Source organism: Hypanus sabinus, chromosome 9, assembly GCF_030144855.1.
Source record: "Hypanus sabinus isolate sHypSab1 chromosome 9, sHypSab1.hap1, whole genome shotgun sequence".
NCBI classification, from domain to species: domain Eukaryota; kingdom Metazoa; phylum Chordata; class Chondrichthyes; order Myliobatiformes; family Dasyatidae; genus Hypanus; species Hypanus sabinus.
Genome location: NC_082714.1, coordinates 104542087 through 105118802, shown reverse-complemented (window position 1 = coordinate 105118802; position 576716 = coordinate 104542087). Strand labels below are relative to the sequence as shown.

The following is a 576716-nucleotide window of genomic DNA, read 5'->3' as shown; positions in this document are numbered from 1 at the left end:
TGGCAACTTTGGGAGCAGCTAAGCCATGGTTTATAGGCAAGGAAGACATTTTAAAGGCCCTAGTGAGGAAATCCACAACATTGGAGCAGATAGAATAGAGAGAGAGTTTAACTCGACCCCTCAAGTCAACATCCTCTGCTCTCTTTTAAGCTTGTTGATATCATGTCCAGAACTTCATATAATACTCTAAATTTGGCCTCTCCAACCTCTTGTACAACTTCCACGTAACATCGCAATTCTTGTACTCAGTGTCCGACTTATGTGTTAAAAGCTTTCTTTATGACCCTATCTACCTGTGATTCCGCTGTCAAGGAATTATGGGTCTGTATTCCCAGATCAAAGATTACGGGGAAGGGCAGGAGAATGGGGTTGAGGGATAATAAATCAACCATGATGGAATGGCGGAGCAGACTTGATGGGCTGAATGGCTCAGTTCTGCTCCTATGTCTTGTGGTCTAACCCTTTGTTCTACTCCCAACACCTCACACTTGTCTGCATTAAATTCCATCCGCCATTTTTCAGCCCATTTTCCTGACTGATCCGGATGACACTGCAAGCTTTAATGGCCTTCCTCGCTCTGCACTATGCCCCAAACTCGGTGTCATCTGCAAATTTGCTAGTGCAGTTGACCACATTAACATCTAACTCATCTGAATCAGAAAGAATGAAAGGGGCCCTGAGAAGATGCATTGAAAAAGAGGCATATAGAGACAATCTAAATGAAAGAATTTGCAGTAGTTAATTAGTTCATGCTCTATACATGGAGTATTGTGAGCCCCATTTCTAAGAAAAGATGAGCTGGCATTGGAGTGTTTTACAAGAGTGGTCAGGGGAGTGAAGGGTTAACATATGAGGAACATTTAATGATTCTGGGAGTATATTCACTGGAGTTTAGAAGAGTGGTGAGGGATCTTATTGAAATGTCTAATTTTGAGAGGCCTAGATAGGGTGGATGTGCAGAGGATGTTTCCAGTAATGGGAGAATCTAGGACCAAAGGGCGGAGCCTCAAAATAGAACGATGTCCCTTTGGAACAGAGAGGAGGAGGAATTTCTTCATCCAGAGGGTGGAATTCATTGCCACAGACCATTATGGAGGCAAAGTCATGGGTATATTTAAAGCAGAGTTGATAGGTTCTTGATCAGTAAAGGTGTCAAAGGTTACAGGGAGAAGGCTGAAGAACGGTTGAGAGGAAAAATAGGTCAGCCTTGATTGATCAGCAGAGCAGACTTGATGGGCTGAATGGTCTCATTCTGCTCCAATCTCTTATGGTGTTCAATAGTGAAGAGAGAATAGACAGGTTGGGCCTGCTTCTCGCAGATCAGAGAAGGTCGTGTTGGACAAATGCAGATTGAGGTACACAAAATTAGGAAGGGTATAGGCAGTGAACAGAGGTGTTCTTGACCAGAAGACAAAGTTTTAAGGGATGGGAGGTTTAAAGAGGAAATGAGGATTTATTTTTTCACCCAGAGAGTGGTGAAGACTATAACACACTTCCTGAGGGACTGCTAGAGGCAGGTATTCCCTCAGCATTTAACTACTTAAACGAGATTTTTGTGAAGAGATACAGCATGGCCCTTCCATGCCGTCTGATCCATACGTCTTCGGAATGTGGGAGGAAACCGGAGCATCCGGCGGAAACCCACACAGTCACAGTGAGAGCGTACAGACAGCGGCAGGAATTGAACCCGGCTTTCTGATGCGGTAAAGTATTGCATGAACCACTACACTACCGTGCTGCCCCAAGTGCCGAAGCACAGAAGGCCACAGGGAAGGTCGCTTTAACAGAGGTACCAAACGTAACAGATGGCCGGCTTAGACATGATGGGTGAAGGGCCTGTTCCCTGCGGTGTAGATCTGTGGTTCTACTTCAGATCACAGATATTTCTGCTTGAATTTGATCAAGAATTTCATTCAAGTCGTTTGGAATTTTTACCCAGTTCAACGTGCTCTTCCCATTTAAATGCAAATCCACTTCTTGTCCAGCTTTAAACTCAGTAAGCAGTTTATACTCCTACCAAACACAGTAAGGAGAGTTGAAGGGAACTATTCTATCGGCTCAAGAGAGATTAAATAAAACTCCCTTCCACTCCATTCCATAATAGTTAGGTGGGCTACTTTGAAATTCTGGAGCCCACCATGTAAACTGTCCATCTGAAGTAAATTATCAACAATAAATGTGAATCAGCCAGAATTATTCCACCCCCCCCACCACCCGTCCCAGCTGTGTGGGATACATTCTTATCTTTCTTGTTCAGGTTAACCAATCCACTTTGAAGGGTCTCGGCCCTCAAAGGGATGATTCTTAAGCAAGTAATTCCTACCTCAAGCAAAATCTTAAATTAATACAGAAAGACGTGTAAAAGGATCAGGAAGTTTATCTCTTGCCCTCGCCAGGCATTGCTCGGTTTCAAATCTAACACAGGACTCTATCTTACTTTATAAAGGCTTTGAATGGTCCACATGTTTCTTCATGGTGTTTGAAACTGCACCTCCGCTATAAACCTGACTGACACTTTTTTTCCAGCGGCTACACATGAATTTGTGGAGAAAGCTGATATGGCACCGTTCCCTTTGAAGAAGAAAGAAATTAATTATCAAGCATTATATATTCGATGGGAAAATCAAATATAATTATAGAAGGATGCAAATGAGGGTCCTCTGGGTTATAGAGACGTCTTCCTCAGGCAAGAGGCAGAAGTTAAGATTATTTCACTTTCAGTACTGTCGATATGAAGGACATCCGATGTTCGGGCCTCCTCTCTGTGCTTCATGTTCAAAGGCCAGTCACGTGGGTGGGTGATGAAGAGCATCCATAGAAGTCAGGCTGTCCCAGGTAGGTGGATCCTAGGGTCTGACTTTCCTTACAAGCGAGCCCAGAGTTCGAGGCCTGGAGTTGTGAATCCCGTCATCAACTAGACTGGGAGTGGGAAGATTGAAGCCCAAAGGTCGGTCAGAAATCCACTGGCCAACGGCTGGAGGCCTGTCCTGGAGTTGGAGAAATGTCCACGTGTATGGGTGGGGGGAGAGGAAAGGGGCTTGTTTCTGCCCTTCGTCAGGACTGGAAATGAAGCGAGAAGAATTCAGTCTGAGAAGTGGGGGAAGGGAAGGAGGACAAGTTGGCAGAGGATAGGTGGAGCCAGGTGAGGGGGAAGGTAGGTGGGTGGCGGTGGATGAAGTGAGAAGCTGGGAGGTGATAGGTGGAAATGGTAAAGAGATGAGGAATGAGGGATCTGACAGGAGAGGAGTGTGGACCGTCGGAGACAGGAAAGGTGGAGGGACACCAGAAGAAGGCGGTGGGCAGGTGAGGAGAAGAGAAGGGGTAAGAGGGAACCAGAATGGGGATTGGGAAAAGAGAGGTTTCAAAGGTGCATTTAATGTCAGAGAAATGTATACAATATGCATCCTGAAATTCTTGTTCTTTAAAAACATCCACAAAAACAGGAGTGCCCTAAAGAATGAATGACAGTTAAATGTTAGAACCCCAAAGTTCCCCCCTCACTCCCCCCCATGCATAAGCAGCAGCAAGGCAGCGACCCCCCACCAGCAAAAAAGCATCAGCGCCCCCCCCCCATTGAACAATAAAGACACAGACTTGCTGTACCCCAAAGACTACTCATTAACCCAGTATTAGACATACCACAGGCTCTCTCTCTTTAATGAGGGAAAATGAGGTGTCCCTATTTCACAGTGAGGGGAGACATAACAAATGATTTATGGTGTTAAAAGTCTGTTGCATCGCTTCTCCTGAGCTCTGTGCCCAAAGAACTCGGATCTCTGGGTGTACTGCCTTCAACCTTCTATCTCCCACAACACCAATTTCCTGTGGTGGCACCACCCTCGAGTCCACCTGCCCCAGAGCTCTGAAGGCGCACCAGTCTTCTAGGTCACATCCTTGGCATATCGAAAAGCAGCCGGCCGTGAGACCCCAAGAACGGGTCCCATTTCCGCAAAGAACCGGGTTCGGTCAGTGTAACTCCAGGTCAGGGTCTTCAAAAGAACCCTGAAAAGCAAAAATAAAGATAGGAACAGAGCTGTTTCCGAAGATGGAAGCAAAGGAGTCACTGTTAGGCGCCATCATTCTCCTAAGCTCCCAAGAGATGGGAGAAGTTACATGAAGGTTCAAAGGTCCAATTTAATGTCAGGAAAATGTATACAATATACATCCTGAAATGCCTTTACTTTGCAAAACATCCACAAAAAACAGAGAAGTGCCCCAAAGAATGAACGACAGTTAAATGTGAGTACCCCAAAGTCCACCCTCCAGCTCCCCACTCCAGCAAGCAATGATCTTCCCCCACCCCACAGCAAAACAAAAAGTGCACCCGCTACCGAGCACAAGCATGAGCTAAGTGATAGCAAAGACACAGACTTGCAGTTACCCCAAAGACTATCGCATTTCATCCGGCATTCGACAACCCACAGGTTCTCTCTCTCCCTACAATAGGGGAGAGGGAGGTGTCTCCCATTTTCACAGTGAACGGGAGATGTAACAACAACCGGCTGGTTTATGATGTTAAGAAGTCCATTTCGTCACTTTTAACGAGCTCTGTGCCTGAAGATCGCAAAAATCTCGGGTCTTTGGGCCCACAGCAAAAGATTTTCCTGCCTCCCCGATGACACACGGGTCTCCTGCCATGACACTGCCCCTCGATCCGCCCGTCTCCAGAGCCCCAAGATCTTAGGCTTCCAAACACTCAGCTGCCTCTCAGGCCGAACCCTTGTCATGCGGAACAACGACCAGTCCTGAAACCCCAAGAAAGGGTCCCATTCCTGCAAAGACCCGAAGTCAGCGTGTAACTCCAGGTCAGGGTCTTCAAAAAAATCCTGAAAGGGAAAAATAAAGATATTAAAGGTGGAAATAGAGCTGTTTCCGAAGATGCGAGCAAAGGAGTCGCCATTTAGCGCCATCTTAACTCCGCCTCCAACTCCATCTGAAGTTGCAGAAATCTATGTTCATGCCATCAGGTTGGAGGATACCCAGAGGGAATATGAGGACTTGTTCCTTGAACTTGAGAGCGGCCTCACCATGGTAGTCGACGAGTCCCTGCACCAACTTGTCAAAATGGGACAGCAAAGTGGAATTAAAATGTTTGGCCACTGGGAGAATCTGCTTGTTGCAGACAGAGCAAAGGTACTTGGCAAACTTTGTCAGGTCTCAATGTAGGGGCGACCCCAACCAGAGCACAGGATATGGTAGGTGACCCAGACAGACTGGTAGATGAAGAGTCACCTCACCAGAAAGGACCGTCTTGGGCCCTGAATGGGCAGTGCAGCATTCCTGTCGCTTGCAGGGATAAATGTCGTGAGGTAGACTAGTGGGGAGGGACAAATGGACAAGGGAATCACAGAAGAAGTGATCCCTGCAGAAAGCAGGGAGTGGGTGGAAAGTTAAGATGTGTTTACTGGTAGGAACCCATTGAAGATGGTGGAAGTTGCAGGGGATGATGTGTTGGATACAGAGGCTCATGGGATGTAAGGTAAGGACAAAAGAAACTATCCTTGTTATGGCGACAGGAGGGTGGATGTCCAGGAAATGGAGGAGATGTGGGTTTATAGGCTTATGCACAAGTACAGTGAGGTACAGGTAAGATGAAGTTCTTGCTTGCAGCACCGTCCCAGGCGCATAGGTTCAGACAACACGCAAAATATAAATTGTACGATACAGTAAAGAAACAAACTCTGTAAAGCAAGGCAATATTGCAGAAATAAACACAATCAGGCAAGTTCATGGTAGCACTGGAGGTGGACTGTAGTGTTCAAAGTCATGTTTATTGTCAGGCAATGAAGAACTTACTTGAAGCACCATCAGATCTGATAAGCAGCATTCACAAGTAAAACATAAATTATACACACTTCTTATGAGAAAAAGGAATTAGAACAACAATTAAATTTGTAGACTCAGCCAGCTCCGTCATGGACACTAGCCTCCCAACCATCAAAGGTTAAAAAGGTGATGCCTCAAGAAGGTGTCCATCTTGAAGGACATTCACCATCCAAAACATGCCCGTTTTTCATTACTACCACCAAGGTGGAGTCACAGGAGCCTCAACATTAACAACTTCTTCCCCTCTGCTGTCAGATTTCTTAATGGTCCATGAATACTACCTCACCGTTCTGCTCTCTTTTTGCATTATTTATTTTTAATATATTGTAACTTCTGGTAATTTTATGTATTGCACTGTGGTGTTCAAAGTAAATTTGTTATCAAAGTATATAAATGTCACCATATAAAACCATGAGATTCATTTTCTTGTGGGAATACTCAATGAATCTACAGAATAATGTAGGCCTCCGTTATGGATTTGTGCCTTGGAAAGTTTCCAGGGTGCAGGTCTGGGCAAGGTTGTTTTTTATGGGAGACCGGCAGTTGCCCAAGCTGCAAGTCTCCCCTCTCCATGCCACCAATGTTGCCCAAGGGAAGGGCATTAGGACCCAATCAGCTTGACACCAGTATCATCACAGAGCAATGTGTGGTTAAGTGTCTTGCTCAGGGACACACATGCAGCCTCAGTCAAGGCTCGGACTAGCGACCTTCAGATAACTAGATAGACACCTTAACCACTTGGCCACGCGCCAACACATACAATAATAACCATAGTCGAATCAATGAGAGACCACCCAACTTGGGTGTTCAACTATCGTGCAAAAGACAACAAGCTGTGCAAATACAAAAAGAAAGAATTAATAATAATTAAATAAATAATGAATGCCTATTAATAAATAAATTACTATCAAGAACATGAGATGAAGAGTTCTTGAAAGTGAGTCCATTGGTTGTGGGAACAGTTCAGTGATGGGGCAAGTGAAATTGTGTGAAGTTATACCCTTTGGTTGAAGAGCCTGATGGTCAAGGGGTATTAATTGTTCCTGAACCTGCTGGTATGAGTCCTGTATCAAAGCAACAAATTTCACTACATAGTCTGTGATGATAAAAGTGATTCTGAAAGTAGTCAACATGGCCATGGTGTTGCTAAACTGCAGTGATTAGGGTTTTGCCAGTTGGTTCATGAACTGTTGCTGAAATAGGTTTGTGTAAGGCATTTCAAGAGCCTGATAGCAGTAGGAATGTATCTGCTCCTCATCCTGGTGGTGAGGGATTTCAGGCTTCTGTACCTCCTGCTGATACTGGTAATGAGAAGAGAGTGTGACACAACTGGCGGGGGTCCTTGATAATGGATGCAGCCTTCCTGAGGCAGTGCCTCTGCTGTCAGAGGTGGGGAAGGCTGTGTCTACTCCTCTCTGCAGCCTCTTGAATTCCCGTGCATTGGAATTGCCATTCCAGGCTGCAACTCCATCAGTCAGGGTACCCTCTGCAGTCCATCTATAGAAGTTCATCAGAGTATTTGGTGACGTGCTATTTAATATGACATGAGCTTCCTAGAACAACAATAACTTGCTTTTAATGTGGCAACATCAGAAGGGAAAAACCTGCATTTACGTAGCACCTTTCACAACCTCAGGGCATGCCCATATGTTTACAAATAACAAAAAATCTCTGTAATGGAATCACTGCACCATGACACCTGAGCTGAGCACAGTACATAGCCAAGCAGAGTCATCTCTACCACTGGAAGCAGACCAAAGGAGATTCATCGGGGTAATTCCTGGGGTGAAAGGGAGGGGCTAGACAGTCTGAGCTGAGCGCAGCAACATGATAAATGCTCAGGCTGACTATTTCAATTATTAATTGAAAAAGTAACTTGGTCACAAGGTGCCAGATATTTAACGTTGAGGGTGCACAGGATTTTCTTCTCCCTGATGGTGGTGAATGTCTGGAACTCTGTACTGATGGTTGTAGATGCTGGGCCACTGGGAACATTTAAAGTGGCTGTGGTCATATTGAATGAGAGGGTGAGCTTGAGGAATGTGCTGAGCTCTCCTGGCCCTGTGTTATGTGAAGGATGAATGTCGACTGCTACACCGGGACAACCTCCTGGACCTTCTTCAGATGTAGCAGTGGTGAGATGGTGCTTTGACTTAACGGCCCATGTCTGGGCAGTGACGTGCACGACCCTGATGAAGTCTGTGGAAGTTGCAAAAGGAGTGACAGTTTGTGAAGCTCATAGAGTGGTGTTGCTGTGCTGAGGCTGACGGTACTCTGCAGTTGTTAGTGCGTGGCCAATCCGGTGTGCTCTCCTCCACTCGAGGCAGTGCAAAGGACTACCATCGAGGTAATTCCTGGGATGAAAGGGAGGGGCGAGACAGCTTGCATCTACATTCCTTGCAGTTTAGAAACGTGAGGGGTGACCTTAGGAGGTAGATGTTGAGACACAACAAGATATTGTTACACACATCCTCAGTGGCTAGTAGGAGAATCACAAAAAGGGAATATAGTTACAGAACAAGGGACCAGTCATTTAAAAATAAAGTGCATAGAAATTTCTTCTGTCAGAGCGGAGCCTCTTCAATTCTCTGCCTGTGAGGGTGGTGGAGGCTAGATCACTGGATATATTTTAGGCGTGGGTAGATAAGTATTTGAAAGGTGGAGAAGTTGAGGATGATGGGGAACCGAAGGAGAGTGGAAACCAGCTCTGATCATATGGTACGGCAGGGCTGGCTTGAAGGGACTGCTCCTACTTTCTTGTGCAACACGAGTGAATCTGCAGATGCTGGAAATAAATAAAAAACACAAAATGCTGGCAGAACTCAGCAGGCCAGACAGCATCTATGGGAGGAGGTAGTGACGACATTTCGGGCCAAAACCCTTCATCAGGAGTCACTTTCTTGTGCTCTTAAAGGGACATTCAACAGTATAATAGCTGCTGCTGAATTAATGGCAGCAGCAATGATGAGGGAGTGTGGGGAGTGGGAGTAGATTCCCAGAGCATCAAAGGCACCTGAACAGTCTTGTAAAATCCACTGCCTGGAGAGGGCACCTTCTTTGTGTAAGGGGGCTACACATACAACTGCCAATATATTTCCTGTCTGCTGCTGTGGGCTGAAATGAAGACTTCTTTCATTGAGTCAGGCTGATCTCCTGAGAGCAAAAACAGCAGAGTATGAGTTGTGGAAGGGATCAGCTGCACACAAAATTACCTGATCCTGAAAACACGGCCCAGGGGTGCGTCAGAGTCAAATTTCCTGTCACACATACACCCAGAAGCAATGAGAAAAGTACTTTTGGCAGCATCACAGGCTCATGGCTTCACGTAGACAATGTTCACAAAAATATAAATTAAACAACTTTTACAACACAACACAATTAGAATTTTAAAAAGTCCACTTGGTTCAAAGTGGTCAGAGTTTTGCTAATCTGTAGCGTTTAGGGTTTTGCCAGTGAGGTTGTATCTGAAGCCCCAAGTTACATCCCAGCGAGGATCAAGATCAGAACTTCTAGGTGAGTGATAGTTTTGTTCTGTGAGTTGATACACTGCAGATGAACTAGCGTCTTGTCCTAATACCATCACTTGAAGACAAGCAGATGAATTATCCTGTGGCCGGCAAGACAGCCAGAACAGTGCACAAGGTTGCTTAACTTCAGCTGAAGCTAATATTCAAAAGCATAGTGCCATTTCTCTGAGTTGCAACAATCTCCTGTCCAACATTATAACCGAAGGATGGATACAGTAAAGGTGCAGCAGTTTCTTAAAGTTGAAAGTACATTTATTATCAAAGTATGTATATTTTATACAACCTTCAGATTCATCTTCTTACAGGCAGCTACAAAACAAAGAAACCCAACAGACCGTTAAAACAAAGGAAGTCCATCAAACGCCCGACGTGCAAAGAGGAAAAAAATCATGCAGACAATGAAGTTCACAAAAGTGAGTCCACACTGATGGCTGCAGGCCACAGCCACAGTTCGATGCAAAGATGAGTAAAGCTCACAGAACAGCGAGCTGAAGTTCAGTGCAGAGTCGAGTAAAACTCGCAGAGCAGCGGTTGAACCTGACCTTTTCAATCTGGCCTGGCGCTAAAATCCTTCAAACCTCAGGACATTCCTCGCTCTCGGACCGAGGCCCTGCCACCTCAATACACTCATGGGCTGCTGCCCCGCCACTTAGGTTTGACCCGTGCTCATCTTTTCCAATTCATCTTGGTGCTTGAATCGATTGAAGCTCAAGTTGTTCCTTGTCCTCTCCCCGCCGCCTTGACTCCGCGTTGCCTCCACTCTCCTTGCCTCAGTTCTGCTGGATCGAATTGCCTCCAAGTCCGCACCAGCCAAACATTGGCTCATTTCCCACTCTCCGGCCCAGACCCCACCACCTTGATCCACACCACACCACAACCATCCTGCATGTTCAAGACTTAAGTTCCCCCTGCAAAAATGCCAAGTCATACAGGCGGTTGTAAAGCTCAGCTCCACAGGGATGTTACAGGCTATTGGTGGCAGTGATCGTTCACCAGATAAGGAGTGACTAATAAAGTATTTAGTTCTTTTCTTTGTTTTATTTGCTACCAGCAATTAGTCGCTGATCTTCACCAGAACCATCTTAAACCAAAGCGGCTCTTATCAAGGACAGTGATCTACTGAGTCCAATGTAAGGAACATTGAGTCTGCCTTTCAGATGACCTCGATTCAGTCCCACAGTGAACAAGCTGGTCTAGTCCCACTGTCACCCAGAAAAAAGGTCACATATCTACGGTGAAATAAGGTCACATCTTGCTGAAGTTCTAAAAACTTGGTGGGGAAGAACTTCATTCATAACCTACATTGTGGAAGATGAGGACATCCTGTAACTCTGACCCTCCTCACAAAAGATGACACGTCCAGTGACAACTACACAGGAAATCCAACCCCTGCCTCCTTCCACGGGGAAGGTCATTGTTTGCGCTGTGAAACCCACAGGCTTAAAACAAATCTCGCAGAATGGAAGAATGGACACCTGGAGGGCCAGTTCATGCCTGATGAAAGTCTCTGAGCATGCTAAGGTGTGTGAGGCAGAAACCAATAACAAGCTCAGGGAAGCAGTGTTTGAGACCGATTGACAGCAGAATTCTAAGTTGGGTATTGTTCTCAGGAAGCCACCTGTAGTAATTAGAGCTGTGATCTACTGGGGCCAGTTCAACTGAAATTGTGAGGTATGTGAAGAGAAAGAAGATAGTTAAGAACAATGTTGGGCCCTTGAAGAATGAATTGGGTGAAATTGTTATGGGAAACAGAGAAATGGCAGAAGAATCTAATAAGTACTTTAGATCTGTTTTCACTGAGGAAGACACAAGCAATCTCCCAGATGTATGGATGGGCCAAGGACATAGGGTAACAGAGGAAATGAAACAGATTGACATTCGGAAGGAAACGGTGATGAGAAGACTGATGGGACTGAAGGCTGACAAATCCCCAGGTCCAGATAGCCTGCATCCTAGGGTACTAAAGGAGGTGGCCCTGGAAATTGCGGATGCATTGGTAATCATTTTCCAATGTTCCTTAGATTCAGGATCAGTTCCTGAGGATTGGAGAATGGCTAATGTTATCCCACTTTTTAAGAAAGGAGGGGGGGAGAAAACAGAGAACTATCAACCTGTCAGCCTGACATCAGTGGTGGGAAAGATGCTAGAGTCCATTATTAAGGATGAAATAGTGGCATATCTAGATAGCAGTGATAGGATTGGGCCAAGCCAGCATGGATTTACCAAGGGTAAGTCACGCTTGACTAATCGGTTGGAGTTTTTCGAGGATGTAATCAGGAAGTTAGATGGGGGAGATCCAATGGATGTAGTGTACCTCGATTTTCAGAAGGCATTTGATAAGGTCCCACATAGGAGATTGGTGGGTAAAATCAAAGCTCAGGGCATCAGGGGGAAGACATTGACATGGATAGAAAACTGGTTGGCAGATAGAAAGCAAAGGGTAGCGGTGAATGGGTGTTTCTCGGAATGGCAGGTGGTGACTAGTGGGGTGCCACAGGGCTCAGTATTGGGACCACAGCTGTTTGCCATTTAAGTTAACGATTTGGATGAAGGCATAGAAAATAACATCAGCAAATTTGCTGATGATACTAAGCTGGGTGGCAATGTGACATGTGATGAGGATGTTAGGAGAATTCAGGGTGACTTGGATAGGCTGAGTGAGTGGGCAGATACTTGGCAGATGACGTTTAATGTGAATAATTGTGAGGTTATCCACTTTGGGAGTAAGAACAGGAAGGCAAATTATTATCTGAACGGTGTAGAGTTAGGTAAGGGAGAAATACAAAGAGATCTCGGAGTCCTTGTTCATCAGTCACTGAAGGTAAATGAGCAAGTGCAGCAGGCAGTGAAGAAAGCTAATGGAATGTTGGCCTTTATTACAAAGGGAATTGAGTACAAGAGCAAGAAAATCCTCTTGCATTTGTACAGAGCCCTGGTGAGACCACACCTGGAGTATTGTGTACAGTTTTGGTCTCCAGGGTTAAGGAAGGACATCCTGGCTGTAGAGGAAGTGCAGTGTAGATTCATGAGGTTAATTCCTGGGATGTCTGGACTGTCTTACGCAGAGAGGTTAGAGAGACTTGGTTTGTACACTCTGGAATTAAGGAGATTGAGAGGGGATCTGATTGAAACATATAAGATTATTAAGGGATTGGACAAGATAGAGGCAGGAAATATGTTCCAGATGCTGGGAGAGTCCAGTACCAGAGGGCATGGTTTGAGAATAAGGGGTTGATCATTTAGGACAGAGTTAAGGAAAAACTTCTTCTCCCAGAGAGTTGCAAGGGTCTGGAATGCACTGCCTCAGAAGGCTGTGGAGGCCATTTCTCTGGATGCTTTCAAGAAGGAGCTAGATAGGTGTCTTATGGATAGGGGAATCGAGGGATATGGGGACAAGGCAGGAACCGGGTATTGATAGGAATTGATCAGCCATGATCTCAGAATGGCGGTGCAGGCTCGAAGGGTCGAATGGTCTACTTCTGCACCTATTGTCTATTGTCTATTGACATCTCCGTAGATACCAAAGCCTAATTTTCTCTGTGGATTGTTTCCATGGTAATGGAGATAATCAAAGGCCTTGATAAAGAAGAGAAAAACCACCCAATCCAGAGAAGAAAAGGATCATTGTACCCTGTCAGGAACCATCAACCATCTGTTCCTCTCTACTTGGTTGCTCAATATTAAGATACCAGACATTGGTGGGACGCTAAGTGGAATGTAAGGTGATAATTCATAGTCTTGTTGCTATGGGGCCAAGGAGGGCGAAATGGGTTGGACAAGGACTGGACTGACAAGGAGCAATTGTCTTACAGGAGGAATGAGAGGGAGATGAGCCCTGGAAGCAGGATTAAATTCCTTACCAAACTGTGGAACAGCACAAAAAGCAGGGAAAGACCAGCACTTGCAAAGAAAGTCCTTCCTCAGAGTTTGGGATTCAGAGAACGCCGGCTATGCCATGTCTGACTGAGACTGATAACCTCTGATCTGGGCAGGTAGTAAGTACATTGTGTAGGCTGTGAGTGCCTTTATTTTGTCTTTGGGATTAAGATTATAGTTACCTGTCATATCATCAGTGGGGCGTCTCCATTTAAGTGCAAATTCAGTGTAACATTCGGACAACACAGCTGGGACTCAATTTTGACGGTTGTATAGTAGATTACATCGACTTCTCCTCTCGGTAGAAAAATAAAGAGACATAATGAATGAACTGGTGAAACATTTAGAAGAGAATGGCAATCGGAAGCATTTAGACAAGAGATGGCCAACAGGGATCCTGAATATGACTATGGAGTGTAGAGGCCAGGGTTCCTTTGGGTGAGACTTTGGGAAGATTGCAATGACATCACGTGCATATGAATTATAGGTAAGGAAAAGGGAAAGTGAAAATTGGTGTGACAGGGCAATGAAAGCAAACACAGTGCAGGTGGCGCCCTTGAGTCGGGTTCGGAAGCAGGTGAAGAGGAAGCATACGGTGGAGGTAAGGCTGACAAGGAAAAAGGAGAGCAAGGAACAGCTGACAAAGACTGAGCAAGGTATCCTGATCTGCGGACTACCCTGCTTGTTTTACAGTGTGGTCACATCCACCAGGTAAATGGTTGCCATCCAGACAGATCGTGACATGCATAATTACATCACCATTGTAGTGGTTGTCATTGCCGGGAGGGAGGTTGGGTAGTGAGAATAAGATCCCACTACCTATTAAATATCCTCAGTGGTGTGCGTCTCAAATAGCCTCTGATAACCAAGTCCAGCTTTCACACTTGGCTTAGCTGCTAAGCCCAGTGGAATCATTTCTAGTGGCAGGAGAAGGGTCAAAGGCAGGTTACTAGCATCTTAAAACCAGTGGCTTAGGGGAGATGGCACTTGTCAGCCGTGGTTGGCAGCTCGTCTAGGGGAAGGAAAACTCTGATCTCAGACCTCTGCTGCCTTGCAGCTGTACCTGCTCACGGGGAAGACTCCAGGATTAAACCCTGAGGAAACGCCCAGAGCTGGAGCCCCTAAGGCAGTCCTACATTGAGCTCAACACTGACTGGCAACTCCTGTGACATTGCTGGTACCAAACTGTATTTGTCTCTGTTCCTCCTCTGCATTCAGCAGCTGTGTGGAGGAGGGGAGCCTGCTGCACGGACAAAAGCTGGCTCTCCATATCGTACCACCCTGGCTTGCGTATGGACCGAACATGGACAGTCTAGGATGCAACATCAGTGGTTGACTCCGACTGATGGAGAGCCTCTCTCTCAGTAAAGGGAAAATAAAATGCAGAATATACTGCACCTATATTCATTGGAGTTTAGAAGAAAGAGAGGAGATCACTTGGAAACCTACCGAATATTGAAAGGTCTGGACAGAGGGGTGTATCAGGAGCTCAAGAGATCAGCTTGAAATGTTTGTGAGGTCCGTTCAAGAGTCTGATAACAGTGGAATAGAATTTGTCCTCGAGTCTGGTGATAGGTGTTTTCAACCTTTACCTTCTGGTTGACTGGAGGGGGGGCAGTCGTCGTCGAGAAAAGAGAATGGCCATCGTGGGACCAAAGTGATGATATAGCAGCAGGAGGTGTAGACGGAGCCATCAGAGGGGAGGTGGTTTGTGTGATATCTTCACAACCCTGCACTTCCTTGTGGATAAGTACGTGGTCTTCTGGAACAGGTGGAAAGCTTAAGAGGTATTTTGACAGGTGCTTAGACAGGGAAGGCATAGGAGTATACGGACAAATGAGATGTTTATAAAATGCATCAGTTCAGCGTGGACAACGTGCCTGTGGCAATCACAGCACTGAGCGATGATGATGGTGAAGAGATTAACTGGGTTGATCCAGTTGTTTTAGCTGGTGGATGCCCCACTGACTGTTCAGACCCTTGAGATGGGCTCTCTCCTGGGATACCAGGTTATCAGCTCCCTGCCTGTCTATGGCACCATAATCAATCACCTGGGATGAGGCTCTAGATAGCAAGAGTTTGTCATATTTCTTGCCTTATACCATAATCCAGTCAGCTGAGGTGCTTCTGTACATCGGGGCGGTGGTCCTGAATGCCGCCATTGTGACAGGAGCCCAGCTCGGTGTACTGCACAGGTCGGATGACAGCAGAGGCTAAATTATTGGTGATTTGTTCAGTTTCCACATTTCTAGCCGCACTGTGGCAGACGAAGGGATGTAATTAACCCACAGCAGCGTGAGCAAGTCACCCTCAGGCTTCTGTACCTGATACTGGCTGCTGGCCCCAGTACGACCGAAGAGAAAATGAGCAAATCAGTTTTACAAGATCTGGTTCCAAATAGCAGTCAGGATAATTAGTGATGACAGTTCTTGTTGGAATACGCTTGTAAGGGGGAAGCAGTTTAGTGTTAGGTGCCCAGTGGTAGGGAATGAAGTAGGAGGCCTCTTTACTGTGTCTTTATAGGATGCAGCAAGCCCCTGAACGGTTGTAAATTTGAGTAAAGGAATAGCAAGCAAAAAATACAATTATTGCTACTCAGACTTGAATGGAAAATCAGCCCCTCAGATTCGGGAAGTTTGTTTTTTTTTAAACACTCATGCCTGGTTGTTCCAGCCAGGAAATCCAGAGAGAGTACTTCTGAATTAGATGAGAGAGCAGGGCTTATCTTTCGACCCAGTCAATTCAGGCATTTGGAAGATAGTTACTGAGATTGATTTTTCTAACAGTGCCAGGAGATTTATACCGGGACAGAATTTCCACTGTTGGGGAACCACGAAGAAGGTGACTCTCGTGAGAGGAATGCTTCGGATTATTTGACATTCAGGTGAGGTAGGACAGAGGTGGAATGGCAAAGTAAAGGGAATGGGTTAATTAAAGGTCCAGATCACCAGCCCCAGAAACAGCATGGGTTTCTCAAGCAGGCAATGGCTGAGGTCTGACAGGTGAATGACAGACTCCTGCAGTAGGGAGTTAGACCTATGCACTTCCACTAACAATTCTCCCATATGGCTTGCTGGAAAAGCTGATGGGGCCTGCAGACCGACAGTTGATTGCCAGGATTAAATAAAGTGACTCCTTTAATGGCCCAAACTGCGGCTGATAGTCCCAAGACATTAGTGGATCTGTTCCCCAGGTCAAGTAGCTTATATTATTGGACATTAGTGATGCATTTTCATCCATACTGTTAGCTCAAGATTGTCAGTATAAATCAGCATTTACATTCCAGGGACAGTAATAGACCCAGACTTGTCTTCCCCAGGTACTTCATTGCATTCCAGCCATTAGCTCAGGTTTAAGCTCCTTCTCTTGACCACAGTTACTTGATACGACATATTGCCCTTAAAGAAGAGTACAGAGGTATATTTGAAACTACAAAAAAAAAACTTTCTCAGCTTCTTCAGATAGTGAGATTAAAAGCACAAATGAGAGAGAAGGTATTGTTTTAGGGACAGTGTGGAAGAATTTACGCTGATTACCGTATTTTACTGTAAAAGAATTTCATCTACAAATTACTGTAAGAGACTTTACCCCATTAGCAAACAGAAATAAAGACACAGACCTTGGTATAAGGTTAACCCTTTAATAGGTGATCACGGGGAACCATTGCCTTACAACTCTGCCAATGTCAGGTTAGATCTTAAATTTATACAGTAAATTTTGGGTACGAGCCAACAGCCAAAAATAGGAAGCACAAAGTACACTGCAGATGCTGCGGTCAAATCAAGCTGGAGAAACTCAGCAGGTCGGGCAGCATCCATTGAAACGAGCAGTCAACGTTTTGGGCCAAGACCCTTCATCAGGACAATATAGGACTGTCTATATTATAGAATAATATATATTATTATCCCACAGCCAAAAATACTTGATCAGTGATTTCAAGAAGGACTTGTTAGTTATCAGCAAGACTACAAATGTTCCTGCGCGATACACAAAATTAGAATTGCACATCTACGATCAGTTCCTCTCCAACCTCAGACAAAGGTTAACAACATCTCATCACTGGCATGATCTATTGCTAGCTATTGTTAGCTCGCACAGGTAAGGCGGTGTCGGCATTTTCTCCTATCACCCTCAAGACCCAAGTCTTGACCAATACTTAGCTAGCTTGACAACTTGACAAGCTTGTCAAGCTTGACAACAAAAGTTAATTCAAAATTTAATTCTCTTTTAATTTTCTTCCTCAGACAGTAATCACACAGGGAAAGCAAGAACTAGAACAACAACAAATGCTACCTTCAAAGTAAACTGATCATGGAAGTACATATATATTACCATATACTACATTGAGAAACATTTTGTTTTGTAATTTATTTTTTATTGAAGTTCATCATCAAACAAACATTTCCATAAGATGTATTTCAGAAATTGTACATATATATCATATAATCATATATATCACAAATCTCCACAAAGTATTTATCTGAGGCATACACTTATAGAAAAGAGTGGAAAGAAAAAACAAGCAAAAGGAAAGAACAAAGTACAAGTAGGGAGTGATCTTTTTTTTTTACAACAGATTAATTGATTTGTGAGAATAAAATCAGGTCTGTGAGGCATTATGTAGTTAAACCATTTTTCCCAGTATGAATCAAATTGTTCCAGCTTATGATTAACAGATGCTGTTATCTTTTCCATTTTGTAAATGTCCATTGTGATTTCCATCCATGCATTTAAAGTTGGGCTCTCCTGTGATAACCATTTCCTAGTAAGAGTCTTTTTACCAGCCACCAACAGCATATTCATTAAATATTTATCTCTTTTCAATCATTCTTGAGGTATATATCCAAAATATATGGTCTTACTCTCTAATGGTGGTTCATATTTAAAGATGTCTTGTAGGGTATTGTGTATCCCCCTCCAATAATTTTTGTTAACAGGGCAGTCCCAAAAAATATGATAATGATTTGCATTTTGATTTCCACAATTTCTTCAGCAAACAGGGAGGTTACTATCATAATGGGATTTCTGAAAGGGTGTAATAAAATATCTTATCAAGTTTTTCCATCCAAGCTCCCTCCATTTCTGTGAACCGGTACACTTCCACTGATATCTCCATATTATTGTCCATTCTTCCTCAGATATAATTATCCCTCCTTCCTTCTCCCATTTTGTTTTAATGTATGAAGTTGAATGTGTTTTAAGATTTGACAACCCCTTATACATGCTTGAAATGATTCTACTACCGTTATCTGAATTATATGCTTTTCTAAAGAGCTCTATCAAGCATGTGCTTGCCTTGGTTACATTTTTAAGTCTTATTAACATATTGTTGCATCTGTAAATACTGATAAAAATTGTGTTTTTCTAATGTGTTTCTCTTTAAGCATTTCAAAACTGAACAGTGTTCCTTCTTTCGTTATGTTGCAAAGAACTGTTATTCCTTTAGCTGTCCAGTCCTTAAATCTAGCATCCAATTTATTTGGTTTAAAATCCGAGTCATATGCACACCATTTAAGAATTGCAATATCTCCCTCTAGATTATATTCTTTTATAGTAGTTTTCCATATTTTAAGAGTCAATTTCACCCATGGGTTATCAATAGTATTTATGTACCTTTGCAGGTTGTTATCAGCCAAAATTGCTTGTATGGGGATGGGACGTACCCGCTCCTCAATGTTTTCCCATTTGGCGTCATATGATGGGTTGCACCAACATATCACAGCTCTCAACTATGCTGCAAAATAATAATCTCTAAGGGAAGGTAGGCCCCATCCCCCCTTTTCCTTTGCTAATTGCAAAGTTTTGAGATGAACTCTCGGCCTTTCACCCTGCCAAATACACCTTGATAGCATCTTGTTCCATTCATTGAATTGATTTTGATTAATCTCTATTGGCAGGGTCTGAAAGAGATGTAACAGTCTGGGCAGTATATTCATTTTAATAGACTCAATTATTGAACTGAGACTGAAAAGAGGAATCAAGTTCCATCTTGCCATATCTTCCTTAATTTTTCTATATAAAGGCTGATAATTACATTCTGATAATTTGCCAAATCCTTTGGCATAATGATGCCCAAATATTTGAAAGACTCTGTGTGCCATGCCCAGGGATATCTACTTTCAATTTCTCTTGGTGGGCTATAGTAATATGAAAGTAATTGGGTTTTATCTATGTTTATCTTGTATCCTGATAATTGACCATATTGTTCAAAGGATTGCATCAATTTAGGTAAAGAGTATGTTGGTTGCCCTAGATAGATCAAAATGTCATCCACATAACAAGCCAATTTATGCTCTGTCCCTTTAATAGTAATTCCCCTGATATCTTCATTTTGTCTGATGTATTGAACTAATGGTTCCAGATATAACGCGAAGAGTAGCGGTGACCATGCACAACCCTGTCTCGTGCCCCTTACTAGGGTAAGACTATTTGATAAATATCCATTGATTTTAATCCTAGCAGTAGGATTGTCATATAGTGTCTGTATAGTTTTGATAATTGTGTCTTGGAAACCAAATCTATGTAAAACCCTTAAAGAAAATTCCAATTAACCGAATCAAATGCCTTTTCAGCGTCCACATTTATCACTATTGCTTCGATTTTATTTTTTTGTATATGATCCATAATGTGAAGTGTCCTTCGTATGTTGTCTTGTGTTTGGCGTTGTCGTATAAAACCTGTCTGATCATTACATATCAGTATGGATAGAAACTCCTCTAATTGTTTGGCCATGATGGAGGTAAATAACCTACAATCTACATTAAGAACGGATATTGGTCTAAATGACCCGCATTCCATTTTATCCTTGCCTTCTTTTGGTATAGCTGAGATTATCGCTTCCTTCCAACTGGGTGGCATTTGTGCCTTTTTTAGAGCCCAGTTCAGTGTGGGGAGTAAAACAGGAATTAACTCATTTTTAAATTCTTTGTACCACTTTGCCGTATACCCATCTGATCCTGGTGACTTGCTTAATTTAAGCCTACTAATTGCAGCTTTTAATTCAACTTCAGTTATGTCAGCAGTCATCCTTCTATTTTGTTCTTCGCTTAAAGTGGGTAACTCTAGAGAATTCAAGAAGGTGTCAATTTGGGTTATGCTTCCCCCTGGAACTTTGAAATATAGAGTTTTGTAAAACACTTCAAAAGCTTCTTGAATTTCACTTAGCTTATTTTTTATCATTTTCTTTCTTGGGTCCCTAATTCTATGAATTGTATTTTCTGCTATCTTTTTTTTTCAGTTTCCACGCCAGTATTTTCATAGTTTTTGATCCACTTTCATAATGTCTCTGTTTCAGAAACATAAAATTTTTCCTGATCTCTTGCATAGCCAAACTATTAATTTCATTCCTAATTCTTTTAATTTCCCCTAATGTATCCTGTGCCAAATTCAATTTGTGTTTTTTCTCTAGTTCCTTCAGCCTATTTTGTAATTCCTCTAATGTTTTATTCCTTATTTTTTTCTTATATGAAGATATTGCTATAATTTTCCCTCTTAAGACAGCCTTCAGAGTATCCCATAAAATGGGAGATGAAACCTCTCCATTATCATTAAATTCTAAGTAGAGACCAATTTCTTTTTTAATTTATTCTTTAAAGTACAGATCATCGAGTAGACTTGAATTTAGTTTCCAAATAGTATTCTTTGGTTGTAGGTCCAAATCAACAGATAAATATATAGGTGCATGGTCACTTACATCTATTGTCCCAATTCCACCGGTGTTTATTTTGTCTTTGTCTTTTCCAAATGTTATGAAATAGTCTATTCTTGTATATACAGAATGGGGAGCAGAATAATGAGTGTAATCCCTTCTGTCGGGGAAAAGGTCCCTCCATATATCAATTAAACCAACATCCTCAAAAAGTGTATTAACTTTCTTATGTAAGGATTTTGTTTCAAAGGTTTTTCTATTGGAAGAGTGCAAGTTTGGTTGTAATTGTAAATTTAAGTCTCCCCCACATATCAAGAGACCTTCTGTTTCCGTTACCATAATATCAGTAATTTTCTGAAAGAAACCAATATCACTTCCTGGGGGTGCGTATATATTCAATAGAGTAACTGAATTTCCATCTATATTTCCCCCTTACCAGAATATATCTGCCCTCTTTATCTCCCATTTCGAATACTTTTTCAAAATTTAGCTTACTTGAGATAAGAATAGCAACTCCTCTCCTATGTCCTGATTTATATGAGGAGAAAAACAAATTAGTGAAGCTGATTCTCTTTAGTTTTTTATGCTCATTATCACTTAAATGAGTTTCCTGTAAATATACTGCATGGGCTTGTTCTTTTTTCATTTTGGATAAAATTCTATTACGTTTGATTGGATTTAATAGCCCATTGACATTAAAAGAAATGAATTTTACTTTGTCCTTAGCCATCTGTATTTATCTGTCAATGTATCATTGAAATTAGCAGAATAAAACTTAATCGATCTACTCCCTAACAAATAAGAACCAAGAAATGCAAATAATAATAAAAATGGCAACGAACGTGTGATTCTAAGGCTGAGGTCTCTGGTAGATGACCCTGCGTTGAGCTAGAGGAAATGTCTAGCTGTGGGGGATAACCCCTCCTACTTGTGAGCTGAGGGCACATAAAAGTCAGTGAACAAATCCATTACACAGAAAAGATTTCCCTGTGTACTCATATATATATATACACACACCCACACACCTATATATATATACATATATATTACATACATACACACACACACACATATATATATATTCTCATTTTGGTGGGGAAAAAGGAGTAATTGAGCAAATAAAGAATAACAACTAAGTAATATAAAATCCACATTATAGTAAGTATTTCTCGAGATAGGTATATCACTGTCTATTTTTGCTTCCATTTAGTTTCTCAACATTTTTAAAGTTAGCCAAACCTTATGGCTTTTCTGGAGGGGGTGAGGGCTGTCATTGGAAAACTCCCGGTCTCTTCCTGATATACTTCTCTCGGCCTCCTCCCATTTCCTGCCTTCTCGATTCTTGCACTATTTCCCAAGCGGAGCAGGATAATTCCTCTGCCAGGCTTTCCCTCAGTTTGATCACGCTGATGGGCAACCCTCTGGCCTTCACGTCTGTAGTCGCCTCTTCCACTGTCTGATACAGTTGGATCCCATTTTGATAAAACACTCGAAGTTTAGCAGGGTACAGAGTTTGAAATCTAACCCTTTCTTGCTTTAGTATTCGCTTTACTTCAGAGTATTCTTTATGTTTCTGCAGGACTGCGGGGGGGGGGGGTAATCTTGGTCGAAATATATTAATTTATCATCTGAAAACACCCTTTTCTTACCCCAGGCCCTTTGTAGAATCTCCGCCTTGGTGCTGTACTGAAGGAATTTAATTATTATTGAGCGTGGCTTATCTCGGGTAGGCTTCGGGATGAGCGCATGATAAGCTCTCTCAATTTTCAGCTCCATAGTCGAGGGAAGATCCAGCACATCCCGCAGCAACTTTCCGACAAACTTCGTCATAGACAAGCCTTCCGCTCCTTCGGGAACGTTGTATATTCTGATATTTTTCCACCATGATCTTCCCTCCAGGTCAAGCAATTTACCTTCTTGGTGATTTAATATTTATATTGTCTTACTCAGTATCCGTTCCATGTTTTGAATGCGATCTTCCACCTTCTCAATTCAAGTCTCTGCCACCACTATTTTTTGATTGACATTGGCGAGCTCTGACTTAATATCATGTAGCTGTTGTTTTATATCTTTCTGGAACTCCCTTATCTCTTTCAGAATTTCAATTATATTCACTGCTTCGCCTGAATGAGGCCCAGTGTCCGCCTCGCTAGCACACAGTCTGGTAGGAGAGCCACTCACTGCACTCCTCTTGGCCACAGGCTCCGCGGTGTCGCTTTTTAAATTTCCATTCTTTTTCCCCATTCTTGCGCCTCTTTTCAGTTCAAATATTTTTCAAAAAATACTATATTTGATGGGTTAACGGGGCTTAATACGCATTTTTCCCCGAGGAGCTAGTGACTTAAGCTGCCATTCTCAATGATGACATCACCGGAAACCCGAGAAACATTTTCTTATTGGCATTTACAGGAGAGAAGAAGTACAACAGAATTTTACAAAAAAAAGTTTCAAAAACAATGACAACCAACCAATGTGCAAAAGAAGACAAACTATGGAAATAAAAATAACACTGAGAACCATGAGTTGTACAGGGTTCTTGAAAGTGAACCTATAGATCATAGAATCCATTCAGAGTAGTGGTGGATTAAGTTATCTGCACTGGTTCAGAAGCCTGATGATTGCAGAGTACTGACTGTTCCTAAATCTGTTGTGGGTCCTATGGCTTCTGATGTCAATAGCAAGGAGAGAGCATGGCCTGGATGATAGAGATCTTTGATGATGGAGGCAGCGCTCCATGTAAATGCAAGGCTTTGCCCTGGGCAATATCCACCTTTCAGTAGCCTTTTCTGTTCCTGAGCATTGGCGTTTCCATGCCAGGCCATGATGCAACCAGTTAGGATACTCTCCACTGTGCATCTATAGAGGTCTGTCAAAGATTAGGTAACACACAGAATCTCCACAAACTTCTAAGTCGAGGACCTGTTGTGCCTTTTTTGTGATGATACTTACTCTCAGTTGCCACTTTATTAGGTACCTCCTATACTTAATAATGTGGACAATGAGTGTATGTTAATGGTCTTCAGCTGCTGTAGCCCATCCACTTCAAGGTTCAACATGTGTATTCAGAGATGCTCTTCTGAACACCACTATTGTAACACGTGGTTATTTGAGTTATTGTCGCCTTCCTGTCAGCTTGAACCAGTCTGACTGTTCTCCTCTGAGCTCTTTCATTAACAAAGCATTTTCACCCACAGATCTGCCACTCACTGGATTTTTTTCGTTTGTTTTTCATTCCATTCTCTGTAAGCTCGACAGACTGTCATGTGCAAAAATCCCAGGAGATCAGCAATTTCTGAGAAACCCAAACCCTCCTGTCTGGCACCAGCAATTATTCCATGGTCAAAGTCACTTTGATCCCATGACCTTCTGGTCACTTTGACCACCCGGCCATGAGGAGAATAGGATTCTTGTAAGTGTTCTCAGGAACCATCAATCATCCATTCCTCAGTACCTGACTAGCTCAGTGAGGATGATGAAAATGCCACACGTTAGTGAAGCCATATCTGGAGGGCGATCTTGTGCCAACCAAAAGTACAATGGGACAAAGATGGGTGGAAAGGTATGGATCTGATCTAAATGGCAGAGGTGGAAGATTGTCATTGAAGGAGTAGGAGGCAGGTGAGTCCTGAACCAGGATCTAACTCCTTACCAAACTTTGGAACTTGGGACCAAGACTTGCATGGAGAGACCTTAAGTCAGGATTCTGAGAATGTTGGGTACCCACGTCTGAGAATGGTCACCAACCGTCTTGACAGGTAATATACTGAACAAGCTGTGAGTGATTGCAATTAAAGATTTGAATTAAGCTAAGTATACATTTCACCAGTTGTCAGTGTTGTGCCTTTAACACGGATTCAAATTCAGCACAGCCGATTCCCTCTCAACAGTTTCTTCCCAGTCACTAAAGCCCTGCCCATTGAATTGTGATCCATCCAGAGGCACAGTGGACATGCTCTTCTCCCTGTGACAACTCTAAGAGAAATGGAGGGAACAGACTGATCTAACAACTGGAGACAAAAGCTGACAACAGAAATAGGGAGCCCTGCCCTCTCTTGGACTGGGAGGACCTCAAAGTTCACAAACAATTTACTGATGTGGATGACCTGCGCAATTACAATGATATTTTTTTCATAAGGATTCATCAATGATCTTTCAGAAGGCAAATTAAATAGTTGACCATTATTATCAACTTTAATTAGTTCTGTCTAAAAATAATTATTTCTGCGCAAGGTATTCTTCAATCTTCTTCAGTAAATTCACAAAGATGATCTCACTGTAGTGTTGAACCAGTTTTAGATTCTGTTTAACATTAGGTAAGTAGTCTTCAGGGACTCGACAGAGAAGTTATAAGTAACATGACAAATCAAATGCCTTACGATTCATGTACTGGAGTCAGCCAGTGGAATGATTATTAACTAGACCGCAGCCCCTCGAGCTGTATATAAATCTCTGGAGCCTAACAGATGGATCAGAGAATCTGTTTTTCACTGTTGTGCTTCACTATCAATATATCTAACACAAAATCAGGACAGTGGTCCAATACAACAACCTGTTGGTTTAGCACTAGTATACAATCTCTTCCACACTATAAATACTGCAGGATTCCCCAAGTTCTGAGGCTGCTCCGTAGTATCCTAGCAATTTCGCACCAAGAACATTCATCATTGTTACTCTCCTCCAGGGCTGAACAACTTTCCATGCCTTGTCAGCGTAAGATTATCTGCTCGCAGTGTATTGATGCAGTTCTTGGAAGGGCCTGCACACATTTACAGCCAATAGTCCTGGCTCCTGAAGACTTTCACATGCCCTGGCTGATATTGCACAAGTCGCCTGTGGGTGCCAAATCAGTCAGAGCAAAAAAGCTGAGTGTGATGTTCACCAGAGCACTGCGAACAAATTACCCTATCTACAGCAGACAACCCTGTCGCCGCTTCAGTTATACGGTCCCCTTATACCACCTGTATACAATCCCTTTTCTGGAGATTTGGATTAATTTCTGGAAATATGTTTTATCCTAATTGCATAGAACCAGATATCAATATTTTCATTCATGTACATGAAGACCTTGTCTTGAGGCCACTTGGCCCATCCAGCATATGTTAGCTTACTCTCACTCACATGCCAATCAACTCACCTTCGATCCTTTTGCCATTTGCTTGCACTGGGGTGATTTACAATTAATCCACCAGCTCATCTTGGGGATGTGGGAGGAAACCAGAGTACGTTAGACAAACCCATACATTCACAGGGAGAATGTACAAGTTTTATGAAGTCAGCAACCAAAGTTAGATACAAAGCTGGCCCGTGACACAAATTCTAAAGTTTATTGGCAGCCTGAATATTGTTCAGATTCACACCTAGTAGCAATAAGACGATGGTTGTTTTCTTATCAGAAAGGTGACTGCTATGAAAGGTGGCTGGCGATTTTACGTGTCAAAGACCATGATTTTCTTGAATCCTTTTTTAAAGTCTTTACTAGTCCTGAAGGCTCAATAACGGCTTAAGTGTTTCAAACCTGGTATGTTCTCATATTGACTTTTGAATTACCAACTGTTTTTCAGGCTGAGGTCTCCTTTTAAAGGTTAGATTGACAATGCCTGATCAATTTCCCAACACTATCTTCTCTTCAAATTTCATTTCACCATAAAATTTTGTTTTAAACCAAATAATCATCCCAGCATCCATTTGAGAGAGGATTAACTTCAATTTATTGAAATCTTTTCTTACATTTTTGTTAATAAATTTAGGAAAGATTCTGATGTTCTCCAATTCTTGTAAGGCCATAAAACTTCAACTGAAAAAATTGCTCTTTTCTTAAAATTTGGAAATAATGTGTATGTTGTAGGATGTATTTGTAAATACAATCTCACTTTTTAATGAAACAGATAAAGGTTTCTAAATTTCTCAAAGTTAGTTCCAATTATATGGTGTACTGAAGTTGAGTGGAGATGTTAAAGTCCAAAGCTCCCCTTCACTGGAGCTCAATTAATTTGTTTTATTTCTTTTTGAACACTTGATTGTTAAATTGCAAAGAAACCACCAGAGTGGCAGAAGTAAACATCCTACTGAAAGTCTAATTTGGACCATCTTAGTGATCCTGTCAAAGGTTGTCAAGGTGGCCAGATATAAACACCTCATGAGCCTGTAAAAGGCCTGTGCACTATTAGTTTCACCTCCAAGAGGAACAAACACAACCTTGTCGTTGGGTTTGGAGGTTGCTTGCCTCAATGACCCAGAAGAGTCATGTCGGCTGGAGTCAGGCTCTTGGTAGGGTCACCCATGCCAAACACATCAATGGCTAGAGGACAGACTAAGAATGGTCTAGTCTACTAGTCCTCCATGTTTGGACACAGCTGGAGAAGGGAAAGGATCATGAGACAGGAGGCCTAGGGAGAAAGAAAGGGGGAGGGGGAGGGGAGCACCAGAGGGAGATGGAGAGCAGGCAAGGAGTGATTGTGAGAGGGGCAGAGAGAGAAATAAAAGCGGAGAAAGAAAAAAAGAGGGGGAGGGATAGATAAATAAATAAATAAATAAGAGATGGGTAAGGAGGGGCATTAACAGAAGTTAGAGAAATCAATGTTCATGCCATCAGGTTGGAGGCTACCCAGATGAAATATAAGGTGTTGTTCCTCCAACTTGAGTGTGGCTTCATCTTGACAGTAGAGGAGGCCATGGATAGACATATCAGAATGGGAGTGGGACGTGGAATTAAAATGTGTGGCCACTGGGAGATCCTGTTTTCTCTGGCGGACCGAGCGTAGGTGTTCAGCGAAACAGTCTCCCAGTCTGCGTCGGGTCTCACCAATATATAAAAGGCTGCACCGGGAGCACCGGACACAGTATACCACACCAGCCGACTCACAGGCGAAGTGTCGCCTCACCTGGAAGGACTCTGTCTGGGGCCCTGAATGGTGGTGAGGGAGGAAGTGTAAGGACAGGTGTAGCACTTGTTCCACTTACAAGGATAAGTGCCAGGAGGGAGATCGGTGGGAAGGGATGGGGGGGGGGGGGAAACGAATGGGCAAGGGAGTCGTGTAGGGAGCGATCCCTTTAGAAAGCAGAATGAGAGGGGAGGGAAAGATGTGCTTGGTAGTGGGATCCCGTTGGACGTGGCGGAAGTTCTTTCTGAACTCTGACCCTGTTCTGTCTGGGGGAAATAGAGTGCGGGCTGTATAACAGACAATAAGTGAGATGTAGGTGGTGACTCTATGCTTGATGAGAAAGGAGGACATTTCAAATGTTTGGAGTGAAAGGCTTCAACTCATGAACAGATGCAATGGAGACTGGAAAACTAAGAGAAGGGTATGGTGCCCTTACTAGATTCAGATGGGAAGAGGTGTACTCTGGGTAGTTGTAGGAGTCAGTGGGTTTGTAGTAAACATCAGTGGATGCTCTGTTTCCTGAGGTGGAGACAGAGAGATCAGGAAAGAGGAGAGGAGAGTCACAAAATGTAGCTAGAATGGCTGGGGCCCATGTGAGTGCCCATGGCTATACTTTTCATGTGTAGGAAGTGGGAGGCAGGGTAAGAATATATTCTACCAGGGGAAGGAGGATGTTACTAGAAGAGAAGTGGTTGGAGAAACTGTAAGCCCTGAGACCCTTCTGATAGAAGACTGGACATCAACGTTAAAGATGAGGTGGTGAGGGACAGGGAATGCCTATTACTATGGTATACTCAGTACAATAGTAAAGCTAACTAGAGAAGGAAGCCCTGCTGTTCGCTGTTGGGAAAGTCTTGCTAGGTTCCTCCTCATTATGGCTGAAGAGCACCAAATTGCAGTATGGATTCCATCCATCAAAGGCACATGGACAGAATCTTCAACACAACAACTCCAAGGGAATTGTATGGAGTAGAACCTGCCTCTATAAAGAGCCTTTTTCAATTTAATTGAAGCCCTTGACCCCATCTATCAGGAGGGAATAAATTAATGAAGACATCTTCCTAACCAATGATTCTATAGCAAAACCAGTCCTGGTGAGGTCATTATGGATTGGTGCCAAATGAAGCTATGTTATTGCACTAACAAGTTCTTTCCAATCCTTCTCACTGCTAACTTGCACCTCTCCTCCAAAAAGTTTCCTTCTGGTGTGGAGCTAATCTTCTGAACAAATAGGAAATGTTCAACCTACAGTGACCAGACACTTGAGCCAAGGTCTCCTCCAACCTCAGAATTTGAGCTGCAGACTATAGACAACACCTGCATCTACAAGCACATGGAAGCCAAGCTCTAAGCTATCATCAAGTTGCTACTTAAGATAGTGTGGTGAACTACATACCTGTCTGGACATGCCCCTCTGCTGACTGCTCCTGTGGCTCCTCCCACAGACACCCTGTATCAAGGCGATTGGAGGCACTGCTCCTCCCTCAGTCTCCAGGATGTTATACATCTTTGCCACCCAGGGGTCACCCGACTTTACCATTTCGTGAAAGCCCGGAACCTGCCTTACTCCCTTGAGGACATCAGGACGATGACCAGGAACTGCCAAGTCTGTGCTGAGTGCAAACCGCACTTCTACCGTCCTGAAAAGGCACAACTTATCAAGGCCACCCGCCCCTTTGAGCGACTGAGTGTCGACTTTAAGGGCCCCCTTCCCTCCACTGACCACAATGTCTACTTTCTCAACATAATTGTTGAGTACTCACAGTTCCCCTTTGCCATCCCCTGCCCCGATACCACTGCCATGTCCATCATAAAAGCCCTGCGCCAGCTCTTCACTCTGTTCAGATATCCCTGCTATATCCACAGTGATAGAGGGTCCTCCTTTATGAGTGACGAGCTGCACCAGTACCTGCTGGCTAGGGGTATTGCTACTAGTAGGACCACGAGCTATAATCCCTGGGGAAATGGACAGGTGGAGAGGGAGAATGCCACTGTGTGGAAGGCCACACTCTTAGCCCTTAGGTCAAAGGGATTGCCGGTCTCTCGCCAGCAGGAGGTCCTCCCCGAGGCACTCCACTCCATCCGCTCCCTGTTATGCAAGTCCACCAATGCCAGCCCTCATGAGCGACTCTTTTCTTTTCCCAGGAAGTCTGCCACTGGGACCACCCTACCGGCTTGGCTGACGTCCCCAGGGCCAGTGCTGCTCCGGAAACATGCGAGGAGCAATAAATACTCCCGGATGGTCGAGAGGGTTCACCTACTTCATGCGAACCCCCAGTATGCCTACGTGGTCTTACCTGATGGGCGGGAGGACAGAGTCTCTGTCCGCAACCTGGTGCCTGCAGGAGCACCAGACCCCTACCCCCAACACTCCACGGTGACTATGAACCCCGTACCCACTGAGGTGTTTACCCATGAGACACCACGCACACCAAGCCCTACACAGACTCCTCACGACACTCCCATACCGGGCACCCCACACACGCATGAGGGATTACTGATGCCTAACGGACTGGCACCTCAAGTCAGGCCGGAGCCAGCACAACCACCGTCACCGGTGCAATCACCACCGGCACTGGTGAAATCACCACCGGTGCTACGTAGATTGCAGCGACAGACTCCACCGCCTAATAGACTTAACCTGTAAATATACTTGTAAGAAACCGCCCCATGGGGACTCTCTTTTAAAACAAAGTGGGGGGGGGATGAATGTGGTGAACTACATATACCTGTCTGGACACCCCCCCCCCTGCTGACTGCTCCTGTGGCTCCTCCCACAGACCCCGGTATAAAGGCAATTGGAGGCACTGCTCCTCCCTCAGTCTCCAGGATGTTGTGTGGTGGTCTCTTGCTGCTAATCGTGGTCTCTCGCTGCTAATAAAAGCCTATTGTTCACCTCCCATCTCCGAGAGTTATTGATGGTGCATCAGATAGAAAGAAAGCCTTACAACCAACATTGACATGATAAATATCTTCATCCATCCATCCAAGTCACACCACACTGATGAAGGTACATGGAAGTATTCTGGAAAGTAGGAACCACTTCCTATATCTCAGGAGCTACTCTCTGTGAGTAAAGATACTAACCACAACCTCCAGACCTTTCAAATATTGAAAGGCCTACGTAGAGTGGATGCGAAGAAAATGCTTCCTACAGGGGAGAGTCTAGGACCAGAGGGCACAACCCCAGAATGGAAGGATGTTTTTTTCAGAACAGAGATGAGGAAGAATTTCTTTATTCAGAATCTGTGGAATTCATTGCCATACATGGTCAAGTCATTGGGTATTGTTAAGGCAGAGGCTGAAGGGCATCAGAGATTACAGAGAGGAGGCTAATAGGAATAATAAGTTGGCCATATTGCAGTGGTGGAGCAGACTCGAGGAGCCGAATGGCCTAATTCTGTTCCTCTCTCTTATGGTCTTCCATGAACCAGCACAGTCTGTGGCCATCAGATGAAAAGGAGATTTAAAGATCAAGACATCAATTTTCACCAAAACTAATGATCTCCAAAGCATTAGCGATCTCTGCCCTTTTCTATGCTCTGAGACCAGGATTACCTACAACAGAAACATCAAGCACTTGAAAGGTACTGCTGATATTGCCTCTGCAAGCTCCTCCAACTTCCCTAGCAGGCCATGAGAACCAACATGCTCTCGCTGGCCAACAACCTCAACATCCATATTGAAGGCCTGACTGCTCTGGGGTGCAAGTCACATCACTCATATGCATAACACTAAACCCCTGGCTATTCCAAGCTCTGTCATGGAAAGAGATTACCAGCAGAACAAACCAAAAGTTTCAGGGCTCTGCTCAAAGCCTCCTTGAAGAAATGCAATATTCCAAATGGGAACCTCCAGCTCCTGCTGACTTGAAATAGAGAAGAAGTATTCAGATGGTATTTCTAGGGTTTGGTTAATTACACTGGACAGCAAATTTTTCAAAAGCATTGCTTCCTCAGAATATTTTTATGGTTATAATAGACTGCTTGAAGCTAAACACAAATATATTTTCAGACTACTTGTATCACGTTGAAATTTCGAGAAACAAGAAATTAATTCATATTGACTATGATGTGCTTAATTGCACGACAGTGCTGACCCCTTGCAATAATTCAACTAAGCTAAAAATGCTTTGTTGACAATTTTCATTTGTAATTGTCTGAGGCTTCTCGCTTGCATCCAACAATAATCAACCAACACTGATGGATTCCTTTTGCCCTGATACCATTTCTCCATGACTGTAATCTCCTGGTGAAACCTTTCACAACACTCGTCACCGACCGTGCCAAGATTTGCAGCAAAGAATCTAAATGGGAATGCAAAAAATGAATCTCTTAATGGCATATTGCACTTCATTGTTTTGTATACTTGAAGCATGTTGTCAACCAGCTGCACATAGTTTGGTGCTTTGTAATTGCCAAGAAAAATTTCAACAACATCCTTGAGTGTCTTCCATGCGATCCTCTCTGGTCCCACTGGAAGTTCTTCTAATTGCCAGTCATTGATTACCTGTATGATTTATGAACCAATAAAAAATGCCTTCCTTAATCATGGCATAATTTATTCTGGGAAGCATCTGTCTCAAATGTCGAAATCCTTCATTGGTGACAGCAGATTCCATCCTTGCTGCCTTGAACCTAGTAATACCGCTTTTTCCTTTGACAAATCAAAGTCTGTGACCAGATCATTTAAGTCAGACTGAGTTATCAGATGAGGCTTGCTTGACATAAAGGGTTCAAAATCTGTATCAGTATCAGTGTCTTTTTCTATTCCTGGCTCATGCATCTTGGCAACTTCATCTGCCTTCTCTAGACTCCATGTTTCTGGTGGTTTCGATATTGGAAGACTATTGTCATACAGCACAGATCTCACGGCTGAAGGGAGAGCGGGGTATTCAATGGATTTCTTGTTTTTAGCAGAGTAACCAGACACACTGGTCAGACAGAAGTAGCAGTCTGTTATAACGTCCTTCTGCTCTCACCATATCATCGGGATGGTGAATGGCATTGACTTCCAAGTACCTCTGGGCCAAGCTCTAAGATCGAGGGCGCATGTTGCACAACAAACATGAGGAGCCGAAGCTTCGTCTTGGTCACCAATTTTACACCAAAATTAGAGCTCATAGGCTTTCTTAGTAAGAGGGATTGTGCTCTGTCTTTGAGATTTAAAGGTATACTCACCACAAATATAACAGAGAGTATCGCAACTGTTGCAACAAAGCCGAGACATTTTGCTATCACAAATACTCCTGAAAACACAATTACTTCATTATAATGAGTACGCACAATACGCTATACAAATAGAGCACGTGTATCAATGTGATCACAAACCGATGTCTGTGTAAATGCATCGCAAACCAACAGACATGTAAATGTAATGCATAGAACAGTGTGTGTGATGCTCTTATAGCCTTTCTACAACTTGTCCTGCCATGCAGCATCTGCCCTGCCTGAGATTGTCTGGACCAGATAGAAACTTTTCAGCTTACATTGTGGGCAACATTTCAATTGACTTGAATTATGAATTGATATAACAAATATAGGTGATTTTAACAGTGTGTGATAGGGAAATTTCATGGTGATTTTCATGATCAGCAGCCCAAAATCAATAAGATACACTCAGAAGTATTCAGAAAGCAAACTCTTGGTTGCACCATGGTGTTTAGCCCTCTTAAATGCTGTCTTTGTCCTTTTTGCCTTGTCTGGATTGCTTTTACCCTACCACAATAACAGGGGAATATCCAGATAGGTGTCAGAAAGTACCATAGAAGCTGGAGGTATTAGCTGACCAGAGGTGGCATGTTAAGGTATGTGTCTGCAGTACAACAGAAATCCAGAAGCTTTAGACTCAGATTTTCCCAAGTTCCATCCAGCCTCAGCGATGCGAGCTTTATGATTCTCCGTCTGTATTACAGAACAGCACTATTAATGCTCAGTCAATATTAATCTGTGCATTTATACTGGGAATCATCAAAAGTGACAAAAGTATGACCAAAAAATCTTCCATTGGGGAGTTTCAAAGTTGTAATATGAACAGATAATTGTTCAGCTGAGAGAACGTTGCCATTTCTTGAAGCTGCAGTGTATAAAGTACAATCCTGACATCAAGTGGCAGAATGACAAAACTACTCCTTTTTGTTTTCTTTCTCGTGTCAGTTTTAACGTGCACTTTCCTTCAAAGTTATTTGTTTTCACAACCAAAAGAGTAAAGTTAAAATATTGTTTTTGCTGTCTAGAATGCATGGGTGGCAGGGTGGAGATACATCTCCACCAAAGGAAGTGTATGGCGCTAGCCTGCGGGTCACCCTTGGGCATGATGTAGCTCCGGCATTGCAACCCTAACAAGGGGCACGTGAAACCATGGGAGCAGGAGGTGGATGGTCATGAGTAACTGGTGCATATCACAAGTCCTGGTTATGCAACCACTGATGCCAGGCAGACATCCTCCGAAGAGTATTGATAATGGCTGGGTCACCCGTCTTGTAAAGACACTGCCCAGAAGAAGACAATAGCAAGCACTTCTGTAGAAATATCTGCCAAGAACAATTATGACCAAGACCTTGATCTCCCACATCATACCACACAGCACATAATGATGATGATGACAGTGATATCGGGAATACATTTTGGCTTCTGCAGTACCCACTATATGGTGGAACCAGCAGATACCACATGCTGCCTTTCTAGATACCTGGGCACCGAGGCAAGGACAGATTGATACATGGATCCTTCCCTGTAGCATTACTATAAGCATCATTTTTAATATCTAGGCATAACACTGATCTACAAGTAACTGCACTTACCAACATTTCTCAAGCCAGCTGGATCCTCACTTCTAAGTAAATTTATTATCTAAGTACATATGTGTTACATAATTTCCTTACAGGCATTTACAGGGAAAAATACAACAGAATTTTACAAAACAAATATACATAAACAAAGACTGACAAGTGACTAATGTGCAAACAGAAATAATACTGAGAACATGATTTGTAAAGAGTCCTTGAAAGTGAGTCTGTTGTTGAAAGTGAACCTCAGGGTTGTTTGTGGTGACATGTATGTACTCTGATATGTAATAAACTTTACTTTTTGAACCTTGAGCTTTGTTAGTCATATAATCAGTACAGTGGTGAATGAAGTTATTTGCGCTGGTTTAGGAGCCTAATGGTTGTAAGGTATTAACTGCTCCTGAACCCAGTGGTGTGGAACGTAAGGCCTCGGTACACCCTGTCTGATGATAGTACTGAGAAGAGGGCATGGCCTGGATGGTGGGAGTCTTTGCCGATGGACGCTGCCTTCTTATGAAGCGCTCCATGTAAAAGTACTCAATGCAGGGGAGGGCTTTGCCTGAGATGGCCAGGGCTGTATCCACCACTTCCTGCAGCCTTTTCCATTCCTGGGCCTGGTGTTTCTGTGATGCAACCAGTTAGTTCTGTGCATCCATAAAAGTTTGTCAAAGATATTGGTGACATGCTGATTCAGTGGTAGAGTCCCACCAGGACAGATGCCCTGAGCTAAATATTGCCATACTATATGTGGAGCTGCCAGAAACTGCTGAAAAATCTTTAACAGGCTAAGGTGCTTTCATCTGCATAACGGGCAGGAAAAAGGGGAATATTTTAAAGAGATTGAAATGCATGGCAAAATTATTGAAAAAATACAAAATAGGAAAAACTGTTAATCAAATCAAATCAAATTTAATTATCATTCAGACCAACATGAACACAGTCAAATGAGACATGTTCCTCTGCAGCCTAGGTGTATTACATACATTCAAAACAGTGAGAGAGAGAAAAACACACACACATCATTCAGCAAGAAAACACATGTATAGTTCAAGTCCCTGCGCGACATGCAAATCGATGGTACTGTACAGCTTCCGGCAATCCAGCCTCCCCTTCCATCGGTCGAACACTGGAGGGCAGCTACAGACTCCACACTACACCTGGACTGCAGCAGCAGGCAAGCCTTTCCGCCAAACAAAGAAAACAGGCCTAAGGCATCTCACATTACCAATGTCCAACAGGGTCTCGCAATCACAAGAGAAACATCCAAGACAGTCACCCATGGTTACTCTGAACACTGCTGTTGTGCACCAACTCCGATGTTTTCCTCCGAACCTTCTCCGACCCCTCCGCCGGCTTCTCCTCCTCCCAGCTGAGTTCCAGCTCCTCCTTATCCAACTCGTCTGCCAGCTCCTTCGACACGCCAGTTGTGGCTCCCAACAACAAATAGGTCACTGATGTGGTAGGCCTGTTGTACACATTGTTCTTGGAGTACGGTATAGTCTTACGATCATAAAAAACACACTTATAAAAGACAAGTTCAGCTTTGTTGGCCCCCAAGAGGGCACTGCGTTCAAACACATCATCTTACCAGAAGTATCCTAAAATGAATTTTCACAAATTTAACTCAGACAAAACACTTAGAAGTAAAATTATTTGAAGCATTCAGACAACATTATCCTTTTGATACAGGTATGGAGAATTGGGGTGACAGTGCTCCCTTTTAATCAGCTGGAAATAACAGAGCACCCCCTCAGCCCTTTAATCAACTGGAAGTAACTGTGCAGGCTCAGATGATCCTTACCTTTTATCCAAGTACAGAGTGATCTGAAGCTGAAAGTTCACCCTTGATTTTCAGCCAGAAAAAAACGTAGGCAGGTACTGTCCCCCATTTGATAGGGTCAAAGGTTGTTTGTGCGTCCCATTCTGCCTAATGTGAATCCTATTTAGTTCAGTTGGGTGACAGTTCACCCCTTTTAATACAGGCACTGAATGAACCTGAAATGGCAGCATTTCCCTTTTAGTACAGACACGGGCTGGTATTTCTCTCTGGTGTGCAGATAGAGAATGTCTTGGGCCAACAGTGCATTAGTGACCTGTGTGTAGCCCTCTCAATAGAAGCACTATCAAGTTTGAGAGTGCAACCCTTTGATACAGTCACAGGTAAGCCAGGCACCCCATTCTGCTGGCAGAGTAAGGTCTGTCATACAGGCACATTTGATAATACATGCCTTTCAATACAGAGGCAGATCAATCTGGGCTGGCAATGCTTCCCTTCTATACACAAACCATAATCGGAGCTCCCCTTTTAAACAGGCTGATGGAGGCAAACAGTGAATCCTTTCTATACAGGAAAAGCATGTGTAAATCAAGAGATTGCAGAAGCTGGAGTCTGGAGTACGAACAACCTGTTGGAAGGTCTCAGCAGGTCACACAGGGAAAAGGAATTATCCATGAACTGTCTGCATCTGGACTGATTTGTTTCTGAAATTACATCCTGTTTGGTGCAGGTACTGTGGTGAACTACATATACCTGTCTGGACACCCCCCCCCCCCCCCCCGCTGACTGCTCCTGTGGCTCCTCCCACTGACCCCTGTATAAAGGCGATTGAGGCCTGAGCCCGGCCTCTCAGTCTCCAGGATGTAGTATGGTGGTCACTCACTGCTTGTTCCCTCTTCCAGTCAATAAAAGCCGATATCTCGACTTCACATCTCAGAGTGAGTTATTGATGGTGCATCAATTTTATTGACTGGAAGTTTTAAAACATGGAAACTGTTTTACGTCCAGAAAGATTGGATTTGGACCCTCAAGACCCTGAAGCAGCTCTTGCCTTTGAACTCTGGCTTGCATGCTTCCAATCGTACTTGGAGGAGGTTAGTGCAACTGAACCCGCTGTTATGCACAGAATTCTCCTCTCAAGGGTCACCCCAAAAGTTTATTCATTTATCAGGGACCTGTTGACCTATGAAGGGGCACTGGACGCCCTCAAAAGACAGTACCTGTGGCCGGTGAACACCATCTACGCAAGACATCGCTTAGCTCCGCGACGACATCGGCCTGGAGAGTCAAGCACCGAGTTTCTCCGAGCTCTACAGACGCTCGTCTGAACTTGTGACTGCAAAATGCTCACAGCGGAACAGCATGCGAAGCTGCTAGTACGAGGCGCCTTTGTTACAGGACTGAGGTCAGTGTACGTGTATCAGCGGTTGCTGGAAAATGCTGTTCTTACCTTACGCTCGGTGATCGAGACGGCCGACACGCTGGAGGCTGCTCTGCACAACACTGACGCTGTCCCCCCGGGTGCAGGTACACGATCCCCCGTTGGGTCCGTGGACGCCTCAGACCCCGCTGCCGCCAGTTCCCGCAAGCGAATTCACCAATGCCGCTGCCAGTCGCGATTCCACGAACTCCCCAAACCTGACCATGGCTGCGGCCAGGCGAAAGCCTGAGCTGTGTTATTTCTGCGGACTCGAAAAGCACCCCTGAAAACGCTGCCCGGCCTGAGAAGTGACCTGCTCCAGCTGCGGGAAGAAGGGCCATTTCGCTAAGGTCTGTAAGTCTAAACTATGAGCAGGGTCGGGCAACGCTGCGTGTGAGACATGGGGGCCACCATCTTGCATGCCCAGATGTGGGCGGCCATCTCTGTCAGCATCAACATGCCCCGCCCCCGACCCGCTGGTGCTTACCGGGCACCAAGACAGCTCAACTCTGGCCACCGTAACCCTTGACCAAAGTGCCCCACACCAGCTTGCAAGGTCAATGATGGACATCCTGGTGGAGGGGCACAGGACCAGCTGCCTGTTTGACATGGGCAGCACTGAGAGTTTTATTGACCCGGACACAGTGCAACGCTGCGGACTCGTGACACGGCCGGTAAGCCAGAGGGTCACCTTGGCTTCTGGGTCGCATTCCACAGACATCCGGGTGGGTTGTGTAGCGACATTGGTGGTTCAAGGCACAGAATATCGGAACTTTGAGCTACTGGTCATGCCTCAACTGTGTGCACCTGTGCTATTGGGGCTGGACTTCCAGAGCCATCTCGAAAGTGTGACTATGGCATATGACGGGCCCCTCCCACCAACTCCCTGTCAGGAATTCTCACTTTGGTAGGACTTCGCCATATACCCCACTACTGACCACACACACACACGGGCCCACACGTCCCATCCAGCACCATGCCGACAGCTGCGCTACTGACACCACTTGCAGCCTCTCCACCCTCAAGATCCCTCCCCCACCGCTGTTCGCCAACCTGACCCCTGACTGTAAACCTGTGGCAACTAAAAGCAGGAGGTACAGCATGGGGGACAGGGCCTTCATTCAGTCAGAGGTGCAGCGGCTGCTCAGGGAGAGGATCATTGAGCCAAGCACAAGCCCTTGGAGGTCCCAGGTGGTTGTTGTTCAGACTGGGCAGAAAAATAGGATGGTGGTGGACTATAGTCAAACCATCAATAGGTTCACGCAGCTTGACACGTACCCCCTACCCCGCATTGCGGATATGGTCAACCAGATAGCTCAGTACAAGGGGTACTTGACAATAGATCTGAAATCTGCTTATCACCAGCTCCCCATCTGCCCAGAGGACTGCCCCTACACCGCCTTTGAGGCAGGCAGTCGGCTCTATCACTTCCTGCGCGTCCCCTTCGGTGTCACAAATGGTGTCTCTGTCTTCCAGAGGGAAATGGACCGGATGGTGGACCAGTGCCAACTGAAGGCCATATTTCCCTATCTGGATAATATCACCATCTGTGGTCACGACTGGCCGGATCACGACGCCAACCTCCAATGATTTCTCCAAGTGGCCGCAGCTCTGAACCTTACTTATAACAGGGACAAGTGTGTGTTCGGAACCACCCGACTGGCTATCCTTGGGTATGTCGTAGAAAACGGGGTCATTGGCCCTGATCCCGACCGTATGTGCCCCCTGTTAGAACTCCCTCTTCCCACCACCCTCAAAGCCCTCAGACGGTGCCTGGGCTTCTTTTCCTATTACGCCCAATGGGTCCCCCATTACGCAGACAAGGCCCACCCCCGGTCAAGTCTACCACATTTCCCCTCTCTGCCGAGGCCTGCGCAGCCTTCAGCTGCATTAAAGGGGACTTTGCCAAAGCAACGATGCACGCGGTGGACGAGACCATTCCCTTCCAAGCAGAGAGTGACGCCTCCGATTTTGCGCTTGCTGCTACCCTCAATCAGGCAGGAAAGCCGGTAGCATTCTTTTCTCGTACCCTTCAGGGCCCTGAAATTCGGCACTCCACGGTGGAGAAAGAAGCCCAGGCCGTAGTGGAAGCTATTAGGCACTGGAGGCACTATCTCGCTGGCAAAAGGTTCACCTTGCTGACCGACCAGCGCTCGGTTGCGTTCATGTTCAGCAACCAACAGCGGGGCAAAATCAAAAATGATAAAATTTTGCGGTGGAGAATAGAACTCACCACCTACAACTATGATATTCTGTACCGGCCTGGCAGACTCAATGGGCCCCCTGATGCCCTATCCCGGGGAGCGTGTGCTAGTGCACAGCTCGACCAGCTGTACGCCCTTCATGCACAACTTTGCCATCCAGGGGTCACCTGAGTTTACCATTTCGTGAAAGCCCGGAACCTGCCGTACTCCCTGGAGGACATCAGGACGATGACCAGGGACTGCCAAATGTGCGCTGAGTGCAAACCGCACTTCTACCGTTCTGAAACAACGCAACTTGTCAAGGCCACCCACCCCTTTGAGCAACTGAGTGTTGATTTTAAGGGCCCCCTTCCCTCCACCGACCGCAATGTCTATTTTCTCAATATTATTGACGAATACTCGCGGTTCCCCTTTGCCATTCCCTGCCCCGACACCACTGCCACGTCCGTCATAAAAGCCCTGCGCCAGCTCTTCACTCTGTTCGGATATCCCTGCTATATCCACAGTGATAGAGGGTCCTCCTTTATGAGTGATGAGCTGCGCCAGTACCTGCTGGCTAGGGGCATTGCTACTAGTCGGACCATGAGTTATAATCCCCGGGGAAATGGACAGGTGGAGAGGGAGAATGCCACAGTGCGAAGGCCACACTTGTAGGCCTTAAGTCAAAAGGGTTGCTGGTCTCTTGATGGCAGGAGGTCCTCCCTGAGGCACTCCACTCTATCCGCTCCCTGTTATGTACATCCACCAATGCCACCCCTCACGAACGCCTATTCTCTTTTCCCAGGAAGTCTGTCACTGGGACCACCCTCCCAGTTTGGTTGACGTCCCCAGGGCCAGTGCTGCTCCGGAAACATGTGAGGAGTAATAAATACTCCCCGCTGGTCGAGAGGGTTCACCTTCTACATGCGAACCCCCAGTATGCCTACGTGGTCTTACCTGATGGGCGGGAGTACACGGTCTCCATCCGCGACCTGGCGCCCGCAGGAACAGCAGACCACTACCCCGAACACTCCCCGGTAACTATGAACCCTGTGCCCAAGGTGACACCGCGCACACCAGGCCATACACAGACTCCTCACGACACTCATATACCGGGGGTTTCGTACGCGTATATACCAGGCACCTCGTACATGCGTGAGGGATCACTGACGCCTAGTGGGCTGACACCTCCAGTTGGGCCGAAACCAGCACAACCTCCATCTCCGGTGCAAGCACCACCAGCTCCTGTGCAATCACCACCACCAGCACCTGTGCAATCACCACCACCGCCATCTGTGCAATCACCACCTCCGACTCCTGTGCAATCACAGCCGGTGCTACGTAGATCGCAGCGACAGATTCAACCACCTGATAAACTTAACTCGTAAGAAACTTTGCCACATGGGGACTCTTTTTAAAACAAAGGTGGGGTGAATGTGGTGAACTACATATACCTGTCTGGACACTCCCCCTGCTGACTGCTCCTGTGGCTCCTCCCACAGACCCCTGTATAAAGGCGATTGAGGCCTGAGCCCGACCTCTCAGTCTCCAGGATGTAGTATGGTGGTCACTCACTGCTTGTTCCCTCTTCCAGTCAATAAAAGCCGATAGCTCGCCTCACGTCTCAGAGAGAGTTATTGATGGTGCATCATGTACAAAGCACTGTGAGGCTAAGAGTCAGTCCAGTAGCATGGAAACTAGCCCTTGGCTCAAGCGGTCAATGCCATCAAGACGCCCATCCAACTTAATCCCATTTGCCTGCATTTGGCTCACAACCTTCTAAACCTTTCTTATCCATTAACTGTCCAACTTTCTTTTAAAAGTTAATGTAGCTGCCCCAGCCACCTCTCCACCTCTTCTAACAACTCATCCTATATATATACTCCATCCTCTGTGTAAAAAAAATTGCCTGTAAAGTTCCTATTAAATTTACCCTCTTATCTTAAACCTGTGTCCTCTTCTTGACTGCAGAACATTGGTAAAAATATCAGAGTTAGAATCTAAATCAGAATCAGATTTTATCTCACTGCAATATGAGGTGAAATTTGTTTTGCAGCAGCAGTACATTGCTATATATAATTTAAAAAGCTATAAATTACAATAAAAAATAAATAAACACACACACACACACATATATATATATATATATATATATATATATATATATATATATATTCAAATTAAATAAATAGTGCAAAAGAGTGCAAGAAAATAATAGTGAGATAGTGTACATGGATTCACTGTCCATTCAGAATTCTGATGGCAGAAGGGAAGAAGCTGTTCCTGAAATGTTGAGTGTGTGTCTTCAGGCTCCCATACCTTCTCCTTGATGGTAGAAATGAGAAGAGGGCGTGTCCAGGGTTATGGGGGTCCTTAATGATGGATGCTGACTTTTTGAGGCATCACCTACTAAATGTGTCCTGAATGTTGGGGAGGCTCGTGTCCATGATCGAATAGGTAGAGTTTACAACTTTCTGCAGCTTTTTCTAATCCTGTGCAGTGGCCCCTCCATACCACGTAGTGATGCAACCAGTTAGAATGCTCTCCATGGTAGGTCTGTAGGAATTTGAGAGTCTTTGATCTCATACCAAGTCTCGTGAAACTTCTAATGAAATATAGCCATTGTCATATCTTCTTTGTGCCTACATCAATATGTTGAGCCCAGGATTGGTACATTCCCTCTACCTTCATGATTTTGTACATCTCTATAAGATCACTTCACAGTCTCCTACGTTCCATGGAAAAACATCCTAGTCTGTCCCAATCTCTCCCTATAACTAAATCTCTCAAGTCCTGGCAACATTCTGTAAATCTTTTCTGCAGTCTTCTCAACTTTTCCAGAAAGAACATTTTTCTTCTGAAAACAGTACCCCAAACAATAGCTATCAGGCCCCATCAGCATGTTATACAACCTCCCAGCTTTTACACTAAGTGCCCTAACTGATGAACACCAACATGCCTGAAGCCTTCTTCACCACCCAGTCTACCTGTAAGTCTATTTTCAAGGATCCACATACCTGAACACACCTGGGACACTCCTTTCATACAGGTTAAGAATGTGTAGGCTGAGTATGCCTCCATTTCCCATGCACAAAATTTTCTAGGCTGACAGTGCACCATATTCCTCACGATATTCCCACACAATTGGCCATCAAGTCCTTGCACAGTATCAGAGTATTCTTATCAATCCCAAGTCCCACTTATTTCCTGTAATTGATGCTCTTTCTCACAGGCCCATTAACTACCTTCTAATTTTCATAACACCTACCTGTTCCAAGAATATTTTGTAGCAGCCAGGTAAATTTCCACCATCTTTGGGATGTCAGAGGAAACTGGAGCACCCACAACACCCAAGGTCAAGATCAAATCCAGAACATTGCAGCTGCATGCAGCAGTGCTGAGCGTTGGCCCACAGTGCCAACCACCAATGTAAAGGCACCAAATGACCCAGGCTGAAAATCCACTTGGTTTTATCTTAGGATGATCAGCTGACAGAGCCTGGCACCACACCAGTTTAATCACAAAGCAATCCAAGACTGATGGCTTTGCTCTGCATTCCACTACATCTACACAGCAGATTTGCATATTTTTAACTCCCCATACATAGGCATGCAATTTCCCTGATTTTATTGACTTGGATAGCTAGATACATCTTCTACCACAATTGTGAATCACCTTTTGCTTCTTGTTACCACCACGTGGACCACATTCCCATGCATCAGCTGCTTTTTCAGATCATCAAGGATTCCAGTTCACTTTGGTTTTGGCAATAATTTTCCCAGTTTACTTGTGACAACATTGGCTGTAAATAATTACTGGCCAACTTGAACTCACTAAGCTGGAATGGATGCAGAAAAGATTCACGAAAATAGTAATGGGACTGGAGGGCTTGAGTTAGGAGATTGGACATACTGGGACTTCTTCCCTGGAGCAAAGGAGACTTTACAGAGGTATAAAATCATCAGGGGTACAGATAAGGTGCATAACCATAGTTTATTTTCCCAGGTTAAGGCAGTCTAAAACTAGAGAGCACCCATTTAAGGTGAGAGGGGAAAGATTTAAAAGAGAGCTGAAGGGAAACTTTTTCACAAAAGTGTGATGGATAGATGGAACAAGCTGCTAGGGGTTGGTGTGGAGGTCACTGCAATTACAATATTTAAAAGATGCTTGGACATAGAAAAGTTTTAGGGAACCAAGAGCTAAATGCAGGCAAAATGACCATTGGCTCAAAGAACCGTGGGTAGACATCTAGGTCAGCATGACCAAGATGGGCTGTTCTATGCTATATGACTCTATGAAGTCCTGAAAACTATGATCTTTCATTCCAACCCCAAGGAGATTCCTATAAAAAGATAACTATTCATAAATTTGATGTCGTTTTTGATCCCAAGGCTGACTTCAGTTCCATATCCAGCATCTATTTGCACTATAAGGGTAGTGATAGATAGGGCAGTTATGTTTGTGCACCAAATAATGCTACCATCATCAGTATAATTCCCATTGTATCTTCAAAGGAAAGAAACTTGACTTCTTTGAATAGGCTCTGTCATCACTGGTCCAGTATTCCAAGACACATGCATTCAACTGAATCTAGTAGAGTTCAATCATTATTAATCAACTACATTTGTTTTATAAATCATGACCTTTCATAAGACTTGGAAGGAAATTAGGGAATTTAACCCACTTAATCACTATTCTATCATAACTTGTGTACTATCTCTTTCAACCTCATTATCTTGCGTTCTTTTTGACAGCCTTTAGAATCAAGAACATATCGACCTCAGCTTTAAATATACCAAATGACATTTGTCTCTACAGCTATCTGTGGCGAAGAACCACTCCTTTGCAAAAAATTTCTTCCTAAATTCCCTTTTAAAGGGACATCCTTCTATTCTGAGGCTGTATCCTGTGGTCCTAGATCCCCCCAATTCAAAACTTCCTTTCCATATTCTGAGTGGAGTTCGGTCACCAGTGGAGTTCCTCAGGGATCTGTTCTGGGACTTCTGCTCTTCGTGATTTTTATAAATGACCTGGATGAGGAAGTGGAGGGATGGGTTAGTAACTTTGCTGATGACACAAAGGTTGGGGGGTGTTGTGGATCGAGTGGAGGGCTGTCAGAGGTTACAACGGGACATTGATAGGATGCAAAACTGGGCTGAGAAGTGGCAGATGGAACTCAACCCAGATAAGGGTGAGGTGGTTCACTTTGGTAGGTCAAATATGATGGCACAATATAGTATTAATGGTAAGACTCTTGGCAGTGTGGAGGATCAGAGGAATCTTGGGTTCCAAGACCAAGGGGCACTCAAAGCTGCTTCACAGGTTGACTCTGTGGTTAAGAAAGCATAGCGTGCATTGGCCTTCATCAATCATAGGATTGTGTTTAGGAGCTGAGAGGCAATGTTACAGCTATATAGAACCCTGGACAAAACCCACTTGGAGTACTGTGCTCAGTTCTGGTCGCCTCACTCTAGGAAGGATGTGGAAACCATAGAAATACGAGATTTACAAAGATGTTGCCTGATTTATAAGAATAGATTGAGTGAACTCGGCCTTTTCTCCTTGGAGCAACGGAGGATGAGGGGTGACCTGACAGAGGTGTACAAGATGATGAGAGGCATTGATCATGTGGATAGTCAGAGGCTTTTTCCCAGGGCTGAAATGGCTAACATGAGAGGGCATAGTTTTAAGGTGCTTGGAAGTAGGTACAGAGGAGATGTCAGGGGTAAGTTTTTTATGCAGAGTGGTGAGTGCGTGGAATGGGCTGCCGGTGACGGTGGTGGAGGTGGATACAATAGAGTCTTTTAAGACTCCTGGATAGGTACTTGGAGCTCAGAAAAATAAAGGGCTCGGGTAACCCTAGGTAATTTCTAAGGTAAGGACATGTTCGGCACAGCTTTGTGGGCCACAGGGCCTATATTGTGCTGTAAGTTTTCTATGTTCCTTAACATCTTGATTAGTTTAAGAAAAAGACAGACGAAAAGGGTTGTAACTCCCTGTGGCTGATGCTGAGACATGTCACTGCTTACTGCTTGGCTGGCCAATCAGTCTCGAAGGAATCAATAGACAATAGACAATAGCCAATAGGTGCAGAAGTAGACCATTCGGCCCTTCGAGCCTGCACCGCCATTTTGAGATCATGGCTGGTCAACTACTATCAATACCTGGTTCCTGCCTTGTCCCCATATCCCTTGATTTCCCTATCCATAAGATACCTATCTAGCTCCTTCTTGAAAGCATCCAGAGAATTGGCCTCCACTACCTTCTGAGGCAGTGCATTCCAGACCCCCACAATTCTCTGGGAGAAGAAGTTTTTCCTTAACTCTGTCCTAAATGACCTACCCCTTTTTCTCAAACCATGCCCTCTGGTACTGGACTCTCCCAGCATCTGGAACATATTTCCTGCCTCTATCTTGTCCAATCCCTTAATAATCTTATATGTTTCAATCAGATCCCCTCTCAATCTCCTTAATTCCAGCGTATACGAGCCCACGCTGTCATCATATCCATTACAGAGCTGGCTGTATGTACTAATATACCATGGTTACTGCCGTTTCTTTCTGAACCAATAAAACCATTTTATCATTTGACATTCTGGGTGACCTCCAATTTTGGTAAAAGTTATCAAGTGATCTCGAGGTTGTTACGTGGTGACATGTGCGTACTCTGATAATAAATTTTACTTTGAACCTTGGAGCTTATAAATTAAGATTTTACAGTACATTAGATGGTTAATCTTCCTCTCATTCCTTGTAAATGCTACGTAATGTTTTAAAAGTCGACATTCAATTTAATGCTTCAGTACAAGAAGCCAAAGGAAAGACAGCATATTAGAAAAGAGTTAGCATTTCAGGTCAATGGCCTATCATCTGAACCAGGAAAATGGACTTTTAGATGTGGAGGATGGAAAAATCAGTCGGGGATAAAAAGGAAGACGGAAAAGATTAAACAGTAAAAGAAGGATAGATCAAGGAGAAAGAGAATGGCATTAGGACTGAAAGAAACAGGATTGTAATGCATGGATCTATTTCTTTCAGAGCATTAACTCCCCCCCCCCCCAACACTATGTATTGATCAGTTGTCTGCGCATGCGCTGTTGTCTACGCACGCCCATTGTTCTCTCTCTCGCTGCAATGTAAATACACAGTTAAAGCTATCTCCTGTGTGTGTACTTTTATTTAATTGATATGTAGTTGTGCACAGACACAACGTGTCGGTGACTAGTTTGAACCTGAATGTCAGAATTTATCACGGGAGGAAACAATGAGAGTTAAACAGCATGAGAAAGCCGAAGGACCCATGAGTAACAGTGAAAGAGTTTAAAGTGAAAATAACATGGCGATGGCTTCAGTCAGGAAGGTTAATGAATTTGATAACGTTAGTGAAGGCTGGGAGTCAAATATCGAATATGTTGACGTGTATTGTAACGCAAACAATGTGGAGGAGCAAAAGAAAGCCCCAGCATTTCTTAGCTTAATGGCTGCAAGGACATAGAGTCTATTATGTAACCTGGTAACCCCTGAAAAGCCAGCAAGCAAGACATTTGACAAAATTGTTACATTTTCACAAAATCACTTGAGCCTGAAACCACTGGCGATAGCTGAGAGATTTAGATTTTACAAGAGGAACCAGACAAAAGATGAAAGCATTTCAAAATACATTGCAGAACTGCGCAAACTTTCCTATGACTATGACTTTGAAGATGGACTTCCTGATGCATTAAGGGACAAGCTTGTATGTGGCATGCGTAGTCAGAGCACTCAAAAGAGCCTATTGGCAGAAAGAGACTTCACCTTAGAACGGGCATAGACCATTGCAATATTGTTGGATACTGCAGCAGAACTACAGAAAAGGAGGTTAGAATGAGAAATGCACAAAATGTTCCTGAATGGTGCAAAAAACTAAAGATGTCATCAATGATGCAAATGACCATTGGTTCAAAGAAGAATTCAGCTGAAAGCGTCACAGACAAGGTCACATAGAAAGTGTAAGGCAGGAAAAAAGTACAACCAAGTAAAAAGTCTCAAACACAAAACTAGGCAAATGCATAAAGTGACAGAATGTAAAACAGAATCAGACAACATAGAGGCTGACAAAGGTGAACTGTCATGCCTAGAACCAGATCACAACTGAAGCAGATCACAATAATGTCTCTGGTGTAAAATTGAAAATGGATACAGAATCAGCTTTGTCCATAATTCCAGATACAGACTACAACTGACTGTTTTCTAAGGTACCATTAGAGAAGACTTCAGTGATCTTAAAAGACTTACACAAACTGAAAGTAAATGTGTTGTATGGAGGCCAAACACAGCAGCAAGAGCTTTATGTGTTGAAAAGTGGAGAGCCAGCGCTTTTCAGGCATGAATGGCTGAGAAGAATCCAACTACATGGGCACTCAATCAAAGCTCTCAATGTGGCCTCAATAGGCAACGACAGCCTAAATGGTAGAACTAACCTGAGACTAGCACCACTGCTTAATGCTAATGAGAAGGTGTTTGAGAAGGGGATTGGTAAACTTAAGGCATGAAGACCAGAATTGAATCGGATAAAACAGCAACACCAAGATTCTATAAAATGAGTCCAAATCCTTATGACTACATCCTAAAGTGGGTGTTGAACTGCAGAGCTTGGAGGCACCTGGAAATCTCTCCAAGGTTGAGTGGAGCGATTGGGCCACTGCCATTGTCCTGGTGATCAAGAAAGAGAAGGTCTGAGCAGTTCGCATACTTGGGGATTTCAGGGTGAGCATCAACCTGGTGCTGCATACTGTGCAGTATCCATGTCGCAAATAGAAGACATTTTGTATCTTTGGCAGACAGGGAGAGGTTTTCAAAGATTGACTTGTCACAAACCTATCTGGAAATGGAGATTGAGGAGTCAAGCAGGAGTTTCCTCACAATCACAAGGAGCTGTTCCAGTATAACTGTCTCACCTTTGACATCATATCAGCTCCAGAAATTTGGCAAAGAGCAATGGGCCGAGTGCTTCAAGATACCCCAGGAGCACAATGTTACCTTGATGATATCATCGTGACTGGTAAAAATGACAAACTGCACCTCCAGAACCTTGGTAAAGTGCTCACCAGCTGAGTGAATGTGTTCTGCGGGAAAAGAGAGAGAAATGTGAGTTTTTCAAGAAATAAGAGAAGGTTGAAGCAGTGGTATAGTCACCCAAACTGGAAAATGTGTCACAACTCAGGTCATACTCGGACCTTGTAAACTACTACCATTGGTTTCTCCCAAACATTGCTACAGTGCTGCATCCACTGAACACACCATTACAGACAAGAGCACAGTGGGAATGGTCAGAGAGAGGTGAAAAAGCATTCAAGAAAACAAGGAGACTAATAACATCAGATGAACTACTCACCCATTATGAGCCATCCTTGCCCATCAAACTGGCATGCGATGCATCCCCTTATGGCATTGGATCCATTTTGTCACACATTATGAAAGATGGATCCAAATGCCCGATTGCGTTTGCTTTAAGATCACTGACAGCACAGAATGCAACTACATACAGATCAATTGAGAGGCTATTATGGGGAATAAAGATGTTCCACCACTACCTCTATGGACAAAAGCTTATGCTAGTGACAGATCACCAGCCCACTGTGTCCATTTTCAACCCCAGAAAGGGAATTTCATTGATGACTGATGCCCAGTTACAACATTGGGCTCTATATTTAGGAGCATAGAGCTCAAGGGTACCAAACAACAATGCTGATGGCTTGTCACATCTTCTACTAATGGCAACTGAAGAAGAAAAGTCTTCATACTGTGAACCAACAGAGATGTTCCACACTGCATTGGTGGACCAGTTGTTGGTAACAAATTCTGAAGTACAAAGGGAAACCTGACATTGTCAAAGGTCTCTGAAATCACAATGCAAGGATGGCTGGTTTATGATAACTATATGTTTCCAGAATTCTCAGTGAGATGAGACCCACTGTTGATATGTCAAAGAACTTTGATGTGTGCATCTTGTGTTGTGGTTCCCCCTAAACTGCACACCAGAGTGTTAGAAAATCTGCATGAAGGACACCAGAGAACAGTCAAGATGAAGAGTCTCACCTGGAGCTATGTGTGGTGGCTGGGAATAGATAAACATATTGAAGACTTGACCAAAAGCTGTTTGGGGAGCCAAAAAGTTCAAAATCCACCTCTGCAGGCACAGTTATACCCGTGGGAGTGGCCGTCATCACCATGGCAAAGAGTACATATTGACTTTGCTGGGCCATTCATGGACTCCATGTTTCTGATTGCTGTGGATGCTCATTCGGAGTGGCCAGAGGTTATACCAATGACGTCAATTACCTCAGCAAAGGCCATCTCTGCTCTGAAGACTATTTTTGCCAGAACTGGTTTAGCAGAACAAATTGTGAGTGACAACAGGCCATAATACACATCAGAAGAATTCAGACTGTTCATGAAGAAAACTGGCATCAGACATTTCAAGTCAGCTCCTCACCACCCGGCAGTGAATGGGTTAGCTGAAAGGTTTATCCAAACCTTCAAGAAGTCCATTAAGACTGAACTTTTAGATTTGTGAAATTAGTTACGGGCTGTTAGTGTGAAAGCATATTTATTTGGAATATGGTTTTATGAAAGGGAAATTGAATTTTTGTACATATACAGTTCTATGTTATATTAATCTAAAGGGGAAGGAAGTTTAATGTATGGATCTATTTCTTTTAGAGCAATATTTCCCTCCCAACACTACGTATTGATCTGTTGTCTATGCACGCACATTGTTCTCTCTCTCTCGCTGCAATGTGGAGATACCAGTTAAAGCCATCTCCCATGGGCATGCTTTTAACTAATTGATATGCAGTTAATTAAATATAGTCATCAGAAGGGATGGGAACATCTAAGGGTGATCAACACAGAATGCCGGAAGTTCTCATGCCTGAATTTGCTGAACTCAGTTTTGAGTCACGAAGCTCTAAGATGCCTACTTTGAATCAATTCAATAAGTTTATTTTGATTTTCATGGAATGTGTAACAGTCCCAGAACTGAGAGGTCAAACCAGGAGAGCAATGAAGAGTTTAAGTGAACTTTCAATAACCCATTCAAAGTTTGATGTTTAGTGAAGCAATCTCTGAGTTACAAAGTTGAACCTTCTAACACAGCCTCACACTTTGCTCAGGACCATGTCACTCCTCACTACATATTCCTTCCAGAGCTTCCAACCATATAGTCCCACTTCCCCCCCCCCCACCCCCAATATCCACAAGCAGGGCAGATTCATCATTTCAGCCTATTTTTATTCCATAAACTCATCCTTTTAAACATTTTCTTTCTCTCACCTTATCTAGTCTCTCTCCAGCTACATTCACACCTTATCTGAAGGTGGCACTTTACCTATTTCCTGGCCAGAATCACTTCATTTTCAACACGATTGTCCAGTCCTTATACAACTCCTGCTCCTGTCCGATCAACTATCAGTCCTCTTCCATCTGACTGAGCTGATGTACCTTGAACAATCTCCCCTCTGATTTCAGTCATCTCTTCTAAAGAAGATCTGTTAAACAGACCCAATGAGTCTGCAGGACTTACAATCTATTTCCACTTCAAGATGGTGTTCCTATGCACCTTGTCCTTTCTCGTTCTGGAGTGTTTGAACTGCGGTTCCTGCATGCTAATGGTGAAGGGAATTAATTATTTGGGTGGTCGACAGAATACCTATCAAGCCTAACATCTTTAGTTTCTGTCAACAAAAGTCCAATTTCCTGATAATTTTATTAGTACTAATTCCACTCTCTCCCTGAATTTCTACACTCTCTCACCATCTGGTCCATCTCTGACTCTACTCTGACAGCTATTCTCTATGTTGTAGGGGTACAACAGGTGACACAATAAGCTCACCGATATCCTACTGAAGACACTTCTGCCCCACCTACTCCTTGTACAAACTCCATTTCATTCTCGATTTTCTGTTTCTACTCCAGCTATCCGATATGGCCACCTCCCATTTCAGTGCTTCACATGTGCCTTCCTTTTTCCACATCTTCACTTTATACCTCATCAAGACTGAGAGGCGACTTGACAGAGGCGTACAAGACAATAAGAGGCATAGGTGGAATGGATAGCCAGAGATGTTTTCCCAGGGCAGAAATGGCTAATAACTGGGAGTGTAATTTTAAGGTTTTTGGATAAATGTATTGAGAGGTGGGGGGTATGTCAGAGGTACTGTGTGTTCTTTACACAGAGAGTAGTGGATGCATTAAATGCCCTGGCCGGGGGTGGGGGGGGGGTGGGGGTGGTAGAGGCAGATACACTAAAAGCATTTATAAACTCTTAGACACATGAATGTTAGAGAACATAGGGCTATGCAGGAGGAAAAGATTAGATTGATCTTAAAGTAGATTAAGGGGCCAGAAAGACTGTATTATGCTGTGATGTCCTATATTCTTTAGTCATTCTATTACTACTGGCATACACCTCAGATAAGGACCTTTGTTTTCTAATATAAGTATTCAAACCTTCCCTTTTGTTCTCTATCCACCTGCTGTCAGTACCTCCAGCTGAACTGTCTTTTTGTGTGTTTCCCCCTAGCTGTCAGTCTGTGCTTTTGTATCACCATGTTCTCCTGTCCCCGTTCCTGCTCTACTCTGACCCCTGTATTACTGAGTACTCCATCTCTCATCTGCTTCTCATTATTACCTGTATTGCTGCCACCTGTGTCTCATTGTGCTCCACCTGTCACCTGCCTCTCTGTTTCACCTGTTGGTTGCCAGATTGTGCCAGTGAATTTTCCTGAGCCTTTCCAGCATTTGTATCTGTACTCTGTCCGTCTGAATATTGACTCTGCCTGTTTCCCAATTCTGGTTTTTGGATTTCTCTGGATGTTTTGATCTCTGCCTGAACTTTGAAACCGACTTTGTTTGCATCTCGGGATTTGTTACTCAATTAATATCACTGTGTGCACAGTACTGGGTCTGCGATCGGATCCCTGCTCCAGTATGCTGACAGTACAATCTGGCCAGAATGGATCCAGCAGATCATTTGAGAGCTGCCCTGGAACAACAGGGAGAGATGCTGTGGAGACACCAGAAGCAGCTGGACTCTGTGTTCAGGGCAGTGGAGTCGCTTTCTACCAATGTAGCTGATCTTGTGGCCCAGACTCAGTCACTCCAGCTGTCCCAGAGCGCCCATCAACATTCTGCAACTGCATCTTCCGCCCTGCCCTCCACGTCCTCACATGCTCCTCCTGTCCAGGAGCCCCATCTGCCTCTTCCAGAAAAGTACTCGGGTGAGCCCTGCACCTGCCGCTCTTTTCTTTCCCAGTGCACCCTCATTTTTGAATTGCAACCAACAGTGTTTCTGACTGATCGAACCCAGGTGGCCTACGTCATCACTCAACTGTCCAGTTGGGCGAGAGAATGGTGAACAACCATCTGGGAGGCAGGCTCACCTTTCTGCAGTAGTTTTCAGTTATTTTCTGAGAAAATAAGAAAAGTGTTTGATTGCTCCAAACATGGGTGAGAGGATGCCTGTGAAATGCTGCACATGCACCAGGGGTGCAGATCTGTGTCAGATTATGCCATAGAGTTCTGGACCCTAGCCACCTCCAGCGGCTGGAACTCGGAGACACAGTACGACACCTTCTTGAACAGCCTCTCCAAAGACATCAAAGATGAGCTGGTCGCCCAGGACCTTCCTGCCACCTTTGAAGCCCTGGTGGATTTGGCCATCCATATAGATGTTCGCCTTCAGCAGTTCTACAGAGGGTCCCTGGGGGCATTGGGTGAGTTCCAAGCTCCTTGTCAGTCTACATTTCCCTGCTGTTTGCCTCCTTCAACAATTCCCGTTCCAGAGCCCGAGGTTATGCATGTTGACATGATGCTGACTGAAAGACAAAGGAGAATCAGCACCTGCTCCTGTCTGTACTGTAGCCAACCAGACCATTTCATCTCCACCTGCCCAGTAAAAGCCAAGCACTCACCAGTAGGACGAGGAGTACTGGTGAGTGTGACCCCTGTCCTGCCCTCCTCTGCACCACTCATTTGCATACCTGCTTCTCTGGAGTGGGGCGTCCAACGCTGAGCAGTCTCCGTCTTGGTCGATTCTGGTGCGGAGGGTGTTTTATCGATTCCAGTTTGGCTGCCCAGTGGGGATTACCTACATCTGCTCTCCAGTCACCATTGGTGGCCAATGCTTTGAACAGTCAGAAACTGGTTAACATCACCCATGTCACGGCCCCGGTGAGTCTCAATTTATTCGACAACCATCATGAACAGTTAACCCTTTATGTTATTGACTCTCCTGAAGCTCCCATTGTCCTGGCCATCCCTGGTTAGTCAGACATTACCCCCACATTGACTGGCACTGTTGCAAGATTGTAGGCTGGAGGCCATTCTGTCATTCCCACTGCCTCCGCCATGCTCAGATCCCCTTGTCTCCTAGCACAGATCCTCGCGAGGAATTTCCAGACCTTAGTGACATCCCTCCTGAATACATGGACCTCAAGGTTGTGTTCAGCAAGTCCCGGGCCACTTCCCTGCTGACTCATCATTCATATGATTGCGCCATTGACCTCTTGCCTGGCACATCTTCCCTCAAGGGGCTGCCTGTGTTCCCTGTCCGTACCTGAAACAGAAGCCATGAATAAGTACATTCAAGAGTCTCTGGCTGCAGGCATCATCCAGCCGTCTTCTTCCCCTGCTGGTGCCATTTTTTTTTGTTGAAAAGCAGGACGGCTCCTTATGTCCATACATTGGTTACTGGGGACTGAATGAAGTCACTGTTAAGAACCGTTACCCTCTTCCGCTCATGACCTCGGCATTTGAACTACTGCAAGGAGTCTCAGTTTTCATCAAGCCTGATCTCCTAATGCCTACCATCTTGTCTGCATATGCGAAGGGGACGAGAGGAAGATGTCCTTCAACACCACCTCAGACCATTACGAGTATCTGGTCATGCCATTCGGTCTCACCAATGCCCCCGCTGTCTTCCAAACCCTGGTAAATGATGTTCTCAGGGACATGGTGATCCAATTTGTTTCTGTGTATCTCGACGACATTTTGATTTTCTCTAAGTCCCTTGCTGAATGCACAGGTCACATCCGCAGAGTCCTCCAGCGCCTTCTGGAGAACCAGCTCTTTGTGAAGGCTGAGAATTGTGAGTTTCATCGCAATACCGTCTCCTTCCTGGGGTATGTAATTTCAGGCGGTTCCTTTCAGATGGACCAACAGAAGGTCAAGGTGGTGGTCGAATGGCCCCAACCTTCGACTCATTGGCAGTTGCAACGCTTCTTGGGCTTCGCTAACCTCTATCGCCATTTCATCAGAAATTACAGTACACTGGCTGCACCACTCTCTGCTCTTACCTCATCGGCTGTCAGATTCTCCCGGTCCCCTGCTGCTGAAAAAGCATTCTCTGACCTGAGGCAACGTTTCACCTCTGCCCCCATCCTGATTCAACCCAACACCAACCGGCAGTTCATTGTGGAGGTGGACGCGTCTGACACTGGTGTAGGAGCTGTTCTCTCTCAGCGCTTGGCCAAGGATGAGAAGGTACACCCCTGTGCTGCCTTCTCTCACCACCTCACTCCCACGGAGCGGAATTACGATGCCAGAAACCGGGAGCTGCTGGCTGTGAAACTAGCTCTGGAGGAATAGAGGCATTGTCTGGAGGGAGCAAAGGCGCCATTCTTAGTCTGGAATCTGGAATCTATCCGTACAGACAAGTGTCTCAACTCCTATCAAGCTCGTTGGTCCCTTTTTTTCTCAAGATCCAATTTTACTCTGTCCTTCTGCCCCGGTTTCAAGAATGGAAAACCTATTGCTCTCTCCCGAAGTTTTCCTTCCTCTGAGACCCTGAGGTCCCCGATGTCATCCTCCGTGCTCACTGTCTCGTGGGGGCAGCGCAATGGGACATTGAAGCCATGGTGCAAGCTGCTCAACAGAGCGAGGCAGCCCCCAGTCAATGCCCCACTAACCGTGTTTATGTCCCCAGCTCTGTCCACTCACAGGTATTGAAGTGGGGTCATTCTTCCCGGTTATCCTGTCACCCTGGAACCAGGCGTACTCAGGCCTTCATCAGTCAGCTGTTCTGATGGCCCTCCATGGGAGATGACATCCGCAACTTCGTCTCAGCCTGCTCGGTCTGTGCTCAAGGCAAGAACACTAACCGGTCACCTGCTGGTCTGTTTACAACCCTTGTCTATCCCCAAGAAACCCTGGTCCCACATTGCCCTGGAATTTGTCATTGGTCTTCCCCCATCAGATGGTACTACCACCATTCTCACAGTAGTTGATTGTTTCTCCAAGTCTGTACACTTCACTCCTTTACCTAAACTCCACTCTGCCAAAGTAACAGCCAAATTAGTATTACTGCATGATTTTAAATTACGTAGTTTACCTGTAGATGTTGTGTCAGACAGGGGCTCTCAATTCACATCCAACTTCTGAAGGCCATTCTGTAATCTTCTGGGTCTTCAGTGAGTCTGTCTTCAGGATTCCACCCACAGACCAATGGCTAGACCAAGCAGGCCAACCAACAGCTAGAGACAGTATTGCAGTGTCTGGTCTCCTAGAACCCTTCTGCGTGGAGTCAGCAGCTACCCTGGGCCAAGTAAGCCATAAACTCTCATCTGTCCTCATCCAACTGTCTGTCCACTTTCAAGAAGATGAAGAAGAAGCATTTGTAGCTGTGTTCTGTCCGTCTGAATATCGATTCTGCCTGTTTCCTGATTCTGGTTTTTGGATATCTCTGGATGTTTTGATCTCTGCCTGAGTTTTGATGCCGACTTTGTTTGCACCTCGGGATTTGTTACAATTAATATCACAGTGTGCACAGTACTGGGTCTGCGATTGGATCCTTAATCCAGTGTCCTGACTCAGCATCTTAAACCTCATTTTTATTTCGAACTTTTATCACAGCCCTAGTGGAACAAAAATGTTCCATTACATTCACTAGCATATTGTCTCACTTCCACATGATCTAATCCATATTTGACTTTCTCTTCCCTTTCTTGACTTCTCTATTTCCATCTCAAAGGACAGGTTGGAAATCAATATTCATTACAAGCCCACAGACTAACAGTACCATCTTGACTACATCTGTTCTCATCTGACTCCTGTAATGACTAATGCATTCTCCCAGTTTTTCTGACCCCGTCATACATGTTCTAACAAAGAGATTTTCCCTACCAATGCCTCAAATATGGCTTCCATTTTCCATTACCAAGACATCCCCTCCACCAGTGTTCACAGGGCTCTCAAACTGCACTGAACCCATCTCCTCCTAACAACAGTAAGAATAGGGTTCCTCTTATCCTCGCTTCTGTTCTCCCATCCTTTGCACTTATTTGACATATCCTCTACAGGCTCTGCCACTTCCAGCTTGATTCTACCTGCAGACATATCTTCTCCCTCCCGTTCAGCATTCTAAAATGACCACTCTGACTGTAACTCTCTGGATCACCATTCCATCTCGACCAAGCACTCCCAGTCTCTCGAAACTACCCCATGAACCCACTAGAGATACAACACTTTTTTTCTAGTACCTTGTCCCTCCTCATTGTCCTGGGACACAAACTATTCTTCCAGGTGAAACATCAACTCACTTGCACTTCTTCCAGTTTAGTGTGTTGCACTTTGCAGAACATCTCCAGTCTGCAAGGGTTAGCTTGAGCCCCCCAGTTGCTAATGGCACTGTCAATTTTAATTCTCCATCCAAAACATTTCTGTCTTTGGTCTCCTGCACTGTTCCATCAAAGCACAACACAAGCTCAAAGAACAGCTCCTCATCTTTCATGTTGGCACATTGTAGTTATCACGATTCAATATCACATTCAGTAATTTCAGACAACCAGCCTTTTCCCGCTTGTATCAGTTCTGATGAAACTAAAAATTCCAAAGCTGGTAACCTGAAATAGGAACAGAAAATGCTGGAGAAAACTTAGCAGATCACGCAGCATCTACAGAAAGTGCAACATTTAATTTTTAAGCCTGCTATTGTTGAACAGAAAAAGGGAGAAATGTTAATCTAGGTAGCAGAGATGGTTGAGGACAGCAATGGCTGAAACAAAGGGAATTTGCCGGATTTGAGTGAAGAGAGGTTAATATCCAATTAAAACTTGTTGTCAATGTAAATCATTGCTAATGTTGTACAGTCTATAGGAGGTCAGACCAGACAATCAGTACTGAATAACATGGCTGGGAAGGTCAGAGTGAGAGTGAAATGGTGAATTAAAGTGACAGGCAACTGAACCCAGGAGCTCTGCAAAGCAATCACCCAATCTGTACTTGATAGCTCCAATGTAAAGCAGCTTACATTGTAACAATGAATACCGTACACTGGGATGGAAGAAGCGCAAGTACATAGATTACAGCTTCACCTGGAAAGATTACTTGGGTCCCTGGAAGGTGGGATGGGAAGAAGTGAAGGAACAGGTATTGCAGCTCCCATGCAAGGGAGAGTGGTAGACGGAGTGATGCGTGGACCAGGGAGCACGAAGGGAGAGATCACATTGAAATTCTGAAAGGGAAGAGAAATATGCGGCTGATGGCAGAACCTTATTGGGATTGAAATTGCAAAGGATGATCTGCGAATGTGGAGGCTGGCAGATGGAAGGCAAGGACCCCGTTCTTAGCTCTATCCAGAGCAGAAGTACGAGAAATAGGTGAACTATATTTCAAATGAGGTTGAGGGTGATGTGAAAGAGGTTCATGATATTGATAAGATGCATTGTCAGTCTCTTTCACAGGGGTAGGGGTTGTCAAAAACCAGCATGCTCAGGTTTAAGGTAAGAAAGTGAAAGATTTAAAAGGGACCTGAGAGGCAGGGTTTCCACAATGAGAGCTATGGTTATATGGAATGAGTTGCCAGAGAAGGTGATAGAGGCAGTACCAATACAACATTCAAAAGACTTGTGGGCAGGTTTGGACTTGAATCCTGATGAAAGGTCTCAGCCTGAAACATCGACTGTTTTATTCTCTTTTCACAGATGCTGCCTGACAAGCTGAGCTCCCTCCTCCAGCATTTTGTGTGTGTTGCTCAAGATTTCTAGTATCTGCATAATCTCTTGTGTTTATGGGTAGATGCATAGTTTGGAAGTTTAGAGGGACATGGGTCAAATGTAGACAATTAGGCCCATCTCAGGACGACCCCTTGCTTGGCATAGTTGAGATGGACAGAAGGGCATGTTTCTATGCCATTCAACTGTTATGACTCTAGCACTAACAAAATCTTTACTTACTTTATTGTCACCAAACAATTGATACTAGATATCACAGTGATATTTGTTTCTGCGCTTCTCGCTCCCTGAAGTACAAATTGAAGTAAATATAATAAAAATTTAAATTATAAATCATAATTAGAAAATAGAAAAGAGAAAGTACGATAGTGCAAGTCAGGTCCAGATATTTGGAAGGAATCATTGTGTGACAGAAAATTGGGACTCGTGTAGACTGAAACAAAGATATTGGGCTTGATTGGTATCCTGTCAACCACTCCAACTATCTATCTTTCACATCAGTGAACAGGACTGGAATACATCTACAAAACATACTGCAGTTGTTTGCTTTACTATTCAACTCCAGGATCAAAAAGGACAAGGGTAGTAGGTGCATCGGAACACCACCACGGTTCTTCCAAGTCAAACACTACCCTATAAGGTCCATTGTGTCCAACAGTTACAGGAAACCTGCGCAGGAATTTTTTTAGAGTGTAAAAGCCGTTGCACTGGGGCAGTTTCATTCTCTCAACCTCAGAACTCTGGGCCCAGTAGTACCAACAAACGTCAGAAACCAGGGTCTTGGGGGACGTCATGTGATGACGTAGGGTCGAGACCTTGGGATTCCAGCTCTCTCACAAAAAGTAATGAAATAGGGTTTAAATGAAGAAGAGTTAAGAAATATTTATTAGTAACTATTTATAAGCAACTCAGAATTATCTTTTGATATGGCTCCTAAACTGAAACAGAAGGAAGTTACTACTTCGAAGACTGCGCAAGTCGGCGGGGAAAAAGGCCTAGCCGTCTTGGCGAAGCCTCGAACTCAAGTTGGATCTTCTCCTGACGAAGTGCATGGCATTTCTGATGATGCGGGAAAAGAAGTTGCAGCAAAGTCGGCGGTCTCTAAGAAGAAACGGCAAGAACAACGCATGTGCGAAAATATGCATGAACAGATGTTAACAAAACTACAAGCTTCAACTACGGTTGGAAGTGAAATTGAATGTGAGTCGGAAGTTGAAACAGACTCTTTGGGAAATCCAGAAGAAAAAGAAGAAGAAAAGAAGGAAGAGATTAAAGGAGACATAAAAGATATTCTGATATATATAATGAATGAATTAAAAGTTATAAGAACAGATATGGCGAATGAATTTAAAGTTATAAGAACAGATATAAGAAGCATACAGAATACACTTAATTATGTGGTGGAAGAACAAAAAAAGATGGATAATAAAATTAAAGAGATGGAAGTAAAAATAGAAGAAAACACAGGAAGAATAGATAAGATAGAATACGATAATCTTGCCTGGACAACAGAAAGAAAATGGATGTTGGAAAAAATGGATGTGCTTGAGAACTCGAGAAGACGAAATAATATTAAAATTGTTGGTCTTATGGAAGGTACAGAGGGAGAAAATCCAATAAAATTCTTTCAAGAATGGATTCCGAAAATTTTGGAAATGAAAGAAGGAAGTCAAGTAATTGAAATTGAAAGAGCACACAGAGCTTTAAGACTACAACCTCAACAAGATCAAAATCCAAGATCAATTTTGATAAAATGTTTAAGGTATCAAGATAAAGAAATGATCTTGAAGGCAGCTACTCAAGGTGCTAAAAAGAAAAATGGGCCATTGACAGTAGAAGGGAAAAGAGTTTTTTTTAAATCCAGACATAAGCTACGATCTGTTGAAGAGGCGGAAGGAATTTAATCCAGTGAAAAAATCTTTATGGGAAAAGAGCTATAAATTTTTATTGAGCTACCCAGCAAAATTGATAATTTTCCTGGATAATGGAGAAAGAGGAATCTTCATTGACTGCCGGAAAGCGGAGGAATTTGTACAAGAATTACCTGATGTCCATGAAGAGGACTAAAGAATTATAGAAATGAAATGGACTAATGATGAAGACTGAAACAAGGTTGGACCTGATGGACATTTATAAGAAAAAAAAACGGTCGAGGAGTATTAATTGAGAGTAGAGACATTAATTATTATTTTTTTTCCTTTTCTTTATTAATATATTTTTCTTTTTTTTTGCGGGGGAGCTGGGGGAGCTCCTGATCGATAGCTGCGAGTTTCACATGTACAATCATGGCGATTGCCATGACCCGTAAAATGGGGGGGGGGGGTAATGTTGTGTTCTTTTTATTCGCAACATTAGTGGGGGGTATATTTGTTTTTTTTTCTTATACATTAGTTATCTTTTTTCTATTTTTCTTCTTCTTTGCCTGGATGATAGGGGAGAGACTCATAGCAACATGGAGAATTTTAAAGAATTCCCAAGGTACTATGAATGATTAATTTACTTAATTTTTTAAGTTTTAATGTTAATGGAATTAATAGACCTGTGAAAAGAAAAAGAGTTTCAACATATATTAAAAAAATGAAAGGAGATATAGCTTTTTTACAAGAAACACATTTAACAGAAAGAGAACATAAGAAATTAAAGAGAGATTGGGTTGGAAATGTCATTGCAGCTTCATTTAATTCAAAATCGAGAGGAGTTGCAATTCTGGTTAATAAATCTTTACCAATTAAAATACAAAATGTAATAATTTTTTCTGGGGGGAGGTATGTGATTATACATTGTCAATTTTTTTCAGAATTATGGACTTTTATGAACATTTATGCACCAAATGAAAATTATGCAAAATTTATACAAGAAGTTTTTTTGAACTTGGCTGATGCACATGATAAAATATTAATAGGTGGAGATTTTAATTTTTGTTTAGATCCAGTTCTGGATAGATCAACTAAAGGTGCTATAAAATCAAAAGTAACAAAACTAACTTTATCATTAATGAAAGATTTAAATCTGATTGATATATGGAGAAAAATTAATCCAAGAGAAAGAGATTACTCATTTTATTCAGACATAAAACTTACACAAGGATTGATTTTTTTTTATTATCAAGAAATATTCAAGATAGAGTGAAAAGTGTGGAATATAAAGCAAAAATATTGTCAGATCATTCCCCCTTGATAATGACAATGATAATGATGGATATATGATATATTTTTGAAAATTTGGCTCCCATACTTACAAGAGATAGGATTAAATACATAGGTCCTTTGAAGATAAAATTATAGTAATTGGGGAAAGTAGAAAATAAATATCAAAATTATTTTGAACTCCATGGAGCATGTGGGGTTCCTCCGATATCCAGGCAATCTTTCTCTTTCTTTTTTTTCTTTAGATAAGGGTTAAGGGGGGGGGGAAAGAGGGAAGAAAGAAAGAAAGAAAGAAAGAAAGAAAGAAAGAAAGAAAGAAAGAAAGAAAGAAAGAAAGAAAGAAAGAAAGAAAGAAAGAAAGAAAGAAAGAAAGAAAGAAAGAAAGAAAGAAAGAAAGAAAGAAAGAAAGAAAGAAAGAAAGAAAGAAAGAAACAAACAAACAAACAAACCAGGGTCTTCCTTGATTGCAGTGGATGACCATGACCTCTTTGGTGCCTTGTCATGCCTCTTGCTCTCCATGGACCATTGCGGTGCAGCTTTCCCGGCCTTTGGATTTCACTGTAGATCTCATCCGCCCAGTCTGCTGGAGCTGACTTTGCATGCTAGGACAGTCCTGTCCATATCTCACTGAGGTATGGGGCTACCGGCTACCCTCACCCAGTTTAGTGGCGTCAAAGTGGTGTACTGGTGTTTGGCTGCTGTCACATGCAAACAGCTACTTGTAGCCACAGGTGAAAGCAGGTCCAGTGGGGACCAAAGGTGAGTGAGCTCTCCTGGAATAGACATGACAAGCCCCTTCACCAGAGGTGCCACCCCTCCCTCGACACCCCAAACACTACCCTGACACGGAAATGTATCGCAGACCTTCATTTGTGAACTTGAACTCCATGAAGACTACATTAGCTGCGCTCCTAAAATGTACATGCTTTGGTCAGCCGTGGTCTCAACCGCTACGATTTAAAGCACCTTTTCTTTCTCCTGTTTCCTCCAGCCACGGTGTGGAAATATTTCCCTACACCCAGGTGCTGCTTGTCCTATGCCGGTAGAAACAGGGCCATAAGACATAACAGCAGAATGAGACCCACCGGGGCTGTGTGCTCAGCCCACTGCTGGTCACACTGTTGACTCATGACTGCACTGCCAGATCCAGCTCAAACTGCATCAAGTTCAATGATATTACAGACATTGGCCTCATTGGCAACCATGATGAGTCGGCATACAGAAAGGAGGCAGAGAAGCTTGTCAAATGATGTGAGGACAACAACCTGAGTCTCAAAGTGGACAAGACAAAAGAGATGATTGTGGTCTTCTGGAAGGCCTAGGTCAACCACTCTACATTGCACAATAATAGCTCTGCCACAGAGAGAGGAAAGAGTGCAAAGTTCCTTGGTGTGCTAATAACAGATGATCTAACCTGGACCCACAACACCTCTTCACTAGTCAAGAAGGCACAGCAGCATGTACACATCCCGAGGAGACTGAGGCGTGCATTCTAACAACTTTCTCCAAGAGCACAATCGAGCGTGTACTGTCTGGCTGCATCATTGTGTGGTACGGAAGCTGCAAGATATTGGACAAGACCCTACAGAGAACAGTAAAAGCCACTGAGCTGATCACCGGGCTGTCCCTCCCCATTATTTGTGACATTTACAGGGAAGGTGGTTTACAAAGGGCCTGAAGTGTTGTTGGGGATTCCCACCAGCCATCGCAGAATCTGTTTGATTCACTACCATCAGGAAGGAGGTACAGGAGCATCAAGACTTGGAGTACCAGACTAGGTAACAGCTTCTTCCCTCGGACTGTGAGAGTAATGAATACCCTGACAACTGTTTACCTGTGCTGTGCACTATGTGCATTTTAAATGATATTTTGTCGATTTATTTGTGGTAATCATTTTATGTGTTGTACAGAATATATGTTTTGTGGGTGCACCATGGCCCATTGGAGCATTGTTTTGTTTGATTGTATATGTGTACAGTCAGGTGACAATAAATTTGAACCATTCAGCCCGTTGAGTCTGCTCTGGTATTCAATCATTGCTGATTTGTTTTCAACCCCATTCTCTTGCCTTCTCCCACAACACTTAATACTAATCAAGAACCTATCAGTCTATGCTTAAATACACCTAATGACTTGGCCTCCACAGCCCTGTACTGCTGCCATGACATCAATTAAAAAGGAATGCCAATTTGCAGCCAGACATTCTTTTTAAAATCTGTTGAGGCTGCAGGCCTCCATTTCGTATGGATCCCTGCCCATGCTGGAGTTGAAGGGAACAATGTGGCAGACGTCCTAGCCAAGTAATTAAGGATGTAACTGTAATGGTGTCCTTGCATAAAGGAGAAGTGAGAATCATAATTTTTTTAAAAAGTCCATTTGGTCACTGTGGTAATAAGTTTGGGATAAGGAAAAGAAAGGACAGCATTTATATAAAATTCAGAGGTTGGGGGTGGGGGAGAACTCAAGTGGAAGGTGAGTATAAAGGAGGGTCTGGGCCTTCCTGATGTCAACAATCATCTCTTTTGTCTTGTCCACTTTGAAATTTGGGCTGTTTTCTCACACCATTTGACAAGCCTCTCTGTATACCTGCTCAGACAAATGTTTACAGATTGGACATACTAGGTTGAATAATTCCTCACTCAGAACTACTATGCACGATACGGTCATTTGTAGGGAGTGCACTTGTGAAGAAACAGTGCAGCATATATATTGACTGAATGCAGTTCCTGAGGTGCAAAGGAAACTGCACTGAAGCAGGGACCCAATCACACACCAAGTACTGTGCACCCTTGATGCACCATCAATAACTCTCCAAGACGTGAGGCGAGATATAGGCTTTTATTGGCTGGAAGAAAGAACAAGCAGCAATTGACCAACATACTACATCCTGGAGACTGAGGGCAGGGCTCAGGCTTCAATCGCCTTTATACAGGGGTCTGTGGGAGGAGCCACAGGAGCAGTCAGCAGGGGGGGTGTCCAGACAGGTATATGTAGTTCACCACATTCATCCCCCCCCCACTTTGTTTTAAAAGAGAGTCCCCATGGGGCGGTTTCTTACAAGTATATTTACAGGTTAAGTCTATCAGGTGGTCGAATCCGTCGCTGCGATTTACGTAGCACCGGCTGTGATTTCACAGGTGCTGGTGGTGGTGGTTGCACAGGTGCCGGTGGTGCTTGCACCGGAGATGGAGGTTGTGCTGGTTCCGGCCTAACTGGAGGTGTCAGCTCACTAGGCGTCAGTGATCCCTCATGCGTGTGCGAGGTGCCTGGTGTATGCGCGTGCAAGGCACCTGGTATAGGAGTGTCGTGAGGAGTCTGTGTATGGCCTAGTGTGCGCGGTGTCACCTCGGGTACAGGGTTCATAGTTACCGGGGAGTGTTCGGGGTAGTGGTCTGCTGCTCCTGCGGGCGCCAGGTTACGGACGGATACTGTGTCCTCCCGCCCATCAGGTAAGACCATGTAGGCATACTGGGGGTTCACATGTAGGTGAACCCTCTCGACCAGCAGGGAGTATTTATTGCTCCTCACATGTTTCCGGAGCAGCACTGGCCCTGGGGATATCAGCCAAGCCAGTAGGGTGGTTCCAGTGACAGACTTGCTGGGAAAAGAGAATAGGCGCTCCTGAAGGGTGGCATTGGTGGACATACATAACAGGGAGCGGATAGAGTGGAGTGCCTCGGGGATGACCTCCTGCCATCGAGAGACCGGCAACCCTTTTGACTTAAGGGCTAAAAGTGTGGCCTTCCACACTGTGGCATTCTCCCTCTCCACCTGTCCATTCCCCCGGGGATTATAGCTCGTGGTCCTACTAGTAGCAATGCCCCTAGTCAGCAGGTACTGGCGCAGCTTATCACTCATAAAGGAGGACCCTCTATCACTGTGGATATAGCAGGGATATCCAAACAGAGTGAAGAGCTGGCGCAGGGCTTTTATGACGGACGTGGCAGTGGTGTCGGGGCAGGGGATGGCAAAGGGGAACCGTGAGTACTCGTCGATAATGTTGAGAAAGTAGACATTGCAGTCAGTGGAGGGAAGGGGGCCCTTAAAGTCAACACTCAGTCGCTCAAAGGGGCGGGTGGCCTTGACAAGTTGCGCCGTTTCAGGATGGTAGAAGTGCGGTTTGCACTCACTGCAGACTTGGCAGTCCCTGGTCATCGTCCTGATGTCCTCCAGGGAGTACGGCAGGTTCCGGGCTTTCACGAAATGGTAAAATCAGGTGACCTCTGGGTGGCAAAGATGTGCATGAAGGGCGTATAGCTGGTCGAGCTGTGTGCTGGCACACGCTCCCCGGGATAGGGCATCAGGGGGCTCATTGAGCCTTCCAGGCCAGTACAGGATATCATAGTTGTAGGTGGAGAGTTCTATTCTCCACAACAAAATTTTATCATTTTTGATTTTGCCCCACTGTTGGTTGCTGAACATGAACGCAACTGAGCGCTGGTTGGTCAGCAAGGTGAACCTTTTGCCGGTGAGATAGTGCCTCCAGTGCCTAACAGCCTCCACTATGGCCTGGGCTTCTTTCTCCACCGTGGAGTGCCGAATTTCAGGGCCTTGAAGGGTATGAGAAAAGAATGCTACTGGCCTGCCTGCCTGATTGAGGGTAGCAGCAAGCGCAAAATCAGAGACGTCACTCTCTTCTTGGAAGGGAATGGTCTCGTCCACCGCATGCATTGTTGCTTTGGCAATGTCCCCTTTAATGAAGCTGAAGGCCGCGCGGGCCTCAGCAGAGAGGGGATATGTGGTAGACTTGACCGGGGGCGGGCCTTGTTTGCATAATGGGGGACCCATTGGGCGTAATAGGAAAAGAAGCCCAGGCACCGTCTGAGGGCTTTGAGGGTGGTGGGAAGAGGGAGTTCTAACAGGGGGCGCATACGGTTGGGATCAGGGCCAATGACCCCGTTCTCCATGACATACCCAAGGATAGCCAGTCGGGTGGTTCCGAACACACACTTGTCCCTGTTATAAGTAAGGTTCAGGGCTTTGGCCACTTGGAAAAATCATTGGAGGTTGGCATTGTGATCCGGCCAGTCGTGACCACAGATGGTGATATTATCCAGATAGGGAAATATGGCCTTCAGTTGGCACTGGTCCACCATCCGGTCCATTTCCCTCTGGAAGACAAGAGACACCATTTGTGACACCGAAGGGGACGCGCAGGAAGTGATAGAGCCAACTGCCTGCCTCAAAGGCGGTGTAGGGGCGGTCCTCTGGGCGGATGGGGAGCTGGTGATAAGCGGATTTCAGATCTATTATCGAGTACACCTTGTACTGGTTGACCATATCCGCGATGCGGGGTAGGGGGTACGCGTCAAGCTGCGTGAACCTATTGATGGTCTGGCTATAGTCCATGACTATCCTATTTTTCTGCCCGGTCCGAACAACAACCACCTGGGCCCTCCAAGGACTTGTGCTTGGCTCAATGATCCCCTCCCCGAGCAGCCGCTGCACCTCTGACTGAATGAAGGCCCTGTCCCCCGTGCTGTACCTCCTGCTGTTAGTTGCCACAGGTTTACAGTCGGGGGTCAGGCTGGCGAACAGCGGTGGGGGAGGGATCTTGAGGGTTGAGAGGCTGCAAGTGGTGTCAGTAGCGCAGCTGTCGGCATGGTGCTGGGTGGGATGAGTGGGTCGGTGTGTGTGTGTTGTCAGTAGCGGGGTATATGATGAAGTCCCACAAAACAGGATTCCTGACAGTGAGTGGTGTGAGGGGCCCGTCATATGCCATAGTCACACTTTCGAGGTGGCTCTGGAAGTCCAGCCCCAATAGCACAGGCGCGCACAGTTGAGGCATGACCAGTAACGCAAAGTTCCGATATTCTGTGCCCTGCACCACCAATGTCGCTACACAACCCCCCAGATGTCTGTGGAATGCGACTCAGAAGCCAAGGTGATCCTCTGACTTACCCGCCGTGTCACGAGTCCGCAGCATTGCGCTGTGTCCGGGTCAATAAAATTCTCAGTGCTGCCCATGTCAAACAGGCAGCTAGTCCTGTGCCCCTCCACCAGGATGTCCATCATTGACCTTGCAAGCTGGTGTGGGGCTAGAGTTGAGCCTCCGTCTTGGTACCCGGTAAGCACCGGTGGGTCGGGGGCGGGGTGAGGTGGCGCCGGCAAAGATGGCCGCCCCATGTCTCGCATGAGGCGGGCAGGCAAGATGGCGGCCCCCAAGCCTCACACGCAGCACTGCCCGACCCCACTCGTGGTTCAGACTTAAAGACCTTGGCAAAATGGCCCTTCTTCCCGCAGCTGGAGCAGGTCGCTTCTTGGGCCAGGCAGCATTTTCGGGGGTGCTTTTCGAGAAGTAACACTGCGTGGACTTACGACTGGCAGCAGCTGTGGTCGGTTTCGGGGAGTTCGTGGACTCGCGACTGACAGCGGCGGTGAATTCCGGCGGCGGATCGCGCGGCTGGACAGCGTCAGCGTTGTGCAGAGCAGCCTCCAGCGTGTCGGCCGTCTCGATCACCGAGCGTAAGGTAAGATCGGCATTTTCCAGCAGCCGCTGGTGTACGTACACTGATCTGATTCCCATAAGGAAGGCGTCTCGTACTAGCAGCTCTGTATGTTATTCCACCATCAGTCCTCTGCAGTCGCAAGTTCACACGAGTGTCTGTAGGGCTCGGAGAAACTCAGCGCTCAACTCGTCGGGTCGCTGTCACCACGTCATTAAGCGATGTCTTGCGTAGACGTTGTTCACCAACCATAGGTACTGTCTTTTGAGGGCGTCCAGTGCCCCTTGGTAGGTCGGCAGGTCTCTGATAAGGGAGAATACTTTCGGACTTACTCTGGATAGTAGTATTTTGTACATTGTGGCAGGCTCAGTCACTGGAATCGCTTCCAAGTATGATTGGAAGCATGCAAGCCAGAGTTCAAAGGCAAGAGCTGCTTCTGGGGCTTGGGGGTCCAAGTCTAATTTTTCCGGATGTAAAATACTTTCCATGTTTTAAAACTTCCAGGCAATAAAATTGATACACCATCAATAACTCTCCGAGATATAGGCTTTTATTGGCTGGAAGAAAGAACAAGCAGCAATTGACCACCACACTACATCCTGGAGACTGAGACCGGGCTCAGGCTCCAATCACCTTTATACCAGGGGCCTGTGGGAGGAGCCACAAGAGCAGTCAGCAGGGGGGGTGTCCAGACAGGTATATGTAGTTCACCACAACCCTGTAATCTTTATAGAGTAACAAATGCAGAGGTGCAAACAAAATTCAGGCAGAGATCAAAACATCCAGAGAAATCCAAAAATCTAAATCAGGAAAACTCACTGGCACAATCTGGCAACAAACAGGTGAAAACACAGGACTGAAATACACTGAGCAATAAACAGAGAGGCAGATGATAGGTGGAGCACAATGAGACATAGGTGGCAGCAAAACAGGCAATAATGAGAGGCAGATGAGAGATGGAGTACTCAGTAATGCAGGGGCCAGAGTAGAGCAGGAGCGGGGACAAGAGAACTTGGCAATACAAAACCACAGAATGACGGCTAGGGGGAAACACACAAAATATAAATAGAGTTCAACTGGAGGTACTGACAAATTGCTATATTGAGATCTTTGTGACAGACACAGTTTAACATGGGAAGTTTGTTAAGATACAACTGCCATTATCGTGTAGTACTGCATATTTGATTATCTGAAAAGCATTAGATATTTTGATATTATTTGAGATTCTTTTGGGGGGGGGGAAGAGGACTATCTTTATTTCTATCTTTGATGTCTCTTTTTTCCCCTTTCAAGGTTCTTTTGAAGACCCTGACCTGGAGTTACACGCTGATTGCAGAAGTGGGGCCCGCTGTCAGGACCTCACGACCGGCCACATTTAGAAATGCCAAGGATGCAGCCTGGAGGACTAGCACAGCAACAGGGTGCCAGATTTTTGTGGCTCTGGAGGCAGGTGGATTCGAAGTTGGTGCCACCACTTATGTGTCGTGACAGTACATGGAAGATTGAAAGCAGTGAGCTGGCTGCTGGCTGTGTGCCCAGACTCCAGTTCTTTGGGTGCAGAGCTCAGAAAAAGTGACGCCAGAGACTTTTAACATCATAAATCAGCAAGTTGTATGTTATGTTTCTTCTCTCACTGTGAAACTGGGACACCTCTTTTTTCCTTATTAGGGAGAGAGAGAGAGAGCCTGTGGTATGTCGAAGTATCGGGTGAACAAGTAGTCTTTGGGGTACTGCAAAGTCTGTGTGTTTATTGATGCTTTGCTGCATGATTGAGTGCTCAGTGGAGGAGGGGGAGGTCATTGTCTTACTGTCGCTTATACATGGGAGGTGGGGAGCTGCAGGGGCTTTGGGGTTCTAACATTTAATTGTCATTGGTTCTTTGGGGCACTCCTCTGTTTTTCATAGATGTTTGTAAAGAAACAGAATTTCAGGATGTAGATTGTATCCATTTCTCTGACATGAACTGTACCTATTGAAACCAGAGGGTATACTTCCTTTCTTTGTTCCACACACCGTCTCAGTAGGTTGTTGGTCTGCCAATCACTATAAGCTTTTCAAGATATACTGTTGCCCCAAAACAACAAAATGTGATGTCACAAAAGTCAGTGATAATAAATCTGAGTCTGAATCACTGCCCTCTGGCTGAAGAAATTCATCTCAGTTTGAAAGGGACCTCCCTTTATTCTGAGATTGCGTCCTCAAACCTCAAACACTGCGACCAACGAAAACATCCTCCGCATCCACTCTAGCTGGGCCTTTCAATATTTGGTAGATTTCAATGAGATCCCACCTCCCAGTTCCTTTACTGTTCCCTTGGATTCTGCACTCTCCTACCACCTGTGCCTGCTTTACAACTGGGATATGTGACATCATTCCCAGTCATCGAGATGCCACCAGGGCTGCTGCCCACCATTCTGCAGCTCATCCTGAAACCATGACATTATTGGTCTATCAAAGGGTTCAAGTCAGGCTGGGTCCTGAAACCTGTCTTTCGCTGTCTCTTGCTTCTTCTTCTTTTGTGCTAATGGCGGCTTGCACCTATCAGGAAGGCGCATTACCGCTACCTACAGTAATGGAGTATGACAGGACCCACGTAGGGGATCAGATCCTGCCTTCCAAACCTGTTTTAAAAAGTACACGACTTAACTGTCCCTGCCTCAGGTGCCAGAATATCCTGCAAAACCTACCCAGTAATTGCCTAAACCGCTTCCCACGTTCGGATGAATATGAGGCACACCATGATCACATGTTCTGATCTTACAAAATTCACACCACCCATTCTCATGTTTAGCAACAAATGCAAACCCACCTGTCCAAACCTCTGTCTGGTCAACCACACATCCTCCCTCCTATTCCTCTCCTGGACCGATGAAAATAAATTGTAATAGCACCTTCCTGACCCATTCCTATCCTACAATTCTTGTCATTTCCCAATCCCAGCCAAGCTAACACGAGATTTGTCTTCATACTTTCCTGCAATGACTATAATATCTACCTCTGACTCAGTATGTGCCTGTTTTGCTATAACATCCGCCCTTTCATTACCCGACACACACCCATCTGTGCAAAACTACTGCTATTCCCACACCAAAACGTACAGGATGAAATACACTTCCACCAACAGAACAGGTTCTTGATTCGCGAGTCTGCACAGGCGACCGCCATGTCGCCCTTCTTTTCCGACCCATGCAAGGGAGCGTCGTCGTCATCACCGGAGGGGCGCGCGCTGGACGTGACGTCCGGAGGGCGCCACTTCCGGCCGGCGCGGTGTGACGGCGGCTGCGCGGACGGGGCCCGGTTGGTGTCGCGTCGCTGTTTATTTTGAAACGTCCCCCGGCGGGTGGCGTGTTCTCGGGCAGTGGTGTTGGCTCGGCTCGGCGGTGGGGAAGGCCTGGGCAGGTTGGTCCCTCCTTCTCTCTCTTTCCTCGGGCGCGGGCGCTTTAAGTGACAATGTTGTCAGCCAGCTGTCCGGCAGCGCTCCGCCCCCCTCAACCCCACCATTCCCGGCCGGGTCCTCACTCACACAGCCAGTCTCGTCGAATTCCCAGTCCTCCTCCATAATCATCACATAGTGTCCTCTACCCTCTCATTATCCTTCAGCCCTTCCCCCTCCTCTCCTTCCACCTATATGCCCACCCTCCCCCTCCATTCCTCTGCTGCCTCCTACTCCTTTCCATCATGCCCACCTATTCTCCAGTCATGCTGTCCAGTGTTCTCCTTCTAACACCCCCTCCCCCTTAGTTGCTGCTCCATTATCTCAGTGGCACAGGCACTGTTAGTGTTTTACTTCCATGACCGGCGAGGGGCGGTCAAGTTCCCGGGGATGTGGATTAGCTGATGAGCACACTTCATTTAATAATTCCTGTCTGTCTTCGAAAAAATTTAAGGTAGTAATGGAAAGATCATTAATTTAATTAAAAAAAGTTACTGTGTGTAGGCTTAACTGTGGAGTTAAAATGCAGTCAAGTGAAATTCTTACTGAATTGGGCAGTGGGATAGTCCGAGTTTGTAAGTTTGCTTGGCTCATATGCAGATTTGTAGAAGAGAAGCTATCCTTTACTGTTATCCCTGTTGTTTTGCTCTGTTGTATGGCTACATGGTGGATAATAGAGGTACAATGACCTACAATTTTTCTGGAAGTTCTTTTTTTTTAAATCTCAGTGGATGACCCGTTATGTTGAAACATTGATGCTTTCCTCGACCCCGTCTCCATTCTAAGTTCTACATTCACCCTGCTGAGATCTCTTGGGTCCTTTCATTTTAATTCACTCCTTCCTCTTCTAAACTCCAGCAGTTAATTGATCCTGTAAATTCCACCAGGTGGGGTGTAGGTGATACTGTGGAGTTGATGGGTATCTGAGAGACTAATGGGGAATGGGATTGTCCTGAAACCTGGCGAAGACTTAATGGGCGTCAGCAGCACTTCTACAGCAAAACCTCTCCCTAGGGTACACCCTAGTCTCTTATTTTGCTTTATCTCAAATTGTGTGTGCATAATAATCCAGAAACTAACTGAGGTTTTGCTCTGAACAGAGTCTCGTCCTGGCCTGTCTTGTTGATTCCAAGTCTCTGTGAGAACTGCAGTTCTCAGCTGCAGGGGGTTGTAAGGTTGTTCCCAATACCTGCTCAGACAAGCCATATATTTAAACTCTAGACTGTGACTGTAAAGAGTGTAATGAATTCCTCCTGACTATTCTATTCCCTAGTACTACCTTGCTTCCTTTATTTTCCAAGCTATCCCGCTACTCCTTCCCATTTTAAATAATCTCTTGTGCCATGCTCAAACTCTGCAGTGCATTCGCATAAAACCTTAAATGTTTGACCAGAACAAAAGCTTGTGCATACTACTTTCAGAGTTTGTGTTCTGCTTGTAGTTTTCCTTCCCTGACTAATGGAATTTAAACTGCTGCCTGATTTGAAGGATGTTACTGGCCTTTGAATAAACTGGTGCAAGTAACAGAGAAAATCAAAATGCAGTTGTGAAAAATCTGAAATGTTGTCATCTTGGAGGTAATTGGTTTATTATTATCCAAATGCACTGAGGTACAGTAAAATAACCTTTGTTTTACATGCCATCCATAGGTATTGTTTCTTTACGTCAGTGCTTTGAGGTATCACAAAGGTTCAGAAATCCTGTTACAGAGAAGGTACAGGCAGACAATCAGGTGCAAGGCAAACGGCCACTTTATTATATTGGGGGTTAGATGCTGCTCTTGATACTGGTGGTGAGTGCTTTCAGGCATTTTTTTAAAAAATCTTCTGTCCAATAAGGGAGGGTAGAGAAGAGAGCATGTTTGGGATGTGATAGGCTGCTTTACTGAGGCAGGAAGATGTATAGTCCACAGCACACGAATTCAGGCATCTTCTGTGGAAGGAAAAACAGTAATGTGCCATGTCAAAGACCTCATGGGTGATCTATTTACATTTAGGGAATGTTTCATTTCAATGGCTTTTCATGATCCTAGAGGCCTTTGGAGCAAATTAAATGATTTGTGGTTGCTGTTATGAAGAGAAAACAGCAGTTAATTTGTGAGTGATGTTTAAATAACCGTTTATTTTAATGATTGAATTACAATTCTGAATGGTGTGTTTCATGGCCACTTTTTGAGCATTACATTTTCAGAGTTACTGAATTCCAGTATCCAAAAAGTGGAGGGAAAATGTCTCAAACTTCCATTTGGCCCATTAAGTCTATGCTGGCTGTTGAAGCCATCCTGTTCTCATACATGCCCATCAGCCTTTTGCCTACCCCCAGGATCTAGTTAACCTACCTAGTAGCTTGCATTTGGGATGTAGTGGGAAACCAGAGTACTTGGAGGAAGCCCACTAGTCAAACGTGCCAATTCCTGACACCTAACTACAGATATGCTGCATCTGAAGCTGAAATTTCCTTTCTTCCCCTGTCTCACGTTCACAAGTTCAGTTGCTAGGTTCTGCATAAACTCTTTTGACTGAATAGGATGCTCATCTGTCTTATCAGCCAAGATTAAAGAAACAACTTCATATCTACTGCTTTTGTTCAGCTTGTTGCTATGTAAAACATTTGTTCTGTGAATTCTGGTGTCCGGTTTCAGTACTGACTGTTTGAATTTCAGTACACTGTTGTCGAGGTGTACACTGCAGATGGCACAAATTCTGACATCCATGTGAAGCAGGGTGCATCTTGAATTTCAACTGCCTGCCCTTCAATTGGACAAGCACTTGGGGCCAAAACTTAAAGAGCCAGTTTACTTGTATCCAGACCCTTATGAGTAAAGTTCTTATCTATAAACCTAGTCATTGTGTTACTGTGTCTATCAAGAAGGGATTCTTATTGGATTCAAGCCAAACAGATTGATATAGCCTGTTTAGGGCACCTATGCCGCAGTAATGACTGGCTGAGATTTCTACTGCATTCTCTTGTATAAGCTCTTCACTCACTTTGGTAGCAGAATTGTGGGTTCCAGCTGCAGAAGCCTGAGACCACAATTCTAACCTAATAACATAACACTAAGGCAGTGCTGCAGTGGCTGCTGATGGTTTGCACATATTCTTCTGACCTTTAATAGGATTTATGTGGAGAATGGGTTGCATAGTTTGTTTAATCCCTCAGGTTTTGATGATGAAGATGATCTAATTGAGGTTTTAAAATAACAGGATGAAGCAGATACGAAGAAGCCAATGGGATAACCAGAAGAGAGTTTAGTGTTGAGCTGAAAGCAAATATTTCCTCCCTCTAAGGGGCTATGACTTCTCTATATCAATGGCATTTCTAATAATGGCCTATTTAAAATAAAGAAAATCAACATTTTGGCTATATATGTAGGTTCTGATTAGTAAGGGCATCATAGATACAGGGACAAGAGAAAGCAGGACAATGGGGTTGAAAGGAGAAATGCATTCGGCTGTGATGGAATGCAAAGCAGAATGGCATAATTCTGCTAGTGTGTCTTATGTTCTAATGTCTTGTCTCTACTCTACAGACCTCTTCAGGGGAGCTGAAATTTTGAGCTTTAGATCCTGACTTTTCCCAAGCCCAAAAACTATTGGTGCTTTTGGCCCAGATCTACTAATGATTGTGTATGACAAATCTGAGGCCTCAAGACTTTCAGGGGCACACAAAAGCTGCTCATTTAGAACAAAGTTATGAAGATTCATGTACAGATTCCCTCAGGTTATAGTCTCCGATTTTCCTTTCATTCAAAGGAAGAGTCTATGGAATTTAAAGACTTTTGTCAAGTTGGGGTGTTGGTAAATCCAAGGCATGCAATTGAATTGCTGTACAAATGGAGCAGCATTTGAAGCACAAAGACTGACTGGCCTGATCTTGGTTGCTTGTCTTCATATTCACAAACAGAAACTCTTTGCTAGTGTTTTATTCCCTAAATGTTCTTTCTGTGAATTTATTATTATACTGAAGTAGTAATGGCCTTTTTTATCTGAAAGAATTTTGTTTTCCTCTGTCCAGGTGTATGAGTGCATCCATTTCCAGACTCGGTGTCCTTGGTGATTTGGATCTGTCTCACAACACTTCGTCTCTGCAAACACCATGCGCCCAATAACTAAAGACTGAGAGAAGTTGTGATTCCAGAGGGAGTTGTGGGAATGGCTGGACACTTCCGCAGCTATGTTTGGGATCCCATTCTCATTGTGTCTCAGATTATCCTAATGCAGTGCATCTACTACAGCTTCTTAGGCATCTGGTTGGCTGTGGTGGACAGCCTGGTGCAGAATGGTCGATCACTTGATCAAATATTTAGTTATGAGGTAAAAGTATTCATAAAGTAAAATCCTTTCTTGCAAAAGATTCTGAATATTTCCCTTCTGCAAGTTGAAGCACTGAATTATCCTCCTTTCTGGGGAGAAAAATGAAATGAAACCTATGAATGTGTTTAGTGTATAGGAAGCTATTTGTACAGTCTTGGATAAATACCAATAACTGAAAATGCTACTGATTTTCAGGAAAGAATTGTGCAGGCAGTTGATGTTTCACTGTCTGGGTTTGTCTTGGGTACAAGTAAGTTGGACAGTTTGGTTCCGAATAAAGAAGCTTCTAGGGAGGTAAAAAGCATAACTTTTGTACAAAGGTTCAAAGGTCCAATTTAATGTCAGAGAAATGTGTACAATATACATCCTGAAATGCTTTGTCTTCGCAAACATCCACAAAAATAGAGGTGTCCCAAAGAATGAACAACAGATAAACTTAAGAACCCCAGCTCCCCACTCGTGCGGAAGTGGCAGTAAGCAACAATCCCCCCCCCCAACCCCCCCACCGGGAAAAAGAAAGCAAGCGTCACCCAGCACTCAAGCATGACCAAAACAATAGCAAAGAGACAGACTTGCAGTTACCCCAAAGACTTTGCGCTACACCCGGCATTCGACATACTGCAGATTCGCTCTCTCCCTAATAAGAGAAAAAAGGTGTCTCCATTTTACCAGCGAGCAGGAAGACATAACAAACAACTGGCCGGTTTACGATGTTAGAAAGTCCGTTACGTCACTTTTTTCGAGCTCTGATCGCGAAGATCCTGGGTCTTCGTGCCCACAGCAGATATCCTGACTCTCCCTACAAGTCTCCTGTCATGACACCGAGCCTCGATCTGCCCATCTCAAGAGCCCCGAGATCTTAGACTTACAAATTTGAGCCGAGCTCTCAGCCCAAGCCCTTGGCTACTGAACGTCAGCCAGTCCTGAAACCTCAAGAACGGGTCCCATTCCTGCAAAGAACCAAAGTCAGCGTGTAACTCCAGGTCAGGATCTTCAAAAGAACCCTGAAAAGGAAAAATAAAGATATTAAAGATGGAAATAGAGCTGTTTCTGAAGATGCAAGCAAAGGAGTCACTGTTTAAGCTATCTTAACTCCACCTCCAACTCCGTCAAGCTGGAATGTTTACTGGGCCACTTGATTTTTTTAGACAGAATGCAAGCATATTTTAAACTGATTTTTTTTTAACTAGGATCACTTTACACTCCTTTTAATCTGATAGGGTAGAGAAATTGCCAAACAGTACTAATAAAACTGTAACAATCTGAATGCATGAAATCTCAAAAGGTGATATTTCCTAATGGCTACCCATTTCAATTCAAGTTCCCATTCCCATTGTGAAATGTCTTTCCATAGCCCCCTCTACTGCCAAATTCAGGTTGGAGGAACAACATCTCATTTTCATCTAGAGTTGCTTCTTTTCTCATGGCATGAGCATTGATTTTTCTAACTTCTGGTAATTTTTTTCCATTCCCCATTCTGTTTCCCCTCTCACCAACTTCTAGTGCCTCTCCTTTCTTCCATAGCCCACTGTCCTCTCCTATCAGATTCCTTCAGCCCTTTACGCCTCCCGTCTATCGCATCCCAGGTTCTTACTTCATCTCCTGCATTACCCCTCATTTTGCTTCACCTATCACCTGTCAGCTTGTGCTCCTTCCCTTTCCAGTACTGTTGCAGGGTCTGGGCCTGAAACGCTGGCTGTTTATTCCTCTGCATGGATGCTGGATGACACCCTGGGTTGCTCCATCATTATGTGTGTTGTGCAAGATTTTCAGCGTTTGCTGAATCTCCTGTTTTTATGGTTCTAATGAAGACTCTATTTCAACGCAACCAAAGAAACCTCACTAGCTTATCCCTCTTCTTCATTACAATTCGGGAGGGTAGCATCCATTCTATGAGGTACATGTATAGCAAAATGTACAGAGGCTTAGTTGTGAATAGACCCTGTCTGTGGTGGGGGGAAAAGCTGCAAACAAATCCCTAACATCAGCTAGATGATACAATGCTTTGAGAGTTAAATCATTTAAAACTTATCTTAAAAGGCAGGTAATTCATGTTTTCATAAAATCATCGAAAATTTGAGAGGAGGAAGCTTTGTCTGTACCAGTTAGGGAAGTTATTGTTATCCCACCTTCCAATACTTTGATCTGTAGCCCTGCAGCTCACAGTTCTTTAAATACATAATTAAGCACTTACTGAGTATGGTGAGGATTTCAGTCTTAATTAAGTTGACTTCAAGACCCCAGCACCTTTTAGGGTAAGAACTTCATCTCACCTTATTCCTTTAATTATCTTAATTTTAGGCCTAGTAATTTTTGACCCCTTAGCTGTTTGAAATAAACCCTTTATACAACTTTCTACATAGTCTCCTCTGTCACCACTATTCCAAAGAAAACATTCCCAGCCTACTGAGCGTTTCCTCAGCCTTTGTTCTTCCTGCCAATCTCTTGTATAATTGCACCATCTGTATGAGGTAACCACAACCACACACAGTAATAGAGCTGTAATATTGCATGCAGTGCCCTGTGAGAATCTCAGAATCAGATTTAATTTCACCAGCATATGTCGTAAAAGTTGTTAACTTTATGGCAGCAGTACAATGTAATACATAATAAGTAAGGAGAAAAAATATTATATTAAATATATATACATATATCTCTACTAAATTGTTAATTTAAAATAAGTAGTGCAAAAAAAAGTAGAGAGGCCGTGCTCGTGGGTTCAATGTCCATTCAGAAATTGGATGGCAGAGGGGAAGAAGCTGTTCCTAAATCGCTGAATGTACCTTCTTCCCGACAGTAACAATGGGAAGCAAGTGGGGATCCTTGATGGTTGCGACCTTTCTAAGGCATTGCTCCTTGAAGATGTCTTGGATACTATGGAGGCCAGTACCCAGGATAGAGCTAATTTTACAACTTACTTCCATCTTGTGGAGTAGCTGCCCACCCCCCCCCCCCCATACCAAATGGTGATGCAGCCAGTCAGAATGCTCTCCACAGTACGAGTATTTAGCAAGGGTGCCTAAGACTTTTGCACAGTACTATAGTAATTTTATGTATTACACTGTACTGTTGCTGCAAAAAAAAACAAATTTCATGACATATGTGAGTGATGATGAACCTGATTCCAGTATGGGTGTCTGTTGTAGACTGAGAGTGGGAAGGGGGCAGGGAGAGGGGAATCATGGTTGGGAAGAGGAAGAAAGCAAGGGAGGGGAGCAAGAAGCACCAGAGGGACATTCTATAATGATAAATAAACCAATGGTTTGGAATCAGATTACCTTGCCTGATGTTATAGGGCTGCACGTGTCTGCACCCACACCAACCACACCCGCCACTGACACATCATCTCTGCCACCTGTCCCAGAACCCTCTCGCAGCACTCTACCCTCACCGTTCCCAGTGTGCTTTGCTACTGCCAGATTTACGAAGTTGCTCTCTGCTCCATGTAGACATTACTCTGCAAAAGTCTTGGATATCCTAGCTATATATATGTGCCATTATAGGAAAACCTTCCTACTGTTCTATTTCAGCTAATTAAGTCCTCATCTGTCTTCCCTTAAAGCAGTTTTTTTTAATGCCATGGACCCCTGCCATTAACAGAGAAGTCCGTGGACCCCAGGTTAGGAACCCCTGCCTTAAGGGTCTGTGGAGTTACACTGAGGTCCCTCTATTTCTGCATTCCAAATATCCTCCCATTTATTGTACACTCACTTGACTGTTGCTCATTGACAAATACATTATCTCACACATCTCAGGAGTAAATTCCATTTACCACATTTCTTCATTGTCTTCCCACACACACGCACGCACACCCTTGAAGCTGAAACCTCTGTTACCTATATGGCCACGTTTCTAATATCTGCAGTCTTTAGTCTAAATTATTAATTAAAACAATGAACTAAATGCTGACCTTGTGGAACCTCATTGGTCACAATTACCTTCACAGCTGCTGGAGGAGCTCCTTGGGTCAAGCAGTGTATGTGCCTGTGTGGAGGCAGGAGGAAGGAACCAGGAACATTTTGGGTTGTGACTCTGCATCGAGACTAAGGCAATTTTGCATCTGATTTCCTCTTGTAGGATCCCATGCGCCTTTCCTTTTGATCAGTAGACCATTGAAGAGCGCATTTCTCCTCGTTACTGCCTCAAAATATTCAATTAGTTTAATTTGAAGTCCTTCCTGCTTGTTTGTCTATTCCTTTAACTGCTGGAGTTTTATCCACCTTTGAAGATGCCAAGCATGTTAATGCTTTCCATTTTACTATATATATCCATCCCACCCACTTTCCTTCAACTGCAATGTGGGCTTCTCTTTCTAAATGCCAACCAGCAATTAATGTACAGCTCGTAAGCATTGGAGCATAGGAACTGGATTAGTTTGCTCATTGCACCCCCCCCCCCCCCCCCAACCTGCCATTGTCCTAACCAAGGCTGTTCATTTAATACTAGAGAAATTTGAGATACCCATGTAAATTGTAGATGCTCAATAACTAACAAATGCAAGTTTTACAAAAATCCTGCTTTTGTAAAACAAACACAGATCAAGGGTTCCCAGCCTGGGGTTCAGGAACCCGTCGTTTAATGGTCGGGGTGCACGGCACAACAAAGGTTGGGAAACCCTGCAGAAGATGAATTTGAGGACAGGCCTTAAGCCTGGAAGTACTTTTTTTTTAACATATGCTGTCATTGGTGGCAAAATCCAGGCAGTAATAGTCATTGTAGAAGACTTTATATTTGAAAATGAATTGGTAATGACAGTGATGATAGCCCATTCAAAGTAAAAATGCCACCATACTTTTACTGTTCATGCTCTCCTACTCCACTGAGTTATCCAAGCTTCACCATTGGCTACTGTTATTGTTTCACACATTCATTTAAAAATGGTCAGTAGTCTATGCACAGAATCAATAAAGCAAAATGCATCAACATTATAAAATATTGCCTGCATAGCTTTATTGTTCTAAAATAAATGTATTTTATAAAGCACATTTTCTAAGTTTGTTAAAAGTTTTTTGATATGCCAAAAATGTTTTATGTTAAGATGGGTTCTTACATACTAGAACTTGGTGTGTTCTCATATTGCTGTGTGGGTAAATAACCCTAAAGTACTAATGTTTCTTTGGAGTAAATTACTGACTCCTTTACAATTAAGACTACCTTTTGCATTACAGTTGATATGTTCTGGAATAAAAATCCTAACCAGCTAAACAAGTGCATGGCAGTAAATTTAAACTATACTTGCTGTGCTAAGTTGGAAAACACCTGGATAGAAGCCTAGTTCTTGAAGGGTGTTTTATTTTAATTCTCTTTTTACATTGATTTCTTTGTGATTTAGGTGTTGGGGTTTTCCACGGGTCAGGGGAGACTTTCAATGATGGCCTTTGTCCTCAATTCGCTCACATGGTAAGTATGTGTACAGATTAGAGGTGAGGAAAGAATTGCACTTTATCCAGGCTGCTTTAACATTCCGTGACAGTTTGTTTTACTGAATGCCCAGCGACAATAGTATTTAAGGATTCAACATTCACTTGAGTTGTCATTTAAACCCATGTATAACAATATCTAAAGCTAGTACTTTCCTTTTGTCTTTAAGCGTATCATACTTGAAATTTGGATTTCTCTCCCTCTATTCATTCCTCCTTCACCCATCTTTACTGGAAATTTTAATCTTGTGTGACTTGCTGTCAAGATTTGTTAGAATTTATGAAGCACCTAAGGAGAGTTAATAAATTAAGGGTACACACATCCAACTTGTTCATGGTCTTATTTTTAAGAAGCAAGGTATCTTCTTAAGATATCAGCAGTGGTTATTTTATATTTGCCAAGGTTATGCTTTGTGTGTGTAATCTCTAACTGATATGCCTAGACATTGATACAGAGTTCAGTGTTGAAGTTTGTATTGCTTTTAGGTTACAGAAGATGATTAAAAGTTATCATTATCTTTCCTTACTAAATTTGTAACTTAGATCATTAATGATGCTCAGTCAATTTCTATATTTAATTATCTTTGACTTTGCAGCATTAACTACTTGCAGGAACCCAAGCTGTTGAGCATTTAATTGTTTTTTGCACTTCTTATGGTTAAATAAAATTTTACAAAAGGTAAAATGTTATTCTTCAGAGACTTGTGCTTTTTTCAAATTACTTTGTGTAAGGATTTGCTGAGGTGCAGCTATTGCTAGCTTTACAAGCAGGTTTTAAGGAGAATTTTAGAAGAAAGAATTTGATCTAGGAAAGAATCGCACTACTTTGAGCCTCTAGTTGGCTACAATTAAAATAGATCTGAACAGCATAATAATCTGAGTTTATAGTATTGGGGTGGATTTAAGTTAGGGAAGCAGAGGCCATGAACTGATTTGAAAATGAGGATGAAGATGCTAATTCTGAGATATTTGTTTCTTAGTCTGAAAAGTCAACTGTTGAGATAATTTAGCTACAGGTAGCCTCAGCGGCTAAGACAGATTTGGAGCTAGGTGATTAATAGGACAGGATAGGCCCTTTGGACCATAATGTTGTGCCAAATTAATTAAACCAATGACTCTTGATTAATCTAAACCTTCTCTGCACATTGACCATAGCTCTTCCTTCTCTGCATATTTATCTCTAGCTAAGTCTCCTAAACACTCCTGTGCAATCGAAAAGCACTCCTCTGCCAGCACCCTTGGCAGTACATTCCAGACTCCCAACACACCTTTTAAAAAATAAACTTGCCGAGTACATCTTCTTTGTACTTTCCCTCTGCCACCTTGAACATATGCTCTAATACTCAGCTTTTCAACACTAGGAAAAAGGGAGTAGACAGCCAGTACATGCATGTCCCACATTATTTTAAACTTTTATTAAATCTCCCCTCAGCCTCTGCCCCAACATGTCCAACCAAGTAGTATCCAGGTAAACTGCCTCTGCACCCTCTCCAAAGTCTTCACACTCTTTCTATAATGAGGTGAACAGAATTGAAGGCAATGCTATAAATGCCCAACTAGTTTTATGAAGCTGCAATACAACTTCCTGGCTCTCAAGCTCATTGCTGAGAAGCAAGCATGCCATACACTGACATCATCATATCAATGTGTGGGGCCACTTTTAGGGAGCCACATGCCTGGTCCTCAAGATCCCTCTATTCGTCGGTGTTGTTAGTGAACTCTGTATTCCCCCTTTATCTTGGAGCTCCCTAGGTGCAGTACCTTATATTTGTCTGGATTAAACGCCATCTGTCACTACTTCCCACTTTTCACTTCCCCTGTATCTGCAACTGATCAATATCCCACTGTATCCTTTGGCAATCTTCTGGGCAATCTGTGATGCCACCAATCTTGATATCTGTAAATTTACCTACCCAGCACACTTTAATTCAAGTAGAGAGTCACCTCTACTTTCTGTCTTCTATGATCAAGCAAATTTTACATTCAGTGAACCAAGTCACCATGCATCTTAATTTTCTAGATAACCCTACTATGCAAGAACTTGCTGAATGCCTTACTAACATTCATGTATACAACATTTACTGTCTACTATCAATCACCTCATTACCCCCTCAAAAATCAGATTAATCAGACATGACCTGCGTTGCACTAAGCCATCTGATTAATCCTAATTAGCCCATGCTTCCCCAAATGCTCAAATACTATCCCCTAGGATCCTCTTCATTAGGATCTTGGTCAAGGCCCCTCTAATTCCATCTCTAGCCTCCAGGGTATATACTATCAGGCCCTTGGAACTTCCACCTTAATGTTTTGACACCTAACACCTTTTTTTCTAATCTCAGTGCTATAGTATACCATGCTTCACTTTGATCTCTCCTTTATTCTCGAACAGTTTGATCTCTCCTTTATTCACCAGTTCTCTCCTTTATCCCTGAACAGTTGTACCCCCTCTCTGGTAATCCTGTTGTTCTTGGTGCATGTGTAGGATGCTTTGGGTTTCTCTTTAATACTATTCACTAAAGACTTTTCATGACCCCTGCGATCTCTCCTAAGTTCCTTCTTGAGTTCCATTCTGGCTTCTTTAAGGACAAGACCCTTAAGTGTTGATGAGCAGAGGGACCATGGGTCCAGGTTAATAGCTCCCTGAAGGTGGCTACACAGGTCAATAGGGAAGTTAAGAAGGCATATGGCATGCCTATTAGTCAAGGCATTGAGTTCAAAAGTCAGGAGCTTCTGTTGCAGTTTTATAAAATTCTAGTTAGGCCACATCTGAAGTATTGCATACAGTTCTAGTTGCCACATAATAGGAAGGATGTGGAGGCTTTGAAGAGGGGGCAGAAGAGATTCACCAGAGTGCTGCCTGGATTAGAGGGCATGTGCTACAATGAGAAATTGGGGAAATTTGGGTTGGTTTTTTTTCTGGAGCAGCAGAGGCTGAGGTGCAATTTGATAAAGGTTTATAAGGATATGAGAGGTGTAGATACAGTAGACAGACAGTATCTTTTTCCCAGGGTTAAAATGTCTAATACCAAAGAGTTTGCATTTAAGGTGAGAGAGGGTAAGTTAAAGGAGATGTGAAGGACAGGTTTTTACATGTGGTGGATGCCTGGGATGGTGTTGAGGTAGATATGATTAGGGGTTTTTAAGAGATTTTTAGATAGGCACATGTATGTGAGGGAAATGAAAGGATATGATCATTGTGTAGGCAAAAGGGATTAATTTAGTTGGCAACTAATTACATATTGGTTCAGCACAACCTTGTGGGCCAAAGGGCCTGTTCAGGTGCTGTGCTGTTCTGTCACTGTTGGATTCAGCTCCCTAAGCCTTACATAAGCTCCAACCTTTTTGGCTAATTTTGCAGCCTCTCTACCATCCCTCTTATTGGAACAAACTTGCCCCAAACTGTGCCACAGGTCTTTAAGCAACCTCTACGTGTCAGATGTGGATTTACCCAAAAATAGCTCTTCCCAATTAACTCTTTCTTGAGATGCTGTCTTAGTCTGCCATCCTGAAGTTAAGTTCCTGCAAGTTCCACCCTATCTTTATTCATAGCTGTTTTACAATTGTGATCATGGTTTCCCAAGCATTCACCCACTGAAAGGTTATTTGCCTAGCCAGGTTCATTCCCCAGACTCAAGGTCCAGATTAGCCTCCCTTCTAGTTGGACTTTTCACAGTGTTTCAGGAAACCCTCTTGGACACACCTAACAAATTCTGCCTCATCTAATTTTATTCTGCTAAGGAGTTCCCAGTCTATGCTGACCAAGTCAAAGTCACCAACAATGATAACCTCGTTGCTTCTTTCCTTAATTTTACTGCAAGCCTGTTCTTCAGTGTCCCTATGGTTATTTGGGGTCAGTATAAATCCAAAAGAGTGATGGAATTTTCCTTATTTTTGAATTCTACCCATGAAGATTCAGTTGATGTCTCCAACTAGTATTTCAATTCCTCCCCATGTCATCTAAAACATTGAAACCCTGGAGCATGAAGCAGCCAGTCCGGTCCCCCTGCATACTTGTTTTCCTTGGTAGGTGAGGCTGGGGATGTTGAGAGATTCTGTCAAAGTAGCCATGGTTAAGTTCTACTGAATGTGTTGTAGATGGTAGATTAGTTACTGTGGATGTTTATGGTAGTGAATGCCAAACAATCTCAGATAACTAAAACTTCTTTACATTTTGCTGTGTGCAAATGTAACCTTTTCCTGTTTCCTTCACTAGCGCACTTGGTTTGTGGTATTTTATCCGGAGAGGAAAGCAGTGTTTGGATTTCACCGTGACTGTCCATATCTTCCACTTTATGGGCTGTTGGATCTATAATTTGCACTTTCCCACAGCACTGACCTGGTGGCTGGTGAACACTGTGTGCATTGCCCTGATGGCAGTGATAGGTGAGTACCTGTGCATGCGGACAGAGCTGAGAGCCATTCCTGTGAACGCTGGGCCCAAATCTAACCTGTGAGCACAGCTTCTTGGATTTGTCTAGTCACGACTGAAACTGCTGCAGCAACCAGTGTTAAAATGGATTGTGACAACTTCTATCTCAATGTTAACAAGACTTGGTGCACATGTGTTTTTGTCGCCGTATATAACCCTTCTGGATAAAAGAGTCCTTTGTTTCTATCAAGCCTTTCTACGCATGGAACTTTCTGGATTTCGGTGGATGGAGTTGGTGTTTGGTGACGGAGATCACAAGCAAGAGACGTATACAGTTGTATAAACCGATCTAGATCTGGATTCACTGGGGTTTCCTTCCAGTCAGATTTACTGAGAGTCTGTTGTGCTGCTTTTATTTCTAAGAGACCCCCACATACTGGATTGCTCCAACATTTTTCTCTGATTTGTCTTTGCCTGATCTAAATTCCCTTTTACATTTGACATTGAACTTGTGCACAGACTAATTATCTGCAAACTAGAAACCTGTGTCTCAAATATCCATTCAATAAGAAGTGTTGACTCTGTCATCAACTGACCCCTGGAATCTATTGTAACACTGGATGTGTCTGGCATTGCGTAGATAAGCAAAAAATTAAGCATATCTTGTTTTGATATTGACATGTTATCTCCTAACTAGTGTAAGATGGTTTTAATTAACTGGTAAAGGCACTTTGAAAGGCTGGTCCTGGATCTGAGGACTGATACCTATGCACAGTCCAGACTCTAGTGCCATGTTTAATTAACATGGTATGCAGCTTGATCTCTATTTTGTTTAAAAGACAATGAGGAATAAATCTATTGCAGTGCTTAAATATAAACTTTTTAGTTCTTGGTTCCAATCACTTCTTGCAAAGATAGTGGGCTCTGACTACATTAGGCATATCTGTCACCATCTGATTTCCACATCCTACGTGATGATTCTTGTTAGGGTTTGGTCACCAGTCAAGTCATGATGGAAATTTGGGCAGTGATGTTGAAGAGCTGTTCAAGGGATCTTCTACCTGTGTTTATTGGATGCATCTCATTTCATTAACTGCGCGTAATAATCCCCAAAATCAAAGAAATAGACACATTATAAAAAAGGTTTTTTGTTTGTGCTGTATCTAGATTTGATCACTGCCTCCAACAGTTTTCATAATGTTTGAGAAATGGGCTCTTGCATCTGTTGTGTGAAATAGAGACATTCACTGCTATGTTATTGCCTGTCAGGACTTTCCACATAATGAGTTGCACCTTGGTAGGGGGGGTTAGTCATTTTAATATCAGTAAGAGTAACAGGCATGAAAATCATAGACTCTGAAATGTGATGTAAGGAAATTGTGTTATGGAGCATGTGAATTGTAAATAATAAATCAACTGAAAAAATTAGGAGCCCCAGTAGTATCTAAAGAAAGATATAATTTGAAAAATGGGATGAGAAAAGACCATTCATCTCCCCAAAGTTCAAAGTAAATTTATTAAAGTCTGTACATGTTACCTTGAGATTCATTTTCTTTCGGGCATTAACAGAAAAAAGAAATACCTAAACAAACACTGGCAAACAACCAATGTGCAAAAGAAGACAAACTGTGCAAATAAAAATAATGCTGAAGACATGAGCTGTAAAGAATCCTTGAAAGTGAGTCCGAAGGTCATAGAATCATTTCAGAGTAGTGATGATTGAAGCCTGATAGTTGTAGGATAACTTCCTGAAACTCTGTGTCTGTCCTAAGGCTTCTATATTTCCTGCCTGACATCATTCCATCGTATCATTGCTGATCTCTGCCTCAATACTTACAACTCCTGTTAGTCTTTTCCAGTAGAAGCTTAGAGGTAAGTTTCAGTTAACCCACCACAACCAGTATTTGTGTTCCAGGTTCTTCCTCCTTCCTCTTTGTGATATAAAACCAAAAAAAAAAGTTTCCAGGTTTAAATCCTAATAGAATTTAATTTTGATTGTTTCCCCAGTTCTATATGCCCTCAGTGATTTCTTGCTTCCAACAGCTCTCCTAATTCATAAGCTTTTCTTCAGTCTTCCTCGGTTGGCTTGCTTTCTGCATTGTTTTGATCATCGTGACTGTTTAATCACACAATGAAACCTTTGCCTTTTAGCAGTATAATTGGTTTTGTACTGTACAAAAACTCAAGCGGTTCCCATTGTTTTAACAGCTTAACTTTCAAAAGAATGATATCTAAAATAAATTTGATCAGTTGACCTTTTCCCCTGTTGAGTTAATAGTGATCACTTTATTGTCTGTCTAAATTCTGGCTTGTGATTCAATACTAAATCCCATATAATCTACTCATGTATTGGTTGGAAGACAGGTTCTAGAAGTGCATTGCCTTTGAGTTGCTTTGCTTCTGCCAGATACATAATATGAACATTCAAAGTCTCCCATAAATGGAGAAAAAGCAGCTCTCGAGGATGGCTTTAATTTCAGTACATGTAGGTTGCCTGATAAAATCTCCTTATTAACTGTAATCTCCTTATTAACTTTAATCTTAATTTTTCTTCTGAAATAATTATCCAACTTTTTTATTTTAAAGGGAGTTGCCCCTGAGGAAATTGTAAATAACATGAGAATATTCTGAACAGTTAGCTCTTTCAAAGTTCAAAGTAAAATTATCAAAGTACGTGTATGTCACCATATACAACTGTGATAATTCATTTCTTTTGGCCATAAGCAACAAATCTTTAAAGTAATAACCATAACAGAATCAATGAAAGACCACCCAGTTTGGGTGTTCAACCAGAGGGCAGAAGATGACAAACTGCAAATATAGAAAGAAAGACAGTAACAATTAATATTGAGAACCTGAGATGACAAGTCCTTGAAAGTGAATGGATTGGTTATGGAATATTTCCATGATGAGGCAATTAAAGTTGAGTGAAGTTATCCCCTTTCGTTCAAGAGCCTGATGGTTGATGAGTAGTTACTGCTTCTGAACCTGGTGGTGAGAGTCCTGAGAATCTTGTACCTTGCCCCTGATGGCAGTAGTGAGAAGAGAGAATGTGCAAGGTGGTGGGGGTCCTGATGATGGATGTGCTGAATGTAGGGAAGGGCTTTACCTGTGATGGACTGGGCTGTATCCATTACTTTTTGTAGGGTTGTCCATACAAAGGCATTGGTGTTTCCATACTAGGCTGTGATGCAGCCAGTCACTATACTCTCCACCACACATTGATAGAAGTTTATAAAAGTTTTGTATATCATGCCAAATCTTCACAAACTCGTAAGGAAGTGGCAGCACTGCTGTGCTTTCTTCATAATTGCACTTATGAGCTGGCCCAGGGCAGATCCACTGAAATAACACCGAGGATTTTAAAATCACTCCTCTCCACCCTCTGATGACCCAATGAAAACTGGTTCATGGACCGCCTGTTTCCTCTTCCTTAAGTCAATAATCAGCTCCTTGTTCTTGCTGACATTAAGTAAGAAGCTTTGGTTATGGCACCACTCAGCCAGATTTTCGATCTCCGTCTGACATGTTGATTCATCACCTCCTTTGATTAGCCTACGACAATGGTGTCTCTGACAAACTTGACCCATTTCATTATGTTTGCACTTACTTCAATTACCTTTTCATCTCATCAGTTATGTTCATTTGCTGCATTACAATAATTAAAAATATTTGTATTGTTAATGTAGTTAAATATAACTCTGTCTATCCTAATGTAAGTGTGGCAACTGAATTTGATATGATAAATTTAAGCTTGTTGTTAGTTGCACTGTGTCATTAGGTCCACTAGGAGGGGCTCCTATCTAGTCAATTCCTATAACTGTTGCTATAAGGAAACTGTTGTCTGCTCCCTTCCTTTCCAGTCCTGATCAAAGGTCTTGGCCAAAAATGTCTCTGCATTTCCCTCCATAGCTGCCACTTGGTCTGTGTGGGCTGCTTAGAATTTCCAACATTTGCAGAACCTCTCACCTCAAACTCATCAGGATACTGGATGTTGAGCTGATTAATGGTAAAAGGAGTAAATGCTGAAAATATTCAGCAGGTCAGTTAATATCTGGTGGGAGAAAGAGACACTGTTTTGTGTTGCTGACGTTTTTTATAACTGGCAATGTTTAGAACGTTGCTCTGCTTTAAGGTGCAAAGAAGGGAGGGAAAGGTGCAGAGAACAGGTCTGGGCCTTAGGGTGGAAATGAAGCAAAAATGCATGATGCAAGTCGGTGTCAAATGAGATAGGGTGAAGAAGGCTTGTTGGTAGCAGCTGATCTGTGGAGGACGTGAATAGAGGAACAAGAAACAAAGCATACTAAAACAGATACAGAATGCTACAGTTGCTGAATATTTGAAGTAGCAGCTGGTGGGAAGTCTCCACCTTTGTTGGTCAAGGAATCCTGGTCATCTCATGAGCTGATGTTCCGGTGAAACATAATAAACCTACAAATGCAGGTCCGTGAGCAGGCTGTCATTCCACAAAGCTGTTGGGTTTGCTATGTGTGATCAACCCCTGATTCCTTAAGATTGTCATAGAGTTGGGGAGGCAGTGGGAGTGAGCTCCGACTACATATTAAATGCTTCCAATGGCATGCGCCTCAAATTGCCTCTGACAACCAAATCCAGCTTCTGGCCCTCACAGGTACTAAGCCCGGCAGAACAGTTTCTGCTGATTAGAGAAGGGGCAAAGCTGGATTACTGGTGCCTTAAAACCAGTTGGTTTGGGCAGATGGGGCCAGTCAGCTGCGTTTAGCAGCTCATCTAGGAGAAGGAAAACTCTGATCTCAAACCTCGGCTGCCAACTCATAGAGAAGGCTTTGGGAGTAAACCTGGAGGGGAAAAAATCCAGAGCTAGAATCCCTAATGCATGCCAATGTTGAGTTTAATGCTGATTGCCAACTCCCACGACACCCCTGGTGCCAAACTGTATTGGTGGCTACCATTCCTTTGGGTTCATAAGCTGTTTTGCGAAGGGGAGCCTGCTGCATGGGCAACAGCTTGCTGTGCATATCGTACTGCCCAGGCTTATGAAAAACGGACACAACAAGGATGCAGCATCCATGGTTGACCTCAATGGAGGACCTCAGTGATCAACTCCTTAAGGACTTCACATTTGGCAAACATACAAGTGAATTTAAAAAAAAGGGGGGATTTCCAAAGTTTCAAAATACATCTTCAAAACCAAAAACTGAGAAACAATTTACGGTCACCAGAGAGATATTCTCATCAGAGCTTGCCAATGTCCAGAGCAAACCTCGATTAAAATGAAATATTTCTTTTGGTCGGTTTTTGGAGTTCTACAGGTTTTGTATTTCAGCACATCATTACAGATCTCCCCATTCATTCCTGGTAAGTAGACTCTCTTACTCCACCAGTTATTCCCAGATGTGAGAGTGAATACACCTTTCTGCTTCTGATAATCAGGTCACCTTGTGACACCCATGAAATGCTCGAGGAACTCAGCAGGCCAGGTAGCATCTATGGAAAAGAGTACAGTCAATGTTTCAGGCTGAGACCCTTCAGCAGAGTTTAGGGCTCAAGTGATTTTCATCACACATCTTGCTTGCTGGCTTTTCAGGAGTTACTAGGTTGCATACGTGCACCCATTAAAGCCAAGAAGTGCAGGGGCTTTCTTTTGGTCTTCCACGTTTACGTTCCAATACAGTTCAACCACGCAATATTTGGCCCCTAGTCTTCATTAGCTGTGTCAAATTTGTCAACTTTCCATCGCCACATTATTTTCATTTTAAATTCAGCACGTTTTTCACTGTTACTGTGCACTGTACTCAATGCATTTGTTAGCCTGTGATGGCCTTCTCGTGCTGTTTAACTCTTGCTGTTCTGTCCCATAACCATTGGTGCAGTTGATGATATTCTTTGACATTCAGGTTCGTACTTGTCATGCATACCACTCTGTAAAATACATCATAAGTCTCCTTTAATCTTTGCCCCCTCACCTTAAAACTATGCCCTCTGGTATTTGACATTTCCACCAAGGGGTAAAAGACTATTTATCTGCCCTATCTGTGCCCCTCATAATTTTATATTCTTCTATCTGATTGACCTTCAGCCTCCAACACTTCAGAGAATGAACTTAAAGTTTCTTTAATCTTTCCTACTAGCTAATGTTCTCTCACTTGGGCAACACCACAGTGAAGCTCTTCTTCACCCTCTCCAAAGCCTCCATAATGCAGCCACTCAAAATGCCTGTAGTAATCCAAAAACACACACAAAATGCTGGAGGAACTCAGCAGGCCAGGCAGCATCTATAGAAGTGGGTAAACAGTCATGTTTTGGGCCAAAATCCTTCATCAGTTCTGGGAAAAAAACAAGTCAGAACAATAAGGTGGGGGAGTGAAGGGAGTAGTACAGGGTAGTTGGTGAAACCAGGGCAGGGGGAAGGAGTGAAGTAATGAGCAAAGAATCGGACAGCAACAGAGATCATAGAAGGGGAACAGTGAGAGGGGATTTTACTGAATTCCCATCGAAGGGAAGATTTAAGCTCCTTCAGGGTATGTATGCATCTCTGGAAAAGCTTTCAGTCCCGTGTCCTCTTGTCAACTCCTCTTGTTCTGTGTAGTAATCCAAATGTGGCCTTAGGAAAGTTCTATACAGCTTCAACAGGAATTCCTGATTTTTATACTCAACAGAGGCAATTGTGCCAGATGCCTGCTTACCAGGGAAATATGGGCTTGTATCCCAAAGATCCCTCTGTACATCAATATTTCTGCCATTTGCTGCATGTTTTCCACTTACATCTGTCTTCCAAAGTGCTTTACCAGAACTGTGCAGAATTCCCCTTCCAAATGAATGGTCAGATAATTTAGTAAAATGATCCGTTTTTTTAAAAAAATGCTCAACATCTGAAATAAAGATCTATTACCCTTTCAAGCAGTTTATTTCTGATCATATGACTCACTGTATAAAAATAGTTATTATGAGAGTCTTTGCTTCTGGTTGTCTGTTAGCTACAGTTGTGCAAATGTTCCAGGAAGTTTCTGTGACCAACCAAAGAATGTAAGATGGAAGAGTAGATTAGAGATCACTTCTTTCAAACTACAGAAAGAGGCCGAGACAAAGCTGACATTTTCAAAGAACAAACCTACCTGCTTTCACTTTTTGTTATTTCCTCAAAGTTCTGCAGATTGGTTTCTCTGTAAATATTTATCACAGTTCTCTTTTTGGTGGAGTTTGTTTTCACTTCCAGTTGCCCTCCTAATTTCAGCTCTGATCGGTTCAGCACACAGAAGCAATCTCTCATAGAGCAGCGGTGAGTTTTCTGGAACAAGTTGCTGTATTCAGGGCTTGTTATGGTGTGCACCGAGGAGGGTACTAAATTACTCCACTGACCCCAAAAACTTCCAGCAGTCTATAGTATCCATGTTAGAATGGTACATGCAGATTTTACAATAATTCGTCAGTAACCTACTTCACTTTGTATTGTTTTGTCAGTGTTTTATCTTTCTGCGAGTTGCCTCTCTCTGCTGATAGCAATTTCCTATGTTTTCTCTGCTATTGGCTGTTCTAATTTATGGTTTTGTCTCTCTGCGTATCTCCCCTTATGGTCAGCTCTTATGTCCCCCGTTCCAGCTATGTCTTGTGGCACTAATTATGGCACTGCTTCTTCTCACGTTACCTTACCAGCACCAGCACTTTTGGTTCAATTTTCCACCACCCTTTTCCAACTTGTAAGGCACTCGGGTTGACTATATTATAAACTTGATCTAATTTTCTTATAGTTCCTTCCTCACTGGTGAAGGTGTTTTCAGCAATCACAGAAGTTGCCTTTCAGGGAGGCATAGTGTCTCACGGTCCAGGTTTGATCCTGCCTTCCAGTGCTGTCTGTGTGGAATTTGCATATTTTCACAGTTTTGCTTTTGCAAGATTTATCCCTGGATGCTCTCACATTGCAGAGAAGTACCAGTAGGTTAATTGGAAATTGCCCCTTAGGGCAAATGAGGGGATAATTTCACTGAAGGCTGGCATGGTTTGGTGGGCCAAATGGCATAGATTTCAATAAAGCAAGGTCATAGCTACATGCAGCACAAAATAAGGCTTCTCATTGTTCTTTTAATGTCATCATAAACTCAAACCCCTTTAGTCAGGTATTGCCTCTTTTTATTCGATCTGCATGCTTCAAAATTTGATCTCGATTTTTTTTTTAAATGGAAGAATAAACATGATACAGAACAGAAACAGGCTCTTCAACTCACCACGTCTGTCAAACTCTTCTCCGCCCTGTACCAATCGCATCTGCCTGCAGTAGCTGGCAGTTAGTTTATTGTTGGCTCATGTACTGACATAGAGTAAGAAGCTTTTGTTTGTGTGCCATCCAGTCAGATTGTTGCAAGCACAACCACGTCAAAGTAGAACAACAGGGAAAAAACAATAACATAACACAGAATATTGTGTTACAGGTACAAAGAAAGGCAGTGCAGGTAGATAGATAGATGCAAGGGCCATGACAAAGTAGACTGCAAGATAAACAGTTCTTGCCTTCCTTCAGGCATCTCAACAGTGGGATAGAAGCTATCCTCAATCTGTTGGTATGTGTTCTCAAGCTTTTGTACCCTCTGCCCGAGGGAAGAGAACAAGGTGAGAGAATGACTGGAGTGTGAGCTGTTTTCCTGGGGCAACAGGAAGTATAGACAGTTAATTAGGGCCATAATCTTCTAGGCCTTGTTTATTTAAGTACTTGTCTGCTAAATGCAGTAATTGTATCTGATTTCCACCACCACCTCTGGCAGTATGTTCCAGCTATTGGTCATTATGTGTAAAAAGCTTACCCCTCCGATCCCCATTTTTTTAAAAATCCTCCCTTTCACTTTAAACCTATGTCTCTTTTGTTCCTGTCCCACTACCATTGGGGAAAGATTCTGATCTATCAGATCAATGCTCCTCATAACCATTTTGCTTCTCAACCTCCTTTGCTCCAGAGATCTAATCTCTCAAGAACAACGTCCCCCTAATTCAAGCAACATCCTGATAAATACCCACATTCCCCCTCCCTCCTCCTTACCCCACACCCCCTACTCCCTTCCCATCCAGCACAATCACAACCTTTCTGTTGTGTGATGATCAGGACTGCATGTTAAACTCTTTAAGTACAACCTAACCAATGTTCTATTAGAACAGGAAAGATTATTAAGAGGAGATCTTTGGGAGAGATTCACAGTATTGAGTACAGGAGATGGGATGTTATGTTGAAGTTTTAGAAGATGTTGGTGAAGCCTAATTTGGAGGGAGTATTGAGTACATTTCTGCCATCTGCCTACAGGAAAGATGTCAGTAAGATTGAAAGAGTACAGAGAAAATTTACAAGGGTGTTGCTAGAACTTGACCTGGGAAGGTTGAATAAATCAGTACTTTATCGCCTAGAGCATAAGAGGATGAGGTGTACAAAATTATGAGTTCAATAGCCAGGGTAGGTGCAAGCAGGTGTTTTTCGCTGAGGTTAGGTGAGACTAGAGCTAAAGGTCATGGGTTAAGGGTGAAAGGTGAAATGTTTAAGGGGAACATGACGGAAACTTCTTCAGAGGGTGGTGAGAGTGTGGAACGAGCTGCTAGTGGATGTGGCGGATGTGGGTTGGATTTCAACATTTAAGAGAAATTAAACATGGATGGGAGAGCTATGGTCCTAACCCTAATGCAGGCCAATGGGACTAGGGAGAATAACAGTTGGGTGCAGCCTTGATGGGTGGAAGGCCCTGTTTCTGTGCTGTAGTACTCTGACTATGATATATTCAAAGTTAAAAGTAAATTTGTTATTGAATTAGGAGGGTGGGCAAACTGGATGGCTCTTTTATAGAGCTGGAACAGATACAAAGGGTTGAATGGCCTCTTGTCTTGTTCATTTCTCGAGAACTTTGTTGTTTCTTTTACCTTAATATGGATCCCTCTTACCCAAGTTACACTAGCTAGATGTTAGTTTCTTGTAACTGCTGTTAACATTGTTTTTTCAAGATCTCATAAACAGCTGATTTTGGTTGCGAAATCCCAATGAGTTTAACCAAAGAGTTTTCTGACTGTACAAACCCCATTTCCAGAAAAGTTGGGATATTTTCCAAGATGCAATAAAAACAAAAATCTGTGATATGTTAATTCACATGAACCCTTATTTAACTGACAAAAGTACAAAGAAAAGATTTTCAATAGTTTTACTGACCAACTTAATTGTATTTTGTAAATATACACAAATTTAGAATTTGATGGCTGCAACACACTCAACAAAAGTTGGGACAGAGTTAAAATAAGATTGAAAACTGCACAGAATATTCAAATAACACCGGTTTGGAAGTCTCCACATTAAGCAGGCTAATTGGTAGCAGGTGAGGTATCATGACTGGGTGTAAAAGTAGCGTCCATCAAAGGCTCAGTCTTTCCAAGCAAGGATGGGTTGTGGCTTACCCCTTTGTGCCAAAATTCGTGAGAGAGTTGTTAGTCAGTTCAAAAGGAACATTTCCCAATGCAAGGTTGCAGAGAAATTAGGTACATAATATTGTGAAAAGATTCCGAGAATTCAGAGACACCTCAGTGCGTAAAGGGCAAGGTTGGAAACCACTGTTGAATGCGCGTGATCTTCGAGCCCTCAGGCGGCACTGCCTAAGAAACCGTCATGCTACTGAGACAATTATAGCCACCTGGGCTCGGGAGTACTTCGGAAAACCATTGTCACTTAACACAGTCTGTTGCTGCATCCAGAAATACAACTTGAAACTGTATTATGCAAGGAGGAAGCCATACATCAACTCTATGCAGAAACGCCGGCGAGTTCTCTGGGCCCGAGCTCATCTCAGATGGACCGAAAGACTGTGGAACCGTGTGCTGTGGTCAGATGAGTCCACATTTCAGCTAGTTTTCGGAAAAAATGGGCTTCGAGTTCTCCATGCCAAAGATGAAAACAACCATCCTGATTGTTATCAGCGAAAGGTGCAAAAGCCAGCATCTGTGATGGTATGGGGGTGCATCAGTGCCCACGGCATGGGTGAGTTGCATGTATGTGAAGGTACCATTGACTCTGAGGCGTATATTAGGATTTAAGAGAGACATATGTTGCCATCAACGTCTCTTCCCGGGACGTCCATGCTTATTTCAGCAGGACAATGCCAGACCACATTCTGCACAGGCTACAACAGCGTGGCTTTGTAGACACAGAGTGCATGTGCTTGACTGGCCTGCTGCCAGTCCAGATCTATCTCCTATTGAAAATGTATGGCGCATCATGAAGAGGAGAATCAGACAATGGAGACCACGGACTGTTGAGCAGCTGAAGTCTTATATCAAGCAAGAGTGGACAAAATTTCCAATTGCAAATCTTCTACAATTAGTATCCTCAGTTCCAAAATGATTAAAAAGTGTTATTAAAAGGAAAGGTGATGTAACACAATGATAAAGTGCCTCTGTCCCAACTTTTGTTGAGTGTGTTGCAGCCATCAAATTCTAAATTTGTGTATATTTACAAAATACAATTGTTAAATAAAACTATTGAAAATCTTTTCTTTGTACTTTTGTCAGTTAAATAAAGGTTCACGTGAATTAACATATCACAGATTTTTGTTTTTATTGCATTTTGAAAAATATCCCAACTTTTCTGGAAATGGGGTTTGTAATTTAGATCATGTGATATCTCTGTATAAAGCATCTGATTAAATAATAATTTCATAGCAGAAATTGGAGGAACTGAGGTGCATGTGACATGGGTAATCATGAGACTATGTTGATGACAGTTTCCTCTTGTGGCTTCTGAAAAAGACACCCACTTTGTTCATTTCCTTGCCCTCCCCCTGCCAAACCCCTCCCCCTATTCATTTCCAGATTATTAATTCTCCAATTTCTTTATATGGATTTCTCCACTGGTTCTGGCTGGTGGCTTAAAAACTCCCATAATTACTAACTTTTAAATTAACTTGAACAAAGTGAAGGATAGTTTCGTAGAATGTGTACTCAGTATTTTTGTTAGATCAATAAATTGAGGAGCCAATAGGGAGCAGACTGTTTTAGTTCTTTCTTTGGGGAATGATAAAGGGTTAACTGATAATCTCATTTGAAAGGGATCTTTGGGCTCTATTGTGATATTGACAGAAACAGGCAGAAAACAGTGTGCTGGAGCAGTACCTGTGGGAGGAGAGGAATTGTTGACCGTTTAGGTGTAATTCTTTTCCTTCAACCGATGTGGCTTAACCTGTTGAGTTCCTCCAGTGAATTGCTCTTCGCTCCAGATTCCAGCATCTGCAGTCTCTTGTATCTCACAACTTTGCATTGTATTGGATGGAATACTGCCAACAGCAGAAAGCTTGAAAACCCTGGTACCTCATTTTTAGTAAGCTTTTTCTATAGGCTTGGCTTGAGCTTTTAATGTATGTCTCTCTTTGTCTATGTGACCACTCCCTCTCTTGTAAACACAAGTACAAGTGCAGGACTCAGAAACTCCGAGGCTGATGGGCTAGAAGGAGGTCAATTCAACCCTCTGCATGCATGCCAAATCAAAGAGGAGCGTCATGAAGAAGGATGCATTTTTGTCCACAGAACTGACACTTACTGGATTTTCTTCTTTGGTTTTATGTAACATTCTTCATAAATTCTAGAGACAGTTCTGTGAAAGCCCCAGGAAACCACTCCAACTGGCATCAGCAATCATTCCATGGTCACAGTTACTTACATCTCATTTCTTCCCCATTCTGATGTTTGGTCTGAACAACTGAACCTCTTGACCATGTCTGCTTGCTTTTATGCAATGAGTTGCTGCCACTTGATTGGCTGACTAGGTATTTGCATTAATGATCAGGTGTACAGGTGCACCTGATAAAGTGGCTACTGAGTGGATGTTTTATCTATCAAATAAACAGCCAAAAAAAGGAATTTCCAGAGTTGTGATGGTTCATCAGCTGAGTAAACATTAAATGAATAAAAAAATCACTTTTGAGAACATATCAGAATTCAGTAGAAGAGGGCAAAGGTATTGATGAGAAAAGTAAGGTACAGGAACAACCTAGGTAACAACAAAAACAAAGTATAAGTCAGGAAAAAAGGATTAGACACAGGGACTGGAGAAATTATACTGTGGAATAAAGAACAAGATTCAAGATTGTTTAATGTCATTTCCAGTTCACAAGTGTAATGGCTAACAAAATAATTGTTCCTGCAGATATGATGCAGCACAAAAAAAACAATAATTATTAATTCATGAGATAGCTTATATACATAGATTGTATGTCCATAAAGCGATGCTAGGCACAGGAGTATCTGTACATAATGTGACTCAGACAGGAAATGAAAAAAAAAAGGTGGTGGTGGTGTGGAGGGGTGTGTTATTGGGTGGGGGTGTTGATCAGCCTCACTCTTTCAGGAAAGTACCTTATTAGTCTGTTTGTCCTGGTGTGGATGCTGCGTAGCTTCCTCCCTAATGGGAGTCAAGCAGGGCAGGTACGATCCTTCATGATGCTGCTGGCCCTTTTCTGGCACCCGCTCTGTATTTCGTCCTTGATGGTGAGTAGGCTGCAGCTGCAGATGCTCTGGGCAGTTTTGACTACCCGTTTTCGAGCCTCCCTGTCTGCTGCAGTGCAGTTTCTGTACCATGCAACTTGTCAGGATGCTTTCTACCACACATCTATAGAATGGAGTGACATGAGTATGGATGTGCAAAGTCCAGCTCTCTTCAGAAAGTGGAGACATTAGAGAGCTTTCCTATTGGATATGTTCTAGGACCATGAGAGGTTGTGTAAGATGTGCACTCCCAGGAGCTGGAAACTGCCGTGCTGCCAATGTAGAGAGGAGTGTGGGTTCTCCTGAAGCTGATGACCATCTCCTTTGCCTTGTTGACTTTGCTGAAGAGGTTATTTGCCTGGCACCCAGGGCTCAAGCTCTTCAATCTCCTCTCTGCAGCCTGTTTCATTGTTGTTGATGAGATGCCCACTGCTGAGCATTCGGTGAACTTGACAATGTGATTACTAAGATGTTTGACCATGCAGTTGTGTGTAAGCAGATTGTAGAACAATGGGCTCAGTCCATCCCTGGTAGCACCTGTGATGAGGATGATGGAGATCAGGGGTAGTAGTTGTGCACCCTGACTGTGAGGACTGTTGGTTTGGATGTCCAAAACCTGGTTGTGCAGTGGTGTATTCAGAATTTATTTTAATCTTACATCAATCACACAATGTGAGGGGATAAAAATCGTGGCATTATAACTCTGCCCAATGTCCAGACATGTGAATTTAACAGTCTAATGGCTTGTAAAAAGAAGCTGTCCTGTAGCCTGTTGGTCCGGGCTTTAATGTTGTATGGCTTGCCAGACGGAAGCAGCTGAAACAGTTTATTGGGGTAACTGGTGTCCCTGATGATTTTCCAGGCTTCTTTCTGCACCTGTTGCTGTAAATGTCCTCAGTGGAGGGAAGTTCACATCCACAGATGTGCTAGGCTGTCTGTACCACTCTCTGCAAGGCCCAGGGATCAAGGTCGGTGCATTTCCCGTACCAGGCAGTGGTACGGACAGTCAGGATTCTCTGAATGGTGCCCTTGTAGAAGGTCGTGAGGATTTGGGGGCTCATGCCAAACTTCTTCAGTCGCCAAGTGGAAGAGACGTGTTGTGCTTTTTTGCCACACAGTGTGTACAGTCCAGGTGAGATCATCAGCGATGTGTATACTGAGGAACTTGAAACTACTCACCCTCTCAACTGCAAACCCATTAATGTTGATTGGGCTGAGCCTATCTCCATTCCTCCTGTAATCCACGATCAGCTCTTTTGTTTTTTGGACATTGAGGGAGAGGTTGTTATCCTGGCACCACTGTGTCAGGGTGTCAAACTCTCCTCTGTAGGCTGTCACATTACCATTAGATCAAGGAGAAGGAGTTTGTTCTCCAAGATTTGTGGGACAAAAGCAGTGAATGCCAAACTGAAATCCAGAAATAACATTCTGACATAAACATCCTGTTTTCTAGGTGTTCCAGAGCAAGGTACATGAGAGATGCTATCATCTGTCATAGAGTGGTTCTGTTGGTAAGCAGGAATGGACTTTTTGAAACGTGTCAAATCCAGCCGTTCAAAGCACATCATGATGACTGGCATCAGTGCCAGAGGATGATAATGGTTTAATTCTGACGATGTAGAGTTCTTTGGTACAGGGGTGATGGTGGCTGATTTGAAGCGTGTAGGGACAGCAGCCTGGATGAGTGAAGTGTTGAAGATGTCAGTGATCTGGAGTGCACGCTCCCTGAATACTGGGCCGGGGATGTTGTCTGGCCTGAGCACATTATGGAGTTGAGTCTGTGCAGAGTCCTCCTCACATGTGGCTGCTCACCTGGGAGGGGGTTAGCGTTGGTGGCTGGTGTTGTTACATGCCTTGAAGTATGCATATAAGTTGCTTAGAGCATCAGGGATGGAGACATCACTGTTTTTCCTTGCAAAGTCAATAATGCCCTTGATGCCCAGCTACACGGGCCCATGTTACTAAATTTTTTGTGTGTAGACGGCAGAAAAATTAAATAAATATTTTACGTCCATCTTCATGGAAGATACAGAGAGTCCCTCAGTAATACTGAAGAGCAAAATGTTGAGAGTCAATGAGAACCTGAAGGAGATTAGTATTAACAGAAAAGTTGATGAGACTGAAAGGCGATAAATCCCCAAGACTTGATGACCTGTATCCCAAGGTTAGCTGTGGAGATAATGGTTAAACTAGTGGCCATCTTTGAACAATCCCCAGATTCCAGAACAGGTTCCATCCCCTCCTATAACTTATCCACTAATGTTAAGATCACCAGTCTACGATTCCCTGCATTTCCTTGCAGCCCTTTTGAAATAAAGGCACCACACTAGCTGGCCTACAATTTTCTAGTACCCCATCCATGGCTGTGGAAGATATAAAAAATGTCTTTCAGAGCCCCAGCAATTTCTCCTCTGGCTTCCCACAACTTTCTAGGATACACTTGGTCAAAGCCCCAGGGATTTTTCCACCTCTACGTGCCTCAAGCATAAAACAGTGATATGTTTCAGGACATCACTGTTCTCTTCCCCGAATTTCCAATCTTCCGTGACCTTCCCAATGAGAACAATATTTGAGAAGTATTCACTTAAGACCTGGCCCATCTCCTGAGGATCTGCACATATACAACCACACTGCACGTTAGGGGGACACATTATCTCCAGGTACATCTTGCTCCTAATATACTTATAGATTCTTTTAGAGTTCTTCTTTATCTTATCTGCCATGGATAACTCATGACCCAATTTTGACCTCCTGATTCACCTCTTACATCTCTTATACTCCTCAAGGGATTTGCTTAATCCCCACTGACTATACCTAACATACCTTTTTCTGGCCTTTGTCTTACTGGATTCCCTAATCCTACCAGCTTTTTCCCTTCACTCTGACAAGAACATGTTGGCCCTATACCCTCCTTTTCTTATTTCTAAACCCCCCACCACAAGCCAAACATCCCTTTGGCTAGATGGGAGATGCCAGAGAGTAGTGGTGGATAATTGTTTATCGGGATGGAGGCCGGTGACTAGCGGGGTGCCTCAGGGATTTGTTTTGGGCCCAATGTTGTTTGTAATATACATAAATGATCTGGATGATGGGGTGGTAAATTGGATTAGTAAGTATGCCGATGATACTAAGGTAGGAGGTGTTGTGGATAATGAGGTGGATTTTCAAAGCTTGCAGGGAGATTTATGCCGGTTAGAAGAATGGGCTGAACGTTGGCAGATGGAGTTTAATGCTGAGAAGTGTGAGGTTCTACATTTTGGCAGGAATAATCCAAATAGAACATACAGAGTAAATGGTAGGGCATTGAGGAATGCAGAGGAACAGAGAGATCTAGGAATAACTGTGCATAGTTCCCTGAAAGTGGAGTCTCATGCAGATAGGGTGGTGAAGAGGGCTTTTGGAACGCTGGCCTTTATAAATCAAAGCATTGAGTACAGAAGTTGGGATGTAATGCTAAAGTTGTACAAGGCATTGGTAAGGCCAAATTTGGAATATTGTGTGCAGTTCTGGTCACCGAATTATAGGAAAGATATCAATAAATTAGAGAGAGTGCAGAGACGATTTACTAGGATGTTACCTGGGTTTCAGCAATTAAGTTACAGAGAAAGGTTGAACAAGTTAGGTCTCTATTCATTGGAGCGTAGAAGGTTGAGGGGGGATTTGATCGAGGTATTTAAAATTTTGAGAGGAATAGATAGAGTTGACGTGAACAGGCTGTTTCCATTGAGAGTAGGGGAGATTCAAACTAGAGGACATGATTTGAGAGTTAGGGGGCAGAAGTTTAAGGGAAATACGAGGGGGTATTTCTTTACTCAAAGAGTGATAGCTGTGTGGAATGAGCTTCCTGTAGAAGTAGTAGAGGCCAGTTCAGTTGTGTCATTTAAGGTAAAATTGGATAGGTATATGGACAGGAAAGGAGTGGAGGGTTATGGGCTGAGTGTGGGTAGGTGGGACTAGGTGAGATTAAGGGTTCGGCACGGACTAGGAGGGCCAAGATGGCCTGTTTCCGTGCTGTGATTGTTATTTGGTTATATGGTTACCTACAAACAGACTCTCCCAATCAACTGTTGCAATTTCCTGCCCTCAGGCCATCAAAATTAGCCTTGCCATAATTTAGGATTTGACCTTGTGGACCAGTTCTATCCTTTTCTGTAAATAACTTAAAACCAATACCATTTGAATCGGGAGCAAGTTACCGCTTGTGATTCAGCTGGGAGCTCAGAGAATTCGACCGTGTAGGTAGGATTTAAGCCTACCTGGTCAATACCTGTGGAGGAGGGGGAACTGCGCAGGCGCGAGTGACGTCAGCGTCGAGCACGCACTTTAAAAGGCAGGACTTCTTTTCAGAGCGGGCAGCGGAGTCCGTGGAAGCAGAGTCCTGGGCTTTGGCTAAGTGGGCTTCGGCGTAAGGGGACTTCGGTAAGGCTGTGTGATTGCTCGCTGAGGGGAAGAAGGTAAGGTCGCTTGGTGCTTTTTAGACTTATTCTATTAATCCAGTTCAGGTATGGGGGAGACAGTCAGAGCAGTGGTGTGCTCCGTATGCAGTATGTGGGAGGTCAGGGTCAACACAGTTGTCCCTGATGACCACACCTGCAAAAGGTGCGTTCAGCTGCAGCTCCTATCAGACCGAGTTAGGGAGTTGGAGCAGGAGCTGGATGAACTACGGATCATTCGGGAGGTGGAGGCAGAGATAGATAGGAGTTATCAGGAGGTAGTCACACCAAAAAACCAAGAAGTAGGCAGATGGGTGACGGTCCAGAGAGGCAGGGGGAGCAGGCAGAGAGAGCAGAGCACCCCTGCGGCCATTCCCATTAACAATAAGTATACCGTACTGGATACTGTTGATGGGGATGACCTACCAGGAATGAGTTGTAGTGGTCCTGCCTCTGGCACAGAGGTTGAACCCTCAACTAGAAAGGGGAGGAGGGAAGAGAAGAGAGCGATAGTTTTAGGGGACTCTATAGTTAGGGGGGCAGATAGGAGATTTTGTGGGGCAGATCGGGAGTCTCGGATGGTATGTTGCCTCCCTGGTGCCAGGGTCCGGGACATCTCAGATCGGGTGCAGGCTATTCTTGAGAGTGAGGGCATGAACCCAGATGTAGTGGTCCATGTAGGGACCAATGATGTAGGTAAGGTGAGTGAGGCGGTCCTGCTTAGAGAGTTCAGGGAGTTAGGAGTGAAGCTGAAAGGCAGGACCTCCAGGGTGACAATCTCGGGATTGCTACCTGTGCCACATGCGAGTGAGGCGAAGAATAGAATGATTATGCACATTAATACGAGGCTGAGAGCATGGCGCAGGAAGGAAGGGTTCAGGTTTTTGGATAATTGGTCTTTGTTCCAGGGACATTGGGATCTGTTTCGAAGGGATGGTCTACATCTGAACCAGAGGGGTACTAATATTCTTGCAGGAGTATTTGCCAGTGCTGCTCGGGGGGGGGGTTTAAACTAGATGTGCAGGGGGCAGGGATCCAGATCCAGAGGGTTGGTCAGAAGGTGCATGGGGTTAAATGTGTACAAGGTTTGGGTGATCTTGAGAAGGTCATCAAAATTCAGGGTGCAATTTGCCCGATGGAAGTTCAAGGAGCTGGGTTAGGTACAGTAGACAGTGTTTTAAGCAAAGAGAGGAGGAATGGGCTAAGAATTCTATACTTGAATGCGCGTAGTGTCAGAAATAAGACAGATGAGCTTGAAGCTCAGATGAAAACGGGGAACTACGATATTGTTGGGATAACGGAGACATGGCTGCAAGGGGATCAGGCCTGGGAATTGAGTGTACCAGGGTATACGTGCTATCGTAGAGACAGAAATATGGGAAGAGGGAGTGGGGTGGCCCTGTTGGTGAGGAATGAGATTCAGTCCTTAGCAAGAGGTGACTTGGGAACAGGGGAAGTAGAGTCTGTGTGGATTGAGCTGAGGAACAGTAAGGGTAAAAAGACCCTAATGGGTGTTGTGTACAGGCCCCCAAACAGTAGCGTGGATATTGGGTACAAGTTGATTAGGGAGTTAACATTGGCATGTGCTAAAGGTATGCAGTTGTTATGGGAGATTTCAACATGCAGGTGGACTGGGAGAATCAGGTCGGTGCTGGACCCCAGGATAGGGAGTTTGTGGAGTGTCTGAGGGATGTATTTTTGGAACAGCTTGTGCTTGAGCCAACCAGGAACGAGGCTATTTTGGACTTGGTGATGTGTAATGAACAGGAATTGATAAGTGATCTTGAAGTAAAGGAGCCATTAGGAAGTAGTGATCATAACATGATAAGTTTTTATCTACAATTTGAGAGGGATAGGGGCAGATCAGAGGTGTCAGTGTTGCAATTAAATAAAGGAGACTACGGAGCCATGAGGGAAGAGCTGGCCAAAGTTAAATGGGCGGATGCCCTGGCAGGAAAGACAGTGGATCAGCAGTGGCAGATATTCTTGGGCATAATACAAAAGATGCAAATGCAGTTCATTCCAATGAAAAAGGAAGGATTCAAAGAGGGGGAAGGGGCCACAGTGGTTGACAAAGGAAGTCAGAGATTGTATAGCATTAAAGAAAAAGAAGTATGACAGGGCTAAGATGAGTGGGAATACAGATGATTGGGAAAGTTTTAAGGAACAGCAGATCTTAACTAAAAAAGCAATACGGAGAGAAAAAAATCAGGTATGAGCTCAGTCTAGCCAGGAATATAAAAGGGGATAGCAAAAGCTTTTTTAGCTATGTGAAGAGAAAGAAGATAGTTAAGAACAATGTTGGCCCCTTGAAGAATGAATTGGGAGAAATTGTTATGGGAAACAGGGAAATGGCAACAGAATTTAATGCATACTTTAGATCTGCCAGGGAGGACACAAGCAATCTCCCAGATGTATGGATGGGCCAGGGTCATAAGATATCAGAGGAATTGAGACAGATTGACATTAAGAAAGAAACTGTGATGAGTAGACTGGTAGGACTGAAGGCTAATAAATCCCCGGGTCCAGATGGTCTGCATCCGAGGGTTCTAAAAGAGGTGGCTCAGGAAATTGCGGATGCATTGGTAATCATTTTCCAATGTTCCTTAGATTCAGGATCAGTTCCTGAAGATTGGAGAGTGGCTAATGTTGTCCCACTTTTCAAGAAGGGAGGGAAGGAGAAAACGGAGAACTATCGCCCTGTTAGCCTAACGTCAGTCGTGGGGAAGATGCTTGAGTCCATTATTAAGGACGAAATAGTGGCACATCTAGATGGCAGAAATAGGATTAGGCCGAGCCAGCATGGATTTACCAAGGGCAAATCATGCTTGACTAATCTGTTGGAGTTTTTTGAGGGTGTAACAAGGATGTTAGACGAGGGTAAGCCAGTAGATGTTGTGTACCTAGATTTTCAGAAGGCATTCGATAAGGTGCCACATAGGAGATTGGTGAGTAAAATCAGAGCTTATGGCATTGGGGGCAGGGTTTCAACATGGATAGAAAGCTGGTTGGCAGATAGAAAGCAAAGGGTAGCAGTGAATGGGTGTTTCTCAGGCTGGCTGGAGGTGACTAGTGGGGTACCACGGGGCTCTGTATTGGGACCACAGCTCTTTACGATTTATGTCAATGATTTAGATGAGGGCATTGAAAACTATATCAGCAAGTTTGCTGACGATACTAAACTGGGTGGCAGTGTGACATGCGAAGAGGACGTTAGGAGAATACAGGGAGACTTGGATAGGCTGAGTGAGTGGGCAGATACTTGGCAGATGTCATTCAATGTGAATAAATGTGAAGTTATCCACTTTGGAAGCTGGAACAAGAGGGCAGAGTATTGTCTGAACAGTGTCGAGTTAGGTAAGGGAGAAATGCAAAGAGACCTAGGAGTCCTAGTTCACCAGTCAATGAAGGTGAATGAGCAAGTGCAACAGGCAGTGAAGAGGGCAAATGGAATGTTGGCCTTTGTTACAAGGGGAATTGAATACAAGAGCAAGGATGTTCTTTTGCATTTGTACAGGGCCCTGGTGAGACCACATCTGGAGTATTGTGTACAGTTTTGGTCTCCAGGTTTAAGGAAGGACATTCTGGCAATTGAGGAAGTGCAGCGTAGATTCACTAGATTGATTCCTGGGATGGCAGGGCTTTCTTACGCAGAGAGATTGGAGAGATTGGGCTTGTACACGCTGGAATTGAGGAGATTGAGAGGGGATCTGATTGAAACGTTTAAGATAATTAAAGGATTTGATAGGATTGAGGCAGGAAATATGTTCCAGATGTTGGGAGAGTCCAGTACCAGAGGGCATGGATTGAGAATAAGAGGTCAGTTATTTAAAACAGAGTTGAGGAAGAGCTTCTGCTCCCAGAGAGTTGTGGAGGTGTGGAATGCACTGCCTCGGAAGACGGTGGAGGCCAATTCTCTGGATGCTTTCAAGAAGGAGCTGGATAGATATCTGATGGATAGGGGAATCAAGGGATATGGGGACAAGGCAGGGACTGGGTATTGATAGTGAAAGATCAGCCATGATCTCAGAATGGCAGTGCAGACTCAAGGGGCCGAATGGTCTACTTCTGCACCTATTGTCTACTGTCTATTATGATCACTGGTCTGACTGTGCTTCCCCACTGACTCTCCAGGCATTTGCCTCATTTCCTGACAGGGCCATCGACACATTGCTTGAAAAACTTTCCTGAGCACACTCAACTCCACCTAGTCCCTTAGCAATTTGGCAGGGAAGATAAAAACCTTCTACTATTTAAGCTAAATTATTCCCACAATTATCTGCATTGTCCCTGCTCATTTCCACCGGCTTTCAAGGGACCTGTAATACAATCCTATCAGCATGGTCACTTCATTCTTAAATTCTACCCATATAATCTGATTGGATGATTACCTAGGAATATCCTTGCTTAGCACTACCATGTTATCCCTAATCAAAAACTCACTCATTCCTCTTTTATTTCCACCCCTATCACACCTATAGCATTTGGAGCTGAGGATATTGAGCTGCCAGTCCCGGCAGTCTCTGATCTATGAATATGTAACAGCTACGATATCCCAGTCCCATGTACCTATCCATGCCCTGAGATATCTTCCTTACCTGTTCCATCTTCTTAAACAAAATGCAGTTCAGCCTTTGAGACCTTCCACACTTTCTGTTCCTGTCCTGCCTCCTGGAATTTCTCTCTTTAACTTCTGTATTGGCCTCAGCTTCCTCATCTGCTTTGCTACCATTTTGATTTCATCTTTGATTGAGCTATCTTGTCTGAACCCCCCAGCCCAACACCCCTGTTTTTCCCCCACTTTTTCCATAGAACATTTTTTAGTGAAGTATGCATTCTCATTCCTCTTGGTTATTGGCTGTCTAGCAGGAGGCAAAGAGTAAAGAGGGCCGCTACTAGTTAGCTGCCGGTAACTAGTGTGTTCCACTGGGGTTGGTATTGGGACTGCTTCCTTTCATGTTATGTATCAGTAATTTGGATGATGGGATTGATGACTTTGTGGCCAAGTTTGAGGAAGATGAGAAGGTAGGTGGAGGGGCAGGTAATGTTGAGGAGACAGGGATCTACAGAAGGATTTAGACAGAATGGGAGAATGAGCAAAGAAGCGGCAGATGAAATGTAATGTCTGGAAGCGTATGGTCATGTGTTCTGGCAGAAGAAATAAAGGTGTAGCCTATTTTGAAAACAGTGAGATAATTCGGAAATCAGAGGTGCAAAGAGACTTTGGAGTCCTCATGCAGATTGGGTCAGTGGTAAGTGTTATGTTTTTTTCTTAATAAAAACAGCGTGGGTAAATATGCTGGCACATATTTACAGTAATAGCTTCAACTTGACATGAATATTTGCTACCAGCTCAACCATGTCACTGCCAGTTCTGGGTGAACTGCCCCCACTGCCCACTGGGAACTGCAATCCTTCATTATGTACACACATAATAACACATCTCCCTTTTTTAAAAAAAACAAACAAACACAATACTATGTCCTCATAAACCTGCAAGAAACAATAATACCTTCCAACAAAGGTATTTATATTAACTTCAATTGTAATGAGCAAATACAGTCCCTTATTCACTCGTTATCTTCAATCAGTCTCTGAGGGGGTTTAATGATTCTTTTTGGTCTAATATTTGTCTTCACATTTGCTGGCCCCTTTATTGTACTGACAGGTGATGTGTCACAGCTATGGGTTGGAGCTTGTGACCGTAGATCCACACGGTTTCTTCTCTGAGTTGTTCCTTGATCTCTCAGGATCTGGTAGGAATATGGTGCATCTTCCTCTTGCACATATCCTTGCATGGACCATGTGCCGGAATTGTGATCTCAGATTCGCACATGATCTCCAGGTTTCAGGACTGGTAGGCTTTTTGCAGTCTTGCCATGATACTATTTCTGTTTTCCTTTCACTTTCTCTTTAGCCAATTTGACCTTGTGTGCTCCTTTAGTGTCAACAAATTCTCATGTACTGGAAGGTTAGTGTGTACGTGACGACCCATCAGCATTTGGGCTGGTGAAAAGCAGTAGCACACTCCTGTAAATCATCAGGATTTTTGTGGAAGTCTTCTCATTCATCTTGTACTTTCTTCATGAGGCTCTTCACTATCTTGACCGAACTCACTGTTAGGCCATTAGATTTTGGGCGATGTGAGCATGAAGTTATATATCGAAACCCCTGGTCATTTGCAAAGGACTCAAATTCACAGCTCAAGTTGTGGACTGTTATCTGATAGAACTTCACATAAAACTCCATGCTTCACAAACACAGCTTTCAGGAAGGTGATGACCGCTTTGCTGGATATTGACTGTTGTTGCAACCTCTGGGTAACTGCAGAAGTAATCTGTTACAATAATGTGACTCTTCCCACTACAATCAAACAAATCCACTCCAACTTTGAAGTATGGCCTGTCTGGAACAGACTGAGATATAAACAGTTCTGTGGTCTGTGGGTAAGGCATATTTCACATGAAGAAATGGTCTGGCTGAGGTCTTGGTTTATTCTTGGCCAATACATCACTTCCTGAGCTTTATGTTTATATTTTTTTTTCAACTAGATCCCTTCATGTATCTTCTGGAGCATCTTGTATAGCGACACACAAATCACAAACCTGTTCCCTCTGAAGACCATAATCTCCCACTACTGACAGTTCAGCTCTGCATGCCCAATAATCCCGAATGCACTTTGGACAGTCATTTTCAGCTGCTATCCATCCTTTCTGAGCTGCCTCTGAGTAAATTCATTGTTTCATCTGACCCTGCTGTTTTCCTAATCTTATCGGTTCCTTCGGGAGATACTGGAATGGAGGTGATAATCATGACAACATGGGCCTGTATATTTGCATTAACCTCTTGGTCACTCTTTTCTTTCTTGTTGACTGTTTGAGGCAACACATCAGCAGCAAACATACATTTTCCTGGTGTGAAGGTCGCCTGCAGCCTTATCAACATGCGCTATATCCTCCTGGGATAGACATTCAGTGGCTTGGACGTAATTGGTTTATGGTCTGCCCCACTTCAAAAGCTTGTCCACCTTTCGTGTATCTTCTGGAGCATTTCCTGTGTAGCAATAGTGGAATCACAAACCTGTTCCCTTTCTGACACCCTGTTATGCTTGTTCTCAAACAGTGTGGGTAAAAATGCTAGCTCGTATTTTATTTCTTGGTTTATCCATTGTCATCAATGAAGACCTCGACGCTATTAGTCATGATGATGATGGTGTCGAGATTAGCGCTTGATTTGGATTTAAGTGAGAGAGAGTCAGCCTCACTCTCTCTTCCCAATTCCCATCTGGAACCAGTGGCAAGACGAGTCGAGGCGGCTGGAGATGGGATTAGGCACAGTGGATGACCTTTGTGTCTTGTCATGCTCTATGCATTCCACGACGCTTGCAGGGACCGCCTTCTTGACCGTTGGACCTTCCATTGGTCTCGTCCGCTCAATCTGCCGGAGTCTATCTTCACATGCTGGGATAGACAACTCCCTGTCTCACCGAAGGTTTGAGACCCGTCGGCTACCCTCACCTGGTTTAGCTGGCTTGTCGAGGCCATTGCCCGGGGTGTGGCTGCTGTTGCATGCAAACAGCTACGGGAAGCCACAGGTAAGAGCTGAGTGCCAGGTGGGGACCAAAGGTGGAGAAACCGCCTGAAAAGGATGTGACATGTTCCCCCACCAGAGGTTCCCCTCCCTGACACCCCATACACCGTATTTTATTTACCGTAATGGCTTCAGCCTGAGAGCTCACCCACACCACTGCCAGTTCCAGATGCCCACTGGGAACTGCAGTTCTTTATTATGAACAAAACTCAGTAAAGAAGGCGAACGCAATGTTAGCATTCATTTTGAGAGGGTTAGAATATAAGAGTAAGGATATGATGCTGAGGTTTTATAAAGGATTGGTCAGACTGCACTTGAAGTATTGTGAGCAGTTTTAGGTTCTTATATAAGAAAGGATGTGGTGGCATTGGAAAGGGTCCAGAGAATGTTCACGAAAATTATCCCAGGAATGAAAGGGTTAACATATGAGGAGCATTCGATGGCTCTGGGCCTGTACTCACTGGAATTCAGAAAAATGGGGGCGGGGGGTTCTCATTGAAGCCTATCAAATATTGAAAGAAGTAAGTAAGAGTGAATGTGGTGATGTTTCCTATAGTGGGGGAAGTCTAGGACAAGAGGGCACAGCCACAGAATAGAAGGATATCCCTTTAGAACAGAGATAAGGTGGAATTTCTTTAGCCAGAGGGTGGTATATCAATGCCACAGACCACTGTGGAGGCCAAGTCATTGGCTATATTTAAAGTGGACATTGATAGGTTCTTGAATAGTAAGGGTGTCAAAGGTTACGAGGAGAAGGTAGCAAAGCAGACTTGAGGGGCTGAATGGCCTAATTCTGCTTGTATGTCTTATGGTCTTTTGACTGAATACCATCACTACTACTCCATGCGTGTTTTCAGGTTGTAAGCTGTGTGGCTAGGCATAGCTCAAATACCATCTATAACAATGCTGATGATACAACCATTGTTGGTAGAATCTCAAGAGGTGACGAGAGGGCGTATGGGAGCAAGATAAACCAACTAGTGGAGTGGCGTTGCAGCAACAACCTGGCACTCAATGTCAGTAAGACAAAAGAGCTGATTGTGGACTTCAGGAACGGTAAGACGAAGGAACACATACCAATCCTCATAGAGGGATCAGAAGTGGAGAGAGTGAGCAGCTTCAAGTCCCTGGGTGTCATGATCTCTGAGGATCTAACTTGTCTCAACATATCGAGGCAGTTATAAAGAAGGTAAGACAGCGACTGTGCTTCATTAGGAGTTTGAAGAGATTTGGTATGTCAACAAAAACACTCAAAAGCTTCTATAGATGTACCGTGGAGAGAACTCTGACAGGCTGCATCACTGTCTGGTATGGGGCGGTGGGGGGGGGGGGGGGGGCTACTGCACAGGACCGAAAGAAGCTGCAGAGGGTTGTAAATTTAGTCAGCTCCATCTTGGGTACTAGCCTACAAATTACCCAGAATATCTTCAAGGAGCGGTGTCTCAGAAAGGCAGCATCCATTACTAAGGACCTCTAGCACCCAGGGCATGCCCTTTTCTCACTGTTACCATCAGGTAAGAGGTACAGAAGCCTGAAGGCTCACACTCAGCGATTCAGGAACAGCTTCTTCCCCTCTGCCATCCGATTCCTAAATGGACATTGAACCCATGAACAGCACCACACTTTTTAAATATATATTATTTATGTTTTCTGCATGGTTTTTAATATATTCAAATATACTGTAATTGATTTACTTATTATTATTATTATTATTTTATTTGTTTCTTTTATATTATGTATTGCATTGAACCGCTGCTGCTAAGTTAACAAATTTCACGACACATGCCAGTGATAATAAACCTGATTCTGATGTTTCCTCTGGTGCTTTTGCCAATCACTTAAATTTGAATCCTCTAATTTTTGAAAGTGGTTTCTTCTCATTTATCAACATGCAGAGATTTGCGCCAACTGTCAAAAGTGCTATTATTAATTGCTAAAGAAATGTTTTGTCTTAGTGCAGAGCCCTGGGAACAGTGAGATGGAAAATTCATACATAAAAAAATTCTGGTAACTCTTTGTAGTCTGAATTTCTTGATGAAGATCTTGATTCATGAATTCTTGCTTTGCTAACGCAGCTATAACCTTTTGATTTATTAACATCTCTCACCATCACAAACAAGCGGGTACACATAACTTTGGGACCAATTACAGTGGCTTTAAGATTAGCTTCTGCAATCATACTAATGCTATCAACTTGGAAATACCTCTAGCTATCATACTTGCGGAAGACTGTAACTCAGTGAAGGAACTGAGGACAAATAACCAGCCTGTTACAGTAATGTGGCCTTTATATGAAACCAAAACCTGACATCATGGTATGTGTACAAGGGGGCATATTGGCCTATCCAGTGTTAATTCTTTAAATCACCCCATGGTGTATCCTTCTGTTTTTGTTAATTATTCCAGAGTTTAGACTTGAGCACTACTGGATTTCCGTCATAAGAAAGACTTGTTCCAACTTGTTCCGACTTGACCCAAAACAGACTTTACATAATTTGCCTTTTGCTGGTGACTGCCCAGCCCAGGAAGATCATCAGACACAATTTTCTTTCTAGACAGAAGAGGTCGGTCTTCCCTCACTAATATGAGTCTGCACTAGCAATTGACGTTGTGGCTCCTTTTGTGTACTGCCCCTCATGGTTGTAAATTTCCCTCCAGTCTCAGTGACCTGATACTTCAGGTGCAAACTGAGCGGTGTACTGTTCGGCTTGTAACACTTTACAACCATATCGATGATATCATTTCCATGAACACAACTTGTTATTTGTTGTTCCTGTGATTCCACATTTCTTTCATAGTGTGTGAAAAAACAAATAGAATTTTGTTTAAATCTGTGATTAAACATCAGCTTGTCTAAGCAGAACTCAGACTGACTTGATTGGCTGGATAATTGAACAATGCAATTCAATCAAATCTCCTTTGATGTCTCTGACTTATGCAAAGAAAACAACTTGGCACCTGAGAGAAGGCAACCAGATATTTTTGTGGGTAAATAAGTATAAGGGCTGAAGGTGATATTGCATAAACCAGTCAACAACCTTGATTTGATAATGGACAGGAAATCAAACACATGTTCAGAGGTTGGTTTTGGGCAGCAGCTTAAAGGGGCAGGGGTCAGACAGAGGTGATTAACGACAACTAAACTTAAGATGCTTTAACAGTCTGTTTCTATTTTCTCTATTTTCTTGTTGACAGATTGACAAAGGAAATATGCTTTTAAAATAAGCACTGAGAGATAATGTCGAAGCTCAAAAGGATGATGAAAAGCTAGAATCGGTATGACAATTAGTTTGACAGCAGTTTTGTTAATTGAGGGAACACTGGAAACTGGCCAGATTATGCTGCTTTCTGAAAGGACCGAGTTCAGTTTTACTTGCCTCTTCCTCTCACTGAGCAATCCTGTCCAAGGAGATACTGCAGAACACGCTTCTCTTCACTGAGACGGTTCGCTCTCAATCTGCATCATTCTCAGAAAATAGTTCCATTCCATCCCTTAATCTTCTATCAAAACAGTGAGTGTACAATATAGCAAAACTCTGCAAGGATCCAGAGGACAAGGATTGGGTGCCACGTGCAAGCCAGAGTTGGAATGGCAGGATAGCTAGAATGAATATGTGGCTTGAGTGGTGGTGCAGGAGGGAGGGTTTCAGATTCTTGGGGCATCGGAACCACTTCTGGGGGAGGTGGGACCAGTACTGTGCAGACGGTCGACATCTGAGCAGGGCCAGGATCTATGTCCTAGGGAGATTGTTTGCTAGTGCTTTTGGGAAGGCTTTAAACTAATATTTGTCAAGGAGATGGGAACCCACATGAAAAAGAAGAGGCCAAAGCTAAAGTTAGTGAAGAAAAACGTAAGAGTAGAGTGCATAAAAGTAAAAAGCAAAAATCGTGTCGGTCACAAGATTCTAAAAGGACAATGAGTATAAGGGCACTTTATCTAAATGCCCGTAGTATTAGAAACAAGGTTAGTGAACTTGTGGCACAGATCAGTACCAAGGCACATGATTTAGTGGCCATTATAGAAATCTGGTTGCAAGGTGGAGATGACTGGGAATTAAATATCCAAGGGTATCAGGTAATAAGGAAAGATAGGCAGGAAGGCAGAGGAGGTGGGGTGGTGCTCCTGATTAGGGATGAGATCAGGGCAATTCTGAGAGACGATATAAGATCTATGGAGCAAATCTGGGTAGAGATTAAGAATAGTAAAGGGAAGAAATCACTGGTGGGTGTTGTCTATAGGCCACCTGATAAAAGTATTGCAGTGGCAGAGGCGATTAACCAAGAAATAACTGAGGCTTGAAAGAACGGAACGGCAGTTGTCAAGGGGGATTTTAACTTCCACATAGATTGGGTGAATCAGGTTGGTCAAGGAAGTCTTGAGGAGGATTTCATAGAATGCATTCATGATGGCTTTCTTGAGCAGCATGTTAGTGAACCGGCAAGGGAAAATGTTATCTTAGATCTAGTCCTGTGCACTGAGACAAGTAAGACTAATGATCTTGTAGTCAGGAATCCTCTTGGAAAGAGTGATCATAGTATGATTGAATTTTGCATACAGATGGAGAATGAAATAGTTAGATCTAAAACTGGTGTGTTATGCTTAAACAAGGGAGACTACAATGGGATGAGTGAGGAATTGGCTAATGTGGATTGGGAAAACAGGCTATTTGGTAGGGCAGTTGAGGAACAGTGGAACACTTTCAAAGAGATTTTTCACAGTGCTCAACAAAAGTATATTCCAGTCAAAAGTAAGAACAGTAAGAGAGCTGGTCTTAGATAACTAAGGAAGTGAAAGATAGTATCAAATTAAAAGCTTGTGTACAAAGTTGCAAAGAGTAGTGGGAGACTGGAAGACTGGGAAAACTTCAAAAAGCAACAAAGAACAACTAAACATAAAATAAGGAAATGGAAGATAGAGTATGGAAGTAAATTAGCACAAAATATAAAAACAGCATAAGTTTTTATAAACATATAAAGTGGAAGAGGGTGGCTAAAGTCAATATAGGTCCCTTGGAAGACAAGAAGGGGAAATTGATATTGGGTGATAAGGAAATGGCTGAGGCATTGAACAACTATATTGTGTCAGTCTTCATGGTGGAGGACACATCTAATATGCCAAAGAAGGATGTTATGGATGAAATGGGAGGTGAGGACCTCGATAAGATCACTGTCACTAAAGAGATAGTGAGGAGCAAACTAGAGGGCCTGAAGGTAGATAAGTCCCCTGGTCCTGATGAGATGCATCCCAGGGTACTGAAAGATTTGGTGGAGGTTATAGTAGACGCATTGGTAATGATTTATCAAAACTCTCTAGACTCTGGGCAGGTCCCGGTGAATTGGAAGACAGCAAATGTCATGTCACTTTTTTAAAAAGGATATAGGCAAATGACAGCAACTATAAGCCAGTTAGCTTAACATCTGTAGTCATGAAAATGCTTGAAGCTGTCATTAAGGAAGAAATAGCGAAATGTTTAGAAAGGTGTGGTTCCATTAGACAGACGCAGTATGGATTCAGAAAGGGCAGGTCCTGTTTGACAAACTTACTGGACTTCTTTGAGAACATAATGAGTGCAGTGGACAGAGGGGAACAGATGGATGTTGTATACTTGGATTTCCAGAAGGCTTTCGATAAGGTGCTGCACAAGAGACTTATAAATAAGATACAGATACATGGAGTTGGAGAAAGTGTATAGGGATGGATAGTGGGTTGTTTAACCAATAGAAGGCAGAGAGTTGGTATAAATGGGTGTTTCTCCGGTTGGCAGTCCATGGTGAGTGGGGTGCTGCAGGGGTCGGTTTAAACAAGGGAGACTACAATGGGATGAGGGAGGGGTTGGTTAATATGGATTGGAAGCACAGGCTACTTGGTAGGGCAGTTGAGGAACAGTGGAATACTTTCAAAGAGATTTTTCACAGTGCTCAACAAAAGTATATTCCAGTCAAAAGTAAGGACAGTATGTGTGGGGAGAGCCAGCCTTGGATATCTAAGGAAATAAAAGATAGTATCAAATTAGAAGCTCATGTATACAAAGTCACCAAGAGTAGTGGGAGACTGGAGGATTGGGAAAACTTCAAAAAGCAACAGAGAACAACTAAACAAGAAATAAGGAAGGGGAAGATAGAGTATGGAAGTAAATTAGCACAAAATATAAAAACAGATAGCAGAAGTTTTTATAAATATATAAAGTGGAAGAGGGTGGCTAAAGTCAACGTAGGTCCCTTGGAAGACAAGAAGGGGAAATTGATATTTACCATTGTTTACCATTTACATTGATAATTTGGAAGAGGGGACTGAGTTAGTGTGGCAAAATTTACTGATGACACTAAACTGAGTGGAAAAGCAAATAGTACAGAGGATGTGCAGAGTCTGCAGAGGGATATAGATAGGTTAAGTGAGTGGGCCAAGGACAGGCAGATGGAATACAATGCTGGTAAATATGAGATCATACACTTTGAAAGGAATAATAGAAGAGTAGATTATTATTTAAATGGTGAAAGATTGCAGAATGCTGTTGTGCAGAGGGACTTGGGAGTGCTTGTTCATGAATTGCAAAATGTTGGTTTGCAGGTACAATAGGTTATTAAGAAGGCAAACAGAATGTTGGCCTTCATTGCTAGAGGGGTTGAATTCAAGAGCAGGGAGGTCATGCTGCAACTAAACTAAGGGTACTGGTGCGGCCACACCTGGAGTACTGTGTGCAGTTCTGGTCTCCATACTTGAGGAAGGATATACCGGCTTTGGAGGCAGTGCAGAGGAGATTCACCAGGTTGATTCCAGGGAGGAAGGGGTTAACCTATGAGGAGAGATTGAGTCACCTGGGACTACACTCTCTGGAATTCAAAAGAATGAGAGGGGATCTTATAGAAACATACAACATTTTGAAAGGGATAAATAAGATAGAAGTAGGAAAGTTGTTTCCATTGATAGGTGAGACTAGAACTAGGGGACATTGACTCAAGTTTTAGGGCAGAAGATTTAGGATGGAGATGAGGAGAAACTGTTTTTCCCAGAGAGTGGTGAGTCTGTGGAATTCTCTGCCCGGGGAAGCAGTTGAAGCTTCTGCACTATATGTATTCAAGTTAGATAGGTTTGTACATCGTAAGGGAATTAAGGGTTAAGGGGAAAAGGCAGGTAGATGGAGCTGAGTTTATGGACAGATCAGCCATGATCTTATTGAATGGCAGGGCAGGCTCGATAGGCCAGATGGCCTACTCCTATTTCTTATGTTCTTACAACAGAAGGCAACTAAAAAAGCAATAAGGAGAGAAAAGGTGAAATAGGAAGATAGCCAGTAATATAAAAGAGGATACCAATTTCTTTTCAGATGAGTAAGGAGAGGTGAGAGTGAATATTAGGGCACTAGAAAATGATGCTGGAGAGGTAGTAATGGAGGGCAAAGAAATGGTAGATGAACTGAATAAGTATTTTTTGTCAGTCTTCACTGTGTAAGATGCTAGTAACATGCCAGAAATGTGAGCATACTAGAGGGTTGAAGTAAGTGTAGATTCTATTACTAAGGAGAAGGTGCTTAGGAAAGTGAAAGGTCTGAAGGTAGATAAGTCACCTGAACCAAATGGACTACACCCCAAGGTTCTGGAAGAGGTAGCTGAAGCCACTGAGGAGACATTAATAGTGATCTTTCAAAACTCACTAACTTCTCGAATGGTTTCAAAAGACTGAAAAATCTCAAATGTCACTCCACTCTTTAAGAAGGGATGGAGGCAAAAGATGGGCAATTACAGGCCACATAGCTTGACTTCAGTGGTTAGAGTTCATTATTGAGAATCAGTATTCGGGGTACTTGGAGGGATATGATCAGAATAGGTGAGGCATAGGCAGCATTGCTTCCTTAAGGGCTAATCTAGCTTGACAAACCTGTTGGAATTCTTTGGGGAAATAACAGTCAGGATAGATAAAGGAGAGTCAGTGGATGTTGTTTATTTGTATTTTCAGAAGGCCTTTGACAAGGTGCCACACATGGGGCTGCTAAACAAGATAAGACAGAAAATTGCCTGACCGCCAGAAGGCAAAGAGTGGGAATAAATGGGGACATTCCAGGTTGGTGTTTCACAGGTGTTGATGTTCTGTTGGCTACTTTTCATGTTATGTGTTAATGATCTAGATGATGAGATTGATGGCTTTGTGGCCATATGTGAAGACACACACTCAAAGTCTTAGGAACAGCCTCTTCTGAACAGTCCATGAACACTATCTCTCAATTTTGTCTTCAGGAAATTTTCCAGAATGTAGAGGTACTGGACCTCCTCTTAGGGATTGAGACAGAGCAGGTGACAATAGTGTGTGTAAGGCAACACTTTGTGATCAAAATCCCATTAGTTTTCAGATAATTTTGGAGGAGGATAGGTTGAGATTCTAAATTGAAGAAAGGCCAATTTTGATGTGAACAGAGGGGATCCAGTAGGTGTAGATTAGGATAAGTTGCTTTCTGGCAAAGCGATGCCTGTTAAGTGGGAGTCCTTTGAAACAGAAATATTGAAAGCACAAAATTTGTATGTTCCTTTTAGAATGAAAGGCAAGCCAAGGGGTTTTTTGAAACCTTGGTTATTGAGGGATATTGAGGTCCTGGTAAAAATAGGAGACACATTTCAGATGTAGGCAGTTAGGATCAAATAAGTTTCTTGAGGAGTATAAGAAATACTTATAAGAGAGAAATCAGGAGGGCTAAAACAGGGCATGAGCTTGCTTTGGCCAACAAATTAAAACAGAATCCTAAGGGTTTCAACAGCTACATTAAGAGCAAAAGGATAGTAAGGGACAAAAATTTTTTTTTTTTTTGAAAATCAGCATGGTCACCTGTGCGTGAGATGGAGGGATCTTAAATGGAGTTTTTGCATCTGTATTTATTCGGGAGATAAACACAGAGTCTATAGGACTGAGGCAAAAGAGACTGTGTAACCAGATAATAAAAGAGGAGGCGCTTGCTGTCTTGATGTTATTATGGTGTATAAATCCCCAAGGCCTGACAAGGTGCTCCCTTGGACCTTGTGGGAAGCCAGTACAGAAATTACCCTGCCCCTAGCAGAGATATTTAAAACTTCCTTGGTCACAGGTAAGGTGTTGGAGGATTGGAGGATAGCTAATGTTCCATTGTTCAAGAAATGCTCTAAGAATAAGCTGGGAAATTATAGGCAGGTGAGCCAGATGTCAATTATGGGTAAATTATTGGAAGATATTCTAAGGGACAGATCATATAATTATTTGGATAGACTGAGCCTGACTAATCTTAGTCAACATGGTTTTGTCCATGGCAGGTCATGGTCTAACCAATCTTATAAAGTTTTTTGAGATGGTTACCAGGAAGATTGGTGAAAGAAAGTTGGAAATTGTCTACATGGACTTCAGCAAGGCCTTTGACAAAGTCCTGTAAGGGAGGCTGGTCTAGAGGGTTAAATTGCTTGGGGTTTAGGATGGAGTGGGAGAAGCCGGAGACTGGAGGCCTGTAACTAGTAGTGCGCCGCAAGGATCAATGATGGGTCTGTAGCAATGATCTTGATGACAACATGGTAAAAAGGATCAGCAAATTTGTAGATGATACCGAGAACAAGGGTGTAGCGGACAGCGAGGAAGACTATCAAAGCTTGCGGCAGAATCTGGACCAGTTGAAAAAGTGGGCTGAAAAATAGCAGATGGAATTAATGCAGACAAGTGTGAGGTGTTGTACTTTGGGAGAACAAACCAGGGTAGGACTTATACAGTGAACAGTAGGGCACTGAGAGTGCTGTTGAATAGAGGGATCTGGGAATACAGATCCATTAATCCCTGAAAGTGGTGTCACATTTAGATAGGGTTGTAAAGAGAGCTATTGGGATAATGGCAAAGTACTGAGTACAGGAGATGGATGTTATGTTGAAGTTGTACAAGACATTGGTAGGGTAATTTGGAATACTGTGTGCAGTTGTGGTCACCTGCCTGCAGGAAACATATCAATCAGATTGAAAGAGTGGAGAAAAAATTTACAAGGATGTTGCTGGGACTTGAGTTTTTGGAAAAAGTTGAATAGATTAAGGCTTTATTCATTGAAGTGTAGGAGAATGAAGGCAGGTTTGACAGACGTATGCAATATCATGAGGGGTATAGATAGGGTAAATGCTAACAGGTTTTTTTCACTGATGTTGTGTGAGACTACAGCTAGAGGTCATAGATTAAGGATGAAAGATGAAATATTTAAGGGGAATCTGAGGGGAATTTCTTCACTCAGAGGATGGTGTGAATATGGAATGAACTGCCAGTTGAAGTGGTAGCTGTGGGTTAAATTGTACATCAGGGACAGGAGTTTTGGAGGGATATCGACTGTGTGCAGGCAGACTAGTCAAGAATTAGCAAGTTGGGCTGAAGTACCTGTTTCTGTGCTATAACGCTCTATCACTCTGTCCTCTGGGACAGTACAGAAGCACAAGTTTCAGCACCTTCACCCCTTCCCCCTCTTTCCTCCTCTCCCCTCCTTCTCCACCCCCCCCATCCAAGGGTGTGAAAATCTTTATCAAGCATCTCCATCACAATGTACAAGAAATAAAGAAGGGAAATGTGAGTGGGTATAGCCCAAACAGTAAGATTGTGTAATTGTTTTGTATACATGCAATCAGATCAGTGTGTACTGATAAATCTGATGGCCTGGTGAAGGAAGCTGTCCTGGAGCCTGTTGGTCCTGGCCTTAATGCTGTGGTACCATTTGCCAAATGGAAGCAGCTAAACAGTTAGTGGCTGGGGTGGCTGGAGTCCCTGATGATCCTCTGGGCCCTTTTTATGCACCTGCTGCTGTAAATGTCCCGAATAGAGGAAAGTTCACTTCCACAGATTCACTGATTGAGGGTAGTACCGTTCCTGTACCAGGCGATGACACAACCAGTCAGGATCCTCTTGATGGTACCCCTGAGGATTTGGAAACTCCTGCCATCTGAGGTGTAAGAGGTGCTGTTGTGCTTTTTCAGCACACAGCTGGTATGCACAGTCTAGGTGAGATCCTTGGTGATGTGTAACTACTCAATATCTCAACTAGGGGCTAGCCCATCTCCATTCCTCCCATAATCCACGATCAACTCCTTCGTTTTTTCGACATTGAGATAGAGGTTGTTTTCTTGGCACCACTGTGCCAGGGTGTTGACTTTTCTGTAGGCTGTCTCACCATCGTTGGAAATGGGGCCTATCAATGTAGAGTCATCTGCAAATTTGATCGGCAGGTTAGAGTTATGTGGGTCAACACATTCACGGGTGTGTAAGGAGTAGAGGAGGGGGCTCAGGACACAGCCCTGGGGGACTCACTGAGGGTCAGAGGTGACAACAAGCTACGTGGGCTGAGAGCCAGAATACCCTACAAGCAGGAAACAAAGGACTACAATGTCTAATGCTTCACCAAGACCTGGTTGTCAGAGCAGATACCAGACCAGAGTATGTTCCTGTTAGAAGGAAGGACAGGGATGGAACAATAAGGGAACCTTGGATGTCCAGGGAGATGATGAATTTAGTCAAGAAGGAAAAGTATGTAAAGCTTTGGAAATTAGGATCAAACAGAGTGCATGATGAATATAAAGAAGCCAGAAAAGGATTAATGAAGGGAATTAGGAAAGCCAAGAAGGGCCATGCAAGGTCCTTGGCAGGTAGGATCAGGGAGAATCCCAAGGCATTCTGCAAGAGGATAAATAGGGAGAGGGTGGCACCACTCAAGGATAAAGGGGAAACATTTGCTTGAATTCAGAATGTGTGAGGTACTTAATGAGTACTTTGCTTCAGTAGTTACCAAGAAAAAGAATATGGAGGACCAGGAGATCAGTGCTGAGTCTATAAATACATTAGGGCATTTAGAGGTCTAGGAGGAGGAAGTGTCAGGCCCCTTAATGAGTATTAAGGTGGAGAAGTCCCTGATAGGATTTACTCCAGGTTATTGACGGAGGCAAAAGTCGAGATTGCTGAGGCCTTGACCAGTACCTTTGTGTCCTCTCTAGCCACAGGCAAGGTTCCAAAGGACTAATGAGTTGTACCTCTATATAAGAAGGGAACAAGAGAAAATCCTGGGAACTATAGACTAGTGAGTCTCACATCAGTTGTACAAAATTTCCAGAGAAAATTCTTAGGGATAAGATATAAAGGCATTTGAAACCCAACTGTCTAATTAAGGAGTGTAACCCCTTGGGTCGCCTCAGGCTCGCTCAGCTCGTTCTTGTCTAGGGGGAGCAGCCTTCGGCCCCGCCAAACTGGGTAATCAGCTGGTGTGGATGCTGTGTGATGTCCCCGCCTCGCCCAGAACCAGACAGTACACCATATGCGATTAAATGAGTACAATTTATAAAGGTTACTATAACTAAGTGATTAATAACGATACAGTATATATGAAGAGAAAATTAAAGAAAAGGCGCCAAACTTATCAAAGTCCAAACCACTTCGTGCACAGCCGTTGGAGCTCAATTACTGAAGTCTTCTGGCCACCATTCGATCCCCTCCGAACTCCTCGACTCGCGGCTCAGGACCCTCTGAACTCCTCGACTCTCCAAACAGCTCAGGACCCTGCGAGTGGTCAACCAAGCACATCTAGCTTCATCCCCCCCCCTCCTCGGAGAATCTCCCGGCCCTGGGGTCCGATCCTCGCCCAGCTTAGAGCATTGCGTCCTCTCTCTCGACCCCCTCGCTCCGATCTGCCCAAAAGCCCGTCAACAAAAGCTTACAGACTCAGAAGAAAGAACATTAATCCCCATTTGGTTTACAAAGGAATACCATTCTCGTTATCAGTAAATTAGCATTCCTGCTAGTTAACAAAAGGAAACCCTTTCCCAACAAAGAGAAAAAAGAAACCCCCTTTACAGGAGAACCAGCAGGCTTTGTGTGTGGCAGGTGATAATTGAGTTCCTTGACACGTGATGAGAGAGATTGGTGAGAGTAGGGCAGTGGATGCTGTCTACATGGATTTTAGTAAGGCATTTGACAAAGTCTCTCATGGGAGGCTATTCGAGATTAAGATGCATGGGATCTGCAGTGGCTGTTTGGTTTCAGAACTGGCTTGTGCACAAAAGTCAGAGGGTAGTGGCTGAAGGGACTTATTTGAGCTGGAGGTCTGCAATTAGTGGAGTTCCACAGGGATCTGTACTGGGACCTCTTTTGTTTGTGATCTATATAACTGACCTAGATGAAAATGTAGATGGGTGGGTTATTAAGTTTGCATATGATACCAAGATTGGTGGAGGTGTGGATAGTGTAGAAGACTGGCAAAGAACACAGCGCGATATAAATCAGTTGCAGGTATGAGCAGAGAAATGGTTGATGGAGTTTAACACTGATAAATGAAAGGTGTTGCTCCTTGTCGGGCAAATGCAAGGAGACAGGCCCTTATCAGTGTTGCTGAGCAGAGAGATCTTGAGATCCAACTTCATAGCTCCTTGAAAGTGGTTACACAGGTCGACAGTGTAGTTAGGAGGGTTTATGGAACACTTGTCTTTATTGCTCAAGGCACTGAGTTCAAAAAGTTATGTTGCAACTTTGTAAAATCTGGTTAGGCCACATCTGGAGAATTGTGTACATTTCTGGTCACCTCACAACGGGAAGGATGTTGAGGCTTTGGAGAGAGTGCAGGAGAGGTTTACTAGGATGCTGCCTGGTTTAGGGGGCATGTGAGAGGCTGAACAAACTTAGGCTGTTTTCTCTGGAACACTGGAGGCTGAGGGGAGATCCGATGGAGGTTTATAAGATTATGAGAGGCATAGATAGAGTAGACAAAGAGTATCTGTTTCCCAGGGTTGAAATGTCTAATAGCAGAGGACATGCATTGAAGATGAGGGGGTATAGGTTTCAAGGGAATGTGAAGTTTTTTTTAACTCAGAGTGGTGGATGCCTGGTATGGCTGTAGAGGCAAGTACATCAGAGGCTTTTAAGAGATGTTTGAATAGGCAGATGGATGTGAGGAAGATGGAGGGATATGGATACGGTGTAGGTAGGAGGGATTAGTGTTTTGATGTTCCTGATTTGCTTTTTAGCTGGTTTGAGACAACACTGTGGGCCGAATGGCCTGTTTCTGTGCGGTACTCTTCTATAGAGGCCTTGAATTCTAATGCTGTGTCCTCAAGTCCTAGACTCTCCCACTGTAGGAGAGTCTTCTCTCTACGTCCATTAAACACCGTCTAAACTAGGTCTTTCAATATTCAATAGTTTTCAATGAGGTACAATGATGTATTTTTGATTAAGTTTTTCATTGCACTGGTAACACGTCCTTATCATTGGTAAACAAACTTGACTTCAACTTCAGAATGGCTTTGGAGTGAACACTGGCAAAGAGTAGGACTGGGTCAGGATGTGCAGGCTGCCTCCTCCACACCACGAGCAAGCAGAAATATCTATTACTAAACTCAAAATGAATCACACTCATCATGTTCGTGTCTTCGTGGTGGCAGGGAAATTGATTTTTAACAAAATCATTTTATTCATTTAGAGACACAGTGTGGAATGGGTCCTTTGAACCTCACCACCATCAACCCCCGATTTAACCCTAGCCTAATCACGGGGCAATTTGCAACGACCTATTAACCAGTAGGAGCTTGGACTATGGGAGGAAACCGGAGCACCGGTAGAGAGGATGGTCAAAACGGTTTTGGCACACTTGCCCACGTCAGTGAGGATACTTTGTACAGGAGGTGGAATGTCATGTTACAGCGGTTTCTAGCACTGTGTACACTTCTGGTCACGCAGCTGCACAAAGAACTTCATTAAGCCGGAGAAGGTACAAAATATGTTCACAAGGATGTTACTGGCTTGTGTTATTAGGAGAGGCGAGATAGGCTAGGTCTTTTTACCCTCGTCTGTAGGAGCTGCAGGGCAAACTTTTGAGGTTAATAAAATTAAAGGACAAGGAACAATTATAATATCAACAAGTGTACATTTAGTCTTCCCTGGGTGAGGGTAGTGAGATTTGTAAGGGTCTTGGTCTGAAATGTCGACTATTTACTCTTTTCCATAGATGCCGAGTCCTTCCAGCATTGTGTGTGTTGCTCGGATTTCAGGCATCTGCAGATTTTCTTCAGTTTGAGGGTGGTGGAGCATATGTAGTAATCTGCCGGAGGAACTGGGGGACGATACCCGTCTGGATAGCTACCGTACCTGAATGTGGGCCAAATAGAGGCAATAGGATTCGCTCAGGTAGGCAGGTGGTTGGCATGAGCAAGTTAGGCCAAGGGGCTGTGTAACCCTGTAATTAAATCCCTAGGTGAAAACAGAAAACGCTGCCCAACGGGCAGTACCCACGCGAAGCCACGCAGTTAATGTCTCAGCTTGAAGGTGGGAGAAGTATTCGGCCGGAACATTAAATTCTGCCTCCCAGCAAACGCTGATCGATTTGCTGAGGGCTTACAGCGTTCCAGAGACGCGAAATTTTGCAAATACTGGGAATCTTGAACAACACACATAAAATGCTGGAGATCAAGTCGCATCTATGGAAGGAGAAACAATTGTCCTTTCCTGTTCAGGATCCGATTTGCAACACACGCAACTTTAAAAATAACTTTCTGACTGTGAAGAGGAACTGTTTCAGCATCTCAAATGTCATGGAAACTGGTCACAATTCGGAGACTCAAGATTTTGCAAGTGAGCAACACCAGGGGGTGTATAAACACCCGGCGTGTTTTTCGCCCAGAGTACCCGTCCCATAAAAACTGCTCACATGATTCAACGGGAGGATGCTGATTAAATCCATTTCCTCTCTCCTCCCCTATTTAAACTGTTCACGCCTTCTCCGTACTGCAGCCGGCGAAGGTACAGATTTCCTCCTGTTCCAGTGTGCGGTCTGACCCGGCTATGGTTCGCTGGCTGCTTGCGTTCTTCCTCCTGGGCTATGTCTCGGCCGCTCGCCGCCTTACTCAGCCCTGCTTTAAGCCGGGCAAGAGAGACCAGGGAGTCAGGTATGAGGCCAGCGTGTGGGGCTGCCCGCAGAACTGAGCGACCAGGGCAGTCTCTTCCCCCGTCTTCCCTTTCCTCTCCCTCCCATCACTTCCCCTCTCCGCTTGTTTTTGCCAGCCCCGAGCGTGACTTCCCGGTGTCTTTAACAAGAACTGATTGTGTTAGTTGCAGTGGAGCCCTGTGGAAGGGCGGCAAGAAGATAGAAACCGGTAACAATTTTAATTCCTGTATAGAACTGCGTCAGGCAGAGGCAGCGGATCCCAACTGAAACAGAAAATTCGTGTGGGGTTTGGGGGAAGGAAGAGTATCGGGGTGTTGCTGGCATTTTTTGCCCTGGAACAGTGGGGGAGGGCGTTGGGTTCCGAACCGGCCTCGGCAGACTGGGGCAGAACGATAAACTTTATTGTTGAAAGTGTACTGGCAAATCGGGATGGGTTTCGACAGCAATTCCTTCGTTTTGTGGCCCTTTGCAAATAACTTTATGAAACCAAATGTAAATTCTACAATCGCAAAAACGTGGTTTGAACCTGCGGCCCTGGATTGCTGGTCTGTGTGTTTAGCGCTGATCGTCAGGGTCGAGACAGGTCGGCCAGTATCTGTGCAGATGGCAATGGAGTTAACATTTACTTGGACTGTAGCTGAAACATTGCCCCTCCCCCATTTTTATGTGATCAACATCCGATGTTACCCTTTAAAATGGTTTTTCTCTATTTTTTAAACTTGAAGTGTCCGACATCCTTCCCCAAAGGGCGACTTGGCTATTCCTTCCCAGAATCTCTGCTTGGTCTGACTCTGATTCCTGGAACCCACCCCAGAAATGACTGAAAGTTGTTGAGAAACGCTGCCCCCTCTCGGCCCGTAACGCTGTTACAGTCTGTGTTGTTACTTGTTTCTCTGTGCTCTTCCCACCGTTCGGGCAGCCCACGGAACAGAGTGTAATCACAGCTCTATTGCTTCATAAATCCAAAGGGATTATTCCAGGACATGTCTCTCTCTCGGCCTGCATTAATCACTGCAAGCGCCCTTGCTGTAGTTCTTGCATTCTTCACCCAATCTGTTCTCCCTTTCTCTGGTCTGGCTGACATAACATTGGAATTGTAGCTGCATCTATCTGCAGTTTGGATCTGGCACTTTTTGCTGACATTGATCATCCTTCAGACCAACTTGGACTGGTACTTTCAAATTATTATTGTGCTGCTTCACCCCTCAGGCCAAATTAATTCGAACTTCATTCTACAGCACAAGAAAATTCCCACAAGGAAGTCTTTTTTTAAAAAAAAACTTCCTTATCTTCCCCTTTTACATTCAAACATGTGAGCAAAGCTTCCATGTACAGAAACAGGTTTAATATCACCAGCGTATGTTGTGAAATCTCTCTTTGCAGCAGCAGTCAAACATAATTCACCAATGAGAGGGAACCTGATGACGGTAAGGACAATATGAGTGAGGTTGATGTTCTGGAGCATGTGATGATTAAGGAGGAGGAGGTGTTGGAGTTGTTAAAATACATTAGGACAGATAAGTCCCCGGGGCCTTACGGAATATTCCCCAGGCTGCTCTATGAGGCGAGGGAAGAGATTGCTGAGCATCTGGCTAGGATCTTTATGTCCTCGTTGTCCACAGGAATGGTTGGAGGCAAATGTTGTCCCCTTGTTCAAAAAAGGTAGCAGGGATAGTCTGGGTAATTATAGACCAGTGAGCCTTATATCTGTGGTGGGAAAGCTGTTGGAAAAGATTCTTCGAGGTAGGATCTATGGGCATTTAGAGAATCATGGTCTGCCTAGGGACAGTCAGCATGGCTTTGTGAAGGGCAGATCATGTCTAACAAGCCTGATAGAGTTATTTGAGGAGGTGATCAGGCATATAGATGAGGGTAGTGTAGTGAATGTGATCTACATGGATTTTAGTAAGGCATTTGACAAGGTTCCACGTGGTAGGTTTATTCAGAAAGTCAGAAGGCATGGGATCCAGGGAAGTTTGGCCAGGTGGATTCAGAATTGGCTTGCCTGCAGAAAGCAGAGGGTCATGGTGGAGGGAGTACATTTGGATTGGAGGGTTGTGATTAGTGGTGTCCCACAAGGATTGGTTCTGGGACCTCTACTTTTTGTGAATTTTTTTAAATTAACGACCTGGATGTGGGGGTGGAAGGGTGGGTTGGCAAGTTTGCAGACAACACAAAGGTTGGTGGTGTTGTGGATAGTGTTGAGGATTGTCAAAGATTGCAGAGAGACGTTGATAGGATGTGGAAGTAGGCTGAGAAGTGACAGATAGATTTCAACCCAGAGAAGTGTGAGGTAGTACACTTTGGAAGGAGAAACTCCAAGTCAGAGTACAAATGGCAGGATACTTGGAAATGTGGAGGAGCGGAGGAATCTGGGGGTACGTGTCCACAGAACTCTGAAAGTTGCCTCACAGGTAGACAGGGTAGTTAAGAAAGCTTTCATAAGTCGAGGAATAGAATTTAAGAGATGCGATGTAATGATGCAGCTCTATAAAACTGGTTAGGCCACACTTGGAGTACTGTGTCCAGTTCTGGTCGCCTCACTCTAGGAAGGATGTGGAAGCATTGAAAAGGGTACAGAGGAGATTTACCAGGATGCTGCCTGGTTTAGAGAGTATGGATTATGATCAAAGGTTAAGAGAGCTAGGGCTTTACTCTTTGGACAGGAGGAGGGTGTGATAGAGGAATGCAAGAGAAATAGATAGTGGACAGCCAATGCCTCTTCCCCAGGGCACCACTGCGCAATACAAGAGGTCATGGCTTTAAGGTAAGGGGAGGAAAGTTCAAGGAGGATATTAGAGGAAGGTTTTCTACTCAGAGTGGTTGGTGCGTGGAATGCACTGCTTGAGTCAGTGGTGGAGGCAGATACACTAGTGAAATTTAAGACACTACTGGACAGGTATATAGAGGAATTAAGGTGGGGGGTTATATGGGAGGCAGGGTTTAAGGGTTGGCACAACATTGTGGGCCGAAGGGCCTGTACTATGCTGTATTGTTCTGTTGTTCTAGGTTCTATAATACATAACAGAAAAGTGAATTATAGTAAAACATACTTTAATTCGTGTTTTTTATTATTGTAGTTAAATTAAGTAGTACAAAAATAGAAATAAAGTAGTGAGGTAGTGGTAATGGGTCAAATGTCCATTCAGAAATCGGAACGCAGAGGGGAACTAGCTGTTCCTGGATTGGTGAGCGTGTGCCTTCAAACTCCTGTGCCTCCTTTCTGAGAACAAGGCATGACCTGGGTAATGGGGTCCTTCATGATGGATGCTGCCTTTTTGAAGCATCGTTCCTTGAAGATGACTTGGATGTTACAGAGACTAGTGCCCTTGAGGGAGCTGTCTAAATATACAATTCTCTTATTTTGAACCTGTTCACTGACACCCCTGCCCCCATTTACCCACCATGCAGCCAGTTAGAATGCTCTTCACTGTACATTGTAGAAATTTGTGAGTGTCTTTGGTGACATACCAAATCTCCTCAAACTTTTAATGAAATATAGCTGCTGTCATTGTCTTCTTTGTGACTGCATCGATATGCTGGGCCCAACATAGATCCTCAGAGATCTTGAAGTTGCTCACTCTCTCCACTTCTGATCCCTTATGAGGGCTGGTGAGTTTACCTTCATCTTACCCTTTCTAAAGTGCACAATTAGTTCTTTGATCTTAATCACATTCGGTGCAAAATTGTTGCTGTGACACAGCTCAACTAGCTGATATACTTCACTCCTGTAACCCTTTCATCACCTTCTGAAGTTCTGGCAACAATAGTTGTTTGTCAGCAAATTTGTAGATGGCATTTGAACTCTGCCTAGCCATACAGTCATGGGTGCAGAAAGATTAGAGCAGTGGACTAAGCACACATTCCTGAGGAGCCCCAGTGTTGATCGTCAATGAGGTGGAGATGTTATTTCTGATCTGCTCAGATTGTGGTCTTCTGGTTAGGAAGTTGAGGATCCACTTGCAGGGGGAAGGAATGATTGTATAAAACACTGATTCTACAGATTCTTCCATCTGGCCAATAGGGCACAAAATTGGAGCACATCGTGACCATTCAGTTCCTACTGCTTGCTGTTGTTCGATAAGATTGTGGCTAATCTTTCAGGATGAATTTCCTATTCCAACCACAGAACCCTTGAATCCTTTGACAATCAAAACTCTCAAACCTGTCCTGAACATACTTGGTAACGGAGTCCTCCTCAGTTAGAGAATTCCAAAGATCCACCACTACCCGGAGGAAGAAGTTTCTTTTCATCTGGTCTGAGTGGCCAGATGCTCTTTGGAGAAAACTAGCGTTTTAGAGAAAACTGCTAAACCTTATTCGAATTTTGTACATTTCAGTGAGATCCCTCCCCAATCTAAATTTAAGCCTTTAGCCCACTCCGCTTGTACATAAGATCTGTCATTCTGGGGTAATAACCCTGGTGAACTTTCATTGCACTCCTGTTATTGCGAGTATAACCTCCTGTACCTCCCCCCTGATGCCACCGCCCTGATTTTACCACAAGGTCGGCCTGCTGTTTACAGTATACTCTACCGTTTATCTGTGCTGTATGCATTTTGAATATTTTGTAATATTTTGGTTTATGTGTAATGTTTTGTGGGTGCATTGTGTTTCATTTGGTTTTAAATATGCAGTCAGATGACAAGCTTGAATTTGAACTTGAAGCTGCATTTCGGATCTCACCAGCCGGAAGTTCCAGATGGGCTGAAAAGCCAACTTTTAAGAATGAACAAACTTGGTCAGGTTGTTGCTGGGAGTGTCCCAATGGCAAGATGCAGTCTGCTGGAGGAATGTAGTGCCAGATGGTTGTAACTCAGCCAGCTCCTTTGTGGGCACAAACATCAAAAGGTGATGCCTCGAGGCCACATTCAGAATATACCCTCTCTCCATTAATGCCATCGGGTGGGGGGGGGGGAGGTATAGGAGTGTGAAGACCCACATTCATGTTTTTAGGAAAAGCTTCTTTCCTTTGGCCATCAAATTTCTGAACAGTCCATGAACTCTACCTCACTACTTTGCTCTCTTTTTGCACTACTTATTATGTACAAATTGAATTTATGATAATTTTAATGAATTGTTCTTTAATGCTGCCACAAATCAACAAATTGACATGTGTCAGTAGTAATAAACCTGATTGTGACTCTGAACTCGCGGGTCAGACAGCATCTGTGAAAGGAAAAGGATTGACATCGAAACCCTGCGTAAGAACCCAAAACACTGTTTGTGCTTGGGCCTGTGTTCCTTTAAACTCAATAGGTGCATGTACATGGTAACAGGTGACAGAGGAACAGTGAGGTCAGGAAAAACAAATAAAGTTGTTGACTCTGGTGTCTTGTGTGAATGAAGAGTTAATATTCTGAGTCTGACCTCATGCACGGTCAGTCTGAGTGAAGGGACTGGGAGAAATGCCAGTGATTAAATAACAGACACAGGAGGAATTTGCAGAATAGTTCCTGGATGGGAACTGCATTGCTGTAGAGAAAGGAAAAGAATGGAATGGCTGCTCAGACTCGAGTTCTACACACAAAGGCTTCTGGGCCTTTTATTTTGAGCACAGAATGGAAATGTAAACAATCCATCGATGAGTATAAATTATATAATGCGCACAGACAAGAAAACCATTCTTATAGCAGAACTCGATTGTGAAGCAAATTAGTAAGTTTGTTTTATTTAGTGAAGTGGTACATGTATGGGATCATTTCAATATTAAGTTGTTGGAAATGGCAGAATTAAAAGGCAGACTAAACTGATTTTCTTTCCTGTAGAAGGATCTGTTCTTAGAGATGATTGTCTTCATGTGCTCACAAGCTGTCAAATGCACAGAATCTCTGTTCTTGCTTGAAAACTTTTTGAGGAAATTTTTAAGAATTTTATTCCACACAGAGTATAAATGTGGCTACAGTTTATGGTTAGTAAGCCTCAAGCTCCAAAGCAAAGTCAGGGTGAGATGAACCTCAATTTCTGCTTTGGAACTGTCAAATCAAAATGGCAACTGGTTTTAAATGTCAGATATAGCACGTCTTGGTAGAGTGCATCTGGGATTATTACTGGCCTTTTTGATTCCTACTGCATCAAGGATGCAAAGATGGGCAACTGAGAACAGAGTTTCACTGTGGGAGTTTTGGGTGAAGAAAACCAAGAATGCTAAATGACCCTGAAATACAAACCAATTAGTTAATTGCTGCTTGTTCCTCTCCCACAGGTCTTACCCTCGGCCCCATGAAATCCTACCTGTTGCCGAGCTGCCGAAGGCATGGGACTGGCGCAACGTGAATAGGGTGAACTACGCTAGCACCACCAGAAACCAGCACATCCCACAGTACTGTGGATCCTGCTGGGCTCACGGGAGTACCAGTGCCATGGCAGGTACAACACGGACGGTGTTGAGATACCCTGCAATGCCCCCTGATTAAACTGGGTAGTGTGCCAGACTTTCCATAAACAAGAATGCAAGACCAGAGTCAGTGCCAGTGTGGGAGCCACAGGTGGAGAAAACCAAGGAGGTGAAATAGTGTGAGGACCAGTGCAGGGAACGTAGGCAATCTCAGTGTTTTAACAGTAATAGCTGAATAAGAATCCAATTCACCCTTCTATGCCGTGTATCATGCCTTTGAATTGTATTTATGAGCCTTTTACTGCACCATTTGTTGAAGGTAACAGGACATAGATTAAATTTGGGCTATTCAGAAGTAAATGATGCATGAATAAGTGGAAGGCCAGACATTTTCCCCTTAATTTGGGTGAGAGTAGAACTAGAGGTCCAAGATTTGGGGTGAAAGGTGAAATATTTAAGGGGAAACTGAGGGCAAATTTCTTCCCGGGGGAGGGGGTGCAAGTGTGGAACAGGCTGTGAGTGTAAGTGGCAGATGTGGGTTCAATTGTAACGTTTAAGAGAAATTTGGATAGATACATGAATAGGTGGTTTTCAGAAGGATATGGTCCAGGTGCAGGTAGATGGGACAAGGCAGAAGGGTTGGCATGAGCTGGATGGGCCAAAGGGCCTGTTTCTGTGCTGTAGTACTCTGACTTGAGGATATTGTGATCCTGAAAAGGGGGGTGGATAGCCTGAATGTCTGGGCAAAAGCCTGGGAAATGGATTTGTGCACTTCCAACCAGCTAGTGCACGGTATATCCATATGTATGAGGATTTGGGACCAGCAGCATGGATTTCCCGGAGCCTGAGAGCATCTTTTGCGAGATGGGAACTCGGTTTGCCACTGCATTTCTGAGTTGCAAACAGCTCACTGGCATAGAACTCTTCTGCAACCTGCGCGTCCCTCACTGGCAGCACACCAGTAGAACTGCAGAGGTGTTACAATGTTAGTTGTCTCTCGGGGAACTCAGTCACATCACCAACTTTCTGGGGCAGTTAAAGGATAGTTAATAAAAGCTGGCCTTGCCAGAAATGCCCCATCTGAGGCAAAAAAAAATAAATTGTAAGATCTTAGCAACTGGAGAGCTGAGGACTGAGATTAGTTTGTGAATCTTGGTTAGAACAGTGTGCAGGGAATTGTAGATTGGGTATAACTTAACTGAGTGGTGTTGTGAGTGTGTTTGGTTAAGTCCTACTTTTAAACCAAGTTACTGGAAGTAGTGTACTTTTTAAAGACAATAAAAACATTATAGGGATGATAAAATATCTGCATATTGTATACTTATTGAGGATATTCTCAGTAAAACGATTTTATAGAGGGGTTGAGAGCCACTATTACTGTATTGCTTCCAGTGGTAGCACGGACCCATTTTTTTGTAGGTCATGTGCTGTTAGATAGTTGCAGCTCATTGACCAATGTAAAACTTGCTCTCTCCAGCCCTCCAGCTCTGGGGAAAATTGGCAACTTGCGCCCAACGCTGACCCTTGAAACTTTACTAGGTTTGACTTGAGAGGAAGGCTTGGTGCTGGCATGGGGTGCATGCCATCTGTAATACTGCCTGCTACTCCCAAAACTCACATCCTTCAAACCCTCAAAGGCATCCCACCAGTTAGATTGGAACGGCCAATACACGTCCAGACTGTGACTCCTAATAAAGGGATTTCTTTTCCAGATAGGATCAACATAAAGCGCAAGGGTGCCTGGCCATCTGCCTACCTGTCGGTTCAGCACATCATTGACTGTGCCAATGCAGGGTCCTGTGAAGGCGGTGACCACTTCGGGGTGTGGCGCTATGCTCACACGCACGGTGTTCCAGACGAGACCTGCAACAACTACCAGGCCAAGGACCAAGGTACTGTTTTCACCGCTGCATCTTCCTCGCTCTTTTACTAAGGTGAACAGAAGCAGATTACACTGGAAAATGAGCTGTTTAAGATGGAGACGTGAGAATGCAGATGCTGGAATCCAGAGCAAAAAAAAACCTGTTGGAGGAACCTGGGGCTTTGCCAGGCAAATGCAGAGGCAGATAAATGGCTGTCATTTCATATTCTGTACCCAAATCACTGCTTATTCATTTGCCTCCACAGATGCTACCTGACCTGCTGAGTTCCTCCAGTAGGTTGGTTTCTTGACCCATGTTAAGGTGCCTTAGTTTCTCACCCATTTGATGAAGCACTTGTGTTGAGTTCATAGAATTTACAGCACCAAAAAGGAATGATTTGTGATTCGTTTTGATCTATTCAACATTTATGGTCCATTAGAGCTTCTTCCAATGCCTCTCATTTATCGCTGCCATCTAGTTGGTCTCTATCCTATGCCTCATTCTCCTTATTAGATCTATGCTTTGCTTTGTGATTAAGGTTTCACTAGTATTACTATTTCCTGTGTTTGGAGGAGAGACCTCTACCATTTTTACCTTTTTCCAAGTTCTGTCATTGCCACCTGGCTGACCACAGTTGCCACTTCACAGTCGTCAGTTCACTATTTCTGCAGCTGGAGATGATCATTTTGAGGCATCAAGAATATAGCTTTAAGCAACAGCAAAAATACTAAATGTCTGATTTTATTTTTTAGATTGTGCGCCATTTAATCAGTGTGGGACTTGTACAACTTTTGGTGCCTGTCATATTATCAAAAATTACACACTATGGAAGGTCGGTGACTACGGCCATGTCAGTGGTCGAGAGAAGATGATGGCAGAGATCTATGCCAATGGTCCAATCAGGTACAGTATTTGATAAGGCCCTTTCCTCTTTAATATCCTGGTTTCAGTGATGTAAAGTTGAGATTTGTTGAATGGTGCATCTGTTCATAATTGTGTTAATTCTGTTTGTTCCTGGTTTATCAAAGACATTTGTGGACTCAATTTCCAATGCTCTTAGAAGAAGAGAACTCCACAGACTGGTGACGGTGCAAAAAAACTCAGATTCAGAGTACATTTATTACCAGAGTATGTATACAGGATACAACCCTGAAATTCGTCTTCCTTGCAGACAGTCGTGAAACAGAAGAAACCATAGAACCCGTTCAAAGAAAAAACATCAAACCACCGCCCACATGCAAAAAAACAAAAGAGCGAAAAGCAGTATTAAACACAAAATCAAAAGAGTCCAGGCATTTTCAGTTTAGCTCGATGCTTGTTAACTGCAGGCCACCCCAATACAAAATCACCCAAAATAGCAACAAAAAAAGAGAAACCAGAAACATGTAAATAAACCTTACCCAAGACCCAAATCCTCTCACAGCATCCGGAGAGAGGAACCTTCCTCTGGGAGCAGTGAGCCAAGAGGCTGGTAGACAGCTGAACACACCCCTCACCTTCTGCACTCGTCTCAATGATTTCAATCTTCCTTGGGGTTTAATCGGCGAGAAATAGAGTCAATAGTGGGCTTGCGCCCCATCTTCAGGCTTCTTGGCCTTGAGGCTGCGTGCCTCACGGAACACCCTGGAGACAGCAAAATGCCAGATTTTCCAATCGGCCCAAGAACATACTAGCAAAATGGTGACCACTGGCTCCAGCAGCAGCAGAACCACGTTTGAAAGAAAAAGATGAAAGAAGTGAACTCTCTGGTGAATGTCGCTGTTGGTCGCTGGTGTCATCTACCTTAATTGGATTTGGACAATAAACTCTTCTAGATTTTCCCAAAAGTGGAAACATCCTCTCCAAATCCACCCTGTTAAGGCCTTTCAGATCATACATGGTTTAATTGTCTACTTTCTTCTCAACTCCCACCAACTTCTATAAGACACTGCCCATTCCAAATGGAGTTCTAGTAAATATTCTCTGAACTGCTGGCATTGCTTTCACCGTTTCCAGTGGTGCTGCAGGATGATGAGCAGAGTCTCCAAAGCCACTGTAGGGCTCTGAGAATATTGCACACACCGGCATCAGTTTACCTACCCAGATTTGACATCTACGTTTGCTTTGTTTTGATCTTGCATTTTGTTTACCTGCACTGCACTTTCTCTGTGGCTGTTACACTCCATTCTGCATTGTCACAGATACCAAGATACAGTGAAAACCTACCTTGCATACCATTCATACAGGTCAAATAAATTTATTACTAAACTACATATGTGTCTCCATATACAACCCTGAGATTCATTTTCTTGCAGGCATTCAATAAATCTAAGAATCTTAATAGAATCGAAAGACCACACCCAACAGGGTGGACAACCAGTGTGCAAAAGACTGACTGTGCAAATACAAAAGGGGAAAAAAAAAGTAAATAATCAGTAACTATCTAGAACCTGAGATGAAAAGTCCTTGAAAGACAGCCCATAGTTTGTGGGAACATTTCACTGAAGAGGCAAGTGAAGTCGGGTAAAGTTATCCTCTCTGGTTCGAGACCCTGGTGGTTGAGTGGTAATAACTGTTTCTGAACATGGTGATGTAAATCTTGAGGCTCCTGTATTTTCTTCCTGATGGCAGCAGCAAGAAAAGAGGATGACCTGGATGGTGGGTGACCCGATGACGGATTCTGCTTTCCTGTAACAACGCTCCATGTAGACAAGCTCAGTGGTTGGCTGCATTGATGGACTGGGCCGTGTCCATTACTTTTTGTAGGATTTTCCATTCAAGGGCATTGGTGTTTCAATACCAGGCTGCAATGCAGCCAGTCAGTATATTCTCCACCATATGTCTATAGATGTTTGTCAAAGTTTTAGATGTCATGTAGAATCTTTGCAAACTTCTAAGGAAGTAGAGACACTGCTGTGCTTTTGTTACACAGTACATTGACATAGAGCAAGGTAAAAAGGTATGCAAGGTAGGTTTTTCAATGTATCTTGGTATCTGTGACAATTATAAACCATCTGAGAATGACACACAATTGTGTTGGATTCAGAGTGCGACTTGAAGCCACAACACTTTGGCTCTTGGAGGAAAGTTTTAACACTAACCTCAAAATTGGCCTGTGACTTGTAGTTCAATAAACAAATATAAACTTGTTTGAATACAGACAAACAACAGGTCATGGACACTAGGGTGGCCAATCTTGAGTTACTGATAGAAGTTGAGATAGTTTTGGAGCTAGTTATGTTTGGTAAACTTTCATTTAATTCCTTGTAGTTGCGGCATTATGGCTACAGACAAGCTGGAAGCGTACAGTGGAGGAGTGTACTCTGAGTACCAGTTTCTAGTGATCATAAACCATATTGTGTCAGTGGCAGGCTGGGGTGTGGATGAGGATGGAACTGAATATTGGATTGTGCGCAACTCCTGGGGTGAACCATGGGTAAGTACAGCCCAGAGTCGTCATCCTGGGTTGGTGCAAGTGGGTAACTTCCATTCAGTCTAAAGCCCAGTATCTGTGATTAAGCTCAGTCTCTTTATCTGATGGACTACATTGTACACATGCACTATCAACTCTCCTCGATTGTACAAGAATGCAAGGACTCCTTTGTCCTCACTGGTGATAGCCAAAGACCACTCATTCCCATTGTCTATCAGGAGGGAAGGACGGGGTTTCCTGCTTACATTTATTGCCTGATGTTCTGTTTGCTAATGCTGGGGCAAACTTTCTGTACTCCTATGTCACTGCTCTTAACCTCTAAACTCAAGGCAATATAAGACATGGTGCAGTGCCCTATCATTTAACCCTGTAATCTGCATTTTCCAGTAGTTTGACCTGGATTCTGTTAACTCTGCGAATTTTTACATGCAGGAGCTCTCAACCTTTCAAGAAAATAATTGCTTGATTAATCAGCATTATTTCATGATGTCGGCAATATTAATTCAGATTCTGAGTGTCTTAACAAACTATTTCATTAGAGAGAGAGAAAGAGAGACTGCAAATGTGAGACAGCCATATGACTAACACTTTGGTTACTATTCCAGGGGGAGAGTGGTTGGCTACGAATCGTCACCAGTGCTTACAAAGGAGGATCAGGAAACTCCTACAACCTGGCAATAGAAGAAGATTGTGTTTATGGGGACCCCATTTTGTAGCAGGATGTGAATTTGACATGTAATAAATTGCAAATCTAATACTTAAAAAATATATTTTTAAAGAGGTTGTCAAATGGGGGATAAAGATCATTTTTACAATCTGTGCTTGAACTAAGAAAACTGCATTGAGTGCAGAAGTAATTAAAGAAAAATAAAGATGGAATTTTACAATTGGAGAGTAAACCGAATATGTTGTTCGGCTCAAAGAGCCTAAAACCACTGTATAAAATTAAATAGCTCTTAAACAGTCCATCTGTCTTGTGCTTCAGTTCACTGTGTCTTGTAGAAAGGATTAAAGCAACACGGCCTTCCCAGTACAGCAGTACAATATTAAAACATCTGCATGAAGCTGTGTGCATGAACAGTGAATCAATCTTATTGTTTTCTTAAAATATATCTCACAGGGAGCTAATTCAGGCTGGGCCTCTGTGCTAGCCTTGCCTTAGTTTCAAAGCACCTGCCATATTCCGGAACGAAAAGTAGTGATTTAGTTGACAAAACTATTTAAATTGGACAAAACCAGTTTATAATAACTAACTGGTGCTTGAAACACCAGAACTCCAGCTGAAAATGAAGATATTTAATCACCTGCTACTACAATGATGCAAGGGAGCTGTTGTAAAATTAACTAAATATGCTTCAGCAGGAAGGAGAGCCTAAGTAACTTGCTTGTAAACTGACACCATAATAGAATGTGTTGGTATAATGCCTTAAATGACTAAAATTTTAAGCCATGTTCTATCTGCAGGATCTGTGTTGGCCACAAAACCACAGCGGCTGCCTATAGTGGTGCTAAAATGGGGCAGAATTATGCCTATTTGATGTTCACAGCTTCCTAATTTGGAGGCTTGTTTAGGCTTATAATATCAAAAAGCACATGTACAGGCTGTGATAAAGGTCAACAACACGTTGTGTGCCACTACCACAGTGATAGGCAGCCTGATTAAGCACAGTTCAAAGCTGGGTACTTGGTGATTGTGCACTGACATCCATTCCCTATAATGTTATGACTTGCCACACTGTTCACTATGAAGCTAGGTGACCACACAAGAAAATAGGAGCAGTGGGTCACTTGTCCTGTGTCCTGCTATTCAATGTGATCATGGCTGAACCTTCCTACCTCAAATCCTTGATTGTACTCATTTTCCATTGACCTCGATCTTCTTCCTCTTTAAAGCCCCTGTGACCAGCCTCCACAAACCTCAAGGGTAGGGTAGAGAATTCCAGAGTCTCACCTCCATCTGGAAGCAGAAATTCTTCAATAGCTCAGTTTGAAATGTCTGCCCACCCCTTTATATTGTAATTTTGCTCCCTCTCCCACTAGCAGAAACATCTCACCATCTACTGTCATGCCACTCAGGTTCTCATACGCTTCCAATAAAACCATCCTTTGGTCTTCCAAACTGCAAAGAATGCAAATTCCAGCAAGAGGACAAACCTGTTCATTCAAGAATTAACCATGTGAAACATGATCTCCAACTCTCCTAGAGGACCACACCTGTGAACAATAGTCAGGTGTGACCTGATCAGCTACTGCATACGTTATTCATAAATATTCTGAAACTCCAACCCCTCAAAGCCAATACAGGCTGTCTCCAAGTTACAGATGTACAATTTATAAACATCCCTACATATGATTAAGCTCCAATAATATTATTAAATTCAAAACACGTATTCCTAGTTCCCTTCCCGCTCTCCACATTTAATGATTGTTCTTATTCAGTCTTGGTGGTGGCCTCCGTCGGTCTCGAGAGACCATGGATCTGTGCCTGGAGTTTCCAGGGCGCAGGGTTGTGTGGGAGACAGGCAGATGCCCAAGCTGCAAGCCTTCCCCTCTCCACGCCACCGATGTTGTCCAAGGGAAGGGCACTAGGACCCATACGGCTTGGCACCGGTGATGTCGCAGAGCAATGAGTTGTTAAGTGCCTTGCTCAAGGACACAAACACGCTGCCTCAGCTGAGGCTCAAACCAGTGACCTTCAGGTTACTAGTCTGATGCTTTGCCCACTCGGCCACACACCAACGATATTCAGTCTTATATGGAATTTAATGAATGGTATCAAAATATATAAGTACGTTTACCATACTGAATGATATTGATGTAACTGAATATATCTGGACATTTGTTACATGGGCAAGGTAACAAAGATGGCAGATGTATGCCATCTGCTCTCACTTCACCTGCCTGCTGTTTGTGTTTTGTGCATGAGAACACCTGATCGGTGTGTGGTGCCCTATGGCTCTGTGCCACTGACTCAGTATTTATAGATTCCTTGTAATATTGCCAACCTCCTGTGTAGGCCTGGGCTTAGTCAATTGATATTGCATGTGTATTTTTGATCAAAGGTCCATTAAAAGGTAATGAAAACCTTGAGCCGCACATGCTGGAGGAGCTCGGCAGGTCAGGCAGCATTATGGAGGGACATGGACATTGTTCCTGCCCACTTCCTTTCCAATCTTGTTGAGGACTCTCAGTCCAAAGCGTCCACTGTTCGCCTCTTGCCGCCTGCGTTCTCTTAGCCTCGTGTGTGTGTGTTGCTGTCAGAGGTTAAGATGTGGGGAAAACTTATGTCTGTAAGTCAATTTTGTCTGTAAATTGGAAGCCACACAAAATCATTCAAAATGCTAACCACCCCCTCCTCAGTATTGTAATGAATGGCATTTAAAACACAACTGATCAGAAAGAAGAGAGGCCAGTTCTACTTTTATGTAGGAACTAACATATGTAAGTATGTCAGGCTTTTTGTTGAATAATATTATGGGGATATATTGAAAACTGACCAAACGTGCAGAGGATGTTTCTATCAGGGGGAGAGTATTTGGGCACAGCCTCAGAATAGGATGAACTTCCAGAACAGCGACAAGAAGGAATTTTTGCTATTTTGATTTTCTTTCTGCACTACCTCTTTAATTTTTTATACTTCTTATTGTAATTTGTAGTATATTTTACGTATTGCCCTGTCCTGCTGCCACAAAAGAAATGTTATGACATACTGAACATCAGCTATAATAAACTGCTTCAGATTCTAAATTTCTTTCACCTGAGGTTTGTGAATCTCTGGAATTCATTGCCATAGACCTCTGTGGAGGCCAAGTCATTAGGAATATTTAAAGTGGAGGTTGGTAGATTTTAATGAGCAAGGGTGTCAAAGATTAGCAGGTGTAGGCATTACCCCCATCACATCCTGTTCTCAATGCTACCGCCAAGGAGGAGGTTACAGGAGCCTGAAGATAAACACTAAACATTTCAGGAACAGTTTCTTCCCTGCCACCATTAGATTTCTAAATGGACAATAAACCCATGTACACTACCTAACTATTTTCTTATTTACACTATTTATTTAAATCATTTTTTATGTCTTGGATAATTGGGACACATCGGGACCCAATTTGGCCCAATAAAGCAGCTTCCCCAATTAGCCAAAGTTTTGTGGAATTAGTTAAAAACTTATATAAAAAAAGACAAACTACCATTTAACTGAGTAAGAAATTATGTATTTAAGTAAAATATAGAACAAACTAGAACACTAACATTACTTCTACAATACTATAAAAATGTAGTTCCTAATAGTTATCAATAGAGAAATTTATTCTTGAAACCACAGTGAGCAAAACACTTGAATTGTCCTACTGCTTATTTCTAATTATCAACGACAAAAATTACTGCTTTTTGAATACGTACACGCAACTGACACTATTTAAAAAATCCTTGTTCTAAGCATGGTGTAGTGTTTTAACAGTGACACAAGTGTACATGACTAACGCTAGTTAGAAACTTTGGCAGCAGTCTCCAGACCCAATTAGGCGGCACGATGTCCCAAATAAACAACGGAAATCCAGCTCTTTTCTCAATCCATTTTTTGTTCTTTAAGAGTTGTCTCAAATTAGTGACTTCTCTAACTAACTGGAGGCCCAATTAACTGAAATCCACTGTGTGTGCATTTTATATATATATATTTCCTTAATTGTAATTTGTAGTTCTTTTATGTATGCGATGCACTGCTGCTATAAGACAATAAATTTCACAACATATGCCAGTTCAACCTGATTCTGATTCTGACTCAGAACATAAAAGGCCATGTGGGAGTCTCTGGCCATTTATATGAGGAAAGGGTATTTGCACAACCCACCTTAACTAATTAAGGCTACCATTTCATTGAGGAACTCTGGTCTTTATTTTCAATCATTAAATTAGAACAAGTGACATGAACACCAGTAGCTGAAATGTTAAATCCTCCCTCACCCATCCACAGTATGCAGACAGGGACCAACCCCCTTCTAACCATTAGGAAATGGAGCCTTAAGCCCTGAGACAGGGTCTGTCCTGCTGATATCCCTCCAACATTCCCACCTGGGCGTCTAGGAGGACCATCATTCCGAACTCTGGAAAACACCTTCTGCACCTGTGATACTCCTAATCTGGTTTTGGGATCCGTACCACTGATCCTTAAAGAAAGATGTTACCACTTTTAACGGCGAGCCACTTCCTTGCTGGGAGCACCAAGTGACAAACTCTACATAATACATTTCTGTGCACTTCAAAGATAATACTGAATATTAAAATATTATATACCTTTTCTTTTTAGGAGATCAAGGGTTGCACTGCACTTTTGTAGATTATAAAGTGACTGATGACAGCAGATAAGTCAGGAAGTGTCTGACCGAGCAGGTGCATGTGGTACAACCATTAACACCCATGGTTTTCATCAGCTCTACAGTGACGGATGCAAACATAATAACGACCTTTATTATCCTCACCTATGGTCCACTGTTGACAAAATAAGTGTTTTTTTTCTAAAAATTGTAAATCCAAGCATTCCTGAAAGTACAACACCGTTATTTATTTTTAACACATCAGTTCCAAACTCAGTTTATTTTCCAAAGTCAATTGCAGAAAAGAAGAAAAAGGCTTCTATATTTTACATCACTTATATAAAATAAAGTACAAAATCTAATCATTATTCATCTATTTAACTGCTGCTGGGTCTCGCTCACAATTCTTGGATCAATTTTACATGACACACAGTGTTCCATCATTGTCTCATGTCTCAGAAAGATCTTGCACATCCTCCGCTGGCCGCTCTCTATTCCCGTGTTTCCTTCTCCGTGCTAGTTCACCATGATAAAGTTGGATTTGCAGTGTGCTGGAAGTACAGTTTACACAAAACTGTTATTCAGGAGTTATAGTCACTTCATGTTACAACATTTCTACTACAGGTGCCCCCCCACCCCGCCGCTTTACAAACGTTCGCTTTATGCCACTTCGCTTTTACAAAAGACCTTCATTAATAACCTGTTTTCGCATTACAAAGAGGATTTTCACTTTTAAGAAAATTTTTCCCATATAAATTCATGGTTCTTCGCTTTACGCCATTTTAGCTTAGGAAAGGTTTCACTGGAACGCTCTACCTTTGTAAAGGGGGGGACACCTGTACTCGGGTCCAGCTGCTGGGTGTTGTTCCTCACCACCTCTCCCTCACTCACATTAGCTTGGACGGAATATCACAAGTTACACACTAACACTGCAGGTTTAGCAGAAGAGTCCACCAGAAGGACGTACTAGTGGTGCACAATTAAAGTGAGAGGGCAAGGCTTTGTTGAGTGGAGTGTAATGTCAGGTTATCCATTTGGAAAAAAAGAATGGGAAAAGCAAAATAATACTTAAATGGAATTAGACTACAAACTGAAGAGTGTGGAGTCCTGGTGCCTGAAACACAGAATGCAGACTCTGCAAGTGACGTGAAATGTTGTGCAGTATTGAAAAAGGTACAGAATACCAAACAAATGCAACTTTAAGAGACCGCAAATGGAATACTGAGTTCACTTTTGATTTCTGTACCACAGGAAGGGGTGCACTGGAGGCACTGAAGAGAAGGTTCACTAGGCTGATTCCGGGAAGAGGGGCTTGACGTTCTGCATAATGAGCTTAGTTGCAAAGGAACTGGAAGTAATCGTACTGAAACATACAACGTTCTGAGGATGCTTCCCCTAATGGGGACATGAGATTTTGCAGATGCTGCATTTGTGGTCTAACTCCATTTAAGTAATATGTTTTCCATGTATAACGCCTGACCTGCTGAGTCCCTCTAGCATTTTGTGCGTGTTCCCTTAATGGGGACCCATGGAGCTTAGTTTCAGAATACAGCATCACATTTTAAAGATAACACCTTCTCGGAAGGTTATTCTTCTCTGATCCAGAGAGATGTGAAGATGGACGTACTGAATACACTTCAGAAGGAGAATGACAGATACTTAAGCTACAAAGGAATCAGACGATACGGGGAGAGAACGTACTGCTGAGGCAAGGTTGGATCAGCCATGGTTGTACTAAATGGCAGAGCAGGCTCAGGGGGTGGATTGGCTTACTGCTCCTGTTTTTAAATTTTCTTACATAAGAGAGATGTAGACCACCTGCCACGGTTTATGTACCTCTTATTCTTCTGAGCAGTAATCCCTCATTATAACCTAACATGCACTAGACATAGGAATCTCCGCCACTAAAAATTGCACCTACAAATAGTGTGCATCCACTTCTTCTGGAGTGAGGGCATTTGACAGGGTTTCCCATCAAAAGGCACAGGAGTGAAGGAATGAAAAACCATTCAGGCTGGAAGGTCCACAGCTATTCTGCTGACTGTTCTACATGATTCCACTCAAGTTAAGCTAATTTTTCACTGATTAAAGATAAATATCATATAGATATAGAAGGTACATCATCAACTGCAAGAGGAGGAGCTCAATCTGACTCACTAACATACAAACTAGGCTTCTGCTCAGTTCCAAAAAGTGTGATAAAGTACTACACTCAAAGAACCACAGAAGTAGTTACATAAACCTAATGCACACAATGACACCCTCTCTTAACACAGGAAGTCAAATGAATCAGAAAGAAAAGTAAACGTGTGATTATGAAGCTCTTTTTAGCACCTCTGGAGCTCTCAGAGCATTTTGTAGGGTCTGATTATTAAAACTGAGGAAGTGGAACTGCTGAATTGCAAACAGCAAGGACTCAAAAGCAGCAACGGTGATTATGATCAGATAATATCTCAACTAAGAGGGCAATCGGACTTCAGTACTGAAACACAGAACCTTCAACCGTGCAGCATTCCCTCAGTATCAGTCTGGATTTTTGGGTTCAAGAAGCAGCCTTCTGACGGAGCTCCCTTGCTGAATCCCACTAACCTTTAGCCACACACAGCCTTACAATTCCAGACAACTCTATACTCCACTTACCAATAAACTCTGCCACAGCATCGCACTCCCCTTCAGTTTTAATTGTACCAACAATGCTGTCGTTCTCCAGAATCGGAAGAAAGAGGTGGACAAAGTCTGAGGTGTATGGAGGGGCAATGACATCCAGAACCTGCAGGCACAAGACAGAATCATTAAAAAGAAGAAAGCAGCCATTCAGCCCATTTCCCTTAGCTTACCCAGCTGGCAACAGACTCCACTCTGTAAATATCTCTCCTGGAAGTCCTTATAATTGTAAAAGTTGCTTCCAGCAGGCTCTAGGTTAAGACAACATCTTTCATTCTCTTGTCTGCCAGCCATCTAAAATGGAGTCACCCATTGAAACCTTGCACCATAAAGAATTTCACTTTACTGCCTCCAGTAACCACGAAGCGAAGAACATTTCCATCAAATCTCCTGATCTTCCAGTGTGTTGGAAACAACTCACTCTTACAATGTCTAAAATGATTGAACTTCACCGACTTTGGGGCTGTCCGAGTAAACCTCTTCTGCAATCCCTGATAGCCTTCCACATCCCTATTTACAGTGGATTTAACACATCTTGATTTTGAACTCTGTCTCCACTAATGAAGCAAAATATCAGAAGTACTTTTCTAACAACCTTACTAATCAAGAACCGATCTACCTCCACATTAAATATACCCAATGACTTGGCCTCCACAGCCATCTGCAGAAATGATTTCCAGAGACTTACCACCCTCTGACTAAAGAAATTCCTCCATACCTCTGCTCTAAAGATACTTCCTTAAATTCTGAGGCGGTGCCCTCTGGTCCCAGACACTTCCACTGAATGAAACATCCTCTCCACGTCCACTCTATCTAAGCCTTACAAAATTCAATAGGTTTCAAACAGAACCCCTTTCATTCTTCTAAACTCCAGCAAGTACAGGCCCACAGCTCATCATACATTAACCCTTTCATTCTCATGAACCTCCTCTGGACCCTCTCCAATCACAACACATCCTTTCTTAAATAAGGGACTCAAAAACTGTCAAAAACTGCTCACAATACTGCAAGTACAGTCTGACCAATGCCTTACAAATCTTCAGCGGTACATCCAGTACATCCTTACTTTGGTATTCTAGTCCTCTCGAAGTGAATGCTAACATTGCATTTGCCCTTCCTACCACCAACTCAACCTGCAAGCTAACTTTTATGGAATCCTGCACGAGAAAAAAAGGATGAGAGAAGAACTGGCCAAGGTTGACTGGAAGGGGACTCTAGCAGGGGTGACAAATGGTTACAGTTTCTGGGAGCGATTTAGAAAGCAGAGGATAGATACATCCCAAAGAAGTACTTAGAAAGGATAATGCAACCGTGGTTGAAAAGGGAAGTCAAAAACAACATAAAAGCAAAAGATCAAAAATTAACCTTATAACAATTACAGCACGGAAACAGGCCATCTCGGCCCTTCTAGTTCATGCCGAACGCTTACTCTCACCTAATCCCACTGACCCGCACTCAGCCCATAACCCCCCCATTCCTTGCCTGTCCATATACCTATCCAATTTTACTTTAAATGACAATATCGAACCTGCCTCTACCACTTCTACTGGAAGCTCGTTCCACACAGCTATCACTCTCTGAGTAAAGAAGTTCCCCCTCGTGTTACCCCTAAACTTTTGCCCCCTAACTCTCAAATCATGTCCTCTTGTTTGAATCTCCCCTTTTCTCAATGGAAAAAGCCTACCTATGTCAACTATCCCCCTCATAATTTTAAATACCTCTATCAAGTCCCTCCTCAACCTTCTACATTCCAAAGAATAAAGACCTAACTTGTTCAACCTTTCTCTGTAACTTAGGTGCTGAAACCCAGATAACATTTTAGTAAATCTCCTCTGTACTCTCTCTATTTTCTTGACATCTTTCCTATAATTCGGTGACCAGAACTGTACATAAAGGCCAGCATACCAAAAGTTTTCTTCACCACCCTATCCACATGAGATTCCACCTTTAGGGAACTATGCACCATTATTCCTAGATCACACTGTTCTACTGCATTCCTCAATGCCCTACCATTTATCATGTATGTCCTGTTTTGATTAGTCCTGAAGTCAGAGGATTCGGAAGTTTTAAATAAACAGGTCAACTAAAGAAGCCATGAGGAGAGAAGAGATGAAATATGAAGGTAAGCTAGCCAATAATATCAAAGGTTCAAAGGTTCATTTTATTATCAAAGTATACAACCCTGAGATTCATCTTCACTAGATAGCCACGAAATACAGAAAAGCCATTAAAGTCATTGAAAGATAAAACATTAACCCCACTCCCCCATGAAAAGAGAAAAAGAAACAGAACTCGCTAACTCTAAACTCCGCAACCTCTCCCTCGCACAAAAACACATCACCCACGCAGACACGGCAGCTAAATCATCAAACCCCTAACCCTCAAGACCTTCCCACACAAAAAACCGACAATAACATCAAATCCCCAACCTCCACACACAAATCTAATAGATCGTTCACAAGTAAAAACACCAAGTCACGAATCCCCAGCCTTTCCCTCACACAAAAAAGTAACATATTGCCCACCTGCCAATCAGCAACAAGAAAGAAAATGCAGAAAAACTGAAGGAGACCAAAGAGGATACCAAAAGTTTTTTCAGATACTGCATACAGAGAGTATTCTTTTTGCTCTTTTGCTTTTACACTGTCTTTGACTTTCCTTGTCAGCCACAGTTTCATCATCCTCCCTTTAGAATACTTCCTTATCTTTGAGTTGTATCTATCTTGTGCCTTCTGAACTGCTCCTAGAAACTCCAGCCATTGCTGTCCGCTGTCATCCCTGCTAGCGTCCCCTCCAATCAGTTTTGACCAGCTCCTCCTTCATCCCTCTGTAATTCCCTTCACTCCACAGTAATACTAATACACTCAGTTTTAGCTTCTCCCTCTCAAGCTGCAGGGTGAATTCTGTATTACGATCACTGCCTTCTATCGGTTTCTTTATCTTAAACTCTCTAATTAAATCTGGTTCATTACACAACACCCAACTCAGAATTACCTTTTCTCTAGTGGGCTCAACCACAAGCGGCTCTGAAAAGCCATCTAGTAGGCCTTCTATAAATTACCTCTCTTGGTATCCACTACCATTCTCTTCATTAATCACTGCATTACTGAGTTTGCTTATGCCGATGTTGAAACTACATCCTGGCTTCTGCACTCATGAAACAGGAGTCCATTTCATGAGGAGTTTCACTCTTCACTTCCTTTATGATTCAGTGTCAGCTAATCCCTGCTACCTCTAATCTCACATCCATTCTGCAAACTCCCTTGACTCTCATGGGCTTCAACGTTACTTATAAAATAAAGGTAGGATCATAAGGTTCCTGCCCTGCAATTATATTGGAATAAAGTATCTGATTAACAAGATTCCGCATCCTATTGCAATCAGTCAGTGGAGCTCTATTTTCCAGTCCTGACATTCTCAAGCTCTCACCACAAAGGGCTGAACTTCTTAGTTTTTAACCATCAATAGGGTTCAGACCACACTAAGCTTCTGCTCCCATTTGCTACCTGTTGTTAAGCCTACACTTCTCGATATTAATTGAGCAGAGTCAGACTGTGCTGCTCCCTAGACTTCCAGCACTTGCAGTCTCTTTTTTTTCCACAGTGTGGTTCCTGGTTGATTCTCTGCATCCTGCAGCTCCCCCCACCGACTGCAGTACAAGGCTGGGCTAACATTCCCCAGTCTTCAGTCTTCAGCAATGGCCACTTGGTTGAGGTGATGGAGGACTGTGACCCAAAACACCCATGGTCAGATTGAGCCATCCAATCTCTCTCCCCAAAGCACCTGTCCATTCACAAACTAAATGTGTACATCACCACGCAAGCCACTGACCTCTGTCACAAAGTATCTGATCAGTGAAATGTCTGTGTCTAGCTTCTCCAAACACTTGCGGATGTAGCTGACCACAGGCAGGACGTAGCCACGACTCAACAAGTGAACCATTCGGTCCAGCAGGGTCTTCTTCAGCTCCAGCTGGGGGCGAAGAAGAATTACACACTAAGTAAAGGTAGACAGACATGTGGAAGTCAGGGTCAGAAGAAGGGTGAGAGAACCTGGAAGGGTGTGAATATGCCGGAGGGGGTGCAGAGGAGATTCATCAGGATGTTGCCTGGATTGGAGCATTACAAATGGTTATAAGAGACTCGATAGGCTGGGCTTCTCTTCCCTGGAATGGAGGACACTCTTAGAGGCATGCAAAATATTAGGATGCTAGGATGTTCTCTAATGTGCATCTGTAAAAGGATGTGAGTATAGATGTGCACAGTCCAGCCTCCCCAGAAAGTTTGCTTTCCTGATTGTGTAGAATGTGTCCTGGGATCATGAGAGGTTGTGCAGGATGTGCATTCCCAGGAGACTGAAAATGCTCGCAGTTTCCACTGCCGTGTCGTTGAAGGAAAACGGGCTGTGACTTCTCCTGAAGTTGATAATCATCTCCTTTCTCTTACTGACATTGAGAAAGAGGTTACTGGCCTGGCACCAGGTCTCAAGTTCCTCTCACCTCCACTCTGTAGGCTGCCTCATTATTGTTAGTGATGAGCTCCAACACTGGTGTGTCATCGGTGAACTTGACAATGTGATTGCTCGGGTGTTTGGCCGTGCAGTCGTGTGTGAGCGGAGTGCACAACAGTCGGCTCAGCACACAGCCGTGTTGACGAAGACGGGGAGGGAGGAACGGAGTGTACAACACTGGGCTCAGCACACAGCCGTGTTGACGAAGACGGGGAGGGAGGAACGGAGTGTACAACAGTGGGCTCAGCACACAGCCGTGTTGAGGAAGACGGGGAGGGAGGAACGGAGTGTACAACAGTCGGCTCAGCACACAGCCGTGTTGACGAAGACGGGGAGGGAGGAACGGAGTGTACAACAGTGGGCTCAGCACACAGCCGTGTTGAGGAAGACGGGGAGGGAGGAACGGAGTGTACAACAGTCGGCTCAGCACACAGCCGTGTTGACGAAGACGGGGAGGGAGGAACGGAGTGTACAAAAGTGGGCTCAGCACACAGCCGTGTTGAGGAAGACGGGGAGGGAGGAACGGAGTGTACAACAGCGGGGTCAGCACACAGCCGTGTTGAGGAAGACGGGGAGGGAGGAACGGAGTGTACAACAGTGGGCTCAGCACACAGCCGTGTTGAGGAAGACGGGGAGGGAGGAACGGAGTGTACAACAGTGGGCTCAGCACACAGCCGTGTTGACGAAGACGGGGAGGGAGGAACGGAGTGTACAACAGTGGGCTCAGCACACAGCCGTGTTGACGAAGACGGGGAGGGAGGAACGGAGTGTACAACAGCAGGGTCAGCACACAGCCGTGTTGAGGAAGACGGGGAGGGAGGAACGGAGTGTACAACAGTCGGCTCAGCACACAGCCGTGTTGAGGAAGACGGGGAGGGAGGAACGGAGTGTACAACAGTGGGCTCAGCACACAGCCGTGTTGACGAAGACGGGGAGGGAGGAACGGAGTGTACAACAGTCGGCTCAGCACACAGCCGTGTTGAGGAAGACAGGGAGGGAGGAACGGAGTGTACAACAGTGGGCTCAGCACACAGCCGTGTTGAGGAAGACGGGGAGGGAGGAACGGAGTGTACAACAGTGGGCTCAGCACACAGCCGTGTTGACGAAGACGGGGAGGGAGGAACGGAATGTACAACAGCAGGGTCAGCACACAGCCGTGTTGAGGAAGACGGGGAGGGAGGAACGGAGTGTACAACAGTGGGCTCAGCACACAGCCGTGTTGACGAAGACGGGGAGGGAGGAACGGAGTGTACAACAGCAGGGTCAGCACACAGCCGTGTTGACGAAGACGGGGAGGGAGGAACGGAGTGTACAACAGTGGGCTCAGCACACAGCCGTGTTGACGAAGACGGGGAGGGAGGAACGGAGTGTACAACAGTGGGCTCAGCACACAGCCGTGTTGAGGAAGACGGGGAGGGAGGAACGGAGTGTACAACAGTGGGCTCAGCACACAGCCGTGTTGACGAAGACGGGGAGGGAGGAACGGAGTGTACAACAGTGGGCTCAGCACACAGCCGTGTTGAGGAAGACGGGGAGGGAGGAACGGAGTGTACAACAGTGGGCTCAGCACACACCCCTGGGGGGCATCCGTGTTGACGAAGACGGGGAGGGAGGAACGGAGTGTACAACAGTGGGCTCAGCACACAGCCGTGTTGACGAAGACGGGGAGGGAGGAACGGAGTGTACAACAGCAGGGTCAGCACACAGCCGTGTTGACGAAGACGGGGAGGGAGGAACGGAGTGTACAACAGTGGGCTCAGCACACAGCCGTGTTGAGGAAGACGGGGAGGGAGGAACGGAGTGTACAACAGTGGGCTCAGCACACAGCCGTGTTGACGAAGACGGGGAGGGAGGAACGGAGTGTACAACAGCAGGGTCAGCACACAGCCGTGTTGACGAAGACGGGGAGGGAGGAACGGAGTGTACAACAGTGGGCTCAGCACACAGCCGTGTTGAGGAAGACGGGGAGGGAGGAACGGAGTGTACAACAGTGGGCTCAGCACACAGCCGTGTTGACGAAGACGGGGAGGGAGGAACGGAGTGTACAACAGCAGGGTCAGCACACAGCCGTGTTGAGGAAGACGGGGAGGGAGGAACGGAGTGTACAACAGTGGGCTCAGCACACAGCCGTGTTGACGAAGACGGGGAGGGAGGAACGGAGTGTACAACAGTGGGCTCAGCACACAGCCGTGTTGACGAAGACGGGGAGGGAGGAACGGAGTGTACAACAGCAGGGTCAGCACACAGCCGTGTTGACGAAGACGGGGAGGGAGGAACGGAGTGTACAACAGTGGGCTCAGCACACAGCCGTGTTGAGGAAGACGGGGAGGGAGGAACGGAGTGTACAACAGCGGGGTCAGCACACAGCCGTGTTGACGAAGACGGGGAGGGAGGCACGGAGTGCACAACAGTCGGCTCAGCACACAGCCGTGTCGAGGAAGACGGGGAGGGAGGAACGGAGTGCACAACAGTGGGCTCAGCACACAGCCGTGTTGACGAAGACGGGGAGGGAGGAACGGAGTGTACAACAGTGGGCTCAGCACACAGCCGTGTTGACGAAGACGGGGAGGGAGGAACGGACTGTACAACAGTGGGCTCAGCACACAGCCGGGGAGGGAGGAACGGTTGTGCGTTCTGACTACATGAGGTCTGCTGGTTAGGAGGTCCACCCGGTTACATAGTGGTGTATTTAGACCGAGGAGTAGGAGCTTGTTTACCAAGTTCTGCGGAATAACAATGTTGAATGTCAAAATGAAATCCAGAAACAGCAGTCTGACATAAGTGTCCTTGTTTTCTAGGTGTGTCGGGGCCAGGTGCACGACAGAAGCTATGGCATCTGTCATAGAGTGTTTCTGCCAGTAAGCATATTGGTGAGTGTCCAGTGTGGTACAAATGGAGTTTCCGATATGTGCCATTCGAAGCACTTCATGATGATTGGTGTCAGTGCCACAGGGCGGTAGTTGTTCAGTTCTGAAGGAACAGGGATAATGGTGACTGATTTGAAGCATGGACAGCAGCCTTGATGAGTGAAGTATTGAAGATATTCGTGAAGATGCTGGTGAGCCAGTGTGCACACCCCGAGTACTCAGCCTGGGATGTTGTCTGGCCCGATGGCTTTATGTGAATTGACTCCTTCTCACATCTGCAGCTATTATAGACAGTGGCTGCTCATTTGGGGGGGGGGGGGGGGAGTAGCTTTCGTGGCTGGTTGTGTTGCATGCCTCTAAATGTGTATAAAAATTGTTTAGAGCATCAGGGATGGAGGTGTCACTGGTACAATAGACGCTATTTTACTTGTGTAGTCAGTAATGCTTGGTGCCCAGCCACAGGGGATTGTTATCAGACAGGTGTTCCTGAATTTTTAGAGGACAGAAGGCCGTTCCCTCATGGTGCCTAAGATGAGGTTTCTCCTGGCTGCCCTGAATTTGTTGTGTCTTCAAACCTGAAGACAGCGTCCCAGGCTTTTAGTAGGGAGTGCACCTCTGCATTCACCCAGGGCTTTTGATTAGGCTAAGAGATAATCATTCTTGTGGCACCAACATCATCTAAACTTACAGATGTAGCCAGTGACAGATGAGGCATAATTCTCGAGGTCTGTGCCTTCTCCATCTGTGGCAGCGTCCTTGAACATCTGTAAAGTTAACATTTCAAGGACAGCTTCTTTCCCACTGCCATTCGATTTCTGAACGGTCTATGAACACATGCACACCACCTCACTAATTGCTCTCTCACTCAATCCATCTATTTCTCCTAATGTAACTTACAGTAATCTTTTATGCCTTGCATAGTACTATTGCCACAAAACAACAAATTTCACGATTTTCATCAATGATAATAAACCTGATTCTGAATTATTATTCAAAGTGGTACTTTGAGTATAACCCCTCCATCCCAGAAGTTAAAAGTGAAATGCAAACCAATAATTCCTCAGCATCCCTACCATCCAACACACCCACTCCCTGTTGTATTGTTCCTTCCCTGCACCGCAGGAGGATTACCTGCTCCATGACGTCAAGCTGGGAATGCTCGGTCTCAAAGAGTTTAACAAGGAGCTGCAAGACCTGTGGATGGAGAAGTTGGTGGCAGGTACTTATCTGAAAAAAAATAGAAGCAAGATCATTATAATCACAGAACCAAACAGACTGGAAACAAAACAGCAGAGCCTCCCTAGGTGCAGTGTTAGCCAAATTTTAATTAACCAATCTAAACTGCACAGTAGAATCCTTATTGTTGGCCTCATCACTCCTAAATGTTACAGAATTAAATATCAGCCATTGAGCTTACACTCCATCGAACTTCTCCTTGTAGCTCTAATCTGTGAAACTCTTGCATGTTTATATTGATTCAGCTTGATCATTATTCCTATTGGTCTTTTCTGATTCCATCGCTTATTCTGTCAGCATTTCATACACTTTTCATACTTCCTTTAGTTATCTCCTCTTGATTCACTCAATGCATAAACATGTGACAATCCTACATTTATCCATGACATTTCAGCGTTGATTATTTCATTTTATGGAATACTATTTTTCTCTCTGGTAATCTTTTAAAATATTTCCCACGGTTGTTTCAACAATCTGCTGAACAATATTATTTTCCCCAGTTTTACTCTAATCCCCTCAAAATCAGCTTTATCCTTCCATCACTTTGCTCATTGTCTTACTAACACCCTCCTTTGTATTTAGTGTAAATTGCAGCTTTTATCTGTTATCTTCTCAACAGCGAACACAGGTTACAAGCTTTGTGAGCAAAACAGCAGGTATCCAGAAGGCTAAAGCCATTATGTTTGGTTCCAACAATAAAGTCCATTCTCTTGTTACCAACTCCAGCCCTCATCCTGGCAAATATCTGAAAATTAATGAGACCTTGGTACCATATTTGAGCTGATGAACATCAGATCAGATCTGTGCCACCACTAAGACTATTTCAATTCCGTAGTAACCCAGCTCTACCTACGTGCTCTTTAGACCTTCATTGTTACCTCTGGACTTTACTATTCCAATACACTGACGGCTGACTCCCCTCATTCTACTCCTTGAATTCTGTTGGACAACCAAGTCTCAGCTGTCGCATCTCAACTCACTCTGTTCCATTCACTGAACTTCCTATAAAGAGTGCTTCCTAATTAAATATCATTATAAGTTTAAAACTTTCATCCTCAGTTTCAAGACCACCATTCACCACCTTTATTTCTCAGTAACCTCTCCCAGCCCCACAACATTCACATATTTACTCTCTTCCAATTCTGACCCCTTGATCATCCTTGTATTTAGTCACCCCGCCAATAGCAGCTGCCAAAAACCTCCCAGGACTTTCTTCCCTAAGCCGTCCTCCCTCTATCTTTTGTCCTTTTAAGTTATTTCTCAGTCCAGCTGTGACTAAGAATTTGATCTACTGCCCTTCCATCTTCTAAGAGTTTGACATTAATTTTCTTTGGTGGTGCTCATTGATGTTTGATATATTAGAGGCTCTATACAAGTGAGAGTTACTGCATGGGGTGGGAAATAAATATTGGCACTCTCTCTATTTGAATGGCACTGCTAGACTTTGCATACACCAGAAATAATATAAGATGGATGCAGAGGAGATTTACCAAGATGCTGCCTGGATTAGAGAGCATATCTATGAGGAAAGGTTAAGTGAGTTTGGGCTTTTCTCTTTGGTGTGAAGGAGGATGAGAGGTGAACTGACATCAACGTAGAAAGCCACACATAGACGGGAGAGAAAGAGAACTTTTCCCAGGGTGGAAATGGCTAATGCAAGGGGCATAATTAGAAAAAAATATAGGAGAGATGTCAGAAACATAGAAAACCTACAGCACAATACAGGTCCTTCAGCCCACAAAGCAGTGCCGAACATGTCCTTACCTTAGAACTACCTACACTCATCCATAGCCCTCTGTTTTCCTAACCTCCATATGTCCATCCAGGAGTCTTTTAAAAGATCCTATCATTTCTGCCTCTACCACCGTTGCCGGCAGCCCATTCCATGCACTCACCACTCTCTGCATAAAAAGTCTACTCCTGATATCTCCTACTTCCAAGCACTTTAAAACTATGCCCTCTCGTGTTAGCCATTTCAGCCCTGGGAAAAAGCCTCTGACTATCCACACGATCAATGCCTCTCATTATCTTGTACACCTCTATCAGGTCACCTCTCATCCTCCATCACTCCAAGGAGAAAAGGCTGAGTTCACTGAACCTATTCTCATAAGGCATGCTCCCCAATCCAGGCAACATCCTTGTAAATCTCCTCTGTACCCTTTCTATGGTTTCCACGTCCTTCCTGTAGTGAGGAGACCAGAATTGAGAACAGTATTCCAAGTGGGGTCTGCCCGATATAGCTGCAACATTACCTCTCGGCTCTTAAACTCAATCCCATAATTGATGTAGGCCAATGCTCTGTAACCACAGAGTCAACCTGTGTAGCAGCTTTGAGCGTCCTATGGACTTGGACCCCAAGATCCCTCTGATCCTCCACACTGCCAAGAGTCTTACCATTAATACTATATTCTCCCATCATATTTGACCTACCAAAATGAATCACTTCACACTTATCTGGGTTGAACTCCATCTGCCACTTCTCAGCCCAGATTTTGCATCCTATCGATGTTCCGCTGTAACCTCTGACAGCCCTCCACACTATCCTCAACACCTCCAACCTTTGTGTCATCAGCAGATTTACTAACCCATCTCTTCACTTCCTCATCCAGGTCATTTATAAAAATCACAAAGAGTAGGGGTCCCAGAACAGATCCCTGAGGCACACCACTGGTCACTGGCCTCCATGCAGAATATGACCCGACCACAACCACTCTTTGCCTTCAGTGGGCAAGCCAGTTCTGGATCCACAAAGCAATGTCCCCTTGGATCCCATGCCTCATTACTTTCTCAATAAGCCTTGCATGGAGTACCTTATCAAATGCCTTGCTGAAATCCATATACACTACATCTATGGCTCTACCCTCATTAATGTGTTTAGTCACATCCCCAAAAAATTCAATCAGGCTAGTAAGGCCCTAGACAAAGCCATGCCGACTATTCCTAATCATATAATGCCTCTCTAAATGTTCATAAATCCAGTCTCCATCAACTTTTCCATCAACTTACCAACCACTGAAGTAAGACTCACTGGTCTATAATTTCCTGGGCTATCCCTACTCCCTTTCTTGAATAATGGAACAACATCTGCAACTCTCCAATCCTCCAGAACCCCTGCCGTCCTCATTGATGAGGCAAAGATCATCACCAGAGGCTCAGCAATCTCTTCCCTCACCTCCCACAGTAGCCTGGGGTACATCCTGTCCGGTCCCAGTGACCTATCCAACTTGATGCTTCACAAAAGCTCCAGCACATCCTCTTCCTTAATATCTACATGCTCAAATCATCCCTACAATCACCAAGATCCTTTTCCATAGTGAATACTGAAGCAAAGTATTCATTAAGTACCTCTGCCATCTCCTCTGGTTCCATACACACTTTTCCACTGTCACACTTGATTGGTCCTATTCTCTCACATCTTATCCTCTTGCTCTTCACATACTTGTAGAATGCCAAATATTGATTGGCATCTCCCTAGAGTGAGGGGTTTTGGTGGGGTGGAGTTTGTTAGGTGTGTTCAGGAAGATTTCTTGACACAATATGTAGATAAGCCTACAACAGGAGAGGGTGTACTTGATTTGGTATTGGGAAATGAACCTGATCAGGTGTCAGGTCTGTCAGTGGGAGAGCATTTTGGAGATAGTGATCACATCCTATCCACCAAGGCCTTCTCATGGCCCCTTCTGGCTCTCCTAATTTCATTTTTAAGCTCCTTCCTGCTAGCCTTATAATCTTCTAGATCTCTATCATTACCTAGTCTTTTGAACCTTTCATAAGCTCTTCTTATCTTCTTGACTAGATTTACAACAGCCTTTGTACACCACGGTTCCTGTACCCTACCATCCTTTCCCTGTCTCATTGGAATATATCTATGCAGAACCCTATGCAAATATCCCCTGAACATTTGCCACATTTCTTCCATACATTTCCTTGAGAACATCTGTTTCCAATTTATGCTTCCAAGTTCCTGGCTGATAGCCTCATATTTCCCCTTATTCCAATTAAACATTTTCCTAACTTGTCTGTTCCTATCCCTCTCCAATGCTATGGTAAAGGAGATAGAATAGTGACACCTGGCCAGGTTCATTTCCCAATACCAGATCAAGTATAGCCTCTCCTCTTGTAGGCTTATCTACATATTGTGTCAAGAAATCTTCCTGAACACACCTAACAAACTCCACCCCCCCAAAACCCCTCACTCTAGGGAGATGCCGATCAATATTTGGGAAATTAAAATATCCTACCACAACAACCTGTTATTATTAGTCCTTTCCAGAATCTGTCTCCCTATCTGCTCCTCGATGTCCCTGTTACTATTGGGTGGTCTATAAAAAACATCCAGTCAAGTTATTGATCCCTTCCTATTCCAAACTTCCACCCACAGAGACTCCGTAGACATGCCCTCCGTGACTTCCTCCTTTTCTGCAGCCGTGACACTATCTCTGATCAACAGTGCCACGCCCCCACCTCTTTTGCCTCCCTCCCTGTCCTTTCTGGAACATCTAAAGACTGGCACTCAAAATAACCATTCCTGCCCCTGAGCCATCCAAACCTCTGTAATGGGCACCACATGATAGCTCCTAGTACTGATCCACTCTCTAAGCTCATCTGCTTTATTCATAATACTCCTCACATTAACATAGACACATCTCAAACCTTTGGTCTGAGTGTATCCCTTCTCTATCACCTGCCTATCTTCCCTCTCGCACTGTCTCCAAGCTCTCTCTATTTGTGAGCCAACCTCGCCTTCCTCCGTCTCTTCAGTTCGGTTCCCACCCCCCAGCAATTCTAGTTTAAACTCTCCCCAACAGCCTTAGCAAACCTTCCCGCCAAGATACTGGTCCCCCTGCAATTCAAGTGCAACCTGTCCTTTTGTATAGGTCACATCTGCCCCAGAAGAGGTCCCAATGATCTGGAACAACACACACAAAATGCTAGCGGAACACAGCAGGCCAGGCAGCATCTATAAGGAGAAGCACTGACAACGTTTCGGGCCGAGACCCTTCGAAGGGTCTCAGCCCAAAATGTCAACAGTGCTTCTCCTTATAGATGCTGCCTGGCCTGCTGTGTCCCAACAGCATTTTGTGTGTTTTGTTTGAATTTCCAGCATCTGCAGATTTCCTCATGTTTACCAAATATCTGGAAATCTGAATCCCTGCCCACTGCTCCAATCCCTCAGCCATGCATTTACCCTCCACCTCATTCTATTCCTATACTCACTGTCACGTGGCACAGGCAGTAATCTCAAAATTACCTTTGAAATCCTGCTTCTCAACTTCCTTCCTAACTCCTGTAGTCTGTTTTCAAGACCTCCTCCCTTTTCCTACCTACCAATATGTACCACAATCTCTGGCTGTTCTCCTTCCCACTTCAAGATATCATGGGCGCGATCAGAAACATCCCAGACCCTGGCACCTGGGAGGCAAGCTACCATCCGAGTTTCTTTCCTGCATCCACAGAATCACCTGTCTGACCCCCTAACTATAGAGTCCCCTAATACTGCTGCCTTCCTCTTCCTTTCCCTACCCTTCTGAGCCACAGGGCCGGACTCTGTCCCAGAGGCACGACCCAGGTAGGCTGTCTTCCCCCAACAGTACTCTAACAGGAGTACTTATTATTAACGGGGACAACCACTGGGGTACTCTCTAGCATCTGCTTCTTGCCTTTCAGAGGTTAGTTCTTTACACAGAAAGTGGTGGGTGTATGGAACGATATTAAAGGCATTTAAGAAACTCTTACATAGGCACATGGATGTTAATAAAATGGAGGTTATGTAGGAGGAAAGGGTTAGATTGATTTCAGTCTAGGTTAAAAGGTCGACACCACATCGTGTGCCAAAAGGCTTGTACTGTGCTGTCATGTTCTATTAAGGTCTCACTGCCTTGAATCCTCAGTCATGACAGGCAAATGTCACCACTGTGCTAAGGTTAATGAAAGATGGATAAAGTAAAATCAGATCTGTACTTCAAACTTTGGACATTTACAATTGATAACAAAAAACATTTTTGAAATACCTGCAATTTGTGCAGCAGTTTATATGAATATTTACATTTTGAGCTTTTCAATGTGAAACCATTTTGCCTATAATTCTGATCAGCTGCCATCCACACAAAGTCTCCAAAAGCCTGTCAAGCAAAAGCAGAGAGCCTGCTAATGATTCCATCTCCCTCAGCCAAAGCAGCAAGATTAAGAATAATAAAGGAATGACTGCCTCGGGTGAATCAAGCCACAATGACTGCCCCAGATGTTAAGCTGGGAACACAGCTTCACCAGAGAGGTAGGTCTGATGTTATAACATAACAGAAGATTGTGAACCCAAGTCATCCAAAAATGGAAGCAGCATTCCAGTTACCTCATCTAGTAAGGCCAAGTGAACAGGTGTATGGTCTGTCTGTAGCTGAAAATAGCTGGGCTCTGACACCGTCCAATCAACCCATTTCAGCACTCCCATTGCTACCACCGGGAACCTAATAATCAGAAAGGAACAGTTATCAGATGATGTGTACATGCAACCCTCCTGCTTTTTTTTTGTTACAATGACTTTTTGAACAACTTTCACTGAGAGCTAAATTTCATGTCCTGGAAGTTATAAGAGAATCTGAGAGCATGGCCTTGATGTTCCAGCCTTCTAAGTACAAACATCTGAACTCGGTGTGTGTAGAAGTTGCTTGCTCCAGAGTTCCGAAAATTTCATAATCCAGCTGGGTGGCAAGAGTGTTGAGTTCTTGGTATGATCTGCCAGAGGGAGACACAAGAAAGTACAATGCTGGAATCTGGAGAAATAGACAAACTGCCAGAGTTCAGCAGATCAGGCAGTATATGTGGAAGGAAATGGACAATCAATCTTTTCTATTGAGATCCTTCATCTGTTCAGATCTTCCAACGAATGGATTTGGCAAAAAGCGAAACACCTGCACACTGTCTTCATAAACACTCTCAGCAGAGTAGCTACACAGTTTATTGAACAGTGGTTCATTGACTGAGATAGAGCATCCTGCATCTCTACATACACACCAAATAGAACTATAGATGGCCCGATGCTCTTTGATACTACCCATTCACCCATCAAAGGCATCAAACCCAAAGGCAATCCTTGGTTTAATTTGCTGACGAACCCCTCACGCACTGTGATACTCACCGAATACACTGATAAAGGGTGCCCAGTTCAGCAATCAGCTCTGAAGCCCCTTTGTTTTCATTGCAGCACAGATTATGGACAGTCTCAATTGCCTTCGAGGTGGATTTTAGCTCATCTTTGTTGATGTTAAATCTTTTGTTCTGTCAGATAAAACAATATCTCTCAACAAACCATAATTCCAGTAAATATTTTCAATTTTTTCCCTATAAACACATCAGTTTCGCACATCAGAAAAAATCCAAACCCAAACCCTTGCAAAGTAGCCAATTACCAGCCTTGCTGTACTCATCAATTAGAAGATAGTGAATTACTAATAAATGTCTAGGTGCTATTTTCATTAAATCAGTTTTCCATCTGCAATTAACAACCTTTTTAAATATAATGAGTTGAGCTAAATACAACTTATAAATATACAAACTGCAAGTGATTAGGTTCTTTTGTCCTCTTCTAAGGATAGCCTTATAACAAAGGTCTTCATTCATAAGTTTACAAATTAGTTCCCTTTAAATAAAACAGTGTGATAAGTTGTGATCAGCTGATACCAATAAGGGTTTTGAAAGCATGCAGAATGCAGAAAGGTAGTAAGAAATGTGGTGGATATGACAACTGGGGACAGAGTGAGTTAGGATTCATGCGACAGATGATAAATTCAATATGGGATGCATGGGGTGGGAGAGGGTGTTGCATGAACTTGGAAGAATGGGATTATTAACTATAATAGCTCAACAAAGTAGAAAGAAAGGAACAATTCAGGTGTAGAGGTTGCATGTTACAATAAGTAACTTGTTTATTATTCAGAAAAGGCAGTTTCTTCCAAATTGTGTTCACAATTAAATGAAAGTTATACAGGGAAATACTATCCAAGTTTAAGTTTATTGTCAAGAGTATTACATTCTCCATACATTGTCACTATTACATCAGTGATGCCCAACCATTTTTGCAGAGAGTCCCAAACTGGCTTTTATCTCTATTCAGATTGCTATCTAGCAACAAGGTAATAATGACCACAGGAAATTATGACTGGTAAATGTATGTGCTTGACCACATCATTTGTCTGAACTAACAATGAAAACCCCTGTGAGTCAAACAAAACTCTATAATAACTGCAGGTTTTGGTCTGACTGGCATTTTATCTTTGATTTTATAATGTTCAAGATCATAGAACAGTACAACACTGGAGATGCCATTTGGCCCATGAAATTGTATCTAACTTGATGCCAATTTATAAAACATTAGGAAGTTTTGACAACAACAAGCCATTCAGCCCAACAAAGCTTGCCAAATTCCTATTCACATAGTGTGTTGAAATAACTATTGAGTTTAAATTTGCAAGTCTCTAAGCTACTACTCTCAATGACACAACTAGGTAGCTTGTTCCACATGCAAACAACTTGCTGTGTAAAGTGCTTCCTGATGTTAGTCTGAAATCTCCCTTAAACCAGTCTCCATCTGTGGCCCTGTGTCCTTGTTGATGGATTAATTTTGAGTAGCAGCTGTCATCCATCTTACTTATATCCCTAATGACTTTGAACACTTCCATCATGTCTCCTCTCATTCTACGTCTACTTGGGCTAAAAAGATTTTCATTCTTTCGATCTTTCTTCATAACCCACAACCTGCAGACCTCGAATGAGTCTAGTTGCCCTTCTTTGAACTCTCTCTGGTACCTTCACATCCCTCACAAAATATGGAGACCAAAACTGTACACAGTACTCAGGGTGTGGCCTCACAAGCGCATGATACAGCTTAAGGATAATGTCTCTAGACTTGGATTCCACTGAGCATATTATATAGCTCAACACTCTCCTCCCGTGTAATGTTCATATCCCTCCATTCCCCACATTCATATGTTTATCTAAAAGCTTTTAAACTCCACCTAACTGCCTGTTTCCATGATTACCCCGGTGACCTATTCCAGGCACCTACCAGTCACTGTGTAAAAAAAACTTCCCCTCACATTGCCCGTAAACTGCCCTCTCTCATTAAAGGCATGACTCCCGGTATTTGACACTTCTGTCTTGTGAAACAGATTCTCTCTGTCTACCCTACCTATGCATCCCATAATTTTAAAAATCGCTAACAGATCTCTCTTCAGAATCCAGTACTCTAAGCAGAACATCACAAGTTTGCCCAGCTGTCCTTATTCCTCATACTCTCTAATTCAGGTGAACCTCTTATGCAACCTCACCACAGTCTCCACATCCTTCCTACAATGGGGCAACCAGAAGTGCAAACAATACTGCAGGTGTGGCCTGAGTAAAGTTTTACATGAAGCAGTATGCTTGCTGTACTCTTCTGCTCATCACCAATGAAGGCAAGCAACCTATGTGGCTTCTTTATCACCATACTCACTTGCATAGCCACTTTCAGTAATACTTATCTGCGGGGGATCGGTTCCAGGACTCCCCCCCCCCCCCCACCCACGGATACCAAAAAACACGGATGCTCAAGTCCCTTTTTTAACCTGTCTCAGTGCGTGTGGACTTTAGGACCCGGTGGAGCTCGGGACCCGCCGCCCGCAGTGTTTCTGTTCCATTGATGGAAAACGATCACAATTGAAAATAAAGTGGAAATAATAAAGCGATCAGAAAGAGGTGAAACGCCATCGGTCATTGGGAAAGCTTTAGGCGTTAGCGTTCGGTCAACGACTGGAACAATTTTAAAGTGTAAAGTGAGAAAGGCCCTGCCCCGATGAAAGCTACAATTATTACTAAGTAACGCAGTGGTTTAATTATTGATATAAATACGTTTCTTAAGTGTTTTATACGCATAGAAAGGTAAAATATATACTATATACTAAGACAAACATTTGACTAACTGACACTAAATAATACCGGATGTACCTGTTCCGGCTTACTTATAATACCTAATACAATGTAAATGCTATGTAAGTAGTTGTTGTACTGTATTGTTTAGGGAATAATGACTAGAAAAAATAGTCTGTACATGCTCAAACAATGAGTGCTGGAGAGAGAACTTGCGGGTTTTCCCGATCCGCGGTTGGTTGAATCCGCACACGCGGAACCCGCGGATAAGGAGGGCCGACTGTATATGGACCTGGATCCTAAGGTCCCTCTGTAACTCAATGGTATTAGGGAAGATACTATTAACCGCATATGTTCTACTTTCATTTGACCTCCCACACGTGTTAGATCTCACACTTGCCTGGATTAAACACCATTTGCCACAGTCTCTGCCCAAATCCATAACTGATCTATTTCCCACGATATCCTCTGAGTCCTTTATGCCATCCACAACTTCACCAATCTTGGTCTCATCTGCAGACTTGCCAATCCACCCATCTACATTTTCATCCAAATCATTGATATTTATCACAAACAACAAAGATCCAGTATTCTACTGGTTATGGCCCTCCAGCTAGAATAACTGCTCTCTACCCCTACTCCCTGTCTTCTATGGGCAGACTCCTGTTTCAATTCCAAGCCTGAAATCTACCTGGATTCCTGGTATCTTTATCTACAGAATCAACTTGCCTTGAGAGGCCCTGCCAAGTGCCTTACTAAAGTTCCCACAGAGAATTTCAACACGAGGAAATATGCAGATGCTGGAAATTCAAGCAACACACACAAAATGCTGGTGGAACACTGCAGGCCAGGCAGCATCTATAGGGAGAAGCACTGTCGACATTTCAGGATGAAGGGTCTTGGCCCGAAATATCCACAGTGTTTCTTCCTATAGATGCTGCCTGGCCTGCTGCGTTCCACCAACATTTTGTGTGTGTCACAGAAAATTCCACTGCCTTACCCTCATCAAACACCTTTGACACCTCCTCAAAAAACTCTAACTTAAGTCTGGATTGCATGATCTGCCCCACACAAAACCATGCTGACTGCCCCTTAGCTTTTCTAAATGCACATAATGCTATCCCTCAGTATTTCCTCCAACAGTGTACCGACCACAGCCATGAGGCTCACTGGCTGATTATCCCCAGCAACTTTTTTGAAAAAATGGCACAACATTCTACTCTCCAGTCCTTTGGGTCCTCGACTGTTACTAGTGAGGACACAAAAATACTTGTCAAAGTCCCAGCAATCTCCTCACTTGCTTCTTTCAATATTTTGGGATATTTGCCATCAGGCCCTAGGGACAGAGTGGGAGATCTGGGAGTGAGTGGAGTCATTATCTCGTGCACATTACACGCCAGTTTTATAAAGTGAGTGGGGCCCGTCAGTGGAGTGGGACACTGTGGAGTGAGTTCCTTACAGGCAGTTTGAACAGCAGCAGCAGACAGGCCAGTGGCACTATGGCCGGCTCTGAGGCTCAGCAGGGAAGAGTAAAGTCAGGCAGAGGAAAGGTGATAGTAGACTCCATAGTTAGGGGGATGGAGAGCTGATTCTGAGGTCACCAAAGCGAAGCCTGGATGGTGAGTTGCCTCCCAGATGCTAGGGTCCAGGATGACTCAGCTGCAGTAGAATTCCAAGAGAATGGGTGAGCAGCCAGAGGTCGTGGTGCACATAGGCACCAATGACATAGGTGAAAAGGGGTAAGAGGTTCTTTAAGTGCTTTGAGAGGTTGGTCGTGGCCAGAATCAACTCCTGCCTAAGCCTACAATAGGTCTACAGCAAGATGCAATCTCACTGGCCTTGGATCACCTAGACAACAACAATATCTACGTCAGGCAACACACACAAAATGCTGGCGGAACACGGCAGGCTAGGGAGAAGCACTGTCGACGTTTCAGGCCGAGACCCTTCTCCCTATAGATGCTGCCTGGCCTGCTGCGTTCCACCAGCGTTTTGTGTATGTTGCTTGAACTTCCAGCATCTGCAGATTGCCTCGTATCTACATCAGGCTACTGTTTACTGATTACAGCTCAGCGTTCGACACCACCACACCCACACTTCTAATCAACAAGCTCCAAAACCAGGGCCTCAGTAACTGGATCCTTGACTTCCTCTCCAGGAGATCACAGTCTGCGCAGTTTGGAAATAGAATCACCTCATTCACGATTGTGTGGCTAGGCACAGCTCAAACGTCACCTGTAAATTTGCTGACAATACAGCTATTGTTGGTCGAATTTCAGATGGTGACGCGGAAGCATAAAGGAGCAAGGTAGGTCAGCTTGTTGAGAGATGTCACAGCAATGACCTTGCATTCAACATCAGTAACACCAAGGAATTGATTGTGGACTTCAGGAAGTGGAAGTCGGGGGAACACACACTGGTCCTCATCGAGAAATCAGAATTGGAAAGGGTGAGCGATTTCAAGCTTCTGGATGTCACCATCTGTGAGGATCTATCCGGGGTCTAACACAGCATAACAGCAGCTATATTTCATTAAGAATTTGAGAATTGTTATGTCACCAAAGCCACTCACAAGTTTCTACGGATGTATCGTGGAGAGCATTCTAACTGGCTCCATCACCCAACGTCTGATAGGGATGGGCCACTGCACAGGATCGTAAAAAGCTGCAGAAATTTGTAAACTCAGTCAGCTCCTTCAAAGGGTACTAGCCCCCACACCCCAACCCCACCCCCCGCATCTAGGGCACTTTCAAAAGGCGTTGCCTCAAAAAGGTGGTATCATCATTAAGGACCCCAACACCCATCACATGCCCTCTTCTCATTGCTACCATCAAGTAGTACAGGAACCTGAAGACACCCACTCAATATTTCAGAATTAGTTTCTGAATGGCCAATGAATTGATGAACACTACGCGCGCACACACACAGACACTCGCTATTGCAATTTATTTTCATTATTATTATGTATTGCAATGTACTGCTGCCGCAAAACAACAAACTTCACGACATATACAGTGATATTAAATCTGATTCTGATACAAAATGCCTTTGGCCTTCCTAATTGTGCTGCAGCACCCTTCCACTACACATGCCCAATCTAATTTTAAACCTTTTTTCTATGCTTCATTTTTCATCTTGACTAAATTTAGGAGCTCTTGGGTCATCCAGGGTTTCCTTAACTCATCACGTCCCTTACTGAAACATGCCGATCTTAAACTCTGACCATATCTTTAAACAACTCTCGCATGTCAAGCCTGGATTGTCCGACAGCAGTAATTACTCCCAATCAGTGCTCCTTAATTACTCTCTCATCCTGCTGTAATTTACCGTCTATGAAGATCCAATTTTATTCTTACTCATAACTAATGTGTTGTGGTCACTATTCCCAAAATGTTCACCCACAGTCAGGTTTGCCACCTAGCCTGACTCATTTTCCAAAATCAGGTCCCATACTCTAGTTGGATTCTACATAAGGGAGGGAGGGTGAGAGAGAGAGAGAGCGAGAGAGAGAGCGAGAGAGAGAGAGAGAGAGAGAGAGAGAGAGAGAGTGACTGGCAGGGCTTCACGTGAGTTTTGGCGTTTGAATTGCAGCTCATCTGAGATCAGGATTCATTGGCAAATGCAAATTAAAATGTGGCAGGGGCAAGCGGAGGGCCATTGTTGGAGTGGACAGTGTTAGACCGGGGATTTTGGGGCTTTAGCTCCTCAAGGGATCGCACTGGGGGTGGAGTTTCAAGATGGCGTGGTAAACATCTGCCTTTTAGGCGCTCTTCATTTTTTCAACTATAATCACCCTTTAATCAAATCTTTTCGAATTTAATCATATGAGTTGCTACTTCTGATTAACTTTTTTTTTCCTAAAACAATATTTGATCTAATCTTGTCAAACTTAAAATGGCTACAAGCAAGAAATCGTCTGAGGATCCTTTATCCATCGACATAATTTCTAATCTTCTGGATGCTAAACTTGCGGGTTTGGAAGGCAGATTAGATGGTAAATTGGATAGTAAACTGGCAAGTTTGGAAAATAAGCTTACCACGAAAATATCTGAATTTGAAGCAGTTGTTAGATCGCTTGAAACTAAGCTTCAATCGCAGGAATCAGATATTCAGCGGCATGAAGATAAGATCACGACTCTTGATAAATCAATTTGTGAAAAAGCTCGTACAATCGAAGCGCTGGAGAAGAAGATAGAGTCGACTGCTAAAACTATAGATCAGTATAAGTTTAAAATTACTGATCTCGAAAACCGATCTCGCAGGCAGAATTTGCGTATCATCGGATTTCCCGCAAAAGCTGAGTCCGGTGATTTAACTGAATTTTTCTCTAAATTATTGTGGGAAATTTTCGGTGATGAAGGTTTGCATACTAAACCTGTTATCGACCGCGCTCACAGAGTTGCGAGATTTTCGGCTGTGACTGGTAAACCACGAGCGGTGATTGTTCGCCTTCATTATCCTCGGGAGAAAGAGCTTTTAATTCGATTAGCTCGTAAAAAAGGTATGATTTCTCACAATAGCAACACATTTCGAATTGTTGAAGATTATTCATTCGAAGTAATGAGAGCAAGAATCGCTTTTAAACCAGTGATGGCAGAGATTCATTCGATTGGACTTAAACAAGCTTTAATGTATCCAGCGAAGCTTAGAATTACGTTGAACGACAACAGTCAGCAATTTTTTAACACTCCGGAAAAAGCGAAGAAATTTGTTGAAGAATATCGATCTTCTAGTGCAACTTGAACTATGTGTTATGCTGAAGATTTTTCGGAGAGAGGATGCCATTTCATTTTAAGTTTTAACCTATGAAGCTGGGTTATAACTTCTTATCCTGATCTACGGGTCTGGTCTCTTTTTTTTTACTGTCATCATTGTTTATAGATGCTCTTTTAATTTTTATAATATCTTTTTTTTTACTCTTTTTTCTGTTTTGGATATACACGTTTATATTTTGTAATAATGATTTACTTTTTTTTCAAGATGTCGTTTCTTCTTCCCATAAGACTTCGCTTTTTGTAAGCATTTATTTGTTTGCCTGTACTTAGAAATGGGACGAATGCTTTGGATTTTTTGGTCTTTTTTTATATATTGTAGTGTCTATTAAATCCTTTTTTTAATCCTATTTTGATAACTTTTTTTTATTAAACTTTTTTAATAGATTGCCGAACTTACATCTATATTTTGTAATATGGCTTTTTCAAAATGTCGTTTCTTCTTCCCATAAATCTTTGCTTTTGAAACGTCATCTTTTTTGTATTTGAACATGGAATTTTTTTTTCAAAGGTATATTACACTTTCAAATTTTAATGTTTATACTTTTTTTTTATTAATGATTGTTTGCTTTATTATATTATTTTTTTTCATTTTGACTGATATATATTTTTTCTTTGCAACCCTATATTTAAATCTGGGTGTTATATAGTTTTTTAAAATCTTTTTATGGAGCTGCCATCTTGAAATGGGGGTAATGTTAGTGTTAGATTATGCGCCTGCCGCTTGGCTTTCTTTCGAGGGGTGGGGGGAGGGGGGAAGGATCTTTTTTCACGCTTTTGCTTTTTATTTTTTTGCTTTTAGTTTATGGGCCGTCTTTAAATTATTAATACTGTTGAGGTGTCATGTTCTCCGGTTGCTCCTGAATCAATTTTCCTTCTTCCTGAATTATGGGTTATGTGTCTTTTTAACCTTTTATGACACACACAACTAATATTGGCATGATGGATAAATCTATTAACTTTATCTCTTGGAATACTAATGGTTTAAATCATCCGATTAAACGTAAAAAAAATTTAAAGTATTCCACAGATTGAACGCTAATATTATTTTTGCACAGGAGACCCATATTAGGAGGGAGGATAATCAATGTTTTTTTCGGTTCTGGAAGGGTCAACAATTTCACTCGAATTGTACCGCCAAAATCAGAGGTGTGTCTATTTTTATAGACCCCTCAATTTCGTTTACACATCATGAAATTACTTCTGATCCACAGGGCAGATTTTTGTTGATAACTGGTTCACTTTTTAATCGAAAAGTGGTTCTAGTTAATATTTATGCTCCAAACTTTGACTGCCCTGAATTTTTTAAACGTTTATTTACTTCCCTTCCTAATCTAAACGAATATATGTTGATAATGGGTGGAGATTTTAATTGTTGTTTGAATCCTTCGATGGATAGATCTAAACCTATCTGAACTCTTCCGAATAGATCAGCCTTACTTATTAATTCTTTTATGGTTGATTCAGGAATTACTGAAATATGGCGGTTTTTGAACCCTAAAGATAAAGAATTTTCATTTTTTTTCACATGTATATCATAGTTATTCTAGAATTGATTATTTTCTTATTGATCATCAGTTATTAACGGATGTTATTGATTGTAAATATGATTCTATTACTATTTCGGATCATGCACCTTTGAAGTTATCTATTAAGATTTCGGACTTTTCCAATAATACTAGATCTTGGAGACTTAACGCTACTTTGCTTCAAGACCCAGAATTTATCACCTACATAAAACAGCAAATTGACTTGTTTTTCTCAACAAACTATACTGAAGAAATTGACAGAGGAATACTTTGGGACTCTTTTAAAGCTTTTATCCATGGACAAATTATCTCATATTCCGTTGGTAAAAGAAAACAAAGATATTTAGATATTGCTTTATTAGTGGATAAAATTAAGGAAATTGATAAGATTTATTCCGTGACTCCTACCAAAGAACTTTATAAGAAGAGAGTTGAGCTTCAAATGGAACATAGCTTATTATTATCTTCTTCAATTGAAAATCAATTAATTAGGACCAGGGCTCAATTCTATATTCATAGTGATCGAACTGGTAAACTCTTAGCTAATCAATTAAAAGCTATTTCGACTAAGCGACAAATTATTAAAATTCGTAAACAAGACGGTAATCTAACTACTGATCATAAAGAAATCAATAACACTTTTCAAGATTTTTATAAATCTTTATATCAATCAGAATTTGATGCTGACCTGTCCATGATGGATAATTTTTTTAACAATTTGAATATTCCTAAACTGACAGATGAAGATCGCAGCTTGTTCGATGCTCCTATTTCTATGGCCGAAATAGGAGAGGCTATCTCATCAATAAATTCAGGGAAAGCTCCTGGCCCTGATGGTTATATTGTAGAATTTTTTAAAACTTTTTCTTCTTTGCTTTCCCCTTGGTTATGTGAAATCTTTAATGATGCATTTGCTAAGAAGAGATTACCTCAATCTTTCTATGAAGCTACTATCTCTCTAATTCTTAAAAAAGATAAAGATCCTACTTTATGTGCATCTTATCGCCCTATATCATTATTAAATGTAGATTCTAAGATTCTTACAAAAATTTTAGTCATTAGATTAGAAAAGGTACTATCACAGATTATTTCAGAAGACCAAACTGGTTTCATTAGAAATCGCTATTCCTTTTTTAATGTTCCAAAATTGATTAATATAATTTATACTTCATCACCCACAACCCCAGAATGTGTTATTTCATTAGATGCTGAAAAAGCTATTGATAGAGTTGAATGGACATACTTATTTAATGCATTGAGAAAATTTTAATTTTAGTCCTAATTTTATATCATGGATTAAATTATTATATTTTAAACCTGTTGCTTCTGTTCTTACAAATAATTATAGATCCTCTTTTTTTCAATTATTTCGTGTTACGAGACAAGGTTGTCCCTTAAGTCCTTTATTATTTAATATCGCATTAGAACCTTTAGCCATTGCTATTCGTGAATCTCCTAATATTTTTGGTATTACCCGTAATGAGAAATTATACAAGTTATCACTTTATGCTGATGACTTGCTGTTATATATTTCTGATCCTGACAGGTCTATTCCCGTTATTTTATCCTTGTTGGCTCAATTTGGTAGTTTTTCTGGTTATAAATTAAACTTGGATAAGAGCGAATTATTCCCCTTAAACGCGCAAACTTTATTGAATGACAGGATACCATTTAAAGTTGTTACTGATAACTTTATCTATTTAGGTATAAAAATTACCAAGAAATATAAAGATTTATTTAGATTGAATTGTTTACCTATGCTTCATCTAATTCAACAACTTACTACAAGATGGTCTCCCTTATCCTTATCATTAGTTGGTCGGATCAATGCTATTAAAATGATGATTTTACCGAAATTTTTATATTTATTTCAAGCCTTACCAATTTTTATTCCTAAATCTTTTTTTGACAACATTGATTCAAAAATTTCCTCATTTGTGTGGCAAAATAAAAACCCCAGGTTAAGTAAAAGGCAATTACAAAAATCTAAAAAAAGATGGTGGTTTAGCTTTACCTAACTTTAGATTTTACTATTGGGCGAATAATATTCGTAACCTAATGTATTGGAAATTAGATTTGGATTCACCATTGTGCCCACAGTGGGTAAATTTGGAATGCGATGAGGTAAAGGGATATTCTCTATTCTCCATTCTTGGTTCTTTTCTTCCTGCTGATTTAGTTAAATTCAATAAACAGATATCTAATCCTGTTATCAAACATACATTACGAATTTGGTTTCAATTTCGTAAGTTTTTTACTCTGAAAAATTTTGTTCTTGATAGCCCTATTTTACTTAATTTTTTTTCAAACCTTCCTTGACAGATCAAGCTTTTAGCATATGGAAAAGGAAAGGTATAAAATGTTTTTGTGATCTTTTTTTTGAAGGTACTTTGATGTCTTTCGACCAATTTTCCAACAAATTTAAATTACCTAAATCTAATTTTTTCAGATATCTACAAATCAGAAATTTTTTACATAAAGTGCTACCATCTTTTCCCAATTCAAATTCAATGGATTTCCCAGATTTGATTTTTACCTTAAATCCTTGTCAGAAGGGATTAGTAGCTTTTATTTATAACATGATTATGAAGATACAACCAGAAATATCAGATAGAATTAAACAAGAATGGGAAAAAGAACTTCGATATAATATATCAACAGATAAATGGGAAAAAATTTTACAAATGGTTAATTCCTCTTCTATATGTGCTAAACATGCTTTAATACAATTTAAAATTGTACATAGAGCTCATATGTCTAAAGATAAGCTTGCTCGATTCTATTCTCATATTAACCCTCAATGTGACAGATGTCATTCAGAAGTGGCTTCATTGACCCATATGTTTTGGTCATGTCCCACTTTACATAACTATTGGAAGGACATATTTGCTACCATTTCCTCAATTTGGAATATCGATTTACAACCTCATTTTATTACTGCAATTTTTGGTATACCAAATGAGGATGGTAATCAGTTTTCCCCTTCAATCAGACGAATGATTGCTTTTGTAACATTAATGGCCAGAAGGTCTATATTACAAAACTGGAAAGAAGTAAATCCTCCTACCACGTTTCAGTGGTTTTCTCAAACTATTTCTTATCTGAGCTTGGAAAAAATTAGAAGCACTATTTTTGACTCATCAATTAATTTTGAAGAAACTTGGGGACCGTTCATTCGACATTTCCATATGAATTAATTTGGCCTTTTCCAGACCTTCTTTCTACTTATTCTTGTTCAGGTATGGAGTTCCGGAGTTTTTTGACACTATCATATACTTATAAACTGTTATTATTGCCCATGTTAGTTTAGTTTAGTGTTTTTTTTTCTCAATATATTTTTTTAAATATATTTTCAATTTTTTTTTTCTTTTGACGATTATTTTTGTTTTTTTTTCATATATAATTATATAGACTTGATTGATTAATGTACTTTTTTTTGTCGATGTTTAATAGGATATTGTTATCTTATTACTAATGCAATTTCAAGTCTATTGTATTCATAACTTATTTATTATTATGTTATGTTTTTTTTTATATATATATGAAACTCAATAAAAAGATTGAAAAAGAAAGAAAAAGAAAGCTCCTCAAGGTTACAGCAAGGAGAGAGACTTAAGTGAGAGAAAGCAAAAAGCTCTAGGTAGATCTTTTTAAGATTTATTTATTGCTTCCTTTTTATAATTGCACAGTTAGAGCAGTAGGGATGCCAGGTAGGATAGTGAAATGCTCCTCTTGCAGGATGAGGGACAGCAGGGAGAGAACTCCAGTGCCTCTGATCACTTCACTTTCAAGAAGTGCACCCAGTTGCAGCTTCGAACGGACCGTGTTAAGGAGTTGCAGCTGGAATTGGATGAACTCTGAACTATTCAGGAGGCTGAGAGGATGTGGCAGACAGGCCATGTAGAGAGATAGTTACGCCCAAGGTGCAGCACACAGGAACCTGGCTAACAGTCAGGAGGGTGAAAGGGGTTAAACAGCCAGTGCAGAGTACCCCTGTGACCATCCCCCTCAACGCCAGGTATATCACTTTGGATACTGCTGGGGGGGGATGACCCAGCTGAGGAAAGTCACAGCGGTCAGGTTACTAGCACTGTCTGGGTCTGTGGCTCAGCAGGGTAGGGGGGGAGAAGAGGCAAGCAGTGGTAATGAGGGATTCATTAGTTAGGGGAATAGAACAGAGGTTCTGTGGATGAGGATGCTATGTTGTGTCCCAGGTTTCAGGGTCTGTGACGTCTCAAATAGAGTCCTCAGCATTCCGAAATAGGAGGATAAGCAGCCACACATTGTGGTCCATGTAGTTTCCAATGACATGGGTAGGAAGAGAAACGAGGTCCTGCAAAGCTAGTTCAGGGAGTTCAAAGTACATTTTTAGTATCAATTCCAAATACAACCTTGAGGTTTGTCTCCTTACTGGCAGCTGCAAAAGAAAGTAACCAATAGAATCTGTTAAAAAAAAAGACTATCAAACACCCAATGTGTAGAGAAAAATAAACAAATCATACAAACAATAAAAGTAAGCAACTAGCACTCAAAACTGTAGTTTATGAAAGTGAGTCCACAGCCATGAAGCCAACCACAGCTGATTCAGGAGCATGCTGGTTGTAGCCCACAGCTTCAGTTCAGGACAGGTATGAACAAACCTCGAGGAGCAGCAAGCTGAATTGAGCTATCCTTCATGTCTGGGCCCAACACTCTGACGTTTTTAATCTGGCCTAGCGCTTAAATCATCCTGTCAGTTCAACGTGCTCTCAGTCCCTGGCCCTGCTGCCTCACAACCCAACCTTTTCAATTTCACCTGGCACTCAAATCAGTCTGTCCTAACTCTCGGGCTGAGTTCCCCCTCCACTCACCTCATGTTGGCTCTATCACATTAAATTGCCTCCAAGTCCGCTGCAGCAATGGCCAAATGTTGGGTTATTCCCCACTCTCATGGCCGGGTCAAGCTGCCACAACCGCTTCAAAAGCTCAGCTCCAACAGAGAAGTTGCAGGCTATTGATTACAGTGATCAATCATTTACCAGATTAATAAAGTAACCAGTAATTTTCTTTGTTCTGTTTGCCGCTGCCAAGAAGTCCCTGGGCTTCACCAGCACCATCTTAAACCAGAAGCTAGGTGCTAAGTTAAAGGACAGGGCCTCCAGGATTGTGATCTCAGGATTGTACCCATGTCATGTGCTAGTGAGGCCAGAACTAGAAAAATCATACATTTTAACACACAGCTAAGGAGCTGATATAGGAGCAAGGGCTTTTGGATCTCTGGGCTCTCTTCATTGGGACATGTACTGAAGGGATGATTTGCACCTAAACTGGAGGGGGACTAATATCTAAGGTTTGCTAGTATTGCACAGGGGAGGTTTGAACTAGAATGCCAGAACAGATAGTACAGTGATTGTGGAGACAAACGTCGTTAAGACCTCAGATAAAGTTGGGAATCAAAAGTTTGAGCATAGTGCGACTAATGTTCTGAGCTGCCCATACTTCAGTGCAAGAAGTATTGTAGGAACGGAGGATGAGCTCAGGGCATGGATCAACACATGGAATGACGATACTGTAGCCATTAGTGATACCTGGGTGCAGGCGGGTCAGGACTGGCAGCTGAATATTCCGGGGTTTTTGGACGTGATAAAGTGGGAGGGATTAAAGGGGGAGGGGTGGTGTTACTAGTCAGGGAAATATCACAGCAGTGCTCAGTCAGGATAGACAGGAGAACTTTATGGGTGGAACTGAGGAATACGAAAGGTATGACCACACTAATGGGGCTATATTACAGACTACCCAACAGTCTGTGGGATTTAGAGGAACAAATTTGTAGAGAGATCACAGACTGTTGTAAGAAACATAAGGCTGTTATAGTAGGTGATTTTAACTTTCCACGTCGTGACTGGGGTGCCCATAACTAAATGGAGTACAGTTAGTACAAAGAAATCCCAATGAGAGAGTGTGTGTTACTTGATCTGCTGTTAGGGAATGAGAAAGGGCAGGCGACAGAAGCTTGTTTAAGGAACGCTTTACATCTAATGTTCATAATGCCATTTGTTTCAAGGTAATTATGGAAAAGGATAGGTCTGGTCCTCGGGTTGAATTTCTAAATTGGAGAATTGTCAATTTTGATGGTATCAGAAAGGATCTAGCAAGTGTGGATTACAACAGGCTGTTTTCTGACAAAGGTGTACTTGGAAAGTGGGACGTCTTCAAAAGCAAAATGTTCAGAGTACAAAGCTTGTACATGCCTGTCAGAATAAAAGGTAAGGATAGCAGGTTTAGGGCAAGCTGGTTTTCGAGAGATATTAAGGCCCTGGTTAAGAAAGGCAGGTAGGAACAAATGAAGTACTTGAGGAGAATAATAAATTGCAAGAGGATTTGAAAGAAGGCATGAGGTTGCTCTGGCACACAAGGTGAAGCAGGATCCTAAAGGCTTCTACAGATATATTAAGAGCAAAAGGATGCAAGGGACAAAATTGGTCGTCCGGAGGATCAGCATAGTAATTGAAAGAGATGAGTGGGATCTGTACTTACTCTGGAGAGGGACACACAGTCTACAGAAGTGGTGCAAAGCAGCAGCGAGCTCATGGACCCTGTACAGATTACAGAGGAGGAGGTGTTTGCTGTTCCAGGGCCTGGAACATCTGGGCAGCAAAGATGCATACATCAGGATGCTCTTTACCAATTACAGCTCAGCATTTACTACCACCTTCCCCTCAAAATTCAGTAAACTGCAAGACCTGGGACTCATTACCCCCTTGTACAATGAGATTCTGGATTTCCTCACTTGCACACCCCAGTCAGTTCAGATGGGCAAAAACATCTTCACAATCTCCAACTGCAGGTGCACCACAGGGCTGTGTGCTTAGCCCCCTGCTCTACATGCTCCACACCTCTAAGTACAGCTCCAACACCATATTCAAGTTTGGCTGCATCAAAGGTGGTGATGAATCAGCATACAGGAGGGAGACAAAGTTTTTCCTGAGTGGTGTCACAACAGCAGCTCTCAGCAATGTCAGCAAGATCAAGGAACTGATTGTAAACTTCAGGAGAGGGAAACCAGAGGTCCACTATCCAGTCCTCATTGGAGGGTCAGTAACTAAGTTTCTGTGTGTCACTATCTCATAGGACCTGTCCTAGACCCATCACATAAATGTAATTGCAAAGAAAGCATGACAGTGCCTCTACTTCCTTACAAGTCTGCGGAGATTCAGCATGACATCAAAAACTTTGACAAACTTCTATAGACGTGTAGTGGAAACTATTGACTGGCTGCATCACAGCCTGGTATGGGAACACCAATACCTTTGAACAGAAAATGCTACAATAAAAAGGGAGTGGATTCAGCACAGCACATCACAGTAAAGCCCTCCCAAACACTGAGCACATTGACATGAAACGCTGTCGCAGGAAAGCAGCACCCATCATCAAAAACCCTCACCACCAGGGCCACGCTCTTTTCTCACTGCTGTCACCAGGTGGACGGTACAAGAGCCTCAGGGCTCACACCACCAGGTTCAAAAAAAGTTACTACCCCTCAAACATCAGGCCCTTGAACAAAAGGGATTACTACACTCACTTGCCCATCCATTGAGATATTTCCATAACCGATGCCCTCACTTTAAGGACTCCTTATTTTGTTATTTCATCTTCTCATTATTTATTACCATTTAATTATATTTGCATTTGCAGTTTGTTGTCTTCTATGCTCTTCTTGATCTTGTTTACAGTTACATTCTATAGATTTGCTAAGTATGCCCGCAGGAGAAAGAAACTCAGGGTTGTATGTGCTCACATACATGTACTCTGATAGTAACATTTAATTTGAATAATTTGAGGTGTTCCCTCAGACCCCGTGGGAGGCAAGAACAGAAATTGGAGAAGCCCTAGCAGAGATATTTAAATCATCCTTAGCAACAGGTGAAGTACCAGAGGATTGGAGGACGGCTAATTTTGTTCTTCTGTTCAAGAAAGGTTCCATGAATAAACCAGGAAATTATAGGCCAATAAGCCTGACAACAGTAGTGGGAAAGTTACTGGAAGGTATTCCAAGAGACTGGATATATGAGTATTTGGATAGACAGGGATTGATTCAGAATAGTCAGTATGACTATATGTGTGGTAGGTGCCAAACTGGCTAGTCAATAATGCTCAGCAGATGTTCTTTCCCACTTTTTAAATAAATGTTAGCTAAATACCAGTTCTATAGCACATTTTTTCTAATCAATTACCAAGTATGTGTAACAATACCTGTGCTATCTTTCCCCTAGAGTCTCTTAAAACTATGAACACAATCCAATTTGACAAGAGCTTTATACTCTTTGAACTTGATCAGGTAATTTATTGCATCCCCTATTTATTTTAAGTACATTTAACTTATTCAATTTCAATTCATGCACTTGTCCCAACTCCTTGAAGCAAAATAAAGATGAAATACTTATAACATCTCTATTTTATTTTCTATGATATTAATTATCTATCTTACTCACACCTCAACCTTTACTATGTGGTTAATATTCCTTAATAAATTCAATTTTATAGTTTGCACAGTCATCCTATTTCTTTAAGAGTTCTCTCTCTTTCTATCCTCTCACCTCAACACTCTTGGGCTATGCACTATTTTCCATCATTAATTGCTCACGTGGCTTTATTCATGTATGGAGCCTTTAGTTTGTCCCCGGAATACATTTTTGTTCTGTTGAATGGTGCCTTAAATCTTCACTATTGTCGATTGCCAAAAGTTCTCAACTTCTATTCTCTGTCCTCAAATTCAATGCCCTTGCATCATACTTCCATTCTTCTCATTCTCCTCACTATTATCTTCATGATCCCTTACTTCTCTTATCTGCTCCAGTTTATCCCCATTTCTAGACCCAACAGCCAAGCCTCCTTTCTTGTGCTTTTTCCAGTATTAGTCTGGAAAAGAGCCCTATATACATCAGAACTCTGTACACTTCTCCTTTAACCGCTACTTCTCATTAATATACTTGAAATTCTGAGTAGTTATTATCTTACATTCTTCACTCAGTTCCATAACTGTTACTCTCCAAGTCTCTTTTACATTTAGGCAGTTATAAACTCAATAGTTGATAGATCTTTTATTATGCAGAAATTGCAGAGAGATGCAGGCACAGAACAACATGGATATTAGCCTTTCCTCCACAAACTCTGTCTATACCTCTCATTGTCTCGGTTAAGCAGCCAAACTAATCAAAACAGTCTCATTCTTACCGCTCCACTCCCAGCCCATTGGGCAGAAGATACAGAAGACTGACAACCTGTACCACCTTGCTCAAGGACAGCTCCTATCCTGCTGTTATAAGACTATTGAACAATCTCCTAGATTCATGACCTCACAATCTTCTTCACAGTGACCTTACACCTTATTGTCTGCCTGCACTACACTTTATCTTTGAAGTTGTTACAACTTATTCCGAATTCTGCTATCCCTATTGATGCAAATTCTATCTTATAGTCATAGATTGGTACAACACGGAAAGAGATTCTTCAGCCCAACTAGTCCATGACAACACAGCACCTTCCTGAGATGAAACCCTCTGTTGGTTGGGGTCGATGACGGATGTTGCATCCTAGTTGTCTAAGTTATCGATAGCCAAGCCAGGGCAGTATGATATGGAGAATAAGCTGTGCTCCTACAGCAGGCTCCTCCTCTCCATACAGCTGACGAATCCAAAGGAATGGCAGAGGCCAATACAGTTCAGCTCCAGTGACATTGAAGGAGTTGCCAGCCAACGTAGGGCAGACTTAGGAACTCCAGTTCCAGCTCCAGACTTTTCCTCAGGGTTTCCTCCTGAACCTTCCCCGTGAGTGGGTACAGCCACAAGACCACAGAGGCTGAGATCTGAATGAGCTGCCAAGCATGGCCGATGAGCCCCATCTTCCCGGAGTGACTGGTTTTAAGGGACCTTTGCCCTTTCTCCTTCTCCAATCAGCAGAAATGGTTCCCCCCAGATTAGTAGCCAAGGCATATGTGAAGGCCAGGGGCTGGACTTGTTTGTCAAAGGCTATAGGAGATATTCACCATTGGGAGCATTTAATAGGTAGTGAGAGCTCATCCCCAATACATCCCCCACCCCCTGGCTATGACAACCTTAACAAACCACCTTCCCTCCTAGTCTCAGGCTACATCCACACTAGACCAGATAATTTTGAAAACGCCGGTTTCGCATAAAAACGATAGGCGCCCACACCATGCATTTTTAAGAATATCTCTGTCTACATTGAAACAGAGATTTTGGCGAATCTCCTCCTACTGTGCATGCACAGGACACATCTACTGAAAACAAGCGACATGTTTAGTGTCAAATCTCGCTGTAAACGTGCGCGTTTGTGTAGTTACAGGCTAGAAAAACTTAAAACGATGGACAGCTGTTGGCTCTCGCACAGGAGAACTTAAAACTAAAAAAAAAACAAATACTGGAGCGTACAGCGGCAACCGACAGGGACTTCACAGACAGATTGACCCGGCTGACGACGAACATTGAAAAACTGACTAACTCTGTTGCATTAATAAAGCACCTTGTTAAATGTATAAAACATGTCAGCATCAGTGTTATCTTGCATTTCCATACAATGTTACATTAGGCTGTTACACATCTATTGTCAGAGAAATACTTGCATAAATAGGTAAAACCACCTTCAAATGAACAAGGACAGAAAACTGAGCAAAGTGAGTATACTTATTTATTCAGTAAGCTATGGGTCAAAGTATTTGGTGAGTACATTTCTGGCGTCAGTTTCGTTGCCGGCTATTCAGAAATTGTTAGGTTGTGTTCAAGAAAACAATGAAATAGCGCGCTGCTGTCTGACAGCGTTTTCAGAAGTCTCCGGTTACCATGTCCACACTGATCTGCCCGAGCAGCGTTTTCAAAGGTACCCACCCTGGAAAGCGTTTCTGAAAAACTCTGGTTTCAGGGGATGAAAACGCCATTTTAGTGTGGACGGAGGGTAAAATTGAAGAGAAAAAGCTTTGGTTATGGATTTATCTGGCATCGTGTGGACATAGCCTCAGTTACCCATGTTCGGCCCAGAACCCTCCATGCTCCTCCCTCCATGAACCTATTCAAATGCATCATAAATGTTGCAAATGAATCCATCTCGAACATTTCCATTAACAGCCCAGTCCAGGTACCCACTACCTCCATTTAAAGAAGTTACATTTCTGCTCTCTTTTAAATCTTAACTTGTATCTAGGCCTTCTAGTTTTGTGTTCTCCAACCCTGGAAAGAATATGACCACCCAACTAGTCCAAACCCCACATGCGGTCAGCCCTCATTCCCTAATTCTCCTGTGCTTCAAGGGAAAAAAGATCCAGCGAGGCCAATCTCTCCCCGTAACACAGGCCCTAGAGTCGAGGTAGCATTCTCACAAGCCTCGTCTGCATCCTCTCCTTCTTGGCAACGTCTTTCCTATAACTACATAATTTTGTCTTCCTTATCTTACTTTTTTTAATATACATATTGTTTTTTTTGCACAATTTTAATCTATTCAATATACATATACCATAATTGATTTCCTTATTTATCTATTTTTATTTTACTTTTCTTCTTTTTCTATATTATGGTCACTTGGGTAAGAGTGACCATAATATGGTGGAATTCTTCATTAAGATGGAGAGTGACATAGTTAATTCAGAAACAAAAGTTCTGAGCTTAAAGAAGAGTAACTTGGCAGGCTTTATTAAAAACCCGTCTCCCTTTTTTTAACATTCGGCGTTTATTTAATATCTTATACTCACCTCCAACTGGGATACCTGAATGTGTTATTTCCCTTGATGCGGAGAAAGCATTTGATTGTATAGAGTAGAACTACCTTTTTGCAGTTTTAGGAAAATTTGACCTTGGCCAAAGTTTCATCTCTTGGATTCAATTGCTGTACCTGTGTCCTACTGCCTCTGTTTTAATTTTCAGAAATCCCAAGTATTTAATCTCAAACGTGGCACCCGTCAGGGATGCCCCGTAAGTCCCTTTCTCTTTGATTTGGCTATGGAACCTCTGGCGATAGCATTTCGAAACTGCCCTGAATTGACTGGGATTTGGAGAGGGGGTGTTGAGCATAAAGTTTCTCTCTATGCTGATGACTTATTACTCTTTCTCTCAAATCTGTCTACATTCTTACCTCTAATGTTTTCATTTCTTGACCAGTTTAGCCAGATCTCTGGCTATAAACTTAATTTACATAAGAGTGAACTTCTCCCAATTAATAAAGAAGCACAAGAACTAACATTTCGTGATCTCCCTTTTAAAGTAGTCCATAATCAATTTACTTATCTTGGAATTACAGTCACAAGGAAGTTTAAAGATCTCTTTCGTGAAAACTTTGCCAATCTTTCATATGCTATAAAACAGAGTCTGGTACAATGGTCACCTCTATCTATGTCTTTGGTAGGTGGTATTATTGTTGTTAAAATGTATGTTCTCCCCAAATTTTTATACCTATTTCAATCTATCCCAATTTTTATTCCTAAATCTTTTTTTGATTCCTTAGACTCTATTATTTTGTCATATCTGTGGCAGTATAAGCGCTCTAGAATTAATAAAATCCATCTCCAAAAATCTAAAAAAAGAGGGTGGCATGGCTTTACCTAACTTTCGTTTATATTATTGGGCAGCTAATATACATTGTGCTACCTTCTGGTCTTTCTTCCATGGCCAACCCAAGTGCCCTAACTGGGTGGCGATGGAGCTGAGCTCCACTAAAGAATTATCTATCTCTGCACTTCTTGGCTCTGCACTCCCTAGTAGTCTGCCCAGATCAATAGCTAATCTTCTTGTTAGACACACTTTGCGTATATGGGCTCAGATCAGGAAATGCTATGGTTTCCAGGGGTTTTCCGTTTCCAGCCCTGTTGCTCATAATCACCTTTTTTTACCTACTACATACGATTCAGCATTCCAGGTTTGGTATAGGAAGGGCATTAGACATTTTGAAGATCTTTTCATTGATAATCGCTTCGCTTCCTTTCAGCAGCTCTCTGTTAAGTTCAATCTGCCCAATGCTCATTTTTTCAGATATCTCCAAATCCGACACTTTATTGCTCCTTTAATTCCTAACTTTCCTGAAATGCCTGCAAAAAATGCTATGGACCTATTTCTTTCCATGAATCCACTAGGTCAAGGCTTAATATCAATTATCCGAGATAAACTAGCAGCCTTACGACGGGCCCCCATAGGTAAAATCAAAGGCCTGGGAGCAGGATTTAAATATCTCCGTATCTGAGGAGAGCTGGGATTCAGTTCTCAAATCGTTTAACTCAACCTCTCTTTGTGCTCGCCACTGCCTCTTACAGTTTAAGATTGTTCATAGAGCCCATATGTCTAAATCTAAACTATCTCGATTCTACCCTAGCGTTAGTCCGCTCTGTGATAAATGCAAGAAGGGCGTGGCCTCTCTCATCCAAATGTACTAGCTTGGAGAAATTCTGGAAAGATGTCTTCACTACGTTATCGTGTATTCTGAATCAGCACCTAGAACCAAACCCCTTAATTGCTCTGTTTGGTTTTTGGGGCGACAGATTTATGTCTGGGTCCGACCAAATGCCGAATATTATCCTTTGCCTCTCTCCTGGCTAGACGCTTGATCCTCCTCAGATGGAGAGATGTTGCCCCACCCACTCATGCTCAATGGCTTAACGACATTATGGCCTGCTTGGACCTCGAAAAAATTCATTATTCAGTTCTCAATTCGAATCAAAAGTTCCGTAAGGTCTGGGGACCTTTTATCGAGTACTTTCATAACCTTCCTTTTGTCTAGGGTTTTTTTTTCTTCTTTTCGGTCCCTTGCTTTCAGCTCCTTTTTTTTCTGGTAGAAGGCATTATTATCCTCTGTTGCTGAGTGTATTCACAGTCTGGGAGTTTGGCTGTCCTGATTTATACTCTCTATATTGTGTTGTGGTTGGTCTGGAGTTGCTGTTGTTTTTTCTTGTGTTGTGGGGCTTGGGGAGGACACTAAGCTTACTTGTCTTTAATTTAGGTGCTTCTTTTTTTGTTAAATTCTCTTCCTTTGTAGCATATTGTTATTGTATGCTTAATTTTGCACTGTTTTAATGTTCCTCATTGGGATTTGGGGTTTTTAATTTGTAAAATGTTTTGAAAAACTAATAAAAAAAATTTTAAAAAAAAGAAGGGTAACTTTGAAGGTTTGAGACGTGAATTAGCTAAGATAGACTGGCAAATGATACTTAAAGGGTTGACAGTGGATATGCAATGGCAAGCATTTAAAGATCGCATGGATGAACTACAACAATTGTTCATCCCAGTTTGGCAAAAGGATAAACCAGGGAAGGTAGTGCACCTGTGGCTGACAAGGGAAATTAGGGATAGTATCAAGTCCAAAGAAGAAACATAAATTAGCAAAAAAAAAGTGGCACACCTGAGGACTGGGAGAAATTCAGAGACCAGCAGAGGAGGACAAACGGCTTAATTAGGAAAGGGAGAAAGGATTATGAGAGAAAGCTGGCACGGAACATAAAAACTGACTGTAAAAACTTTTATAGATATGTGTAAAGAAAAAGATTGGTCAAGACAAATGTAGGTCCTTTACAGTCAGAAACAGGTGAATTGATCATGGGGAACTAAGACATGGCAGACCAATTGAATAACTACTTTGGTTCTGTCTTCACTAAGGTGGACATAAATAATTTTCCAGAAATAGTAAGGGACCGAGGGTCTAGTGAGATGGAGGAACTGAGGGAAATACATGTTAGTAGGGAAGTGGTGTTAGGTAAATTGAAGGGATTAAAGGCAGATAAATCCCCAGGGCCAGATGGTCTGCATCCCAGAGTGCTTAAGGAAGTAGCCCAAGAAATAGAGGATGCATTAGTGATAATTTTTCAAAACTCCTTAGATTCTGGATTAGTTCCTGAGGATTGGGGGGTGGCTAACGTAACCCCACTTTTTAAAAAAGGAGGGTGAGAGAAACCGGGGAATTATAGACCGGTTAGTCTGACATCAGTGGTGGGGAAAGTGCTAGAGTTGGTTATCAAAGATGTGATAACAGCACATTTGGAAAGAGGTGAAATCATTGGATAAAGTCAGCATGGATTTATGAAAGGAAAATCATGTCTGACGAATCTTATAGAATTTTTTGAAGATGTAACTAGTAGAGTGGATAGGGGAGAGCCAGTGGATGTGGTATATTTATATTTCCAAAAGGCTTTTGGCAAGGTCCCACACAGGAGATTAGTGTGCAAATTTAAAGCACACAGTATTGGGGGTATGGTATTGATGTGCATTGAGAATTGGTTGGCAGACAGGAAGCAAAGAGTGGGAGCAAACGTGACCTTTTCAGAATGGCAGGCAGTGACTAGTGGGGTACCGCAAGGCTCAGTGCTGGGACCCCGGTTGTTTACAATATATATTAATGATTTAGACGAGGGAATAAATGCAGCATCTCCAAGTTTGCGGATGACACGAAGCTGGGCGGTGGTGTTGGCTGTGAGGAGGATGCTAAGGGGATGCAGGGTGACTTGGATAGGTTAGGTGAGTGAGCAAATTCATGGCAGATGCAATTTAATGTGGATAAATGTGTGGTTATCCACTTTGGTTGCAAGAACAGGAAAACAGATTATTATCTGAACGGTGGCCGATTAGGAAAAGGGGAGATGCAACGAGACCTGGGTGTCATTGTACACCAGTCGTTGAAGGTGGGCATGCAGGTACAGCAGGCGGTGAAAAAGGCGAATGGTATGTTGGCATTCATAGCAAAAGGATTTGAGTACAGGAGCAGGGAGCTTCTACTGCAGTTGTACAAGGCCTTGGTGAGACCGCACCTAGAATATTGTGTGCAGGTTTGGTCCCCTAATCTGAGGAAAGACATTCTTACCATAGAGGGAGTACAGAGAAGGTTCACCAGATTGATTCCTGGGATGGCAGGACTTTCATATGAAGAAAGACTGGATCGACTAGGCTTATACTCACTGGAATTTAGAAGATTGAGGGGGGATCTTATTGAAACGTATAAAATTTTAAAGGGATTGGACAGGCCAGATGCAGGAGGATTGTTTCCGATGTTGGGGAAGTCCAGAACGAGGGGTCACAGTTTAAGGATAAAGGGGAGGCCTTTTAGGACCAAGATGAGGAAAAACTTCTTCACACAGAGAGTGGTGAATCTGTGGAATTCTCTGCCACAGGAAACAGTTGAGGCCGGTTCACTGTCTATATTTAAGAGGAAGTTAGATATGGCCCTTGTGGCTAAAGGGATCAGGGGGTAAGGAGAGAAAGCTTCAGTACAGGGTTCTGAGTTGGATGTTCAGCCATGATCATACTGAATGGCGGTGCAGGCTCGAAGGGCCGAAGGGCCTACTCCTGCACCTATTTTCTATGTTTCTATGTATTGCATTGAATTGCTGATGCTAAGTTAACAAATTTCACAACACATGCAGGCGATAATAAGCCTGATTTTGATTCTGATTATAGCTGAGTCCCTTTTCTTTTCTAATTACATTTTGTTATCTATAATTAATACCCTCATAGCACTGCCATACATCTTTTCCAAACATTCAGCATTCAATTACCAATCTTGATATCAGTCCTGGAAATTGTTAGGGATTACTCTGGAGTTATGAAATTGTGGATAGCAGATATTAATCAAAATTAATTCCAGTCCTCAGGAAATAAAACCTGTTCACGTTTTAACTTCAACTACTAGATCCTATCATTGGGTGTGGTACATTCTCATTCCATCCCATTGAAACTCCTCAGGGGAAAACAAGACATGAATGTTAATGTTAATCGGTGCTCATTAAAAACTCCAGGATGAGATCAGGCTAGGCATTATGTGATCATCTCCTCTGTTAACACATTGTTAAAGACAAATCCCTGCCACTTAATGCACAGTTCAAGACTGGTCTGTTTCGTCACTTAATACATGGTCTGTATACAATACTACAAGATATAGGAACAGAAGCAGGCCATTCGGCCCATTGAGTCTGCTCCGCCATTCAATCATGGACTGATCCAATTCTTCCAGTCATCCCCACTCCCCTGCCTCTCCCCATACCCTTTGATGCCCTAGCTAATCAAGCACCTATCTCTTACCTAAATGCACCCATGACTTGGCCTCCACAGCCGCTTTGTGGCAACAAATTCCACAGATTTACCACCTTCTCACTAAAGTAATTTCCCCGCATCTCTGTTCTAAATGGACATCCATCAATCCTGAAGTCATGCCCTCTTGTCCTAGATTCCCCTACCATGGGAAATAACCTTGCCATATCTAAGTTGTATCGGCTGTGTGGTGAAAAAAGCACCTCTTTCACCTCAGGCAGTTGAAGAAGTTTGGTATGGGTCCCCAAATCCTAAGGACTTTCTACAGGAGCACAATTGAGAGCATCCTGACTGGCTGCATCACTGCCTGGTATGGGAACTGTATTTCCCTCAATCGCAGGACTCTGCAGAGAATGGTGCAGACAGCCCAGCACATCTGTAGATGCAAACTTCCCACTATTCAGACATTTACAAAGACAGGTGTGTAAAACGGGTCCGAAGGATCATGGGGGACCCAAGTCACCCCCAACCACAAATTGTCCCAGCTGTTACCATCCAGGAAACAGTACCGCAGCACAAAAGTCAGGACTAACAGGCTCTGGGACAGCTTCTTCTACCAGGCCATTAATTCACACTGATACAATTGTATTTCTGCGCTATGTTGACGATCCTACTGTACATACTATTTATTACAAATTACTATAAATTGCACATTTAGACGGAGACATAACATACAGAGTTTTAACTCCTCACAAATGAGAAAGATGTAAGTAATAAAGTCAATTCAATTCAATTCAGACAACCATCCCTCATCACTCTATCAAGACAGGTTTTTTTTGGGTGTCTGGAGTTTGTACTTTCAGGCCGGCAACTAGTTCAAGTGTTCAGCTAATTTGGATGCCACCATTGCAAAAATGTTATTCTATGTAGTTACCTGTCTGTATTCAAAATGTTTAAAAGGTGGCAATTAAAGCCAGTGAAACTGTTTGTGTCCAAAAAGTAAGAGTATCAAGAGAGGAGAACTGGATTCTCTCCTGAAGATCTGCTGTACTGAACAAAAGTCCTTCATATCTCCCAGTTATCGTTTCAGTGTGGGTCAGTTTAGTAATAATCACAATCGCTGGGGGCTTGCCTGAAAGTTAAGTGACGAAACAGAACATTCTAAACTGCACATTAAGTAGCAGTGGCATGACTTCAACAATGTGTTAATACAGGAGATGGATTAACATCTCCTGGAGTTTTTAATGACCACCAAGTAAAATGAACATTCATCTATTGTCTTCCCGTGCTTAGCTTCAATGAGACAGAATGAGAATGTCTCCCATACAATGACTGGTTTCAAATACCTTAAAGTTAAATTGTGAACAGGTTTTCTCTCTCGTTTTCATTAATATAGTACAGGCAACCATGCTTCTCTTCAGCTTCTGTGTTTAGCTGTGTGAATTATTATTAAACTAAAAGCATCCCAGAAATAGCAAAAGATCCAGAGGCAAAAGTGAGAAGAAAGTAAAAACAATCACGATCAGCAGAAAAAAAGTAGCTGGCAAACTAACAGGACTCAGGGTAGAAAAGTCAAGGGTCTTAAAAATGGCTGCAAAGATAGTAATCTTCCAATGTATCCTAGGTTTGGCGCAGGTTTCAATTGATTGCTAAGCCACCAATACTGCACCTATTCCCACAAAAAGCATTCTACAAAACTTAAATTTTTGAGGCTGGAGCTTCAAACACAAGATATAAGATTGCGGAAGCTTGGAGATCGTTTGGGAGTTTCAGCGCTCTGCGGTCTCCAAGAGGATTCCAGGAGACAGAGACAGTTTGCATGAACTTCATGACAGGAAAGTAGCAGGAAGGGGTGCAAGCTGTTGTTCGACTCCATTTCACTGATTAAAGCTTCCATTGTTCGTTGACTAAAGTGACAAGGGAGATTGAAACATCAAGGTGAGAGCGGAGGGTGAGCGCCAGCTGCCTGTCTTTGATCACCCTGTATCAGAGAGAGAAAGGTCTGCTGCTGGCCCGGAAGTGCTCCCCAGATTTTTCTGTATTTCGGATGTGGACTTGGACTATAGCCTTTTCTCCTGTCTTATAATTTTTATATTCCATGTTTTTCATCCAATCTTTCTTATTTTTTGTGTGGGGAGGAGAGATTTGGGAGTTGATGTGCCTGTACTATTCTGTTTTTGTTCATTTTTTGTGCGGGAGGAGGGATTTAGGGGTTGATGTGCCTGTTCCGTTTTTGTATGAAGAGGGGAGATTTTGGAGGTTAATGATAGTGCTGCCTCTCTTTTCTTTCTTGGTTTCATGGCTACCTGGAGAAGAATTTCAAGTTGTATACTTTGATAATAAATGAACCTTTGAGATTGTACAAATATACTGGATAAAACACAACCTGAAGATGTACAACTGGATTTTCAAAAGGCATTTGGTAAGCTGTAGCGAAGAGTTACTCCACAAGAGGTCTTAGCATTGGCATTTCAGCACAGACAATTAACTGAATGACAGGGCAGGCTTGAGGACCTCCTCTTGGCTCCTACTCCTTTGTATTCTTGTGTAAATTTAAAACTTGACCTGTGTTTTTATATATAGGATAGTGGTTGCCTTCAAGTAATGGTATAATGAAAATTAACACTCCACCTGTTTTACAGACCAAGATGCAAATTCACTTCCACTGTGCTGATGTAAGTCGTATAATTTTCAAAACATAATAAATATTATTTGAAATCCTAAGTATTTTATAGAGAAAGCTACATAAAAAGGTGCATCAGGTATTATTTTTTTCTCTCTTACCAAATGAATAACAGAGTGAAGTCTCTAGGAGAACATAAGGAGTTGCACAGCCATGTTGGCAGCAATATGGATCGGCCGGGAATGAGCAATGCACGGTGCAGATTATGGCCACGGGATGATATAGACAAGATAATTAAACAGTGAACAATTATATTGTACGAACACAATACATACTTGGGCTTCTCAGCCCCACTCCGATGACCATATGTGAAATTTAAATCTAACCTTCTTCCATGACTCCACCACACTTGCTGCATAGGCTAGGATGTAGATATACTTGTGTTTATGCTCAGGATTGATCTTGGAACCCGGTTTGAAGAGAGATTGCATGAAAAGATCAAGGAAAGCCGGGACTCTAATCTGGAATGAGAAGGAAACATACACAGTTAGATACAGACATCTCTAGTAAAATAGAGTAAGTTCATAACAAATAATCTCAACAGAAAAAAGAGGAGGAATTTTACTGAAATTACTACTTTTTCTCAAAACAGATCACTGCAATTGATAGTCTGTAACTTCCCTTTTGGAGTGGAGCTTTTCAACTGGCTATATGACCTGGCATTTTTGCAGCGTGGCATGTATAAGCCAAATTGAGGCTGCAGATCGAGCCAGTGTTTGGCCACTGTTGGAATGGACTCGAAATGACCAAGCAGAGTCAAGACAAAAGGGCCTGGGCCCAAGAGCAAGGAACAAGCTGCTGCTAGTTAATTTAAGCACTGGGCCATATTGGAAAGGTTGGGTTGAGGTGGCAGGGCCAGGCCTGAGAGTGTATCAAAGCAGCAGGACTCAGGTCCAGGAGCGAGGAACAACCCAAGGTTTGACCCATTCAAGTGACCGGTCAGGTTGAAAAGGTCAGGGGAGGCTAACGATGGGCCAGGCTTCAGTTTCCTGCTCCACAAGGTTTATCCGTCTTTGCACTGAACTAAGACTGTAGTCTGCAACTGCTGGGCTCCTGGATCAGCTGTGACTGGCTTTGTGGCTGTGGGCTCACTTCTGTGAACTTCAGTTCTGAATGTTAGTTGCTTATTTTTATTGTTTGCACGATTTGTTCTTTTTCTGCATATTGGGTGTTTGATTGTCTTTTTTTAAAGGGTTCTATTAGATTTTTTTGTTTTGTGGCTGCCTGTACAGAGATAATCCCAAGGTTGTATAATGCATACACACTTTGATAATAAATGTACTTTGAACTTTGTTTTCAAACTGTTTTTTTAATCATTATGAAATGCAAGACAATGCCCATTTCTGTAAATGCACCCTCAAATTTGGCAAAACAAGCACAGCCAGAACCAAGGTTCTAAATTTGGATTTTGGAAAATTGGATAGAAATAATGTGAATGTTGTCAGTTTTAAAACAGTAGTTTAAAGAGAATATGTTCATCAGGTCAAAAATAAACTTCTGCTGGAAAATTAACATGGGACGTGAGTCTTCAGTTGGAAATAACACTCCATTCATAAGACCATAAGATACAGGAGCAAAATTAGGCCATTTGGTCCATTGAATCTCCTCTGCCATTTCATCATAGCTGATCCAATTTTCCTCTCAGCCCCAATCTCCTGCCTTCTCCCTGTATCCCTTCACGCCCTGACCAATCAAGAATCTATTAACCTCTACCATAAATATACATTGACCTCCACAGCTGCCAGTGGCAAAGAAATTTCTCTTCATCTCCATTCTAAAAGGACACCCTCTATTCTAAGGCTGTGTTCTCTGGTCTTAGGCCCTCCCACCATCGGAAACACCCTCTCCACATCCACTCTATCAAGACCTTTCACCATTCAGTAGGTTTCAATGATGTCACCCCTCACTCTTCTGAATTCTCGTGAATACAGGCCCAGAGCCATCAATCGCTCTTCATGTGACAAGCCATTCAATCCTGGAATCATTACCATGAACCTCCTTTCAACCCTCTCCAGTGTCAGCACACCCTTTCTAAGGGGACCAAAACTGCTCAAAATATTCCAAGTGAGGCCTCACCAGTGCTTTATAGTTTTAAAACTACATCCTTGCTTTTATATTCTAATCCTCTTGAAATTAATGCTAACATTGCATTTGCCTTCCTCACCACTGACTCAACCTGAAAATTAACCTTTAGGGAATCCTGCATACCCTTTGCAGCTCAGGTTTTTTTTTTGTATTTTCTCTCTGTTTAAAAAAGTCAAACCATTAATTTCTTCTACCAAACTGCATGACCATTAATTCCCAACAATGGATTCCACCTGCCATTTCATTGCCTATTCTCCTAATCAAAGTCAGTCCTCTGTAGCCTCTCAGTTTCCTCAAAACTACGTGCCCCTCCACCTATCTTCATATCATCTGCAAACTTCACAACAAAGCTATCAATCAATTCCATCATCCAAATCACTGACATATAACATAAAAGGAATCAGTCCCAACACTGATGTTGGTGGAACACTGGTGGAACACCACCAGTCATCAGCAGCCAACCAGAAAAGGTTGCCTTTATTCCCACTCATTGCCTCCTGCCAATCAGCCACTGCTTTATCCATGTTAGATTCTTTCCTGTAACAGCATGGGCTTGTTAAACAGCCTCATATGTGATTCCTTGTCAAAGGCCTTCTGAAAATCCAAGTACACAAGATCAACTGATTCTCTTTTGTCTATACAGTCGGCCCTTCACAAACTGTTCTGGCATCCCCTGCAACTCTAAGTTTAAACCCCACCGTGCAGCATTAACAAACCTTCCCGCTATGATATTAGTTCAAGTGCAAACTATCCCTTCTGTACAGGTCCCACCTACCCTGGAAGAGAGCCAATGATCTAAAAATCTTATACCCTCCCTCCTACACCAGCTCCCTAGCCATGTATTAAACTGTATAATCTTTCTAGTGCCAGCCTCACTAGCATGTGGTATGGGTAGCAATCTATAGATCAGTGAGGTCCTGCCCTTTAACTTAGCACCTAACTCCCTATGCAGAACCTCATCACTTGTCCTACCCATGTCATGGACCACGACTTCTGGTTGTTCACCTTCTCATTTAAGAATGGTGAAGACTCAATCCAAGATATCCCAGACTGTGGAATCCTGGAGGCAACATACCATCCAGGAATCTCATTCTTGCCCATTCCCCTAATGGATGCCCTATCACCACAGTGTGCCTCTTCTCTCCACTTCCCTTCTGGGCGCTGAGGCAGACCCAGTGCCAGAGATCCAACCACTGTGACTTTCCTGTTAGGTCAGAATTAGAATTTGTCCATTAATACGTAACTGCCCCCATAAACCAATAGCTCAAATAACCAGAATCCAATGTATTTGGGAAATTGAGGGGAGCCCAGTATTTGGAGGTTGGCTTTTTGTCTCAGTTAAACAAGTGCCTGCGAGCATTTCTTACCAGTTCTACAGGCGGTGGATCCATGCTTGTGAACATCTTGTATAACACTGTGATATCAGCAGGATTCAGTGCTCCTTTCGATAGCATGGCACCCAGTGCCTGACAAGCTCGGGGATAAGATGCAGCTGTGCCCAGCGCTAAAGTAATCTGACTGGCATCGTGACCTCTGTAGGAAGGTAGTACAAAGAGCATTAACTTTCCTTATGACTCGAAAGGGAACTGCGCAAAGGGCTATGAATTTTTGTTTGAAATCAAGCCGTTCAACACAACATAAGAACTATATGGACTGTGGAAGCTGGCTTTTATGTTGAGTTTACAGCAATTACATAAAGAATCTCATTATCCCAGCATTAGTGAAGTTAAAGTCAGCCAGTGCTTGTATTCTTGATCACTACCACTGTTGGAATAAGAATCAGAATCAGGCTTATTAACACTGACACTGAAGTATCATGACATATTGTCTTAATTTCCAAAAATTTACCAGTATGCATCTTTAATATATTCAGCAATTAAACCTAGAAGACAGCCTTGCATAAAGAACTCCAAAGATTCGCTATTCACATCAGTTCTTCTCATCTTTATTCTGAAAGGCCAACCTGCTCTTTTGAATGTGTGATTCCTAGATATTGTCCATCTCACCCAGGGAAAATATCAACTCCATATCTACTCTGTCAAGCTCCTAAGGAACTTTGTTCATTTCAATAAGATCATTCTTCTAAACTCAGTCTGCTTAAACTCTCCACTTTACTAAACCTGCTATCTAAAGAATCAATTTGGGAACTTCTGCTGTACTCCATCATCGCAGATATGCTCTCCTTTAGTTAAGAAGGTCAGACCCAAACACAAGTTTCACATCCAATCACACCCCAAAGGCCAACTGTGCATAGAGCTATGGTAATCTGAAGTAAAGGGCACCTTACTGTTTATTGTCACTAGTCATGATACCACAGTTATTGTTTTGACAGAATTTTTTTTTAAAAATAACAGAAGGGCATACTTTTTAAACGATAAGAGTTCAGACAGAACTGGGTATTCATGTAAAAAATTAACATGCAGATAACAGTAATCAGTCAGCAAGATAACAGTAGGGGGTTGTATATGTGTGACATTGATCATAAATTCATTTTGAACTTTGATGCAAAGCACAGCAGAACTTCTGGGATAAGACAAATCCAAACATTCAAAATGTGGGACCACGTTCAGCTCTATCAAACTTTTCAGATTCAGTAATTGCACCAGCATCTATCCACAGACAAATTTCTGCTCACAAGTTTAATCCAGCTACATCAGGAACCCTCAGCAGACTAACTAAAGGTACCTTCAACAGTGATATCACTGTTGAACCTCAGTCCAGCGGCCAGCATCATCAAAAATCCCACGCAGCCCTTACATTCTCTCTTCTCCCACTCCCTCCCATCGGGCAGAAGATACACAAGTCCGAAAGCATCCATTGCCAAACTCAAGGTCAGCCTCCTCCCATTGTTAAAGACTACTGACCAAATGGCCTCCTAGTCCTCTTGGACTCTTGACCTCACAACCGACCCTGTTGTGACCTTGCAATTTACTGTCTACCTGCACTACACATTCTCAGTCCGTAATACATTTTTTTATGGATGCCATGGTGGCGTAGTGGTTAGCATGATCCTATTACAGCTCGTGGCATTCTGTAGTTCGGAATTCAATGCCGGGGCCATTTTGTAAGGAGTCTCTGTACGCCTTCCCTGTGGACTGCATGGGCTTTCGCCGCATCCTCCAATTCCCTCCCATAGTCCTTAGGTTAATTGGTCATTGTCCCATGATTAGGTTGGAGTTAATCAGGTTTGATGGGGGTTGCTGGGGCGACGTGGCTCAAAGGGCTGTAAGGGCCTATACCGCTAAATCAAGTAAATTTTACACTGTCATTGTTTTACCTCAATGCACCTTTGTAACAAATTGATCGTATGGATGATATGCAAAGCAAGCTTTTCACAGTATTCAAATACATGTGACAAAAACAAACCAATTTTTTAATTCATCCAGTGGCACTAACCAATAATCTGCTCACCAAGGCTGACTTTGGGTTTCACCAGGATTACACGTGCCCAGACTTCACTAAAATCAGAAATGAAGAGCTGAATTCCAGAGGAGAGGGCACAGTGACTGCCCTTAATAAGAGCTTTTGACTGTGTAGCATCAACAGGAGCCCTGCGCAGACTGAAGTCAACAGGCATCAAGGGGACAACTTTCCAATGGTTTAAGTTGTGCATCACACAAAGGCTGTTACTGATTAGTTTTATTTGTCGCATGTACATTGAAACGTACAAAGAAATGCATTGTTTGTATCAAATCAAATTGGAGAGGACTACGCTGGGTAGCCCTCAGGTGTGACCACAATTTTGGCACCAACTTAGCATCCCCAAAACTTAATAATTCTTCCAAACCACCACTTCAAAAGTTTCTTATGAGCACATGTCCTAGGCTTGACCATTTGTGGCTCCTTCGGTCATAACTAACCTTTCTTCAGAAGGTAAGAAATGGTGACGTTTGCCATGTATTGTGCTGCTTTGCGTACTGAGGAATTGCATGCAGAATTAAGCATAGCTTAATTTCACTTAGTAAATGAAGCAGCTCAAGCTTGCGTACAGCAAGTCCTTAAGTGGCAAGTAACGGTCTACGTTGGTGCCAAGATTGTGGCAACACCTGCGGGCTACCCAACACGATCCTCACCGATTTGACGCAAGTAAGGCATTCTTTGTGCATTTCAACGAACGTAAGGTGTCTGGCAATGTCCTCCTCTAACAAGAGTCTAACCACCTATCCTTGACAATCAGTGGCATTACTACTGTTGAGTTAATATTCTGGGGTATCACCACTGACCAGAAAGCCACAGGTACTAACCATGGTTATGCAGCTGGGTGTCCTGAGCAAGTAACCCAACCTCTAATGCCACAGATTTTTCCACCATTTACAAGACAGAAGCCAAGAACATTGTAGAATACTCTGCACTTGCAGATCTAATAACACACAAGTTGCTTGATATCATGTAAGACAAAGTTGTCTGTTCAAATGGCCATCCCTAAACCACTTTAATCATGGATTACCTGCACTCTTGCTCACTTGTTCAGCGTACAGCATGAACAAAATGCTCTGTAATTACTCACCAAAGCTACGACAACATCACCTCAGAAACCTGTCACCAACTCTACATTCCCCTTGCAAGTATTCTAAGATACAATGTTGGATCTCAGTCCTGGAACTTCTCATCCAACTGCTCTGTGGCAGCACCTCCACAAGAGGGGCTGCAGCAGTTTGAGAAGGTGACTTGTCACTACCATCCAAACAGCAATTAAGTAGGAACGATAAATGCTAGTCTTGTTAACAATGTCCAAAACCCAAAAATGCCAGCAAAAAAATTGCTGTATAGTCTCTATGCATGAGGTAATACAAGCAAATCTGTATCCAGATAACAAGAAGTTAAGGTACCAATGGATGAAGTAATGCTAGGTGACTAATATCCACACATGAAGTAATGGAAATTGACCATATCAGAGGCACGTGGTAATATATGTAGCACTAAAAGACGGCAAGTGAATGGTCTGAGTGACACGCAAGATATTTTGCCCATTTCTATATCTACTGACGTAGGGATGTCTGGGATAGGATAAAGTGAGATAATGTGTAATGGTCACTGGGTGAACAGCAGCAGGTAGTGAGCGAGAACACTGACAAGAGAATGTAGGAGCTGAGAAATGCAGAGTAGAGGGACATCGCCGACAGGCTGGTGAGGTCCTTCACTCCCAGATGAGAAAAAAACACAACTGAGCTGAGTCAGTATCACACGTGGACCACTGATGAAAATAGAAATTGTTACCTGAATTTGCAGAATTAAATATTGTGCCCCCATCTGCACCCAGTTTTACCCTGTCAGAGATATCACCCCTACTTCCCCACCCTGCAGCCCAACAAATTGTTGACTTGAAATGTTAGCTCTGCTACCTGATCTGATGTGCAGTTCTGTTTTTATTACAATTGGTCATGTGTGAGATATGTAAAAGAAGATTATTATTGCCCACTGCAAGAGGTTATTCAAAATGATCTGTGCCAATGTATGAATGATTGAAAGTGCCCATGGATGAGGTGCTGGTAATAGAATAAGACAAGTAGCCATGTATGAGGCAATGCAAGACGATTTGTGATCATGGACAGAAGGAATGGATGAGCCCCATGCCCACACCTGATGGTGGTAATGCAGGATGACCAAAGGCAATGGAAATGTACGCTCAAGCAATTCAGGAAAAGAATGAAGAGTCAGCAGTCTATGATTAAAAATAGTCTTTAAAATTTGCCAAAGTCTCATAGATTGATTGTATACTTACTTCTCATGTGCATATCTCTGAACTTCCTGTGCAATTCTTCGGACAGCTGCACCCCCTTGCTCTTCCTGGGCCAACACAGACATTATAGACTGAGCATACAGGTATGTGTGCTCCCCATGACATACCATTTTCTGTGGAAATTATCAACAGCGGTGTTGTGAAAAAAATACATTAAATGTACAGTCAACTTACACAAGAAATGTAACAATTCAAAGGTAGCTTCAAGCAGAAAAAAAGAGTTCCTATTTAGTAGAAAGCAAATAGTGAAATAGCAAGAAAAGTCTATGACTTACTGAGGGAAACCAGGTTGAGACAGCAACTTTATTTAAGATTGAATTTTCCTTATGGTTCCTCTGGGATAAGCTACCTTTTTAAACACTGAAATTAGCTCATATCTTTGAAATTATGATCAGTCTTCTCCAAATGCTTCCTCAAAGTAACATCCTCTACTCAAAAAATACAATGAATGCAGTGAAGAGGTATGGGACATTCTTTAAATACTTCACATATGCTGAAAGAAATGCAGTCTTCATTTCAGCAATACCTTGCCAGGATAAAGTAAAAAAATAAAAATATTTGTTTAGATTAATTTACTCTGAAACAGAGGCTACAAACTGACACAATTGTAATTTTATCTAAAACCTTTTTACTAATCAGCATTAGATCTGGGAAGCATTTCTTTTTAAATCAAGGAATATCTGAGTAACTCCACTACCATCAAGTACGCTGACTGTGCCATCCCATGCACGCACTTTGGAAATCCAGTCACCTGGCTGCACTTCTACTTCTGGCTTACAGGCAGAGTCTAAAGATTCCTGCACCAGTGGTGAGGACAAAGAGAGTACGGTCAAGGAAGGTGGAGGAATGCTTACAGGACTGCTTCGAGTCAGTGGACTGAATAATATTCAAGGAATTTATCTTCGAATCTGAATGAATGCACTACAGTTGCCACCAACTTCATCAGGACCTGTGTGGATGAGCGTGTGCCTTTGAGAACATACCAGATATATCCAGACCAAAAGCCGTGGATAAACCAGGAGATTCATAGTCTGCTCAGGGATAGAAAGTGAAATTCAAGACTAGTGATCCAGAACTATACAAGAAGTCCAGATACGACCTACATAAGGCTATTTAGAGTGAATAAACAATTCTGATTGAGGTTAGAAACAGATTTGGATGCACCTCAGCTCTGGCAGGGTTTACAGGCCATTATTTCATACAATGCAAAGCCGAGTATCATAAAGGGCTGTGATGCTTCACTCCCCGATTAACTCAGTGCCTTTTATGCATGCTCTTAGAAGGAAAATCTCAGCAGCATCTGGTGACTCTACGATCTCTGTCTCAGAGGCCGATGTCAGAACATCTTTCAAGAGAGTGAACCTTTGCAAAGCACCAGGCCCTGATGGTGTACCTGGTAGAGCTCAGAAACTCTCTGCCAACCAACTGATGGGAGTGTTTAAGGACAACTTCAATCTCTCACTGTACAGTCAGAGATTTCCATCTTCTTCAAAGGGGCGATAATCATACCAGTGCCCAAGAGCAGGCTGAGCTGCCTCAATGGCTATCACTTTGAAAGGTTTGAAAGGTGCTTTGAAAGGTTAGTCAGGGCCAGAATCAACTCCTGCCTAAGCCTACAACAGGTCTACTGTGGGTGCAATCTCACCGGCTCTCCACTCGGCCTAGGATCACCTGGACAATAGCAATACCTACGTCAGGCTACTGTTTATTGATTGCAGCTCAGCGTTCAACACAATCATACCCTCAGCTCTAATCAACAAGCTCCAAAACATGAGCCACTGTACTTCACTCAGCAAATCGATTCTTGACTTTCTCATCAGGAGACCACAATCAGTACGGATCAGAAATAACATCTCTTTGTTGATAATCAACACTTCAGAAATACTTAGCTCACTGCTCTACTCTCTCTATACCCACAACCGTATGGCTAAGCACAGCTCAAACACCACTGATAAATTTGCAGATAACATAATTATTGCTGGCAAAATTTCAGGTGGTGACGAGGAGGCATACAGGAGTGGGTTAGATCAGTTGGTTCAGTAGTGTCACAAGAACAACCCTGCACTCAACATCAGTACGACCAAGGACTTGAAGAAGGGGAAGTCAAGAGAACACACACAAGTCTTCATCAGTGGAAAGGGTGAGCAATTTCAAGTTTCTGGGTGTCAACATCTTTGAACATCTATCCTAGGCCCAATGTATTAATGCAATTACAAAGAAGGCACAACAGCAACTATATTTCATTAGAAGTTTGAGGAGATTTGGTATGTTACTGCAAATTCCTACAAATGCAACGTGGAGAACATTCTAACTGGTTGCATCACCATCTGGTACGGAGGGGCTACTGCACAGGATCAGGAAAAGCAGCAGGAAGTTGCAAATTCAGCTGGCTCCTTTCATGGGCGCTAGCTTCCCCAGCATCAAGGATATCTTCAAAAGCGACGTCTCAAAATGCTGCACCCATCATTAAGAACTCCATTCATCCAGGACATGCCCTCTTCTCGTAGCTACCATTAAGGAGGGGGTGCGGGAGCCTGAAGACACATACTCAACGTTTTAAGAACAGTTTCTTCCCCTCCACTATCAGATTTCTAATGAATCTACCTCACTATTTATGTTTTTTGCACTATTTATTTAATTCAGTACAAACACACACACATATTTCTTATTGCAATTACTGTTGTTTTTATTACATATTGCAATACACTGCTACCACAAAGTAACAAATTTCACAACATATACCAGTGATATTAAACCTGTTTCTGAACTAGTCATCTGCCAACACAAGATTATTGAATCAGACCTTCCCTGTGCCACAGAGAGCAAACGACAGCTGCAAAAGGGAAGACTGACCCAACCACTACTTACTCCTGCCCACACTACACTAGAATACATGGATCCCGGATCGGCCTCGACAGCCTCCTGAGGACCCACCAATAGACGATCCCTTAGGAAAACATGACACTCAATTCAAGTGATTGCACAAAGAGCAAAAGGCACATTACAATCAACAACATGGAATAGTAAGGGAACTGCAATCTAAAGCACATGTCTATAAATATAAAATCAGGACTCACTGCAAAGTTACTAGAATCCAAGAAATCAAACACACAAGTTGGGTTAGAACAATTACTTTCCTGGCCTTTTATAAAGCAAGGGGGTTAGTGTCCTGGAGACTCAATGACATGGAGATGGATAATCAGCAGAAGTCAGGTACTGAACAATAGTTAAGAAAGATCCTCAGGACAAAAACATGACTGTGGGCAAGTCCACTCCATTGAAATGAAGATAGCAGGGGAGGAGGAGAAACTATGAGTAGACATGCAAAACAGGAGTTTCCTTATTTCCTACAGAAACTGAGGGGGGTTTAGAAAGGGCTGATCAGTCTCTGATTGATCAAGGGTGTTGAAATCATTGTAACCCTCATCAATCCACCAGTAAAGAAATCAGATGGGACATGGAAATGGACGATTTACTGCACACACTGCTGGGACAGGGCCAGCTGAACACAGCGTGCATTCCAGCTACCATAACAAAGGATATCCAGGTATGCATCGCTTAACATCCACGATACGTTCTGTGAAGTCGGATCTTATGTGATTTGGATGTTGTGCGAACACCATATTATATACTTAGCAAACCTACCTGTATTGACTAAATAACCAAGAGCTTACACTAAAACTGTATACTGTGCACTATAATACATTCATACACTATAATTTTCTATTTCATTTTAAACTTTTTAATTTTTTTCACTTTTTAAGCTTTTATGTAAACACTTTCTTAGCCTATATCACACACAATTTATCAAAGAGAATCAGGTTCATCCATATCATTGTTCTCAACTTCCTCAGTGTTCCACTTCTTCAGGAGGTGCTGGCTTCTTCAGGGGTATATCCAGTGTTGTTTGCTTTTTCTTTTCTTCATAAATTTCTCTATATGCAACAAACACTACATGAGCATTCCTCTCTATCAGTGAAAGGTGTTCTGTGTTTGGGTCCATCTCTTCAGCAAGCTGTTCAGGCCTGCAAAGAATTTGGCAAACCCCTTAAAAGTGAACCTCTTCTGCACCTGTTCATTTTCTTCTTCTGCGGCTGCCTTTTCCCTTGTCTCTTCTTCAGCTATTCGCTCTTGAGTCTAGCTCCAGCATCTCTTCATTTGTTAGTTCCTCAGGAACCACCTCTAGAAGTTCTTTAATGTCCTCATCATCTATGCCCAAGTTCAGGTTGTTGTTTGCAATGTCGACAACAGCTTTATTAATCTTTGCAATCTCCTCAACCTTTTCAAATTCCTTAGAAGTCATGCACATACCGCTTCAATATTTTCTTCCATATGCCATTCATGCATTCTTTGGTTACTTCATCCCAGGCCCAAGCAAGGTTCTTTGTGCAGTGGTAGATGTTGTACTCTTTCCAAAACCATTTCAGTGTCATCTGCTGCAGCAACAGCCTGAGCAAAAGTCCTCCCTCCTCAGGTGGTAGGCCTTAAAAGCAGAAATAACCCCTTGGTCCATTGGCTGTATTAAAGAGGTGGTGTTTGGTGGGAGAAACACCACTTTGATTTTGGGGTGGAGGACACCAATGAAAAGGGGATATCCTGGAGCATTATCAACAATTAGCAAAATCTTGAAAGATATGCCTTCTTAGCAGTTTTTCTCCATTTCACTGCCATAGCAGTTTAGAAGGGCATCCTAAAATAGCATTTGTGTCATCCAGGACATTTTAATTCTCCTATAGCACACAGGCAGTGTGTGGTTAATGATGTTATAACCATATAACAATTACAGCACGGAAGCAGGCCATCACAGCCCTTCTAGTCCGTGCTGGCGCTGACACTCACCTAGTCCCACTGGCTCGCACTCAACCCATAACCCTCTATCCCTTTCCTATCCATATACCTATCCAATTTTACATTAAATGACAATACCAAACTTGCCTCTACCACTTCTACTGGAAGCTCATTCCACAAAGCTACCACTCTCTGAGTAAAGAAATTCCCCCTCGAGTTACCCTTACACTTTTGCCCCCTAACTCTCAAATCATGTCCTCTTGTTTGAATCTCCCCTACTCTCAATGGAAAAAGCCTATCCACGTCAACTCGATCTATCCCTTTCAGTATTTTAAATACCTTTATCAAGTCCCCCTTCAACCTTCTAAGTTCCAAAGAATAAAGACCTAACTTGTTCAACCTTTCCCTGTAACTTCGATGCTGAAACCCAGGTAACATTCTAGTAAATCTTCTCTGTACTCTCTCTATTTTGTTGATATCTTTCCTATAATTCGGTGACCAGAACTGTACACAATACTCCAAATTTGGCCTCACCAATGCCTTGTACAGTTTTAACATTACATCCCAACTCCTACACTCAATGCTCTGATTTATAAAGGCCAGCATACCAAAAGATTTCTTCACCACCCTACCCACATGAGAATCCACCTTCAGGGAACTATGCACCATTATTCCTAGATCACTCTGTTCTACTGCATTCTTCAATACCCTATCATTTATGATGTATGTCCTATTTAGATTATTCCTACCAAAATGTAGCACCTCACACTTATCAGCATTAAACTCTATCTGCCATTGTTCAGCCCACTCTTCTAAATCTCTCTGCAAGCTTTGAAAACCTACTTCATTATCCACAATGCCACCTACCTTAGTATCATCTGCATACTTACTAATCCAATTTACCACCCCATCATCCAGATCATTAATGTATATGACAAACAACATTGGACCCAATACAGATCCCTGAGGCACACCACTAGTCACCGGCCTCCAACCTGACAAACAGTTATCCACCACTACTCTCTGGCATCTCCCATCTAGACACTGTCGAATCCATTTTACTACTTCAATATTAATACCCAACGATTGAACCTTCCTAACTAACCTTCCCTGCGGAACCTTGTCAAAGGCCTTACTGAAGTCCATATAGACAGCATCTACTGCTTTACCCTCGTCAACTTTCCTCGTAACCTCTTCAAAAAATTCAATAAGATTTGTCAAACGTGACCTTCCATGCACAAATCCATGCTGACTATTCCTAATCAGACCCTGTCTATCCAGATAATTATATATACCATCTCTAAGAATACCTTCCATTAATTTACCCACCACTGACGTCAAACTTACAGGCCTATAATTGCTAAGTTTACTCTTATAACCCTTTTGAAACATTGGAACCACATTAGCAATATGCCAATCCTCTGGCACCATCCCCATTTCTAATGACATTTGAAATATTTCTGTCAGAGCCCCTGCTATTCCTACACCAACTTCCCTCAAGGTCCTAGGGAATATCCTGTCAGGATCTGGGGATTTATCCACTTTTATATTCCTTAAAAGTGTCAATATTTCCTCCTCTTTAATAGTAATAGTTTCCATAACTTCCCTACTTGTTTCCCTTACCTTATACAATTCAATATCCTTCTCCTTAGTGAATACCGAAGAAAAGAAATTGTTCAAAATCTCCCCCATCTCTTTCGGCTCCACACATAGCTGTCCACTCTGATTCTCTAAGAGACCAATTTTATCCCTCACTATCCTTTTGCTATTAATATAACTGTAGAAACCCTTTGGATTTATTTTCACCTTACTTGCCAAAGCAACCTCGTATCTTCTTTTAGCTTTTCTAATTTCTTTCTTAAGATTCTTTTTACGTTCTTTATATTCCTCGAGCACCTCATTTACTCCATGTTGCCTATATTTATTCTAGATCTCCCTCTTTTTCCGAACTAAGTTTCAAATATCCCTTGAAAACCATGGCGCTCTCAAACTTTTAACCTTTCCTTTCAACCTAACAGGAACATAAAGATTCTGTACCCTCAAAATTTCACCTTTAAATGACATGCATTTCTATATTACATCATCCCCATAAAACAAATTGTCCCAATCCACTCCTTCTAAATCCTTTCGCATCTCCTCAAAGCTAGCCTTTCTCCAATCAAAAATCTCAACCCTGGGCCCAGTCCTATCCTTCTCCATAATTATATTGAAACTAATGGTATTGTGATCACTGGACCCGAAGTGCTCCCCAACACATACATCCATCACCTGACCTATCACATTCCCTAACAGGAGATCCAACACTGCCCCTTCTCTAGTCGGTACCTCTATGTATTGCTGCAAAAAACTATCCTGCACATTTTAAAACTCCAAACCATCCAGCCCTTTTACAGAATGGGCTTCCCAGTCTATGTGTGGAAAATTAAAATCTCCCACAATCACAACCTTGTGCTTACTACAAATATCTGCTATCTCCTTACAAATTTGCTCCTCCAATTCTCGCTCCCCATTAGGTGGTCTATAATACACCCCTATAAATGTTACTACACCTTTCCCATTCCTCAATTCCACCCAAATAGTCTCCCTAGATGAGCCCTCTAATCTATCCTGCCAAAGCACCGCTGTAATATTTTCTCGGACAAGCAATGCAACACCTCCTCCTCTTGCCCTTCTGTTTCTATCACACCTGAAGGAACGAAATCCAGGAATATTTAGTTGCCAATCACACCCCTCCTGCAACCATGTTTCACTAATAGCTACAACATCATATTTCCAGGTATCAATCCATGCTCTAAGCTCATCCACCTTTCTAACAATGCTCTAGCATTAAAATAGATGCATTTAAGAAACTCTCCACCTCTCCTTCTCTGTTTATCCCTAACGATGTGATCAACTTTATTATCTTTTTCTTCCTTCTCCCCTACATCTTTGGTCTGAGCACTCCCCTTCTCTATTACCTGCCTATACTCCCTCACACACTGTCTACTAGCTTTCTCTATTTGTGAACTAACCTCCTCTCCACTAGTCTCTTCAAATTGATTCCCACCCCCCAACCATTCTAGTTTAAAGTCTCCCCAGTAGCCTTAGCAAATCTCCCCACCAGGATATTGGTCCCCCTAGGATTCGAGTGTAACCCGTCCTTTTTGTACAGGTCACACCTGCCCCAAAAGAGGTCCCAATGATCCAGAAACTTGAATCCCTGCCCCCTACTCCAATCCCTCTGCCACGCATTTATCTTCCACCTCATTCCATTCCTACTCTTACTGTCACGTGGCACAGGCAGTAATCCTAAGATTACTACCTTTGTGGTCCTTATTCTCAACTGCCTTCCTAACTCCCTATATTCTCCTTTCAGGACCTCTTCCCTTTTCCTACCTATATCATTGATACCTATATGTACCACAAACTCTGGCTCTTCACCCTCCCACTTCAGGATATCTTGGACGCGATCAGAAACATCCAGAACCCTGGCACCAGGGAGGCAAACTACTATCCGAGTCTCCTGATTACGTCCACAGAATCGCCTATCTGACCCCCTATCCCCTATTACTACTGCCCTCCTCTTCCTTTCCCTCCTCTTCTGAGCTACAGGGCCGGACTCTGTGCCAGAGGCACGGCCACTGTTGCTTCCCCCAGGTAGGCTGACTCTACCCCCCCCCCCCCCAACAGTACTCAAACAGGAGTACTTATTGTCAAGAGGTACAGCCACTGGGGTACTCTACCTGACTCTTCCCTTTACCCCTCCTAACCGTGACCCACTTGTCTGCCTCCTGTAGCCCCGGTGTGACCACCTACCTGTAACTCCTCTCTATCAACTCCTCACTCTCCCTGACTAGGCGAAGGTCATCGAGCTGCATCTCCAGTTCCCTAACATGGTCCCTTAGGAGCTGCAACTCGGTGCACCTGGCACAGATGTGGACATCCAGGAGGCTCGGAGACTCCAGGACCTGTCACATCCGACACCGAGAACAACAAGCTGCCCTCACACTCATACCTCCCCCTTTCCTCAAATAACAGGAAAAAACTGAAACCTAAACCTACCTTGCTTTGCCCGCTTCCGCCTAAGCCCGTTGAGCCCAAGCCCTTAAGCCTTCACTCTGCTCCCGGCTCACTCCGCTGCCCGTAAACAACGCTGCCTGCTGTGTAAGGCTGTGTCCTTTTTAAATCTTCCCCGCTTCACAGGTCGCTATCAGATGCTTGCGCAGTCCCGCCTCTCTTAACTCTGATGAGAATAAGTAAAATTCAAGATGGCTCCTGCCACACTCCCGTTCTGATTCTCCGACTTCCTTCTCCAAATGAAAACCGATTCAGTATTTCTGCCCTTTTTAAATCTTCCCCACTTCACTGCCCGCCGTCACACGCCTGCACAGTCCCGCCTCTCTTAACTCCAGGATTGTTGTGATTGTTGAGTGCGACATGCCTAAATCCCGAGCAATAGCATTCACTGGTTTTCCACCTTCATATTGTTTAATAACCTTTTGTTTCAATTCCAAATCAATACTTTTCCTTTGCCTCTTGCTGCTACTATCACTAGGAGTGGTTTTCCTGCATTTGGAAGCCATGATGCACTTTACGGCAATATTTTTGAAAGAAAATTAAACAGAGAGATAACGCTACTACACTCAAGAGACGTGCGATATGCGAGACTGGTTATGTCCACTACGTCACTTTCTCTGACGTATAAGCAATCAGACGTTGTCTGAATGGACATTAACTGGCGCACACCTGTGTTTCAATCATATACAGTGCTGTGCACGAGTCCTAGGCACATACATTGAGTTCGGGTGCCTAAAGCAACTGCACAGTACTGCAGTCATTTTAAGCATTGCACTTGTACTGCTGCAAAAAAAAAATTTCATGACCTACATGAATGATGATAAATCTGGTCTCTACTGTGGACTGAGAGTGGGAAGGGGACAGGGAGAGGGATATCATGGTTGACAAAATTGGAAGGGAGAGGGGAGTGAGCAGGAAGCACTAGAAAGATATTCTGTAATGAACAATAAACCAATTGTTTGGAATCAACAGACCTTGCCTGTTGTCTCAGGGCTGGGTGTGTCTGCACCTGTGTCATCCCCAATCTCTGCTACTCTTTCATGTTAGCTATCGCTCACTCTGTCTGCGGCACTCCACCCTCACTATTCCCAACATCCTTTGTTCCTGCCTGATTTACAAATGCGCTCTCCACTCTATGTTGACAAAAGTGCGTTGACTTGAGCCTAAGACTTTCGCACAGTTCTGTATGACTGATAAAATCCAAGCAAAAGTTTAAAGGCAATAGGGAGCAGTCATCAGCGTGAATGGGTGTACATGATCTACTGTGTGGAAAAGCAAGGATCGACTTGCAGAGGAAGATTTAAACTGTTGAAGTGGAAGAGAAGCCCTATACAAGCCTGGAACAATAACAACCAGCAGCCTTGTGGCAAACAGTGGTGATTCCTCAGAACTGTTGACTGGAAGTGTAAAGCTGCTCTAAGCTTGCCTGTAGGTCAGTGAAGTAGCCCAAACAGCAAGAACAGTGAAAATGGATGGAACTCACCGAGTTCTTGAAAAGTCAAGATATCAGTCAATGTTAGTCATACCTGCAGACTGGCTACCAAAACCTGTCTTAAGACAGTAGTTTCACAGGATGATTTGTGATCCATAAACTAAAAATCTGATCAGAAAATCAGTAGCCCAGCATGTCATGGGGCAAACACTCCCTCAGAGAATATATAAATTGTAGCAACATTTACAGAGATTTGAACTCCTGCTGGAGGAGGTTTAGATTAGATTAGAGTTATTTGTTAGTCACATGTACATTGAATCATACCGTGAAATGCGTCGTCATCAATAACAACCAACACAACCCAAGGACTCAGAATATTGTGTTCAGTTCTGGTCATCTCATTGCAGGGGGGATGTGAAAGCATAAGAGATGGTGCAAAGATGCTGCCTGGATTAGAGAGCACGTTTTATGAGGATAAGCTGAGCAAGAACAGGACTTTTCTCTCTGGAGCGAAGGAGGATGGGAGGTGACCTTACAGATGATAAGAGGTGTAGATTGAATGGAACAGCCAGAGACCTTCCTTGGGTAAAAATGGCTAATATGAGAGAGAGTAACTTTAAGGTGATTGAAGTCAAGTATGCGGGAGGGGGACAGAGTTTTTTTTTATAGAGAGTGATGAGGGCATGGAGCACACTGCCAGTGGTGGTGGTAGAGGCAGTTACATTAGAGGCATTTAGATAGACTCATGGATAGAAAGATGGAGGGTTACATAGGACGGAAGGGTCAAATTGATCTTAGAGTAGGTTAAGAGGTCGGCACAGCATTGCGGGCCAAAGGGCTGTGCTGTAATGCTCTAGGTGCTGTGGGCACCACCACACATTCCGGCACTAACATCGAATGCCCTCGTCGTCCAGCAGAATAACACACAGCCAACATACAATAAAGCAACAACAGCAAAACAACACACACAAAATGCTGGAGAAACTCAGCAGGTCAGGCAGCATCTATGGAAATTAATGAACAGTTGATGTTTCAAGCTGAGACCCTTTCTCAGGGCTGGAAAACAAACCCCTTTCCCAATAACCTGCACCCAGGACAGGCCACAACTGGGCGTCCAAACTCGCAGAGATCAGGCCACCAACCTCCAGAGTGTGAAATTTAGTGTCAGATCTAGGGGGAAGCTGCAATTTCACTTGCTTATAAATTACTGTAAGCCACATCTGTGCAATTGTACTGTATCAACAGGCAGGGCAAATCTGGAGTCTGGAACAAAGGTGGGCTGTTGCGAAGTTTGCTCCTTCATAAATAAACTGCATTGCAACAAAGAACTCGGTGATAACCCCTTTAACACATCAAAATAAATAGAAAGGCACTCACTGCAAATTCAGGCAGGTTTTTCTCCAAATGTTCTTCACCTCCATCAACAAGTGTGGCGAGGGATGTGCGTAGGACTCGGGAGAAGACCTCCAGCTGCTGGCAGGCCGTTGACACACTGGTAATTTCCCCCTGGTATCCAGCATCTGAGATCAGCTGTGGTGAGACAAAAAGATGGGCAGAAAAATACAGTATGAGTGAACTTAAAAGGTAATAGAAGACAACTTAGGTCCTCCTGAATAAGTGTATAAGAAGAAAGCAACATTTTCCTTCATCGGATTGATTTTGAATTATATGACTTAATATTTGTCCAACATTGTTACAGACAGTTCATCTTCACATTGAAAAGACTTCACCAGTACAATGGGCATACTCCTGTTCTTGGAAGATCAAGGGCAAGAAGCAATCCTAGGATTCATGAAAGGTTCTATGGATTCCTGCCTATACTGAACAAAGGTGACAAACCCAAAGCAAGTGTGGATCCACAGAACCCCCCCCCCCCCCACCGAAATTTCATGACCACAATGCAGCAGATTGGAGAAGGAAGGGTCAACATTCACCACTCGTAAGAACAGAAGAAACAGAAGCAAGATACCTGACCCTTTGACTTGCTCTGCCATTCAATAAGAACATGGCTAGTCCTATCTTAGCCTGGACATAATTTTCCTGCCTTTTTCCCATTTCCCTTCTCTGCTTTGTAGGTAAAATGTCAGCCAATTTCTGCCTTGAATATATTCAATGACTTCACCTCCACAGCTCTCTGGGGTAGAGAATTCCAAAGGTGTACCAGCCTTTGAGTGGAAAATTCCTCTCCGCTTTGTTACAAATGGATGAGCCAATTTACTCTATTAGTTTATATCTCACTCTACTTAAGCAATAATTTATTTTTTCACTGTTAGAGGCATTTACTTGTGGCTAAAAAGCAGTCATAGCCACAGATGCAATCTGGGTGTTAACGTGTGACTGACAATTGTTCTATAAACAGTGTCAGAAAATGAACGTAGTCTCTCAAGTTTCTCTGAAAGCACACTGTATCATGCAGACGTATTATCACAAGCCATACTTATGGTTAAATATGAAATAAGATTGTTTAAAGACTCTGCTTGGGAAGGAAGTGCATGGGAAATAGGTAATATTTCATTGAAATCAACCCATCTATGGGCTCCATGTCCTGCAAGACTCTAAGCATGCTGAGCTCTGCTCCCAATCCCTGTGCCTAGAGTGCAGCAGCCTGCATGAATGGGAATAGAAACATGGAAACACAGAAAACCTACAGCACAATACAGGCCCTTTAGCCCAACAAACCTGTGCCGAACATGTCCTTACCTTAGAAATTCCCTAGGGTTACCCATAGCCTTCTATTTTTCTAAGCTCCATGTACCTATCCAGGAGTACCTTAAAAGACCCTATCGTATCCGTATATGCCATTTCTTTAAAGTTGTTAGACACAACATTTCTCACCTGTTTTTTTCTGAAATAATAAACACAAGAGATTCTGCAGATGCTGGAAACCTAGAACCACATCCACAAAATGCCGAAAGTACTTAACAGGTCAGGCAACATCTTCCTGTTTCTGAAATAGGAAACTTGGCTGCCATAATCAATGCTCTTCAGAAACATTTCTGAGATCCCATATTTGGTTTCATTTTACACTGCCTCTACATAATTCTATTCTGTTTGCACTAACACTTCCAGTCAGATAAAACCGATCTTTACGCTAACTGAAAACAAGTAATTTTTTTTATAAAAACACAAAATGCTGGCAGAACTTAGCAGGCCAGACAGCATCTAATTGAGGAGGTAGTGACGACGTTTCGGGCTGAAACTCCTGATGAAGGGTTTCGGCACGAAATGTCGTCACTACCTCCTCCCATAGAAGCTGTCTGGCCTGCTGAGTTCTGCCAGCATTTTGTGTTTTTATTTATTTCCAGCATCTGCAGATTCACTTGTGTTGACAAGTAATTGTTTGCCTTCTTATGATTAAATAAGGTGATCACTTTCGTTAATTACTATGAAACAAAAGAAAGTAGGGGCTCAAATTCATCATAAGCCGTAATAAACAAGAACATGCAAGAATAGCAGAGAAGTTGTTTTAAACGTAGAATATAGAACAGTATAGGGCAGGAACAGGCCCATCTGGATAACTAACCTAATCCCTTCTACCTACACAATGCCCATATCCTTCTATTCCCTGCACATTCATGTGCCTACCTAAGAACACCCGTATCATATCTGCCTCCACCACCACCACTCCAGGCATCGTATTCCAGGTACCTACTACTCTCTGTGTAAAACACTTGCCCATATCTATCTCCCTTTGAACTTACCACTCTCTCGCCTTCAATGCAGACTCTCTGGTATTAGATATTTGAACCCTGGGATAAAGATACTATCTGTCTACACTATCTATGCCTTGCATAATCTTATATATCTCTATCAGATCTTCCTCAGCCTCCACCGCTCCAGAGAAATCAACCAAGGTTTGTCCAGCATCTCCTTATAGCACATGCCCTCTAATCCAGGCAGCTTCCTGGTGAACCTCTTCTGCACCTTATCCAAGCTTCAACATCCTTCCTATAATGGGGCAACCAGAACTGAGATAAATAATCCAGATGTGGCCTAATTAGTTTCATAATGCTGCAATGTAACTTCCCCCACTCTTGAACTCAAATTCCTTGGCTAATTAAGGCAAGCAGGCCAGCCTTCTTTACTGCCTCATCAACTTGTGCAGCCATTTTCAGGGGACTATGAACTTGGACCCCAAGATCCCTCTGCACACTAATACTATTAAGGGTTTGGCCAATAATAGAGTACTGTCTTAAAGCACAGAATCTTGGTTCAGATTCAGGTGCACTACATGTTGTAAAATGTGTTGTTTCTTGGCACAATGCAGTGCAAGACATAACACTTTCTATAAAATTTCTATAAGTTACAAAAATAAAGAAATTGGGTAAAAGAGGAACAACATGGATCATTCAGAAGACTGATGGTGGAGGGGTCTTTGGGTTCCTCCACTAATTTCCAAAGATAGTAATAAGAAGAGGTCATGTCCTGGATATTGAGGGCCCTTAACAGTAAATGCCACATTCTTAAGGCACCAGCTCTTGAAGATGTCCTCGATGGCATGGAGGGTTGTGTCTACATGGAAAGGGCTGAGTCTACAACCCTCTGCAGCTCTTTGCAATCCAGTACATTAGAGGCTCCATGCCAGACTGTGATGCAACCAGTCAGAATGCTCTCCATGGTTAGACCGTAGAAATTTGCAAAAGTCCTTGGTGACACACCAAATCTCCTCAAACTCCTAATGACGTAGCACAGCTGGTCTGCATTCTTTATGATTGCATCAATGCGCTGGGCCCAAGACAGATCCTCCAAGATGTTGATACCCAGGAACTGGAAGCATCTAACAACTCAATGAGGTCTGGTGTATGTTTTCCCAACTCCCCCTTCCTAAAGTCCACAATCAATTGCTCGGTCTTGCTGAGGTTGTTGCAATACCACTCAATCACAGAATACTGCACTCAGCTCTGAACTCAATGTTCTCAACCAAGATAATTTGTGACAATTTACTAAAATTCTCTGGATTCTGAACAGTGAATGTTATCCCACTTTCTAAAAAGGATACAGGCAAAAGGAAGGTAACAATAGGCCAGGTCTCTTAACGTCTGTAGTTGGGAAAATGCTTGAAGCTATCATTAAGGAAGAAATAGCATGACATCTGGATAGAAGTGGTTCCGTCAGGGTGATTTCATGAAGGGTAGGTCTTGTTGACAAACTTACTGGACTTGAGAATATAATGAGTGCAGTTATTGCATATGACAATCAACTTGACTTTAAAACTCTATAGATACAGTATATAGAGGTGCATTTAGAAACTGATTTCAGAACTAAGGCATTAAACCCATTGAAGAAAAAAAAACCCTTAGGTCCAGGGCTTCTTTCCATTGAAAGAGAGCTGAGAGATGTGACCACAGAGGTTTTAAAATTGATGAGGAATTTTTGTTAGGGTCGATCTAGAGAAGATATTTCCACAGGGAAGAAATTAGAGGTCTGAGAAAGAAATAAAACTGTTGAGAATAGTACATGGAAACTATCCAAAAATTACTTAGAATAAGGTAAGTCACTGAAAATAATTGCAGTACACATAGTTTAGATGTATTTAAAGGAAAGTGAGAAATAAATGAGCAAGAAGGAAATACGAGAATATGTTGAAGGCATTGCATGCAGTAGGGTTCATGAAAAATAATGCAAAGCATTAATAGCAAAATATGCCAAATGGCAAAAGTTTCAAGTGGTATCTTTGAGATGCCTATTCAGTGATGTTGAAACAGAACCATAGTGTGCTAAATAGCATTAACGTTATACAGTTGGCTCTCCTTATCCATGAGGGATTGTTTCCGGGACCCCTCGCGGTTACCAAAAAACGTGGATGCTCAAGTCCCTTATTTAACTGTCTCAGTGTGGTGGACCTTAGTTCCCAGCAGAATCCCAGACCTTATTTAACCTATCTCCATGCGGTGGTCTTTAGGACCCCGCAGAGCTCTGAACCCGCAGTGTTTCTGTTCACGAAAATAATCACGATCACGATTGAAAATAAAGTGGAAGTAATAAAGCGATCGGAAAGAGGTGAAACGCCATCAGTCATTGGAAAAGCGTTAGGCTGCAGTCGGTCAACAATCAGAACAATTTTAAAGGGTAAAGTGAGAAAGGCCCTGCCCCTATGAAAGCTACAATTATTACTAAGCAACGCAGTGGTTTAATGATTGGGTTTTGGGGTTTTGATCTTCCACATCAGCCAGGCACGGATGGAGAGCATGCTCGGAAGTGGTCTGTCACTGGATCGAACTCTGGAACTTCCCAAGCCTGGCACTGAAACATATGTTCTTAAGTGTTTTATAAGTGTAGAAAGGTAAAGTATATACTATATACTAAGACAAACCTTTGACTAACTGATGCTAAATAATACCGAATGTACCTGTTCTGACTTAGTTAGTAAGAGAACTTCTGGTTTTTTTCAATTCCAATCCACTATAACCTATGCACATCCTCCCGTATACTTTAAATCATCTCTAGATTACTTATAATACCTAATACAATGTAAATGCTATGTAAATAGTTGCTATACTGCATCGTTTAGGGAATATGACAAGAAAAAAAAGTCTATACATGCTAACAACAAGTGCTGAAAGAGCACTTCCAGGTTTTCTCGATTCACAGTTGGTTGAATTCGCGCATGCGGAACTCGTGGATAAGAAGGGCCGATTGTACAATAAATATGACCAAGTAATCCTACAAACAATGGGTCAATTCCAATCTTAGCAGCCCTGCCAAATCCGGTTCATGAATGGTGGTGAACAATTAAACCGCTGACACGAGTAAGAAACTACAGGAATATCCTCAATTTCAATAATGGTATGGCCCTGATTATTTGCCAAAGGCAAGAGTGCAGAAATCCAAAACATGTTTAGCCAGAGGTGCTAAGAGAATGATTATCTCAGCTCCCTTCTGAGATCCCAGACCTCACAGGTTGGTTTGTAGCCAACTTAATTCATTCCACATGTTATCAAAGAAAGACTTACAGCACTGGACACACTGTGTGCTAGGACCAGAATATATCTCAGATGGCCTACCGAAGACCACTACAGTAGAACAAGCCAAATCTCTAGCCAAGCTATTCCAGTACAATGTATCAAACAACGTGAAAAATTCTCCAGTGATGTCTCATTCACCAAAAACAGCACAAATACAAACTAGATTATATCCCAACACCCACTCAGTCATCAGCAAAAATGATGGAAGATGGTGTGCACAATTCTGTCCAGTGGTACTTGTTCTTCAATAATTTGCTTACCAATGGCCAATTTGGATTTTATAAAGGTCACAGACTCCAGAGATGAGATAATATTGCTGCCTTGCTGTTAAGAGCAGTCATTTCACCAATTGTGACACCAAGCAGCCTTGGTAAAACTGAAGTTAATCGGCAACCAACAGGAACTTATTCCAGTGGTTGGTTGGCATCCAAAGATGACTATGATTGTTAGTAGACAATCAACTCAGCCCCAGAACATTACTGGAGAAATTGCTCAGGATAGTAGTGTACGATGTATTTACCATGACACATAGAGGCATTAACTTAGTTAGTTTATGCCAACAGTGCAATCCTTTCAGTCCTTTTCTCCTTGTTTTATATCCCCACAGATCTGGACATAATTTAAATCACCAATTAACCTATCCGTACCTCTCTGAGATGTGGGAGGAAACTAGAGCAGCAGGGGAAACTCACATGGTCGCAAAATTCCACAAAGATAGTACAGTGGGTCAGGATTGAACCTGGTGATTTGATGCTGGGGTACAGCACCGACAGCTGTGGCTGCTTGTTGCGCCCAACCATCTTCAACTGCTCAACACTGATCTCTCTTCCAAAATAAGGTCAGAAGTGAAAGGTGATCTTGCGATGATTGAACAATATTTCATTCCTTTTGTAATTCATCAGCAAGTGAATTAGTCCATAGCTACATGCAGCAAGAGTTGGACAATATTCAGTTAAGGGTGGGAGGGCAAAATACTAGGAAATGAGCATCTCCAACATGAGGGTCTAATCAGTTATTCTTGACCATCAGTGGCATCGCTATCGGCATCCTCAGCTACCATTGACTGGAAGCTCAATGGGGCCAGCTGCCAGTTACAAGAATTGGTCAGAGTCTTGGGAATCTTGCAGCTTCTCCCTCCATAAACCAAAACTTTTCCACTATCTGCAAGGCACAAATCAGGAAGGTGACGAATATTCTACACCGCAGGTTGATCAGAGCTCCAAAAAATACTCAAGAATGTTGACACTGTCGTGGAAAATGCAGTCTGTTTGACTAGCGCCCCATTCATCACCAGAGCTGCCCATTCCCTCCACCACCAACACACAGCTGATGCAGCATGTACAAAATGATGTACTCCTTTCGGGTGCTCTGATAGTGCTCCACAACCTCATCTTGGACACAATCCTAATATACCATAGAGTCATAGGGCACTACAGCACAGACACGCACCTTTCGACCCATCTAATCCAACAGGCCTAGTCTTTTGCCTATGCCCACCTTCCTGTAACTGGACTACAGCTCACCATACACTTCTAACCCAAGCACCTATTCAAACTTCTCTTAAATGTTCCAATCTAGTTGCTCATTCCACACTTGCACCAACCTCTGAGTGAAGAAGATTCCCCCCTCAAATTCCCCATAAATATTTCACCTTTCACCCTAAACTTATGACCTCTAGTTCCACAGAGTTGGGGGGCCTCGGTCGAGGTGAGGATTAGACCTCGAGCCACGGTGCTGCTTGTTTGCAGCCATCCAGGAGGGAAGCGTCAGAGTTGGTGCTGGAGAGTTCAGAGCTTCTCTTACTGTTCGCTTGGTGGAGGACAAGCTGTGTTGTGTTCCGCTGTGGGCTCATGGACTTGCACAGTGCTCTATTTTTGTGTCATTGTATCTTAGTGCTGCCTTGTGCTGTACGTACGGCAGGGGAGAGCTGTGTGGCCTCGGGTCGCCGTGTCCCGTTTGTGGCCGTCAAGCCACAAGTCGGAGTCTGTGCTGTCCAACAGTGTTTGCTTGGCTGAAGATGAGCTATATCAGGTCCGACTGCAGGCTGCTGCAACATTCATGGACTCCGACTTGGACTTCTATTTCCTGTGTGAATGTATTTTACTGCTACTTTATTTGTGCTTTGTGCTGTGTATGACTTTTGGTACCGTGTTTTGTACCTTTGCCCCAGAGTATCGCTGTTTATTAGGCTGTATTCATGATCAGCTGAATGACAATTAAACTTGAACTTGAGCTAGTCTCACTCAACCTGAGGGGAAAAAAGCCTGCAAGTATTCATCTTATGTATTCGCCTCATAACACTGCATAGCTCTATAAGAACTCCCCCTCTAAAAGATCTCTCCTCATTCTCCTGTACTCCTTCCTATGCTTTATTCCTTATTCATTGCTAAGTCTAAATGTTGGATCTCCCATGCCAACACTATTGTGGAAATAGATTCATCAGCTGAACTGTAATGATCAAGAAGATGCTCAAAACCACCTTCATTTGGGCAACAGAAATAGACAATAAATAATGGCCCTGCTAGTGTTGGCCATATCTCAAGACTGACTAAGAGAAAAAGCACCTCAACCAAAGTGGTTTTACCTTGACAGTAAAATTGAGCATCAAACAGTCAGGATGAGCTTCTGCCAGTTTATAGAAGAGGTCTCTCCAAGTTACATGAGCAATCATCTGCTCCAGCCAAGCTGGCGTCTGTGAAATAAAACACACAAAAATGGTTAAATCAAAGGTTCACGTCAGTAACTGCAAAAGAGCTACTATGTCTCAGTTGACTCAAATAGCTGTGAAATTTATTGCTGCATCAGACCAACAGTCAAGCAATTCCTGCTTATGTGATTAAAGCACAATAAACAACATGTCGGAATTTAAATAACATTTTCTAATCACCTGATGACCATTATTTAGAGATTAGGAGGTAAGTAGTTCAAAGTGTAGCCATGGGATTATAGACTGATGTACTGACAAAATCAACCTATCAACAACAATTAATACTGATTGTTTTATTATAGAAGTGCCAGTAACATTATACTGTCTCACTTTATGTCAACGTCAATCTCCAGGTAATAACAATCAGGGACTTGTGCTGATATTATTTTGTGACTGTATGTGCTGGATCATACCTATGTGGTGAGAGTGACTATATAAGCTGTGCTTTGCTGTATACATGCATATGGTTGAATGAAACTTGAACTTGAACTGAAACTGATTTACTGACTGCTCCTTCTCACATTGTACAGAAATAAATAGCTCAATTTTATGCAGGGCATTGGTAAGTGTATGTCAAAAGTACTTACCTAATGATAAAGCATACTATTACATTTTGAAAAACACAAAATGCTGACAGAACTCAGCAGGCCAGACAGCATCTATGGGAGGAGGTCTGGCCTGCTGAGTTCTGCCAGCATTTTGTGTTTTTATTTACTTACAGCATCTGCAGATTCACTCGTGTTGCCTAATACATTTTGATCTTTTTATGATCTGGATTATGTCATGCTGATTGCCAGTGGCTAGCTGCTGTTCATGGATCAATGTGCTCCTGTCTTCAACATTATGCTTTGCAACATGGTGGAAAAGGACACACAGTAGGTCAAATGTCAATAGGCCAGTGCCATCCAATTATACCCGTGTGATCAATTACCCTACTAACCTGTACATCTTTGGAATGTGGGATGAAACCAGAGGAACCAGCGGAAACCCATGCACTCACAGGGAGAACATACAAACTCCTTACAGATACAGTGGCAGAGTTGAACAGGCACAGCAATAGCTTTACATTAGCCACTCTGCTACTATGCCACCCCAGCTGTCTCAACGTTTGTTCAATGGTCTCCAAACTGTCACGCAAAGTAAACTGGTTTATTTTGGTTTTATTTTTAAAAAGATTCCTCAATCTTAACATTTTAATTAATTTATGTAAATTAAACATGCTTTAAGTACATTTTTGTAAACTTCTTAAATTATTTAAGTAATTAAAACACGTAAAATTTAATTCAACTGTTTTCCAGCATTTTATTATCCGAATCATTTAAGGACATTTAAAAGGCCTTTGAAAGCCATCATCAGTTAAGACGATGTACTTCAGTGTCTGGAGCTCGCACTGAACCTACACTATTCAGATGAAATTACAATCATCTGAACCATGATTGACACCATTTGTTATCAGTATCTAGCATCACAACCTGCAAATGTACACAGAGGTTCAGCCATACTTTAATGCACTTAACAGTTTGTTATCATGCCCTCTCACTGCCTGTACATACCAAGAACATAAAAACCACAAACACTTTGGATGTAACAATGACTCTTTTGCTCCTTGAATCCAGATCTGTAAGTGCAGTTGCTTTATTTTTTGAGAACATCCGCTGTGAAAACGTGGCTTGGGAGATGGGATACAAGGGGTGGCATTATGTTCCTCAGGAAGTGGGACAATTCTGAGGAGAAGAGCAGACATGTACAGGCATCTCAACAGCAACAAGATCAATGTCCTCAGTGAAGAATTCGTTAGAAGATTTGACAGAGGGAAGGCAACTCAAAAGTAGAACAGCCAACAGGAGAGTAGGAATCATCCAGTGAACACCACAGTTATCAGAAAGGAAAGTTTAAATATATTAGAGGAACAGCTCCTTATGTGGTCCAGAGCCGTTGTATCACATCACGTTCCCTTAACGCTACAGAGAAAAGTTGCAGATTGGCAGACCCTCATTAGGGTCAACTCATTAGGTGGCGCAGTCAAAGTAGAATTGGTGTAGGAGGCCTCAAGTAGGTTGGGGTGCAAGGGATTTAAATAAAGGAGCTTTTGCTGGATTTCAGCGGCACAGCTAAGGTCAAATCAGTGCAGGACGCATCACATCTTAGAAAAGGCGATTGAAAATAAGGCAGGAACAAGCAGAGTGGCCATTGCTGGTGTGGGCAGGCTTTGGCTCATCAGGCTTGAACATGGTAGCTATCTGGTAAGTTTCTTCTTATAACCATATAATAACTACAGCACAGAAACAGGCCATCTCGGCCCTTCTAGTCCATGCTGAACACTTACTCTCACTTACCTAATCCCACCGACCTGCACTCAGCCCATAACCCGCCATTCCTTTCCTGTCCATATACCTATCCAATTTTTTTTTTAATGACAAAATCAAACCTGTCGCTACCACTTCTACTGGAAGCTCGTTCCACACAGCTACCACTCTCTGAGTAAAGAAGTTCCCCCTCGTGTTACCCCTAAAGTTTTGCCCCTTAACTCTCAACTCAAACTCACTTTTCCTACCCATATCATTAGTGCCGGTATATAGTAAGATTTCTGGTTACTCACTCTACCCCTTTAGAATGTCATGGACCTGGTCTGAGACACTTCTTACGCTGGCAACGTACCATCCGGGTGTCTCTATTGAATCCACAGAATCTCATGTCTACTCCTCTAACTATGAAATCCCTTACATTACTCTTCAACTCTTCTTCATTTGTTAGTAAATAGTTAGAGCAGTGAAAATGGATCCAAGGGCTGTGCTGTGTTCTATACCTGAGATGTAGGATTTCTGGGAGACTTACAGCCTCCCGGATAAACACATCTGCACCAGCTCCTCAGAGAACCTGTTAAGGAACTGGAACTGCAGCTCACTGACCTCTACCTCAATGGGAAACTGAGATTATAGATATGAGCTACAGGGAGGTAGTCACCCATAAATTATAAGAGGCAGGAAAATGTGTGACTGTCAGAAGAGGGAAGGGAAATGGGTAGCCAGTGCAGAGTACCCATATGGCCACTCCCCTACATAATAAATATACCGTTGAGGGGGATGACCGACTTGGGGTTGGGGGGGGGGGGGGGCGCACTGACCAGGTCTCTGGCACTGAGGTGCTGTGGTGCTGTGGTGCTGTGGCTCATAAACGAATGGGGAGGACAAGAGGACTGCAGTAATGATAAGGGCTTCCATAGTTAGAGGAGTAGACATAAGATTCTGTGGCTTCAATAGAGACACCCGGATGGTACGTTGCCACCGTAAGAAGTGTCTCAGACCAGGTCCATGACATTCTAAAGGGGTAGAGTGAGTAACCAGAAATCTTGCTTTATATCAGCACTAATGATATGGGTAGGAAAAGTGAGGAAGTCCTGAAGAGAGAATTTAGCAAGCTAGGTAGAAAGCTGAAAAGCAGAACCTTCAGGGTAGCAATCTCTGGATTGCTGCCTGTGCCACGTGCCAGTGAGGGTAAGAAGATGATGGTTTAGCAGATGAATGTGTGACTGAGAAACCGGTGCAGCAGGCAAGGTTTCAGATTTCTGGATCATTGGGATCTCATCTGGGGAAGGTATGACCTGTACAAAAGGGTCACATTACACCTGAACCCTGTGGGGTACCTATATCCTTGCAGGCGGGTTTGCTAGAGCTGTTCAGGTGAATTTAATCTAATTTGGCAGGGAAATGGGAACTGGAGTGATAGGGGTGAGGATAGGGCTGTTGGTTCACAAGCAGAGGCAGTATGCAGTAAGACTGTCAGGAATGACAGCCAGATGTTAGGACAAATTGCAGTCAGTGGGACAAGTTGCAGTGTGAAAAGGGGATAAAAGGGTGTTGGATGCAGGATTGAAGGTGTTATATTTGATTGCATGCAATACATGGAATAAGGTAGATGATCTTGTAGCGCAGTTAGAAATTGGCAGGTATGATATTATGAGCATCACTGAGTCATGGCTGAAGGAACAATATAGTTGGGAGCTTAATAAGCGAGAATACACATACACAAGCAAGAAGGACAGGCAGGTAGGCAGAGGGTAGTGTGGCTCTAAAAACGAAATCAAATCATGAGAAACAGGTGACATAGGATTGGAAGATGTAGAACCCTTGTGAGTAGAGTTAAGAAACTGCAAGTGTAAAAAGACCTTGATGGGAGTTATATACAGGCCTCTGAACAGTAGCGTGGATGTGGGCTACAAATTGCAATGGGAGATGTCAATGTCAAAAGGGCAATGTTATGACAGCCATAGGGAATTTCAATATGCAGGTACATTGGGGAAATCAGGTTGGTGCTGGATCCCAAGAGAGAGTGTTTGTAGAATGCCTGGAGATGGCTTTTTAGAGCAGCTTGTGCTTGAACCTACTGGGGGATCAGCTATTCTGGAATGGGTGTTGTGTAATGAACCAGATTTGATCAGGGTGCTTAAGGTAAAGGAACAATTACGAGGCAGTGATCATAATATGATAGAATTCATCCTGCATTTTGGGAAGGAGAAGCTAAAGTCAGATGTATCAGTATTACAGCATCAAAGGGACTTACAGAGACGTGAGAGAGGAGCTGGCCAAAGTTGATTGGAAGGGGACACTTGAAGGGATGACAGCGGAGGAGCAATGGCTGGGGTTTCTGAGTGTATTTTGGAATGCAAAAGATAGATACATCCCAAGAAGTATTCTAAAGGGAGGATGACACAACATGCTGACAAGGTAAGTCAAAGCCAACATAAAAGCCAAAGGGAAGGCAAAAATAGTGGGAAATTAGAGGATTGGGAAACAGAAGGCAACCAAAAAAGCTATAAGGGGAAAAAGCCAACAGTATTAAAGAGGCCATCAAAAGTTTTTTCAGGTACATGGAGTAAAAGAGAAGCGAGAATAGATACTGGGCTGCTGGAAGATGACACTGGAGAAGTAGTAATGAGGGACAAGTAAATGGCAGACAAACTGAATAAGTATTTTGCATCAGCCTTCACTGTGGAAAACACTAGCAGTATGCTTAAAGGTTAGTTTGCAGTTGAGTCAGTGGTGAGGAAGGCAAATGCAATGTTAGCATTCATTTCAAAGTGACTAGAATATAAAAGGATATAATGTTGAGGCTTTATAAGGCACTGGTGAGGCGTCACCTTGAGTATTGTGAGATTTTTCGGATTGCTTATTTAATAAAGAATATGCTGACGTTGGAGAGGGTTCAGAGAAGATTCATGAGAATGATTTCAGGATTGAAAGGCTTATCAGATGAGGAGCAATTGTAGACTCAGGACCATTACTCACTGGAATTTAGAACAAAAAGTGGGGATCTCATTGAAACCTATCGGATGTTGAAAAGGCTGAGATAGAGTGGATGCAGAGAAGATGTTGGGGGTGTCTAGGACCAAAGGGTACAGCATCAGAATAAAGGGACATCCATTTAGAACGGAGATGAGGCAGAATTTCTTCAGCCAGAAGGTGGTGAATCTGTGCACTTGTTGTCACAGGCAGCTGCGGAGACTGTGGTATATTCAAGGCAGAGGTTAATAGGTTTTTGATTAGTCAGGGTGTGAAAAGTTATGGGACTATAGGAGAATAGGGTTATCAGGGAAATGGACTGGCCAAGATGAAATGGCAGAGCAGACTCAATGGGCCAAATGGCCTAATTCTGCTCCTATGTCATATAGTCTTATTATTAATCAATCATCAAACACTAGGGTCCATTTTCAGTCTGTACAAGGGTGTTCCACTAACAGCAGCAGCATGAATGCAGAGATGGGCTCTGTTCTTCAGAGGATACTATTACAAGTTCAAATTCAAGAGGACAACTAATCAATATTACTACTGAACTGTATTAGTTTCTTATAGTTATTGACGGAGCAATCCGTTCAGTGTATGCGGCAGTGCTCTTCTGACTGACTGTAAATTAATCAAATCAGTGCAGATAATGGAATACTTTCATCCAATGCTTTCGATGACTGCCTCCTTCAAATCTTCATTCTCACTGAAACATTCAAGATGATTGTTGAAACCTTCAAACTGTTTACAGTTCCTAATTTGCTGAAGTAGCAAAATTTGGAGAAAAGAGCAGGGTTCTGGGATACCCTCAATGCTGACTGATCTCCGGCTCTTTTCTCCGTTCCTGCCGAAGGGTTTCGGTCCGAAATATCGACTGTAATCTTTTCCTAGATGCTGCCTGGCCTGCTGAGTTCCCCCAGCATTTTGTGTGTGGTTGCTCAGATTTCCAGCATCTACAAATTTCCTCTTGTTTGTGAAGTAGTGAAATCATTTCATTTTAATTCACGGCCGTTTCTGGCATCTCCAAGCCTGAGTGCTTGAAACCACAATGAGCAAACAGTTCTGAATTGTCTCACTGCTTATTTCTCACCAACTATCAGTAACAAAACTCACTGCTTTTTGAACACAAAGACACACAACTGGCACTATTTAAAAACTGTTCACTCAAAGCATGGTGTAGTCTCTCATGGCTATCATGAGACTGGCTTCAGTTAGAAACTGTTCAGCAACACTCTCCTGCCCCAATTAAGTGACAAGAGTGTCCAAAATAAATGAAAGGAATCATAGCTATTTTCTTGACTTGGGAACAAAAGGAATTCCAGCTAATTGGGGCAGCCTCTTAATTGGGCCAAAATGTACTGATCCCAGTGTCCCAATTAACTGGAATCCACTGTACTTGATATCTCCACAGCTACTGCCTGACCTGCTAGGTTCCTACAATAACTTGGGCTGGAGTGAAAACACAGCTATATTTGACCTCAATCTGCATTGCAATTAAGCCTACGGTGCACCAAGAAGCTTGTCATCATGTTGTAGATACAAAATCACGATAAATTCCTGTGTGTAGCCAAGAAAATTTGCTGCAGAGCTTCTCTAACAAGAGAGTGGAAGGTAGTTGTGAGGCCAAGAAAGATCACGTACTGTGGCTGATCTGGTTCGCTGCATTTCACTTGGAGCTAACAGTGAAGATCATGTTCACTGTATGTCTTCATACATTGGGACTCATGGGAAAGGCAATTGAGGAAGACCCTTGTTGTGATCCTGCTTGTGGCAGACAACAGTGTAGAGTTTGGTATATCTTTCATTAATATGTTGACAGTAAGATTATGGACTATTTGACAGAAGAATAGGTAGAACGGTTGAGGTATCCATACCTTGTATGAAATATGACATACATAATCTAATAGAAACAGAGGAGATATTTTGGTCAAGGAGGAAATTATATGAGGAAAGAAAATACAGAAGGAAGATGAAATAGCTTTCATTAGAAGATTGGCCAGTTTATCTAAGCAATGTTCTAAAACACAATTGTTTGTGTTGTGGTGCAATAGTCTGAAAAAAATAAGTTAACACCCCATATGAACTGAGATAAGGAAAAGGGTGAGCCCGGTATTAGCATTTTTAGATATATGAAGCCATCAGGTCACTTAGTTTGGTGCTGATAAAAAAGTACTTAACTGAAACAGATGCCTTAACAGCAAAAGGGACAACCACAACTACGAGGCGGTTCTGGGTTGTGTACTTACTTGTTCGTGATTGGTTAATTAATAGATTGAGGTAATTAGGATAACAATTGAGAGGGGGTATTCGCCATTTGATTGAAATAGGGCATTTAAGTTCATGTGTACAGGATAAAATTGGGTTACAATTTCTTGCTCTTTGAGATGAACACCATGAAAACACCATGAAACCATGATAACATGGTAACACCATGATAACCTGAAAAACATGCTGAGACATTGCGTTGGTTACTGACCAATCTATTTTAAGAAGATTGACATATTCAATCAAGCTGACCGAGATTCATCAAGCTGACCATGGGAACTGATCAAGAATAGCTTTCTCTGTGGAATCCCAGAGACCTCCAAAATCGCTTTAGCCAAAATAATTTTTTTTGCTGTCATTTTTAAGTGAAAATAAATTGGATTAAATGGTGCTTGATTCAGCAGTTATCAGCATCAGTGAAGTTAACATCCTTCCCTTCTCTGACTTGATCCACATTAAAGTTGAATTGATGCCAGTACCTGAATCAAGGATGTGGTGACAATGCTGTTTCTCTGATAAACTAGCATTATGAAAAGAACATGTTCTAAGTATTTTGTCTAGAGGTAAATTCTCCTGAAGTTGGCTTTCTCTGCTCACTGCTTGTCAATCATACCTTTCCATAGGTTTCTATCCTTTCCAGCCTTGACAATTACATTGTCCATAAGAATCAATTTGTGGCTTTGTACTGGGATACCTCAAGGCCTTAGATTTCCTCTTTTGTATTGATGAGTACAGACTATTGATTGCCAGTCAAAGTTAACTAGGGGTTCATGGGATGTATGTTTATCCCATGGAGGGAGTTATTCACTCTAAATGGAATAATCCACCTCACAAAGGTGTTGCTCTCTTCCTGTCTGTCCTTTCTGAAGAAGGCGTACCCATCATGTCGTTCTCAAAGCAGGCCTTCTTCTTTCCATTGTGTCTCAGAATGGAAAGAAGTTAGTGTCAAAACTCAAGGTGCAAAATTAATGTCACACATTTTAGAACTCCATCCTTCAATTACTTATCTATTTTCAAACACTTACATAGCCCCTGTTTTAATTGCTTAACTTCTATAGTTCTTGCCTCAACCTCGCATTTGATGTGTAGCACGATTTTTTTTTGCTCTTTAAATTCCTTGTATTTAATCTTAAATTACATTTGTGCCCTTTCATTTCTGAGTTTTAAACACTGCTTCTATCTACTCTGTCCTGTTCTACAATTTTGAACACACTGTTCTTGCAGTTTTTCTCAGCATTTACCCTTCATTTTCCCGATATTTAGCTTTTGACTGGTCAGTTTCTCACAGTCTAAGATTCAGAACTCAGCTGTGATGTCTGGGTGTTCAGCTGACCCATCATTTCTATAATACTGCAACTCAAACAGTCTTGAGTTATATTTATTTAACTGTAACAGGTTAACAGGTTATAGTAAGTCATTGAAACCCTTGAGGGCTTTCAATGGGAAGCAAAAATCAAATGCTTCTAAAGTTTAGTCAACTGTTAGTTTTGTAGCCATAAGAAACTAATGCTTTCAGCATAATTAAGTTTAGTCTGGAGGATGTTATGGCGGTGCTGGCTAGAAGGGCCGAATGGCCTACTCCTGCACCTACTGTCTATTGTCTATAATTGTCTAGTCACATAGTTTAATAATTTAAATATGTAAAGGTATTGATTTGAAATGCCATTGAACATCCTCATTACATTACAAATCTCTTTTATAAGTTATGTTCACTGATAAGTGAAACCAGAATACATCAAATTAATATGATTCAGTTAAATGTTTCAATCAGACAGAGAAATGTCCTGAATTGAACCACACTCTGAAGAAGTACATTTAATTATTATAACACAGGAGGCAAAATAATTTGGTCTATTTGGTCCACTCCAACAGGGACCCCCCTTTAAACTGTTCCCTCTGACATACCCACCAACTCCCCTTTTGGTTCTTTTGCTGCTCATGTACATGAAAGGATAGTTTGCTGTGATTAATTAACCTATCAGCACCCGGAACAGAGCACCCAGCCAAAAACCTGCATGGTCAAAATGAGAATGTGCAAACCCCAAGGATAGCACCTGAGGTGAGGGTCAAACCCAGATTCCTGAACTTGTGTTTCAACTGATAATCTGTTTTTTTTTCTGGGAATTTATCTGTGACTGCATAATCAAGTAGGTTAACAACTTGCACTTTGCTTACTCAACTGTGTTGTCTTCTCTGATAGTTGAATGAGTGCAAAGAAAACATGCAAGAGGAGATTCACCAAGATATGGTTAAACTACAGTAAAATCTGAAGTAACCTGATAAACTAAGGCAATAAAGATCCTTGCAGTTCAGTTAGCTTTGTTATCACACTTCTTGTGGCAGTCAGTGTCAACCTCAGGTCAGGCACAACATAAATGATAAAAGTTGTTAAGAAAATCTGAAGTCCAAAGACATTTTGTACTACAAAACTGCAGCAGTTAGCCATCACAAGGTGTCTTATCAGAATATTGGAACTTTTACCCTTTACCAACAGCACGCAATGTTATTCCAAGCTAATGAAATTAGTAATGAAGTGTGCACTAGACTAATTCCTTCTGCCTACACAATATCCATATCCTTTCATTTGATCACATTCATGAATCTATCTAAGATCTTCCTCAATGTCCCTATTGTGTTGCTTCTACCACCCTCAGCAGCACATTTCAGGCACCCATCACTCCGTTGCCTTGCACATCTCCTTTAAACTTAAGCCTTTTCACCTTAAATGCATGCTCTCCTAAATGCAAGCCTGGGGAATACTGCATGCATAAAGACAGCTGTGTAAAGGCCCTGTTGTGTCGGGAACCACTTGTGAATCCCTAACGTGGACACAGTTATGCTGGGAACCCAGTGAGGGCTCACCACTCCATTATGTTTCCACAGCAGTGTAATGGTTAAAGCAATCTCATTAATACATGTGTTAGGCTGGACAGAGACAGCCAGCAATGTGCAGTGGTCAGATGTCCAGGTGAGGGAGAACTACGTAGCAAGACCAAGACAGGGTATGATAGCATCATCCATCATATCCTAGAGGAAGCAAAGAGGCCATAGGATCCATGTGGTCTATCAACACATGGAGCAACTGTTTCTAGTCTCCAACAACGGCAACAGTCACCACACCATAGGATCCAAGTGGTCTATCAACACATGGAGCAACTGTTTCTAGTCTCCAACAACGGCAACAGTCACCACACCAATCCCGAGTCTCAGAACAAAGTGTGTCGTCCCCCCTCCCCCTGTCTGGCCAACACCAACCCTAGGGCAGCATCTGCACATCACCCCATTGCTTCACTCCATACCAAACTATGTGGTAATGGGATCACCCACTGATTGCTATCAGAACGCCAGCATCATGTAACCAAGCAGATCTCTCAGTGGGATGGTAGATAGCTGTTTGAGTCTTTGGATTGAAAAATCTAAAGCACCCTAATGAACCAGCATTCCGAAGGGTGGTGTTGAGTGGGTTACCAGTGTGATATGGACTCCAGAAAGCTGAAGTGATAAGAGATAAAAGAGTAAAAGAACTAATTTTTATCAATCAATGAATAAACCCCTCAGGTGATATAAAATTCCCTATGACATTTGCATCCCATATAGGGAATGATGAACTTAGGAATGAGCAGCCTGGGGCTGTCTGAGTGTCCAAAATGGAGAATAAAAGTGATCTGAGATGTTTCTGAGATATCAGTTAAATGAGTTTACAGAGGTAAAATGAAGCAATTTCAAAACAAGAACAAAAAAATCCAGGTATTGTTTAATCACACAGTGTGAATAAGTTTAGGTAAAACCAAGGACCTAGGCCTCATGTTCACAGAGGCTAGAGGTTACAGACTAGCCAGAAGTACATTGGATGGTCATGGGAAAAAAGGACACGGGTTGCAGCAAGAGATAAACCGAGTCAGGACACATTGCACAGTTACAAAGTTGAAAATATGCAATGTTAGTAATGGCTTGGAAGTGGTCTAAGGTTCATCTTAAGGAGAGTATTAATGATCCAAGACTCTAAAGAGCCTGATTCATCTTTACCAATCTGTCACAATAGAGGGAAGTGGTCAGTAGGCAAGGAATGGAGATTATGGCGGGGTCCAAAAATAATGGTTTTGGTCTACACTGGTGCAGAAAGTCAAGTAAGTAACCTGACTGGGGTGGTCTGAGGTCCAGAGGTGATGCTGACACGTGGAAACTGATGCTGTATTTTTAGATTATCTCAGCGAGGGCCATAGCATGTAGTTGAGAAGTATGCACAGCAAAAGGAAAGGGCCAGGTAACAGTGTGGAACTGGGAATAGAAGCCACTCTGACTGGAAAGATGGAACCAGGCAAAACCTCCCCAAGTGGACAAGAGTACACGTGTGCTGGAGAATTATACGAGTACAATGATCACAAGGGCAAACAAAAATCAAATATAAATGTTTTTTAAGTACGTATCATGTGAATGTCCTACTTTTGGAAAAACATTCAGAAAAGTACCTCCCCCTCCTCTGTGAAAATGGAATCAGCTTTCCGAGGATCAAAATGCTTAATTAGCAAATTCTTCAAATGGTTTTCCACAGTTTCCTGAACGTGTGATGGTTCCACTCCTAAAAGAGAAAGTGATATAAGCTAAAAGATTTCACACAAACAAAATAGTTTGATGAAAGCTCTTTGACCTTAAATATTAAATCTGTTTCTCATTCTGTAGACGCTGCCTGACCTGCTCAGTGTTTGCAGCGTTTACTGTTTTTTTTTAGAAAAGCATAGCAATTCAAGATTCCAAGATTCAAAGTACATTTATTATCAATGTATAAATTGAGATTTGTCTGTTTAGCCACAAAGCAAGAAACCCAAAGAACCCAATTTAAAAAAAAATAAAGACCATAACCTCTGTGCAAAGAAGCAAATCTTACAACAGAAGCAAATGACAGCATTCTGAACCAGATTAAGTCTGCTCTCTGGAATAGGCCCAAACCTCGATCTCATTCACCACACTAGTGGGACAAAATGCCACAGGACCACAGAGACGACAGCCGCCAGAACAGTCCACAGCCTCAGCTCTGGATAGAGAGAAATGAACACTGCAAAATCCCAAGAAAAGGGTCCAAAGCAATCACTTGCAGACAGACTGCACGTTACTTTTGCGCATCGACTCCAAAGTCTTTCTGCAGCAGGCAGCAACACTATCCACACCAAGTCCAGCTCCTCAATCAACAAGCAATGGGGTATACCTGCAGAACTTAAGTTTTTAATGTCCAGCATTGCCTTGCAATCGTAAAAAAAGACTCTTAAAAAGGACAAAAAACATCTTTGTTTGGTCCTGGAGAGGCCGCTCCATCTGAATGCACCACTATCTTACTTGAATCAAATAAATCACACATGACAAATAAGCAATGTCACTGAGACACTTTCGTCTCGAACTTCACATTCAAGACCAAGACTCTGTATTAATCTTCTTGCATACTTTAAAACTTTGTTTACTCATTTTGCGTATAATTTTTGGATAATTAATATGTAAATCTGGAGTGATATATTCCTAATTTCTTATGAATGTGTGACTTAAGTTTGCTGCAATAGGGTACTCAATAGTTTTTTCCTGGTTCATTCTCAGTTTTACTCCTTACTCAATTGTATGTGTGCATGCTGCCCAAATAGAGCGCTTGAAGTTTGAATGCTATATTCTGGCTGCCATGTTCAGGTGAGTGAAGTTTGGCTTACTGCTGAATTGTGTGCTTCCTACTTCACAACAAGGAGAGCAGTACACTCTAGTAAGAAATCATCTAATTTGACACAGTTAATGTACTACTGGGGATATAGCTAGGAGAGGGAGAAAGAAACACCGTACTGGAAAAGGGCGGCACGTCCTTTCACTCCCCTCTCAAAGACTGAAAAACGAAGAGGAGGTCTGTGCCAGAAACCCTATTAAAACACGCACTCAAATGCAGAAAGTACTGTAACCAAGATCAAGCAAAACATCGACTCAAAAGAGAGACATGCTGGATAGAATCTAATAACTCCACAAAACTAGTGAGTTGTACTCAAAACATCAAAGTTCATTTTCAAAAATTTGATTGTCCCAGTTTAACAAGTGCTAACCAAAGATTACCTGTGTGAATAAGCCACTCTGCCAGCAGATTTACAGTCTGTGCTACTGCTGTATAGTTCTCAGACAGCATCTGGATCACATGCTCTGGAGAACCACCTGCCTGGAAGTACCTAAGAAAGCAGAGCAGACACCACCCAGGTTAGTCACTATCTCTTCATTCAGGACAAAGGGTCAGTCAATATCATATCCCATACAGCCTAGAATCATAACACTCATATCCATTTGGTCTAGGTAGCCTTGAACAATGTCAAAGTTGAGTTTACTGTCCTATACTCAGGTACATTTATGCACTGTATAATGAAAAACTTAATGCATTACAGGCACAGAGCATCAGATACACAACTTCAGAATATAATAATACTCAATTTTTAAAAGGGCACAATTAGAACAATAAAAAAACTAAGTCCACCATAGTGAAAAGTTGTGACCATACTGACATATCAAAAGCAGTGTTAAAGCAAAAATTGGACACAATAGTTTTCTCAGTCTGCTGACTGATAAGCTCTATCAGGAATAATTTAGCAGGATTGGAATTTAAAAACTGATATAACTCTTAGTTTGCATGCTTACAGCAACTCTGCAAAGTTATTAGATCATCCAGATATTTTTACACAACATGGGTGATTTCCAATTGTAAGTTAACCTGAAATGTGTATGTTCTAAATTTGACAAAATCTTTTCATTCATGCAACAGCTCCAGAAAGGATGTCGTTAAACATCAGGACTGAAATTCTTATGTACATAAAATAGCTGAAGGTCTGGTGCCACACTGTGGTCATGTTGAGATCCTGCAAATTCATATGATTTCAAGGAAGGCAGCTTTTGATGCATTTAAGGGAGATGACACAAGGTCAACAGTTTGGAATTGGGGGAAAAGCATAAAGATAAATAGGCAAAAAAAAATCAGAAAGTTTTATTATCATTGAGACAGATCAGCTGGTTGAGTGATGTCACAACAATAACCTTGGCAGTTCGACCAAGGAATTGACCGTGGACCTCAGGGAGGGGAAGTCAGAAGAACACGCACCAGTCCTCATCGAGGAGTCAGCAGTAGAAAGGATAAACAGCTTCAAATTCCTGGGTGTCAGCATATCTGAAGATTTATTCTAAACCCAATATATTAAAGCAACTATTTATTTATTGAAATACAGCACAGAACAGGTCCTTCAAGCCACGCCACACAGAAATCCCCCGACTTAATCCCAGCCTAATCACAGTACAATTTACAATGGCCAATTAACCTTCCAAACGGTACGTCTTTGGACAGTGAGAAGGAAACCGGAACACCTGGAGGGAACACGTGCGGCCACAGGGAGACCGTACAAACCCCTTGCAGGCAGTGGCGGGAATTGAACACAAGTTGCCTGTGCTGACCACGCCACCAATTATGAAGAAGACATGCCAGTGGATACATTTCATTAGGAGCTTAAGGAGACTTGGTATGTCATTGAAGACGCTTTGTAAATTTCTACAGAAACGTCGTGGAGAGCATTTTGACTGATTGCATGACCGTCTGCTATGGAGGCACCAATGCACAAGATTGGAAAAAGGTGATTCATGGGCACTAGCCTCCCCACGATTGAGGTCACCTTTAAAAAATTATGACTTAAGAAGGTGGCATCCATTATTATGGATCTTCACCACCCAGGACATGCTCACTTCTCATTGCTACCATCACAGAGGAGGTACAGCAGCCTGAAGATAAACATTCAATGTTTTAGGAACAGCTTCTGCCCCTCCGTGATCAGCTATCAGAATGGACAACGAAACTACAAACACTACCTCTCTATTTTTGCTTTATTTTTGCACTACTTATTTTTTTTAGATATATTTCTTGTTGTCATATACATTTTGCCATAAAACAAATTTCATGACACAACAGTGATAATAAACCTGATTCTGATTCTCACAGATGTTGTGAAATTTGTTGTTTTGTGGCAGCAGTGCAGCATGTGGCTTAAAAAACTATAAATTACAAAAACTAAACAGTACAAACTAAGGCCAAAAGGGCAAAAATATTGCATTGCAGTTACAAGTCGTTTCTCAGATAGATGACAGAAGGCATTACAAAATCAAGGTTTTGACAAGGTACAGCAAGTAAGTAATAAAGTTAACAGATTTTTATCGGTTATTGCTGGTGAAATTGAATTCAAAATTAGGGAACTTATGGTTTGGTTATTGAGCATTAGTAAAACCACCTCAAGAGAGCTGGGTACAATATTTATTTAAGGAAACATATGAATGCAATAGAATTGGTTCAGAGAATAACTAGAATAAGTAAGTTTTTTTTATGAGGAATGGTTAGAAGGTTAAGCTTAAATTCTCTGGAGTTTGGAAGAATGAGAGGGGATTTAATTGAAAGATGCAAGACCCTGAAAAAAAGGTACTGATGAAGGGTCTCAGCCTGAAACATTGACTATAATTCCTCTCCTTAATTGCTGCCTGACCTGCTGAGTTCCTCCAGCATTTGTATGAGTCAGTCTGGATTTTTTATTAGGTTAACATTTAAAAATATCAGTACTAGTAGATTACTTAATGTTTTAACAATGTTGAACAAATTTTTTCTAAAACTTTCCAGCTCTTGTTTAAACTGATTGGAGCTTTTCCCATCTTCCTTTACTCCATTTCCCATTTTCCTTTGCGCCCCGCTCTCTTTGCAGTCACCAAGACTCTGTTTCTCACAGCTCTCTTAAACTCAGACTGACCGCCTCGCACACTCACAGAGATTCTTCTGTGCTCCTTTCAAACCCGCCCCTGCCTCCCATGCTCTTTTACCCACCAGTGCTGTGTTTTTGACCTGTCCAGTAACGCATGGTTCAGTTACCTTTTCAATGTGTTGAAGATAGGTGGTTCCATTATGTAATCTCTACTGGAAAATTTCTGTAGGCATTCCTGTTGCACCTCTGCATCGTCTTCGCCATCCCCTTCATCTTCATCATGCTGAGTGGGGATATTAAATTATTAATCAGTAACACAATACCTCAGTGCTCCTCCTGAATCCCTTCCCTTTCCTGGTCTTCCCCTAAATACAATAAATTCCAAACTGGAAGCTTCCAGACCCAAAAAGAAGCGTTCATCGTCACGAGCAAGTTCTTATACTCTGAAGAAGGAGAAAAGGCATAGCGAGAACCTGAAATTTTGCTCTGAATGACACAAAATGCTGCACAGAGGCAGTATCAAAGAAAGCAAGAAGATGAAAAAGCTTACCTATTGACAAGTTATTGCTAAAAGAAACAGTATTAGGCTCCCTTGTGAGATCCCTATTTGTCAAATGAACACTGAATAACCACGCAGAATGGCGTCGTAGACCAACAACTGCTGGAACCACAGAATAATTCACCTGAGAGAGACAATGCCATCAAGAAGAGACAAACTGCCTCGTTTATGTAAGAAACCTTTCAGACAGATACGATCATAATTTCCAAACTGGAAACATACAGGACCTGGGAGCAGGATCGTCACAGAATTACAAACTCATACAGCACAGAAACAGGCCCTTTGGCTTACCAAGTCTGTACTAACCATCAAACACCCGTCTACATTAATCTTACTTATTCCTCCCCCCACCCCCGCATTCCCATCAATTCTTCCCAATTTTACCACACGCCTACACACTAGGGCAACTAACCTACCAACCTGCATATCTCTGAGAAGGAATCCTCATGCTCACAAGAAGAGCGTGCACAAAGCACGAAGACAACCACTCAAGGTGGCGCCCATGCGGTTTGCGCATGGCTGCATCACAATGTAGCCCAACAGCACTTACCCGAGCCAACATTTGCAGGACGTCTCTAGGAGAGGACTGTTATCTGAGGGAGAACCCTTGAGCAATTATAATTCAGCTTGCTGTTTTAAGAGGGCAACATGTGCAAAGCATTCGTGGGAATAGGTCAATTTTTTGCAGCAGTCAGTGGGGATCAGTTGTTTCATCTTGATTTTCCTAGATATTGTTCAGATTAGTTTTTCTAAAGTGGGTCAATATTTCAGAACCACAGTGTATTGGCTTCTTATACAGTTTTATTGATCTGAGATGTTAATCCTATTTCATTTTTATTTAGATACAACAAGTAGCAGGTCCCTTGGCCCAATCAGCCCAATTACACCCATGTGACCAATTAATGCCCTAACCCTTATGTCTTTATAATGTAGGAGGAAACCAGAGCAAACCAACACAATTACAGGCAGAACGTACAAACTCCTTACAGACGGCAATGGAATTGAACCTGGGTGACTGGCACTCTAATAGCTAACCACTGCACTTCCCCATTTGTCTCCCTACATATGCAGCTGTCCCCACTCAAGCATTTCTTATTTTAATCTCAGACCATATTTGCACTATTTTGCTTTTCTAAAATATAAAAGGTATTCCTAGGAGCGGCCTGTATATAATATTTAGATCTGTACTTCTCAATGCCTCTGGGGGTAAGTCACTGTTACAAAATGATTCCCAAGTTTATGCCAGCATATAAAAAAAGATCCCTAGGATAATATTTGCAGATGATCTGCAAGAAGCTGTCAGCATTTGTAAGATACCATGGGAGAACAATTATTTATCTGCAGAAGCACCACAGTAGTGGAGTAATTAGCTCCTAACAACATGTCAATCTTTGCTTGCCATCCCTGGGAGGATGCCAGCAGTCACTAGTTATCATTGAGTTGGAATAAGTATGTGCAAGTGATTGCTGGGATAACTTGAATATTTCAGCAGATATTTACAAGGGATCTTAGGAGGTGTATTAGTATTTGCAGGATGTCCTGGGAATGTGTCTACTTGTGGAGGGAGGAGTAACGGGGGTGGGGGATGTCATGATACACAAACTCTCCTGGGACGGTATTTATACAGGGTGTCCTGGGTCAATATTTACAGGGTTTCTTGTGAATGTGTCAATGTTATAATGAGATGCCTTGGTCTATGTCAATACCCAAAGACTGTGAGGATTTGCAGGAGAACCTTGGCAGAGCTTTGTATTCACTGGCATCACCAGCAGTAGTTACAATATCTTGGTGCTTGAGAGATACTGGGTATGTATTATTAATTCCACAGGGTTTTTAAGAATATATACATTCAAATTAAATTGAATTGACTTTATTTCTTACATCATACACATACATGTGGAGTAAAAATCTTTACGTTACATCTCCATCTGAATGTGCAATGTGCAATTTATAGTAACTTACAGTATGTACAACAGGAGAGTCAATATAACAGAGAAACACAATCATACCAGTATGAATTAATCAGTCTGATGGCCTGGTGCAAGAAGCTGTCCTGGAGCCTGTTGGTCCTGGCTTTTATGCTGTGGTACCATTTCCCGGATGGTAACAGCTGGAACAGTTTATGGTTGGGGTGACTTGGATCCCCCATGATCCTACGCACCCTTTTTACCTGTCTCTGTAAATGTTCACAACTACAGATGTGCTGGGCCATCGCCACTCTCTGCAGAGTCCTGCGATTGAGAGAAGTACAGCTCCCATACCAGGCAGTGATGCAGCCAGTCTGGATGCTCTCAATTGTGCCCCTGTAGAAAGTTCTTAGGATTTGGGGATTCATGACAAACTTCCTCAATCGTCTGAGGTGAAAGGGACGCTGTTGTGCTTTTTTCACCACACAGCCAGTACGTACAGACCACATGAGATCCCCAGTGATGTGTACGCCGAGGAACTTATAGCTGTTCACCATCTTAACCCCAGTTTCACTGATGTCAATAGTGGTTAGCCTGTCTCCACTCCTCCTGTAATCCACAACCAGCTCCTGTTTTAGCAACATAGAGGGAGTGGTTGTTTTTTTGACACCACTGTGTCAGGGTGATAATTTCTTCCCTGTAGGCTGCTTCATTATCATTTGAGATGAGGCCAATCAGTATAGCATCACCAGCAAATTTAATTAGCAGATTAGAGTTGTGGGTGGTGACACCATCATGGGTATACAGAGCGTAAGGGAGGGGATTCGGACACAGCCCTGAGGGGCTCCTGTGTTGAGGGTCAAAGGAACAGCGGAGAGGGAACCCACTCTTACCACCTGTCAGTGATATGACAGGAAGCCCAGGATCCAGCTGCACAAGGCAGGATGAAGGCCGAGGTCTCTGAGCTTCTTGTCAAGCCTGGAAGGAATTACGGTGTTGAATGCTGAACTGTAGTCTAAGAACAGCAACCCCCTTCCCCAAGTGTGTAAGGATGGTGTGTAGAGCTGTGGCTATTGTGTCATCTGTTGATCAGTTGTGTTGGTTGTAGGGGTCCAGTGTGGGTGGTAGCATGCTGCAGATGTAGTCCTTGACCAGCCTCTCAAAGCATTTGCTTATTATTGAGGTGAGTGCGACAGAACGCCAATCATTCACACACGTTACTGCGGTCTTTTTAGGTAAGGGACAATGGTGGATGTTTTGAAGCAGGAGGGCACTCAACACTGAGAGAGGGAGGGTTAAAAATCTCTGCAAATACGCCTGCCAGTCGTGCCGCGCACATCCTGTGTTCCCACCCTGGGACGCCGTCCGGTCCCGCAGCCTCGTGACTGTCCACTTGCTGGGAACACCTGCGTACTTCAGCCTCAGAGATGACCATGGTGCAGGTCACTTCAGCGGCTCTCCTCAGAGGCTCAGTGTTGGTGACAGCAAACTGAGAGTAAAAAAGATTTAGCTCATCTGGGAGAGGCAGCAATGTTGACAGCACCACTGCATTTGGCTTTAAAGTCTGTGATGGTGTGCAGACCTTGCCATAAAATGCGTGTGTTGCTGATGGAGTGTCTGGATCTTGTCCCTCTATTGTCGTTTCGCTGCCTTGATGACTTTGCACAGATCATAGCTGCATTTTTTGAGTTCCTGTTGGTTACTGGCAGCGAAAGCTCCATCTCACATGGTAAGTACAGCACCCATGGGACTGCTGGTCCAGGGTTTCTGGTTCGGATAGATCCTGACTGATTTTTGGGGGACAATGTCCTCGACGCACTTCCGGATGGAGCTCGTGGCCCCTTCTGTGAATTCGGAGACATTCTCATCACAAAAGACATTCCACATGTCATCAAAGCAGTCCTGTAGCATGAAGACTGACTGATTGGTCGGGCCAACAGTGGACGGTTTTAACTACGGCTGCCTCTTGTGACAGCTTCTGCCTGTACATCGGCAGCAGCAAGATGGAGGAGTGATCCAAATTTCCAAATGGTGGGCAGAGGAGCACTTTGTAAGCATTGCGGAAGGGAGAGGAGCAGTGGTCAAGTATGATATATCCCTGTGTGTTCACCTGGATGTGTTGACAAAACCTCATAGAGACATTAGTCAGCAATGCTCTATTAATGACTCCAGCGACAATGAAAGCAGACTCTGGCTGTGCAGTTTCCAGGGTGCTGATGGCCTCGTACTGTTCCTTGAGAGCCAGGTCAGTATGAGCCTGCGGTGGAATATACACAGCTGAGATAATAACAGCCATGAATTCTCTAGACAGCCAGAAAAGTCTAACCTGCATCACAAGGTACTCCAGATCCGGGGAACAAAAGTATTTGAGGGCAAGTACATTCCAGGGATCACACCAAGCATGATTGACCATGAAGCATACCTCACCTCCTTTACTCTTCCCAGAGAGGTTTTTTGACCTGCCCGCCCAGAACAGGGACAGAGGGCTTGATGGCGTCATCTGGTATCTCATCCATCAGCCAGATCTCCATGAAGCACCAAACATTACATTCCCTTTGTTTCCCACCAATAGGAGATTCTGGCTCTCAGTTTGCACAGCTTGTTGTCCAGGGACTGAACAGTAGCCACCAGTATGCTAGGGAGCGACGGCCATTTAGCACGCCGTCTCAACCTCACCAGAATACCGGTCCTTCTCCCTCACCTCTGGCGCCACTTCTGAGGTAGCGGCAGTGTAATAAATGAGCCTCCCACGGATCGTGTAACCAGCAGTTCCCGGTGGAAAAAAGGCAGCACGTTGTGGGTAAATGCCGACTCCCAACATTCATAAGAGACAGTTGATCATACCCAATGTGACTATCAGCTTCTTCAACAAAAAGTGTGAAGGAAATTGCAGAAATTAGCAGTACACTGTAAAATTGGTACGGAGCTCACAACACAGCTGTGCACATGTACTTGAAGCATTCTACAAACGCTTGACTCCATTTCAATCAATGTTTTAAGTTGGTCTCTATGACGACTCTGCCGATATATTACATTATTTAAAGGGTGCACTCGGGAGTTTGCCTGTGATTTTTTAGTGTGTCATAGGGGAATTCAGATAACATAAAAGAACTCCCTTGCTTTCCAAGTTATGGTTCAGCATCATCTGATTTAGAGGGAAGTAACATTCTCAAAGGTCCCTTGATATGTGCCAGAGTTTGCTGTCTGCAACCTGAACATGCATCATTATGTCAAGGGATTGAGAAAATAGCTCAGAATTTTCCAGAGATCACCAGACCTTGAATAGGGTAGGTTTCCTAAAGGACAGGTAATGTGTTAAGCAACACACACACACAAAATGCTGAAGGAACTCAGATCATGCAACATCTGGAGAGGAAAATAAACAGTCAATGTTTTGGGCCGAGAACCTTCACCTGGACTGGTGTCAATTTTGGGGCTCATCTCAAAGAACCCATCAGTACTAGGTAGGGTGATTAACCATGAGGCTGGGTTTCAGGTATCAGTTTTTACCTTGGAGGGGATTAACCAACAAGTCAGTATTTGATAGGGACGGGTTACCTGAACATGTATCCATATTACCCAGGGGTCTACAAAGTCCCACCTGTGTTAGTTAAAGGGAGCATGCCAGGAATCAGCACTTGGCGGGGATCCCTAGCGTCCTGTCAGCATTTGCCGGGGATGAGGTTATATTCTGACAATGCATCCATTTTTGCTGTGGAAGGGAGTATAGGAGGGAACTTCTGGGAATGCGTCTATTTTTGACAAAACATATCAATATTTGTAAGGCGATTTTCAGGCAATGGAATCAGTACTTGCTAGGTATAATTTGATGCATCAGGTCCCTTCTGCCTCTACTCTAACATAGAATAAAATGATAACCAGTCTAACTGAGACCTCAGTCCCATCCACCCCCTTTGATAATTCAGTCTATCTTCCTCTGTCTTAAAATGTTCAGGGTCTGAGACATTTTAACTAACCCCTTTTACTCTTGTAAAATCGACCCATTCTTAGTAAACCTTAACTGCATTCATACCCTTCTTTAAAAAGGGAGATCAATAGTCAGATATACTGTAGTTTCACCAACGTCCCATGGAATTGAAATATCAGAATCAGAATCAGAATCAGACTTTAATCGCCAAGTACCTGTGCACATACAAGGAATTTACTTCCGGCAGATGTTGTCTCTCTGCTCATAACAATAATAATGATAAATATAAATGAAAATATAGATTATACATACAAGTAGTGCAATCCAAGTAATAGTTAGCCGACAGTTAACCGGCAGTTAACTGTTCAGCAAAGTGACCGCAGTAGGGAAAAAAACTTCTCCAGTGCCTATTAGTCTTAGTCTGGAGGGCTGTGAGTGCAATTCTTTGCAAATTCTGTTTGTTTTTCTATTTATTTGCTGCATCTGGATACTAATCATTGGCAAATCATGCACTACAATAACCAGAATCTTCTACTTTTTAGAGCTCTGCAATGTCTTGCCAATTCTATAGAGGTGCCTTCACTACTCCCACTCTTTCTGCCTTGTACTCCATTTGCCAAATGAACAAATATAGTTCCATCCTTTCAGCACTCTCATCCATTGTGTATGTAAGACTCAAGCTGCAGTCTAACCCTTGAGTGCAGTTTCTGTGCCTTGTTTAATAAAGGATGGCATCCCATGTGTCAATTTAACCAATAACAAACTGCAGTGCAACATTTATAAATTCAGTCATACATTCCAAGGGTCCTTCATGCCATTCAATTTCCTTCCATTTACTATACCTTTACATCATTGCGCCTCCCCAAATGGATCATATCATACATCTGAATTAAATTCCACTTGCCAATTTTCTGCCCAAATGACCAGACTATTCTATCTTCCTGCAGTCTAAATCTCCTTGCTGTCAACTAGTTGGCTGATTTTGGCCACAAGTACGTTCTCCCTCTGGGTGGATCTAAATCATTAAATATATTATAAAAGGCTATAGGACCAAGTGTTGAGCTTTGAGAAACCCCACTGGCAACCAGAACACCTTTTGGACCCAATTTGCCAATCTCCCCTGGATCTCCAAACTTCCACTTCTGTGACCTGCCTGCTATGCAGGCTCTTGTCAAAACCCTTGTGAAAATCCATCTCATTTGCAACAGCTTATCAACCCCCTATCACCACTTCATGCTGAGAATTGGCAAGACCAAACCTCAGAACTTTTGGTCCACTTTCTTCAGAAAGGATACAGATACAATAAGATACACAGTCCTGTAATGAAAGTGGGTTCAAAGGATAATTTCTGTCTTGTTGCTAACATACTCTTGAGCAGAGCTCTTATATGATAAAGATAAACTCATGATCTCTAAATCTACCTTGAAATGGCTTTTGCATTTTAATTTTCCATTTAAATTTAACCTTCTCTGTATTTGTAAAACTATATTCTTCATTGTTTTGTTTTCCTTTTGTACTTGTATATGACATCATCTGAAGTAGGGTCTCAGCTCAAAACACCAGCTGTTCACTTCCACGGTTGCTGCCTGACCTGCTGAGTTCCTCCAGCGTTTTGCATGTGTTGCTATGGAATTATCTGCCTGGACAGCATGCAGACAAAAGGTTTTCACTGTATCACAGAACACGAGACAACAGTAAACTGATTTCCAACTGTCATGTGTCAAATGACTGAAGAAAATATTGTATTCTTTGGACCTTAAAAGAATGAGAATGATCATATTGAAACATACAAAATCCACCATGATAGGGTGGATGCTGAGATGGTTCTACTGGTGCGAGAGTCTTGAACATAGGGTCGTAATTGCAAGCAGGCAGTCATTTAGTACAGAGGTATGTAGGTATTTCATCTCGAGGTTGTGGAGACAAGATCACTATGTTATTTAAAGATGAGACAAGTTGGCAAGGGGTACTTATACGAGGGAGTCACAACGCCTGGAGCAGATCGGCCACATTAAATGTTGGGATAGGCATGAGGGGCCGAGGGGTCTAAACTGCTCCTATCTCCTTTGGTTTCTGAAGAATTAAATGCAGTCAGTCAGACATGACCACTCCTTGTCAAATTCACATTAGTTGTTAACCAGCAGTTTCTGGCAACAAGTCAAAGTATCACTTGAAAATCCATCAGAGAAATATTTTTTCCCCAGGGTAGAAATGTAAAGTACATTTGTCTTAAATGTGCATTTAAAACAAAAGGCAGAAAGCTTGAAGGAGAGATGCAAAGCATTTTTTTTTAACAGAGTGGAACAGTAGGGCACTAAGTATAAAAGTCTGCAAGTTGTGTCGCAGCTGTCTCAGAACTTGGTTAGGCCACATTTGGAGTAGTGTGCAATTCTGGTTGCCCAAGGATATGGAGGTTTTGGATAAGGTGCAAAAGAAAGTTATCCAGGTGTTGTTTGGATTGGAGTTTCAGCTGTAAAGAGGGACTGGACAAACCTGGTTTGTTTTCTCTGGAGCATCAGTTTCCAGGATAATCTGGCAGGATTATATAAAATTCTGAGAAGCATAGATTGGGAAATAGTCATGAATCTTTTACCCCAGGGTGGAAATTTGGAATACTGATGAACGTAGGTTTGAAGTGAGGTGGGGTTTAGAGGAGATTTTCAAGTCAAATTTAGTTTTACATAGAGTAGCGGCTACCTGGAATACGTTACCCGGGGTGTGGTGGAAGTAGCCACAATTGTGGTACAGTAGTTTTAAGGGACCTTTGCACAATATGAATATGCAGATGGAGGTATTATGGCTTACGTGCGACCATAAGGGGTTTAGTGAAAATTGGCATGAAGTTCATGGTGGACCCAATATTTCTGTGCTCTATGAAAGACAGCAGCACTACTGGCGAGAGAATAAGCGTCTGAAAAGGTGCCATTAGTAAGGAGGCGGGATGGAGCGATGTGTCAATCAGTGTTTAGCCACGTGACCGCTGACGTCAACAAAACGCGCGGCAGAGTCACGACGTGGACCAATCAGCAATCGACACCCCGCCCCATTCATTTCGGCCCCCCCCCTACTGTCGTACTTGCACCGTCGAGCCCGCGCTTTTTTTTAAAAAAGGGCGAGGGAGCAGAACCCCAGGGTGTCTCTCACCATGGAACCATCCTGCTCTTCCCAGTCCGCCGCGCTGCCGAAATACTCCTCGCTCATCCCCCGGCCCCGGAGCACGTTCCCGGCCCCAGCGCACACTCCACTTCGCCCACTGTTCTCGCCCAGGCCGCTCATGGGTTATGATGCAAACGGAATGGGCGCTGGCCTCCGACTACTGCGCCACCTATCGCATAGCGGTGGCAAGGACGGCCACTGCAGCATCACCCTGCCTACCTTCAGCCTTAAGTCTCCGCACATGTCTGGCCCGCTGAGTTCCTCCTTTTTAGTTACTTTTGCAATTTTGCTGCTTCAAAAAATACACATAACTTATATTTTCTCAACTATGGGACCTAAATCCTCATCAGGAACTCAGGAAAATTACCAAAATACCTCAAAACATGTCAGCAGAATTATCCCTCACTCCATTGAGTCTGTTCGATGGGCTGAATGGTCTAATTACAATCACAAGAAGCTGCTTGGACCTCAAAAGTCCTGATGAGGGTCTACGCCCAGAATGTTGACCACTTATTCATTTCCATAGATGCCGGTTGGCCTGCTGAATTCCTCCAGCATTTTGAGTGTGGGTTGCTCTGGATTTACAGCATCTGCAAGATCTCTTATGTTTATAGCAGACATCCCACCTCTCCCGGAAGTTCCAGGAGTCTCCCGCACATTGTATATAATTTGCCCGCAAATTATATACAATATCCCGGAAATCGATTTTTTTGAGAGCAAGCGAGAGGGAAAGAGAGAGTGAGTGACAGAGAGCATTCTGATTGGTCTCTGTTTGTGCTAAGTAGACCTATCAGTTTTCTCTGTGGGTGACCTTTACAGTCGACCTCTTTCTCTCTCTTTCATTGTCCATAAGTTCAGTTTAGCGTCCTGCAGCACCATGGCAGAGTGTTCCAAAAACCAGACTACACTAAAGTGTACCCCTGCCTAATAGGGGTCAAAAATAATGACAGTGTTGCTCATTGCACTGTTTGCAACAGTGACTTTTCTATTGCCCATGGTGGTTAAATGACTGTAAAAGACATGTTGAGGTGTGAATCATTCATTAGCATAGCTAACGTTATTTAAACTAGCTAGCTAGCTGCTCAGGAGCTACTCCATTGATGTCTATGTGATGAGGCCAAACTCCCTGTCGACTTGCTTAAAGTTGTAATAGAATTTTAAAAAATGACTCCATGATAATATAAGTAAATATATGTACATATTTATATGTTTATATATATATAATGGAAGCTGTCCAAAGTAAAATCTGTGGGCACAGGGCAGATGAGATTCAAAGAGCTCTGCCAGTTGATGAAGCTACTCCGTGTGTGAGTGTAAATAGTTTCAATATGTGATCAAATAAATTGTTGTGTTCTTTCATAATCAAATGTCCGGTATACATACACCCTTGGAGGTCGACCGGGGGGGGGGGGTGGATATGGGGTTGTAGGGGGCAGGGGTGGTGGTACTACCTCCTTGAAATGAGTTTTTGCAGGGTGGGATGTCTGTTATAGATAGTTAATTTTCCAAAATTCCCTCAATATTGGAGAATAGCAACTGCATCAAAGAGGGAGGTAAGGTGAGAAATTACAGACAAAATTACATGTTATATCACATAAAATGTTAGAGGCTACTATTAGAGATAAGTGACCCAGTGGCATACGCCATGAGCTGCTTCCTCACCACATTTCAATCTGGACCTCAGGTGCCATCCATAACCATATGGGTTTTCTCCAGGTGTTCCAGTTTCCTCCCATATCCCAAAGGCGTGTGGGTTGGTTGGTTAACTGGCAGGAAGACCACATATGTGAGCATGAAAGGCAGAAGAACGTGTTGTTGGTGTCTGCTGAACTGCAAAGCTCTGTTATTATTATCAAGGCTACATAATTCCTTCCACGAAAGGACACACAGCAGTGGTCTTCAAATATTAATAAAAAGCAAATACAACGAGAGCCCACAAAATTGAGTGGGTAAGAAAGCATGTCTGTGAAGCAAGCAGACAAGGTTACCACTGGGTTACGACAATGATTAGAACTACACTTACAGCAGCATTGTTTTCTGAGCTGTGGCTTAAAGGCATACAGCAGTGATTCTGAGGCCACAATGAAGGAGAATGGCCGAATCAGAGATGAGATGTCCTCCTTCTTCAAAGGAAGTGGCTTTCCCTCCTCCATCATCAACACTGCCCTCAACCGCATCTCTTCCATTTTGCAGCTGTCTGCCCTCACCCCATCCTCCCACCACCCCACCATGGGTAGGGTTCTTCTTGTCATCACCTACCACTCCATCAGCCTCCATGCCCAGCAAATAATTCTCCATAATTTCCGCCATCTCCATGGGATCCCACCACCAAGCACATCTTTCCCTCCCCCCCCCCCACCTTCTGCTTTCTACAGGGATCACTCCCTATGCTACTCCCTTGTCCCTTCGTCCCTCCCCACTGATCTCCCTCCTGGCACTTATCCTTGCAAGCAGAGTAAGTGCTACACATGCCCCTACACCTCTTCCCCCACTACTATTAAGGGCCCCGAGCAGTCCTTCCAGGTGAGGCCACTCGTTCTTAAGAAGAATGAGAGGAAATGTTGTAGAAATATATAAACTTGTGAAAGGGATAGATAAGATAGAGGCAGGAAAGGTGTTTCCACTGGTAGGTGAGACTAGAACTAGGGGACATAGCCTCAAGATTCGGGGAAGTAAATTTAGGATGGAGATGAAGAGGAACTGCTTTTCCCAAAGAGTGGAATTCTCTGCCCAATGAAGCAGTGAAGGCTACCTCAGTAAATATATTTAAGACAAGACTTTTGCACAATGGGGGAAATTAAGGGTTATGGGGAAAAGGCAGGTAGGTGGAAATAAGCCCATGGTCATACTTGCCATGATCTTATTGAAGGCCAAAATAGGCTCAATGGGCCTACTCCTGCTCCTATTTTGTATGTTCTTATGAGGCAACACTTCACCTGTGAGTTTGTTGGGGTTATCTACTGTATCTGGTGCTCCCGATGTGGCCTCCTGTGTATCAGTGAGTCCCAATATAGATTGGGAGACTGCCAGTCTCCCAGAGAGTCTGCCAGAAAAAGCGAGATCTCCCATTGGCCACATATTTTAATTCTACTTCCCATTCCCATATGTCCATCCATTGCCTCCTCTACTGTTGCAACAAGGCCACACTCAGGTTGGAGGAGCAACACCTTATATTCCATCTGGATAGCCTCCAACCTGATGGCATGAACATAAATTTCTCAAACTTCTGGTAATGTCCCCCCCCCCCCCACTCTCCTTCACCATTCCCCATTCCCATTTCCCTCTCTCACATTATCTCCTTACCTGCCCATCACCTCCCTCTGGTGCCCCTTTCCCTTGCCATGGTTTTCTGTCCTCTCCTATCAGGTTCCCCCTTCTCCAGCCCTTTATCTCTTTCACAAAATGATAACAGCTCTTTACTTCACCCTTCCCCCTCTCCCAGTTTCACCTCCTACCTACTTTATATTTCATCGTTCCCTCTCCCCACCTTCTTGCTCTAACTTATCTTTCTTCTCCAGTCCTGATTAAAGGTTTTTGTCCTAACATTAAGGACATAAGAAATAGGAGCAGGAGTAGGCCGTCTGGTCCATTAAGCCTGCTCCGCCATTCAATAACATCTTGGCTGATCTGCCCATGGACTCATCTCCACCTACATGCTTTTTGCCCATAACCCTTAATTCCCCTACTGTGCAAATGTCAACTGTTTACTCTTTTCCGTAGATGCTGCCTGAATTCCTCCAGCATTTTGTGTGTGTTGTTTAGATATTGTTCAAATGGTTCAGTCCTGGGAAAAGACACAGCAAGATCCTATTAACCAACAGAACTGAAGTGCTATGAAATAACTGGAGCAGATGGCACATACTGTTTTCCACCATATATAAGCTGCAAATCATGATGTTAAACTGAACAGGTAGACCAGAGCAGAGACTGGATGATCATACTTGTATTTGACTGAAATAACATTCTGGGTCTACATGCAGTTGACCCAAACCTTCTTCAAGGACTGAGCGTCAGTCTCATGCAGTGAGTACCAGGCTGATGTGTAGTATGTCTGAATTTAACAGTTGATACTTCACCAATGAAGACTGGAAAGGGAGTAAAAGTGAAATAGACCATAGGGTAGAAGCCTCATATCTGTGCCCTTTCACTCCTTCATGTAAACTTGACCTCTGGAAAGATGGATTTTGTTGGTCATTGATGCAAAAATATGCATTTCACTATGTTTCAATGTGACAAATAAAGATAAGTCACTTTTATTGTCATTTTGACCATAACTGCTGGTACAGTACACAGTAAAAATGAGACAATGTTTTTCAGCACCATGGTGCTACATGAAACAGTACAAAAACTACACTGAACTACGTAAAAACACAGAAAAAAAACACTAGACTACAGACCTACCCAGGGCTGCATAAAGTGCACAAAACAGTGCAGGCATTACAATACATAATAAACAGGACAATAGGGCAGTAATGTGTCAGTTCAGGCTCTGGGTATTGAGGAGTCTGATAGCTTGGGGGAAGAAACTGTTATATAGTCTGGTTGTGAGAGCCCGAATGCTTCGGTGCCTTTTCCCAGACGGCAGGAGGGAGAAAAGTTTGTATGAGGGGTGCGTGGGGTCCTTCATAATGTTGTTTGCTTTGCGGATGCAGCATGTAGTGTAAATGTCCGTGATGGTGGGAAGAGAGACCCTGATGATCTTCTCAGCTGACCTCACTATCCGCTGAAGGGTCTTGCGATCCGAGATGGTGCAATTCCCAAACCAGGCAGTGATGCAGCTGCTCAGGTTGCTCTCAATACAACCCCTGTAGAATGTGATGAGGATGGGGGGTGGGAGATGGACTTTCCTCAGCCTTCGCAGAAAGTAGAGATGCTGCTGGGCTTTCTTTGCTATGGAGCTGGTGTTGAGGGACCAGTTGAGATTCTCCGCTAGGTGAACACCAAGAAATTTGGTGCCCTTAACGATCTCTACCGAGGAGCCGTCGATGTTCAGCAGGGAGTGGTTGCTCTGTACCCTCCTGAAGTCAACAACCATCTCTTTTGTTCACATTCAGAGGCAGGTTGTTGGCTCTGCACCAGTCTGTTAGCCACTGCACCTCCTCTCTGTAAGCTGACTTATTCTTGCTGATGAGACCCACCTATCTTATCTTATAACTTTACCTTTTCAGAAAGGCCAGCGATATTAAAGAGTGACTGTGGCTGTTAGACTGCAATCTCCTTAAGCCAAAACCACATGATCAACTGCACTGTGGGTTGTTTGTGTGGGAGGATTGAACTAATCTAGAGAAAAGGGTCATTCATGTATTGCAGTACAGTCTCAAAACGTGAACACCTGGAAATCTGAGGTAAAATAAGAACACTTCAGAATTTCTCAGCAGGTTGGGCAGTATCTGTGGAGAGAGAAAGGGAGTCAACATTTCAGATGGATACATTTTCTGATGAGCTTCCTGGCCTTTATGTTGATTTTTTTTTGTTATCCCTCCCCCCCCCCATGCCATGTTAGTCACAGGTGCTGAATTACTTCTATTATTCCTGACAGTCTGTTACATTCCTACAATTAGTTGATGCAAGAAGAAAAAGAAGAGCAAATGTCCAGTATCAACAGGAATTTTTCATTTTAAGATCATAAGATATAGGAGCAGAAATGGGCTATTTAGCTCATCGATTCTATTATTCTATCCCATCATGGATAATACATTTCCCTCTCAGCCACAATCTCCTGCATTCTCACCATATCCTTTTGTACTCTGACTAATCAACTTCTGCCTTAAATATACACAATGATTTGGTCTCCACAGCTACCTGTGGCAACAAATTCCACAGATTCATCACTCTGTGGCTAGAGCCACCAAACACTCCTCTTATGATAAGTCTTTCAATCCCAGAATCTTTTCATGAACCTCCTTTGAACCGTCTCCAATGTAAGCACACCCTTTTTTTGATAAGGGACCCCAAACTGCTTACAATACTGCAAGTGAGGCTTTACCAGTGCTTTATAAAGCCTCAGCATTACATCCTTGATTTTACATTTCAGTTCTCTTGAAATTAATGCTAACATTGCATTTGACTTCCTTACCACTGACACAACCTGTGAATTAAGCTTTAGGGAATCCTGCATGATGATTCCCAAGTCCCTTTGCACGTCAGATTTTTGAATCTTCTCTCCATTTCGAAAATAGTCTACACTTCCATTTCTTTTATCAAAGTACATGACCATACACTTCTTAACACAGTATTATATCTGCCATTTCTTTGCCTATTCTCCTAATCTGCCTAATTCCTTCTGTAGCCTCTCTGCTCCCTTAACTTTATCCGCCTCTCCATCTATCTTCGCATTGTCTGCAAATTTGGCAATACAGCCATCAATTCCACCACCTATCATTGTAAAGTCTGCAAACTTGGCCCAAAAGCCATAAATTCCTTCATCAAATTCATTGACATATAATGTAAAAAGAAGTGGTCCCAACACAGACCCCTGTGGAACATCACTAGTCACTGGCAGCCAACCAGAAAAGGCTCCTTTTATTCCCACTCTTTGCCTCCTGCCAAACAGCTAATGCTCTATCCATGCTAGTGTCTTTCCTGAAATACCATGGGCTCTTATCTTATTTAGCAGCCTTATGTGTAGCACCTTATCACAGGCCTTCTGAAAATCCAAGAACACAGCATCCACCGATTCTCCTTTGTCTATCCTGCTTGTTATTTCTTCAAAGAAGTCCAATTGATTTGTCAGGCAAGATTTTCCCCTAAAGAAACCATGCTGACTTTGGCCTCTTCTATCATTTGCCTACACCCTTAACAATTAACTCCAACTGAGGTGAGACTAACTAGCCTGTAATTTCCTTTCCTCTACCTCACTCCTTTCTTGTAGAGTACAGTGATATTTGCTTTCTCCATTCCTCTGGGACTCTGCCAGAATCCACTGATTCTTGAAAGATCACTACTAATGCTTCCATAATCTTTTCAGCTACCTTTTTTTAGAACCCTGGGGTGTAGACCATCTGCTCCAGGTGACTTATCTAACCTCAGACCTTTCAGTTTCTCAAGCACCTTCTCCCTAATAATGGCAACTTCACTCAATTCTGCCCCCCCCCAAAACTCTTGAACTTCTGGCATACTGCTAGTGTCTTCCACAGTAAAGACTAATACAGAATATTTATTCAGTTTGTCCACCATTATTGTCCCCCATTACCTCCTCTCTGGCACCATTTACCAGTAGTCCAATATCTACTCTCGTCTCTTTTTCACTTTTTATATATCGGAAGAATCTTTTGGAATCCTCCTTCATAATCCATCTTTTCTTTCTTTATGACATTTTTAGTTGCCTTCTGTTTGTTTGTTTTTAAAGCTTCCTAATCCTCTAACTTCCCACTAATGTTTACTCTATTATATGCCCTCCCTTTGGCTTTGACTTCTCATCAGCCACGGCTGTGTCACAAACAAGACAAAATTTGCAGATGCTGGAAATCCAAGCAACACACACAATATTCTGAATTCCTCTGTCTCTGCTACATCTGATCTCAGGATGAGGCTTTTCATTCCAGAATTAAGGGGATGTTTTCTTTCTTCAATGAAAGTGGCTTCCCTTCCTCCTCTATTAACACTGTCCTCTCCTGCATCTCTGCTCTCACCCCATCCCCCCACCACCTCACCAGGGATAAGGATCCTCTTGCCCTCACCTACCACCCCACCAGCCTCTGCTTCCAGCACATATTTCTCCTTAGCTTCTGCCATCTCCAATGGGATCTCACCGCCAAGCACATCTTTCCCTCCTCCCCTACTTTCTGCTTTCCACAGGGATCACTCCTTGTGCAACTCCCTTAACCATTTGTCCCTCCCCACTGATCTCATTCCTGGTACTTATCCTAGCAAGCTGAACAAGTGCTACATACTCTTCCTCACTACCATTCAAGGCCCTATACAGTCATTTCAGGTGAGACAACACTTCACCTGTGAACCTGTTGGGATCATCTACCGTGTCCAGTGCTCCCGATGTAGCCTCCTGTATATCAGTGAGACCCGACGTAGATTGGGAGACCAGTTTTCTGAGCACCTACACTCTATTTGCCACAAAAAAAGGATCTCCCAGTGGCCACCCATTCCCATTCTGACATGTCAGTCCAAGGGCACCCCTATTGCCACAATGAGGCCAAACTCAGTCATCACCTTATAGTCCATCTGACTAGCCTAACTTGATGGCATGAACATCAATTTCTCAAACTTTTGGTAAATATACCCCCCACCTTCACCATTCCCATTTCCCTTTCTCACCTTATCTCCTTACCTGCCTATCAACTCTTTCTGGTGCCCTTCCAACTTCAGTTTCTTCCATGGCTTTCTGGCCTCTCCTATCAGATTCCCCATTCTCCAGCCTTTTATCTCTTTCAACAATTGTCTTCCCAGCTCTTTACTTCACCCTTTCCCGGTTTCACCTAGCACCTACTACCTTGCACTCCTTCCACCTTCTCATTCTGACTTCTTATCTTTTTCTTTCAGTCCTGATGAAGGGTCTTAGCCTGAAACGTCGACTGTTTTCTCTCTTCCATAGATGCTGCCTGGGCCAGTGAGTTCCTCCAGCATTTTGTGTGTGTTGCACAGTTGTGCCATCCTCCTTTTAAAATACTTCCTCTTTGGTTGTATCTATCCTGTGCCTTCCAAATTGCTCCCTGTAATTCTAGCCATTGTGGCTCTGCTTTCATCCCTGCTGTTTTGGGGTGATAGTGTAGCTATACTGGGCTAGCAAACCAGATCCACTCACTTTACTCAGAGACGTGTTTTGTAAGTTACAGAAAAGTCCTTGAACTTGAACACTGACAATCATCCCTATAAACATGGAATTGCCAATTATGTGACCACGCCCTCAACTTCAGTAGAATTGCAATTAAGAGAAATATATAACAGGCAGATGATATTTTGGTATTTTATAGTATTACTCCAAATCAGAAGAATGCCAGTAGGTCGAGTATAGCTCTTGTAATAGGTTAGACCATTGTCATAACCCCACCCTTGTAATTTCTCATCTACAAGACCCGACTCAATCGTGTCTTTGGCATATAGATAGAAATCAAAAGGCTGCTTACATAACTTTAGCAACACACACAAAATGCTGGAGGAACTCAGCAAGTCAGGCAGGATGTTTGGAAATGAATAAACAGTCAACATTTTGGGCTAAGACCCTTCTTCAGTAGTGGAAAGGAAGGGGGAAGACACCAGGATGAAAAAAAGGTGGGGGGAAGGAAAGGAGGACTAACTAGAAATTGATAAGTGAAGCCAGGTGGATGGCAAAGGTAAAGGATTGGAGAAGATTCTAATAGTAGAGTTGTCCATGGAAAAAAAAGGAGTGGCATCAGGGGAAGGTGATGGGCAGATGAGCAGAAGAGTTAAGTGGCCAGAGTGAGGAATAGGAGGAAAAAAACCACTGGAAAGAGAAATCAGTGCTAGTATCATCAGTTTGGAGGCTATCTAGGTGGGATATGGGGTGTTGCACCACCACCTTGAGAGTGGCCTCATCATGGCAAAAGAGGAGGCCATGGACGGACATTTCGGAAAGGGGAGAGGAATTTAAATGGTTGACCTGCAGAAAATGCCACTTTTGCCAAATCGAGCAGAGGTGCTCAACAAAAAAGTCCCCCAATTTATGTTGTATCTCACCAATGTAGAGGAGGCTGCATCAGGAGCATCGGATACAATAGATTCACAGATAAAGTGTTGCCTCACCTGGAAGGTCTGTTCGAGACCATGAATGGAAGTAAGGGAGGAGATGAATGGGCAGTTGCAGCATTCATTTCAATTCAACAAATATCGTAGGAAAGGCAGATGAGGTCAGGGTATGGATCAACACATGGAATTATGCTATTGTAGCCACCAGTAAAACTTGGTTGCACGAGGGGCAGGACTGGCAGTTGAACATTCTGGGGGTCTGTTGTTTTAGACGTGACAGAGTGGGAGGTATTAAATGATGATGATGATGATGATGATGTTGACTCAGGCCTTTTCATGCCTTACAAGGCACAGAACGAAAGACTGTGTGGCGTGCCACTTCTCACAGACATTTTGCAGTATTTTTCTTTATTTTACGAGGTCGAGTTGTGAGCTCAATTCTCAACCCGGCACAGATGGAAAGCGTACTCTGCACTAAAGGAGGAGAGATGGCACTACTATTCAGGGAAAATGTCATAGCAATGCTCATTCAGGATAGACTGGAGAACTCGCCTAGTGAGGTGTTATGGATTGAACTGAGGAATAAGAAAGGTGCGCCAATGTTAATGGGGCTGTAGTACAGACCACCCAAAAGTCCAAATGATTTAGGGGAAAATATTTGTAGAGAGATTGCAGACTGTTGCAAAAAACACAAGGTTGTGATAGGAGGTGATTTTAACTTTCCACATATTGACTGGGACTCCCAAACTGTAAAAGGACTAGATGGGATAGAGTTTGTCAAATGTGTTCAGGAAAATTTTCTTAATCAGTATATAGAAGTCCCAATGAGAGAGTGTGTGAAACTTGATCTGCTATTATGGAATGAAACAGGGCAGGTGACAATAGTTTGTGTAGAGGAACACTGCATCTAGTGAGCACGTTACTAGTTTCAATGTAAATATGCAAAAAGGTTTGGTGCGTGGGTTGCAATTCTAAATTGGAGAATGGCCAATTTTGATGGAATCAGAAAGGATCTGGCAAATATGGACTGGGGCAGGCAAAGGTGTACTTGGTAAGTAGGAAGCCTTTCAAAAGTGAAATTTTGAGAGAACAGAATTTTGAGAGTGTCAGAATAAAATGGAAAGATAACAGGTGTAGGGAGTCTTGGTTTTTAAGAGATATTGAGGCCCTGATTAAGAAAAACAGCAGGTACATCTGAGGTATATGCAAAAGGAAACAAATAAGGTGCTTGTGGAGTATAAGAAATACGAGAGAACGAAAGATAGAAATCAGGTTAGGGCTAAAAACAAGGAATGAGGTTACCTTAGCAAGCAAGGTGAAGGAGAATCCTAAAGGATTCCACAGATATGTTAAGAGCAAAAGGACTGCAAAATATTGCTTCTTTGGAAAATCAGAATGCTAATCCATGTGGAGCCAAAATAAGTGATGGAGATCTTAAATACGTTTTTTGCATCTGCATTTACTCAGGAGACAGACATCTATATCAACAATCTGGACAATAATGTGGTTAAGTATATCACCAAATCTGTGGATGATACTGAGATTGGGAGTGGAGTAGACAGAAATGAAGACTATCATGGATTGCAGTGGGATCTGGAGCAGCTGGAAAAAGGGCTGAAAAATGACAAGTGGAATTTAATGCAGACAAGTGTTGCACTTCGGTAGGACCAACCAGGGTAGGTCTTACACAGTGAATGGTTGGGCTCCGAGGCATGTGATAGAGCAAAGGGATCTGGGAATACAAGTCCATAATTCATTGCAAGTAGCCTCACAGTTTGATAGGGCTGTAAAGTAAGCTTTTGGCACATTGGCCTTCATATATCAAAGTCTTGAGTACAGAGGATGGGATGTTATGTTGAAGTTGTTTAAGACATTGGTGAGGCCTAATTTGGAATATTGTATGCAGTTTTGATCACCTATATACAGGAAAGATGTAAATATGGTTGAAAAGAGTACGGAGAAAATTTACAAGAAATTTTGTAAATTTCAGGTCAGGTCTGAAGGACCCGAGTTACAGTAAATGAGAAAGATTGAATAGGTTAGGACTGCATTCCTTAGAATATAGAGAATTGAAAGGAGATTTGATAGAGGTCTACAAAATTATGAGTATAGGTAGGGTAAATGCAAGCAGGCTTTTTCCACTGAGGTTGGGTGGGATGATGACGAGAAGTCATGGGTTAAGGGTGAAAGGTGAAAACTTTTGGTTAAGATGGAGCTACCAAATGAGTGTGACAGCTCCCTGCTAGTTCAAAAGTTAAGAAATCGGACTAAAGCACAACTAAAAACACCCTTTCTAGGTGAATTGTGTTTAATTAACACCACAAGCAGTGAGGGGAGTCCAGGAGATGGGCTGAGGTGGTAGCTGCAAAATTGATGCAAATGGAGCGAGCCATTCGGAGAGGAGAGGTTGGGGCAGTGGAGTTCTGATGCCCATAAACTGCCCCAGGTGCAAGGTTGGATTGCTCTGGGAACCAAACTGATTTGAAGATCTTGAGAACAGCTTTGGGCTGGGAGGCGAAATCTGGGCCAGAGCAAGTGTGGGTGGTGTGGTCTAGACCCCAAGCCCAGTAGAGTATTTGAGTTCTAGTGTGAAAGCTGATTTTGCTTGTTCTCTGTGATGATCACTCCTCTCTCCATGGCATCGAGGCCACAAAGACTGCCCCCGGCTGTTGCGCTCCGTGCCCAGCCCACTAATCTGATGAGCTGATAAGTGAGGCTGTGGGGCTACTCCAGGCTGCTCCAGGTTCAGATCTGAGGACTCAGCTTGGTTTGGAATGTTGTTGTTCACTTCAATTGTTTGCATGATTTGTGTTTTTTTCTTTCTCTTGCGCAGCTGGTGTTGTTTTTTTATTTTTTTTCTTTAATTGGGTTCTTTCAGGTTTCTTGCTTTGTGGCTACCTGTAAGCAAACAAATCTCATGTTTGTATAATTTTATACATTTTTTGATAATAAATGTACTTTGAATCTTTGAACTTCTTCACTTAGAGGGCCATCAGAGTGTGGAATGAGCTGCCAGCGCAAGTGGGGCATGCAAGTTTAATTTCAAGATTTAAAAGAAGTTTGGATAGGTACATGGATGGTAGGGGTATGGAGGGTTACACTCCCAATGCAGGTCAATAAGAGGAGGCAGTTTTAATGGATCAACACTGACTAGATGGGCTGAAAGGCCTGTTTCTCTGCTGTACTTTTGACTCCATGCGCCAGGTGGGAGATTAGTGGGAAGGGATGAAGACAAGGGAATCACAGAGGGAGTGATCTCTGTGGAAAATGGAGAGTGGGGGGAGGTAAATATGTGATGGAAGTTGTGGAGGATGTGTTGGATGTATAGGCTCATGGGCTTGCAGGCCACTACCTTAAAAGGGGTAGAGTGCCTCTTGTCCTTAGTAACCACCTCAAGAGCCTTCACATCACTCTCTGCAACTTAAACCGGATCCTATCACCAAACACATCTCTACCTACTCCTACTCCCATCCCCCACCCATTTTCTGTATTCCATAGAATTCCACTTTCACTTCCTTGTTCATTCATCCCTCCCCACTAACTTCCTGTTGTAACTGACTTTCCTAATATGCCTTCCTCTACAATGGTGAGACTTGATGTAAATTTGGGGACAGCCTTGTCGAGCAATGCCATTTCATCAGCCAAAAGTGTAATTTCTCGGTGGCCAAACATTTTAATTCCTACCCCCATTCCCGTTCCAACATGTCAGTCCATGGTCTCCTCTTCTGTCACGATGAGGCCACACTCAGGGCAGAAAAGCAACACCACATATTCTGTCCAGGTAGCCTCCAAACTGATGGCATAAAGATTGGTTTCCATTCTCATCTGCCTATCACCTCCACCTAGTACCCCTCCTTCTTCCCTTCCTCCCAAAGGCCATTCTGCACTTCTACCGGATTCTTTCATCTCCAGCCCTTTACCTACCTGGCTTCACCTATCACCTTCTAGCTGGTCCTCCTTCTCCTATCTTTTTATTCTGGTGTCTTCCCCTTCCTTTCCAGTCCTGAAGAAGGGCCCCAAACTGAGAAGCTGACTGTTTGTTCATTTCCATAGATGATGCCTGCTGACTTCCTTCAGCATTTTGTGTGAGTTGCTGAGGTTCCTGTACCCTCTTCCTGGTGGCAGCAGCAGGAACAGAGTGTGACCTGGCTGGTGAGGGTCGCTGATGATGGATGCTGCTTTCCTGCGATAAGGCTCCATGTAAATGTGCTCAAATGCGGGGAGGGCTTTACCCATCATAGACTGGATCTTATCCAATATATTTTGTAGGATTTACTGTTCAAGGGCAGTGGTGTTTCCATACCAGGCTATGATACAGCCAGTCAATATACTCTGCACCGCACATTAATAGAGGTTTGTCAAAGGTTTTAGATGACATGCCAAATCTTCACAAGCTTCTGAAAAAGTAGACGTGCTGCTATGCTTCCTTTGTAATAGCACTTACACACTGGACCCAGGACAGTTCTTCTGAAATAACAATACAGAATAATTTAAAGTTGCTGACACTCTCCAACTCTGATTGCCCCCAACTCCCATTACCGAATGGCTCATGGTCCTCCAATTTCCTTCTCCTGTACTCAATAATCAGCTTCTTGGTCTTGCTGACATCGAGTAAGAGATTGTTGTTGTGGTACCACTCAGCCGGATTTACAATCTCTCTCCTGTATACTGATTCGTCACCATCTTTTCTGTCATCAGCAAACATGAAAATGGCACTGGAGATGTGCTTGGCCACACAGTCATAAGCGTAAAGTGAGTAGATCAGGAGGCTAAGCACCCAGCCTTGTAGCATACCTGTGCTAATGGAGATTGTGGAGAAGATATTGTCTCCAATTCAAACTGACTGGGGGTCTGAGAGTGAGGAAGTTGAGGATCTAATTGCACAAGGAGGTATTGAGGTGAAGGCCTTGAAGCTTATGGATTAGTTTTATGGGGATGATGGTATTGAATGGCAAGCTGCAGATAGTATAGAGTGGCAAGTTGTAATCGATAAAGAGCATCTTAATGTATTTATCTTTGCTGTCCTGATGTTCCAGGGTTGAAGGACGAGCCAATGAAATGGTATCTGCTGTGGACCTGTGTCGCCAGTAGGCAGACTGGAGCGGATCCAAATCGCTTTTCAGGCAGGAGTTGATATGTTTCGTCACCAACCTCTCAAAACACTTCATCATTGTGGATGTGATACTGGATGATAATCACTGAGGCAGGTTACTTAATTCTTCTTAAGCACCAATACAGGCAAGGCCTGCTTGAAGCAAGTGGGCACATCATACTGCTAAAGCAAGAGGTTAAAGATCTCAGTGAACACTCCAGCCAGTTGATCAGCACAGGTCTTTAGTACTTGGCCAGGTACCCCACCTGGCCCGGATGCTTTTCATGGGTGCACCCTCCTAAAGGCTGCTCACACATCGGCGTCCAAGACTGAAATCGCAGGATCATTGGGGGGCTGTGGGAGTTCATGATGGTTCTTCTATGTTTTGATGGTCAAAACGAGCATAGAAGGCATTGAGCTCAGCTAAAAGCAAAGCCCATTGTCACCGATATCGCATGATTTTATAAGAGATTATAGCACTCAAGCCCTGGAACAACTATCTAGCATCCTTTGTTAATTCAGGTTTTGTCCGGAATTGCCACAAAGCCCATGAGATGGTTTCCGGATGTTGTACCCGGATGTTGGTCACCAGACTCGAATACCTCTGATCTCGCCCTCAGCTTCTGGTTGGGGAAGACCGAATGATTTTGTGGGGACACATTTGTCCACAACTGTTTTAATAAAGGCCATACTTCATTAAAACAGTTCCCGTGCCAAAGAAGACTTCAGTGTCCTGCCTAAGTGACTACCATCCTGTTTCACTCACATCCATCATCATGAAGTGTTTCGAGAGGCTCGTCGTGAGGCACATCAAGACCCTGATGCCCCCCTCACTAGACCCCCTGCAGAGTGTACCGTCCCAACCGTTCAACAGACAACACCATTGCCATCACCCTCCACCTGGCCTTAACCCACCTGGACAAAAAAGACATGTACATTCAAATGCTGTTCATAGACTTCAGTTCAGCATTCAACACAATCATCCCTCAGAAACTGATTGGAAAGCTGAGATTATTGGGTCTGAACACCTCCCTCTGCAACTGGATCCTAGACTTCCTGACTGGGAGACCTCAGTCAGTCCGGATCAGAGGCAGCATCTCCAACACCATCACATTGAGGATGGGGGCCCCCCAGGGCCGTGTGCTCAGTCCACTGCTGTTCACTCTGCTGACCCATGACTGTGCTGCAACACACAGCTCGAACCACGTCATCAAGCTTGCTGAAGACATGACCATGGTGGATCTCATCAGCAAGAACAAGTCAGCTTACAGAGAGAAGGTGCAGCGGCTAACGGTCTGGTGCAGAGCCAACCACCTGTCTCTGAATGTGAACAAAACAAAAGAGATGGTTGTTGACTTCAGGAGGACACGGAGCGACCACTCCCCGCTGAACATCGACGGCTCCGCGTTAAGATCGTTAAGGGCACCAAATTTCTTGGTGTTCACCTGGCGGAGAATCTCACCTGGTCCCTCAACACCAGCTCCATAGCAAAGAAAGCCCAGCAGCGTCTCTACTTTCTGTGAAGGCTGAGTGAAGTCCATCTCCCACCTCCCCATCACATTCTACAGGGGTTGTATTGAGAGCATCCTGAGCAGCTGCATCACTGCCTGGTTCGGAAATTGCACCATCTCGGATGGCAAGACCCTGCAGCGGATAGTGAGGACAGCTGAGAATATCATCAGGGTCTCTCTTCCCACCATTACAGACATTTACATTACATGCTACATCCGCAAAGCAAGCAGCATTATGAAGGACCCCACACCCCCCCCCCAATACAAATTCTTCTCCCTCCTGCCATCTGGGAAAAGGCACCGAAGCATTCGGGCTCTCACGACCAGACTATGTAACAGTTTCTTCCCCCAAGCCATCAGACTCCTCAATACCCAGAGCCTGGACTGACACCAACTTACTGCCCTCTACTGTGCCTATAGTCTTGTCTATTATTTATTGTAATGCCTGCACTGTTTTGTGCACTTTATGCAGTCCTGGGTAGGTCTGTAGTCTAGTGTAGTTTTTTTGTGTTGTTCTACATAGTTCAGTGTAGTTTTTGTACTGTTTCATGTAGCACCATGGTCCTGAAAAACATCTAATTTTTACTGTGTAGTGTTCCAGCAGTTATGGTCGAAATGACAATAAAAAGTGACCTGACTTGACTTAATACAACCATGGTTCATTCAGATCTACAAATGAGTCTTTGAACACGGCCCAGTCCACCAACTCGAAGCAAACCCGTAGCCACTCCTCTGCCTCCCACAACCACTCTGTTCTCCTGATTTCTGTAGCCTCACTCTTTAGTCTCTCTCTGTATACAGATTGGAGAAGAACAGCCAAGTGATTAGATTTCCCAAAATGTGGTCTTGGCATAGAATGTCAAGCATTCCTGATCTTCGCATAACAGTAGCCAAGTGTGCTGGGACCTCTGGTGCTACAAGTTATACCCTGATGGTGATTGGACAAGGATTTATTCAAATAAACCTGGTTGATGTCCCCAGCTGTGATTTGAAATGCATCAGGATGGCGATGGCATCATGGAGTATCTCCAGTGCTTGATTATAGTTGGCTGCTGATAATGTGTAAACTGTGGTCAGGATTATGAAGGAGAACTGCCTTGGTAAATAGAATGGATGGCATTTGATCATTAAGTATTCAAGGTCCAGGAACAGGAATTCAACAAAACTGCCATTTTGAAGCACCACCTATAGTTTATCATGAAACCCACCTCCACCTTTTGCCTTTTCTGAATCAGCAGTTCAGACCATCATGTGAATCAAGAAGCCTTCAGGTCTAATCACCATATCTGATGTGCTGGGCGTAAGCCATGTCTTGGTTAAACATGAAATACAACAATCTCTCATTTCCCTTCAGTTCAGGTCCTCAATTTTGTTCTCCAGCAACTGCACATTTGCTTACAAGATGCTGGGTAAGAGCTGGTCTCATTCTTCTGTGCTTCAACCTGACTTGGAGTTCCCTCCTCCTGCCTCACTTCTGGCCATGGCGATGAACCTTCGTCTGCTTCAGGGTAACGAATCTGCTTGCTCGGGAGTTAAGTCCGCCAAGCCCTTCAGAAGATTGTGAAATTTGTATCTCATTAAGTCGATTTAAAATACATTGCCTAAAGGAAAATTACATGCTGTAGGTGGCAGTGAGAGTAATTCAAAAGAGGTATATTTAGAAATATTCTAAACTGAAATCATAAACTCCTCATAATTGAAAAGGTTCATCTCAGGTAAATTCTTGCGAATCTTCTGAAATTTCTCCAGTGCAATCACATCCTTTCTACAATGCGAAGATCGGAACATTTTCTAAGTTGTTGCATGATCACTGTTTTATAAAGTTGTATCTTCTGTGAGATCTCTATCTTCTGTGCACTCACTAATGAAGGGAAGCATTCGGTATGCCTCCTTCACAACCTTATCTATTTTAGGGATGTTTAGACTTGTACACCAAAGTCCCTTTGTTCCTCTGTACTCCCTAAGGACCTACCATTCATTGTGTACGCCCTTCTCTTATTAGACTCCACCCCATAAAATACATCACCCCACACTTATCAGGATTAAATTCCAAATTCCTAACTCACCAGCTGATAAGCATCAGCCCAGGAATACCCACTTTACTATGAACCACACCACTAAGTTTTATGTCAGATACAAACTTGCACATCATACCTCCTACACTCACATTTAATCTTTGTGGCAGGTCACAGGTTTATTTTAGAACATAGTCTTAGAGGATATAATTTGTGACTTATCACTAGTGCAATATATTTGGGAGGAATTTTGGATGTGGTCCAGAAAGCTTTCCATCTCCAAAGATTCCCTCACCTCTTGTTTGGGCCTGTTGTGGATAAATTAAGCCTGTAACTTTTATCTTTCACAACACTATCCTTTCAATTCTGGAAATACTCTCTTAAAACTCTTGCTTTGCATAAAAATAACCATCCGTCATTAAATGTAACAATTATGAAATCTGATGAAGCAGAAAGTTTAAAAATAGAGCAGAACTCTACACCAAATACTGTGGCAGATCATCTGATTCAATGTCTATCTCTGACTCACCCATAGTTTCCTGTTGTAACGTGGTGCCCCTTGATCTTTGAGTTCCACAGATAGGGTTTCTCTGGAATCTTTTTCAATCACTCATACGGGGAAGCCACACATACTGATGACATTCAATGATTGGTTGTTCTAAGTGACTGACTGAAAATCTGAGGCAGTGCTTTCCAGCTCTTAGCTTCAATCCACCCCCTCGGGTCTACTCCTATCATTTCGCATTTACCCCTCCCCCCTCTACTTACAAATTTCTTACCTACTTTCCTTTCGGTTAGTCCTGACGAAGGGTCTCGGCCCGAAACGTCGACAGCACTTCTCCCTATAGATGCTGCCTGGCCTGCTGTGTTCTACTAGCATTTTGTGTGTGTTGTTGTTTGAATTTCCAGCATCTGCAGATTTCCTCGTGTTTGCTTCTCTGTTACGTCATTTTTTGCCATGCCGTAGCTAGGAGAGAATTCATAAACAACACCCATCCCAAATGAGGACAGAGAATCTGATAATCATCCAGCACGGAAATAGATACCTCCAGCTCACCTCACCCCATGATGCCCATCTACACATTATAAAGAGGCACTTTGACAAACATACAAACAGGCAAGGAACTGTGAGAGATATATCACGTACAGGTTCAATTAGCATCAGGGTAAGTATAGACATCATAGCAGAAGGGCCTGTTCCTGTGCTGTACTGTTCTACGTAATCCCATTTGCCCAACTTATCTGTACACCTCTACTTCTTACTAAAACACCTGTCCAAGAGACTTTTAAATATTGTAATCATAGTTGCCACCCACCTCTTCACCAGGCATTTTTTCCCAGATAACTTGCACTCTCCGTGTACAAAAACTTAACTCTCAGATCTTCTTTCAGTTCCTTTCCTCTCACCTTAAATCTGTGTTCTCTAGTTCTAGGCCATCCAGCATTGGGAAAATGATTTTATCTATCTTATCTATGCCCCTCATAATTCAATAGACTTTTCTAAGTTCACCCCTCAGCCTATGCTCCAGGGAGAATAAAACCAGTCCATCCAAATTTTACTTACAACTACAGCCATCCATTTCAGCCAAGAACCTTGTGAAACTCTTTTGCAATCCCTGTATTGCTACACATCTCCACCCCCCCCAACACAAAATGTACAACAGTGTGATCTTTGGGTGGCAGGGTGGAGATATGCCTCTACCAAAGGAGGCATAAGGTGCTCATTCCCTCTGTTAGCCTGCAGGTCACCCTCGGGCAGGGTGTAGCACCAGCTCAGCCCCCCAATCAGGGTCACGTGAAGCCATGGAAGCAGGTGGTGGAAGGTTGTATGAGCAGCTGGTGCGTATCGCAATTCCTAGTTATGTGACCACTGAAGCCGGGCAGTCTCTGAAGAGCATTGACAAAGGCTGGGGTCACCCATCTCATAAAGACACAGCCCCAAAGAAGGCAATGGCAAACCACTTCTGTAGAAAAAATTGCCAAGACCAATCATGGTCAAAGACCACGAAAACCAATGTCATATAGCACGGCACGTACTGATGATGATGATGAGTGTGATCTCACAAACATTTTAAACAGAATCAGACATTGACCATATATGTCTTCAGGCTCCTCTAGTTCCTCATTGATGGTAGCAATGAGAAGTAGGCATATCCTGGAAAATGGGGGTCCTTAAAGATGGATACCACCTTTTTGAGGCATCACTTTTTGAAGGTGTCCTTGACACTGGGGACGTTAGTGCCTGTGCTGGAGCTGGCTGAGTTACACTTTCTGCAGTTTTTTCTGATCCTGTGCAGTGGCCTTCATACAGGTGGTGCTACAGCCAGTTTGAATGTTCTCCATGGTACACCTGTAGAAATATGTGAATGTCCTTTGGTGTCATGCCAACTCTCCTCAAAATCCTAATTAAATATAGCTCTTTGTAATTGCATTGGGCCCAGGATAGATCCTCAAAGACGTTGACACCCAGGAACTTGAAGCAGCTCACCCCTTCCACTGCTGATCCCTCTATTAGGGCTGGTGTGTGTTCCCTTGACTTCCCCTTCTTGAAGTCTGCAATCAATTCCTTCGTCTTATTGATATTGAGTGCAAGGTTGTTGTAACAACATCACTCAACCAGCTGATCTTTCTTGTCCTGTAGCCCTCCTTATCACCATCTGAAATTCTGCTGACAATAGTTGCGTCATTGACAAATCTATACATGGTGTTTGAGTTATGTCTAGCTACAGAGTCATGGGTGAAGTGAGAATAGAGCAGTGGGCTAAGCACACATCCTTGAAGTGTGACAGTGTTGATTGTCAGCAAGAAGATGTTATTTCTGATCTGCAGTGACTGTGCCTTCCAGTGAGGAACTCAAGAATCTAGTTGCAGAGAGAGGTACAGAGGCTCAGGTTTGGGCGCTTGTTGATTAGAGCCAAAGGTATGATTGTTATGAATCCTGAGCTGTAACTAATAAACAGCAGCCTGATGCAGGTATTGGTATTGTCCAGGTGATCCAAGGTTGAGTGGAGAGCCAGTGTGATTGCATCTGCTGTAGACCTATTGTGGTGATAGGCAAATTGCAGTGGGTCTAGGTCTTTCCTTAGGCAATGACCAACCTTCCAAAACAATTCATCACAGTAGATGTGAGTGCAACTGTATAGTGGCTGAGGCAGCTCACCCTGCTCTTCTTGGTGTCTGGTATGATTGGTGCCCTTTTGAAGCAGGTGTGAACCTCTGACTGGAGTAGTGAGAGACTTAAGATATCTTTGAACACACATGCCAGTTGGTTGGCACAGGTATTCAGTGCTCTACCAGGGCCTTGTGAGGGTTCATGCCCTTGAAAGATGTTCTGATGTGTCTCCGAGACAGAGATCACAGATGCTGCTGGGATTCGCACAGGTGCAGCTTTATTCTCCCTTTCCAAGCATGCATAAGAGACATTGAGCTCAACTGGGAGTGAAGTATCACAGTCATTAGGTTTCGCCTTGTAGGAAGTAATGGCCTGCAAACCCTACCAGAGCTGTTTTGCATCTTATTACATCTTGAACTTCAATTGGAATTGTTTTTTTGCTCTTAAAATAACCCTCCATAGGTCATATATGGCCTTGTAGAGTTATAAATCACTGGTCTTGAAAGTCACAGATCTAATCCTCGGCACACTGTGAATCTCCTGGTTCATCTATGACTTTTGCTTTGGGTATATCTGGCAGTGGTGGAGATAGATTCAATTTAATTGCTCAAAAGAGAGCAAGTGTCTCAAAGGAAAGAACTTGCAGGGCTTTGGGATTAAAACTCGCTGAAGCTATCTTAGATAGAGTGAGTATAGACTTAGTGAGCTTCTTTGATGCTGCAGCCATTTTGTAATTTCTCATCTGCTGACTACCTCTCAGCAATGTCTTCCCAACACAGCCTCTATTTCACTTCCATGCTTCAAACTCTCAGTTCTTTCTCTGTCAGACTATGAAGCATACATTAATACTGGATTAATGGAAGTTGATTTCAATTAAGTATTTTTATAGCCTATTCCACACTCTGTGCCACGACTCTGTGAAGCAGAGTGGCTCATGAGTGCTGACTCGGCCTCAGATGGTGGATGCTGAAAATCTGAAATAAACATGGAAAATCTTGGAATTCCAATGAAATTGATTAACTTAATTGGATACAGTGTTTTACCAATGAATGCTGACATATTTAATTTCTATCACTTTAAAGGTGTTTTTAATTAATGTTACAGTAGGCATGTGGACATTGGCCAGAACCTTCAAATTAGAGCAAATTGTGCTTTTCTTCTAGATGGTGTTTTTTTTACTATGAATAAAGTTTACTTTTGAAATTAAAAAAAAATTCTCTGTGCAGCTGGAGTAGGCAGGCAGGTGTGCCACCATCAGATCTCACATTTTGTCTTTAATTTCCACACTAACATACAGACAATCTGTTAAGAGGCTAAGCCTGACAGTTCTCTATGGTACCACCAGCAAAACTCACATTCATTCAAGGCTACTGGAAAATCTCTGACTGACTTCTGCATTCAGCCTGGCAAATGGCATTTCTGGGCCACGGATACATTCCTTTTTCTGGCAACTTTCTGGAACTGAACTGTAGTGCAGCCTCAAGGTAAAATTTTGTCATATTATGGTTACTCAAGGCTCCTTGATAATAAGACCGCCAACCCTTTGCCACTGCACAAAGCTAAATCCTGACTTTATCCCCATTTGGATCGTCAATATATTGATCCGAAAAGCATTGTGTGCAATTCCATTCATTTTCCTTACTATAGCAAATTTGATTTATCCATTCTATTTGTAGGTTACAGTTGTCCATTAATATTTTAGCACTACATGAAAATTTTATATATATATATATATATATATATACACACACACACACACACACAATTAATTATATTATGATTACTAACAATTATAAATTAGTTCGGCCTAATAAGTATTTCCTATAAATATTATGTCCTTTATTTGTCTAATCGATCCTAATTCTACATCCTTGTCTGTCAACCAAGATCATTTCTCACCATAGCACTGATATCCTTCCTTATCAATGGTGTTATATCACTCCCATTTCATTGTTACCCGTCTTTAATAGATGTCAAACAACCTCCCATTTGGCCCACCAAGTCTATACTCGGTTTATCTAAAATAGCTTCAGCAAGTCTGCCAATAGGAACTGTTTCTTTCTATCTGCTGAATGCAAAATTTTAATTATCTCTATGAATCATCTACTTTCCACATTCCAGAAAGAACAAGCCTGCTTTCTCTAGTAATCAATGTTCGCCCCCCCAACCCCCCATCATTTGAATCAGTTTGGTTTACCTCTTGTACATTTTTTGTAAAACCTTAATAATGTTCCTCAAGCGTTACACCCAAGTATTGGTCAGCAGACTCCAATGTGGCTGAATCTCCTTATCTATGCATCTGTTGACACACTGCACATTTTCCAGTGAATGCTGACAAGCCTCTGACCTAATGAGATCCCAGACAGGAACAGGATCACCCTGCAGGCATGTTCCAGTAATGACGATTTGACCATACCTTCTATTTGTTTACTTCTATCTGTGCCAATATTTTATTTACCTTGTTGTTAATGCTGCAAGCATTCAAATACAGTACCTTTAATTAATAATGTTTTGTTTTCCGGATCTTAACCCCACTTTCCCCCAACTTTGTTTTATTGTCTATTTATTTTGTGTTCTACTTTTCTAATATACTCTCCCTGCTGCGCTTCTCTTCATTCTGAATTACCTTTCTTATCAAGCAAGTTTAAACCATCTCAATAGCTGAAATAATCCCCATGTAAACATATTAGTCCCAGTTCTGCTGAGTGCAACCAATCAAATTGTACAGGTCTCACCTTTCCCTAACATGATCTCAGAGATCTAAAGCTGGCTGTTTTGTACAACCTCTCTAGCCATGTATTCATTTGCTCTGTCCTCCCATTTCTTTACGTGGCCGTGGGAGATTACTACCTTTTATGTATTGTACTTTAACCTCTTTCCTAGATCCCTAAAATGCCCGCAGGACCTCATCTCTTCTCCAATATGGAATATGACCTCAGCCTGCTCACCCTCTCCTTTCTAGATGTTCTGCAGTTGTTCAGTGACATCTTTGACCCTGGCACCAGGAAGGCAACGTATTTTCCTGGATTAACATTTAGAAATATTAGACGAATGAATCTCCAATCATTAATGTTCTTTTGCACCTCTTCTACCTCTCTGGTGCAGAGGACCCACCTGCAATGCTAAGTTCTTAACTCTGAATGCTATTCTCAAAGGAACCATCACCCTACCCCCAACACCTAAAATCTTTTCTAGAAAAGGATGTTCACTCAGAGGAGTCCTGCACTACCTCATCAGCTCAGTTATCCCCCAATGAGCTCTCTTCTGCTCATGTGTTCCTTTCACCTCTTTCAACATGCTATCCACAAGTTTATAGCCTCAGGAATGCACCTAAGCAACTCCAACCACAGCTCCCGCTCAGAACCATGCAGCAGGAGAAACTTCCTACACATCTGGGGAGGACTTGGCCAGATAGGTGGGATGCCACAAGCAGAACCCCTCCCCAATGATGCAAGTTGAAGATGGAGTGGCAGGTGATTTGAGAAGGAATCGAGACCAGGAACATCGGGGCAGTTACAAAGAAAGAAGAGGGTGAGGTGCAGGAAGGACAAAGTGAGATGGGGGGGGGGCATCTTAGCTGTGTCCTCCGTGAGTTGCCTCCTCCTTGGCACTGCCCTGTGAGCTCTCTGAGTTGGCTGTCAGTTTCCAGGACTGTTATCTTCCTTGGCCCCAAGCTTGACCTCCCTGGGCTATGGTCTCCTTTTCCAGGCTGCCACACCCACCCAGTCCTTCCCTCTTCCCTGGCCTTGGGCAGTGGTCCTTGGGTCGGGTCATGTCGTTCCCCCTCTCCCACAACCCCAACCCCTGGTCTCTTTCGCCTCGGGCTCAGTCCTCCCCTCCCTGAGCTGTGGTGTCCCCAGAACCTCCTTTCCCTGGGTTGAAGTCTCTCCAGTCCTGCTCTGCTCTCCCTGACCCCAGGGCCCTCCCCTTCCCTCCTCGGGCTGTGTTGAGACGGGCCCTGCCCTGCCCTGCCCTGCCCTCCCCTCCCCGGCCCTGGGCCGTGCCCTCCTGCTAGATCCTGGTGATTCCCTGCGGCTGCGGCTGCCCTGCCTTTGATTGGCACGGGTGGGAGCGGCCGAGGGGAGGGCGGCTTTGCCTCTCACTCGGCTCCACATTCTCTCACCATGGGGACGTGCTACAGTCTGCGATCGCGGCTCCTGGGTCCCCACGCCTCCTCCAGCCTCGCCTACCCGGGGGGCCGCACGGCCGGCGGTGGGGGCGAGGGCGAAGCCGGACAACACGAGCAAGCTGACGGGCAGCTGAGGGAGCGGCTGCGGGCTGAGGAGAAAGCCCGGCTGAAAGCCGATAAGAAGCGGAGCCGGAGCATCGACAAGACCCTGAAGGCGGAAAAACGCGAGTACAAGCAGACCCACCGGCTCCTCCTCCTCGGTGAGTCTCCCACCAGCGCTCGGCGACATTCACTCAACTCTTCCCCTGTCATTTCGACCCCCCACCCCCACCCCAGACTCCCAAACACAACTCTAACCCCTCATCCAAGCTTGGTGTGCCTCCCGTTCGCACAGCTGGGTTTGTTGTGCTGAAGGCTGTCACATGCCCTCAGCCCAGTAGGGTCGGGGAAGGTGGGGGTGGTCACAGCGCTAAAAGTTATCGAGAACTTGATAAACTAGCAGGGCCTGATCGGATCCGCCTCTGATCTTGGCAGCTCTCCTATCAGGCCTCCGATCTGCTGCGTGCCTCTGCATTAGACTTCAGGCTCCAAAGCTTGTGCCAGATCTCACCCAGCCACTGCTACAAAATGGGGCCAAGTCTGGCAGTGTTCCTCTTATCCATGACCCTGAACTTCTTTATAATTCCCTGCAGCCTTCTATGGATACTACCTTCCTCCAGATCTGGTCCCTTGTGCCTACATCACAGTTCATTCCCACAGCCCCCCCCCCACCCCCTTAGTGCCTGTACCCAGGTCTTGAATATCACCACATTAGTAAAAGCACCTTTTTAACCATGCACAAACTCAACTACTCTTAAGGTCATCTTGTTTGGTTTGATGTCAATTCTTACCGTTACTCCTATGCTTGGAACATTATCAAGAATGCTATAAAAGTGGCAAGATATTGTGTTGCATCCTCTCATGCTGAGGCTGTTCAATTGTCTATCTCTATCTTGACTCCCCCACATCTCTGATAGGTTGTCTGTATTCAGTCCTGTGTTGTCAGGTTTTTTTTTCAAGTAAGCACCTCAAATGTTAAAAAAAAATCAGAAAATAATATAGAAAAACTCATCACTTGCATTGTCTGGATGAATGGGATCAGTCTAAGATTAGCATTAATGGTTATTTGATGCTCAGTGGGAAAAGAGCCTTTTAGGAAACTGAAGGGCTCTCTGCTTCTCATAATTGCATACAACTTTACCTAATGTGCAAAGAAGTTGAAGTCAAGTTTATTGTTGCATAAGTACGTGTATGTACAAGAAACAACACAATTAGAACAAAGAAAGTCCCATTTTATTGCAAAGTGATCAAAGTAGTCATGGTGTTACCAAACTAACAGTTAAGGTTGTGTTTGTTGAAGGAACATGGCTGTACTTCACCCTGGTGGTGTGGGACTTCAGATGGTGGGGATCGTTGATGATGTATGTTGCCTCCTTGAGTCAGCACCCCTCCATAGATACCAGAACATCAATGCATGACTAATGATAGTGGTGCTAATCTTCTGGAGAAGCTACCTGCCCTGATGAATATTTTAGTGTTTTCCTTTTATCTGCTACAAGGCTTTGTCATCACCAGACTTAACCACTTAATTTGCTTTGGTTGGTCTCTCATGTTTCTCAAATGATGCTTACTGTGTTCTGTATTGCGCTATTCAGTTTTATAACTGTGATGAGCTCTGCTGGCCAAAATTAACTCCTGTAGCTATTTTAAGATTCTCCTTGTGCTTTCTCTCTTCAACCTACACCTCTGCTTTCTGTCCCCTTACTTTCCAGTCCTGATGAAGGGTCTTGGCATGAAATATCAACTGTTTATTCATCTCCTTTGATACTGCCTAACTTACTGAGTTCCTCTAGCATTTTGAATGTGTTGCTTTTCAACCATTTCCCATTTTCCACTTCCCTCTTCCCCGTGGGCCCTCCACTGCAGCCTTCCTCTTCGACCAAGCTTTTGATCAACCCCACTGCCTTGCCTCTTTATGGTTACCATATATCTGCTGTTGTCTTCATGAAATACTGTGGGATGTTTCACTATCAGAATGTTTTGTGTCACATGTTTAGTATTAATTTGAGGACCATTTGATTAATACATAAAAATAATCAACAATATCTCTGTCCTACTTTATGGGGTGGAGTGTCACAGAGGAACATAGTAGATATTTTTCTCATTTTACATGCGTATCAATTGCTGTGGATTCCTTTTCAAAAGGTTTCAATAGGTACAGTTAATGACACAGAAATGTATACAATATACACCCTGAAATTCTTTTTCTTCGCAAGCATCCACGAAAACGGATGAGTGCCCAAAAGAATGAATGACAGTTAAATGTTAGTACCCCAAAGCCCCCCTCCCATGTACAAGCCGCAAAGCAAAAAACCATCTGCACCCTCCACTGGGCGCTCAATCATGTAGCAAAGCATCAATAAAGACTCAGACTTGCAGTACCCCAAAGACTACTCATTCACCCGGTAATTCGACATCCCACAGGCTCTCTCTCTAGTAAGGGAAAAAGAGATATCCCCATTTCACAGCGAGAAGGGAGACAGAACAGAACAACTCTGATTTATGGTGTTAAAAGTCTGTTGCTTCGCTCTTTTTTTTAGCTCTGTGCCCAAAAGAACTCGGGTCCCTGGGCACACGGCCGGCAGCCAGCTCACTGCTTTCAATTTTCCATGTACTCCCACGACACATCAGGCAGCGGCACCGACCTCAAATCCACCTGCCTCCAGGCTGCCAGGTCTTCCAGGCTCTGTCCCTGACATTTTCTCTTTCTTATTGGTCCATTCACTGGACAAAGATCGACAGGTTAATTAATACTCAGGGGGAGAGTCTGGATACCGTACAGTCACTATCGTATGGTATTGGGGGATTTTTATGGAAATGGCAACTTTAATTCTTTTTCAATGTTTGATTTAGTTTTATATTCTGAGGTTTCCATCCTTTACATTCTGGCTGCTGAATGTTTAATAAAAGAGAGGACCAGTACAGTAATTGGGTTGATCAGCACTAGGAGTTGTGTTTCAAAGTCAAAGCTAAGTTTACTCTCTTGTGCACAGTTGCAACGTAAAACCTACTTGCAATAGCCTCGAAGGCACATAGTATCATAGAGGCAACATTCACAACACAAACGTAAATTATATTCATTTTTTACAAGGAAGAACACAATTAGAACAATAAAAATTCCTTTTAAGTACAAAGTGGTCATAGTGATTAGGGTTGTACTGGTTGGTTTAGAAAGTAAAAATGAAATTTTACCAAGAAAATGTTTGAAGGAAGTAGCTATCTTGAATCTGGTGCTATGTGAGTTCAGGCTTTTTGCCCGATGAGAAGATGCATGGCCCGAATGGTTGGGATCTTTGATGATGGGTGTTGCTTTCTCGTGCCACTTGTAGATACTATCAATGGTGGGGAGGGATTGCCTGTGATGTATTGAGCTGAGTCGACTACTCCCTGAGGCTTCTTACATTCTTGCTGTTCCTGACCACGATGCAACTAGTTGGAATACTTTCAAGAGTACACTTGTAGAAGTTTGTAAGCGGGTTGGGAGACATCCGAACCTCCTTAACTTACCAAGAAAATAAGTTTACGATTAATATAAGCAGAGGTTTGGTAAGACAACAGGATAGATTGTTGCTGTACAGCACTGAAGGGGGATAATCAATCCTGAGGTTAATTGAAGGGTTGATATATAACTGATTGCATTCAGGTGTATGTCAGCGATGGGTACAGAGGTGGTTTCGGCACTGTTTATGCGAGTGGAGATATTTCTGTAAGTACTGAATTGAACATCCTGGTTGTTGTGTTTTTTTTTGGAGAAGTACTTTCTTCCTTGGACCAAAGGTTGAGTTTAAATTTGGACTTTGGAATGTTATCATCCTGTGGCAAAAATTAAACGTGAAACATCCTGAGATGTAAGGCTCACCTTTTTATGACTTAACTCATCTAATATTAAATGGGTTAGTTTGAGTATCTAGACTTGAAATATTGACATTTGCATGTGAGAACAGGGTGGCAGGGGCTATATTGGGGTTTGATTTCTAACACACACACACACACACGCACGCATTTGGAACTGTGAAAATATATAGACCATAAAATATAGGAGCAGAGTTAGACCTTTCAGCCCAGACTGTTTGCTCTGCCTTTTAATTACAGCTGATTTTTTCCCCTCATTTTCATTCTTCTGCCTTTTCCCCTCCCCCAACCCCTTTACCAATGAAGAATGTATCAGCCTCTACTTAAAGTACACGCAGTGACTGGGACTCTACGGTTTCAAATGCACAATTTTACCATTCAAGAATAAAGTCCTTCTCATCTCAGTTTTAGAAGTTTGTTTTGCCCATTACACTGCAGCAATGAAGGTCCTCCATCTCTGGTGGTGTTCAGGACTTCTTTCATCATATTCATATGGTGTTCCCTACCGACAATCGTGCAAGTCCCAGGTGGAGACTCAGGAACAGCATCGTGCTCAGATTTAGAAGGGTTCTTCATTGCTGTTTCGGTAACAGTTCTGTTTTACTGGTCGGATTTGTTAGCCCTGAGCTGAACCCCCGAACCTGGAAGACTGGTGGACCACTATCAGTCTGTCCTCTACCTCTTGACCTGTTTGGCATGAGTAACCCTACCAAGACCCAGAGCGTAAAGCCCTGACTCCAGCCAACATAGCTCTGTGGGTCATTGAGGCACTCAAGCCTCCAAACCCTACGACAAGGTTGTGGTCCTCTTGGAGGTCTGTTCTAAAAATACATCCCTTTATTCAGAGGCTGAACCCATGGATGCTGGATGGACTCTCCTATTGATGGAAACATCCTCTATCCATGCCTTTCAGTCTTCTTCTTGGGCCCTTAGCTGTCAGTGGAGCATAGGCCATTGATGACCTCCTGTCCTCCATCATCCTCTGGAGCTGGTGGTACGGTTGGAGTTCATCAATGCTTCTGCAATCCATTGCATCCAGTGAACAGTGGATTGGCTTCACCAGAGCCCTATAGGCCGGCCTTACCCATTTCCTCTCACAACGGGGACATAGGGTTGGACTTTGAGAGGCAGGTCTTTTAGTATTTGATGAAATTCCTTCTCGCCTTCCTGAACTTCATTCAGTACATCAAATGCTCCTCATGTGTTAGGCCTTTCATTCCTGTGAACCTCTCGTGGACCCTTCCAGAGACAGCACTTCAATACAGGGCCCAAAATTGTTCACAGTATTCCAAATATGGTCTGACCAATGCCTTATCAGGCCTCAGCAGTGTACTGTTTTGATATTCAAATCTTCTTGAAATAAATGCTTGTATGGCTTTTGCTTTCTTTACATATTTGTCCACTCAGAAGTTCTTCAGATTCAGATGCAGAATCAGGTTTCCTATCACTGGCACGTATCATGAAATTTGTTGTTCTGTGGCAGCAGTACATTACAATATGTAATAGTAAAAATTATAAATTACAATAAGTATATTTTTAAAATGTTAAATTAAATAAGTGGTGCAAAAAGAAAGGTACATTCATGCGTTCATTGTCCATTCAGAAATGTGATGGTGAAGGGGAAGAAGTTGTTCCAGAGACTTTGAGTGTGCGTCTAGGTCCCTGTACCTCCTCTTGATAGTAGCAATGAGAAGAGAGCACATCCAGGGTGATGGGGTCCTTAATGATGGATTCCGCATTTTTGAGGCATCGTCTTTTGAAGGTGTCCTGGGTGCTGGGGAGACTAGTGCCCATGATGGAGCTGGCAGAGTTTCAACCTTTTCTGTATCTTTTCCCATTTCTGTGCAGACCCCTCCATACCAGACCTGATGGGCTGAATGGCCTAATTCTGCTCCTATGTCTTATGGTCTTACTAGACACTGATGCAGAAATTTGAGAGAGTCTTGGGTGACATACCAATTCTCCTCAAACTCCTAATGAAATATAGCTCTTGTCTTTGTAATTGCATCAATGTGTTGGACTCAGGATAGATGTTCAGTGAGGTTGACACTCAGGAACATGGGATTGTTCACCCTTTCCACTGCTGGTTTATTGTCACTGACGTTAGTTGTGAAATTTGTTGTTTTATGGCAGCAGTCCAGTGTGGATGTAACAATTTACCATAGGTTTCAATAAAAATAATTAAAGATAAAGAAAAATAATTAGTAAGGTAGTGGCCATGGCTTCATGGACCATTCAGAATTTGATGACAGAAGTGAAAAAACTGTTCCTAAAACACTGAGTGATCAATTTCAAACTCCTAAGTATCTTCACTGATGGCAGTAATGAGAAGAGGACATGTTCCAGATGGTAATGGTAATGATTGATGCCATCTTCTTGAAGATGTCCTCAATGGTGGGGAGTCTTGTGCCCATGATGAAGCTGGCTGAGTCTACAACCATCTGATACCTCCATTCTAATCAATGATGAGCCAAGTCAGAATGCTGTCCTTAGAGAGCATCTGTAGAGTTTTGACACACCAAGTCTCCTCAAACTCCTAATGAACTATCTGCTCTAGGCATGCCTTTGTCATGATTGCATCTATATGAATCCAGAGGTCTGAACAGTGTCAGGAGCAGAACACTTTGAAGAGTTTACTCGCAGGTCGGCGAAGCTAGTGTAAAAGGAGAGCTTCACAGGCTTTCAGAAATTCCAGCGGTCCAATCAGCGTCAGGAGTAGAGCACTGCGAATTGAATAGAACTACATAAAGGCAAGCAGGGCGGCCATAATTGGGAGTAGGCCAGTGGTGAGATTAGGAGCGTCAGGCTTTGACTCAAGAGGCTTCACTGAGAGCAGGCTGAGGCCAAAGAAATAGGTGAGAAGATTTGGTCCTGGTTGCCTATTGTACAGTACAGGCAGGATGGCAGTATAATGCTTCTCCTGTAGGTTGTGGGACTTCGTGGAACTGATAGTCTCCCTTATGACTACACCTGCGGGTAGTGCAGCCAACTCCAGCTCATGAAAGACCGCATTATGGAGCTGGAATTGGATGAACTTAGGATCATCCAGGAGTCATATGACTTGACCAGGTGGTTACACCCGAGAGCAGAATTCAGGGAGTAGATGGGTGAACACAGAGAGGTAAAGGGAGTAGGAAGTCAGTGCAGAGTCCCCCTGTGGCCATTCCCCTCAGGAACCGGTATACCCCTTTGGGTACTGCTCTGGGGGATGACCTACCTGGGCAAGGTAGCAGCAGCCAGACCAATAGCTCTGTGGTTAGCTCTGAGCCTCAGAAGGGTAGGGTGAAGTCAGGTGGAGCAGTAGTCATAGGGGACTCGATAGTTGGGGGACAGACAGGAGATTCTGTGGCAGCAAAAGAGATACAAGGAAAGTGTTTTGCCTCCCAGGTGCTAGGGTCTCTGAGTGGTTGCAGAATATTCATGAAGGGGAGGGTGAGCAGCCAGAGATCATGGTACATGTTGGTACCAATGGCATAGGCAGAAGAGGGGTAGAAGTCCTCCATTTTAAGTGCAGGGGGTTAGGAAGGAGGCTGAAGAGCAGGACCTCCAAGGTGGCAAATCTCCAGATTTCTCCCAGTGCCGTGAGCTAGTGAAGGTCAGAACAGGAAGATAGCACGGATGAATGAGTGGCTGAGGAGATGGTGCAGGGGGGAAGGTTTCAAGTTCTTGGATTGTTGGAACCTTATCTGGGGAAGGGGTGTCCTGTACAAGTGGGACGGGTGGAACCTGAACTGAAGGGACCCGATATCCTGGGAGGGAGGTTTGCTAATGCTATTGGGGAGGGTTTAAACTAGATTTGTAGGGGGTTGGGAACTGAAGTGAAGAGGCAGGGGATGAGGCGGTTGGCGCACAAGTAGTGTCAGCTTGTAGGGAGTTTATGAGGAAGGATAGGCAGATAATAGAGCAAAGATGCCCTCAGCCTGATGGTTTGAGATGTGTCTACTTTAATACAAGGAGTATCATGAGCAAGGCGGATGAACTTAGAACTTGGATCAACACGTGGAACTATGATGTTGTGGCCATTACAGAGACATGGATGTCTCAGGGGCAGGAATGGCTGCTGAGTGTGACAGACTTTAGGTGTTTCGAAAAGGACAGGGAGTGAGGCAAAATAGGTGGGGGAATGGCATTGCTAATCAGGGATAGTGTCACAGCTGCAGAAAAGGAGGAAGTCATGGAGGGATTGTCTACTGTGTCAATGTGGGTGGAAGTCAAAAACAGGAAAGGGGCAATAACTCTACTGGGTGTTATTTTATAGACCCTCCAATAGTAACAGAGACATTGAGGAGCAAATAGGGAGGCAGATTCTGGAACACAGCGATAATAATAAGGTTGTTGTGATGGGTGATTTTAACTTTCCTAATATTGATTGGCATCTCCTTAGATCAAGGAGTTTAGATGGGGTAGAGTTTGTTAGGTGTGTTGAGGAAGGTTTCCTGATGCAATATGTAGATAAGCCAACTAGAGGAGAGGCGGTACCTTATCGAGAATTGGGAAACGAACCTGGTCAGGTGTCAGATCTCTCGGCGGGAGAGCATTTTGGAGGTAGTGACCACAACTTTTTTTTCTTCACCATAGAGCTGGAGAAGGATAGGAGCAGAAAATTTGGGAATACGCTTAACTGGCATGGGGGAAATATGATGCTATTAGGCAGGAACTTGGGAGCATAAATTGGGTTCTGATGTTCTCAGGGAAATGCACGGCAGAAATGTGGCAAATGCTCAGGGAATATCTGTATGGCGTTCTGCATAGGGATGTTCCATTGAGGCAGCTAAAGGATGGTAGAGTTAAAGAACCACGGTGTACAAATAATGGAGAAAACCTATTAGGAAGGAAAGAAAAGCTTACGAAAGGTTCAAGAAACTAGGTACTGTTAGAGCTCTAGAAAATTACAAGGGTGCCTGGAAGGAGCTGAAGAATGAAAATTAGGAGAACTAGAAGGGGCCATGAGAAGACCTTGGCAAGTAGGATTAAGGAAAACTTCAAGGCATTCTACAAGTATGTGAAGAGCAAGAGGATAAGCCCTGTAAGAATAGGACCAATCAGGTGCAATAGTGGAAACGTGTGCGTGGAGACGGAGGTAGTAGCGGAGGTACTTAATGAATATTGTGCTTCAGTATTCACCAGTGAAAAGGACCTTGGCAATTGTGGGGATGACTTCTAGTGGACAGAAACGCTTGAGTGTATAGACAATAAGAAAGAAGATGTGCTGGAGCTTTTGGAAAGTATTAAGTTAGATAAGTTGTTGGGACTGGATGAGATGTATCCCAGGCTATGATGGGAAGTGAGGGAGGAGATTGCTGAGCCTTTGCATCATCAATAGGGATGGGAGAAGTACCAGGGGATTGTAAAATTGCAAATATCATTCCCTTGTTCAAGAAAGGGAGTAGAGATGACCCAGGAAATTAAAGACCATTGAGTCTTACTTCAGTGGTGGTCAAGTTGTTGAAGATCCTGAGAGGCAGGATTTATGAATATTTTGGAGAGACATAATCTGATTAGGAATAGTCAGCATTTCTTTGTCAAAGGCAGGTCAGGCCTGTGAACCTGATTGAATTCTTTGAGGATGTAACAAAACACATTGATGAAGGTAGATCTGTGGATGTAGTGTATATGGATTTCAGTAAGGCATTTGATAAAGTTCCCCATGCAAGGCTCATTCAGAAAGTAAGGAGGCATGGGATCCAAGGAGACCTTGCTTTGTGGATCCAGAATTGGCTTGACCACAGAAGGCAAAGGGTGGTTGTGGATGATTTCTATTCTGCATGGAGGACGGTGACCAGTTGTGTTCTGAAGGGATCTGTTCTGGGACCCCTCCTCATTGTGATTTTTATAAACTAACCTGGATGAGGAAATAGAAGGGTGGGTTAGTAAGTTTGCTGATGATACAAAGATTGGGGGTGCTATGGATAGTCTAGAGCGGTATCAGAGGTTGCAGCAGGACATCAATAGGATGCAGAACTGGGCTGAGAAGTGGCAGATGGACTTCAACCCTGAGAAGAGTGAAGTAGTTCATTTCAGTAGGTAAAATTTGAAGACAGTATATAATTTTAATGGTAAGATTCTTGGCAGCGTGGAGAATAATTGAGATCTTGGGGTCCATGTCCATAATACACTCAAAGTTGCTGCACAGGTTGACAGTGTTGTTAAGAAGGTGTATGCTGTGTTGGCCTTCATTAACCGTAGGAATGAGTTCAAGAGCCGTGAGGTAATTTACAGCTAATAAGACCTTAGTTAGATCCCGTTTGGGGTATTGTGTTCAGCTCTGGTCACCTCATTACAGGAAGGATGTGGAGGCTATAGAGAGCGTGCAGGGGAGAGTTAAAAGGATGTTGCCTGGATTGGGGAGCATGCCTTATGAGAATAGGTTGAGTGAACTCGGCCTTTTCTCCCTGAAGCGACAGAGGATGAGAGGTGACCTGAGAGAGGTGTATAAGATGATGAGAGGCATTGATCTTGTGGATAGTCAGAGGCTTCTTCCCAGGGCTGAAATGGCTGCCATGAGAGGGCATAGTTTTAAGGTGTTTGGAAGGAGGTACAAAGGGGATTTCAGAAGTAAGTTTTTCACACAGAGAGTGGTGGGTGCATGGAATGGACTGCTGGCAAAGCTGATAGAGGCGGATGCAATAGGATCTTTTAAGATACTCTTAAATAGGTACATGGAGCTTAGAAAGGTAGAGGGCTATGTGGTAGGGAAATTCTAGGCAGCTTCTAGAGTAGGTTGCATGGTCGGCCCAACATTGTGGGCCGAAGGGCCTGTAATGCACTGTAGATTTTCTGTGATGTTCTATATGGTGGGCCCAGGATAGATCCTCTGAGATGTTGATGCTCAGGAACTTGAAACTGCTCATCCTTTCCACCATTGACCCCTCAATAAGGACTAGTGTATTGTATGTTTTCCTGATGTCCACAGTCAGTTCCTTAGTCTTGCTGACATTGAGTACAAGGTTGTTGTGACACTACTCGGTTGGTTTTGCTCCTGTATGTCTCTGAGATTCTGTCAACAACAGTGTGCCATCGATAAATTTCTAGATGCTGTTTGAGCTGTACCTAGTCACACAGTCATAAGGGTGGAGGGAGTAGAGCAGTGGGCAAAGCATGCATAAGACTATAGGACATAGGAGCAGAATTAGGCCATTCAGCCCATCAAGTCTGCTCCACCATTCCATCATGGCTGATCCCGGATCCCACTCAACCATACATCTGTCTTCTCGCCATATCCTTTGATGCCCTGACCAATCAGGAATCTATCAACTTCCACTTTAAATATACCCATGGACTTGGCCTCCACCACAGTCTGTGGCAGAGCATTCCACAGATTCACTACTCTCTGGCTAAAACAATTCCTCCTTACCTCTGTTCTAAAAGGTCACCCCTCTATTTTGAGGCTGTGCCCTCTAGGTCTGGATACCCCCACCATAGGAAACATCCTCTCCACATCCACCTTTCAACATTGTATGTTTCAATGAGATCTCCCCCCCCCCCCATATTCTTCTAAATTCCAGTGAGTACAGGCCCAAAACTCCAAATGCTCCTCATATGTTAACCCCTTCATTCCTGGAATCATCCTTGTGAACCTCCTCTAGTTTCTCTCCTTTCTGAGATATGGGGCCCAAAACTGTCGACAGTATTCCTAGTGTGGCCTGACTAGTGTCTTATAAAGCCTCAGCATCAATTTCTTGCTTGTAAATTCAATTCCCCTTGAAATAAATGCCAACATTGCATTTGCCTTTTTTACCACAGACTCAAACTGTAAATTACCCTTCTGGGAGCCTTGCACAAGGTCTCCTAAGTCCCTCTGCACCTCTGATGTTTGCACCTCCTCCCCATTTAGATAGTAGTCCATACTGCTGTTCCTTTTACTGAACTGCATTATTGTACATTTCCCAACACTATTCTATCTGCCACTCTTTTGCCCAATCTTCCAATTTGTCTAAGTCCTGCTGCAATCGCATTGCTTCCTCAGCACTACCTACCCCTCCACTTATCTTCATATTACAGTCGGCCCTCCTCATCTGCGGATTCTGCATGCGTGGATTCTGCCAACCACGGATCGGGAAAACCCGGAAATTCTCTCTCTAGCACTAGCTGTTTGTGCATGTACAGACTTTTTTTCTCGTCATTATTCCCTAAACAATGTAGTATAACAACTACAAACGTACTTACATAGCATTTACATTGTATTAGGTATTATAACTAATCTAGAAATGACTTAAAAGTACAGGCAGTCCCCGGGTTATGAATAAGTCCCATTCCTGAGTCCGTCTTTAAGTCGAATTTGAAGTTGGAACAGGTACATCCGGTATTATTTAGCGTCAGTTAGTCAAACGTTTTTCTTAGTATATAGTATATATTTTACCTTTCTATGCATATAAAACACTTAAGAAACACATGTATTTCAATAATTAAACCACTGCGTTGCTTAGTATTAATTGTAGCTTTCATCGGGGCAGGGCCTTTCACATGCTCCATTAAAATTGTTCCGATTGTTGACCAACTGTAGCCTAATGCTTTTCCAATGACCAATGGCATTTCACCTCTTTCCGATCGCTTTATTACTTCCACCTTATTTTCAATCATGATCGTGATTATTTTCGTGAACAGAAACACCGCAGATTCAGAGCTGCACCTACTGGTCACAATGTCCATCGCACTGAGACATGTTAAATTAAGTCCGGAGTTCCACTGGGTCCTAAAGAGCACTGCACTGAGACAGGTTAAATAAGTGGGGTTTCAGAACCAATCCCCTGCAGATAAGGAGGGCCGACTGTATCTGCAAACTTTGCTACAAAGTCATCAATTCCATTATCTAAATCATTGACAAACAATGTGAAAAGTAGCAGTCCCAATACTGACCCCTGAGGAACACCACTAATCACTGGCAGCCAACCAGAAGAGGCCCACTTTATTCCCACTCACTGCCTCCGGCCTGTCAGCCATTCCTGTATCCTTGCCGGTATCTTTCCTGTAGCACCATAGGATTTTATCCTGTAAGCAGCCTCATGTGTGGCACCTTACCATGACTGAGGTGTGTTTGTGCTGATTGTCAGCAAGGAGATGTTAGCACCAATCCACACTGTCTGTGGTCTCCCAATGAGGAAATCAAGAATCCATTTACAGAGCGAGATGCAGGGGCCCAGTTGTCAGAAGCTTGTTGATGTGTACTGAGGGGATGGTGATGTTGTATGTCAAGCTGTAATCAGTAAACAGCATTCTGGAACATGATTTGCTTTGGACCAGATGAGATTGCATCCATTGCAGATCTGTTGTGGCATTGGGCAAACTGCAGCGGGTCCAGGTTCTTTCTGAGGCAAGAGTTAATTCTAGCTATCACCAACCTCTCAAGCTCTTCATAGTAGATGTGAGGGCTACTGGGCAATCGTCATTGAGGCAGCTCATTCTGCTCTCCTTGGGTACCGGTATGATTGATGCCCTCTTGATGCAGCTGGGAAGCTCCAACTGCAATACTGAGAGATTGAAGTTGGCCTTGATCACTCCAGACAGTTGGTTGGCACAAGTTTACAGTACTCTGCCAAGTACTCCATTGGGGTCTGACGCCTTGTGAAAGTTCACTCTCTCGAAAGATGTTCTGACGTTAGCCTCCGAGAAAGGGATTACAGGACCACCGGACGTTATGGGGATTCTCACAGGTGTTGTTTTATTATCCTTTTCAAAGTGTGCATAAAAGACGGTGAGTTCATTGGGGACTGAAGCATTATTGCCATTTTTGCTGTAAGATTCCAGCTTATAGGAAGTAATGGTATGTAACCCCTGCCACAGTTGACGTGCATCTTATTATCTCTTTGAGTTCACAAGAGATTGCCTTTTTGCCTTGGTCATACCTGGTCTTACTGCAGTGTACTGAATTGGTGGCCTTAAATTCCACAGATCCAGCCCTCAGCAGACAATGAAACTCCTGATTCATCCGTGGCTTCTGGTTTGTGTACGTTGGGTATGTTTTCAAAAGCTCACACTCATCCACACCAGCCTTGATGAAGTTGGTGACGACTGTGGCAGGTTTATTCAGATCCCAGTAGTGAAAACGTATTTCCAGGAAATTTTGTTCATGCATCTGTAGTGCTGATTTGAGCCCTTGACCACTGATACTGGGTTTGTGTTGGCACGGGGACCAAAGGGCAAATCGAGGAGGTCTGCAATTATGCACTTTCTTTTCCTGGCTGTTTTTTTTTAAGCATTCTGGTTTAGTGTTCCAAGGCAGAGGAAACCAACAAAAGTTGAAAGGATGAAGAACATATGGCAAATCTGCAGCTAAGATAGAACAACTTGTGGTTTATCTGCACTTTCATTGTTGGATTGTGAGGGGTGTGTGCTCAGTTGTCAAGAAATGCTCATTGACTATTGTAGAATCGCTAGTCCTGCAAGTACCCATGCTCACCCCTGCTTCAGGGGAGTGGCTGATCACCACACACAAAATACTGGAGAAACTCAGTAGATTAGGCAGAAAATAAACAATCAACTTTTCGGGTCATGACGGGAAAGGGAGGGGATAGAGTAAGAAGCTGGGAGAGTGGGAGGCACAGAAGATGGTACGGGACTGAAGAAGAAGGCTAGGAGAGGGCAGTGAACCATGAAACAAAGGGAAGCAGGTGAGGAAGCAGGAAGAGGGGAGGGGCAGAAGAAGACAAGGGCTGAGGGAACCAAGTGGTAGATCACGATGTCTGGGTCAGCCCTTCCCCACAGGAAGGGAAGGAGATGGCAGGAATGGTTACCTAGCATGCATGTGGGTACTTCTCAATGGTTGCCTGGGGCTTGTGGTCTCTGAGCTGTGCCGTTACTTGTAGAACACAGGCAGAATATGGGAGGCTGCTGAGGCTGATTGTAGAGGGTAACAAAAGGAAGGAAGGTGTAGTTATCCATTGCCCTCCACCTCCCCACCACATCATTTGTGGGGTCTTCGGAGTGGCCCAAAGTTGAGAAAATTGAATGATTCACTCAGCAACTGTGGATCCGTAAGATAAAATTCGCCACAGCCCAGACTCTCCATGACTGGTGGTGTCCTTGTGAGCAAGGGTTGTGGAAAAACAATAGAAAGGTAGGGGTGAGTGGTGGGTGGAAGCAGAGGTGTGGCTCAGAATTCTTTGCTGGGAATTATAATTTTATTGCCAAATGCTCTGAAAGGACAGTGTAAATAAGAGGAGCTTTTCACAGTGTCCAACTGACTTAGCTTCCCATTTACAGTTTAAATAAACTTGCATTTTTGTTTTCTATGTAAAAATAGCTGCTGGAGAGATGGGCAGTGGTTGTCTTGAATTTTTTGAAAATAGAATTACATTCTTGAGTACAGAGACAGACAGAATGAGTGGGTGGAGAACTTGAAGCCCTGTCAAGGGTTTTCTGTGTCCTACATCTCCGTTTTCTGTCTCCTTTGTTCCTGCATCATTAGTTCTTGTTTTTTCTTGAAGCACTGGTGTCTCCACCCACCACTTGGGGCCACAAAAGTGATGTGGGTGAGGAATTCTGGCAAGGAATTTAGTTGCAACATGTGCCCATTCCATTGGCTGTCTTTCAGAGATACTGATGGATAAGAGGATAAGTTGTGACAATTCTTTTTAAACCACCGTTACTCCCTATCCAATGCCTGTGCAAAATTTAGATTATGTTCTAAATACACTTAATCACCTCAACTGATTCTGTGAAGCCAATTAAAGTGATTGTAATCTTTCTCTCAATTTTGCCTCTCTTGACCCTGTGAATTTTCACTGTTGTTACCCCTTCACCCTTCTCCCAGAGATTGATCCCATGAGTAACACAGCAACTGATTGCCAAACTGCAGAAATGAGAATTAACAGTGGGGTTTAGGAGATCTTTGAATCACATCTATTCATTGTTCAGAGCTCCCTAACATCACCTCCCATTAAAATGTTTAGGCCTCTTGGCTTTTGTAACACAACAATTTCCCTTTCAGCTGAATATGGTGAGAGAACAAGCCTTTGGCGAACATGGGAATGACTGACTATTTGCTCTGTCAATTGTGCCTAAAACTATTCTACTTTAAGTAACTGGAATTGATTTAGTGCCTACAATTTGTATTATCTAAGTAATTTGTTGGGAAGCAATCCTGATTTTCTGAAGAGAATATGGAAGCTGTCCTCTTGGGCTTGCCATAGTTCATCAATTTTTTCATAAGCCTCAAACTGTCTGCAACTAATAAGCAGTACAGTCGGCCCTCTTTATCCGCGAATTCCATATGCAGATTCAACCAACCGCGGATTGGGAAGACCCGGAAGTTCTCTCTCCAGCACTCATTGCTTGAGCATGTACAGACTTTTTTTTCTTGTCATTATTCCCTAAACAATACAATACAACAACTATTTACATATCATTTACATTGTAAAATGTAAATTAGGTATTATAAGTATATCTAGAAATGACTTAAAAGTACGGGCAGTCCCCGGGTTATGAATGAGTTCCGTTCCTGAGTCCGTCTCTAAGTCGGATTTGAAGTCGGAACAGGTACATCCAGTATTATTTAGCATCAGGTAGTCAAACGTTTTTCTTAGAATATAGTACATATTTTACCTTTCTATGCATATAAAACACTTAAGAAACATACGTATTTCAATAATTTAACCACTGCATTGCTTAGTAGTAACTGTAGCTTCCATCGAGGCAGGGCCTTACACATTTTCCATTAAAATTGTTCCGATTGTTGACCGACTGTAGCCTAACGTTTTTCCAATGACCGATGGTGTTTCACCTCTTTCTGATCGTGTTATTACTTCCACCTTATTTTCAATCACGATCGTGATTATTTTCGTGAACAGAAACACTGCGGATTCAGAGCTGCGACGCCAGGTCCTAATGTCCACCGCACTGAGACAGGTTAAATGAAGTCCGGGGTTCTGCTGGGTCCTAAAGACCACCGCACTGATACACGTTAAATAAGGGACTTGAGCATCCATGAATTTTGGTATCCGCGGGGGGTCCCGGAACCAATCTCCTGTGGATAAGGAGGGCTGACTGTATAGGAGTGACAATATTGACACTGCTCTCATCTATCCACGTATCACACGTTTAGGACACACTTTGGAATGGTTTTTTTAAGAGAATACATTTGCTTGTTTGGTTAACAACACTTAAGCTCCAAATTATATGTGTTAACACAAAGGGAAAATGTAGAGAAGGAAGTTTTTTGGTGAAAGTAGGCAAACAATTTGTTATGAGTATCTCTGCTATTTCATTGTGCTGAGACTTGCATAATCAATTTAACTCACTAAATTGACGTTAGAAAACTCACTTTTATATCTGTTATATAAGATAACAAGGCTGTAGATTATTTGGTAACCAAATTAATGATCAATCCCACATTCTCATGGCTTAGGAGGTAGGAATAGGGAATGTTTCATTGAATGTAGGGTGTAGCTCTATAACAGACTTTGCTTTATGACTTGGATAGTTTTACCCCTTTTGGATAAGATACTTTGCAAGGTTACAGGGAAGAGAAATGGAAGGAGGATGAGAATGCTTAATCTAGTGTTGCTGTACTAAGAGCCTTCATGGGTGTAAGAGCCTAACAATAATGGGAGGAGGGAACAAATAAGTCGTGGAGGATATTTGCAACTAGGGATGTCCAGTATAGTAAACATTTTCTGAAAACAAAATTGTGCTAATGAGCTTGTAATGGGAGTCTACTGAATGTATTGACAGGAGCAGGAGGAAGCCCACTGGCCCTCTGTGCCTGCTTTGCCACTCAGCAAGATTATAGTTGATCGCTTTCATTAGTGCTGCTTTCTAGCACGAACCACATCCCTAATTGCTATATTAAAAAAATCTTATCTATGTTAAGTATACCCGGCAACTCTTTAGCCATTTGAAGTAAAGAATTTCCAGGATACATTGTGCTCTGGATGAAGGAATTTCTTTTTATGTCCATTCTCAATGGCCAACTTCTTATTTGAATTCTTGACTCCTGATTCGAGACATCTCAGCTTGTAGAAGCATACTCTTTCCATCAAGATTGGAAAGAGTTTTGTCTGTTTTGGTAAGATCACTTCTTAACCTTCTGAATGTCTAATCTTTCCTCAGATAACTGAATCAGTCTGTACTGCAAATGGAAGTTAGGATTATTTCTATGTTAATTTAGTAGGTCTGATGCACAATATTCCAGATCCACTCATTTTAGCCCAATAGGATTGGAGCAAGATGGTTTCAGAACTTTTGCTCTGAAATCCTCTTGCAATGAAGACCAATACGCCATTTGCTTTCCTAATTGTTCGTTGAACAAGCACTTTAACTTTCCCTGATCTGTGTACAAGGATCACCAGCTCCCTCTGACCCTCGATGCCTTTTAGTCACTTTAGAGCATTGAAAAAATGCTCTGTGTATCAATTTATTTTTGATGTGCATCTGGAATATAATATGGATAAATATGAGGACAGCTGTGGCAGGGTTTATGTGCCATTACATTCCACAAGACAAACTGAGCAGCATAGGTGGCAGGGAAGCTTCACTCTCTGATGAGCTCAATACCTTTTATGCATGATTTGAAAGGGAAAGTAGCACAATGCCGATGTGAATGATCACAGCACCTGGCAACTCTGTAATCTCTGACTTGGAGGCCATCGTCAGAACATTCTTCAAAAGGTTGAATGTTCGGAAGGCATCAGTGTACTTGGCTGGGTCCTGAAAATCTGTGCAGACAGACTGGAGAAAGTGTTCGAGGATATCTTCAACCCCTGCTGCAGTCAGAGGTTCCCACCTGCTTTAACAGAGCAGCAATCGTGCTAGTGCCCAAGGAGAGCAGGGTGAGCTACCTCAACAACAGAACTACAGTAGATGCAAACTCTGTCTCTTGGCTTTAGAACGCCTAGATCAAACATACATTAAGCTGCTGTTTATCAATTACAGCTTGGCGTTTAACACCACCATTCCCTCAGTACTAATTAACAGGCTTCAAAACCTGGCCCTCTATACCTCCCTCTGCAACTGTATTTTTGACTTTCTTATTGGGAGACCACATTTAGTGGATCAGTGATGACATCTCCTCCTTGTTGACCATCCACACAGGCACACCTCAAGAATCTACACTTAGTCTACTGCTCTACTCCCTCTACACTCATGATTGTGTGGCTAGACAGAGCTCAAATGACATCTGCAAATTCACGATGACACCACTGTTCTAGGCAGCACCTCAGATGGTGACCAGGAGGTTCACAGAAGTGAGATAGATAAGCTGGCTGAGTTTTGTCACAACAATAACCTCACTCTCAGCAATACCGAGGAAAGGATCGTGGACTTAAGGAAGCAGAAGTCAGGAGAACACACAGCAGTCCTTATGGAGGGATTAGTGGTGAGCAGCTTCAAGTTCCTGGGCTTCAATGTTTCAGAGTATCTATCCTGGGCCCAACACATTGATACAATTATGAAGAAGGCATGCCAGTGGTTCTGCTTCATTGGGAATTTGAGGAGATTTGGTATGTCACTAAATATTCTTACAAATCTCTACAGATGTGCGATGGAGAGCATTCCTACTGGTTGTAACACTGCCTGATATGGAGGCTTCAGTGCACAGGATTGAAAGTGGCTGTAAGCTCTGCCAGCACCATCACAGGAACAATAGAGGACACCTCTAAGAGTTGATGCTCTCATTCAGGACCTTCAATATTTGGGACATGCCTTCTTATTACTACCATCAGGGACAAGGCATAACCCCCATTCACTGTTTTAGGAACAGCTTCTTTTCCTCTGTCAACAGATTTCAGAAGGCCCTCATTGCTCAATAAACCTGATTCTGATCTACCAGTTCCCCTGGCAGATTGTTTTACACTCACACCACCCTCTCCAATTTGATTTACAACAGATGGAGCAATAGGAAAATAAGAAATGGCCAAATGCAGAAACAGAACAGAAAATGACCAAAATACTCAGCGGGTCTGGTAGCATCATGAGGTGGAACGTCTTCCCTTACACTCAGAGGGAGGTGTTAATGTGGAATGAGCTGCCAGCAGAACTGCAGATCAGAATCAGAATTGTTACTGACTTAAGTCATGAAATTTGTTGTTTTGTGGCAGCAGTACATTGTAAGTGCAACAAATTATTACAATAAAATGAATAATGAACAGCAGAATAGCAAAGTAGTGCTCATGAGTTTGTGGACCTTTCAGATATCTGATGGCAGAGGGGAAGAAACCGTTTTAAAAATGTTGAATGTGGCTTTTCAGACTTCTGTACCTCTTCCCTAATGGTAGGAAGGAGAAAAGGGCATGGTGAGGATCCTTATTGATGGAGTCTTTGATGACGTGCCAAATCTCCTCAAACTCCTAATGAAGTATAGTTGTTAGTGTGCCTTTGTCGTAATTGCAATGATGTGTTGCACCCAAGGAAATGGGTATATCTGCAAGGGTGGGATTGGAATTATTGAAGGGTTGTAGGACTAAAGGATGCTATGGAGTTGGGAAGGATGAGTTCCTGATGGGGTTTGAATTCTAGGATAAGAAATTTTAACTTTGATTTGTTCCCTGAGTCGGAACAAACATAGGGCAGCAAATGTGCTGTGTGAAGGATAAATAGATCATTGTGAACTGGTATTGGTATACGTTTATTATTGTCATATATACCAAGATACAGTGGAAAACTTGTCTCACGTGCTGTTCATGCAGATCAGATCATTGAGGTAGAATACATAAAACAGTAACAATGCAGAATAAAGTGTAAAAGCTATAGAGGAAAAGAAACCAAAATGATAAAGTACAATATCATAACAAAGTAGACTGGGGGGCCAGGAGCCCATTTTATCGTACAAGAGGCCACTTCAAGAGTCTGATAACAGTGGGATAGAAGCTGTCCTTTAGGCTGGTGGTATGTGCTTTCAGGCTTTTGTATCTTCTGTTTGATGGGAGAGGGGAGAAGAGAGAATGTCCGGGACGGATAGGGGTCTTTGATTCTGCTGGCTGTTTCACTGAGGTAGTGAGAAGTAATAGATAGAGGCCATTGAGGGGAGGCTGGTTTCTGAGATGTCCACTATTCTTAAGAAGCAGGGGTTCCCAACTGAGGTCCATGGATGCCTTGGGTTAATGGTAGGATCATGGCATAAAAAAGGTAGGGAACAAGAAGGCAGCGGGAGAGCACCTAAGGATTTCCAGTGGGAAGACATTTTGAGTTCTCGGGCGCAGGCGCATGACATCAGCCAGTTGAGCGCGAACAGTTTAATAAGGGCAAGGAATCTGCAGAAGTTTTTGATTCGGAACAAGAAGGCAGTGGGAGTGCAGTGATTAAGGTAGAAGGGCAAGGGCATGATGCTAAGAGTTCTGAGTTGATGAGAAAGGACAGGCAGGGGACAAAACATAATTGTAGCTAGTTAAAGGGGTTAAAATGTGTCTATTTCAATGCTAGGAATATTAGGAACAAGGAGGATGAACTTAGAGCATGGATTAGTATGTGGAACTATGATGTTGTGGCTGAAACTTGGTGGAGGAAGGGCAGGATTGGATGATGCAGGTCCCGGGGTTCAGGTGTTTCAAAAGGAATAGGATGGGAGGTAGAAAGGTGGGGGGGAGTGGCATTGCTGGTCAGGGATAGTATCACAGCTATAGAAAGGGAGGACACTGCAGAGGGAGTGTCCACTGAGTTGGTGTGGGTGGAAGTCAGAAATAGGAAGGGATCAATCACTGTGCTGGGAGTAGTCTATAGGCCCCCAAATAGCCCTCGGGACACCGAGGAGCAGATAAGTAGGCAGAGTTTAGAATGGTGCACAAAATACAGGGTAGTAGTTATGGGTGATTTCAACTTCCCTCATATTGACTGGCACCTCCTGAGTGCAAGGGGGATAGATGGGGCTGAATTTGTCAGGTGTGTTCAAGAATGCTTCCTGACACAGTATGTTGGCTGGCCAACGAGAGGAGAGGCTATACTGGATCTGCTTCTGGGTAATGAACCTGGTCAGGTGACAGACCTCTTGGTGGGGGAGCATTTTGGTGAGAGTGACCACAACTCCCTTCACTTCAGCATAGCTATGGAAAGGGATAAAATCAGACAAAATGGTAAAGTGCTTAACTGGGGAAGGGCTGACTTTGAAGGGATGAGGCAGGAACTAGCGAGAGTAAATTGGAAACAGATGTTCAAAGGGGAAAACACAGAAGTAATGTGGGAGAAGTTTAGGAACCATTTGAGCTGGGTTCAGGATAGGTGTATCCCACTGAGGCAAGAAAGAAATGGTAGGAAAAGGGAACCGTGGCTGACGAAACACGTGAGGCAACTTGTCGAGAGGAAAAAGGAAACATATGTTAGATATAAGAAGCAGGAAGTAGGAGGGGTTCATGCAAAATATAGAGTAGCAAAGAAGGAGCTAAAGAAAGGACTTAGGAGAGCTCGAAGGGGGCATGAGAAGGACTTGGCACGTAGGATTAAGAAGAATCCCAAGGCATTCTATATGTATGTGAAGAACAGGAGGATGATGAGAACAAAGGTGGGACCGTTAAAGGATAAAGAGGGCAACATGTGCCTGGAGGTGGAGGAGGTTGGGGAGGTCCTAAATTAATACTTTGCTTCAGTATTCAAAAGTGAAAAGGATCTTGATCAGGGTTAGGTCGAAATAGAGCGGGCCTGTATGCTGAACAATGTGGAGATTAAGGAAGAAGAAGTGCTGGATCTTCTTAAAAACATCAAGATTGATAAATCCCCAGGACCGGATATGATACACCCCAGGTCGTTGTGGGAATTGAGAGAAGAGATCGCTGGAGCATTAGCTATGATCTTTGAATCCTCTTTGGCTACAGGGGAAGTGCCGGAGGACTGGAGAATGGCAAATGTAGTTTCCTTGTTTAAAAAAGGTAATAGGGAGAAACCTGGGAACTATAGACCGGTGAGTCTTACGTTGGTGGTCTGCAAACTACTGAAAAGGATTCTTAAGGATATGATCTACGAGCATTTGGAGAAGTACAGTCTACTCATGGATAGTCAACATGGCTTTGTGAAGGGAAGATTGTGCCTCACGAGCCTGATTGAGTTTTTTTGAAGAGGCAACAAAAGAAATTGATGAGGGTAGGGCAGTGGATGTGGTCTACATGGACTTTACCAAGGCATTTGACAAGGTCTCTCACGAGAGACTCACCAGAAAGTCATGAGGCATGGGATGTGGAATCTTAGCTGTATGGATAAAAAATTGGCTTAAAGGAAGAAAGCAGAGGGTAGATGTGGAAGGAAAGTATTCTGCCTGGAGGTTGGTGACTAGTGGAGTGCTGCAGGGATCTGTCCTGGGACCCCTGCTATTTGTGATTTTTAAAAATGACCTGGATGTAGAGACGGAAGGATGGGGAGTAAGTTTGCGGATGACATGAAGATTAGAGAAGTTGTGAATGGAGCTGCAGGTTGTTGAAGGTTACAAGAGGATATAGACAGGCTGCAGAGTTGGGCAGAAAAATGGTAGATGGAGTTCAATCCAGATAATTGTGAGGTGATGCATTTTGGAAGGACAAACCAGAAGACTCAGTACAGGATTAATGGTCAGTTACTTAAGAGTGTGGATGAACAAAGGGACACCTTGGGGTTCAAATCCATACATCCCTCAAGGTCGCTGCACAGGTTGATAGGGTAGTTAAGAAGGCCTATGGGATGCTAGGCTTCATTAACGGGGGATTGAGTTCAACAGTAGAGAGGTCATGTTGCAACTCTACAAATCTCTGGTGAGACTGCACTTAGAGTATTGTGTTCAATTCTGGTAACTACATTATAGGAAGGATGTGGAAGCTACGGAGAGGGTGCAGAGGAGATTTACCAGGATGTTGCCTGGTTTGGAGAACAAGTCATATGAAGCAAGGTTAGCAGAGCTGGGACTTCCCTCTTGAGCATAGAAGAATGAGAGGGGATTTGATAGAGGTCGGCAAGATTATGAGAGGCATAGATAGGGTGGATAGTCAGTAGCTGTTTCCCAGGGCACCAATAGCAAATACCAGAGGGCATATGTACAAATTTAGGGGAGACATCAAGGGTAAGTTTTTTACGCAGAGGATTGTGAGTGCCTGGAATGATTTGCCAGGGATAGTGGTAGAGGCTAAAACATTAGGGTTATCTAGGAGCCTCTTGGACAAGCACATGGATGAAAGAAAAATAGAGGGTTACAGGGTAGTGTGGGTTTAGCACTTTTTTTTAAGGATCATATGGGTTGGCACAACATGGAGGGCTGAAGGGCCTGTACTGTGTTGTGATGTTCTATGGTTCTATGGTTCTAACCTCTGCTCTAAAGTTTCTTGCCATCACGTGCAGTGCAGTTGCCATACCAAGCCTTTATGCATAAAATCAGAATGCTTTCTATGGTGCACTGATAAAAATTAGCACTGGTCGATGGGATCATGCTGAATTTCTTTTGCTTCCTGAGGAAATCGAGGGGATTGGTGAGCTTTCCTGACCATGGCATTGATATAGCTGGACCAGGACAGGCTATTGGTGATATTCACGTCTAAGAATTTGAATCTCTCAACCCTTCAACTTTAACAACCTTGATGTAGACAGGAGCTTGTGTACCGTCCTCTTTTTTAAAGTCAATGACCAGATCTTTTGTTTTGTTGACATTAAGGGAGAGGTTGTTGTCATGACGCCATGTCACTAAGCCCTCTATCTCTGACTCATCATTATTTGACATGCACCCCACTCTGGTGGTTTGTTATCTGCAAGCTTGTAGATGGAGTTAGAATTCAGGAAGTGTTACGGATAAGCTATGTGGCTGCCAGAGAGCCATTGGAATAGATGAAACTAGAGCTAATGAGTTGCCTTTTTCAATTGCCTGTTTCCATTCCCATCCCACTCCAACCTTTCTGACTTTGGCCTCTTACATAGTTGAAATGAAGCCCAAGAAGGCTTGAGGAGCAGCACCTCGTCTTCTGAACAGGGATGTTACTTCCCTCGAGTCTCAACATTTACTTCGACCATTTCCACTCTGCAGCATGTTGGAACCTTGAATGAGAGCCCTCTGTTGTGCAGCTGCTTGAGATAAGTCCATCTTTCTCCACACTCCCTTCACAAATCCATAGTCCGCCAAGGGGTGAGCTACTGTCCCTTCCTCACTGCAGCCATCCTGTGGGATTGATGCTCTGGCCATGCAAGGATCTGACAGGGAGAGCCTCTCTCACTGCCAGACAGGCAAGGTCTTGGTGCCTGTTGGTGAGGTCTGGCAAATGAGGCATTCTGCTAGATGGTCTAGACAATATGCTCAGGGAACCACCCCATTGAGTTTTTCTCCTGCAGTGATGGTAGGACGTTCTTACTGACCAATGCCTGATGGACTTGAGTTCAAAGGTGCTGGACCACAAGAGCTTTTCCACAAAGAACAGGTAGTGTGGCAGTGGCAACGTTCAGCTGACTGGGACGTTGCATGGCATTGGGGCTTGACCCATCCTTCGTAACACCAGGGGCAGATAAAACTTTCATACTTAGTGGTATTTGGTGCCCACGTATTTAGCTTCCTCACACAGCCTGATGCAGCCACACACAAAGGTGGTGATCAGAGTGAGGGCGATATTGGGTACATTTTTGCCTCCATTGTCCAGGGACTTGTGTATTATGATTCATCTAACCCACTCCATCTTGGATCCCCAGAATAACCTGAAGACAGCTTGGGTGATTCCCAAACTGGAGATGGGCCACATTAGCTCCTGTGCTGCTTCCTGTCTCCTAGAGCTGGTGGCTTATGGCCTCTGTGCTGTCCCCGGTCTCCTGGGCCGGGGTTTGGTCAGCAGAATTCCCTTCACATCCACAATTGCCTGTTAGTTCCTTTCCACTTTTTCCCCAGCTGTTTAACACTTCCTCTACGTGTATCGTTGGTTTGCCATGCTGGCTTCATCCTCCAATGAGGAGAGGTTGCTGTCATCTGTTTGCTGCCCTGGTTTTTTCTTCCTATTCCTTTTATTCTCAGCAGCCTATTGTCTTCTGGATGGTGTTTCCTGGGGCTTCTTCCTCTTCGCCACCAGCCATTTCTCCTCTTGTCCCTCTGCCTCCCTTCCTCCGTGGACTCCTCCTCGACTTGTGGAGGGGGCTGGGGTTTTTTTCAGCTGGAGTGGGGAGGTGAGAGCTCAAGGTGGTCAGCCTTTCCTCAGGCACAATTTGCTTTTTGGTGTTGACTGCGGGTCTGGTAGCATCACGAGACGGAGCTTCTTCCCTCGGAGGGAGGTGTGAGTGTGGAATGAGCTGCCAGCAGAACTGCAGATCAGAATCAGAATTGTTACTGACATAAGTCATGAAATTTGTTGTTTTGTGGCTGCAGTACTTTGTAAGTGCAACAAATTATTATAATAAAATGAATAGTGAACAGCAGTATAGCGAAGTAGTGCCCATGAGTTTGTGGACCTTTCAGATATCTGATGGCAGAGGGGAAGAAACTGTTTTAAAAATGTTGAATGTGGTTTGTACCTCCTCCCTAATGGTAGGAAGGAGAAAAGGGCATGGTGAGGATCCTTATTGACGGAGTCTTTGATGACGTACCAAATCTCCTCAAACTCCTAATGAAGAATAGTCGTTAGTGTCCTTTGTCGTAATTGCAACAACGTGTTGCACGTCAGCGTTTGCCTGGGCGTTGTCGGTGCCAGCACCCCTTCTTAGTGCCTGTGTACAGGTGCCGGCATATTTTGGGTAGGCTTTGTAGAGGTGGCCTGCCCCTCCAAAGAAGTTGCAGCATTGGCTTTCCAGTCCATTGTCTGACGACTTTCTTGCAGACGATTACACTGCATTGGGCCACCACGTGTCCTGGCTTGCTGTTACTAGCACAACCTGGGTTGACTGGCATACATCACGTAACTGCGGTTCCCCTCTATGCTGAAGGCTGACAGAGGGAGGATGATGGAGCTATTTGAATCCACCCTCAGCGTGACTTCACCTTGCCCTGCGTTTGCTTGTCCAGATCCCGAACCTTTCTTTGATGTCCACACAGTTTCCAGCTCCCTTGACGTAATGCGCAAGAAAGGTGAGTTCGTCCACAATGAGCACTTGTGTGTTGAACGTGTGTACTGTGATCACAGGCTCCTTCTGAGTGGGGATGGTAAAGAATGGCCTTCAGCAGCACCTCAGTCTCCTCTCAAAAATCCCGCAGGATCTTCTGCCATCCCATCGCGAACTTGAAGGTTACTTTGAAAAAGCCATCTCTGATGAAGTCTTGGTAGGTGGCATTCGCCTCAGGCTTGCAGCACTTGAGCAGGGCTCTCAGAATGAAGTAGTCCTTGAGATCCTTTACTGCCACCCTGATGGTGCTTCAGATCCCAGGTGTTGCAGTTGATTACTTAATTGCTGGAAAGGGGTTTTAGATTGGCTTCCCATCAGCAGCGGGACCCAGCCCTACATCAGCAGATCTTTGCAATCCCTTGATCATGATCAAGGGACTTGATGTTAGCCAGAAGGCCGAGGACTGCGCACAAATTGGACACTAGGAGGTGCACATGAGTAGCGATTATTCTACACAACCATGTTTTACTCAGCTCCAGCTGGGTGAATGCAAATACCATTAACCTGAGAGAACAACAAATTTTAAAAAAATCTTGCTTCTTGAACATCAAATCACCATATAGGATGATGAACTAATATATATGTCCTGAAGTGCAGCCAGGATAGTTAACCCTTCAATATGCTTTGGAACAGAACAAACTAAAAAGAATAGGGAAAAATGATTTGGTTAAATTAAGGTCAATGGGTGATATAAATTAAGTCGTTTATAAGAGAATTTCCTCTATAATAGTGAATATAAGAAAAAAAAGACTTTCCTAAATCCAATCAAGCTGCCTGTCTTTCATGGAGGTTAGACCCCATGTCAATTACCAAGCACCTATTTACAGTAATCCTAATTTAATTTTGCCACACTCACATCAACTCCCCACCCAGATCTGACCACTCACCTAGGTGGAACAATGGTGCAGCTGGAGGAGCCCCTGTTCCCATAACTCAAGTGATGTTTATGTGGAGTTTGCATGCTCTGCCTGTGACTTGAAGGTTCCCTCCAGGTGCTGCAGTTTCCCCTAACGTCTCAGAGACACTCCAGTTGGCAGGTTAATTGGTAGGTAGAATTTGGGAGCAGTAGATTCTGCCATCAAGTAACCTGGCAATTAATCTGGGTTGCAATGGAGGGAGAAGAGGTTACAGGGGAGATCAGTTGGGGAATGGGATTGCACTGTAAACCAGCCAAGACTCCTAATTTACTAGGAGATAAGGACATTAACAGAAACCTGATCTTCTTATTAACTAAACATTAGGGACTATCTATTGCAGTTGACCTGGTGCCTGATTTTGGGATGGGCCTCGTGATGTGAATAGTTCAGTGCCACACCTCTCCTATTTCTGCTATTTTGTAGAAACTTTGTTAAAATGGGAAAAAAAGCTAGTTACTTCACCCTTGCTGGTTTTGTGTTCAGCAAAAGAAAATGCAATAAGTTTGTGTCTATAGTACAGAATTTGGTTTGATCATTACTTATGAAGCCCAAAACCTTTTGTATTTCAATAGCACGTTATTAGTAAGTGTTGAAGGGAGCAACTGGCTATGTTAGAGGAACAAGGAGAGTCCTTTAGCCTCTGCACCTGTTTAATATTTGAAGTCCTTGACTCTAGTCCCCTCCCATCCCCATTCCGACTTTTTCTTAGACTACTAGTGATTTCATTACTTTCCCTGTGAGTACCTTATATGGCTGCCTCTTGGTGACTGTCTGAGTCATTCTACATTCTCACAATTTATTTCTGCGAAGTTTTTTTTGTAATTATTCTTTTTACAGCTTGATTTTGAAATAGTCTTTTTCTTAATGTTCCTATTATAGGGAAAGTCTGTGCTTGCTGACCAATTTTCATGAAGTGCCTCGTTTATTAATATCCATTTACCCAATATCAAGGAAGGAGTTTTAGCATTTTTGTAGTTTGTTCTGGCTGTGATGTCCTATTAAGGGGTTAACTCTCAAAGTGTACATTTTATATATATAAAAACCGTGTGTGTTATAAGGTGCATATATATATGTGTGTGTGTGTGTGTGTGTGTGTGTGTGTGTGTGTGTGTGTGTGTGTGTGTGTGTGTGAGACTTTACAAACCGTGTGTCTATGATATATTCAGCTAGCCTGTAAAAGCATGAAGTGGACCAGGCTCAGTTTGTTAGTGGTGGGAACTTTTTCAAGTTCACATGTGTAACAGAGAAAGCAAGTCTCATTTTCTTGACTGCACAGACTGAGGAATGTATTTATTGTCAGTGTAATCCTTTTTTAGGTAGACACTGTTTTGAGGTGAGTGGCTCTTGGCTGCGAAGTTTTTCCAGAGGTCTGTTATGACCGTTCCAGTATTTATTGAGGCTTGTCAAACCCTGGGAGAAGCATGAGCCACTTACGGGAATAATGACCAATGGTTCTGTGTTGATGGATTACACAGAGTAAAATTTCAGTGTAGACTCGACTCGAGGGACAGAAGCTATGTGTATCAGTGTCTCCTTATCATTAATTAATGTCATTTCAAGTACTCTCAATTTTATGTATCTTCAGAGTTCGTTTTTTCAGGCAAATTAAGCCAAATTATTCCTAAGGCTCAGTTTCCTGTTTTGTCTATGAATTAGAATCAGGTTTGTTATCTCTAACACGTCATGGAATTTGTTGTTTTGTGGCAGCAAGACATAAAAATTACTATTAAGTTACAATAAATAAATAAGTGGTGCAAAAAGGGAAGAAGGAGATAGTTCGCATGGCTTCATGGACTGTTCAGAAAACTGCTGGTGGAGGGGAAGAAGCTGTTCCTAAAACGCTGAATATGTGTCTGCAGGCTCCTTTACCTCCTATCATTTATCACTGCATCAATGGAATGCCATACTATGGGGTTGCAGATTGAGTCAGTTTATCTAGGCACCAACCTAGTCTCAGTGAATAGTGCCCTGGTGTGGGACCTAACTGAATTTTGGAAGATCACGATCTTCTGGGACTGTTGTATGATACTGGATATCACTTCACTGATGTCTTTGCTTCTTATTTAACTGGGAATAAAAGCTGTTAATTTGCAGCAGAGTATTGGCTCCAGAGCAATACATGAAATTCTATAATGCATCTATTCATATTTGGGAAAGCAACTAAGCTTTTTAACGTAGAGAATTGCTTTCCTTGAGAGCAGAAGGCAAAGGGATTGTTTTAGTTGGGGGTTAAGACCCTGTATCAGAGTGTAAAGGGAGTTGGTCGGTATAAAGAGGTGAGGGGGAGAGGTGAGATCAAGTGTAGACTGGACAACTGTTACTGAACACCAGTGCTTTGTCCACAATGGCCATCTTGAGTTCCTGATTGCAAGATATTGTGACTCACTTTCTGATTCCCTCACCATCTCTCTGTCCTCAGTCTCCTCCACTCCCAGAGTGAGCCCAAATGCAAACCAGATGAGTAACTCCTTGTGTTCCATGGGATAATCTACATTTGTACAACCGGGTAGTATGAATGTTGAATTCTTCAATTTCAAGCACCCGCACACCATTGCTCTTTTGGGTGCTCCGACTTTGCAAAAATGTGCAAATTGGTAGGTTAATTGACCACAGTAGATTGCTCCTAGAGAGTAGATGAATGGGAAAATCTGGGGGAGGAGAAGCCGATGAGAACATGGGGAGAATTAAAACGTGAATAGAATTAGTGTAAGTGAATGGTTAATAGTGGGTGTGGTCTTAGAAACATCAACCCATGATATCTTTGTAAACCATAATGCCAATTTAAACTAATTCCATTTGCCTGTAGATAATATATATCCTCCTTCAATTCCCTGCCTGTTTAAATTCCTCTTAAAAGTTGCTATTGTATCTAATTCTACCAGCTCTCTGGCAGTGCACTCCAAGTTCTTACCACTCTCTGTGTTAAGAAAAATCAGAAACTTACCTCAGAAATCTCCTTTTAAGCTTTACCCCCTCACCTTAAATAAATGTTCTCTACTATTTGACATTTCCATCCTTGGATAAGACACTTATCTATGCCTCTGATAAATGTATGTACAAGTATGCTGTATGCCTTCTTTACCTCCCTATCCAAGTGTGGTGCGACTTACAGGGAATTTAACTTGCACTCAGCCCCTCTGTACATTGAAGCTTCGAAGGTCAGCCATTTACTATATACAGTGCCTATAAAAAATATTCACCCTTTTTGTAAGTTTTCATGTTTTATTGTTTTACAACATTGAATCACGGTGGATTTAATTCGGCATTTTTGACTCCGATCAATGGAAAAAAGACTCTTTTGTGTCCAAGTGAAAACAGCTCTTTACAAAGTGATCTATATTAACTACAAATATAAAACACAAAATAATTGATTGCATAAGTATTCCCCCCTTTAATAAGACACATCAAGTAATCACTGGTGCAGCCAATTGGTTTTAGTAGTCAGATAATTAGTTAAATGGAGATCACTGTGTGCAGTCAAAGTGTTTCAATTGATTATAGTAAATATACACCTCTATCTGGAAGGTCCAGCTGCTGATGGATCAGTATTCTGGCAAAAACTATACCGTGAAGACAAAAGAATATGCCAAGCAACTCCGCAAAAAGGTTATTCAAAAGTACAAGTCAGGAGATGGATACAAGTCACTGAATATCCCTTGGAGTACAGTTCAGTCAATAATCAAGAAATGGAAAGAATATGGGCCAGCTGTAAATCTGCCTAAAGCAAATCATCCTCAAAAACTGAGTGACTGTGCAAGAAGGGGACTAGTGAGGGAGGCTACTAAGGACCTGTGACAACTCCGGAGGAGTTATAAACTTCAGTGGCTGAGATGGGAGAGATTGCGCATACAACATTTGCCCAGGTGCTTCACCAGTCGCAACTTAATGGGAGAGTGACAGAGAGAAAGCCACTGTTGAAAAAAAACTCACATGAAATCTCAGCTAGAATTTACCAGAAGGCATGTGGGAGACTCTGAAGTCAGCTGGAAGAAGGTTCTGTGTTCTGATGAAACCAAAATTAAGCTTTTTGGCCATCAGACTGCACATCATTAAAAACACACCATGCCTACTGTGAAGCAAGGTGGTGGCTGCATCATGCTGTGGGGATGCTTCACTGCAACAGGCCCTGGAAGGCTCGTGGAGGTGGAGGGTAAAGTGAATGCAGCAAAATACATGTACAGGGAATCCTGGAGGAAAACCTAATGCAGTTTGCAAAAAACTATGTCTTGGGAGAGGATTTATTTTCTAGCAATACAAATACCCCAAGCATAAAGCCAAAGCTACACAGGAAGGGCTTAAAAACAACAAAGTCAATGTCCTGGAGTGACCAAGTCAGAGTCCAGACTTCAATCCAATTGAGAATTTGTCATTGGACTTGAAAAGGGCTGTTCACTCACGATCCCCATGCAATCTGGCAGAGCCTGAGCAGTTTTGTAAAGAAGAATGGGGAAAAATTACAGTTTCCAGATGTGTAAAGCTGATAGAGACCCATTCACACAGACTCAAGGCTGTAATTGCTGCCAAAAGTGCATCTACTAAATACTGACCTGAAGGGGCTGAATTCTTATGCAATCAGTCATTTTGTGTTTTATATTTGTAATTAATTTAGATCACTTTGTAGAGATCTGTTTTCACTTTGACACAGAAGCGTCTTTTTCTGTTGGTCAGTGTCAAAAACCCAAATTAAATCCACTGTGATTCAATGGTGTAAAACAATAAAACAGGAAAACTTCCAAGGAGGGTGAATACTTTTCATAGGCACTGTACTTTCCTCCTACACTTGACCTTCCAAAGTAAACTATCTCATATGCTTGTCTGGATTAAAGTCTATCTCCCACTTTTATGTTCATATTTCCAACTAATGTATATTCTGCTGAATCCTTTACAACTTTTCTCACGATCCATGACTGTCAGTTTTTGTATTGTCTGCAAACTTATTAATCATCCCACCTACATGTTGATCCAATTTGTTTATATATGTATCACAAACAAGACGGGTCCCAGCAGTGATCCTTGTGGAGCACCACTGGGCACGGAGCTCCAGTCAGAACAACACCACTACCCTCTGTCTTCTGTGGACAACCCAGTCTCGATTCTAATCTACCAAGTCTTCTGGATCAGCCTACCTTGAGGAACCTTGTTGAATCCTTTGCTAAAGTCCACTGCCCTACCTTCATCGCCTCCTGAAAAAATCCAATCAGGTTTTATAAAACGCAACCTCCCCTGCATAAAGCCATACCAGCCATCCCAAAAGTCCATGCTTTCCAGATGTAAATAAATCCTACCCTAAGAGTCTTTTTTGGTAATTTATTCTTCTGTACTTTCTGAAGTCAGGCTTACTGGCTGACATTTTCCTGGCTTGTCTCTGTTGCCCATCTCAAGCAAAGGAACAATGTTGGCTAGTATCTTTGTCTTTGCCTGTGGCTAAAGAGAGTACAAAGATCTTTGTCAAGGCCTCAGTGATTTCCTGTCTTTCCTCTTTCAGTAGTTTGGGATATATCTTGCCAGGTGCTGGGGACTTACCCGCCTTAATGTTCTTGAAGAAACTGAATACGACTTCCTTCTCGATATCAGCATATGCCTCCCTGATCTCACTATCATCTTTGTTCTTCTTGCTGAATCCAGATGACTTGGTGGGTAAAGAGCCTATTCACGCGCTGTACGATGCCACCATGTTACTGTCCATGTGCAAAATTGACTGCTGTGTGTTGCCTGCATTACAACAGTGCCAAGAAGTCAAATAGATTCCGAAGTGATGCGAAACGTCCAAAAGTCATTAATGTAAAACCTTTATTCTAACTTTAGTTTTCTTTTTGAGAGCTTCTGTGGTAGGAGCTGTATGGTTGAGGTGGAAAGGGTGATTCTCGTTTATAGGTTTATAATTTTGCTGACAGCAGCCTGGCATTTTGAGTGATCAACACCTAGATCACACTTGTATCAAGTACTGTAGTACGGGCAACTTTTCAAGCATTTTGGTGGCTATGTTATTGAAAGGCTGGGCTGTTTGCATTTGGAAAATAAAGATGCCTGCAAGTGAAACCTCAGTATTGTTCTGCTTTAAATCCTTCAGCAGCACCAGCTAGGGTGCCAGCAACTCCAAATTAAAAAGAGACGTCCGTATTTAAGTGAGAAATTGAAAGGCTGTGTAGTATCTTTTTTTTCCCCTTTGAAATTTTCATAATCTGTGCACCTGGCCAAGAAGGATGAATTTTGGGACCAGTCTCAATTTGAAGAACCTGAAATGTTTTACTTTATTGTGGAGTCACCTGAAAATTGTGGTTGGCTCAGATTCCAGAGTCAGTGGCAAGCTTATTTGACCTCCAAAATAGATTGGAATTTAGCTTGGAGCGATCTTCCGGCAACAGTTGGGTGGAGTCTATTTCAGCAAGACAAAACCAGTTTCTTGATCTTGAAATACCGTTGACGACTGTTGATAACCAAACCACCAGTGAAGCTTCAGCAGTTCTGAACTTCATGGTGTAACATATGAGAGAGGACTGGCGGCACAGGACGGCAATGTTCTCTTAGCTTTGTACATACTTGGCTCTCATCTCCACTCTTCCCCAGGACTGTGGCTCCATCTTTAAGCTGCCCTGTGGAGATGTGACCAATGTGCAGTTGAGCTGAAGATCCAAATTGTAAGGAGGGCTACTTCTGGACCAGGAGACCAGATAGTGTTTGGAAAGTAGTGAGGATATTCGCCAGGTTTCTTGCCGTGGAGAGTACTTACTCTCGACCAATATCATTTTTCTTTTTTAAAAAAATAGTCTTTAGCTTGTAGCTTGTTCTGGACCTTACCACGTCAAATTGGGCTGTCTTATTTCTCTACAGGGTAATTCTCAGGGAAGGGTGTGGGGCGGGTGTGGAGCAGAAAAGGACATTTTCAAGTTATAAAATACACAAATCACTAAGTTTTTTATTATCTTCGAGTCTTAGAGCCTTAGGTATTAAACATATTCCTCTTTGTTCAACACTTCTGGTACAGCAAAGCCACATAGAAGCAACACTGTATACTCACTTCTTAATGTGAAAGTCTAACAATGCAAGTGCTGATAAAGTGTGGCTTTCAATCCATCCTGGGATATGCTGCTCAAGCCTGTTTGGTGGTGATGATGAGAAGACTCAAACGTGTAAATGAGGGCGCAAAATGCCCGTGGCCACGAGGATCCTCACACAGTGCGTTTACAGTGCATTAGCATTGCTATTCCCAGCCTTCATGTGACTCCCATCATTCCTATCTGTTTGACCGCTTTGTCGACAAATAGAACAGCCTCTGTTTGCTTGAATTATACAACATAATGCTAAAATATAGGGCATAGCTGGCAACCTTGTAGTGCTGCAGAAACTGGACTGCAATTGACACTCGCCTCTTTACAGTGGGAACTGCAAGCAGTTTCAAACTCCTGGGTGAGCACAGCTCACACACCATCTCCTGGTCCCAGACCACATTAATCAGAAAAGCTCACCAACAATTCTGCTGTCTGGTCTGTGCACATTTATACTCACATTATTATGCAGATGTGCAGTAGAGAGCTGTATCACTGCAAGGTAGACATCATGGATCATCCCACCAATTCTGCTCATGGACTGTTTGTTCCACTGCCATCAGGGAGGAGACTACATAGCCTCCATGCCAAGTTCACCAGACTCAAAAGCAATTACCTTCCCCAAGCAGTAAGGCTGATCAACACCCACTAACCCACCCCACCACTACTACCTTATGATCTCCTGTTAATCGTCTTATCTATAGATGCTCTGTGTCCAGCATCACTTCGTGGACATACAATCAATCTATGTACATAAGCTATCTTATGTATTTATTATTTATTTATTGTGTTTTTTTTTATTATTATTGTGTTCTTTATCTTATTTTTTTCCATCTGCATTGGAGCCAGAGTAACAATTACTTCATTCTGAACTGGAAATGACATTAAACAATCTTGAATCTCCAATTCTGCTGATTAGAAGCCATCTTGTTAACCCTTAAGTAGGTATACTTGTGTTTGTGTCTATTGTAACCTCAGGATATTCTGAAGCTGTATTAAATAATGTAGGTTGAGTCACAGAAGTCCCACTGTACTGCACCATTTAGCTTCTGTGCTCCAAGTGGTTTGAACCACATTCACTTAAATTGAAGGCAAGTGAGCATAGGTGAAAGGATAGAACTTGATAACTAAACTGTGCATACTTGTATCTGAGTCTTCTGCTTGTTATACATAATTCTGAATAATATAGAACCTTTAAAACAAGAGGTTCTGCAGATGCTGGAAATCTTGAGCAATGCACACAAAGTGCTGGAGGAACTCAGCAGGTTAGGCAGTATATACGGAGGGGCATAACCAGGTGATGCTTTGGGCCAAGACCCTTCATCGGGACTGGAAAGGAAGGGGGCAGATGCCAGAATAAGAAAGTGAGGGGAGGGGGGAGAGGAATACAAGTTATCAGGCGACAGATGAGACCAGGTGAGGGAGAAGATGGGTGGGTGGGAGAGGGCGGTGAAGTGAGAAGCTGGGAGGGGATAAATGGAAGAGGTAAAAGGCTGAAGAAGCAGGAACCTAATAGGAGAGTATAGTGGACAATGGAAGAAAGGGAAGGAGGAGGGGAATCAGAGGGAGGTGATGGGAAGGGGTTCTCTTTGACTCACATGTTCTGGTCTTGCCCTTTTTTGGAGCAATATTGGAAAGATATTTTTGATATTATTTCAACAGTTTTGAGTATTAATTTACATCCTCATCCTCTTGCTGCAATTTTTGGTTTACCAATGGTGAAATATAGTTATCTATCCTCTTCAGCTTGTCAGATGATTGCATTTGTTACATTAATGGCCAGAAGATCCATTTTTTAAAATTGGAATGAGATTACTCCTCTTACTACATTCCAATGGTTTTCCCAAACTATATCTTATTTAAATCTAGAAAAAGTTCAGAAGTGTCAGTTTTGACCCTTCGGTTAAACTCGAAGTAACTTGGAGACCATTTATTCAACACTTTCATATGCTGTAACTTGACCTTTTCCAAATCCTTTCTATTATCCTTAAATATTTGGATAGAGGAGCGGAGTTATTGACATTATTGATTGTATCCGTTGTAATATAATAGCCCAGCTTTGTTTAGTTTAATTTTTTTTTATTTCTAATTTGAGAGTTTAAAAAAAATTTCTATCATTTTAAATATATCAAGAGTTTGGGAGGCTTAGTACATTTGTGTTATCAATACCAACTGTGTATTCCCAATCTCTCTGTATTACTGTTGTTATTATGTCTATGTATTTGAAAATTAATAAAAAGATTTAAAAAGAAAGAAAGAGAAGGGGTGAGAAGGTAACCAGAATGGGGGATAGAAAAAGAAAAGGAGAAATTACACTGGACAACAATATTTTTTAAAAGTGTTTCTTTCTCAGATTTTTTTTGTTTATGATAGATCACTTGAAGCTGAACACAAATATGATTTCAGACTACTTGTATTATGTAGGAATTGAGAGAAACAAAAATTAACTTTTATTGAATTTAATGAATTCAACTAAGCTAAAAATGTTTTGTTAATGATTTTCATTTGTACTTAAGGTCTGAGGCTTCTCACTTAAGTTTTCAAAAATAATCAGCGAGCATTGATGGATTCCAGTTGTCCTGATATCATTTCTCTGTGATCGTAGTGTCCTGCTGAAACCTTTCAGCATGCTCGTCACTGACGGCACCTAGATTTGCAAGGAAGAAGTCTAAATGGGAATGCAGAAAATTAACTTTTAGTGACATATTGCACTTCATGGATATGTATGCTTGAAGCATGTTGTCAACCAGCTGCAACTAGTTTGGTGCTCTGTAGTTGCCAAGAAAATTTCAACAACATCCTTGAATGCCTTACACACAATTTTCTCTGGTCCACTAGAAGTTCTTCAAATTAATTGATGACCTGTTTGATTTGTGGACCAACAAAATTGCCTTCCTTAATCTTGGCATCAGCTATTCTGAGAAGCATCTATCTTAAATATCGAAATCCTTCACCCTTCTTGTTTATCGCTTTTGCAAAACTTCTCATAAGCCCCAGTTTTATATGAAGAGGAGGCAAAAAATACCTTTGCTGAGTCGACAAGTGACTTATGTGCCCACTTTTTAGCCCTGGAGCCAAATGCTTATGGAGTGGCCAATCCTTTTTAATGTAATGAGATTCTTTAGCATAGCCATCCCATTCGTAAATGAATTGACAGTACTTGGTGTACCCGAGCCACTTTCCTATTGGCAGTCTTTCTAAAACCTGTCCTGCCATACAGCATCCACCCTGCCTAAGCATAACCAGATAGAAAACTTTTCAAAGCAAACACAAGGAAATCTGCAGATGCTGGGAATTCAAGCATCACACACAAAATGTTGGTGGAACGCAGCAGGCCAGGCAGCATCTATAGGAAGAAGCACTGTCGACGTTTCGGGCCGACACCCTTCGTCAGGACTAACTGAAAGGAAAGATAGTAAGAGATTTGAAAGTAAGAGGGGGAGGGGGAAATAAGAAATGATAGGAGAAGACCGGAGGGGGTGGGGTGAAGCTGAGAGCCAGAAATGTGATTGGCAAAAGGGATACAGAGCTGGAGAAAGGAAAGAATCATGGGACGGGAGGCCTAAGGAGAAAGAAAGGGGGAGGAGAGCACCAGAGGGAGATGGAGAACAGGCAGAGTGATGGGCAGAGAGAGAGAAAAAAAAAGAGGAGGGGGCAAAAAAACTAAATATATCATTACCCAGATTGCATATGAGGTGTTGCTCCTCCAAACTAAGTTTGGCCTCATTATGGTAGTAGAGGACACCACGTACAGACATGTCAGAATGGGAATGGGAAGTCAAATTGAAATAGGTAGTCACCAGGAGATCCTGCCTTTTGCAGCCTTCAGAGCGATGGTGCTCGGCAACCTTGCCTTTCAATTAAAAAAGATGTTGTCTGAGATTCATTGGACATTGTACATAGTACTACAGATGGATGAGAAAAGGTATACATCAGCGGTTCCAGAGATGAGGGGCTACGGTTTCATTGAAAGATTGCAGAAGTTGGGACTGTTTTCTTTGGAGAATTGTGCATCCAAAATCCATGATGTTGTGTTTGGTGATCAATTCTTGGCCCGTTGTTGTTCTCACTCTACCCGCTCCCATCAGGTCAGATTATTTCAAAACCCAATGTGAATTAGCACAGCTATGCAGGTGACACACAACTAAATTTGCCTTATATGCCAGATGACCTTGAGGCTCTAAACCGTCTCTCTGGTCCAGTGTCTCACAAGTGTTACAGAATGGATGAGCTCAAATTTTCTTAAACTAAATAAGGAAAAAACTGAACTTTTGGTAGCAATATACGAAGTGTGAATCTTAGAAATAAATTTGATTATCTGGCCTTACAAATCAAGCCAGAGGTAAAGAACTTAGGTGTTATCATTGACTCTGAGCGGTAAATTTCTAATCACATATTAACCATGTTATTAAGACTGTGTTCATTAATTTAAGGAACATTACAAAAGTTTGATTTCTTATAACACCTCAAGATGCAGTAAAATTGATAAACACTTTTGTTTTTAGCTGATTAGACTACTGTATTGCACTCTTTTCAGGTCTGCTTAAGAAAGATATAAATTGGCTGCAGCTTGTTCAAAATGCAGCCGCAAGAATCTTAACCAGAAAAAGAAAATCTGAACATATTTCATCAGTTTTGGCATCACTACACTGGCTGCCTATGTTCTTTAGAATCAAATTTAGAATACTCGTAATTGTATATAAGGCTCTTAACAATCTAGCTCCTCTGTATACTTTGGAGAGTCTCTCCCCTTACATCTGTAATTGTAATCTTAGGTCTATGAACACTGGTTTGCTTAGTGTTCCCAGAGCCAATCATGTAAGAACTGGTGCTGTAGCCTTTTGCTGGAATACTCTGCTGACTGAGATACACCAGGCCAGAACTGTGGAACGTTTCAAAACACTTCTAAACACCTACTTTTTTAATCTGCCCTACTTATAGGATTACTTAATACCTGTTGATGTTGGTTACATTTATATAATTTGATTACATTTTACTCTATAGAATGTTTGTCTTGTGATTTTCAATTTTGACTTGTATTTTTATGACAATATTGATTTTTCTTTACAATCTATATAAAGCACTTTGACCTTGCATCTTAATGTATGAAAGGTGTGATATAAATAAAGTTATTATTAATATTGAAGAGAAGTCTGAAGCATATAAAATGATGAAAGTGTGGATAGAGGAGGCTGTTCCCTTTGGTTGGAGGGGTCAAGGTTAAGGTATAAAATAAATAAAGAGGGAACCAAGAATGACCTGAAGGCAAACATTTTCACGTTGCATGTTTGAAACCTACAGACAAGGGGGAGACGGGTTCCACTGAGGTCTTTGTGAGAGTATTGGATGAGTACATGGAGAGAGGAGGTAAAGAGATGATCTGGTCATCAGCCAGCATGGATGGCCCCTTCCATTGAAGTATCTAAAACAAATTCTTCAGAAATGAAGCTAATAATGAGCTTTTGGGAAAGAACTGCAATGGTAAATCAGTGGACTTTCTGAATAGAACCATGAGTCAAGAAGGGGAAAATGCTGCTCTTGATTTGTGATTATGCTTAAACATTCTGAAATGCGTCAGGGAACAAATTCCTAGTGGAAGAATATTCCTTAAAATGTTGCTGGAGTCTCCGAGTGGTTTGTTCCATAATCCACATTGACAGTGTATTCCAGTACTCAGTCAGAAGTCACATAGTTTAGACACACCACCATTAAACGTAAGTCCCGTCTCCAGTTCAGCTTACCAAAGCATCCCCATGGAATTATTCTAAAAGTCATGGCGGGAGCGGGTAGGAAAGTGGGGAGAGGGTTGGGGTTCAGGGTGTTGGCAGGGGTAGTGGTGGGAGTCAGGCCGAGGTGATCTCACAAATACATCCACGGTGAAAAATAAACAACCTTGTAAAATCAAAACAAAATTGCAGATGCTGGAAATCTAAAATGAAAACAAAACAAAAAAATTCCGTCAACGCTCAGCATCTGTGGAGAGAGAAACAAGGTCTTCAGCCTCAAAACCTCCCTTTGGAACTAAAAGGCCAGAAACTACTTCACTCTCTCTTCAGGTATTGCCTGACCTGCTGACTTATTTCAGAACATGGTAGTGTTTTCCTGGAGAAAGGTTTTGAACATGCCATTCCCATAGCAGAATGGAGTTTCATTATTTTTTCTCATCTGGAAATTATGTCCTTAGCACCCATTACATCCCTAAGTGTGAGATTTGCTCTCTAACCTTTTGACTGGAGATTGGTTGGTGGTTATTAGCAATGTACTCTTTGCATGTTGGGCCCATTCTGTAGGTAATTAAAAGTGTTGTGATGCGAGATTCTTATTATTCTAATTTAGGGATACTCCGGATCCACAAAACAGCTTTTGTGTAGCTACTGTTTCTGGGTTTGGCAGATGATTTTCATAAACAGGATAGCTTATGGAAGGAAGGACTAGATTTTGGTAATTAAGTTCAACTGCAGTTTCTGGGTTGTTAAGTTAAATCTTTTATATCTCGATGGGTTTATTATAATGAAGGATGAGACTGCAATATTTTAAAACAGTGCTTTTCACAATTAAGAGAGTAAAAGTAATCCATCTAATTTGATGGTGAAATCCTAGTATCAAGTGTCCATGTTGTATGTCATATGAATACAGTTGTCAGCAGTGCACGTGTTCAGCCAGGGCATTGTTACAGGGAATTTGAGCATAAGAATTGATAGACAAAGAAGTCCCAACATCCATCAATTTGATCTACAATTCCATTACTCAAGTAATAGAACTGTAATGGTGTGTTTCACTAATCATTGTGATTAATCTGTCAGTTCATCTCTACGGCACCGGATATGGGAGTTAGCAGTGAAGAGCTGTGAGAACCATAGGTGAACATTCTTCATTACTCATTGTGTCATATATCATCGACTGTGACCCAAAACATTGTTTTCTGAAATAAGGGCAAGTAGGAACTCACCAACAATATTGGAGTGCGAGAAATTTGAGTAATTTTTGTGAACTGACCTTCCAAAACCACTGAAACAAATAACTCTACTTGTTATTAGTGTGGGAATTTTCATGATACTCTTTGCTGCAATTTAATGCTTTTTGTCAAAATAACCCATGAGTAGTACACTGCATGAAAGAAAAATGGAGGGCTATGTGGGAGGGGAGTATTCAAAGGTCAGTACAACATCTTGGGCCGAAAGTGCTTGTACTGTTCTATGTTCTGTCTTTAATGATTACTTCCAGAGGGTGAAATCAATGTTAGATTCTGTCATCTCCTCTAATTGAGTTTTGGGATTAGTAGTATGGAAGCTGATAATGTTTTAAGCTGCTTTGATGTGTGGTGTGATCTTGGACTAGATATAGAAACATAGAAAACCTACAGCACAATACAGGCCCTTTGGCCCACAAAGCTGTGCCGAACATGTCCTTATCTTAGAAATTACCTAGGGTTACCCATAGCTCTCTATTTTTCTGAGCATGTACCTGTCCAAGAGCCTCTTAAAAGACCCAATGGTACCCTACCATATATATGTTGATTTGCGTTTATATTAGCATTCTTTGTATAAGGGGTTCACAAAACGTTACAGCCATTGAAAATCTTTTGAATTATAGCCATGATTGTGAAGTGGGAGGTTTAGTAACCAATTTGCACAAAACAAGCTTTCACAAACTGCTCTAATCAGATAAACTGCTATTTTTAATGACACTGATTAAGAATGCTGGAGCAGGAACTAAGAACTTGCTGAATGTTCTTTCAGATAGTGTCATTGGACATTTCATGTCCCTTTAAGAGAGTGAAATAGGGAACCATTGTTCCAAAGGTGAACCACAACAGTGTAGTGGCCCTCAGCCCTTCTTTGAAATGGGAATTGAATTTGAGTTGGAAAGGAGAGTGTTAATAGGGAGCCATGTCGGATGCCTATGATAGGACACGTGGGTGACTGTAATTGATTATCCATCTGTTGGGAGATGCTTATTCATAGCCAGAAGCTTTCTCATAGGAGAAGAAAACTGGATGTAGCGTTGACCAAGTACAAATCTGCCAATTTTAGGCAGAAGACACGTACAAACAAGCTGGATGAACTCAGCAGGTCGGGCAGCATCCTTTGAAAGGAGCAGTCCTGACGAAGAGTCTCGGCCCGAAATGTTGATTGCTCCTGTCAATGGATGCTGCCTGACCTGCTGAGTTCATCCAGCTTGTTTGTACATGTTGATTTGACTACAGCATCTGCAGTGTACTTTGTGTGTAGGCAGAAGACAATATGAATTTTGGGGAAAAGGAGATAGCACAAACGATTAACAAAATACAAAACAATTGAAGTTTTCTAAACTTGAAACAAAAGTTACTGAGAACACTTCGCTTTTTTTTGCCACAGAGGAAGATACTGAAAGAGCCTTTTGTGATACTAAAACCAACTGATTTTATATTGGAAACTATTGCCACAGACTTTCTAAGATGGAAGCACATGCTTTGCAGCATGCATAATGGAACAGTGTCTTGGGATGATCTTCTTCTGACTTTTAGTGGCAGTAGGCAGTCCAATTTAAAGATGCATTACCACCACCAACTGGACTGGAGTGTGGTGTAGAGAGTTGGGAAATAAAACCAATACTAGTTCTTTATCAAGTGAAAACTAAATTGCCCCAAAAAGCCCTATAAATAATGAAAGTCAATATTGTGAATCAAAGTCACTTCCATAAATTAAAGTTTTTAAATGAAAGCTATCAACCCCCAAAGGTAGAAGTGCAGCCTGCAGTTGCTTTCTTTCAGCCTTATATGCTTCACATAGTAAAAGAATGTGTTCAACTGTTTCATAATGATGACAAAACTAGGGATGATTTTAGTAAAACAGTATGGGCAGGATGATCTGTTAGATCGAGTTGAACTATGTGTTCAAGCCAATCCCACCATGACACTGTGTTCCTTACATAATTATTTAACACTCAGTCATTAGCAGAGTGAAGGAACGTCTGTGGACTGTGTTCTTAAGTGTCATTTATTCTTCGGTAACTTGTCCACCAACAATCGCTTTGGGTTTCCCCGAGATCAGGTGAGAGAGACTACTCTGAACATCAAGGCAGCATTGGAATAGGCGTAGCATCAAGGAGTTGGTTAAATTGAAGACAACAGGTACCAAGGAGTAAACATTCCAGTGGAGTCTCTTCTCCTTGGTGGAGTCATACCCTGTACAATTAAAGTGGTGGTTGTTCGAGGTCGATCATCCCAATGCCAGGACATCACATCACACGCTACTCAGAATCAGAGTCGGAATCAAAATCAACTTTATTATCACCGGCGTATGTTGTGAAACTTGTTGTTCTATGGCAGCAGTACATTGCAATTGATTGTAATAAAAACAATAAATTGCAATAAGAGTATATATTTTTAAAAATTAAATTAAATAGGAAATGCAAAAAGAGATGACAAAAAAGTACTGAGGTGGTATTCATGCATTTATTGTCCATTAGAAATCTGATGGCGGAGGGGAAGAAGCTGTTCCTGAAACACTGAGTGTGTAAATTCAGGCTCCTGTACCTCCTCCTTGATGTTAGCAATGAGAAGAGGGCATGTCCTGGGTGATGGGGGTCCTTAATGATGGACACCGCCTTTTTGAGGCGTCGCCTTTTGAAGGTGTCCTTGATGCTGGCGAGGCGTGTGCCCATGATGGAGCTGGCTGACGTGACAACTTCCTGCAGGTTTTTCTGATCCTGTGCGGTGGTCCCTCCATACCAAACGGTGATGCAACCAGTTAGAATGCTCTCCATGGTACATCTGTAGAAATGTACGAGATTCTTTGGTGACATAACAAGTCTCCACAAACTCATTTATGGTAACTCAAACTGACAGTACAGAGACATTATCTGTTGCTGATTTCAGTACGAGGACCAAGAAGGGCCCCACTTTAACTGGGACACTGCGGAGGTTCTGGCACAAGCAAACACCAGGCAGGCACAAGGATTTTTAGTAGTGTGGTTCTCTTCAGATAACTCCGTAAACAAACATATTGAAATCGACACCATCTACGAACCCCTAAAAGCCAAAGAAATGCGAGGCAATAACATTCAAAGGTCAACTGAAGAGGTAGCCAATCAGGACTGAGGCGAGCAAACGGGGGCTATATAAAAGCAAGCATTCGCAGAGAGAAACACCAACAACTGTGCACTGTGGATGTCATCCTGACTGGAGATGAAAAGTCTGCAAGCTAATTGCCAAGCTCGGCAAACACTGCAACATCAAAAGGCATTTGGCTGCTGGATGCTCTAGGTCAAGTGAGCAGGCTGAGACAGAACTACCATGTTTGTGCACCCCAATGAGTTAATCATAAAGCATGCTCCACTTCCTCTTACCTTTAAAAGACTGAGCTGTCCTATATTTGCAGAGAATGGTGAAGCCATCAGGCTGCAACACTGCATCTGAAATTGCTGATGTGAGCCATCTTTCTGTAAAACAGAGTACGCGGCAGTCCCTGATGTCCCTCTGGTACAGTAACACGATCTCAGAGTAGTGCCTTTGCCTCAGTCAAATTCAGTGGGGATATTTATTGATGATTGTATAATGTTCAATGCCAAAACAATGAAGGATCCCCAGACCTACACAGAGCAAAGCTCAAGCTTGTAGTAACAAGAAACATTTGTGGCATTCAAGTTCCATGCAATGACCACCTCCGACAAAAATGGGTCTAACCAATTAATTCTACTGAGTTCTAACATTGTGTTCACCATGAGCTTTACTCAGTCTGCAAACAATTTCTGGTGTGAGCCAGTTGTTTCAGATTGACAAAATAGTACAGGTCTGGTTTTATTTTTATGTCTTGTTTATATTCTGTATTTTTGATGGATATGTTAAAACATTGGACCATGCGTGAAATGGTTTTTGTGCTCTTTGTGAATGCAATTCTGGGCACCAGTGATCACTGCACTGCTGTCTGCTTCTGGGAGCTGGACTGGTATTGCTGACTTCTCAAGGCACTGGAGAGACACAAGAACACAAGAAAGTAGCAGCAGGAATAAGCCATCTGACCCATCAAGCTGATCTGCACTAGCTGTAAGCTCTTCTTCTGTTCCAGTTCCCCTTATTTATAAAGCGCTGCACTTTACCACAGTCCAGGGTAGAGAATTCTGTTACAGTCTCCGCAAAATTCACTGGAAAAGGAAAAGTGAACTGAAGTCAGCATACTTTCCCAGGCCAACGCCTAGCATTGAAAATCTTAGTGACTCTTCAATTACTTATATAAGACCAGCAACATCGTTCACATGCCTGACATCAGACTCCCAAACAGTATGAGTATTCTGGGCTTTGTCAATAAAGGAAGAGATTGTTCGGCAGACCGGGGAGGAGATTCAAGGGTGTCTGCATCTCTGATTCGTGACTGCTCAAAGTTGCATTTGGGATGGCATCAAGACCCTCGAAGCTGCTGTGACTATGAATGAGCCACAAGGAGACTGGAGCTGTAGATGTAAAAGGTGTTGTTTTCAGTGTGACAAACAGGCACTCTGAAATAATCTCTCTTGGATGAATCTCAAACGAGTCTTACTGAACTCAGATACATTGAGGTTTTATAGCGCAAAAATCAGAGCAGGTGATTAAGTACAGTTTTAATAGTTATACTTACGTAGCTCTCTTCAACATCTTGGGTGCAGACAAGTAACTTTGCAGAATTACGGATTTACAATGAGAGAAGACTGGCAAGATATAAACGTGGTAGTGTCGTGGTTAGCACAACGCTTCACAGTACAGGCGACCCAGGTGTAATACCTGTCACTGCCTGTAAAGAGTTTGTACGTTCTCCCCGTGTCTGCATGGGCTCATGGTTGGTGTTGGTTCACGTCGTAGATCTCAGGACTCTCACGGTGGAGTGCAGCTGGAATGCTGCTAGCCCGTTACCATCACGGCTTCTTGGAGCGCTTGAAGGACATGCTCTTTATCCAGGAGATGCCCACCAACCTCAAGCCTTTCAAATTGATAAGTGTCTGATGGAACGACCCTCCAGATAATCAGCCAGAACACCAGTTCTGATCTCAGAATCATTTTTTAGGCTACACAATCCTCATTATCAATGCCTCCTGAATCCAACAGTAAGGGAGAGCTCCCTTAACCCCCTCCCCCAAGAGAAACAACTTGGGCACTTACTGCAGGATTACAAATCACCCACCTATCAAATGCCCACTGCATCCAGGAAAACAGCATGACCAGATAGAGATGAAGGGCCTTATATCTGGTAATCTGACTCTGACCTCTCATTCCAACACTATAGCTCTACTCACTCTCTCTGTCCTCCTCCACACCCCGACGGCTCCACACATACAGGAGACTCTGCTGGATTTCACCGCAGCAGGCATCTTTCAGGACTGAACTGTGTATGGGGCACACCGCAAGTCCATCCGTTTCCTCCTTTTTGACTCACGTGACACTCCTCTCATCTTGGATTAACCCTGGCTCTCCACTCATGACCTTCGCCTGGTCATCTGGTTCACTGCTGAGTTGGGGACCCGTCTGCCTGCATCCTCAGCCAACCTCACCCCGTGAGTCCAAGGAGATGGGGAAAACTCCTGACCTCATCAAACGCCCACAGGAATATCATGACTTAAGCATTGCTTTCAGAAAAGGGAAGCCAGCACTCTGCCCCATCATAGACCACGCAACTGCTCCTCCTGGGCTTTATCACTCCCTGTGATCGTCTGATTTTCTAGGAGATTCGTTTAGTATCTCCTAGAAAACCAACTTTACTGCAAGTTAGAGAAATGCCAGTTCTACACCCCAGTCATTTCCTTCCTGGGCTACATCCTTTCACCCCAAGGTGTAACCATGGAGACAGAGAAAGTGTGCATCACCGTTGAATGGTCCCAACCATGCTCCCTCAAACAGCTACAGTGCATCTTAGGCTTCTCCAACTTCTACCACCATTTCTTCAGCCATCTAAGGCCAAATCACTGCTTCTCTCACCTCCCTCACCAAATCATCTTCCTCACGGATAACCTGGTCTATGCAAGAGGTGTTTCACCACTGTCCCCCTTCTCTGTCATCTGAGCCCCTCTGGGCCTTTCGTGGTGGAGATTGGTGCATCCAACTTGGATGCTGGGTCCATCCTTTCCCAGCGACAACAGTTCAGGAAGATACACATCTGTGCTGCCTTCTTGAGCAAGTTCAACTCCACACAGTGTTGTTATGGAGCAACTCACCATCAACTGGGCCTTGGAGGAACGGAAACATTGGCCGATGGGAATCCCACCAAGATCACAGATGTATGACAGTTCATCACTGCCTGCTGTCAATGTGCCCATTTTAGTTCCTCTGACCAGTAGCCTCCTGGGCTCCTGTGGCCCCTGCTGATTGCTCAATGACTATGGTCCCAAATTGCTGTGGATTTCATTGCAGGTTTTAACCTTCTGATGGGGCCACGGTGATCACGACAGTGGTGAAATAGTTCTCCAAGGTGACCCACTTCATTGCCTTCCAAAACTTCCATCAGTGGCTGAGACAGCAGACCTGGTTCTCCAACATATTCATAGTTCACCATCGGTCTAGGGCTCACAATTCATCTCCCGCTTCTGGTGAGCCTTCTGCTCCCTCCTCTGCACCTCAGTGAGCTTGTCCTCTGGCTGTCATCTACACACCAATGGACAGCAAGAGAAGAAAACAATCAGCATGTGGAGAAGATTCTGTGATGCTCCACCATCTCTAACCCTTACAACTGGAAGAAGTATCTGCTCTGGGTCAAACTGTACCCCGGTCTACACATGTCCTCTGCCAGGGGGTTTGTCTGCCTTTGAAGGGCTTCACGGCTACCATCCCCTGTAGTTCCCCATGGAGGAGCCAGTGGTGGCAGCCCCTAGGTTTCTTGGTGGGCCACCAGAACCTGCAATACAGATATTCCAGGGTCCGTTGTGCTGTTGGATGGCCAGAGAGAGGAAGGGGTGAGCTGGAATGCTGTGGAGCACACATTACATGTGGTTGTCAGGTGAGTCAGCTGGAGCAGGTTCATACTGTAGAGCCTGGTGAATCTGGGTCAATCTTCATTTCTGTTGGGACAAACTGTCATGATAGGGCATCCACTTTAGTGTTCTTGGAGCTGGATCGGTAGGAGATGGTGAAGTTGAATAGGTTTCAATAGGTACATTTAATGTCAGAGAAATGTAAACAGTATACATCCTGAAATTCTTTTTCTTCACAAACATCCACGAAAAATAGAGACGTGCCCCAAAGAATGAATGACAGATAAATGTTAGAACCCCAAAGCCCCCCCAACTCCCCCCACACGTAAGCAGCAGCAAAGCAACGACCTGTCCTCCCCCCCAGCAGCAAGAAGGCATCGGTGCCCCCCATTGAGCACTCAATCATGCAGCAAAGCATCAGTAAAGACACAGACTTGCAGTACCCCAAAGACTACTTGTTCACCCAGTAATTTGACATCCCACAGGCTCTCTCCCTCCCTAATAAGGGAAAAAGAGGTGTCCCCTTTTCACAACAAGAGGGGAGACATAACAAACAACTCGACAATTTATGGTGTTAAAGGTCTGTTGCGACGCTTTTTCTGAGCTCTGTGTCCAAAGAACTCAGGTCTCTGGGCACACAGCCACAACTAGCTCGCTGTTTTCGATCTTCCTTCTCCCGTGACGCACCAGGCAGCGGCACCGGCCTCAAGTCCACCCGCCTCTAGAGCCACGGAAATCTGGCACCCAAAGGTGTGCTAGTCTTCTAGGCCGCATGCTTGGCATATCAAAACGTGGCTGGTGGTGAGGCCCTGATAGCGGGTCCCATTTCTGCAAAGAACTGAAGTCAGCTTGTAACTCCTGGTCAGGGTCTTCAAAAGAACCCTGAAAGGGAAAAAGGGAAAGGGATAAAGATAGAAATAGAATTATTTCCAAAGATGCAAGCAAAGGATTCGGCATTAGGCGCCATCATCCTCCTCATCTCCGCTCAGCGTATTGGAGCCTCTAGCTTTTGATCCTTTGCATTGGAGCCTCTATCCTAGGCTGTAATGTAGCCAGCCAGAATGCTCTCCGTGATACATCAGTAAAAATTTGAGTCTTTGGTGACATATCAGATCTCCTCAAGAGCGCTAGTGTAGCTTCTCTGTGATTATTTCACTGTGTTGGGCCTAGAATAGATCTTTTAAGTTGTTGATACCCAGGAACTTAAAGCTGCTCATCTTTTCCACCACTGACCTGTCAGTGAGTCATTGGGTGTGTGTTCGCCCAGCTTCCGCCTCTGCAATCGATTTCTTGGTCTTGCTGTGTTGTATCATCAGCAAATTTATAGATGACGTTTGAGTTGTGCCGAGCCACACAGTCATGGGTATAGAGAGAGTAGAGTAGTGGGCTAAGCACACACCCCTGAGGCATGCCAGTGTTGATAATCAGCAAGGAGGAGATATTATCACCAAAATGCACAGATTATGGTTTTCTGTTAGGAAGCCAAGGAGCCATTTACAGAGGGAGGTACAGAGGCCCAGGTTCTATAGCTTATCAATCAGCACTGTAGGAATGATGGTGTTAAATGCTGAGCTATAGTCAATGAACAGCAACCTGGCGTAAGTGTTTGTATTGTCCAGGCGATCTAAGTCCTCCACCAGCCTTTCACCTTTCCCACCCACCTGGCTTTACCAACCACCTTCCAGCGTGTCCTTCTTCCCCTCGCCCCACTTATTTATTCTGGCATCTTCTTCCTTCCATCCTTCCAGTCCGGAAGAAGGGTCTTGGCTGAAATTTCGACTGTTTATTCATTTGCATAGATGCTGTCTGACCTCCAGAGCTCCTCCAGCATTTTGTGTGTGTTATTCTGAATTTCCAGCTTTTGCAGGATCTCTTGTATTTAAAATTATTGACAACTTAGACTGACTTAAGTGGTTAGCGTTATTAAGGATGAGGTTTCGGTGTACTTGGAGATACATGATAGATACGTGGAAGACAGCATGACTTCCTGCAGGGTAAATCTTCCCTGAGAAATATGTCAGAATTCTTTGAGGAAATAATAAGCAGGATAGCCAAAGGAGAGGCAGTGGACATTGTTTACTTGGATTTTCATGAGGCCTTTGACATGGTCCAGACTTACCTGCTGCTGCTCATGAGCTGCTAAAGAAGCCCATGGTATTACAGGAAGGATACTAGCATGGACAGAAGTTTGGCTGACTGGCAGAAGACAAAAGAGTGGGATTAAAGGAGACCTTTTATGGTTGCTTGCTGGTGACTAGTGGAGTTACTGCAGGAGTTGGTGTTGGGTCAGCAACATTTCACGTTATGTGTTAATGATCTAGATGTCAGAATTAATGGCTTGTGGCCAGCTTTGGGGGTGAACCAAATGTAGGTGAAGAATCAGGTAGTTTTGAGGAAACAGGGAGCCTGCAGAAGGACTTGGACAGATTTAAAGAATGAACAAAGAAGTGGCAGATGGAATATAGTGTATGTAATGTATGGTCATGCATTTAAGGAGAAGCAGTAAAGGCCAAGGTCAAATTCAAAAATTGGAAGTGCAAAAGGAATTGGGAGTCCTATAGCAGGACTCCCTAAAGGTTAACTTGCAGTTAAGTCAGTAATAAGGAGGGCAAATGCAATGACAGCATTCATTTCAAGTGGACTAGAATATAAAAGCAAGGATATAAGGCTGAGGCTTTGTAAGGAATTGGATAGGCTGCGCTTAGATTATTATCTGCAGTTTTGGGCCCCATACCTAAGAGAGGGCGTGCTGGTATTGGAGAAGGTCCAGAAGAAGTTCACAAGAAGGATCCCAGAAAAAAAAGGTTATTATTTGAAGGAGTGTTTAATGGTTCTGGACCTGTACTCACTTGAGTTTAGAAGAAGGAGGGATCTCATTGAAACCTACCATGTATAGAAAGGCCTAGATCATGTGGATGTGGAGATGATGTTTCCTATAGTGTCTACGACTAGAAGGCATAGCCTCCAAATAGAAGGACGTTTCTTTAGAACAGGGAAGAGGAGAAATTTCTTTAGCCAGATGGTGGTGAATCTATGGAATCCATTGCCACAGGTGACTGGAGGCCCTCAGTGGGCATATTTAAGTTGGAGGTTGATAGATTCGTGATTAGTAAGGGTGTCAAAGATTACCAAGAGAAAGCAGAAGAATGGGGTTGGGAGCCCATGATTGAGCCCGTGGGAGCCCAATCAGCAATGATTGAATGGCAGAGCAGACTTGATGGGCTGAATGGCCCGATTCTGCTCCTGTACCTTATGGTTGTTTGGTCTTATGGCTGTCCAAATGATTTTGGAGCTTACTAGAGCATTTTTAAATTCAGCTAAACATACATCGATGGATATGAGAGCTAATGTGTTTGTGGATGTACAATCGTTTTAGTCTTGTGCAAAAGAATGTTCCTGTTTTGGCATGGGCAGCTCTTGGTCATGTACAGTGCCATTGTTTGCCTTAATTTATATTTTGCTTTCTTTTTCTGGACTGTCCTTGTGACAATGGTTTAGAAGCAACATTTAATCCAACACCTTGGCATTGCTGGAAGCAACAACAAAATTAAAAGTCAGGAATTAATCACCTTGTGTTATGCATGAACAAAGCTTGCTCTTGATGTCTGGAATGGAGAACAGACAAGCTATTTGTCTATTTAAGCTATTTTTAACAAAGGCCCTTTTGGAACAAGTGTAATCCCAAATATTTAACCGTTTGAGATCTGAGTTGTAATGAAGCAGATGGTTGAAGGAGGCAGAATAGTTTTTGGTCTGGGGGAGAAAGTTGCATTGTTCCACTGTGGGTTTGAGGCTGGCCCAAATCCATTTACAAAAAAGGTGAGACCCCCCCCCACTCATAAACCATATTCAAATAAGAACACATACATATATTCCATTTTCATCCTAGAGGCTTAGTGTATTAAAACCAAGTGCACGAAGAAATGATTTGAAACTTTTTGCGTAACTGATTACAAATGGAAGGCTAAGAAGATTTCCATTCCATCCATCTGGATTAAAATCTGTTTTCCCCAGTCTTGGAATTCCCAGAAAGGAATTTTCTGGACTTATGGGCTGACTTCTCAGGCTCCAATTTCTCATTTGCCAAGACTGCAGTTGCCTTACCTGTCTTTGTCTCAGCTCCTTGCTGTTTCTTGGATTTTTCTTTTTCGGTACTTTCCTGCCAAAACCCCATCTTGTACCCCTGGGTGAGCTCCATCCATCCGAAATCCTGCTGCCAGATTAAGGAAGAAAATCCAAAATCTCAGCAGGAAGAGTTAATGCTTCAGGTCAGTGACCTTCCAGAAGACGAGTTATTGACATGAAATGTTGACTCTTGTTTACCTTTTCTTAAATGCTTCCTGACTTGTTGAGTGCTTCCATCATTGTATGCTTTTTATTTTGGATTTGCAGCAGATGCAGTAGTTGCGATCTGGTGTCCTATATTCTCAGCAAGTACCACTCACCTAAAATTCTGTGACTTAGCCTCCAATATGACAACACTTCAATTTTGGACTTAAATCTTGAAATATCTTCACCTGCCCACTCCAATAACCAAATGCAGCCCTGCACCCCACTGAGAAATCTCTTGTGCATTGGCAGATTCTTTTTCTCCACCATTGCCAGCTATGTCTTCAAATGTGTTGTGTCTTTGGGTCCAAAATTCCCCTTGTTGACATCGATGTCTTTCTCCACCTTTGAACATGACTTAATAAAATTTACCAAACATTTTTCACTTGTCCTAATGTTATTATCTGATTCCAGTTAAAAGAGAACTCGCTGGAAGTTCTGGTCAGGCTGCACCTGTGGAAAAAGTTGACATTTTAGGTGGATGATCTTGAGCCATACTGAAAACCCACAGGTGCTGCATGACTTGTTGAGTATTTCTAATATTATCTGTCTCAATTTCAGGTTCTGAGCAACTGCAGTTAGTATTTTTTCATTTTGTGTATCAGAACTCACTCTGGTAAAGGACCTGGAGACATTTCACCCTGGTAAAAGTCCCCTATAGCTGCTGTGTGACCTATGATTTTGTACCTAGAGGTTCAAGGTTGTAATGACTTCCCAGCTCTGTGTCAAAAGATTATTCGTGGCTCATTTCAGTGTGATCGACTCCTAATATGGACAGGCTATTGAATGGTTGTTGGGGCATGGGATTCTGCGCATTGGTGTATGTGTTCTGCCAGGAATTACTGGGAAGCACTGAAGACTGAGGAAAAGTGATCTTTAAGTTCGTTTCTGACTGAGGGTAGTTGTAAAATCCCAACCAGGAGTGACTCATTAAAGAGGATCACGAACATGGAACCTTTAAAATCTGTTCTGTAATTTAAAACACTTTGAAATCATGGGATGAGGGATATGGAAAAAGTTAGTTCCAGAGCTTTGATACAACTTGGCGTTCTAGGTAGTCTTGGAAGGTGATCAGCTGTTTCACTTACTCATTATGGTGCAGCTGGAGGCCTTCTGGTTAATTGAGCTAAGAGAACAGTCCCGTTCCCCTCTCCTTGTTTCCTTGTAGCCATGCAACTTGCAGTACATGCTTATCCATGTCCTTTGATTCAGTTTGCCTCCCACATACTTTGAGGTCCCACCTTCATGTCCATGGGAACACTTGGCAGAATGTTACCCAGTGACAGGGAGAATGTGCAAACTCCATACCTCCCACTTAAGCTCAGGACTAAACCCAGATCACTGGAGCTGTGAGCTAAACAGCATTATGCTCATGAATTACCCTTTCTGAAGGGTATTGTTGAACCATTTGGGTTTTGTTTTCTACCACATTCAGAAAGCTTTGTGGTCACCCACTTTACTTCTAGACTTTGCAAACAAATTGAAATGTTCAAGTTAAGTTATTATTCAGGTCTTCTGCACCAACAACAGGCTAGTAGATCTGCCACACCATAAAACGTCATTGTCATCAGCTGAAAATATGTGATTGCTTTATTAATGTTACATCGGTTCATTTGTATTACAAGGGGAATGTTATGAAATTTTAGATGGAACATTTTTGTTTGTGATGCTCTACAGTTATATAATCTCCACACAGACTACATTCATCCATTACTCAGAATGGCTATTATTGATCTCTGTTAGAGAACGAGGAACACGTTCACATTGAATTAATATCCTTAGTTACTCAGCCCATTGTGGTTCATCTGTGTCCATTCTCCAGACAGTTTTACATAAAATTTTATATCTGCTGTGTCATGACACAAAACTGGGCCAATTGCTCCATGCATTCTGTCATGTCGAGCTTTTCCCATCAGCTTCAAATGATAATTAAACTCTGCTGTGCTTCCCCCTTGCCTTCCAATATTGGTCTTTCTCAAGCAACTCTCAAATTGTCAATGTTAAAAAGGATTTATTAGCATGATTTCTGCTTTACCACATTCCAGGCAGCCACAGTTAAAACATTTTTTGATATAATTCTCTCCAAATTTGTTCCTTCATGGTTGCATTGCTAATCAGTCTGTCAAGTATTTATCAAAAAGAGAATATCAGAACTCAGCCAGTCAAGCAGTATGTGTGGAAAGAGCAGGTGGTTAGAGTTTTGACTCAGTGATCCTGTACATATCTATCTCTCTCTCTCTCTCTCTCTCTCTCTCTCTCCCCACTCTCTCTTTCTCTCGCTCCCCGTCTCTCCCCACTCTCTCTTTCTCTCTCTCCTCTTCTCTCTCCTTCTCCCTGCTTGAAGGACCTTTAACTCTCTCTTTCCACAGACGCTGCCTGACTGGTCGAATTTTTCTAGAATTTCTATTTTTGCTTCAGATTCCAACAGCTGCAGTTCCATTTGCTTTCCATTATTATCAAGTATTTAAATCTTACTTTGCCATTAAGTTTGATGCTTCACCTTTAATTTCACTGTAATCATTCCCATCCTTGTCTTTTATAGTCAATAAAGTACCTTATTTGAGCTCTTCATTAAGGATTGAGTGTAACAAGCAGTGGTACATGTTGAGATGTTTACAGCAGTGGGAGAGACTGTAATGAGTGGGCATAGTTGCAAGGTAAATGTCAAATAAAACTGAGATGTGTAGGAATTTTTTCATACGGAGGTTGATACATCTCTGTAATCCCAGCATTGTGAAGGTTCACTGGAGGGATTTAAAGAGGAGACAAATAAATGTTTGAAAATGTATGGAGCTGAGGGCTAGAGTGGGAGTTGAGACTGGGGTAGATCACCAATGATCATATTCAATAGTGGGGTGGGCTTGAGGGCCAGATGGCTTACTCCTCCAGTTTTCTTGTGTTTGGGTGGATAGTGGCCAAAATACCGAAGGATACCACTACACTTTAGCAATAGTTCCAGATTCTTTAAATTAATTAAAATTAATTAAGTGTATTAATAAAGGTAGATGCTGTTTGGCTCAAAGTCCAAAGATAATACCACCAACAAAGCAGTAATTGTCCATTACAACATGTAACAAAAGACTCGAACATCAGATCTGTTCCATTCTCTGCTACAAAGTCCCAGTGAGATTGTGGATCTAAACTGATACTGGACTAAATGGAGGAAAAGTCGTCTTTCTGGTAAAAGTAATCCAAAACTAGTTTAAATACATTGGAGACAGTGTTGAGATTTTTGCATTGCTTTTAAGAGTGAAGTAGTTTGTAAATCAACTGGTTTCCAAACAACATTGAACTAATTGGAAGCAGGGATGGGTCTAGAGCTAACCTTGTTACGAATTGAAGATAATCTGAAGAGCTTTCTGCTGGCAGCAGAGAAATGTTTCAGAAAGATGTTGGTTCACTTTGCCCACCTGCCCAACATTTAGCAACAGAGATCTTTGGATCCAAGAGTTTCCTACTGCCTGATAAGGAGTTTGGCTCCAGAAAATATATCACCCACTCCAGAAGACACAGAATCTTGTTCTGAATAATTCAAAAAACCAACAACAGATTTGGCAGTAAGCAATATTAAAAATGGAGATTATGGGGTTAAAATATTGGATATACTTTATCAGAACACCTTTCATTTTCATTAACAGTCTCCAAAAGCCTTTTGCTGTCACCTGCATTAAGTTAGCTATTCTGTGAAGCCCTGGGTTGTTTTTGCCCCTCTCTGGTACCTCTAGGTTAGACGCTGTCCCAGCTGTGGGAGCACTGCGGCTGTTGATCAGTAATTTTGGCATAAGCTGAGACTGAACTTGAATGGTTTTCTTTTCTCCTTATAAAACTTTTATTTTAAAAAATGGGAATGCAGTCAAGTTTGAACTTCAGTTTACCGAGATAAATGATTTCTGAAAACAAAGGGTGGGAGAAGAGTCATGTAATTTTTGTCCTCATCTTTAAGAGCACACCTCTCTTGACCACACTGGACTCAACTAGATTTCTTTGCTCTTTGTCTGTTTGATCTTTTGCTGTAGGATCCTGGAGAGGAAAGGAAACACAGGATCCCCTGTGAAATGGAACCACTTTCAAAGTCCCCTCCCCCTTTGACTATGTTTAAAACATTCGAGAAGTTTAATGATCCTCAGCTTTTTTCCAACTTCCCCTTATCCCTGACTCCCACAGATTTTTTTTCCTGTCCAAATATTCCTCCCCATAAACATGCAATCTGACCTGCTGGACACTCAAGCATTCTTAATAAACCATTAATAGTCAAGCCTCTCTCCAGGAAGAGAAGTATCAGCCATGGTGTAACTGACTGTGCCGGATACTCAACTTAAGGTTGAGCTGTGGCCTTCTCCATGTGAGCTCTTTAGAAGAGAAAGCCATTATTTTAAATCTTCACTCACAGGCTCTTTTGCCTCAGGCTGACCCTGTCTGATGCTTACCTTAGCTGAATTTTAACCCTGTATTCCTAGCAATGGCTTGCTTTTGGTTCCATGACATTGCTCACTTCTGTTCCTAATCCAGCTTTTGTGAAGCCTCAAGTCTGAACCTTTGCAGAATTCAATGTTCAGAGTAAATTTATCATCAGGGTACACACGTTTTCTGGCAAGCATTCGCAGTACAACGAAGAAATACAGTAGAATCCAATCCAATAGAATACATTAGAAATTTCGCGACATATGCCAGTGATCTTAAACCTGATTCTGATTCAATGAAAAACTACACACAAGGACTGACAAATAACCAAAGTGCAAACTCGGAATCAGAATCCAGTTTAATATCATGGGTATATATAGTGAAAGTTGTTTTGTGGCAGCAGTACATTGTAAAACAATTTAAAAAACTAAGTTACAGTGAGAAATCCACACACACACACACACACACACACACACACACACACACACACACACACACACACACACACACACACACACACACACACACACACACACACACACACACACACACACACACACACACACACACAAATAGGTAACGTTCATGGATTCATTGTCCGTTCAGAAATCAGATGGTGGGGAAGAAGCTGTTCCTGAAACATTGAGTGTGTGTCTTCAGGTTTCTATACCTCCTCCTTGATGGCAGCAATGAGAAGAGGGCATGTCCTGGGTGATGGTGCTCCTTAATGATTGATGCCACCTTTTTGAGTCATCTCCTTTTTGAAGGTGTCCTCGATGCTGGGAAGGAGAGTGCCTATGATGGAGCTGGCTGAGTTTACAACTTTCCGCAGCGTTTTCCATTACTGTGCAGTGGACCTCCACCCCCCCCCCCCCCCCATACCAGACAGTTATGCAACCATTTAGAACATTCTCCAAGGCACATCTGTAGAAATTTGCAAGCATCTTTGGTGACATACGAAGCCTCCTCGAACTGCCAACGTCGCTTTTGTGCCTTCTTTGTAATTGCATAAGTGTGTTGGGCACAGGATAGATCTTCAGAGATGTTGACACCCAGGAGCTTAAAACTGCTTAAAAACCTTTCCACTGCTGATCCCTCTATTATGGCTGGTGTGTGTTCCCTCGACTTCCCCTTCCTGAAGTCCATAATCAATTCCTTGATCTTACTGGCATTCAGTTCCAACACCACTCAACCAGCTGATTTGTCTCACTCCTGCAGACCTTCTCATTACCAACTGAAATTCATCCAACCATAGATGATCATTGGCAAACCTATTTTGGCATTTAAGCTGTGCCTAGCCGCACAGTTGTGGGTGTAGAGACAGTGAATCATTGAAGTACACCAGTGTTGATTGTCAGCAAGGAGGAAAGGCTATATCTGATCTGCACTGACTGTGGTCTGCTGATAAGGAAATCAATGATCTATTTGCAGAGGGAGGTGTAAAGGCCGAGGTTTTGGAGTTTGTTGATTAGCTGTAATCAGCTGTAATTAAACAGCAGCCTGACATAGGTATTGCTATTGTCCAGGTGATGCAAGACTGAGTGGAGAGCCAGTGAGATTGTATCCACCTTAGACTATTGTAGCGATAGGCAAACTGCAGTGGCTCCAGGTCCTTCCTGGGCAAGAGCTGACTCCAGCCATAACTAACCACTCAAGGCACTTCATCACAGTAGATGTAAGTGCAATTGGACGATGGTTGTTGAGGCAGCTCACCCTGCTCTTCTTGGGCACTGTTATGATTGTTACCCAGGTGGGTGACAATCATACTAGTGCCAGTCAGGCTCCCACCTGATTGAAACAGGTAGGAAATTCCAGCTGCAGCAGTGAGAGATTGAAGGTGTTCTTGCACACTCCTGCCAGTTGGTTGGCACAGGTTTTCAGTGCCCTACCAGGTACACCATCAGGACCAGATGCCTTGCGATGGTTTACCCTCTTCTGACATTGGACTCCAATACAAGAATCTCAGGGTCACCAGATGCTGCAGAGATTCGCACAGATGTAGCCTTTCAAAGTGTGCATAAAAGTCATTGAGCTTATCTGGGAGTGAAGCATCACCACTGTTCATTATGTTGGATTTTGCCTCGTAGGAAGTAATGGCCTGCAAAACCTAGCAGATCTGACATGCATTCGATTCCATACTCAACTTCAATCCAAATTTTTGCTTTGCTCTTAAATAGCCTTCCATAGATCATACCTGGACTTCTTGTATAACTCAAGATGACCTGAGGTGAATGTCACAGATCTAACCCTCAGCAGGGTACGGATTTCCTAGTTCATTCATGGCTTTTGGTTTGGCAAAGGAAGGCAAACCACACAAATAAAAAATGAACAAATAATAACAAACAAATAAATGAATAATTTTGAGAACAGGAGTTGTAGAGTCCTTGAAAGTGAGTCCATAGTTTGTAGAATCAATTTGGTGTTGAAGTGAGTGAATTTATCCAAGCTGGTTTAGGAGCCTAACTGTTCCTGAACCTGTTTGTGTGGGTCCTGAGGCTCCTTTACCTCCTTCTTGATGGCAGCAGTGAGAGGAGAGCATGGCCTGGGTGGTGAGGGTTCCTGATGATAGTTGCTGCTTTCTCACAGCAGTGCTCCTTGTAGAAGTGCTCAATGATGGGGAGGGGGTTCCCTATGATGGACTGGGCTGTATCCACTACTTTTTGTAGGCTTTTCCGTTTGTCCAGACTCTCATTTTTAGCACTTGATAAATGCCGCTCCTTTACACTGTTGAAAATTCCACAGGAAGTGATAAAACCTCAAAGTCAATTTTGTCATGTGCACAGGTACATGTATGCACAGGTCTAATGAAACACTTATTTGCAGCAGCATCAGATAAGCACCATTCACATGAAAAACATAAATAATTTTTACAAGAAAGAACATGATTAGAACAAAAAAAAAGGCCATTTTAGTGCAAGGTGACCAAGGCGGTCATGGTGTTGCTAACCTAGGGGCAACTTGTTAGGAGGCAGAGACAGAGTGGACAGCCAGTGCCTTTTTTCCCCAGGGTGACAATGGCCAATACCAGAGAACATCCTTTTAAGGAGAGTAGGGGAGAGTTTAGGGGAGAGGTCAGAGGTAGGCTTTTTACGCAGAGAGTGGTAAATGCCTGCAATGCACTGTTGGGGGTTGGTGGTAGAGTAGGATACAATAGGGACATTTAAGATAGGCACATGGATGTGAGGATGGGCTATGGTTTGTTTAGGAGGGAAGGATTAGACTGATTGTGGAGTAGGTTAAAGGGATGGCATGACGTTGTGGGCTGTAATATTCCATGTTGTAGAAACTGAGGGTTGGCCAGCATAGGTTGTTGGGGCAGTGGCAAGACAACTGCCCTCCCAAGGCTGAAAGCTGGCAGTCAGGCCCAAGTCCACTGTAACACGTGATAGAATTGGTGGTACGCTTTAACACCAGATCTACAGTACTTTGCATTTACAAACTCACTTTGCGTTTTAGCAAAGAATCCTGCGTTAAATACAGAATTCTGCAATAAATGCAGCCACCATAGCAGAGTGGGGAGGTGGATAAACAGATTACTTGCAGAAATTTTTACCCATAACATGATATGTGGAAGGGGAAGCACACCTTGAAAACACCCCCTTTCAACAAACTTGAAATTTGCAATGTACCAAAGGGGTGGAGGCTGGCAGACTATGTTGAACCAGTTACTGATTCAGAACCTAATTCTACAAATATGAGTAATCATTATTAGAATTACTTTAAGAGTTTCCATCAGTGGAAGGTGGACACGTAGAAAGAAATGCATAATTAATCTCAGTTTCAGGCTGAGGAAAGCGAATTGCTGAACAAAAATGGCAAATTTTAAGGTCAATTAGGACTTTTTTGGTGAATGTTGTGATAGTTCCAATGTCGGGTAGAACTTGAACAGTCAGACTTTAAACGAAAAATGACAGAAGTTCACTTTGTCAAGAGTTTGGTGAGCGATAAAGTGAGTTACGCAAGTAAGGAGCCATTTGGGGTGAATGTTCCTTTAAGGAAAACCTGACCTCATTCCTAAAAAATGCAAGGAACTCAAACCATAGGCGGCGCTCAGCTGCAGAGCGGACCACGTCCTGAGTTATAAATGGATCATTTGTTGCTATTTTTAGCCGCAGTCTGTAAATACGAGTTGAATAAAGTAGGAAAACTTAGCAACGGCAGCATTTGTTTGTGGTGGGCGCAGAAGGAGGAATTTTCACTTTGTAGAAGAGGATTATCTAAAGACATTTATAAGACAAGACCCATTTTTTCACCAGCTTCCACGTTGACTGGCGGTAGATTTTTTTTTGTAAAGCATTTCGAAGTTGGGAAGGAAGACATTTTAAGTTTGCTCTAAACTCAGCAACAATACCTTTTCCCATGCTCTCTAAAACTTGCCAGATAAAATCTGTGAGCATTTTCGTTTATGTTTCCATTTGAGAATTTTATATCCAAAAAAACAAAAAAAGAATTGCACTGGATGGTAAAACAAAACAAATGGCAATAACCCCATTAGAAATCAAAATAACTTTGGTTTTAATAATAAAATGTTGAAAGGTTAAAACCATCCTTACATTTGCACAATTTTTAGAAAAAGATAATTTGTTGGGTGGAGCAGAACTTCACGTTTGGGTCTCAGAAGTAATGGGTTCTGTTCTTTTTGCATCATTGAGCAGACTAAAGAAGTTACAAAGGACAGATTAAATTAAAGTGAGAAAACACAAAACCTAACTGTACTAATTATTTCTTGCTAAAATAATAACATCCTAATATTGCCAGACTAATCTACACAAATGCACGTCACCATGTAATTATAGAGTCAACTGAAGAGGCTCTCAGTGATAAACTAAATTAAATTCTGCAGTTCACTAACATAAGTTTAACAGTATGGCAAACATTTCAGGGTCACTTTAGTGTTAATTTTGAGTTCTGTAAATTTAATGTTAAAACCTGAATTGGCTCCCGTCGAGAGGGGAGACAAACTATGGTGGGTAGAAGGCTACACTTATATTGTATCTGTAGACTCTTTGTAGTTAAGCCACTATACATGTGCCAATACAGCCTTATTTAGCAAAACTAATGAGAATTATTATTATGAATTTTTGAAACAAATAGGGACTCATCTTCCCATTTGCTTTTAATCTTTAGAATGTTACTGAGAAGTGACAAGATAGTAATAATCTTTCTTGTTTTTAAATCTTTTTTACAATAACCTTTTATACAATTTTGTGATTATTTCAGTAGTTTTAATGAGGTCATTTGCGATTGAAAAGTTACCTTTGCAATCCTTGATAGCTCATGTGGAGCGATTCGGAACTAATCTTATGTTTTATTGGGAACTGAGTTTGGTCTGAGAATAGCAGCAAAGCTGTGGCAGCAACGGCTTCCAGCCAGCTCTTTTGGTTCATTTTTCAAGTTTGTTAAAACTTGTGGATTTTGTTTATGATCAGTATAAATTTAAATGACACCCAGATGTGATTGTTTTAAACCAGCAGTAAGTCAAAAACCTGGTTTTAAAATTGGCTTGAAAAGTTTATGAAAATTTACCCATTACCCTTATACATAGAAGTTGATTTAGATTTGTTTGCTTGCCTTTAATCCAACAGAAACATTGTAAAGGGTTTGATGATTTTCTGTGACTAATGGATTAATTTAACTTTGTTTCTATCAAAAGATAACTAAATATTGAGGATAATTTGTTGTGTTTTTGACTATTGCGCTATTACTTTTCAATGCAGTTTCGGCCTCAAGAAGTTTAATTCTATCTTTAACTCTTCTCCCTCTCATCTTCTGAAAGACTCCTTGAGTTAGACTGAATTTCTTCAATTTATGGCTCTGTGTAACACTAGGGCAGTTTAGTACATTTAAAGAACACCATCAAAGTGCTCTGTATGCTCTGTCTGATTTATATCCCCCGGTACTGAGCTCCTCATGCTGAGCCGCAGTGTTCTGAGAGTCACTCCGAGAGCTACCCTGTGCTTAAAATCTCTGGCGGGGGCAGAGAGCTATATTTTTCATCCATTCGAAGATTAGAATAGGCATTCAAGAGTTCTCCCTCCGAAACACTTGCCCTGATTTGAACCATGGGAAACTTCAGGCAGCTTTCAGTTTACAAATCCTCGTTGTTTTTGAGAAATTGCATTTTAGCCGGCATTCTTTAACCAATGGAAGATAGGCACATCAATGTTTGGATGTAAATTATCTTTTCTTTGATCTGAATAATTAAATTGCACTACAATTTTCATTTTCTAATGAAGGTAAAATTATTTGTTAAGTATTTCCAGTTTAGAACAAGTCCTTCTCAGCTGAACTTCTCAAATGGAAAAAAATTCTGTGAAAGAAATGTTGGACTTTAGTGAAATGATTTACATTTTTCCACAGATTATTAAATGTGTTTGTTTCAATCGTGATCACTTCACCTCTTAAGAACTTTCAATATTTCTTATTATTGTCCCAATTTATGTTTCACAGTTCAGGTGAAGTAAAAAAACCTTTACAAACTATAGATTTAGCAACTTTATTCATTACTGATTCATTTTTTAATCTAAAAGTGTCTTATTGAAATAAATCCAATTTTGGAGTCTTTCTTGTATGGCTTTAAGTATCATAAAATAAACGTAGTGCTGTATAACTAATTCTGTACTTCTGAAATAGATATCAGCTTTCCAGTATATTCTTACATTCTAGAACAATCTATATAAAATATTAAGGCTGTGAATGGAGGGATCATACCCAGTAAAACTAGCAGAGAATAAATTACATTCTTGCGCCGACCTGTTTACCAGTGGAGTCTTGAATATTATCTGCTAATGTACTCTATGTGTGCACACTAGATGCATTAAACAATTGCTTCCCTCCAGAATTTGACCTCTTTGTTCTAATTAAGGAAAACCATCAGATAATATTTTGCAAGAATTCAACAGATGATGGATTAAGCTTCTATTTTTTGTCTAAAATGTTGAAGAGGTTTAAATTTTATTTCAGCACTTGAATTTCAAAGACTTTGCTGTCAGTGAATCAGTTCACCAGAACGTGTCCCCGAGGGAATAGGAAGGGAAACCTGCATGGAAGCACGTGGCGTACTGATGCTTACTTGAGGTTCTTCTACATAGAGGAGGAAGCATACACAGTATGAGCTGTCTATTAAGTATGGGGAAATTTGCCTATCATGGTGTATATCCTGAAGATACTAAGAGCCAAGAAGCTCTATACTGTTACTGTTGACTTGTAAGGATTGTAAGATTTCTTTATGTAAGAACCAGGAGAAGGCTGCTCTGCCATTCATAAACGTCGAAGCTGAGCCAGTCTTGACCTCAATGCCACTTTCTTCCTCTCTCCCCCAAACACTTGGCACCTTGTTGAAATACCCATCGCTTTTCAAATCAAATGTAGTCAGTTGGCTCTGCTTTCATTGTTCCTTGGGAAAGAAAGTTCTAGAAATTCCCAGTGCTCAAAAGAAGTTTTACCTCATCTCTGTCCTAAGTGTTAATTTGTCCAAAAACATTTTATATGGTGCCTTATCAAATATCTTCTGCAAATGTAAGTGCAAGATATTTTCTGGTTCCCCTTTATCCACACTGGTTGCTACATCCTGAAAGACCTTCAGCAAGTTTGTCAAATGTAATCTCCATTTATAAAAGCTAATTGGCTCAAAGTTCCTTATCTCTTTTCTTTCTTGAAGAGTGCTGTTCTGTTTGCAGTCCAAGTCATTACAGTCCAGTTGTGCACAGCAAATTCCCATAAACAGTAATGGGAGAGTGTCCCATTTTAAAGTTTTTTGTTAGTTGAGATTGAAGGTTGGCTGGGACGCCTGTATGTTGAATTGAATCGTTGGAATTTTCTCATGGAGCCGAGAGGACACTTGAGGTCAGATCTTGTGTCCTATCAAAGTGCACTGCAGAACCATGTTGGAGCAATCTCCCATACTCTTCATGCTTATAGTGTGAAGAAAAAAGGTACAAGCTGTTTAGAGTTAAACTACACTGAGTGGTCCCAGAGCCACCACTTGTTTTACAGAATGAAACTTTCCCTCCCTGGACACTGAGGTACTTGAAGTGTTGATGCTAATCCACATAGTGACCATCGATAACCTGAAGTCAGGTTATGCTGTTGATCAGTAGAGAATACTGACTTAAATCGGTGCTGCTGTTTTTGACACCACCAATTTGCTCTAATTTGTGACATTAAGGTGAAGCCTTACCCTCTTCACCCACCAGAATTACAGGGATAATGGTGGTTTAGTTTCTGATGGATTTCTTCTTCCTGCTGGTTGGATACATCCTATCAGCTTTCCTACATGTAATTAATGGCCAAGTGGTATGCATGGAGTGGTTCAGTTGGTTCAGAAGAACCTTGCTGCTGATTCTGCTGAATTAACACATCTAAAAGCATAAATACCACAGATGATGAAAACCTGAAATAACAACGGATGAATCTGTGTCAGGTCATCAGCCCGAAACATTAGCTGTTCTGCTCTGTATGGAGGCTGCCCAGCTTGCTGAGGATTTCCAACATTTATCCTTTTTACCCCAGAGTGAACACAAGGAGTTGTAAGGCTCACAGGGGTGCCAGAGCCTTACTGTAAGCATTGTGCACTGACATAGCTGGTGCGTGACTCATTGTTGCAGAAGAAAAGTTGTTACTTGGTAGGTGGCCCCAATTCCATTCTGCAGCAGTCCCCCCATGTGTTACCTGAATTTTGAACCTCAAGTCAACTGTGCAGTCCTGGTTTGAAGCTCTTGCATGTGTGCACCATGGTCACACAGCAGGAGCCCCATATCCGCAGTGTGTTTGCTTTGGAGCTCTGCAATGCCTCATTGAGTTGACATTAATTCCTGGGAGAATGTTGCACACTGGCCCGAAGAGGAGGTGCAACAGGAAGAGAGGTTGCAAGATACACCACTGCCCTGGTCTCTATCTGATAAGGTAACTAATGAATGGTGTCAGTAACTTCTCATTCGCTAACAAACCAAACGCAATTGAAGACACGAGAGATTCTGCAGATGCTGGAAGTCATGAGCAACACCCACACAAAGTGCTGGAGGAAGTCAACAGGTCAGGCTGCGTTTGTGGAGAGAGATAACAGTCGAAGATTCGCTGCCTGAAATATCGACTCTATAGATGCTGCCTGACTTGCTGAGTTCCTCCTTTGCTTTGTGTCTGTTGTCCCTGCAATTGGAATAGCCTTTTAGATGGTTAAGAGATAAAGGTGCCCAGAAATGTGCAAACACGAGGAAATCTGCAGATGCTGGAAATTCAAACAACACACACAAAATGCTGGTGAAACACAGCATCTATAGGAAGAAGCACTGTTGACGTTTTGGGCCGAGATGCTGACGAAGGGTTCTTAATCTGTGTTCCACCAGCATTTTGTGTGTGTTGTTCCCAGAAATGTGCATTCCAGTTAGATTTTTACAGCATTGAAACAGGCCCTACAGCCCATCTTGTCTTGTCTTCCATGATGTTTATCCATACTGAGTACTGTAAGTCTGAGCTCCCATTGTAGTTCTCTGTCCACTGATAGAGTCAGTCTATGCTGCACTGTAGCCTTTAATGTTAGCTGTCAGGCAGTGCACTGTGATGGATTGTTCAAATCTGTGACGGGGTGACCATTGAGTGCACATTGCAAAGTGCGGGCTCCCAACCTGGTGCTACGTTGAATGCTGGGTTTTTACCCAGCAGGTTTCCTGATGCAGCAGACTGCATCCATCACCCTTCATGAAGAGAATCACTTCTACATATATTGGGAATGTTGCTGTGTTTCATTCATTCTGGAGGCTTGTGATCCTGGTCCTGTGCTTTTGCCTGTAGTCAGTGATTAGCGTGGTAGCAGCCACATTGAGAAAACAGGCTGCTCAGATTTATTCTGCTGCCTGCAATGCAGGGATTGGGCGTGGGTTAATTGTGCAATGCGATCCCTGCCCTTGTTTGTGATTCCCTTCCAAATTAACCCCTTAAATGTATAAAATATTCTTAAATCTCCTTTCCAATTACCTGGAAACTTTTAAAATTCAATTGAGAGTTATTTTTAAAATAGAAATAAATTATTAAGTACTAAGGATTTCTCTGGATTATTTCCAGTTTGGAAGTTTAACCACTATTTAGAAGCCAGCTATTGAACTGCACACATGAAAGCAGGCATGTATTTGTTGCTCCTGGGGGAGAAAGTGTGGAAGCTGGCCGTCAGGTAACAAAGATTCCTGCATATCAGTAAAATACTTCCATAATTGATGATCTCTGTAGCTATGAACTACCCAAGGAATTACAATCACTTGGGGTATATGACGTGATGCAAGTCTCATTCCAACATCAATCCATAGAACAGCCAATTTTACAGCCTGAGTCACATTACCCATGGGTACATGACATTCAAATGTGAGATAGATTTTTACCATGGAAAATTAAAAAAACTAAATTTTTAGTTTTTAGTTTTAAAAAAAACTAAAACAGTAAAGAAACAGGGACAATGAATAAGAGTTCTTAATCTTAAAATCTGTAAGTTGAGCTTGAAAAAGCACTGCTATTTCACAAACAGCCAAGAATCAAGATGTGCTGGTAGTCGTTCTTCATGCCTCTGTTTGATTCAGATCACTCTTTGGTTTCTCGTCAAATGGTCAATTTTCACCTGTCTGCCTGGAATAAACAAAGCTCAGACAGATCTGAGATCATTCAAAACCCCATGATCATAGTCTATCCATAGCCCAGTCTATCCAATTAGTTCTACTCCCCAGCTTTTCAACTTCATGCCATGATTTTTCGTAAGCATGCAGCCAATTTCTTTTCCAAAATTACAGCTGTTTCTTCCAACCAATTTTCAGCACTTCTTTTCCAGACTGCCACTTACTAGGTAGATATGATGTCTCGTTTCTTTTTCCCCAATTACCTTCAACTCTGATCCGATTTGAACCTGAATGTGAATTTTGTTCTAATGTTATTGTCCCCTCTGCCAGAATCAGAATCAGAAGCAGGTTTAATATCATCGGCATGTGTTGTGAAATTGATTAACTTAGCGGCCCCAGTACACTACCATATATTATAAACATAGGGGACAAAAAATAAATGAATTACAGTAGGTATATATGTATATTAAATAGTTAAATTAAAATAGTGCAAAAACAGAAATAATAAAATAGTGAAGTAGTGTTGATGAGTTCAATGTCCATTCAGAAATCAATTCAGACTCTTGTGGGGTTTTTATCCTCATCTCCATCCTTGTCCTTCTCATCCTTATCTCCCTAACAGGGATACAGTTTACTGCTTGGTGCCATTTGTGAGATTGATTTATTGGCACTTACATGTGCAATGTGACTGAGCTGGAAACTGATATGTCCAACTAGTAATCGACAGTATAACATGGAAGAAAAGAGAAGTTGCTGGCAACACTCAGTAAGTCAGGCAACTTCAATTCTTCAGGTTTTTGTACATGCACAGATTGTCTTCTGCACATTGGTTGTCAGTCTTGGTTTGTGTGTAGTTTTTCATTTATTTTATTGTATTTCTTCATTCTACTGTGCAATAAAATGAATCTCAGGATAGTACATGGTGATGTAAACACTTACTTTGAACTTTGAGCATCTATGTGAAGAGAAATAGTTGATGTTCCAGGTGAAAGGCTTAACGAGAAATGGAAAAGAGAGAAAACATACTAGTTTTTTATGTTGAAGGGAAGTTGGTTGGGGGGGGGGGGGAGATGGATAGTACAAAGGAATAACTCTTATGGGATAAGACTAGGGTTGCCTTGGAGATGAGTTGCAGAGTGATCTGGAATGGGGCAGCTGGAGATGAAGAAATAATGTATTAAATGAGAGCAATTAGAAGGTGAGAACATGAAGTAATGTAAAATTCAGGACTGTAGGATGTGCCAAGCAGGTCAGGTGTTGCTAATTTGAGAGGAAAATGCTGAGCAGATGTCACAGGTGGATGAGTTATAGCAGAAATGGCCAATTCTGATATGGAGAGGTAAAGCAAGTTACGTGAACTTGTAGAAGTCGCTGTTGAATTGGGAGACTCCAACGTGACCATATAGAAGATGAGGTGTTATTCTTCAAGCTTGTGTTGGGTCTCATTATAACAGCAGAGCAAGTCACAGAATATAGGTCAGAATTAAAGGGATGGAGCATTAAAATGGCAGATATCTGGGAACTATTCTGCCCTTTGGCATTCCCTATGATGACTGATTTGTACCTTTTAGATTTCATTGTTGATGTTCATGTGGTCAAATAGCAACATTTTAAAACTAAATTGAATTGATCATTACTTACATCCTTCATGTACACGAGTAAAATCATTATGTTACGTCACCGTCTAAATGTGCAATTTATAGTAATTTATAATAAATATTATGTACAACAGGACAGTCAATATAACATAGAAATACAATTGTATCGGCATGAATTAATCACTCTGATGGTCTGGTGGAAGAAGCTGTCCTGGAGCCTGTTGGTCCTGGCTTTTATACTGTGGTACTGTTTCTCACATGGTAGCAACTGGAACAGTTTGTGGTTGGGGTGACTCGGGTCCCCAGTGATCCTTTGGGCCTTTTTTACGCACCTGTCTCTGTAAATATCCTGAATAGTGGGAAGTTCACATCAACAGATGTGCTGGGCTGTCCGTAATATATGAGAGAAAATTTGAGATTTTAGGTTTCGTTAAGTGCCCTGCTTAATAGACTATTGCATGTTTTTACATTTTGTTCACTCAAGACACTCATGCATTTTGTTAGAGTCAATGTCTATGTCCAGCTGGATGGGGTGACGCTGTATTGTGGGATTTGTAGGTCAGTTGGAGCTACTCTAATAGTTAAGCAGGAACCAATGTGCATAGTCTGGATTACAGACATTCCAATGAGCAGAAGTTAATTGAAATAACTGCATAATACACTGCCCAGAAAACCATCAGTCATTGAAACTGAAGGTGATAAAAGCAAAACAAAATAAACAGGTAATGTGCAGATCATTCCACGGAGTCTGATCGTCCTCATTCAGAAGTTGTCTGGCTTGCTTTGTATTTCAATGTGTTTTGTTCAGTTTCAGAATTCAAGTTGTTAATGCAGTTTCAATAAAGCCTACTTGTCTTACCCACTGAATTATCTCCAATAGATAGAATATAAATACAGTTGGTGTATGCGTAACCTTGCCAGAGAGTGCACTAATTACAAGTATTGGAGCTTCTTTCCAGTTATTGTTGGACCAAACCCCCTCAATTCTTGGTACTGTGTAGTTGCCTTAATGGTTTACTTTGTCAAGGAATATAGACTTAGAATATCCCTGATATAATTGGCTGGTTCTCTGCCCTGGGTTGGAACAGCTGATTCAATGTCAAGGGTGCTACCTGGCCTGGAGCCCCTGAGCGAGGGAGAGAAACATTAGTCTTGACCTTGGGAGCTGATCACTGGATGTCATGGACAAGGGCAGGTTGGACCTAAAGCCTTTTTCTCTTCACTGCCTTTAGGTGACGGCTAAGTTTGAAGAATGCCACTAGCAATTCACATTCAGTTTTAAGAAAGCATGTTACATCTTCAGAGTCTCCCAGTATGCTGCAAATTTTGTATGCGTGTTCTGTTTTTGATGTGTAGCCACATCAAGGCCGTACAAATGAGATAACGAATCATTGAAGCTGCTTGAGTTTTGTTTTGAGGAATGTTTTAGCCAGGAAGGCTGAAAAAATTCCTGCTCTTTAATTGGATCCACAGTATCTTGTGGGCCTGCTGTGTATTACATTACATCCAAAAAGCAGCACCTTAGACATCTGGATATGTTTTCAAGTGGTGGAGTGAGAGCGGGGCCTCCAGTCATACAACCTGAACAAGTATGGCACCAGCTGACGTATTGAGCAACCAGTACAGACGTTAAAGTATGGATGTTTTTGGAAAATATGAAATGTAAATGTTGGGCATTCTCAAGCAGTGTCTGTATTGTGACAGCTAAGGTTGACCTTTGGAACTGACAGATTTAAGATGCTACTTTCTTTTTGACAGCTGCTCACGTGTGTGTTTTCCCTAGATCACAGAAGAAGGCTTGTGTTGGCTCTCAGGGCAATCCCATCAGTCCTCGTCCCAGTCTCCCACTAACTGCACTGCAACCCCCTGTGTCTGCTGTTTTATTTGCAGCTGCTCTTTATTATTTTGAGCAAATCATCACTTTGAGAACATTCAGACTGCTTTGTTTTATTACAGAATGATGGGCTGAGGCAGAAAGCCCACATAATTGTGCATTCCAGGCTATTTGCATGGCTAAGCTTATTGCATGGCATACTGTGCAGTGTCCACACTGTGTGTGCGATGATAGCAAGCCGTTTACAAAGATAACTTCAAAGCACATTTATCATCAAAGTATGTATACTATGTACAACCTTGAGGTTTGTCTTCTTGAGGTAACACACAATTTTACCATGAAAACTGTAAGGTGCCTGAAGCAAGTGTGATGGTAGCTTTGCTGTGAGTGAGGAATGCTGACTTTATCTAGGCCACTACCAGAGAGCACAAACTCCTGCCTTCCCCCAGGTAGCTGCCATTGAAATCTCAATGTCTGCCTTCAGGGTTGTTGCCAGGAATGTCATCATTACAATTGTATGCTCAGGTAGATACTTGATCTGAACTTTCAGGTAGCATTTGAGTACCTTGCTAAACGTGATCTGCATTATGGTGTGAATTTACGTAATGGAAATCAGCCCTCTGGCTACGACAGTTCAGCTCCACCCCAGCTTCCTTCTGTGCATAAAATGCCTTTTTCCTTGGTTATGGGGACTTCATCTAGCATTGTCCAACTATGATTCTCAGTGAAAAATAGAATTCCCCGTTAAAAGTAAAGAAGTTTGGTTAAATTCATTAAAAAGTCAAAATAAAAATTAACTTGGTGCTATGCTGCTTGAGAACAGGCCCTTTTGGGACAGACAGAGGTCCATTTCCAGCTCCAATTACCCATTCACACTAATCCCACTTTCCCTGTCATATTTCCATCAACTTGCCCCCATGCTCCTGCCATTTAAAAAGTAACCAGTATGCAAGCTCCACACTGACAGCACCCAGGCCAGGCTCAGGATCAAACTCAGGTTTCTAGATCTATGAAGTAGTAGTGTGAACCACTGTGTTCATGTGCACCCAGTTGGTTGCACAATGTGAAGTTCAACTGATGTATAACTTTTATTAAATAATCTTCCACTTAGCAATCATACATCTCAACTGCATGGAAAAAACCTATAATGTGACTTCAACCATTGCTCATATGGGTGGTCCTAGTGGAACAGAGTTCCCTTCATTCCCTTTTAGGAGGGAAATCTTTATTTTCAACGAAGTGAAATAAGGTTGTTGGTTAATATTGTTTAAAGGGATAGGGACCAAATGCATGCAGATGGGACTAATTTGGACAGACATGTTGGTTGGGATAGATAGTTTGGGCTGAGGTGCCTGTTTCCTTTCCCTACAGATCCATAATATGTATTAATCAGGATTTTTCAGGTAGGTTTTAAATGATAATCCCTTGAAAGTTAGTTTGTGTGGGTGGGTGTGTGTCAGATAGCTGTATTTCACACAGCTATGGGGTTGGTCAAAGAACAGAGAGAGCATCATCATTATCAGGCTCGTTAATGTTCCTGACAGGATCTTGCAGAGGCAATTTTAGGGCCTTGCTGGTTTAACTATTTTCATGCATAATTTGGATTTGATGGCTCTGGGCCTGTACACTCTGGACTTTAGAAGAATGAAGGGGGATCTCATTGAAACTTACCAAACATTGCAAGGCCTAGATAAAGTGGAAGTGGAGGGGATGTTTCCAACAGTGGGATGGTCTGGGACCAGATGGCACAACCTCAGAATACAAAAACATCCCATTAGAACAGAGATGAGGAGGAATTCTATTGAGAGAGGTTGGTGAGTCTGTGGAATTCATTCCCACAAACAGCTGTGGAGGCCAAGACAGTTGGTATTTAAAGCAGAGGTTGATAGGTTCTTGACTGGTAAGGGCTTTGAAGGTGAAGGGGAGAAGGCAGGAGAATGGAGCTGAGAGGTAAAATAAGACAGCTGCGATTGAATGGCGGAGCAGACTCTATCGGCTAAATGGCCTAATTCTGCTTATCATCTCAAAAGAGAGCAGACGATATTCAGGTGGAAAAATGCAAAAGGGTAGTAAAAAAGCTTCAAGGTAATTATGGAAAAGGATAGGTCTGGTCCTCAGGTTGAGATTCTAAATTAGAGAAAGGCTAATTCTGATGGTATCAGTAAGGAACTGACAAGTGCAGATTAGAATCAGGTTTATTATCACCAGCGTGTGGGGTGAAATTTGTTAATTTAGCAGCAGCAACAGCAGCAGCAGTTCAATGCAATACATAACCTAGCAGAGAAAACAAATAATAATAATAAATAAAATTTTAAAAAATAAAAATTAAATCAATTACATATATTGAATAGATTAAAAAAACATGCAAAAACAGAAATACTGTATTTTTTTTTAAAAGGTGAGGTAGGATGGGCTGTTTTCTGGCAAAGGAGCACTTGGTAAGTGGGAGGGCTTCAAAAGTGAAATTTTGAGAGTACAGAGTTTTTATGTTCCAGTCAGAATAAAAGGCAAGTATAGCACATTAGGGAACCTTGGTTTTCAAAAGAGATTGAAACCCTGTTTAAGAAAACAAAGGAAGTGCATACCAGGTATAGGCAGGTAGGAACAAATGAAGTAGTTGAGGAGCATGAGTAATGCAAGGTAATGATTAGAAAGGTAAATCGGGAGGGCTAAAAGAAGGCATGAGGTTGCTCTAGCAGACAGGGTGAAGGAGAATCCCAAGGGCTTCGGCAGATATATTAAGAGCAAAAGGATAGCAAGGGACAAAGTTGATCCTCTAGAAGGTCAGAGTGGTAATCTGTGCATGGAGCCAAAAGAGATGGGGAAGATCTTAGATGGATTGTTAAAATCTGTATTGATGGACACAGAGTCTATGGAAGTGAGGCAAAGCAACAGCGAAGTCATGGACCTTATACAGATTACAGAGGAATGCTTGCTATTTTGAGGGAAATTAGAGTGGATAAGGCTTGACAAATTGTTCCCTTGGACCCTATGGGAGGCCCTAGCAGAGACACTTAAAACATTTTAGCCACTGGTAAGGTGCCAGGGGATTGATGGATAGCTAATGTTCTCATGTTTAAGAAAGACTCTAAGAATACGCCTGGAAATTGTCTGTCAGTGAGCCTGACGTAGGTAGTGGAAAAGTTATTTTGAAGGCTCCATTATATACATGTTTGAATGGACAGGCACTGATTAGGGATAGTCAACATGGTTTTCTGTGTGGTAAGTCGTGTCCAGCCAATTGTATGGAGTTTTTCTAAGAAGTTACTAGGAAAGTTGATGAAGGTAAGGCGGTAGATGTTATCTACATGGACTTTTGCAAGACCTTTGACAAGGTCCTGCAAGGGAGGTTGGTCAAGAAGGTTCAGTTTCTAGGCATTCAAGCTGAGGTAGTAAATTGGATCAAATGTTGGCTTTGCAGGAGAAGCCAGAGAGTAGGAGTAGATAGATGATTGTCTCGCTGACTGGAGGACTGTGACTAATGGTGTGCCACATTGGGTCTGTTGTTGTTTGTCATCTGTGTCAATGATCTGGATGATAATGTGGTAAACTGGATCAGCAGATTTGTGGATGATATCAAGATTGGGGGTGTAGCGGACAGTGAGGAAGACTATCAAAGCTTGCAGCGGGATCAGGACATTCCAAAAAAAAGGGCTGAAAAATGGCAGATGTGATTTAATGAGGACAAGTGTGAGGAGTTACACTTTGGGAATACCTATCATTGTAGGTCTTACCAGGTGAACAGTAAGGCACTGATGCATGCAAGGAGAGGAATCTGGGAATATAGATTCATAATCCATTGAAAGTAGTGTCATACAGTCGTTTAAAAAATGCATTTGGAACATTGACCTTTGTAAGTCTATTTCTGAGGACAGGAATTGTGATTTTATGTTGTTATTGTGTCAGACATTGGTGATGTATAATTTGGAGTATTGTGTGCAATTTTGGTCACCTACCTATAGACAGATGTAATTAAGATTGAAGAATGCAGAGAAAATTGACAAGGATGTTGCTGGGACTTGAGGACCTGAGTTAGAGGGAAAGATTGAATAGGTTAGGACTTTTTTGCTTGGAACATAGAAGATTGAGGGGAGATATGATAGAAGTATACAGAACTTTGAAGGGTATAGATCGGGTAAATGCAAGCAGGCTTTTTCCACTGAGATTGAGTGAGACTACAAATAGAGGTCATGGGTTATGAGTGAACGGTAAAATGTTTAAGAGGAATTTCTTCACTCAGTGTGTGGTGGGTGTGTGGAACGAGTTGCTAGTGCCAATGATGGATGTGGATTTGATTTTAACAGTAAAGAGAAATTGGATAAGTACATGGATGGGAGGGGTATGGAGAGCTGTGGTCCAGGACAGGTCAATGGACTAGGCAGATCCGTGGTTCAGCATGGACTAGATGGGCCAAAATGACTGTTTCTCTGCTGTAATGTTCTATAACTCTATGGCTCTAAATTCTGCATGTTTAACTAAAAAAGATACAAGGATTCTGACTGACAATCAATTGAGGAGTTACCTGCTGAAAGGTCAATTTGGTGACAGAATAGTGCGGTGACATAAGATATTAGCATACTGTGCATGGTTCTAGTCATCACAACATAGAAAGAAATACAAAATACTGATGCCCAACTTGGATGTCACCGGAACCTCTCAGTTCCAGGCCTCTTCGCAGTCTTGATTCTACATGGACTAGGAGTTGAATTCTAGAGGAGTGAGAAGTGATTATCTTTGGCCACAGATCACTATGGTGTCAAGGATCTCTGGTAAAATGGAAGTCAGAAGCTGGTGTCATTCCTTGCACAAAGGTTGAGGTGGTCAAAAGTCAGTTGTCCCAGCTAGGACATCTCTGTAGGAGTTCCTCAGGACTAACACTAACCCTCCAACCGAACAATAACCCAGTCCACAAACACTTCTGCACAGAGGCTCGAAGGGCACGCCGGCTCCTGTATACTGTAATGTGGTGCTCCTGAACATCTACTCCCATACAGACCAGAAGACTTTACCATATATTCGTTAGGTGTAAGGCTAAGTATCCCCTCCTCTACCCTGGAACGTCTAGACTCATCCCTGGAACATCTGGGCAGTGACAATCCATACATCAGGATGGTCTTCACTACCTACAGCTCGTATATCATCCCCTCAAAACTAAATCAGTGAGCTCCAAGCCCTTGGCTTCCTTGTGCAACTGGATCCTCGATTTTCTTACTTGCAGACCCCCGTCAGTTCAGATTAGCAAACTCTCCTCCACAATCACCATCAGTACAGGTACACCATGAGGCCATGTGCTTACCCCCTTGCTTTCCTCAATTTATACTTATGACTGTATGACTATGAACGGCTTCAATACCACATTTAAGACCGAATCAAAGGAGGTGATGAATCAGCATATAGGAGGGAGATTGGAAAATCTGGCTGAGTGGTGCCACAACAAAAACTTCTCACCCAGTGTCAGGAAAACCAAGGAGTGGATTATTGAGTTAAGGAGGAGGAAACCGGAGGTCCATGAGTCAGTCCTCATTGCGGGATCTGAGGTGGTCAACAAGTTTAAATTCCTCAGTGTTGTTATTTCAGAAGACCTGTCCTGGTTTCAGCATGTAAGTTCCAGAACAAAGAAAGTGCAGCAATACCCTTACTTACCAAGAAGCTTGTGAAGCTTCAGCATGTCATTTAAAATTTTGATAAACTTCTATAGATGTGTGGTGAAGAGTATTTTGACTGGTTGCATCACAGCCTGGTGTGGAAACACCAATGCCCTTGAATGGAAAAGCCCAGTCCGTCATGGGTAAAACCCTCCCCAACAATGAGCACATCTACATGGTGCATTGTTGCAGGAAAGCAACATCCATCATCAAGGACTCTCACCATCCAAGCCATGCTCCCTCCTCACTGCTGCCATTAGGAAGAAAGTACAGAAGCCCCAGGATCCACACCATGAGATTCAAGAACAGTAATTACCCCTCAACCATTAGGCTCTTTAACCAGAGGGTAGAACTTCACTCACGCCAACATTGAAATGTTCTGAGAACCTATAGACTTACTTTCAAAGTCTCTTCATTTCATGTTCTTGCTATTTATTGCTTACTTATTTATTATTTTTTCTTTCTTTCTGTATTTTTCATATTTGTACAGTTTGTTGTCTTTTGCGTACTGGTTTGTCTGTCTTGTGTGCAGTCTTTCATAGGTTCTGTTGTGTTTCTTTGTATTTACTGTGAATGCCTGCAAGAAAATGAATCTCGGGGTTGTATATGGTAACGTATATTTACTTTGATAATAAATTTACTTTGAACTCTAGTCAACATGCTCTGACCCTAATGCACATTAATCGAATATAAGCAACCCACTAACCTTATCCTGAACCCAAACCCAACAAAACCACACCTCCCAACACTGTCTGCACTCCATATTAACCCTGGGTGCATCCACTAATCAACATCCCCTTACCTGACCCTGAGCACATTGATAAAACATAAGCAACTTCATCAACCCTAAGATTGCCCGTCCCAACTGCACTCCCAAATCTTAACTGCATCCCCCAACCCAAATGACTCCTGCCAACCCTGGGAAACACCTCCTTGAATACCAAACCATTCCACCCCTACACAGACATAATTCTAAGCAAACCATCCAAGCCAAGTCTCCTGCCCAGTTCACCACTCCCCCACCTTGAGCACATAATCAAACAATAATACCTAGCACCCCTCCCATTCTTATTCAGACAAATGACTAATAAAGATAGATTCCAAGAAGGCAAGTGGAGTTGAATCAAGTTAATGAAGGCTTGGACCAGGGTCCAGTAGTACTGAATCTCCAGTAAGGAGATCGGCAAATACAAGAGGGATCATTTTCCCATTGACACTCACTAGGGGTTCCCAATCAGGGGTCCATAGACCCCTTGTTAATGGTAGGGGTCCATGACATAAAAACGTTGGGACCCTTGCCCTAACCCTAACCCACCCACCTTCAACTGCTTCATCAATGACCTTCCTTCCTTCCATTATAAGGTCAGAAGTGGAATGTTTGTTGATGATTACACTATGTTCAACTCAATTCCCGGGTCCTCTGCAAATGAGGCAGTTCATGCCAGCATGCTGCAAGACTTGTACAACATTCCAGCTTGGGCTGATAAGCAGATAACAGTCACATCATTAAAGTGCCTTGCAGTGACCATCTCCAATATGAAGTTTTCAACATCTCCCCTTAATATTCAGTGCCATTGCCACTTCTGAATTCCCCCACCATCATCATCACGTGTCATACAGAGGGCTGAGGGTTGAAATGAAAATGAAGATGGTTTTTTATTGAGATACAGTGCCAAACAGGCCCTTCTGACCCTTCGAGCCACAATCCCTGAGTTAACCCTAGCCTAATCACGGGACAATTTACAATGACCAGTTAATCTACCAACATGTACGTCTTTGGACTGTGGGTGGAAAGGGAACCACAGTTTGCATCCTTTATATTGTTTGTATCCTTCAAACATTCCAAAGTGCTTTACAGCTATAGAAGTACTTTTGAAATGTGTTCAATACTGCAACATTGGAAATGCAACTTCCAAAATTACACATAAGGTCCCAGAAACTGAGAAAAGATGGGATAACTAGTTTTTATTGATATTGAATGAGGAAAATGCACTAGCCAGGATACAAAGCCAAAGTCAAAATAATTTTTTTATCGAAGTATGTATATGACACCATTTACTACCTCAAGATTAATTTTCTTGCAGGCATTTACAGTGAAACAATTGAATCAATGGGAAATTACACACAAAGACTGATGAACAACCAATGTGCAAAAGAAGACAATTTGGGCAAATAAAATAATAATTAATAATGATAAATAATAATACTGAAAACATGTGAGGCTAGGGGAGAAAAAAACCAAAGGACATGGGTTAAGGGTGAAAAGGGAAAAGTTTAAAGGGAACATTAAGGGGAGCTTCTTCACACAGAGAGTAGTGGGAGTGTGGAATGAGCTGCCAGTTGAAGTGGTGAACACAAGCTCACATTTAACATTTAAGAAAAACTTGGACAGGTACACGGGTGAGAGGTGTATGGAGGGATATAGTCTAGGTGTAGGTCAGTGGGACTAGGCAGAAAAATGGTTTGGCACAGCCAAGAACGGCCAAAGGGCCTGTTTCTGTGCTGTAATGTTCTATGGTTCTATGAGTTGTAGAGTCCTTGTTAGTGAGTCCATGGTTGTTGACGCTGGTTCAGGAGCCTGATGGTTGTTTCTGAACCTGGTGAGGCTCCCGTGCCAACAAAGGAAGGGCACCCTCACTCTTGTAGAATGTACATGCTTGCCCATGACCAGCCATTTCTGCTGGGAATGAGAAAAGTGTGTGTGATAGGCCAAGTCTTCAATTAATGCTAATGGTAATGGAAGTGATATTTGTGCAGGTTAATGTGTTGAATTTAAAGTGAGTATAATCAAGCACTGCAAGAGCAGAAAGCTAAACAACTAACAGCAGGTTAACTGGGAGGATGGAAGCATCAAGGAGTTGGAATACCAGCTTAGATTTTGGGAAAAGAAACACCAAAAGCTAATACTGTACAAACTTCTATAGATGCACATTGGTGATTATCCTAACTGGTTGCATCATGGCCTCGTATGGAAATACTAAAGCCCTTGAATGGAAAAGCCTACAAGAAGTAGTGGATACAGCCCAGTCCATCACAGGTAAAGCCCTCCACACCATTGTGCACATCTACAAGGAGTGCTGCCATAAGAAAGTAGCACCCATCATCATCATCATCCAGATCATGCTCTTCTCTAGCTGCTACCATTAGGAAGGAGGTACAGGAGCCTTAAGTCTCACACCACAGGTTCAGAAAAGTTATTACCCTTCAACCATTAGGCTCCTGAACCAGCATGGATAACTTCACTTCTCCCTAACACTGAACTGATTCCACAATCTATGGACTCACTTTCAAGGACTCTGCAACTTGTATTCTCAGTATTATTTATCTATCTATCTATCTATCTATCTATCTATCTATCTATCTATCTATCTATCTATTATGTATTTTTTTGCATTTACAATTTGTCTTCTTTTGCACATTGGTTATTTATTAGTCCTTGTGTGTAGTTTATCATTGATTCTATTGTTTTCTTTGTCCTACTGTGAATGTCTGCAAGAAAATGAATCTTGGGCTGACCTCTACATAGCATCAGTGTCAGGACTACCAGACACATAAACAGTTACTTACCCCAAGCAGTAAGGCTGATCTACACCTCCACCCACTAACCCACCCCACCACACCCCCAACCACCACTACTTTATCATTTCCTATTAGAGTCACTTTATGTTCGGACACTCCTGTAGTGTCACTTCCGAGCTTTAAACCAGAGCCCTGATGGAGAACTTAAACTATAAAGAGAAATCACAATGGTTTTGAAAGTATTTTTAATTGTGAATTGTCAGAAAAGCTTGAGGTTTGGGAATGGTGTTTGTGTTTCATGGTGCAGCATGTACTTTCAAGAGTTTGTTCATTGGATGGACAGACCATGATGTTCTTCACTTTGCAAGTACTGCTGCTTGTCGGATTGAAGTAAACACAAAGAAACTCAAAGTTGTAGAAGGAACTGCATGTATCAGAAATTAGTCAAAGGAAGTGTGGAACTTGTGGCTCACTGTGCTGACTGTATTGGTTATGAGGAAGTAAGACAACAGATATTAAAGGACCATTTTCTGGAAGCATTTCCAGTGATTTAAAAAATATGATTATTTACTAGATTGCGAGATGATAAGGCAGTTAGATGGACAAATTATTGTGAGTTTTAGGAGTTTTAATAACTAAATGTGCAGAATCTCCATTGCTTAGTTTGTAGACATAATTGCAAAACTGGAAATGCGGTTTGACATTGGAAAGTTCTTAGATAAATAAGATCTGAGGTGTGACCTATAACAAAGTTTAGGCAGAAAGAATGAAATGAAGTTGGAATGATCTACAGTATGTCAGTTATGGGGAATGAAAATGTATTTGAGTAGTGGTTGCAACCGTTCTGCTAATCTCTAGCCAACTCTCAGCCATTGGAAGATACACCATTCACGTTGTCTAACTGTGTCTAGATGTGGAGCAAAAATACACAATAGATATGCTGGCCTATTCTTAACTGTTTTCATACTTGATGTGCAGTTCACGAACACACGTAAAAAGAATTGCAGATGTTTTAACCTTTAAAATTGTTGGGCAAAAAGAAGGGAAAATAGTGTGACTGCCGGGAGTTAACATAGTCTGTGGGTATTGAGTCAGATTGAACTTGGGGCCTGATTATACCACAGTAGCAGGAATCACCAAGTTTACTGCAAGGTCAGCCTCATTCTGTATTTCCTTCGCACGTGGGTGGAGGCCTAGCAGCTCATTTATCTGTTACGCCAGCTCACAGACCAGTCATGTAACCCCACTGATTTTCCCTTTGGCCAACTCTCCCCATGCCTCCACCCATGCGCTGAGGACAGTTTACAGCAGCCACCCAACCTACCAACTTGGTATGTGTTAGTTCAAAGTTCAAAATAAATTTATTATCAAAGCACTTGTATGTTACCATAGAATACCTTGAGATTAATTTTCTTGCAGTTATTTACAGGAAAAAAATAGCAGAAGACAGACGGTACAAAGAAAAATAATAAGAGAATATGAGTTATAAAGAGTCCTTGAAATTGAGGATGTGGGAGGAGACCAGAGCGTCTGGGAGAAATCCATGTGGTCACAGGGCGAGCATGCAAACTCCACACAGACAGTTCCAGAGGTCCGGATTGAACTTGGTCTGAGGTAGCTGGTCCTCCACCTGAGCCACAATGCTACCCGGTGATAGTACAGATAGTGTAACCAGGCCAGACTGGCTGGAATGCATACATATGCTGGATTCTGAATTGGCCTGCACGATCTGTGTAGAACATAATCATTCACTGCCTCAGCCAGAAGAGGTACTGAGTGGTTAGTGACTGAAAACTGGATTGTTGGGAGCCTGGGGTATTCCAGTACAGAGCGGTATTGCAGACATACAAACAAACTTTATGGTAACTTAGGATAACTTTTAAATTCTGTATTTATTTATTAACTTCTCAGGATCTAGTCATCATTCTCAAGGCTAGAATTTATTGTCCATGACCAATTGCCTTCATGAAGATAACTTGTTGGGGAAGCACCTTCTTGAATCACTGTGGTCCTTCTGGTTAAAAAAAAAAATTCTGACAGTGCTGTTGAGTAGGGAATGTCAGGATTTAGACTCAGTAATGAAGAAAGACGTGATATATTTCCAATTTAGGATCCTTTGCAATTCAGAGTCAAAAGCACTTTTCTCGGGTCAATATTTCTCACATGGGTAGATTTCTATGATGTTGGCCCCCTACCAGCAAATGAAAACTCAGTTAGATTTTAGTCTCTGATACAGCACTGAAGGAGAATCTACAGGACTACAAAGGAGAGTTAGCAGATGTTGTTTGCTTAGAATGGTGGTGAATGTTGGTAGCTTGTGCTGAGGTGTTTGATGTTGATTTGCCAAGTTTGGCAATTAGTTTACAGACATTTCATCACCAGTCGAAGTGACACCCTCAGTGCGCAGTTGTTGGTGTTCCTCTCTGGAGTGTTCGTGTTTATCTAGGTCCCTGTTCACTTGTCTCAGTCCTGAGTGGCTATCCCTTCAGATGACCTTTGAATTCTATTGTCTCATGTTTCTTTGTCTCTTAAGGGTTCAAAGATGGCTTCTATTTCAATACGTTTGTTTACCGAGCTATCGGAAGGGAATCACACTTTTAAAAATTCTCATCCCTGCCCTGTATTTGCCTGCGCAAGGACAAATACAGGGTCCCAGTTAAAGCAGTGTCCTTCTCGGTCTTCATGTACTGAGACCAACAACAGTGAATCATGTCTCTGTACCACCAGCTTGTGTTCCTGTAAATGTGTTGAGAGTTTACGCCCAGTCTGGGCAACGGTGTTCTTGTTGTCGTCTCCACAGGTGACCCTGTACACCACGTTGCTTTTGTCGGTGGTCTGCAATGGTTCTTGACACAAGCTTCTTTAAAGTCGCCATTGGTTTGCAAGCGAATGTGATGCCCTGAAGTTCGAGCAATCGAGCAGACATTTCTGAGATATTCTTAATGTAGGGCAAGGTTGCTTGTTGAGTAAGGTCTGCACGACTTTCTCTCTTTAGTAAGCATCTCCTGATGAAATTCCGTGGGTCACTGTCATTCTGGAACATGTTGAATAAGTATTTCCCTTCCTTAGCCCGAAGTTCGCTGGTGCTGCAGTTCGTTTGTGCTCCCTTTAATAGGGTGCAAATGTAGCTTTTCTTGTGACAGGCTGGGTGGTTGCTGTTGCACCTTAGTGCTTGGCCTGTGTGTGTACCCTCCCAGTAGATGGATGTCTCTAACGTACAACCTGTCCTTCTTGCGACAAGCACCTCCAGGAATGTGAGTCAGTTTTTACTTTCTCTTTCTGCTGTAAACTTGATGTCGCTCAATATATCGTTGATTTGGTATCTGTGCTGTTTACTTAGGTTTTCCGAAGGTCTTTGGCAAGGTGCTGCACGTAAGGCTGTTAAATAAGATAAGAACCCATGGTATTTCAGGAAAGATACGAGCACAGACAGAAGATTGGCTGACTGGCAGAAGGCACTGAGTGGAAATAAGGAAGGCATTTTCTGATTGGCTGCTGGTGACACAGTGCACCTCAGGGGTCTGTGCTGGGTCTTTTGATGTTATATGTTAACAATCTGGATAATGGATTGATGGCTTTTTGGCCAGGTTTGCTGAGAATGCAATACCCGGGTAATTTAGTAGGAGGAATAAAGGCATAGACTGTTTTCTAAATGGGAATGGGAGTGAATTTGGAAATGAGAGGTGAAAAGGGATTTGGGAATCCTAGTGCAGGATTCCCTAAAAGTTAACTTGGAGGTTGAGTTGGTAGTAAGGAAGGAAATTCATTTCAAGAGGACTAGAATATAAAAGCTAGTATGTAATGCTGAGAATTTATAAGGAATTGGTCAGACCACATTTGGAGTGTTGTGAGCAGTTTTGGGCCCTGTATCTAAGAAAGGATGTATTGGAATTGGAGAGGAGGTTCGCTAGAATGATTCCAGGAATGAAAAGGTTAATGAATGAGGAGTGTTTGATGGTTCTGGGCCTGTACTTGCTGCAGTTTAGAAGATGGGGTGGGGGGATCTCGCTGAAACCTACTGAATATTGAAAGGCCTAGATTTAACAAGTCGTGGAGAGGATGTTTCCAATTGTGGGGGAGCCTAAGACCTGAGGGCACAGCCTCAAAATAGAAGGACTTCCCTCTCAAATAGAGAGGAGGATAAATTTCTTTAGCCAGAGGTTGGTGAATCTGTGGAATTCATTGCCTCAAACAGTTGTGGAGGCTATGTCAATGGGTATACTTCAAGCAGAAGTAGATAAGTTCTTGATTAGTCAGGGCGTCATAGGTTATGGGGAGAAGGCAGGGGAATAGGTTTGGGAGGCAAAATAAACAGCCTTAATTGAATGGCGGAGCAGACCTGATGGATTAATTTGCCCAATTCTGCTCTTATGTCTTTGGAAATGACTCTTAATATCATTAGTGACTTTCCACAGGTCTGTGGTAAAGTTCCTTCTTCACTGCTCTGCAGCTTTTGACACCAGTGACTGTACCATCCTCCTCTAATGCCTCTGCTTTTGCCTACCTGTGTGGAACTCAACACCCCCTGCTTCTATTCTCGTCTACCCTGCCTTGGCCACTGAATCCCATAAAAAGCTTTTTCCTCTGAAATCATCAATATTCCTCTGGTGATCCTCAAAATAGATTGTAAGGCCCTTTCCTCTGCAACACCATTGAAAACATGCTGTCAATTTCCACGTGCATATTTTCTTTTCTTTTTACAATAGTTTTATTCAAAAGAAGAAAAAAAACAAGATTTACAGAGTGCAACACATAGATGCATCTCAACATAACTTGTGTACATTCATATATTGTAATAAAATTGATCAAAATGTTATAGCATAACACAAAGGTATACCACGCTGTAATCACAAATTTCAAGATAAGTCATACATCATAAAAGAAATTTTTTATATAAAAAAGTCAACCCCCTACCAACTACTAAAGAAAAAAGCTGATGGATGACAATGGATAATTAGAAAAAAAAGATATATTCACTTAAGAAGAGAAGATAAAAATATACATAAAAGTCTGTGCACTGTTAAACTTTATAAATTGGAAAAGTAATTTAGGAAAGGTCCCCAAATATCATAAAAAGATTGTTTCGAATTTAAGACTGAGCAGCGGATCTTTTCTAAATTTAAATAAGACATAATATCACGTAGCCATTAAAGATGTGTAGGAGGGGTAGACATTCCATTTAAGCAAGATTGCTCCTTGCTAAAAGAGGGGTAAAAACTAAAACCTGTAGGTTAGGAGTATTTAAAGTTATATCTTCATTTGCAATAATACCAAACAAGGCAGTAAGGGGATTTGGGTCAAATTGGACCCTAAAAAGTTGTGAGAAGGCATGAAACACTTCCCGCCAAAACTTTTCAATTGTAGGGCAAAACCAAAACATATGAATTAAAGAGGCATCAGCAGAGTTGCATTTATTACAAAGTGGAGAAACATTCGGGTAAAAACTGGACAGCTTCTTGTCTTGACAGTTTCTATCAAACATGCTTGTTTTGATATCAAATTCTACCCATGGCATCTAAATTGTTAGACTGTTTGCTATCACATACTTGTGCAGAAATTTACTCCAGTTAAGCATTGGAAAGACTGAAGCAATTATCTTTAGTTCCTGGCATGGTGTCCTTTTCCTTGCTAACATTCCAGCTCTGTTCTGACATCAACCTGACACTGAACCAGACTGGTCATGAACTTGCTGTGCAGTTTATTTGACTTTGGGGTCAAATTAAAGATGAACACAATGTCCTTTGAGTTCACCCCAAATAAACACAATATATTCCCACTAAAAGTAGTTTCTGAAAACTTTTCCGGTCATCAGCCTATTTCTTTATTCTTCATATCTTTTATAGACATCCACTAAACTTCATCTGCCACCAATGTCTCCACATTGTTGTCTACAAGCACGGAGATGGTAACAAATTGTCCAATTTCTGTTTCAGAAATTGCTAAATTGGCTGTCCTTGTTAGGTTGAGAATACCAACCAAAGCAGGATCCTGGAGTGTGCCACTGGTGACTGCTGGCTGAATGCTTAGAATCAAGTGGATCCAGTTTGTTAAACTTCCAGAGGTGTTAACTTTGGGGCTGCGGTCCACCCACATTTTTGATCACTTTCCCTTGTCTACTTTTTGAAATGTCATCCTAATTTCTCTTACCAAATCAAGGATAAAGAATCAACATTATTCACCATGTACATTTACATGTACTGTATTGGGAATTTGCTGTGGTGCGTTGGTGAACATACAGCATGTACAAAATACAACAGCATTCAACAACGATAACAGTTTTAAAAAATATTTTAAAAATAAAAGTTAGTTAAAGTATGGATATGGAATAAAGGGTGCATAATATACAAATACCAGGATGTATTTACAATATAAATATTATATAAGCATTATAAAAAGTATTTAGTGCTTACAGTGTAGTATAGTGGGGCTACCATGGTTGATCAGGTTAACTGCCTGGGGAAAGAAACTTTTAAGATGGTGTGAAGTTTTATTTGTTTTAATAGCCCTGTAGTGCTTTCCAGAAGGGAGCTTTTGGAAAATGCAGTTTGCAGGGTGGGTTGTGTCCACAATGATTTTTCTTTCCTGCCTCTTTGTTCTCGACACATATGCAAGTCCTGCAGTGATGCTAGACTGCAGCCAAAGAGCTTTTCTGTTGACCTGACAGTTAGCTGTAGTTCACATATATTGTGAGAGGATGCCACACTAAGCTGATAGTAATGACTGACGTGATGTGATGGAGTTCTCCCGTCCCTCAGTCCCTATTCCCTGACCTCCATTTCCCTCTTTAACCAACAGTTGCCTCACAGCTGGCGTTAAGAACCACATCTAGAACTGAGAACAGTCTAACTGGAATTCAGACACGTATAAGGAGCAAATCAATTCAAGTTTAATTGTTGTTTAACCATACATGAATACTCGTGAGTACAGCCAAAAGAGATGGCATTACTACAGGGTCAAGGTGCAAAGACACGTTACCAGCAGTCACACGCAAAAAGCACACACAAGATCACAATCAAGTGATAAGAGTCCCAGTGCCCACCAACCCCATTCCCGGTGACACCACGTCTTGATGCCCAATCTTCGCACATACAAGTCAACAAACCCGTATAGAAGAATAGGTGATTGGGGAGATTCTGTATCAATTGGCAGGGCCATGATGTTATCTTACATTGGGCATCTAAAAATTATTTTGTATTTATTCACTACGGAATTCACAATTTTTGTGCTAGTGTCTGTATAGCACAGCCTCTAAGGTATGCAGTGCAGCTGCATTGTAGGCATTTATTATGGCTATAATTGTGGGATCATTTAGTTACTGCATACAGCTGGTGCCGAGCACTGATTCTAATCCTGGTATCAATCTGCTCTTTTTTACAGGTACACATACCTGGACTGCTGTCCCTGTTTAATGCATGATCCCTCCTATTGATTCCACAAGCATGATACCTTAATCTCTTAAACCCAGATACATCTTGCAGTGGTCATTCCCTTCTTTCTTACACCTACTTCAGCAACAGCAAATAAACACATCCCCCGTTGCTTTACACATCCAGCAATGTCCCACACAGGGAGCTATAAGGAAAGTCAAAGCTTAGACATTTTAAAGAGCATCGTAAAAGAAAGAAAAGAAATGAAAAAAGACAGGGAAGAAATTACAAGTTTAAAGTTGAAGGCACAGCCACGAACAATTAAATTCAGGGATGCTTTTGAGCGTAGAAATGAGGATATCAAAAGGCTGTATGACTGGAAGCAGTTACAGAGACAGAGTGAGCAAAGCCAAAGATTGAAAGTGTTAAAATCAAAGTGTTGGGCAACCAACGAAGATGAGGCGAATGCAACTTGGTTGCGTTAAGACAAATGGAGCTGAGTTGTGGATAGTTTCAATTTGCCATAAGACAGACTGAAGATGGCTAGCCAGAAAACAGCCAAGACAGGAGATATCAAGACTATGGATGAAAGTTTCAACACTAAACTGAAGCAATGGCCAAGTAGGGAATCATTCCGGAGAAGAAAATGTGGTCCTGTGCATTTTAATCTTCCCCACATTACATTCTTGCTAGCAACAGTTTGGTTTATTGCCTTTTGTTGGTAGCAGTTTTCCCGTCTTTCCATCTGATGGAGTGTATGCAGATGATGCAAGTGATACCATTTAGCAAAGTCCTGTATACCAAATTTGATGTGTGCATTTATTAGCTGGTACACAGAAAGACAAGGAATCCCCAACAGGGGTGCATTTTGGTTACCTGTAGTAAATGAAAAGTGAATGATAACTCCAGCTTTGGGTCTGTGATCCCACAGATCTGCGTACGATCTTAAACATTCTGGAACGTTTATTGGTAAAATGGTGAGACAAAAGTTGAGTGTGCAAGTGTTCATTGAACTTTTACTTCCTTAGATATTGAATGCCAGTGAATCTTTGTAAAGATTACACACTTGAGTTACACTTAATTGGATTGTTTGAATGTGGTTAATGGGCGATTCTACTAAAGTTAGTGCATGCTATAGTGTTGACTAAAATTATTGTTGCTATAGCCATGATTGTGGTTAGTTTGCCATTATAGTTCCACAATTTGAATAATTGCCATTTGTAGAACCCAACACAGTTCTCAAACCAAGTGTTTGTTTCCCAACCTAGCAAACAAAATCTATGCTGGTGTATTAATACAGTGGTGTGGGAGTGCTGCACTGCTGGGCATACCAGCTTTTAGAGGAGACATTGCTATGTCACCCATTTTATGTTGTGGCCAATACATATCCCATTTTATGTTCTGTCCTGTAGACATCCCTTGACAATGTCGTGAGAACCAGACGAGCTGTCTGCTATCAGATTGCTGTTTATGGGAGCTTGTATCATGCAAGTTGACTGCTGCATTTCCGACATTGCAGTGATCACTGCGCATTAAGTCCTTTGGGAATCGTGGGGTTCTAAAAGGCAGTATAAATGGATTTGGATTTCTTATGTATTTTGGCTAAGGTTAATCATATCAACTTGCTTAGTTGGGCATCAGTTTTCTTCTTGAGCTTTGTTCATCTTGGATTAATTGGTTGTATGAGGAGAACTGGGTATCTTTCCTGAGACCAGCCCTTCCAGTTATTGCTACCTTTTGTTTCCAAATTACTTCCAACTTATTTCTAAGACAGGATCCTTCAAGATGAGAATGGTCAAGACTTCTTGATGATCAGCTGGATATCTTCCTCTTTCCTGATCCTATTAACTCCACCTGATCTTACCCTATGCCCTTTTAACATCAGCCCCTCCCACTATGAATTATATTTCCTTTGCAAAGGCTTTAACTTGATAACAGAAGCTCGAATAATTCTGCAATTGATGTGATACAAACTATTCCTGATCCTTCACATCGTTAGCCTTCACCCAGATTTGACTTCCTGGTGCCTCTAACTTTTTGGTTACAATGGCTATGAGTTTCTGCCTTTCCTCAACACTCTAATTTAATCTGACTCTAACCTTGTAATGTTTTGTTCTCTCCAAGCTTGGCGTTAGAGGAGATATACAAGAATGATCTGAGGAATGAGAGGGTTAATATAAGAGGAGCATTTGATGGCTTTGAGCCTGAACTTGCTGGCATTTAGATTGAGGGGGATCTCATTGAAACGTACCAAACATTGAAAAGCCTGGATAGGGTGGACGTGGAAAGGATAGTGGGAGGGTCTAGGAACAGAGGGCAAAGCCTCAGAATAAAAGGATGTTCCTTTCAAACAAAAAATGAGAAGGATGCTCTTTAGCCAGAGCAAGGTGAATCTGTGGAATCCATTGTCATTGACAGCTGTGGAGGCCAATTTATTGAGTATATTTAAAGTGGATTTTGATGGGTTTTTGATTTGTAAGGGTGTCAGCAATTATGGGGAGAAGACAGGAGAATAAGGTGGAGAGGGAAAATAAATCAGTCATGATCAAATGGTGGAGCTGACTAGATGGTCAGGATGGTCTAATTCTGCTCCTGTGTCTTAAAGTGTTAGCTTTGCCTCAGCGCTGAAATGTCTCTGTGGCTGTGGACTCACTTTCCGGGACTCTGCTGTTATTTGTTTACTTTTTATTGTTGCACGATTTGTTCTTTTTTACCACAGATTGGGTGTTTGACGGTCTATGTTGTGTGGGTTTTTTGTTTAATGGATTCTATTGTGTTTCTTTGTTTTGTGGCTGCCTGCAAGAAGATGAATCACAAGGTTGTATACTGCATGTGTACATACTTTGATAATATAATTTGAATTTTGAACTTCAAAAAGGCAGAATAAGTTGTAGTTCAATGAGGCTGGGATTCTCTGAAACTCTCCCCATGTAGATTGAGTTTCCAACTACCGGACCCTCACTGACCTCATCCCTACTTTAGGCAACAGACTGAACAGGTACTTAAGATGCTACTCCATCAATGGATATGAACAGATTGAAAACTTCTATAGATGTTCCGTGGAGAGCGTTCCAACAAGCTACATTACTGTCTGCTGTCGGGCAGATTGGGGGGGGGGGATGTCTCCTGCACAGGACTGAAAGAAGCTACAGAAAGTTGTAAAGTTAGTCAGCTCCAACTTGGGTACTAGCTTCAGAAAGGCGACTTCATTATTAAGGATCCTACCTCCCAGGACGTGCCTTCTTTTCATTGTTACTATCAGGAAGGAGGTACAGAAGTCTGAAAGCACACACTCAGCAATTCAGGAGCAGCTATTTCCCCTTTGCCATCCAATTCCTAAATGGACATTGAATCCTCACTTTTATAAGATATATATAACTTCTGTTTTTGCACTATTTTTATTTTATTTAATATACATCTATACTTACTGCAATTGATTTACTTCTTTTTCTTTCTATATAAGTACGTATTGCATTGAACTGCTGCTGCTAAGTTAACAAATTTCACAACACATGCCAGTGATAATGAACCTGATTCTGGTATGTTTTGGCAAATGTGGTCTGGAAACAGCTGCTTGAAAATAGGACTGTGTCAAGGCAGTTGGTGCATTTTAAGGAATGAATAATTAAGGTTCATTACAGATATGTCACCTTTCAAAGAAAGAGGAGCACCTCATTCGTAAGCCTACTGAAGCCGATGCCAGGAGATGTAGAAAAGATTGGTAGTGAAATTAGAGAGAGTATTAGGAAGGCCGAGGGGGTGCATGAAAAATTATGAGCAGTTAAAATCTGGAGAGAAGGAAAGAGTGAGTCTTGTTAGAGAACAGAATGACAGCCCAAGAGCTGAAGCAGAAGACAGGTGAAGTTTCAACTGCACTCTCAGTATTTCTCTTCACAATGTGAGCTGGGAATTGACATTAGGAAGAGGAGGTGGTGAACCTTGACAAAATGAGGAGCAACAGGAGATCCAACATTTTCAAAGGTGGATAAATCTCCAGGGTAGAGTATATTCTAAGCTGTTAAAAAGAGCAAATGAGGAAATAACAGATGCCACAGTGATAGTGTTTTCGGAATGCTGCTACATGAAGTGCCATTGTGTTTTAGAAAGGGAGAAAGTGATAGACCCAGTAACAAAAAGCCAGTTGTTCTTTCGTTAGTAGCAGAAACATTCTGCGTGATTACAAAACTTCAGCATCACGAAAGGAGCTGGTTGATCAAGTGAAGTCAGTGCAGTAAGTAACTCACCGACCAATTTGTTTGAGGAGATTTGAAGGTAGTGGATTTGATATAAATGCAAGTGGATTTGCCGAAGCATTTGACAGAATTACGCAGAAAGGGAAAACCCTTAGGATCTGAATGTAGTTGGCAATTTGCATGAAAAGTTTGCTCAGTGGTTAAAAGCAAAGGGAATGTTCTTTGGGAATGTTAGGACTGTAATTTCTATTAGGGTTCTGTGGGGGCTCAGCACTTGGCTGTTTGTTTATTGTGGAGTCTTTCAATGAGTTAGACTTAATTCTGGTAGTGTAATGGTAAGCCCAACACTATTGTGGCTCGGTCCATTGGAGTTCAGAATCAGAATTAGATCTATTATCACTGGCATATGTCATGAAATTTGTTAACTTAGCAGTAGCAGTTCAATGCAATACATGATAATATAGAAATATATAATAAATAAGAAATCAATTACAGTGAATATATGTATGTATGTAATGTGTTAAATAGATTAAAATTGTGCAAAAACAGAAATAATATATATTAAAAAATGTGAGATAGTGTTCATGGGTTCAATGTCCATTTAGGAATCGGATGGTAGAGAGGAAGAAGCTGTTCCTGAATCTCTGATAGTGTGCCTTCAGGCTTCTGTACCTCTTTCCCAATTGCAACAATGAGAAGAGGGCATGTCCTGGGTGACGGGGGTCCTTAATAATGAAATAATACCTTTCTGAGGCACGGCTCCTCGAAGACGTCTGGGATACTATGGAGGCTAGTAACCAAGATGGAGCTGACTAATTTTATTACTTTTTGTAGTTTCTTCAGTCCTATGCATTGCACCCCCCCCCCCATACCAGACAGTGAGGCAGCTTGTCAGAATGCTCTCCATAGTACCTCTATAGAAGTTTTTGAGTGTTTTAGTTCACAAACCAAATCTCTTCAAACTCCTAATGACATATAGCCTTCAGCTTGCCTTCTTTATAGTTGCCTGGATATGATCCTCAGAGATCTTGACAGCCAGGAACTTGAAGTTGCTCACTCTCTCCGCTTCTGATCCCTCTATGAGGATTGATTTGTGTCCCCCTCGTCTTACTCTTCCTGAAGTCCACTATCAGCTCTTTTGTCTTACTGACGTTGAGTCCAAGGGCTGTGACACCGTTCAACTAGCTAGTATATCTCACTCCTGTACACCCTGTCATCTTCATCGGAGATTCTACTAAGAATGGTGGTATCATCAGCAAATTTATAGATGGTATTTGAGCTATACTTAGCCACAGAGTCACAGATTTAGAGAGAGTAGAGCAGTGACCTAAGCTCACACTCCTGAGGTACACCAGTGTTGATCGTCAGCAAGGGGGAGATGTTATCACCAATCTGCACAGATTGTGGTCTTCCAGTTAGGAAGTCAAGGATCCAATTGGAGAGGGAGGTACAGAGGCCCAGGTTCTGTAACTTCTCAATCTGGATTGTAGGAATGATGGTGTTGAACACGGAGCTACAGTCAACAAATAGCTTCCTGACATAGATGTTTGTATTGTCCAGGTGATCTACAGCTGTGTGGAGAGCCATTGAGATTACATCTGCCTAAACCTATTGTCGCAATAGGAAAATTGCAGTGAACCCAGGTCCTTCCTGAGGCAAGAGTCCATTCTAGCCATTACCAACCTCTCAAAGCATTTCATTGCCATAGATGTGAGTGCTACTGGACGATAGACATTAAGGCAGCTTATACTGCTCTTCTTAGGCGCTGGTATAATTTTACTGAAGCAGGTGGGAACTTCCGATCTTAGCAGTGAGAGGTTGAAAATGTCCTTGAATACTCCCACCAGTAGGTTAGCCCAAGTTTTCAGAGCCTTACTAGGAACTCCCATTGGGACAAGCCACCTCACGAGGGTTCACCCTGCTGAAAGACAGCCTGACATCAGCCTCTGAGATAGAGATCACAGGGTCATCTGGTGCAGCAGGGATCTTCACAGCTGCTCTCCCTTTCAAAGGGGACATAGAAGGTGTTGAAGTCATCTGGTAGTGAAGCATCGCTGCCATTCGTGCTATTGGGTTTCGCTTTGTAGGAAGTAATGTTCTGCAAACCCTGCCAGAGTTGACGTGCATCCATTGTTCTCCAACCTCTCTCAGAGTTGTCTCTTTGCTATTGAAATAGCCCTTTGCAACCCATACCTGGTTTCCTTGTACAGTCCTGGGTCACCAGACTGAAATCTAGCCCTCAACAGATGACATACCTCCTGGTTCATCCTCTGCTTTTGGTTTGGAGTTCAGAGTTTGATTCCAGCATCTCGGTAAGAAAGTTTATACATTCTTCCCGTGTGTACATGAGTTTCCTCCCACAGTCCAAAGATGTACCGGTCAGTAGGTTGATTGGTCATTGTAAATTGTCCTGTGATTAGGGTAAGTTTAAATTGACGGGTTGCTGGGTGGCGCAGGTTGGGGGGAAGGCATAAGGTCCTGTTCCACGTTGTATCGCTAAATTAAAAAAATTAAAACAACCTCAAATAAAAGTTTGAACTTTATACCAAAATTGTCAATGTGGTAGCTGTTGTGGAAGGAGTGCAAGCAGGTATCAGTGAAGAGGTTAGGAGGGCCATGTTCTGTAGCCGAGCTTTTGAAGTCTATACCCAAGTATAGTATTTTGAAGTGCTGACCCTCTCACTCTTCCTGGCAAAGAGCTTAACCCCTGAGTGAAAAACAATGTTTTCTCATATCTCCGTAATCCTTCAACCTCGTCTAACCCTCTTTTTTTCCTGTTCCATAGCTAAGCAAAATAGATCCTTCCTGTTTACACTTTCTAGGTCCTTCATAATTTTACATACTTCACTGTCTCCCCTCAGACTCCACAGTTCCAAGGAAAACAACTCTAGCTATTCAATCTTTCCTCATGGCTACGATTTTCCAGTTCTGGCCCTGCTCCATCTATCTCCTCTGAACTCTCTCCAGCACAATCACATCTTTCCTGTAAAGTGGTGACCAGAAATGGATGTATTACTCAAACCATGATTTAACTAGTGTTATACAGAGTTTTAGTATAGCCACCTGTAATGTTACCAACCAAGTCTGAGAATACAAGACAGCATCCCTATTGCTTTTAAGTAGCATTATTGACCAGTCCTATCACCATGAAGAGCCTTCTATTCCACACCTTGCAGCATCCTCCTATTTGTTGTGTTTCCTTCATTTGTTGCATCTCCCCAACTAGATCACCTCACACTTAGTCACAGATTAATAGAAAAATACAGCATAGAAACATGTGCTCTTCTGCACATCTAGACTGTGCCAAACCATTTAAACTGCCCACTCCCCTCAACCTACAGTAGGACCATAGCCCTCCATACCCCTAACATCCATGTACCTATCCAAACTTCTCTTGAACGTTGAAATCCAGCTTACCTGCACCACTTGCAGTGGCAGCTTATTCCACACTCTCACGGCCCTCTGCTTGAAGGAGTTTCCCTCATGTTCCCTTTAAACTTTTCACCATTTGTCCTTAACCCTTGACCTCTAGTTGTCGTTCCACCCAACCTCAGTGGAAAAAGCCTGCTTGCGTTTACCTTATGAAAGAAAGGGATCTTTCGTAATTCATAACTTTGTCCTTTCGTCTTTCATAATTTTGTATACCTCTGTCAGTCTCCCCTCAATCTTCTATATTCCAAGGAATAAAGTCCAAAAAAATTCAATCTTTCCTCATAACTCAGGTCCTCTGGTCCCGGCATCATCCTTGTAATTTTCTCTGTACTCTTTCATAATCGTTTACATCTTTCCTGCAGGTAGGTGACCAAATCTGCACGCAATATTTCAAATTAGGCCTCACCAACTTCTTGCACAACTTCAACATAACATCACATCTCCTGTACTCAATATTTTGATTTATGAAGGCCAATGTGCCAAAAGCTTTCTTTACATCACTATTTAGCTGTGATGCCACTTTCAATGAATTATGTACCTGTACTTCCGGATCCCGTTGTTCTACAGCACTCCTCAGTGCCCAGCTGTTCACTGTGTAAGACCTACCCTGACCTCCTGAAGTGCCACACCTCACACTTGTCTGCATCAAATTCTATCTGACATTTTTTTTTAGCACTTTTTTTTCCAGCTTGTCTCGATCTCACTGCAAGCCATGATAATCTTCCTCGCTGTCCACTACACCCCCTATCTTGGCATCATCTGCAAATTTGCTGATCCAGTTTACCACATCATCATCCAGATCATTGATATAGATGACAAACAACAGCAGACCCAGCACCGATCTCTGCAGCACTCCAGTAGTCACAGGTCAACAGTCAGAGAGGCAACCATCTAATAACACCCCTGGTTTCCCCACAAAGCCAATATCTAATCCAGTTTGCTACTTCATCCTGATTGCCGAGCGACTGAACCTTCTTGACCAGTCTCCCATGCAGAACCTTGTCAAAGGTCTTGTGGAATTTACAGTCCATGTAGACAACATCTACTGCCTTGCCTTCACCAACTTTCAAGGTAACTTCCCAATGTAATATGCAGAAAGCCACGGGGGTTATCCCTGATCAGTCTATGCCTATCCAAATACTCATATATCTAGACCCTTAGAATACCTTCCAATAACTTTCCCACTACTGATGTCATGCTCTTTGGCCTATAATTCCCTGGTTTATTGTTAGAGCCTTTCTTAAACAGTGGTACAACATTGTCTATCCTCCAGTCCTCCGGTACCTCACCTGTCACTAAGAGTGATTTAAGTACCTGTGCTAGGGCCCCTGCAATTTCTGCAATTGCCTCCCACTGGTTCCAAGGGAACACTGTGTCAGGCCCTGGGGATTTATCCACCCTAATTTGCTTCAAGACAACAAACACCCCCTTCTCTGTAATCTGTATAGGGTCCATGAGTTGATGCTGCTTTGCCTCACATCTATCAACTCCGTATACATCTCCTGAATAAATACCGATGTAGGAAATCCATTAAGATCTCTCCCATCTCTGAGCTCCACACATGGATTAGCATTCTGCTCTCCCAGAGGACCAATATTGTCCCTTGCAATCCTTTTGCTCTTAACATATCTATGGAATCCTTTCAGATTCTCCTTCACCTTGTCTGCTAGGGCAACCTCATCCATTCTTTTAGCCCACTTGATCCCTTTCTTAAGTATTTTCTTGCATTTCTTATACTCCATAAGCACTCCATTTGTTTCTACCTGCCTGTACCTGCTATGCACCACCTTGTTTTTCTTAACCAGGGTCTCAAAATCTCTTGAGGACCAAGGTTCCCTAAATCCATTATCTTTACCTGTTAATCTGACAGGCACATACAAGCTCTGTACTCAAAAATTTTTTCTTTGAAGGCCTCCCATTTTGCAAGTACATCTTTGCCAGAAAATAGCCTGTTCCAATCCACACTTGCCAGATCCTTTCTGATAACATCAAAATAGGCCTTTCTCCAATTTAGAATCTCAACGGAGACCAGGCCTATTTTTTTTTTCCATTTTTACTTTGAAAGAAATGGCATGATGATTACTAGATGCAAAGTGTTTCCCTACACAAACTTCTGTCACTTGCTCTGTCTCTCATTTGGACTTATATGTACTGATTAAGGAAATTTACCTGAATACATTTGAAAAACTCTATCCCATCTAGTCCTTTTACAGTATGGGAGACCTAGTCAATGTGTGGAAAGTTTAAATCACCTACTATAATAACTTTTTGTTTCTTACAGAAGTCAGTGATCTCTCTGCATATTTGTTCTTCTAAATCCCGCAGACTGTTAGGTGGCCTGTAATATAGCCCCATTAACATGGTCATATCTTTCTTATTCTCAGTTCCACCCATAACACCTCACTAGATGAGTTCTCCATTCTGGCGAACTGCCATGGCTTTTTCCATGACTAGTAACACCTTCCCTCTCCTCCTTTAATCCCTCCTGCTCTGTCAAGTCTAAAATAACAGAACCTCAGAATATTGAGCTGGCAGTCCTGCCCATCGTGCAACCAATCCTCACTAATGGCTACAATATCATAATTCTGTGTATTAATCCGTGCCCTGAGCTCATCTACCTTTCCTACCATACTTCTTGCATTGAAATATACACAGCACAGGACATTAGTCGCACCATGCTCAACCTTGTGATTCCTGACTTTGTCTGACATCTTAACATCTGTCTCCGAAACCTTTTCACTATCTATTCTGGCACTCTGGTTCCCATTCCCCTGCAACTCTAGCTTAAGCTACCCCCATGCAGCACTAGCAAACCTTCCCACTAGGATATTTGTTTCCCCTCCAGTTCAGGTGCAAACCATCTCTTCTGTACAAGTTCCACCTTCTCCAGAAGAGAGTCCAATGATCCAAAGATCTAACATCCTTCCTCCTGCACCAACACCTTACCCATGTGTTAAACTGTATAATCTTCCTATTTCTGGCCTCACTGGCATTTGGCATGGGCAGCAACCCTGAGAGCACAACTCTGGAGGCCCTGTCCTTTAACTTGGCACCTAACTCCCTGAACTCACTTTGCAGAGCCTTGTCACACTTCCAGTCTTTGTCATTGGTTCCTACATGGACCACAACCTCTGGCTGTTCGCCTCCCCCTCTTAAGAATGCTGAGGACTCAATCCAGGATGCCCTGGACCCTGGCACCTGGTGGAAGGGGGGCAACATTCTATCCTGGAATCTTGTTCTCGTCCATAGAACCTCCTTTCTGTTCCCCTAACTAACCAATCCCTTATCACCACAGCTCGCCTCTCCTCCCCCCCCCCCCCCCACTTCCCTTCTGAGTCACAGAGCCAGACTCCGTGTCAGAGACCTGACCACTATGACTTCCCTCTGCTAGGTCAACCCCACCCTCCACCTAAGTATCCAAAGTGATATACCTGTTGTGGAGTGGGATGGCCACAGGGGTACTTTACACTGGCTGTTTAACCCCTTTCCCCTTCCTGACTGTCACCCAGTCTCCTGCGTCCTGCACCTTGGGTGTAACTACCTCTCTATGTTCTATCCATCACTCCCCTCAGCATCCTGAATGATCCAGAGTTCATCCAGTTCCAGTTCCAACTCCAACACAGAATGTTAGAAGCTGTAGCTGGATACACCTCACAGGGATATTTGTCAGGGATACTGAAGATTCCCCTGCCTTCTCAAGTCTTGCAAGAGGAGCATTTAACTATCCTGCCTGACATCCCTACTGTTCTAACTGAGCATATATAAAGAAGGGAAATGATAAATAAACTGGGAGAAGAAAATCTACTTACAGCTTTTCATTTTCTCTCATTCAAGCCTCTCTTCGCTGAAGCCACAAAGTCCCCACTCTAACAGTCCATTCCAATGATGGCTGTTCTGCGTGCTGCTGCCTCATTTTAATTTGTTCTTGCCAATCAAATCCAGTCGCTGATTGACCGCTGCTCAGAACTCCCGGCCGTGAGTTGCTACCTTATGTACTCAGTCAGTGAATTTGAGTGGGCTACATCTTCTCACGCTTTGGATCTCTGACTGGTCCCTGCTCAAAACATTTCTGGATTAAATTTCACTGGCCGTTTTGCTCCATCAACCAATCAATTATTCATGTCTTTCTGTATCGAAAGCTTTCCTTCTCATTATCAGCCACAGTGCCTATTTTCCTGAGCTGAATTTACCCTGACTGAAATTGGATCCAATTTGCCACTTCCCCTCAGATTTGATGGGTTATAATGTTTCCAAGGGCTTGTCATGCTGGAGTTTGTCAAAGGCTTTTGTAAAATCCACGTAGACTATGACAGGCACAATGTGCTCGTTGACCCTCCTTGGCATTACCTGGAAGACTTCATTCAAGTTAGTCAGACTTAAGCTTTCCTTGATAAATCTATGCTGACTATCCTTAGCTACTCTTCGCATTTTTTAGACAATGTTACTATCTCTATTTGAATTGATTCCAATAATTTGTCTACCACCAAAACTAAACTCACTGGCCTGAAATGACTTGGTTTATGCCTTCCACCCTTTGTACGCAATAGTACGATGCTAGCAGTCCTCCAATCATCCAACAATTGGAACCCCTACAATTTTCATTCTTGAGTCTTTTAACAGACTGAGATATATTTCATGTCAGCTGGTGAATTATTTATCAACTTTCAAGCACAACAAATCCTCTAAAACTTCATCTCTTCTTATACTTATCCCATCAATAATTTCATACACTACAAAGCTGGCATCGATGTTCTCTTTTGTGCAGATAGCTGCAAATAAGAACCCAAGTCATCACTTTCAACCAGAAACTAACTTTAGCCCCTAAAGATTCTGCATTTTCCTGGGTTAATCTCTTACATTTCATGCATTACAAAGCATTGAGAACAGGAATAAGCTATTTCTGCCATTAAATAAGATCGTAAATTTTCAAATCCTTTCAGAACATAATGTGAAATTGTAATGATAAGAAGGATTAGTTTTTCTTCAAAATTTATAACTAATGGAAAGTTTAGGGTACTGAAGAAATAAATCTTTGAAGTCATCTGGAGCTGAAAATAATATTTGGAAACCTCTGATTTATAGATCATGTGAGGTATTTTAACTTCATTTCCACATCTTTCATTACCATCATATAGCTTTCTGCATTGAAAATCTAGCTTTATAATTATTTTTGGACATTATTAACGCAACATATTTAAAGGGATCTTGCAATAAGGATTGATTTACAAAGTACTAGTAATTGTAGCTACTTTATTTTGAGTTCTTAGATAATCTTGACAGAGTAAATTCAATGAGAAATTGCCCTGGTTAGGAAAATCTAAAAATAAAGAGGAGCATCTCTCAGGATAAAGAGTTGCTCACAAGACTAAAATGTTGAATTTCTCTTCTTGAGGGGCTGTCAATCTACAAAGCCATGAATCTGATGAAGACAAAGATAGAGTTTGGATATAAGAGCATTAAAGAATAGAGTGGAAAGTGGAACTGAGGCCAAATCTTACTGAATTGTGGAGAAGAGTTTTGTTCGTTCTTCTTGTATTTTAAATATTTCAGTGAGCTTGCTGTGAGGGACCTTGTGAAAGACCTTAGAAAAATTCATATAGACTATGACACACACAGTTCTTAGAATCATTCTGATTTTAGTTAAACCTTTTCTTTCTTATCTGAATGAAAAATCCAATAAGTCTAATGGTCTGTGTTGGTCTGTGCAAGGTTGGTCTGTCCATTGAATTAGGAGAGCTGTAAGAACTCCAAAAGTAATTAGATATTTTAAAATACAGCATTGTGGACACCATCTACCAAGCAATCTACATTTTCCAGAAGCTCCCTCCTGCAAATCACTAGAAGGCTATTGATACAAAAGCTTTATGTCATCTTGAAAGTTTCTTCACCCAGGCAGTTAATCTGATCAATCATCCTGGTTGACCCAATCCCCCTTATCTATTACCTCTGTTACTGCACCACACTGTAAACACATTTTTTTTAATATATTGTGAATGCATTCTGGTATTTATGTATTAATGAACATTTTATTCATTATCTGTACTAATATTTTTATATAATTCTTTATTCTTCATAATTATTGAAGGTTGTTTTATGTCGCATGTTGTGCCAACACACCATAGCAAATTCCTAACACATGTAAATGTATATGGTGAATAAAGTTGATCCTTCATCATTTTTGCAAAAAAAATCCAAGTTACAGTTTGAGCATTAATCCATTTCAAACACCTGTCCAATTTCCATAGTGTCAAACGCTTTCTATAAATATGAATGATTTCCATAAATATTAATAAGTTGATATAGAAATAAAAACAGAAAATGCTGTAAACAATCACTCAATCAGAACCACATTAAAATAATACTGTATTGTGACTAGCAGAGGATTAGAAAACATTTAGAAACATTTCTTGTTCATAATTATGATGATTTGAGAATTTGGCCTGTGTAAACTGACATTTTACACTGGTGTTTTGGTTAACATAAACTCGCAGTTGCATGCACCATTTCAAATATTGTGTGTTGAGGTTTATCTGGACAAGGTCGTTGAGTAATCTGCAATCGTCATTCACATTAATATTTTGGTAATACATTTAAAATGTCTAAACTAGTCCTCCTGGATGTAGACTTGATGCATTAGGCAGAAGTTGAACCAAACCCAAAGCATGGATGTTCCGTCAGTGCTGACAGGGTCCAACAGCCATCGGGTCATATACAACAATAGTGAGAAATAATAAAACCATTGACCTAGGCACCTGATTCAGAGAGGGGAAAGCATGACAAAATTAGGAAAGACATCCCTCAGATACAGATCAATGTTGTCACATTTAGGGCATCATTCTTTACTGAGTGTGTCCTGTCCTTTGGCAGGACGGAGTGAGCAGTGTGGACAACACAAAGGTGTCCAGTCAGAAGGAGGTGGCCTTGATATTGATACAAAGTCTGAAGAAGTCTCTTGACATCAGGCCAAAGGGAGTCCAGGAAACCTGCTGAGTTCTTTGTAGTAGGTTGGTGCTCCATGTTAAATTCAATGTGGAAGAAACATTAAGGATGGTAAGGACAAGGTGGTTTGAACATCCATCAAGATTAGTTTGATAGCAACTGACTGAGTCCCAAAGGAGATGCACAGAGTTCCTTTGGTCAGTGTTCCAGGTATAACTATCTTCATTCGGTGCCTCACTTCCACTACGTGTTCTGAAGAATCTAGTGTCACTTACAACTCATCCAGTAGTGAATGACAAGCAAAGTGTGTAAAACGCTTGGCAATGGCTACAGAGGCTGTAATCGCTTCCCCATGACCCACCATCATCAAATCATCCAAGATCACCATCTCTTGAGGCAATGGGCTCACCACAGTGAGTGACTTAACTCCCGATACCCACAAATAATCTTACCACTTACAATAAATACAAGATTCGGCAGATGCTGGAAATCCAGAGTAAGTAACACGCAGACAAAATGCTGGAGGAATTCAGCAGGACAGGCAGCATCTGTGGAGAGGAATAAAGAGCCAGCGATTCGGGCCAAATCCTGATGAAGGATCTCAGCTGGAAATGTCGCATTATATATACTGTAGCTAGGGTACAGCACAGTGCTGTATTTATCAACATGGAGTGGAGAACAAGTCAGTAAAGCTGGTGGGAGCGCAGGATGTTGGGGATGGTGAGGGTGGAGTGCCACAGGAGGGTGTGGGACAGGTGGCAGAGGAGGAGTGTGGGGGACGGGTGCAGACACACCCAGCCCTGAGACACCAGTCAAGGTCATTTGATTCCAAACAGTTGGTTTATTGATCATTACAGAATGTCTCTCTGGTGGTTTCTGCTCACTCCCCTTTTCCTAACCATGATTCCCCTCTCCCGTCCCCCTTCCCACTCTCAGTCCACAACAGAGACCCATATCACAATCAGCTTTATCATCACTCCACATATGTCATGAAATTTGTTTATTTTTGCGGTCGCAGTACCGTGTAATACATAAAATTACTACAGTACTATGCAAAAGCTTTAGGCATCCGAGCTCCATACCATATATGAGCCTCGGTGTTTTGCACAGTGCTGTATGTTCATCGTAGCAATTAACTCAGTCTTCAGCAACACCTACCACTGATCTCCCACTGCTCAGAAGGATAAAGGCACAAGACACATGGGATTACCATCATCCTGAGCAGAAAAGATATTGGTCTTCTCTCATTAAAGCTGGATTCAATGCCTGGAACTTTGTACACAACTGGCTCTGGGAGTGCCCTCACCTGTCAGACTGATGGCTCACCACCACCTCTCATTAACAATTAAGGCTGGGCAATATTCTTTAGAAAGGAGAGATAAAATGGAAAAAAAGAATGGGTACTTGTTACCCAAGATTATAAAGGATGGCATGAGGGAGTAGTGAAGAATGATCAAACACGAGGAAATCTGCAGATGCTGGAAATTCAAGCAACATACACAAATTGTTGGTGGAACGCAGCAGGCCAGGCAGCATCTATAGGAAGAAGTATAGTCAATTTTTCGGGCTGAGACCCTTCATCAGGACTAACTGACAGAAAAGATAGTAAGAGATCTCTTTTCTATCTTTTTACTATCTTTCCTTTCAGTTAGTCCTGATGAAGGGTCTCGGCCCGAAACGTCGACAATGCTTCTCCTTATAGATGCTGCCTGGCCTGCTGTGTTCCACCAGCATTTTGTGAGTGAAGAATGATCTTTGGTTTGAAGAACAAGATGTAGTATCATTACAGATGAGGTAAGGTAACAAAAGGACATGTATCATTGCGAGTGGTTAGGAAGCCCTTAACGATAGCAGGAGAGAGGATTAATCAAGAAACACAAGTAGCAAAGGTAATAATGATAAATGTTGGAGACTTCTTTTTTAATATAGAGACTGGGGAAATCAATTCAGCCAAAGTAGTTCAGAGGATGAGTTCATTAAATGTATTGCAACAGTGTTTGAATGCAGTGTATCACAAAACAATTTCAGACCTTGCAATAATGAAGCTGGGTTTATTTATTATTAAGGGTCAGTGTTCCTTTGGCAAATCTTGATCAAACCATGGTTGATTTTTGTGTGTAGTTCAAGAGGGATTCAATTCAGTCAGAGATCAATAAACCTGGTTATGTGGGTATGCAGGATGCTAAAGTAGGTTAAAGGGTTGGAGAAGTAGACAAACAATAGCAAGCAAATTCCAAAATATTTCTGTAAATATTAATAGCAATTTCAAGTTCTGGGATTTCAATATCGCTGAGGGATCTAAGCTGGTCCCAACATATCGATGCAGCTGAAAAGAAGGCAAGACAGTGGGAGCTTGAGGAGATTTGATTTGTCACCCAAAACACTTGAAAGCTTCTACAGATGTATTGTGGAGAGCATTCTGACTGACTGCATCACCCAACGTCTGGTATGTGGGGTGTGGGCTGGTGTCTAATGCACAGGATCAAAATAAGCTGCAGAAAGTTATAAAATACATCAGCTCCATCATGGGCATTAGCTTTCGTAGAATTCAGGACATCTTAAAGGAGCCATGCCTCAGAAAAGCGGCTTCCATCATCAAGGACCCCCATCATCCAGGACATGCCCTCTTCTTATTGTTGCCCTCAGGAAGGAGGTACAGAACTGTGAAGGCACACGCTCATGATTCAGGAGCAGTTTCTTCCCCTCTGCCATCTGACTTCTAAGTGGACACTGAACCCATGAACACTACCTCACTACTTTTTTAAAAATTTCTATTTTTGCACTATTTATCTTAATTTAACTTTAGGCCTCCATTAGTCTCAAAAGACCATGGATTTGCACCTTGGAAAGTTTGGCAGCATCTATAGGAAGAAGTATAGTCAATTTTTTGGGCTGAGACCCTTCATCAGGACTAACTGACAGAAAAGATAGTAAGAGATCTCTTTTCTATCTTTTTACTATCTTTCCTTTCAGTTAGTCCTGATGAAGGGTCTCGGCCCGAAATGTCGACAATGCTTCTCCTTATAGATGCTGCCTGGCCTGCTGTGTTCCACCAGCATTTTGTGAGTGAAGAATGATCTTTGGTTTGAAGAACAAGATGTAGTATCATTACAGATGAGGTAAGGTAACAAAAGGACATGTATCATTGCGAGTGGTTAGGAAGCCCTTATGGAAGACCGGCAGCTGCCCAAGCTGCAAGTCTCCCTTCTCTACGCCACCAATGTTGTCCAAGGGAAGGGTATTAATTTAACTATTTAATATACATATATACTTACAGTAATTCATTTTTAAAATTTATCATGTATTACATTGTATTGCTGTCACAAAGTTAACAAATTTGACGACATATGTCAGTGATATTAATTCTGATTCTGATGCATGTATATCCTGTTGTGAATTATAATACCCTCTGAAGAGTTTAAGGATTAAATCTTGCATTGTTAAATAAATAGTAGGCCATTAGATTTATAGTGAGTAACAATAATTAACCAAAAACTGGAAGAATTTGAATTATGAGAATAAATTAGAAAAAGATTTCAAGTGCTTCCACAGTTTCGTCGATCGGACAAGTAACATTAATCGTTGTTCCCTTGGGGATAATGGCAGGTAAATTTACTGAAGGGGAAAAAGAAATGTGCCCATCATGGAAATATTTGTTACTGTTATGATTGCAGATTGCAGATTACATGCAACATGATTAGAACAGAAGCTTGGGTCTAATGACAGTGAAGAACTGAGATATTGAATGACAGTGAAGAATGAAAGCCGAAGAAGTTGAGGTGGGGGGGGGGGGGTTTGAATGGCAAATGAACGCTCTTCAAATCCCCAAACCCTATGAGCCCACAGAGAAGGCTGCAAAAGGTATATTAGGGATGGTTTTCCAGAATTCCTTAGTTTTTAGAATAGCCTCAGTGGATTTGGAAGGTTGTCATTTGGGAAAGGTGGAAATCTGGACTAAGTAATTTGATATCAGCTGTTGGAAAATTGTTGGAATTTATCACTATCATTAAGGACTTGGTATCAGATAATTGTAAATTCATTATATAATTAGAGTAAGTATTTTCTTCAGAAGGGAAATCATATTTGATAAAAGCATGTGTTTTTGAAGCTATGACCAGCAAGTTGGATGAAGAGGAACTGGTATAGATGTACACTTAGAGGCCATGATATTAGATACAGGAGTGGAACCCAATGTGGTCTTCTGCTGCAGCCCTGCTACTTCGAAGTTTACCATGTTGTGCATTCAGAGATGCACTTTTGCACACACCACTGTAGTAGTGTGGTCATTAGAGTTACTGTAGCTCCCTGTCAGCCTGAAGCAGTCTGGCCGTTCCCTTTTGGCTTCTCATTAACAAGGCATTTTTGCCTGCAGAACTGACGCTCACTGGTTGATGTTTTGTTTCTTGTTTCATTCTCTGTAAACTCTAGAGACTGTTGGGTGTGAAAATCCCTGGGGATCAGCAGTTTCTGAGATACTCAAACCACCATGTCTGGCACCAACAATCATTCCACACTCAAAGTCATTTAGATCACATTTCTTCCCCATTCTGATGTTTTGTCTGAAAGCAACTGAACCTCTTGACCATGTCTGCATGTTTTCATGCATCGAGTTGCTGCCATATGATTGGCTGATTGGTTATTTGCATTATGAGCTGGTGTACCTAATAAAGTGGCCACTGAGTGCTTTAAAAGGGATATGATAGTCTAACAAATAAAAGGTTATAGCAAAGTAGGAGGTAACATATCATGATAAGTGGATTCACTAAAGATAAGAAAACACAATTTCTTTAAGATTGGGAAGTGGCCATTAGTGGGAGACACATTGATCTGTATTGAGCCTGAATTGATTAACAAGCCATCTGAATGACAGATGAAAATATAGCATATGACATCTCCAGTTATGATGAGGTGGGGGAATGCGAGTTGTAAGGGGGATATAGAGTTTGAAAAGGAATAAATTGAGCAGATAACAAGCTAGAAGACAGAATATATTATGAGCGGGTATGATAGCATAGCAGTTAGCATCACACTGTTACAGTGCCAGTGACCCGGGTTCAATTTCACCCCCGTCTGTTTGTACGTTCCCCCAGTGACTGCATAGGATTACTCTGGGTGCTCCAGTTTCCTCCCACATTCCAAAAAAGTATGGATTAGCATGTTCAGTGGTCACATGGGTGTGAATGGGTGGCGTGGGCACGTTAGGCTGGAAGGGCCATTTACCGTACTGTATCTCTAAATAAAAGCAAATAAATACAATGTAAGCTTGGGATGAATAATAGAAAAGAATATTGTTCAATGATGAGAAACTGTTAAAAGGACCTGGCTGGGTGTGCTGGTTCATGAAATGGAGAAATTAAACATGTAGGCGTAGCTACCGATTAAGGAAGGCATTTTTGAAAGGGAGTTGAGGTGAAAAAGTAATGAATTCTTAATGATCCTATGTGGGTCTTACCTAAAGAAAATCCCCAGAGAGCTGAGGGCACTTCTGAGAAAAGATATGCTGGCCTTGAAAATCTATGCTGCACTGATTCCAGGATTGATCCTCAGGATCAAGAGGCTGGCGGAAGAAGAGTGTTTGTACAATCTTGGTGTATATCCATCACTGATAGATAAGAGGGGACCTCACTGGACACTTAATCAATAAAGTAAATGCCATGAATCCGTTTCCCTGTAGTCAGGGTATTTGAGTTGAGGGGCGTGGTATAAAAGATAAGCTATTCAACGCAGAGATGAAGAGAAGCTATTTCATGCAGGATATTGTAAATCTTTGGAACTATTCTTGGACTGTGAGTATACTCAAGGTGGAGATCAAGAAAGGATCAGTAAATTAGGGGACCCAGTGGAATAATAGGTGAAGCAAAGGAGAAGGTTAAAGAACTCCATGGTTTGCATCAGTTTAAAAAAAATTATATTCTTAATATATCAGTTTTTTTTAGGCAAGAGTGAAAGCAAATTCAGAGTAAAGACCAGCTTTTGTAATTGAAAGCCTATGTCAATTGTTGTTTAAATGAATGGCAGAGCAGTATCTTGGGGTTGAATGGTCCCATTCTGTTCCATCCTGATTTGAAAGCGCATTCTGATGGTGCAGCAGGAGTGCAGACGTTGGGGAGGCTGGAGTGGTTTCCTCCAGTGAGCCTTATAAGCCGTTTATTGAAGAGAACTTGAGTTAATGATGGGACCAAGTGCTCCTGGGGTATTTCCTCGATTAACCAGGATTTCATGATGTTTTATAGCCATGTTTCCAATAAACTCTTCTCAACCTCATTTGTCAGGGTTAGATTCGATGAGATATTTGGTGCTTAAGTACAGGACTCAGATCAAGAGTGTTAATACTTAGCACTTGTTTGCATAGGTGCATCCACAGCCACAATGAAAACACATCACGGCATTCACAAACACATGACAGGATTCAACCAAGCATCAAGTTTGATTCAACATCACCTCCCTCACTGGAGTCTATGTTAGAGCAGTGAAAACTTGGAATCACAATTACTTACTGGGTTGCACTTGCTGACCTAATTTAGACATGTACTCCAGACTTTCACTAACCTGGGTCAGTATGCTATTTATTGGCTGAACATTTATGGAAGGACCAGGACTATGTAGGGAAGAGTCACCGACTGGTAGTGGGTAATACATTGAAAATTGTTAGAATTTCCCACAACCACCACATATTTCTTTAAAAAATGTGGTCAAATTTCCCAGCCAGCCCTCTGTCTTCATTCCAAAGTCCTGGAATTTTACTTGTAACTGGAATTACTTATATATTTTTTCTCAAGATGATAATTTAAATGTACATTACATAATACAAACAATAGTGCAATTACTATTCATCATCTTTCAGGCTGTGAAAACTAGTGTCATCATTCAAGTGGTTTATTTCTGTTTCTAACATCTCCAAGATTGGTATTTTATGGGTGCATATTTCCAGAATTGGTTTCAGAAACCAATATTGCATCATTCTACTCAATCAACATTTTCTTTTTGTGGGAAAGCATCTAAAAGTCTGATGCTTACCTGCACCAAATGTTACTCTTATAACAGCCTGAAACATGCATTAATTCTGCTATATTTATACTCTCCCTGACTATAGTTTAGTGGAATTATAGTTCATAGATCTTGAGAAGAGGTTCACTTGGACAAGTGCTGCCAAGTGAAAAAAAAACCTGGCATTTGGTATAGACTTTTATTTTACAAACTTATTGTTTGGATCAGTCATGCTCTTAGTCCTCCACTTTTTCTGCAATAGTTTTTTATTGCTTATTTACATTATAGTTTTAGTTGGAGAGCACTGATAGCAGTTCAGAAAGAGATGAAAGCGATGAAGAGGGCTGAGAGGGATTGAAGGGGATTTGAGGAAGAATTTTTTTGCCCGCTCAGAGTGTGGTTTCATTTGAAATGCACTATCTGAGAAGGTAGTGGAGATACTCTCAACATTTAATCGGAAATGAAACAAGCACTCAAATAGTTAAGGTGCAGAAGACTGCAGGTTTTGTGCTAGTAAAGGAGATTAGTATATGTGGCTAATTGATGGATGTGAAAGACTCTATGATTGAACATCTTACAGCTTCATTATTAGCCTTTTTTCTCTCAGTTTATTTACAGAGGGTGGGTAACAAATCAATAGCTGGAATTCTTAAAGTGGGTTGTGATGTTCAAATAGGTGCGTGTCACAGTGACAATGCAGCAGAGTGGAAACTGCTCTAGGCGCAGGTTCCTGCTAGGTATATGTATGTAAGATATGTTACACATGTGGAGGAAAGGTGCTGCTGTTTGGGGTGAAACAATCTTATAATCTTTGCATTCTGTCACACCATAGCCACTTGCAATGGTTAAAAGGAAATTATGCAAGAAAATACAACTTGGTATCACAGCATGGTGGTTAAATATTAGAGTTGAATCCAGCAGCCTGGTCCTTTCAGCTGGAGAGTTCAAATCTCATGGAGGATAGTTGGGAACTTTAATTTCAATTACTAAATCATAGTATCAGTGACTGTGAAGCTGTCAGTTTTTTAGCAGTGTCTCTGGAATAATCAGTTGCTTCAGTGTACTTGTAAAATCCAGTATCTGAGCTGATTCTATGTTTGGCTTTTTTGGAATATTCCACTTCTTCAGGGAAGCTTTAAGTATATGCTTGAATCTTTTCCTTTGTCTACCTGGCAATCTCTTACCATGACAGAGCTGGCATGCTGAAGTGGGCAGTGAAATAGCTCCCAAGATAAGGAAAGGGATGCCTGTCCTCCAGGCTGTTGTGAACTTTTCTTGTCTGGGAACAGTACATATGGTGGGAGCAGGTTGGCAGAGGACCTTAGCCTTGGAAGTGAAGGATCCACTTTTTTATTTTTCAAAAATAAAATGTGATCATAATGAAATATATACAGAAAGAAAAACAGTGCAAAACCATTTACATTCTTAATTTCATTTGGTCAATACATTCAGCAGTGTTAAGCTAGTCCCATCATGAACACAAGCCTTCCTGCCATTGAGAACATCTCCGAAAGGTTAAGCCTCAAGAAGGATCATTAAGGATCTCCACCATCGGGACAAGCTCTCTTGCATTAGCCCTCTAAGGTTTCAACAAACAAGATGATGGTGCTTTAGAGGCCTGTATCTCAGAAGCCATCTCTAAGTGAAGGTAGACATTGAATGTAAAATTCACTGCTCCTTTCAATATGCCAGCTCTGCCAGGAAAGGGGAGGCAGAGGAAAAGATTCGAGGATATTCATTGAGGAACTGCAACAGTCAAACTACGTGCTAGCGAAGAGGTTAGCGTGACGTTTTACAGCACGAGCTGTAAGATCAGGGTTCGATTCCCACCACTGCCTATTAAGGAGTTTGTACTTTCTCCCTGTGATGTGTGGGTTTCCTCCCACATCCCTAAAGTTAGGGTTAGAGAGTTGTGAGCATTCTGTGTGTGGCGCTGGAAGCATGGTGACTCCTGTGAGGTCCTTATCGTTGATTTGATTTGATGCAAATAATGCGTTTCACTGTATATTTTGACGTAAAAAAAGCAAATAAACCTTATCTTTAATAGTAGATCTCAGAATCAGAATCAGGTTTAGTATCACCGGCAGGTGTCGTGAACTTTGTTATCTTTGCAGCAGCAGTTCAATGCGATACATAATACACCAGAAAAACGAATAAGTAAATCAATTACAGTGTATGTATAGAGAACAGATTAAAAGCCATGCAAAAACAGAAATAATATATATTTTAAAAATGAGGTAGTGTTCACAGAATCTGGGAATCTCTGGACCATGACTGCATGAAATGGAGTAATTAGATTCAGGATGGTGTGAATGAGCCCACATATCAAGAGCTCTTTGTGGTAGAAGCATATCACATTACAACCACCCACTCACCCACCTTATCTGTGGAAGAGTCTGAGTTTCTCCCACTGATCTTCCGAGCTGCCTCAGAACACACAAAACCAGGGAAACAATTCATCATTGATCCTGAGGGACTGCTAGATATAACAATGCACCTCTGGGAAATGTTGAGGTTGTGAGTTCGAGCCTCACGCGCAGCTCTCACATTGTCACAGTTTCATCTGATGTCAGTGGGTGAACACAGAGATCACTGAGGTACCAAGCCAATTCATGACCTGCTAAGGCCTATTGTGTGCAAGAATAGGCAAGTGCCAGGAAAGCAGCTACTGAGGTGTCAGATTTCATTATTGCTCAAAGGGCAGTGGCAGAAGAGACTTTGAATATTTTTAAGAGCATTGGTAAACAAGAAGGTGAAAGGTTACTGGGATTGACAGGAATGTAGGTTTTGATTACGATCTAACCAGCCTGGATATCTCTAATGATTTAGCAGCTTTGAAGAACCAAGAAGCAGAATCTGGGTGCTAATCTTAACATAAATTTGAAGGGCAACATAGTGTGCTGGAGCACTGAAACGCTCTGCCTCACAGTGGTCAGTAATTGAACGGATCTGTCTTCGCTCCCCTGAGGTTTAATCTCTGATTTGAGCTATAATGAAATGGGGAGGCACTGAGCAGAACCAAGAATAGACGGAAAAAGTCAGGGAAGTTTTCCACTCTGTCTTTCTCAATTAGTTGATAATTTCTGTAGAATGGTAAAGACTCCAGGAAGAAACATAGAAAACCTACAGCACAATACAGGCCCTTCAGCCCACAAAGCTGTGCTGAACACGTCCCTACCTTAGAAATTACTAGGCTTACTTATAAGCCCTCTATTTTACTAAGCTCCATGTACCTATCTAAAAGCCTCTTAAAAGACCCTATCGTATCCACCTTGTGCACTTAGGAAAGCAAAATACCACAAAATGGAGAACCCTGCGGTCAAAGAGTTCTTGTTTGATCAGCAGGTCTATTTTGTAATCCTAAATAAGCTTGTGTCCTGGCCGTGCAAGTATTACAACTTGGCATAATGTGAAGGCAGAGTACAAAGAAACACAAATTTTAGTTCCTGCATAATTCTAACAGAATTAATACTAATACTAACAATGATACTGATTTTGTAACTAAACTGCACTTGAATGCTTACTCTGTGGCTTGTGTAACCAACTAAAATATCAAATGTATCTTAAATCATGGCATTTTTTAATAAACTTGATCCTCTTTGAAATTGTCATTTTTCACTTTTTATGGATTTTAACCTTCTGACGTAATTCCTTGAAGTTCTTAAGGGAGAAATTACACTGAATTCACATACCTAATTGAACTGTGAAATAGTTGTGCTATTGATAAAGAGGAAAAAAAGAGAGGCAGGAGGAGGAATTTTGGAATGAAAGCAGATGTCTTATTCCAGAGCAAAAACATACAAATCATGTGGAGAGTTTTTGTGGAATGGGGAGATCCTGCTTAGGCTCTTTTCATCTGATAATGAGAATTGGCAAATACCAGATATGAGCTCTTGGGAGGTGTGGGAAATTGGAACAGATCTGTTTTCTGTCCTCTAGATACCTTCAGTTTTGATTTGTACAGCAACTATTTGTTTTCTAGTTCTTAAATTCAAGTGTAGTGGGGGTGGGGCAGGGGTGAGAAGGTACATAGAATTTTATCATGTAGTGCTTATGCCAACCAGCACAAAGGAAATAGCCAAGTATGTTGATTGTTTTTATGGAAACAATTCAAAGGAGCATATAAAAAAATCTTAAACATCAACATAAACCATTTTCAACCTTTGCCTTGGGCAGAAGGACACAATGATTAATGTTGATAGAAAACAAGTGTGGAGGAATGATAAAACACCACAGATTCTCCCGATGCTGGAAATCCAGAGCAACACACACAAAATGCTGGAGGAACTCAGCAGGCAGCGTCTATGGAACTGAATAAAGAGTTGACGTTTTGAGCCTTCTTTAGGACTGGAAAAGAAAGGGGAAGAACTCTTCGCCTTTGTGCCCTAACAAGTGTTAAGTGCTTGCTCTCTGCCACATTACTGTGTCATTCCCAGAATATTGGTGATTTCACTGGGATTATAGAAAGTGAATTTAGACCTCAGGTTCTTAGTGTTGTTACTCAATATGTACGGTGGAATGGCATTGACCTTATAGCACACATCTGTCTCTCTGGCTCTAGACACTCTTGGAAATCACCTCTGCTCTCCATCATTGCTTTCAAATTCCATGATCCAGGTCTGGTCTCAACTTTACTCAATGCCACCTATAACATTTCAGAAACTTTGTCTCTTCTGATTCTGACACCCTATCTTCATTTCTCCATTGGCAACTGTGTCTTCAGTTGTCTGGGCTTTAATCCCTCACTATCTCCTGAAAAATTCTTTGCTTTTATGACGTCCCTCATTATTTAGCTTTTCGATCAAGCTTTTTTTGGTCATCTGTCCAATTATCTCCTATTTGTGCTTGAGTTCCAATTCACAAAACATTTAGAATTTATGTTAAAGATGCCACATAAATACAAGTTGCTCCTTTTGTTGTTTTTGACAAGTTCTTTTATTGCCTGATAAGTAGACTAGGCAGAAATGCTTGAATACAGAGACCAAGCAATCCTTACCATTAAATCCATTACTTGCATTCAGGAACGTGAGAAGATTAGAAATGCAATAGTTCATCCTGCTCCATGGCCTGTTATGACACTGTTAGATCATGACTAAACCTTGTTTGATTCTCTCACCATCTCTCAACATCGTATCTTAATTTTCCTGAAATTATGGCTTTTTGAGGGAGATAATTCCAAATTTCTACTTGGCCTTTGTGAAGAAAAGCCTTTGCTGCCTAGCCTGAGTAGAATTTTGTTGTTGATTTTCTTCCCGAAAGAAATGAACTTGTATCTCAACGATCTACAGAATTGCATAATCAGTATGTATGAAGTCAGTTGCCCCATGTGGGGTTGTCAGTTCTTTGAAAGCTGTTTGTCTTTATCCCCACTATTTCCCCATACTTGTGCAGTTTTGTCCCTTTAAACTATTTATCCAATTTCCTTTCAAAAGTTTCCGTCCCTCTTTCAGGCACTGCATTCCAGCTTGACTCGTTGCTTTCTTTCTAAAAATATATTCCTGGTGTCATCTGGTTTCTGTTGCTAATCATCTTAAACTCGTCTCCTCTGCCTGCTGGCCTTTCTGCCACTGAAAAGAACTGGTTCTCGTATATTCTCTCGAAGTCCTTCTTGATTCTGAGGACCTCAACTAAATCTCCCCTTAACCTTCTCTGTTCTTTCTGTCCCACGATTATCGGAAGTTAACATCTACTACATGCTTTTTCAGAGATTTTATTAAAGTGAGGTTCCCAGAATTGAATTCAGTTTTCCACAGTGACCTAATTAGCCTTTTGTAAATGTTAAGCATTACTTCCTTGCTTTGTTGCTCAAAGGATTGTGTATACATAATTTTTTTTGTAGCCTGCTAAGCCTGTCTTGCCACCTTTAAAGATTTGTATACGTGTAGCTAGGCTCCATTTTGTGAAGAGGCTTTCTTTATTACAAAACAAATCATTTCACACTACTGTGTCAAATTTTGTCTCTCAGAGGTTTACCTATTTCTCTGGTCTATCTCTATCCCCCGGAATCTGTTACTGTCAGCCTCACTGTTGAGCACATTTTTGAGCTTTGTTTCTTCTGCAGAATTTGGAAATGTGCCTTGTACATTCAAGTGTAGGTCATTATAATATCAAAGTATTTTTTTCTCTGCAGAATAGCTACCAGTGAAGAGGAAAAAAATTACACACCAGACCAGGGTATTTTCACAAAAGTGAATGTAGATTACTTGAGTATAGAGTAGCTGACAAGCTCCATTCACTCCTTCACTAACAAACACGTTGTGTAGGATTATTCCAGCTGGGGAAATGCATTGGTGGTACAATACAAATATAATAATATTAATAAACTGAAACAAAATATCAGTAAAGTCCAAAGAGATACAAGAAAACGTTGACAAAATATTTGAAGTTTACATCTTAATCACTCCAGCATATTAGAAGTCCAGATACCTATATGAAGCCTCAGTGTGATCTACATTCAGTGTTGATGTCCAGCATATCAAAATAGTGAGAAATAGTGTACATGTAAAACATCATTTGGGGGAATAGATATTCTGTGTGCTTGAGGTGCCACTGTTAACAAGAAACCAAATGAGTGGTGGCCCACAGGTTCAAATAGCTCCCCAATCTCCCCCCCTCAAAACCTGGACGTTTAGCCCAGGACATTAGGCATTGGTGTTGGCATGCAGGAGAACTAGAATAGGCCCTTTCTGCCATTAAGTGAGATCAAAGTGCATAGTTGCCCCGTAGCCCAAATTACCTTTTGATTATCCAAAATCTGGGATTTGAAATCAAGCATCAATTGTAATGTTCAGGAAAAAAATGTTCCAAACACCGTATTGGAACTGTTTCCTATCACTGCTTGGCAGTGACCACCCCACCCTACCCTTCCCCCCCAGCACAAAGTTACTCAATCAACAAAAACTGTTCTCTCAGTTTCCTATATCATCTTGAAAACCAGTCAAATGATCCAGTAACCTAAATTCCAAAAAAAAAGGAGACCAAATGTGTGGTTTTGGCTTCAGAGCTACGATATTCCAGTAATTTATTTTGTCCTTGAATCAAGGCCAATATACTCCCCCTAATTTCTGGAGTTCAGAACTGCTCACAGTACCTCAGAATTTCAGGTATGGTCTCATCAGACTTTTATCTGGTTGCAGCATTAGTGGCATTTTTTCGACACGGCATTAAATGCTGGCCATGTCAGCGAACTTCAGGTTCAGAAAATGAATACATTAAAGGAAAAAATGAGTGTAGAATGGCCTAGTAATGACAAGGTGCCAGCCTGGTTTGTATGAGCTACACAACAAGAGCAGCTCACAGTGTAAACAGCAAATTGATTCCACTCTCTCTGAGGTATTCATTGAGAACTGAGGTGTATGAGAATTTCTTCTAATAGAATTGACAGGGCCAGATCGCTGGAGATACTTGAAAAGGAGGCAGATACATTTTCGAAAGATGGGGAACTTAAGAGTGTGGGGAAGTGTCACAGGAGAGTGGAGTCCTGGGGCAGATCAGCCATGATCGTATTGAATAGTCATGCAGGCTCGAGGGCCCAGTGAAAGTCAAAGCATCTTGGTATCTGTAATGCTGGAAGCATTCAGCAGGTCAGGCAGTGTCTGCGGAAAGAGAAAAAATGAATGTTATGAAGGGTCCTGCACCTGAAACAGTTACTCTGCACCTCTTTCCACAGATGCTTTCTGACCTGCTGAATACTTACAGTATTTTCTCTATTTAAAGATTGAGGGGCTAGCTGACCTAGTCCTAATTTCTTGTGTTCTGTTCTAAGAACAACAATCTCAGTTAGTCCAGTTTGTCCACATAGCTGAAGACTTTCAATCCTAGAATCTTTACTGCACTTCAGTTGTGTAATCAGAACTGGACACATAGTGCTTATACATATTGCCAAGGTACCCACTTACCTTCCCCTCATTTGGCTTCACCTATCACCTTCCAGCTTGTACTCCTTCCCCTCCCATCACCTTCCATAAGCTGACTCACCCAAGGTGCTGTGGATTTGCCTCTGTCTGCACTCCCCTAAATGAAGACTGGTTAGAGTCTTGTCTTGTCGATACTGCACCAACTGCTGCCACTGCGCTATAAACGTGCAGGAGCAGTGTGTGGCTAAGTGCCCTGCTCCAAGACACACACGCTGCCTCAGCTGAGGCTCGAACTAACGACCTTCAGAGTTAACTAACGCGTTAGAATGAGGTACCTGCCAGAAGAAAACAGCTTGCTGATTTTTTTTTGTCTGCATGGCAGCCACCTATGTACAACTCTTTTTGAGTTGCGCGATGAACCACCCCCCCCACCCTGAAACAAGGAAAGGAGTTGTCAGACTAACGCACACAAAACTGGAGGAACTCAGCGGGTCAGGCAACATCTATGGAGAGGAATAAACAGTTGACGTTTTTGGGCCAAGATACTTCATCAGACCAGTAAGAGTTATCTACCAAGTCATAAGCCAGCTCCTCCCTTTATGTTGATGTCAAAGGCACTCATGGATGAGAAGAACATTGGGATGAAGAACTGGGGAGAAAATGGAGGTTTAATTAAGTTGTTAGTCTCCTTCTCTTAAAATTTGCAACCCATCCTGGCTTGAACTGTGCCCCTGGTTCTTTATTATCACTGATCAACATTAAATCCTGGAGCTGCCTCTCCCCAGTACTGTGGGAGTACCTTCACCAGGAGCATTGCGGTAGTCAAAGAAGGTGACTCATCACCACCTTCTCAAAGTCATTATTTTTGTCGCCAAACTAGAAACACGAATTAAAACATAAAATCTGTGAGCTCTTTGCACTTGTTTTTCATGGTAAGGATAGTGTGGGGGTGGTTTAGTAATACAGTTGATAGAGGGAAATAGCAGTAGGCAATATTTTGGCTGACTAGAATGATGCAAGAGTGATTTGCCGAGAAGAAACATGGTGAAACGTGATGTGATCACGTCAAAAAATTGGCACTAAGCCTGTTGTGTACCAGATATACAAACGTTTGTACATGTGGAATTCAAAGGAGAAATCGGAGGCTTGAACTAGGAGAGTGAATAATATGTAAATAATTATACTGATCTTCAGTCACCTGTCCTTACATCTTATTTGGTTCCATGTCAAATTTTGTTGATATTTTTCCTGAGATCTTCCTTCCTTGGGACATTTTAGCTTGTGAAAGGCAATTCTCTAAATGAAAGCTGTTTTCCTATTATTGCACGTGGCCATTTTTCTCTTATCTCACAATTTGCAAGTCCAGAGGGCAAAACTGTTTGTTTCAAATGATCACTTATATGTGAAATTATCAAAAAAAGATCTGAAAATGTGGACAAATCAAAAGCAGCAGGTAATGGGCAGGAAACTGAGCCGTGAAATATTTAAACGACCAATGCAGGGCATTACACTACTGAGAATGTACTACAGAACTCCAGGTAGTTCGAGGCAGATACTAAGAGTGAGTTATAATGTGCAGAATTTGTGACAAGTGCCAAAACAATAGTGGCAAGAAGCAAGTGGTGGTTGGTGAATCTACGTGCAATGTGCCTATGATGTTACTGCAAGAAAGATGTTCATTGTATCTGCACATCATCGTAGTAAACTCAACTCAATGGCTGTTTGCATGATAGGTTTCACGCATCTCACTCCTCAGTTCCTTGCTTTCTATTAGGGCCATGGAAACAGATCCCTTAAGCCTAACTGGACCACACTGATTAAACTAGTCCCACTTGCCTGCATTTAGTCCATGCAGTCCCTCTAAGATCTTTCATATCCATACAGCTGTCCTATTGCCTTTTAAATGTTGTTAATGTGCTTGCCTCAACACTTCCTCCGGCAGTTCGTTTCATATACTGACAACTCTCTGGCTGGAAATGTTTCTATTAAATCACTCCCTTCTCACTTTAGACCTATTCCCTCCAGTTCTTGTTTTCCTATCCCTTGGAAAAAGACTCAGCACATCAACTATATCTATGCTCCTTATAATTCTACATATCTCTATAAGATCACTCCATATTCTCCTACACTCCAATGAGAAAAGTCCCAACCTGCACAACAATTGTTTATATTAAGGATTTATGCTTAAATGCAGGTAGAATGAGGGGAAAAACAGCAATAGCAGAGAATTTTAATTATCCTATAAACAACAATAGTGTGAAATTATGTAGAGGGCACAGATCTGTAAAAATAAGTTGAGAATGACTTATTTGATTTAGCCAATACATAGTAAACTCAACAAGGAGAGTGGGGAATAATTCTGGATTTAGTTGTAGAGAGTATCATTAGGAGAGCATTACCATGGTCATACCATAGTTTAGATGCGTTTAACCTAGTTAGGCAAAAGGAAAAAGATGAAAAAGGAATTGAGGTTCTAAACTGGGGAAGGCCATTTTACCAGACCAAGAAATGATTGAACAAAAGTGGGTTCTAAACAACGGCTTGTAGCTGGATCAGTGACAGAGCATTTGGAGAAATCAATGCTCGGAGTTCAGGGTAAAGATGTTACAATAAAGTACAAGGGTGGGACTGCCAAACGTAGAGACCTTTGGATGAGACGATGCATAGAAACTGAGAGATTAATGTTGCAAAAATTGTAAAGAAAGTGTAGCGATGAAATTGAAAGATAATTTAGGAAAACAAATGGATGCTATATAAAGTACTCCTAAGTATGTTTAATAAGTACATAAAGGGCATCAGGATAACAGCAAATACTAAGTAGAAATAATGGTGGAATTTTATAACCATATAACAATCACAGCACGGAAACAGGCCATCTCGGCCCTCCTAGTCCGTGCCGAACTCTTAATCTCACCTAGTCCCACCTACCCGACCTCAGCCCATAACCCTCCACTCCTTTCCTGTCCATATACCTATCCAATTTTACCTTAAATGACACAACTGAACTGGCCTCTACTATTTCTACAGGAAGCTCATTCCACACAGCTATCACTCTCTGAGTAAAGAAATACCCCCTCGTGTTTCCCTTAAACTTTTGCCCCCTAACTCTCAAATCATGTCCTCTCGTTTGAATATGAAGATTCAAAGTGATTTAGTTCAGCTTTTACATTGAATCACAGAAAATTTATCACACATCATTACTCTGCTGGTTGAAGAAGCTACCCAGCCTATTCCCAGCTGCTAGCACAAGCTCTGAAATCTAAACAAACAAGGCATGAGGCGTGGTTCGCTAAGGTGGGTCGAGAATGTACGTCAAGAGGTTTCTTAGTAGACAAAGAATTGAATACCTATGTCACAACTAATAGATAAATATTATTAATACAAAAGCTCAACAGAAAAAAAGTGATTAACAAGAGAAGTTAAAGATCACGTTAAGTTGAAAGAAGCGGTTTATAATGTTGTATAAAAGTGATTAGTGGATTGTAAAGATTCAGAGGGATATGGGCCAAGAACAAGCAAATATGACTAACTCGAAGGGGCAACTTGGTCAGCATGGATGTGTCTCTGCACTGCATCCCTCTGACTCTAAAAATGGTAAGCTTGAAAACTGGGAACATTTTAGAATTCAGCAAAGGAAGGGAAAGAAGAATATCAAAGTAATCTAGTGAAGAATATAAAAGAGACTGCATAAGCTCATATAGACTTTTAAAACAATTAGTAAAAGATAATGTGGCTCCATTACAGATTGAGACAGGAGAAATTACAATAGAGAATAAGGAAATGCAGAGAAATTAAGCAAATATTTTTTGTCTGTCTTCTTGGGAGAGGATACAACGTTCCCCCTCCACACCCCCACGCCCCCCCCCCCCCCAGCAGTGGCGGAGAAAATGTCTAGAGTAAACTCAAGATTGTTTAATGTCGTTTCCAGTACACAAGTGTAAAGGAGAACAAAATAATTGTTACTCCAGTTCTCATGCAGCACAAAAGAGGACAATAAGATAAAGAACACATTAAAATAAATACTTAAGACTGCTTATATACATAGACTAATTTTACATCTATAGAGTGATACATATATACAGTATGATTCTGACAGGGAATGATAAAGTATTGGTGGTGGGGGGGATAGTGGAGGTTTAGATCAGCCTTACTACTTGGGGAAAGTAACTGTATTTGAGTTAGGTAACCCTGGCATTGATGCTCTATAGCCTTCTCCCTGATGAGAGTGTGACAAACAGTCTATGAGCAGGGTGTGTGGGATCCTTCATAATATTTCTGGCCTTTTACTGGCATCTTTCTGTATATATGTCATTGATAGGGGGTAATGTGGAAGCTAACAGAAGTTAATATGTATGGAATTAATGAAACTAAATGTTGATAAAGTCCTAGGACTTTAACCTGTAACACAAGGTTTAAAAGAGGCAGGGATGCTGATGCACGTTATTTTCTTCCAAAATTCCAGAGATTCTAGGAAGGTTCCCACAGACTGAATGCAAGCAGATGCAATCCCACCAACACACACACACACACACACACAATTCGGCAGGTCAGGCAGCATCTATGGAAACAAATAAACAATCGCTATTTTGGGTCAAGGCCCTTGGTTAGGACTGAGAGCAAAATGTTAGGCTGTTTTTTCCTTTCCACAGATACTCCCTGACCTGCTGAGTTCCTCCAGCATTTTGTGTATATTGCTTTGGATTTCCTGCATCTCCAGAATCTCTTGCGTTTTTTCCCCCCACTATTTAGGAAAGGAGAGAGGGAGAATACAGTGGACTGAGAACCAATTATCTTGACATACAGTAAGTTGTCATGCAAAATACTAAAATGTATTATTAAGGGAATGTTAGCAAGCCTGGTGACCACAAGGCTTTTAGCGATGAGATTAAATTGAAACATAATTGATATGGAACTGTTCTCTACATTTTGTATTTGTAGTGAAAGTATCATGCTTATCCTTGGAGTAGTTGCTGGTTGTTCCTTATAAAAGTTTTCTTTCCTTCAATATTTAAGTAGACTGAATAGATATATATTGTTAGCTGTATAATTGACTATTTGGTGCGAGCTCACTCTCACATCCAATTGAGTGGTTGACACACTATTGTCAACAGATTTTTATTTAAATTTGTAAGATCACAATCTAATGGGTACTATTGTATGTTAGTTATACAGTTTCATGCTGACTAATATTAATGTAGATACTTCGAGAACTAATATAATTTTTATTTAAATAAGTTGTAATTCTGTCTTCCTTGATGAATATAAATCATAGTTCAACCATTTCTTTGATAAAAGATTCTTATTTCTTAATTCCAACTTCATAAGTTCCCTCCAGGACTTTAGAAATCTGCCTTAAATTCTTCAAGAATTTCAGGAAAAAAAGGGTCAATAAAAAAGTGCTTAGGAATAAGACTGTACATAAATGGAGGGCAACAAATGAGTAGTGCATCTCCTATCAGCAAAGAGTAACAATAAGTTACTTGTCAATGGATCTACTAGAGTCACTTAAAGTGAGTTTGAATATGAGGGTTAAAATTGTAAGTTGTTTCTCCCTTATGTCTTTGAGATTTTCAGAATTTAGTGTTTGGTGTTTTTTTTTAGTGTAGTTATCTTTATCAAGAAGATAGCTTAATTGGGAAGTGTGGAGCATGGAGAAATGGGTTTAATGAATGTCGTGGTCTTTTATGTATGGCATTCTCATAGTTTGAGTTACGATGTTGTGGAAGATTACATTTTTGTTTTGCTCTCTTTATAATTATTATTCTTTCCAGTGATACATAAGAGGGTTCTGTACCAAGATTTGTAGGTAACAGGACTCTTAAACGCCAAGCAAATAACTAACTCGGCAGCTTGGTTTTGACATGTGTTTAAAATACTATTGTCATTGATTTACGTGGTTCTGCATAAAATAACTGCACAACAAAAATAAGTTATGTTGAGTAAATACAAAGTACACTGCAGATGCTGTGGTCAAATCAACACGTACAAAAGCTGGATGAGCTCAGCAGGTCAGGCAGCATCCGTTGAAATGAGTAGTCAACGTTTTGGGCTAAGACCCTTCTTCAGTCCTGACAAAGGGTCTCGGCCTGAAACGTTGACTGCTCGTTTCAACTGATGCTGCCGGACCTGCTGAGTTCATCCAGGTTGTTTGTAAGTGTTGATAAGTTATGTTGAGAATTGTGAACCATTGAAGCTTAATACCTGCTGGAGTTAAAAGCTATGAAATAGAATGCAAATGCTCCAATGTCTTGCATCATAGTGTGGATAGGGGGGAGTAGAGAAGACAAAAGAAGCAGGTGCATAGGAGGACCAACATTTGTAAGTTCCAGTGTCAAGGTACACTAACTTGACTTGGATCTTTCATCATCATTGGGTCAAAGTGCTGGGACTGCCTAGATAACATCACTGTGGTAGACCTGACCCCTTACTGAGTACAACTGCTCAAATAGTGTCTCAACAGCATGCTGTTGAGAATAGTAATAGATGACTTGGTAGCAAAGTCAACTTACTTTCCATGTAAAAGAATGAAGATACTACAGAATGAAAGGGAGCAAATAAAGACCGAGAAAGATGATTCCAGTGCTATCAGGGAAGTCTGGGGTGTTATGAGAAATCAAGATTTTGCAGTGTCTTAGTAGGTCTTTAAAATTACCTATAAATTTCATAAGGCATGAAAAGCTGTCTGCTCATACAAGTGAGAAAAAAGTTAAATTTTAGAGTCACTAATAAATTGGATTGGACAGTCACTGAGAACATTATACTCCATTCCATGTGAATTGGTTGAGGCAGTTGCATAGATTTACTCAGAAGCAAGCTGGAGAATTATACAATTAAGCATTGTACATTGTAGAATATTATACAGTTAAGCAAGATTTTACTGGTACAGTGACACTGAAGAAGATGGAGGCTGTGTATAGTATAAATACTGATAGCCTGTATCTGTCTCATAATATTTTATATTGACAAAATCATGAATGATTCTACATTCTTATTTATATTATTGACATCACCCAAACTGCATCAACTGGTTTGCTGAGCTGTTTCCTCAAAATATAATTTTAATCAATTTCTCAAATATAGTTAAATGAATGAGACCATAAAACAATAAGATATAGGAGCAGATTAAGGCCATTTGGCCCATTGAGTCTGCTCTGTCATTTCATCATGGCTGATCCGGTTTTCCTCTCAGCCCCAGTTTCCTGCCCTCTTCCTGTATCCCATCATGCCTTGACCAATCAGGAATCTATCAACCTCTGCCTTAAATATACATAAAGACTTGGCTTCCACAGTTGCCTGGGGCAAAGAATTCCACAGATCCACTACGCTCTGGCTAAAGAAATTCTTCTTCATCTTCATTCTAAAAGGACACCCTTCTATTCTGAGGCTGTGTGTTCTGGTCCGAGACTCTCCCACCATAGGAAATATCCTCACCACATCCACTCTATCAAGGCCTTTCACCATTCATTAGGTTTCAATGAGGTCACTCCTCATTCTTCTGAACTGTAGTGAATACAGGCCCTGAGCCATTCAATCCTGGAATCGTTTTTGTGAACCTCTTTTGAACCCTCTCCAGTTTCAGCACATTCTTTCTAAGATAAGGAGCCCAAACCAGTGCTTTATAAAGATTCAACAATACATCTTCACTTTTAGAGTGTCCTCTTGAAATGAATGCTAACATTATATTTGCTTTCCTTACCACAGACTCAACCTGCAGATTAACCTTAACAGAATCCTGCACAAAGACTCCCAAGTCTCTTTGCAGCTAATTTTTCTGTTTTCTCTCCATTAAGAAAATAGTCAACTCTTTCACTTCTTCTACCAAAGTGCATGATCATACATTTTCCAACATTGCATTCCATCTGCAATTTCTTTGCCCATTCTCCTAATTTGTCTAAGTCCTTCTGTAGCCTCTCTACTTCTTCAAAATAACCTTCCCCTTCACCTTTCTTCATATCATCTGCAAACTTTGCAACAAAGCCATCAATTCCATCATCCAAATTATTGACATAAACATAAAAAGAATCAGTGTAACACAGACCCCTGTGGAACACCACTAGTCATTGGCAGCCAGCCCGAAAAAGTTCCCTTTATTCCCTCTCTTTGCTTCCTGCCAATCAGCCACTGCTTTATCCAAGCTAGAATCTTACCATTGGCTTGTAACTTGTTAAGCAGCCCCGTGTGGGACCTTGTCAAAAGCCTTCTGAAATTCCAAGTACATAACATCAACAAATTCTCCTTTGTCTATCCTGCTTGTTATTTCTTCAAAGAATTCCAACAGATTTGTCAGGCAAGATTTTTGCTTGAGGAAATCATGCAGACTATGGCCTATTTTATCATGTTCCTCCAAGTACCCTGAGACCTAATACTTAATAATCCACTCCAACATCTTCCCAACTATTGATGTCTGTCTAACTGGCCTGTAGTTTATTTTCTTCTGTCCCTCTCCCTTATTGTAGAGTGGAGTGACATTTGCGATTTTCCAGTCTTCCGGACCATTCCAGAATCCAGTGATTCTTGAAAGATCATTACTAATACCTCTACAATCTCTTTATCCACCTTTTTCAGAACTCTGGGGTGTACACCATCTGGTCCAGGTGACTTACCTACCTTCAGACCTTTCAGCTTCCCAACAACCTTCTCTCCAGTTATCGTAACTTCACACACTTCATGCTTCCTGACACCTGGAACTTTCACCATGCAACTAGTGTCTTCCACAGTGAAGACTGATGGAAAATACTTATTTAGTTCATACTCCATTTTGTTGTTGCCCATTACTACCTCTCCAGCATCGTTTTCCAGTGGTCCGATATCCACTCTTACCTCCCTTTTATACTTTATGTATCTGAGGAAACTTTTGGTATTCTCTTTAATATTATTGGCTAGCTTTCTTTCACATTCCATCTTTACCTTAATGACTTTTTTGAGTTGAGTTCTTTTGGTTTTTAAAGCTTCACAATCCTCTAACTTCTCAGTAATTTTTGCTCTATTTTATGACCTCTCGTTAGCTTTTACGTTAGCTTTGACTGCTCTTGTTAGCTACAGTTATGTCATCTTTCCTTCAGAATACATCTTCCTCTTTGGAATGTATATACCCTGTGACCTCCGAATTGCTTCCAGAAATTCCAACCATTGCTGCTCTGCTGTCATCGCTGCCAGTATTATTTTCCAATCAATTCTGGCCAATCCTTCTATTATGCCTCTGTAATTCCCTTTACTTCTGTAATACTGATACATCTGACTTTAGCTTTTCCTTCTCAAATTTTAGGATTTCAGGGTGAATTCGATCATATAATCACTTGCCCCTAGGGGTTCTTTTACCTTAAACTTTCTACTCAATTCTGGTTCATTGCACAACACCCAATCCAGAATAGCTGACCCTTTAGTGTGCTCAACCACAAGGTGCTCTAAATAGCCATTTTGTGGACACTAGAAATTCCCCCTTCTGGAATCCAGCACCAACCTGATTTTTCCAATCTACCTGCATATTGAAGTTCCCCCATGACTGTTGTAAAATTGCCCTTTTGATAAGCATTTTCTATCTCCCATTGTAATTTGTAGGCCAGATCCTTACTACTGTTTGGGGGTCTGTATACAATTCCCATCAGGGTCTTTTTTACCCTTGCAGTTCCTTAGCTCTATCCACAATGATTCAACACATTCTGACCCTATGTCATCTCTTTCTAATAATTTGATTTCATTTTTTAACCAACAGACCAAAGCCGTTCCCCTCTACCTTCCTGCTTATCCTTTTGATACAAAATGTATCCTTGGACATTCAACAATCTTTCAGCCATGATTCAGTGATGCCTACAACATCATACCTGCCAATCTGCAACTGTGCTGCAAGTTCATCTACCTTATTCTGTATACTGCACGCATTTACATACGACACCTTCAGTCTGCCTTATGTTGCATTCATCCTGTTGACTGCAATTTTGCTCTATCAATAACCACTCCTTACTACAGTTTGCCTCTGTTGTAAACCAGCTGCCTCATCTTCAGCACTGTTGACTGCCTTTCCTATGATACTTCCTGCATTGAAATATATGCAGCTCAGAACACAAGTCGAACCAAGCTCAACCTTTTGATTCCTAACTTTTTCTGAGGACTTACCGACATCTGCCTCCACAACCTCTCCACTATGTGCACCTTTATTATTCTTTATTTCACCTTTGATTATTTCAGTTTATAATGCGAGGATCTGTTTTACCACATGTAATGTGTCAATTACATGAATGAATTACTTGTGTTCCTCTGTCGTGAGATTTGTTCTATTCGTGGGTAATGTCACTCTGATAATTGATCTGGAGTTCCAAAGGATGAAATGAAACAAAAGTTTAAACCATTTATTTTACTCAGATTAATGATATATAACTACAAAGTGTGGCTGAAATGTTTCTATAGACCTTTTAAATTAGTTGCCATATGACATTTACAATTGAATACCATGCAAACTCTTGTTGTCTTCCTATATTTCAGTGCAACCTGTTATATTCCATTCTTCAGGGGTACAAATACAACACAGAATATAAAACAGAACAGTACAGGTCAGGGTCTGGCCTTTTGGCCTATGTTGCCTTTGCCAACCATGATGCTCATTTAAACTGCACATTGTCTATGTCCATCAATTTCAAGCCTGTTCGTATGCATTAAAAACACATCCTAAACATTATTGAGGCATCTATTTCCACTACATTCCCTGGCAACAGTACCGTGGAGTGTCTGAAATACAAATTTCTGAAAGCCATTTGCCCCCAGCCACATTTGTGAAAACTGCACATTTGATCAAAAAACTGTTTTCACAGTTTAAACCAGTTTTTTTTATTACTGGTTGAGTTATATGATACCTCTAATTTACTTTTCAGTAAATATTTAGCTACTGTAACATTGTTTTCAAGATGATATAATACAGATCTCTGGGCTTACTACCTAATAATTGAGCCAAGTGTTTCAAAAGGAAAATTGATATTCCAATTTGTGATTGCTGTTCTAAGCCCCACAGATTTCTCTGGAGAAGTGTTTTATAGTTAACAGGAAATATCTTATTTAACCAAACCAGTTGGTTCTTCAGATGCATTAAAGTATTAATATTCATGTGAATATTAAACATTGTTTCCATCACTACAGGATTTGACAATATTAATTTTGGGTATGTGTTGTCTTTTCTATTTTGAATATCTTTAAATATCTAGCGTGATATTTCTACTACAGATCTCTCAGAGATTAAGTTTTCTCAAACCTTGTATCACATGTAAATGTACAGGAATACAGATCCCAGGACATATTTTCTTTATAGTATATACATATTAAAGCGTATTGTTGAGATATACTGTTTATGGTTGTTTGACAAATTATATCTTTAAAACAAATAGTTTTATTGTCTTCAGACGACTGCAGGTTGATCAGTCTAAGTGCCCTTGAAATACAATATTGGCCTGGAATCTGATCAAACTTGTTTGATGCAATGCAGCTGAAAAACTAACAATTAAATGAAAGTAATAATTTGCACGTGGTCATGTAATTCCCGAGGTTTTCTGTGGATTAATTGGCAAAGCATTTTACTGAACCAAAATGAAAGGGAGCAAATCTCACTGGTCAAGAGTAACTCATTGGGTACACATTAGAATTTTTTTGGCATCCTAGCACATTCCAAATCTGTGAGCTGATAACAATGTAGTGAGGGCAAAAGGTCTCTTTGGAGTTAATCAAAGACATGACCAACAGACTATATCCTTAACCAAACAGAGTACATCCTCAATACTTAAGGATTGAGAAAATAGTAACAATCAAGGAGAATGGATTAGAGGTAAATCAGATATTAAGAGATAAATAAAAGAAACAAGAAGTAAAAGAACTTACAATTTCTAAAGAGGACTTCAACAGCATTCTACATGCAGTTTTCAGACAAAGTTTAATTGTACCCTTTCAGGGCTGGTTTCATTGATCTGTGATTATCAAAAGTACGTTGTTTAACTATCAGTGTTAGGTTTTTGCATCATGTCCGATGGATACTAATGCAAAAATGCAGCCATATTTTAGAAATAATGAAAGCTAAGGATAAACTGCTGTCTATGTGAGACCATCGGCAAAATGACATAAAATAACTTATCATTCTTGAGATTCACACTTAATGGCCATGTTCCCTTTATCCCCTAAACTTGTTGGGATGATACAGGATTTAATAAAGCTATTCTTTACACAATTATTTCATTTTCCTTTACACTTGTGTACTGGAAATGACATTAAACAATCATGAATCTTTTTTCTTCTTCTTGGGTGGTCCCTTAGGTTTGAGGATTACATTTACTCTGGGTTTCTATGCTCTAATGAGCCAACATAGGAACCTTTGACTTGTTGACTGATGAAACAGGTGGAGGCCCATGGACTCTCGTGTATAGTGTGTGAGATGCTGTACGCAGCCTGTTCTCTCTTTACCCAGGGCCTTCTGTGTTTCTTGTTCTCAAGACTTAAATGCCCCTTCTTTGCTTTCAGCCTTCATTGTGTAGAGATTCTCTGTTATCAATAGGGATGTTGCACTTCTTCAAAGAGGCTTTGAGCAAAACCAACTATTCATCAATCTACCTGGTAATCTCCTCCCATAGTGTTGTACCTTTTAAACATGTGTGATTTCCCCAAGAAGATAATCTCATTGTGTACAACCAAGCAGTTGTTTCTAGATGCTATAACAGAACTCCTCCTTTTGAGTTTCTGATGATGGGTTAAACCAAAATTAATAATTATACGTGGTTTTGGGTGAGGACAAATTGGACTGAGCTGTGATGGCTCTTGTGTTCTAATAGCCTTTGAAAGCTTGGAAGTAAAGAAAAGTCAAATGGAAAGTCATCCAGAGGGTTTTGGAATGATATCTTATGCACAACTTAGAAAATGTAAATAGCTGGGAATATAATTCTTTTTTAAAAATTGCACTATTCCTCTCAGAAAAATATTTCTGTAGCACGAAAGAACTAAAAGAAACCAATGTTTTATAGAACATTTCATTTCTTAATTTTACTTGTGGTTTGTCGAACCATTTCGTATAGCGTTCATTCATAGAGTGAATACCTTTCCAGGTTGATACTCTGAATTTTAAAGATGGCTAGAATTTTCTTGCATGAGAAATGGAATAGGGTGAAATGGATCTTACACTTTATAATGCTCCAGCCCTATTTCCTGAGGAGTTCAGAGTTATACTTTCTCCCCATTGGAAGTTTTGCGTGAATGCCTTCTAGAGGATCGCTGAGAGTCATTATCCTAAAATCATACTTCTGACTTCTATTGTGGTTAACAAGAGAAGTCAAAGCCAAAACAGAAGGCATAATTAGTGGCAAAAATTAGTGGGAACTTGGAGGATTGGAAAGCTTTTAAAAACCAATAGAAGGCAACTAAAAAGTAATAAAGGGAAAGATGGAATATGAATGTAAGCTAGCCAATAATATTAAAAAAGGTAACAAAAGTTTCTTCAGATATATGAAGTGTAGAAGAGAGGTGAGAGTGGATATCAGACTGATGGAAAACAATGCTGGAGAGGTAGTAATTGGGTCAACGAAATGACAGATGAACTGAATAAGTATTTTGCATCAGTCTTCACTGTGGAAGACACTAGCAGTGTGGTGGAAGTTCCAGGTGTCGGGGACATGAAGTGTGTGAAGTTATCATAACTAGACAGAGGGTTCTTGGGAAACTGACATACAACTTAAAAAGAAATGATCCCAACACCGACACCAGTAGTCACTGGCAGCCTTTCCTAAAAGGATCTCTCTATTCCCACTGTTTGCCTCCTGCTAATCATCCAACACTCTATCCATGCAAGTATTCTTCCTGGAATACCATGGCTTCTTTTCTTGTTTAGCAGCCTCATGTGTGCACTATATCAAAAGCCTTCTGAAATTCCAAGTAAACAACATTCACTGATTTTCCTTTGTCTATCCTGCTTGTTATTTCTTCAAAGAATTCCAACAGATGTGACAGGCAAGATGTTTCCTTAAGGAAACCATGCTGACTACAGCCTTTTTTTGTCCCTGTGCCTCCAAGCACCCTAAAACCATATCCTTAACAATCCACTCTTACTTACACCTTCCCAACCACTGAGGTCATGCTAACTGGCCTGTAATTTCCTTTCTTCTGCTTCCTTCCCTTCTTGACGAATGGAGTGACATTTGCAATTTCTAGTCCCCTAGAACCATGCCAGAATTCTTTGATTCTTGAAAGATTATTATTAAAGCCCTAGGGTGTAGTCTATCAAGTCTAGTGACTTGTCTATATACAGTTTCCCAAGCACCATCTCCTTAGTAATAGCAACTGCACTCACTTCTGCCACCTGACACTCTCATTCTTCTGGCACACTGCTAGTGTTTTCCAGTGAAGACTGTGCAAAATACTTACTCAGTTCATCTACCTTTTCCTTATCCCCCCCCCCCCAACACTATCTCTCCAGCATTATTTTCCAGAGGTCCAATATCTATTCTCATCTCTCTTTTACTCTTTGTATATCTGAAAACATTTTTGGTTTCATTTTTGATGTTATTGGCTAGTTTACCTCTATATTTAATCTTTTCTCCCCTTATGGTTTTAAAAGTTTCACAATCTTCTAACTTCCCACTAATTTTTGGTCTGTTGTATGCCCGCTCCTTTGCTTTTGTTGCTTTCTCCTGTTCCAAGTTCTGATAGTCAGGTCACGCTAGTCTTTGGAGTAACCTTGCAAACTTCAGCTTCGAAGCATGCGAAAAAAAAACTGGCTAATCAGAATGAATAGTTTTGAATGAAATACAAAACCACTGCGAAAGTAGCGCAACAAAAAAAAGTTATCCCATGTTTTGAATCTCCCTCAGTTTATAGAGTGGTGCGCTGCTGCCTTGGTTGCAATGTTTGAAGAGGGCGCCTTGGTTTATAGTGTGGTGACGCTGTTATCATGTGAGCATAGAGTGAGCTTGGTGTTTGCCCCACCCGTTTGTATGTGTATGACTCTCTCTGCTTCTCCACATACCCAGCAGCAGGAAGGGCTGCTCGGTATAAAAAATCTTATATATAGAAATATTCAACACCCAGTGATTTACATACGTGGGGATAAATAGAAGAGACAGACACTTATTTTTAATATCCAGAAGATCTGAGCTCGTGTTTATAGCAAAGAGGGAAGATTTATTCGGGGAAGAGGGGGGGAGGGAAGAAAAACAATTCACCAGGGAGAAAAGGGAGAAGAAACGCCACCGGTGGGGAGTTAAACGCTGGACCTTCGCACACAGGGAATTCAAACCGAAAGGAAATCCGGTTTACCCTGAAGGAAAACAGACTTTATCCCACGGGAGGGAAAAGAAGGAAAAAAAAATCTCTAATCTACCCAAGGGAGGAGAATAAGTGAGAAATCGAGCAAGAGGAAATTTACACCGTGGCACTGAGGGAGCATATCAGCCGGAGGAAAGGAGCGAGCAGGAGGTATTAGAAACGAGGGGGAGACTGAAGCCACCGCCTTACCTCGGCTCCATTTGTTACCTTCGCAATATTGTTTGTGCTTTAATTTCCTGGGAGAAGGAGGAACGAACAGAAGAGGAGAAAGATATATAATTTGGAAAGAAAGGGAGGCCGAAGAGGATAGTCGGTGTCTGAGGGAACTGCGGGGAGTGGGCCTGCTCTATGCCCGATTGATCGACTGACCGGCACTAGAGCAGCCAGGCCACCCACCCGAGAACCGCGTACAGTCGGCGAGGCGAAAGCCGCCTGGGGCGGGGCCAGGCCAGTGGAGTAGAAATCAGCGGCGGGCCCAGCGGAGGCCGAACGGGATTATTACTTAATTGACATTTAATTTGCCCCGTTCTTTTTCCTTTCTCTCGCTTGCCCTCCATTTTATTATTTGGGCGGACCCAGGGCTCGCAGGCCCAGCGCTTGCTGCTGGTGTCTGGGCGACAGGAGAGTGGCTGGCTGGGTGGAGGTGGAGAGCCCGGCGCTTGCTGCTCTCCTCGCTCTCCCACATCCACGCAGCCGCCCACGCCTCCCTCGGGGGCTGCTGGAGTGAAGGCCCGGCGCTGACGGTCGGTCGGGGCCTGGCGCTAGGAAAGGGGGAGGGGGCCGGCGTCGCTCGTCCGCCCGATCGCTCGCTCGCTTGCGTGTGTTGCCGGTGCTTGAAGGGTGGCTGTACCGCGGGAGTCCGGCGGTTGCTTCTGGCCGCTCATCTCGCTGATGACCATGGGCTGCTTGGGGAACAGCAAGACCGAGGACCAGAGGAACGAGGAGAAGGCGCAACGCGAAGCCAACAAGAAGATCGAGAAGCAACTGCAGAAGGACAAGCAGATCTACCGGGCCACGCATCGCTTGCTGCTGCTAGGTATGTGATCTGACCGGTGGGGCTGGAGGGTAGGGAGTCGAGCCCCAGCACCTGGAAACATCTAGAAGCCGCATCGGTGATGATAGTGAATGGGAGGGGGGTGAGAGATCGCTTCAGGAGGAAGACGTAAAGCAAAGGCCTACCGTGTGAACTAAATTATATTAATCCTTGTTATTCTTTCCCTCTCCCTAATTTACTAGGGGAATAGCCAGTGGGCCGAGTAGCCAGGAGTTGGCGACCGGTTTTAATTCAGCCGGTGCTGGGTTCAATTATGGGGCCTCGGGGGGGGGGGGTGTTTGGGGTAAAATAACACAACATGGAGGCTCGCTTGCCGTCGTGGTTGAAAGAGACTTTTCCTAAGTTCCTGACACTCAGTCCTTCATGCCCCCTTTCACTCTCCCTCTACGAGTAGCAAATGAACTAACTGCGTGATTGGTGACATTTAAGAGTGGCTTTTGTTGAATGGGGAACCGACAAGCTGAAAGGGCTGTGGATGACATGCTGAACATGGAGGCCACTTGCTGCTCGATGTGTTTTTTAAGTCTTAAATAAATGAATAAAATAGGTCGATGAACTAACAGTGAACATGACATCTATGTACGAGAGAGGCTGCAGTCGACCAGAAATGTTAAGCTTGTTGACAAGGCATAAATATTTTTAAAACCTGTGTTTTTCAATCTATTTAAAATGATGAAACGAGGGAATACGTATTCGTATTAAATACATAAATTATATTGGGTTGGAAGGAAAAAGAGGCCTCTGTTTTCAGAGCCTATTTTTGCGTTTGTATCGAGGAATGGTGGGGAATTAATCAAAATGTATTTTACGTGTGTTTAGGTTTTTGCAAAAGTTGTTGGAAGGGGAGCCACTGGCGCATTCGCCATGGTTTCGAGTTTAAAAAAATGTTTATTTTTCACAATTGCATTTCTTTAAATGCAGGAGCTGGTGAATCTGGTAAAAGCACCATCGTCAAACAGATGCGAATTTTACACGTCAATGGATTTCATGCCGAGTAAGTGACAATATTGTTTTTCATCTTTCTCTGAAGCCAGTACAGTTTCTTTCTCCTCCCGGCATGGCTAAACTTGGCAGAGGGGTGGGGTGCTTTTAATGTGTGCTTGCATTCATATTTTTTTCTCTGTTCTGGTTTCTCTGTTACTGCAACTCTCTTCCTCCTTCCACAGTCCCCCTTTTCTGCAACATGGCTGCCAATATAGCAGTTCTTTTTCCTTATACTTTTTGACTTTTTTCCACACTTTTATTGACTGCTTTTTTTAAAAAAAAATATAATTGCTGAAGCTCTTCTGTTTTTTTGTAGAGGCAGTTTTCATACTAGTTCATTTCTAAAAGATGGCATTGGAAGTCTATTTCTTGCAAGCTGTGTTGCCCAATTGGAGCCTTGTGTTTTATTTGGTAGAGATTTGTATATGTGTGTACAGCTGCAGATGAAGTGTTGCTCACTTGTAGCTACTAGATTTAAAATTGAAAACTTAATACAATCGTGGCTGCTGCAAAAACCTATCCGATGCATTGTATGTGGTCCAGTAGCTTACACAGGAGGCAACCAACAATACAGTGTTTATTAGATTAGAAGGGCAAAGGGAAGATGAGCTTTGGTTCTTTAATGTTTTCCAGAAGCGTTGGAACGTTTGCATTAATTTTGCCTGTTATATATCACATTAGATCTGTTGCGAATCACCTCTTTCCAGTTTCAACTTGCTACTTATTATATTTTGTTGATTTGTTATTTTGTTAGAACCTGGACCAGTGTGGTTTGCATTTATTGTTTCATGAAGTGAGAAATCCTTGTAGCTTCTCGTGGTTTTTGTGGAGAAAATTCATGTGCATCTTCTATGAAAGCAAGTGTTGCACTCAAAGTTAATTGCTATGTGGACTTTCATGTAATATTCAATTAATATAAGAGGCTTAATCTGAAATTAGTAGCCAGTGTGTCAGTTCCAGCAGATGGTTAGCTTGAACTTGTGTTTTCATCCCAGGAGAGAGTTGTCTGCTTTAACAGTGTCCCACATGCCCTCATCGCTTCTCCCAGCAGTTTAATTTTAAATATTTATGTTGTGCAATCCATTTGGGCACTGAATTAAACTCAATTTTATGCAGCATTGGGATTAATGTGTTAAATGATTGTTTGAAGCTACTCTTTTCTTGAACTTAATGTTGATTTCTACTACATTTAATGTCAATGTAAAGTACAAACTGTTAGATGTTTTTGGTTTTCAGTTAGAAGAATTTAAATGTCAATTGTACCTGTTACTGCAATATTATGCAATTTTATTAAAATTCTATATTTTTTTAGTGAGAAAAAACGGAAAATTCAAGATATTAAAAATAATATTAAAGAAGCTATAGAGGTAAACCCTTATCTTTGCCTTCCTTGTTTGTGCATGCTTTACACTTGATATTACTGGTTAAAAGCTGAATAAAATGTATAGTATACAATGTAATTCTGACTTGTAGGCGATTATCTCTTCCTGCCATTCTCCCACTTGTCTATATGTAGAATTTGCAATAACCATACCACTATCCTGCAGTCCCTTACTAGCGATGTGTGTGCATGTCTGTATTTGAATTGTTTAAATGGATTGTTTGTCCAGATATTAAATCTGATGCCCCTCATGGTTCAATTCATTGCCATCATACTCCCTGCTTCCATGTTGTATTTCTTTGCCGCCCTTTGGCAACACATGAAAACCTGGCCTTGCTTTAAACATGTGAGCTGATGTCACCCTGCTAACTTTATCTTGCCCTTACCTCTATCAACCCTATCATTGTCTCAAAATTGTCAAACTGTTAAATGTCCAGTACTGGAAGGGAAGAAATTTCCCCCAACTAAATGCAGTAGATTCTGGTTAATTGGGGCAGCCGCTTACTTGGGACCACTCTTAAAGAACAAAAAAATAATTTACAAAATAGATGGGGTGGGAGTCTGTTGCTGAACAGTTTCTAACTAGCGTTAGTTGCATGCACTGGCGTGCCTGTTAGCCGCTACACTGTGCTTCGAGCAGACAGTATTTAAATGGTCAGTTGTGTGTGTTTGTGTTCAAAAAGTGATTTTTTTTGTCAGTGATAGTGGCAAGAAATAAGCAGCAAGACTAATCAGAACTGTTTTGCTCACTCACTGCGGTTTCAAGCATTCATGCTTGGAAATTCCAGAAACATCTAAGAGTGAAAGTGAAACATTTTCACTACTTCAGCAATTTAGAAACGATGAAGAATTTGAAGGTATCAACAATCATCTTGAATGTTAATAAAAATAAAGATTTGGAGGATGCAGTCATTGAAAACATTGCATAAAGGCGGTCCATTATTTGCAGTAGGTGTTGGCACTGTTCATTTGCAGTCATTCAAAAGAACATGGCAGTGTAGACTGATCACAAACAAGAGAAAACCTGCAGATGTTGAAAATCCAAGCAACGCACGCAAAATGCTGGAGGAACTCAGCAGACCAGGCAGTATCTATTGGAAGTTTTTTTTTCCCCCCATAGGTGCTGCCTGGCCTGCTGAGTTCTTATAGCATTTTGTGTGTGTTGTAGTGTACACTGGATGAATTCCTCCATTAATTATTAGAAAGTACTGCAGTAGTATTGTAGTAATGTTCTGATTTCTGTATTTCATTTAAAAATGTAATTTGTTACTTGGTTTGTCTTTTTATAGCTTTTTAACTGTTTCCGTGAAACTTTTGCTAATTGGGATCAATTGGGCTGCTTAATTGGGCCAAAATGTGCTGGTCCTGATGTGTCATGATTAACCAGAATCCACTGTATTGAGAAAGTCAAAGCCACTTCAGTCTCTGTCGCAGGCTCTTAGCCATTGATTTGATCTCCATGGTAATGGTTTGAAGATGATCAGTCTGTTAATTTTTTTCAAATACAACTCTGGAGTTTTGGACTTCACAAGCCATTCAAAATCTAAGTTTCCTAACTTGTGTTAACCAATTTAGAACTATTTGTCGACCTTTGTATACCCCTATTGAAGAGTACTTTAATTTTCAGGTTTAATTGTGGTCTGATTGATCTCTAGTCCAATAACTCTTAAATATAAGTGTTAATTGAAGAACTGCTCTTCCCAAGGATCTGCACATCTAATTAGTACAGCATTAGCAGCAACAAACCTCTCCACCTTTTCCTTATGAAGGAGGTCAGGATTGAGCCCCAGTCACTAGGATTAGGTTACCATTATGTTGCACTTCATTGGCCAATTGAAGTGGCATTGAGAATTGCTTTTGATACCTTTTCAGAATTAAATATTTGCTCTAGCTTGTGAATATTTTGCTTATTGTGGAATGCCGTTCATGAAGTGTGAGAGCAGCTTGGGATGTGATATGCTTTAGGAAACACAATGCAAAGGTGGGTGGTGGGGAGTGATGAAGGAGGAAATGGGATAATTTGCTTGACCAAATTTGTTCTTATTTTTGCAGACAATAGTGGGTGCAATGAATACATTGGTTCCACCAGTCTCTTTAGCCAATCCTGAGAACCAATTTCGATTGGAGTACATTCTAAACTTAGCAAATGAGAAAAACTTTGAATTTACGCCGGTAAGTGTTGTGAAACTTTCAAGGAATTGGGCATAAATGTGAAAATATATTTAAAGTAAATTGCAATGATCCGTTTGAATTTTATGGTTTTGACAAAGTGAAATTCCTTGCATTTTTGAGTTTGGATTAGATGTTGGATTTCCCATATTGCCCTAACCTTGGTTCCTAGTTGAAATAAGGTACAAACAAACAAAAGTATTAGTGTAAAGATTTGGTAGGAACTTTGGACCTGAAATGGGGAATCTCTTCTGAAATTAGAAATTCTTATTGTTGTAGAATGATTATTAATGGTTATATTGGTGCAATAATGGGTTTGTGACTTTAAATTTCTGTAATAGTTGTTTTGTGTTTCCTCCTAATATACTGAAGATGTATTCACCTGTTCTATTGTTAGTTTCTCAGCGGTATTATTCTTGACGGACCTTTGAAGTTATGTACCTTGTAGCTGAAAAATGGCCTTATTTTAATGCTACGTTTCAGAATGCATTGTGATATTTTCTGGTTGTGTTCTGTGAACCTTTTTTTTTGGGGAGGCAGTGTGTAGTGTTGTAAGCAGTTAACCAGCTGTACTTCAAATTTTGTTTGAGTATTATTTAAAAATCAGAAATATGAAGGGGACATTAGAACTTCATTGAACATAGAACGGTGTTGGCCCATTGGGCCATGTTGTGCAATCGTGTAACCTATTCCAAGCTCAATCTAACCTTTCTGCTTCCACATAGCCCTCTAGTTTTCTTTTATCCATGCCTATCTAAGAGTCTCTTAAGTGACCCTAATGTATCTGCCTCTACACTACCCCTGGAAGTATGTTTCACTTTCTACCACACCTTTGACATACCACACCCTCCAAACTTTCCTACAAACACCTTAAAGATATGTCCTCTCGTACCCAAAGTCTCTGACTGTCAACTCTATCTATGCCTCTTATTGTATACCTCTATCAAGTCACCTTTCATGCTTTTCACCAAAGTGAAAAGCCCCAGCTTGCTCAGTTTATCCTCTAGTAGAGCTACTACGGTACAGCTCCAGAAGCTTGGGTTTAATCCTGACCCTGGAGCTGTGTGTGTAGAATGTGTGCAAGAACCTGTCTTTCCAGCAGCTTGGTTGAACCACTGGAGTTAAATCTCCTCCTTTCATATTTTCAAAATTGATCTGTGTAATTTGACAATTTGATTTTTTTTGCATTAAGTAGCTGTCAAGGCAACTACAGGTTTTACTTTGTGCTGTTGAAAAGAAAATCTGAATATACCCAGTAGGGGAGAACAACAAATCATATTTACTGCTGGTATTTATAAGAAATAGGAGTAGACAAGCCTGCTCTGCCATTCAGTAAGATCATGGCTGATTTGATCTTGTCCTTTACTTTCCTTCCTACATTTAGTTCTCATTATATTGTAATATTTGCCTCTCTCAGCTTTGAAGATATTCAGTGACTCATCCCACATAGCTGTTGAGAGTAAAAGAAATCCAAAGGTTTGCAATCTTCTGAGAGAATTCCTCTTACATCTCTGTCTTAAATGGCTGATCATTTATTATGAAACTATGCCTTCTGGTTCTGGAATCTTGTAATTTTTTAATACTCCATTGAGAATAAGGCAGCATCTCCAACTTTTCCCATGTAAGGCCAACTCTTCATCTGTTTTCACTACTTAAGTAGGATCAAAACTGTATACTACTCTGCAAATTTGTCTTCATTCATCCTCCATGTTGATAATTTGTGAATGCAATATCAACAAAAGTGTGCCTTGATGGTTTTTAAAAACCGTTGAGGATGAAATGCTTTGTGGTGTGGGCAATTTTGTTGGAATGTATGACAGCAAAAAATCTTCTAGTATTGGAAGATTAACATTTTGGTTTCCAAAGGGATGTTTGCATTTGTTGTTTAGTCTCATTTTTATTTTGTATCTTGATTGATCAGTGGAAGGTATTGAGTAGTTGTGAGGTGGTGAAGATGCTTTTTAATGCTTTCTTCTCTTAGGTTAATTTTGTATCTCAATTAGTCATTGTGCAGCAGTGTGGAAAATTGATCTTGGACTGTTTAAAAGACCAAATATTTTGCTCTTTTAATTTAAATTTTTTTATGCTTTAGCATTGAGAATAACCTACTTTGTATTTATTACTGATGTAATTGCTTGGGGTACCTAACTGCCAGTTATTTCACGTGTATTTGCCCTTTTACATTTGTTGTCATGGTGATACATTGTAAGATTGAGAAAGGCCAATGCCAAATATATTTTCATGGATCATATCCTCCATACACCTTCCTGTGCAGTAATATTTTGAGGTTTTTAGTCATTCTGGGGTTTAATCATAAGTCTTGTAGTATGCTAATGTGCATTTCTGCAATGAGTATTCTATGCTGGTAAACCTATTAGATCTTATTGCTGATGGGAGTAGTAAAGTGGACTATGACAACATTTTAGTATTTTAATGTTTACATTTTCACCTTATTGAGAAATGTCACTTTGCCTTTGAGCTGAGAGCCCTATCCAGCTTAGGTAGCATTAGAAATCACCCCCCCCCCCCCCCCCCCCCCCCACACTTAAATTCAGGTTGGTCAAAAGAAGAGCAGATGAGAAAAAGGTAAATAACATCATGCAGTGGGAAATATAATGAAATGCCATTGGTTGAGCCATATGAAGTATAAGCAAAAGTAGTCTTCTGCCCTTTTGGGCATGTTCCACCTTTAAATAAGATCATGGATGATTTGAACTTCATAGTTTCACCCCCAACCCCCAAGCAGCTTCTATAAAACACCTACATGAAGGGAAGCTTGTAGTGAAGGAGGAAACTTAAATCCCTGGAGGAAAAGCCAAGCAAGCTCCACACAGAAAATATCAATATCAGGATTGAATCTAGTTCACTGGAGGTGTAGCTAGCAGCTCTAACTGTGTTGCCACAGTTCTTCCTCTTCATTAATTAATTGCACCTCTTTACAGAAGATAACATCTAAAATAATCTGTTTCCATGTTGATTCTCCAATGTATCGAAGCTTGTCCTTTATGATTGACCTACCTGGCTGACTCCTCAGCAGACATAAATTAGCATCGTACATGACCTCTCATTGCAGACAAAGTACATAAAACAGTCTGCCAAAAGGCCTAGTTAAATTAAAAGAATACTATAAAACAAAATTGAAATTTTTTAAAGTTCTGAGTCTTGCATAATCCATTTTTAAGGCCCATGAGGGCATGAACATAACTATGGAAGAGTGGCACATAACAAAGTCAACTTTGTTCATGGCTTTACTTTTTTGAAGACCTATGCTTCTTGCTGAATAGTAATTGGCCAATCTTGTTATAAATTTATCTATTTTGTATGTATTATATCTTCACCCACATTTAGTGGTATACATTTGAAGCCATATTTGAATATTTTTAATAGCATGACACTGCAGTGTTGTTAATACTCAGTGTCTACATGGAGAAATTGTTTTTCCAACATTAATGCATCTATTTTAATCTGTAAGATATTTTCCTCCTCTTAGAAGATACTTTATTGTTGAGAAAGATAGCAAAGTGGATTCATTTTTAGTTCTTTTTAAGTTTTATTCCACTTGGACAGGTGCAGTAGTTATGCAGTGTAAGTCAATTCAAAACACAGCTATTTCGAGATTCTATCTTGATAATGTATATACTTCTGGAACTCATTTTGTAATTGGTTTAGAGAATTTTTCCTCTTCGACTGTCTTCTAATTTCCTTGTAAAATCAATGTTTTCTGGGAATATTGTGTAACAAGAAATACATTCTTATTACATCCTAATATTTCCATTTAGCGTTTTCAAAGGTTTGGTACGTGGGCCTTTTTTGCAAAAGGAATCTTATGTAAAATTGTTGAAATTTAGTAATGTATATTTAAATTGCTCAATTCATAGGTGACCAATTAAACACATCTTTTTTTTTTTATCTGCAAACAAATTCACTTGACCTTAATTAGATAATGGTAATCTTGGCGATTTTGTATTTCGAAATTTGCATCAAATGTGCACAATAGCGCTTTTAACATTGTGCTAACTAGTGCATAGGTGGCTCATATCTTTGGACCTTTCATTTTATCTAATAATTACCTCATTGTTACTACGTAAAATGAAAGACTGACTATTTTAACTGTAGTGTTCAAATGGTTAAATGGATCATATTACCGACAAGAGGCTTCAAACGGATAGAGGCGAATGATTTTAAAAAGTAGACTTCACAGACTTTTGGCTTGTTTTTGTAGCCAATCATATCACGATTCATTAGCAAGGAATAAAAATAAGGAAGGGACCAGCAGAGTGGCCATTGTCTATGGACCAGTGTTAGAGTGGGGAGGCTTTGGCAGAACAGGCTTTGGCAAGGTAAGTTGTTTCCTCATTCTTTGTCTGTTAGTGCAGAGTTAGTAGAGTGAGAATGGCTCCAGGGGTTGTGTTGTGTCCTTTATGAAATGTGGGAATTTTGGGAATCCTCCAGCCTCCTGGATAACCAGATATGCACCAGGGGCACTAGGCTGCAGCTCCTCAGAGATATATACCAGTGAGTCTTACTTCAGTGGTTGGCAAGTTGGTGGAGAAGATTCTGAGAGGCAGGATTTATGAACATCAGCATGGCTTGGTCAAAGGCAGGGCGTGCCTTACGAGCCTGATTGAATTTTTTGAGGATGTGACTAAACTCATTGATGAAGGTAGAGCAGTAGATGTAGTGTATATGGATTTCAGCAAGGCTTATTGAGAAAGTAAGGAGGCATGGGATCCAAGGTGACATTGCCTTGTGGATCCAGAATTGGCTTGCCTACAGAAGGCATTTGTAGACGGGTCATATTCTGCATGGAGGTCGGTGACCAGTGGTGTGCCTCAGGGATCTGTTCTGGAACCCCTTCTCTTTGTGATTTTTTTAAAATGAACTGGATGAGGAAGTGGGGGAATGGGTTAGTAAATTTGCTGATGACATACAAATTCGGGGTATTGTGGATAGTGTGGAGGCTGTCAGAGGTTACAGCGGGACATTGATGAGATGCAAAACTGGGCTAAGGAGTGGCAGATGAAGTTTAACAAAGGTAAATGTGAGGTGGTTCACTTTGGTAGGTCAAATGTGATGGCAGAATGGCATTATAGTACTAATGGTAAGACTCCTCAGTGTAGAGGATCAGAGGGATCTTGGTGTTACATAGGACACTCAAAGCTGCTGCACAAGTTGACTCTGGTTAAGAAGGCATAAGGTGCATTGGCCTTCAATCTTAGTATAGAGTTTAGGAGCTGAGTTGCAGCTATACAGGGCCCTGGTCAGACCCTACTTGGAGTGTTTTAATTAAGGTGATTGGAAGTAGGTACAGAGGAGATGTCAGGGGTAAGCTTTTATGCAGAGAGTGGAATAGGCTACCGGCAACGGTGGCAGAGGCGAAAACAAGACTCCTTTTAAGAGACTCCTCAATAGGTACATGGAGCTGAGAGAAATAGAGGGCTGTGGATAACCCTAGGTAACTTCTAAGGTAAGGACATGTTCGGCACAGCTTTTGGGCCAAAGGGCCTGTATTGTCCTGTAGGTTTTCTATGTTTCTAACTGGAGCTGCAGCTTGATGGCCTTCTGGAATAATGAGGTGATCTATGGGAGCTATAGAGAGGTAGTCACCCCTAAGTTGCAGGAGATAGGTACCCAGGTGACTGTCAGGGAATGGAAAGGAAATGGGCAGCCAGTGCAGAGTTCTCATCAATAATTGTACTGCTTTGAATACTATTGAGAAGGTTGACCTAGGTGGGGGGGGGGGGGGGGGGGAGAGAAGATTCATCCTCAGCAGCCGCATCTCTGGCATTGATTTTGGTGCTGTGACTCAGAAGGGAAGGGGGAAAGAAAAGGATTTCTTTAGTGATAAGGGACTAAAGTTAACTCCTCATAGTTAGAGGAGTTAACATGAGATTCTGTGGGCATGAAAAAGACACCTAGGTGCCAGGGTCAGGGATGTCTCGGATTGAGCTGATAGCATTCTAGAGGGGGAGCAGGTGAGCAGTTATGTCTGCACCAATGACATTGGTAGGAAAAGGGAGGAGGGCCTGAAGAGAGAATTTAGGGAGATGGGTAGAAAGCTGAAAAGCGGGACATCCAGGGAAGCAATCTTTGGATTGCTGCCTGTGCCACATGTCAGTGAGGCTAAGAACAAGATGATTTGGCAGATGAATGCTGGGATTACTCCCAGTACCACAAGTTAGTCAGGGCAGGATTAGGAAGGTGGTATAGGTGAATGAATGGCTGGGGAACTCGTGCAGGGTCAGGGCTTCTCATCTCTAGATCATTGGGATCTCTTCTAGGGAAGGTATGACCTGTACAAAAGAGATGGGTTGCACCTGATCTCAAGGGGACTAATATCCATTTTGGTAGGTTTGCTAGAGCTCTTGGGGAGCATTTAAACTAATTTGTCAGTGGGTGGGAACCAGAGTAATAGGGCTGAGGATTGATATGCAAGCGCTTCAGTGTGTAGTGAAGCTTTCAGGAAGGACATGCAGATGATTGGACAACATTGCAGTCAAAGGAATAAGTTGCAGTGTAACATGCAGGACAAAATTAAAAAAGGTTGAATGCAGGATTGACGATGTTCTATTTGAATGTATCCAGTATACAACGTAAGGCAGATGATCTTGTAGCACAGGTATAGATTGGTAGGTATGACGTGGGCGTCACTTGAGTCATGGCTGACAAATTATAGTTGAGAGCTTAATATCCAAGGACATACCTTATATCAAAAGGGAGTGGAGTGGCTCTGCTGAAATAAAATCCTTGGAAAGAGGTGACAGAGGAAAAGAAAGAGGAAGATGTAAAATCTTTTTGGGTAGAGTTAAGAACCTGCAAGATAAAATAACTCTGGTAGTTGTTTACAGGTCTATGAATTGTAGCCAGGATGTCAGGTACAAAATGCAACGAGAGGTAGAAAAGGTATATCAAAAAGCTATGTTATGATAGTCATGGGGATTTCAATATGCAGATATATTGGGGAAAATCAGGTTGGTGCTGGATCCCAACAGGGAATTTGTAGAATGCCTATAAGATGGGTTTTTTTTAGAGCAGCTTGTAGTTGAGCCCACTAGGGGAAAATCTATTCTGGATTCGGTGTTGTGTAATGAACCGGATTTGATTAGTAAGCTTAAGGTAAAGGGACCCTTTGAGATGGCAGTGATCACAATATAGAATTCAGCCCACAGACTGGGGGTGAGAAGCTAGGTATTACGGTGGAGTAAAGAGACTTGCAGAGGCATGAGAGATGAACTGGCCAAAGTTGATTGGAAGGGAATACTAGCAGGGATGACAGTAGAAGAGCACTGGCTGGAGTTTCTGGGACCAATCGGAAGGTGCAGGATAGATACATTCCAAAAAAGGAGAAGTATTCTAAAGGCAGGATGAAACAACTGTTGATGACCAGGGATGACAAGGGAAGTCAAAGACAACATGAAAGCAAAAGAAACTGCATACAGAGCAAAAATTAGTGGGAAGTTAAAGGATTGGGAAGCTTTTAAAAACCAGCAGAAAGCAGCTAAAAATGCCTTAAGGAGGGAAATGATGAAATATGAAGGTAAGCTATCCAATAATATCAAAGAGGATAGCAGAGGTTTTTTTCAGATATATAAAGAGTAAAAGAGAAGCAAGAATATGTATTGGACCACTGAAAAATGACATTGGAGAGGTATAATGGGCTACAAGGAAATGATGGATGAACTAAAGTATTTTGCATCAGTCTTCACTGGAATATACTAGTAGTATGCTGGAAATTTGAGTGTGTCGGGGTAGAAGTGAACGTAGTTGTTATTACTACGGGGAAAGTGCTTGGGAAGCTGAAAGATCTGAAGGTTGATAAGTCATCTGGACCAGTTGGACTACACCTAGGGTTCTGAAAGAGGTAGCTGAAGAATTTGTGGAGACATTAGCAATGATTTTTCAAAAATTATTCTGGAATCTTTTTAGAGGACTGGAAAATTGCAAATGTCACTCCACGCTTCAAGAAGGGAGGAAGGCAAAAGCAAGGTTAGCCTGACCTCTGGTTGGGAAGATGTTGGAGTTGATTGTTAAGGTCTCTGGTTACTTAGAGGCAATGATAAAGTAGGCCAAAGTTAGCATGGTTTCCTTACAGGGAAATCTTGTCTGACAAATCTGTTGGAGTTCTTTGAGGAAATAACAAGCAGGATCGGTGAAGGAGAATCAGTGGATGTGTATTTGGATTTTCAGAAGGCCTTTGACAAGGTGCCACACATGAGGCTGCTTAGCAAGATAAGAGCCCATGGCATTATAGGAAAGATGCTAGCACAGATAAAAGATTGGCTGATTGGCAGGAAGCAAAGAGTGGGAATAAAGGGTCTTTTCTGATTGGCTACCAGTGACTAATAGTGTTCCGCGGGGGTCTGTGTTGGGACTGCTTTTTACATTATATGTCAATAATTTGGATGATACAATTTATGGCTTTGTGGTCAAGTTAGCAGATAATATGAAGATGGTGAGGTGCAGATAATGTTGAGGAAGCTGAGAGGCCCCCGAAGGACTTGAATTAGGAGAATGGGAAAAGAAGTGGTTGATGGAACGCAGTGTCAGGAAGTGCATGATCATACACTTCGGTAGAAGGAATAAAATCATACACTATATTCTAAACGGGGAGAAAATTAAAGAGATTTGAGAGTCCTCGTGCAGGATTCCCTGAAGGTTAATTTACAGATTGAATCAGTGGTGAGGAAGGCAAATGCAATCTTGGTACTCATTTCAAGAGTACTAGAATATAAAAGCAAGGATGCAATGTTGAAACTTTATAAAGCATTGGTGAGGCCTCACTTGGAGTATTGTGAGCAGGTTTGGGCTCTTAATTTAAGAAAATTATGTCAGAGAGGGTTCAAAGGAGGTTGAAGAGGATAATTCTGGGAATGAAAGGGTTATCGTATGAGGTATCAGGCTCTGGGCCTGTTTTTGCTGGAATTTAGAAGAATGAAAGGGGAGATCCTCATTGAAACCTTAAATGTTGATACAGTGAATCTGGAGCGGATATTTCCTACTGTGGGTGAGTCTAGGGCCAGAGGGCACAGCCTCAGAATAGAGGTTCAACCATTTTGTACAGAGATTAAGAGGAATTTCTTCAGCCAAAGTTTGGTGAATCTGGAATTCATTATCACAGGCAGCCATGGAGGCCAGGTCATTGTGAGTATTTATGGCGAAGGTTGATCAGTTCTTGATTCGTCAGGGTGTGAAAGGTTACGGGGACAAGGCATGAGAATGGGGTTGAAAGGGAAAATGGATCACCAGTCATAAAATGGTAGAGCAGACTTCATGGGCTAAATTGCCTAATTCTGATCCTATGTTTTAACATCTTAGAATTGCCATTGAAGTGAATAGTGAATGTTTGAGAATTGACTAGTAGAGATATTTGAGTTAAAGGTAGCAAGTGGTGGGTACAAGTAACTGGACATTAGCGAATGAAACCATTCTGGTAATGTGGTCAGGTTTTAAAAGGAATCATCTGAAGTGAAATTGTAGTTATGTAAAGAATTAATGTAATGCCCTATAAAAAAAACTTTAAAAGAAGTGAATACTTAATGGAAATGATCATTAAATAGCGATGAAAAATGGTTCTTTCTCAGTCAATAAACACTTGTTAAGTTCTTTTAATACATTTTCACATGGATTCATCAGATGTGCAACTAGTGCTTAGATATTGAATGAAATGTTGAAATCTGGGTTTTTGACAGCATAATATATGCAGGTTTGCTGACGAGTGAATGGATTTTGGTTGATGACAGTTATTCAGTTGTAGAGTTTGTAGAATGTAATTGGATCATAATTAGTCATGGAGGTTAAAACTAAGCTGTAATTGGCAGAAGCAAATGATTATTTCAACTCAAATTTTATTTGTTAATGCAAGCAACAATCTTTTCTGCCTCTTGTGAATTCAGCAAGGGCCTTACATTTGACCCTCTTTGCCTGCATCTGAGTGAGTTCCCTGCCACGATGCAGGGCTATTCTTCTGCCGCCTCCATCTCCAAGTCCGCTTCTTTGGCAAAAATTCCATTGATGACCCCATCTCCTGTCTTCAACCATTCCCCTCTTCTTGGACACCCTATTCTGGATCTTTTCATCTTGAATTGCCAGCGAGACATCTGCACTCCTCTCTCCTCCTCGAACTTCTAACCCCCTCTGAATGCACTGCCCCCCACTCTCTCCGCACTTATCCCAACCTTACCATCAAACCCCCAGACAAATGGGGTGCTGTTGCAGTGTGGCAAACTGACCTCCACCTTGCTGAGGCCAGGTGGCAACTCTCAGACACCTCCTTATACCTATCTCTTGAAAAGGACTCCACTCTGGACCATCACTGACCTCATCAACTCTGGAGAACTCCTATCCACTGCCACTAAATTCAGAGATGCTTTACTCAGCCTTGCTTGCTCCTGCCTCCTCCTGTCCAAGTAGGCCTATTGTCCCTGCCAACTCCTGCCCCACTGAATTCATGTCCTCGCACCTTGATTCCATTCTATCCCCATTGGTCCGTCCCTTCTCACCTACATCCGTGACACTTTATCATGCTCTCGATCTTCTCAGTAACTTTTAATTCCCTAGCCCTGATGGCCTCATTTTCACTATAAATGTTTTGTCCCTTTCAAGGCTTCATGCTCATCACTTCTTTCTTAACAAAAACCAACCAGTTCCCCTTCACCACCTTCCTCCGTCCGGCAGAACTGGTCCTCATCCTCAACAACTTTTCTTTCGGCTCCTCCCACTTTCTCCAGACTCCAGTGTAGCCATGGGCTCCAGTTCTGTCTGCCTCTTTGGCTATGTAGAACAAATCCATGCTTGACGCCTTCCCTGATAATGCTCCTCAATTATTCTTCTGCTACATTGACGACCACATTAGTGCTGCCAGTTTTGATCCATAGCTTTCATTTAAATGATAGAATTCATTACATGAAGGTTGCCATTTTCAGATTAAAATTGCAATTTTATCACAATCGCTGAACTGTTAGTAAACATAAAAAAAATCTCAAGTAATGAAACCATTCTTAAAAGGACTGATAAATAGTTGCTGTAGTACTGAAAACGATTAACGCTGAGGGGGAAAAAGTAGTAGTATGCCTGTTTACTGGAGTAAGTGTTTACAGATATATTCATTCACAAGTTAGGCATTTTGTGTTAAACCTGAATAATCACAAAAAGCTGTAGACATAATTAAACATGACTGAACTGAATGTACTTGCTTGCACACTTGCTGCCTTCAAGTGGCTCGTAGGCATTTCTGGTGTATACAGACATTCCTTATTGACTAAACTTTATACCACCTATAGTTGGTTCTGATATTTGAATGTGATTGCTATTTTCATACAGTTTGTATTTTGAGCATCTTTCGTGCTTTTGCCATTTCTTGTTTCTTCGAGAACTTGTATATTTCAGTTCCAGTTCAAGTTGTTCTTGGCATTTTATCTTGACAGTTTTATTTTTGAACCGATCTGATTTAAGAAAAACATAAAAATACATATTTTCTCCTGCATTCATTCATTTGGTTATAGATTTTTTGTTTAATTCTGCTGTTCTTACCTATTTAAAAAAAAATCTAACTTTGCCTCCCTTGATAAAGGCATGGTTGCAAAGTGACTAAGGTTGGTAGTTAAGTTTTTATTTTGAAACACTTTGAAGAGACTGCAGAATTGAGAAAGAAATCCTGCGATCAAAGGGTGAGATAAAGACACTAGAGAAGGTTATTGTCTCAGAAAATCTAGAAGTAGAATCTGTTTTGATAGGACTAAGAAATAGCAGAAGGCAGAAAATATTAATAAAGTCTGTTGCATGTGGGATCTCCAAACTAATGTGTTATCCCAGGACATGTATAAATTGAGCATTCAGAGTAGTAGTGTTAAAACACCAATCATGGAAGACAAATCTGCATAGACTGGGTAAACCAACAGTGTAGAAGATAAATCCATGAAATATTAAGGAAATATTCAGGATACTTAGAAACCAATGAAGAACAGGCTATTTTAGATCAAATGTTATGTAATGAGAAAAGTTAATCTGGTAGGGTGATTTGTAACAATGAAAATAATGGGATTTTATATAAAAATGGAATACAATTCAATCTGAAATGGGAGGTCTTAAGTCTGAATAAAACAAATTACAAAGGCAAGATGTGTGAGTTGACTTTTGGAAAATGACATTGAGGAATGATAGAAAAATAGCAGCTAATATTTTTTAAAATGGCATTAATTTACATATCTCACAAAACACTCAACTGCTGTAGCAGCTATTGTTGCTGGGGAAGTTAAGGAGCAGTACAAGTGAAACTTTCAGGATTTGGAAAAAGTGTAGCAAGGGAGAATACATTTGGAAAAAATGAAAGCTGCAAAATGCAACACTTAGAAGATGCAGCTGATCAGCTACCATCAATAGAGAGGAGTAAACAGTATATATTTCAGGCTGAAACCCTTCATCAGTTTGGGAAAGGAAAGGAGAAGAAGCCAGAACAAATAGGCGGGGGAATGGAAGGAGTACAAGTTAACAGGTTATGAGTGAAACCAGGTGAAGAGAAAGGTGGGTGGGGTAGGGAGGATGAAGTGAAAAGCTGGCAGGTGATGGGTGGAAGAGGTAAAGGGTTGAAGAATAAGGAATCTAATAGGAGAGAGGAGTGGACCATGGGAGCAAGAAAATGGGGGGGGGGGGAGCACCAGAGGGAGGTGAAAAGGGGAAAGAGGAGTCAGGGGAACCATTATGGGTATAGGAAGATGAAATGCAAGGGGGTGGAATTGCCAGATGTTAAAGAAATTGATGTTCGTATTGTCACATTGGAGGCTGACCAGATGGAATGAGATCTTACTCCTCTAACATTAACATTAGAATTGCTTCATTGTGGCAATAGTGGGAGCCATAGACAGATATGCCAGAATGGGAACTAGAATTAAAATGGGTGGTCACTTAGAAAGCTGCCTTTTGTGGCAGATGGAGTGAAGGTGCTTTACAGAGTGGTCCCCCAGTCTACATCAGTCTTTCTGATGTAGAGGAGGCCACACTGGGCACCAGATACAGCAGACAATTCTAACAGACTTGCAGGTGAAGTATCAGTGCACCTACAAGAACTATTTGGGACTCTGAATGGTGGTGATGGAGGTGGTGTGGGGCAGGTGTGCTACTTGTCCCATTTATTGCCAGGAATGAGATCAATGGAGAGGGACGAATAGGCAAGGCAATGGCATAGAGTGTTTCCTGTGTTTGTGGGGGTGGGGGGGGGGGGGGAGATGTGTTTGGTGGATGTCTTCAGGGTCTCATTGAAGATGGTGGAAATTACGAAGAAAGATGTGCTGGATGTGGAGGCTCATGGGGTGGTAGATAAGTATAAGGGGAGGCCTATTCCTGTTATGACGATGTGGAGATTGGATGAGAATGGATGTCCAGGAAATGGAGTTGTGGGTGAGGGCAGCATCAATGGTAGAGGAAAGGAAAGTCCGTACTTTGAAAGAGGAACAATCTCAGATGTTCTGGAGTGGAACGCCTTATTCTGAGAACAGATACATTAGAGACGGAGGAACTGAGAGAAGTGAATAATATTTTTACAAGGGACAGGGTGGGAAGAAATATAGTCAAGATATTTGTCAGAATCAGTAGGTTGAAAGAAAGCTATCAGTAGCCAGTCTGCCTCCAGAAGTGGAGACGGAAACATTGAGGAAGTTTGAGGACAGGATAGAAGTTGCAAGCAACGTTGGTGAAAGTGACTAGCTCTCCATATGTGCAGGAAGCAGAACCAGTGTAGCACAAAAAGAGTTAGGGACTGTTCTTAGTGATTCTTTCATGTAGCTGATGAAAAGGTGGAGCTCTTGGAGGTTCCCAGAGGAAGAATCGAAAGAGACCTTTGAGGGTGAGGACCAGTTCTGTTTGATGGAGGAGGGTGGTGGTTAAGTCTTTTGTCTAGATAGAAGCAGAGAGCTTTAAGGTCTTCCTATTGAGGAGTGGATGTGTATAATGAAAAGGAGGCGATAAGGACCAGGAAATTTACAGATTGAGAGTGTGTGAACTGTCACAGATGTAGATGGAGGGACTTTGATAAATCTGCTTCCTTTACATTTTAGACTGAAATGTTAATAAACCTTATCAAACAGAGATAAAAATGTGAATGATCTATTTGAGATAATTGTCTCAATGGGATAGAAGGCTGTACCAGTTATGGACAAGCTGTGCCTTGCTATTCTCTTCAGCCTCTTGCGTTCTTGTGTGTTGGAATTGCCGTGCCATGCCATAATGTAACCAGTCAGGATATTTCAATGATACTAAAAACAGAAGAGGGAGAGAAATTGTGGAACTACAGCCCCATTTTAGCCTAATATCATAAGCAATGAAATTGAAATATGACAGTGGTGTATTTTAGCTTGCAATTGTGTTGCAATTGCCCTAAAATCTTATTATTATAATACATCAAAATTGTATTTTGAAATCATATTGAGTTTAGATTTGTGGGACATTGGCACCAGTGTTGGGGAAGGATGGAGCTATTCTGATAAACCATGCTGGGACCAGGGTCCTGGCAAATCGCAGAACTAGGGCTGTGAATAGAGCTTTAGACTAAATAGTGGGGTGGGGGTGGTGGTTGGAAAGGGACATTAACAGCTTGGAAAAATACTGTATTGCCCTCTCAGTGCAATGTGTACAAAGCTAGCCTGGGAGTCAAACACTTCCAAAATCACCTGTGCAGGAAATGATGTTTTTTAAAAAAAAAATACAGATTATGAACAGAAACAAGATGAACTGCATACAAATGAACAGTGCCTCTAAAGGCAGAACAAATATGGATAAAGTAAAAGGGAAGAAGAATGCAGAAGAGGTTACTAAAGTTTCCTGAATAAAGAACAAGTTTTAAAAAGGGATAAAAATTTAACTTCAGGTAACACGTAGAAAAATTGAGAAATTTAGTGAACTAAAGTTGTATGTGAATACACATAGTATATGGAATAAGATGAATAAGCTTGTAGCACAGCTAGAAATTGCCAGGTATAGTGTTCTCGTGCAGGGTGTAGAAACTCTGAACTAACACCAAGTTAAACCGAAGTCAATGAAGACAGGATCACAGTAAGATTAACCGTTTACTGTTCACTCTTCCACATTAATGTATGGTGAAAACTGTTGATAAAACAATACAAAATATATACAGTATTTCCTTCTTTGCATCACATTTACATCATAAGTACTTGTAAAAGTAAAACTACAACAAACTATATTACATTAAAATCTCATTAAAGTACAACATACAGTCAGAATCTACCTATACCATCAACAATTTTAAATACACTTCAACGCAAGCTATCCGGCAACGCTTTCAATAACACAAGAAAATAAACTTTATCAACCGTCATTTCTTTTAACAGAAACAGCTTTGACATTTTTACTTCAACATATCAACTGTCATATGAACTTACGGCGTTGCTTCTATGATGTTTCTTAGTGCATAGAAATGAAACTTTTCTCGCGCTGATCCTGAACACGCAAGCCCCTGCCTTCCCATTTTTCCAAACTGGGATTTACCCACAAGATGCGGCAAAACCAGGTGTGACGTCACAGACAATGAATTTACCTTCAACAACTGCAACATAGTTATCAACCTTAACTTTAACTAGAAGATAATTACAAACAAAGTACTAAAGTGAAAATGTAATAAAGCTAAATAAATGCCTTAAGGGCAACACATCAGGTATGATGTTGAAATAGTCGTGGTTGAAAGAAGGTCTAGGAGTTAAATATCTAAAGATACACATCCCATTGAAAAGATGGGCACGGGCAAAAGGAGTGGAGTGGCTCTGGTGGGGGAGAAAGGATATATCTTTAAAAAGAAATGACTGGGATCAGAAGATGTAACACAACTGTAATGGGAGTTACACACTAGCCTCTGAATAGTTGCCAGGATGTGAGGTACAAATTACAATAGGAGATAGAAAAGGCATGTAAAAAGGGGGATTCCAATATGCAGGTCTATTGGAAAAATCAGGTTGGTGGGATCCCAAGGGAAGGAATTTGTAGAATGCTTTCAAGATGGTTTTTAGGGTAGCTTGTTGTTGAGCCCCCTAGAGAAAACACAGTTTTGGATGTGTAATAAACTAGATTTGATTAGGGAGCTTAAGATAAAGAAACCCTTAAGACTCAGTGATCATGATATAAAATTCACCCTGCTGTTTGAGAGGGAGAAACTACAATCAGCTGTATAAATATCGCATTTGAATAAATGTAACTACCAAGGCAAGAGAAAGGAGTAGGCAAAGTTGTTTGGTAGGGGACCTTAGCGGAGATGAGTAGCAGTGGCTGGAATTCAAGGGACTAATTTGGAATGCTGGAAGAAGAAACGTTCTAGAGGGAGGATGAGCTAGCAAAAAAACAAGAGACAGCAGTCAATATTGCAAAAATTAGTGGGATGATAGAGGATTGGGAAGCTATTTAAAAACTAATTGAAGGCAATTAAGAAGTGAGAGAAAAGATGAAATGTGTAGGTAAGCTTGTCAGCAATTTAAAAGAGGATATCCAAAGTTTTTTTCCCCAGATATATAAAAAAGGCAAGAGTTTATACACCTGGAAAGTGGTACTTGAGAGGTTGTAATAAGGAACAAAGGAATGGCAGACAAATTGAGTAAGTCAGAACACACACAAAATGCTTGAGGAACTCAGCAGGCCAGGCAGCATCTATGGGGGGAGAAAGTACAGTCGATGTTTTGTGCCAGAAGTAAGTGCAGTCTATTACCAAGGAGAAGATGCTTAGAAAACAAAAAATCTGAAGGTAGATAAGTCACCTGGATAAGATGGACTACGCCCCAGTTCTGAAAGAGATAGCTGAAGAGATTGTGGGGGCATTAGTAGTTATTTTTCAATAATAACTAGATTCTGGAATGGTTCTGTAGGAGTGGAAAATCTCGAATGTCACTCCACTCTTTGGAGGTAGGAAATTATAGGCTAGTTAGCCTCACTTGAGTGGTTAGTAAGATGTTAAGAGTTCATTATTAAGGATGAGGTTTCAGGGTACTTGGAGCCATAGTCAGTATGGTTTTCTTAAGGGGAAATCTTCCCTGACAAATGTGTTGGAATTATTTGAGGAAATTACAGGTAGGATAGACAAAAGAGAATTGGTGGATGCTGTGTACTTGGATTTTCAGAAGGCCTGTGACAAGGTGCTACACATGAGGCTGCTAAATAAGAGCCCATGGTATTACTGGCATGGATAGAAGATTGACTAATTGGCTGAAGGCAGAGTGGGAATAAGATGGGCCTTTTCTGGTTGGTTGCTGCTGACAGTGCTGTTCTACAGGGTCAGTATTGGGTTCACTTACTTTTCATATTGGATGTTAATGATCTGGATGATGGAATTGGTGGCTTTTCACCAAGTTTGTGGGTGATTCAAAAATTGGTGGAGGGCAGGTAATGTGAGGTAGCAGGAAGTTTGTAGAAGGACTTGGATTAGGAGAATGGCAAAAAGTGGCAGAGTGTATACAATATAAGGAAGTGTATGTCATGCATTTTGGTAGAAGGAATAAAGGTGTAGACTATTTTCTAAACGGGGAGTGAATTCAGAAATCAGAAGTGCAAGTGAGTCCTAGTACAGGATTCTCTAAAAGTTAACTTTCAGGATGAGTCTGTAGTAAAGAAGGAAAATGTAATATTAGTGCAATTTCGAGAGGACTAACGAGGATTAGTCAGCCACATTTGGAGTATTGCGAGCAGTCTTGTTTTTTTTTAAACAACCTTTTGGCAGTTTTTATGATCAATATTATTAAAACTTGTACCAACCTGTAGAATATTAAGTGCATTTAAATTCCGTATCTGCTGTGGTGGGGATTATTTGTCCAAGCTCTTGGGTTACTACACCAGCAAAGCCAACATACCAAGAATATTATTTTTATATTTACCTGACACAGTTTAAATAGATAATGCATTTTTGTGTAGTTTTGAAAATGAGAGAAATGCATTCTAACATTGAGTAGAAACATGAGGTCACATTGGTGGAATTAGCTATGATTTGATACTTTTAGTTTTAAGCATTTGTTAAAAGATGACCTCTGAAAGCACCACAACCTTGTCATGGTTTGGCGGCTTGAGTGCCTCAATGACCCAGAGAGCGATGCTGGCTGGAGTCAGGGCTTTATGTTTTGGCTCTCGGCAGGGTCACCCATGCCAAAAATTCAAAGGGTAAAGGACAAATAAGAGTGGTCCACCAATCCTCTAGATTCAGGGGTTCAACTCAAGGCCAACTACCCTGACTGGTAAAACAAAATTGTTATGGAAACAGCAAAGAAGAATCCTTCTACATCTGAATCTTCAGTAGGGACTTGTATGACTGACAGTAGTGAAAACTGAGGGGAAGATACAGGTGCCCCCTGCTTTACGAATGTTTGCTTTACGTCACTTCGCTTTTACAAAAGACCTACATTTGTAACCTGTTTTCGCATTACAAAGAGGTTTTTTGCTTTTACGAACATTTTTCCCATATAAATTCATGGTTCTTTGCTTTATGCCATTTCGGCTTAAGAAAGGTTTCATAGGAACGCTCTACCTTTGTAAAGCGGGGGACACCTGTACCCCCTGTACTGACATTATGAGGGAAGACCTGAATACCACCTGAATTGGAGGACCTTCATTGCTGCCCTAAACGACAGTGGCATAACTGACAATAAGTTTTTAAGAAAGTGTCATTATAAATTCTTCAGAAAAGGGAAAAGAGCTTTTGTGATATGATTCTGGCTAATATTAAGTGCAGTTTGAGATTCTTTTTAATTTTTCAAAACCAAACAAAAATCCAAGGCCATATCGAACATCATATCCAATGTTTATGAACTTGTGTGCTTTATACATGAATGAAAACTAGTTTTATCAAATATGATTTGAGCTTTGAGGTACTTTCCTTATCTGATGTATGCAAAAGATTACAATGGCTGACTATTCTTCTAAAGTAATGTATTAGAAATAAATTCCCAGCTATTGTAAGTAATGATATAAGATCTTCTACCAATCAAAAGGCTAATACAGGCATGGGCAAACTACGGCCCGCGGGCTTTTTAATCCGGCCCGCAGAACTTGATGAAATTATATTAATAAACCTTGTTAACGTTTTTTCCCCGCAATTCTGGCGTTTTCCCAATAGATGACGCACTCTATATACATTGACCTTTGTTGAGGTGCAGCGTATTACTCCACATTTGTGCTTTACTTTGTGACCTTGTGGCGACCCATTTCCTGGCACATCCGAACCGGCTCACAATTAGCCAGCGTTCCGGCTAAGGGAGATAGCCTGCGGGGATTTGCGAGCACAGAGCTCCACATATTGGTGCGCTCTCACTGTTCTGTCATTGTGCGGGTCGTTGTTGTGTTTTGGCACAGGGGACAATTGAATAAGAAGGAGCAGGACAAGTAGACCTGCCTCTCCTACCGTTTTTGAAATAAAGACAGTCAGGAGGAGAGTGATGATGATAATATCTTGAAGGATAACAGAATTTTCAGTGCTTTAAAATAATAACTGTTACTATTAAAAAAAGCTATTTTATTCATTTAATTTTCAGTGTTTTAAAAGACATTTCAATAAATAGCTAAATACCATGGGACTTCAAAGACAGATATTTTGTTGTAATGCATTTGTTCATTTTCAATTGAAATTAAAGCACATGTTTTCTATATATCCCATGATATTTTATTTTCTCTTATGAGGTGTATTACCAAAACACTCCGTCCATCTGCTCCTGGTCCAGCCCCCCTGTCAAATTTTAGAACCCTTTGTGGCCCTCAAGTCAAAAGGTTTGCCCACCCCTGGGCTAATACCTCAACTGAAGTTCAGTACTTGTCCTATGTCCTTACTTTGTCTTTCAGCTACTCAATAATGCATGTGTTCTTGTTTTACTTCAGTGTGACATTAGTGCATGTATATGAGAGTTTGTGCTTGAGGGAAATCACAAATGACTGAGGTGATTGTCTTCTCGGATGCCTCTTGTTGGTTAGCGTCAGGGTTATTATTGCAGGACAAATATGTAAAAATTACTAAATAACCAAATGAATGGTGTAAACACAGTTTAATAAAAACAAGGCAGTGTTCTTGGACCATTCAGAAATCTGGCAGAAGGGAAGAAACTGTATTTAAAATACTGAATACTTCTCTTCAGCCTCAGTACCTCCTGCTTGATGGTCATAGCAAGAGCAGTACATGTCCCAGATAGTGAGGGTCCTTAGTGATGGGTGCTGACTTTCTGAGGCACCACCTCTTGAATATGTCCTCGATACGGTGGGGAGGGTCCTTCTGGAGAAGGAACTGGCTGAGTCTACAACCAGCTGCACCCTCTTTTGATCCCGTCCTTTGAAGCTTCCATACCAGGTTGTGTTGCAACTATCAATACTCTCCACTATACATCAATTGAAATTTGCAAGAATCCGTAAATATGTCCCTGAGCTTCCAATTGTCTGTCACTAATTCTCATTCTGATCTCCGTTTAGTTTTCTGTATCACTCTGATTAGCATTCTGGATATTTTTTGATAAAGCTTTACATAAGCTTGAGGAACAGCACTTCATTTTGTCTTGGCATTTGCAGCATTCTGGAGTCATTGTAGAATTCAGTAGTTTCAGATAACCAGCCATTCGAGTTTTCAATTGTTACCTCCTCTAGATGTGCCTTCACTGTACCATCTCTTAACCAGCACCTCATACGTGTGTTATTCATTGTCTTCTCTGGTTTCAACCCTTTTCTTCAATTTATTCCAATTTACTCCTCATCCCAAAAATATTCTGAGCAAATTAAAATTTGTTTCATACCCATCTCTTTTCATTGTAAATGAAAGGTCCTCAATCTGAAACATAACAATTTCTCTTTCCTATTTAACCCAATGAGTATTTTCACCATTTACTTTTTAATACATTATTAATAGGATTAGTATCTTGTTGGTGTATCTATGCTAAAATTGTCAATTTTTTTATTTCTGTAGCACTGTTGAATTGCACTCCATTTGACAGTAAAATTCTGTCTGCCCCTTGTAACCTAAAATCTTTTCTGGTTTATTTTGTTCTATCAATTAACCACTGGTTATCCAAAGCAGAGTAGATTTCCTAGCTTGTTTCCTATTAATCAAACATACCTTCCTGCATTATTTCTCAAAGTTTTCGATATCTCGGAAACTCCTTCAGGACCCTTATGTTACTGGCCAGATATTTCCAACCAGGGAACTTTTCAATGATACTCTTGTGAAGTGCTGTGGAAAATGGTGCTATGATTCTGCCTCAAACCGAAACCTGTTGCTGGTGACCTTTTGTGTTGCCGCTTTTCTCCACAACTGCCCCCTTCCTCACTGTCCCTCTTTCTCCAGTTTTGGCCTTAGGAGGAAAGTTTAACCCTTCAGGCTTTTTATCTTTTCCAGTCATTTTGTTGGTAAATGATTGTATGTATTACCTTTTTAAATAGAATGGCAAAGCAAAGATTAATTATTTTGAGCTTTCATGATTAATACAAGGTAAATTTGTAATACTTTCATTTCAATAAATGGGTAGTCTTTCAGGTTTCAGTTCTGCTGACATTGTTATAGATTATTTCAGTTTTTAGTTGAGACAAAGTGTATGATCTTGGAGAAAAGTAATTTTGATTTTTTTGTTAAATTTGAAGGTTGAATTTTAATTTTAAGGTAGTTGAAATTAAGTGCAAGGGTAAACATGAGATTATGCAGATGCTGGAAATCTGGAACACACAGTACTGGAGGAACTCATTTGGGAGAGTTTTAGGCCAAGACCCTTCCTAAGTCAAGAGGAAGGGGGAGAATCCAGAATAAGAAGATGGGAGGAAAGGAACAAGTACAAGCTAGCAGGTGAGGGATAAGGTTGGTGGTTCGGAGAGAGGAATGAAATAAGAAGCTGGCAGGTGATGGGTGGAAGAGATAAAGGGGCGAAGAAGCAATCTAATAGGAGAAGAAAGTGCACCATGAGAGAAAGGAAGGAGGGGGGCACCAGAGGGAGATGTTGGATAGGTGAAGGAAGGTGGGGCCAGAATGGGGAATAGGAAAAGGAGGAGTGTGGGGGTGGGGGGCGTACTATCATGTTGAAGTGCAAAGGGCTGGTACTAGCATTATACATTTGTGAAGGCATGTTGTAAATGTTCTATGATGTGGTTTAAATATTTTACACTTAAAAATATTGAATGGCCTTAAACCAAATGGCAGTGAACTATCAATTAGTTTATCTTTTTCCCGTAATGAAATTGTGTATGCATGAGTGACTGAACAAACTTGATATGATGGAACTTTGTATAATGTTGATAGATCTGCTCGACGAAGTACACAGCAATAACTGTTAAGATTTGATTGAATTTGTACTATATCAAGTTTGTAGAACTAAGAATAGAATCTTGTTGAATTCAGTGGTGAGCCGAATTCAATGGATATACAGTGGATTCTGGTTAATTGGGACATACTGGGACCAGTACATTTTGGCCCAATTAAGCTGCTGCCCCAATTAGCCGAAGTTTCATGGAAATAATTCAAAAGGTATCAAGAAGACAAATTACAGTTTAACTGAGTAAGTATGTATTTAAACACAACAAATTAGAACACTACTAATATTATTGCAGGTCTATAAAACTGTATTAGTTCCTAATAGTGTACACTGCCATGTGCTTCAGTCTGTAAATGAACAAAATCAGTGCTGACACATAGTACAGATAATGGGCTGCCTTCATACAATGTTTTTGACTGCATCCTCCAGATCTTCAGGTTCATTGTAACGTTCAAGATGATTGTCTATATCTTCAAGTTCTTTGTAGGTCCTAACTTGTTGTAGTGAAATTGTTCATTTTCACTCCTGGCCGATTTGGGCATCTAAGCCTTGAATGCTTAAATCCACTTGCAGTAAGCAAAGCAATTCTGAATTGTTTTGCTGCTTATTTCTCGCCATCAGTCAGTGACAAAAATCACTGCTATTTGAACACAGACACACAATTAATGCTATTTTTAAAAACTGTTCATTCTAAGCACGATATAGTATCTAAAGGCCATACGTGCACACAACTGACACTTGTTCAGCAACAGTCTCCTGCTGCAATTAAGTGGAATTGTGTCCAAAATAAACAAAGGAATCCTGGCTATTTTCTTGAATAGTTTTTGTTCTTTAAGAGTTGTACCAAATAAGCGGTTTCCTTGAGTAACTGATGGCCCAATTAAACAAAATCCACTGTATCTAGAAACAAATTATAGCGCAAGGTGACTTTACAGTCACGCACCAAGAAATGTTAAATCTAAAATTTGTGTTACTTGAAATTTTCAGTTCTATGTATGTAAATATTGTGGAATTGAGCAAATAAATTTGCAACATCTCTATTTTTTCCAAAGTGTAATTTACAAAATTAAATTATTCTGGAAATTCCTATGAGTAGGGTAAATACCATTCAGATAATCTTTAAAATGCTGTTGAAGATGCCAAGATAACATTGTCAATTGGTTCAGTGAAATAGTTTCAAATTGTATTATTTTCCTTACGTAAATTCCAAACTTCTGTTTTAAAAAAAAGTATAAAAGTAATTTTCCACTACACAAAGCTCGCAAGAGGATTGCTTGTAAGAATGTAGTTATTGCAGTGTCTTCTGTTAAGTATATCCCCTGTCTCAGATTTGGTGTGGTTAAAATAAACTTTTTCCACAGGCATATTCCTTTTCCAAGAGTAAATGTTGGAAGTAGTTTGTAGCCTGAAGACCAACAAGAAGTATTTCATCTGTAGCGAGTACTTAATGAAAGCTTTTAGATGAGTTAAACTGCTTTTGGGTGCAAGTAAAAGATCCCACTATTTTGATGGGTGAAGAGCACAATGTTCTGCTGGTCAAAGTTTTGCATTAACTAAGAAATTTTCTTACCTCGTTACTGCTTGTGGGAACATTGCTAAATGGCTTCAGTGTTTCTTAAATAGTTAGAAAGCACTATGTTAATTCACAAAAGGCACTATACAAATCAATTTTGTCATCTTGGTAATTATGGGATAAATGGGCAATGATTATGTGCTTATAAAACTAAGACAAGACTGGCTAATTAGAATCATAAAATCACGTAGCATAGAAACTGGCCATTTGACCACTGTGCATCTTTTGTGTTTATCCTGTCACTCAGCCCTCTATACTCGAGAGATTCAAGTTTTCATCTAGAGACAGTCCTTAAATGATGTCAGCGACTCAACTTCAACCACTCTTTCAGGTAGTGCTTTCCTAGGTATTTACCACAGTTTAGATGGTGAAGGGCTTCCTGTATCCCTTCTGAATTTCTTCTACCTTGTGCAAAACCAATGTCCTCTAGTTTTATCTGCTTTCTAATACAGTGAAGAATTTCTTGCAGTCTCTATCTTAAAACTTTATGTACCACAGTCACGATTTCTTCTCCCCCACCTCCCCTCTGCACCAGGGAGAAGAGGCTGTGCTTCTCTGGTCTCTCATAATAGAATTGTTCCATCCCAGGCAACATTCTGGTGAACCTCCTTCCTGTACCTTGATAAATATAATTGCACACAGTACCCCAGCTAGGGTCTGATCAAGGTTTTTTAAGATGAAATGTAGATGTGCAAGATGATTCCTTTACATTTGGTATCAAAGCACTATATTTCAATATATTTATAACTAAGACTTTAGTTTGCAGGGAATAATTTCAAAATTGACAGGTTACAGAACTTGGAAAGTGGTGAAGATGTGGGCATGGTAGTGGGGAGAAATGTTGCAGCAGATGAGCACAGCCAAACCATCCAAATGAGCAGACACATGAAAATTACTTTGTCTAATCTCTTTAGTAAAATGAATTAAGAGACTAAGAAGACAAATGCAGTGCATTTTTTTGTAAATAGAGATTCAAGTACAAAAATAACAAAGTTGTGTTTAATCTTCAGAAAACAGAGATCAGGTCCCATCTTGCATACTTCTTGCATACTATTGAGATGGTGAAAAGGAAATTTTGATATCTTTCAACAATATAGAGAAATTAGAAGAGCTGAGGTAATTCAGATCTGAAAAGATTAAGACAATAAGACAAACATAGATTTAAAGAGTCTTGTCAGAAAACTGCAGATGACGTGTACTAAGTATTTTGCACAATGTTAATGTGTACAAAGGGTGGTAGAAGTTTCTGCAATACCTTTAAAGGAAATTGAAAATATCAAACATTATCATATTATAGGAAAGAAAACTAGAGGAGTGGGACTAATTGGAAAGTATTCAAAGATGTAGTACTCTGTGAGATGAATGGTCTGTGCTATATAATTTTCTTTTTGGTGTAATCAGCTGATCTGGGCAGTAGAAGCTGGGAATTTGTAAGGTGTTTAATGCTTGTCTGTGGTGATTGAGCTTTTTTTAGTCAAGTTAACCACCTCGGGGTAGGGAGGGCTGAATCAGCTTGTGTTTTAAATAATCCAAATATTTCTGCTGAACGTGCATATGTCTTGTTGTTCAGTAGGAATTAAAATAAGCTCATTTCTTTCTGCAGCCAATTAAAGAAATGTTATAGTGTGTAATTTAGAGATTTTAAACTTGTGAATGGCTAATGCCCAAGCATACATGGGAGACTTGATTGAATTGGTTTGATCCCTTACTAAGTTTTTTTTGTGGAGCAGATTTTGGAAGGGAATTGATATCAGTGTGAATCTTGAAAGCATTAAGAAAAAAAGCTACATAAAGCATTATCGTTCTATTTCAAGCTAACTTCAGAGAATTTTCTTAGAGTTGGGAAACCCTCTATAATTTGAACTTTATAAGTAAAGCATAATACAGGCAGATGGTTTTTTTTAAAAAAAAACAGATACAGTGCCTTGAAAAAGAATTCAGCCTCCACAACTATTTACACATTTTACTGTCTCATTTTCTAAATTTAAAATATACTGAAGTAGGATTATTTTGAACTAATCTACAAAACATTGTACATCGTGTTAAATCAAAAGTAAAATTACAAAACCTGTCAATGATTTATTAAAAGTTAAATAACAAAATTGAGGCAGAAAAAGTATTCGTTCACCTCATAATTACTATGCTAACTTTCATCAGGTGCGATATACAGTATTACCTTACCGACTCATTTTATTTGTTGATGCAAAAATTGGAGGATCGCCTGTTTTCAAGGAATTCATTTGGGTAAATAACCCCCCTCTCTGTAAGGCCCAACAGTATGGTAGATTTTCAACCAAATTGAAAACAAAAGGGCATTCAAGACAAGTCCAAAAAATAATAATAGAGAAGCACAAATCTGGGGAAGGGTACAAGAGCATCTCAAAGGCACTGAACATGCCTCAGAGCTCCGTACAGCCCATTGTGGAAAAATGGGGGAAAAAATATGAAACCACAGCTATACTGCCAAAGTCAGGCTACCCCTCTAAACTTAATCGCTGGAGAAGAATACCTCTTGTAAGGGAGACACTGTGATGCCAACAGTCACCCTGAGCTGCATAAGTTGGTGGCTGCAACTGGACTTGAAGTTCATGGCTCCAAATCTCTTAAAGACCTTGCACAAAACAAGTATTTATGGAAGAGTGGCAAGTAAGAAGCCCTGGTTAAAAAAAAAAGTGTGTGTCATTGCTCAGAAAGACTTTGCATAGCATTACTTAGAAGATACTGTAAAGATGTGGAAGAGGTCTTGTGGTCAGATTAGACTAAAGTAGAACTTTTTGTCCTGAACACTAAGGGGTACGTGTGGCGTAAACTTAATTCTGCACGTCAGCCAGGTAACACCATCCCTACTGTAAAGGGTGGTGAAGGTTGGCATTGTTCTATGGAGATGGTTTTCAGCACCAGGGACTGGAATATGGTCAGGATTAGTTGGAAGATGAATGCTGCTAATTACAGAGATCTTGGATTAAAAACTTACTAGCCTCTGCCAGGTATCTTAAAGGGGGGAGGAAGTTTGTCTTTCAGCAGGACAGCATCCCAAGGCACATTGGCAGAGCAACCACGGAGTGGCTTCAAATGAAGAAAATTGATGTCCTTGAATGGCCCAGATCCCTGACCTTAAACCAATCAAACATCTCTGGCACGATCTCGAGATTGCTGTCCTCTGCCACTCTCCAACTAACCAGGCACACCTTGAGCAATTTTGCAAGAAGGAATGGACACATCTTGTTCCAATATATTGTGCAAAGCTATCAGAGACTTATCCAAAAACACTACTGGCTGTAAGAGCTGCGAGAGGTGGTTCAACTAAGTACGAAGCAAAGGGAGATGAATACTTCTGGACTGCTGACATTTCTGTTTTTGAATTTTTAGTTCTTCATGCTTTTTGTTTTGGGCTATTCTTTGGAGGGGATGGAAGCATGTGATTCATTACTAAAAAAAAAATCTCAGTTAAATTGATCAAAATTCATGGTTGTAATATTCATTTATATAAACAAAGTGTTGGGGGAGTTAATACTTTTACAAGGCAGTGTAATATTAATGCAAGATCTGCAAAAGGGGTTTTGTTTTGAGTTCTACTAATATAGGAAGGATATAAAACTAAGATTAATGCTCTTGGAATACAAAATTCAGTATTATGTTACGAGAATTCTAGAAATGTAGTAATTTTCTCCCATACTTGATTCAAGTATAATTTCTTGCCATATACCTCATGGATTTTGTTTTCAAAAATGCTTTTTTTCTGACACAGACAAGAAGTTGTTACAGTTTAGACTACAACCTTAACTAAATTCTAACCACCTTTAATGCCTATGGATGAGACTCACCACCCCCTCCCCACCCCCTTTTGCTTAGGACCATTTAAATATGTCTTAGTCCTTGATGTACTATCTTGTTTTTTTTGAATAAGAAACTAGTGGATGTATTATTTAATCTAAAATTGGCTTCTTGGAAGATTAGAATGCAGGTTTATACTGCTTCCTCATTCTCCACAAGGTGCTTATCCCTTATTTCTAGGAATTCTTAATTTATCCAAACCCACTGTTTTAAAAAAAAAGATCATCTTTTTAAAGTTTTTTGTGTCAACCCCTTGTGTCTGCACTTGCTTATGCTGCTGATACTCAGTTCTCTTCCCCTTTACAATATTCATGTCAATTTTTACCATGTAAATTGCCCGTCACATATTTAATAAAACTAGTTTGTTAACCTGACACACCCTACTGAAGCTCTAGGTGTAGCTGTTCCTGTGGGATGAAAGAGAAATTCAAGCAGCACACACACAATGCTGGAAGAATTCAGCAGGCCAGGCAGCATCTATTGAAAAGGAGTATAGTCGACCACTCTTACTGAAGGGTCTCTGCCTGAAACATCGACTGTTCATGGTTTACCCAAACCTCAACTTATGTCAAAACCTTATAGTCCTCAATTCAAAGGATGAAATTCCCCATTCTTATTTTTAAAAATACCTCACTCCATATTAAATTTTTCTGTCTTCTCCAGGGGCAGAGAATTCCATGGATTCACCACTCTGTTTTAAGAAATTTCTGTGTACTTGAATTTTAAATGGCTTTCCTGTTACCGTGAAATTGCTTTCCCTTGATCGTGTCTCTTCAACTAATGAAATCATCTTGACATGTAACCTGATTTATCCTTCAGAATCTTGCAAATTTTGCTGATTCTTCCCTCATCTAAACTCCAGAGAATATAGACCAGACCCTTCATGATAGGGCAGCCTTCTAATCATAGGAATTAACCCAATAAAGCTGTTTTGATTGCCTCCAGAGCTACTCTGTCCTTGGGTCAGGGGACCAAAACAAAATGTGCAGTATCCCAGGTGTGGCCTTGTCAACAGCTTGCACAATTGCAACAAAACTTTTACTTATAAATTCCAATCCCTTTGCGATTTACTTCACTTGACACTGGACTCTGATTCAATCCCTATATCGTTAAAGATCATTTTATCAATACAAGATAAGTTATGTATCGATACCCCTATTTGAGTTCATTGTTGGTGATGAGCTTGTATTTACATTTATTTATGATTGTTTCAATTTTGGGAAAATATGACGTTTTCATACAATTATTCTAGGGGCGTTCAGTTGGATTCACCAAATCAAATATAAGCTTGTCATAAACTGGAAAAATGGGTAACTTTATAAGTTAGATTATTGATGGCGAATTTTTCAAGTTTAGCTTGTATGAAGGAGCAATTTCGGTCATTTATATTAATGAAGTACTGGGGGTTGGCTACCTAGTAAACCATTTTATGTGGAATGAAAAACCTAGAAAAATAGTTGTAATATTAAAAAGTATAAAAGATTTAAAATTAATAAAGGATCTTTAGTCATTAGACATCAACGTCTTTCTCTCCCAACAGAAGTGGCCTGATCTGAGTATTTCTATTCCTGAGTATTTTTACTTCAGCTTTCAACATCTGCAGTAGTTTTGATTTTCACTTAATATAAAATATTGTAGCTTAAATGCAGTTTGTTTCAAATGATGTATTTAAGCACTTCATTTGGAGTCTCAAGAGACTGCAGATACTGGAATCTGAAGTAAGTCAATGCTGGAGGAACTCAGTAGATTAGGCAGCACCCGTGGGCAGAAATGGCATCGGATGCTGCCTCTTCAGTATATTGCAGAGATGAGGTGCAAACTGTGTGACTACTTGGCTAAGCAACTGTTCTCCATCTGCCATAGTCATCTGGAGCACCTGGTTCCAAGCTCTTTTAATTTTAGTCCACATTCCCACACCAACATGCATGTCCTCTTATGTCTTCTATTGCCTGGATGAGGCCAGAATTAAACTAGAAAACTAGTACCTCCAATTTACCTGGGTAGTCTACAACCTGATGGCATCAGCAGTAAATTCTCTAATTTCAGATAAACTACTAGCCTCTGTTCCTTTTCTCTTTTCTGATTTATCCTGATCTTCCAACGGTTGCCCCAGCCCCCATTACTTTGTTTCTTTCACTCCTCAGCCCACTCCATCTGCCCTTCATCCCACATTCCTCCCACTGATGCTCCTCCCTCCCCCTCTACTACCACTTATTCCCGTCTGCCCACCCCACCTCCCTCCCTCGATTCTACCTTTCCTATCAAATTCTTATCATCTTCGGCCCTTCGTCACTTTCCATCACCGTCCAGCTTCTTATGTTATTCCACACCCAATCTGTTCTTAATTATTAGCTAACTATCTATGTCAATTGTGATGAGCCATTTTTGTCATTCAGGTAGAAAATATAGATGAAATTTTCTGCTTCAAGCTTAACTTTATACACAGAATTGCAAATGCAAAGACAATGATCAGTCTTTTAAAAGGTAATTTTAGTTTATGAAAGTATTTAATTCATTCATGATATGTTAAATACCATTGTCTAGTTCATCAGGGGAGTCATGAAAAGGAGCCTAAACTTGAATAATATTAATCCTCCCAGATGCCTTCGTGTTTAAAAACACTAAATGTATGGAAAAAGGACTGTTTCTATTTAAGTTAGCCCCAATCCTTGTGGACATCTAGGATTCATAGTGATGGGGTCTAGAATATCACATTAAATCACAAAATCTTTAGCAAATGAGATGTTATTTGCGCTGTGGCTGCTATTAATTATTTGATAAGCAGGTACTATATCTATACTGACTAATCAGAGGCTCTGTGTCTGATTCTGTTAATGCCAAATTTTGATGAATTAAGAGTGAAAATGTGGATCAGCTCCAGATCTGTACAGGAGAACTAAAAGATCAGTGAACTAATTTCAGCAGACAAAAATTGAGAAATTTAGGGCTGTGTCACAGTCACGTACCATTTTTTCATTACCGTGTGATAGAATAGTTTCAAAGCAATATTAAAGTTATACAAATAAGGTTTAACACAAACAAATATGATTTTAAGGATCTCAGTTTTGCATAGTGGTGGAGTTCAGCTCTCCACCTATAGTTTACGTGAACAGAGTAGTGGTAAACTTGATATTACTACAGCATCTAATTTTTTCTCATCGTTTGGGGCATTTGCCTACAAAGTTCAGTAGACAACCCCTGACACATTTGTTCTTCCAGATCAAATCACTGGACCGGTCAAACAATTACTTCATTCAGCCAAAAATGTATTTGCCAGTGTGTCTTGACATTTTGGAGCCAATATTACCTTTTAAAAAGGGACATTTTTCCTTCAATATTTGTCTTCATCCTCGTAACCATGAATCTTTGTTTGGTATCCCTATCTGCTTTTTGTTCTAGCTGGCCTATATCAACCCTTACCAAATGCCATTTCACATAGTATTAACTTTGTAGTAAATGCTTATATTTCTATGTTTCAATGCAAAAATAAATCTAAAGAAATTATCACAAACTCCTTTGAATGGACGTGTTAATTGAGATGGTATGTTGTTGGCCAAAGCAGGCAAAATCTTTGCTCTTCAAGAGTTCTGTGATTTGCATAAATCAAAAATATAGCAATCCTATAAATTTGCACTTGGTGTTAAACCAGATCTTTGCTTTAGGTTGGCAAAACAGGCCACAAACCTGTTGGAGTATCTTGCCTTCACATATTCATATTCAGTAATTGAGGTTTCAAGTCATAGAACATCCTCATCAGTTCGTATACTTTGACATCAGTTTTCAATGTAAGCACTTAACTTGTGAAAGTTGCACCAGAGTTCTTGGGTATCCGGTCTGTGCTGTCTTCTCACTGCTGCCATCGGGAAGGAAGTGCAGGAGCCTTGGACCCCATACCACCAGGTTCAGGAACAGTTATTACCCTTCAACCATCAGGCTTCTGAACAAGCATGGATAACCTCACCACTGAACTGATTCGACAACCTATGGACTCACTTTTTTTTTTAGTTAGTTTTTTTATACATTTTACAGCTTAAAAAACCCCAAATCACAATGAGGAACATTAATACAGTGCAAAATTAAGCATACAATGACAATATGATACAAAGAAAGAGAATTTTTTAAAAAAGCACCTAAATTGAAGACAAGTAAAATTAGTATCCTCCCCAAGCCCCACAACACAAAAAAAAACTCCAGACCAACCACAACACAATATAGAGAATATAAATCAGGACAATCAAACTCCCAGACTGTGAATACACTTAGCAACAGAGGATAATAATGCCTACTACCAGGGAAAAAAAGGGAGCTGAAAGCAAGGGACCGAGAAGGGAAAAAACCCTAGTCAAGAGGAAGGTTATGAAAGTACTCGATAAAAGGTCCCCAGACCTTATGGAACTTTAGGTCCAAATTAAGAACTGAATAATGAATTTTTTCGAGGTCCAAGCAGGCTATAATGTCGTTAAGCCATTGAGCATGGGTGGGCGGGGTGACATCTCTTCATCTAAGGAGGATCAAGCGTCTAGCCAGGAGAGAGGCAAAGGATAATATTCGGCATTTGGTCGGACTCCGATGTAATTCTGTCTCACCCCAGAATCTGAACAAAGCAATTAAGGGGTTTGGTTCCAGGTGCTGATTCAGAATATACGATAACATAGTGAAGACATCTTTCCAAAATTTCTCCAAGCTCGGACAGAACCAGTACATATGAATGAGAGAGGCCTCGCCCCTCTTGCATTTATCACAAAGCGGACTAATGTTAGGGTAGAATCGAGATAGTTTCGATTTAGACATATGGGCTCTATGAACAATCTTAAACTGTAAAAGGCAATGGCGAGCACAAAGAGAGGTTGAGTTAACCAATTTGAGAATCGAGTCCCAACTCTCATCAGATAAGGAGATATTTAAATCCTGCTCCCATGCCATTTTAATTTTATCCACAGGGGCCCGTCATAAGGCTGCTAACTTATCTCGAATAATTGATATTAAACCTTTACCTAGTGGATTAATGGAAAGAAATAAGTCCATAGCATTTTTCTCAGGCATTTCAGGAAAGTTAGGAATTAAAGGAGCAATAAAGTGTCTAATTTGGAGATAACTAAAAAAATGAGCATTGGGCAGATTGAACTTAACAGAGAGCTGCTGAAAAGAAGCAAAGCGATTATCAATGAAAAGATCTTCAAAATGCCTAATGCCCTTCCTATACCAAACATGGAATGCTGAATCGTACGTAATAGGTAGAAAAAGGTGATTATGTACAACAGGGCTGGAAACGGAAAAACCATGGAAACCATAGCATTTCCTAAACTGAGCCCATATACGCAAAGTGTGTCTAACAAGAGGATTAGCTATTAATCTAGACAGACTACTAGGGAGTACAGAGCCAAGAAGTGCAGAGATAGTTCTTTAGTGGAGCTCAACTCCATTGCCACCCAATTAGGGCACTCGGGTTGGCCAAGGAAGAAAGACCAAAAGGTAGCACAATGTATATTAGCTGCCCAATAATATAAACGAAAGTTAGGTAAAGCCATGCCACCCTCTTTTTTAGATTTTTGGAGATGGATTTTATTAATTCTAGAGCGCTTATTCTTCCACAGATATGACAAAATAATAGTCTAAGGAATCAAAAAAAGATTTAGGAATAAAAATTGGGATAGATTGAAATAAGTATAAAAATTTGGGGAGAACATACATTTTAACAACATTAATACGACCTACCAAAGACATAGATAGAGGTGATCATTGTACCAGACTCTGTTTTATAGTATATGAAAGATTGGCAAAGTTTTCACGAAAGAGATCTTTAAACTTCCTTGTGACTGTAATTCCAAGATAAGTAAATTGATTTTGGACTACTTTAAAAGGGAGATCACGAAATGTTAACTCTTGTGCTTCTTTATTAATTGGGAAAAGTTCACTCTTATGTAAATTAAGTTTATAGCCAGAGATCTGGCTAAACTGGTCAAGAAGTGAAAACATTGGAGGTAAGGATGTAGACGGATTTGAGAGAAAGAGTAATAAGCCATCAGCATAAAGAGAAACTTTATGCTCAACAGCCCCTCTCCAAATCCCGGTCAATTCAGGACAATTTTGAAATGCTATCGCCAAAGGTTCTATGGCCAAATCAAAGAGAAAGGGACTTAAGGGGCATCCCTGACAGGTGCCACGTTTGAGATTAAATACTTGGGATTTCTGAAAATTAGTTAAAACAGAAGCAGTAGGACACAGGTACAGCAATTTGATCCAAGAGATGAAACTTTGACTGAGGTCAAATTTTTCTAAGACTGCAAAAAGGTAGTTTCACTCTATACGATCAAATGCTTTCTCCGCATCGAGGGAAATAACACATTCAGGAATCCCAGTTGGAGGTGAGTATAAGATATTAAATAAACGCCGAATGTTTAAAAAAAAAAGGAGATGATTTTAATAAAACCTGATTGGTCATCAGAGATAATAGAGGGAATAACGGTTTCTAATCTATGAGCCAAAACTTTAGCTAAGATCTTTACATCAACATTGAGCAAAGAAATCGGCCTATCCGAGGAACACTCTGTTGGGTCTTTGCCCTTTTTTAATAGAAGAATAATAGATGCCTCATTGAAAGAGGGTGGCAATTTGCCATAATTAAACAAATCAGATAATACTGAAAGTAACTGAAGAGAAAGAAGTGAAGGGAATGATTTATAAAATTCTACAGGGAATTCATCAGGTCCAGGAGATTTCCCTGAGGACAGTGCAAAAATTGCAAAAGATATTTCTTCTGATGATATAGGCGCATTAAGTTTGGCTTTAGAATCAGATGAAAGTGAAGGAATATTCAGATTCTTTAAAAATTGATCAGCAGAGATATTGTCATTCAAAGATTCAGAGGAATAAAGCCGAGAATAAAAACTTTTAAATGCGTCATTAATTTCTAAATGATCCGATGTAAAGTCTCCGTTCTCCTTCCGGATCTTTGTAATATGTTGTTTGGCTTTGGAACGCCTCAGCTGATTGGCTAGAAATTTACCAGACTTATCCCCATGAATGTAAAAGCAACTCTTGCTTTCGAGAAGTTGGCGTTCGACAGGTTGAGTAGACAGAAGATTAAATTTAGTTTGGAGTTCAACACGCTTCTTATATAGTTCAGGGTTCTTAGTTTGAGCATACAGTTGATCCAATTCTTTAATCTGGTTAATGAGGTCTAATCGATCTGCACAGGATTTTCTGTTGAGATTTGCTGTGTAAGAGATTATTTGACTCCTCAGATATGCTTTCATGGCATCCCAGACAATCTGGGATGACACTTCAGGTGATGTATTAATGTTAAAATAAAAGGTTATCTGATCCTTAATAAATTTTTAAAAATCATCATCCGATAATAAAGTTGAATCAAACTGCCAGTGTTTATTCCTCTGAGGGAGACCAGGAAAGTTCAGCGAAAGAGTAATTGGGGCATGGTCAGAGATCAGTATACTGTGATAGTCACAAGAGTAGGCCAATGGAATAAGTTGGTTATCGAGTAAGAAATAGTCAATTCTAGTGAAGGTATGGTGAACATGTGAAAAAAAAGAATAATCTCTCTCTCAGTAGGATGAAGGAAACGCCATATATCAGAGATACCAAAATTAGAGAGAAACGATTGGATAGCTAAGGCAGATTTAGTAAGTGATCTGGTAACAGAGGACGATCGATCCAGATTAGGATCTAACCAGCAGTTGAAGTCACCACCCAGTATAAGAGAGTATGAGTTTAAGTCTGGTAGCGAGGAAAAAAAAGTTCAAAAAAGTTAACATCATCAAAGTTGGGGGCATACACGTTTGCTAGTACAACTTTAGTGTTGTTTAGTTTACCAGAAGCAATAATAAAACAGCCATTTGTATCAGATATTTTATTATGGAGTTCAAAAGGAATATTTGAGTTAATAAAAAATGGAGACTCCCCTAGCTTTAGCGGCAAAGGATGAATGAAAATGCTGACCCGCCCACTTTGACAGAAGCCGGGAGTTATCAAAACAACGAATATGAGTTTCTTGAAGGAAAGCAATGTCAGCTTTGAGTTGTTTAATATGTGAGAATACCTTCCTCCTTTTAACAGGGTGATTCAATCCCTTTACATTCCAGCTCACGAATTTAAGTGCACTAGCCATTATCAATTGCTAATGCATAAAAGGCAGCAGGCATATAAAAAGTCAAGCAATACAATAGCAGTCTGGGAGCAGAAATGTAAACATAGATTCGTGAAATCAAAACATAAACATGTCCTGAGCAATAAAGACAAACAATAAATACAGTGAGTGATGTTGGAACTGGAATACCCACCCCATCCACACAACCCAAAACTAGACGGCTACCAAAAAAAGCAGCTAGCTCTACCAAAAAAATTAACCCAAATATAACTTCCAGATCTGTGTCATTAACAGCAGTTCCGTATAAATACTATAGCAACTAGTAACTAGTTTATGCACTAGGAAACATAACTACAAATTGGAACATCTTCTGCAGAAATATAAAACTTAATACAGAGAAAATCGGAAAAAAACCAAAACTAATCTACTCGTAAAAAATTATGGAAGAATAAAGTAAGAGAAAGGGGGAAAAAGGGAGGAAGGGGAAGATTATAGATTCAAGAAGAGTACTTATCAACCATTTTCAGAGAGGAAAAAAAAATCAAAGATTTAAAAAAAAGTGAAAAAAATAATAAATAAAAAAATAAAAAATAATCAGCAGTTAAACTGTGAACCAACAAACAGGGAGGCCTTCAATAAAGACTTCAAACCTCCAAAACAAGTTAGTCAATTGTAGAACTCTATAGATAAAGTTATACAAGAATAAAATAGATTACACATGTACTATTTAAATGTCCATAGGGAAACATTAAGCACAGAATGTCTACTTAAAAAAGACACACCAAATTCAGGGAGAGATTGTCAACAGGCCTTAGAGTTTCAATAAATAATATCTGAGTGATTCAAGTAAAGTCTGAGTCCAGAAAAAGTAATTTTACTACGAGAAGTACTTATCCTCCATTTTAGGAGGTCCGATCGGGTTCCGAAGATGGCTGGTTAGCCGGAAGACTTGCAACAAATGCCTCAGCCTCTTTCACTGACTTAAACCACTTATATTTTCCAGTATTAAGCGTGATTCTTAAATCGGCAGGAGTGCGAAGAGAGGGTTTAAAACCACGATCAAAAAGCACTTTCATTACGCCTTTAAACTCAGCGTGCATCTTTAAGATCTGGGGTGCAAAATCTTCCACAAAGCGAATGATTGTATTTTGGAAAGTAAAAGTACCTCTGCGACGTGCCTCCATAATCAGACGATGTTTTACCTGGTATTGATGAAAGCACAAAATTATCGGTCGCAGGCGGGAGCCCAGAAATCTGGGGGGAACGTAGACCCTGTGTGCCCTTTCGAGCTCAGGCGGGTTCGGAAGCAAATCTTTCCCGAATATCTCACAGAGAAACTCGGCGAAAAACTTCACGGTTGATCCCTGTTCGGTGGCCTCTGGCAACCCAAGAATTCGAAGGTTACAATGTCTGCTGCGATTTTCAAGATCCACCATTTTGGAAAGGAGTTTGCTACATTTCCCCTCTAGGCTGGAACAGAGAGTCTCCAAGAATCGAACACGACTTTCTAAATCTTCAGAAGTCGAATCGATGCGAGATAAGTGTTCAGCATGTTCGTCCACTCTATCGTTGGTCCGATCCAGTTTGGCTTCCAGCTGTTTGAAAGTGGTTCTAAATTCCTTTAAAATATCGTCTCGATGCTGTTCCAGCGCAGTGAGGGTCTCAGAAGGCAGAGCTGGAACTTCCTTTCTCCCGGATTTAGAACTCTTGCTAGACATTGTAAGCTAGATGTGTTCACAGGCAAGTAAAAGAAACCAAATAAAGTTCCTAATTAAGGTTTAAAAAATGGAGACATTTAGTGCAAAGATAGCGAAAATAGCGGAACAAAAGTTCGGAGCAGCTAAGCAATCACCATCTTACCGGAAGTCCCGGACTCACTTTCCAGAACTCTACAACTTATGTTCTCGCTATTTATTTATTATTATTATTTGTTTTGCAATTACACAGTTTGTTTTTTGCACTTTGGTTGGTTGCATGTCTTTGTGTGTAGCTTTTCATTGGTTGTGTTGTTTTGTATCTACTGTGAATGCCTGAAAGAAAATGAATCTCATGGTAGTATATGGTGACATATTTAATCTTTGATAAATTTCCTTCGAGCTTGCAATTTAAATGTGCGCTCTGGACAAAACCCATTTTTCTTACTTTGGTTTGGCAACTTGAATGGGTAATTCTGACTGAGGTAAGTATTCTTTTCTCTATGCATTAGATATATGGGATCATCTCTCAATTTTGGTTTAACACACTTGTTATTAATGGTAAAACTAGAATTAAAAATATGAACTTGAATGACTGCATAATTTTTTGCACATCCTTTACCTTTCTAAGATTAAAACTTGTGGATCTTGTGTTATCCTGATGAAATGATACATAGTCAATCCAAATTAATGAATTCTCTTAATCTCTTCTGTCCCAATTTCTTTATTTAAATGCTGCCATTAGATTCCTCTTAGATTCCACTTCGCAGCTCATGCTTAGATTTTTAAAAATCAGCATTATTTGGAATATGCACCCAAACAACCATGACACGTGTGGATCTCACCTGTATTGCAGCTTGTACAAACGTTTGTAGTTGCACTATAAATCTCATAGGACTTGTGTCTGGTAATTAAATCTGCAACATGGATTATGATGGCACTTAATCACTTTTGTGTGTTCATTATGAAATCCTTTTATGACCTGTAGATGGCATTTGAATGTTTACATAGCATTTCTGAATCTTATAAATATTTCTGTTTGAGTGGAATTACTGTTTCAAAAAATTACCTTTTAGATAGAAATTAGTTTTAAATGAATTAAAAATTGAAAGATGGGATTTATAATTCGCAGGTTAATTATTTGCTGTTTAAAATTTGAATTTTAAAACTCCTAAGGTGTAAGTAGCTGCCTACTTTTTTAGATGTGTTCCAGGTTTTTTTCCACTTTCTCTGGGAGGGGCTTTTTTTCATTTGCACAGTTTAATAATATTTTTTACCTCCATGGGGGCAGCACGGTAGTGTAGTGTTAGCATAACTCTTTACAGTACACACAAAGTACACTGCAGATGCTGGGGTCAAAGCACAACACGCTGGAAGAACTCAGCAGGTTGGGCAGCATCCATGAAAATGAACAGTCAACATTTTGGGCCGAGAAACGTCCTGACGAAGGGTCTCAACCTGAAACGTTGACTGTTCATTTCCACGGATGCTGCTTGACCTGCTGAGTTTCTTTACAGTACAGGTGGCCCACCTCTGCCTGTAAGAAATTTGTATGTTCTCCCTATGATCATGTGATTTTCCTCTGGGTGCTCCAGTTTCCTCTGTACTGGTTGGTAGGTTAATTGAGCATTGTAAATGTCTGGTGATTAGGCTAGGATTAAATCAGGATTACTGGGTGGTGCGGCTTGATGGTCGAAAGGGCCTATTCTGTGCAGCATCTCAATAAATATTAACAAGAAAGAACTTCACTGATGCCCCTTTTCACTCTTCAAAGTAATCTCTATACTTGCCCCTTTTTCACCTGTAATGGTATCATAACTATTAAGCACTCTCTTCCATTAAAGGTAGGTAACATTTAGTTTTCAACCTTTCATTATGGGAACCAAATAGTTAACTTTTTTATTCAGATATCTAAAATGATGGCAAAAAGTGAGATTCTTGCATTGTTTTGTTTCCTTGTTTATAATCCCTAATGCTTGAGCAGCTAATGTACACTTATACAGAATTTCAGATTTACAGTTGTCCATTAAGAATTTACAGTTACATGTGCTCCATTTAAAATATGAATGCAAGATTCATGAGTGAAGCTGACTGTCTAGATCAGGGGTGTCAAACTCATTTTAGGTCACGGGCCGGATTGGGCAAAATGCAGCTTCATGCAGGCCGGATCAGTCTGGCGTGTGCGAACGCAGCTTTCATTGCCTCCGTTTTTTCAGCCTGTTCTCATGTGTCTCAGTCTCTGCTATAACTACAAAGTGTTTCACTTCACAAATTCCGTTTCTTATGAAGAAGACTGCTGAGCAAGCATTACTTTTATGATTGGTATTAACTTACAATCATAGGCTTCATATCGCCGGGCCATTAATAATTAAAATAATAGATCTATCTAAAATGATCTCGCAGGCCGGATATAATTGTACGCCGGGCCGGATATGGCCCACGGGCCTCGAGTTTGACACCTAAAGTTACCATCATCTCCAAGATCTAGACCAATCTTCTGCTGATGTTGTCTTATCAGAAGTTCTAGCAGGATTTTGACACAGCAGCCAGGAGCTAATTAATTGTGATGATGTCCAAGTCAGGATCTATGTAATTTGAAATGTTCTTGTACAAGTGCACGAGTAAGGGGCATGGATGTGAGATGTAACACAAAAAATAATTTCCAGGAATAATGTCTCAGATCAAGTGCTCATTCTTTTTCTTTCCATTTGTAGTTTCCATTTTTTAAATTAGTTAATTTATACCTTTGCATGTGCAATATGACTCCCCCACCCCATAGATAAGTATTTTTTTAATCCTTACTTGCTGCAACTTCTCCCTTTTTGTAATTGACTTCAATGTTAGAATTCTGGAGGTAATTGTAATAAGTAATTAAACTAGGTGAGTGTGACAGCCATTGAGACACAAACTTAGGTTGATGCTGGTCCTTCAGATTTAATGAAGTTACTTGTGTATCGGAACAAAAGTATGGGAGGCAGGCAGATCAGTGAAGTAATAATCATGGCTGAAAAATTAGGCTAGGAAATTGATCTGCATTGACCATCCATGAAATCTCATAAGGTTACAAGTTTTATTGTGATATTTTGTAATCAGATTCTTGGTTTGATCATTTAAACTGCCTCAGTATTGTACCTGTATTTTGTGGAATCCAGACTTGAGGTTGAATTTGGATACATATAAATTCACCATATGCTTAGCAACCAGTTGTATCATCAAAGAATGCAAAATATGACAATGTGCATTAGCTACTGTGCATTAGTATGTATTACTAGTGAATATGTAGTAAGGAATATTGTAAGTATTAAACTCAGGGATATTTTATTTTCTTATCTGTTTCTGTAATCTCGGCCCTGCTGGTAAGGCCACAACATTTAATTGTCCATTTATTTCTGAGGGCTTTTGGAGTGTAAATCACATGAGTGATCTGGAGTAAGTATAGATCAGATTGGCAAGGATAGCAGATTTCCTTTCCTGGTGGATAGCAGTGAACCAGTTGGGTTTTCTTGATAAACTGGTTTTGCCATTTCTAATGAGTAGTATTTTTGAAAATTCTACATTATTAACTGGATTTAAATTTTGCACCCAACTTTGTGGAATTCAAGTTGCACCACCTCAATGCGTGCATTTCTGCACCCCTTCTGTAACCTGCTTGCAAGCATAATTGCATTTTAACATGAGAAAAAAGGTTCAAGTAATGGAAGTTATAAATTGGTTTCTATTAAGGAAGGAAACTCTATAAATTAGTCTGCTATCTACGGAGCTGTAAACACCACAGGTGTGATGGACAATTTATAATCTGTGAACATAGCTGCCTATGTCACATTGGTATCGTGTTGGTGCAGTGATGGTCCTTATTCTGGCTTCCCTGAATTTTACTTGATTTTAAATTAACTAGATACGTGCCATGTAACTTTCTCTACTGTTGCTGTTCCCTATGATCTTTTATCAGACCAGCAAGCCTGTCTTTGCCTTGCTTTCTCAAAAACCAGTGTTTGGAATCCTGTCCTCCTGAGCTGAGTACAGTATGTTATTTTTCAAAGGCAGCATGGATAAAATCAGTCTAGACAAAATGTGCCATCAATGGTAAGAGAATGTGATGTGAGAAATGGCTGCACCTGAACAAGTAATATTTTAACTAAATTAAGTGTTATGTTTCATTGATGGATCACCACAGTTACTTAGAACTTGCCAAATTCAAAATTATTCTTGGATAGTATGTTGGATTTAATATCTTTCTTTGATTTCAGTTCTAATGAATGGATTGGCTAGAATGTAAGTGACGGTAAATGTTAAACACATGAGGAATAACTTGCTGAATCCATTTGAACCATTGGACAGTACTATAGTGGTGCCAAAATCACTCATAAAATTAGAAGTTTGCTGGAGTTTAAATGACAGCTTAGGATATCAGAATTCCAATTGTCTTGCTGCCTTAACAAGTAAGCATGAGCCACTCAAAAGTGGAAGTTCAAGGTGGTTGTAAATAAATTTGAAAAGATTGGTTACTGAAAAAAAATAGGAAGGCATAGAGGTGGTGTAACATATCAGGCAAGCTTATGGAAACCCCCCCAAGCATTTTTACGTATGTTACAAGTAACTAGGAAAAGAATGGAAACTAGAATTTTAGTTTGTGCATGGAATCAGAAGACATGAGGTCTTGTACGATTACTTCTAATCACTATTCACTAAGGGATTAGGGCACTGTCATTGCAGAATTTGGGGTGGGATGATAAAATGCTGGAACATATTTTTAAAACAAAGGAAATTAATTAGCTGCCTTATTGAGATGTGTATCAGGCTGCTATGGGAGAGGAGAGGGGATTGCTGAGATCCTGAAGGACCTTTTTCCCCTAAGTCACTCCTAGCCACAGGGGTGGGTGGGGGGGGGGTGGAGTAAGTGCCAGGTGACTGGAATTCAGCAAATGTGCACTTATACAAGAAGAGCGGCAGGGATGGGCCAAGTAATTGTTAATGTCAGTGGTAAGAAATTGGGGAGAAATTCTAAAGAACAGGATTAGTTTGAACCTGGGCAGGTAAGGATTAATCACAGATACACAGCATAGATCTGTTAGGAGGAGACGTGTTTGTCCAATTAAATTGAATCTTTCAGTGGTAATAGATGTGTGAGCAGTGCAGTTAACATAGTCTGTAAGGGCTTCATAAAGGCCTTGACAAATACCAACAAGGGGACTGATCCAAAAGGCTAGTGTGCATTGGATTCATGGCAGGTTGCCAAATTAATGCCAAAATTCATTGTGCATTGAAGAGCCTGATTCTGAGCTCTGACTTTATAAAACTTTAAAGCTCTCCCAATATGTATTGAGTGAGTTAATACCATATTTGAAGATTAAGGTCACATTTGACTTTTAAATTGGGAATGGTTGGGTATTCAGAATGTGAGGAAGTTATTCCATGAATGTATCACATCCCTTTTAGATTAGTCCCTTTTTCCAGATAACTGAATCCCCTTAAGATTGGGTGTTAATAATGATGGATTCATGTAAAAGAAAAGCTTTCAAAACTCCACTGATTGTGGGTAATCCATTTTGTTACTATTCATGAAGCTGCAATGAGTTGCCCCTTTATATGCAGTATTTTTAGTGGCAATGACCTCCCTCCCATGTTATGAAACCATTAGAAAGACTGGTCCTGACATACCTCCAGACCATTGTAAATCCAACACTGGACTCCCTGCAGTTTGCTTACTAACCACATATCGGAGTCAAGGACGCCACAACCTTCCTGTTTCAACCAGGCAGCACTGTGAGAATCATGTTCTTTGATTTCTTCAGTGCTTTTAACACCATACAACTTGCTTTACTAGGGAATAAACTCAGAGATGCAGGTGAATGCTCCTCTAGTGTCCTGGATTACAGGCTATCTGTCCAGATGGCCACAGTATGTGAGATTGCAGAGCTGTGTTTCAGATTCTGTAGTTAGCAACACAGGAGCACCTCAGGGGACTAACCTACCCCCCTGCCCCCCCCCCCCCCCCCGCAGAAGTTTTCGGATGATTCGGCAGTTGTGGGCTGAATCAGCAGACGACAAAAGGCTGAGTACAGAAGACTGGTGGATAACTTTGTTGAGTGGTGTTAGCCGAATCACCTGTAACAGACTGATTCCACCAAGGTGCACCACTGAACACCACAGGAGATCCTTTCTCCCTGTGGCTATAAGATTCTACAAATCCTACTCCTCAAGTATATAAGTATATGGTTTATTGCACATTTTAAAGTATATATTTCTGACTGCGCAACCTTGTAACAATAATTTCCTTCAGGATAAATGAAGGAAATTATCTTAGCATTTCAGAAAGTGGGTTTCAGGCTTGCATCCAGATATATTTATGGATTATGAATGACTAGAATCATTTCTAACTTTATTTTGGACTTGTATGTCTTAATGCATTGTAGCAACACCATGATTTAAGCTCCATTTCTCAAAAAATATATTCAGCTGCCACTTGCTGGCTTTGCATCCAGCAGTAATGGTTGTAACTCAGAATGTTGTGGCTGTTCAGCAAACTTTGTTGAACTCTGATCTATAAAATCACAAATTTATCAAATGTAATTCACAGTTCATTTTCTTGGATTTTGACATTCAGATTAATAAAGCTGATTTCCACAAATTTTTAAAAAAATTTAAGTTCAATGTGAATTTCATCTTTGGATGTGCTCTTCTGTACTCTTGTTAATAGGTTGCAGCTTTAATACAATGCATCTGAATTTACTATTGATTACAGGCCTTCATTTTTTTTTACATTTGTTAAAGCATACTAGATGCATGTAGCTCTTTAAGTTGTACACAGTGATCAGCTCTTGTTGAATGGAAATTGGACTTTGGGTAAAAGGATTGAATAGGTTTTGAAGATGATTTTGAAGTTGACTTTCCAAGAAACAGTTTTTTCCTTGTTCTTCATGTTAAATTCATTATTGGTAACAATTTAAGGATCTTTCACATGATGGCAGAACTCAGTTACTTTTCTTCCTGGGAATATATATTTATTAGTCTCCATTTATTTCCTTTGATTTTTTTAATCCCCCTTTGAATCAGAAGATTGTGTTCAAGTCCCACTGTAGGCTTATATCTGACAGAGTACAGGTAGCATGCAGTGTTGTCCTTCAATTGGATGTAAAAAAAAACTTATGCTGAAGAAAGGACATTCTTTTTGTCAGCTCTATACTTATTCCTCAGTGAACATGCTGAACATTATTATATCATGTATGAACATTAGGTATTAAATGTATGAGCATTGTTAATATCACATTACGCTTTTTTGGTATTTGTTGTCTTTGTTGGCTATCATATAGTATTATGCTAGTGAGTCTACATAGAAATACTGAAATCTGTAATGTTCTTCGGGATGTGGGATATCCAAACATTTGTGCAAGGTACTATATAATCATGTTTTTCTTCCTCCCTGCTCCATTTTAAATTTAATTATTTTTAATTGTTAGTATCAAATTCTTCATTCATTTCCTATCCCCAATGGACCATGGGGGGAAGAAGTGGTGGGCCCACTTGAGTATGGATGCTGACCAAGAGAAACATTGATACTTTTCCATGTCTGGTTGTATCTCATCTAGGAACATGTGGATGGTGACATCCACATCTCCTTGCTGTCGTTGTCCTTGCCCTTCCTGATGAGCTTTTGGTCTGGGGAGCTGGTGTTGCAGATTTTTTTTTTTTGCAGGTGCCTGTAAAGCATTTCATTAATTATGTATGGCATTGACCATGAAGACTTAAGATTGTGGATAAGGCCAGTCACTTTGTCCTAATGGTATTGAGCTCTTGAGCAACACTGGAATTGCATTCATCTTTTAGGCAATCAGAAAATTCTGTTATGCTGTTGAACTGTAGATAAAATAGAAATAAGAAATGGAAGTGGGATTATGGTAATCAAGTGTTTATGCCTCACAGCCACTTTCCTGAGCGGACATGTGTATCCAAGACCTATTGATGTCAGTCTTGAACGTACTGAGTGATTGCCTCCATGTACTTTTGGGTAGAAAATTGCAAAAACTGCTACATACTGGGTGAAGATTTTTTTTCTCATCTGAATCTTGAATGGCTGACCCCTTATTCTAATACTATAACTAGTGAAAAGATTTTAGTAAGTTAGACAATGAATTGTTCACTGGAGGATGCCCAGCCTTTGTTGTAGGCAGAACTTTTTTTCCAATTAGTCCTGTTTAAGTTTCTGATCCACGATCATACTAGGATATTAATGATAATGTCATTGATTGTCAGAGGTGCGGGAATTATATTCACTGTTTTGGAATTTAGCCAATACCTGCTACTTCTCAGACACATTTAATTTTCTACTTCAGATTATGCCTGAATGTTGTCTGTTTTGCTAAATGCTGGCATGGTCTGCTTCATTTTCTGAGATGTTAATGGAGTTGAATGTTAGGTTATTGTCACTGAGCATTCCTTCTGTTTCTGTAAAAGCAAATTAATTCCTGAAGCAGCTGTTGATGTTTGAGCTGCGATACTGCCCTTAGGAATTTATGTAGAAATTTCTTGAGACTTTTATGTTTGTCTTCCAAAGAGCAGTCTGAGCTTCCATATTTTCACCTCGGTGTCCACTAAATTCACCAATGTTCCTGTATGATGCTCTTGAAGTTTTGCATTAATGTTAGGGGAAATTGTATTTGCCTCATCTCTGGAATTCAGTCCATCGTTCATTATAAGCAAGTGAAGAATGCAGCCAAAGAGTCACTCTGAAATTGCCATAGTTCCAAATATATATCACCTTAAATACAAGTTTACACCTGGTGATTGTCTCATTTTATGCTTGCTACTGTGAAACACTCTATTTCACAGATCAGGTGTGGAAGCCATAGCCAACCAAGAATGAATAATTAATTAAAAGTCATTTGAAAGATGTAAGACTGGAATATGTTTGTATTCTTGACATTTCTTTAAGTCTGTTCGAGAACTGGTGAATGATAGAGACCCAAATAGTTAGACAGAGCTGTCAAATTAACACTGTGCTTAAAATCCATTTAGAAGATGTAAAAAGAATTTCAGCTCTTGGAGTAGTAATGCCAGGACATTTTATTTTCAGGCTAAAGTAGAATGTAAAATTGTCTTGCTGAATCGAGAAGGTTGTGTGCATAGTTGGTCACCTGAAATTTTCTATGTCTTTGTGGGTAAAGGGAAAATATAGACTAAAGCAGTTAATTAGAGATGTTGCAGTTGAATACTGGAATATACGCAAATGGCAGTATGTGATGCAGAAGTTAGCACAGCTGCCTTATGATTCTAGGATCTCAAATTTGATTCTGACCTATGATAGTGTTTTCCAGGAATTTTCATGACTGAAGATTTCTCCCATGTTCCATTTTCCTCCCAAAGCTGAGACCTGTTGGTAGGTCAGTTGGCTACTGCAAGCTACCTGTTAGTACAGTAGAAGAATCAAAGAGTTGAATAGGCACATGGGCAATTTCCCTCCAAGGTGTGCGTGCACACTCATCCTTTGTTACTAGTGCACAAAGGAATTTAAACTGAGCACAAAAGGTTGTCACCCTGTACCCTGTTAGTATGTTAATTATATTTCACTATTGTGTACAATTACATTTCATTTTCTGGTTTCTGATACAGACGATGGTGACAATGTGGATTTTGGGATTTATCTGCAGATTATAGAATTAGTTTATTATACAGTTTTTATTGAAGAAATTGTTGATTCACTATGTTGAATTCCAAAGAAGCATGAAAGAACTGTTAGTTCATTTAGAGTGGAATGGTTTAATGAAACAGTAGAAACTGCTACATTGAAAGCTCCGGAGTTCAGGAAAGTGCAGCTATGAGAAATAGTCACGTGCAATACTGAAAATAGTATTACCTGTGTATATTGTTAGGATGCAAAAGTTGCTAGAGAATTTGTAAGTGGGAAGACATGGAGTGATATTTGAGGACTTCATGAAGCATCATTTAGCAAGAAAATCACACGGATAGCGTGCTAAAGCTCTGGCAAGATTCTTCATTTCCTGCTACAGGCCTACAGATGTTTTGCAAGAGTGCAGATGAATGAGAGCAAGAACTATCAAACAAGTTAAGAGTCCTTATGAGTGGACATCCCCTTTTGTTCAAGGACCTGATGGTTGAGAGGTAGTGACTGTTGTTGAACCTGGTGGTATGAGTCCTGAGGCAACTGTACCTTCTACCTTATGGCAGCAGTGAGAAAAGGGCATCGGCTGGGTGGTGAGGATCTTTGAATGTTGCTTTTCTACGGCAGTGTTTCATGTTGATGTGCTCAATGATTGGGAGAGTTTACCCATGATTATGTTTATATGTTGGGTTCAGGATAAGTCCCTTGAGATAGTGACACCCAGGAATTTAAAGTTACTGACCCTGTCCACCTCTGACCTTCAAATCCATCCCACACCACCCCCCCCCCCCTTCACAGTTATCTGTGTTTAAGGAAATTCAAGCTAAGCTAATCCTGCCTTTTCCTGGTATCAATTGTTTAAAGGTTAAAATCACTCTAAGACTAGTGTTTTTTTTTGTGTTTTGATGTCCAGAACTGAATTCAGTAATTCAACTCGACTTTGTCCAAATCTCTACACACCTGAAAATTTAATACTCCTGTAGTCGAGTGCTTAAGGAAAGGCAGGTGTTCTATAGGTTGGTTGGTTTTATATTTGTAGTTAGTGATTTGTGTATTTTGGTATCTGAATCCTTTGCATGTCTCGTCACAGAATTCTGATAGCCATTGAGCTATTTCTCTCCTGTGCTCTGAGCTGAGTAATTTAATTTTTATATATTTTTAATTAAAATTTCCATCACCTCCCTTTTTATTTTTCAGATTTGTATTTTTCCAGAATATGGTGAAAAATCTTTATTAATTTCTGCACACGACTGCCATTTCTATGGCTTTGGATGAGAACAATAAAAATACATCTTTCTGTAAAGATGAACGTTTTGGTAACAATATTTTGCTTTCATCTTTTGGCCAAAATAAGATGTTTGTGTTTTTTTTCCCCTCTATCTCTGTATTCTGGGACATGCACTACCTGTAACCAACAAGATTTATAGATGACTATTCTAAAGCCTCTGCCTGAAGCAGCTCTTAAAAGTACAAGGAGTTTTATTTCCTTGCCCATTAAATTTGCTGAGGGCATGAAGATACTTCAGAAATTAAACTGTGAGAAGCATAGAAGGAACCAGGAGCCTATAGATTAGAGAGTAAGGCAAAGATGTAGCAAATGGAGTATTAAATAGGAACTGAGGTTTCCCAGATTGGCTGGAAAAAAATATAGAAACAGATTATCCAAATGGTGAGAGATTGCAACTTGAGCTCTGCAACAGGATATGATTACTGAAATGCAGGGCAGTTAACAATGTTACCTTTATTGCAAGGAGTATTGAATAGGAAAGATCAAAAACATTAAAGCAGATTAAATGTAAAGTATAGCCTGTGCCGCTTAGCACATTGAAGAACTGGCTCTGATATCCACTGCAAAGACGCAGTGTGCAGTAAATAGAATTTTAGATTACTAAATGAGAACTACATTTTAAATTGAATAACAAACATGATTTAAAGAAAAATAAGAAACTGGGCTCATTTTCCCCTTTGTACAGGCAGTCCCCGAGTTACGAACATCCGACTTACGGACAACTCATACTTAACGGAGGGAGGAAAATGCCATTTTAAGTCTGATCACGACGCCGTCCACCATTTTAACTTGTTGCCGTTAACACTATGTTGAGTGTGTAACTTCGTATTTGGCTTAAATATTTCTTAGCAAGATTCACCCTAATCACCCTTTTCCAGTCAGCACCACTCCCACTTGTCCCATTTAACTTTTATCAGTGCAGTTGGAGTTTAGGACCCGGAGCGACCCACTGCCCGCGGCTGCTGCTGTGTTTTTTTAAATTAAGTGCGATCGTGAACAATAGTCAGATCAGAAATGCTGATCAAGTCAACTAGTTCCTGAAGAGAACTCTGATAGGCCAGTCAGATGGTTGGTTCACTGCTGCTCAGCGATAGAACATTTTCTGTTCCATTGATGGAAAACAATCGTGATTGTAAATAAAGTGGAAATAATAAAGCAATTGGAAGGAGGTGAAATGCCATCAGTCATTGGAAAAGCTTTAGGCTACAGTTGGTCAATGATCGGAACAAAAGGATAAAGTGAGAATAATGGAGCATTTGAAAGGCCCTGCCCCGATGAAAGCTACAATTATTACTAAGCAACACAGTGGTTTAATTATTGAAATACGTACGTTTCTTAAATGTTTTATATGCATAGAAAGGTAAAATATATACTAAGACAAACATTTGACTGACGCTAAATAATACCGGATGTACCTGTTCCGACTTGCGTACAAATCCGACTTAAAGACAGACTCAGGAACAGAACTCGTTCGAAACCCGGGGATTGTCTGTACTGCTGTATTGTTAATATAGGAGAATATTACTCTAAAATTCACATTGACTGAATATTAATTAATATGTTTGAGTTGGGGACCAATTCAGCTAAAGTTTTTGTTTTATATTTTGTTTTTCTTAAACTTATCTGGGCTCATTTTCTCAGGTCTTTTGCTGACAACTTCTGAAGTTCCAACAGGGGAATGAAAGTTCAACACACATTTTATTTTACTTTTTTTTCTTCAAAAATCTGGAGGCTTTTTTAAAACTTGAAAAACTGTTCTAAAAATCCAGCAGACTGGTGCAGGTAATTTTTTATTTTACCAACACAAAACTTTGAAGATATCAACCATACTGGCAAATACTTCTGTATGAGAAAGTTGGAGCTCTTGCTGCTGAAGCGTGCTGTTGTATTCTGGAGTCATATTCATTTTCTTAAAGTTAGCTTCCATGATTTGCATGTGTTTGCAAAATAGTTTTTAAAAAAGGCATCATTGGGGCTGATAATATTCATTCGAATTGGATCTCTGACCGGGAAGGTTTTTCATGTTGTGTATCTAAATGTTGGTTTATTTGCTCTGAAGTGTCTCTTTTTATATGTGTAACTCTGTTTGGCTAGCGACTTAATCTGGGGCACTGGTTCCCAACCTTCTTTTGGCCATGCCCCACCTAATCACCTCTAAAATCCTGATGCCCCCTGTGGTGATATAGAATTCTTATTATTCAAAAAGTGAACTCCTATTCACCTGGAGGAAGCCTAAAAGACCATTAACTTGGTTTAAACAAGCTTCCAAAGAACATGGCATTCGTGTAAGAGAAAAATAAAAGAACCAAAGGACTGTTAAAGTTCTGAGGACAAAATTACTAAGAAATTGTAAAAAAAAGAACATTAAGTGATATTAAAATAATAATAATAAATAAATAAAACAATGCCGATTCGTTTCTACAGCATACAAAGACAGATACACTGTTTAAAAGAGATGAAGCAATGTACACACCTTCACACCACCAAGAACCGAAAGCTACTGCAAAAAGCAGCATTGCTGCGACCTCGTATGAGTTTCTTACGCGTTTGGACTTGTTCATTCGTTCCTTCCTACATCAGTCAATTCATTAATTTAATTATGAAAGCCATTTGATGGTTGTAATGATGGTGATACGCTATATATACAGTACATACGCAATTACACGTACATACACACAAGTATTTTTATGTATGCATACTGTATATACACGTATGTATTAACTCGCACACACACTCATACTCACACAGACTTACTAGAAAAAATTCACTGTTAATAACTCATTCTTGAATTGCCCCCCTTAAAAATCAAATTACCCCCCCTGTGGGGCATATGCCCCACGTTGGGAACCACTGATCTAGGGGAAGACAGCCCTCAGCCTGGCCAAACTTAAGAAATCTGGTTTGGGTGGGTGCTGCACGATGTGTCCCCTGTTACAAATCAGTATCACAAAATAACAAGTAGTATACAGTATGCAGTTAAACAATTGAGCTTTATAACTCTTGATTTGATTATATGGTTAGTAAAGAAAAGGGCCCATTCTCATGAAACAGCCTAATGCGCAACGTTGGAGCTCACGATTCAGTCCACTGGTTTCCCGTTGACCTCCTCCAAGTGTAGCTGACCCTCAGACCCTTGCTCTAAGTCCACTCCAGTGGTCTACCAACTCTCTCCATTTGCATCTTCTCTCCCCAGCAAGACCACAAAATCCCTGCTCTCAGACCCACAAGGAAGTACAACATCCCTCTCATTGGATAGCCCCACATTCCAAAGCTCCGTTATCTCTAGTCATAACCCAAACATTGCTGCTACAGAGAAACCATTGCATTAGCAGTGAAAACTTACAGCGCGTTACACATGTATTTTGCTTTCAGAGATATTTGGAAATGGTATAAAGGTGTCTGATAACATTTGAGTTTTGAAAAGACTCACCAGGTCCTACCAGTTTAGGGCATTGAATCTGACCCCGAGTGAAGTTATTATCGACAGAATGACAGAATTCTTGGATACAGGGAGCCAGCTTGGTCAGCCTTCCATATACAGTTTGGGTTACAACAGATGGTAGGCAAGGTCCAGCACAATCTGGAATAGAAATATCCTTTTTCAAATAAAGCGCACATAAGGAAATACAGCAAGCATGCAAGTTCTGCATATTATGAAATATATTGTTTAGGATCGGGTCATATTATGGGATTTGGGTCTTGAGAGTCCCTGCTAGTTTGCACTAGTTTGGGGTGCCTTTATTAGTTCAAAGTCAGATTGAATATATTCATTTAAATATAAGTTGAATGAGTAATATTTTGTCTATATATTTTTAAAAATAAAGTTCCCGTTCAGGCAGTACTTCATCTACACTGGCTTGCACCTCCCCCCAAAAAAACATAATTTTTGTGGTGCTTTAAAGCTGCTCCTGTCCTTCTGCTGTCACCTTAGTTATTGATGTTGCTTCCTGCAATGACAGACCCAAAGAATTCCACTTTCTGAGTAAAGCGTAGAAGAGTTAGGTGGCTGTCCTGCATATATGTGAGGATTAATATTTTATAAAGGTATATATCTAATACAGTGAATTCCAGTTAATTGGGACATCGGTTAATTGGGGCAGCTGCTTAAAAGATAAAAAATCTAACAGAGAAAATAGCTGGGATTCTGTTCATTTATTGGGGACATTATTCAGCTTATTTGGGACAGGAGGCTGTTGCTGAACATTCTGTGACTAGTGTTAGTCAAGTGCACTTCTGTGGCCCTTTGACACTATACCATGCTTTGAGCAAACAAGTTTTAAATAACATCAGTTGTATGAGCTTGTGTTATGTTATCTGTTTGGGCTGATGGATGACAATTCAAAAAGCAGTACAGTTTGGCACTGACAGTTGGTGAGAAATATGCTGTAAGACAATTCAGAACTGTTTCGCTTACTACAGTTTCAAGTATTCAGCTTTGGTGAAGCCAGAAATGGCCAGGAGTGAAAATGAAATGGTTTTACTACTTCAAATTAGGAACTACAAAGAATTTGAAGGTATTGACAATCATCATGAATATTACAATAAAAATAAAGAATATTCCTCATCTGTGCTGGTTGTCTTCAATGATTTTGTTCAGTTCAGAAAATCAAAAGAACAAGGCAGTGTACGCTGGGTGAATTGCTCCATTGATAAATTTTAGGAGCGAATACATTGTTTTATAGTATTGGTAGCATTACATAATAAAAATCTAATGGTTAACTGAAGGTCTGATCAAAGCTTAGAATTTTTCTGCGTACTGACTAGTTTCTTAACCTTCGATGAAATACGATAGAATCCATCTGTGTTCTTTCTACTTGAGCTAGTGTACACACTCTCCAGAGGAAGTTTCTAACTGCAATGTAGTTTCCTGGAATTACTTTAGAGTGAGCTCTTCATCCTGTCCTTGGTCACAGCATCAGTTTTTCAAAGTAAATTTGTTTTCAAAGTACATATATTACCTTGAGATTCATTTTTAATAGGCATTTACAGGAAAATAAAGAAATGTAATAAACAGACTGACAAGCAGCCAATGTGCATAAGTTGTGCAAATGAACAAAATAAGTAATGCTGAGACGAGTTGTAGAGCGAAAGTGAGTGTTTGTGGTAATTGAAGTTATCCATGCAGGTAGAGGAAGCCTGTAGGTTGTAGGGTAATAACTGTTCCTAAGCGTGGTGTGGGACCTCAGGTCTTGTTCTCTCATTCAGTTGATTTAGAAAGTATGTGGAAAAATCAGATACTTTAACTGGTTATGGGTTGTAATCAAAGTTATAGTTCCTGAGATCAACATAAACATAAGAACATAAGAAATAGGAGCAGGAGTAGGCCATCTGACCCATGGAGCCTCCCCTGCCATTCAATAAGATTGTGGCTGATCTGTCAGTAAACTCAGCTCCATTTACCTGCCTTTCCCCATAACTCTTAATTCCCTTTTGGAAAAATTTTGGAAAGATGTTTTTTTAAACTTTATCTTCTATATTAAATTGTCATTTGATCACTCTTTTTGGTATTCTTCGAGACCCTGACAAACATTTGACCCCGGCTAAACAACGAACATTGTCTTTTGCCTCTCTTCTAGCCAGACGAGCAGTACTTCTTAAATGGAGAGATGTAGTTCCCCCTACCTATGCTCAATGGCTTAGGGATATTATGTCTTGTTTAGATCTTGAAAAGATTCACTGCTCACTTTCTACTTCAGACATAAAGTTCCATAGGGTGTGGGGATCTTTTCTCGAATATTTTCATGACTCTCACCTATAATGACAGGTGTTTGTTCTTTTTTCCCCTTTATAATCAGACCCTACATTTCCAGCTTTGTTTTTTTCTGATCAGGTAGCAGGCTGCCCCTCCCCCCTTTATTACAATATGTAGTTCTGGGGTAATAAAAGTGTATCTCATAATGGTTGGCTTGGAGTTCGGTAGGTGATGGATTGGGTGCTTTTTTCCCCCCTTTTTTTATATGGGTGACTTGCTTATTTGTTAAGACATGTGTTGTTATTTTTGTTTATATGGCAATGATCCTTCTATATATATTATTGATTTTCTTTTCTTCGTTGTAGTTTGTAAAAAAAATTATAAATAAAATATTTTTTAAAAAACCTTAATTCCCTTACTGTGTAAAAACCTGTCTAATTTTTTAAAATATATTTTGTGGGGAAGCCTCAACTGCTTCTCTGGGTAGAGAATTCCATAGATTCACCATTCTCTGGGAAAAACAGTTTCTCCTCATCTCCATCCTAAATCTTCTCCCCTGAATCTTGAGGCAATGTCCCCTGGATCTAGTCTCACCAGCCAATGGAAAAAACTTTCCTATTTCTATCTTAACTATCCCTTTCAAAATTTTGTATGTTTCTTTAAGATACCCTCTCATTCTTCTGAACTCAGGAGAGTACAATCCCAGGTGACTCAATCTCTCCTCATAGGTTAACCTCTTCATCCCTGGAATCAACCTGGTGAACCTCCTCTGCACTGCCTCCAAAGCCAGTATATCTTTCCTCAAGTATGGAGACCAGAACTGCACACAGTACACCAAATAAGCTGAATTAGAAAAATTAACAAAACTAACCACAGTTGGGAGGATTTGAAAAATGGTCTTAATCTTGAAGGTCCAGTGTTTTCTGCCTCTCACATCTTAAATTGGCGGATAATTCGAAAGAATCTCAGCCCCCAGCGAGGAGATGCTTAATCTTTCTTAAATAAATACCCTCTGTTTTTGGAACTGTTGTTTTACCATGAAAGAAAGCTTCAACATCTACTTAACAAATGTCAAGGACTTTGGATATTGCAACAAGATCACATGCATTATTTTTTTTAAATTCGTTGTGTATTGACACGGCCTTTTGAATAGGTCCTCTTAAGGCTGTTCCCTTATCTCCGAATCAATTTAAGTGAACCTTTTCAGAACTGCCCAAAACGTAGATGGTTCCTTCCTTAAATCAGTTTCATTAAAGAGAGAAAAGCATTTGACTCTTATTTGGGAGGACTGGCCACTTGCTTAAGGCAAAAACGATGAAAATCACCCTCCCTTTCAGTGGACTGGTACGTCCTTAGATTGTTTGGGAAAAAAATATATTAAAACAGTGCAAAAGGAGAGCAATATAGTGAGGTAACGTTCATGGGTTCTTGGACTGCTCAGAAATCTGATGGCAAAGGAGAACTTTGTAACACTTAGCTTTGTTTGAGGAAATGGCAATGTGCCAGTATCTAAGGTGACACTTTCTCAATCAAATTAAGGAAATCACAACAGTTGCAGTGTAACTTTTCTATAAACAAATTGGATTGTAAGTCTCCTAAATTTCCTCAGTAAGCCAGTAAACTCTGGAAAAATTTGCAACCATTTAATATTTTTATTTTTCAGTTTGAGTTGTATGGTTGGGGCATGGCACATGGAATAGTGTGAAAAATGAGATCATCCATTTTATTAGGAGAAAAGTAGACGTGAAGTTTAAGTGGCATTAGATTGGTATTGAATGAATTGGTTGTCCATGTTTTGCATTTAGCTCTCAGGTGCAGCAAGCAGTGACAATCGTAAGGTATATGTTTGTCTTTTACTTAAGGAAGATTTGAGTCCATGCAGGGAGCTTATCTTGCTACAATTATTCTGAGCCACTGCGAGGCTGGATTTGGAATATTGAGTGCAGGTTGGATCTCCTTGCCCAATATTCCTCAAATTGATTCCTGGGATGGTAGATTTGTTGCATGGGGAGAGATTAAACAGGTTGGGACTGTATTGTCTAGAATTTGGAAAAATTAGGTGATTACGTTGAAAGGACAAAATGGTTTGTTAAGGTAGATGAATTGCATTGCAGTTCTTGGTCCTGAATTTCAACATTCTACAGATTGCACCAAAACCTTTATGTGGTTCTGCATTATTCCTCGAGTATTGTTTTCAAAAGCACAAAACACTATACAAATTCAGAATAAAGAATGTTGTGTTATTTGATCAGAAGGCTCAGCCCTTTTTGAATACAATCATGTTGGAGCAGTGGGATGTGCAAAGCGTATGTTAATAAATTTAGGATTTGCTCTGTAGGCTGGTTTGAAAGTATTGCTGCAAGGTAAAAATCAGACAGTGTCAACAGTCTAATTTTATGCAAAATTCAGATTTCTATTTCATATTAGATGTTTTTAATTACTAAAACTTTAAAATCAAACTTTACAATGATTTAAAATTTATTTAAAATATATTTCTTTTTAAGATGTTCATTGTCCTTTCAGAACCTAGCAAAAAAAGCCAGTTAATTAACTTTGCAGAGTAGTTATACAAATAGCAAACAATAGTATGATATGACCTATCCATTTAAGATGACTTTTGGTTATTTTTAAACTTTATATGACAACATTTTATAATAGCAAAATGTCACTTGAACATTTCAGTACTCTCTACTGTTTGAGCTTTCCCTGGCAATGTATTGGGAAAAGCCGATTTGGCTGTTGTAATATGCAGACCTCTTGTCATTGGTATCACAGTCATGAGTTATCTTGGCGAGCTTCCCATTTTATACTTGGCACATTTTTCTCTTATTTCCCTATTTTGTGTCATTTTCAGTCTTCTCTCATTGTGTACTTTTGACTATCCAAACTTTTTGCACCAACCTGCTTTGCTTTTGCGAGTAGCCTTGGGAATCCTGATCTGTCAGATACTTCCATTTCCTCTCCCTGTTGGTTTCTAATTGCCATTTTAACCAGGCTTCAAGTAATAATCTACCAGTTCTTAACCCAGAAGAACTGATGATTTGATAATCTTTACTTATCTAATACATGCTGAGTACCAGGAAGGTTGAAGTGCTCCAACTTAACAAATGCCTGTCAAGTTGTACAGACCACTAAGGTAGGCAGTATTACCTTGGTACAAGGAAGTTTGCATACTGATTTTTTTGATTTTTTTTTTGAATTTGGAAGACGAGTTGAATATCTGCCTTTATTGGAAGAGGGATATAGTATAAAAATAGGAAGTATTACAACTTTACAGGCCACAACCTGGTGTTTTGCATGCAGTTTTAATTTCCCTATCTAAGAATAGATGTAGCTTGGGAATCAATCAAGTTAATCCTGCCAGTAAGTGGGCTATCTCATGAAGAAAGGTTAAGCAAAATGGGGCCCATACTGGAGTTTAAAATAATGTAAATGTATCTAGCCTTTTAACATGATTCTGAAAGAGCATAACAGAGTAAATGTTGTGATGCTATTTCCTCTGGTAAGATGAATTCTCTACCATAGAGAGCTATAACTGGTGAGTCATTCAGTTAGGTTAGCTGACCTAAAGGATAGGCAGTCACTGCTATAGTTTCACATTTGTATTAATGTATGATAATAGGATATTATAGGAGCTATTCAGCTATAAAATCTAGGTTGGCTCACTAAGTGATTCAGTTTCCTAACCACTTTTTCCTGTATTCCATTCCTCCAACATTCTCATCAACTCTCTCCCTAGATTGTAGTACTTGCACTCTAGGGGTAATTTTACAGTGACCAATTATTAAACCTACTGGTACACCTTTGGGATGTAGGGAAACCAAACAACTGGAGAAAATGTGGGCATACACAGAGAATGTGCAACTTGACACATAGCATCAAACCCAGGTTACTGGAGCTGAGGGGCAGCATCATGTGACAACCAATGACCTGCTCAGTTCACTGTTAATTCTTTCTCCTCCACTGAGAGGCAGGAATTGGCCTCTTTTGCATTCTGCAGGTGACTTACCCGTGAGCCAGGCTCTACTAATATTTTTGTTTTTGGCATAGCTAGATTTCCTAAGATTTCTTGTTGAAAGAAAGCTTGAGAAAGGAGATAGTCTTTGGCTCAGCCTAGGTCCTGGGATGGGGTTATGAAAGAGCTAAAGTGTGGATTCTAATGCTCTAAAAAGTTTAAATCAAAGGATTTTGATTTGCCCCATCCAGTTCTTGGATTTTCATTGTACAGAAAATAAACCATTGGCTATCTAAGCAAGCATATGCACTATACAAAATAAATAACTTGTTGAGCAAGTGGTGATTGCCTATTTGCAATGATGTCCTAAAGAAATCAGTAGTTTCTAATTTCTTTGCTCTCTGATACAGTTGATTGAGAGTTATATTCACTTGTCTGCCTTCATTTATTAGTGTGAGTTGGTGTCAGTAAATGGGCTTATAGCATAGATTTATTTGCCTCCTTAGTTACTAGTACAGACCACTGTTTGAAGTTTGTTGACTTGCATAGAATCTTCACTGGTGGTCTGCAGATTAGAATGCATTTATGCAGTTATATTTATGAAGATAAAATCTGAATGCATAGAGTAGTGATGCAGCAGTTACTGTCACTGACTTGCAACTGGAGCAACCTGGGTTCAATCCTGACGGTGGGTGTTGTGCACAAGGAGCCTCATTAGGCTTTCCAGCTTCCTTCCAATACACAAAGACCTACAAATAGTTTAGCTGGTCAGTAAGTTATCATAGTTATTGGTGTGTACAGGTGAATTGGAGGTGGGAATTGGTGTGGACATAATTGATGACACGTGAGGGAGAAATGCAGTCCAGGAAAATGAGGAATGGAACTGGTAGGATTGCTTGGTTGGATATTGACTTGATTAGCTGACGGACATCTGTACAGAAATGCTATGATTAAGAAAGCATTATATAGAACTGCACTTTGTGATTAACTGAAAATCTGCCATATCATACACTGACTACTAAAACTAATTAATTTCAATGAGCATTAAGAGCCATCGGCAAGTAGGTTACCTGCCCCTGCTGGTCCTCCAAGTTTTGATGGATCTTTATTGTGATTCTAATGACCCAAAGAATTTTCGTATGTTCTAGTTCTCAAATTTCCTTTTGAGATGGTGGAGCAGCCACAATGAGCTGAATGACCTGATTCTGCTCCTCTGCCTTATGGTCTTAAATGTCAATCAAATTAATCTGGGTTGATATGATTTTCAGATTAGATAAATGACTATAATGTAATCAAATGGTAGAATTCTGTACATTACCGCTGATCTTACTGAGTCCATGCTTCAGATAAATGTACAAAAAAATCTTTCTTGATGTCATGCATATTGTATGATCATTTACTTGAAAGAATAATGAGTTTGCACAACTATATTTCTTAGGATTAAGTTCTAGCTGTTTTTGGATGAATTGCAGTGACTCCTAAGGTTTAAGACTTGGTTGATCAGAGACATTATAGTGAATATTAATAGTCATTACTGGGTTTTCCTTTACTCCTTGACTTGAAAAAATGTGGTGGGGCTTTACATAGAATGATTATTTACAGCCACTTGCATGCTCTAAGGTTCATATATTGTAGGATTCTCTGGACAGTATAAATTTCATCAGGAGGTTAATGGGATTGCTCTGGATTCACTGAATTATAATCATTTCTTTGTTAAAGAGTGAATGATGGGTGGAATATTCTGGTTTATAGAGTATAGAGTAAAGTTGGGAGGTTTTTGGACTAAGCGTGAATCTAAAGATTAGGATAGTTATGTTGGAACGTGGAATTAAGAGCAACAACCAGATCAACTGTGATTTCATTAAGTGGTTGTAGATGGCTTGAGGGTTTTCTTGTATTCAAAGAATTCATTATTAGACTTCCATTATTTACTACTTGTTAATTCCAGCTGTGTCATTAATTCACACCTGTTTAAAGCAAGCTATTGATGCATGCCAGGCAATATTCTAGTACATGGCTGCCATTATTCATTTGTTTAGACCGGGGGTCGGCAACCTGCGGCTCCCGAGCCATTTGTGGCTCTTTCACCTCTGTGCTGCGGCTCCCTGTGGCTTTGGGAAATAATTGGTCAGTATTTAATTAAAATGTATTTTATGTTAGTTTGTTAGCTTTTGAAATGTAATTATGGTGATCTTGTACAACCTAAGTGTAGCGACACATTTCCTGCCACATCCGAAACGGCTCACAATTAGCCAGCATTCCGGCTAAGGGAGATAGCCTACGGGGGTTTGTGAGTACGCGTCTTTTGCAGCATCTGCGTCCATGGCGGCTGGGTTGAGGGAAGCTGAAAAGCAAGGCTGTTTAGTTCGAATAAAGCTATCTTTGACTGCAGTTTACTGACACCGCTACAACGTGTTTTTATCGCTGGCTGTCCAGACGGAAGGTGCTGAAACGCTTTGTCGCGTGTCTGGAAGAAGTGAAAACTTTCCTGGGCAGCAAAGGGCTCACCTTTCCTGAGCTGGAACAGCCAGAGTGGCTGGAAAAGCTACACTTCATGGTAGACATGACAGCGCACCTGAACACGCTGAACACAGCTCTTCAGGGGAAAGGACGTACAGCCCTGCACATGTTGGAGGATGTTTTGGCATTCGAGCGCAAGTTGACAGTGCTTGCCAGAGATTTACAGAAAGGCACTTTGTCTCACTTCCCCAATTTGAGAGAGTTCAAACAAGGTCACGACATGATAATTTCGGAGTATTTACATTCTGCAATCATCGCAATGCAAACATCGTTTGGGAAACGCTTCTGTGAGTTCAGAGAGGAAAAAAACACATTATCCTTCCCGGTCACTCCCTTAAGCATCGATCCTTCCCTACTGAATACGACTGCATTGGCAGGTGTGAGTCAACCTGATCTTGAGATGGAACTGGCCGACATAGCCGACAAAGACATATGGGTGTCCAAGTTTAGACGCTTGACAGCAGACCTTGAAGATGTTGCCCGTCAGAAGGCCGTTCTTGCTCAGAAACACAAATGGAGTGATATTGAAAACCTCACAGATGACAGCTTGCGATCCTGTGTAAAGATGAAGGTGACATCATACAGCCCTGATGTGCAGACGCTGTGCGCTGAGGTCCAGGAGCAGAAATCCCATTAACCAAGTATGATAAATATTTTAATTGCCTATTATTTTACTTATATTCATATTTTTTCATTGTTCAGTGAAATAGTCCTTTCATTTTTCAGGATGACAGCTGGCTGACGTTATTTTTGGTTTGCTGCTGGCGGAAAATTTAAGTTCGGCGTTTTTCATAAATACAAGAAGGACTCAAATAGACATTGAATATTTTACTTAAAAGTAACTTTCAACCCAACGTCTTTTTTTCGGAGTTCAAAATGTTTTTGTTGCATGCAGAAATGTAATTTCGTTTTCTCTGCAGGAGTTCATCAATTTCATAAATGCAACACATTATAGTTTGTTTATACATAGCATAAAGGCAAAAAAAAAGTTGTATGCAGTGTTATTTCATTTTAAATGTCAAACGGGTTTTGCGGCTCCCAGTGTTTTCTTTTCTGTGGGAAACGGGTCCAAGTGGCTCTTTCAGTGGTAAAGGTTGCTGACCCCTGGTTTAGACCATTACTATTAATTTGGTCACATAGATATAAATTAATTTATTGATGTTAGCCCTAGAAATGTGTTAATTGCTTGCTTAGGTGTGTTTGTAATTGTAATTTGGCTGGTGGATTATATTTAGGTTCCTGTTATTTCATACAGTGATTATTTGCTGAGGGAGGCCAATGTATTGTACTTAAGCTCTCTTGTTTAGCCTGTTGATGTTATAAACCATGCTAAAGTGATAGCTTTTGTTCATTGTTTCATTGCGTAAAGGTATTCAGCACTGCAGATCTTGACTTTATTGTCGATAATATAATTTTAGTACTGATGTTGAAAAGGTTTTAGACTGAGCATATGTGAAGAGAAATAGTTAACATTTCGGGTTGGTGATATTTTGGAGCTTGAAGAAAGTTAGGAATCAAATATGTTTTAAGTTTCAGTGGGAAAGCAAAGGGAATGTCTGAAGGGATAAAGAATGACATTTTGAATGTTACTGCTGGTACTGCATAAGGGAGAGTGGTGAAGATTCATCAATACAGCCAATTTATCTAGAGGAAATGGAAATAGATGATGATGAATAAAAACGAAAGAAGAAAGAACAGCTGCTGGAATTGAGGTACAGAAACTCCAGTGGAAGAGAGCAAAACTGATTAGCATTACAGTTGGTGCCCTTTCATTGAAGTTAGCTAAATGGTGTTTCACTAACTTCTATGTTGGACCAAGACAAGACATACTGGATGGGGTGTTACAGTGATGGGAAGCTGGGAGTTCAGAATGAATGGAGGGGTTCTACAAATTGGTCAATCAGTGCAGTTTATGCAATATAGAGGGCATTTCATGAATACCAAACAATAAAGGATTCAAGTGAATTGCCATTTTGATTTAAGAATTGTTTAGTTGCTTGGATGTTAGGAAGGTAAAGGTAGATTATTGAGTCCTATTGCTCAAATTTGATAGAGGTGGCTATAGAAATAATTGATCTAATTTTCATAATTTAAATTTCCATGGATTTTGGTAATGTATCCAGTGGATTAGAGAGTAATAAATGTTTCATGAAAGGAAGCAGAGAATGACCTCTTGGCCTCATGCCAGTGGTAGGGAAAATGCTGTAATCTATAATAACAAAACACTTTGGAAAGAGTAAGGAGAGTTAGTACAGATTCTTAAAGAAAAATCAGGTTTGACTGATGTACTGGTTATTCTTTAGGATATGCGTTTTAGAAATTATGTATGTTTTAAAGTTCAGAAGGCTTTTGGTAAAGTCCCACACCAGCGGTTAGTCAACAAGGTTGAAGCACACTGTGAGGAGTGTGCTATTTGTGGATTGAGAATAGGTTATTGGGTGCAGAAAACAAAGTAGGGAATAAATGGATAAATCTTAGTTTGGCTGGTTATGATTAGTTGGGTACTGCAGAGATTCATGCTTGGATTTCAGCTATTCATGATCACTATCCACATTTTTACTGAAGGGTCTAAATGTCATATATCCAAGTTTGACATTGATTTAAAAAAAACAAAATGGAATTAAGTACAGAAGGTAATGCAAAGAGGCTTCAAGAGGACATTATAGCAGAAACATGACCAATAAAATGTGGGAAAATGTGATCACCTCTACTTTGTATGAAACAAAAGAAGCATAAGTTTTATAAAATGAGAGATTAGGTGTAATGTTAAAAGAGCCCAGTGTGCACACGTCACTGAAAAATCAAAATGCAGGTACAGCAAGCAATTGGGAAAACACTTGTGATGAGGTTTGAGTGTAGGTGTGAAGGTATCTTACTGCAAGTATATAGAGCCTTAATGAGATGGAACCTGGAATATTATGTGCAGTTTTGATCTCCTTACCTTAAAAAGGATGCTTTCTTCATTGACATTGAAGTGAATCTCCACTAGACTGGATCCAAGGATGGTAGGTTTGATTTATTATAGATGATTGTATAAACTAAGCAAGTTAGCAGTGTATAGGATTCCTTTTTGGCCATCAAATTTATGCCAGCTCTCAGAATCCCTATTCCTTTCCTCATCTGTTATGCCCCCATTTTCTACCACTACTGTGACCACATGTCTTTAATAAGACCCTAGAGAAGATATGACATGGTCACAGAAAATGTGTAAGCTCCACATTGACAATAGCACATGGTCAGGGCAGAACCAGAGTTCATGACATTGTGAGGCAGCAGCTCTACTAGCTGCATCACTGAGCTTCTGAGATAGAAATGAGAAGAATCTTTGAAATCTTTTACCAATCTTATTATTCAAAATGATAAATTTTGTGGTTTTAAGAACTATGGGGAATAACGCACAAGAATGGCATTGCATCAGAATATCAGACATTATCTTCATGAGTGTTGGACAGGCTTCTTGTGATTGTATCTCCCATCATGTACATGGGAGCCTGCTATGAGAAGAAGAGTGGGTGTTGTTAGAGATAAAGACTGAATTAGGGAGCCACAGAGGGAACAGGCCCCATCCAGTTTTGCCAGGATGTGAGAGTTTGAGATGTCTAACGTTACTTTTTCTAAAGTTTACTGCTTGTTTATAACATGTATGTCATCTTCAATTCAGTATTTGCAATGTACATTAAATTTAAAACATCAAATTAAAACATGGTCTTCCTTTTCTGGGATGCACTTAAGTTCTGAAAGCCCCCCAGAGAGTCTGTAGTTGTAAATAAAGTGGATTCCAGTTAGTTAGGTCATTAGTCAATTGGGGTAGCCATTTAATTTGGGCCAACTAATTCAGAACAAAAATTAATTGAGAAAATAGCTGGACTCCCTTTATTTATTTGGGACAGAAGACTTGCTGAGCAGTTTCTAACTAGCATCAGTTGTGTACACTTATGTGGCTGCTAGAAGCTGTGCAAGCAAAAATGGATTATTAACAGAAGATTTACAGCCATTTCTACAAATTCAGAGACATGAGGTGCATGTGGCAGGACGTTTAAACCACAATGGACTACAAGTCCAACATGTCAACAGCAGTAATGCTTCTCAATAGGCTGAATGTCTTTTCACTTGGTTTGATGCATTGAGTGATGTGCCAGCAAGCAATCCCCCCCCCCCCCCGAGGACCAAACACTCTGTCTGGCAGCTGATGTGAGGAAGACCTTAGCCAGTGTCAACCCACATGTATAGTTGCAGGCCCTGATAACATACCTGGTTGGGTGCTGCAGCCCAGTTACTGAGTTACTGAGGTTCTAACAGACATCTTCAACATCTTTTCTGGAACAATGTACTGACCCCTCAGGTTTCAAGGCAGCACCATCATCCTGGTGCTCAAGAGGATGACAAAAACCTGCTTCAACGGATGAGGCCAGTGGCACTGATCTCAACGATATTGAAGTGCTTTGAGTGGCTGGGTTATAGATTGCATTAAATCCTACTTTCCTACTACATTGGACCCTTCCCAGTTCACTTATTGCTCAAATTGGTGTCCTGATGATACCATAGTCTCTGCGTTCCACTCTGTCCTGTTCCATCTGGAAAATGGTGCCTCGTATGCCAGGGTGTTGTTTCAGCTCAGCGTTTCATATGATCATACCTCAGAAGTCGGTGCACAAACTGTCCTTATAGGGTCTCAGCACCTCTCTTTGTAACTGAATCCTGGATTTCTTGACAGGCCACAGTCAGATTGTGTTGTTAGTACATCGCTAGCTCCATCATGCTGAACAGCTGTGCTCCCCAGGGCTGTGTCCTCAGCACGCAGCTGCTGACTCAGGACTACACTGCTAGATCCAGTTCAAACCGAAGTGGTTGGCCTTATCATTGACAGCAGGGCAGCTTACAGAGAGGACGTGGAATGGTGCAAGTATAACAACTTTTGTCTCAATGTGGGCAAGACCAAAGAGATGATAGTGGACTTTAGGAAGATTGACTACTGCGCATACACGGCTATTTTGTGGAGAGATTTAAGAGCACCAAGTTTCTGGGAATGCATATAATGGGCAATCTCACTTGATCCTTTGTCACCACCTCTTTGGTCAAGAAAGCACAGAAGCATCTCCACTTCCTGAGGAGATTAAGGCAAGTGAGGCCACCCCCCCCCCCCCATTTCTCCCCTCCCATTTTAACCAGTTTTTACAAGAGCACCATCGATAGTGTCCTGACCAGCTGCATCACCGTCTGGTAGGGGAATTACAAGGCATCTGACCGCAAGTCCCTACAAAGGATTGTGAGGACTGTTAAGTGAATCATTGGGGTCTCTCTTCCACCCATCAGAGATTTATCAGGAGCACTGCATACACAGGCCTCTCAGCATTGACAGTGATCCATCCCATTGTCCAGCAATCTCCTTGATCCCCTCTACCATCAGGCAGGAGATTCTGTGGCACTGGAGCAAGAACTATTAAAATGGGGAAACAGCATCTTCCCCTAGACCGGGGGTCGGCAACCCGCGGCTCCGGAGCCACATGTGGCTCTTTTACGTCTGTGCTGTGGCTCCCTGTTGCTTTGGGAAATAATTGGTCAGTATTTAATTAAAATGTATTTTATGTTAGTTTGTTAGTTTTTGAAATGTAATTCTAAATTTGAAGATTATGGTGATCTTGTACAAAATAAATAAGACGTTGTGGCGACCCATTTCCTGACACATCCGAACCGGCTCACAATTAGCCAGCGTTCAGGCTAAGGGAGATCGCCTACGGGGGTTTGTGAGTACGTGTCTTTTGCAGCATCCGCGCCCATGGGGGGCGGGTTGAGGGAGGCTTAAAAGCAAGGCTGTTTAGTTCGAATAAAGCTATCTTTGACTGCAGTTTACTGACTGCGTGTCGCACACCGCTACAACGTGTTTTTATCGCTGGCTGTCCAGAGGGGAGGTGCTGAAACGCTTTGTCGCGTGTCTGGAAGAAGTGAAAACTTTCCTGGGCAGCAAAGGGCTCACCTTTCCTGAGCTGGAACAGCCAGAGTGGCTGGAAAAGCTACACTTCATGGTAGACATGACAGCGCACCTGAACACGCTGAACACAGCTCTTCAGGGGAAAGGACGTACAGCCCTGCACATGTTGGAGGATGTTTTGGCATTCGAGCGCAAGTTGACAGTGCTTGCCAGAGATTTACAGAAAGGCACATTGTCTCACTTCCCCAATTTGAGAGAGTTCAAACAAGGTCACGACATGATAAATTCGGAGTATTTACATTCTGCAATCATCGCAATGCAAACATCGTTTGGGAAACGCTTCTGTGAGTTCAGAGAGGAAAAAAACACATTATTCTTCCCGGTCACTCCCCTAAGCATCGATCCATCCCTACTGAATACGACTGCATTGTCAGGTGTGAGTCAACCTGACCAAGTATGATCAATATTTTAATTGCCTATTATTTTACGTATATTATGTTTTCATTGTTCAGTGAAATAGTCCTTTTATTTTTCAGGTTGACAGGTGGCTGACGTTATTTTTGGTTTGCTGCTGGCGGCAAATTTAAGTTTGGCGTTTTTCATAAATAAAAGAAGGACTCAAATAGACATTGAGTATTTTACTTAAAAGTAACCTTCAACCCAACGTCTTTTTTTCGGAGTTCAAAATGTTTTTGTTGCATGCAGAAATGTAATTTCATTTTCTCTGCAGGAGTTCATCAATTTCATAAATGCAACACATTATAGTTTGTTTATACATAGCATAAAGGCAAAACAAAACGTTGTATGCAGTGTTATTTCATTTTAAATGTCAAACGGGTTTTGCGGCTCCCAGTGTTTTCTTTTCTGTGGGAAACGGGTCCAAGTGGCTCTTTCAGTGGTAAAGGTTGCTGACCCCTGCCCTAGACTGTAAGACTATGAACTCCCATTCACCACCCAGGTCTCATATATGAAGCACAACTAGCATTATACTGTTTATTTTTTTAACTTGCATCATACATGCATCTTATTATGTTAATTTATTTGTGGTAATATTACTTCATGTGTTATGTATGTGAGTTGTATGTACTGCATTGTGCACCTTGGTCTGGAGGAATGTTGTTTCACTTGGTTGTGTGCATGTGTAAAGTTGTATGACAATAAGTTGAATTTGAACTTGAGCCTGGAGTTAAGGTCCAGTAATGGGGTCAATACTGAAGGTAGAAGCCCAAGGTCACCCTGAAGTTTAAGCCAGAGTCTGGGTTTGCAAGTCCACTGGGGAATTTGGAGCCTAATGTCTGCGAGTCTGTTGGAGGACTTTGTATGTGTGAGAGGATGGTGGTGAGTGGAGGGAGGAAAGGGGCTCATCTTTTTGCTTTGCTTGCCCTGCTAAACATTGTGGGCGTTCTGTGTTGGTGCTGGAATCTGTGGTAACATTTGCAGACTGCACCGCCACCGCCACCCCCACCCCTGGCACCAGCATATCCATAGATTGTGTTTACTGTTGACATAAATGATACATTTCGCTATATGTTTCAATGTACATGTGATAAATGAATCTGAATCTTTGAATGTGAGGGTTGTGTTCTTGAAACTCAGTTGTTTCCTCCTAATGAGCACCAACTCTGTCACTGTATATCTGGAGAAAGTAGATGTATTTTATAAATGACCAAATAAGTAAAAGTTTTTGTTGTCATCTTACGTTCTTGTTTTGCCCACTGCTTGGTGGAGATATCGTCGATACTAGGCTCTCTAGTGACTTTTTCATTTACTTGTTTTGTTAGTGGTTGAAAGGTCTGAAATTAACTCCTTACAGAAATGCTCAGGCCAACTTTATTCACTGGTGATATGAATATCAAATTTGCCGGTAGAAGTACAACTCTCTTTACGAATATTTTAAAACTGTTACATAGAGCAATAGTTCAAACAATCATATTAGTAAGTCCTGAAGTAGTATTTCATATCAGGTTCCTAATTCTTAGATTCATTAACAAACTTCACCAACCTTTTTCAAGCCATAGAAATGAATGTCCTGCTAGATGACAATTCGATGTCAAACATGACTATTATAATTGTATTGGATACTGATAAAGCTTGTCATTTTCCAAGATAATGATTGGTCAGAGAAGAATATTTATTGGCATGCTTTTAATTTGGGAAGTTGTGCCTCTTTTTGGCAACTTCAAGCCAAGTATCTACAAGGAATTGTGTCACAAATTATTTCAGAGTTATGCTAGCCAGTAGTTATTAGTGAGATTTCTAACTTTGAGAAAATTCTTTATCCTGGTAGTATTACAGAAAGTACAGAGGTTGTAATTTGTGTTATGGCTGCATTGATTAGATTGAGTTTAGCTATCGTTTTAATGAGATGGAATGAGTTTGAACAACAGAAATAAACATAATGAATTCATGGACAGCTTTAAAATAAAAGTTATGGTGTGGCTCTTTAGGTGATACAAGTTTATTGTAGGATGATAGTATTGCTGATGAAAAAGTTGGTAGTGTTTTCATGAAGTCAGGAAGGTATGTTGTGAGAATTGGTGGCAATTAATTCAAAGAGCAGGCAATGGTTCTCATCTGAAAGATTAGTTCTGACAAGGCCTATGCAAATAAAAATGTGATATTTGGGTCACTGGAATAGATGCAGTATCTTTGTGATACAGTAATTCTTGTACTCATTTTATTATTTTTCTTTGGAGAGTTTTATGGAGATGGAAATAGAGAAAAGAAGCCATGAGAAATTACATTATTGTCCAGGGTGATCCTGGAGTATGTGTGGGATTGTCAGAAGGGTCTTGAAGTGATATATCTAAATACAATTCAGTATAATTGAACCAGTTTACCACCTATTGGATCTGTGCTCTTTAGACAATGGGAAATGTATGTGGTTGTATTGGATGTTACAGGTACTGTGTATGGGGGGGGGGCAATTATTGCTTAAGCAGATGTATTACAGCAAATTGAAAGTCAAGGGTTAGACAGTTAAATTCCAAGTGAAAGATCATATGAGTAGATCATTTGTTTTGAGCTAATACCTTTTCACTCAAGAGCTTAGTGCATCAAACCTACATCTCTCCCTAAAGTAATAAAGGTTGGTAGAGTCCAGGGTCACACTTATGAAAGGCTTCAAATGCACTTCTTTGTTCTTGTTCATTTGCTACATTTTACTCCCTCTATAAGACCACATTGGAGCAGAATTAATCCACTAACCATCGAGTCTGCTCCACCATTCCATCATGGCTGATTTAGTAGCTTCTCCACCCCATTTTCCTACCTTCTCTTTGGCACCCTGATTAAACCAAGAACCTGCCAACCTATGTGGGTAATTATACTCAATGACTTGGGTATATCCACACCTGTCCAAGGAAATTAACTCCACAGGTCACCATCCTCTGCTAAAGAAACTTATTCTCATCTCTTTTCTAAATCCCTTTATTCTGAAGTTGTGTGCTCTGGTGCTAGACTCATCCACTGGAGGAAACATCTTCTCCACATCCAGGTCTTTCAGGGTTTGATAGGTTTCAATGAGACTCCACCCCCTCCCCATTTCTAAATTTCAGCAAGTACAGACCCAGAGCTATCAAATGCTCCTCATACTTTATTCCTTTCGTTCCAGAATCATTATTGTGAACCTCCTGTAGAGTCTTTCCAATGCCAGTGCATCTTTTCTTAGATAAGGGGCCCAAAACTGTTCACAATATTCTAAGTGCAGCCTGACCAATGCCTTGCAAAGCCTCAGCATCACATCCTTGCTCTTATAGTCAAGTCCCCTCAAAATAAATGCTAACATTGCATTTGCCTCCTTAAAATTGACTCAACCTGCAAGTTGTTTAGGAAATCCTGCACAAGGTTTTCTAAGTTCCGTTGTACCTCTGAAGTTTCTCCACATTTAGAAAATGGTGGAATTATTCCTTCTAACAAAGTGCATGACCATACACTTTGTTACACTCTATTCCATCTGCAACTTCTTTGCCCTTCCAATCTGCCTAGGTCCTTTTGCAGACTACCTGCTTCTTGAACACTATATACCGCTCCAGTATTTTTGGATCATTTGCAGACTTGGCAACAAAGCCATCAATTCTGTCATCTTCAACCAAGAGAAAATCTGTAGATACTGGAAATCTAAGCAGCACATACGAAATGCTGGAGGAGCCCAGTAGGCCAGACAGCATATATGGAAAAGAGTAAAAACTCGACTTCGGGCCGAGACCCTTCATCAGGACTGGAGAAAAAAAGATGAGAAGTCAGAGTAAGAAGATGGAAGGAGGGGAGGAAAAAATACAGGGTGATAAGTGAGACTGGGAGGAGGGGAGGGGTGAAGTAAAGAGCTGGGAAGCTGATTGGTGAAAAATATAAAGGGCCTGGAGAAGGAGGAATCTGATAGAAGACAGGAGACAGTAGAAGGAAGGGAGGGAGAAGGAGCACCAAAGGGATGTGATGGGCAGGTAAGGAGAGAAAGAGAATTCTATCATTTAAATCATTGGCATACAACATAAAAAGGAGTCCCAATACCAACGCCTGTGGAACATCACCATTCACCAGCAGTGTGCCAGAATAGGCCCTCTTTTCTTCCGACTCTTTGCCTCCTGCCAGCCAGCCAATCTTCTATTCATGCTAGTATCTTTACTGTAATACCATGGGCTCTTGTTAAGCAGCCGCATGTATGACACCTTGTCGAAGAACTTATCAAAATTTGGTATACGAGCCAAAGCACTGTGTATCGAGACTGTAAGGAAGGACAGGGGTAATGGGCAAAATTGCTATTAGTGCCAAATTATCCCCTTGCCAAATTAGTTTTAACTCTGTCCCACCCCCAACCAACAGCTCTTGCAAATCTGCCTGCAAGGATATTGATCCCTTTCAAGTTCAGATGTAACTGGTGCTTTCTGTACGGGTCATACTGTACCTACTGTATCTTCCCCAATGAAGAGATCCCAATGGTATTATCTGGCTGATGGGCAGTATTAGATTTACTGCACATATACCGCTTGGTGTTGGGACCAGAAGTTCCTCTTTAGTCTCATCCAATCACATGACCTTCTCCCACATCTTTACAATATCTTCTCAGAGTTTGCAAAATCTTTACTGGCAAAGATATGTTTTTTAAATATACATGTGGTGTAAATATAATACTGTATCAGACAGGTAACATCATCTATACTGTAAAGTATGGTGGAGGTAGTATTATGCTGTGGGATGCTTTTCAGCAGTAGGGACTGTAAATCTGGTCAGGATTGATGGGAGATGAATGCTTCTAAATACAGTGAGATCCTGGATTTAAAAAAAAATCTGCTGGCCTCTGCTAGTGAGCTTAAATTGGGGAGAATATTTGTCTTTCAGCAGAACAATGACCTAAAGCACATTGCCAGAGCAGCCACGGAGTGACTTCAAATAAAGGAAATTGATGTCCTTGAGTGGCCCAGTCAGAGTCCTGACCCTAACTTGATATAATATCTCTGGCAAGACCTGAATATTGCTGTCTGCCACTGCTCCCAACTAACGTAGCACAGTTTAAGCAATTTTGCAAGGAAGAGTGGACAAATTTTGCTCCATCACGTTGTGCAAAGCTAAGAGACCTACCCAAAAAAGACTACTGGCTATAACAGCTGTGAGAGTGGTTCAACTAAGTACTGAGCAAAGGGGGTTGAATACTTTTGAACTGCTGATATTTCAGTTTTTCATGCTTTTTAATTTTCCATGTGTTTTGGGCTGTACTGTGTGTGTTGGGGGGGGGGGGGGGCGGGGGAAGAAAACATGTGATTCACAAATAAAAATTATCAGTTAAATTGATTAAAATCCCTGGTTGGAATACTCATTTATGTGAACAAAGGATTGGGGGCTGAATTTCAAGGCACTGAACCTATGAAATTGGTGCCATTGTGCACCATGACCTCTGGCTGCTTACCCTCCCTCTTGAGAATCTTCTGCAGCCACACTTGGACCCTGGCACCTGGGAGACAACACACCATCCTGGCTTCTCTTTCACAGCCTCAGAATCTGCTCTCTGTTCTCCTATCAAGCCTTCTATCTCTGTCACTCTGCCTCCCTTCTCTACTGAGCCTTAGCCAGCCACAGTGCCACTAGCCTGGCCACTGCTGCTGTTGCCTGATATGTAATTTCTCTCTCTTGCCACCCCCCACCCAGCAGTATCCAAAGGGGTATACTTGTTGTGGAGGAGAATGGCCACAGGGGACCCTGAACTGACTGCTTACTCCCCTTAATTCTTCTGGTGGTCACCAGTCTACTACCTGAAGCCTGTACTCTGGGTGTGACCACCTCAGTAAAAATCTCATCAGTGAGGTTTTGTTTCTCTTGAATGGCCTGAGTACATCCAATTCCAGCTCCAGTTCCTTGACCTTGTTAGTCAAGAGCTGAAGATGGGTGCACTTCTTGCAGATGTAGTCCTCAGGGGGACCATTAGTACCGTGAAATTTCGCATCTCACAGGAGGAGCATTGTACTTCCTGAACCACCATTCTGCCTACACTTGTTACACCTCTAACTTCTCAAAGTTAAATTCTAGTCTGTGCTAAAGTCAGATTATTCTAACAATGGCCCACTCTCACAGTGGCCGTTCCTGTAGCGGCTGCTTTGCTTAAACCTTAAAGCTTTTTATTGACCCTTGCTAAGTTACTATTAACCCAAGCAATCTCCCACTCCGCAGACAAGTCCCAACAGGCTGTAATCACGTTTTAAATTTGAGTGTAAAGTCCACAAATAACTGTCTCCAACTCAAACTGCAGCATCAAGAACTGATTTTGAAAGTAGGCCAGCTTAACTGGAAAAGGTGAATTGTGCCATTACTCTTGGGTTTGGAAATTGATTTCTTCCTTTTAAAACTGCAGTAGTTGAATACTTGGTATAAAATGAAAAAGCTGCCAAGGTGATATTTAAGTTTTTGGTTCAGATACATACCAGAGATTTATCTTTCTCATCCTTTCATTAATACAGTGTTCATATTGGCAAATGATATTTGATTTGAGGCTGAGGTGAAATTTGAATCCTACATTGTCCATCAGTTTGGGCTAATTTTTGTCCAACCTTTAGCCATATTGATCATTATATTTCATTTTCTGCTTCAGTGAGTTGGTGTGACAATATAGTAACCCAGAGCAGGAATACTCTATTGTGCCTTTGCATTCCCATAATCCTACACTCCCTTATAGACCAAACATTTGTGTGACTTGGTTCTGAATGCATTCAGAGATTTAGCTTCATGTTTATCTGTAATAGAGAATTCTTAAGATTCTAAATACTCTGGTAGAAGAAATTTTGCCGAATCGTGAGTCCTAACTGGACCCTTTGGCTTTGCCCCTTAGTTTCAGATTCCCTGAGAGGGAAACAAGACCCTTTGGAATACTACATTTTTCAATATCATTATTTCATTCTTCTAAATTCAGATAGGATAGGCCAAATCTGCATTTTTTTTGTGTGAGACTTCCTTCATTTCGGAAAGCAATCAAGTCCACCTTTTTTGAACAGTTTCCAATACAAATATGCCCTTCCTTGGATAGGGAAACAAAAAATGTACCGAGCACTAAAATGTTTCTCTGATAGTACACGAGTAAGGCACTCAGATCTCATTGCATTGTAAAATTCTGTGATTTCTGCATTTACTCATTTGTTCTCTTCTATTCCTTGTATCAAACTGGATAACCTCACTTCTCCATATTATATTGCATCAGTCAAAATCTTTGCTCTTTCACTTAACCTACCTGTATCCCCTTGTGACACTGCCTTCCATAAATTTCTTTCCCACCTGTCATAGTATTTTCAGCAATTGATCCAAGTCAAGGTGTAAATTGTCAGTACTGATCCCTCTGGCATTCTGCTGGTTCTACTTGTTAACCTGTAAATGATTCATTTATTCCATATTCCATCTCCATTTTTGGTTAGCTGATCTTTATTTCAATATATTGTCTTAATTGCAGTAATCTCTTACCTGGTGCAGTAAACTTAGGTGGCACCTTATCAAAAGTATTTTAGAAATTCAAATATACTGCATAAACTGTTTACCTTTAACCACATTGCTTATTACGTTGCCAAAGAAATCTAATAAATTTGTCAAGCATATTCCCGTTGATAAAATCATGCTGATACTGCTTTTATTATACAAACCCTATTTCCAGAAAAGTTGGGATATTTTCCAAAATGCAATAAAAACAAAAATCTGTGATATGTCAATTCACATGAACCCTTATTTAACCGACAAAAGTACAAAGAAAAGATTTTCAATAGTTTTACTGACCAACTTAATTGTATTTTGTAAATATACACAAATTTAGAATTTGATGGCTACAACACACTCAACAAAAGTTGGGACAGAGTTAAAATAAGATTGAGAAGTGCACAGAATATTCAAGTAACACCGGTTTGGAAGACTCCACATTAAGCAGGCTAATTGGTAGCAGGTGAGGTATCATGACTGGGTATAAAAGTAGCGTCCATCTTTGCAAGCAAGGATGGGTCGTGGCTCACCCCTTTGTGCTAAAATTCGTGAGAAAATTGTTAGTCAGTTCAAAAGGAACATTTCCCAACGCAAGATTGCAGAGAATTTAGGTCTTTCAACATCTACAGTACATAATATTGTGAAAAGATTCAGAGACATCTCAGTGCATAAAGGGCAAGGTCAGAAACCACTGTTGAATGCACATGATCTTCGAGCCCTCAGGCGGCGCTGCCTAAGAAACCATCATGCTACTGTGACAATTATAGCCACCTGGGCTCAGGAGTACTTTGGAAAACCATTGTCACTTAACACAGTCCGTCGCTGCATCCAGAAATACAACTTGAAACTGTATTATGCAAGGAGGAAGCCATACATCAACTCTATGCAGAAATGCCGGTGAGTTCTCTGGGCCCGAGCTCATCTCAGATGGACCGAAAGACTGTGAAACCGTGTGCTGTGGTCAAATGAGTCCACATTTCAGCTAGTTTTTGGAAAAAACGGGTGTCGAGTTCTCCGTGCCAAAGATGAAAACAACCATCCTGATTGTTATCAGCGAAAGGTGCAAAAGCCAGCATCTGTGATGGTGTGGGGGTGCATCAGTGCACACGACATGGGTGAGTTGCATGTATGTGAAGGTACCATTGACTCTGAGGCGTATATTAGGATTTTAGAGAGACATATGTTGCCATCAAGGTGATGTCTCTTCCCAGGACGTCCATGCTTATTTCAGCAGGACAATGCCAGACCACATTCTGCACAGGCTACAACAGCATGGCTTTGTAGACACAGAGTGCATGTGCTTGACTGGCCTGCTGCCAGTCCAGATCTATCTCCTATTGAAAATGTAAGGCGCACCATGAAGAGGAGAATCAGACAATGGAGACCACGGACTGTTGAGCAGCTGAAGTCTTATATCAAGCAAGAATGGGCAAAATTTCCAATTGCAAATCTACTACAATTAGTATCCTCAGTTCCAAAATGATTAAGAAGTGTTATTAAAAGGAAAGGTGATGTAACATAATGGTAAACATGGCGCTGTTCCAACTTTTGTTGAGTGTGTTGCAGCCATCAAATTCTAAATTTGTGTATATTTACAAAATACAATTAAATTGTTCAGTAAAACTATTGAAAATCTTTTCTTTTTACTTTTGTCAATTAAATAAAGGTTCATGTGAATTAACATATCACAGATTTTTGTTTTTATTGCATTTTGGAAAATATCCCAACTTTTCTGGAAATGGGGTTTGTAATTTTCTAAATAATTTTCCTAATGATGTGTCAGGCTAACTGCCCTATAGTTTCTTTTTGAGTTTCACTTGAATAAAGTTTCCTTAGTGGTGGGACCTGAACAGATCCAGGGAATTTAGAATATCACAACCAACTCATTCATTTTTTTATCCTGCAGCCATATTTACGGTACAGATCTTCAGATCCAAACAACCAGTGAGGCAAGCTAATGGGATTAACACAAGGAAATCTGCAGATGCTGGAAATACAAACAACGCACACAAAATGCTGGTGGAACACAGCAGGCCAGGCAGCATCTAGAAGGAGAAGCACCCTTCGTGATGAATGGTCTCGGCCTGAAACATCAGCGGTGCTTCTCCTTCTAGATGCTGCCTGGCCTGCTGTGTCCCACCAGCATTTTGTGTGTGTTGTTAATGGAATTAAAGGCTGATATGTTTCCTTGGTAAAAATTATTTCAAGTCCCTTTCTGCTGGTCTTTATTGGGTTGTGGTCATGGTATTTATAAAGAACAATTCCAATTTAGTTCTTCTAATGTTCAGAAATTTGTTTACTTTCACCTTCTCTCCATCCTTGCTGTTACTCCACTCATTTACTGTATTCTTTCTAAAATTTCTGTATTTGTTAAAAAACCTTAAATGTCTAGGTACAAAGGAGATTGTCAGGAGTAAGTTTTTTTACGCAGAAAGTAGTGAGTGCGTAGAATGGGCTGCTGGCAGCAGTGGTGGAGGCAGATATGATAGGGTCTTTTAAGAGACCCCGGACAGGTACATGGAGCTCAGAAAAATAAGGGCTATGGGTAACACTAGGTAATTTCTAAGGTAAGGATATATTCGGCACAGCTTTGTGGGCTGAAGGGCCTGTATTGTGCTGTAGGTTTTCTATGTTTCTATGTCTATCTCCTGTAGCTCTGCTGTTATTTCTTTACTGACTTCCCAAAGTCTACTCCATCACATGTAACACAGTTATCTACAAACTTCTTGTAGGCTTTCACTCCATCATACTCCCAGAATGTTATTCTGGAGTTAGCTCTTCCTCACTTTAGTCAAAGTGCTTCCTTGGTTTTGAATTTGAAATGGTCTGTTTCTACAATCCTTAAAAACCCATATACAGTATCATTAATCATCCTTTCTCAGTTCCATCTTGGCCCATAATGATGGCGATAGCCCATACATTATTATGCTTGTAAAATTAAATACTGAAGTTGTTAATAAAATATGTGCTTACCCAGTAATGTGTTGCAGATAGGACTGTAAAAAAAAATATCTTTAGATCTGTTGCTAAAATAAAATTCTTGTCCAAACTGTTACCATTATTTATTATGCATTAATATAACAAACTTTCACAATGTTATCCCTGTACAAACTCTTGTAGGAAATGAATGTCATACTGTCATACATTGTTAAACTATATACTAAGTGCAGCAAATGAATAATAATAATGCTGTCAGAATTATTTTGATTTCTTGATTTAATAGTAAAAGTTTTCAAAATACAATTGTTTCTCAGAAATACTACGCCTGTACTTAATACACTCTTTTCAGGTACAATATTGGGGAAAATTATTGAAAGCAGATGTTAAACAGGATTGTTGTAGATGTACGTATATTATCTGAGTGGCAAAGGAACATTCAGCAAATAATCAAAAAAGCTAGATTTGATATCAAAACTATATTTTGTCAGTGGATAAATGGGACTTCTCTATAGATGTTTTAAAGATCAGTGTATATTTACATATCTATTTCACATACTGTACCTCAAGTTGGTTTAATAGAGTTTTTTTTTTGTTTTTGTTGAGAAGGTAGCAATTGGTTCATGTCTTGCCCTAATATGGAATGTGATTGGGCATCAGTAGAAATTAGATCAAGGTGCTTTGGTTTGGGCTTTGAGGAGAATTGCGTGTTATGATTGCTGTTTTCTAGTTTTGATGAAATATGGGGAAATGAAATGCATCATTTATGGTCTTCTAAGCAGTTACTTATTCTGGATGCATTTCATACTGCATGAAACTGATATTTGAAAATTTTTAATCACAAAAATACAGATAAGGTAAAATTTGAGCCAAACCTATTGTCCTTCCTTTCTTTAATCACTCATTTTTTCCCCTTCATGGCCCTTTTATATTTCTTAATAATCTGCTGCATTTGTTAATTTATTGACTCCAGGTAGTTTCAGAAATCTCCACACTGTAACATTATCTTTGTAACCCCATGTCTCTGGTATTCTAAAGAATGCTCAACTTCTGCACTTATTCCAACCTAAAATCAGCCTACTTCCTTTTAGCCAATCATTGCATTGCCTAATCTTGAACATTTCTGCTTGTCTTTTAAGTCGTGCTCCCTTTGTTCTTTAATATATTCCACAAATCCTCAAACCATGAATTTTATTCTTCCTGTAATAAAGGGGCTAAAATGCTGTATGATGTTCAATGCAACAAATTTCTGGAGAATTACTCGGCCCTTTCACCATTCTGCAGTACAACTGACGTAAGTAAGTTGAGAAATGGCCTATTAAATAATTTTTGAAACCCTAAGCATGCAATGTTTCTTTAAAAATCTCGAAGATTAGCCATGCATACCTTTTTATATGCTCATCTTTTTTATAATCCATGTTAAGATTACCTTAATTACCTTTTTTGTAAGTGATCTAAAAATTAAGAACATTGTATTTAAACTGATTTTTGAACCTGTTCGAAAGCATATCCAAAAACTTTTTATAAAATGTAGCTGAATGTTAGAGTCAGTTTACAAGAAAAATATTTGTATAGACAGCCCATGAGTTGGCTGTGTTAAAAAGAAGATCCTTTCTCTTTTAATAGTATCATCTTTAATGGAGTAGAACTTTGTTGTAAGGCTGCGGTTCTATTCTAGTCCATGCAAAACAGTATTTTCAATGTATGTGGTATGGCTTAATTAAACAATAGTCCCATATTTGCACACAACAGTGACTTCAATCATCCATAACACTCAAAGGCCTATCTGCTGGTAGTTCAGTTCCACTGATGTGCCGAGCCATCCTAATCACCCATTAGAGTGGTTTGGGAACTGTCTTGTTGCAGCTAGAGTGCCATACTGTCATTCTGGATGTCTGTACGGTCTCTATTGCACATCATTAAAAGTAGGCCAGCAGTTTTTAGGGCAGATTAGCTCTCCTTAATTATCTCAGGTAGTATAGTCACTGTTGTGCTCTTGCAACTGTTGAGGTTGTGTTGACGGACCAAGAGAGCTCCTTGGTGATGTCTATCCCCAAAATCTTGAAACTGGAGATTCTTTCCACCACCTCACCATTTAAGAATAGAGGGGCTTGTTTGGGATCTCTTGCCTTTCTGAAGTCAATTATCATTTCTCTTGTCGTCTTGATGTTGAATGATAGGATGTGGTTCCGGCACCAATTGGACTGTTTCAGCATCACATCTCTATATGCAGATTCATTATTGTGTGTGATTAGGATGATCATAGTTGTGACGTCTGCAAATTTGATGATTTGAGTTTATAGTATGAGCAGGAGTGCAGTCGTGGGTGAAGAGAAAGTGAAGAAGTGGGCTCAGTACACATCCCTGCAGGGCACTGGTGTTCAGGGTTGAAGTGTATTTGCCTAGTTTCATCATCTGGGTGCAATTAGTGAGGAAGTCGAAGATTAGATTACAGGTTGATGAGTCAAGACCGAGATTGTGGAGCTTGACAATCAGTTTGTTCTGTAGCATGGTGTAAAAGACAGTGTTATTTGGTGATAAGCATTCTGAAGTACTTGTCTTTGTGCTTCATGTGTTCTCAGGACAGTATGAAGGGTGATAGAAATGGTGACTTCAGTTGATCCTTTCACCTTGTAGGCCAACTGATGCCGGTCCAAGGTAGCTGGGATTGCATTGCTGATATGGGATGGGACCACTCTTTCCAAGCACTTGGCATCCATGGGGGGTGAGTGCCATCAGTCTGTAGTCTTTAAGACATGTTGCCATGATGCCTTGGAGATTGGTTTGACAGTTGCTGCTTTGAAGCCTGGGACAGCGAGATGTTGTAAATACCACTAGAATTTCTGCCAACCGGTCGGTGCAGTACCTGAGGATCATCCAGGCATGCCGTTGGGTTCCACTGCTCTGTGTGCATTGACATTATGAGTACACATCTCACTTCATGTTCATTGTTGACGCAATTGCTCCGTCTAATGTCATCACTGATTCCTTATCATCTTTATTAAAGTGATCCTTATCCACCCTATTTCTTACTCAGAATATTATCAATAAATGACTGGCTCTAGTTTTAGGATATTATATACATTAACAACAGCTCAAGTAAGGCCTATATTTTGTCTCGTACGTCTAGAAAAATGTAAGATTCATTTTTGTTCACTTCTGACACAACATCCTACTTCCAGAGCAACTGCTAATTTTTCCTTCATTTTATCTTGAGAACTGAATTAAATAATAATTGTTCTTTTTCATTTAAGTGAAGTTTCACAACATTTCTTAAATGTTATTTCTTTATAGCCTCTACCAAAAATCCTCTTTCAGAATGACTGGAAATGACCAAATAATATCTAGCAACCTTGTTAAAAAAAGAACTAACTGAAAAATGCTCTTAAAAAGTAGTGTTGAAGTTGTTCTCCAATCCCATGAGCCCTCATTTTGTAAAGTAACTTCTTTGTGGGGAATGCACAAGTTCTTCTGGTACCTTCTTACTGCCCAGCTGGTTACAACCTTAAAAAAAAACTCTATTGGATTTGCCAATACAGTTTCTTTCATAAAATGTTGATTCTTTAATGATTTACTAAATATCCTATTATCAGTTCCATATAGATTTCTATTGTTTGTCTTGCTACTGATGTCATGTTAAAGTTTTTCTTCCCATCTTTCCAAGTGCAAGGCTACACTTGCAACCTTTGAATATTTTGGTGGCTTTGTAAAACTAAGGAATTTCAAGACGATCAAAGCTATCTTTGTAGTCACCTAGTTTAAGAATATATAAGTATTTCTCACAAGAGTTGATAACCTTATAGACATTAATTTCTCAGCCAATTTCTTTAGTTTTTTTTTGTTTCCACTTTCTCTTCCATGTTCCTGGAATGTCATTCATTTTATACTTTAAAGGAGCAGACAAAGTATATGTTTAATTTCTTATTTCCCATTTAATGTTTCTTCCCACCGGACACTTGTTTCTTGGGGACCTACATTTACCTTAGCCAATCTCTTTATACACACTGAGAGAAGCATTTACATTTATTGTTCATTTATTCTTGTTCTGTTTAATCTTGATCATCCATGCTGAGTTCTTACATTGTCCCAGTCTTACTACTCTTTGGTAACATTCATTGTAATTGGCAATCCCAGGTAATCACTGTAAAAGAGTAAAAAAATAAGTTACCTCAAACAGTCTAACAGAAGTGTCATCACTTCCCCGGCTGTAGGTTGACTGATTATAGAGCCTAATGGCTGAGGGTAAGAATGACTCATAGGTTAGTGATCTTTGGAGCAGCACAGTTGTCTTAGTCTATTACTAAAAGTGCTCCTCTGTTCTGCCATGGTGGCATACAAAGGGTGAGAAACATTGTCCAGAATTGCCAGGATTTTCTGTTGGGCCCTTTGCTGTACCACTGTTTGACTCCTCTAATCATTTTATTCAGCCTGTTGGCATCACCTGCTTTGATGCCATTGCTCCTGCACACCACCACATAGAAGATTGTACTGGTGACAACAGCATGGTAGAACATGTGAAGGAGAGACCTGCATACTCTAAAGGACCTCCTTCTCCTCAGGAAGTAGAAGCAACTCTGACCCTTCCTGTATACTCAAGTGTTGGTACTCCACTCAAGACTCTCATCCAGATGCACCCCCAGGTACTTGTAGGTCCTCACCATCAACAGTAACAGGGCACAGTGCATGCTTAGTCTTCCTAAAGTCATCACCATCTCCTTTCCCCTGCTGATGTTGAACTGCAGATGATTCAGCTTGCACCATTTAACAAAGTCCTCCACAAGGGCCCTGTATTCATCCTCCCTTCTTCCCTTTATGTATCCAGTTATTGCTGAGTCATTATTGCAAAATATTGCAAGTTTCTATGCCTTTGTCAATAGTTTTTGGGGCAGTGGAATACATCAGCATTGCATTTTGTGATGCTGTAAAACTAATGAAGCTTTTGAACATCTATTCACTTTTTAAAAAAAACTACATTATTTCAATTGAAGTTTGCAACTTGTTTTTTTTAAAAAAGAGTACCTTCATATTATGAATGTTTTGAAGCATGTTACTAAACTTTGGCTTTACTTATACGTTTAAAAACACATCACTGGAAAGTATGCATTACGAGTTTTGAGCGACTAAGTAGAAATTTAAAACTAGCTAGTGTGTGAATAGGGAAAATGTGTTGATGTTTTCAAAACCTACAAGAAGGAAAAATATAACACCACTTAAATTACTCATGGAAAAGGTTTGGTTCATGGAAGAACAAAGCAGATGATCTGGGAAGGTAGCAGTCTCTTCAGTATAAAGCCAGAAGAAATAGTTTTTTTAAAAAAAAGCCATCTCACTCCTTCTGTGTCAGGGTTTGTTGGAACCCATAGTCTTTATCAGCCACAGTGGGGAAGGAAGTTAATCTCGACACGATGACTGCTTAGGAAGCTCAGATGTGTATGTTTGACCAGCAGTCACATGTATGGATTGGTTCTGTGCTGCAAAGAAAAGCCAATTGTGATTTCAAAGTAGTGTTTCATCTTTTGTGGTCACTTAATCTGACAACAGCTTCGAAGTAACAAGATCTATTGGATTCAGAATTCCAACTTAAAATACAAGGAATTCATGAATTATTGATTGCTAGTGTAGTTAATGTCAGCTACTTGTTGGTCCCCATGTTCACATTTGACCTAAGATAATTAATCATATGTATTTAATTTTGCTATTAGAAGACTTTTGTTTCCTCGCTAAATTAATTTCAGTGTGACAATTTTGATGGCATGAACGACAGACTACTTGATGAGAGAATTGGATGGAGCTGAGTCTTATCCTGTCTTTGGATTACGATTCGTGTACTACTTCGTGTACTATCAGTAAATGGTTGGTTAGGGGCATGCAACCTAACTTTATTCCTGTTCACGGCAAGCCATGAACACTGTACTTAATGGAAATTAAAACTATGAAAGACAAATTGCAGTTTCAGCCACTTTAAAACTTGAGCTTTTGCCAAGGTTTTCACAACTTCTGTATATCACAGTGAGACAAATGTCAATTTCTTTATTAAACGTTTGCCTTTTTAAAAATGTTTGTTGTTACCACAAATAGTTTAGCAAACATGGGCTGTTATGATTAAATTGGCAGCCTGCTTGCCTTTAATTAGATAGTTGACTCTAAATCCCATTACAAACATAGAAAACTTTAATTTTGACCCACCAGTTCAGTTGAAGGAGCTGCTGTAATTCTGGATGTTATCCTCAGCGGAATATAAACCAAAATTGATCAGCACTCTTGGTAGATGGTAAGGATTCCCTGCTGTGCTTAATAATACAGCTGATTTCCTGCTGTCCTCACCAATATTTATCCCTCATCGAGCATCACTGAAATTGATTGATAATTATCACATAGTTTCCAGGAGTCTACTGGGTACAAATTGGCTTCCATGATTCTTATGACAGTGACTCCGATGACGTGATGTTGTGCAGATTATTTCGTTCACAACTTACAGAAAACTCACTCCGGTCAATTGGATAGCTCTGGATGAGTTGGTTATGAACAGCATTTCTGTAGCATCATTTGTTCTTCAGATGTTCCATTTTTATAAAAACTCTAAATGAGACTATTTGGCCTCTGTTGCTCATTCTATGTATTACTTAAAGCTAATGAGCTGCTAGCTCTTGTGTTTTTCCCATGAGGAGTCTCCCTTCAGCAGTGCTGTTGGGCTTGGGATCAAAATGTAGTGGTAATGAAGGAACTATAATATACAGTGGATTCTGATTAATTATGTCATTGGTTAATCAGGGAAGCAGCTTAATTGAGACAACTCTCAAAGAACAAAAACGAATCGAGCAAATAGCCAAGATTCCTCTTGTTTATTTGGGATACTATTCTGTTTTGGGCAGGAGACTGTTGCTAAAAAGTTCAACTAGCATTAGTCACATGCACTCGCATGGCCATTAGACACCCTTTCGAGTAAAATGGTGTCAGCTGCATGTGTTTGTGTTCATAAAGCAACAATTATTTTTGATCGATTATAATTGGGGAGAAATAAGCAGTAAGACAATTCAAAACTAATTTTCTCACTGTGATTTCAAGCATTCAGGCTTGGAGATGCCAGGAATGAGGGCAGTTTTCAGATACTAAGTAACCTACCATCTAATACATCTCTGACACACAGGAAACTGGAGCACTTGGGGGAAACCCATCAAGTCACAGGGAGAACATGGATACTTTGCATGGACAGCACACAAAGTTGATGTTGAGCCTAAATTGCTGGAGCAGTAAGCTAGCAGCTGACTTCTGCACCACAGTGCTGCTTCTTTTTTTAATATATAATAGTGAATGCTTCCTTGATCTTGATGCTGCTTAATCATACTGTCTTGAAGAGGGCTTTTGGCCCAAAATGTCAACTATTTATTCATTTCAATTGATGCTGCCTGACCTGATTTCTTCCAGTATTTTGTGTGTGTTGCTCTGGATTTCCAGCATCTGCAGAATCTCTTTGTTTAAACTTAATTATAGCATCGATTTCACTGGACCAGGACAAATTGTTGGTGATATTTATACCTAGAAACCAAAAACTCTCAACCATCTACACCTCAGCACCATTTATAGCCATGGGCATGTACTCACCCTACTCCCTGAAGTCCGTCATTTTGTTGACATTAAGGTAGTGATGGCAGGATTTTTAAAATTCATTTAGTGAAACAGCATGAGTAGATCCTTCTGGTCCTTCAAGCCCCAGTGCTGCCCCAGTAACTCACGATTAAACTGGGACTATTTAAATGTTCAAAGGTTCATTTATTATCAAAACATGTATCCATATACAACTCTGGAATTTGTCTTCTCCAGATAGTCATGAAGCAAAGAATATGAAAATCATACAGAGCAAAACAATGTCAGGATAACAATTCAAATTTTGACAATTAGAAGAACCAAAAGAACAAATCTAAACTGAAATATCCAGCAACATTTTGGAGAGAGGGGGGGAATAAAGAAACTGGTTACATGAAATGCTGTGAACTTATTTTTCAAGTCTAAGGACTGCAGAATGCACATATAGAAGGTGAGATGACATTAGTCAAGCTCATGTTGATGGAGCAGCGCAAAATGCCAAAGACGAAGGTCCAGGATGAAAGTGGTTGAGAATTAAATTAACAACTTTATTGAAGCTTGGGGTCAATGTTGCAGCCTGAACAGATGTGTTATAGATATTGGTTTCTCTAATATAGAGGAGAGGACTTGGTGAACATCAGTTGCAAGTGATCTATTTGTCAAAGTCAAAAAGTTCAAAGTAAAATGTATTAACAAAGTACATGCATGTCACCACATACAACCTTGAGATTCTTTTTCTGCAGGCATATTTAGCAAATCCATAGAACAATAACAATAAACAGGATCTGTATATGAACTGCAAATGCAGATAACTTAATAAATAGTAAACATGAAATAACAAGTGTCCTTAAATTAGTGTAGTTATTCCCTTGTGTTCAAGAGTCTGATGGTTGAGTAGTAATTATTCTTGAACATGGTGGTGCAAGGCCTGAGGCACCTGTAACTTCTACCTAATGGCAGCTGTGAGAAAAATGCATGGCCTGGGTGGTGAGGATCTTTGATGGATGCTGCTTTTCTCTGGCACTGTTTCATGTGGATGTGCTCAAATGGTTGGGAGGGTTTTACCTGTAATGCACTGGACCAAATCCACTAACTTTTTTAGGATTTTCCACTCAAAGGCATTGGTGTGCCCATCTATAGAAGTTTTCTAAGGTTTTTGATGACATGCCAAATCTCTGTTTGTATGTTGGCCCAGGACAGGTCTCCTGAGATAGTGACACCCAGGAATTTAAAGTTACTGACCCTCTCCACTTCTAATCTACCAATGGCTCATGGACCTCTGGTTTCCCTCTCCTGAAATCTACCATCAGTTCTTCAGTCTTACTGACATTGAGAGGTTGTTGTTATTATACTACTCGGCCAAATTTTCAATCTCCCTCCTGCCACCACCTTTGATATAGCCCATAACAGTGGCGTCATCAGCTATCTGGTATATGGTGTTGGAACTGTATTTAGCCACATGGTCATAGGTGTAAAGCAAGTAGAGCAGGGGGCTAAGTACACATCCCTGCAGTGCTCCTGTGCTGATGGAGATTGTGGAGAAAATATTTTTGCCAATCCAAACTGACTGGGGCCTGCAAGTGAGGAAGTCCAAGATCCACTTGCACAAGGAGGTATTGAGGCTCAGGTCTTGGAGTTTACTAATTAGTTTAGAGGGGATGGTGGTGTTAAATACTGAGCTGTAACCAATAAAGTGCATCCTGTATACATCTTTGCTGTCCAGATGTTACAGGGTTGTGTGAAGTGCCAACTAGATAGTAATGGATCTACAGCAGGTGCTTTGGTAGACGAATTGGAGTGGATCCAAGTTGCCACACATACAGGTGCTGATATGCTTCAACATCAGCCTCTCAAAACATTTAATCACTGTGGATGTAAGTGCCACTAGGTGATAGTCATTTAGACAGGTTACCATGCTCTTCTTGAGCACTAATACGATTTAAGTCTACTTGAAGCAGGTGGGTACCACGCACTGCAGGAGCAAGAGGTTGAAGATATCAGTGAATACACCAACCAGTTGGTTGGCACAAGTACTCTGTCTGGACCAGATGCTTTCTTTGGATTCACTCTTGAAGGCAGCTGCAATGTCATCTTCAGATACTGAGACCAGAGGATCATTGGGAGACATGAGAGTGCGCGGTAGTTCCTCCCTGTTCTGATGATCAAACTAAGCATAGAAGGCATTGAGCTCGTCTGAAAGTGAAGCTTTGCTGTCCACTATGTCACAAGATTTAACTTTGTAGGAGGTAATGGTATTCAAACCCTGATGTAGCTGTCAAGCATCCCTCATTGATTCCATTCTAGTCTGAAATCTCCACTTCGCCCAACAGATGGCTTTTCAGAGATCATACCTGCACCGCTTGTAGCTTTCTCGATCTCCAGTCTTGAATGCCTCTGATCTGGCTCTCAGCAGGTTCCAGATTTCATTGTTCACCCAGGGCTTCTAATTAGGGAAAACCTTGAATGATTTCATGGGAATACATTCACCCACAGATGTATTAGAAAAGTCTGTAATGACGCAAACACGAGGAAATCTGTAGATGCTGGAAATTCAAGCAACAGACACAAAATGCTGGTGGAACTCAGCAGGCCAGGCAGCATTTATAGGAAGAAGCACTGTTGACGTTTCGGGTCGAGACCCTTTGTCAGGACACAGTCTGTAATGACTCTGGTGTAGCCATTAAGGTCCTCAGATGAGTTCTTGAACAAATCTGATTCACTGACTTGAGGCAATCCTGTAACCGTTCCTCTGCCTCTTGTGACTACCTCTTGGTTGTCTTGATCTTCAGAGCTGTTCTTTTTAGGGTCTGTCTGTATGCCGGTAGTAGGAGTACACCCAGATGAACCAATTTAGCAAAATGCCGCCTCGGGAAGGAACGGTAGGCATTCCTTATAGTTTACCAATGATCTAGTGTGGTGGGATCTCTGTTGCAGTAGATTACATGCTGGTGAAAATTGGGTAGGGTTTTCTTCAAACAGGCCTGGTTAAAGTCACCAACTATAATTTGAAATGCATTGCAATGAGCTGTTTCTTGTTTACAGACAACACTTTTTTTTGCGAGTGCTAAGTTATGATTGGCCACTGGTATGTAAGCTGTGGTCAGGATCACAGATGAGAACTCCCAAAGCAAATAGAAGGGTCTACATTTAATTGTTCCTTGTTCTAAGTCAGGAGCAAGAAATTGACATAACCCCAAAGTCCATACACCAACAAGAATTGACTAAGCAATGTACACCACCACCTCTTTCCTTACCAGAGTTCACAATTCAATCCAGTCTAAAAATTGTAAAACCTGGTGTGGTCTCTACAACTGGTGTATCCACAATTAACCAAGATTCAGTGCAACAATTGAGATCTGCCTCTGATATAGCATTCTTGCTCTGAGATTGTCAATCTTACTTTCTAACGATTGCATATTCGCCAAGCTGCTGGGTAGGGGAGGCCTCGTCCCTCTGCACTCCAGCCTGGTTTGAATGTTGCCTCTCAACTGCATTTTCAGCCATGCCATTGTCCCTTAAAGGTGCTGTGCTTAACTGTTCCGCTTTTAACCATAAAATGTGAGATCTGAAGATCATTGATGTAATTATTTTGAGGTTCCTTGAATGACTTCAGCAGCATTTCAAATCAGGGTGTATGAAGGACAGCATTTTCTCCTTTTATGCACACATAAAACTGCAGGACAGTCTGTTAGTTAGTGAAGAGAACGGATTAAGTGAATCTTCAGAAGTTAATATGGAGTGGTTGAAAGGCTATCTCAGTAACGCACAATCTGAGATCTGTCATAGTGGCACACCTAGATCCTCAGGCACAATAGTGAGAGTCTAGGTGGTCCATTTAGTTAGTGAACTTTTAAAATTTCAAATTAACTAACTGGATACAACTACTTTAATGAAATTTTGCAGCGTTTAGATAAATGTGTAGTGCATATTATAAGTAAGTAGACCTGCCAACTGCCAGCTTGCAATCATATGCTATTAGAAGTACTAATGTTTTCAGGCAGCGCCCACAAATGCTCTAGGAACTTAGCAGGCCAGGCAGTATCTATGGAAAAAGAGTGTAGTCAATGTTTCGGGCCAAGACCCTTCATCAGTCTTGGCCCGAAACACCGACAATACTCTTTTTCATAGATGCTGCCTGGCCTACTGAGTTACTCCAGCATTTTGTTTGTGTTGCTTGGATTTCCAGCATCTGTAGATTTTCTTTTGCTTGTGAATATGTTTTTAGACTGTTCACCGATTGTGTGATGTATGAAACTTTTTTTACATCTCGATATAACTGCAAATTCAGTAACAATGGTTTAGATTTACATTGGCTGTCAAAAGTGGAGTAGCCTATTACGCCTGCCTGAGTGAAACTTTGTGTGGCTGGTGAGCACAGGTCTGATCACAGAATTTTTTACAAGATGAGTACAGATTTGTGGAAGATCCCTAGAGAATGAGAGTACTCTTAATTGATCAGTGCCATTCATTTGAGCCTCACTTGGTAGTTTTTTTTAAAAAATATAAGAATTTTTAAAAAACACATTAAAATGGACTAAATGTTCCTTTCTGTTCCCATATTCCAGACCTTAATGATTGAAGTCAGTCCCCAAAGGCTCGAGAGAGAGAGAGCCCTCCCTGGAGCTAATACTTTTAGGAATTTTCATGCTATAAGTAGGTTTTTGTACTCAGCAGTTGCACTCGTACCACTTGAGTGGTGCATCTCTGGAGAAGTCCTGTTATGGCAGAGATTGACAAACATTGAAATGACAAGTGAGTCAAAGGATTTGGAGAGCAGTGGAGCTGAGGTCAGTTGGATCAGCCACAAAAGATAAGATTGAGACAAAAGATTGAAAAGCCAGTTGACTGCTTCTGTGCGTGTTTATGTTCATGAATGATTAAGAGCTTGGGGCAAATTCCAGGAAGCTGCGTATAAAGGATCCCCAATCAGTTTTAAAAGTAAATGTGTAGGATGAGATTATTTATCTTAGTTATCAGTTCTGTGCTATCTATAAAACTATTCAGAATCAGAATTGGGTTTATTATCATTAATGTGAAGTGAAATTTGTTGTTTTGTTGCAGTGCAGTACATAAAATACACTAAGTTGCAATAAGAAATATGTGTTATATAAACTCTGTTTTAATTAAGTTCACTCAGAACTTAAGTTTAGAAAACACGTTGGCAAAGTCAAAACATGGAGTGTGACACTGAGTGGGAAAACCAAGAATTTCAGAGCTCAGTAGATTGTAAGCTAAGGATGTGCTTTTAATTTAGTCAATGGGTAATCAAATTAAAAAGAAACTGAAGGAGACTATTTTGAAGGGGTTGGAAAGAAAATGACATTGTTTTAATCAAAATTTAACATTTATGTAAAATGCTTTTTTAAAATGACACTGTTCAAAAAAACTTCAGATGATTCTTACAATATAATTTAAAATTTTCCTATCAAAATATCAATTATTTCTGGCAATTAAATACACCATTATTGTCTTGATTGGAAGTAAATTGAACTAAAAGTATGCTGTTAACAAATTGATACCTACAGGATTGAAAAATCACTTGACTTGTGTATAAATATTTGTGAATTGTGCTCTATGATTTAGATTGTCAATTTCTGAAAACCCCTCCTCCCCATAAACATTTGGATAGCTCATTTTCAGAAACTCGGTGATCTGCTCATAATTTCCAGTCTTTTTTGTTGTTGTTTCTGACTTTTAGCATTTTCTGTTTTGTTCCCAATATGTGCACTCTTAGTTTTGGTTATGCAGTCTGTGAATAATCTAACACTGGCTTTTTGTTTATACCTGTATCTAAACCGGTACACAGTTGATCTTGGAATTTAATTTTTCCCTGCTAAATTTTAATAGATTTTAATTTTTTTTTAGGAGTTCTATGAACATACAACCATCCTCTGGCAGGATGAAGGCGTGAAAGCATGCTATGAAAGGTCAAATGAATATCAACTTATTGACTGTGCACACTAGTAAGTACCTTTTCGTTCTCTTTAGCAAATTAAGTGACTGGGAACGATATTATTGAATTTATAAACTAGCTTAAGAAAATTATAGATAAGAATATTATCACATTTTGATGTTATGAAAAGCTTCATATTGTGCTGATGATTGTCGATACTGATTCTAAAACCAAAATTGAAATGTACTTTCAGTGGAAATTCATTAGTTGAAGACATTGGACCATGACATTTTGATACTAAAATATTAGATAAAGAAATGTCTATTTAAGACAAGCATACAATATTTCAAGCGTTCTAGTAACATCTTAATATTGAATTATGCTTTTGTGTATAATGATTGGTGGAATCTTAATCTGCTAAACAGTGGCTCATTCAACTTTGTAAAGTTATCTTAGAAAATAATTTGAGTGGAAATTTGATCACCCCTGAAATCTGTCATCTAGGTCACGGAGTTGTACAGCACAGAAAAGGAGATGTAAATCCAGGAAAATGCTGCATATTGAATATTAAAAAAGTATAAAATCCTGAGCAAACTCGGGTCAAGCAGCTGGAGAGAAATAGTTCCATTTCATTTTGACAACCTTTGAACTAAACTGGGAATAGTTCAAAGCTCACTGCATCAGGATCTGAGATGAGTTGGTGTTTTTGTGAAATTACATTTTCATTGGAGCAGCCGAAAAGGCTGAAGGAACAGTGGTAAGAGTAAGGATGAAGAATTGAAATGAGCAACAACTGGAAGCTCAGCTTACAGTTTCATCTTTGAAGACTGAACAAAAGGGTTCTGGAAAAGTCATAACGTTTATCCGTTTTCAACATTTTAGAGGAAACTATCTCATAAATAACAAATTTGAAGTATCCCGATGTCATAATTTGGAAGTACAAATAAATGGCTACATCATCTAGAAAGTTTGTTTGGCCTCCAGACAATTGGAAAACAGGATCTAAAAGGTTGTGTTGCATCTTCTGCTGTTGTGTTGAAAATCATGAGCAAGGAAGTGTTTATTGATGGCTATGGAAGGATGAGGCAGAGTGTTGCAGAGGTAAAGCGGCCTTTGAACGCTGGAAGGGAATGACTAATTGATCATAGTGTTACATTAGAGGTGGCAGAAATTAACAAATGTAGGAAGGGGAAAAGTGGGAGGTTGTCAGGGGGATCCCATTTCTTGATCTGGGAGAGGAGAACAGGAAATGGAACAGTCCTTTTTACTTGTGGTGTAACAGAAACCACAGCTGCTGGAAAAGGAAAACTTTGTGAGAATGTATGGGAATTGCTGTTCAGCAGAATAGGTGCACTATTAGTGGAAATACTGGAAAATGGGCTAGATCAAGTGCCGTGGAGGTAGTTGTGGGAAACAATGGAGTGGACAGTGGTTGTTAATTTATCCCTGAAAGTTGAGGTAGAAATGTGAAAACAAGAATTGATTAGAGATGAAGACATGAATGTTTAGTGTCGAATTGGTAGATGATTACTTGATGTTAAGCAAAAGATGGCATGCCTTGAAGGACCTTTTTCTATGTTTTAAGTTCCTAAGTTCATAGTTGCACAATGCCAAAGCAAGTCCTTCAGATGTATCCATCCATGCTGACCAAGCTATGCATGCATTTGTCCCATATGCATCCAAACCTTTATGTACCTACCCAAATGTCTTTTAAACAGTTTAATTATTTCTGCCTCTATCACCTCAGACAATTCATTCCATGTACCCACCAACGGTTAACTTGTCCCTCAGATCCCCTTTAAATCTTTCCCCTCTCAACGTGCACAAAATGCTGGAGGAATTCAGCAGGTCAGGCAGCATCTATGCAAATGACATCAATCACAGTTGACATTTCAGGCCGAGACCCTTCTTCAGGACTGGAAAGGAATGAGAAAGACATTAGAATAAAAAGGTGGTGGGTGGGGCCAGCTAGAAGATGATAGGTGAAGCCAGGTGAGTGGGAACGGTAAAGGGTTGGGGAGGAAGGAATCTGGTAAGAGGAGAGAGGACCATGGGAGAAAGGGAAGAAGGAGGGATACCAAGGGGAGGTGGTAGGCTGGTGAGAAGAGATAAATGTCTAGAGTGTGGGAAAAGGAAAGAGAAGGTGGAGGGAAATAGTTTTTACCAGAAGGAGAAATTGCTGTTCATGCCATCTTGATGGAGGCTGCCTAGATGGAATATGAGGTGTTGTTCGTCCACCCTAGGAGTGGACTCAATGTTGCAAAAGAGGAGATGACGGACTGACATGTCGGAACGGGGATAGGAATTAAACTTCCATTTTTGGTGGATGGAGAGGAGGTGCTCAACAAAGTAGATGGACCTCACCTAAAAGGACTGTTTGGGACCCTGAACGGAAGGAAGGGGGATGTAAATAGGCAAGTGTAGCATATCTGTTGCCTTCAGGAATATGTACCAGGAGGGAGATTAGTGGGAACAGATGAGTGGATAATGAAATCACAAAGGGAGTGGGGGGGGGGGGGACTATGTAAAGATGTGGTTGGATCCTTTTCAAGATGGCGGAAGTTGCAGAGAATGATGTGTTTTATTCAGAGGCTTGGATGGTGGGTGAGGACAAGGACCTTTATTCCCATTAAGGCGCCAGAAAAATAGAGTGAGCGCGGATGACTGGTAAAGGGAGGAGATGCGAATGAGGGCAGCGTCAATAGTGGAGGAAGGGAAACCCTTTTCTTTGAAAGAGGGGGACATCTCTGTCATGGCTAGGAAAGACTCATCCTGAGAACAGATGTGACAGAGACAAAGGAGCTGAGAAAAGGGAATGATAATTTACAGGAGACAGGGTGGGAAGAGGCATTGTCAAGATAACCGTGGGAATCATTAAGTTAATAAAAGATGCTGGTGCAGTGGACACTTTGTCTCCAGAGACGGAGACAGATTGAGAAAGGGAAGGGAGGTGTAAGAAATGGGCCAGGTGAATTTAAGAGCAGGGTGTAAGTTGGAAGCAAAGTTGATACCATCTAGTTTTAGACTTTGCTACGTTGTTCAGGGTAGGGGGTGGTGACTGTAGACCTCAGTCTTATCAATACCTCTCATTTTTACATGCCTCTCTATGAAGTAATCCTTTAACCTGTTGGGGGGGGGGGGGGAAATCCCTGTACATCAAATTTCTCTTTATAACAAGCTCTCAATCCAGATATCATTCTGTAAACCTTTTCTACAACACACTTGTAACATAATGGCCCAACTCTTGTACTGAATTAATTATCTGATGAAGGTAAGATTATCTTTTGCTGCCTTCACTGCTGTCTACTGAATCTTTCGGGGACTTTGTTCTTGTACTCCAAGGTCTCACTGTTCAACAATACTTACCAAGGCCCAATCAATACTTACCAAGGCCTGGCCTGGTTTAACTTTCCAAAAACTTAACAGTTGTCTAAGTTAAGTTCCATCAGCTATTCCTTTGCCCTATGTAACTCATTTTCTAACTCTAAGGTGAGAACTGGCTGTTGGATTTTTGACTATGTTCTGATATTCACTGGTGGGCTCATAGTTGTGAAGAGATCTCAATACTCATGTTCAACATTTTCATGGTAGATGTTAGTTCAATACTCTTATTAGCGGGTTTTATAGCATTGGAATTGTTTGTTAGGGAACTAAATGTTGCAAATTAAAATGGTGAAAATTCAAGGAGCAACATCAGTTTGGAAAATAGATTTGGAAGGAAGAGGTCCTGAGGTGAATTGGAAATTAATTTAAGAAGAATGGGTGAAGTGTGGTGGGGTTGTGGGTGAAGGGGAATGCATGTTCTGAGGTGAATATTTCTGACCAGAGAAGTGGATGAGAGGACTGCAGAGAACGATGAAGGTAAGCATATCACCTTATGCTTGAATCTTGATCTCAAGATTTAATTGAAATAGAGTTGCATAAGAATTAATTTAGGCCACAGTCTGATTGGGATCAGAGATGACAAAGTACAGGAAGGAGCATAAATACAGTAACAGGTATTCTGCATTTATCTTGGTTTTCAAGGTTGCTACTCTTCTGTCAAGCAAAACTATATCCAAAGATATTCCTTTATGTAATACAGCAAATATTACAGCAAAGAGTTTTTATCATAGGAATGACTAGGAACATGTTGCTGAAAACTATGAAACTTAGCTTTTAATGACAATTTTCAAAATTATCTGCTAAGTGACCTTCATTATTTATTCCTGCTTAGACACAATGTCCAGTATTATAGTCATTCAATAAATTGTCTGGGTTTTGAGAGTGGCAAACTTTCGAGTAATTAGCAGTGGGGGTGAATTCAAAGTATATATTTATACAGTATGGAAACAAGCATTTTGGCCTAATTTATCCAGGTGGACCAAATTGCCTACTCGAGCTAATCACACTTGCCTGCATTTGGTCCATATCCCTCTCTTCGTATCATGCATCTGTAGAAATACCTGTACTATTTCTGACAGTTCATTCCCTCTGATCCACCATCCTCTGTGTTGTCAGAATTGCTCCCTCAGGACCTCTTCAAATTTCTCCCTCTCATGTTAAATCTGTGCCCTCTAGTTTTAGACCAAAAAGATGTCGTACATTCACCTTATGTGCAATTCCTGGCTGATCCTTATTTGTCAGAGAACTGCAGATGGAGTGCAAATGAAATTCATAATCAAGAGAGGGAATTATCTTTTGCAATTTCTTGAGACAGAAAGGCTGTTTGGTATGATGTTATCTAATTCTTGGGTGATCTCTTGCATGTTTTGCTGGATAATTCTGTATTTTGATTGGCTAAGATTGACATTGTTAGCATTATATAAAATCAAGAGATTTGTCAGAGCAAAGGAGTAACTTCTGTTAAAGATAAATTTACAAAAGCATTAAAAGAATACTGCCTTTATTTCTGTTTCAAACGCCAAATTTGATGCCTTTCTCGTTGGAAGTTGGTGTTGAAAGAATGGTGGCACTTACAGGTTGCAATGACTGTGGTCATTGATACAAAGCAAAACCTTTCACTCTGCATTTTGATGTAAATATGGCAAATAAACCTAATCTTTATTTTGAATGAAATCTCTTGGTGAAGGCATACTGAACTTTTTCAAATTAATAATTTAAGTCTATATTTTGAAAAGCATAAAAGCTATTGAAATCTATTCAAATCAGTAAGTATTCATGTGTATACTTCTATTTGCTAAGTTTTGCTTGTTTTCGCTCTTGATATACATTATCTATATATTCTCATGTCTGAATAAATCTCTTGCTCTGTTACTGCCCTTGAGTAGTTTTTCAGCCTGATTCAATTCTTTAGAAAAGTTTTCCTCAATTAATTTTCTGAAATCTTAAATAGAAGTTTGAATAGAATAGCCATAGTCTGAAAGCTCCCATTGTCCAAACTGCCATTGCTCTTCAGAATCTTGCATGTTTCAAAAAGGTAATTTCTCAATCTTCTACACTCCAGTAGATTATAGTAGTCCAGCCTGATGAACCTTTATTTGTCACTCCTGTATCAGGGAGTAAACCGAGTGAACCTTCTCTTTATTCCATCCAATACAAGTGCAGACTTAGTGGGCCAAGAGGTCTATTTCCATGCTGTATGAGTCAACTCTTTCCTTAAATATGGAGAGCAAAGTTATACACTGAACCTCAGAGTTCATAAGAACTTTTCTGTGTTTATATTCCGTACACTTTGTTTTTCTTTAGCCGCCTTAATTACTTGTAATACCCTTTCTTCCCATCTTTGTTCTGTAATAGTTAACATTTGTCAATCCATGCCAATATATCATCAGTAACCCCATGTGTTGTTGTGTTATTTTTTTTAAAGTGACTTCTTATCAAATGCCTTCGAGATATTCAATAATGTTGCACCTTCATATTCCCTTGGTTGCTGCAGTCTCAGAGATCTTCAGCAAATCTAATATATTTTCTATGGCTTAACATCTAATGGATGTTTGTTAAAGTCTTTGACATAATTTGCCCTTGAGAATTCAAATCATGTTGAAAGAACTCAGAAGGAAAATCTACAACAGGTAATTCACCATCATGACTTTGCTCCTTTTGGTTTATGCCAATTTTGTTTTGCAAATTTAACATTGCTTTTTTATTTGAGTTGAGTTTTGATGTTTTATTACTACCCGAATGACCATTTAATTCACTCAATGTAACGCCACCAGTTTTTCCCATTTACTGTTGAATCCCTTTTTTTTAAAGTTGAGCTTTAACAACCCCCCCCCCCCACACACACACACACACACACACACCCTTTTACATTCCTTGGTATATGATTCCTTCATCTTTTTCATGGTCAGTCAATGCCTTTGCATTCTAATCTTCAAATTATCCAAAACTCTGCATTTGATTTACTGTGTTCCATCTCTGTTTTCCCCTCTGCTGCCTTGCTGATTTGTGTCAGCTTCCGGCACTCACTACTTCACTTGCAGCTATCATCTGTGCATTGAATTCCTTCTCGCACACTGGAAGCATGCTCAAAAATAATCTGTAAACTTCAAGCAATGAAGTTTTGAGTTTTAATTTTCCAGTAAAAATCCTCCACTGTTTGAAGGTAGTCTAGGAAAGATGCACCCAGCTGCTTCACAAGCAGAACTTGGGGAACTTAGCTACAGCACAGAAAAAGACCATCAGGCAATTGTATCTACAGCAACTGTCTGCTGGGTGCTTTTTATAACTGTAGTGAGACTCCCAATTTCATATTTTCTTATAAGAAATGACAAAGTACAGCTAGCTTTCCTTAAAACTTGTTCTACCTGCTTGTAAACTTTCAATGATAAAAGTACAAGGTCATTCAAGTTGCTGAGCATTTGCTTAGTATTTAAAAATACTCTGCAATCCATCTTTCTACCAAAGTGGATTGTTTTTCATTTATTCATATTTATATTCCATCAGCTGTCCTCACCCTTTGTCTGTTCAAATCTCCATGAAGTCTTTCATCGTTGTCCCTACGAATGTCACTGACACCTAGCTTTGAATCATCAGCAAATTTAAATGTATCACACTTATCATCCAAGTCAATGATTCAGACTGTGAATAGCCATGGCGTCAGCAGAGCTCTCTGCCAAGCTCCTTTAGTTACATCTGAAAATTGTCCCATTATATTCTGTGTATCAATCCTTGATCCATGCCAAATCTTCATTCCCAATCCTCTATGCTACAATTTTATTTCGTAATTGGCCTCTTGTTTGGCATCTTATCAAGGGCCCTCTGCTTTTCCTTTCTGATAGATACCTCAAAAATTACAGTTTATTAAACGTGGATCCCCTTTCATAAATCCAAGTCGACCTCTGCCCAGTCTTATCAATGTCACTTTAAATGTGGCAGAATACAAGAGTCAAGTTCTTCTTGTTATACACTGCCTTGTCTTGGAAATGTATCTGCCTTCGTTTATCATCTCTGGGTCTTGTTTCTGGGACTATAATGTTCTGTGTTGACTGCATGGTGAAATGAACACATGTCAGCATTTTGACAAATTTGTTGCTTGAATATACTCCATGATGAACACAGTCCAGCTTTCGTAAAGGTGTGCGCTAGAAATTTAGAACAAAATTCTCATTTCAAATATTTCTCTTTTTTTAAGGTGTTAAGTGTTTTAAATATTAGGAGTTAAGGTTAAGTAGTTTAATTGTTATACAATTACTATACAATCTGAAATTGGAAGTGTTGATTTTCTATATTGTATTGCAGTATCCTCAGTTACATGACACATGGTGAAATTATGTACTTGGATATTATGTTGTTCAGCAATCTCTTATTGATTAGCATTCATAGTTGTAGAAGAACAAATTACTGCTAATGTGCTAACAAAGCAAATCTGTCTGCATCTTTGTTCTCCACACAATTTAATCAGGGAATTGTGAAATGTAGCTAAAACAGTGTGTAGTTTCCACAGAAAAAGGATGGGATTGTGTAGTCCAATCTTCAAGAGGCGAAAAGATATTCTGTGTACCAGTGTAACGAAGAAACATTTTGGCTTTGTTACGATAACTTCAGAAATCTTGGGTTCTCTTTGGAGCAATAAACAAGCTGCTGAAGGGACTTGGAGTGTCATGCAACATCAGTTGGGGGGCGGGGAGGGGGCTAAGAAATTGCCAACATTTTAGGTTGAAACACTGCATCAGGACCCAAAATATTGACAATTATTTCATCCTCTTCAGATGCTGTATAACCTCCAACAAATGCTGTTGCTCCAGATTCCAGCATTTGCAGTCTCTTGAGTCTCTTTCTGGTGTCTTTTTGTCTCAGAACTGGCCATTTCTCTAGTAGGTCCGTATGGATTCATTTTACTTGCCTCACCAGCAAGACTGACTTGGGAATCCTATGCTTTTTGTAACTCTATTCTCTAGAAGGTCTTATTAACCGATTCAAAACATATCACCGACAGCTCATAGGCCTCTCTCAGCAATGTTATCTTTATTCTATCCACACCCCAACCTCTCTGCAATTTAAAATTGCCTTCTCTCTTCCAGTTCAGATAAAGTGATATTACTCAAATACTCTAACTGTTTCCACACATGCTGCAGTATATGCTTTTCATTTTCTGCTTTTATTTCCGGTCTCCATCATTGGCAGTTACACTCCTGCCTTGGGCATTTAAAATGAAATTTCAAATTAGTTTTTTTGCTAGTAATGATGCAAGAATGCTGTAGGGAAATCTCAATGTGTTGTTTATTCAGATTATTGAGTATAATTTATTTAGAGAGGCAATGTGGGATAGGCCTTTCTGGCCCTTGGAGCCCTGCTGTTCAGCAACCTCCAACAACTCCCTAACCTAATCACAGGACAGTTTATAATGACCAAGTAACCTACTAACCGGTACTAAGGATGTGTAATCTCCTTACAGAGGACACTGGGATTGAACCCCGAACTCTGCCCCAAGTTTGTAATAGCATCACGCTAACTGCTACATTACCATGGTGGTTAAATATTAATTGCTGATTTGTATTTAACTTGTAAATACAAATCGACATGTGATGTGGCAAACCCATGCCTTTGATATCCCAAACCTGCATTCTTGTGTGTAGGCTGCACGTAATTCTGTATGCTGTGGAGGAGCTGTAGTGCTAATTCTTTGTGTAAATATTGAGTTTTTTTTGCCCTCTCCTGATCATAGAATATTTATGTCATTTTATTTGGCCTCACAAAAATGCTGTTAGTAATTTTTGTCAAGCCAAAGCTTCCATTTGAACATAGTGCATGATTTCCAGGCAGGACCCCCCCCCCCCCCCCCCCAGTTTGCAAGTTGGTGCTTGTATCCTAAATGTGGTTTTGTTTTATTCATGTTAATTTCACAAAGATCTGTATTCAATCTACAAATCAAGTGACTCAGCCTATCTAATGGCAAAAGGAATTGGGGGTGGGGGGCAGTTGTTGCACATGTTGGATATGAGAGAATTAATTTACTTTATTGTCACCAAACAATTGACACTAGAGCGTACAATCATCACAGTGATATTTGATTCTGCGCTTCGTGCTCCCTGAAGTGCAAATCCAAGTAAATATAATAAAAAAAAATTGTGGGGCTAGAACATAGAACATAGAAAACCCTCAGCACAAAACAGGCCCTTCAGCCCACAAAGTTGTGCTGAGCATGTCCCTACCTTAGAAATTACTAGGGTTACCCATAGCCCTCTCTTTTTCTAAGCTCCATGTACCTACCCAAAAATCTCTTAAAAGACCCTATAGTATCCGCCTCCACCGCCATTGCCGGCAGCCCATTCCACACACTCACCATTCTCTGCATATTTAAAAAAAACACTTACCCCTGACATCTCCTCTGTACCTACTCCGAAGCACCTTAAACCTGTGCCCTCTTGTGGCAGCCATTTCAGCCCTGGGGAAAAAGCCTCTGACTATCTGCATAATCAATGCCTCTCATTATCATATACACCTCTCAGGTCACATCTCCAGCTTCTCCAAGAAGAAAAGGCCGAGTTCACTCAACCTGTTTTCATAACGCATGCTCCCTAATCCAGATTTATATCCTTGTAAATCTCCTCTGCGCCTTTTCTGTGGTTTCCACATCCTTCCTGCAGTGAGGCGACCGGAATAGAGCACAGTACTCCAAGTGGGGTCTGACCAGGGTCCTATATAGCTGCAACATTACCTTTTAGCTCCTAAATTCAATCCCACGATTGATGAAGGCCAATACACCGTATGCCTTCTTAATCACAGAGTCAATGTGTGCAGTTATTTTGAGTGTCCTATGAACTCAGACCCCAAGATCCCTCTGATCCTTCACACTGCCAAGAGTCTTACCATTAATACTATACTCTACCATCATATTTGACCTACCAAAATGAACCACTTCACTGTTACCTGGGTTGAACTCCTTCTGCCACTTCTCAGCCCAGTTTTCAATTCTATCAATGTCCTGCTGTAACCTCTGACAGCCCTCTACACTATCCACAACACCCCGAACCTTCGTGTTATCAGCAAACTTACTAACCCATCCCTCTACTTCCTCATCTAGGTCATTTATAAAAATCACGCAGAGTAAGGGTCCCAGAACAGATCCCTGAGGCACACCACTGGTCACCGACCTCCATGTAGAATATGACCCATTTACAACCACATTGCCTCCTCTGTTCCTATCTCTCTCCAATGCTATTGTAAAGGAGATAGAATTATGATCACTATCTCCAAAATGCTCTCCCACTGACAGATCTGACACCTGACCAGGTTCATTTCCCAATTCCAAATTAAGTACAGTCTGTCCTCTTGTAGGCTTATCTACGTTTGTACATATTGTGTCAAGAAACCTTCCTGAACACACCTAACAAACTCCACCCCATTTAAACCCCTTGCTCCAGGGAGATGCCAATTGATAATTGGGGAATTAAAATCTCCCACCACGACAACTCTGGTCGGAGATTTTAATACACAAAAATTAAGTCATAATGGGGCTAGTGGGGTTGTTCCCAGAGTAACTTCTCTGTCATTGTAAAATGACAGCAATTCAGATGCTGGTTAGATGATTTATAAATAAAATGTTCAGTTAATAAAGCTTGTTCATAAAGCTAAATATATTAATTTAGAATTTACTCCAAGTTCTTAACTGATCTTAATTTAGTAACCAATGCATAATGAACATTTAGAATGACTAGTGGATCTAGTATATGAGCTTTCATGAAAAATGCTTTTTTCCCCTACATCAACCTTAACTGTATGGATGGTAGACCTACCAGAGTGAAGACTATATTGAGGATGAATGAGAAGCCTCTTCCAATTAGTCTCAAAGTGCCTGCAAGTTAGCTTTCCAGGCTATTTATGTTTAGGTCTGAAAATCTTTTATGTAGCAATACCACAGCAAGAAGTTAATAAATATGTAGTTTGATAGTGATTATGATTAAAATGGATTCACTTGTTAATATTATGATGGTAGGTACTTTTTTGATCCCAAAGGAAATTACAGTGTCACAGTAGCATTACGAGTGCACAGATGTATAAATATACAAATATTAGAAGAGAAGTAAGAAAGAAAAAGTAAGTTATCTCAAACAGTTTAACAGGAGGGGCTCATCTCTTCCCTGGCTGGAGGCTGACTCATAAAAGAGCCTAATGCCCGAGGGCAAGAATGACCTCATTCAGCGCTCTTTGGAGCAGCATAGTTGTATTACTAAAAAGTGGTCTCTTCAGCCAAGGTGGCATGCAGAGGGTGAGAAACATTGTCCAGAATTGCCAGGATTTTCCCTAAGGTCCTTGTGCTACCACAGCTTCCAATTTGTCCGGTTTGACTCCTATAAATAGATCCAACCTTTCTAATCAGTTTATTGAGCCTGTTGGCATCACCCATGTTGATGCCATTGCCCCAGCACACCACCACATAGAAGGTTCTACTGGCGACAGCAGACTGGTAGAACATATGAAGGAGAGGCCTGCGTACTCCAAAGGGCTTCAGTCTCCTCAGGAAGTAGAGGCGACTCTGCCCTTTCTTATACTCAACCTCTGTGTTGGTGCTCCATTCGAGTCTGAGGTGCACCCTCAGGGACTTGTTGGTCCTCACCATCAATAGTAACAGGGAGCAGTGCAGGCTTAGTCTTCCTGAAGTCCATCAACATCTCCTTTGTCTTACTGATGTTGAGCTACAGATGATTCAGCTTGCCGCATTTGACAGTCCTCCACCAGGGCTCTGTATTCATCGCTTTGTACACCCAACTATTGCTGAGTCATCAGAGAATTTCTGCAGGTGACATGAGTCAGTGTATCTAAAGTCTGAGGTATACAGGAAGATAGCCAATACCCTGTGGGGCCTCATTGCTGCTTATAGCCATGTTTGACACAGCTTTGAAGGCACACAAACCATGGTCTGTGAGTCAGGTAGTCTGTTATCCAGCATACAATGGAAGTGCCAGTATGCACTGAATGGAGCTTTTCCCCTAGCAGTGAGGACTGTATGGTATTGAACACACTTGAGAAATAAAAAAAAAGGTGATCTTCTTAGTGCTGCCCTTCTTATCCAAATGGGAGTAGGCTCATCAGGTAGATGACAGCATCATCGACTCCAGTGTGCTCCTGGTAACAAACTACGGAGGATCAAGGGCTGATCTGAACAGGGGTCAGTGGTGAGCCAGAACCAGCCTCTAGAGTCTTCATGATGTGTGAGGTCAGAGCCACTGTCATTCAAGACTTTTATTTGGCCCTTTGGGTACTGGGACCACACATGTTTTCCATATAATCATGATCCTTTCCAGGCTGGGACTCTGATTGAAAATGCACTGGAGAACTCCGCACGGCTGCTCAGCACATTCCTTCAGGACCATGGGGTTCACACCATCCGGTCCCAATGCTTTGCAGTGTCTCAGTTTCCCCAGAGCCCTTATCACCAGCTCAGTAGTGAAGGTGACTCCCTGATGACTGGGGAGTTGGTGGATGGTGGGGGCTGGTGATGGTGGGATGAAGACTGGGACAATAGCAGTTGGTATATGGAGGTATGTATAATGGGTGCAGGGCAAGGAGGGGATATAGATAGTGGTAGCCTACATTGTTCATCCATGTGTTGAATTGCAGGAGGGGAGGCATTGGTTCTGAGAGAGCATTGAGTGCCTCGGCACCTGGACTGGTGTGCAGGATTGTCAAATCTGTTGAAGAATTGGTTTAGTTCATTAGCCCATTCATGAATGCATTCTGAGGCTCTATAGATAGGCTGATTGAAACCAGTGATATTCTTCATGCCTCTCCACACCTTCCCTGTGTTACTCTGTTCTCCAGCTCTCCTATATTCCTCTTTAGCCACCTAAATAGTGATTGGAAATGGTTTTCTGTTTCCCTCAATTGTGTATAAGATTCTTGTACATTTTTTTGTGTGTACAGTTGATTTGCACAGGTTTTTTTTAGTGAAAATATTTAAATCCTTTTTAAACACTGCTGAAACATACACAAAATGCTGGAAGAACTCAAGTCAGGCTGCATTTATGGAAATGAGTGAACAGTTGACATTGCGAGCTGAGACCATTCTTTAGGACTGGGAAGGAAGAGGGAAGGCCACCATGATAAAAAGGCAAGGGGGGGAGGGGCAAGAGGACTAGCTGCAAGGTGCTAGATGAAGCCAGGTGGCTGGAAGAGGTAATGAAGGAATCTGATAGAAGAAGAGTGGTCTACAAGAGAAAGGGAAGAAGGATGGATACCAAGGAAGGTGACAGGTAGGTGAGGAGAAGAGGCAAGAGGCCAGAGTGGGGAATAGAAGAGGGAAGCAGGATGGGGGAAAAAAACTTAACAGAAGGATAATCAATGTTCATGTCATCAGGTTGGAGGCTATAGATGAAGTATGAAATGTTGTTCCTCCACCCTGAAAGTAGTCTTATGGCAAAAGAGGAGGACCAGGACTGGCATGTCTAAACAGGAATGGATATAGAGAAGACTGCTTGGGGCCCTGAATGGAAAGGTTAGTAAATGGGCAAGGTTAGTATTGCTGTCGCTTGTAGGGCAATGTGCCAGGAGAGATATTAGTGAGGAGGGATAAATGGACAAGGGAATCACGGTCAGTGATCCCTGAGGAAAGTGGAGAGTGGAGTGGGGCAGGGTGGTAAAGGTGTGTTTGGTGGTAGGGCCCTGTTGAAGATGGTGGAAGTTACAGAGAATAATGCAGAGCCTGATCGTGTTGTAGGTGAGGAGAAGTGGAACTCGATCCCTGTTAGAGGGGGGGGCGAGAAAATGGGGTGAGCGTGTATGTCCAAGAAATGGAGGAGATGTGGGTGAGGGCAGTATCAATGCCGGAGCAAGGTGAGCCCTGTTCTTTGAAGAAAGAGAGAAACCTCTGATGACCTGGAAAGGGAAACCTCACCCTGGGAACAGATGTGGCAGAGACAAAGGGAATAGCATTTTTACAAGAGACAGGGTAGGAAGAGGTATAAGCAAGAGAGCCCAAACAATTTTAGTTTGTTTAAAAAATGTATAAAGGGAAAGTTGCAGTGTTTCGGGTTTGAAAATAAAATTTCTGTGGAAATGTTTTGTAGGATTTCTTAATTTTCATGATAAAAGACATGTTCGGCTTTAAGTGGATTGTGAACTGGCGCCGTTGTGGAGATGAGCGTGAAGTCTGATTTTGCTATGTAGAGCCTTTTGTGTGAACTGCTTGCATGCAGGCCTGTACATTCTTTGAGTTCAGCAAAATAGTGCTTTTAATGCACAGAACCTTATTTTTTAATTGCTGGATGGTTTGAGCAAAGCTTGCAGGAAGGCTGTCTGAGAGGTTCTGTGTATACAGATTGCTGAATAACTCAAAAGCACCGGAAATCTCCCTTCCCTGAAGTGCTTATGTAAACCAGAGACCGAGCCAAAGCCTGCAAACCTATTTTTAGCTGCTGTGCTGCAGAAGTGGGAAGAGGAATCCCAGGTCACATAGGAGGATGAATCAAAGGGAGTATCCCTATAGTGCTGTAAACAAGCAGGTTCAGGTGGGCTTGTGGTGCAGCAGAATTGAGGTAGAATAAAGCAAAAAGAACCTGGATTTCTTAGTCTTGTTTCATTGCAGCATTTCCTTCAGAACACTTTTCCCTCATTGTCTGATCTTGCTTATGAAACTTATTTCAATTTTTACCTTTTGCTATACAAATACAGCTAACAATTCTGTTCTTGGGGTAAAGATATCCACGTGATCAAGATGGGGCATTGTTCAGAGGAATACATGAGCTTTAAATCCAATGAGTACACACTTCATTGGAAATTTAGACTCAGCTAATTTAAGGGGACTATTTCTTGGAAATTCCATTTTACATCCAGTAAATTTTCTCACATTCATATCTGATGTTTCTCATATGATGTCTCATCATGACACAGGAATCCATTGTATTCATGGGACTGTAGTCTCTCAGCAAAGCAGTTCCTTTCCCCATCATTTTTCTTAACTCCTGTGACAGCTCTCACATTGATTCTTTAGCCACTTAGTTATACTAAAGGGAGTTTATATTAATTTTCCAGCAACACATACGCAAAATGCTGGAGTAACTCAGGTTTTCAGGCAGTATCTGTGGAGGGAATTGAACAGTGACATTTTGGGTTGAGACCCTTCACAGTGTCTTATTCCTCTAACAGCATATCTTTGGAATATGAGGAGAAAAGCTGAAGAACTGGCGCGAGCCCACATGATCATTAGAATAACAAAATCTTAAGGTCATGATGGAACTTGGTTTGCTAGAACTGTGATGTGGCAGCAGTAACTATTGAGCAAGTGACTTAGAGGATAGGTTTTAACTGGTACCTATTGACTTGCAGGGATATCTTGACTCCAGCTCCTGCCCTGCTTCTGGAAAAGACTGTATTCACCGTATCTGTTCTGATGACATTTAAGATCTGTTTTCTAAACTGCAAATTCTCTACTTCATGTTTTTGCTCTCACTCTTTTTTAACTAGATGGGGAATAGAGTTCTCCCTGTGCTTGCCTTCCAGTCCACCTGCCTCATATTCAACAGATATCCTTCATAACTTCTACCATCTTCAATGAAATACTACCATATTTTCTGTTTCTAAGGGACTAATCCCTTCACAACCTCTTGATGCCTCCTTCATATCTGCCTCTTACCACTACCTGTACCAATGCATTCCAGCACCCACCATTCTATGTTTCCAAAAAAAACCTAGGAACATTCATTTCCTGTGAACTTTACCACCTCTCACCTTAAATGCTATCTTAAACATTTTGTCCCTGGGAAAGATACCAACTGTTTATTCTCACTATGCCACTTCAGAGAAAACAACTCAAATATGTCCAACTTTTCCTTATTGCATTTACCCTCCAGTCCAGGCAGCATCCTGGTAAGCCTCTCCTGTACTCTCTCCACGCTTTCCATACCATTTCTGTAATGGGCATACAGAATTGGAAGCAAGACTCTAGTTGTGGACTAACCAGAATTTTACAAAGTTGCAACGTAACTTTCTGATGCTTGAACTCATTGCCTTGTTGAGTAAAGGCAAACATGCCACCTGTAGTCTTTACCACCATATCGACTTGAGTGGTAATTTTCCAGGAGCTATAGAACTGGATCCCAAGATCCCTCTGTATAATGCTGTTAACTGTGCACATTCCATTTATATTTGATCTCCCAAAGTGCAACACCTCCAGTGTGTTGAAACAAACTCCACCTGCCATTTCTCTGCAATATTTTCAATTATAGATCTATACCCAGCTGTATATTTTTGGGCAATCTTCCACACTATCTTTGATGTCCTAGTATTGATCCCTGTTGAATACCTCTAATCAAGGGTCTGCAACCAGAGTAAAACCAATCAACCACTACAAGAGGTCCAAGTATGATCTCCGGAAATCTGCAAAATGGCAATTCCGAACTAAACTTGAATCAGCGAAGGATGCTTGGCAGTTGTGGCAGGGCTTGAATACTATCACCTCTTAAAGTTAAATCAAGCAACATAGGTGACAACAGGGCATATAAATAAACATCTCAATCAGCATTGATCTGTTGTGCCAAAAGGTCTGTCAGTATGTTGTAAGACTGTTGTAAATAGTGGAACATTAATCCGAATGTTGTTTTCCTCTGTTTCAATTAAAGCTGAGCAGGCTTGAAGTTTGAACAGGCTAAATTTTGAAAAGCATAAAGGTACAATGTTGTAAAATGAAATAAACACTGGAACCAGTCCTGACGAAGGGTCTCGGCCCGAAACGTCGACAGTGCTTCTCCTTATAGATGCTGCCTCGCCTGCTGTGTTTCACCAGCATTTTGTGTGTGTTGTTTGAATTTCTAGCATCTGCATATTTCCTCATGTAAACACTGGAAATATTGGGGCACTTAGCAGGCCATGCGGCATCTGCCTGATGAACATCTTTACAAATGGTTTGACTGTGGGTAGATGGCATTGTCATTTTGATGGCCATTACTGAGAGTAGAATAAACAAACTGCACCCCTTTTTGTTCTTGTTCTATAAAAGTCAAGTGCACACTTCTAAGCATTTTGTTATCTCTGAAGTGAAATCTGAGGCATTAATGTACCCCATCACAGTTTAAAGGGTTAAATTACATGGAAACATTGCATATATTTAATTTGTAAACTGTTAAAATGGTGATCAAATTGGGACATACAGAACAAAATAATTGGCTGGTTAGGTATCTTCCTGGTTAGCCTTAACAAAGGGCGAATAGTACATTTAGAGCAAGACTATGTTGTGTGTAGTCAGGAAATGCATTCTCAGAGGTGTGTAAATTTAGAGCTTGGGCATTAGGCCAGTAGAAAATTTTCAGAACAATGCAATCATGTTACATTAGGGCATCAGAGAGTTGGCCCTATTGGCGAAGGAGTTCAACCCAGGGTGCTGCATTCTTGAGAAACTGAAAGAGCTACATTTAGTAACAAACCTGTCCTGTTCAGTTTGTTCCAGATGAAGAACAGAAGTCTAGACACCTGGATGTACAAGTTATTTGGAGCTGAGCTTGGTGGGGCAGTTGACTGCCATTCATCAGCAAATTTGATATGAGTCAAGTAGCCATGAGCATGGCTTTGCAGTAGCTTCCTTTTTTAAAAAAGCATAAAGAAAAGACTAGTGAGCATATCATTCTACTGTATTGAAAATATTTTAATTCTGGAGCATTGTTTTTAAATTTAAGTTGGTCAAAGCTTTTGATCTTGATTAATTAGGGCTGTCTAATAACAAAGGCTTAATAAGTGAAATCCAAAAGATTTTACAACAGTTCTGCATGACTGAGCTGAGCCTGCTTCCATGCCATGTGACTCTATAACTTAATTTTCAAGTACTGTCTGTTGTGCTGTTGGCATTAAGGACAGCAATAAAGACCCTCTATCTATGTCTTCCTTGGCTATCTTCTTTATTGTGCCCCAGGTTTGGTTCAGGGTCCTCATTTCTGCATCTACAGCATGGCAACAAGTTGTCTTTGGTCTCCTGTGTTTCCTCTGGCCTTCAGGGGCCCATAAAGTGCTGTCTTGATGATGGAATTGGCCTCTCTCCTCATCATTTGCCCAATCCAGCTCCAATGTTTCCTCATGATTGTGGCCATGTGCGCTTGATGACGCTGAAGGAGTAGGACGTAGTTGGAGATCTTCCTTGGCCAGAAAATGCAGAAGATTTTCTGGAGGCTCATGGAATGGGATGACAACTTGGCAAGGGCATTGTCTGTCATGTACAAGATCATTTGGAGAGTGCCTGACCAGTACAAGAACATGGATAGCTGCCCAGGTAGGTGAATCTGCCAGTACTATGTAAGCTAGCGCCATATACCTTAACAGGAGGCAGAGACTCTACATTGAAGGTTGTGGTCTCAGTCTTTCTCTGGGTGACTGAGTTCAACCTGTCCACCAAAGGTTTACAGTTGCTGAGTTTTCTCTTGTATGTGCTGGTATGTATGTGATAGTAATGTGAGGTCGTCTGCAAAGTCAAGGTCTTCTAAAGTAGAGAATGGAGTCCACCTAATGTCTTTCTGCTTTTTATTCATTGTTTGCCTCATAAGCCAGTCAATCACTTGGTTAAACAGACTCTCCAACATCACACAGCCTTGCCTGACTTCTATCTTGACTTCAAAGCTCAAATTGCAGTCCCCAACTGTGCAGATGAAATTAGCACAGAAGGATTTGCTGGACAGTTTTGACCTGAGAATTCACTAGAGGCCCCTCTCTATGAATGCTATCAATTATTGGAGTTTGCTTTATATAATTTGGAGGTTGTGCATCAAATACTGCTCTTATGAAAACAAGCTCAGAAATTATTAAAAAAAACATTTTCAACCCTGCTGTTCTTATCTTCCTGGTCTGAAAGTGTTCTTCAGTTTTTAAAACAAAATTTTAGTTTCTTGAGCAAGCATTTCCTTGGTTTGCATTCTGAATTCATAAATCTGTTGCTGCATGCCTAGACATCATTGAGTAATCAACTCCTTGCTGTTCTAAATATACTTTTTATACCTAATCAAGGATAAATCTCCAATCTGTACTGATCATCGCAGTACAAGTAACAAATCTCCAAGAATTAATGTCTCTTTCTTATGTAGATTTCTGTTTGGCTCTCTTGTTTATTTACATGTTCGACAACCTAACAAATAGCTTGTAGGACTAGGGCATTCAAACCTTCAAAGTTCCTCTATCATTTAGTAGATTATAGTGGATCATCTTCAATTCTACAACCTTCTTTTCGCCTATGTGCATTCCAAAATCTTAAGATTACTACCTTGGTTATATATAGTGATTGAATGTCCATAATAATTCATGGTTTTAAAAAAAAGTCTCAGTCTTAGAAATTTTTTCCCTTCATGGTCCAAAGTAGTGGTCGCCAACCTATTTAAGCCTAAGATCCCCTACTTTGCCCTTGGTGAAAGGCAAGATCAATCTACTAAATCGTTTAGACATACGCATGCCCACCGGGCAGAAGGGACTGGACGTGGAGCCCTACAGCCCCGGAAGCAGTCTCCTTTTGCAGGCGACTTTCCATAGCAGGAATGTTGCTATGTTACCATTATCTTAATTGGCATTACTTATTTTTATAATGCTCACATTACAACACCTTTATTTCTGTGTTTCATTATTTAATTTTATTTCAACAGGAAAAATAAATAAAAATTGACTGTTGCACTCAGTGTGATGACTGTGGCTGAATACTTCCTGCTAGTTCCCTGAAATTTGGCTCTCAACAACAGACAGCCGGTCTGAGACGGTCTGTGAGGTGTCTATCAGTAAGACAGCTCCTGTACTTAGATTTAATAATTTTCATCTGTTGCAGCACGTTGCCCTCGCAAAACTCCTGACAAACTAAATATTTGAATGGACAGTTCCCTTTGTTAAACTGAATGTTGAACCTACCACGTTTTTCAGGTGTTTCGTATTGGTAAACTGTTACTAAGACACTAGTACAAGTTTCAGATGTATGCAAGCTAATGACACCACTGTTTATTGTTTCCCAGTTTTACATTTGGGGAATGTTTAAATTTAAAGGGGGAGAAGTGTTGTAATGTGAGCATTATAAAGATAGGTTGATGCCGATTAGGATAATGGCGATGTAGTGGTGCTCCTGCTGCGAAAAGCTGTTTGTAGGGAGAGGTTGTTTCTGGGTTGTGGGGTTTTGCTTCCGGTCTTTTCTGCCCGGTGCACTTTTTTTTTGGGATCTACTGGGAAAGTCTCAAAGATCGACCAGTCGATCGTGATTGTGTGATTGCTTCCTGGATCAAGCTACCTCATCTACTCTCCTCAGACTCAGTGGTCTCCAATTCAGACTCTGTTCAAAGGCTCTGAGCTAATGTTGAGGTCGCGGGCAATTGTGGGATGCTGGCTACCTATAACCATTACATTAACAGTGAATATGCGTGATTTGTGAGGGCAAGTCAGAAAGCATTGTTAACAGCAGAGGGCCAGGCACTGCTGAGGGATTGGCATGATACCCTCAGATTAGGGAATAAAATAGCTCGAGTCAACAAGAGCTGAGCTTTCCCACACCATCATGAAGGCAAAATGGGACTATCCACAGAGAATTACAGCCACTTCTGTGACATCAGAGACATGAGGCTTTGTAGCTGGGCATTCAAGCCATAATGGACTACGACATTAATGGTGTCTCATCTCTTCCTGATAGGCTGAAAGTCTTTTACACGTGGTTTGATGCAGGAATGATGTGCTGTCGAGAAAGGCCTCATTAAAACGACGATGAGACGGCATACAGGGAAAAGGTAGAGCAGCTTGTAGAATGGTGTGTGTACAACTTGAGTCTCGGCGTGGACAAGACTAAAGAGAAAATTGTGGTAGAAAGGTGCAAACTGACCAATCCTCATGGCACATGCACAGCTCCAATGTGATTAGAGTTGGGAGCATCAGGTTTCTGGGAGTGCACATAAGACTATCTTACCTCGTCCCTTCACACCACCTCTTAAACCAAGAAAGTACAGCAGTGTTGTCACTTCCTAAGGAAATTGAGGTGAGCGAACTCCTAACCCCCACCCGTTTTTACCAATCACCATCAAAAGTGTCCTGACCAGCTGCACCATTGTCTGGTAAGAAAATTACAAGGCATCAGACTGCAAGGCGGACAAAGGACTGCTGAGAGGATTATTGGGTTCCTCCTTCCTCCCATCTGAGATACTTACCAGGAGCGCTGTATACACAGGGCCCTTAACATTGTCAAAGATCGCTCCCATCTATCCCACAATCTCTGAGCCCCTAGCAACAATCAGGGATATCATAGCATTAAGATAAGGACTGTTAGGATGGGAACATGCCTTTAGACTACTGATCTTCCTTCCACCACCTTTGTGTGCATGCACACCCTTAACTCCTGGTGGTGGAGTCATTGGTCTTTTTGATGATTGCTCATCGTGTGGCGTGTCTTGGGCGTCTGAAACCTGGCGGAGCCCATCTCTCTCCAGGTTTTTTTTTTACAAGGTTGAGTTGCTAGCTCAACACTCAACCCAGGCACGGATGGAGAGTGTGCTAGGGAGCTGGCCAAATTTGAACTTCGGACCTCTCGCTCCAAAGTCCAATGCTGATGCCACAATGCCACCACCTAGAGGCACCAGTAGCATTTTACTGTTCACTTTTTGACCTTATGCTAAATTCCAGTTTTCTGGAATATATTTTATATGTTAATTTGTTTGTGGTAATATTTGTGTTGTGTGTGAGCATTATGTGTTGTGCACCTTGGTCCTGAGGAATGTTGCGTCGTTTGGCAGTAGCCATGTACATGGTTGAATGACAATAAATTTGAACTTGAACTTCACCCTCCACCAACATTTCCTTGCTCTTGGTTGAGATTCCTAAACTAACCAAAGTGCCACCTGCAAAATTACACAATTCAAGTACACCATTTGACCAGCTACTGATCTTTGATTTAATTGTAAATTAAATTGTACACTGTAGGGAATAGAGTGAATGGATGTTGAGTATTTGAATCCCAGATGTTGTTTTAACTTCTGAGCATTTAATAAGTCATTCTATGTGACTGTCCCTTTTGTCACATTTGGTTGTTGCCTTCAAAGGTGCAAGACATCAGGTTTCATGTACAGGCTGAAATAGTATTGGTAAACCACCAGCATTTAAAGGTTGTGTTTCACTCAGTATTCAGATTAGGTTATTACAGGAATTGACATAATAACCTGGATAAAGACCTGGAAGCAGTATTTATTGTACTAATTGCCATGAACTTCAAAAAAAAGGATTAACCAAATGAACTATTTGCATATACATAAAATACTATGCTGCTTTAAAAGTTCTGATTGTAAACCTGTTATTAGGTTATTCTGCCCAGAATATTGCAAAACTATAATATTTTCTGCCTTAACACTGACAGATGTAGCATATGTTTTGCATAGCACTTCATCCTAATAATTTAATCATTGGATTTGGACTTCATTCTTTTGTGCAGCAAAGAACAAAGGCACAGATTCAATTTTGTAAGACATGAGAATGCTTTAATATAAGCTGATCATGCGATTCAACTTTTTAAAAAATAAAAAGTAACACTCCACAAAACCATTTGTCAAATGACAATTATCAGGAGGGATTAAAGTTAATGTTATTATCTTGGGTCATAGCTTAATGGTTCTCAAGTTAAAGACCAGTGTGGAGATGCACAACATGAGGAAATATACTTTTAATGTTAATTTGAGGAAATTGGAGTTTAACAATGTGGAAAAGTTTCTGTTCTGCTTTAGTCAGCCTTTATTTATGCATTCAGTTTTGGCCAGCATGAATGTATTTAAGTTTTTTTTTAAGTGGCATGTTCACCACATTGATTCCATGGATAAAATGCTAATTGATGGCAGATTGTACATCCTGATACTAGGTTTTCACCCAAAATGTCAGTGATTCCTTTTGTCTGGTCAAGTTGCTACGTGACCAGCTGAGTTTCTCCAGTAGACTATTGAAGTATTGTCCTAGTAGAGCATTTGAAAATGAAGAAGAGTTTTGATAAAGTGAATGAAGGAAAAAATCTTGATTGCATTGGTTAGGGAGAAGGATCCAAGCCAATATGATGTAACGTTAGATAGTTTGAGAATGATGTCAGGAATCACAAGAGTACCTGCAACAATAAGCTGATTGCTGGATTACTTAAATTTCAAGGCAATTGAAATTTTTATTGATGGAGTTTAGCTAAATGAATTGATGTTCAAATAGTCATGAAATAATTGAATGATGGAACAGTTATGAAAGGCTGAATGACTAATTCGAGTTCCCATACTTGTAAAGCAGATGCTTATTCCTATTCAGTAGAGTAATGCGTGATTGACTACCCATTTCGTCAAAGTGAAGCAAATGCTTTAAACATGAAACTACATCAGCTATTCAACATCCTTTGAGACTTTAAGCTACAACTTAACAGTCAATAAGGACACGACCAGGAAACGTGATGTGGGGAGGGATGAGAGGACAAGAGAGTCACATGGAGAGTGATTCATATGGAAAGCAGATAGTGGTGGGATGGGGGACGGAAAAGATGTACTTAGTTGTAGATGGTGGAAGTTATGGAGAATGATGGATCCTTGTTGGGTGATGGGTAAGAACAAGGAGAATGGTTAAGGCAGCGGTAGGTTGGGGTGAGGGCAAACTTGCGGGAAATGAAGGTGGGAAAGCATCAATAATGATGGAAGGGAAACCCTGATCTTTGAAAAAGGAGGAAATCTCAGATGTTGAATTAAACATGTCATTGTGAAAACAGATGCGCTGGAGAAAGAGGAACTGAGAAAAGCGAATAGCATCTTTATAAGTGAGAATATCTTTCCACAGGGTCAGGGTCAACTGAGAGTCAGTAGTTTTGTAAAAGATATGTCTTCAGAGATGGAGATAGACCAAGAATGGGGAGAGATGTCAGAGGGACCAAATAAATTAAAGTGCAGGATGCAGGCAATTTTGATGAAATTGACAAGCTCAGCATGGGTACAGGAAGCAGCACCAATGTAGTTGTCAAGGTAGAGTAGAAAGTGTTGGGGGATTGTTACTAATGTCGGGTTGGAACATCGATGGTTCCACATATCCAAAGAAAAGGCAGGCATAGTTGGGCCCATATGGGTGCTCTTGGTTCCATCTTGGCTTTGGAGAACGTAGGAGGATCTGACAGAGAAATTGTTGAGGTTAAGAGCCAGAAAGAAGCAGAGAGCTTTAACGCCTTCTGGATTGGGTGGTGGGGGGGGGGGGGGTAGAAGTGTATAAGGACTGGATGTTCTTAGTGAAAATGTGGTGATGGGAGCCAGGGATTTAAGTGATCAAGAGTGTTAGGTGGCGTGGATGTACGTAGGAAAGAGGACAAAATGGAGTTGTGATTTGCAGACGCAGAGCAGGAGCTGGCAGAAACAATGGGCCAACTGGGACCAGGTGATAACTTGTTACTTAAATTCCTGTGGGCGACAGCACAGTAAGGGATAGTAGCTATCTTAGGCAGCTTAATTAGTCTTAATTAGACACTTGAGTGAGTCCCAGGTGAATGGAAATAGCAAATAAATTACCTTGCAGTAATTCCTGTTCACCTATGCTTATAAATTATCCTTTAGATTTGAAGCATTTAAAGATTAGTATAGTTGAGAAAATATTTGACTAAAAATGCTGCACCCTGTCTGTTCAAGTAATGCCTTTTGAAGAAATGGTGTGTAATTAGGAAATGGGGAATGGGTCTATATTGAGAGGCAGTATAAAATTGACAGGCTGAATGGCTTACTCCTATGTTGTAAGGTAATATGATTTCATAACAACTTGTGTGCTTACTGAAAATACATGCCATCACTGATATTTCAGCTTTGCATCTACATCATTTCAATTTTCTAGTGAAGAACTTCAAGCTGGCTGATATGAATAATTGAACACTTGTGCCAGTCAATAAGGAGATAACCAGCAAATGAAATCTGGTCATAATGATAGAATGAAGAAACTAAAATGGAAATCAAAACTCTGCAGGTCCTGAAAAGCTGACATAAATGCAAAACTTGCTGGAAACATTCAGTCAATATTTGTGGGAAGAAAGTTAATGTTTTTGGTTTAAGACTTTTAGTCAGAATTGCAAAAGAGAAAATAACATCAAGCTGCATCAAAGGAAGGTGGAGAAAGAGGATCGTTGGGATAGGAGGAATATTCCTGCTAAAGTGAGACCCAGATTTGGAGTAGCGAAGGAGATTAGGGGTGCAAAGGGAATGTTCCTTTCAAAATGCTGAGAGGGGAAGGGAAGATGTATCTGATACCTGAATCTGATTGAAGGCAGTGGGAATTGTGAAGGATTATGTACTGAAAGCATATGAGTCAAGATGATGCCAACAAACAGCAATTCCTCGGGTGACATCTTCCAGATAGCAAATCTCTACATTTAGTTCACTTTTTCTACACCTGTTTGTTCTTTTTATCTTGTTCATGGTATGGAAACTGCTGGAGCCTGTGATGTACAGCTTAGAATTCGAACGAATGATCCAGCGCTATGCTGCATCTGGAGAGCTGCGTCATGGAGATTTGAAACGGGACCTAAAAGAACCAAGAACACAAGCTGACTCAAGGAAAAGATCAGAGACAAGGCATGGGGTCATGAGCAACTACATCTCAAAGTAGTGAGGAATATCAAAGCATTGAGGTGAATGTGGAAGGTTTTAACAGTAGCTTACGATGGGGATGGTCAACAGCTGGATCGGTGTGTTTGGCCCCAGTTCAGCGGTGTTTGGACCCGGGTCAGCAGTCACTTTTTAAAGAAGGGCAGAGTTTGTGCAGTTGCTCTCCTCGTACACAGAAGAAAAGGTATTTTCAATATTTTGAGATTTCTGTGACTATTGGACTATATATTGGTTTCCCTCAGTTTTCGGTGTTTTTCTTTCTTGTGGACGATTTGCAGGTGGGTAATTTGTTAATTTTTTTTGTGGTGTTTGGGTTTGGGGCTTTTGATGCTACTGTTGCTGTTATTTTGTGCAGGCATGGTTGTTTTTTTTTGTGAATGAGAGGGTCAGGACTCTTACCATCACTTTTTTCTGTGGGGGAAGGGGATATTTTGGGGCCTTTGAGTTTTTTCTGTCCTGGGTGGGGGGGGGGGGGGGTTAGTTGATGACTTTTCCTTCATCAAGTCCCATTGTGTCTCTGTATTTCGTGGCTATCTGGAGAAGACAAAGATCAGAGTTATATTGTGCATGTATACTTTGACAATAAAGTGAACCTTTGGTGAGGTAGAAGTTGAGAACCAATGGAACTATCCTTGTGAACAGAGGAGAGGAGTAAGGTGTAGAAGATGCATCTGGTGAGGTCAAGAAATCTAGTAACTGCATTAGAGTGGAAGGCATGGTTCAGGAAGTAGGTAGGTATGTGAGGTGCTCCTGTGTGGAACATTTCTTCATCAGATATAAGAGTGATGCAAATGTAGGAACTGAGAATGGAATTGAGCCTTTACAGAAGGCAAGAATAGTCAAGATACCTGTGGGAGTTTATAGACTTGTCATGGACTTATCCTCCAGATGGAGGCAGGACAGAAGAGTCAGAGTTCTATGACTTGAGTTTTAAAACACTGTAGGAGTCAGTATAGAATATATTTTATGATTGTGATCATTAATGTTAATGATGAAACTTTACTGGTACGTACTTATGTGGGCTGACAACAGAAAAATATAAAGTGAAGAATTAATTTGAAAACATACAATTCTCATTATCTCCAGTGGTTTAGAAATAGGCTAAACTGGATTGTAAATAATTAAAAGAAATCAGCTTATTGGCTATATTATGTATCTTCCTGTTTTGGACATTTGCAATCACATCATTGCTTCCTTGGAACACCATAAGTGCGGTGTGCCAAGAACTCAGCCTCCCTATTTGAAGGTATTAAGATTGTGCAGTCTGCTTCAACATCGCCTGTATTTAAATAAATTATGAAAACCACTCAAAAGATGCCATTATCTCTTGCCAATCTGGAAGATTATTAATGATTTCCCCCATCATCGCACTATCTTTGCTGGCTGTTTTCATACTTCATTGTAAAGGCTCTATATACCTGGCAAACGTTGACATTGCTTCTGTTAAAACAATTGTCATCCAATGTTTTTCAGACATAAAAATGTGTCTGTAGCCAGAGAACATGCATTTGAGATGAGGGTCAAGAGGTTTGGGTGGGATTTGAGGAAGATTTGTTTCACACAGAGGTTGGTTGAAATTTGGAATGGATTGACTGAGAGAAAGGTTGTTAGAGGTAAAGACTCAGATAATATTTTAAGAAATATCTAGATGAACAGTTGAATTGCTGTGCCATAGTAAATGAGATTACCGTAAATTCCGGACTATAAGCCGCTACTTTTTTCCCACGCTTTGAACACCGCAGCAACACTGCGGCCTATACTACGGTGCGGCTAATGCATGTTTTTTTTTCATGCCGCCAAAAACATTTTGCCTCGTAACAGTAGACTGTTATGAATCCCGTAACTGGAGAACTTACCAGCAAAGATAGAGAGGTCCGTTGAAGTCTGATGTCACTATTTTCAAATGTTTTATTTATAAAGGGACACAAAAGTAGGGTTAATACATACATTCAGATAGTGCACATCGTCAACACTCAATCTAAAGCATGGGTATAGTAATACTCATCATTAAGTGAGCTCTGCTGTTGTCTAGGGGTTAATAGATTGTCCGTTGGAAATATAAAAGTCACTCAAAGTCTGCAGGCCTCAGCCCTTTGAAAATTGCTGGGTTTCACGTGGGGTGACCGAGAGAGAGAGATTGGGGGAGAAGAGAAAGAACTTGCCGAGTCTTGATGAATCTTCCGTGAAATCGGGGGAGCATTGGTTTCCTCTCCCCGATGTTAGTTAAAAGCGGTTTTCTGTGATTCTAGCCACAAATTCCAATCCCGGAATCTAACGCACGTGGCTTCCTTCAGAATGGCTTCCTGCTGCTGCGGGAACACTCTCGTGTCTTCTTGGTGCGTCTGAGGGACTGTCCCCCTGAGACTCTCCTTTATACTTCCTCACGGGGTCGCAGGTGTCAATCAGGTTGTGATGATGCAATCTCTCTCTCAACCAGCCCACCTTGCCCGAGGGCTTTTCACGTGGTCTCCATGAGACAATAGTTGCTGTCGCCTTATTCTGTATCCCGGGTGGAACGTGCAATTTGGCACGTTTTTCTCTCTCTCTCTCTCTCTCCGACTGGGTCTACTGACCCCCCCCCCCCCCCCCCCCCCGACGGGTGCTCTTGCGATTCTCACAAAGGAGGGGGCTGGGATCATAGCAAGACCAATAAAATTGATGAGTAGTTCACAGAGGTCCAATGAAATTGTACGATAAATCAAGCGCACTTTCACAATTAAATTATTGTAAATCAGTCATTTGTACTCACCCTCATCAACATGGAAAACACTCGAAGAAAAGCATATGATGCAGCTTTTAAGTTAAAGGCGATCAATAACTTTTCCTGGTAGGCTGCAGTATATATATTTTTTTACCAGTCGTTAGGAGATATTGGAATGTTGTTCGTGCACTGTTCAGTAAAAAAGTATACGCAACGTAATTTGTGTGTTACCGATATGTATGTATATTTAAAAGTAGCTGTGTTACAGTCTCTGTTCGAAAAAAAGCATTTGCAATATGTATTTGTTTATGTTACCATACGGATTTAATTAAAAGTTAAAAAATCCTCACGTGTAATATCTTTCTGTGTAAATATCTCATATTACAACGTGGGACACCTGCGACTTAAAATCCGGTGCGGCTTGTACAAGTACAAAATTGATTTTCTTTCTAAAATTAGAGCGTGCGGCTTTTAATCAGGTGCGCTCTGTAGTCCGGAATCTACGGTAATTAAGAAAGGTACTTGATAATTGGTGTGAATTTGATTGGCCAAAAGCCCTGCCCTTGTGCTGACTGAGTATAACTTTAAGCTATGTTGAATCTTGCCAAATATGTTGAAACAAAACAGTTTCATTTGGATATGATATAAAAGTGGCAAAATCAAATAGTATTTTGTATTTTGTGAATAATTTACTCCAACTAATCCAAGTCACATAACTGCAAAGAACTTATCCATTTACCCAATAATCAGATTTTATTATTTAGTGAAAAAAGTTGGATAAGAATTTCAGATAATTTAAAGTACTCTTATGATTATTTAAATTAATGTAATAATAACTGGAGATGTTCGAAGTGTGGAAATGCAAATTAACTTATTGGAAGGAAAAATAACCATAGGTTTAGTGGTCAGATGTTAAAACTTAGTTAAGTTGTAGCATTTTGTGCATTTTCACGAACTTTCACTTTGCCATTTTAATGATTTTGTTTGCTTAAGAGATGCAGAATCCTTTTTTTCCTCATTGGCTAAATGCTGTATTAGAACAGGAAATATACTGCATAAAATTGTATGTGAGGGAGTAACCAAATGAGAATATTTGCAGGTTTGTGTGAGGAAAAAAATCTAAAAATATATATAGACAAGAAATAGCAGCAAAATAACATACTGATATTGGCCAACATAATGTCTTTCAAAATCCTCTGTTTGCTATATATCTAACTATCAGAAACTGCTCTATATACTTCAATGCACTACTGTGTTTAGCTATGGCTTTACCTACAAGATACAGTTCATTTTGCTTTGCTGCCAGCAATGTACAAGTGTTTGTAGCTCTGTTCATATATGTGGGTAACTTAAATGACCATGGAATTGCAACAGCGATTAGAATGTTCAATGGAAAAAACAATTGATGCTGAATTATTTTCCAAGGAAAGTTACCTTGTATTAAAAATGAAAGTGTTGCTTATAGTTCTTTTTTGGCTCACAGTGAAAATGCCAGGAATCTGCTCTGAATCCTTTTAATCTTTGGCACATAGACATTTTTTCCAATCTGCATTTCCTGATTCCCAGAAGGGAGTATTCATTGCAGACAGATATTATTGCCAACATTGCAGAAATGTAATTTATTTAAAATTGCAGCAAATATATCTTATGCTGCCAGACTTTCATTCATTTGAATGTTCAGTAAATTATAGATTTGCATTTTTGCAAAATTGTTATATTCCACATGTTTCTAGAAACTTATGGGTATCTTAGTTAATTGATTTCAAACCTCCTGGTTAGTTATCAAGATTTTAGTTTTTATGCCTTGTGAAAATGCTGCTGGTATCAATTTCAACTGATGCTTTAAAAGGGGTTTATTGCCTACTAAACTACACCATATTATCATCATCCAATGAAAATTGGCACTTGAAGTTAAATCTGAACTTCCTTTTGTATGTTTTGTACATGGGGGATTTTTAAGAGAGCTTCATGACCTTAGTTCTGATAATTGAATATCTAATCTTGACTAAGCCCCGCCTAATATGAGAATTTTTTTTGTATCCCAAATGGAAAAGCATACTTTGTTTTATTGCAGTATGAATCATGTGATCATTTTATTTCAAATCCATCTAAGCTATTTTCTAATCTGGTGGGCCTTATTACTGTGGTGGTGTAATTTTCTTTCCGGTAGGTCACTTTGTTAAATTTGTGCTAAGGTAAAGCTGGGGAAATAGCTTGTTGGTATTAACTTCCTGCACAAAGCAGAGATGAATCATTGCTCTACTATTTGTTCAGAGGTCATTAAATAATAGGCATTTATGTATTAACTTTCCTAGTTTTCCTCCTGGCTTAACTGCTTTATTATGATTATTGTCAATGACAATAACTTGTGCATCCAGCTTTTAAAACTTTTCATATTTTGTTATTCATAAAAAGGTGCAGTGGTTTGACATAATCCCATAAAGGTTACTGATTTAAAAAAACTTCCAGACTCTGTTCTCAATATTTTGATTTGTGCAAGATTCTGCACATTGTCATGTATTTTTCCATAATTATGACTAGCATCAGACATTAAGAGTTTAAAACATTATAAAGTTAATATTCTATTTTTGATTTGACGAATAATAACATTCTGATGTTAAGGGATGTTGGGATGTGACCAATTAATAAAATGAGAGAAAATTATTGTTTGGTACCTTTGCTAATATAGTCAACAATCCATTCTATCACATTGGCTTTATCCTCTCTGTACTCACAATGTATCTTAGCAATTTTCTACATTCAGTCCTGTATCAGATCTGGATCAGCTTGACTTGAGCTACAGTGTTTTCTAGTATTGCATATTTTATACTATGGCTGCAATGTTTTTGTGCCCAATATAAAGTATTCAGCCCTCAACCCTTTGTTCACGTAAATGAGTATTGCAGCTAGGGATTTTGATCAGCTTAACTGAGAATTTATATTTATGAATACATGCTCCTTTTTTCACAGTAGAGCCCAAAAAAGCAGAGAAAAATGTTAAGCATGAGAAACTAAATATTCAAAAACTTAAATGTCAGAAGTATTCATCCTCGTCTGCTCATTCTTAGTTGAACCACCTCTAATGCAGCCAGTAGACTTTTAGGATAAGTCTCTATTAGCTTTGCACAATTGCCTGTTCCTCCCTGCAAAGTTGCTCAAGCTGTGACAGGATAGTTGGAGAGCGGCAGTAAACAGCAATCTTCAGATCTTGCCAGAGATGTTAGATTGGGGTACGATCAGGACTCTGACTGGCCCACTCAAGAACATCAGTGTTCTTCATTTGAAGCTACTCCTTGTTTGCTCTGGCAATGTACTTTGGGTTGTTGTCATCTTTGGAAGATGAATGTACTGTATTTTGCAGTATTCATCTTCCCATTCAGATTTTCAGTCCCTGCTGCTGAAAAACATCCTCATAGCATGATGCTACCTCCACCATATCTTACAGGAGGGAAGGTGTTAGCAGCCTGATGCACAGTTTTAATTTACGCTATATGTACCGCTTAGAGTTGAGACCAAAAATTTCCACTTTAGACTCATCCGACTGCAAGACTACCTTCCGCATCTTTAATATCTTCTAAGTAACAAAGTCTTTGCAAAGTCTTTATTGGAAAGAGTGTACTGAAAGTTGGGGCTTCTTCCTTGCCAGTCTGCCATAAATACCTTTTTTGTGCAAGGCCTTAAGAAATTGTGGAGCCATGAACTTAATCTCCAGTTGCAGCCACTAACTTAATGCAGCTCAGAGTGACTGTTGACATCACAGTGTCTCCTTACAAGTTTCATTCTTCTCCAGCTACTAAGTTTAGAGAGGTGGCCTGACCAAGGCTGTATGGCTACGGTTTCATATTTTTTCTACGTTTTCCGCAATGGATTGCACTGAGCTCCAAGGTATGTTCAGTGCCTTTGAGATGGTCTTGTATCCTTCCCCAGATTTGTGCTTTATTATCATTTCCCTGACTCCCCTTGAATGCTCTTTTGTCTTCATTTTGGTTGAAAATCTACCATACTGTTGGACCTTACAGAGAAAAGGGGTATCTATTCTTATAAATTCATTGAAAGCAAGTAATCCTCCAATTACAAACAAGAGAAAATCTCCAGATGCTGGAAATCCGAGCAACACACACAAAATGCTGGAGGAACTCAGCAGGTCCAGCAGCATCCATGGGAAGTAGTAGTCAACATTTTGGGCCAAAACCCTTGGGCAGGACTGGAGAAATAAAAGCTGAGGAGTTGATTTAAAAGGTGGGAGGAGAGGAGAGAGAACCACCAGGTGATGGTTTAAACCTGGAGGGGGAGGGATGAAGTAAAGAGCTGGGAAGCTGATTGGTGAAAGAAATGGGAGGCCGTGAGAAAAAGAAAAATGGGGTTCTCCAGTTTTCTACATCAGCAAATTGTGTGAGTTAATAAGGTAATACTGTATATTATACCTGAGGAAAATTAGCATAGTAATTACAAAGGGTATGAACACTTCTTCAGCCTCAATTTTGGTTTTTAGTAAATTGACGGGTTTTGGAATTTTTTCTTTTGATTTGACATAATACACTAGGTTTTGTAGATTAGCTCAAAAATTCCTACAATATATTTTAAATTTAGAAAATTAGACAGTAAAATGTAAAAATAGTTGTGGGAGCTGAATACTTCTTCAAGGCACTGTAAGTGATTGTAAGACCCTGTTGGACATTGATAATGTTAGATGCCGTAAGCCTTTGATGGCACAACAAACAGCAAGGGAGCTGCGTGGCCTTGGTTGTAATGAGGACTGGGCCGCAAGCTATGTGCTTGCTTGTGCTGCAGTCCAGGAGAGGAGATACCAGAGGTGGTGTAGCTTGGTTGGGAGTGTCTTCTCCCGTCTGCGCTCCAGTGTTAGAGTGGTAGAATAACAGTATATATTGATGGAAGACTAATACCTGTGATAGTGATGGCTTCGGAAGGGCATTAAGATAAATTATCCAGTCAATATTTCTGGTTGAGAGGATTGTAACACTAATCTGGTCTTTGACACTGCATCTTGGCCTCTCCCATCATTGAGGATTGCGATGTTCTTGGAGGCCTCGCCATCTGTTAGCTGTTTAATTGTTCAGACCTACAGGCTCAGACTTTTTTTTAATCTTAGGGGTTGAAATTGTTTACAACAGTGCATTCTACTTTTGCTGTTTAGCATATGTATAATCTTGCATATTTTTTATCAGGTTGCTACCTTTTTTGAAATTGCATCCTGAGTTGTTGGCAAGAGTTTTTAAATAAACTAGGTTTGATGGTAATGGTATAGTAAAAGCTTTACCAGACCCTAAGGTTGCTGATAATGTTCAAATATAGTTCCTCTTCTCTTGGCCGATGGTGCTTCAGAGATGCCCATTAAACTGTTCAATTTGTATTGAAAATCCGTGTCATGGGAGTATCATACATGATGAAAGATGGTGTCTTTTGCCAATATAGGCATATATGCATTACCTAGATGAATAAAGAATTGGAGGTTAAAAAGGTATGTCCTGCATTTTGTTTCTTACTGTCAACTGGATACCCAGCATGGTAGCTGCATTCTTCATTTTAACTCATTTTATAATTTTTTTGAACACTTCTGGGTCCTGTACCCTAGTTTCTCAGTACACAGCTTCTAAGCACTGTTATTTGCAATCATCTGGTGATTTCTGAAATGACACATTCCATTATTTTGCATAACCATACTTCACATTTGCTCTCTTGATTAGCAACTTAGCATTGTGAGCATTATTGAATGTTCTCTGAAGATACCTATATATCTACAATTTTTTTGCATGCTCATTTTACAATCATGAGCCTTACAGTCTGTGAAATATAATTTTTTTTTGCTTTTGGCTCTACTAACTCGTATAGAAGCTTTTCATATGCCTGTTACCCATTCTATAATGCAGTTCTTGTGCTGATGCCAGACTTCACAGCCTTTCCTCCCTTGTAAAGAGAGGAGTTACAATATAAGCACAGGGACTTGAGAAATAATAGGCATTCGGAAAACCAGTGGATTGAATATCTCTTGCAGTCACCTAAATTAAAACTTCAATATGTAAGCTATTAGGATGTGATAAGTAATAAATTTCTAAATGAGTATTCCATGGCCCACTTTGGAGGAAGGGCCAAATTTAATATTACAAATCAACTGAGTGTAACTGACAATTGTGGAAGTCCTGAAATTGCTGACTCCTGCCTGCCTCTGCCATCCGTTAAGATGGTGGCGCACTCGGACATAGGGGTCTCTATGGGGCCAACCGAAAGTGTTGTCATCTTCTTTAAATGTCTTTTTGCATCAATTCTCAAATCGGTTAACTCAACCTCTCTTTGTGCTCGCCATTGCCTTTTACAGTTTAAGATTGTTCATAGAGCCCATATGTCTAAATCTAAACTATCTCGATTCTACCCTGACATTAGTCCGCTCTGTGATAAATGCAAGAGGGGCGAGACTGGTTCTGTCCTAGCTTGGAGAAATTTTGGAAAGATGTCTTCACTACGTTATCATATATTCTGAATCAGCACATAGAACCAAACCCCTTAATTGCTTTGTTCGGTTTCTGGGGCGAGACAGATTTACATCTGAGTCCGACCAAATGCCGAATATTATCCTTTGCCTCTCTCCTGGCTAGACGCTTGATCCTCATTAGATGGAGAGATGTTGCCCCGCCCACTCATGCTTAATGGCTTAACGACATTATGGCCTGCTTGGACCTCGAAAAAATTCATTATTCAGTTCTTAATTCGGATTTAAAGTTCCATAAGGTCTGGGGACCTTTTATCGAGTACTTTCATAACCTTCCTCTTGACTAGGGTTTTTTTCCTTCTCGGTCCCTTGCTTTCAGCTCCCTTTTTTTTTCTGGTAGTAGACATTATTATCCTCTGTTGCTAAGTGTATTCACAGTCTGGGAGTTTGATTGTCCTGATTTATATTCTCTAAATTGTGTTGTGGTTGTTCTGGAGTTTTTTGTGTTGTGGGGCTTGGGGAGGATACTAAGTTTACTTGTCTTCAATTTAGGTGCTTTTTTAAAAAAATTCTCTTTGTATCATATTGTCATTGTATGCTTAATTTTGCACTGTATTAATGTTCCTCATTTTGATTTGGGTTTTTTTAATTTGTAAAATGTATAAAAAACTAATAAAAAAAGTATTTTTGCAATTGCAAGACACTGCTAGACATTAAGAACTTTGTGTACTATTGGTTTACCTCATCAGCGTGTTGCTCATTGGTGGAAGTGCTGGAGTAGCTGGACTTGGTATGGACCCTGTTGTTGCCTGCTACAGAGAGGCATTTGAATCAGTGTGGGAAGGTGGTGTGCAGTCTAACAGCGAGTAATTGCCTTAGTTTTTCTTATGATTGCAAGACCCTGTTGAACATACGTAATGTAGAGTGTTGCAAATCTAGTTCACTGTTTTATTAGTGAGACTGTTGGCCGGGAGCTGAATGTACTCAGTTGTAGTACGGACTAGGTTGCATGCTGCAATGTCGCCCTTTGCAGCCATCCAGGAGAGGTGATACTGAAGGTGGTGTGGCACGACATCCTTGCTGGCGTTGATGATGCTCACCAGTGTTCGCTCGCTGGTTGTCAGTCTGGATTGCTTTTGTCTGCAGGCTGCCTCAGGCTGGCTGTTGCTGACAACATTCATGGAGGCAGACCAACTGTTAATTAAACTGTTTACTCCTATATGCTCAAATGTGCTTTGTGCTGTTTATGACTGTTTTGCATCTTGTCCCTGGAAAAATGCCGTTTCATGTGGCTGTATCTGTGTACAGTTGAATGACAGTTAAACTTGCTATTTAATTTGAATATCATAGCTGCTTTGGTTGCAGAAGTAGCTTTGAATTGCATTAATTGATATCACTCAATCTTGTTACTTCTTGATGTTTCTGGTTCTTTTTGCCCTGCTAATGAAGCACAGAATGTCATTTTACTATTTTCCACTAGACATCTAACTTCTTGTTGCCCCACATGAGCAACTGCACTACACCCGAGTTTGTTTTTTTCTAGTAGAAGTAATTAATAGCATTCAAAGTTTGCTGTAACTAATGTTTTCTGTATCTGTTCTTTACTTAAATTGATACACCAGCTTTAGAACTTTAGCTCTTGACTTAGTTAAGAAAATAATAGAACAGGGATTGAAGTATGGAGTTTCTGCCCTATATGTTTCATAACAATCATTTTCTAAGGCAATTCTGACCATTGATTGAAAACATGATTATGTCCAGTACCAAGTAGAAAAGCTACTCAAATACTAAAATGCATTTTTAAAAAAAAATTCCCCCTAATATTTCTTCTGGTCATTGGCAACTGGATCTACCTCTGGAAACCTCTCTGGCCTCTGCCTGAAACATCGACTGTTTACTCTTTTCCATAGAAGCTGCCTGGCCAGCTGAGTTCCTCCAACATTTTGTGTATGTTGCATTGGATTTCCAGCATCTGCGGATTTTCTCGTGTTTGTAATACCACTACCTCTGGAAATCTTCTTAGTACTTTGAAAATTTCAGCGGGTTGTGGGAGTGGTCTGCAGAAGCTGGTAATCTAAAGTAAAAAGTAGAAAATGTGAGAAATTGGCCATGTCTGTCCATGCAGTAAGAGAAACAATGGCATCAGGTGAAAGGCCCAGAACGGGGAAACAAACAAAGCCTGTTTAGCTGGGGGAAAGGTAGGTAGAGTTGTCTCGGGGGAAAATTAGATTGCACTGGTAAGGTTATCAGGTCAATGAGTTAATGAATTATATGTGCTCTCTATGCTGTGTGCTTTGTTTGATTGTTGATACTACGTTTTGCCTCTGGAGGAATATGGTTTTGTTTAGTTGTATTGTGTATGGCTGACCGTCAATTAAACTTGAATTTGAGTGAATAGGAGCAGTTACAGACCACAAACAAAAGAATGCAGAGTTACGAAAAGCAGATCAGGGAAATGCATCCATTGGGTCAAGCGAGGCATGTCCTCCACTCCCAGAAAGGGAAGGAGGAACAAACAAGCTGAGTCAATATTATAAATGGACAACTGATAAGACAGGAATCAAATTGCCTGTTGTGATATTTAATATTATGTCCAGAAGGCTGCAACATTCCTAGACAGAAGAGGTGCTGTACCTCAAACATGTAACAATACGGAGGGCCAATAACTCAGAATGTGTTGGAGAATTGAAGTAGGTGGGAAGCTTGGGGGTCACCCTGTTAACTAAATACATGAAATTTGTATTTAGTTTCTCCAGTGTTGAAAAGATCACCTTCTGAACTCTGATTGCAGTACCCTAGAACTGCTCTTTTGTCTTCCAAGTTCTAACAAATTTTTTTACTTTAAAGTTTATCCTGTTTATCTTCCCAAAGGTGAGACCGGACCTGCTAAGCATTTGCAGCATTTTCTATTTTTTACTTTAATACCATGCTTTCTAAAGTTCTTATTAAGTTGCTCTCTGAACAGTAGTCACCTTTGTTATCGTCAATTTTTGTCATGCTTCAGAAACATTTTTCTGCATTGCAACTGCTTTGGTTTTAATGTTTGTCCCTCAAAATTTTGTACATGATTTTCAGTGCCCCTAAATTGAAACTAAAGTTTCCTAAGTAGAGAATGTCAGAATGGGTTGTTTTTTAATTTTTGAAAATCAGAGTTAACTGGAACAAGGATGGCAAATGATTTTAAAGGATGGTTCTTCCAGTACCTTGTCACAGTATTTAGTATGCAGTAGAAATATTAGCCTCCTAACCAACTCCTTAAATCTTGATTTATGAAGGAGACTAATATGAATCTTTTAAGCAACTGTTGTGGATTACAGTAAAATGCATATAGTACATTACCTTTCAGAATTATTAAGAAAGGTTGCACAGAGCAATTAAACAAATGTTCATAGTTTTGCAAAAATGTACAGCTGCTAAATGGTACAATTGAGATAACATCTAAATTCTGTGCCTGTCTATACTGAACACAAGCAGTATATTCATACAATACAGAAGTAGAACTAAATAATTATTCTTGAAGGCTAAAAGTCTTGAGTTTTTACGATCTCAAAGTGAGGATCAAAGGGAACGTGCTTGGAGGGGAACAAAACATATTGCCAGTTTGCATATGTAATTGTCACCTCATAGATGAGTCAACTCAAAAAACCTGTAAGACTGCAAAGTTTCAACATGTCGTGGAATTGTAGCATGGGAGGAGGGAAAGTTTCATCCAGATTGTTCTTAACAATGATGTAACTAGCAGAACTATGTTTCAATTGAACTTCAGTGTAAATTGTAGCCATTAATTTTGTGTGCCGTACAAATCTGTGGCACATACTAATATTTTAAATGCAAGCCTGGCCTCTTGTTTGTGAAAATGGGCTGATTTGGATCTGTTACAGCTGTGTCTCACAAGATTTGGTGCTGATAAACTATTTATAGCTTCTGTGGTTCCATCTCCATGGCAATAGAGCCAGAGGCCAGGGTGGCTGCAAGCTATTTTTGGCGTGTGCTGTAATGTTTAACTAATTTGAAAAGTTGGTGTACTTTCTGAATTGAGCTAACTCCATAAAGAAAACTTTCTAGGACCAAAAACTGGATGTTTTAAGTGCTGTTGTTATTGTGTGATAAATATATGAAAGATTCTAGCATGAATGTTTCATAAGAAATAAAAATGTTTATAAACTTCAACTCCTAAGATAGTGTGCACAGCCCTCTGTGCAGAATCAAACCTCTGTCCTTTACAAATCTTAAACTCTTTTATGCAGTTTTCATTTATATTTTGAGAAATTAATTCATGCAAGATTAATTGACTACTAGAAGACAGATGGTAATCCCCAAATCACTGGTGAATATAATTTCAAAATAGATTTTCAGTTGATTCTTTTGCTTCTATTGTAGTTAGTATTGTTTGTTCCAGGGCTAATTCATAAGAACGTTTTTTTAAAAAAGCATGCTCCAGACAAAAGAAGTGTTTTTAGTTATTTATATCTAGTTTGATACCTCAGTTTGGATTGTACAGCAATTAAACCGTGTATTTATTATTCTTGCTTTCGGAAATGAGTATGAAAGGCACTTTCTGCTACAGCTGTAATGTGGCAGAGCAGATTTTTCCTTTAACTATTTGTACTTATTTGCTTTTTGTGGAAACATAGTCTCCCCCCCCCCCCCCCACTGATACCTAAATTATTTTACAGTGCCTGCTTAATCTATTAAAGTTCCAGTTTTTCCCCTATTGCTAGTGAGCAACATATTGCAGGCTCAGTCAATCTTGTGCAATGTAGCAAGTACAGTTTTTAAATGAATTATTTGCAAAGTGAGTATCCAGTGTCATTGCACATTGGTCACATTGCTGGATATGCTGTGATATTCAGGATCTTTTTGGTGGTTGGAATAACAAATAACATCCCATGTTCCCTGGAGTTTGGGAGCTAAACATAATTTGGTGAAGGGTCTTGGTAGAGTTAGGGCATTCCGATTTGAATGTTATTTGTTTGACGCTGTATTCGTTTTTTTAAGTAATGGTCAAGGTCAGAATGTTTTCTGAATCACTTGAGCTTCCAGTAATTTGTTCCAGACAATTCAGATTTCTGAAAATCTGACAAGTCTGAATATTATTCCATAAATGTCTATCGTATATTTACTTTGGAATGCACGATCGGTACAAAATACCAAATGATCAGCAATATTATAGGGCACTAGAGCACTGAGACAGACTCTTGGGTTTGTCAATCAAACTTTCAATTACACTAATCTAATTTTTTTTTCATTTTGACTTCCTATCAACCCCTTTCCACCTACACACTCTAGACACAATAGCCATTTAACCTACCTACCTAATGTTTTTTGATGTGGAAATTAATTGGAACATGCTTGGTTAGAGACAACATGCAAATTATATGCAATACCGAAGATCAGGGTTGAACCCAGATCACTGGAGCTGTGAGGGCAGCAGCTCCACCACCATATCAACATGCTTGCTGAAAGAACAGGCACAAAATTCAAGGCATTCTTTGTGGTCAGCCTAAACGCTAGAACAGAAATCTACAACACATTACAGGCCCTTCAGCCAACAATGTTGTGCCAACCGTGTAACCAACTCTAGCTGCCTTGAATTACCCTACCACATAGCCCTCTATTTTTCTAAGCTCTATGTACCTATCTAAGAGTCTGTTAAATAACCCTATTGTATCCGCCTTCACCACCGTCGCTGGTAGTGTATTTCACGCACCCACCACTCTGTGTGGAAAAGCTTACCCCTGACATCCCCTCTGCACCTACTTCCGAGTTCACTCAACCTTTTCTCATGAGGCATGCTCTCCAATCCAGGAAACATCCTTGTAAATCTCCTGTATACTCTTTCTATTGTATCCAAATCTTCCTGTAGTGAGGTGACCAGAACTGAACACAGTACTCCAAGTGGGGTCTGACCAAGGTCTTATATAGTTATAACATTTACCTCACGGCTCTTGAACTCAAACCCATGGTTAATGAATGTCATCACACCATCCACTGCCATAACATCGCTGTCAACATGTGCAGCAGGTTTGAGTGTCCTATGGACACAGACCCCAAGTTCTCTCTGATCCTCCTCACTGCCAAGAGCCCTACCATTAATAGTTGTTGTCCTCTGGTTCAGCCGACGGTGTTAGTGTAGGGGAAGACGGTGTCTAGCCCCATCAAACTTGTGAAATCTCGTTTGTGTGGATGCTTTGTGATGTTTTCCCCATTACAAATCAGTACTACAAAATAACAAATGGTACACATTATGCAATTAAATGATTCTTAATTTGACTATAGGGTTAGTAAAGAAAACAAAAAAAAAGGCCCATTTTAAGGGAACAGTTTATTGTACACATTGGAGCTTACAATTTCCCCATCCATTCATTCTCCATTGATTTTCCCTGGGCATCGTCGACTCCCAACCCCATTCCAAGTCCACTGTGTCCTGCCGTCTACTACCTCTCTGTTCTGGTACTGCTCTCTCCATCTTCTGCCAAACAAAAGCCCGTGAATATCTTGCTCTCAGGCACACAAGAAAGAAAAACACTCCCCTCATTGGATGCCGCACATTCCAAAGCCCCCGTTATCTCTAGTCAACCCAATCACTGTTGCTTCAGCGAAACTATTACATTAGCAGTGAAACCTTTCCCAGGGTGTCGCATACTGTATTCTGTCTTTAAATTTGACCACCAAAATGAAGCACTTCACACTTATCTGGGTTGAACTCCATCTGCCACTTCTTGGCCCATTTCTGCATCCTATCAATATCCTGCTGTAACCTCTAATAACCCTCCAGACTATCCACAACACCCCCAGCCTTTGTGTAATCAGCACACTTACTAACCCCACACCTTCTATTACTTCATCCAGGTCATTTATAAAACTCAAAGAGAAAGAGCCCCAGAGCAGATCCCCTGCAGAAGACCACTGGTCACCGATCTCCATGCAGAATACAAACCCTCTGCAACTATCCTTTGCCTTCTGTGGGCAAGCCAATTCCGGGTCCACAAGCAAGGTCTCCTTGGAGCCCATGCCTCCTTACTTTCTGAATGAGCCTTGCACAGAGAACTTTATCAAGTGCCATACTGAAATCCATATACACTAAATCCACCACTCTTCCTTCATCACTGTGTTTTGTTATATCCTCAAAGAATTCGGTCAGGCTTGTAAGGCACAACGTGCCCTTGACAAAACCATGCTGACTATCCCTAATCAAATTATGTCTCTCCAAATGCTCATAAATCCTGCCTCTCAGGATCTTCAACAACTTTGTCCACCACTGAAGTAAGACTCACTGGTCTATAATTTCCTGGGTTATTTCTATTCCCTTTCTTGACCAAGGGAACAACACTCCAATCCTCTGGTACTCCTCCCACTTCCAACAGTAGCCAAGGGTATATCTTATCTGGTCCCAGTGACTTATCTAACTTGCGCTTTTCAAAAGCTCCAGCACATCCTCTTTTTTAATGTCTATATGCTCAAGCTTTCAGTCTGCTCTAAGTCATCCCTACAATTGCCGACATCCTTTTCCATTGTGAATGCTAAAACAAAGTATTCATTAAGTACCTCTGCTATCTCCTCCAATTCCATGCACGGGTTTCCACTATTATACCTGATTTGTCCTATTCTTACACGGCTGATCCTCTTGCTCTTCACATTTGTAGAATGCCTTAATTCTTAATTCTGTTTGCCAAGGCCTTCCCATGGCCCCTTTTAGCTCTCCTAATTTCATTTTTCAGCTCCTTCTGGCAACCATGTGATTTTCTAGAACCCTCTCAGTACCTAGTTTCTTGATCCTTTTGTAAGTCTTTTTCATCTTAACTAGATTTTCCACATCCTTTGTACACCATAGACCTTTTTCCCTACCATCCTTCCAGTGTCTCAATGGAACATACTTATGCAGAAATGTTCCCTGAACATTTGCTACATTTCTGCCATGCATTTCTATGAGAACATATGCTCCCAAATTCCTGCATAATAGCATCATATTTCCCCCTACCCCAATAACTGATTTCCCAAATTGTCTGCTCCTATTCCTCTCCAGCACTATGGTGAATGAGATAGAGTTGTGATCGCTACCTCCAAAAAGCTCTCCCACCGAGAGATTTGACATCTGACCAGGTTCATTCCCAAAGACCAGATCAAGTATAGCCTCTCCTCTAGTTAGCTTATCTATATATTGTGTCTGGAAACTTTTCTCAACACACATCCCATCTAAACCCCTTGCTCTAAGGAGATGCCAGTCAATATTAGGAATGTTTAAAATCAACCATCACAACAACCCTATTAGTATTGCACTGTTCCAGAATCTGCCGCCCTATCTGCTCAATATCTCTCTTACTATTGGGGGATCTATAAAAAAAACACCCAGTAGAGTTATTGCCCCCCTTCCTGTTTCTGACTTCCACCCATACTGACTCAGTAGATAATCCCTCCATGACTTCCTCCTTTTCTGCAGCCATGATACTATCCTTGATTAGCAGTGCCACTCCCCTATCTCTTTTGCCTCCCTTGCTATCCTTTTTTAAAACATCTAAAGCTTGCCATGCTCAATAGCCATTCCTGCCCCTGAGACAACTAAATCTCTGCAATGGCTATAACGTCATAGTTCCATCTATTGATCCATGCTCTAAGTTCATCCACTTTGTTTATGATACATCTTGCATGAAAATACACAACTCAAACCATCAGGCTGAGTGCACCTTTGGTGCATCAGCTGCCTTTCCTTCCTCACAAACCTCCTACAAGCTGTCTCTACTTGTATGCTAACAGTCCCATCACTGCTTCTCACTTCAGTTCCCATCCCCTTGCAGATCTAGTTTAATCCTTCCCCAATAGCATGAGCACACCTCCCTACCAGGATATTGGTCCTCCTTGGTTCAAGTGTAACCTGTCCCAGAAAGGGTCCCAATGATCCAGAAATTTGAATTCTTGCCCCCTGCTCCAATCCTTCAGCCACGCATTCACCAACCACCTTATTCTATTCCAATACTCACTGTCGAGTGACACAGACAGCAATCCTGAGATTACTACTCTTGAGGTCCCGCTTCTCAGCTTCCTTCCTAACTCCCTGTATTTTGTTTTCATGAACCTCTTCCCTTATTCTACCTATGTCTTTGGTACTGATATGTATCCCAGCTTCTGGATGCTCACCTTCCCAATTCAGGATGTTGTGGATGTGTTCAGAAACAGCATGAACCCTAGCACCTGGGAGGCAAGCTATCATCCATTTTTATTTGTGCCCACAGAATTGCCCATCTGTCCCCCTAACTATAGAGTGCCCCATTAATGTTGACATTCTCTTCTGCTTCCTACCCTTCTGAGCCACAGGGCCAGACTCAGTGCCAGAAGTACGGCCACTGTTGCTTACCCCAGGTAGGTCATTCCCCCCCCCCCCCCCCCCCCCACACTAACAGTACTCAAGATGGGATGCTTATTGTTAAGGGGATGACCATTGTTGTGCTATCCACTGCCTGATGTTCTCCCTTCCTTCTCCTGACAGTCACTCACATATCTGTCTCCTGTGGCCCCGGTGTGACTACCTGCCTGTAGCTCCTCTCGCTCACCTCCTCACTTTCCCTAACAAGCCAAAGGTCGTCAAGCGGCAGCTCTAGTTCCCTAACTTGGTCTCTGAGGAGATGCAGCTCAATGTACCTGACGTAGATGTGGCCATCAGGGAGGCTGCTGTGGATATCACACATCTGACACCCAGTGCAGAAAACTGGCCTTGCAGTCAAACCCACTATTCTTAAGTTAGGGGAAAGAAAAGATAAAGTAACTTGCCTCCTTACCTTGCCTAGGCCCGTCCTCACCAAAGCCCTATTACTCTGATTCACACTACAACAATCATTCCTCTAGACAGTTCCTCCCCTTTATCCCGGAACCTTCTCAGCAGCCTTACACAATGACTAGCTACTGCGTCTGTGCACTTCTTCCAATCAAATCTCCCACTGTAAGAACCTCCTCGCTTTTTAAATCTTTTCAGCGGCCTTGTGTGATGACAAGCTACTGTGTCTGAGCACTTATCCCAATTAGTAATGGTAATTGCTAATCTGTGAAAGGGGTTCTTTGAGGGTTATTAATTAAACTTACAACATAAAGATTTTCCAGAGGTAGTACAGCCTGTTTTCACACGTCTCTTTTCTACTGTCTTGTGGTTTGTATCTTTTCCTAAGTTTTCCTGAATTCATATACAGGTAGTCCCCGAGTTACAAACATCTGACTTATGGACAACTCGTACTTACGAACTGAGGAAGGAGAATGCTGCCCGCCATTTTAAGTCTGATTGCTACACTGTCCGCCATTTTAAGTAATTGTCGTTGACATACATTGGGTGTGTAACTTTGTATTTAGCTTAAATTTTTCTTAACAAGATTCACCCTCACCCCACCTACCCCCTTTTCTGGTCGACTGGTGGCACAGTGAGATCAGTGCTGGGCTCGAGAACGGAGTTTACAGAGTTCGATCCTGTGACAGACTGCTCCCAAGTGTGCTCTTCATCTGTGCCGGGTTGTTGTTGAGCTCGCAACTTGACCTCGTAAAAAAAAACACCACTGCCACCTCCAGTTTAAATTCCCACGTGCACAAACCCAGCACAGCTCTCACTTGTCCCATTTAACCTGTCTCAGTGCGACGGACTTTAGGACCCGGGGAATTCAGTGCAGTGGTCTTTAGGACCCAGCAGAGCTGGGGACCCCCCACCCGCAGTGTTTGTTCCATTGATGGGAAACGATCACGATTAAAAATAAAGTGAAAATAATAAAGCATTTGGAAAGAGGTGAAACGTCATCGGTTTTTGGAAAAGCGTTGTGCTACAGTTGGTCAATGATTGGAACAAATTTAAAGGATAAAAGATAAAGTGAGAATAATGGAGCATGTGAAAGGCCCTGCCCCAATGAAAGCTACAATTATTACTAAGCAACACAATGGTTTAATTATTGGAATACATGCATTTCTTAAGTGTTTTATATGCATAGAAAGGTAAAATATATACTCTATACTAAGACAAACGTTTGACTAACTGATGCTGAATAATACAGGATGTACTTGTTCGACTTGCGTACAAATCCGACTTAAAGACAGACTCAAGAACGGAACTCGTTCGTAACCCGGGGACTGCCTGTACTGTTAACCTGGAAACAAACAGAAATATGTAAACGTAATTGCAGTGATTTGTTTAAAGTATGTATCATTTTAGAGGGTGGGAGTGTGTGTTTGGGTTTTCTGTTGAGAGTACATTGAAGTGGTCTAATGTCACTGGAAAGTGCCACTAGATCCTGAGGAGCTTTCAAGACCTATTTCTTGGTGAACATTGATTATTTACTATTTCTGAATGTCTGGTTGACTGAACGATATGTTGTGCCAGGAGACTGCATGGGAAATCCTGATGTCCATGTCACAGTGTTACAGGTTGGTTAACCAATAATAATTCTTGATATACAAGTCTTAACATCGCCTGGGAATTTCAACTCTAAAACAGCTTGTTAAGATAGTACGTTTGTTCATCTTATTGTGTTGATAATTTCCAAAAGTAATGTAGACATTATTCCTGCTACCCAGGTACACCCTTCTACATTCACAGAAATGAAATTGCTACCACTATCCTGACATCCAGCACAAAAAGCAGAGACACCTCAAATATATTTGCGTATTATCCTAGGATTTGCTTTATGCACTCAGCAAATGTGAGGTTGACAAATAAAATTTTAGCACATTGGATGTTGCCTTGTTGCCCTCTTAGAATTCCCACTATTTTTCAGAAAATTGTGGGAAGTGTACATATTTTTGAGCCATTGTAACTCCACTCCTTAATAGCAGCTTCATATAAAGTTCATTCACTTGATGGACGAGAATAGAGCTAGCTCTATCGTATTGGAATCTTGATAAGCATTTTTCCCATAGTTTCTTTCCTAGCCTGTGTATTCAATAATCGATTTGGGACTAAAATTTAGGTTTTTTTTGTCTTTGTAAAATGCATAAGTTTAATCAACATTGGGAACTGTAGGCATAAATGTTTTAAGAGTTTCCTTAGTTGCTATATCTCCCTGTTTGCATGCGCTATGAATCCTCATCCGAATAGTCAGGTGCAAGCATACAGCAACGTGTAATCAACTGCTTCAGAAAAGGCCAATGGTAGTATATTGTTAAGTTACATCTGTGTTTCAGGTTTAAGAGATTAAATATCTCAATTGTTTGGACTTCTAGTGATCAGATATGAACGTGTGAAATTGGCAAAACAGCTGATTTTTAAATGTCCTTGATTTCCTGTGACATTGATCCACTTTTAACAATTGAGTCAGAACCCTGCAATGTTAGTATTTTTGGGGTTCTTTTAAAATATGTCAATATTAGCAGGAGGTTCACTGCATCCTGTCTTGGGTACATTGAAAAGTTTAAAAATTATTCTATGTGAGTTTATTGTAGTTATCTGTTGAGTAAACTTGTAGATAATGCTAAATGGTTAAAGTTTCAAAATTTGGACAGCTCTCAACATAACCCCATTTCTTTAAATCATGATTCAATTTGAATTTAGAGGTTGGTAACTATTGTATTTTTCATCAAAATTTATTTCTTGCATGACTAGTACAATGAAGTAGCTGTTCTGTTGTTGGAGCTTTAATCTCATTGGACTAAATGCTGACGAATAATCTCCATACTCATTTTATGCAATCATATATAGCGTGTTTATGAGGCATTAACTTTTGCATGGATCTGCTACAATTCCTATGAAGCTGTGATTTCCAGGATTTCCAATATGTAATCAAAATGAGTGGAGAAGTTTGAGCTTTTGGAAGGGTCTTTGTGCAATTCAAATGACTTAATTTTGCTCAAACTTAAGTGAAATTGATTTGCCAGAGAAGAAATTTATCCCTTTTCTTACATTCTAAATTAGATAATTCCCTTAATTGAATGTTTAAAATGTGAAATTGGAAATCCTTCAAGTATGTAATGCAGACATGGGAAATGTACCATCAGTATCCATTATCCTGTTATTGAGAGTTACATGTGTGGTCAAAGCATATTTTATTACAAAGTAAAAAGGAAATAATTGGAACATAACTCATTAAGTGGAATTATTCAAAACTCAGAAAGGTCACCTGGTCCATCGAGTTTCTGAGTTGCTTTGGACAGATTTTGATGCTTTTTTTTTGCACAGAAACAAGGGTATCTTTCTTGAGAGAATTATATGCCAGCCAAAGAGGGGAGAGGCAGAGGTCTGAAATCAGACTACATGTCTCTGTTTTTTGTTCTTGTCTAAATAAGTTACAGATTTTGTGGCTTTCTGGATACTCTAGTTATGGTAGAAGTGTTTATTCCAATAGGGTGAGCTTGATGCTAATTCTTTTAACATTCTGTATCTGCATTAAGTGTATGAAGGGTAGAGCCCTCTTGTTCAATTCTCAAATACATTTTGCAGTGGTGGTAGAGGTAATACTGATACAGATTCCAAAGACTGTCAAGAAAGAGCAACCTGTGTTTCCAATGCTGTGTTTTCTGGTGTAGCCACCTGGCAGCTAGATGCCAAGATTACATTGGCTGAGGCTAGGTTGAAGCCTCCAAAAGCTGCTTTTTCCTTGGCTGTTACAGAATATGTAGGAGCTTGGCAGAAAAGAGATTTAAGATTTCAAATTAGAATGATTGATTCTTCTAATTTAAGGGGAGACAAATTATAAATGATTTTTTTTGTTGTAGAGTGAGACTCTGATTTCAATTATGATGAGACAGCTGGCTTTTGCTCTCCTATTTCTTGTTTATGCTCTGTTAAGGGGCATTTACTCTGATGGCTGTACTACAACCACTTCACATGTTGCTTCAGGCCAGATTAGATCCCCAATGCCTGTTGGCAATTTTTTTTTTCATTTAGCCTCCTCCTCTTCCCAGTACTCCGGATGTTACATTTCTGTTGCTGCTAGTTTTCTTTGGTTCTGTGATATTGAAGTCTGAAATAGCCCTGTAGCAAAATAACCGGAGGAAAGTTGCCTCTTCAGACTACTGCTTTTTGCTGATATGTATTGGTAAATGTTGTAGGTTGGAGGACTACTGCTTTTTATTAATGGTATATTAAGCTTGCATTTGTACATCCAACCCACTGCTCTTGTCACTCTCCTCCTTCACCTTCAGCCTCCTTCTTTCTGGCAGCTTTCTTCCATCCCTCTCGCTCCTCTCTCTTCACCACTTGTCCCTTCTCTATTGTAAAGAGGGTACCCACATACTTGAACCTTATTGTTCTGTTATTAAACTCTGTATAAACTGCATGATTTTCCTCTCGAAGTAATTTTTCAGTTTGACATGATCTTTTTCAACTCTGACTCTCAATCCTCAAATATGTTATAGGTTTTAACTTGTATGATGCTAGCAAGAACTCCTTTGACTGAGGGTATGAGGGATGGTGGTTGGTTTCAATAAAAGGTAGATCTCCTTTTATGGTTTTTAGGTTATCATCAGCTATCTTGGATTACAATCTTTGAGGTGACAGCAATATGACAAGACTGACTTTTACCAAAATGAAGTGGTTTAGTGGAATACTTCAAGCTTCAGTTTCCTTTAAAATAATTACATGTTATTTTAATTTTTAAGACAAATTGAGTAACTTTCTGATGTTAAAAACTGCCATATTTAATTAATTTATTTGTGGAGTGGGAGGATAAGGCACAGTTCTCAGCAAACTAGGAAGTATCTGCAGAAGGAGAAGCAGTTGATCCTGTTAGATGACGTTTCTTTCAATAAAAGACTGACATAAATACCATTTTAAGTTGAAACAGCTAAGGATAGATGCAAGGAAATTTGACACATTGCACCACCAAATGACCTATGATACAGTGGCATGCAAAGGTTTGGGCACCCCTGGTCAAAATTTCTGTTACTGTTAATAGATAAGTGAGTAGAAGATGAACTATCTCCAAAAGTCATAAAGTTAAAGATGACACATTCTTTTCAACATTTTAAGCAAGATTAGTGTATTATTTTTGTTTTGTACAATTCTAGAGTGGAAAAAAGGAAAGGAGCACCATGCAGAAGTTTGGGCACCCCAGGAGATTTGAGCTCTCAGATCACTTTTACCAAGGTCTCAGACCTTAATTATCATGTTAGAGCTATGGCTTGTTTACAGTCATCATTAGGAAAGGCCAAGTGATGCAAATTTCAAAGCTTTATAAATACCCTGTCTCCTCAAACCTTGTCCCAACGTTCAGCAGCCATGGGCTCCTCTAAGCAGCTGCCCAGCACTCTGAAAATTAAAATATATGATGCCCACAAAGCAGGAGAAGGCTATAAGAAGATAGCAAAGCATTTTCAGGTAGCTGTTTCCCCAGTTAGTAATGTAATTAAGAAATAGCAGTTAACAGGTACGGTGGAGGTCAAGTTGAGGTCTGGAAGATCAAGAAAACTTTCTGAGAGAACTGCTCATGGGATTGCTAGAAAGGCAAATCAAAACCCCCGTTTGACTGCAAAAGACCTTCAGGAAGATTTAGCAGACTCTGGAATGGTGGTGCACTGTTCCACTGTGCAGCAACACTCGCACAAATATGACCTTTATGGAAGAGTCATCAGAAGAAAATCTTTCCTGTGTCGTCACCACAAAATTCAGCGCCAGAAGTTTGCAAAGGAACATCTAAACAAGCCTTTTGGAAACAAGAACTGTGGACTGATGAAATTAAAATAGAACTTTTTGGCCACAATGAGCAAAGGTATGTTTGGAGAAAAAAGGGTGCAGAATTTCATGAAAAGAACACCTCTTCAACTGTTAAGCATGGGGGTGGATTGATCATGCTTTGGGCTTGTATTGCAGCCAGTGGCACGGGGATCATTTCACTGGTAGAGGGAAGAATGAATACAATTAAATACCTGCAAATTCTGGAAGCAAACATCACACCATCTGTAAAAAAAAAGCTGAAGATGAAAAGAGGATGGCTTCTACAACAGGATAATTATCCTAAGTACACCTCAGAATCCATGATGGACTACCTCAAGAGGTGCAAGCTCAAGGTTTTGCCATGGCCCTCACAGTCCCCTGACCTAAACGTCATCGAAAATCTGTGGATAGACTTCAAAAGTTCAGTGCATGCAAGATGGCCCAAGAATCTCATAGAACTGGAGGCCTTTTGCAAGGAAGAATGGGTGAAAATCCCCCAAACAAGAATTGAAAGACTCTTAGCTGGCCACAGAAAGTGTTTACGAACTGTGATACTTGCCAAAGGAGGTGTTACTAAATACTGACCATGCAGGGTGCACAAACTTTTACTTCAGGCCCTTTTCCTTTTTTGTAATTTTGAAACTGTAAAAGATGGCAATAAAAAAGTAATCTTGCTTAAAATATTAAAGAAATGTGTCATCTTTAACTTTATGCCTTTTGGAAATCAGGTCATCTTTTACTCGCTTAGCTATTCACAGTAGCAAATTTTGACCAGGGGTGCCCAATCTTTTGCGTGCCACTGTACCTTGAGACCAGGATAAACAACATATGATAGTGATAGCTAAAAGGAAGATAGGGGTGATGGAGATAAAATATGTATGGAGTTGTGCCAATAGGAGATGACATGTCATCAAAATTACCAGAAGAAGAAAATATGGCTGGAAATATGCAAGAGAGGAATAGCTGACTATCTGAAGCTCAAATTCTTCATTGATCTCTGAACACAAATGTACTCAGTCAGATTAGTTCAGTTCCCTGTTTACTTTATGCTTTATTGTCCAAATAGAGAAGTCAGAGTAGGATGGAGAAATAAATTGACAATGAGATGTTCATAGTTAAATTAAATTAAATGGCGGTATTATGCAAAGAAGGTACCAAATTCCTTTCTCTTTCACAATTTAGAGAGAACCATAGTGAGAACATCAAGTACTGTATATTAAATTGGAAGCAATATCTTAATTTAAATTGGTTGGCCCCCTCTGATGATCTGGTGCCTGTGGGACCAGTGATACAACTAGGGAGACACTGCCTACAACTTACAGTGCCTTGATGAAGTATTCAGGCCCCACATCAATTTTCACATTTTACTGTCATTTTCTAAATTTAAAATATATTGAAGTAGGACTTTTTGAGCTAATCTACAGTATATTGTGCATCATGTCAAATCAGAAGAAAAGTTCCAAAACCTATCAACAATTCACTTATAATTAAAAGTCAAAATTATAGCTGAAAGTGTATTCATCCCCTTTATAAATACTATGCCAATTTTCTTCAGGTGCAATATACATATTGCCATACCACTTCACCCAATTTGTTGATGTATGTAGTAAATTGAAGGATCACCTGTTATCAATGAAGTTATAAATACCTCGTCTCTGTAAGGTCTGACAGTATGGTAAATTTTCAACAAACCAATCCAAAATGAAGACAAAAGAGCATTCAAGATAAGCCAGGGAAATAATAATAGAGAAGCACAGATCTGGAGAAGGATACAAGATCATCTCAAAGGCATGGGACATAACTCAAAGCTCAGTGCAGTCCGTCATGGAAAAAAGTGAAAACACAGCCCCGCCGGCTAGGTCAGGCTGCTTCTCTAAACTTAGTTGCTGAAGAAGAATGGCATTTGTAAGAAGCTACTATGACACTTAACGGTCACTCTTAAGTGAACTGCAGAAATCAGTGGCTGCAACTGGAGATGAAATTTGTGGCTCCACAATCTAAGGCCTTGCATAGCAAGGGTATTAATGGAAGAGTGGCAAGAAAGAAGCTCTGGCTTAAAAAATATATCCTTGCCTGTAAAGATTTTGCAGAGCTTCACTTAGAAGATGCTGTAAAGATGTGGAAGAGGTCTTCGGATTGGATGAGATTAAAGTGAAACTTCTTGGCTCAACACGAAGGGGTATAAGTGGTGTAAATCTAATACTGCGTATCAGCCAGGGAGCACCATCCCTACTGGAAAGTATGGTGGAGGTAGCATCAAGCTTTTTCAGCAGCAGGGACTGGAAATCTGTACAGAATTGATGGAAGATGAATGCTGCTAAGCAGAGAGATCCTGGATAAAAACCTGTTAGCCTCTGCCAGAAAGTTTAAACTGGAGAGGAAGTTTGTCTTTCAGCAGGATAATGACCCAAAGCACATTGCCAGAGCAACCATGGATTGGCTTCAAATGAAGAAAATTGATGTCCTTGAATGGCCCAGTCAAAGTCCTGACCTTAACCCGATCAAATATCTCTGGCAACATCTCAAGATTGCTGTCCACAACCGCTCTCCAAATAATCTGGCACAGCTTGAACAATTTTGCAAGGAGGAATGGGCGAATATTGCTCCATCAAATTGTACAAAGCTAATAGACTTATCCAAAATGACTACTGGCTGTGAGAGGTAGTCCACTAAGTAGTGAGCAAAGGAGGTGAGTACTTTTGAAATGCAGACATTTCAGTTTTTGAAATTTTAATTTCTCATGCTTAACATTTTTCTCTTTTTTTTAAACTCTGCTGCTAAAGAAAGGAGCATGTGATTTACAATTAAAAATTCTTAGTTAAACTGATCAAAATCCCTGATGGTAATATTCATGTACGTGAACAAAGGGTTGGGGGCTGAGTACTTTTACAAAGGCACTGTGTACCTTATTCTTAATTAGAGTAGGTGATCTTATCTCTGAATACTGCTGTTCATCTTATTTTTAGTTGGTTTAAATTCCACTTGTGGGATTAAAATGAGCTCTCCATATTTCAAGGAAATTGCTACGAGTGTTTGAAGTTTCCTGCTTAGAAATTTTGCTTCAAATTTTACAGTAAATTTGGAAAAATCTTTAATTCATCCATTAGTTCTTCAGTGTAATACTGTTTTTAAAGGTTTAACAGCAGTAATTGAATCATGACATCAAATCTTTAATTATGGACTCAATACATTGTTTCCAGCGTGACAATGATAAATTTCAAGCATACTTCTAAATGAATAGTAGTTTATTGCTGGGAAAACATTTTGTTTAATTTATAAAGCATAAGATACAATAATCATGTTAGTGTGCACCACTTCAGGAACATTCATATACCTTTTCCATACAGTACTGTCATTCAAAGTGAATGTTTTTAAATTTTGACTACATTTTCTCATTAATACAACTAGTTCAGACCAAATACAAATTCCATAATTCAACCACCAACTTTATTATTTTTCCTATAAACTGTTTAAAATTTATCAAGGTTATTTGCAATTTAATTGTATTGAACCCAAATATTTCCATATTTGATATCATTATATTTGTGTTTCTGCAGTATTTCCGTGTGTAGCCTTCAACAACTCCAGTTGATCAAGCTATCAAAGACATCTATTTTAGTATTCTCTAATAATACTTGTCAAATTTTGTTTGGTATGTTGGTCCATTGTACAGAGAATTTTAATACAATAAAGGTCCTATTTAAATATAGCTGAAACTGGTTTGGGTATCATAATAGCGATACAGTCAAAATGAACAGTCCAGAATCTTTGTTGCAGTGTAATAGTGACACTGCAATCACTTTCAAAGACTTCATCTCATGTCCTCTATTTTTATTGTTTGTTTATTCTTTTTGTATGTGCATATTTTGTTTATTGCACCCTGGTTGTCCCCCCTATTGGTGCAGTCTTTCATTGACTCTATTCTGGTTGTTGGATTTATTGAGTATGCCTGCAAGAAAATGAATCTGAATGTTGAATGTGGTGGTATATATCTACTTCGATAATAAATTTACTTTGAATTTTGAATATGTTCTCACTCATTAGGTTATACCAACTAATTTAGAAGTGTACTGTGGTCATATTGCATGTTTAAATATTTGGGGTTTTTCCTTCCCCATTTCTGGGTGTGTCTAAGATAGTAAGTGTGCATTTGCAATATCTTGTGTTGTCAAGTCTACTATCCTTGGAGGTTCAGGGGAGTGGCCTAGTTATTTATTTAAAAAGTATTCGCATCTTGACCCCCTTGGCCAATATTAAAATTTAAATGCAACTCAAGAATCTTGGTTACATTATATTCAGAAGGTGAATAGTCATTAAGGTTGTATTGTGTGAAGCTTTGTGATCTTCAGTAAAAGGTTGAACTTGCGTGGAGTGGGTAAAATACACATACTTTTTGGGGAAACTAGTTATGCACATTTACAGGGAGATGAATTAAGGTGGAAGATGGGTGTTAGCTAAGGCAGTCTGTTTATATGCTATAAAATTCTCTGCAAGTAGATCTCCTAGGGCTACTTTTCAGCTCTAATGGTTTTCTTTCATATCTGTAATATATATACATGTCATGTTTCTCATGTCTGTATCCATTATTAAAGAACCTGAGGTACCGGATAGGGTGTCTTGCTCAAATGCTCATTGCTTGAAGATATGATTGATATACCTGCTGTGTGACTGTACAGAAAGATCAAACTTTTTGGGAAACTAGGTGCACGAATCAACTATATATTTTTGTATTGTCCTCTGTTAAACTCCTGCGAGCCTTTTATATTTTTATTGCTCCCTTTATCATTGATTAGGCTACACGCATTCAGATTCTCCCTGTAAGCCACTTTGCCAGCCTAGTACTTGCCTCCTTTGACGCTAATAAAACTTGTATCTGACCATAGTTTAGCAGGTTTTACTTGGTAATATTCCCAAGAAATGCCTTGGCTCATTTTGCTTCCCATCATTTATTACTACTGATATAGTACTAGATTTTATTGTGAATTCAAATACTTTAGACAGCATTGCTTTGCATTTACTCAATATGAATGCTGATATTATTAACTAAGCATTAACATTGCTATGCCTGCCTGACTGATTAAAATGGTTATGTAAAACTCATCCATGCCCCTCACCATCTTGTTTTGTCTAAATTGCTGTATGACCATAACATTATAGTCATTCATTTTTCTGATTGAAATTTCACTGGCATTTTCAGTTGGCATAATTTTTCTTTGCCATCAACCCATTGTAATTTTATTCTGATGTTCTAATTAAAGCTGATATCTTTCAATTGTCAGGATATAGAAGTTGCCCCTTGTTTACCTGCTTTGGAGAGAATTCCAAAGATTCACTTAATAAAATATTCAGAAGTATTTAAAGTGAAAGTTGATGAGTTTTTGAAAAATTATTGGTGAGGACTATGGGGATCTGGCATAGAGGAGATAGAAAAGCCATGATCATCTTGAATGGTTGGACAGGCTTGAGGGACCAGGACATTTCACCCCCTAGGTTGAAATTCTGTCCTCAAAATATTAAGGCAAAGTCTTTCCTGTTTTTGTAAGATTTGTCTTTAAAGCTATAATTCTGAAATATCTGTAAGCAGACCTGTCATTTAACTCTGAACTCCCGATGTGTTTTAATTCATGCAAAAATGGTGCTGCTTACTGAAGGCTGCTGGTTATGACTTGTGTGTACTTTATGAGCAGGATTAGTGACCAATTATGTCAAGGAAAAGAGTCTTGTGAGTAGGAGCAATATTGACTGCTAATAGGTCAATAGTTTCCTAGGTCAAACAAACAGTGCTGATTCTTTCACTGCATCACTATTTAGATTTTGAGTGCATATTCATACAGTATAAGGGTTTGCAAATATCATTAGATTCTATTTGCTTTGAATCAATACCAGATGTTAATGTTACATGCCATGGTAATTAATATTTTAGATTAATTCAAGCCTTCTGTGTATTTCATTCAACTTCTATGCACATGACCATTTATGTAAACAAATGTTTTCTAAGTATTGTCAACAAGTAACAAGTCATTCCATTCATCAAGAATTCTCATTTTTCCCAAGATTCAAAACTTGTGGGTTTAATTCTGTTATAGAGCACCAGAATGCCCTTCCATTACACACAAGAAGTAAATGAGGAAATAGGAAATTACAACATGCTTTCACGCAGTGAAATGTGTTTTAGTGTTTTTTAGAATATCTTTGCAATGATTTCTTTAAATCCGTGCCTTATTATTTTCAGCCCCTCACTTATTACTCATCTTAACCATTTTTTTTCTTATGCAGCTTTCTAGACAGGATTGACATAGTCAGACAAAGTGACTACATACCTCCAGACCAGGTAAGCAGCTTTGATATTGTACTTTTAAGTTGTCCTCATTAATATGCAGTGTTTCAGGATAAGAGGCAAAGTTGTTAAAGCTTCATATTTACTTTTAACTTTTTGTTTTCCTTTTTTTAATGGTAAAAATTATTTTTGATTGACCAGGATCGGTTTAGTTAATAATTACATTAAAATATTTAAAATGCAACAAAACTTTGGCCACAGAGATGTAATATTTTCAAGCAAATGTTTTTGTGTTTAGTTGGATTTCATGAAGCCAGTGTCCTTCGCCCAACCATTCCTGGAATCAGACTTTGTAATGTGGAGAATTTTTAATTTTTTTGTTTGCCATTAGAGTTAGCAATTTAGATCAACAATTCAAAAACTGGAATTTAAAAGCTAGAATAAAAATAGAAATACTGCCAGAACTCAGCAGGTGAGTCAGCAATTGTGGAAAGAGAGAGTTAACTCTTTAGTTTAGAGACTCTTCAGTAGAACTCCTGAACGATTGCTGTCTGGAATTTAAGTTGCAATAGCACCAATTACAGAAGAAATTTCTTTGACACTTCATGCAGTCATAAGAGTTTGTATAAATTCACAATGAAAAGTGTCATGCAAATTTTACTTGGATCTATGTTGACAGATTGAATGCACTGAAATAAAATTCCTATTATTACTATCATTTCATTTGTAGGTTTTAAAACATTTTTAGTCTCTCTCACAAGCATGACTTCAGTATTCTTCATTCTGAATCCCAATAAATCAATAAGTTCAATGTTGCATTGTAACCAGATTTGCACACAGACATGGGGCATTAAAATCGCATCTGTTTTCTGTTGTGAAAGTACATTTAATGAGCGTGTACATTTTAAATTTCAGTCAAATAGTAGCCAATTAAGTCGTATTCACATAGGTTCATAACCTAATTAGTCTCATTTAAAAGTTGTATTGCACTGATGCAATACTATGAAATTGAATCTCTACATTTGTTGTGTTGGTCACAATAATGACATTTACTTGCACATTGTAGCAGAAACTAATGCTGACAGGAGACTGCTGTGAAAAGATATTTATTTCCAAACCTAGGATACACACAAGATAAACTTGACTGATCCACATGAGTTTTTTTCCATTTGAAATTTAAGTTGCCTTTGAGTTAAGTAGATAACTTCTCAATAGTACTGATGCACTTTGGTCTAAATTGAATGAAAGCAGAGTTCTATTGTATAATGGTTATTCACTCTTTCAAGACTGCAAGTTAATCTTTTTGCCATGTGAACTCTTTAATGTAAGTGCACTTTCCCTGCTTGCATTTACACCCTCTAAACTCTCACCATCCAACTATCTAACTCCTTCTCAAACTATGGTTTAACAGCACCTTAGAGAAAATTCAAATCATAAAAATCTGACTATGCCTATGAAAATAAACACTTATTTCAATCTCTTTATGATAAGCTCTTTGCCTTAATCAGCAAAGACTTCATTTATCTGTCCCTCATTTTTTCTCCTTTTAGCCCTTTATGTCCACCAGTTATCTGCTGTTTATCTACATTAACGGGCATTTTACAATAACCAGTTAACCTACCTACATCTTTGAGATGTGGAAGGAAACCAGAGTGCACAGTGAAAAATCACGCCAGCCATGGAGAGAATGTGCAAACTGCACACAGCACCAAATTGAACCTGGCCCTCATCCCAATAATTGAAGCTATCGAAACAATGCTTGTTATGAGCAGTATTACAAGTAAGAATGTGGGATCAATTGCAAAGTCAATATTGAGCTGAAATAGTGCTAATCTTTCCACACTTATGTGTTTGCAATGAAGTAAAAATACTACAGTTTCAAAAAGATAGCTTTTTTTAAAAAAAGCAAGAATATTTGAGATTGTAGAGCTGTTGGCTTACTGATTTGGAGCAAAGTAATTTAGGCAATGACTTGACCTGAACAGTAGAATCAGAAAAGAGCACATGCTTGAAATTCAGAATTAATCTTCTGAAATAATTTAAGCAAATGATAACTTGATTGATAAGGCTTCCTGTAGGAGTAGATGGAAATGATAGTCTCAAATAACTTACATGAAACATTTGGGGCATGTAACTTCACATCAAGATTCACAACAGATCTTAAAGCTTTCCACTAATGTTTTGTTTTCCATTGTTTGGCCTGAGAGTGTATAGTCTGATTTATAAAGACCAATTGCCAAAATTAGTCAGAATTATTATCAACCTATTGCAAGTATAGTACTTTGGTTTTGTTCCTTTGGTGGTCTTAGCTTTTTAATTTTTCTATTGTTTTGTAAGGTCAAAAAGAACACTTTTTAAAAATCAGATGGAATCTCCAAACCTGAATTGATGGTGCAGCACAATTATCACATCCTATAGAAGCTAATTAAAAGAGACGAATGCATTCCTAAAATAATTTTTATTAAATGCGCTTGCTGAACTTTTATCCCAATATCCAATCACTTGTGTTTTTGTCTCACTCCCATATTAGTACCCTAGTTGTTTGTTAGCTGTTCAGGATGTCCACTGCCTACTTGGCATATTAAATCTCTTTTCCAAAGATTAATTGTATTTGGCTATTACCTAGCACCAAAGGATGGCTGTCGAAGCAAAGTACTGAATTGCTTTTAAACATTATTTTGAAATTGTGTTACTTATTGTGTTGTTCAAAACTCAAGCAATTTGTGTTTTTGCACAGCACAGTACAGGCCTTTTGGCCCTTTTAGTTTTGTTTCAGATATAGTTGTGTACATACAGACCCTTGAATGTATCAAAAGATGTAATATTTCTTGTTGGCTACAAATGGTTTCTCTCATGGTGGCATATTTTTCCTTTTGAAGGACCTTCTACGATGCAGAGTATTGACGTCGGGAATTTTTGAAACCAGATTTCAAGTTGAAAAAGTAAACTTTCAGTGAGTATGCCTTGGTTAATAGTTTGTTCTGTATGAATTAATGTCCCAGTAGTCCAGTGCTTGTAGGAAAATGACATTTATTTTTATGGATTTATTGAGTATGCCCAGAAGAAAATCAATCTTAGGGTTGTGACATATATATACTTTGATAATAAGTTTACTTTGAACTTTGAGCTAATGTGTACAGTTATGCATTTGATTTATGACTATTGGTGCATGTGTGTATTCACTTATTTCCCCATTACGTGGAGTTATTGAGTGAACACAAGTAAAGGTAGTTAAACACAATCTCTACATCCACCATCATTTTGACTAAAGCCACCCAATAACGATCAGGTCAATTGTAAGAGGGTTATTTGAATGTTTCCAATGAATAATTATTTAATGAAGATTCGTAAGTGCAAAATTTACCTTGCTAATGAAGAAAATCATACCTATTGTTAACACTTTAATTGAGATAAGGCAGGCAACATGAGTTTAAAAATAATCTGAAGCTTCAGTCAAGTAAGTAAATAATATTTTCTCTGGTTTATCTTCACTGAAATATTTGCCTTGCATTTACTCCTTGCCAAGCAATGACTTATTAATAAAAAACACAAAATGCTGGTAGAACTCAGCAGGCCAGACAGCATCTATGGGAGGAGGTAGTGACGACGTTTCCGTCTGGCCTGCTGAGTTCTGCCAGCATTTTGTGTTTTTTATTTATTTCCAGCATCTGCAGATTCACTCGTGTTGCCAATGACTTATTAACTTGGATTATAAGTGATGACATTGTGTGGCTTCAGTTAAAATAACGGTGTATGTTTAAGAGGTGGAATTAACTACCTTGGGCTCATTTACTACCTCCACTTCAAACAGCTTAGAAAATGGAGTTGACCAGGTCACAGCATAATGTATGTAGCATCAAATAATTGCAATGCCATATAGGCTTTGAGTCTCTTGCCCTCTGTGATTCACCATTATAAAGTCAGTTGTAATATTATAGCCAGCTGTAAGTTAGGCTTTTATACACATGTAGCCCTTTGTCTTTTAATGATTTATTTGTAGCTGAAATGTATAACCTTGAAAGCACATGGCAAACACCTTGTTTTTATTGCCCTTCCCAGATCTAGCTTGATAGGTATGAGTTATAGTTCTAAGCGTTTTAATTGTGAGTTCTGTTTGCATCAGAATCACAATCGAGCAGAAAATATTGCAGTTTCCTCTTTTCCACTGCTTTGCTTAATGTCATCCCATTGTGCCAAAGCAGCAATTTAGGCATTGAAAGGAACTTGTGAGCTTTCATTGCCTGAAAGAGAAGTATTGTCCTGATTTTTTCACTCCACCAAAACCAATACTGCTCCTCATGCACCTCCCTACTCTCATCTTTTTTGATCATTTCATAGCCCACAGTTTGTTTCCATATGTTTATGTCCATAAGTGCACCCTTTTAGATCCTAACTGCCCAGTTCAAACCTGACATGACCTGCTATAAATATGCTGGATGCTGTTTTGGTATAAAAATATTTAATCGATGAATGAGTTAGATAAAGGCTGGTTCAGCACTTCATTGATGTTGATGGGTCCTGTCATTACATAAGCCTCTGAATTGATTTCTTTTGGAGCAAAGAGTTGGTCTTGGACTGAATGCATGCAAATAAGCACTGGATAAAACTGCTGAAAGAAGCAGATTAAGTCCTTGAAGATATCAGGTGATCTCCATGACAGACAGTATGACTGGGAGGAGGTCAAGAGTACTGAAACATATTGTACGAGGATAAAGTTTGAAAATATGGAAATGTGTGCTCTTCAAAGTTAAGTTGAATTTGTGCATGCTGAATGCCTATAACTGGTTTCTGGATAATACATATTTGAAATAATATTTACAGCAATGGTTGAAGTCCTCACATTCAGGTTCAGATTAGTTGTGTCGGTCAGTTTTTAATTTTATACCCACGCTGGTCACTATATACCTGAATTTTGGTGCATCTCCTTGTTCAATCCTCCATTATTCACACTCTCCTACTAGACTTCCACCCAACCAGTTACATACATCTCCATCTAATCTTGAATGCATGTTTATTCAATCACAAGGTAGTTCTTCCTTGTTTTCTATCTGACGTCAAACTATTATTACTTATCCATTCAAGTCACCAGCTGTCTGGTGGCAAATAAATTGAAAACTCTGAGCCGTAGTCATTTTATGTTTTGTTGGTGTCTTTGTAGATCTTCATTTCAGTGTTACAATATATGTAAAATAGCTGTAACTGGCAGAGATCCAACTTTATCCACCAATGATTAAAAAATATCCTCAGCAAAGCTGAAACATGGCTGATTGGAAAATAAATACCGATGAAGGAACTGTCAAAGCTTCAATAAATCTGTTGAGAGAACTTGAGCCGTGTAAATGGCATTCCTGTTGAAGTAAATCTGCATAGATCAAATTACAAATGTAGATTGAAGGCATTCTGGAGAAAAGAAATAATTTTGCTTTTGAGCTCGTAGCTTTCTCACGGAATGATCAAGGCATCTTGAACAACATAATGTAAACAGAATTGTTTGAGTCATTGTTGGAACTGTAGGCTTGTCTCGAAATCGGTGGTTTCATCCATGTTACACATTAATGAACTGACTGGCCATATTTGCTTTGTACTTACATTCTCAAGGGTCCCAATCTGTTTGTGATGACATCAATTTAATTTGAATCAATTACACAAGATTTTGTAGATGCTGGAAATCTTGAGCAACACACACATATCAACTTTTTGAGCCGAAACCCTTTATTAGACTGTTTGACATTAACTATCATTGGGATTGCAATGGAAGTTCATCTATTTCTAGAGAGTTTTGTGCAAATCATTAATAGTACAGAAGCCCAATAAAAGAAAACCTGCTTTATCCTAGAAATATTGCTGATTTTGTTTTAGACTTGAGACGATTGCGGTTTAGAGAATAAAACAAAAAATTAAATGTATGCTCTTAAAGGTTTACAGTGTATGTTTAATTCTATCCATGGATAATTCATGCACTTCAGTATACAAATCCTGAGCTACTGTAATACTAAAAATCAATGATTCAGGCAAATTTGGTAATGTTGACAACACAGGTATAATAATTTTTTTGTGCTTTATTTTTATTTTCAGTTTTGTCTCACTTTCTGAATGTGAATAGTCTTCAATCTGAAGAAATTGCTTTTGCAATTTGCCTTGTTGATTTTAAAATTGATTCAATCGTTTCCCTTTGCAGCATGTTTGATGTTGGAGGGCAACGTGACGAGCGCAGAAAATGGATTCAGTGCTTCAATGGTAAGATTTGAAGTGAATTATTTTATGGCAGGATATGCCTTGATGAATATATATTACACTTGTATAAGATTGTTTGATCAAATTTATCCATTAGCTTGGTAACAGGAAAGCAGGCAGCAATCCAAGGAGAAAGAATGCACAATTATGCTACTAGTTCCAACTTTGCCAGCTTAGTTGCACAAGTTTAACCAGACATTGATTGGGCTTTTGTCCATCTCACTGTTTGGAGGTCTTTTGTCCATCTGTTCACCAGAGGTGTTGCTGTGGTGAAAATCCAGTTCCTCTTCACTTCAATAGTTTGCATCCTGGAGTCAAATTGATGGAGTTTGAAGCAATATGGCCTCAATACCACCTTGTGCAGTTGGATCCTAAGTTTCTTCACTTGCAGACCCCAGCCATTTTAGATTGGCAACAGCATCTCCACAATCACCATCAACGTAGATGCGCCACAAAGCTGTACGCTTAGTCTGCTGCTCTGCTTGCTTTATATTTTTGACTGTGAGGCTAAGCACAGCTCCAATGCCATGTTTAAGTTTGCAACAACACTGTCTTTGGTCTAGTTAAAGGTGGTGAAGAATCAACATGTAGGAGGAGCGGGATTGAAAATCTGGCTCAGTGGTGTCACAACAACCACCTCTCACTCAATGCACCCAAGGAGATGATTATTGATCTTAGGAGGAGTATCCATCATTAGGCACACCACCATGTTCAGAGACAGTTATTACTCATCATCTATCAGGCTGTCCAACAAGAGGGGGTAACCTCACTCATCCCATTACTGAACTGTTCCCATAACCTGTAGACTCACTTGCAAATGACTCCTCATCTTATGTTCTCAGTATTTATTGCTTGTTTGTTTGTTTGTTTATTTATTTTTTCATTTTGTATTTTCACATTAGGCGTTTTTTTTGTACATTTACTGTCCATCTTGTTGAATGCAGACTTACATTGATTCTATTGTGATTCTTGTATGACTGTGATGGTCGGCAAGAAAATTAATCTCAAGGTTGCATATGGTGACATATATGTACTTTGATCATTTACTTTGCAATTTGAACTGTAATCCAGGCTCTCATAAGGTGTTGTTAAGATATTAGCTCATTTTAGGTTGATGATCTGCGTTCAAAGCTTTATGTGTAGTTTTGTACATCTGATACTGCTGCAGTCTCCTGCCTGAAATACTGTTCCATATATGCCCTTCAGGTCTTGTGTTGAAGCCTCATGGGTAACAACCTTCAGTCATCTAAGATCATTTACAGATCTTTTTCTGTAATTCTTTACATCTTGCCTTCCAGGTTTTTGCATTTCTTCAAGCATTTTTAAATTGTAGTTGCTTGACATCTCCTCGTCTCATTAAGACCCAATGCCATTTGTAAAGTTCCATGAGACATTTCGCTGGCTGTAAATGCAAGCACACTCTTTTCCTATTCCAGCCCACACGGTCTAGAGTTCAAATGTTTTGAATGTATCCAATTCCTTTTATTTCACTATTTTATCACCTCCAAGGACCATATTTCCCAAGCTAAGTTGTTAGAATGTTTTTTTTGAGCTCCTCACCTCTTATAACACCCACCTACCCCACATCTGAAACAATTTCCACTTTTTGCACTCACAAAGATGTACATTACTATTAAAATATGCTGATAAAATGTTATAATCCAGTAATAATGCAATTTATTAATGACCTGATCCATAATTTGTACTCTACAAATACTTATTCCTTTGCATTTTTAGTTTCTCCTCTAGGTTGTCGTTATATTGATTACAGACCTTTTGATAATCCTTTTTCCTTTATTGTAAATATTTGATTACCTGGCACTGGCAAAGAACTTTTTGTTGGTAAACCTTGTATCATTTATAGCTTGTCTAGGTAAAATAAATTTCCCCCTCCATGTTTTCTATACAGGCTCTGTGAGATGAGTATAATTTTTCCCCAATTGATTCTTTGAACAATATTAACAAATTTGTATGTGTAAAAAGGATAGTTCACAGCTGTATATTCTCCAATATCGTGCGTATCATTTCAAATACATTTTATGGCTAAAGCAATAGTTCTTGCCATATAGAGAATTGCTTCAGTGCTTCTTTCTCAACTTTAACTTCTGATTGTTACTCAGAATTCCAAATTATCTGCCTTCCATTTTATAATAATTCAGTGTTGCTTTCTATTTTGTCCACATTTTGATTTTCTTATTAAACTTAAAATTATCTCATTACCTCTACATTGCTAAATTTCACTTTCAAAATTTCAGAAATTTTCCTGGTAATATATAACCTGTTTCTGTTGACAATGATTCTGCCACATAGCCTGCAATATCGCTATAGTTGCCAAAGCCATTAGTACTTGAAATAATGAATTATTTCTGTTTAGTACCATTTTGTGTTGTTTTGTTGCTATTGTACTCCAATAATTTTGATTTCTTTGATTAATTCTAATTGATTCAGTCTCATTCTAATTTGTTTTCAGATGTCACTGCTATCATATTTGTGGTGGCTAGCAGTAGCTATAACATGGTTATAAGAGAGGACAATCAGACCAATCGCCTCCAAGAAGCTCTCAATCTGTTCAAAAGCATCTGGAACAACAGGTAATTCTGCAGTTCCTTCAATATTTACATTTACATTGAGACCTTGGAACAAGAATGATCTATTTCAATTCATTGTTGACTTTGTAATTTTGTTTTACCCTAATTTATTCTTTGCTAACTTTAATTTGATTTTTTTTTTAAAAAAATTGTTAACACTTCTATTTGATCCAATGGCCACAGTCAGTGTTTAAGACAGGTGAGAATAAATTCCAGGTTTTCGCTACCCTTCATGTTTAAAAGTCTAGATTGATTTAACTTCTGAATGCCTTGGGTATAATACTAAAATTGAATTAAAACCTATCTCACATTGCAACTGTTAAAAATGGTGGTCACATTTTTGTCGAGCGATGCACAGTTTTCTCAAGTCTGTCAAAGCATCTGAAGATATATTGGTGAAGTAGAGATGCATGATTTACATATAGACCTTCTAGTTGCCTTTGTTGCTGTCCCTTAATACTGATATATCTCTATAAATTGCAGGTAGTAGAAACAATGTGACAGATTAAGTAGTGTTAACAGCCATTGTCAATCAAGTGCAAAGTACCTTCAAGGTACAGCTGCAAGAAACAGTAATGGTTTTCTACATTAATTGTGGTCTAGTCTTCATCTAAGTCACAACAATAGACAAACACAATCTGTCTAAACTAATAAAACACAAACAATTGTAGTATTTCTCATCAATACTGAGTACACCAATTAAACAATAGCAGTCTAGGTTTTTAAAAAAAGTATGTGGACCTCTGGAGTAACAGGTACCTTCTACAAATGCTATTTGGAGTCAAGTGTTCCAATCAAGGAGATGAGATTGGAGGTGTGGGTTGTAGAAGTGTCCTACCCTATATATTTTTTAAAAAGACTCACAGTGTCAGGCTACTAGCTCGGAAAGATCTGTTTATGTGCACCATGCCTTGATCAAAACAACTTTCAGAGGACCTTAGAAGAAGAATTGTAGAGATGGAAAAAGCTACAAAAGCAATTCTAAAGACCTGGGTGTTTCATCAGTCATCATCAGTAAGAGAAATTGTTTACAAATAGAGGAAAGTCAGTACTGTTGCTACTCTCCCTAGGAGTGGGCATCCTGCAAAGATCACATCAAGAGCACAATGTGCAATGCTGAAGAAGGTGAAAAAGAACCCAAGAGTAACAGCAAAAGGCCTGCAGAAATCTCTAGAACTTGTTAAAGTCTCTGTTCATGAGTCCACTATAAGAAAAACACTGGTGTTCATGAAAGGACACCATGGAGGAAACCACTGCTGTCCAAAAAAATATTGCTGCACGTCTCAAGTTTGCAAAAGGCCAGCTGGATGTTCTACAGTGTTTCTGGGACAATGTTCTGTGGACAGATGAGACGAAAGTTGAATGGCAGAAATGCACATTGCTGTGTTTGGAGGAGAAAGGGCACTGGACACCACCAAACCCTCTTCCCAACTGTGAAGTATGGTAGAAGGAGCATCATGGCTTGGAGCTGCTTTACTGCCTCAGGACCTGACTGCTTGCAATCATTGAGGGAACAATGAATTCAGAATTGTATCAAGACATTTTAAAGGAGAATATCAGGTAGAAGTCTGTCACCTGAAGCTTGATAGAAGTTAGATAATGCAACAAGACAATGATTCAAAAGACAAGTAAATCAACAACAGAATAGATTAAAAAAAAGAAAATTCATGTTTTGGAATGGCTGAGTCAAAGTTTTGACCTTAATCCTATAGAAATGTTGTGGAAGGACCTGAAGCAAGCAGTTCGTACAAGGAATCCCACCAACATCTCAGAGTTGAAGTAGTTTTGTAAGGAGGATTGGCTGAAAGTTCCTCCAAGCCAATGTGCAGAACTGATCAGCACCTAAAGGAAATGTTTGGTGAAGGCTATTGCTTCTAAAGGAGGTCATATCAGCTATTAAATACAGGGGTTTGCATACTTTTTTTCAGCCTTCATTGTGAAAGATTAAACAATGTATTCAATAAAGACATGAAAAGTACAATGGTTTGTGTGCTATTAGTTTAGACAGATTGTGTTTGTCTATTATTGTGACTTTGAAGATAAACCCACATTTTATGTGTAATTAATGCAAAAAACAGGTAATTGAAGAGTTCACAAATTTTTCTTGCAACTGCACACAAGTGAAAGAAAGGTTGAAAAATTATTTTATTAGGTAAAAATAAAGCAGTGAATTTGGATGTCCAAGTTACATATCTATCACAATTTGAATACATGAACGAAACTGAAGATTTCTTTCTGTAGAATGTTAATCATTGAATGAAGGGTTTTTTTAAATCTAGGTGGCTGCGGACCATTTCTGTAATTCTCTTCCTCAATAAGCAGGATTTGCTGGCAGAGAAAGTGCTGGCAGGGAAATCTAAAATAGAGGACTACTTTCCTGAGTATGCTCGCTACACTACACCAGATGATGGTAAGTGTTTCATTTTAAAAACTTAAATTGTTTCTCTTTCTCCAGAAGTTCTGTGTGTACATGATATTTTTACTCTCTCTACACAAGAGATCCTTTGTAATCATCCAAGGACTTTCCCAAATAAAAGACTTCCAGTCAGTAATATTTTAGTTGTTGCTTTCTAGTTAATAGTTGATGCTGAGTGCATTGTCATGTGGGAAGAACAAGTTGCCTAATGAACAGTCTTCCTTTCCATCTAAAGATGCAACTGAAACCTTTGCTTCCCTGTTGTTTTTAAAGTGCAGTGTGTAAAGAGAAGATCCCTAATCCACTCTTAAAATGGAATCACCTAACAACTATGTTGCCCTTTTTGAATCAAGGAAAAAGTTAGATTCCTCGGACTGAACAAACTAGTGAGCACTTGAAACACAATAAAAATACCTGTTCTTTGTCGCCTCTCCTACTTTGCTTTAAATATGCTCCTAATGTCATTTACTCTTTCGCAACATCCAGTGTCTACAATTTATCTCCTTAAATGGGATATCATACACAATATTCAGGACTGTTGCCTTGAGGTGAATTAGGGATATTTTCCCCTTGTTACAAATGGTGGACAGACAAGGATCCAGATTACCTTTATTTAAAATAATTTCAGAGGGCATTCTGCAAAAGGGATAGGGCCAAGCACATTTGCTTGAGTCGCATGTTTGAGAAGAAAATTCCAAAAGATCATCAGATGATTTGCTTTAAACTTATTGATTCTAAGATTATTCTGATTTTAGTGTGTTGTTTTCTCTAAGACAAGGACCTCAGAATAGCACCATTTCTTATCAGTGGCAGTTTGAAGTAAATTTTGTGAATGTAAATTCATCAGCAGTTCTAATCTGGCAAATCAGGATTAAATTGCGCATAGAATTGACATCGACTCTGCTGAATGTTTCTCAGAAGTGGTTTATAATGTATGGGTTAACTGTATATTGATCTACTTCTGTACTGAATATTTAATTGTACAATCCTGCACTCTTGGTAAGTAAACCCAGTGTCACTGAATGGACTGATTTGACCCAGTGATACTTTTAAATATGTGGCTCAATGAAACATGTAGCAAAGTTAATGGTGAAATACTAAGGCCTCTTATGCTATAATCTCTTTGTGGTGATGTATGTAAATCTAGGGTGTTCACTTTCTTTTTGCATCCTCTTCAAGCAGCGTGTTCTACAAAAATTCAATCTTGCATATGTTGTGATGGGGAAAAATCATTTCAGTAGTCCATTATGAACCAAAGCACTTGTATCTCAATACTAGATAGTTGCACAGGCCAGGTAATACGGAGATATAATTGAACCAAAGAAACCCAAGTTGTAACCCATCCAGAAGTTATTGCCGGTTTAACACTAGGAAATAACTTGGGGTTGAGAAACATACTTATTTCTAAAATCTCAGTTGGTTTCAGTCCCCATATCTTCAGTTAGATTGCTGTAGACCGGCCATTTAAACACATATACTGGGATATTTGCTTTCAGCCTTAGTTACAGAAATTCCCAGGCATTAACATTTTAACCCAAGAAGGAAGAGAATGCCTTTGTGGATATTGAGCTTTCAGCACGAGATTATGCTCAGGCAATGCAAGAATGCTCATTCCCTGACCACCACTCCATTCATTGCTTAACCTCCTTTGCAGGGATTTATTTTTCCTCAGGAATCGGGTGCCAGCACGATCTTGTTGCTAAAAGCAAGCTGCTTGAAGAACTCAGCAAGTCGGGCAACATCTATAGCAGGAAATGGAGAGTTGACATTTCAGACTGAGCTCTTTTTCTAGACTACTCTTCAAGAGCAAGCTGGAAGTTAGTAGCAAAGTAGATGAAGTTTTTCACATTATTGATGTAGTGCACAGAGCTGGGGCGTGGTAATAGTAGGTTTGGAAAAATGAAGGTCCTCGGTGTCAACTGTCCCATTTCCCTCCACAGATGCTGCCTGACCTACTGAGTTCCTCCAGCTACTTTTTCTTGCTCCATTTCTCTATATCTGCAGTCTTTTTTTTCTCATTTGTATCTCTATGGCTTCTCGCCTGTCAATGCTGTAAACACAAAAAAAAGTACACAGAAGACACCTGGGAATGTGAAAATACTGACCTAACTGAAGCCTCATCCCTGCCCTACCGACATCTTGGCCCGTGTACTCAACTCCTTTAAAATTGACTTTAAATAGCAAAGGTTATCACAATCGGGAAACAAAGTTTGAGTTGTTTGGGAAACTGAGATTTCTCAGTAGTCCAAGCTGAGAAGATAGTATGGAAATTAACAGTGGAGTGTTACAAAAATAGATGTATACAGACATAAAATTTTAATAAATTCTGTAATCCTTAACCACAGTTTGAGATAATGCTCTAAAAATGTGTTTTTAAAGAGATCGTCGAAATGTGTATTTTCAACTTAACTTTTTTTTAAACTGTAGGAATATAACTTTATTTTTAAAGTGTAGATGTCATTTAGATTTAAGCAATTCAGAGAAATGACCACGAGTGTGGAGCTGTTATTTTCTCCCCAGTAAAAATCTGGTGGGAACTTTACAACTCCTCCCTCGGAGTGTCAGACACCCTGAGCCAATAGGCTGGTCCTGGACTTATTTCCCCTTGGCATAATTTACTTATTATTATTTAATTATTTATGGTTTTATATTGCTATATTTCTACACTATTCTTGGTGCGACTGTAACGAAACCCAATTTCTCTTGGGATCAATAAAGTATGTCTGTCTGACTCACCATCAGCCTGGCTTCTTTAAGACTAAAGATCTATGATTCAAATTTCCTTCTGTTCCACGCCACTGTCAGTTGCGTATATGGAGGTCGTCTGCTTATATAAGTTACTATAATGTGACTATAACCAGTTGGTACTCACCTCTATGTTATTGCCTTATTTGTAACAGCCTCACCGGAACCTGATGAAGATCCAAGGGTCACAAGGGCCAAGTACTTCATAAGAGATGAGTTCCTGGTAAATATGCACATTAATTTTAAGCTTTGTAGGATACATCATGGGTTGTAATAGTTGAGATTATATTCAGATACAAATCCATTCTGATGCTCTTTTTCGCTCTTCGTTTTGATCCCTGTTGCTCTGTACAACCTCATAACTATCTCCTCATTCCTCCAGCTTTCTGTGCTTCTGATATGGAATTGCATAACAGTTGCATCACAGAAGGTCATTTGCTCCAAATCTATGCCAACTCGTACCCTTCCAATCATCTGCTCTGTCTGTACTCTTTATAATATCAACCCCTTGCAGAAGCTTCAAGTAATTGTTGTATTTGCTGTCTAGATGCTGTTCTGATGAATTATCTCTACCTACTCCTTTTAGCAAATGTACCTTAATTTTTCAAGTACTCTGTCACTGCAACAAGTATATCTTGTTTAGCTTTTTAGTGGGTCTATATGATGTAATGCTTAAAAATTTCCTGTCATAAAAGTGGTTCATACATATATGCTATACTTCAAACAAAAACAAGACCATGGCACTATCAATGGCTGGTACAAATGGCAGTATAAAGTCTAATGAACAGGCAGCGAGCAACAACTTCATAAACTTTATGCTGATTATACTCTGAGGCTTTTCAGGGATCCTCTGCATTAAATTTTAGAAAAGAACAGGCAGAAAAATCCACAGTTCAGTGTCCTTTATTTGAAAATATTTAATATGTGATTCATTTTCATTATATATTATCCAAAGTATTTATTAATAAAGGAATTAATAAGCACAGGGTAAATTAAGACATCAGCTGGAAGTGTTATCATTCCAGGAAATACAATCAATAGAATCAAATAATAGACCCAAAAAGAGCTCAGTAATACTGAGCAAATGGAACTTTGCAAATCTCTGCAATCCACTGATGGAATGCAGCTTTAAAGTTGCTGTGGGAAGTTCCAGTAATACATATATACAAAAAGCTGCTAGATGACCATATAGTTACAGCATGTTAAAATAACTACTGGATGAGCGGTGTTTGTCACAACCTCTTAGAAAACCTGACTGATGTAAAGTAGCTTGTAACTTAGCAGTCTTCTTTTGCCTTTCAGAGAATCAGCACAGCAAGCGGTGACGGAAGGCATTACTGCTATCCTCATTTCACATGTGCAGTGGATACTGAGAATATCCGCAGGGTGTTTAATGACTGTCGGGACATTATTCAACGTATGCACCTTCGTCAGTATGAGTTATTGTGATGGCAAGCACTTGTCTCTGTGTCTTGGACTCTTTATTTCTCATTTGACTTGCCCACACAGGGTGGAAGAGAACTGGTGCAGTCTCTCTTTGAATGCACCCCTCCACTTTTGTCCCTACTGGCCTCTGTCTCCTGGACAGTATAAGGTGACATCACCTAAATGGCCATGTCTGTGTGGGTTTCCCTACTACTTTAATGAAACCCCAAAAGCCCTAAACAAGGAGTACTTGAAGGATTTTAAAACAACAAATAAAATCTACACTCAATTTGGGAAATGCCTTTTCCAAGGTAATCAGCGCTGTTGTGGGCTCACATAAACCCATAATATCAAACATGTATCCATTCACAGCAACAAGAAATGTGAAGGTACCAAGTCCACGCTGAAGACTAGACCTACTGTGATGTTAACCAGGTCTGACAAGGTGTGGAACGGAGATGCTGAATTCCTACAGATCTGAACAGTGCAAAAAAAAAAGAAATCTGCTTTAAAACCCCACTACATTTTAGAGGGGTATTTTTAAGAAAAAGTCTTTGGCAGTCCTTGGATCTAGATTTTGGTGAACTGCTTTTGGGCTGTGATTGTAGAAAGAATTAACCACACACACTCTTTTAGTTCTCCACAGGTGAACCTTTCGGCTTTGTTCATTATCTTTCACCCAATGATATCCTGTTCCTGCTCCTTCTGGCATCCCTAAGTCCCTGCCAAACTATTTCCTTGTTCCTCCACTTTCCTTGTTTATCTCCCTGCTGGATTATTATTCTTGTACAGACTGTAAAATGTATTATTTTGTACAACTTTATTGAAAATAACTTGTAGAAGATCGTTGTGCCTTGATTATGGCTGTACCTGTAAAATGAGCTAAGATGTAAGTATGTTTGATTGCGCTGTACAGCTTTGTCAGCCCTATCTGCAGCATTAGCTCAAGGTAGGGAATTTATCTGTAGTTTAGTTTTTTTCTGGTTTATAAAGAAGGAAAAATGCTGTTTAGTATATATATAAAAAAGTACAGAATTGTGCAAATTAACCACTTCAGAAGAGTGAGGTCTTTAACAAGTGACCAGACATTGCAACATCATTTGCTTATTTTTTAATTTTAGCTTTAACTCATTTCAGTCTATTCAAATGCAAACATGGCTTGTTTCTACATAAACCAAATTTTGCTACAAATTATAAATGCTAGTCTTTGGTCATTCATAGTCCTTTAAAGAAAAAAAAGAAAAAAAAATTAAACATGTAGGCATCGTGTTAACATGGTGAACTTCAGATCTGGCTCCTCTGGTCCAACCAACAGCACCTGTACTATGTTGGTATAGTTTAATACAATGCAAGGTGTTATCCCTTGTATTTGGCCTCAGAATTCCAGTTGCAAATGACATTTTTATTTCTCTTTTAATAAAGAGATACTTAGAACATTTTGTTTATATATTAACTATACAGTAGCATCAAGTGAAGACGTGTGGATTTTTCTTAAACTTGAATAATTTATGCAAATTATATGCTCAGAACAAGTTGTGGTACAGTACAAAAAAAGCAAAAATCACTGTAGCAATAAGAAAGCATGTAATTTTAGTAACTACTACACTGCTCTATATTTTATACCTAGGTGTTTTGTCTCTGTGAGTATGTTACTTTTTCATGTCAAAGATTACCTGTACAATTTGTACAAAGTCTAAATTACAGTTGTAATAACAGATCTAGTACAGTGTTAGCCTATATTACTCACCACCCCCTCCCAACCTACCTACCTTTTTTCACTACACCTTCCCCAAATTTATTTGACCATGCCATTAGTGTCGCACTGATTAAGTATATTACCCATCACAGAATCTGCCATAAAAAGCACTGTTACGATTCTGGTAAAGATGTGTTTGAAATCATTTGAACTAAACAAGAACCATTGCAAAAGAGTAGATGATCTAAGGTTTGGATGAGGTTTGTTGCTACATGATCCAGAGGTTTTAGGTTTGTGACTTTTTTTTACAATTGATTGTTGCCTGTGCTTCAGAATCAAATTGTGACCTCCAGATACCCCTAAGTGCTCTTTGATCAGTGAAGTATACTTGAAATGCAGTTACTGTTATCTTTCTCTTTTAAAAAGCACTAAATTGCAAATATCTAGGTCCCATGAAGAGCAAAGATGTAGTCATCAGGTAATCTGGGAGGGGCTTATCATCAACTTTGTTGAGTGATGAATAAGGCCTAGAAACCAGATACATATCTTGTGTTCTTCTTTCACTTCTGACAAGCTCAGCAACCTGAGTTGTTAACGTTGCTTCCATCTCTACAGATGCTACCCTTTGTTAGAAAACTTTGTGATGGGTGCTTGTGGTCTCAAGTGAATCACCTGTTTCCATGGCTTATGACTCTTGATTATTGGTCAGCACATATATATTCTACAGAAGATGCAGGAGATTGAGCTTCTTGAACTAGTTGTGTTCAAAAAGTTAGGTATACTGTCGAGGTAAACGGTAACATTATCATATGCTAAGTGTGAATGAGGAGATATAGGTTGAAAGAGGTACTATTTTATTTATCCTACAGTCTGGCATTCTATAAGACCATAACACATGGGAGCAGCATTAGGTCATTCGGCCCATTGAATCTTCAGCATTCCATCATGGGGTACTTATTATCCTTCTCAACCCCATTCTGTCTTCTTCCTGTAACTTTAACATCTTTACTCCTCAAGAGCCTATCAACCTCTGCTTTAAATATACCCAATAACTTGGCATTCCACAGTGCTTGTAGCAGTGAATTCCACAGATTCACTGCCCTCTGGCTCAAGAAATTCCTCCTCATCACTGTCCTAAAGCAATGTCTTTCTATTGTGAGACGATGCCCAAAGACCCAAGACTCCCCCACTATAGGGAACATATGCTGCACGGCCACTCTATCTAGGTTGTTCAGTATTCAACAAGTTTCAGTGAAGTTCTCCACCCCCCCCCCCCCAAATTCTTATAAACTCTTATTCTAGCTGTATTTGAGGAAATATAAATGTTAAAGATTTATTCTGTGCATTCCAGTATTCTCGTTAACTTCCTGCATGGATGGTGTTTGACATGACATAATCTGTAGCTGAATTACAAATTGTGTTCTCTATCAAGATTTGCAAATAATGCTAACAGAAATTTGTTGGTGTCCATTAAATTGCATTCGTGCGTAACTCTACATCATTACCATATAGAAGGGAGCAGAGTGTAGGAGAAGAGAATTAAAGGTGCTTTGGAACAATAGCATAGTTTGGGGCGAGGATGGAACTTGGCCCATGGGTCCTTGCCAACTCTAAAGTCTCTTCACTTTTCAACCAACAGCCTTGCAAATAAATGGCTTTCTGTCAGATGCAGGTCCAATTTTATTTTGAAAGCCCAGTTTGATTCTACTACATACTTCAGGCAGCAAACACCTTTAAACTGGAATGGAGACTATCCTGATTCCCTGCAGTTAACTACCACTCCAAATGCATCTCTCATTATAAAATCTATAGCCTCAATGTCTACAGCCTTGCTCTTTCAAAGCTGAGAATTTAATATGCAGTTGAATTGAGCAAGTTTAAATTCAGGTTGAATGCCAATTGAACCATATACAGCTAAACAGAACAGTGTTCCTCCAGGGCCAAAGTACGGAAAACAGTTATGCAGTCACACACAGCGCTTAGTTGTAATAGCAGAGAGTCACAAGTTTTCGAGTGACATGATCTGAAGATTGGTGCATGGGATGTTGTGCTGGAGCCACGTTTCTGCAAGACAGTTACTCATTTTACACTGGAGCAACTGCAGATGAAGGTAAATTAGTTTGTCTCACTCTGGGTCAGCAGCAAATGAAGGCAATCCAGCTTGTTTTCCAGGGAGCGAACAGTGGAGAGCAGAACTGAGGGGAGAGCTAGCCTGCAGAGACCAGCTCCCAACCCAGCACGGATTCCAGCGCAACTGCTACGCCTCTATTCTCACCCTTCCGTGAGAGGCTGTAGCAGGCAATGTTGTGGCGCTGGAGCCGAGTATGCACAACAACTGTAGCCCCACAGCTCCCCCACCATCAGTCTCAATAATGAACTAGACTTGAACTATTTTGTATTACCAATGATTTGTGATCACAAAGAGACATACATTTGCACCATTTGTTAGGCCCAGAGAGGCTGCCACAACCAAGCATGCTGCCATCTTACCCTGAAGTCCAGCATCCAATTCAAGCTTGAAGCACTTGTCAAAAATTCCATTCAAAAAGAAAATTGGGAGGAAATTGAAGCAATCATTGTCACCGGAGGAAATGTACTTGGCAACTAAAAGAGGAATGGGTGGCAAATCTCCTTCACCCAGTGCTTCTTAGAGTTTTAAGAACCGTGGCTGTAGAACTGCTGTCTGTATTCGTGGCAAATTTACAAATTTTCGTAGATTTCTAGAGTAGTCCCAATTATTGGAAAACTGTAAATGTCACATTTCTACTTGACAAAAGTGGGATACAGAAAGCAGGACTAGTTAATTCAATATCTGTTAATGAGAAAATCGGAAAATCATAGTCATCAAGCAGA

General features: G+C 41.3%; 4 protein-coding genes across 9 annotated transcripts; 3 read left to right on the top strand and 1 right to left on the bottom strand.

Annotated features, from left to right (window-relative positions):
• The first annotated feature begins 71748 nt into the window (after positions 1 to 71748).
• sys1 (SYS1 golgi trafficking protein) lies at positions 71749 to 89806 on the top strand. 2 transcript variants are annotated; one of them, XM_059980360.1, is made up of 4 exons: positions 71749 to 71904; positions 75953 to 76251; positions 81584 to 81651; positions 85888 to 89806. In XM_059980360.1, exons 2-4 carry the CDS (start codon positions 76090 to 76092, stop codon positions 86126 to 86128), a joined length of 471 nt encoding a protein of 156 aa, XP_059836343.1. In that variant the 5' UTR covers positions 71749 to 71904; positions 75953 to 76089; the 3' UTR covers positions 86129 to 89806. The 2 variants fall into 2 exon arrangements, with proteins under 2 accessions (XP_059836343.1, XP_059836345.1); XM_059980362.1 differs by lacking the exon at positions 71749 to 71904 and adding an exon at positions 71944 to 72392.
• Positions 89807 to 127230: 37424 nt separating this feature from the next.
• ctsz (cathepsin Z) lies at positions 127231 to 140006 on the top strand. Its single transcript, XM_059980359.1, has 6 exons — positions 127231 to 127430; positions 133635 to 133798; positions 135479 to 135658; positions 136381 to 136531; positions 138878 to 139043; positions 139646 to 140006. Exons 1-6 carry the CDS (start codon positions 127327 to 127329, stop codon positions 139754 to 139756), a joined length of 876 nt encoding a protein of 291 aa, XP_059836342.1. The 5' UTR covers positions 127231 to 127326; the 3' UTR covers positions 139757 to 140006.
• A 4570-nt stretch (positions 140007 to 144576) lies between these two features.
• On the bottom strand, positions 144577 to 245244 carry nelfcd (negative elongation factor complex member C/D). 2 transcript variants are annotated; one of them, XM_059980357.1, is made up of 15 exons: positions 245088 to 245244; positions 235717 to 235832; positions 232893 to 233002; positions 231284 to 231393; positions 219148 to 219255; positions 210976 to 211128; positions 199305 to 199435; positions 194950 to 195115; positions 191824 to 191958; positions 162761 to 162900; positions 161975 to 162089; positions 155521 to 155616; positions 150845 to 150985; positions 146990 to 147119; positions 144577 to 144900 (listed from the first exon to the last, which is right to left on the bottom strand). In XM_059980357.1, the coding sequence occupies exons 1-15, from the start codon at positions 245217 to 245219 to the stop codon at positions 144866 to 144868; spliced, it is 1818 nt and encodes a 605-aa protein (XP_059836340.1). In that variant the 5' UTR covers positions 245220 to 245244; the 3' UTR covers positions 144577 to 144865. The 2 variants fall into 2 exon arrangements, with proteins under 2 accessions (XP_059836340.1, XP_059836341.1); XM_059980358.1 differs by lacking the exons at positions 144577 to 144900; positions 146990 to 147119; positions 150845 to 150985 and adding an exon at positions 155049 to 155153.
• A 25226-nt stretch (positions 245245 to 270470) lies between these two features.
• On the top strand, positions 270471 to 573884 carry LOC132399693 (guanine nucleotide-binding protein G(s) subunit alpha). 4 transcript variants are annotated; one of them, XM_059980353.1, is made up of 12 exons: positions 270471 to 270878; positions 405346 to 405418; positions 406721 to 406775; positions 408842 to 408961; positions 499741 to 499838; positions 556759 to 556813; positions 559639 to 559712; positions 562938 to 562996; positions 565464 to 565584; positions 567861 to 567991; positions 570898 to 570965; positions 572045 to 573884. In XM_059980353.1, exons 1-12 carry the CDS (start codon positions 270614 to 270616, stop codon positions 572189 to 572191), a joined length of 1266 nt encoding a protein of 421 aa, XP_059836336.1. In that variant the 5' UTR covers positions 270471 to 270613; the 3' UTR covers positions 572192 to 573884. The 4 variants fall into 4 exon arrangements, with proteins under 4 accessions (XP_059836336.1, XP_059836337.1, XP_059836338.1 ...); XM_059980354.1 differs by lacking the exon at positions 270471 to 270878 and adding an exon at positions 403240 to 404406; XM_059980355.1 differs by lacking the exon at positions 270471 to 270878 and adding an exon at positions 405029 to 405051.
• The last annotated feature ends 2832 nt before the right edge of the window (positions 573885 to 576716 follow it).

Excerpts from the sequence above, each read along its gene's own strand:
- LOC132399693 (XM_059980353.1), top strand. The coding sequence starts at position 270,614 with ATGGGGACGTGCTACAGTCTGCGATCGCGGCTCCTGGGTCCCCACGCC. Across the intron at positions 408,962-499,740 it reads AAAACTTTGAATTTACGCCG|GAGTTCTATGAACATACAAC; the intron begins GTAAGTGTTGTG and ends ATTTTTTTTTAG. Across the intron at positions 567,992-570,897 it reads CTACACTACACCAGATGATG|CCTCACCGGAACCTGATGAA; the intron begins GTAAGTGTTTCA and ends TATTTGTAACAG.
- nelfcd (XM_059980357.1), bottom strand. The coding sequence starts at position 245,219 with ATGAGCGGCCTGGGCGAGAACAGTGGGCGAAGTGGAGTGTGCGCTGGG. Across the intron at positions 199,436-210,975 it reads AAAACCTGCCTGAATTTGCA|AAAATGGTATGTCATGGGGA; the intron begins GTGAGTGCCTTT and ends TAATTTCCACAG. Across the intron at positions 144,901-146,989 it reads TGCTGTGGCAGAGTTTATTG|CACACTGCAAATCCAACTTT; the intron begins GTAAGTGGAGTA and ends CTGTACTTCCAG.
- sys1 (XM_059980360.1), top strand. The coding sequence starts at position 76,090 with ATGGCTGGACACTTCCGCAGCTATGTTTGGGATCCCATTCTCATTGTG. Across the intron at positions 76,252-81,583 it reads ATCAAATATTTAGTTATGAG|GTGTTGGGGTTTTCCACGGG; the intron begins GTAAAAGTATTC and ends TTTGTGATTTAG. Across the intron at positions 81,652-85,887 it reads GTCCTCAATTCGCTCACATG|CGCACTTGGTTTGTGGTATT; the intron begins GTAAGTATGTGT and ends TTCCTTCACTAG.
- ctsz (XM_059980359.1), top strand. The coding sequence starts at position 127,327 with ATGGTTCGCTGGCTGCTTGCGTTCTTCCTCCTGGGCTATGTCTCGGCC. Across the intron at positions 133,799-135,478 it reads GAGTACCAGTGCCATGGCAG|ATAGGATCAACATAAAGCGC; the intron begins GTACAACACGGA and ends TTTCTTTTCCAG. Across the intron at positions 139,044-139,645 it reads ACTCCTGGGGTGAACCATGG|GGGGAGAGTGGTTGGCTACG; the intron begins GTAAGTACAGCC and ends TTACTATTCCAG.